Source organism: Natator depressus, chromosome 25, assembly GCF_965152275.1.
Source record: "Natator depressus isolate rNatDep1 chromosome 25, rNatDep2.hap1, whole genome shotgun sequence".
NCBI classification, from domain to species: Eukaryota; Metazoa; Chordata; order Testudines; family Cheloniidae; genus Natator; species Natator depressus.
This window is the reverse complement of record NC_134258.1, coordinates 2,756,493-3,333,208: the sequence shown is the minus strand read 5'-3', so window position 1 is coordinate 3,333,208 and position 576,716 is coordinate 2,756,493. Positions and strand designations below refer to the sequence as shown.

Genomic DNA, 576,716 nt, shown 5'->3' with positions numbered 1-576,716 from the left:
CACACATACATGCTGTGTGAGGCGCCTGCTCGGGGGTGGGTATGTATGTACAGTAAGCTGAGTAAATAATTAATAGCAAATAATTTATTCAATAAAGTTAGCCTTTTCCCCATTAGGGTAAATGTATTCCTTTTACAGAATTATTGTCTCACCTTCTTTTGGACTAGATTTTTGTTGCTCACAAACAGATCTTTGTGGGTATGCAGTATCTGAAATGTGAAATTCAGGCTGCGCTGGTCACATGAGTCACATTGTATCTATCTGGTTTCTGGCTGGATGAGGATAACTCTTCATAAATCCAGAATGACAGTTGAGGAGTTCACCATTTGTGTTATGAATATTCTGTAATATTTGTTGAAAATGTGCTGTTTTCTGGGCAGTTCTGCCAGTGAGCTCCCTAAAGCATTCACAGGAAGTGAACAGGAAAGGGGCACAGCTGAAGCAGGCTTGATTGTTCTTTTTTTTTAATTTGGGTGAGTTTTCATATTCCATTCTGAGGCAATCACTCAGCTCCAATGTACAGAGCACATCAGTGTCTGTCAGTGGGGTAGATTTTTATATTGACTAGCACTGTATGAGAAGCTGGGACTCTGCTTACTGAGACCCTAGACGTTTTCAGAACAGACAGAGTTCATTCCTGTTCCTCTGGGCATCCAAGCACCAACTCTCACCTAAGCCCCAGAGCAATTCACAACCTGGGGGCGATAGGTGTTTGGACGCCTAACTCCTGTGCAGGGCCCCATCCAGCAGGCAGCTTGTGAGCAGGTCCAGTGGATTGGGCCCCTCAGGTGAGCTCACACAAACCAGCCAAAGGAGAAGGAACACTCTAACCACTGAGTGATTGGCTGTTCTGGTGGGGGACTCTCTCAGTCTCTCCTGCTGAAGCTGCCCCACTGTGGATAAATAGCCCCACTTGGGCCAGAGAACGCAAGAGAGCACATGCATGAGAATGACTCTGGCGCTGGCTAGCTAGAGCACTGCCCCGGGATGTGGTGACCTCCTGCTCCAGGTACTCTTTACGTATCTATCCACACTAGAGCAGCTTCAGCACAGGAGAGACCTAGGGCACCCCACATCAGACTGTCGCATAGCCCAGGGGTCAGGGCACTCCCCTGAGAGCTGGCACAGCCCTGTTCAGACACCTTCTCCCTCTTCCACATCCTAGATGAGAACCTGAACCACTGGGCGAAACATTATGAGTGTGGTCTCCTGCCCTGCCACCCCAGCTTCTTGCAACAATGGCAGAGGCACCCAACCCCAAAGAGGGTTCCCTGCGGAAGACCGCTAGCAGAGCTAGGCGCCTCCCTGCAGCCTGGACATGGGCAGCTATCTCCGAGAGAGGGATGGGGCTTCACTCACACCCCTCCCCTCAGCATCTCCCCTTGGCTAGCTTAGGCAGCTCCCTGCCTACTGTGTGGACTTTTCTGAATCACAGTCTAAGGCCCTTCCTCTCCCCATGCCCAGTATAGGGAACCTCGCTCAGGCTTTGTGAGCCATGCCTCACTCCTTCTGTGCCTAACTCCAGGCCTTCCTCCAGATGGTTCTTTCCCAGCGTGGAGCACTCTGCCAAGTTCCCCAGATACTCCTCTTTTCTCTGTCAGGGCTTCACATGAAGGTCAGAAATGCATCTAACATCTTCTCTTGCCCTACCATAGTTCTGAAAACACAGCTTGTCATCTCAGCGTCTCCTTCTTTCCTGGACGAAGCCCCTCAGCCCCTTACACTGTCCCCAGCCATTGGATTAGTAAGGGGCCTGGCAGACCCATTCTGCACTTTGCCCCCTCTTTGAAATGAGGGCTCATTTTCCTCACACATAGTGTGGCACTTGCAAGGAAGCCAGAAAGCCTCACCCTACCCCCCATGAATGAGAGACTTTCAGATATTGTGCACAGGATGTGCTTTCAGATGATGATCAGCTGGTCAATGCGAGACACAGACCTCTGTCAGTGCAGTCACTCTCCTGAGTCCTGGGGGGAACTGGCTCAGCCTTCATTCAGTGAATTCCACAACAGCATCAGGATAGGGGCAGGTCTACATTTCAAATGCTGGAGTGCTTCAGTGAAGACGCTACTACGCGGAGAGCCTCTCCAATCGGAGGAGTTAAGCCACTTCTTCAAGAGGCGGTAGCTATGTGGATGGAAGAAGCCCTCCCCTCGACATAGCCCTGTCTAACCCTATCTGCATCGCTCTGGGGGTGGATTTTTTACATACAGTTATAGCGATGTAAGTGTGTAGTGTAGACCTGGCCTAAATTATTCAACCAATACTGTTTTCACTGCTCACCCAGTTTGCAGAGCTGGAAGAATAGGTCACAGGGGTATTAGTCTGATCATTTATTCCATTCATTTAATGATACAGTTTGAATAAAATAGTTTCCATTTTATTCCCAGCTCTGCCTAAGATTTGTCATCATCCTTCGCACACTTCACCCACATGATTTTAGCTTGCCAGAGTCTTCGCTAGGTTAATTTGCTTTGATGTAGTGTGTGCTACATGTTCCCCTTCCACTTTCCCAGCAGTGAAAAGCAACGGCAAGAAGCTGAGCTGCAGATGATCATATTGTTTGCTTCCGGTATTGCCCGAGATGAGCTAGAGGTTTTCCAAACAGAAATAATGTCCAACCCTGCCCAGAAGACTCTGCTTCCCATCGGATGGGCATCCTCATTCAGAAAGCCCTGCAAATCTGCGGATATCCATGGACTATGTGTGCGGCTCGCAGATTGGATGCAGATACAGATTTTGTATGCGCTCAGAGCTCTACTCATTCGGCCTGGTAGACCAGAAAGCTCTGTTCTGCCTTAGTGTGCTAAGGCCACTTGCTCAGCTGAGAGAATGGCGCTGGAGATCTAATTGAAATCAAACTGGAACAGGGAATGAGCTGCGTCTGTTGGATTCTCAGGGGCTATGGAAGGGAGACCCTTCACTTTTCATGGAAGCAAAGGGTGAAGGAAGGAAATGTAAACTGAGGAGGCCAGGGCAGGAAGAAAGCACTCTTGACAGGGGAAGGAAGGAATCAATGAAACTTTAAACACCTAAAAAGACTCTTTCTGCCTCAGGGTGAGGTAAGCTGGGACAACTGTCTATTGAAACTGTTCCCTAATAATGCCCCATTCATGACTGGGCTCCTTTCCTGTGACATCCCCAGCATCTGTCCCTGGGGGAAGTTAGAGCAGAGTGGGGGTCCTGCAGACAGACTCTGCAGCAGGGCCTTTTCATGGCCTGGTGACCTCTGAATAGGAAGAGGTGTTGAAAGGAGGAAAATGCAGTCAGAGACCTGAGAGGTCACCAGGATGTGGTGAGAGAGGTCTGAAAGCAGCTTTATAGCCAAGGAAACCTCAATGCGTGCTTTGTAACCAGACTCTTTTCTTTGAATGCTCTGCCCCTTCCATCTCAGACAGTGTTTTTGTGGGGACTAATTGAATCCTTATTTCAAACCCTGTCAATTAAAGTAAGTGCAATGCAAGAAATAACGCAAGAAAAACGAGGCTGCTTTCTAAGGGAGCGCAGCCAAGCAGCTAGTGGAGGGGAGCGAAGTCTGGGTGACAGACTTGGTGTTACAAAAAGGCTAGAGCCATTACCTCCTGCAGAGACTGTAACTAGCAAATGAAAAACCAGCAGCAGCTGCAGTGTGGGCTTTGGAGGCAGCGCTGCTCCTGGGCATGTGGGGCCCCCCCAAGGCAAAGGGGGAGCAGGAATGCTCTTTTGAACTCCAAGGGTGGAATTTTCCAAAGCTCTCAGTCCTGGCCTACCTCTGCTCCCTTTCAGATGAATGAGGGTTTTAGCTAGGACTCCAGCAGGAGCGTTAGGACGCCAGCGATGACCGCGTTGGCAGCCCCTACCCATGGTGGAGTTGGGAACATTCACAGACGGCACAGCAGCCAGTGTGGGGTAGGGTGACCAGATATCCCTATTTTATAGGGACAGTCCTGATATTTGGGTCTTTTTCTTCTATAGGTACTTATTACCCCCCAACCCCTGTCCTAATTTTTCACACTTGCTGGCTGGTCACCCTAGTGTGGGGCTTGGTGAAAAGGGCACTTCCCTTTGAAGCTTTGGCAGCCAAGTTGCAGGTGAAGAGCTGGAAGTGGAGGTTAATTCATGGCCACCGTTAGTGCGGGTGGTGTTTCAACTCCATTAGACGAGACTGCAAAGAAAGGAGCATTCTGCTGGCGTGTTGAGGGGAGCACCACAGACACAGGCGCTTCGTCAGGGAGTTCAGGAAGGAGCCCCATGGAGCCAGCTGAGGAAACTTAATTGCACACGAGCAGGTCTGACATACCTCAAATGGGGGCTGTGATAATACAGGCCAGTTCCCCTTGCTCCCTTCCTCCTCTTCCCCGGAAGGCAAAGCTGGCATCCTGCACGTCCCTGCATGTGTCTCTTCCATGGCCCGATTCGAGCATTTCTCGGGAGAAAACCCTGCAGTTAAAATGGGGAAGGGGCAGCTCATTCCCAGTCACATCCTCGTTTTCCAGTTGCTGATAACGGCACAGCCTTAGAAATCTTCCCTTAGGGTTGAGACTTTGCAGGCACGGCCATTAGCTTTACAGGGAATTCATCATTCAGATCCCTTAGGTGGCTTTGAAAAATCTCACCCTGGACCCTTGGTCTTGGTACATGGATTGGCCTCAATATATTTCTTCCTCTTCACAATGCTGCACATGCGTATACACACACACACAGTTAAATTTGCTCAAGTTTGATAATCACCAACCCGACTGTTAAACACTCCAAAGTCCATTGTTTCATCCAACAGAATGGCTACATGGAGACGAGGATGGTTAGTTGAGCTGCCTGGAATGTCATAATGGCCCCACTTGAGAAAGACCTAGGACACTGACCTGACTCTGACTACAATTACAACAATTAGATGCAGCAGGCGTTAGCAACTTTCCTTAATTGCAACATAATTTCTTCAAATTAATTTAATTCCCAGAGTTTTAAATGCATTTAAACTCCATGGGAGCCCTTAAAGGTTAGTAAAGAGCCATTTATGAGCTAGAGGGACCCATGAAGCATGAGATTAAAAGATTGTCTCTTAAAAATTCCTTATTTTCCCATCTTTCTTTAATTTTAACTCATAAACTAATGAACAGAAAATGTCAGCCCCCTGGGTAAAGATTAGCAGACTTATAAGCAATTGAAAACAGTCTAATAATGGAGGCTGTTGGGTAATGTTAACTATGGGCATTGCTTCCAGCCCCACCTATAATGTGAATAGCAACACTTAGCATTTACATAAAGCTTTGCAAACATGAACTAATTCATCCTCACAGCTGCCCTGTGAAGTAGATAAGGAAGTAGTATCTCTATTTTGTATATGGGGCACATCAGCCAGGCAAAACCCTGTCAGATGAGCCCTGTTCATGCTGAGTCCTGTCTCCCCATCTCGTTCTGGAGAAGACAGCCCTGAGAGTATCTGGGCAGCATGGGGAAGTGCTCTATTGCACCTTGGGGACATTTGCTGAGATGGCGGTTGATGATTTATCTCCCTTAGTACAGTCTGAGGACGAGATTTCTTCACTGCGGAACATGAAACAAGGCAGTGTGGAGGGAGGGAGAGGGAAGGGGGAGGGGTGTGGGGGGGCAAGGGGACGTGTTGGAGGTGGGGGTGCAGGGGGCAAGAGGACATGTGAGAGGCTGGGGGCAAGGGAAAGTCTAAGTGGAGTGGGGGGAAGTATAAGGGGGGAGTGAAGTGTGAAAAGAGGGGGCAAAAGGGAGTGTGTTGGGGGCAGAGAGAACTGTGAGGGGGATTGCAGGGGCAGAGGGGAGAAGGATTCTGCAATTTTTAATTGACAATCTGGAAAATCTGCGGCCCAGATGGTTTTAATATTGACTTTCTAACTGTCTAAGGCCAGGCTTTCCCCACTACAGCACACAGTGTTTGTTATCCTTCCGGCAGAAGGATAACACTTCCCCCACCTCTAGCTGGGGTATCAGTTACATGCCTCCTGATAACGGTGAGGAATGTCCTGCTCCGCCTGACTGCTTGTCACCCCCCCTTCACATGCAGCCCAAGAGCCAGCACATTCCTCTCTCCAGGCGGGAAGACCCTTTGCCTCCCTGTGCAGTGTGGCATGCTCAGGGATCGACAGCTCTATGATTCTATGATTCATAGCTGAGACGGCTCTGGGACAGCCAATCGCACCACTTGTTCTGAGATCAATGTACTCTGCTCATCCACTGCTTTGCCGTAGTTGCTCGGAACACTTTAAACTGGGACATGGGGATGCTGTGTGGCCATTGTCCTGGGGAAGGGTTAATCTGGTTTTAGGGGTTCCATGCTGGAAGGGAGAAGGTTGTGAGTTTGTCTCTCCTTTAGAGTGCTGTGGTTTGAATTCTGTAGCATTACTTTGCATTTGTTAACCTCAAATTTCATCTGCTATTGAGTTGTCTGTTCACCTACCTTGGCCAGATCCCTCTGACATAAATATAGTGAACACTGCTCCAACTATGCAGCCTAGCGGCATCCATTGTTAACCATTTGTCATGGTGACAATCAACCATTTATTAAATCAAAGCATTTCATTCTGATTTCAATCCTTTTAAACTTAAACAATAGATGTAACAAAACAACTAATTTCATTTTGCAAAGAAACAATCAAAATGTCCCAAAAAGGTTGAGACATTTTGACATAATCACAATGGTTTATTTTTTCTAAATGATATTTTGTTGAAAAGACATTTTTAAACGTGTCAGTTTTGACAAAAATGTCATTTGTCATCCCAAAATCCACTGAAGACCCAACATTCCAACCAGCTTTACTTCAGACATGGCCGTTGTGGACAGCAGCACATGGGTCTGACCAGGAAAGAGTGGGATCCAGCATAGGTGTCTCCTCAACAATCACAGCGGCAAAGTGAAGAGGGGAATGTCCATTTATGGTTTGTAGAGCGGCTTGGATTTTTTTCAGGGTGCAATAGAAATGTATAATTGTTATTACTGTGTGCAATATTTTAGTTGCAGTGCTTCAGTTTTACACAGAAAGCGATGACTCTCTCCCTGCTGTATGACATGAAATCTCTGTATGCAGAGTCCAAAACTGCATTGTTTTTCTCCCTTCCTGCAAGTCCATTGCTATGCACTCTCGCCCCCAGGTCTGTTTTGGCATTACTGGTGTCTCTTTCTCGCTGGATCTTTGTTCCAATGTCTCTGCCCAGATATATTCCCTTGTATTTTTCAGGGTTGCATTTCATTTAGTTATTTACTGCCCATATTTCTAACCATTCTAGGACCCTTAGCAATTAGTTCCCAGTCTCCAATAATCCCCTGCTTCTCTGTATGCCATTCAGTATCCTCTGTAAATGTAATTAAAGTACTGTTTACCCTTCTTCAAGATCTCTAATAAAGATGTTAACCAAGGTCAGAGCTACCATGGAATCCAGTGGGATTTCATTAGAAACCAACAACCAGCTGAATAAATTTCTGCTTATCCCTGATTTTTGTTCATGATATTTCAGCCAGTTTTCAGTCTCTCTGATAATGATCATATCCATGCAACTCAAAATCTCATACAATATGGATTCAATTTGTCACTATGTCAGAAGTCTAATTAAACTGCATCGACTACACTTCCTTCTTCCACTAATTTTCTGATGAGAACAAAGGAAGCAAATGAGTTTGTTCTTTGTGAACTCCCAATGCTGGTTATTGCTGATAGTTCCGTTGTCATCTAGGCCCCTATTTCTGAAAAGTCTTATGCACATGCTTAACTTTATGCACTGTGGTTCAGCCTGTTGACTTCCCTAATACTTATTCCTTAATCATGAGGAATTTCGTGAGTTTACTAGATTTTTTTCCTATGTTTAGAATACCCCCATAATTCAACATGGGTCTATAGGAAACACCAGACTGGATCAGAACAGTGGTGCATCTAGTCTGTTAGCTTGTGTTTAATAGTGACCGGTGCCAGCTTCTTCACAGGAAGGTTCAGGAAACCCCACAGAGGTCAAATATAATACCCTGCCTCCAGGGGAAGTGTCTTCCTAACCCCATAAATTAGTGGTTGGTTTATGCTCAGAAGCAGGCGGGTTTATATCCCTTAATTAAACCCCCAATATCTAGTCTAATGTAATTCTGGCTGTTCTCATTATCCACGTAACTGTCAAATACTTTATAAAATTTCACTGATGAGCTCTTGTGGCAGTGAATTCCACAGGTTAACCATGCATTGTGTAAAAGAGTATTTCCTTTTACATTTGTAAATGTTCAGTGTCATTGAACATCCCCTTGTTATTGTATTACAGGCAAGGGGAAATAGGAGCAGCTGGTTTACATTCCGTACATCATTATTTATTTTACATAACCCCTCTTATTTATCTCCTCCCTAAACTAAATGAATCCAGATTTTCAGTCTCTCCTATTCTCAAAATCATTCCAGGTCTAACCATTTTCATCACCTGTGTCTGAACCCTTTTTGTTTCTATGATATTCTTTTATAAGAGACAGTGAGAGGTGTACCACAGATGTGTACAATGGCAGTGTGATATTTGGTTTTGTTCTCCATCTTGTGCTTTATGCATTCACATATTTGCTTGCTCTTTGGAGCACTAACACACATTGAGGAGGGCTTTCCGTAGAGTTGAGCACAGTGATTTCCAGATCCTTTTCCTGGGTAATTATTGTTAATTGAGACCTCCAATGTGCATTACTTTGCATTTGTGAACAATGAATTTCCTCTGCCATCATGTTAACCATTAATTTAGCTTGCTTATGTCCTTTGGAAGTTTCTAAATAGTCTTCTTAGTGTAAGCAGGATCTGAATGAGCTCTCCCTTGACATCTAGTGATGACCTGGAGGAAAAGACTGCAGGAGCCAATCGTGTTTGTATAGACACGCCTACTCTGCCTAGGTGTGCGGAAGATTCAGCTGCTTTGCCAAAATTTTATCAATTTTGGCTGATTCTGGGTTACAAATCGCTCTGTATTCAAATGCAGGGTAATAAAATGTTGTGATCCTGATTGTACAAGTAAAGGGCAGCAGCACCGTGCTTAGCTTGCCCTGACTGAGGAGGTCACCCTAACCTGACCTCACTTGCTAAGCAGGGGTAGAGATGCCACATGCCAGTGAAGAGGTGAATGAGAGGTGTTTCTATCTGGTGGTGGGGGTTAGTTTTCCCAAATTACTAGGTGGGGGCTCCAGCCAGCTGCATTTTGTGTTGGTAAGAGACCCCCCCCAGGCATTGAACCTGCTCATTGTTGCTGCTGACTCCACCTAGCAGAAGGGTTCCATTTATTTTTGACTAACCTAAATAATTTTGTGTCATCTGCAAATTTTGCTACTTCCTTGATCATTGATAAATATATTAAAATACTCATAAAATTACATTAAAAGAAATGTTAAGGTTGCAAAGTCAAGCACTCAAGAGTTAGAAAATTCCAGAACTAAAGTTGCCTGGGCACTCACCTCATATGTATGTATTTTGATACAATCTTTAATTACATAATCACATACTATTTTTACCACAGAATCCCTGTTTCATTCAGTGCATGGGTAAAGTGAAGTAAAAATTATAATGCTTTACCTCATTTTTAATTTTGCTTTTTCTTACCACGCTTTCTGGCCCACAGATAGGGAAAACAATATGGATAGAATCTGCATAAAACTCCTATCACTGGACAGACCCTGAGCTCATCTGTGTCTAGCACTAAGATACAGCTTCAAAACCTAATAATTCAAGTTTTTAAAATGTTATTTCAGTTCTGTAGAACAGTATGTATAGCTGATCTAGGCTACCAACCAGCATGTATGAAGGAACTCCTACACTGCACAACTGACATGGGCTTTGACCTGGGTTTTAGTCTTAATCCCCCTGTTGTCCACACACAAAAACCTATGAAAAACACAAAAAGAACAGGAGGACTTGTGGCACCTTAGAGACTAACACATTTATTTGAGCATAAGCTTTCCTGGGCTAGAACCCACTTCATCAGATGCATAGAATGGAACATATAGTAAGAAGATATATATCTATAGCTATATACACACACACACACACATACAGAGAACATGAAAAGGTGGAGTAACAGGCTAATTTATTAAGAATATAAAAGAATATCAGCAGGAGAAAAAAAACTTTTGTAGTGATAATCAAGATGGCCCATTTAGACAGTTGACAAGAAGATGTGAGGATACTTAACATGGGGAAATAGATTCAATGTGTATAATGACCCAGCCACTCCCAGTCTCTATTCAAGCCCAAGTTAATGGTATCTAGTTTGCATATTAATTCAAGCTCAGGAGTTTCTTGTTGGAGTCTGTTTCTGAAGCTTTTCTGTTGCAAAATTGCCACCTTTAAGTCTGTTACTGAGTGGCCAGAGAGGTTGAAGTGTTCTCCTACCGGTTTTTGAATGTTATGATTTCTGATGTCAGATTTGTGTCCATTTATTCTTTTGCATAGAGACTGTCCGGTTTGGCCAATGTACATGGCAGAGGGGCATTGCTGGCACATGATGGCATATATGACATTGGTAGATGTGCAGGTGAACGAGCCCCTGATGGCATGGCTAATGTGATTAGGTCCTATGATGGTGTCACTTGAATAAATATGTGGACAGAGTTGACACTGGGCTTTGTTGCAAGGATAGGTTCCTGAGTTTGAATTAATTACCATTAACTTGTGTTTGAATAGAGACTGGGAGTGGCTGGGTCATTACACATATTGAATCTATTTCCCCATGTTAAGTAACCTCACACCTTCTGGTCAATGGTCTAAACAGCCCACCTTGATTAACACTACAAAAGTCTTTTTTTCTTCTGCTAATAATAGCTCATTTTAATTAATTAGCCTCTTACTCCACCTTTTCATGTTCTCTGTATGTATATATATATCTTCTTACTATATGATCCATTCTATGCATCCGATGAAGTGGGCTGTAGCCCATGAAAGCTTATATGCAAATAAATTTGTTAGTCTCTAAGGTGCCACAAGTCCTCCTGTTCTGTTTGTGGATACAGACTAACACGGCTGCTAGTCTGAAATCTGAAAAAACAGGGTTTGGAAGTGCTTAACACCTGGGCTAGCTGACTCAGCTGGAGTGGTCGGGTAGAGCCCAGGTTCTGCTTTAATGTGGCTGGAACCCAGCTGCACTACAGTGAGGATACAGGCCAAATCACTCAAGTACTGATGGTCCCCCAGTGCCTTCCTCCAGATCCCCCTGAAGGACAGACAGGTCTTCTCGCAATTAACACAACTGACTGGGAAAGAATCCTAGAGTGCCTCACACACAGAGCCATGGGATAGGGCCCCAGACACACACAGGTGAGTGCAGAAATAGTGAGGACACAGTAACATGGGTAGGGCTTTGCTCACACCCAGGATGGACTAACCTGAGTGCTCAGAACTGGGTGCAGTGTTGACATCGCCTCAGGGTATGGCTACACTGCAAAAAAACAAAACAAAAGAAAACAAAACAAAACATGGCCGCGAGTCTCAGAGCCAGGGCTACAGACTTGGGCTCACGGGGTTCGTGCTACAGTGCTAAAAATAGCAGTTAGAGTTTCCTGCTTGGGCTGATGCCCGGCCTCTGAAACCTGGTGAGAGAAGAAGTTCCTGAAATACAACCGCATCAAAACAACTTGCCCTTGGAGCCTTTCCTGGCTGCCTCCCGCTGTCAGACCCAGAGTTGTTCCCTGGGCCGGGGGAAGGCTCTGAAGTGGGGAGGCAGTGGGACATACGTGGTGCATGACTCTTGCATTTGGGAAGGCTGGGTGCAAGCACAGGAAGCTCTCTAGAAGTGGGGGGCCACCGGTGCTCAGACCGTGGCTCTATCTCCCACTCTGATCCCGCTCAGCCTCCTCCCCACCAGGCCCTGCCCGTGCTCCACCCCCACTTTGTCCCAAGGTCCTGCTCCCCAGGGGCACTGGAACAGTTTTTATAATGGGGTGCTGAGAGCCATTGAACCAAACTATAAACTCTGTATATAATGCAACTATTTCAAACCAGGGGGTGCGGCAGCCCCCCCAGAACCCCTAGTTCCAGCACCTATCCTCTTCCCCTGAGCCTCCCGCCCGCCGCTTGCTCCTCTCTGCCCCATTCCCCCTGTCACTTTCCCTTAAGGCAGGAAAAAATGAATGGGGCCCTGGTCCCCCCATTCCGGCACCCATTAGCGAGTTGCTCCAGCACCAGCCCAGCAGGAGGAGGAGTCCCAGGGCTGGGCCCGTCAGTGAAAGGCAGAACCACTCCTCCTCCTGCTGCTGCTGTGTGTGCCGATGCTCCAGTCACTCGGCTAATGTGGCCCCATCACTTTTCTCCTGCCTTAAGGGCAAGCAACGAGGGAGGAGGGGGAAGGGGTGGAGTGGAGCGAGCAGTGGGGTCTCGGGGGAAGAGACAAAGTGGGGGCAGGAACAGGCGGAGCGAAGGTGGGGCCTCAGGGGGCATGGGTGCAGTGTGGGTGGGGCCGTGGGAGAAGAGGCCGAGTGGGGATGGGGGTCTCAGGACAGAGCGTGGGCAGGGGCCACAGTTCAGGCACTGGTGGCCCCCCCACTTCTCTGGAGATTCCAGTGGTGGTGTTCAAAGGCATCATGCCTCCCTCCAAAGAGAGGTGCACTGCATCGGGCATTTCTTTCCCTGTTCAGGGAGGCTCAGCCTCCCCAATCCTCCAATACCCACCACCCATGACTGCACTGCTCAAGATGGCGATGTGGACAGGGAAGCTCGTCTTGGGCTGTAAAGAGCTGTGTAGGGTACATACCTGGATACATACACACAGGCTGCAGGTGTGTTTTTACTCTACTCACCTAAGCATCCTCGCCATCTACACTGCTACTCATACCTGTGCTGGGGGAATAGCCACGTACGTCTTCTACACACTGCCAAAAGGAGTGTGCAGTGCAGTACCGATCAGTGTTCAGACTGTGCTCCAGAGCCAGCACTAGGCATAAGCAGACTAAACAATTGCTTAGGGCCCCAAGCAGCTCCCAATCACTTTTTATTTTAAGATCTTGCCTGTTTTAGTATGGCGGGGGAAAGGGGGGAACAAAAGTATTCCTGCTTAGAACCCCAGTGGGCTAGCACTGGCTCCAATTCACTCACTTCTCCAATAGATTTCCTAGGTTTGAATCTGCCAACTTTGTCTATTTGGAACCAAAAGGCCAGGAATTGGTGAAAGTCTGGAGCACACAATAGGTTAATTATCCGTGGACACAGCTGTGTCAGACCCTCCCAATAACTCCATATACAATGCAGATAAGCTGGCTTTCCATCTGTTTAGCTAACATTTAACTGAGATTGGTGCAGTTGCAATGCATTACTTCACAAATGGCTCTGATCCCCAGCAGTGACACGATGGAGAGAAAATTAAGCTAATATCTAAGTGCACATGGCAAAGATGAAGGCCCGTTTTCTCCAAAACCAGCCTTTCCTAGAGCTCCAGCTCAAAAGGAGAGAGTTGAGGCAGGGATATGCCTAATAGAAGATTTTTTTAAAGGTCTATGGATTGAAATGTATGTAAGTGAAAATTTGATTCAGGCAGCCAACTATTCCAAAATTGCATCAGAGGATGGAGCAGGCCCAAGTATCTTGAAGACTTTAGCACCTTTGACCTTCCCCTGGAGATTGAGCTGCATTCCAGGCCAATCTATCTTTTTGAAAATATATGTTGTATTGTACTATTTTTTCCATATGTTTACAACATCTTGTATCAGTTAGTGCTTTTTTTCTGTGGAAATTTGGCTGATTCCCAGGCTTTCAAGCAGATAACATTTGGAGGTCTGATTTTAACGGCAAAACGTTTATACACAAGACATTCATGTGAGCGTTAACATAAAGTTACACTGTGACCAGAGAGGAAGATTTATAGAAACCTGGATAGTGTCAGAAAACGAGAAGCTCAGGTTTGGGGTGATGAATCAAAGCATCAATGTTGCGAGGTAGCTTGAAGCAGGACAACTCTGTGCCTTGGGGTTCGTGTACATTGTGAAGAAAAACCCGTGGCGCCAAGTCTCAGAGGCAGGGTCAATGGACTCGGGCTCATGGAGTTTAGGCTGTGGAGCTAAAAAGGACAATGTAGATGTTCCTGCTCAGGGTGGAGCCCTGGCTCTGAACCCTGGCAATGGGGGAGGATCTGGATTGGACCCTCTGCCTGGACACTCACAGAAATTATTAAATTTGCTGCCTCCAAGGAGACAGAGCAAATACCAGCCTGTTAGGTTAGCTGAAGACTCACATTGCACTTTAATACACAGCACTGAGGTGGTTTTGTAATAAAAAAAGCTGTTTATTAACAAAGAACAGAGATTGAATTGATACTAAACAAGAGAGAAAGAGACAGGTCTGGTTGCAAACAAAACAAAACAAAATAAAAACACGCTGTGTAGAGACTAAATCTTAATCTTAGCAATCCTGGGGTGCAGATTCTGTCTCCCAGACTGATTGTTAAAGTGTCTTCTCCTGCTTGTTTTGCTTGATGTCTTTGTTACCTTTCATGTAATTGTACTTTAATTAAACAAATAACACAAGTCTGTAGGGACAAAATTAGAAAGGCCAAGGCACAAAATGAGAGCAAACTAGCTAGAGACATAAAGGGTAACAAGAAAACTTTCTACAAATACATTAGAAGTAAGACAAAGACCAAGGACAGGGTTGGCCCATTACTCAATGAGGGGGAAAAACAATAACAGAAAATGTGGAAATGGCAGAGGTGCTTAATGACTTCTTTGTTTCAGTTTTTACCAAGAAGGTTGGTGGTGATTGGACATCTAACATAGTGAAGGCCAGTGAAAATGAGGTAGGATCAGAGGCTAAAATAGGGAAAGAACAAGTTAAAAATTATGTAGACAAGTTCGATGTCTTCAAGTCACCAGGGCCTGATGAAATACATCCTAGAATACTCAAGGAGATATTTGAGCCATTAGCGATTATCTATGAAAACTCATGGAAAATGGGAGAGATTCCAGAAGACTGGAAAAGGGCAAATATAGTGCCAATCTATAAAAAGGGAAATAAGGATAACCCGGGGAATTACAGACCAGTCAGCTTAACATCTGTACCCAGAAAGATAATGGAGCAAATAATTAAGCAAACAATTTGCAAACATCTAGAAGATAATAAGGTGATAAGTAACAGATAGCATGGATTTGTCAAGAACAAACCCTGTCAAACCAACCTGATAGTTTCCTTTGACAGGGTAACAAGTCTTATGGATGGGGAGAAGCAGTAGATGTGGTATATTTTGACTTTAGTAAAGCTTTTACTACTGTCTCGCATGACCTTCTCATAAAGAAACTAGGGAAATGTAACCTAGAGGGAGCTGCTATAAGGTGGGTGCATAACTGGTTGGAAAACTGTTCCCAGAGAGTACTTATCAGTTGTTCACAGTCATACTGGAAGGGCATAACATGTGGGGTCCTGCAGGGATCAGTTCTGAGTCTAATTCTGTTCAATATCTTCATTAATGATTTAGGTAATGCCATAGAGAGTACACTTATAAAAATTGTGGATGTCAAGCTGGGAGGGGTTGCAAGTGCTTTGGAGGATAGGATTATAATTCAAAATGATCTGGACAAACTGGAGAAATGGTCTGAAGTAAATAGGATGAAATTCAATAAGGACAAATGCAAAGTACTCCACTTAGGAAGGAACAATCTGTTGCACACATACTAAATGGGAAATGACTGCCTAGGAAGGAGTATAGCGGAAAGGGATCTGGGAGTCATAGTGGACCACAAACTAAATATGAGTCAACAGTGTAACACTGTTGCAAAAAAACAGAACATCATTCTGGGATGTTGTCAGGGTTTCTTCTCCACTCTGAACTCTGGGGTACAGATGTGGGGACCCGCATGCAAGACCCCCTAAGCTTATTTTTACCAGCTTAGGTTAAATACGTTCCTGAGGCACAAATTCCACCTTGTCCTTGAACAGTACACTGCCACCACCAAGTCATTTAGACAAAGAATCAGGGAAAGGACTACTTGGAGTTCCTGTTCCCCCAAAATATCCCCCCAAGCCCTTACACCCCCTTTCCTGGGGAGGCTGGAGAATAATATCCTAACCAATTGGTTACAAAATGAACACAGACCCAAACCCCTGGATCTTTGGATACTGAAAAAAAATCAATCAGTTCTTAAAAGAAGAATTTTATTTAAAAAAAAAAAAAGAAAAGTAAAGATTCCCTCTATAAAATCAGGTTGGAAGATAACTTTACAGGGTAACAAAAGATGCACAAAACCCAGAGGAACCCCCTATAGCCTTAGTTTCAAAGTTACAACAAAACAGGGATAAATCTCCCTCCAGCAAAGGGAAAATTCACAAGTTGAGAAAAAAAGATAAACTAATACGTCTTGCCTGGCTGTACTTACAATTTCTGTAATATGAGCGACTGGTTCAGAATGGTTTGGAGGACATGGATTGATGTCCGGTCCCTCTCAGCCCCAAGAGTGAACGACCACACGAACAAAAAACCCAAAACAAAGCCTCTCCCCACTTCCCAGATTTGAAAGTATTTTTTCTCCCCATTGGTTCCTTTGGTCAGGTGCCAACCAGGTTATTCGAGCTTCTTAACCCCTTACAGGTAAGGAGGAATTTTAGGCTACCCTTATGGTTATGATAGATGTATTAGCAGGAGTGTTATAAGCAAGACATGAGATATAATTCTTCTGCTCTACTTCCTGCTGATTAAGCCACAACTAGAGTATGGTGTCCAGTTCTGGGTGCCACATTTCAGGAAAGATGTGGACACATTGGAGAAAGGCCAGAGAAGAGCAACAAAAATGATTAAAGGTCTAGAAAACATGACCTATGAGGGAAGACTGAAAAAATTGAGTTTGTTTGGTCTGGAAAAGAGAAGGCTGAGAGGGGACATGATAACAGTTTTCAAGTACATAAAAGGTTGTTACAAGAAGGAAGGAGAAAAATTGTTCTTCTTAACCGCTGAGGCCTTATCTACACTACGGGGTTAGGTAGAATTTAGCTGCATTAGGTTGATTTAAAAACGAATGTGTTCACACAACCAACCCCGTTCCGTTGACTTAAAGGGCTCTTAAAATCAACTTCTGTACTCCTCCCAGGCTAGGAGAGTCATAGAATCATAGAATCATAGAATATCAGGGTTGGAAGGGACCCCAGAAGGTCATCTAGTCCAACCCCCTGCTCGAAGCAGGACCAATTCCCAGTTAAATCATCCCAGCCAGGGCTTTGTCAAGCCTGACCTTAAAAACCTCTAAGGAAGGAGATTCTACCACCTCCCTAGGTAACGCATTCCAGTGTTTCACCACCCTCTTAGTGAAAAAGTTTTTCCTAATATCCAATCTAAACCTCCCCCATTGCAACTTGAGACCATTACTCCTCGTTCTGTCATCTGCTACCATTGAGAACAGTCTAGAGCCATCCTCTTTGGAACCCCCTTTCAGGTAGTTGAAAGCAGCTATCAAATCCCCCCTCATTCTTCTCTTCTGCAGACTAAACAATCCCAGCTCCCTCAGCCTCTCCTCATAAGTCATGTGCTCTAGACCCCTAATCATTTTTGTTGCCCTTCGCTGGACTCTCTCCAATTTATCCACATCCTTCTTGTAGTGTGGGGCCCAAAACTGGACACAGTACTCCAGATGAGGCCTCACCAGTGTCGAATAGAGGGGAACGATCACATCCCTCGATCTGCTGGCTATGCCCCTACTTATACATCCCAAAATGCCATTGGCCTTCTTGGCAACAAGGGCACACTGTTGACTCCTATCCAGCTTCTCGTCCACTGTCACCCCTAGGTCCTTTTCCGCAGAACTGCTGCCTAGCCATTCGGTCCCTAGTCTGTAGCGGTGCATTGGATTCTTCCATCCTAAGTGCAGGACCCTGCACTTATCCTTATTGAACCTCATCAGATTTCTTTTGGCCCAATCCTCCAATTTGTCTAGGTCCTTCTGTATCCTATCCCTCCCCTCCAGCGTATCTACCACTCCTCCCAGTTTAGTATCATCTGCAAATTTGCTGAGAGTGCAATCCACACCATCCTCCAGATCATTTATGAAGATATTGAACAAAACCGGCCCCAGGACCGACCCTGGAGTAGCGCTAAAATCGGCGCCCAGGGGAATCGCTCCCCACCCCAGCTCCCCTCCACCTCCCTGGGCCTGAGCGCAAAGCTGCCACCTGCTTCTCAGCCCCCCCCCCCCCCCCCCGTTTCCCATGCGAACAGCTGATTCGTGGGAAGCAGGTGAGGGGCGGAGAAGCAGAGTGGGGCGGCGCCTTCAGGAGAAGGAGGCAGAGGCGCAGCTGGGGCCAGGCGCGGGGAGCTGCTGGTGGGGGCTCTGCACTCACCAAATTCTCCCCATAGGGCCTCCAGCCCTGGAGCACCCACAGAGTCGGTGCCTAAGGCACCACCTTCGATGTGATCAGTGGGGGGAGTGGCCACTCCCCCTGCTCCCCCTCTAGCTACGCTCCCCCACCCCAGGAGCCAGAGGGACCTGCCGGATGCTTCCTGGGAGCCGCCCCAGGTAAGCACCGCCGGGACTCCCCACCTTGCCCCCCGGCAGGTCCCTCTGGCTCTTAGGGGCGGGGTGGGCACCCACTACGGTGGCCCACGAGACCCTCCTGCCCAGTTCTGGGGGCAGTCAGGGGACAGGGGAGGGGGTGCATGGGGCAGGGGTTCTGGGGGGCATCAAGGAATGCACGGGGTTGGATGGGGCAGGAGTCCTGGGGGGCAGGGGTGGCCACAAACCCCTCGTGGGGTGAGGAGGGAACCGGTTGTTAAGATTTTGGCAGCTCATCACTGCCCTGGAGCCAATACCCTCCAAAGGTGGGATTCCCGATCCTGAAGCTGGAGAAGGCACTTCTGGTGAGTGCACATTTGTAACTACAGTACAGGGTTTAAAAGCAATAGTGTTTAATGTTTGATTTGCCCTGAAGAATTGGGATGCATTCGCGGCCAGGACAACTACTGGAAAAGTCTGTTCACATGTCTGGGGATGGAGCAGGAATCCTCCAGGGACATCTCCATGAAGCTCTCCTGGAGGTACTCTGAAAGTATTCTGGAATCATTGCAGCACAAAGCATGGCAGCAAATGGCCCTGGGTTTTGGTCACATTCAAGCAACATTCAGTCTATATCTTTCTGTGTTAGCCTCAGCCTCATGGGCACCGGATTGGAATAGAGGAATTTTTGTAAGGGAACGGTAAAAGGACCCTGTTCATGCTGGGCTGTTTGGGCTTGGCTAAAACGGATCATCCCGGAGAATAGCCACAGGGTGGAGTGGGGGAAGTGTGTGCTGCACATCCACCCAAAAACCACAGCCCCTCCTTTAAAATGTGAAACCCAACCCATTGCCTACTATGGGAAAGGATGGAGCTGCAGTTTGAAACCATTCCCACGTTATGCCTAAGAAGCCAACCCCACGTACCCTTTGCCTTACCATGGCTGCCTGGAAACTGAATTCTGTTGCCCAGCCGTGTGTGATGTGTCACCATACCATCAGGCACTCAATATAAAAGGCAAAATGCAAGCTTGTACCTAAAGCACATGTGCTGTCTGCTGTGAATTGCTTGATTCACTGTGAAAGAGTCTCCCTTTTGTTCTCAGAAATGTATGATCTTAAATTTTACTCTCCCTTTTTATCTCCCCCCAGATGCAAATGTTTCTAGGCTCCTCCTATCATCTCCGTCCCTGAGGTTATCGCAGATTAGAAGGCAAAAAAACACACACTCGCAATGACATGTTTTCCGAGCTCATACAATCCTCCTGCACTGATAGGGCACAGCTGAATCATAGAATATCAGGGTTGGAAGGGACCTCAGGAGGTCATCTAGTCCAACCCCCTGCTCAAAGCAGGACCAATCCCCAATTTTTGCCCCAGATCCCTAAATGGCCCCCTCAAGGATCGAACTCACAACGCTGGGTTTAGCAGGCCAATGCTCAAACCACTGAGCTATCCCTCATGGAGGGATTCAGTGTTAGAGGCTAGGAAAGCATTAAGTGAGTGCGAAGAGCAGAGGCAGAAGCAGAGGCAGGAGTGCGAAGAGCAGAGGCAGGAGTGCGAAGAGCAGAGGCAGGAAGTGATGCTAAGGCTAATGGGGGAGCAAAGGGACATGATGAAGTGTCTGGTGCAGCTGCAGGAAAGCCAACAGGAGCACAGACCCTGGCTGCATCCATTGTACAACCGCCAAGTTCCATATCCTCCAGACGTCCAAGAACAGCGGGCGAGAGGGGGGAGGCTCTGGGCACCCAGCCACTCCACTCCAGAGGATGGCCCAAGCAACAGAAGGCTGTCATTCAAACAGTTTGATTTGTAGTGTGGCTAAAAAAGCAATGTGGCCTTGTCCTTCCCTCCTCCCGCACCCAGGCTACCTTGTCAGTTATCTCCCTTTTTTTTTTAATTAATAAAGAAAGAATGCATGGTTTCAAAACAATAGTTACTTTATTTAGAAGGGGAAAGGGCGGTTGGCTTACAGGGAATTAAAATCAACAAAGGGGGTGGGTTTGCATCAAGGAAAAATACACACAACTGTCACACCGAAGCCTGGCCAGTCCTGAAACTGGTTTTCAAAGCCTCTCTGATGCGCAGTGCACCTTGCTGTGCTCTTCTAATTGCCCTGGTGTCTGGCTGCTGAAAATCGGATGCCAGGCGATTTGCTTCAACCTTCCACCCCGCCATAAATGTCTCCCCCTTACTCTCACAGATATTATGGAGCACACAGCAAGCAGCAATAACAATGGGAATGTTGGTTGCGCTGAGGTCTGACCTAGTCAGCAAACAGCACCAATGAGCTTTTAAACGTCCAAAGGTGAGAGGGAGGTGGTGCATCCTGGGAATCCCAGGCCACAGTGCATCATGGGAGATGTAGAATCATAGAATATCAGGGTTGAAAGGGACCTCAGAAGGTCATCTAATCCAACCCCCTGCTCAAAGCAGGGCCAATCCCTAAATGGCCCCCTCAAGGATTGAGCTCACAACCCTGGGTTTAGCAGGCCAATGCTCAAACCACTGAGCTATCCCTCCCCCCTGATAAGACTTTGCCTATCTCAGGGCATTAGTCCTGGCATTCCTTGGGACACCTTCTGCATGTTCTGTGGTGGATTTCACCTGGAGAGCTGTTGGCTGTGGTTATATGGGGTTAGGTTGGCAGGTGCAGACAATAGGGTGGGAAGGGAGAATCCTGTTTGAAAACTCTCTTGGGTAAGGTTGCAAACACAACTTAAGAGTCACCAGGGAGTTTTTGTTTTAGGAGCAAGATTTACTAGATATACCATACTAAACACTGGGTGTGACCGGTGTGCCCAGGGCAGCCCTCGCTGGAAATGCCAAGGTCAGGGAAGGCTGCAAAAGGGAGAGCAGATTACTCACAAGTCTTGGGAGTAACACTGAAGTTAAACTCCCCAAATGAGTCACAAACTGTGCTTCTGATCCCCCCTCCCCGCCCCCACTGAGTATCAAGAAGCAAAAAAGAAAAAAAATCACGTAGCCCCTGTGTTGCATTCCAGTTCTCTGGCTCCCAATCAGCAACTAGGGCCAGTACAGGGAGAAGTTATTTAAAAAACTCTGCTCACATATACAAAGTGTTCTTCTGACTCCAAAGGGTCAGCCATGTCACCAGGTGAGTATAGGTTTGGATCTTATCCAAAATACCACACTGCCAGCTAATCCTTTGGTGTCTAAAACTAAAGGTTTATTATAAAGAAAAAAGAAAGAACAAGAAGAGAGATGTTAAATGGTAAAACAGTCACATACATACAAAGATTCAAAGTCCATCAAATTCCTAGCAGTATTAGTGAGTTTGCTGGCTTGAAAGTCCCTCTGGAATACATCCACAGCTTTGATGGTCAGCCAGTCCTTTGCTCAAAGGTTAGTTTGTAGAAAGGTTACTCCAGAGGTAAGAAGCAGGACTGAAGGCAAATGGAGAGAGTGCAAGCTGCCTTTTATAGTCTTTTGTCATGCAGCTTGATTTCCTTTGTTCCAAACATAAGCTGCCCAGCACATGGCCTGGAACCTGTAGAGTTCTGTCCATAGGCATGCCCCTGCATGCCTTTCTGAATCCTAAGGTGTATCCTTTGCCTTCTCTCAATGGGTCAGCTGTTGTCCCTTCATGGGCCATCAAGAAGGCTAGTCAGTGCTAATGCCCAGCTGTCTGGGGCTGTCACCCAGATGCACAGGACAAATTTGGAACTACTGTACATATAACATAGCATATATGTACATACAGACATACTGTACATATAAAACTTACAATATGAAGGTGATACAAACACGTAAATGAGATTATCATACCTTGAAAATTATAACATTTTTGCAGATACCTTACATGGCATATCTGGCATAACTCATTGCAAATTTACAATATTGGTATTCATAATACCCTAAAGTGTCCCCCAGATTCCATACGACATCATACTGGGTGACCTGCATAGAGAGCAAGCACTGTGAAAGGACTTCTTATCTTAAAGCAGATATGTGTGGGGCTGAGGAGGGATGGTGCCATGTAGGTCAGGGATGGACGAACCAGTGTGGATGGAAAAACGAGCTGGCAGAAACCAGCAACCCCCTAGGAGCCAACCCTTTCAGGAAGAAGTGTGTTTTGTTTTCCTTTGCATTTTGGTGGAAGCCTCTGAAAGCTTGGGTTCCAGCAGTGATCTGCAGTGGCAGTGCTGAAATCCTACGAGGAAACATTTGCTGCCCCAAATGTTGGGGTTTGCATGAGCCCATGTGGATGAGCTCATGTGGATGAGCTTTCGGGGGCTCTCTCTCTAGCATGGCAGGAGTCAATGTGAGTGCAGGGGAGCCATGTGGTGTGTGGCACACCTGCAGGCATGCAGACTGGTTGCTTTGCTGTAAGCGTACTGTTTTGTTTTAGGAGCAAGATTTCATGCAGTCATTTTGGCTCTTCCAGCGCCCCTTGTATTGTGGGGATAGCAGCACTGAAGCGGCCCGGACAGCACAATGCTTCATTGCTACTGGATATAGGATACATCACTCTCAGACTCCTATGTGCTCAGCTGCACTGAGCCTGAGAACTCCAGAAACGCAGAGGCCAGGAGGTGGGGAAGGTTTGTTAGGGTTGGTAGGGAGCCCATAATAAAGCCATTCTGAATTATTTGCCTAACCACAACTGTCTCAGTTCTGTATTTACCCATGATTGATGAGCTGAACTAGTGTTTCTCCAGGTCCCCAGCTGGGTCTGAGACAAGCAAAGGAAGTCATACGACTCCCCAGAGGTCTCAGAGTGTTTGAGTGGTTCACTTTGGACTTGAACCCTGCACTGTCCTCAGCCCCTGCTGTCAAGGCTGGATCCCCACTCTGGCACTTCGAGTGCAGAAGGGGGAGGCCTGCGAAGATTTTAAAAATTAATACTTGCCACTCCAGGCTTGTATTACACTCCCAAGGTTACAGCTTTTCTCTGACCTTGGCTTGGTAAACGCAGCCACCACCCAAATGCAAACCCCCCCTTTGAACCCAGGAAGGAGCACTTGGGAATTCCTCCCTGTGGGGTACCCTCAAGCCCTTTCACCCCCCTCCGGGGAAGAGCTGAGAATGAAAACAAAGGAAATTAGCTGTGGCTACCAGGTAATCAAACAACATTCACAAACCTCTTAGAACACCAGAAATCCAATCCTGTTCTTCAAAAAGGTAAATTTTATTAGAAACAAAAAGAAAGAAAATACATCTGGAACTTAGGCTTTTGCTAGATTTTAAAAGAGCAGTTCCAAAAATTAAGTACCAAGAATAGCTTTCTTGGGGTCCAGCTTAAAAGTTACAAGCAAACAAAAGCACCTGGGGGTTTAGCACAGAGGAGATTCCTCAAGCCGAAATAAACCTGATCACATCTATTTAGACATTCCCTGTCCAATGATTTCTTCTAGGTATGGAAGATGAATTTTTATACCTGGTTCAAGCCTTACACAGCATTACTGTTTCTAGCATCGCTGCTCCGTGTCTCCTTCTCTGGGGAACAACAGACAAAGAGGAAGTTTTTTTTCCCATTTTAAAAAGTTCTAGCCTTCCCATTGGCTCTTTTGGTCAGATGCCCACTCCTTTTCCTTTACCTGGGGAACTTTATTAACCCTTTACAGGTAAAGCAAGCAGACAACAGCCACCAAGAGGGACTTTATAGCTAACTGGCTGGGTGGGTGTTCATAAAAGGGAGCTACCCCCCCCTTCATTTATTACACCCTTGTTTTCCTAAGCTTCTGCGCTGAGCGCTCATTTCTCACTGCTGCCACTGTCATCCCCGTGGTCCTGGTCAAAGCTGTGTCATCACATTTCAAGGACACTGAAATCAATGGGAGTTGGGCTCCTAAATACCTTTGAGGCTCTGGGCCACAAAGTCCCTGCACCAGAGAGTTTCCAGTCTAACCAGGTATGACAGAAGAACAATAAGAGATGGCTTATAAGATAAGCCAAAGGTAGATGGCTTGTGAGTTGCTTTGTTTAAATTCAATTTCTCCAAACCCTTCTCCCCTCCTCTTCCTAAACTGCCCAGTGCCCAGCACCAACCCCCAACACCATTGCAGGCCTGATGTATTCTCACTCCATCCTGCCCACCCCAGAGAGCGAGATGCAAACCAGAAGCTACTGCTGGCAGTGCACATAGTGACAGCTATCCTTTAAAATGCCTACACATTTCTATTAGAGAGGATCATTTCCAATTGCTAAGAACTTTCTCAGAGTGTTACCTTTTGGGCTGCCACTCACTAAACCCCAAGTCAAGGAGTGATATTTGATGAAAGTTTCAACACAACCATTCACAGCCACGCACAGAAAAGGTGAAACAAAGATGTTTTTTCTGCTAAGAGAAAATGTTATAACCTTTTTGGACAATTCTAGAGCCTGAGTGGAGGCCAATGGGAACATGAAATGTGGCAAGGACAAAGTCCCTAAATTGTAGATGTGCCTTTTACTGGTCCAGTAAAAACTGGACTTGATTTGGTTTTTAAAATGTACTTAGAGCATGTTCACTGGATTGTGTTACATGATTAAACCAAAGATCTCCCAGTAAAGGTTAGCACTAAAACAATGATGTCTCTGGATTGCATTGGATATTGTCTCAGGTGCCCAACAAATGGAGTAGAATTACTGTTTTCAGCTGTAGGGGTCGCAGGTCTGATCTGTGAAAGTGCATGTGGAAGGACACAGGGCTTTCAAAGGGACTGGCAGGAGAATTTGGCCTCAGATGCGTAAAGCTGATTTAAGTACAAAGCACCTAGCCTGACAAATTCAGAGACAAGTTACGGATAAACAACCATCATATGGTTTGGGGGTGGGGTTGATGCAGCGCACTGTGGGACAGAAAAGCCTGCAGTAAAAGTGGATGTGTGCATGGGTGGATTTGGGAGGCATGAGGGAAACAGAGAGATCAGGACGTCTGATAAACAAAAATTAAACTAAACACTGAAGCCAATCAATATTAAGGCTCTGCAAATGACTTAAAGATCATTTAAGTCCCCCTGAAGACTTCAAAATAGGGCTGAAGTGGGTCTGTACTGGCCCCATATAATTCACTAACAGAATTTTCCTGAAGCAAATCTTCATTGGTTTCCTTACCTAGGTAGCCCCCTCTTGTCGCCTTCCAGGCAGACTCCTCAGAAGTCACAGCTGCCATTCCAGAACTTCTCACTGACAACACATTGCCAGTCACTGCTTGACCATCGTGGTATCATTTCACCAGTTCTACGTGTAAGGGCGTGAGGGTTTTGACCCTAAACCCACAGTTTGTAACTAGCCCTCATACCCTGGCCACCACTCCCAAAGCTACTGGAAGTGACAAGCTAGCAGAGCTCTGACCCCTCCCAGGGGTACCATCCATGAGGATCCTGACTGAGGACCATGACTGGTCCCACTGATTGGCCTGACCATACTATATGAGCTAGAAGGAGGCACAGAAAATTGTCCGAGCAACTGAGAGGCTTCCTGACTGGCTGCTGCACTGGAACTGCCTCTTGCTTGATCTCCGGTTTCTAATTCTGGCTCTGACCCTTGGCTTGGTTCCTGGACCCTGACTGTCACTCTGAGCCCTCGCTTAGACTCTGTCTCTGACCACTGGCCCTTCTCCGACCACGAGGTCAGACTGCTCACGTTCTGGTGCTGACAGCTTGCTGAGACGACTAACACCTTGGAAGGACAGGTGTGGCCAGGCATGGGTCCAGTGGAGTTCCTCCCACTCCAAGGGGCCACAGACTGCCAGGTTTCATGGCTCAGGATTCTGAAACTGACAGGGCTTCTGGGCAACACCAGAAGCCAGTAGCCAGCACCCCAAGTCAGTCTGATTGAGCATGTGGCTGGGCTAATAAGGGAGCTGCAGGTGAGGTCCTGGGGAGAGAAAGTGAGAGAGAGCAGCACCAGGCAGTGTGAGGTGGCTCCTTTTCAGCCCTTCCCCTTTCTCCTGGTGTGGGGCGAGGGCCAACCAAAAACCACAAAGTCCCCTACACGTTACTCCCAGTTATGCCCCAGGTACCTCCTTGAACTGTTTGTCTTCAGGCTTAGTCTGTCCATCCTTCAGCTAGCGGTAGGCTGTTCTGATGTACAGGAAGTGGTGGCTGACCCTGCCTGGGGTGGCAGGAGTTTATAATGTCTTAGTGGTTTATTCCACCATGGTTGTAATTGTGTTTATTGAGTGGCTGGGAAGGAGCATTTCAAAAGCTAGAGAATTAAACAGTGAGTTAGTTACGTTCAATTGTGCAGCCCCGGCTAGTCTTTCTTTGTTTGACACACGTCGTTTTCTGTCCTCAAGATGATAAAGAAGGATAAAGAAGTGTCTTGGAGAGAAGGGCCCATTCAGTTCATGCAATGAAATCTGTCTTACTCCGGACCACGGCATGCGTGGGAGATGGCTTTCCCAGGGAGATAAAGAGCATGTTGGATGAAATCCCAGCTGTCCTCCTGGGTATTTGGGAGAGCTTGGGTCCCAGCTTTGCTGCAATGCAATATTCTCACCAACGGTGAGTTCAGACATGAGGTTGCTTCTTACAAAAAGGGAAAATAAACACAAGTCTAAGCCAAGTTCGCCAGGTCAAGGATGAGATGGGAGCTGTCTGCAAGACAGTGACCGGCAGTCACGGCTGAAAGGGGGTTCTGATGCTTGCAATGGGCTCCCACCAGCAGGAATTAATGGTATGGAAGTCTATAAGACAGCTTCCTTCCCTAACACGTGGGTGTTCGGCGGAACAATCCTCTGGGGCTCAGCTCCTTCTGAGTCTCTTACAGCTGTGTAACCTTCCAAACAAACAGCAAAGGCACTTTTCTGTGGGAAAGTGTCAGCTTCCTTCAGCCTCACGCTGACAACCACCCATTGTTTATCTCCATTCAGTGACCCACAGAAAGACTCTAAGCTGGCAGATCTGAACACCTGGGCTTTCCAGATGCAATGGTATGGGCCAGGTAGAATCCATGTTCCTTAGTGTGTGTGCTAAATTCAGGGCTCCAGAATGGGAAGTCTGACCAGCTCAGAGCAGTTCATGGCTCAGCAGCCCATGTGACGCTGGGTTTGGAACTCATGGTTACAGGTTTTGGCAATTTAAACAAATGGCTTTATGTGTGAACATGAGTCCATGTGCCTGAGACCTTTGCATTTGCAGATTCTGCTGCCTGATCAGGAAAAGTTTACATTACTGATTTCAGGGAGTTCAATGAGTAAAAGTCAGGACTCCTGGGTACTATTCCTGCCTCTGCCACTGCTGCACAGCGTGACTTTGAGGAAGTCATTCACTTCTCTGTGAAGCTTCCCCATCTGTGGAATGAGGCTAATAAATAACACCCTCCAGCAGGCGTGGGAGAAGGCTGAATTAATCAACGTTCGTAAAGTGCCCCTTCCCTGAAGTGGATTATAACATTGAAGCACTTGGGAGCAACCTCAGGGTTCTTTTCAAAAAAGGGTTTAAAACAGGGCATACATTCCTCTCTGTTTGTTTTGTCTCTAAAAGTAGGTGGCCACTTGGTGTGAACTTTCCCACTAGTTTCATTTGTTGTCCTTTGAATTTTCTATATAGCATTTTAATGAGAAATCTCTGAACCTGGGCTCTGTCTGAAAATTGCCTTTGGCAGGGCAACTTTTTGTTGTTGTCTTGTAGCTCTGAAAACGTGCACAGACCTGACTGTCACTAACAGCCAAAATGTGGCTGGTGTGTTTGCTTATCACCCAAACAGCTGGAGACTTTTTATTTTGAAACGAAAGTGGAGATTTTGGAGGACAAGGCAGCAGCCTGAGAGAAGCACTGGGGTTTCATACTGCCATGGTCCCTCCAGGGGTGGGGGCCACTTTTCTGGAATAGATTGAGAAGGCATGCAGGATCCAGACCCCATAGACGAGAGACTCCCAATACCTGTGCAGTGGGATTTTGTTTTGACTGTGCTATAATACAATATAAAAATCAGCACAATAAAGTTAAAATTTTCAATCAAGTCATACGGAACTGTTTCCATTTTTTCCAAAAAAAACTTTTGGAATTTCATTCCCAGGAGATTTTGAAATTCCAGTTTTCCAGTTGGAAAAAAATGGAAATTTCCTGTTCAAGAGGAATTGTGGGTTCCGAGCAGCTCTGATGTAGAGGCATTTCCTCAGGATCCCTCTCCCCTCTGCGGGGGTTGAGTACATTAGGTAGCTGGTGTGAGCTTGTTGCCCACCTCTAGGACCAGAGTTCTCTCCATTCTGGGACACCTGGTAGCAAGGAGAGGAGCAAGCAGGTACATGCAGGAGGTGTGAGAGGGAGGGGCAGGAGGGCTTGAAGATTTCTGTGTAATCGCCATTTGCCTTTGGAATTCCCTGTCCTTTTGCCAAATCTCTCTTGTGCTGCAGGAGTTCAGCTACGATCTGCTTCTCATTCTGCTTGGCCTCTTCTCATTGATTTTCCTGAGCTCTGTCTACCTGATAGGATGGGTCAGGCCTCTAGCCAGTGTCCCTCTGGAATTCGAGAGGCATGTCTTCCCCTGTCCCTCTCTCCTGGAGCAGAGGGCAGGGAGCCTTTCCAGCAGTGACAGACCTGGTCTGAGCAGCACTGGAAGTGGACGGGACTGTAGGAAAAGCCACACAATTAAGGGCCTTGTTGGTGTCCATGGCAACATATCACCAAATCCTTTCTGCCCAGGAAAAAGGACAGGTTTATCTCCTCTGTGACATTCCAATCCACCTCTCACCAGCAAGAGCAGCAACAGCAGCATGATAAAGTCTCCTCTTCCCCTTTAAATTTCCCAGAGCTTTATCAGCCATGGGGATGAGATGTTTCAAAGCAATTTAATAACTGCAGTGCAAGGAAACCCAGGAGCAGATCTAATCACAGCAAACAGGGGTTGGAAAAGGTTTCCCCCTCCCGCTCTTCTACTGCAGAGTTTCTCTGTTTCTGTACAAGGCTCTTTTGGATCTTCTTCTGTTCCTTTATTCACGGAGTTCAGCATCTTTGCACAACACTCTCACAGCTAAGTGGTGGATTCTACTGTACTTGTTGAGATTTGTGCTCCTCACATTGTGTATCTAGGACAACTCATATATAATACAACGTTTTCTCTGGGAGTATCAACAGCATTTGGCAGCCAGAGAACAGCAGCAGGCTCCCTGGAGCCTACTCTGCAGCTTACGCTCAGGATGTTTAAATCAGATCACTTCCTTGTTGCTGCTTATAGACACCTAGTGACTGCACTGGTCCTATGCATTCTGTGCCCCTCAATTTATCTGCATCATGTGTTCTCCAAGGCATGATCCTCAAACTGCCTCCCACCCTGCCCCCACCCTCAAAAGCTATTTGACTTCAATGGGAGTTTTGTGAGTGCAAGGACTGCAGGACTCTAGTCTTGGCATTTTTGCTATTAGGCCCAAGTGAAATTTTCACAGCTGATTAGCGGGATTAGGCACCCAGTTCAAATTCATCTGAATGGGAGAAGTCATTCCGATTCTTTAGGGAGCTTTGAAAACTTGGCCCTATTTTGTGAGTTATTATCTGTATTACATCAATGCTGTTAGAGGGCTGCTCACTTCCAAAGCAGAGAGATGCTGATGGTTGAAGATGCATTCCCTGTCCCAAGGAGCTCTATTTTTAGTTGTCCAAAGCAATACTATATCTGTTCATCTAGGATGGCCTCTGTTTTCTGGAAAAAGAAAAGGAGTACTTGTGGCACCTTAGAGACTAACAAATTTATTAAGGTGCCACAAGTACTCCTTTTCTTTTTGCGAATACAGACTAACATGGCTGCTACTCTGAAATCTGTTTTCTGGATGCAATTTGCAATCCTGCAACCTTTTTCCCCGGCATTTTTTGCATTTCCACTGGAGCTGCAGGTGCAAGTGGTAAGTGTCTGACTAGTGCCCCCAGCTGAGTTGTAGGTACAAAGTTGCAGGCACAAATTGCACCCACAAGGGCTGGGCAGCCTTTTGACATGTAACCCCAGTAAACATCAGCTCTAGTGGGTTTACCAGGATTTCCATTCCTGAAAACAAAACAGTCCAAGTGCGACAGGGAACTGAGCTGCTCCCAGCTCAGATTGCTCAGATTCATGCTGCTTCTCTGTCAGGTCCCAGGAGGCAGGAGATGTTGTATCTGCCATTAAACAAGTAGCTGCAGTAGAACCCAGCTCATTCCCAGAGGCTGCAGCCGGGGGGCTGGGTGGAATGCATGGTGACTCAGCACAGTCTCCAAAAGCAAATGTCACTGGGTCTGTAGGATTAATTGCTACAGGGGAGCCAAGCCAGGACTCGCCCTGACCAAATCAGGGTCTGCATTGAGCGCATCCTGGCTGGAGTCCCAGGATGTACATAGCACAGTGGAGCTGCACTGAGGCGGACAAACAGGCAGATGACTGGGAACACCAGCAGAAGTTTGACCGAGGGCATCCAAAGTGCATGCTCAGGAGAGATTCCCAAGGCTCATTGTCCCCTGCACCCGCCCAGAGAAATGGAAATCATCCTTGTCACCACAGTTGGGTGCCTGACCCTTTGAGACTGCGGCACCTGCAGCAGCCTGGGGCAGGAGTCACGCTGCCAGTGAAGGTGCATGACTCAGCTCCTCTGAGCCAGGATGTGCCTGGCTCCTAGTGGAAATTGCACTGCTGCCCTTGGTTTGGGTGTGCTGTGGGTTCATAACCCACAGTTGGTGGTGACTGCTACTGCTGGCTAAGTCTGGGGCCTTGGTGAAAGCCTGGCCTGAGCACACGCTGTAGGTACAGCCTGGACACAGCCCTTCCAACTCACCCAGAAGGATTCGAGCAGGGAGAACTTGGCTTATCCTGGCTGGCCCTTCCTTCTGCCAGGCATCAGCAGACTTCTAGGCCAGCTGGCTCACCAGATTGCAGGAATCAGGTAGTCCAGGGAGCCAGCTGGCCCGGGAGCACAATTATCAGAGAAGTCAGACAAGGGGCTGAGAGGTGTTGTGACACTCTGTACCCCAAAGCAACACGCTGGCACCCCCATATTCACCACTTTCATAATTATGATATGTTTTGTACAAAGTATGCGTTGTGAAATATCATTTTAAAAGTCTTGATCTGCTGAATATTAATATCCTGTTGGATTGTATGTGCTATCATTGTATGGAAAGTTATGAAGTTTTGCTATGTGTGTGTTACTGAGATATGTTGTGAGGTTGAGAACACCCACAAGCAGCCTTTCAGGTACAACAATGGAGAAGCCAGACAGTGTGGATGGCCCATTCAGGGGAATCCACACTACCAAGGACTATCACAGGATCTGTGTACAATTAAGGCTTCTCAGAGGGAGCTCGTAGACAATGGACACTGCTTGATGCACGTCATAGCAAAAGATCTTTCCAGCAAGCTGAAGGAACCTATAAAGGAGGGAAAGTGACATCATCATTTGTCCTCACTCCCCCCATAACTCAACACCTGGAAACACATCTGGAGGAAAAAGACTGAACTGGGGAGATGGTCCCAGGCTGGAAAGGAGAATCCAAGCTTGTGTATTAAGGATACGATACCATCAGGGTGAGACACTGCTTAATTAAAATCCTGTCTAGTTTATAGAACTCAGATTGCGATTTTACTTTTTATTTCGTAGGTAACCAACTCTGATCTATACACTTACTACTTATAATCACTTAAAATCTATCTTTCTGTAGTTAATAAATATGTTTTATATTTTAGCTAAACAGTGTTTTGGTATGAAATGCTTGGGAAATCTGCTCAGGAAAAAGAGCTGGTGCATGTTCTCTCCACATTGGGGGGAGTAGACTGAGTAATAAACTTACACTGCTCAGGCTTCTGACCAGGGCAGGACAGTACAGCTCTGAGGTCCTAGGCTGGGGAGCTGTGGGGAATTGGCTGGAGCCTCTCTATTGTTGGTTCATGAGTGGCTCGGAGAAGCATCCATGTAATGCATCTGGGTCTGTCCCTGCCTGTGGATGTCTGTGTAAGTGCAGACTCCTAGGCCAGCTGGCTCACCAGACTGCAGGAATCAGGTAGTCCAGGGAGCCAGCTGGCTTGCAGCTTGTCACAGCATCACAGTGTGAAAGGGAGCCCAGGTTGGTACCCCAGTTCCAGGTTGCACCCTGGGGAACCCGTCACAGGGGCCCAGCTGTCCCGGCCCATCAACTTTCTATTCCTCCCATTCTCTTTTTTTGAATCCTCTTTTGCCATCCCTGCCTTGTTCCTCTGCCCTCCTTCCCTTTTCTCTTCCAACCCAGTTTTTCGAAGCTCTCTGCTTCGGTGTGTCCTGCAGTGTAATGATCAGCTGCTCTCCTGCGCAGCTGAGCCAGCCCCTGCAGAGTCTTTCCGGGGACTGACAGCAGTTGCTGGGGGTGGGGGTACCAGCTATTCAGAGCAGGGGGTTGGTGGTAGGAGCCATGACATTAACTAGAAAATGTAACATGGCCTCATGAGAGAGAGAGAGAAAGAAGGCCCATTGGCCGGAGCCTCTCATGCAACCTCAGGCTGCCCTAGACTTGTACTCTGCAGCCGGGGTCTCAACGTTTCTCTTTCCGAGGCCCCTGCAACATGTTATAAAAACCCCACGGCCCAGCTGCGTGCCACAACAATTTTTTTCTGCATATAAAAGCCAGAGCCGGTGTTAGGGGGTAGCAAGTTGGGCTATTGCCCAGGGCCCCCCACCACAGGGCCCCGGGCCCCACACCACACCACAAAGATAAGTTGCTCAGGCTTTGACTTAAGCCCCAGGTGGCGGGGTTCAGCACCCCGGGCTTCAGCCCCGCATGGCAAGACTTCGGCTTTCTGCCCTGGGCCCCAGCGAGTCTAACGCTGGCCCTGCTCAGCCGACCCCCTGAAACCTGTTTGCAGTCCCCCAGGGGGCCCCAGACCCCTGGTTGAGAAACACTTGCCCTGCAGCACCAGCCACTCTGCCGTAGCAGCCCAACAGTGCTAACTGACCAAAATCCCCCCTCTGGCCCCCAACTTATCCCTGGCTAGTATGTCTGTTCTAGGTATTCCTGTAGCGCCCAGGACAGTAGGGCCTGAGTGCTGGGAATGGGGCTGCTGGAGGGGAGAGGAGGAGAATGAAATGGACCCAGCACCCAGCCCAGCCCGGCCACCTTGGGAAGAGGGGGGCAGGCCCAGCCTGGCAGCACCACCCCAGCACCACCTCTGCCCTGGCTGCACTGCCCCCCACCAGCCCAGGACAGTCCTTCTGAGCCCACCAAGCTCAGTATTCAGCCTTCTGAGCCCCAGCAGCTCTGGACTCTTGGCAACTCCTCCCCCCTAGCCCTGCACCCCTATCACTGCATCCCTCCCAGCCCCAATCCCCCCACACTCCCATCCACCTCACTGTATCTCTCCCCTGTCCCATCCTGCCCTGCCCCCCACACCTACCCATCCCAGCCCTGTACCCCTTACAGTGATCTCCCACCCATCCTCTCCACGTCCCAGAGCTGCCACCCCTATGTGAAATAGCGTTTCCTAACATCCAACCTAGACCTCCCCCGCTGCAATTTGAGACCATTGCTTCTTGTTCTGTCATCTGCCACCACTGAGAACAGCTGAGCTCCATCCTCTTTGGAACCCCCCTTCAGGTAATTGAAGGCTGCTATCAAATCCCCCCTCACTCTTCTCTTCTGCAGAATAAATAACCCCAGTTCCCTCAGCCTCTCGTCGTAAGTCATGTGCCCCAGTCCCCTAATCATTTTTGTTGCCCTCTGCTGGATTCTCTCCAATTTGTTCACATCACTTCTGTAGTGGGGGGACTAAAACTTGACACAATACTCCAAGTGTTGCCTCACCAATGCCGAATAGAGGGAAATAATCACTTCCCTTGATCTGCTGGCAATGCTCCTACTAATACAGCCCAATATACCGTTGGCCTTCTTGGCAACAAGGGCACACGGCTGACTCATATCCAGCTTCGCATACACTGTAATCCCCAGGTCCTTTTCTACAGAACTGCTGCTTAGCCAGTAGCAGTGCATGGGATTTTTCTGTCCTAAGTGCAGGACTCTGCACTTGTCCTTGTTGAACCTCATCAGATTTCTTTTGGCCCAATCCTCCAATTTGTCTAGGTCACTCTGGACCCTATCCCTACCCGCCAGCATATCTACCTCTCCCCCCAGCTTAGTGTCATCTGCGAACTTGCTGAGGGTGCAATTCATCTCATCATCCAGATCATTAATAAAGATGTTGAACAAAACCGGCCACAGGACCAACCCCGGGGGCACTCTGCTTGATACCAGCTGCCAACTAGACATCGAGCTGTTGATCACTACCCGTCGAGCCCGACAATCTAGCCAGCTTTCTATCCACCTTATAGTCCATTCATCCAATCCATACTTATTAACTTGCTGGCAAGAATATTGTGGGAGACCATATCAAAAGCTTTGCTAAATTCAAGGTATATCACATCCACCGCTTTCCCTATATCCACAGAGCCAGTTATCTCATCATAGAAGGCAATCAGGTTGGTCAGGCATGACTTGCCTTTGGTGAATCCATGTTGACTGTTCCTGATCACCTTCCTCTCCTCCAAGTGCTTCAAAATGGATTCCATGAGGACCTGCTCCATCATTTTGCCAGGGACTGAAGTGAGGCTGACCCGTCTGTAGTTCCCCGGGTTCTCTTTCTTCCCTTTTTTAAATATGGGCACTATATTTGCCTTTTTCCAATCGTCCGATACCTCCCCTGAGCGCCACAAATTTTCAAAGACAATGGCCAATGGCTCTGCAATCACATCAGCCAACTCCCTCAGCACCCTTGGATGCATTAGATCTGGACCCATGGACTTGTGCATGTCCAGCTTTTCTAAATAGTCCTTAACCTGTTCTTTCACCACTGAGGGCTGCTCACCTCCTCCCCATGCTGTGTTGCCCAGGGCAGCAGTCTGGGAGCTGACCTTGTCTGTGAAGACTGAGGCAAAAAAAGGATTGAGTACTTCAGCTTTTTGCACATCCTCTGTCACTAGGTTGCCTCCCCCATCCAGTAAGGGTCCCACACTTTCCCTGACCTTCTTCTTGTTGCTAACATACCTGTAGAAACCCTTCTTGTTACTCTTCACATCCCTTGCTAGCTGCAACTCCAATTGTGCCTTGGCCTTCCTGATTACACCCCTGCATGCTCTAGCAATATTTTTATACTGCTCCCTAGTCATCTGTCCAAATTTCCACTTCTTGTAAGCTTCCTTTTTGAGTTTAAGCTCACCGAAGATTTCACTGTTAAGCCAAGCTGGTCTCCTGCCATATTTGCTATTCTTTCTGCACATTGGGATGTTTTGTTCCTGCACCCTCAATAAGGCTTCTTTAAAATACAGCCAGCTCTCCTGGACTCCTTTCCCCCTCATGTTAGCCTCCCAGCGGATCCTGCCCATCAGTTACCAGAGGGAGTCTAAGTCTGCTTTTCTGAAGTCCAGTGTCCGTATTTTACTACTCTTCTTTCTTTCTTTTGTCCGGATCCTGAACTCAACCATCTCATGGTCACTGCTGCCTAGGTTGCCACCCTCTTCTACTTCCCCTACCAATTCTTCCTGGTTTGTAAGCAGCAGATCAAGAGGCGCACAGACCCTAGTTGGTTCCCTGCTGGCTGATTTAGGCAGCCCCTGGAAGAGTGGAGTCCTCCCAGGCACCATCATAATCAAAGAGAGAAAATGAAAAGGCAATAAAACCAGACAATAAAACTCAGCCAGCAGCCCGGGGCCTGTGCACTAAGTAGAGCCCCCTTAGTGCCAGGTGGCCAGCCTCTGGCCCCTTCACTCTGGGGCCCAACCTTCAAGCCAGGTATTTGAATTACACATTCCATCTCCCACATTCAAACTGTTGAAGCTTCTGGCCTTCTCCTGGTGCCTGTTTGGGCCTTGCAGTAAAAATGAGCATGTGAGTGAAGGTGGGGGAGAGTGAGTGATGGAGGGAGGTGGGATGGAGTGAGTGGGGAGCGGGGCCTCAGGAAGTGGCATGGCAGGGGTAGGGCAAAGGTGTTCAGTTTTCTGGAATTAGAAAGTTGGCAACCCTATCACTACTCCGGGCTGTAACTGGAATTTGAGAGGAATTTGAATCAGCAGAGGGGACTGAGGGTGGATTTTCAAAAGTGCCTAAGGGAGTCAGGGTAATTATTTTCTCATTCAAAATCAATGGGGTTGGTACACCTAAATCTCTTCCACGCCTGTGACAAACTCCAACTGAAGCACTGCTTCTATGTCTAGGTCCACCTTAAATCCCACTCAGGACCAAGCTCAGTATTCAGCCTTGCCTGACCTCAGTAGTGCTTCTAATGTCTGACTGAGCCTCCGGCCCAGTGCTGGGGTCCTCTGCACAGCCCGGACTCACCAGTTTCCCACAGCACCAACCACGTGGCCTGTCCTAAACCAGTGCTCACTGTTAGGCTGTTTGTCCAGGCTTTCTTGGCTAACAGCTTGAACATGGGGCCTTTGGAGGTGTTTTGGGGATTAAGGAGGATCAGTAGCACAGGTGAATAGGGGTGGACTTTCCTGGTTGATTTAATAGAATCATAGAATATTAGGGTTGGAAGGGACCTAAGGAGGTCATCTAGTCCAACCCCCTGCTCAAAGCAGGACCAATTCCCAATTTTTGCCCCAGATCCCTAAATGGCCCTCTCAAGGATTGAACTCACAACCCTGGGTTTAGCAGGCCAATGCTCAAACCACTGAGCTATGCCTCCCTCATAACTCTCCTGCTCTCTTATCCCAGCCACTGCTCTGCCAGGTCTAGCTCGCCTGCAAGCAGAGCTCCCACTGGTACCTTTTCCAAAGCAGGAATGTTGCCAAAGAGATGGAGCTGAGGAAATGGTTAACCAATCTGGGATGCTCCTCCTGGAGTTCCCTGCTGTTACAGACAGGGTGAGCCAGGTGAAGGAGAGGCACAGTGGGGATGGCACTGACCTAGGACTGGGGGGAATGGGGTTCTTTTCCTAGCCCTGTGCCATAGGAAATAGGGCACCTCACTTTCCATCTGTAGGAGGGGGATTACTGGTACTGACCCTCCTGGGATGGTGTTAATCCCATTTTGCCAACTGGGCAGCACAAAGTCCTCCCCAATAGGCTGAGGGCACAGACTTACCTCAGCTATGATCCCTGCCCCCCACCCTCCACCGCTCTGTGTGTCTCCTGACGCCTGCTAACATCATAAGGAAGCATGAAGAGGTTACACATGAGATGAGAGGCGCCCTGCACCCCAAGAACCAGACTCCCAGATGCCCTGACGGGAAATCTCTGGTCCCATTGCAATGCAGGTGTCTCTTCTCTTCACCACAGACAGTTCCTAGGCAGCCCCTTGGCAGTCATAGGTTTGCATAGAAGGTTTCTCTGAATGCTGAAGGAACTTCCACATACGCAATTGCTTAGCAGAACTCCAGCTAAAGAGATGATTAAAATGCTACAAACATGGCTGGAAAAGAGGCTGCCCTGAAAGACCAGTACATTTGAATTCTTTCTCCCTAATTACAAGTGATTGCTTTCTGGCAAGCCTGCAACCTGCCAGAACACTGAGGTGTTACACACATTCACATAGGTATTAAATCATTGTTTGAATGACTTATTGGCAGCCCCAATCTGAATGAAAAACACAGCTTCAAGAAGACCATGGTGAATTGGGTGAAGGTGTTTGCTTTCATGTCACTCACTCACCTACTGTACCACAGTGCATATAGGTGTCGTCCCCACAAGCGCCTCTATAACGGTACATCACGCACATACTCACTGCACTCCTGGGCAGCGATGCCATGCTACCACGGTGCCCTCTATACCTGCATGTCACTCGCTCGTACACATCGGTGAACAGATGTATTCTTTGTCACTAGTGAGCTCTGAGCCCAGACTCCTGTCCATTCTGCAGCTTTGCTGCTGTACACACACGTATTTTGTGCATGTATTTATTTTGGCTAAAATTTTCAAAAGGGCTTAAGTTCTATTTTCAAAAGTGACTTAGGCATCTGGGGCAGATTTTTAGAGGCACCTGGGTGTTGGACAGCTAGGCACTTTTGAAAATCCTACCAGTTGCCTGTCTGCATCTTTAGGCTCCAAAAAACCTTGAAAAATCTGGCCCTAAGTCACTTTTGAAAATGGGACTTAGGCTCCTGTGTAGCTGAGGCAGGTTTGAAAGTCTTACCCTTTGTGATTTTCAAGCAGTCTGCAGGCACTTTTTTAGTTGTTCCTCCTGCGATATCCTTGTTTTTAAATGAAACACATTAACTGATGGAAACACCCCTCGCCCTGACTTACAGCACTGCCTTGCCGAGTGGTAACAGGGCGCAGTGCATTGTCAACTAATACATTGTTGCTGGTAGCAGTGGTCTTAGTGCAGCACTAGGGACCGTGGTGGAGATGGGGGCCCATGGAGCTGGGTGCTGCACAGATGACGAACCGTCACGCTGAGTAGACAAGACTGACAAAGGGCAAGAGGGGAAGCAGGGATGGGGAGTGACTTACCCAAGGCCATTCAGCAGGTAAGTGGCAGGGCTGGGACTAGAGCCTCATCTACTGACTCCAGTCTGGTGCCCTGCCCTCTAGACCCAAGCTCTTGCAACCCCCACCAGATATGATTATTACTGCTACAGCTAACAGAGCACAGGTGGATTCATTCACTGGCCAATGTCACACAATAAGTCCATGGTGGAGCTGGCATTGTCATGCAGATGACCTGGCTCCCAGCCTAATGCTCTAACTGCTCACCTTGCATTTAGGCCATGGCTGTACCACAAACTTTGGTTGGCCCACGTTACATCGGTGTAAAGCTGCTGCTGTCAGTATATCCCTCATGTATATGGATGCTTGGGTCCTTGCATCAGTGCTGCATATACACACCAGGAGTGCCTGTGCTGATGCACCGTGCAGGAGGTATCCCAGTATGCAATTCACCATTTAGTCTGCAGCAGAGAAGAGTGAGGGGGGATTTGATAGCAGCCTTCAACTACCTGAAGGGGGGTTCCATAGAGCATGGAGCTCGGCTGTTCTCACTGGTGGCTGATGACAGAACAAGGAGCAATGGTCTCAAGTTGCAGTGGGGAGGTCTAGGTTGGATATTAGGAAAACCTGTTTCACTAGGAGGGTGGTGAAGCACTGGAATGGGTTGCCTAGGGAGGTGGTGGAATCTCCATCCTTAGAGGTTTGAGGCCTGGCTTGACAAAGCCCTGGCTGGGATGATTTAGTTGGTGTTGGTCCTGCTTTGAGCAGGGGGCTGGACTCTTGTCTTCATGACCTCCTGAAGTCTCTTCCAACCGTAATCTTCTGTGATTCTGTGATTGTCCAGTGCACTGTGTTTCGGGAAATTTTGGCAATGCATAGTGTGGCAGAAACAGGTCGTGCAGGGGTAACTGGGAGCAAGGGATCAAGGTCCCATCGTGCAACTTTCTCCATTCCATCAGGCCATCTCTATCCCATAATTTGTGCACTTTAAAAAAAATCCCACAAACCCGCGAGGCACTTCATTCTGTCCACCATCTCTGACGGAATCCTGGAGCCCACCCAGCTCTTCATTAGGTGGGCTTCATTGCCTGAGGCTGGCAAACATAGGATGAATGATCCTCTGGTATTTGCAGAGCTGCAGGAAAAACTGCAGCAGCGGGGAACATGATAATTTCATGGAGGACAGTTTGCTGTGGGACATAGTGAAGCAGCTGCAGATTCTGGAACACCACTTCTGGGCTTGAGAAATGAGCACTGACTGTTGAGATCGCATTGTAATGCAGGTTTGGGATGATGAGCAGTAGCTGCAGAAGTTTTGGATGCAAAAGACCACATTCCTGGATCTGTGCGCCGAGCTCACCCCAGCCCTCCAGCGCAGGGACACCAGAGTGGGAGCTGCACTGACAGTGGAGAAGTGAGTGGTGATCGCTCTGTGGAAGCTTGCCATGTCATATTGCTACCTGTCAGTGGAAAACCATTTTGGAGTTGGAGACTCCACAGTGGGGGCCAGCGTCATGCAGGGGTGTAGGACCGTTAATCATTTCCTACTACACAGGACTGTGATTCTTGGTAATGCGCAGGACATAATGGATGACTTTGTAGCAATGGAGTTCCTGAACTGCGGTGCGGTGATGGACAGCCTGCATAGACCTATTTTGGCACCAGAACAACTCGCCACCGAGTACAGCAATAGAAAGGGCTACTTTTTTATAGTTATGCACGTATTGGTGATTCACTGGGGATGCTTCACTGATGTTAAATGTGGGCTGGTCAGGGAAAGTTCATGACATTCTCATCTTCAAGAACAAAGGACTGCTCAGAAAGCTGCAGGGAGGGACAATCTTTCCTGCCTGGTGAATTACCGTTGGCAATATGGAAAAGCCAACAGTGATTCTGGGTAACCCAGCCTACCCCTTGCTCCCCTGGCTCCTGAAGCCATACAACGGCCACCTCGACAGCACCAAGGAAAGATTCAGCTACCGGCACAGCAGGTACAGAATGACAGTGGAATAGGGTTTGAGTAGACAGAAGGGACGCTTACGGCACTTACTCACAAGATTGGATCTCAGTGGGAAATATAGCCCGATGGTCGTTGTGTCTTGCTAATAACTTTGAAACAATGGTGGAAAAATTGCTGCTGGGATGGAGGTGGAGTGGCTGTCTGCTGAGTTCGAACAGCCAGACACAAGGGCAATTAGAAGAACTCATTGCAGAGCTATGCGGCTGAGAGAGCCCTTGAAAGAGCACATCAACAGTCAGCCACAGGCCTGTGGAATGCTGACTCCTTTTCCTAGCCCTGAAGTTTTGGGGCTATTAGGAACTGTGTGGTGCTTGCTGTGCACTTATGAATATAACACTGTCTGTTAATGCACTGATTAATCTTGTGATGCTTGCTGTACATTTATAATTATTAAACTGTGTTTGTAATCCTCTCAGGAGGCTACAAGGGACATCCTCGGGCTTATAAAGAAACTGGTTCATATCATAGAATCATAGAATATCAGGGTTGGAAGGGACCTCAGGAGTTATCTAGTCCCACCCCCTGCTCAAAGCAGGACCAACCTTAACTAAATCATCCCAGTCAGGGCTTTGTCAAGCTGGGCCTTAAAAACCTCGAAGGATGGAGATTCCACCACCTCCCTAGGGAACACATTCCAGTGCTTCACCACCCTCCTAGTGAAATAGTGTTTCCTAATATTCAACCTAGACCTCCCCCACCCCTTGTTCTGTCATCTGCCACCAGTGAGAACAGCTGAGCTCCATCCTCTTTGGAACCTCCTTTCAGGTAGTTGAAGGCTGCTATCCAATCCCCCCTCACTCTTCTCTTCTGCAGAATAAATAAGCCCAGTTCCCTCAGCCTCTCCTCGTAAGTCATGTGCCCCAGCCCCCTAATCATTTTCGTTGCCCTCTGCTGGACTCTCTCCAATTTGTCCACATCCCTTCTGTAGTGGGGGACCAAAACTGGATGCAATACTCCAGGTGTGGCCTCAGCAGTGCCAAATAGAAGGGAATAATCACTTCCCTTGATCTGCTGGCAATGCTCCTACTAATAAAGCCCAATATGCCGTTGGCCTTCTTGGCAATGAGGGCACACTGCTGACTCATATCCAGCTTCGCATACACTGTAATCTTCAGGTCCTTTTCTGCAGAACTGCTGCCTAGTCAGTTGGTCCTGAGCCTGTAGCAGTGCATGGGATTTTTCTGTCCTAAGTGCAGGACTCTGCACTTGTCCTTGTTGAACCTCATCAGATTTCTTTTGGCCCAATCCTCCAAACTGTCTAGGTCACTCTGAACCCTATCCCTACCCGCCAGCATATCTACTTCTCCCCCTAGCTTAGTGTCATCTGCTAACTTGCTGAGGGTGCAATCCACACCATCCTCCAGATCATTGATAAAGATATTGAACAAAACCAGCCCCAGGACCAACCCCTGGGGCACTCTGCTTGTTACCGGCTGCCAACTAGATATCGAGCCATTGATCACTACCTGTTGAGCTTGACGATCTAGCCAGCTGTCTATCCACCTTATAGGCCATTCATCCAATCCATACTTTTTTAACTTGCTGGCAAGAATACTGTGGGAGACCATATCAAAAGCTTTGCTAAAGTCAAGATATATCACATCCACCACTTTCCCCATATCCACAGAGCCAGTTATCTCATCATAGAAGGCAATCAGGTTGGTCAGGCATGACTTGCTCTTGGTGAATCCATGTTGGCTGTTCCTGATCACCTTCCCCTCCTCCAAGTGCTTCAAAATGGATTCCTTGAGGACCTGCCCCATGATTTTGCCAGGGACTGAAGTGAGGCTGGCCAGTCTGTAGTTCCCCGGGTTCTCTTTCTTCCCTTTTTTAAATATGGGCACTATATTTGCCCTTTTCCAATCGTCCAGGACCTTTCCCGATACCCACAAATTTTTAGAGATAATGGCCAGTAGCTCTGCAATCACATCAGCCAGTTGATGCACCCTTGGTTGCATGAGATCTGGACCCATGAATTTGTGCACATCCAGCTTTTTAAAATAGTCCTTAATCTGTTCTTTCACCACTGAGGGCTGCTCACCTCCTCCCCGTACTGTGTTGCCCAGTGCAGCAGTCTGGGAGCTGACCTTGTCTGTGAAGACCGAGGCAAAAAAAGCATTGAGTACTCCAGCTTTTTCCACATCATCTGTCACTATGTTGCTGCCCCCATTCAGTAAGGGTCCCACACTTTCCCTGACCGTCTTCTTGTTGCTAACATACCTGTAGAAACCCTTCTTGTTACTCTTCACATCCCTTGCTAGCTGCAACTCCAATTGTGCCTTGGCCTTTCTGATTACACCCCTGCATTCTGCCCCTGCCCCTCAGCTAAATCTCCAAGAAAATGAAAAGACGATAACAACCCTACCGCTGTTCGTTGTACCGCACCCTCTTTGAGTATGAGTAAATTAATGGAAAGTCGATATCTGTGTCCTGCTGCATCGGCTCTGGCCCATCAGTACATGTATACACTGTAATGGGAAATGCATTCACACCCCTATGTTTTCCTTCCCACTCAGTGGGCTCACCCTGTTCGGCTGCTGGTACTGACTAGACTGCAATGGACAGGGGTTTCTGTCTCGGGCTCCTCGGAGGCATCCACAGTGCTCTGTGGGATGCTGGTGGGATCTCCGCCACGTATAGCATGCAGCACATTATAAAAACAGCAGGTCTGCAGCTGGGCAGCAGATCAACTGTTGGTCTTCCTAGACCTTGTGGTAGGCCTGCCACACTTTCACACGGCACTGCTGCTGATCCCTGCTATACCCCTTCACCTGCATCCCCAAGCAATCTGCTCACTGATATCCACAGCCAGTCCATAGAATCATAGAATCATAGAATATCAGGGTTGGGAGGGACCTCAGGAGGTCATCTAGTCCAACCCCCTGCTCAAAGCAGGACCAATCCCCAATTAAATCATCCCAGCCAGGGCTTTGTCAAGCCTGACCTTAAAAACTTCTAAGGAAGGAGATTCTACCACCTCCCTAGCTAACGCATTCCAGTGCTTCACCACCCTCCTAGTGAAAAAGTTTTTCCTAATATCCAACCTAAACCTCCCCCACTGCAACTTGAGACCATTACTCCTTGTCCTGTCATCTTCTACCACTGAGAATAGTCTAGAACCATCCTCTTTGGAACCCCCTTTCAGGTAGTTGAAAGCAGCTATCAAATCCCCCCTCATTCTTCTCTTCTGCAGACTAAACAATCCCAGTTCCCTCAGCCTCTCCTCATAAGTCATGTGTTCCAGACCCCTAATAATTTTTGTTGCCCTTCGCTGGACTCTCTCCAATTTTTCCACATCCTTCTTGTAGTGTGGGGCCCAAAACTGGACACAGTACTCCAGATGAGGCCTCACCAATGTCGAATAGAGGGGAACCATCACGTCCCTTGATCTGCTGACAATGCCCCTACTTATACATCCCAAAATGCCATTGGCCTTCTTGGCAACAAGGCCACACTGTTGACTCATATCCAGCTTCTCGTCCACTGTAAGCCCTAGGTCCTTTTCTGCAGAACTGCTGCCTAGCCATTCAGTCCCAAGTCTGTAGCGGTGCATGGGATTCTTCCATCCTAAGTGCAGGACTCTGCACTTGTCCTTGTTGAACCTCATCAGATTTCTTTTGGCCCAATCCTCCAATTTGTCTAGGTCCCTCTGTATCCTATCCCTACCCTCCAGCGTATCTACCTCTCCTCCCAGTTTAGTGTCATCTGCAAACTTGCTGAAGGTGCAATCCACACCATCCTCCAGATCATTTATGAAGATAATGAACAAAACCAGCCCGAGGACTGACCCTTGGGGCATTCCACTTGATACCGGCTGCCAACTAGACATGGAGCGGTTGATCACTACCCGTTGAGCCCGACAATCTAGCCAACTTTCTATCCACCTTATAGTCCATTCATCCAGCCCATACTTCATTAACTTGCTGGCAAGAATACTGTGGGAGACCGTGTTAAAAACTTTGCTAAAGTCAAGGAACAACATGTCCACTGCTTTCCCCTCATCCACAGAGCCAGTTATCTCGTCATAGAAGGCAATTAGATTAGTCAGGCATGACTTGCTCTTGGTGAATCCATGCTGACTGTTCCTGATCACTTTCCTCTCCTCCAAGTGCTTCAGAATTGATTCCTTGAGGACCTGATCTATGATTTTTCCAGGGACTGAGGTGAGACTGACTAGCCTGTAGTTCCCCGGATCCTCTTTCTTCCCTTTTTTAAAGATGGGCACTACATTAGCCTTTTTCCAGTTGTCCAGGACTTCCCCCGATCGCCATGAGTTTTCAAAGATAATGGCTCTGCAATCACATCCGCCAACTCCTTTAGCACTCTTGGATGCAGCGCATCCGGCCCCATGGACTTGTGCTCTTCCAGCTTTTCTAAATAGTCCCAAACCACTTCTTTCTCCACAGAGGGCTGGTCACCTCCTCCCCATGCTGTGCTGCCCAGTGCAGTAGTCTGGGAGCTGACCTTGTTCATGAAGACAGAGGCAAAAAAAGAATTGAGTGGGCCTGACTGTATAAAAAGCCAGTCAGCTGCAAACCAGCTGAGCAGCGAACAGCAGGGCGGCTAACAGAGGGAGTTTGCTTGGGAGTTCGCCTGGGGAGAGCCCGCTGAGGCTTACATCTTGCCAGCTTCTCTGAGTAGTTACTACAACTCCTGAGGAAGCTGGTAGAAGGAAGGTAATATGGATGGGGGGTTTTCAGCTGTTGTGACCTGTACTGGATGTACCATGTTTGTCTTTCTTCCACAGGACAGAAGCGACTTTGTCTGTACAAAGTTCAAGCTGGTCTCCATATTGGAACAGAAGGTTCAAGGTCTGGAGCAACAAGTATCGACGCTGCATTGCATAAGAGAAACTGAAGATTTCCTGGACAGACGTCAGGATATGCTTCTACGGGCACAACGTTCTGAAGATTCAGAGCAGGCTGCGCAGCGGGGACAGGAGGACGGTGAAGAAATTTGGCAGCATGTGACCTCCAGAAGAAGAAAGGGGAGCATCCATGTACCAACAACGCAGATACAGGTAAGTAACCGTTTTCATGTTCTCTCCACAGGTACTACTGTGGAGAGTGGACTAGATGATACATCTGAGGGAAGGGAACAGAAGGAGACTCCGCCGATTGGAAGGCATGAGATGCACTGTCCTAGGGATGGGGGTTCCACGACCACTGCTCCCAAGAGAAGGAGGCGGGTGGTGGTGGTCGGGGACTCTCTCCTCAGGGGGACTGAGTCATCTATCTGCCGCCCCAACCGGGAAAACTGAGAAGTCTGCTGCTTGCCAGAAACTAGGATTCATGATGTGACGGAGAGACTGCCGAGACTCATCAAGCCCTTGGATCGCTACCCCTTCCTGCTTCTCCACGTGGGCACCAATGATACTGCCAAGAATGACCTTGAGCAGATCACTGCAGACTACGTGGCTCTGGGAAGAAGGATAAAGGAGTTTGAGGCACAAGTGATGTTTTCGTCCATCCTCCCCGTAGAAGGAAAAGGCCTGGGTAGAGACCGTCGAATTGTGGAAGTCAACGAATGGCTACGCAGGTGGTGTTGGAGAGAAGGCTTTGGATTCTTTGACCATGGGATGGTGTTCCAAGAAGGAGGAGTGCTAGGCAGAGACAGGCTCCACTTAACGAAGAGAGGGAAGAGCATCTTCGGAAGCAGGCTGGCTAACCTAGTGAGGAGGGCTTTAAACTAGGTTCACCGGGGGAAGGAGACCAAAGCCCTGAGGTAAGTGGGGACGTGGCATACCGGGAGGAAGCACGAGCAGGAGAACGCAAAAGGGAGGGCTCCTGCCTCGTACTAAGAAAGCAGGACAAACAGCAAGTTATCTCAAGTGCCTATACACAAATGCAAGAAGCCTGGGAAACAAGCAGGGAGAATTGGAAGTCCTGGCACAGTCAAGGAATTATGACGTGATTGGAATAACAGAGACTTGGTGGGATAACTCACATGACTGGAGTACTGTCATGGATGAATATAAACTGTTCAGGAAGGACAGGCAGGGCAGAAAAGGTGGGGGAGTTGCACTGTATGTAAGAGAGCAGTATGACTGCTCAGAGCTCAAGTATGAAACTGCAGAAAAACCTGAGTCTCTGGATTAAGTTTAGAAGTGTGAGCAACAAGGGTGATGTTGTGGTGGGAGTCTGCTATAGACCACCAGACCAGGGGGATGAGGTGGATGAGGCTTTCTTCCGGCAACTCGCAGAAGTTACTAGATCGCACGCCCTGGTTCTCATGGGAGACTTCAATCACCCTGATATCTGCTGGGAGAGCAATACAGCGGTACACAGACAATCCAGGAAGTTTCTGGAAAGTGTAGGGGACAATTTCCTGGTGCAAGTGCTGGAGGAACCAACAAGGGGCAGAGCTCTTCTTGACCTGCTGCTCACAAACCAGGAAGAATTAATAGGGGAAGCTAAAGTGGATGGGAACCTGGGAGGCAGTGACCATGAGATGGTCGAGTTCAGGATCCTGACACAGGGAAGAAAGGAGAGCAGCAGAATACAGACCCTGGACTTCAGAAAAGCAGACTTTGACTCCCTCAGGGAACTGATGGGCAGGATCCCCTGGGAGAATAACATGAGGGGGAGAGGAATCCAGGAGAGCTGGCTGTATTTTAAAGAATCCTTACTGAGGTTACAGGGACAAACCATCCCGATGTGTAGAAAGAATAGTAAATATGGCAGGCAACCAGCTTGTCTTCACATTGAAATCCTTGCTGATCTTAAACTCAAAAAAGAAGCTTACAAGAAGCAGAAGATTGGACAAATGACCAGGGAAGAGTATAAAAATATTGCTCGGGCATGCAGGAGTGAAATCAGGATGGCCAAATCACACCTGGAGTTGCAGCTAGCAAGAGATGTTAATAGTAACAAGAAGGGTTTCTTCAGGTATGCTAGCAACAAGAAGAAAGTCAAGGAAAGTGTGGGCCCCTTACTGAATGAGGGAGGCAACCTAGTGACAGAGGATGTGGAAAACATCCTCTGGCAAGGAGTTCCACAGGTTGACTGTGAGTTGTGTGAAGAAATACTTCCTTTTGTTTGTTTTAAACCTGCTGCCTATTAATTTCATTTGATGACCCCTGGTTCTTGTGTTATGAGAAGGAGTAAATAACACGTCCTTATTTACTTTATCCACATCAGTCATGATTTTATAGACCTCTATCATATCCCCCCTTAGTCATCTCTTTTCCAAGCTGAACAGTCCCAGTCTTTTTAATCTCTCCTCATACGGCAATTCCAAGATATCTTTTCTGAACTGGGGCAACCAGATCTGCCCGCACTATTGAAGATGTGGGTGTACCATGGATTTATATAGAGGCAATATGATAAGCACCTCGTTATGGCAACATAGTAACACCATCTCCCCAGACAGCATTGAGCCATGGTCAGTGCACCGAGGTCAACGCAGTACACGTGTACATGCCACGTGACCTATGTTGACCCTTCTAGTCCTCCAGCAGCTGTCCCACAATCCCTGACACTCCTTGCACTTGTTGCAATTGTCAGCTCCACAGCCCATGGGTCTTGGAGACCTTTACAAAAACTGTGTATTTTTGAAAAGCCTTTTCCTGATTGCACAGGTTGGCGAGCACACCTACCAGCTCTACCTTGTTGTCCAACTTCAGCGGCTGGGCTGGGACAGGTGACGGGAGGGCCCAGGGAAGGCTGAGGGGGTGAGACTGAGTTCTTTAGTTCAGCCCTAAGGGGATGGACCCAGCTGCCACTAAGAGACTGATGGTAGAGCTGATGGGGCTCAGAACTCCTCTAGAAATAAAGGCCCCTCCCAGTCAGTGCCCGGGTGAAGGGCGGGGCAGGCACGCACTGGGCCAATTGGCCCTTCCTTTTCTTCCGATGTCTGTGCTGTGTCACAGAGTAAAATGCAGCCCCGCTAGATATGGCTCCTGCGGTCACACAGCGACCCGGCCAAGGCAGCACTGGGTTCCCATGCCCTATCGGAAGGCCCTTGGCACTTGGCCTCTCCTATACATTTGCAGCAAGGCAGCATGGTTTGAGCTTTGCTGGGGGAGGGGGCAGCTTCCTTTTATCCCCCCTCAGGGCTGTTGTCTGTGATCTGTTCTCGAAACATTGTCACATGTAAACACCAGAGCAGAGCTGTGTTTGTGCACAGCTGGGGCCAGTAACTTGACCAGGGGAGCTCATGTGACACAGGCCAAGGACACACACAGATCAAGTGAGCCCTGTTTACACAGCCTGGCAAACAGACCTTCCCTGGTAACCCCCTACTGGCATTGTCCCAAAACCCATCATTAGTGGGAGGAAATTCCTCCCGGATGTGGGAGAGGGGAGTGAACCAGCTTCATCTCTGCAGCGCCCATCGGGGTTTCAAAGCCTGAACTCCCAGCCAACAGCACATTGCGTAAAGCCAAGCACAAAGGAACCTGACCTACTTTGAACAATTAGTGGTAATTGCCAGCTCTTTCCAAACAACAGCAAAGCCCTTAATCACCAACAGCTGCTTTGCCCGGCCTTGAAGTCAGTCTGGAAGCCCCTCCGTCAGGGGCTGGAGAGTGTTCTCGGGGCCAGAAACGCCAGTGGAAGAGAACTCACTAGTTGCAGGAAGGGGTAGGAATCCCCCCGGGGGCAGTTCCAGCCCAGTGTCAGAGGCTGCGGTGAGAAGTGCCAGTACGAGCACGTGGCAGGATGCACCAGGCATGGTGAAGATGCTTGTCAGAGATGTGATAAACGGGGCCAGTGGGGCAGCATGATACATGTCAGGTGCCCTACACTAAATGCTCAGCGAACGAGAGGCTTCCTTTCCTGCTGCACAGAGCTGGGAGTGAGCTGGCGAAAGAGGAGCTCTGGAGACCTTTTGCAGCCTGGGTGGAGAACAAGGGGGTCTTAGCTCTGCCATTGGCGCACTCCGTGACCTCAGGCAATTTAGTTCCCGCTCTGTGCCTCAGTTTCCCTGTCTATAGCGTGTGGATACTGATCCTGACCTGCCTCAGGTGCAGTGGGGCTGGAGGCACATTTCAGAAATTCCTAGTGACCTTGTCTCAACTACACACTGTGGCCCTGTGTGAACAATGGAGCCAGCTGCCCTGGAGCTGAGCCTGCTTTGTCCTGCTCTGTGCTGATTGCCATGTCCTGGCTGCATCATGTCAGCTAACTTGGCTCCTCACAGTTGTCTCCAGGCAGGTTAAGATGTTGGAGTGAGACAAGGCCTCCGAGTGCTGTCTTGGACCATTGTCAGGCCTGAATATGGTGCACTGAGCATTCAGCCTCCTCTGAGGCAGGGTCTTCCAGGGCCCATCTCCTGAGAGCTGCTGATTCACTCCCTGCCCAGTGAGGGACCTGCAGCCTTTGGTGTTCTGTGCACACAGGTTCATACCCCCTTTGCCTCTTTTCCTTTACCACCCAGAGTCACCCTGTTCCTCTCTTCTTACAGGCCGTGTCCTCTCATCCTTCCATGCTGGGCCAGTGGGAAGGGGTTACTGGTGTGATAGTAATGATGAACTGTAATGTACGGTGCAGGGAACAGTGCTATGGGGACTTGGCTTCCCATAAATTAGCCAGAGGGACCAGGGACATTCAGCAAGCCCCCAAGAGGCGTTCACATCAGTTTAGGAATGAGGGGAAACCACAGCAAAGCAATCTGCTCTGGGAATCTGGGGGGTGGGCGTTCAAACTGGGGTGCTGCCTTCCAACCCAGGCAGTGCTGACAGACAGTCCACGGCAAACATGCTGGTGAAGAATTAGGTAGGACATCCCATAAATGACAGGAAGCTCAGAAAGACAGCCACGGGCTCAGGAATCGCTGGTGATGTCTGCACAGCAGCAGCTGTGAGGTGTAATTCCCAGCATGAGCGGACAGACCCATGGGAGCTCTGATCATGGTAGCACCTAAAAATAGCAGCTGGTACCGGGTTGGGTTAGTCGCCTGCGTACATATCAGGGGGTCAGGCAGGATGGTACTGGGGCAGCTAGCCTGTGCCGTTGCCACCGGCCCACTGCTCTTTGTAGGTGCTAGCTTGATTAGAGCTAGCAAGCGCACATATGTCTGCTTGTAAGGAAACTATGCCTCCTAGCTGCTGTGTAGACACATCCACAGGCACACAGCCACAGGGTCAGGGAGATTATGTATCGAATTGTAGTTTGAACTCTTCCTGCATTTCCTGTTACACTGGGCCTGATCTCCAAAGGATCTGTGTCTAAACAAACTGCTGCCTTTGGACAGCAGGCGATGACTCATGCTTCCAACCTCCAGGGCTTAGTAGGAGCTTTAAACTAGGGGAGAAGGGGACTTTCCTGTGTCTCCAGTGGTCTGGAGTGTATTTTTAGCAGCCTGTCTGGGGAAGGAGATGGAAAAGATGCCAGAGAAGATGGAAACAGACTGAGCTCTTTGGGGAAGGGGCAGCCTTTTTATTATGCCTGTGTGTGCAGCTCCTAGCGCCATGGGGCCCGGACCATGACCTGGTCCCCAAGGTGCTACCCCAATACACATCTGAGTACTAAAGTAAGACAAGGCCTGGCACAAATGCAGGGAGTGTGGGGACCCAGCAAGACAAGCCAAAGCAGATGGAAAAGGAGTAGAGGGGAACAAAGCCAGCCCCTCCCAGCAAGGCCCAGCTGGGAGCAGTGATCTGAAACCTCAGAGGGGTGGAGCTTGGGTATCCTTGGTCACTTTGTGGCATTTCATTTTGCACTAGGTGTCTACAGTGCTGGGCAGAATAAAAGGCCCAGACAGACACACGGCATGGCTGCAAGAGCCTTCCTAGGGTAGCAGGACAGGCAGGGAGCCCTTCAGATGTGACCAGGGACAATCTGAGGGTGCGGTCTCTCTGGCCCAGTAACTCCTTGGAGTCCATCCCACTTTGTCAGTGTCCCAAGTCCCTGGCGACATGCTGACTGAGCGCGTACTCATGTGCCTGCCTGCCTCATGGTGGGAGCTGGAGCGATTGTCCTGCGCTCTCCTTTTTCAAAGCCCTTCTGGCCACAGGGGCAAACAGCAGGTGGTTCACTGGCAAGTCCGAAAACCTGAAAGAAATCAGGTCAGACTGAAACCAACATCTTCCCAATGTTTTTCTGCTAAATGATGCGGCATTGCCATTAGGAGTGACTAGTTAGTCACTGGACTAGGCAACAGAGCATGAATGACTCACCCACCTGATGGCTGCAGCACTCCCCTCACACGCAGAGCCCCCAAGAGCATTTAATTATTTCTGAAAGGGGAATGGCTCCAAGAGGAATGGCTTGAGGAAGCTGTACACCGGCATATCCCAATGGCTGGGGGCTCTGCTTGTGTGAGAGATTCCTGTTGCAATCCCTTCTCTGCAGCAGGCAGGCAGAGGGGGGAATTGACCTGGTGTGCCGAACCACTGGGCTAGAGCCTGGGTGGGAGGCACTGCCAGCTCCTTTGGCAGCAATTCGGGGACTCCTTGCCTCGGCTTTTGTCAGAATGCCTGAACGTCCGAACGAAACGGTGGGGTCGAAATGAAACGTTTGACTTTACGGAAACATTTCCGCTGTCTTGGTTCACTTGAAACTATTTGGCGAACTCGACAGGAATTCACAACTTACAGCCAAAAGGTGTTTTTCCACAAAACTATCTGTGCAAAATCTTTCACCCGGTTTTACACTGATGCTTTCCTATCACCACAGGATTTCCTGGATAGCAGCTGCAAGTAGCCAGGGGCTGACAGGCGGGGCCGGGGCTGGTACCCTGTGTGTCAGCGCTCTGTTTGCCACATGTCCTGCTTTGTGCTTAGTGTCCCCACGAAAGATGGCTCAGGCCAAGGAAACGGGAGCTGTCTTTCTGCGGGCAATTCCCAGGGACCCCAGGAATGCAGGATAAACAGGCCTTCCTTCGTTTCACTGGGGTCATGCCCTTTCGCTTGGCCTCAGCCCTTCGTGGCTGTTACCTTGGTTTGACTCCCACACCTCTGGCAGGGAATTCATCTCTGTGCTGCAGCCCCTGTGCACCCCCCACCCCAGTGAGTCCCCCCAGTGCAGCACAGAGCCAGCTCCACAGAAGCCTTGGGGTGAGGACATGTTGGGCTGGGGCTGGGTATGCCCCACTCCTGCAACCCCCTGAGGAGATGGCAGTGGGAGGCTCACATTAGGAGTAGGGTTGCCAGCCCTCCAGGTTTGTCCTGGAGTCTCCAGGAATTAAAGGTTAATCTTTAATTAAAGATTAGGCCATGTGATGAAACCTCCAGGAATATGTCCAAACAAAATTGGCAACCGTAGTTAGGGGACACCGGGGCTGTCCTGCTTTGTATCTGGGTCCCCAGCCGCAGCAGAACAAGGGAGAGGCAAACAGCCCCCCTCAGCCTCAGCACTGGCCCTACGTCACCCTCACTGCACACTCAGAGCTGTATTAACCCCTCAATGTCAGCACCACCTGCCTGGCCCCACACTGCCTCCTCAGGCTGCCCCTGGTGGGGCTGTGTGCTGGACGCTCATTCACTGTTCGCTCTCCTGTCTTGAAACGCACAGGCCACCCTCAGCAAAGGCAGATCTCTCCCCAGGGACTGGATCCCACCAGTCACTCAGGACCTCGTCTGTCCTCCTGGAGCTGTGGCTCACACATTGAGGCTCCATTTCTGAGGAGGGGGCCGAGCCAGTACCCCGGGCCAATAAGCAGCCTGAGTGTACGCTGAGTTCGGCAGGTTCTCCTTGCTGGAGGAATCTCCTCCAGAACAATGTCATCTCCCTACAACTTCTCTAACCCTGCAGCCTCACCTGCACTTGCCCGAGGGCGGAACAAGCACTATACCATGGCTCTTTCCAACTGGAGCCCTTTGGGAAAGGTCCTACATTCTCCTGCCCTTTGCTGCTGAAATGAGCCCTGGGCTCCCCGCATTTCAGAGCTTGTCTCCAACATGCAGCATGAGGAAGAGAGTCCTTGTGACTAGGAAGACAAGTTTGCAAAACACATGCTTCAGAACAATGCACTGCAAGGGTAGCGCTCCCCTCACAAACGAGCCCTGTAAGGCCACAGACAGTTCTTGCTAACACCAATTTGCTTCAGACCCAGAAGGGGTTAACCATCTCAGGCAATCCAGCCAGGGTCAGAGCACTGGTTTGGGCACGGGGAGTGGAACCAAAATGGCAGTTGTGGGTCTCTCACAAAGCTTTCTAATTAGGACTTTTTAACAAAATGGAGTGTTTTATTCTGTAAGTGCTGAGCATTCCATGATTGCTGTGTTTAATAAATACAGCGGGGGCTCCTAGGAAACTGAATGGGGCTGAATGAATGAGGTATGTGAGACATCTGAAACCCATTAGTTGGAGCAAACTGTTAGCGAAGCAGGAATTCTTCTCCTTTTAAAAATATTTATATATTTTCCTTTAATGTGAGGCCAACATCTTCTTTGGGGTTATGTTCCACTGGAAGGAAAGGTGTGTCGGGGGAAGTGTGGGGGGAGGGGAGGCACATTTTTGGTTCAGTTCCAAAAGGAGCAGAAGGACCGTGTGGTTGCAGAAACATGCCTTTCTTTTGTTCAGTGAACCTGGAGCAGAGGAGTCCCAGAGCCATGGTCTCCCAGCTGTGGGTCGTGCCCATCCTGCTAGGATTGCGGGGCACCAATGTCCACATTTATGTTGTGCAGGACCCTGAGTCTTGCCAGCCTGGGGCACTGGGCTGGGGCATATGGAGGACTCTGCAATCCGCCACAAGAGGGGAGTTTAGGGATGCCATCAGTTAGCGTGTTTCGATCTGGTTTTGATATTTAGAGGGGAATTGTAGCAAGCAGCCAGCATTGCCTCTGACACACGGACAGCTCTGCAAACCGCCCGGCACCAAGGGGAGGGCTCACATACCCACATGTGCTCTCTGATTCAGGGGGGCTTGAACAATTTGTGTAGTGGGGGTGCTGAGAATCACTGACTCAAACTGTAACCCACTGCAAGCCAGGGGGTGCAGCAGGACCCCAGCACCCTTGGTTCCAGCACCTATGCTCTGATTTAAGGACCCTCAGACCTCATCTGCTAACTCTGAAACAGGCCCCTCCACGTTTAGACCTATGGGGTTTTGAAATGGCCAGAGAAGGAAAGTGGAGGGAAGTTTAAAGGAGACAGCGACATCGGGCCAGGCAGGTGTAACATACATTCAGGAGCCACCCTGAGCCCCACTGTGGCCAGATGTTTCTGCTAAAAGGCTCAGCAGTGGACTGGTTACCCATGTCCCTATTTAAATGCATCGTTATTGGGGGTCAGAGTTAACGCAGCATTGCGAGTGCTGGAGCAGCATGCTGCTCGCAGAGCTAATTCCTTCAGGCTGCCTGGCTCAGGGCTCAGGGAGCCCAAACAACCCTGGTCACATTCAGAAGGTTTCCTTGGCAACCAGAAGCACTGGAATCTTTTTTTTTTTTTTTTTTAATGACATCTTAAATTCTGCAGGAACGTGGGGCCTCAAGGAAGCTCAGGAATGGTGCAGTGGCAGACCTGGCTCCGCTTGCAGCTCCGTCCCCAGCGTGACTCTCACACCGCCAGGGGCCGGCGAGAACTGGGAACATCCAGAGCTGGCCCAGACCTTGTGGTTTTCTCTAAAGTTTCTAGTTTGGGAGGGCCGTGCCCACGCAGTTTTATTGGCACTGCCCCCCCCCAGGGGAACACCGACTACAAACTGCCCCCAGTTCCAAATTCTAGGCCATGCCTGGAGAGCTCAAAGGGGGTCTCCCATACCTAGAATAAACCTGGCGGTTTCCAAAGGCAGGTCTAAAACCAGCAAGGCCCCCTTGGCCTTATCTCAGCCGAGTCCCTTCTGTTGCAGCTGGTGGGGCTGTCGCAGGGCACAGAGTGGCTGCCATTGGATAAAGGGGCTCTATTCCCTGGCCACCCACTGCAGACACAATAGAAGGGACCTCTGTTATGGCAGCCCTTAGGCAAAAGCAACTTCTGGGGGGAGGGAGAGCTCAGTGGTTTGAGCATGGGCCTGCTAAACCCAGGGTTGTGAGTTCAGTACTTGAGGGGGCTATTTAGGGATCTGGGCCAAAAATTGGGGATTGGTCCTGCTTTGAGTGGGGGGTTGGACTAGATGATCTCCTGAGGTCCCTTCCAACCCTGATATTCTATGATTCTAAGCATTCTGGCCATGCAGCTTGTATGTGCTTGTGGATTGTCCTAGTCAGTGCAATGCCTATGCCCCACAGCAAGGCCTGTCCTTGGGGTGTTTGTCTGCCATGCTCATTTTAAAGGAACATATGTTTCATTTTACAGTGAAAGCTCTTGCGCAGATCTCAGCCTACTGTGCTGAAGTCCAGAATCTGGGACATGAGGGACTCCACCTTTGCAAACTCGAAGTCCTGCAGCCTGTGGCGTTGCTGGAGTCAGGCTTTGCAAGGGGCTGGTTCCCAGACTGGATCTCTGTGCTGAGGTCCAGGGAGAGAAGGAGAGTCTGACGACATGCACATGTAGGAGTCGTCTGAGGTATCATCTGGGGAGGCAGGCCATCGATGCTGCCAGAGAACAGGAAAAAGGGTTTCTTTGTTGTCTCTCTCTCGCAGGAAAGAAGAATTCCTTCCTCTCCCCAGCCCCGCCCCCTCTTCAGCCTCCTCTCGCCATCACTGGTGATGTTTAACTCACAGATGTGCCCGTGCGCTGCTGCAGACTGGCCAACACGTCACTCCCCAGGACGCAGTGTTTGCTTTTCGTGGAATCAGTCTCATTTCGGCTTCAAGGGGCCGGGAGCCTGGCTCCAAACCCCCCGCAGTGGCGCAGGGCCCACTTGGCTGAGTAGGCCAAGTGAGGGGGGCCTCCACAGCCTGCTTTGCCAGCTGCCTCTATTGCCCAAACTGCTCTGAGAGGTACAGCCTAGGGACGGGGTGAGCTTCAGAGCCCGAGCCACAGTGTCAAAGCGCCAGCCGCTCGGCTATTTGTAGAGTGCTAGCACGAGCCCAAATCTGTCGCCCCTGTGTATCCATAAACTCCTGATTTAGTGGCCACGTCGCACACTGGTACTTTTGAAAGGTTCAGTGTTTGTCACAGAGAATTCATTATCTATCCCATTGGTCACTGACATGGAAATAATTCCTGGAAATTAACTCCTGCTTCTCTGTGTTCAGGCCAGGATTTACGAACCGTTCTTTTAGCCCATCATTGTTATAAAAATCCCTGTTCATAGCTTGTGCTGAACCTGTTCTTTTAAGATTTTTTTCTGAGTACCCAAAATGGAAGGTTAGGAAACTGATAAATCATCCAACTCTCCTATTACTCTGCTATCTTTTAAAACAAATCGTACTGCAGGACAACTCCTCATTGCATAGAAAACAGACGTTTCTCCTGCCTTTGGCACATGACAGAGGCAACATCTCATCTGCTGTGTATTTAGGGGAAATGAAACCTTTGTGTGTCTCACAGAATAGCATGTGTTCTCTTATTACAAGCTGCTGCTGCCTGCCTTATACATCTGAGGTGGGGGCTGGCTCTGTTCTTCGGTCATGATTTCCAGTTATGTTTCTTTTTGCCTTTTGCCCCCAGCACCGTCTGATAGACTAGATGATTATTTCTGAGTAGTTTTCTGACAACACCTGCTAGTCAATTTGGGCTGGGCTGGGCTGGGCTGGACTTCACTCCAGCCAAGCAATCAGATGGGCCGGTGTGATGGGGTGTACAAACTCCGCAGGGGGGAACAGAGGGTTGAGGAGATGCTCTGATCACAGGAGGCTCCGCCCAGTCATGCCTCTAGCAAGAGATGTTAAGAGTAACAAGAAGGGTTTCTTCAGGTATGTTAGCAACAAGAAGAAAGTCAAGGAAAGTGTGGGCCCCTTACTGAATGAGGGAGGCAACCTAGTGACAGAGGATGTGGAAAAAGCTAATGTACTCAATGCTTTTTTTGCCTCTGTCTTCACGAACAAGGTCAGCTCCCAGACTACTGCACTGGGCAGCACAGCATGGGGAGGAGGTGACCAGCCCTCTGTGGAGAAAGAAGTGGTTCGGGACTATTTAGAAAAGCTGGACGTGCACAAGTCCATGGGGCCGGATGCGTTGCATCCGAGAGTGCTAAAGGAGTTGGCAGATGTGATTGCAGAGCCATTGGCCATTATCTTTGAAAACTCATGGCGATCGGGGGAAGTCCCGGATGACTGGAAAAAGGCTAATGTAGTGCCCATCTTTAAAAAAGGGAAGAAGGAGGATCCTGGGAACTACAGGCCAGTCAGCCTCACCTCAGTCCCTGGAAAAATCATGGAGCAGGTCCTCAAGGAATCAATTCTGAAGCACTTAGAGGAGAGGAAAGTGATCAGGAATAGTCAGCATGGATTCACCAAGGGCAAGTCATGCCTGACTAATCTAATTGCCTTCTATGATGAGATAACTGGCTCTGTGGATGAGGGGAAAGCGCTGGACGTGTTGTTCCTTGACTTTAGCAAAGCTTTTGACACGGTCTCCCACAGTATTCTTGCCAGCAAGTTAAAGAAGTATGGGCTGGATGAATGGACTATAAGGTGGATAGAAAGTTGGCTAGATTGCCGGGCTCAATGGGTAGTGATCAACTGCTCCATGTCTAGTTGGCAGCCGGTATCAAGTGGAGTGCCCCAAGGGTCAGTCCTTGGGCCGGTTTTGTTCAATATCTTCATAAATGATCTGGAGGATGGTGTGGATTGCACCCTCAGCAAGTTTGCAGATGACACTAAACTGGGAGGAGAGGTAGATACGCTGGAGGGGAGGGATAGGATACAGAGGGACCTAGACAAATTGGAGGATTGGTCCAAAAGAAATCTGATGAGGTTCAACAAGGACAAGTGCAGAGTCCTGCACTTAGGAGGGAAGAATCCCATGCACCGCTACAGACTAGGGACCGAATGGCTCGGCAGCAGTTCTGCAGAAAAGGACCTAGGGGTTACAGTGGACAAGAAGCTGGATATGAGTCAACAGTGTGGCCTTGTTGCCAAGAAGGCCAATGGCATTTTGGGATGTATAAGTAGGGGCATTGCCAGCAGATCGAGGGACGTGATGGTTCCCCTCTATTCGACATTGGTGAGGCCTCATCTGGAGTACTGTGTCCAGTTTTGGGCCCCACACTACAAGAAGGATGTGGAAAAATTGGAAAGAGTCCAGCGGAGGGCAACAAAAATGATTAGGGGACTAGAACACATGAGTTATGAGGAGAGGCTGAGGGAACTGGGGATGTTTAGTCTACGGAAGAGAAGAATGAGGGGGGATTTGATAGCTGCTTTCAACTACCTGAAAGGGGGTTCCAAAGGGGATGGCTCTAGACTGTTCTCAGTGGTAGCAGATGACAGAACAAGGAGTAATGGTCTCAAGTTGCAGTGGGGGAGATTTAGGTTGGATATTAGGAAAAACTTTTTCACTAGGAGGGTGGTGAAACACTGGAATGCGTTACCTAGGGAGGTGGTGGAATCTCCTTCCTTAGAAGTTTTTAAGGTCAGGCTTGACAAAGCCTTGGCTGGGATGATTTAGTTGGGGATTGGTCCTGCTTTGAGCAGGGGGTTGGACTAGATGACCTCCTGAGGTCCCTTCCAACCCTGATATTCTATGATTCTATGATTCTATGCCTGCTGGGCATGCTCTCAGCAGAGGTAGAGCTTAAAAGGGTGCAGCACAGCAGCTCAGTCAGGGCAGTCAGACAAGGGAGCAGAATCCAGTGGGAGCCCCACACCACCTGAAAGCCAACCTCAAACCAGGCCACTGGCCACCGCAGAAGAGGCAGCTGTTATTGAGGGGAAAGGGAACCTCCTCATTCCCTTCTGAGGAGATGTATTGTGGGCCATCGGCCAGGCCTTCACCATGCTTCTGGAGAGACATGGACATGGTAGAGTAATCTAGGGGGAAGGGTGGGGGATATCCTGGTCCAGGGGGCACCCCTGGTCTGCCTGCCCACCCAGAGAATCAGGAGAGCCCATGTTCCACTACTGTCAACTGCTGGACTTGAGCCACTACATATTTTTCTTGTGTCCTTTTGCTTCCCTTATCAATTGTCTTCAATTCCTAGCTTCTGATATATATTCATTACTATCAACTTCTTTCTTTCTTTCTTTCTTTCTTTCTTTCTTTCTTTCTTTCTTTCTTTCTTTCTTTCTTTCTATTTAAAAAATTGTGTTATCCTTAATTCTGCTGGCCATAGATTTCTCTTGTGCCTTTTGCTTCCCCTATCAGTAATAATAATGCAGAAAAGGCAGAAGTGTTCAATAAATACTTCTGTTCTATATTTGGGAAAAAACAGATGATGTAGTCATATCATATGATATCACTCTTTCCATTCCACTTGTATCTCAGGTGGAGGTTAAACAGCAGCTACTAAAGTTAGACATTTTTAAATCAGCAGGTTCAGATAATTTCCATCCAAGAATTTTAAAAGAACTGGCTGAGGAGCACACTGGTCTGTTAATGTTGATTTTCAATAAGTCTTGGAGCACTGGGGAAGATCCAGAAGACTGGAAGAAAGCTAATGTTGTGCCAATATTTTAGAAGGGTAAGTGGAATGACCCAGATGATTACAGGCCTGTCAGTCTGACACTGATAATGGATAATGGAGTGGCTGATACAGGACTTGATTAATAAAGAATTAAAGCCTATCAAAACAGGTTTATGAAAAAAGGACCTTGTCAAACTAAACTGATAGCTTTTTTGATGAGATTACAAATTTGGTTGATAAAGGTAATAGTGTTGATGTAACATACTTAAACTTCTTCTTTTAAGGCATTTGGCATGGTACTGTACAACATTTTGATTAAAAAATTTGAACTATATAAAATTAACATGTCATACACTAAATAAATTAAAAGGTGGCTAACTGGTAAGTCTCAAAATGTAATTGTAAACAGGGAATCATCATCAAGCATATGTGTTTCCAGTGGGTCCTGTAACAGTCAGTTCTTGGCCCTATGCTATTGAACATTTATATCAATGACCTGGAAGAAAATATAAAATCAGTACTGATAAAGTTTGCAGATGACACAGAAATAGGGGAAGTGTTAAATAATGAAGAGGACAGGTGACTGATACAGAGTGATCTGGCTCACTTAGTAAGCTGGGCTCAAGCAAACAATATATGTTTTTAACACAGCTAAATGTAAATGTACACACCTAGAAACAAAGAATGTCGGCCATACTTACAGGATCAGGGACTCTATCCTGGGAAGCAATGGCATTGAAAAAGATTTGGGGCTCACGGTGGATAATCAACTGAACATGAGCTCCCAGTGTGATGCTGTGGCCAAAAGGGCTAATGTAATGCTTGGATGCACACACAGAGGAATCTTGAGTAGGAGCAAAGAGGTTATTTTACCTCTATATTTACTATTGGTGCGACCACTGCTGGAAAACTGTGTCCAGTTCTGGTGCCCATATGTCAAGAAGGATGTTGATAAATTGAAGTGGGTTCAGAGAAGAGCCACGAGAATGATTAAAGGACGAGAAAACATGTCTTATAGTGATAGCCCTGGTCTACACTAGGACTTTAGGTCGAATTTAGCAGCATTAAATCGACGTAAACCTGCACCCGTCCACACGATGAAGCCCTTTATTTTGACTTAAAGGGCTCTTAAAATCGATTTCCTTACTCCACCCCTGACAAGTGGATTAGCGCTTAAATCGGCCTTGCCGGGTCGAATTTGGGGTACTGTGGACTCAATTCGACGGTATTGGCGTCCGGGAGCTATCCCAGAGTGCTCCATTTTGACCGCTCTGGACAGCACTCTCAACTCAGATGCACTGGCCAGGTAGACAGGAAAAGAACCGCGAACTTTTGAATCTCATTTCCTGTTTGGCCAGCGTGGCAAGCTGCAGGTGACCATGCAGAGCTCATCAGCAGAGGTGACCATGATGGAGTCTCAGAATCGCAAAAGAGCTCCAGCATGGACCGAACGGGAGGTACGGGATCTGATCGCTGTATGGGGAGAGGAATCCGTGCTATCAGAACTCCGTTCCAGTTTTCGAAATGCCAAAACCTTTGTCAAAATCTCCCAGGGTATGAAGGACAGAGGCCATAACAGGGACCCGAAGCAGTGCCGCGTGAAACTGAAGGAGCTGAGGCAAGCCTACCAGAAAACCAGAGAGACGAACGGCCGCTCCGGGTCAGAGCCCCAAACATGCCGCTTCTATGATGAGCTGCATGCCATTTTAGGGGGTTCAGCCACCACTACCCCAGCCATGTTGTTTGACTCCTTCAATGGAGATGGAGGCAATACTGAAGCAGGTTTTGGGGACGAGGAAGAAGATGATGATGACGAGGTTGTAGATAGCTCACAGCAAGCAAGCGGAGAAACCGGTTTTCCCGACAGCCAGGAACTGTTTCTCACCCTGGACCTGGAGCCAGTACCCCCTGAACCCATCCAAGGCTGCCTCCTGGACCCAGCAGGCGGAGAAGGGACCTCCGGTGAGTGTACCTTTTAAAATACTATACATGGTTTAAAAGCAAGCATGTGAAAGGATTACTTTGCCCTGGCATTCGCGGCTCTCCTGGATATACTCCCAAAGCCTTTGCAAAAGGTATCTGGGGAGGGCAGACTTATTGCGTCCTTCATGGTAGGACACTTTATCACTCCAGGCCAGTAACACGTACTCGGGAATCATTGTACAACAAAGCATTGCAGTGTATGTTTGCTGGCGTTCAAGCAACATCCGTTCTTTATCTCTCTGTGTTATCCTCAGGAGAGTGAGATATAATCCATGGTCACCTGGTTGAAATAGGGTGCTTTTCTTCAGGGGACACTCAGAGGAGCCCATTCCTGCTGGGCTGTTTGCCTGCGGCTGAACAGAAATGTTCCCCGCTGTTAGCCACAGGGAGGGGGGAGGGTTGAGGGGGTAGCCACGCGGTGGGGGGAGGCAAAATGCGACCTTGTAACGAAAGCACATGTGCTATGTATGTAATGTTAACAGCAAGGTTTACCCTGAAAGAGTGTAGCCATTGTTCCAGAAAATGTGTCTTTTTAAATACCGCTGTCCCTTTTTTTTTCTCCACCAGCTGCATGTGTTTCAATGATCACAGGATCTTCTCCTTCCCAGAGGCTAGTGAAGATTAGAAAGAAAAAAAAACGCACTCGAGATGAAATGTTCTCCGAGCTCATGCTGTCCTCCCACACTGACAGAGCACAGACGAATGCGTGGAGGCAAATAATGTCAGACTGCAGGAAAGCACAAAATGACCAGGAGGAGAGGTGGCGGGCTGAAGAGAGTAAGTGGCGGGCTGAAGAGAGGGCTGAAGCTCGAATGTGGCGGCAGCGTGATGAGAGGAGGCAGGATTCAATGCTGAGGCTGCTGGAGGACCAAACCAGTATGCTCCAGTGTATGGTTGAGCTGCAGCAAAGGCAGCTGGAGCACAGACTGCCACTACAGCCCCTGTGTAACCAACCGCCCTCCTCCCCAAGTTCCATAGCCTCCACACCCAGACGCCCAAGAACCAACCAGCCACTCCACCACAGAGGATTGCCCAAAAAAAAGAAGGCTGTCATTCAATAAATTTTAAAGTTGTAAACTTTTAAAGTGCTGTGTGGCATTTTCCTTCCCTCCTCCACCACCCCTCCTGGGCTACCTTGGTAGTCATCCCCCTATTTGTGTGATGAATGAATAAAGAATGCATGAATGTGAAGCAACAATGACTTTATTGCCTCCGCAAGCGGTGATCGAAGGGAGGAGGAGAGGGTGGTTAGCTTACAGGGAAGTAGAGTGAACCAAGGGGCGGGGGGTTTCATCAAGGAGAAACAAACAGAACTTTCACACCGTAGCCTGGCCAGTCATGAAACTGGTTTTCAAAGCCTCTCTGATGCGTACCGCGCCCTCCTGTGCTCTTCTAACCGCCGTGGTGTCTGGCTGCGCGTAACCAGCAGCCAGGCGATTTGCCTCAACCTCCCACCCCGCCATAAACGTCTCCCCCTTACTCTCACAGATATTGTGGAGCACACAGCAAGCAGTAATAACAGTGGGAATATTGGTTTCGCTGAGGTCTAACCGAGTCAGTAAACTGCGCCAGCGCGCTTTTAAATGTCCAAATGCACATTCTACCACCATTCTGCACTTGCTCAGCCTGTAGTTGAACAGCTCCTGACTACTGTCCAGGCTGCCTGTGTACGGCTTCATGAGCCATGGCATTAAGGGGTAGGCTGGGTCCCCAAGGATACATATAGGCATTTCAACATCACCAACAGTTATTTTCTGGTCTGGGAATAAAGTCCCTTCTTGAAGCTTTTGAAACAGACCAGAGTTCCTGAAGATGTGAGCGTCATGTACCTTTCCTGGCCATCCCACGTTGATGTTGGTGAAACGTCCCTTGTGATCCACCAGAGCTTGCAGCACTATTGAAAAGTACCCCTTGCGGTTTATGTACTCGCCGGCTTGGTGCTCCGGTGCCAAGATAGGGATATGGGTTCCGTCTATGGCCCCACCACAGTTAGGGAATCCCATTGCAGCAAAGCCATCCACTATGACCTGCACATTTCCCAGGGTCACTACCCTTGATATCAGCAGATCTTTGATTGCGTGGGCTACTTGCATCACAGCAGCCCCCACAGTAGATTTGCCCACTCCAAATTGATTCCCAACTGACCGGTAGCTGTCTGGCGTTGCAAGCTTCCACAGGGCTATCGCCACTCGCTTCTCAACTGTGAGGGCTGCTCTCATCTTGGTATTCATGCGCTTCAGGGCAGGGGAAAGCAAGTCACAAAGTTCCATGAAAGTGCCCTTACGCATGCGAAAGTTTCGCAGCCACTGGGAATCGTCCCAGACCTGCAACACTATGCGGTCCCACCAGTCTGTGCTTGTTTCCCGAGCCCAGAATCGGCGTTCCACAGCATGAACCTGCCCCATTAGTACCATGATGCATGCATTGGCAGGGCCCATGCTTTCAGAGAAATCTGTGTCCATGTCCTGATCACTCACGTGACCGCGCTGACGTCGCCTCCTCGCCCGGTAGCGCTTTGCCAGGTTCTGGTGCTGCATATACTGCTGGATAATGCGTGTGGTGTTTAATGTGCTCCTAATTGCCAAAGTGAGCTGAGCAGACTCCATGCTTGCCTTGGTATGGCGTCTGCACAGAAAAAAGGCGCGGAATGATTGTCTGCCGTTGCTCTGACGGAGGGAGGGGCGACTGACGACACGGCTTACAGGGTTGGCTTCAGGGGGCTAAAATCCACAAAGGGGGTGGCTTTACATCAAGGAGTAGTTCAGGCAGGACTTCACGGAGGGTTCCAATAAGAAATGGTGCACCTAAGTTATTGTTCTTATTGGAACAAGGAGGTTAGCCTGGCCTCTGATTGATACATGGCTAGATTTACCTCACTGCACCTTCTCTGTGAGTGACTGCAGTGTGACCTAGAGGAATGAGTCCCCTAGACAGGGGAGGAGGCAAATGAGTACAAAACAAATCTGGTCTATTTCTTGTTTTGATCCACTCCATCTATCTTTTACATCTTTGGCTGGCAGCAGACGGTGCAGAAGGACTGCAAGCCATCCACATCTCATGGCTGCTCAGCAGAAGATGGTACAGTACGACTGCTAGCCATCCTCATCTCTTGCCTGCCTGGCAGAAGATGGTACAATACGATTGCTAGCCATCGTCATCTCTTGCCTGCCCGGCAGAAGATGGTACAATACGACTGCTAGCAATCCGTATTGCCTGCCTGCTCACCATTAGACGGTTCAATATGACTGACTGCAGGACTAAAGAGAATGACCTGGTCAAGTCACCAAAAATTTAGTCCCTGCGCCCATGTCTGCCCAGGCGCTCCCAGCCGACGTGGCCAGGAGCACCTCGGACGTGACGAGGACGGCTATCAGTCATACTGCACCGTCTGCTGCCAGAAGGCAATGGGTTGCTGCTATTGTGTAGCAATGCCGTACTGCGTCTGCCAGCACCCAGGAGACATACGGTGACGGTTACCTGAGCGGGCTCCATGCTTGCGGTGGTATGGCGTCCGCACAGGTAACTCAGGAAAAAAGGCGCGAAACGATTGTCTGCCCTTGCTTTCACGGAGGGAGGGAGGGAGGGAAGGGGGGACTGACGATATGTACCCAGAACCACCCGCGACAATGTTTCAGCCCCATCAGGCATTGGGATCTCAACCCAGAATTCCAATGGGCAGCGGAGACTGCGGGAACTGTGGGATAGCTACCCACAGTACAACGCTCTGGAAGTCGACTCTAGCCTCGGTACTGTGGAAGCACTCCGCCGAGTTAATGCACTTAATGCACTTCTGTGGGGACACACACACTCGAATATATAAAACCGATTTCTAAAAAAACGACTTCTATAAATTCGACCTTATTCTGTAGTGTAGACATACCCATAGACTCAGAGAGCTCAATCTATTTAGCTTAACAAAGAGAAGATTAAGGGGTGACTTGATTACAGGCTGTAAGTAGTGACATGAAGAACAAATATTTGATAATGGGCTCTTCGATCTAGCAAAAAGGTCTAACATGGTCCAATGGCTGGAAGTTGAAGCTAGACAAATTCAGACTGGAAGTATGGTGTACATTTTTAACAGTGAGGGTAATAAACCACTGGAACAAGTGGTCATGGTACGTTGTCCATCACTGTCAATTTTTAAATCAAGATTGGATATTTTTCTAAAAGATCTGCTCTAGGAACGATTTTCAGGAAGTTCTCTGACCTGTGCTCTACACGAGGAGAGATTATATGATCACAGCGATCCCTTCTGGCCTTGAATCTATGAGTCTATAACCAGTAAGAAATATATTCTAAATGAGGGGCCCCAAAATGGTGCTTATATTACTAGGAGAGTTCAGTTTTCCTCTTTTCCTTAAATACTCGTAACAATTTCAAGGCTATTCTGCATTTTATTTTATTCTCAAATAAATCTGGTCAAATTTGAGTTCAATTTTTGGAAGAATCTGGACTACAATTTGAGTGGAAATCTCTGAAGACATACATCATCTTAGTCGGTACATTTATTTTTACTAAAGCTCATTGGAAGCATAGGGCTTATGCCATCTCTCCATGTCTATCATTAAGTATTTGCTTGGCATTACTCCCATCAACTTTTCTTGGTTACAGGCACTCAGCTGTCTAGGCATCTGGCTATTCGTGATATGGAAAAGTTGTATTCGTTGGTTTTTATATATTTCAATACAAGAAAGCTTCATGATTCATAACCTCACTGGGATATGAGCCTCTTCCGCTGGAAGAAGTTATGCACCGGATAAGAATTGAAGTCTATAACTACAAGCCATCTGCATATGGGACATCTGCTGCAGAACCGTATCCATCTTTATGGGTCAGATTTTCCAGGAGCTCAGCACATTGAGCACCTGCTGGCTGTTGAGTAGAGCTGGGTGACATTTTTTGGTCAGATGTTAAATTTACTGAAAAGGGCATTTTCAAGGCAACCAAAAGTATTTGCAAATTCAAATTAGTTCAGCAAATAGTTTCAGATGAACAAAATATGGGGAGGGGGGTGTCAAAATGGTTCATTTTGACATTTTCAAAATGCAACATTTCAACTTTTTGTCTCAGAATGACATTTTGTTTAGAAATGCAGGTAGATTTGTTTTAAACAAATTAAAAAGAAGAAAAAGAACCAAAATGAAGCGCCCCCCTCACCCAAAAAAGTTGTTTTGAGTGAAACAAAATGTTTAGTTTGACCAAATCTAATTTTTGTTTTGATTTGTTTTTCATTTCAGCAACAAAGTAAACTCAGTTTTAGTTTGAAATGAACCTCCCTCCCCGAGTTTGGCCACCAAAGCGAAACATACATTATTTGTTCAGCTCTCGTGCTGAGCACTTTGGAAAATCTGCCCATTTATTTTGGTGCCTAAGTGGGAGCTGAGCACTTTTGGAAATCTGGCTTTGAATCTAATTTTCTTGATTTCTGCCCATTTCCCCAGTGTATCTGACTGTCCTGAACTTGAATCCTGACCCCTACTGTATTCCCAGCCCCTCCCTGATCTGGATCAACCATAAATTTGATTCCACTCCATCCTCCCCATCATTATAAAAGTATTTAATCCTGTCAGAGGTAGAGTTGGGATGGATGATCTGGATCAGACACAAGAACAGGCTCAAAATATAGCCTAGACCACAATCTGAAATTTACCTTTCCTTACTTTTGGGAAAGCCCTGCTTACTTTGCTATGCAGATATTCATGGGCTCCTGTGCTGTTTGATTGTGTCTGGACTTGGAGGCTGAAATATCACATGAAAGGCTGCTCTCTTTGTATTTCCAGCCTGGATGAAATCCAGAAAGACCTGACAGATTTCCAAGCCAGTCTCCAAACCAAAGCACTTGGAACACGTTGGATTTTGGATGCTTTATCAGATCTGAACCTGAGAATCTTGAGGTTCCCTAATTCCTCCCACAGTGCGAGCATCCCAACTCCCTCTGCTGGCCTCACACTGTGCCATTCACAATTGCTCAGTGTTTGCTTTTTTAATCTCTTTTGTATCCATTTTACAGGAGCTCCAATTTATCCACATTTCTCTAGTTTCCCTCTGAGACTGATGTTTGGGAACCACATTGAATGCTTTAATCAAGTGGAGCGATAAGACAGCCACTTCACTATGCTCCTATAAAAGAGGGGCAGTTCATTGGTTCCACATGGTGGTTCTGAAGAGCCTATGTTGCCTTATTTTCCTCTGGATTCCTGTAATTTGGCTGATTTGTTAACAGTACTTCCACTTTGCCAGCTATTGAAGTTAAACAGGTGCCATGTCCCACCCCAGAGAATGATGTGGTAAGTGAGTGATCCCCATGGTTTGTAGGCAGAGCTGGTAATGCCTAGAGTTAAGGTTTCCTAATGCTTCCCTTTATAAGACCCTATTTTCAATTTCTTATAGGGATGGATGAAAATTTTCCAAAACAAAATTTGGGTTTCAGCACTATGATGATAACAGTTATTAATAACACATTTTTTTCCTCAGGGAATGTGTCTGCTTTCCTTGAATATTTTTGATTTTTTTTGTCAGTAAAAGGAATACCTGAAAACCAAAAAATTTCAGCCAAAACCTGAATTTTTGGGGGGAGGAGGGTTTGACAGTTTTTGGCCAAAATCTTTCAATTTTCAGCTGGAATTTTTTGGGTTTTGATTACTGAAAACAACCAAATTATTGTTTTCTATGCGAATAACATTTCTTTTGACAAAAGGTCAACGTTTCCAGCAGAGCACCCCACCCTGACCACCCACTATCTGATCATGTCTACTTACAATTTTTCCAGACTTTAACTGTTCAGGTTGAAATTTTCCAAGCTGGGTGTCCGTCTCAGGCGGAATTAGTATTATTATTTTTTAAGGTTTCAGCAAAAACAGTTCAATCATTTCCTTGAACAAAGTGCAGGAAAAATATGCTCTTCTGCCAATATTAAAAAGTTCTCACAACCATTTTGTTTGAGACACTAACATTTCCGTGCTTCGGAGCAGGGTCTTGAAATTTGGCAGAGGAATCACCCTAGGCCCAGAGAGGGGCCCTTTGCCACCCAGTGCAAATCCACCCAAATCTGGACACATTATAAGCCTCTGAAAACTGCTGTTTGCACATGCTCAGCAGAGGTTTTTAGATGCTAGCAGCTAAATTCTCCAAAGATTCTGCACTGTGCATGCTCTATCCCATCACAGCTCCTACCTGCTGAATGGCCTGTGCCAAGTGAGCATGCACCATCCTGGGGCTGCAGGGACTAAGCAGGACTTTCCCTACAATTGTTCTTGCCTACTGCCAGGAGCCACACTCTGCACTAGCCACCTGAACTAAGTTCAGGGAGACTGTCTCTCCTAAGCACGCAGTGCTTCCCTGGCAGGCTGTGGTGGAAGGGTCTGTCATCACTACAGCACACTCCCCTCTAGAACCTTGAATAAACCTTAACAGACTGCAGCAGGGCTAAAGTAGCATAATTTCCCAAGGGGGTGCAGTTTTCTGAGGCTGACAGTACAGCTTTGTCCCAGATCGGGGGAGCACATTGCTTTTTGGCATCTGTTGGAGACAGGCGCGGAGTGCTTGATTGCACTGTGACAGCCTTGCAGGCAATGTCAATATGGCAAGGACTGCAAAAGCCCTTTTCCTTACTGTTTCATTTCCCAGCTTGTCCTGGTTGGGACAGGTGGGGGGGCCCTGATGCAGCCTTGCCCAACACATGGTGACGGTTATGCCTTTACTGCCTAGTGTGTGATACAGGGATGCTGGGCCCCAGGGTCAGAAAGAGGAAGATGATAAATGGCTGACGTGAAAGACCCATGTTTTGGTGCATCACACCCTAATTGACAGACTAGCCTCGTTTGCAAGTTACAGCTAAGGGATATTTGCTCCAGGAAATTTTCTTACTGTGTGAAATAAATAAATCAGTTGTTTTTAAACAGAACCCTCAAAAACAAAGACTGTCCCATACAGTTATCTCATGGCACAGCTTGAGCTCCATAGCTCATACTGCTACTGTGTCAGCCACAGGAGTCACTGCTGGCAGCTCTTTAGTTCAGCCACAAGAGGAGGGCTTGACACACCCACTTTCCTCATGGGTTACACAAGAGTTTGCTACACAGCAGTAGACAGCAGTAACATACTGGCAACCAGCAAGCGTGGGTTCTCTCCCTGGATCTGGGGTGGGGTTTAGTGTTAAGAGATAAGGTAACTGAAGCCCATAGGTGCCGACTTCCTCCTTTCCCCCCGGGGCACTCAACCCCTGCTCAGCCCCAGGCCCTGCCCTCACTTCACTCCTCCCCGCAAGGCCCACTCCCGCCCCGCCTCTTCCTGCCCCACCTCTTCCTGCCCCTGCTCCACCTTGCCCCTCCTCTTCCTGCCCAGTTCTGCCCGTTCCCCCAAGTGTGCCCCGTACCCACTCTTCCCCCTGCATGCTGCAGAACAGCTGATTGTGGCAGGCGGGAAGTGCTGGCGAGGGGGAGGAGTTGATCAGCAGGGCTGCTGGCGGGTGGGAGGTGCTGCAGGGGAGGGGAGAGCTGGCTGCCAGTGGGTGCTAAGCACACACTAATTTTTTCCCGTAGGTGCTCAGTCTTGGAGCACCCATGGCGTCGGTGCCTATGCTGAAGCCCATTCACACTGGAAGGCAGTGGGGATGAGTGCCCAAAGCTTCGTCCACCATGCTAAACTCCTGGGTTCTGTTACTGACTGTGCCTGTGGAAACCTTGTTGGCTGAGTGAAGCAAGGCCCCATAGGGAACTCCATCAACTTGTCCCACAGCTGATCAATGTCCAGGAACCCTGCATCGATCGACGTCCAGGAACCCCGCATCGATCGACGTCCATATGGAACTCCATGGCACTTGTCCCACAGCTGATCAACGTCCAGGAACCCCACATCGATCGACGTCCATATGGAACTCCATCAACTTGTCCCACAGCTGATCAACGTTCAGGAACCCCACATCGATCGATGTCCAGGAACCCTGCATCGATCGACGTCCAGGAACCCCACATTGATCGACGTCCAGGAACCCCGCATCGATCGACGTCCATATGGAACTCCATGGCACTTGTCCCACAGCTGATCAACGTCCAGGAACCCCACATCGATCGATGTCCAGGAACCCCGCATCGATCGACGTCCATATGGAACTCCATCAACTTGTCCCACAGCTGATCAACGTTCAGGAACCCCACATCGATCGACGTCCAGGAACCCTGCATCGATCGACGTCCAGGAACCCCACATCGATCGATGTCCATATGGAACTCCATGGCACTTGTCCCACAGCTGATCAACGTCCAGGAACCCCACATCGATCGACGTCCAGGAACCCCACATCGATCGACGTCCATATGGAACTCCATGGCACTTGTCCCACAGCTGATCAACGTCCAGGAACCCCACATCGATCGACGTCCATATAGAACTCCATGGCACTTGTCCCACAGCTGATCAACGTTCAGGAACCCCACATCGATCAACGTTCAGGAACCCCGCATCGATCGACGTCCAGGAACCCCGCATCAATCGATGTCCAGGAACCCCGCATCGATTGACGTCCAGGAACACCAGATCTGATCAATTCCACAAAGCCCCAGGAATGTCACAAATGGAAAGAACCCTTTTGATTTTGGTGAAAACCAGAAAAGCCTGATTTCCACTAAAATTACTATTTGGTCACGCAGGATAGAGGGGTGAGGCAGTGATGTTAGGGCAAGGGTTAGATTACAGTTAGGATCAGTAGGCCCCTCATCCTACTCTAGTCAGCCCCACTGCCCCCAGCCTGTGGAAATCAGGCTTTACTGATTTTCACCGTAATCAATAAGGTTCTGACCAGAGTGGGGAACCAATGGCCCAGGTGGGTGCAGAGCTTGGTCTACAGAAGCAATGAAGTGTGCAACCCTTTCATGTAATGTCTTTGTTAACCCAATTATATACTGAGGATGATAGCTCACACCCATGTGTCAGCTAGGATTCGGGTTCAGGGCTTGGCTCCACAATAAACTGCATGGGGATATTGAACCAGTAAGCAGAGATTAGATTTAAAACCATAGTTTTCTCTTTTTGCACTCTGGGAGCTTCCCTCTAGCATACAGAGATGTTTACTGAGGGTATGTCTACACTATGAAATTAGGTCAATATTATAGAAGTCGATTTTTAGAAATCGATTTTATACAGTCAGTTGCATATATCCACACTAAGCGCATTAAGTTGGCAGATTTCAGAGTAACAGCCGTGTTAGTCTGTATTCGCAAAAAGAAAAGGAGTACTTGTGGCACCTTAGAGACTAACCAATTTATTTGAGCATAAGTTGACAGAGTGCACCCTCACTACCGTGGCTAGCATCGACTTACAGAGCGGTGCACTGTTGAGTAGCTATCCCACAATTCCCATAGTCTCCGCCACCCATTGGAATTCTGGGTTAAGCTCCCAATGCCTGATGGGGCAAAAACATTGTTGCGGGTGGTTTTGGATACACGTTGTCAGTCGCCCCTCCCTCCATGAAAGCAACGGCAGACAATCGTTTCGCGCCTTTTTTCTTTGTGGACACCATATTGCTTTCAGCAGATGGTGCAGTAGGACTGCTAACTGTTGTCATCCACCGCTTCTGCTGCAACTCTGCTCTGCTGCTATTGTCTCAATAGTGAATTTCTCCATGTTGTCTGTCATAGGCTCCCGGGTACGTGTGTTCTTCCTCGGGAAATGTGCGTGGTGCTAACTGGTGGATCACAAGGGATGTTTCACCGACATCAACGTGGGATGTAGGTACATGACGCTCGCATCTTCAGGAACTCTGGTCTGTTTGAACAGCTGCAGGAAGGAACTTACTTCCCAGACCACAAAATAACTGTTGGGGATGTTGAAATGCCTATAGTTATCCTTGGGGATCCAGCCTACCCCTTAATGCCATGGCTCATGAAGCCATACACAGGCAGCCTGGACAGTAGTCAGGAGCTGTTCAACTATAGGCTGAGCAAGTGCAGAATGGTGGTAGAATGTGCATTTGGACATTTAAAAGTGCGCTGGCGCAGTTTACTGACTTAGTTAGACCTCAGTGAAACCAATATTCCCATTAAAAGAACAGGAGTACTTGTGGCACCTTAGAGACTAACAAATTTATTTGAGCATAAGCTTTCATGGGCTACAACCCACTTCATTGGATGCATAGAATGGAACATATAGTAAGAAGATATATATATATATACATACAGAGAAGGTGGAAGTTGCCAAACTAACTGTAAGAGGCTAATTAATTAAGATGAGCTATTATCAGCAGGAGAAAAAAACTTTTGTAGTGATAATCAAGATGGCCCATTTAGACAGTTGACAAGAAGGTGTGAGGATACTTAACATGGGGAAATAGATTCAATATGTGTAATGACCCAGCCACTCCCAGTCTCTATTCAAACCCAAGTTAATGGTATCTAGTTTGCATATTAATTCAGGCTCAGCAGTTTCTCGTTGGAGTCTGTTTTTGAAGCTTTTCTGTTGCAAAATTGCCACCCTTAAGTCTTTTACTGAGTGGCCGGAGAGGTTGAAGTGTTCTCCTACCGGTTTTTGAATGTTATGATTCCTGATGTCAGATTTGTGTCCATTTATTCTTTTGCGTAGAGACTGTCCACATATTTATTCAAGTGACACCATCATAGGACCTAATCACATTAGCCACGCCATCAGGGGCTTGTTCACCTGCACATCTACCAATGTGATATATGCCATCATGTGCCAGCAATGTCCCTCTGCCATGCACATTGGCCAAACCAGACAATCTGTAGTCCACAAAAGCTTATGCTCTAATAAATTTGTTAGTCTCTAAGGTGCCATAAGTACTCCTCTTCTTTTTGTGGATACAGACTAACACGGCTGCTACTCTGAAACCTGTCAATATTCCCATTGTTATTGCTGCTTGCTGTGTGCTCCACAATATCTGTGAGAGTCAGGGGGAGATGTTTATGGCGGGGTGGGAGGTTGAGGCAAATCACCTGGCCGTTGATTACATGCAGCCAGACACCAGGTTGATTAGAAGAGCACAGCAGGGCGCGCTGCGCAACAGAGAAGCTTTGAAAACCAGTTTCATGACTGGCCAGGCTACGGTGTGACAGTTCTGTTTGTTTCTCCTTGATGAAAACCCGCCTCCTTGGTTCACTCTACTTCCCTGTAAGCCAACCGCCCTTCCCCCTTCCATCACCGCTTGCAGAGGCAATAAAGTCATTGTTGTTTCAGAATCATGCATTCTTTATTAATTCATCACACAAATTGGGGGATAACTGCCAAGGTAGCCCCCAGGTGGGGGAGGAGGGAAGCACTGGGTGGGGTGGTGGATGTGGGGAGGAGGGAAGGACAAGGCCACAGTGAACTTCAAAACATATTGAATGCCAGCCTTCTGTTGCTTGGGCAGTCCTCTGGGATGGAGTGATTGGGTGCCCAGAGGGTCCCCCCACCCTGTGTTCTTGGTCATCTGGGTGAGGAGGCTATGGAACTTGGGGAGGAGGGCGGGCGGTTACACAGGGGCTGCAGCGGCAGTCTGTGCTCCTGCTGCCTTTCCTGCAGCTCCACCAGACGCCGGAGCATATCAGTTTGATCCCCCAGTAGCCTCAGCATTACATCCTGCCTCCTCTCATCACGCTGCCGCCACCTCTCCTCTTGCTCCCGCAACCTCTCATATTGCTTGTCCCTCCTGTCCTCGCGTTCAGTTTCTGCTTTCCTGGACTCTGCCATTGTTTGCCACCACGCATTCTGCTGAGCTCTTTCAGTGTGGGAGGACTGCATGAGCTCAGAGAACATTTAATCGCGAGTGCGTTTTTTTGCCTTTTTATCTGCGCTAGCCTCTGGGACGGAGATGATAGGGGGAGTGTTGAAACAGTTGCAGCTGCAGGAGGAAAAAAAGGGAGAGTAATATTTAAAAAGACACATTTTAGAGAACAATGGGTAGACTCTTTCATGGTGAACCAAGCTGTTAATATTACATAGCACATGTGCTTTCGGTACAAGGTCGCATTTTGCCTCTTATATTGAGGGCCTGCCAGTTTGGTGTAAGAGATCAGACATGCAGTGCTGGGCAACAGAATTCGGCTTGCAGGCAGCCATGGTAAGCCACAGTCTTTCGGCTTCTTCAACCTTCATAACACGTGGGAATGGTTTCAAACAGCAGCGCCCTCCTTTCCAAAACCAAGCACTTGTTGGGTTGGCCATTTAAAAGGAGGGGCTGCGGTTTTCGGGTTAATGTGCAGCACAAACCCAACTAACCCCCCCGCCCCCCAATTCTCTGGGATGATCGCTTCACCCCTCCTCCCACTGCATGACTAGTATCAGGGAAGATCCCTGCCAGCCAAACGCAAACAGCTGAGTGTGAACGCCCCCCTCCCCCGCCCCCAGCATGGCTTAAAGCGGGGATGATTTCTTTTCAGCCACAGGCAAACAGCCCAGCAGGAACGGCCACCTCTGAATGTTCTCTTAATAATGTCCCTGGAGGATTTCCGCTCCATCCCCAGACACGTTAACAGATTTTTCCAGTAGCTGTACTGGCCGCGAATGCATCCCAAGTCTTCAGGGCAAATTAATCATTAAACACGCTTGCTTTTAAACCATGTATTATATTTACAAAGGTACACTAACCAGAGGTGCCTTGTCCGGCTTCATGGTCTGGGAGCCTGCCTTGGGAGAGTTGGGAGAGTATTGGCTCCAGGGTGATAAACAGTTCCTGGCTGTCGGGGAGAACGGTTTCTCCACTTGCTGGTTATGTGCCATCCTCCTCCTCATCTTCTTTGTCCCCAAAATCCTCATCCCTGTTGCATGAGACTCCCCCCTTGCAGGTGTTCACGGACAGGGGTGGGGTAGTGGTAGGGGCACCCCCTAGAATTGCATGTAGCTCATCATAGAAGCAGCATGTCTGGGGCTCTGACCCGGAGTGGCCGTTTGCCTCTTTGGTTTTTTGGTAGGCTTGCTTGAGCTCCTTAAGTTTCACGAGTCCCTATTATAGCCTCTGTCCATCATGCCCTTGGAGATTTTTTCAAATATACTGGCATTTCGTCTTTTGGAACAGAGTTCTGATAGCACAGATTCATCTCCCCATACAGCGATCAGATCCAGTACCTCCCATTCGGTCCATGCTGGAGCTCTTTTGCGATTCTGGGACTGCATGGTCACCTGTGCTGATGAGCTCGCCACGCTGGCCAAACAGAAAATGAAATTCAAAAGTTCACGGGGCTTTTTCTTTGTACCTGGCTAGTGCATCTGAGTTTAAAGTAGTGTCCAGAGCGGTCACAATGGAGCACTCTGGGATAGCTCCCGGAGGCCAATACCATCGAATTACGTCCACACTAACCCAAATTCGACTCAGCGATGTTGATTTCAGCGCTAATCCCCTCATCGGGGAAGAGTACAGAAACTGATTTTAAGAGCCCTTTAAGTCGACAAAAATGGTTCGTCGTGTGGACGGGTGCAGGGTTAAATCGATCTAATGCTGCTAAATTCGACCTAAACTCGTAGTGTAGACCAGGGCTGAGTGAGCTATCTCCCACTTTACCTGAGTGCATGTGCAATGTCACCACTGCTAAATACAACAGGCTCATATTGGTTCCTTTCTTTTCAGCTATGAAGGAACAACGGTAACTCATGACACAGACAGACGCTCCCGGTTTATAACCACTACCGATTTATCAGCCCGTGTGAAGCACAGAGCATTTTGGAGTCTTACAAAAGGGGTCTGAAAACAGGTGAGACTTCCTAAAGGGGTGATCTGGGAATTCTTCTTATTCTTTCCATAGCAACCCAGTTTTCATCCAGTCACCAGGGAGAATTCAAATGGAGCTCAACGGCTACATTCTGTTTTTGCCATGTTAAAATTGGTGTTTTTACAAAACACGAGTTTTAAGCTCCTGGCAAACTGAAAACTGACTCAACCTTAACTGTAGAGTCACAGCCAGCACCCCCATTGGAACCACTCACAGAGCCAAGCAAAGGCATTCTAGGGGCGGCTGGACTAGAGCTGTCTCCAATTGTTCTTGTTTTTCTGTCACAACAAACCCTACAAGTCCAGCAGCACAGTCCAGTGGTTTGTGTTCAGGGCTCCTCATACCCCGCATGTGCCTTACTGGGTGTTAGGGTTGCCAACCCTCCAGGAATTAAAGATTAATCTTTAATTCAAGTTTATGTCATGTGATGAAACCTCCAGGAATACATCCTACCAAAATTGGCAACCCTACTGGGTGTTGGTAACCTGCTAATCTGATTGCCTTATCAAACCCTGGAAGGTTGCACGCCTGCCTGCATACTGGGCAACTCAGCTGAGCATGAGCTCCTGCTTCGTTAGGCCTGTAACTATGAATTCCTGTCTAATCTCAATGCAGAACGAGGATAGTTTCCCCCAGAGTTAAAAACAACAACAGCTAATAAAGCGTTTCCAGGGTCTGAAGCTATTCTGAAGCAATCACAGCCCTCAGGCAACAGAGGCACTTAACTCCATGGCTATAATTATCCTAGGGTAGAACTTCCCTTCCCTAGGAAGCCTTCACACGCTGGCCCCTGCTCCTTCCTAGAAGAGTGCTCCCCGTTTGTATTGCTGCGGCCCTGGCTTCATGCAAACATGCTTACATTCGATAGTCACAGAATCAGGGTTGGAGGAGACCTCAGGAGGTCATCTAGTCCAACCCCCTGCTCAAAGCAGGACCAATCCCCAACTAAATCATCCCAGCCAGGGCTTTGTCAAGCCTGACCTTAAAAACTTCTAAGGAAGGAGATTCCACCCCTCCCTAGGTAACCCATTCCAGTGCTTCACCACCCTCCTAGTGAAATAGTGTTTCCTAATATCCAACCTAGACCACCCCACTGCAACTTGAGACTGTTGCTCCTGGTTCTGTCAAGTGCTTCTGTCATGAAAACAACACCCCCGAAAATAATGATCATGGGGGAAAAAACAATGGCTGGCATTGCCACAGATGGATGCCCAAGGTCAGGGTCTAATTCTATAATTAGTTACCTAAACCGATGCTCTGCGCCGGCAGTGGTACTTGTAGAACCTCTGAAAATCAAACCAGGGATTTGTGATCCTCATCCCCATGGATCTGGATGCCCAAGTTAGGCAAACCCAGAGCTGGCAGCAGAGCAGAGCTGGTAGTGGGCATAAGCAGTCTAAGCAATTGCTTGGGTCCCCGAGCAGCTCGGGGCGGGGGGGGGAGCATATTCCCTTTTTATTATAAGAATATAAGTGCCTGTTTTAGTATGTGGGGGTGAGGGGTGGGGGATACTCCTGCTTGGGGCCCCAGTGGGCTAGCACCAGCACTGCAGCAGAGCATTCTCTGTGACAGGCCCATAGCTTTGGAGCCTGATCCCTCCTGGGCCCAAATCATCTGAGACACTGACTTTCAGGCCCTGTGGCAGGTGCATCTGTTGACTCAGGGATTTATGAAACAGGGTCAGCAGGGGCTGAGCTTTGTAGGCTGGTGGCTGCTGGCTTGTGTTCTAGAATGTTTTAATATTTTAACAATATTGCTAATATTATCTAATTACTAATGAATAATAATAATAATACATGTGTGTAATGTGCAGTAGAGAGGGTGAAGGATCAGTCAGTTACAAAAGGAAGTAGGAAAATAGCAAAACGTCAGCCCGATAGACAAGATAAAATGAAATGGGGGAAATGAAAATTAAGCATATTCAGTTTGTGCAGCACAGCCAAGACAGAGCGGGAGGGAAGTTTTTGGCCGAAAAATAGAGATTTGGGTCCACCAAAACATTTTGTGAATTTGTGTCAAATTCACCAAATTGTTTTGGCCAGAAAAAGAACTATCCAGAACAATCAAAATGTTTGTTTCAGTATTTTTTAAATGGAACTTTTAAATTTTTTTCCTACAAAATGACTTTTCATTTAAAATTTTACTTCACTTTTATTTATTTTTCCTGATTTTTCAGTTCAGCCGTCGAACTAGACAACAATTCCTCACACAGCTCTGCTCCCAGGCCATCTCACATTGGGCAATAATAAATGATAAATGCTCCTGAAGCAAACAAAGATGAGATAACTCTCATTCCTCCCAGCACACCCACTGAGGAACCTTGATTCCATACCGTTAGCTTTGCATCACAGGGTGTATTCTCCAGTACAAGAGAGCTATTGGACCTGGATGAGTGTGCAGTGGGTCAAGGTCTCTGCTGGTATAGCTTCACTGAAGTCAGTGGAATTGTGCCAGAAGTATGTTTTAAACAGCATGGCCAAGGACCCTAGTATATCTGCAAGGAAAGCAGATGTTGCTATAGAGATAAGAGCATCTTTCAGCAGAAAATGGATTTGATGATGCCAGACTAAAGGTTCTGATGCTGATTAAACATTCCTCTGTGTGTGAGCTGACAAGGATGAGGGCTGTTGTCTTGTCTGCCTCATTCAGGCAGGACAGAGAACTTTTAGAGACAGAAAAGTGAACTAAAGCTCAGCACAAGTGGGGGATTGTGCTTCTACATACAATCCTATGAAAAGCCCCACACAGATTCTATGGACAATCCTATGAAAAGCCCTGCACAGATCTCGGTTTGGAATCATGGCCACGAGGAAGCGCCATGGGGACTTAAGGCACCAGTATAAATGCTCACCTGGGGTAGAGCTTTGGTGGGGCCCGGGCAAGAGCTGAGCAGAGAAGTTGATGGTTTGGTTCAGTGGCTAAACCCAAACATCTAAAAAAATTTAATTGTGGGTTAATCTGAAACAGAGATTTTCCATTTTTCTCACCAAAACAAACATTTAGGGAGGTCTGGGGGACAGGAGGGGCTATTTCATTTTCAAGTGTTTTTACTCTTTTTTGTTTTTTTTAAATCTCGCTAAATATCATAATGAAACGTTTTGACTTTTTCAATTTTTTTTCAGCCAAAACTATTTGCCAATTTGTGAATAGTGTTGGTTGACCTTAAACTTGTTGTTGCAAAGAAACTATTAGGACAATTTTTTTTGCCCAGTTCCAGCCACCAGCAGTGGACAGCAATGGAGACACCTAACCCATGGGGGGAGGGATAGCTCAGTGGTTTGAGCATTGGCCTGCTAAACCCAGGGTTGTGAGTTCAATCCTTCAGGGGGCCATTTAGGGATCTGGGGCAAAAATTGGGGATTGGCCCTGCTTTGAGCAGGGGGTTGGACTAGATGACCTCCTGAGGTCCCTTCCAACCCTGATATTCTGTGGTTATATTCTGTGATTCTAACCCCAAGTGAGCATTCATAGATATAGCTTCGTTCAACAAGGCTCTTGTCTAAATTCCTACCACACTATTAACAAATTCTTAGCATACTTCAAAATACTTATGTCACACTTCTTCTTGAAACTACTGTCAGAATAAAGCTTACTGCACAATAATTACAGTTTAAAAATAGTAATAATGTATGACCAATACATACACACACCCCTTTCTAGGACTCAACTATTTAAATCTGATACTTAATAGTGCTGCATTCTCATGTTTGAATTACAAAAACACAATTTATTATACTAGATTGAATAAAAAAATTATTATCCTGATTATGTCTTAAACCAAACTGTAGGTTATAAGATACCAAACACATATGCCTACTTCTATAAATTGCCATGATATTTTAGTATATAGTGGAATTAGTAGAGTGTACCATTTCGGTTGTGCCTTCTGTATTATGTGAGTACAGAATGGGTAGATAGCTAGATAGATAGCTAGATAGATAGATAGATAGATAGAGGGGCTGGATGGGGATAGATAGATAGATAGATAGATAGATAGATAGATAGATAGGGATAGTAAGAAAGGGATAGTACTACTGAAGGGAAGAAAGGGATAGTACTACTGAATTATATAAGTATATAAAAATATAAGTATATCTACCAGACCTACAGTATAACTCGTGACCACAATGTGTATCCCAGGTTGTAGCAAAAATTGTAAAAAATTGTAAAAAATTGTGTTTATATAATTTATAATAATTTGAGAATTAGTATCAGATTATGTTAGTATAGTAACCGTTGCTACAGGATACCATCAATGTTCATGTAAGATTTTTAAATGTATTAATTAATTATAATTATATTATATTATATTATGTTATATTATATTATATTATAAATAACATATAACTATTTAACAAAACACTAAGGATGAAGTTCTGGCCCATTGAATTCCATGGCAGTTTTGCTATTGACTTCAGTGGGACCAGCATTTCACCAGAAACCCTGATGCATATGCAGAAGAGGATGGTGTTAAGGATGCCCAGAAACACTAGTTTGCCATTTCTTTTCTTCTCAGCCTTTCACTTTGCAGTCTTAGCCTTTCAATGTGCTTTTCTTGTTTTTTCTTTTTTTTAACTGACCTTCCTATGGGTTTTTTTATAAAGGAAATTTAAAAGCAAGGAAATTCCATCATGTGCAGCTAAATGGCTAGGTGACGTAACACTCTGTATTGGACAAGAAAGGAAAGAAATGGGAGAGCAGTGCTGTCTTCTTTCCTGCATGGTTTAGAGACAGCCTGTGGACCCTAGCTCTGCCTTTTGGTGGCTTGCTGCTTCCAGACTTCAAATCGCTGCTCTCGGAGGCACAAGAGCTGTTCAGAAAAGTCACAAACCCTCCTTCATGATGAGGAAAGTGCAGCTTTTTCTCCATTCTTTTCCCCTTTATCCATATGGGGATATGGACACTTGCATGGGCTCGGGGTCAGCCTCACAGACACATGCCCATTTACGCCACACGCCTCCTCTTGATGTCTCAAAAGGCCATATTTAGATTTCCTTCCCATAGCCCCACAGCCCTCAGGAAATTGTCTTTGAGTAAAAGAGACCCTGAAGGACTTCTTAGAAGGCCATGGCTATAAGGGAGAGGTAGATACGCTGGAGGGTAGGGATCGGGTCCAGAGTGACCTAGACAAATTGGAGGATTGGGCCAAAAGAAATCTGATGAGGTTCACCAAGGACAAGTGCAGAGTCCTGCACTTAGGCTGGAAGAATCCCATGCACCGCTACAGACTAGGGACCGAATGGCTCGGCAGCAGTTCTGCGGAAAAGGACCTAGGGGTGACAGTGGACGAGAAGCTGGATATGAGTCAGCAGTGTGCCCTTGTTGCCAAGAAGGCCAATGGCATTTTGGGCTGTATACGTAGGGGCATAGCGAGCAGATGGAGGGATGTGATCGTTCCCCTCTATTCGGCACTGGTGAGGCCTCACCTGGAGTATTGCGTCAGAGGTTCTACAAGTACCACTGCCGGCGCAGAGCATCGGTTTAGGCAACTAATCATAGAATTAGACCCTGACCTTGGGCATCCATCTGTGGCAATGCCAGCCATTGTTTTTTCCCCACGATCGTTATTTTCGGGGGTGTTGTTTTCATGACAGAAGCACTGTCAGAACAAACACTTGACAGAACAAGAAGCAATGGTCTAAGTTGCAGTGAGGGAGGTCTAGGTTGGATATTAGGAAACTCTATTTCACTAGGAGGGTGGTGAAGCACTGGAATGGGTTCCCTAGGGAGGTGGTGGAATCTCCTTCCTTTGAGGTTTTTAAGGTCAGGCTTGACAAAGCCCTGGCTGGGATGATTTAGTTGGTGTTGGTCCTGCTTTGAGCAGGGCATTGGACTAGATGACCTCCTGAGGTCTCTTCCAACCCTAATATTCTATGATTCTATGAAGGGCTGAAATTTCTTTGAAGCAAGCAGCAGGTAAAATGTGTCACTGCAGATGGGGCTCCCTGCCCAGCTCCTGGGATGCTTAACTGATGCTGCTTACACCCCCTGACAGACCCCAAGTGATCCCAGAAATGGTTACTAGGCAGACCTGGGGAGAGCGAGGGCTGGAGAAGATTACCCTCTCCCCCAGAACAGCTGGATTCTGTGACCATCACCAAACAAGCCTTGCTCTACACAGCTCAGAAACGAGCCCTAATAAAAGCCATGGAAATGTAGGAATATTTATTTAAAATGCAAACATGTGCTCCAGGCATTCCTGTGTTTGTTTATGTTCTCCTTCCCCATGTGAGGGGTTTTTCCATGCATAATGGGGATTAGCCAGGAAGAGCCTGTGTGACCTCATGTCTGCAATAAGCTACGCTAGAAACCTCTGCACACACCAAGCCTTTGGAGAGGGCTGATACAGGACTGGAGTGGAGATGTGGGGTGATAAGGCTTCCATCATGCTTATCTGCACCCATGGGAGCTGCATGGCATTTCGGAGGCCTGGTCTGAGGCTAAATTGGGGGGTGGGAGAGAAGGTTCTAGAATGAAACAAAACAGAGAAAAGTGCTCTCTGACTTGTGGCACAAACTGCTGGGCTTTGTGCTCAGGGTTCAGACTCCCATGAAGAAGGCTCTGAAGGCTCCGATCGGAACTGAAGGACCCCCGTCCCAGATGGGCTCACTCAGTGAGCCACTCAGAATGCCTGGGCCATCTCCCAACAGCAAGGCATCCTGGCTCTGCACCATGCACATCCAAAGCTTAGGGTGTAAGGAGCACCAGTCAAGCAGGAACGCTGTTGTCTCAGAAAGGGTTGGAGGACCTGGTGTGATTACATGTTATCTGAGATGTTCTAGGGGCTTTTAGATCATGGTTCAAAGTAGGGAGCAGGCAACTGGGACTCTCTGCTGCTGGGAAAGGGAGAGAGAAGCACAGAGAGGAAAGATGATCTGCCTTGGCACCGGCATTTTCCCTAGAGCCTATGGGGAAACCCCAGCACTCCTCACAGACAATCCTGATTTAATACTCCAGAGAAAGGTCAAAATCAAGATGCCACATGTGTGCCCTGAGGAGAAATTCCTTCCTGGGCTCTGATTGTACAGGCAGTTTATTCAGGGGCCTTTGAGCAAGAACCTCCATTGCATCTGACCCCTTCATACCCAACATGTAACTGGTGTCCAAGGAACTGTCTGGTTTCCCTAGCCCAGTGGATTCTGCCAGGTTTAGGTCGAAATGATTGTGACTGGTGGAGCCGCAGCCCAGTTTTGCAGCCAGGACAGGACTCAGGGACGTCGGCATTAGCCCCAGGAGGGGAGGCCCTGGCCACTCCACACAGCATCGGGCAGGATCGCTCTACATGCTGCCACCAAAGAGGGACAAGAGCGGTAACAAAATTTCCTTCCGCTGAGCAGCTTTGGGGAGGGAGGAGCTCTCCTCAACAGGAAGGTCAGCCTCCGGGGGGGGGGGGGGGGGAGGTTCATCTCAGAATGACAGGACTAACCCCATGACTTATTATTAAGCCCATTTGATTTCATAGTTACAGATAGGCCTGAACTACCACTCCAGATCCCAATGTGACATTGCACTCCGTATGTTTTATGGAAATATGCTTATGAGTGTGAATATGATGTAACTGGAATATGCTTAATGGCAGTTTAGAATCCTGATGGCTCCCATTGACTAGGACAAATGGTTGTAAATGGTTTATTTACCTGCAAACCTTCCTGTGTACGTGTGGGCCAACCCAGCAACAATGGACACTAGGGGTCTTACAGTGACATATGACCATGTCACATGATACTGGAATCCATCTTAATCCTTGTACATTTCCATTGATGAAGCGGGGGAAGGAACAAGCACAGACAAAAGATTCCCGCCTTGTGCCAAAGCTATAAAACGGGGTGGAGCAGGACAAAAGGGGCTGCCAGTCATGAGAAAACCCCTGCTTACCACCTGAGATGTCTGCTGGAACTAACAAAGACCGTACCAGAGAAAGGACTGGGCCCAGACTAGGAAGGAGTCTAGTCTGTGAAAGAAGCTTACTGGAACATCTTTGGGGGTGAGCTATTACCTGTATTCAGTTTCTTAATGTATTAGGCTTAGACTTGCGTGTTTTGTTTTATTTTGCTTTGTGACTTACTTTGTTCTGGCTGTTATTACTTGAAACCACTTAAATCCTACTTTTTATACTTAATAAAATCACTTTTGTTTATTAATAAATCCAGAGTAAGTGATTAATACCTGGTGGAGCAAACAGCTGTGCAAATCTCTCTATCAGTGATATAGAGGGTGAACAATTTACGAATTTACCCTGTATAAACTTATAAAGAGTAAAATGGATTTATTTGGGGTTTGGATCCCATTGGGAGCTGGGTGTCTGGGTGCTGGAGACAGGTAACCTGCTGAGTTGCTTTTAGTTAAAATCCGCAGCTTTGGGGAAGTGGCCCAGACCTTGGGTCTGTGTTGCAGAAGGCTAGCATGTCTGGCTCAACAAGGCAGGGTTCTGGAATCCAGCTGGCAGGGAAAACGGGCTCAGAGGTCATTTCAGCACATCAGGTGACAGTCCCAAGGGGATCTCTGTGACCGAACCCGTCACACCCAACATGCCCTGAACTTTGGGCGAGGTTGGGTAAACCCCAGAATTTTTGCAGCTGGTCCCTTTGTCAGTTCGGAGCTGAACCAAAATCCGGGATTAGAACTGCCTTGAGTTTGGGGAACTTTGGACTCAGATCGGAATGCATTTGTAGCATTAGCCCATCTTCTTGGGGAATCTGACTCTAATGTCCCAGAGGATCCAGACAGCTCCATGGGCTGCTCTTTTTCCTTACAGACATTTTGTTTGGGTCACACTCCCAGAGCATTTAGCGTGGTTCCAGATCTATCCACAAAGCAAAGTAAAGTCCCAACAGGTTAAGGACATATTTTAATCTGTACCATCCATTCTGGTCAGCTTAAACAATTTCTTCTGTGTACTGTTTCTGCGAAGCCTGATCTGGCTTACTTAAGGGCAGATCTGTCTGTTTGAAGTGTCAAGGGAAACTGAGGAAGCCTAAACCATGGCTAGCACAGGAGCACCCATCTCACAATGCTCTAAGCAGTGCCTCCTTTTCGAGGTGACAGCTACAACCACCAAGGCTGGTGCAGCCCAGCAGTGTGACTGTGGTGGCATTTCATTAGTGCAAAGCCCCTTCTGAATTGTCACTCTGGGAAATGAGAACAGTACGGGGAAGAGGATGCAGTCACTGGGTGTTGAGTATAACAGGTAATTAAAATATTCAGTCTACCTATGTGCCAACCTTCAGACATCCCTTTGCTCTCACAGTCTTCTTCCAGAGAAAGTGTCTGACCCAGTCCTCAAGGAGTAAATAGCTATCATGTTGCATAAGGTTCTCAGGCACTATGGTGATATGTGAAGTATATGAGGATAGATGGATAGATAGATCAGCTTCAATGGGACATTAATGGGAGTTTGGGGTGACAGTTTCCTTCTAGGCTGAAAGCATTTTGCTCCACTCCACTCAGTGTCATGGTTAAAAAAAGACGGATGGAAAATGTCCAGGGGAGGTAAGATCCTAGAGAATTCTTAAAAATACAGTAAACCCTCCATGCTAGGGTTTCTGTAGCCAACAAGCATCTGTGATTTTGCACCAAAATGAGACTGCTCTGGAGTATAATTGACACAGAAGAAGAGCAAGACTGGATTCTCTGATGCCAAGAACACCCACCACAACACTTTGGTGCTCCCAATTCATATTGTGATGGCAGATTTTAAATCCATGCACCACAGCACTTTCCTTCATTTTCCGAATCACACCAAGCACTAAACGTGAGTTTTCAGGTTACTTGTGCCTTAGCTCCTGGCACTTGTCACTTTTGCTGATGTGATAATGGGGGTCAGAGCAGGAAGGGTCTTCCAGGTCACCATGTCCTTTGCCCCAGTGCAGGTTTAGCCCAGGATCTCTTCTGACAAGTGTGTTATCTAATCTGCTTTGGAATGTTTTCATTCAAGAGGCTGGAGCTGCTTCCATTGGTATGTGTCACTTCCGTCACTGAACAAACTGGTAGAAAGATTTCCTTCTATCTAATGGAAGCATGCCTTTTTTTAGGATAAAGCCCTTGTTCCTTGCAAAGGAAGCCTGTTCCCTGAGTCATTTACACTAAGGTTGGACACAACACAGACGGCAGGTCTGTAAGGAACAATTCTGTCTGGTTCCTGGACAATGGGCATGCCCATCTAAGTCTGGTTCTATAGATCTCATCATGGACTAGCTGAAAAAAAGTCTTTTCCATGTTTTGTATTATTTCTTCTCTGGGAAGTATAATCCTTTCCAGTCCTGTATTTCTTTGAGCTACTGGAATTAGCTTTCTTCCTTCATCTGTACATTCATTTATAATTTGAAAGGATAGATGGATGGATTTACAATGAGGAAAGACCTGACCTGAAAAAGAGGCTTGAAAATAATAATATTTACCTCTTATTTAAGGATTAGGGAAAGGGGAATGCAGCTCCCACTCCGGGGTTAATCTGGCACTTTTCATTTTTTGGTCTCCTTCATTTTTCAGCATTCTGAACGCCTCTCGCCATGTCTCTGAAAGCTGTCAGGGTAGTGGGGCTTCCTGGCTCGTGAGGCGCTCTGCTTCCCTCCAAGTGGAACATCCTTGGATTTCCTTGCCCAGCGACAAGAACCAGGACAGAATTGACTCCCTACAGACCAGCCTCCTGCCTCGGTGTGAATAACACAAAGACCAGGGCGTCCAGTGCAAGAGGCAATGGCTTTCACCTACAGAAAGGCAGCTGAGATGAGATTATAGGAAATCTTCATTCTCAGGGGAGAAAGGGTGTCCTGTGACATACTCCTTTTATTTTTTTAATACTTGATTCCTCTCCAACCCTGAGACATTCAGTAGCCTAGTGTCAGTAAATCTATCTGGGGAGAGGCAAGCTCTCTCCTGCACTGATGGCCGGTTACGTGCAACTTCTACTGAAATCCCTGCCTTAGCTGCAGTTTTGTCACCCTGGATACTGCAGAGATACTAAAAATAAGAAAGAAAAAGAAAGAAAGAAAGAAAGATGTTTTAAATCAGTAAGAGAGTACAGATATAATATATTCAAGTGCTTTAAACAAGATGTGGAAATCAGCTCCTCCTTCAGTCACCTGCTAAAACCTGACTTCAGGATTCTGTTACAAAACCTGCCGGCAGAACCAAATGGAGAGCATTTCCCTTCAGCCATGGCTACCTGGGCTGTAGTTTTTGGTGTCTGTGGTGGAGACAGAAGAGCCCCAAACACAGGCAGATAGGCCAAGGGGAAACTGGTTTTCAAATATTTGATGTTGAAAATGTAAATGCTTTGTTATTTTTATATCTACTGGAATACGATAGACTAGAGGAGACCCAGAGTGGTGTCTGTCACTGGTCTTTCCTCAATACTATTTACCATCCTGCTAATCTATGTGTCATCTGCAAACGTTATCAGCAGTGATTTCATAGCTCTATTTGCAGATCATTGAATAAAACGATGAATAGCAACAGGCTTAGCAACAGGATTGCTGCAAAACCCAGCGGTGAGGACCAGGGCATGGGCAGTCACACCTACTGGTCTGAGCCGGGAGCGAGGAACTAGAGCATAGGGTCACAACTGGAAATGGGGTCAGGAGTCAAGACAAGGGCTGAGGCCAGAGTTAGAGTCAGGGGTCAAGACAGAGTCATGGGTACAGCGGAGAAGCAGGGACATGGAGCAAGGCAGGAAAGCAGGAACTAGGAGCAGAGGAGGTTCTGGGATAAGGAGGGCAGGAACCAGGAGCAAGCAGGAAGGTAGGGCTCAGGAATCAGACAAGTAGGCAGGGTCCAAAGTGGCAGCCAGCCAGGGATTCACCTACCTGCTCAGTCAACTTTCTGTGCCTCCTTCTGGTTTAAGTTGTGCATCAGAGTCATTTGGGGGAGCGGGGGACATCTTCCCCCATCAGGAGCTTCATGGGCAAAGCCATAGGCACTAACTTCCTCACTACCCAGGGGATGCTCGATTCCCCCTCTGCCCCAGGCCCGCCCCCACTCCACCCCTTCCCCCAAGCCCCCACCCCCACCCTGCCTCTTCCCAGCTCCACTCCGCCCCCATCCCCAAGCCCCCACCCCACCTCTTCCCTCCCTCTCTCCTGAGCGTGCCCCGTCCCCGCTCCTCCCCCTCCCTCCCAGTGTCTCCTGCACGCCGCGGAACAGCTGATTGCAGTGTGCAGGAAGTGCTGGGAGGGAGGGGGAGGAGTCGATCAGTGGGGATGTGGGCAGGCGGGAGGTGCTGGCGGGAGGGAGGCAGCTGGCTGCCGGTGGGTGCTAAGTACCCGCTAACTTTTTTCTGCAGGTGCTCCAGCCCTGGAGCCCCCGCATGAGTCAGGGCCTATGGGCAGAGCCCTTGGTGGGCTGGAGCTCCACTAGCCCCTTTTCCCACTGGTTCCTGTGAGGTGCTGGGTGCGGCCATGGTGTGAGCACTGCCTCAAGACCCGCAATCCATCATACCACCAGAACCCCCCCATTGGGGAATCATTCCCCACTGAGGTCTGTCCGTTAGCCAGTCCTCAATCCACTTAACGGGTGCTCTGTTGACATTGTATGGTGCTAATTTTATTGGCAGAATGTCGTACGATACTAAGTCAAATGTCTTATACAACATATTGCACACATTATATTCCATCTGTGCAGTTCCCTTTATCTACTTCATCTCATCAAAGAACGAAATCAGGTTTGTTTGACTAGACCTATTTCCATAAAGCCATGTTGACTGGCATTAATTATATTCCTCTCCTTTAAGTCTTTATCAATTGAATCCTACACACACCTACCACAAAGAATGCAGAGACTAGCATGGCACTGCCATTTGCTCTGGGTTATTCAGGAGGTCAGATAAATTATAATAATGGTCCCTTCTAGACTGAAAATCTCTGACTCTGTGAGAGGTGCTGACTGTCCCATACAGGGATAGAGACTCCATGGAACGAACTCAGGGCGTACTACAGTTGTTGCCTTTATGTGGAGCTCTCCACACCACTCTGCGAGGCTTTGCCACTCCCAAGCCTCGCACCCAGATGTGCTGTTCACACCATCTCTCACTTGTGAGGTAAGTAGCATGAATCATAGAATATCAGGGTTGGAAGGGACCTCAGGAGGTCATCTAGTCCAACCCCCCGCTCAAAGCAGAACCAATCCCCAACTAAATCAGTGCCTCAATAGCTGGCAATCGGTAAAATTCTTGGGTTAAAGACCAAGGATGAAATGGAGGAAAGACATCTGGGGAGGCAGGGAGCTGCGAAGTAACAGCTAGCCCATTAGACATTAAGAGGAAACAGATTTGCTGCTGGAACTTGATCTATTCTCTCATTACATTAAACAGGAAAAGAGAGAGACCCTGAAGGTGACGGGCTAAAGACAGTCAAGTCACTACTGGCCAAACAATGACATCAGCTGACAGATTAACTCCCAGCCGAGCTGAATGGTGGCTTGCACATGAGAAGAGTCTGCAACCAGCCAAGACAATAAAAGGAAAAGTCTATTTCCAGCTGAACAAAAATATAATGCCAATCACAAGAGGACACAAGAATGATGCAGATCCCTGCGGGTGGTGAGGGAACTCCTGCCAAACGGCCCACAGCTCAGAGACATCTGTTCTGTGTGTTTGTCCTGAGCAGGGCGCAAGCTGGACTGCTTTCCTATTCCACAGAGTTAAAGCCAAGAACCCTGCCTCCCTACGCTGCCTGCGGATTTGGAAATGGCTGTTGGTATTACATGCCCTGCTGGACACGGGTCTGTTCTCACCACAGCTGCCCTCTGTATGTTTTGCTGAAGTATTTCAGACAACAAATTGCTTCCCCTCGAGATTCCTGCTTGAGTTAGGGCCCTTCCTTTTCAGTTTTCATTCTATTTCATTTTTCCTGGGAATTTATCAGTGTTTATTAGCACAACAACAAAAACAGGTGAAAATCACTGCAAAACACTATTAATAATTTTTCTGGGTAAATATTGGGGGTTATTTTGGTGGATGGAAGGACAGGGGAAAGAAAGTGTTCAATAGATGAATGCTTTGAATTCCGTTCATCAGTGTGGCTTGCTGCGGAACTAAAACAACTCAGAACAAAATGCCACCTCTGAGTTTAAGAAAACAATATATCTCTAATCCCCAAATGAAACTTTTCATTTGAATAAACAGTTTACTGTTGTAGACTTAGAACAAATATTTACATTTAATAATTGGGCCACACCATTTGCAGCACATACATTCAACTTCACCCTTTTCTCCTGTTTTGTTTTGTTTTTAAGTTTTTGAATACTTCCTTGTGTTCTGAAATGTATTCTGATACAGATTTTCATTTTCTTCCCATTTTAGAATGTCAGATCTTTAAACCATTATCTGCTAACAGCTTGAAATGTGTACGTGGTGGGATGAGATTCATCAAGACGTTCAGATGTGACGCACGGCAGAGTTTGTGTGAGTGCCTGTTTGTTTATTGTGTGCATCTTCTAGACTAATATGTAACTTTACTTCAACAGGCAGCTTTGCATATACACACAGATCATGCAATGTATTGTACTTTCCTAATAAAACAAGTAATTTTTTATATATTTGAATGATACAAAAGTCGGGTGAAAATCTGAAAAAACTGAGTAATACTTTTTGTAAAATCTGGACATTTTTCTGTAAAAATCGGCTTAACTAAAACAAAGGGACTTAGTTTGATTATAGACAAGAGTTACTTTTGGCTTCAACACTCTTCTGGGGGTATAGCATAAAGCATGGAAAGCTAACCAGTCACTCTGCCATTCCTTCTGTTATGTTCACGGCATATGCCCAGGGACGTTAGATAAAAACATAAATATTCTTGTTGGAAGGTTGCAGCGTACCATGATTTTTTTTCCATAGAATCCAGAATCTTAAAACACAAGAACCGAAAACAGAGTGAGACAAAGCAGGCTGCTCCTTAAGGCTGAGAGGCCCAACTCACCCCCCCTTGCTTTAGGCTGGTTCTTTGCAAACTGACGGCTGAGACCATCGGTGCCAACTTTTACTTTTCCACAGGGGTGCTTCACCCCCGCTCCACCTGAGGCCCCACCCCCACTCCATCCCTTCTCCCAAGGCCCCACCCTTGCTCTGCCTCCCTCCCCCAAGGCCCTGCCCTCACTCCGCCTCTTCCCGCCCCCCACTCCACCCCCTCCCCAAGACCCCAGCCCGCCCTCCACTAGCTGGTCTTGTCCCTCTTCCAAGCCCCTCCCGAGCTGCCAAACAGCTGTTTGATTGTGCCCCCAATTAGCTGATGGAGGGCGCTGCCAAACAGCTGTGGTTGGTGAGTGATGAGCACCCACCGTTTTCTTCCGTGGGTGTTCCAGCCCTGGAGCACCCATGGAGTCGGCGCCTATGGCTGAGACCCAAACTGCACACCTCCCTACAGAGCCCCTTAGTCTTCAAGCAGGACCAGGAAACCCCTTACACTTAAAGTGATAGCTTGTAATTTGAATGCAGGTTTTGGTACACCACACACTTTCTAGTTTAGCATCCAAACAGCAAAAAGTTTGCAGTTTATTGGGGAGATAAAACTGGGCTGAATTTGCTATTAAAGAGAGTAATGTCTTTGCTAGTCTGAGTTATGCATGGGGCAGGAAGGAATTACAGTGGCTCTCCACTGACTGGCCCTAATAAAGACCAAGCCATTTGGTCACAAGTTTTATCCCTAATTTGCAGCCACATCTGCTAACCCAGCCCTGAGCTACTCCCGACCACAGACTCCCACTCACTTCTGATCGTGCGCTGGTTTGTGATGTGGATGAATGTCCCGCAGGCCAGGGGGTCTCAACCTCTCTCTTCTGAGGCCCCCCATGATGCGATAAAAACTCCACAGCCCAGCTCTGCCGCAGCAGCTATCTTTCTGCATACAAAAGCCAGGGCCGGCATTACAGGGCAGCAAGCCGGGCAATAGCCCCGGGGCCCCATGCCCCAGGACACATTGCCAAGGTAAAAGGACAGGAGGACTCATGGCACCTTAGAGACCAACCATAAGCTTTCGTGGGCTACAGCTCACTTCATCGGATGCATTCAGTGGAAAATACAGTGGGGAGATTTATATACATAGAGAACATGAAACAATGGGTGTTACCATACACACTGTAACCAGAGTGATCAGGTAAGGGGAGCGATTACCAGCAGGAGGGCCGGGGGGGGGGGGGGGACCTTTCGTAGTGATAATCAAGGTGGACCATTTCCAGCAGTTGCCAAGAACGTCTGAGGAACAGTGGTGGGGGGGGAATAAACATGGGGAAATAGTTTTACTTTGTGAAATGACCCATCCACTCCCAGTCTCTATTCAAGCCTAAGTTAATTGTATCCAGTTTGCAAATTAATTCCAATTCAGCAGTCTCTCCTTGGAGTCTGTTTTTGAAGTCTTTTTGTTGAAGAATTGCAACTTTTAGGTCTGTAATCGAGTGACCAAAGAGATTGAAGTGTTCTCTGACTGGTTTTTGAATGTTATAATTCTTGACGTCTGATTTGTATCCATTTATTCTTTAACGTAGAGACTGTCCAGTTTGGCCAATGTACATGGCAGAGGGGCATTGCTGGCACATGATGGCATGAAATGAAATGTTTCAGTAACATGTAATCAAAAATGTAAATTAAATGAATATATTCCTGTGAGAAATTTCAATTTTATCGAATCAACAATTTATAACAGAAAACTGTTACATCAGAAATTTTTCAACCCACTCTGATACTAACCTTTTGTTTGTTACTTTAACTATGATTGCACAATGGGCAGAATTTTTTCACTGAGCTATCATGACACCCATAGGTTTGTCCTGAGAGGTTATTTCCAGTTTAGGGCCTGATTCAGCAAACTGTTTTAAGCACATGCTTGCATGTTTGGCTGAATCAAGGCTTTGGAATACAGTAATACTCATGAGCAGTTTGGAATATTCCCTCCAATGCGCATTTCTCTGCATCTGTCAACACTAACTCCTGAATGTCTTCTTTAACCCTTTCCTCACCAGGTTCAGCTCATGCAGAGGCCAGCAGAGCTCAGGAAGGCATCAGGCCAAAGAACAACTTGAAAAAAACAGTGCCACACCATGGATCCCAGCCAATCTGCAAAGAGCACAGGGCAGGGGGGTGAGCGCAAGGGGGCGCACAGGGGTTGAAGGTGCTCAGAGCTCTGGGCCAGTGGATGCGCATCTTGGACTGACCGGAGGAGAGTCAGGAAGCCCTAAGAGGAGGATGTGGCAGTCGTCAAGGTCAGAGACAGCCAGGGTCTGGGTGACCCTAAGCAGCCGGTGTTCACACCTTACACTCTATTGTAATACGCCTTGGGAGGTATCATTTGACAATTCATAACTCACTGCTCATTGATATTCTGGTGTGACGTGTATGTGCTGTGTTTTGGGAGGTATGGATGCATGCTGGAATTATGACTAAAACGTGTGTAAACCAGGCATGTCGGGAGAGTTGGTAAACTCATCTGCCCTAGACAAAGGGATGTGTGTTTGCTTCTCTTGGTCATAAAGGCAGAGACAACAATGGTCCATTTTTACATATCAGCTGAAGGAGGAGCCAGGATGCTGTCTAAACGCAGCAGGAGAGAGTAATTTGGTCTGGGTTCTACTTTTCAAAGACTACATTGCAAAGGTTTGCTGGTTTATAAAGCCCTTGGGGGCTGAACCTCAAGATATAAGCAATTGAGTCAATGATTGTATATAATATTACTGTATCATTGTGGGATATCTGTATTAAAACTCTGAGGAAATAGGAATACTTAATATTATGCTTTAAAGTCTGTGGTCAAACAGGGAGAAACAGGTTCCCTCCCAGACAGGTGGGAAGGCAGCTATTTACCTGTTTTCTATATCAATTCAACCTGATGAAATCAAACAATGGAAGTCCCATGTACATAAAGGGGGATGGGAAGACCACAGGAAGAGAAAACAGCATGAGGTCATCCCGCTTCTTGAAACCAAGTCATTGAACTTTGGAAGATATAAACAAAGACAGAAGTCATCCTTGGTATCCATCACTAGACAGACATAGGGGAAGGACCCATCTTTCTCTTGCTAGCCGAGAAAGATGGGTCCTTCAACCAAGCCGGGTAGGCTGAAGACTCTGGAAACTGAATATAGGTGAGAAACCTGCTTACGCAAAGATCTTTCCCCTAGGAAGACATGGAAAGCTGGCACCTTCACAGAATCATAGAGTATCAGGGTTGGAAGGGACCTCAGGAGGTCATCGAGTCCAACCCCCTTGTACTTTGTGGAAGGTCCTGACTGAGGGAAAGTCAGCCAGTGCTGGTGGGGGAAATGACTGGTGTGAGAAACCGTCTGCAACAAAGCCTGTACCTTGCTAGATTAAGTTTTAGACTTTTAGATGTATTTTCACTTTCTTTTTCTTGTAACTCTTTTTGACTGTATCTCTTATCCTTGAATTCACCTACAATCCTATTTTACTATTAATATAAACCATCGCAGTGTGGTGTTTAAAGGGATGTGTGTATTTACCTCAGTTAAGTTAATAAGCTGTCATGTGCTTCTGGATCTTTAGAGGAACAACTGAATCGTATTGTCCAGGAGAGGGCTGGATATAACAGAGCACATGCTTTGGGTAAATTTGGGACTGGGAGTGGGTTGGGGTCACCCTGTTGGTTATAAAGGTGGCTGGTGGAAGCCAGAGAGGGGGTGCAAACAGGCTGCTGGACTCAGAGCTGTTCGCCCAGGGCTGTCTAGCACACACAGTCAGTGTGCAACCTGCTTGCTGCTAGGCTGGTTGTGTGTGCCCCATGTTGGGAGGTATAGCAGCAAGGCATTGTGAGGCACTCAGGGTACAATTCCTCAATAGTCTGAATTGCACTCTGAACCCTGTGACAGCCTGGATGCATGTTTTGGAGTTGGGAATGGAGACGACTGGGCAGATGGTGGAGCTGATGCTGCAGGGTTTAGTGAGCATGCTAATGTCTGCAGGACAGGGAGGATGGCTGAGTTGCCAGAGTGCTGGAGAAGGAAGGATGGGGGAGGGGCTGGGTAGGAAGGGGAGGCATTTCCCTATGGCAGATCCTGGATGACACATTCTCCAGAGATATGAGGTGATGTTCTCCAGATTTAAACAGGAGGTGGCTGAGGGCAGCTGGGTTTGAATTTGCTTCTCCTGCTTGTCTGTCAGAGCCTACGACTCTTGGTCTTCAGGACGCATTGCCAGGTCCATTGCTCAGGCTTCTACCAAATGCATGGCTGGGAGAGGCATCAGCTGTGTTTGGGAGGGGCTCTTCTGGGGGCCTGTGGAGTGCGGTGCTGGTGGAGACCTAGGATTGGAGCGGGATCCAGTGCTGTTTTAGCCTTTGCACAGTACTCTTCACAACTCAATAAAAAACAAATACCCTGCACTTTAGATTTCCTTTCCAAAGCACTTGACAAGCACACGCTATTAACCAGCCAGCAGCTCCAGCGCTTAGCCAGCGCGCTGGGGCTGCCAATCTCAGGAGATCCCCCTTTTGGGTGAGACTTCCTGGATTTTCTGGTTTCAGAGAGGCCAGAAATAGTCTGCATCTTGGAACTTCCAGTCCCAGGCAACATGGAGAAGTGTGGAGAGGTTCACAGCAAGGTTCAGGTCACAGTTTGGATCCCATCCCTCATTCTGGGGTTCCTGAGTGATGACTGATTTGTGCAGCATAATTCAAGACATCGCTTAGTTTTGTAAAACAAATCTTTGCAGCCCCACTGGTCCCAAGAAAGCTGGAGTTGCTTTGTCTACTGAGAAAGACAAACAAAATCTAGCACAAAGCATTGGCAGGGGAAACACTAGATGAGCTCACAAGTCTTTTCCTCTGGGAAGGCTCCACTGAATAAAAACATGTCACCGGCATGTGGGGGCAAGTTCTGTTCTCCAGACAAGTAACGCTGGTCTTCGTTGCTGAGTAACCAGACTCTTGTTAACTGTTCCTGACTCTCTGGAGTGGGAATTCGGAAGGCAACTGGATGGAAGCAAAATGAGTTTGGGATCCACAACCAAGAGAAACATGTCTGCCAAACAAGGCAGCATCATGCAGCATAGTGGCAGGCCCAGCCCGAAGCAGAGGCTGAGGCACTGCAGGGCTAAACCATTTTGTTAGCGCTCATTACTGGCACAGCAGAAGGGCTGCAGCTTATAAAGAGGTGTCTTGGCAGGGCTTGGGGGGAGCCTGTGGTTGTCCACAGTATGGTCCCAGGTGCACTGGCAGAGTTTGGAGGGGCCTGTGGCTGGTGCAGCAGTCGCTGTTCACAGTATGGTCCCAGGAGAATTGGCAGAGTTCTATGGGGTGTGTGACAAAGCTCTGTTCTTGTCTCCGTGGGTCCCGCACTTCCTGGCGGATTTTGCTAGCCTCAGAGGCTCACTGTGACCCTCCACATAGCCCTTCTCTCTCCAGAGGCAAGGGTCACAGCCTCCTGAGCCATTTTCATCATAAGTCAGCAAGGGAGGTGAGGAGAAGCCACCCTCCCTCGCACAGTCTCTGTTGTCTCTCAGTTTCAGTGATTAATCGGGGAGGGTAGGGGGGAGCCCAGGCCTGCCCTCTATCCCGGGCTCCAGCCCAGGGACCCTAATAGTAGAAGCTATGGTAGCTGACTTTTTGGAAATAGGACAAGTACAATTCCCTGGGCCACTTCTGGACAGCAGCCTCCACTTCCTCAATATCTACTTCACCATTACCTCAGGGCCTCCTTCCTTGCTCCTGAAATGGTTTGTACTGCTCAATTCCTCCAACAGCATGGCTTTCTCCTACAGCTCCAGACACATGCACCCAACTGACTCTGGGAGGGTTTTAACTACTTTCAGCCAGCCCCTAATTGGCTTCAGGTGTCCCAATCAACCTAGCTATCTTCCCTGCCTTCTGGAAAGATCTTAATTGGCCCCAGGTGTCTTAATTGACATGGAGCAGCTGCCATTTACTTACCTTGGTACCAGGGATTTGTCTAGCCTGGGGCTAATATATCTATCTCCCACTACTTTTCTATAGCCATCTGGCCTTGCCCCATCACAGGGGGCATTAGCAGAAGAGTTGCTGGCTTTATTGGCATCCAGTACCATGAGTCCTTGACTTCCGTGAGCATTAAGTTTACTTCAAGGAAGAAAGAAAATGAAAAGAGTCAAGAAGACAAGGCCAATACTGGGACCGGCTTTAACTAAACTGCTGCGAATGGACCAGACTCTGAACAAAGTGACTCAGTAGTTCAGAGGAGTTTCCAGAGGGCTCCTGGCTGCAGGAGAGGCATGTGAGGTGCTTGACTTCGTAAAAGATGCACATAAATATGTTTCAAAGACTCAAATGTTTTCCATACGGCTGATACAGAAGGGAGAGCAGCTGGATGTTATAGGTCTCAATTCACCAAGGCACTGAGCATGTGCTCACTTCCATCTCTACTACACAAGCACCTTTCCAATTAGGCATATACTCAAGTGCTTTTCTGAATTGGGGCTGTATGCTGATTTGATCTGACCCTCCCTAACACTTTTGAACACACAAGCTGTATGGAAAATGTATTTAAGCTAGCTCCATTGCCACCTACCAGTAGAACTGGGTTACAAACAAGCAAACAAAAAACCCACCACAACAACCTTAGCTGTTTCTGCAAATAGAAATTTTCACAAAAAAATCTTGATTTTTTTTCTGAATTTTATTTTAAACATTTTTTGGTTTCTCATTTATCATTTTGCTTTTATCAGAGGTTGCTTTTGATTTGCAGTGGAGTTTGCCTTGGAGCTTGATTTGTAGTAGGTTTTTTGCACTGGCAATTTTGATCAGTCAGCTTGGTGGGAGTTTTTACAAAATTATGAATTTTCATTAAAAAAAAGTTATCAATTTCAAAAACAAAAAAAAATTGATTAAAAATATTCCACAGGAAACTCAAAAATAAAAGATCAGCCTCTTCTGGGAACCTCCAGGACAAAAACACTTTAGGCACTTTCAAAATTCACACCACTGGTTTAGACCTGTCCTGCTTCCGTCTGTTCTCTCAGAGAGTAATGGACAAACATGTCACACGACTCCTGGCTAGTACAGGATGTCTAGTAGAAATGGAAATTCATCACAAAACTCTCTGGCTACTTGGAATGAGCATTATGTGCCACCAAAACGACATCCTTCACCCCTGTTGTGGCAACTGAAGCAAATCATTTGGCCACCTGTGATGCCCCCCAGGGGTACCATGGGTTGTGAGGCACCTCACCACCACCTGCCCTTCGTGTGAAGCAGTCTTGTCTGGGCCTGCTGGGGGCTCAGTACCCTGAAACCACCCGCCTCTGGCAGCACAAGCCCTGCTCTCCAGGCCCCCACAGGCCTCGCTGTCTCTGTAAGGTAGTGACAGGCACACACCGACCCCTGAGTTCTCCCAGCGTTCCCTGCAGTGTCCAGCCCCTTCTCCACTGACTGCTCACAGAATTAGCAGGCCGGCTGTTCCTAAGGGAACAGAGCACACCAGTGGTAAGATTCAACTCAGGACCAGCACCTTGCTTAACACCACAGCTCTGAGCTGTACTTCCAGGGAAAACATGACTACGTTAATTATCAAAGAACAGAGATTCGAGTCACAGTGAGTAAGAGTATTGCAATCACGGGTTACATATAAAACACAATCAGAACAGGCTTTCTAGAGACTAAGCTTCACTAACAGGTTCATCTCCAGTCTAAAGTTTGCTCTCACCCAAAGTTCTCTCCAGCGTTTTCAGCCAAGCCCGGCTGAGACCACTATCCATGAAGCAAAATCACTGTCCTTTTACTTCCTCAGTGAACAGTGCCTGGTATCTTCTCTGCCCCCCCAAATATAGTTAAGCAAACCTCTAAAGGGCACCCCTCAGAGAGGGTCCTGCCACACGCTGCTTTTCTCTTCCTGTTAGGTTTTTTCTCTGAAGTCCTTACAATCCTTCATTTGTATTCAGCTCAGACTGGTTATAGGCGACCCATTGTGAATGGGACAATACTCAATGTGGATGTAAACAGGTGAATAAACGTCTCTTGTCTGACAGAAACCCTCTCTCTTGTCTCTGCCGGTGACCAGTTCCGACAGACTTTAAGACCATAGTTTCAGTAAACATGTACATACATTTCACAGTGCTACCGACGACCAGTGTGACGTCAGCTTTTAGTTGAGGCCGCATGTGACATTCTTTGGTGAACCAGAACGCACAGACCAGACTGAGGAGTTTCTTGTAGCCCCTCTGCATTAAGAAGGTCTTGGGTCACAGCACCTCCAGGAGAGACCCCCCAACAGATAACGTGGAAGGATTTTGGGAAAAGACCTATAATCGTCTAACCAAAGTCAGGCAGAAAAGGACCCCGTGTGTCTGGACTTTGGACCCTCATGTGAATTTTGCTTGGAGAACTGGAATGTTGTTCACTGTGGTTTGAATTTACTCAAGGTTCTGTTGTTCTGAGTTAAGTCTCTCTGGGCGAACTAATCCTCTCATCAGGCTATCGCCCCACCAGGATGGGAAGTCTAACAAGGACACACAAAGTCACTCTTCCGAGTGATTCTCTCTGGGCTAGATTCTCAGCGGTGCTTTTTCAGTCTGAGGCCCAGTCAAAGTGGGATGGATGGAGCAAAAAATACTGTTGTGCCCCCTGATTCTGGCTCTGGTTCCTGCCTCCAGCCGATGGGCTGTTTAAAGTACACAGGCTGGCTCTGGCCCCAAGGGACCATTTCATCCGCAGGGCACATCGGGAGAGCAGTAGCGCTGGAGCCACACCCTCCAGGCTGTGAACTTCTCCATGCTGGGGGCATGGCCAGATGGGAGAACGGGCAGCTTTCCACCCCATCTGCACTACCACTATGTTCTCCCTGGCTCTGCTGTGGGGAAGGTGAGCCATTTTCCTTTCCACACCATTTTGTCTTGTTCCGCTTTAGACACATGCCAGTCTATCCACCTGCCCCATTTTACTGCCCAGCTGCCACGCTAGATATGGTCTCCAAGATCATGTAGACTACGTAGGCAGTGTGATCTAGTCTGCAGGGCACTGCACCAGCTCTATTTGTGGTTCTGCCACTGACCTGCTGTTTGACTTTAGGCAACGGATCTCCCTCCCACCCATTGACACTGCAAGCCCGTCAGGGCAGGGATTGTTTCACCCTGTGTTTGTACACACACAGCACAATGGAGCCCTGATCTTGACTTGGGATGCTGGTGCTACTAGAATGTAAATAATCATTATATTAAAAAAATGTGTTAACGGACTGTTAAGGTTGCAAAGTTGAGCATTTGAAAGTTAGGAAATGTCAGATTTATGACTGTCAGTGACACCTTAGCTCGCATCCCCTTGTGCATCCACACGACATCGCTGTACAGGGCGCCTTTACTGGGAGCATTCCAAAGGTGCTTGTCAACATCCCGAGGTGCCAGCATCTCATTTCAGAGTGAGCTGCTCTTGCTTATCGTGTTATCAAAAATGAGGCAATCATTGTTACGGTAGGAAACGTACCTTTACCGTGATTTCTTTTCCAGCCTCTCATAAGTCAATCATGGCTGTGCAGTGGCTTGGTTCTTTTGATGCAACCAGAACTTCCCAGCATTAAGCAGCTGCTTCAGAGTTAGATGAGTCTGGAGGACTTGCACAGTCCCTGCATGTTTTTCTCCTCCTAGCCTGTCCGCTTGCATTACAGTGAATAATGTGGATATTTTACCTCCTACCACACTCTGGAGAATGGGTTCAATTCACACCTTGGCCAGCATGACCTTTGCTGAACATAGAGGGAGAGAATGTGGCCAGCCCCCATGTGGCCATGCATGGGGGGGGGAGGCACAAGGAGCTCCCCCCACTTATAGTCTCAAAGAGGGGCTGGCCACAGACTGCAGCCCTCCACTAGCTTCTGAACAGGGACTCCCTAGGTCTTTGTCTTGCACGCATCAGCCCATCCAAAAGAGTAGGCAGGAGGTGGGGCCACTAGAGCTAGCTGATGATGGAAGAGAGCATATTCTGCCAATCCTAAGGTAAGGCCAGTGCTCCCCTCTCCCTCACTCATGTTGGGTGTGGGAGCAGCGCAGTCTGCAGCAGAAAACAAAAGGTAAAGATGGGAGCTAGATACTGGTCTGCAGTGTACAGAACCTGGGTGTGTATCTGAGCCAGCTCCAAACTTTTCTGGGTTTGCCCATCACTTATGAACAGCGGGTCTGGTTCTGGTCCCTGGCTCCACCCCCTTTGCACTGCTCCAGTGGTAAGGTACCTGGGAATTCCTCCTGCAGGCGTTGTGGGATTTGTGGGGGTTGGGGTGTGCACTGGCCTCCAGAAACCCCCAGCCAGTGCAGTGTTCCCTAGGAATAATTCTAGCTGGTATAACTTAGAGCTGGGGGCAGGTTCAGCCTGCAGGGAGCCCTGAGGATCATAGAATTTGAAAGGTGGCTGTGTGAGCACAACTCATCTGGACCCTGGCTCTGGTCCAGTGTCTCCATTGCGACCTGAGCATTTCTGTGCTATGCAGTTCTGCACAAACAGAAAAAGGACTTTTCAACTAGGGGGTCGTGTAGTAGCATGGGGCAGTTGTGCATTCAGACCAGAGTCAAGGGAACACCAAAGAGAGGTCACTCTTGGGAGATGAAGAGGAACTCTAAGCAGGAGAGACAGCAGGAACCAGGGTGTGGCTGGCTATTTTTTGCCCTGCCATCTGGCCTCTGCTTTGGGAGGTAGGAAGATGCCTGCTCCCTGGTTGTAGTGAGGAAGGCTGTCCGTATAGTCCATCTAGAAACATGATCTGCCCTTGTACGGGCAGCGGGAAAGGTGTTCGTACCAAGATTGAAATTTCACAGGAAATGGAGCGATTCCCTTACTCCTGGCAGCACAAAGAGGCAATTTTCATTCTAAATCAGGCAGCTCCTGCGTCAAAGGTTCCACAGTGAAATCCCACTGCACTCACTGCATGGCTTTTTATGAATCAAATCTTCATAAATGTCCAGTGCCCGATTTTTTGCAGCAGACTTCGCCTGGCTTTGATCTGGACTTGCCTGAGCTCAGCACGGCTGCTGCTGCCTGCCAAGCTAAAGAGAAAAAATGTTGTTTTCCTTAGGTTTGAAATAAAAAGGTTTTTAAAAAAGGGTTGGCTGTGGAGCTGCATGTTATTCATCATTGCCTCAGCCCTGTGCCTTTGCTGTCATCCAGAGCACAGACGGAAACAATTTCCCTGTGGTTTCCCTCCTCTGTGGAGTCAGACTCCTAGAAAACAAAAGGAACGTCGCAACAGTGAGCACCAGCTTGGAGGCAAGGCCAGAGGCCTGGCGGTTTCAGCTCCCACACCATGGATGCAACTGTCTGCTGAGCATGGCACCCTGATGGCCCTCACTGCTGCCTTGTGCTGGCGAGGGTGTTTGGGATCTGATTCTGGGGCCTGGCGTCAGCCATTGAATTGTTCCCTGTAGGAGATGAGCTCTTGCTCCATTGCATTTCCCATGGGCACACCAGAATCCTACTACATGCTGCTTCGGACACGTGCACAGAATTAGGGAACAATTCTGACACCATAGGAAAGGCTGAAAACACTCAGCAGATCTGATCATCTTTCTGGAAACCGCTGCAGAGCTTGCTACAGAACCCCCAGCCTTCCTATGCATCCCCTTCAGCTCTTTTCTTCATGCCTCATCGCCCTCCCAGGGAGCCTTCCAAGCCATGCTGTGACACAGCCCTGTCTGAGAGAGTGACACTCCAGGCCCTTGGAATCTGATAAAAAGAAATCCAAACCGAGCTGTGGTGGGCCACACTCACCCTTGTAGCGCCCTCTTCCGTCCGTGCATGATATTGCCAGTATCTTTAGTTCCAGCACCTCTTGCAAGCCGCATGCCTCTGGTTCCAGCTCGTCCGTGGTTCAGCCCTCTGGCCGAGTCACGTGAAGTTCAAACCCCTTCTGGGGTATCAAGTATGAGTCCCCACAGATCTGAATAATTCTTCAGCCCTCTTGGGCTACTGAAGTCTTCTGTTTCCACATACAAACCAAACTCAGGGCCTCCTCCACACACCAGGGTGCTTTGCTTCCTGGGGGTCTCTCTCCGTAGGGGAGACCTGCCTTCTCTTCAGTCTCTTGCTGGATCTTGCCCCCTTTCCTGGGCCTGTCTTAGGGATCAGTTCTGTCCCTGCAGCCTTTCTCAGTCTGCCTATCTCAGGCCCTTCTCAGACAGAGAAAGTGAACTATCTCCTCTCTCCTAGGTCTTCTCTTCTCAACTGGACTCCCTCAGTTCCCTCAGTCTACCTGCAAGGCCTAGCGCCGCCTCTTCTGGCCAGGAGGCAATTTGTTAATCAGCCCCCCCTTCCCCCCCCCAGGTGCCGGGCTAAGTGGGGTCTGTGCCTTATTTTGCAGGTGTTGGGGGTTAAGCCCCATCACAAAAACAAAACCAAAGGCTGCCTAGAGTCAGGAACGTCAAATGTCAGGCCAAGGATATAGCAGCTCGGTACGAGCAATGTTCAGTGCGTGAGCCATGGATGGCTCATTGGCCTTGGCATGGGCTGGGCCTGGCTTTCCCTCACCTGTCCCATGACTGTAATGAATTATGAGATAGTTGCCTCGCTCAGCTCGACAGACTTACAGTGGGTTCATTCCTTCCTCTCTGGGAAGGGAGCTGTGCTCCCCACGGGCCGGACAGTGGAGGTGCTGCCGGCACTGATCAGTGCAGCAGCTGTCCTCCCCTCAGCCCTTCTCCTGTGTTGTGGGTCACTGCAGTAGGACTGTGAGAGGAGCTGGGCTGCAGTGGGACATCCAGCTCCACTCAGTCTGACCCAGACTGCGTTTTGCAGAGGCAGAGCGGCAGGAAGGCAGAGGGAAGAGGGTCAGCCCAGAAGAGGAGGAAGTGACGTGGTAGCTAGGGAGGGATATCTGGAGAAATGGGCCCAGGTGGCACCTGTAGCAGCACTCTGGGTGTGTGGCTGCCCTTTGCCAGCACACTCACAGCCTCAGGGCTGCGGAGAGCCTTCCTGCTGCTGAACCCTTGGGAGGCGGGATAGTGTGATTGTCCCTCTCTGGTGCCGCTGTCACCTCAAGGCTACGTTACTGTAGCTCTCTGGGCTGCCTTCAAAACTCACTCAGCTGCTGCAGCTGGTGCCAGACACTGCGTTCTCCCCCTCCCCTGTGGTACAGAAACATCATGCCTGTGCTCAGACGCTGCTGGATTCCTACTAGGACAAGCTCCCTGTTCTCAGAGCCCAGCCCACAAAGAGCCTCGGCAGCAGGAGCCCCCTGAACCCCTACAGCCCTGGGGTGGGGCACGCTCAGTTGCTATGTGGGGAGTGTGCATGTGCAGTCTGCGCAGCACGAGAAGCGGTGTGAGGGACTGGAGCCTGCTCAGAGAGGCTGGAATCTTTTTGAGATTTTAGTAGCTAAACTCTGGTCTGTACTGAGCATGTGCAAACTCAGATTTTTCAAAGGCTTGGTCAAATTTTGGTGGATTTTCATAAGTATGGCAAAAGGTAAATCCTTGCCACCAAAGCCCCCTGGTGAAATTCAAGCCCTTCCTCCAAAACATGAGGCTGCTAGATTGTCTCAAAGAAAGATCACCAAAGTCTTTTTTAACATTTCTTAGCAATGTACTTTCCCCTAACCTCATTCTGGGAAATGGCTGAGTCATTTTGGCTGAAGCATTCCAGAAAAATTCATCCTGAGGCACACACCAGACAATGGAAAATTTCAGCCTGAATGGTTAAAGACTGGCAAAATTATAAGCAACTGAAATCAGGGTTTTATACAGGGATGTGTTGGGCAACCTTAATAACCAGCAGCACTACCAGCCCAGCCTGCAATATATAGTGCATTTAATTAATAATAGTCAATCAATATATGGCATTGGCCATTGTCAGAAGACAGGATACTGGGCTGGATAGACCTTTGGTCTCACCCAGTGTGGCCATTCTTCATAGAATCAGAGGATATCAAGGTTGGAAGGGATCTCAGGAGGTCATCTAGTCCAACCCCCTGCTCAGAGCAGGACCAATCCCCAATTTTTGCCCCAGATCCCTAAATGGCCCCCTCAAGGATTGAACTCACAACCCTGGCTTTAGCAGGCCAATGTTCAAACCACTGAGCTATCCCTCCTCTCACTCCTATAAGAATATCTTTCATTTTGCTGAACTCTTGCACCCAGATCTGCTCACAGCTACACTGGGTTAAACCACAGGTAACTGCACAGTGGTCAAGGTTTGTGCAGCTCTACATGTGGCGTTTGGGGAAATTATTTAATGAGTTAATTTGCACTTTGACAAATGGTTTGTATATTTGCCATATTGAATATGTAACACGCTTGGCCGTTGTCCGAGCACAATGTCAGGCACATTTATTTGCCACAGCTTTTATTAGGGGTTTTGTGACAAAAATGGGGTTTTATGTTTCGGCTGACAGCTCTGGTGAGAGAAGCTGTATTATTGGCTTGTGCACCCAGGGAGTGGAGGTGATGCAAATGAACAAATCAATACACTGATCCATGTTGATCGGGAATATCGTGTTGCTGGGCTGGGTGAGTTTTATTGATTAGGGTATAAAAATGCTGGGGAGGGGACTGTTCATTGTATTGTATGGGCTTGTCATGAACATTTTGACAAACCCCGCACAGTTTATTGCTTTCCAGTCAGAGTCACTGATGATGTGGGTGGTGGAGAAAAGGCTCGGAAGCCTTTCTGGAATTGCACAGCACGGGGGAGTACTTGTGGCACCTTAGAGACGAACACATTTATTTGAGCATAAGCTTTCGTGAGCTACAGCTCACTTCATCGGATGTAGCTCATGAAAGCTTATGCTCAAATAAATGTGTTCGTCTCTAAGGTGCCACAAGTCCTCCTGTTCTTTTTGCGGATACAGACTAACACGGCTGCTCCTCTGAAACACTCAGTAAAGAGGCCAATCTATAGCACTCGATAGATGTGTTAGGGTGGAACACTGACCTATGTCTGGCAGAGCTAAGGATATGGACACCCCATCCACCTCCAGATCTGTCAGTAGCCTTATGGTATATCTACAGTGTAGCTGCAGCCTTGGTCCCAGGATATTAGAGACATACGGTGGGTGAGGGAATAGCTTTTAATGGACCAACTTCTGTTGGTGAGACAGACAAGCTTTCGCACTTACACAGAGCTAGAGCTGAAGAAGAGCTCTCCGTGGCTCCTGAAAGTTTGTATCCCCGCCCCAAACAGAAGTTGGTTCAATAAAAGATATCTCACCTACCTTGTCGCTCTAATATCCTTATTGGAAAGCCCCATGGGTGTTGTTCTATATTCAAGTAATCTATTAGTCTTAACAATAATTCATTGCTGGTAACTTAACAACAGTCTTTATTAGATACACAGTTAACATAAAAAGAAAAGGTTAGTGGTTCTGTTGTGTGGTACTCTACTTGCGCTATATTGATGACATCTTCATCATCTGGACCCATGGAAAAGAAGCCCTTGAGGAATTCCACCATGATTTCAACAATTTCCATCCCACCATCAACCTCAGCCTGGTCCAGTCCACACAAGAGATCCACTTCCTGGACACTACAGTGCTAATAAACGATGGTCACATAAACACCACCCTATACCGGAAACCGACTGACCGCTATTCCTACCTACATGCCTCCAGCTTTCACCCTGACCATACCACACGATCCATCGTCTACAGCCAAGCTCTGCGATACAACCGCATTTGCTCCAACCCCTCAGACAGAGACAGACACCTACAAGATCTCTATCAAGCATTCTTACAACTACAATACCCACCTGCGGAAGTGAAGAAACAGATTGATAGAGCCAGAAGAGTTCCGATAAGTCACCTACTACAGGACAGGCCTAACAAAGAAAATAACAGAACGCCACTAGCCGTCACCTTCAGCCCCCAACTAAAACCCCTCCAACGCATTATTAAGGATCTACAACCTATCCTGAAGGATGACCCAACACTCTCACAAATCTTGGGAGACAGGCCAGTCCTTGCTTACAGACAGCCCCCCAACCTGAAGCAAATACTCACCAGCAACCACATACCACACAACAGAACCACTAACCCAGGAACCTATCCTTGCAACAAAACCCGTTGCCAACTCTGCCCACATATCTATTCAGGGGACACCATCACAGGGCCTAATAACATCAGCCACACTATCAGAGGCTCGTTCACCTGCACATCCACCAATGTGATATATGCCATCATGTGCCAGCAATGCCCCTCTGCCATGTACATTGGTCAAACTGGACAGTCTCTGCGTAAAAGAGTAAATGGACACAAATCAGATGTCAAGAATTATAACATTCATAAACCAGTCGGAGAACACTTCAATCTCTCTGGTCACGCGATTACAGACATGAAAGTCGCTATTTTACAACAAAAAAACTTCAAATCCAGACTCCAGCGAGAAACTGCTGAATTGGAATTCATTTGCAAATTGGATACAATTAACTTAGGCTTGAATAGAGACTGGGAGTGGCTTAGTCATTATGCAAGGTAGCCTATTTCCCCTTGTTTTTTCCTACCCCCCCCCCCCCCAGACGTTCTTGTTAAACCGTGGATTTGTGCTGGAAATGGCCCACCTTGATTATCATACACAATGTAAGGAGAGTGGTCACTTTGGATAAGCTATTACCAGCTGGAGAGTGAGTTTGTGTGAGGGGGTGTGTGTGTGAGAAAACCTGGATTTGTGTTGGAAATGGCCCACCTTGATTATCATACACATTGTAAGGAGAGTGGTCACTTTAGATAAGCTATTACCAGCAGGAGAGTGAGTTTGTGTGTGTGTGTGCGGGGGGGGGGGGGTGGTGGTGGTGAGAAAACCTTATAAGCTCACGAAAGCTTATGCTCAGATAAATTGGTTCGTCTCTAAGGTGCCACAAGTACTCCTTTTCTTTTTGCGAATACAGACTAACACGGCTGTTACTCTGAAACAGTTAACATAGACAGAGGATCTTAACTCAGGTCAATCAGTCAGTCTAACCTAAAACCAGCGGCCTCCTCCCACTGTCAGCTCCCACACCCTGGATGTTCTATGCATTCGCTTAAAGCCACACTCACACCACATCTTTCTTTTACATTTTTTTTTAGCACAAGCATTTCTATACTTTTGACATATGTCACATTCTTTTATATAATTCTATATATTTTGTTTATTTGTGGCCATTACAGAACTGCTCTTGCTCTGTGTTTACATTTTCCTACATCTAAACCTCATGTATGCATTTCAACATCTCCGTTGTTAGCCATAAAGAAATTACTAGTCTATTACCTTTAAACAGAATTCCTTCAATTACTGAGAAATCTTGAATAAATTGATTATGTAGCTTTGGTATCATTTTTATTGTATCTTTTCAATAGTTGTAATAACCCTTTCTAAATTCTCATCCTGTCTAGTTGCTTGTACAATTTCTTCCTGATATAGGAACTAATTGTACCATGTTATCTTCTTCAACTACATTGGTTACATCATAAACTCTAATCTAGAAAGAGTATCAGCAACAAGTAATGATTTGCCTGGCTGATATTCTCATTTTAAACCATATAATTGAAAAGATCATCTTTGTAACTGAGGCAGTATATCTGTCATGTTTCTTTTTGAAATATTAACTCATGGTTTATGATCCATTCCTGCCAGTACAGAGCTATCATATAGAAATTTGTGACTTTTTTGCATGCGGAATTCAGTGCCAGAGCCTCTTTTTCTATTTGAGAATATTGCCATTCTCTTGCTGACATTAGCCTAGCATAAGCAACTGGTTTTGTTAGATCACCACACTTTTGTAATAGAACTGCTCCGACACCTTGTTTGGATCTGTTAGTATCAAATACTGGAGCTGTTTTTATTAATTACTTAAGATGCTTAAATTCATATTGCTATTGCCAGTCCCATTCCCACTTGTTATTTTTACAAAGCAAAAGCCCTTAAATTTGTTGAGAGTTTTTTTCTACTAAGTGAGGTACAAAATTAACCATACCCAAAAATGTCTAATGACTCCTACTCTATGGGGGAAAGCAATATTATCAATAGTTTGTATTCATTGCAGCTCAGTGTGAATCCCTGACTGCTCAGCTCTTTTCCTAGAAGCATTAATTCTTGAATTCTAAATTTACATATATGTTTTTTTTAAGTTTTAATCCTGTGTCTTTTGCTTTAGATAATGCTTTAGTTAGTCTTATATCTGTGACAAAGCTCTGTCCTTGTCTCCCACACTTCCTGGCAGATTTTGCTAGCTTCAGAGGCTCACTGTGACCCTCCACATAGCCCTTCTCTCTCCAGAGGCAATGGTCATAGCCTACTGAGCCATTTTCATCATAAGCCAGCAATGGAGGTGAGGAGAAGCAACTCTCCCTCGCACAGTCTCTGTTGTCTCCCAGTCTCAGTGATTAGTCGGGGGGGAGCCCAGGCCCACTCTCTACTCCAGGCTCCAGCCCAGGGACTGTAACAGTAGCAGCTATGGTAGCTGACTTTTTGGAAATAGGATGCATACAATTCCCTGGGCCACTTCCTCACAGCAGCCCCAACTCCTCACTATCTACTTCACCATTACCTCAGGGCCTCCTTCCTTGCACCTGATATGGTTTGTACTGCTCAATTCCTCCAACAGCACAGCTTCCTCCTACTGCTCCTGGCACACACACACCTCACGATCCGGCGGGTAGTGATCAATCTATTGGGGATCAATTTATCCTGTCTAGTGTAGACACGATAAATCGATCCCCGATCACTCTGCCGTCGACTCCGGAACTCCACCACTGCAAGGCCACGTCTACACTACCCGCAGGATTGGCGGGTAGTGATCGATCTATTGGGGATCGATTTATCTCGTCTAGTGTAGACGCGATAAATCGATCCCCAATCGCTCTGCCGTTGACTCCGGAACTCCACCACTGCAAGAGGCAGAAGCGGAGTCGACGGGGGAGCAGTGGCCGTCGATCCTGCGCTGCGAGGACGCGAAGTAAGTGATTCTAAGTCGATCTAAGATACATCGACTTCAGCTACGCTATTCTCGTAGCTGAAGTTGTGTATCTTAGATCGATCCGCAGCCCCAGTGTAGACCAGGCCTAACTGGGAGGCTTTTAACTAGTTCCAGCCAGCCCTTGATTGGCTTCAGGTGTCCCAATCAACCTAGCTATCTTCACTGCTTTCTAGCAGGATCTTAATTGGCCCCAGGTGTCTTGATTAACTGGGAGCAACTGCCATTTGGTTACCATGGCATCAGGGATTTGTTAAGCCGGGGGGCTAACCTGATCCTCACTACTTTACTATAGCCATCTGGCCTTGCCCCGTCACAATCATGCTCTTCTAAAGTTTTTCCCCGTATTAATATATCACCTATGTACACTTGTGTGCCATCTATATTTTCAAAATTCTTTTGTATTGCTCTAAGAAATACCTCTGGAGTGGAACATAATCCAAAAGGTAATCTTTTAAAACAGTAATGTCCAAATGGTATGTTAAATGTACATAGCAATTGACTTTCTTGCTTCAATGATATTTGCCAAAATCCATTTGAAGCATCTAAAGGAGAAAAGTATTTTGCTCCTCACATTTGTCCAAATATTTCTTCCCAGGTAGGTATTTTTAAATGTTCCCTTTTGACATACTTATGTAAGCCTTTTGGATTTAAACACAAACACAAGTATCCATCTTTCTTTTCTACTATTATTAATGAATCATCCAGTCTGTTGGCTCTTCCACTCTTTTAATTATAACTAAATTAACTAACCTTTCCAATTCCTTTTGTACCCTACATCTTAAAGCTAAGGGCATTTTTTTAGTTGCATGTGTAAAGTGGTTTCTTTGTTTCATTTAACTCTATTTCACACATTGTATTCAATTTACCAATGCCAGTGAATAACTCTGTAAACTGATGTTTTATTTCCAAAGTTTCAGAATCCTGAATAGTCCGAACTCTACCAATTAGATTAGTGCTAAACATGTTTCTAAAACTAAAATAGAAAAACCTTGTCGCTTAACTACTACAAAACTTATATTTTCTAAATTATCTTTAACTATGACCTGTAATTCACAAACCCCCATAACCCATTTTTTTTCACCTCTTTATAGATTGTAAATTAACATGTATTTGTTCTCTTACTATAGCTTTTACTTTTAGGACATTTTATAATTTTCTTCTGACATTGCATTATATTGTGCCCCTGTAACTATTACATATGAAATAAATATTCCATTAGTAGATGCCTTGTAGTTCACAGAGTGAATCTGTTTCAAAATACTCAAAACCAAATGATCTACTGTAATGTCAGCTCTATATTTCTTCAGTATTTTCTCTGAGACTTTTGAATTTTGAACTAAATGTATATTTCCAAATTTTTCCCGACTTCTCTGTGTACAAACTTCTGCAAAATGGTTCTCTTTCTTGCAGATATTACAGGTTTGATCATATACTCTACACTGGGTTGGTGCCTCATCCCACATCTAGAACATTCTTTCATATGACACATATTTTACCTTTAATACCATCACTCTGTTTTCCTCCATAGACTTGTTTTTCACTTTTCCTTATTAAGTCTATATTCACATCAGCATCTTCTTTTTACTAATTTTGATCAAATTCAGCAGTTTGGCAAATTCTCACTGCGTTTTCCAGATTTAGATTCGGCTCTTCTAACAGTCTTTTTCTTACACACTAATATCTTTTATCGCTATCACAGTTTGATCTCATCATCCACTCAGATAGATTCTGGAAATTACATTTCTGACTTCTTATCTTTGGATCTGTTAAAATGATTCAAAAGTCTCTTCCTTCATTAGTTTCTTGAGTGAAACTGAAATTTTTAAAATGTTCATTTCTTTTTGTTAAACAGTGTTCCTCTGATTTTTTTTAAGACAAACTCATAGTCAGCTCATTCTCTAACACTAAGATCAAATGAATTATATAATGAAATGGCTTCCGTACCTGCAATATTCAAAAAGGTGGCAATCTTTTGTTCATCTTCCTTATGAGTAGATCCCAAAGCCCTCAGAAATCAATCAAATTCTTGTTTAAACCTTTTTTGATTTTCTGCAGCATTTCTTGACATTTTTGTCACTATGGGAACTCTTAATTGATCCATCTTATTTCATTCAAACTTGCTTTTTATTTCTGATTAACTTTTTCCTTAATTTTTTAAACTTCTTCCAGTTCTTTTTACCACTTCCCTCACTCTTGGGGCCATGTGCTGTTTTATATTCATTTAATCCACTAGTCTTATTAATACTTCATTGCTAATAACTTAATAACAGTCTTTATTAGATGCATGGTTAACATATAGACAGAGCCTCTTAACTCAGGTCAATCTGTCTGTCTAACCTAAAACCAACAGCTCCCACACCCTGGAGCTTCTATTAATTCTCTTAAAGCCACAGTAACACCGTGCTATAGAATATAATACAAATGAAATCAAGAGAATTCATAGTAGTTCATCAGGGTTCTACAGAAATTACTGTAAAAACCTAAAGAATTTAATATGGAATAATCTCGGTTCTGTGGGGTTTTTAAGTACCCTGTAGAAATTCTACGGTTTCTCTATTGGAAACCATACGAGGACACAACAAACCTATGGAAATAATGAGATTACAAGTTTGGTTGATAAAGGTACTAATGTTGATGTAATTGTCACAGAGTTTGGGGTGCAAACCACATAGGGTGACCAGACAGCAAGTATGAAAAATCAGGACGGGGTGGGGGGTAATAGGAGCCTATATAAGAAAAAGACCCAAAAATCAGGACTGTCACTATAAAATCAGGACATCTGGTCACCCTAAAACCAGACCACTGAGAGGTTGTGTCACCACTTGCCCTGCAACCCTGGGTGTCTTACAGTGCTTTGCTACTGTAATGCTTGGCTTGTGGTTGCAGGGCAAGTGGTGACACAATCTCTAACTGGTCTGGATTGCACCCTGAGCCCCATAACAGTGGTGCAGTTGGCAGGATTTACACACAGCTTGCGATTTTAATAGACGTTTACACTTTAAGCACTAGTGAAATAGTTTGAAGTGATTCTCATGTGGAAAGGCCAGGAACGGTCAAAGAAAGGGCAGTTTTATTACTTTCTGTTTGTTTATTTGGGGACGGGAAATAGAACAAAGGAAGTGTGAAGATGAGTCAGAAGCAGCAAAGGCAGGAGGAGCAAAGCAGATGCTGAGTTCACCAAAAAGCAGCTAGCAGAGCTGTGTGCACAGTGTCGTCTGTCAGCAGCTGATCAGAAGCAATCAGAGCTAGTGGCCATGCTGTACACAGATGCCCTGAGCCAGAATGGGGCACCTGCTCCAAACCGGGGCCAGAAGGGGTCCCTTTTTCTCCTACAGAGCATGCAGGGGACCAAGCAGACCGTTCCCCAGATGGTCCAGCGGCAGTGGCGCGAGGTGCAGAGTTGGAGAGGCTGCAACGGGAAAGGCTGCAACGGGAAAGGCTGCTCAGGGAGGAGAGATGGATACAGCTGGCCATGTGTCTAAGGCCTGGTCTACACTACACTTTACGTTGACCTAATTATGACAGTGTCTACACTACAGCCTTCCTCCCACCGATGTAAGTGCCCTACAACACTGACATAATAAACCCACCTCCATGAGATGCATAGGGCTTATGTCTGTGTAGTTAGGGTGACACAGTGTCTGTGTCAACATTGTGTCACTTACTTGGCTGCTAGCTCTCTTGTCAATTTCATGGCTCCATTGGAGCCGTGAAATTGACAAGAAAGCTGGGCAGCTAGAGCCCAGCTGGCCCCTGCTCACCTGGAGAGCTGGCCCTCTGGCCCCTGCTTCTGGCTGGGAGCCGCAGGCAGCTAGATTCTGCTTCCAGCTGGGAGCCAGGGAGAGAAGCCCAAACGGCTTCCCCTGCACTCCTGGCAGGAAATGGGGAGGCAAGAAGCCCCGGGCGGTGGGACCCTGCTCCCAGCGGGGAATGGGGAGCTGAGGGGTGGGGGGAGGGCAGCTGGGAGCAGAGTCTCAGAAGCAGCTTGCAGAGCAGACCTGTCCTGGGAGCAGAGCTGCAGTAACCAGAGCCAGAGGGGCCAAAGAAGCAGCTCAGGGAGCTGAAGGCAGAGCAGCAGCAGTGGAGAGACCGAGTGGTGCAGCTGGGGCTGGAGCAGTCTGGAGCTGGGTGCGGTGAACAGCTGGGGAGAGCAAGGGGGACCCTGGGCAGCAGGTCCAGCACAGGGAGACGCCTCAGCCAAGAGGATCTGCAGGCCAGGCTCGGATCATAACCCCAACAGGGTGGGGGCGACACTGGGAAGAAGGGTCCTACCACTTAGAGCCTGAGAGTGTGAGGCCACCACCAGAGCAAGTGTCCAACTCACAGCATCCCTGCAGCACAGCCAGGGCCGGAGAAGGGACCTGGGACTTATAAGGAACAGACTGTGAACTGCCCTGACGTTCCAGAGACACTGTTTGTGATGTTCCCTGCCACACATCGGGATGATGTGTTTCCTTTAACCTTTCCCATTTTTCCTTATTCTTTTTAAAATTAATTGTTGATTAAATAACTTGCATTTGCTTTAACTTGTATGTAATGGTCAGTGGGTCAGAGAAGTGCCCAGTGCAGAGAGAGTACCCTGGAGTGGGGACACCCTAGCCTCTGTCCTAGGTGACCACAGCAGGGTTGGGGGTCGAGTCCCCCAGGAATCCTGGGCCCAGCCTTGTTGGGGTTATGAGGACTCTGCCAGACAGGAGAGTGGAAGGGGAGTCCTCAAGGGCAGGGAGGCCACTGGGTAAAGGAAGTGGGAGCGAGGACTCAGATCCTTTCGCTAGCCCACTTCACTGGGGTAGTGCAGAAGCCAGGAAAGTTCCCCACAATAGCGGGACTATTCCCCCGCTTACATAATGCAAGGGCTGAAGTCTCTGGAAACTGAATATACATGAGAAACCATCTTGAACAAAGCCTGAACCTTGCTAGATTAAGTTGTAGATGTCTAGATGCACTTTTTCACTTTTATTTGCTTGTAACCCTTTCTAACTTTGTTTCTTTTACTAACCATCACTTAACCTATGTTCTATTGTTAATAAACTTATTTTACTATTAATATAAACCATCTCAGAGCAGTATTTAAAGGGATGGGTGTATTTACCCCAGTTAAATTAATAAGCTGTCATGTGCTTCTGTGTCTTTAGAGGAACAAATGAACCTTATTGTCTCTGAACTGTCCAGAAGAGGGCTGGACATTACAGAGCACACCGCTTTGGGAAAATTCGGGCCTGGGCGTGTGTTGGGGTCACCCTGCTGGTTGTAACCAAGGCCGATGGAAGCAAGAATGAGGCTGTGGGGCTGCAGACAGGCTGCTGGGGTCAGGGTCAGGGCTGTGCAGCACACACACACTTAGGGCTTGTCTACGTTTTTTTGTGGATTTTCCACACCCCTGAGTGACATAGTTGTACCAGCATACATTTGTCGTGTAAACCAGAGATCAGGGTATGACCGGCATGCTTGTAGGCTGGTTTTGAGCATCCCAGGCTGGGACGTATGGTAATAAATCATTGTAAGGCCTCGGGGTTGCAGGGCAAGTGGTGACACAACCTCTCACTGGTCTCGATTGCACCCCGAACCCCATGACACATAATTATCATATATTCACAACTCTTAAAACCCACTTCATACATACATCATTCAAAAATATTAGTGATCAGTGAGTTATTAGCTTTCAAATGATGCCTCACAAGCTATATTTTGTACAAAGGTTATTACTATAGTGTGCAGGATGTGAACAGAGAGGTGCGTAGTGCTACAGTAATACACTTAGACTTCTGTAACCATTTGACTTGGTACTGCATGACATTTTGATTAAAAAACTAGATAGATATAAAATTAACATGACTACATTAAATGGATTAAAAGCTGGCTAGCTGATAGTTCTCAATATGTCATTGTAAATGGGGAATCCATCATCGAACAGGTGTGTTTCTAGTGGCGTCCCACAGGGATCATTATTGGCCCTACACTATTTAACGGTTTTGTTAGTGACCTGGAAGAGGACATAAAATCATCACGGACACAAACATTGGGAGAATGTAAATACTGAAAAGCACAGATCACTGATACAGAGCGTTCTGGTTTGTTTGGTAAGCTGATGCAAGCAAACAATATGCGTTTTAATGTGGTTAAACTTAAAGTTATACATCTAGGAACAAAGACTGTAGGCCATACTTACAGGAGTGGGGACTTTATCCTGGAGAGCAGTGACATTGAAAACGATTTGGGGGTCCCCGTGGATAATCAGCTGAACATGAGCTCCCAGTGCAACACTGTGGCCCAAAGGGCTAATGCGATCCTGTGATGCATGTCCAGTTCTGGTGCTCACAATTCAAGAAGGATGTTGATTAATTGGAGAGGGTTCAAAGGAGAGCCAGAAGAATGCTTAAAGGGTTAGAAAAGGTGCCTTAGAGTGACAGACAACAGGGGCTCAATCTACTTAGCCTTACAAAGAGAAATCTAAGGGGTGACTTGATTAGTCTACAAGTACCTACCTGGGGAACACATATTTAATAATGGGCTCTTCAGTCTAGCAGAGAAAGGTCTAACATGATCCAATGGTTAGAAGTTGAAACTAGACAAATTCAGACTGGAAATGAGGTGTGAATGTTTAGCAGTTAGAGTAATTAACCACTGGAACAATTTACCAAGGGTCATGGTGGATTTTCCCTCACTGACAATTTCTGAATCAAGATTGGATGCTTTTCTCAAAGGTATGTTCGAGGAATTAGTTTAGGGCAGTTCTCTGGCCTGTGCTATACAGGAGGGCAGACTAGATGATCACAGTGGTCCCTTCTGGCCTTGGAATCTAGGAATGTATGAGGTTACTTTCTGTTTAATTGTCCGGGATAGTTTTGTATGTGGTGTCCGTGGCAATGCAGCACAAAGGGACAGTTTTGGGATAAATCTTGCCATCAAGCTTTCTGGTGTGTGATGAAAAGAAAGATCTAATTTTAAAACCATCAAAATACTATTTTTAATTAATTAATTAAAATAATTAAGTTAATACAACATTTTGAAATCTCAAAAATTGTTTTGGGGGAAGGTGGAGGGGGCGGCTACTGTGACTTTTGGGTCTGATATCTCTGAGCTGGATCACTTCCCTCCAACCCGCCTGCCCTTCCCTGATTATCCCTGATCAATTGCAGTAAAACATCTGGCAGGAAAAGTCTCTTTTACTTTCTCCGTTCACTCACTTTAATATAGGGCTCTTTTATTCAAAAAAGAAGCAACAAGTCACCCCCAAATTGAGAGTGGATTCTTTCCCCTGAGTCTTTTGATGTGAAGTCATTGTTATTAATTTTCTTCTGCCTCCTGCTGCTCCTGCCTGAAGCTGGGACCAGCAGCCAGTCCATGGAGCTGAACTGAGTGTGTTCAGCAATGAAGTGAACCGAATGGGTCCTCAGCACACAAGGAATGGTTAGGTGATAATCATGCCTGCATTCAAATGTCTCTTACTAAACCCAACCTCTCCCCCTTACCCCTCCTTGAAGTAGCAAGTGGCCAAATTTTGAAATTAACTGTTCAGGGTTTCCCAAGGGCAGAAATTTGTCAGGGGAGAGGAATTGTAGAGGTTGTCCAGATGAGCTGGCAAGTCTGCCTCATTTCCTGATACAGCTGCGGGGACTGAGTGTCACTCAGGGCTTTGGATGGGGAAAGAGGTGGTTGGGATATGCCCCCACCACTCCCCAGTGGGAAAAGACTTGAGAGAAAGTTGGTGCTGCCCTCCTGGTCCCTCCCCCAGCTCCTGTCCTGCTATAAATTTAAGTTGGATGCAAACATCAGAGGTAGATAACATGCTTTAGGGCTTTGTTTACCTTCCGCGCTGTGTCTGGTTGTAGTTGTGATTCTGGGGTATAACTTATTGCAAACAACAACCTCCCAAATGTTGAGCTGTGATTCTGATGTATTGCAAACAACACCAACCCAAATGCACCAAATAGCCCATCATCTGGGGGAACAGATGGGGATTTAGAAAAATATACACAAATGGTAGTGATTCCGTGCTGCCGGTAATAAGCATTTGATGACCAGTCCTTGCCCTGTGATGGATAGTGGGAGGGTTGAACAAGCTTAGCTGTCTTGCTGGGATGCCCGTGTTCTGGTGTTTATTGTGCTATAACCGCAAACAGCTGTGCTGAAAAGCTTTAGTGTAGAAAAGCAGGCAACAAGCTAAAACAAAAGTGTACAGGGAGATCTGCATATGTTAGATGGATTAAAATACTTCTTAACCATCCATACTGAAATGTAAAGAAAAATACATTCCTGCTATGTATAGGGCTGAATCTCACTGTCTGGCACTGGAAGAGACTCCTCAGACAGAAAAATGTCAATTTAACATGCTTGGTTTTAGAGATCAGTTAAATGTGAATTAACAGAGACATCACGTAGTGTTGGATTCTAGCATGGGCGACACACAGGAGTCGCCATCTTCCATTGCAAGGCACAGACCTTCACTTGCTGTCTCTACGCCAAACGCACAGCCAGGCAGGCATTTTTAAACAATGTTAAAAAGACAATTAATTAATTACAAGTCCACAGGAAATTCTCCCCCTGGTAAGAGGAAGGGAAGGGAAGAAAAACCACACATCACAAATGCTAGTGACCTTGCTTAATCTAGGCCCTTAGGGCCCGGTTTTCAAAGGTATTTAGATGGCTGAAGATGCAGATAGGCACTTAGTGGGCTTTCCAGAAGTGCCCTAGGTGTCTAACTCACATTGATTTCTCTGGGAATTGGGTGCCTCGGAGCTTCTGAAAATTATTCTAGGCATCTATTTGCATCTTTAGATGCTTTTATACCTTTAAAAATCTGCCTCCTCGAAACCATGGTGATGGACACAGTGTAAGAACCAGAATAGAATAGAACAGAATAGACTAGAGAGTCTCCTATGACTGCACTTGGTCCTAATTTTCTTAGCCCTTGAGAAAAAGAAACATTCAATCCCTTAAAAAGAAAAGGAGTACTTGTGGCACCTTAGAGACTAACCTATTTATTTATTCAATCCCTTGTCCCTCCCCTATCACACTGCATAGCATTATGGCCCAATTCTGCTGTTCTTCCTCAAGCAAAGCTCCCATTAACTTCAGTGGGAATAAAGTTTGCAGGATTGAGCCCCCAATAAGAGGTCCAAGACCCTGTAAAGTGTGAAAAACTGTTGCAGACAGAGCAACGTACCATGAACTGCCCCATTGCTGAGTGCTCCTGGGAATTGGGTCTGTCTGTCCCCCTCTCTCCATCCAAGTTTGCTGTTAATTAGGCTAAGCATCATTTTGACTTCTGTAAAGCTGGCAGGGGGCTGATTACTGGGAGGGAAAAGAACAAAGGAGACAGCAAGGACATTTCAAAGAGAGGCAGAAGAAGGGGAAAGAAGCAGCAGTCACCCAGTCTGCCTGGGGTTTGTCAGAGAATTTTGACACCTCTGTGCATTGATCCAAAGTTTGCATCTGAACTCTGTATACAGGGTGTAAAAGGGTAACAGAGCAGGGGCAGATGTGCTCTTAGGACAACAGAAAGCCCCTCACATCACTGTGTGCTTTGTACGCAAGTTTTTAGGTCTCCTTTTGGTTCAGTTCAGTTAGACATCCAACACTCAGCTGTTTTTCTGGAGTTTATCAGAACCTCTTTGGCCTGGAACCTGGCCTGTATTGGGCTTTCTGGGGAGATTTCTGGTATTTCCTGGCTATGTAGTATTGGTGTCGTCTAGTTCCTGGAAATACCCAGGGTGTGCAGAGGCATGTATGCAACGAGTCGAGGGTGTGTATGTCTGTGTGCATATGCTTTTTATTTTTCTTTTCAGAAGGCATCAATAATAATTATTGAAACAAGATGGAGAGGAAACACATCCATTGTGCCCTGTGAGCAAAACCAGATCATGAACTGGTGTGTGATGAAAAGAAAGATCTAATTTTAAAACCATCAAAATACTATGTTTAATTAATTAATTAAAATAATTAAGTTAATACAACATTTTGAAATCTCAAAAATTGTTTTTGGGGAAGGTGGAGGGGGCGGCTACTGTGACTTTTGGGTCTGATATCTCTGAGCTGGATCACTTCCCTCCAACCCGCCTGCCCTTCCCTGATTATCCCTGATCAATTGCAATAAAACATCTGGCAGGAAAAGTCTCTTTTACTTTTTCCGTTCACTCACTTTAATATAGGGCTCTTTTATTCAAAAAAGAAGCAACAAGTCACCCCCAAATTGAGAGTGGATTCTTTCCCCTGAGTCTTTTGATGTGAAGTCATTGTTATTAATTTTCTTCTGCCTCCTGCTGCTCCTGCCTGAAGCTGGGACCAGCAGCCAGTCCATGGAGCTGAACTGAGTGAGTTCAGCAGTGAAGTGAACCGAATGGGTCCTCAGCACACAAGGAATGGTTAGGTGATAATCATGTCTGCATTCAAATGTCTCTTACTAAACCCAACCTCTCCCCCCTACCCCTCCTTGAAGTGAAAAACTTTTGGCTCAAGAATGCAGTCGGGTTGTTCTCCTGTTCCTCCCACTCCTCCTGCACCCCTTCTCCCGCAACAAGGCCCTCCCCCTCTCCAATCTGGATTAGGCTGTACCTTTTTTCTTTCCTTCAGGGGTGAGGGCTTTATTCCCTTCTTTTCTGCCCAGATCTCCACTAAACAAAGGAGCTCTGGGCACATCACCAGTTCCAGGACCTAAAGGTATTTAAACAGATTCAGACTAAATCCAGACTCTATAAGTGGCTAAGGGGCTGATTTCTTTCTCTTTATCTCAAAGCTAGTTTGCAATTGTTCGACTGCCTTTTTTCTATTTTTTTCATTTTTCCCTCTCTTTAGTTCTGACACTTAATGCCACAGATTGAAATGTCTTTCCTGCTCCCCTCAAATCTGCCAGTCTGTGTTAGCTCAGATTTAATGATTGATTCTCTCTCTCTCTTTTTTTCCTTTGTCAATGCTGATTTCTTACAAAGAACGTTTGGTGGAATTTCTCAGAGCTGCAGATAATTTTTGAGCTTTTTTTAACTCTCTTCAGATGGTGTAAATTACTTTTCCATATTCTTTTAGCAGAACTGCAGTGTTAACGCTTTCAAGGGTACGTGCCTGTGTATTGATCGTTGGTGTTATTCTAATTTCACTGTGGTTAAAGGGGTCACTTACCTCCACAACCGAAATCTCTGCACGAGAGATTGGAAACCTCCTAGTGTAAAAAAAAATCTTTGCTTTCTGTGACCACTTTTCCATATGTGTGTTACTTTGAAAGCTCTAAAAACTACCTCTCTTTTGTCTAGCTGGAGATAATCAGATCCTAGCCTTCAGCAGACAGACATGTGTAGCAAAGTAGTAGAATTTTGCAAGGCACTGCAGGGAGGGCAGTTTCTTTGTCTCTTCCTTTGCCTCTGCTCCCAGCCCGGTTTGCTCCTTCCCACTCTCTGTCTTTCTCATTCACTGAATTTGAAATATTAGAGCTTGAAAAAGCATGTCCTCAAGAGCTGCTCTGGAGCTGTGAGTTTTGGAATGGGTTGAACACATTTTCTGCCTTGTCTGTGCTGCTTTTTGCCTGCTTTTGGGCTGTGCTGGAATTGGAAAGTGCTTCTGTGGGACAGCATGGGGGACTTCTAGGGGCAGCTCAGGGCCCCATGCCTCCCAGCAGGAGTGCTCAGGGTTGTGCCTCTTTCAGCAGCAGCAGCAGCAATCATTTTCATTTTGGGGAGAGGGGGAACTTCTGGGAGAAGATTTGGGGTCTCAGGGTGAAAGATGCTCTCTGGCCCTCCTTCTCTGAGGAGAGCTGCAAGCCCTGGCTCTCCTGGGGACTGGCTCCCAGCTCCAGCATGCTGGAGTGAGGGGGTGGGTAACAGAGCAGCTGAATGTCTGTACATGCCAGTATAGGGCCAGGGGAGTTGGGGAATGGGGAGCAGGGTTGGGGAAGGAATGCGCCTTGAGGGGGAGCTGAGGGAGGGGGGATGGGTAAGGACAGTGATAAAACATCTCAAATTTACCACACTTTACCTGCCCATATCAGACCAGCCCATGGACTCTGCCAGTCAGCCACCCCCCCGCCCTGCCTTCCATCACATGCACCCTTAGCTCATGCACCCTGAGTCCAAGCCCAGCCATACTTCCTATCATACACCCAGACTTCCACCCTCATCCCCGAGGCCAGGCCCAGGACCTGGCACCCACACTGCCCATTACTCACAGCCCTCCCTTAGCTCAGAGTCTGCGCCTTTCTCCCCTTCTTCAGCTCCTGCTGCAGCTCTGCTCACGGCTGATGGCCACACTCCCACTGCCGGGGCCTGCTTGTCCCACCCCATTTGCCTGAGACCCTGTGAGTCCATGGTGCCAGTCCCTGGGCACAGCCCTGTAGGCTTGATGCTAAAGGCACTGGTGTGTTTGCAGTATGTTTGGCACCAAAATAAAGCCACTCCGGAGATCTCTGTGGGCCCCACGGGCCATGACGACACGAGCTGAAACCCTCCCCACATGAGTTCCCCCCGACCACAGTCCCCAGTGACACGATCCAGATCCCTCCCTCCCTTCCCTCGACCACGGCCCCCAGAGACACAAGTCAAATCCCTTCTCCCATAGGCTCCCCCAGACCACGGCCCCCAGTTACACGATCCAGATCCCTCCCTCCCTCCGACCACAGCCCCCAGTGACATGAGCCGAATCTCTCCCCCATGGGCTCCCCCAGACCACAGCCCCCAGTGACACTCCCTTCCTCCCTCCAACCACGGCCCCCAGTGACACAATCCAGATCCCTCCCTTCCTCCCCCGGCCACAGCCCCCAGTGACACGATCCAGATCCCTCCCCCCATGGGCTCCCCTTGACCCCAGTGACATGAACGGAATCCCTTCCTCTCTCCCTCCCTCCATCCACAGCCCCCAGTGACCTGAGCCGAATCTCTCCCCCCATTTGCTCCCCCAGTCCAGGGCCCCCAGTGACATGATCCAGATCCCTCCCTCCCTCCCCCCAACCACGGCCCCCAGTGACACGATCCAGATCCCTCCCCCTATGGGCTCCCCCTGACCCCAGTGACATGAACAGAATCCCTCCCTCTCTCCCTCCCTCCAACCACAGCCCCCAGTGACACCAGCTGAATCCTTCCCCGTAGGGGTTCCCCCAGACCAAGGCCCACAGTGAGATGAGCCGGATTCCCCCCCCGGAACTCCTCTCAACCATGGCCCCAGTGAGCCCCATTGGCTCCCCCCGACCACAGCCCCCAGTGACACGAGCTGAATCCCTCCCCCAATTGGGTCCCCCTGACCACAGCCCCCAGTGACACATGCCGAATCCCTCCCCCCAAACCCAGGGGTCCCCCAGTCCAGGGCCCCCAGTGACACAAGCCTAATCCCTCCATCTCTCCCTCCCCCTGACCACGGCCCCCAGTGACACAAGCTGAGTCCCTCCTCCCATAGGCTCCCCCGACCACAGACCCCAGTGACAAAAGCTGAGTCCCTCCTCCCATAGGCTCCCCCGACCATGGTCCCCAGTGACTCAAGCCAGATCCCTCCCTTAATGGGCTCCCCCGACCACGGCCCCCAGTGACCACAGCCCCCAGTGACACAAGCCAGATTCCTCCCCCACAGCACCCAGTGACCCCCCAGGGGTTCCCCCCAACCACGGCCCCCAGTGACATAAGCCAGATCCCTCCCCCAATGGGCTCCCTGACCATGGCCCCCAGTGACCACAGCCCCCAGTGACACAAGCTGGATCCTTCCCCCCACGACCCCCAGTGACCCCCCATGGGCTCCCCTGACCACGGCCCCCAGTGACAGGAGCTGAGTCCCTCCTCCCATTGGCTCCCCCAACCACAGCCCCCAGTGACCCTCCAATGGGCTCCGCCGACCACGGCCTCAGTGACACGAGATGGATCCCTCCCCCGACCATGGCCCCCAGTGACCCCCAATGGGCTCCACCGACCACAGCCCCAGTGACACGAGTTCCTCCCCACACATGAGCAGCCCAGTGAGTGGTGCTGAGCCTCCTCTCGTCGCTCTGCGGGCTCCCCAGGCAGCGTCCCGTCTCCTCCCGTTGGAAGGTGTCTGGGTTTAATTTTGCTTTGTTCACTGACACAGACGCATGGCAAAGTGACTGGAGCAGCATCCCTGGGACCTGGGACCGTGGGCTTTGTCTAGGGATGTGCCCGTGTTTTGGCTCCCACAGGCCACAGCATAGGTTGACAAAATCATGCCAGGCAGCTGGTCCAGTTTGCAGACACTGGCCTCCTGACACTGGCCTCCTGTTTGCAGATCCCTGTGCCTACCCCTGAGCTACCCCCTTGCTGGTGCTAAGGGACATCCAGGGCCTGCTACTGCTGTCCCCAGCACCAGCATAACAATCACCCCCCCCAGCCTTTCACGCTAAGTCACGCAAACTTCCCCAGGCCTGGCCCAGCTCAAAGGCTCTCCCCCGTCATCCCATCCCCTGCACTACTTCAGCCTTGACCTTGCACTCACGCCAGCCCCCAGTATGGCCCGAACACACGGTACAATTTCACTGAGCTCCCCACAAATACCAGCCCAGCCCTAACACATCACATTTATCCACCTCTCCCTCGCCCCTGCGTAGTACCTGTCATTCAGCCCCATGCAATCCTCTATACTCGTCCCTTAGAATCATAGAATCATAGAATATCAGGGTTGGAAGGGACCTCAGGAGGTCATCTAGTTCAACCCCCTGCTCAAAGCAGGACCGATCCCCAATTAAATCATCCCAGCCAGGGCTTTGTCAAGCTTGACTTTAAAAACCTCAAAACCACCACCTCCCTAGGTAACGCATTCCAGTGCTTCACCACCCTCCTAGTGAAAAAGCCTTTCCTAATATCCAACCTAAACCTCCCCCACTGCAACTTGAGACCATTACTCCTTGTTCTGTCATCTGCTACCACTGAGAACAGTCTAGATCCATCCTCTTTGGAACCCCCTTTCAGGTAGTTGAAAGCAGCTATCAAATCCCCCCTCATTCCCCTTCTCCCCACTCCATCACTGGGCTGAGCCCCCTCCACCCTCTGGGCTCCTTGACTCCCCTCGACCCACTGGGAAATGGAGTGGATTTCAAAGGGAATCCCAGGACCTGGGAACACTGTTTTCAGGGCAGTGTACTTCCCATGCCCCTCCCACATCCCAGCCCCCACTCCTCCTGGTCTGAGTGGCACATGGGGCTGGGAGGGCAGAGCTGGGGAACTGAGCAAGGGGGCCCACAAACATGAGGCCAGAGCTTCCCCTGGGAAACCACTGTCCTGAGTGCATCTTCTCTGGCCCCATAGCCCTGCTTCTTGCATTGCTGCCCTGAATCCTGGAGCTGCATTCGGGGTATCGCAGGCCGGCAGACACCAAACCCCAGGGCATGTCTGCAACTACACTTGATGCACTAATTGGGTGCTCTTTATGTTTCCAAATACTCTGGAAGGACAGAGCGGAAGGAAGAGAGTATCTCCACTCCATAGAGATCCAGAGGGAGCAGCCTCTGTCCGTTCCTAACTCTTGGGAAAGAAATTCTTTGGCAATGTCTTTGTGCGGTATGAGTGTGTGAGCTTGTTAGCTGGATTGTGCACAAGGAGCCAAAGTCAGTGTGATTTTGTGACCTCACTCTATTAATGCTGGGGGAGGGGGGCCTGGGGTGAATGATCATTTTAAAAATGTAAAAGCCCTTAAGAACACTTGTGTCTCCTCTGTCCTGTCTCTGCTTCTAGCCTCAGAAGGGGACCGTCAGGACGGCAGCCTGGCATTCAGGGTTTGCTGCCACAATCCATCCTCCACCAGGGCAGCAGGGCCCCTCCAGCTGGAAGAGGCTTTCAGGGCAGCAGAGGGAATCAAGGAATCCTTGCCATCATGGGGTTATTATGGCTGGCCAAGTTCATGCTAGGATGTACAGCACTTTTGTACATGGAACAAGCCCAGGGCCAATATGAAGGGGACTTTCAGACAGACAGATTTGCAGGCTATGAGGAAAGACAGCCAGCAAACAGAGTGAGAAGAAGAGGCCAAGACACTTTACGAGGGTATGTTTAATGTTCATTTCCTTTTTATGGTACAGAACTTGGGTTATTAATGTAGCACAGACTCTGAAGACCAGACCTGCTTTTAAAACTGCCTTTTCTGTATTATGTGTGATGTCAGCAAAAATTCTGCCCTGCAGCCTTTTCCAAAGCTCCCCTTAGGAGAACAAGCTAATTCCACAGGGGAATTCAGTGTCTGAGGGCACAAAGAGAGCTCCGTGTGTTACCCAGTTGCAGGAATCAGGCGAGGAGACGTGATTACTCAGCTGCACTCCCTTGGGTCAGAGTGTCCCAGCAGTAGGGTATAGAGCTTTTCACGTCCAGCTCTCCAATGCCAGTCTAGACCTGGGGCTGTGTTGTCTGCAAGACCTTATCGTCTGGTGGCTGCTCTGGTCTGGTGGCCTTGTGCAGCCACTTGGTGATTCTCAGTGGACAGGACCCACATCACAAAGCTCATCATGGTCATGGGCTCTTATTGGCAGGTTCATCCAAGGATCAAATGGGCTTGAAAACTGAACCCCCCGGCAGCCAGAGTGGAGGGCTCCCAGTGAGGGTTGGGGCAGAGTGGCAGGCCACTGTATGGGGAGCTGGTACTGCTGCCCATGTTGTAGCTGGGTTGTCAGCCTGGCACCTCCTGCCATCACTACATGAACTCCAGCGTATTTTGAGTCTGCCTGTCTGGGAAAGCTTTCCTGTGTCAATGTGCAGAATCGGAGAAGCCCCCGGGCCATTCCAAAGGCCATGTTCCCCCCACGCTTGCCCGGGAAGGCTTCTCTCATGGGTTCACTTTTCCTGAACGCAGCACCTTCGGCACAGACATGGTCGCACAAACCACACCTGAGTTGGAGCGAGCTGGCGCATGGAGGCGAGCACCGGCAGCTGAGGGCCAACAGCCAAGGCTGGGCCCGGGGCAGGCTGAACTCATCCCTGGAGTTCAGACATCCATGGTCACTTGCTTCCGCTGTTCTGTGACTCTGAAAAGATGGACAGCAGCTATTGTGGCTGCATTTGCAGTGGGTTCATTTTTTAAAAGTGAGCCACCAAAGGCAGCCCTGAGTTGCTCATTCCCACAGAAGGGCAGGAGTGCTCTCCTCCCGGAGAAAGGCTCACGCATTCAGATATTTTCCAGTGCGTCCTTCAGATAGCTTGTTAGCCCTGCTGCTAATCACCGACAGGGGAGGCGGGGGAAGGCAGAGCGTGCAAGGCCACGTTTGGAAAGGAGGAAGGTAGCATGGAGTCCTGGGCCAAAGTCCCTCAAGAACTCCGACGTGGACTCCCAGGGCTACCCAGGAAGGGTTACTGATCCCAGGGTGGTGGCTGGGTTTGCTGACACACTAGCTGCAGCATTAGCATCTGACTCAGCATGTCCTGGGGTGCTGTACCTGACAGTGAGGAGGCAAAATGCTGGAGTGAGGCGAGTTTTTATTTTGCCTTCATCCGTGGACTTTACCTACATTCCCCTGCCTTGCGGCACACTGGGAGGAAAGGCACGTCTTATTAGTGATTGATTTAGGACAAAGTGTTCAGAAGCACCTTGGTGATTTAGAAGCCAAGGACTCATTTTCAAAAGTGACTTAGGAGCCTGAATCCCACTGACTTACAATGAGACTTCAGCGTCTCCCTGCGTAAGTGACTTTTGAAAATGGAACTTAGACTCCAAGTCACCTGGAGGCTTTGGAAAATGTATTGTAGAGGCTCTCTGTCATTATAGCTTTTTGCAAACATCAAAGTAAATACACTGATACGTTTTTTTCAATGGTTTGAACTGTTAAGTTTGTGGTAGCATCAGGGACAGAGCTGAGGGTTGTTGGCTCCCAGTCTCTTGCTGGGTGCACTGGACCACACAGCCATCTCAGTGAGTGTCTATTCCATTTTACTTAGTGGCCTTTGAAGCTCTCTCTGTAGGATGAGCGAGGGCCAGGTTGGGGTAAATGCCAGCTCTGTTTAGAAAAGCCTGTGGAACTGCAAATTAAGGCACTCAGACTAGGGAATCATTGTTTCTTGGTTTTCAGGCAAAATGATGCAGAATATAAAGCATTTTGGCAAACCAGAGAACATGTGGAACTTCTTCCCAAAGACAGTTTGCAAGCTCTGCTTCCAGTGATCCAAATCAAGTGTCTTGTTCCAGAGTCCCAGCTTCTCCTTCAGAATGTCCCGCTTTCTGACAGTCCAAGTATTTAAGAGCGGCAAAGAGTCCTGTGGCACCTTATAGACTAACAGACGTATTGGAGCATAAGCTTTACATGTCGGATGTACATGCATCCGATGAAGTGGATATTCACCCACGAAAGCTTATGCTCTAATACGTCTGTTAGTCTATAAGGTGCCACAGGACTCTTTGCCACTTTTACAGATCCAGACTTAACACGGCTACCCCTCTGATACTTGACAAGTATTTAAGGTCATTTGTCTCTGCCGGTTTCATCAGAAGCATACCTCTAAAACTGTCTGAGATCAGAAATGGACTAGAAAGCATCATCTCACTGGGTCTGGCAAATGGTTAGCAGTACCACTGTATGGGATTACATAGCTAAAGTAGGACTCTACCAAAAGAGACCATCTAATCCAGTGTCCCATCTCCTACAATGGCCTCTTCCAGATTCTTCATAAGGAATTGTCACCCCCAACACCTGCATTCTGTACCAGACAAATGTGCAACACTACAGCATGGGGGGAAATCTCTTCCTGTCCCAGCTTTTGATCAGTATATACCCTAAAGGATCAGGATTGATAACTGTTGCCGTTTCTAACTGCAGATGCTATTCTTATTCAGAAGAATCAAATCTAGTTCTGAGTCCCACTGATAATATAAGAACATAAGAACGGCCAGACTGGACCAGACCAATGGTCCATCTAGCCCAGTGTCCTGTCTCCTGACAGTGGCCAGTGCCAGGTGCTTCAGAGGGAGTGAACAGAACAGGGAATCATCCAGTGATCCATCCCTTGTCATCCACTCCCAGCTTCTGGAAAACAGAGGCTAGGGACACCCAGAGGATGGGGTTGCATCCCTGACCATCTTGGCTAATAGCCATTGATGGACCTATCCGCCATGAACTTATCTAATTCTTTTTTCAATTCAGTTCCAGTTTTGGCCTTTACAGCATCCCCTGGCAACAAGTTCCACAGGTTGACTGTGCATTGTGTGAAGAAATACTTCCTTTTGTTTGTTTTAAACCCACTGCCTATTAATTTAATCTCATGACCCCTGGTTCTTGTGTTATGTGAAGGAATAAATAACACTTCCTTAGTCACTTTCTCCACATCGTTCACGATTTTATAGACTTCTATCATATTCTCCCCTTTAGTCGTCTCTTTTCCAAGCTGAAAAGTCCCAGTCTTATTAATCTCTCCTCATACAGAAGCTGTCCCATACCATTAATCAGTTTTGTTGCCCTTGTCTGTATCTTTTCCAATTCTAATATATCTTTTCTGAGATGGGGTGACAAGAACTGCACTCAGTATTCAAGGTTTGGGCATATCATGGATTTTTACAGTGGCATTATGATATTTTCTGTCTTATTATCTATCCCTTTCCTAATGGTTCCTAACATTGTGTTAGCTTTTTTGACTGCCGCTGCACATTGAGTAGATGTTTTCAGAGAACTATCGATAATGACTCCAAGATCTATTTCTTGCATGGCAAAAGCTAAGTTAGAGCCCATCATTTTGTATGTATAGTTGGGATTATCTTTTCCAGTGTACATTACTTTGCATTTATCAACGTTTCATCTGCCATTTTGTTGTCCACTCACCCAGTTTAGTGAGATCCCTTTGTAACTCTTTCTAGTCTGCTTTGTAACTCATCGTAGTCTAAGGGCTGGTCTTCACTCAAACCTGCACCAAAACCACAAAATAAATGAATGAAAAGTTATTTAGTTTAGTTATTTTGGTGCAAGGGTGCATGCAGACTAGCCCTTAGAGCAAGGGAGGGTAGGGATAGGATACAGAGGGACCTAGACAAATGAGAGGATTGGGCCAAAAGAAATCTGATGAGGTTCAACAAGGACAAGTGCAGAGTCCTGCACTTAGGAGGGAAGAATCCCATGCACCGCTACAGACTTGGGACTGAATGGCTAGGTAGCAGTTCTGCAGAAAAGGACCTAGGGCTTACAGTGGACAAGAAGCTGGATATGAGTCAACAGTGTGCCCTTGTTGCCAAGAAGGCCAATGGCATTTTGGGCTGTATAGGTAGGGGCATTGCCAGGAGATCGAGGGACGTGATCATTCCCCTCTATTCGACATTGGTGAGGCCTCATCTGGAGTACTGTGTCCAGTTTTGGGCCCCACACTACAAGAAGGATGTGGAAAAATTGGAAAACGTCCAGTGGAGGGCAACAAAAATAATTAGGGGGCTGGAACACATGACTTATGAGGAGAGGCTGAGGGAACTGGGATTGTTTAGTCTGCGGAAGAGAAGAATGAGGGGGGATTTGATAGCTGCTTTCAACTACCTGAAAGGGGGTTCCAAAGAGGATGGATCTAGACTGTTCTCAGTGGTAGCAGATGACAGAACGAGGAGTAATGGTCTCAAGTTGCAGTGGGGGCGGTTTAGGTTGGATAGTAGGAAAAACTTTTTCACTAGTAGGGTGGTGAAACACTGGAATGCGTTACCTAGGGAGGTGGTAGAATCTCCTTCCTTAGAAGTTTTTAAGGTCAGGCTTGACAAAGCCCTGGCTGGGATGATTTAGTTGGGGATTGGTCCTAGTTTCAGCAGGGGGTTGGACTAGATGACCTCCTGAGGTCCCTTCCAATCCTGATATTCTATGATTCTATGATTCTAACAGACATTTGAGGGTCTTCAAGTTCTTTTTATGGGGTAGGATAAAATAGGGCACGTGAGTGGCCTGTTCTATACCATTTACTCTCATTTGTCCTTGTAGCCTGCATTCTCTCATTCCTCTCCTTGCCAGACTAAGGTCTGATCCTGTGAACACTTTTACACATGAGTAACTTTACTCACGTTAGTAGTCCCTATAACACAATAAAGTGTGCAGCCCCATTCTGTTTACTCTCTCCTTTTATGCAAGTTGCCTGCCCAGGGCTGGTTGGAAAATGGAGAAAATGCAGAAAATTTTGGTTTTTGGCAAAAATTTTAATACCAAATATGTTGGCTGAAAAATTAAATATTTTGATGTAGCTGTGGTGCATCATGGGAGATGTAGTACTGCTGTGGGGCCCGGCCCATTCAGGAGTGTGGGGACAAGAGCACACTGACTTTCAACCCCCATGAGATACTACAGCAGCATCTCCAGAACAAAATATTTTGTTTTTCATCCAAAAATATTTCAGTTTTCAGGCCTTTGGTTTTTTGATGAAAATTCGGAATTTCCTATGGAAAGCAGATACTTGCCAGAAAAAAAATATTTGTGGAAAGACCACTTTTTTTGTCAGGAAACAATTTTATCAATGGAAAATTTTTGACCAGTGCTGGTCCTGCACCATCAGAGCACTCTAATCATTGTGCTCGTATGAATTTTATAAACAATATTTTCCCTTTTTACATTATATTTTGCACTTTCCATCCTGAAGGATCGCAAAGCATTTTGTGAAGTTAACACACTGTTCACAGGGCTCACTTCATCCATCACGGAAATGCTACTACCTCTGGGGTGGAACACAGCAAGGGCAACAGTATACAGTGACAATATAGGACACAAAGCGAAGCAACATATCTTATCGCCTGGAGTTTAGGGAAACAGGATGTAGTTACTTTTATCCTGGATTGGCAGGGAGAGGGACTAGATAACTGAATAGCTCTTCTCCATCTCCAACTTTTCTGAATTGGAATTTGAGCATGATACAGGGATTCTACCCCAATTCCTCTGAAAAGTGCCCTGGGATTTTTAATGACCCCAGGATTGCACCTTATTGGAAGAACAGTACAGTACCTCCCATGCAGCACAGGGCCCTTCGCAACATGCTGGAATGTTAACTGCAGGTGGGACTTCCGAAGGCTCCGGAAGGTGCCCAACACTCATTAGCTTTTTAGGTACCTATCTCCCACAGACTCTTTCAGAAATCCCACTGTACGTGTTCACGCAGAGGAAAGAGCTCTGCCCACTGGCTCCCCAGCTCTACTTCCTGCAGCACAATGACTTCCCCTTGGAGGTCTCCTGTAAAATCCCTGATGCAGCCCAGTACATCTTAGCTTGTGTGCTGTGATGGGGATGACACATCACAAGGTAGTGTGGCTGCAGTCTCGGTTCCTGATCTGCTCTCCCTTAGTGCCACGTCACTTTGGGTGTGTGCACTCAGGAAATCGGTACCAGTACAAATACACAAAATTCTTCTGTGTCATAGGATTTAACGCAAGACACATCTCTTTTATTATTCCCCCTCTGACCCATGCTAGTCCTCAATGCCTAGCTCTGTAGTCAACAGGGAATAGCTAAAAACAACTGAACCTAGAGTAGCTACACTAGAGTAGTCAGGGTGATTAGGGAATAGGGGGCATGGCTGCAGAAATACAGGAACAGAGATGACTTAATATTTCTCCTGGCAATGCAATATCGTGCTCTGTGCCCCCTCACAACTCTGCTTTGCAAAGTTCCTCTCACACAAGGAGAGACTCAGCAAAATAAATGAGCCTCTGATTCACAAATTACTTTACAAGACTGGCTAATAAAGCAAGAGATGGCCATATATCATTCCCAAAGCAGCACAATCTATCATAAAATTCATTACAGTAGAAGACAATTTAATATGACAAACTCCTTCAGGAACAGCACTTGACAAATCCATTTGCAATGCAGGATCTTAAAAGGATTATTATGTTAATGAACTATTTAATGATTTTCAACAGCAAGAATGGGTTTAACGAGGGGGGAAGAAAGGGTCATTAGAGTGTCTGCAGCCCAGCTGGGTCCTGCACTGGAAATGCTCTTTCCTGTGAGCTAATGGCTGCTTAATTTCACCTATCAGAATGAAGGATTGGCTACAGCCTTAATTAGAAAACTACTAATTACCATGGCCATTAGTTATTAAACAGGGTCTGCAACCAGTGACACCTTATGAAGGGAAGGGGCCATTTGGGGAGAAAAAGCATTTCTCAGAGCCCTGGATTCGTTCTGATTGAAGAGGGAGGAAGGGTTCTTTAAAGAAGGGTGCCACAGTGCCAAGGAAGCAAATGGAGAGAACCAGTGGCTGGGGGCACTGGCAGAGCTGGCATGTTCAGATGACACTCAGAGACAGCACACAGCCATGCAAGGGATTGGGGGTGCCTGACTCAGGGGCAGCGCAGGTTGGAGCCCACCTGGAGGTAGCCCCAGGTAGCTGGCGAGTTCACAAACTGCTGCCCTACACAATTTCTATTGACATCTTCTGAGTCACCTCCGAAGGGAGGGAATGGGAGTGACCTGTCTGATATACTGTGGAGGGGCAGCCAAAGGGAGAAGGTTTCAGCTCTTTGATTTAGGGCTGCTTGGCCCCAGCACAAGGCACTGCAGGAGGGGCCGTAGTGCTAGGAGAGACTTGGGCATAGAATCATAGAATATCAGGGTTGGAAGGGACCTCAGGAGGTCATCTAGTCCAACCCCCTGCTGAAACTAGGACCAATCCCCAACTAAATCATCCCAGCCAGGGCTTTGTCAAGCCTGACCTTAAAAACTTCTAAGGAAGGAGATTCCACCTCCTCCCTAGGTAACCCATTCCAGTGCTTCACCACCCTCCTAGTGAAAAAGTTTTTCCTAATATCCAACCTAAACCTCCCCCACTGCAACTTGAGACCATTACTTCTTGTTCTATTATTCGGTACTACTGAGAACAGTGTAGATCCATCCTCTTTGGAATCCCCTTTCAGGTAGTTGAAAGCAGCTATCAAATCCCCCCTCATTCTTCTCTTCCGTAGACTAAACATCCCCAGTTCCCTCAGCCTTTCCTCATAACTCATGTGTTCTAGTCCCCTAATCATTTTTGTTGCCCTCCGCTGGACATTTTCCAATTTTTCCACATCCTTCTTGTAGTGTGGGGCCCAAAACTGGGCACAGTACTCCAGATGAGTCCTCACCAATGCCGAATAGAGGGGAATGATCACATCCCTCGATCTGCTGGCAACGCTCCTACTTATACAGCCCAAAATGCCGTTAGCCTTCTTGGCAACAAGGGCACACTGTTGACTCATATCCAGCTTCTCATCCACTGTAACGCCTAGGTCCTTTTCGCCGAACTGCTTGCCTAGCCATTCGGTCCCTAGTCTGTAGCGGTGCATGGGATTCTTCCCTCCTAAGTGCAGGACTCTGCACTTGTCCTTGTTGAACCTCATCAGATTTCTTTTGGCTCAATCCTCTCATTTGTCTAGGTCCCTCTGTAGCCTATCCCTACCCTCCAGCGTATCTGTCTCTCCTCCCAGTTTAGTGTCATCTGCAAACTTGCTGAGGGTGCAATCCACACCATCCTCCAGATCATTAATGAAGATATTGAACAAAACCGGCCCGAGTACCGACCCTTGGGGCACTCCACTTGATCCCGGCTGCCAACTAGACATGGAGCCATTGATCACTGCCCGTTGAGCCCGACAATTTAGCCAGCGTTCTATCCACCTTATTGTCCATTCATCCAGCCCATACTTCTTTAACTTACTGGCAAGAATACTGTGGGAGACCGTGTCAAAAGCTTTGCTAAAGTCAAGGAACAACAAGTCCACTGCTTTCCCCTCATCCACAGAGCCAGTTATCTCGTCATAGAAGGCAATTAGATTAGTCAGGCATGACTTGCCCTTGGTGAATCCATGCTGACTGTTCCTGATCACTTTCCTCTCCTCTAAGTGCTTCAGAATTGATTCCTTGAGGACCTGCTCCATGATTTTTCCAGGGACTGAGGTGAGGCTGACAGGCCTGTAGTTCCCCGGATCCTCCTTCTACCCTTTTTTAAAGATGGGCACTACATTAGCCTTTTTCCAGTCGTCCAGGACCTCCCCCGATCGCCATGAGTTTTCAAAGATAATGGCCAATGGCTCTGCAATCACATCCGCCAATTCCTTTAGCACTCTTGGATGCAGCGCATCCGGCCCCATGGACTTGTGCACATCCAGCTTTTTTAAATAGTCCCGAACAACTTCTTTCTCCACAGAGGGCTGGTCACCTCCTCCCCATGCTGTGCTGCCCAGTGCAGCAGTCTGGGAGCTGACCTTGTTCGTGAAGACAGAGGCAAAAAAAGCATTGAGTACATTAGCTTTTTCCACATCCTCTGTCACTAGGTTGCCTCCCTCATTCAGTAAGGGGCCCACACTTTCCTTGACTTTCTTCTTGTTGCTAACATACCTGAAGAAACCCTTCTTGTTACTCTTAACATCTCTTGCTAGCTGCATCTCCAAGTGTGATTTGGCCTTCCCGATTTCACTCCTGTATGCCCGAGCAATATTTTTATACTCTTCTCTGGTCATTTGTACAATCTTCCACTTCTTGTATAATAATACCCATGACTTTCCCCACTCACGGGACCTGATGTAGCAAATGTAAGATTAGTGTCCTATTGGTACACGTACTTTGTTGGGGCCCTTGATGATCTATGACCACGGTATCTTCTCTGCGGTGGTTTAGCAGTGTGGCTGACTGGGTTCAGTACAGCCCAAAGGACTCACAAGTGGGAGGAGGTGGTAAATCCCTCCACAGGTTTAATTTGCAACAGGTTATAAAATCCCCAAACCCATACTCCCTGTCTCGAGGACACAGTTCAGGGGGTAGGGGTTCCCCAAAACAAATTCCCTAACTGACTAACTAAAAGATGGTGCACTCACAAAGTCCATGAATGATCCTCAGGTTCAGAGATGACTCTGGACTCCTCAGTCACTGCAGAGGGACTGATCTCTGTGGCAGGGAGCTTCTTTGGGAAGGAATCAGACGGCTTCGGTCCCAGGATTTCCCCTCGCCACAAAGGGGTGCAGGGCTCAAGGTGCAGATTACACAACTATACTAAACTCCAAACTGTATTCTCCTAGCTCAGAATCCAGACACACTCCTAGCAGGCCAGCCCTGGACTAACAGCCAGAGCAGAGCTGACCATGTGGTGACTGGTCTCACGTAGGGAGCTGGGGGCTAACTCAGCCTGGCTGGGGAAGTTTCCCAGCAAAACCCTACAAACTGGGAGTCATCAGTTGAGAGGGAAAAGCCCAGCTGAGGGATCTTGTTTTCAGGTCCCTAGAGGCCAGTTCTTGGGGGAACCCTGCATGCAGGCCTGGGACTCACCAGCTCCCCACATAGCCAGGCCTGCCCTTGCCCTGGCTGGCTCCAGACTGACTCAAAAAAGGCTTCTCCCCTTTCCTGAGCTCCCTGGGAGGGGCATTACATTCCCTATTGGTTGCTGGGCAGATTCTGAGTCTGGCTTGGCTCTCCCTCCATACCAGGGGCAGTGTGCCTCTCCCTGAGCTGCCTGCAGACAGAGCCCCAGGAATCTAGGTCATCTCCTTGGGGGTTACACTTACGCCATATTTGCCAGCTCCATACCAGTGGCTGTCTGGCCTGTTCAAGGCCCACGTGCACGTAACATGCAAACAGAACAAAGTGGCCTTAGCAGAGCCGAGAATCTGGGCCCCTGAGTTTAAAAAAATCCTTCTGCACAAAGGCAAAGTGATTGGTTAGGATACCAACTCCTTCAGTGGAAGCCAAAGTGCATTCTTACTGTTGCCTGCCCATGGCTGCATACCAGGGAGGCTGGGATGTAATCTGGGCAGTTTAAAGGAATCTGGGTTGTTGTAAAATGGGAAACACTGCCCTCTGTGCTCCTTTAAGTCCTGTTTCCACCTCCCTCACTTCCCCTCTGTGCACCACTATCCTATTCAGAAAACAGGGATGATGATATTTCCCTGCATCCCAGATGTCGTTAGAGACTTGTTCAACGCACGTAAAACCCAGTGAGAGGGACAGACTAGCGCTATCACTATGTAACTGATCGGTCTCAAAATGTGATTGCAAATGGGGAATCATCATCTGTTGGGTGTGTTCTTAGTAGGGTCCAGCAGGGATCGTTTTTGGACCTCTGCTATTTAACACTTTTATTAATGACCTGGAAGAAAACATAAAATCACCACTGGTAAAGTCCGCAGATGGCACAAAAACTGGGGGAGTGGTAAATACCGAAGAGGACAAGTTTCTGATACAGAGCGATACGGATCATTTGGTAAACTGGGTGCAAGCAAACAATATATATTTTAATGAAGTTAAATATACATTTTTACATCTAGGAACAAAGAATGTTGGCCATACGTACACAACGGGGGACTCTATCCTGGGAAGCAGACACTCTGGAAGAGATTTGGGGGTTGTGGTGGCTAATCAGCTGAACATGAGCTTCCACTGCAACACTGTGCCCAAAAGGGCGAATATGATCCTTGGATGCATGTATAGGGGAATCTTGAGTAAGAGTAGAGAGATTATTTGACCTCTGTATTTGGCACTGGTGTAACCGCTGTGGGAATACTGTGTCCAGTTCTGGTGCCTACAATGCAAGAAGGATGTCGATAAATTGGAGAGGGTTGAGAGAAGAGCCACAAGAATGCTTAAAAGATTAGAAAACCTGCATTACAGTGGTAGACTCAAGGAGTTCCAAGGGTTAAGGGTGACTTGATTACAATGTATAAGTACCTACATGGGGAACAAATATTTGATAATAGGCACTTCAGTCTAGCAGAAAAGGTATAACTTGATCCAGTGGCTAGAAGCTGAAGCTAGACAAATTCAGACTGGAAATAAGGTATAAAGTTTTAACAGTGAGAGTAATTAACCAATTTACCGAAGTTCATTGTTGATTCTCCATCACTTACAATATTTCAATCATGAACGGCTGGGGTTTTCTCTAGTTCAAACAGGAATTGTTTGGGGGAAGTTCTCTGGCCTGTGCTATACAGGAGGTCAGAGAGATGATCACAGTGCTCCCTTCTGGCCTTGGAATCTGTTAAACTGGTTGAACAGCGGCAAATGCCTCTTGCAGTTTCCTAGTACTCACTCCTTCCAGTAGTCGATGTTTATTACTAACCCTCCTGAATGGCTTGCTGCCTGACAGAGGCCGGCATATAAGCTGTAGCTCTGTTTAGTGGTAGGCATTAGCATCCTACTTGGGCAAGACTCATGACTCATTGAGCCCAAATAACAGTTATTGTTATACATATGCAGGCACTTTGTATGTATTAGAAACATGCATGCTTGCCTGCATCAGATTCCCGACACAGAAACAGGAATCCAAGCTTCTTTTCAAGCAAAAGGCTTCAAGAGAATGTCAAAAGTTTAATGATTCTTGGGCTGATCCTGCTCCACTGAAGTCAAGGGCAGAACGTCCATTGGCTTTGATCAAACAAGGACCAAACCTTAAGCCACAGGAGAGCTCCATCAATGCATCCCTTACATACACTATGTTACCAACTCTGGTGATTGTATCATGAGTCTTGTGATAGTCAGCATTTTTCCAAAAGCGCCAGCCTCTGGAGTCTTGTGCAAATAGCAGAATCTTGAGCTTTCATTTTTTAAAAGATTGAAATGGTTGTAGAGAAAAGTTTGAAAACATGACCCCCAAAGAGTCAAAAGACAGAATGCAAATAAAAAGTACCTTCCATGTATTTTTTTTTAAATCTCATCATTTTTAAACTAATCTTATGATTTTGGGGGCCTGACTGCTGATTTTTGCATGTGTGAGGTTGGCCAGGCTGCCTGCAGCACCTTGGGGTGTGGTATGGCATGAGGGTCAAACCAGAGTTATGTTAATCACCTGGAAAACGAAACCCTGCTGTGTCTGATGAGACCTGACAGAGTGCAGTCACATCAATGCAAATAAGGAACAAGACTCCAGAATTTGTTCAGAACTGTTGCCTGGATGTGATAGGGGGCTCACAGTTCCCCAGACATCCTTTATTCTTTTATTATGAGCTACCTCAATGTGTGTCGATGTACTGGGCTTCCCTGTGAACCTCCAGGCAGAACTCAAGATGTGCCTTGCTCATTTTCTCTCACCACCATCAACAAGACAAGTCCTGGTAGGAAAGACCATGGCCAAAGCTTTCCCATCATCCTCCACCCACATACCTGCATGGCCCTGATGTCTGAGTGCACCAGGGTCTGTTAAAGCCAGGAGTCTGGGTGGTACACATAAGCTGTGGAATTGGTTCATTAAAGATTCAATCTGAGCTGTTTTCAGTGTGGTCAGAATGTGTGGAAAGCCCCCTCTTTAACAGATCAAGGCAGCTCCCTGGCTAGCGTACTCCTCACATGTGACCCCTGTTGTAAAGACTGAAATCAAAGTATTACCAACAATGGCAGGAACAAACGTGAGGGCAACAAATGGAGGCTTTTAACTTTGTGCTCTTATTTCCCCAACCTTTCTGTGGTGCCTTGATTTATATTGTGTAGACAGTTGAGCTTGGACCTCTGAGTTAAACTGGTCTGTCTTGTTACGGCAGCAAATGCAGAAGGCAAGATTTTGCAGGGCAGACCTTTATCTGGAATGGACATGAGTAGGTTATGGGGGTTTTATTCAAACGTTTTAAGAACTGGTTTTGAAGTTTTGATTTGCTTCAGAGGTTTAAGAAAAAACGTACAGAAGAGTTGGTGGTGCTACTTTCCAGATGATGCTCTTGTGAAATTCCTGGAAATACATTATATTTTTTGTCTGTTTTCAAAGAAAAGTCCTCCTTGTGGTTGGTTCCTTTGCTGATATATGGGGTTTTTAACATAATTTTTGCCCAAATCAAATTTGACTTTACTTACTCTTAATTGAAAAAGATCCACAAATGTACAAATAACTGAACTGAAAGGAAGCAAGCAGATTAACTAGCGAAGAGAGGGCACATAGCTAAAGGTTTTATAGAAACTCACTGCTAAAAAAAGCTGGAACATTACTGTGTTTGAACAGTGCCCTAAGCAAAGCAGTCTCAATCCAAAAACAAGTAAGGATTTGTTAAAAGATTGTTCTCTGCATTTTTCCTTATTCCTCTTATGATACTAAACATATTTTCCCATTTTTTAAAATTATTTCACTTGCTCTCTTTAATTTTGATTTGCTGTTCAACTTGCTGAGGAGACAGGCTTCACTTTCCGAGACAGTGTCTGTAACAATGAAATGCTGAAAAGGGTATTAAACAGAGGGGCTCATTGTGATGAAGTTATAGTGATTAATCCTGCAAACACTTAGTGTACACTGGTTTCAGAGCAACAGCCGTGTTAGTCTGTATTCGCAAAATCGGATGCATCCGATGCATCTGATGAAGTGAGCTGTAGCTCACGAAAGCTTATGCTCAAATAAATTGGTTAGTCTCTAAGGTGCCACAAGTCCTCCTGTTCTTTTTAGTGTACACTGTAATCTCACTGAGAAAGACAGGACTACTCTTAGTAGAAGAGTTGGTGTTCCTGGCGACTTATTACTGTTTACTTTATCAGTTTGTTCTAAAACCTCTTCTGTTGACACCTTGGTGTGGGACAAGACTTCCGATTTGTCACCCAAAAAGGATAGCTCTGAGTAGGGATCTCCCCCACATCCTCTGCAGTGATGACCAAGGCAAAAGATTCATTTAGCTTTTCTGCAACGGCCTTGTCTTCCTTGAGAGCTCCTTTAATACCTTCATTGTCTAGTGGTTCCACTGCCTCTTTGGCAGGCTTCCTGCTTCCAGTGTACTTTAAAAAATTCCTACCGTTAGTTTTTTTCCAAATGTAGTCTAGCTGGAATTAGAACTAACAAAGTCAGACCCAAAGTATGTCTAATTGACTTGATTTTTTCCCTGTTGAATCGTTAGGGAGTACAATCTGGATACAACTCATCACAGGATCCTTGATAATCAGGATTATCTGAGAACCTGACTGCTGTCAGGGACTTTTGGTGGGTTGTTTTTTTACTGCTACATCTGCATATGTAATGGGTAGATGTTAGAACTTGGTTTTCTTGAAGGTAGAGGTCTACCTGCTGGAAGGGAATCTGATGTTGCTGTAATCTAAATCTCTTAACCACGTCTCAAAAACTTTTCAGCACAATCTTACTCAAACGCTCTCTAGAGCAGTGGCCAGCCACATTTTGGTGGCTCTCATTTTAGTCTTTTGGTTTATGAAGCCTTATTGGTAGCCACCAAATTAGAAGAGATTACAGGTCCAATTCTTCGATCGCATCCTCCAGATTTACATCAGTACAATTAGGCTAATTTCATTGCAGTTACTCCTGATTTACACTGGGGCAAATGAGTGGAGAATCAGTCCCTGCGGCTTGCCCTGAAGCCTTGTTTTCAGGATCTGTAACACATATTTCTACTGTAGTAAAGTAGAAGGAATATTTTCCATTTTGCCATCAATACTAGTGTGATGAGAATCCTTTACTCCAAATACGCTGTTATGTCCAGACTTCTGGTGATTGCAATTTTCAGATTCCCACCCAGGCTCCAGGAGAGCACAGTACCATTATCTTGGGATCCAGCTCCCATGGCCAGGTAGGAGAACTGGACAATAATATTCCATCAAAACTATTTTTCATGGAAAATTAATGTTTGACAAAATGCAAGTTTTCATGAAAAGTCTCTGCTTTTCATAGGAAATTTAATTTTTTCTTTGAAAAATTGAATGCCTGAAAACAAAAACATTTCAGTTTGGGAAAGCTGCTGCAATGCCTCATGGGATTTGTAGTTTGGTTCCCTCATTTGCCCATTCTCCTCTATGGGGCCAAGGTCCCTGGTGGACTACATCTCCCATGTTGCACCCTCACCAGAAACTCCCATGGTACACTCCGTCCACTGCCAAGATTATTTTGGTTTTCAGACATTTTTCGGTGTAGGATGAACTTTTTTTGTATTTGAATTTCTGCCAAAAAAAAAAAATAAAAATTTTCTGTGGCGGAAAAGAATTTTTTTTTAACCTGCTCTACTGAAGCCTTCCACAGAACTTGGAGGCTTTAGCTTGGGCCTGGGTAGAACTCCTCACCCCGTAGAAACAACTAGCACATTCTCCGGGGCAAGCACCAGCTGAAGAGTCAATGTGCCAAGGCAAACAACCTGAGGTTTGCCTTGGAAGAATGATGCGGCGGAGAGCACCGAGACGCATTGTCCCCCACTCGCAGCCTTGCCTGCTCCTACTTGTGACCTCGAAGAGCCACACATTGCCAGGACTCCCATGAGAGGCAGACCGAGAGAAGCTGTGCACAGACCTACATGGCCTGAAACAACATTTGATTTGATTTGATTTTTTTAAACTGATGGTAAATCGCCCCTTGTCTAGACATCAGACCTGCTTTCTGAGTCACGTTTTTATTCAGTAAAATGTCTACTCCTTGAAAGGCTGCCACACCCCTTTTACTTGCGTTTGAGAGAATCACTGTTCACTAGAACCTAAACTGGCTAGACGTCTGGGTCAGGACAGATTGTAAAGCAGTTCTGAGTCTGTTTTACAAGAGCCATTCACCACTTTGCAGCAATCTGCCAGTGCTGGGTAGCCTGGAATCCATATTTCACGTGGCAGCAGGGCTAGCAGACCACAGCTAACCAGGGATTTAATTTTAACAGAACGATTAAAAGTCTGTGCCTTTAATATAGGTCTTGGCTGCTCATATTTCTTCCATGGCTGGAGACTGGGGACTCCAATACGTGGGAATGTCATCCTTGCTCCAACAGAGCTCCAAGTTGAGATGACATTAATAAATCACTGGAAGAGGTGAGGTGGAAAGTTTCTCAGCTTACAACTTTGCATGGCTAGTGACAAATATGGCCAGAACTGCAGGCTGGAAGATACTCTAGACCAGGCAGCTTGCTAAAAGTTTGCTTCCATGGTGATCTGTGAGTTAGTCTGTCAGAGTTCCCTCCTCACTCTGAACAATAGGGTACAGACGTGGGGACCCGCATGAAAGACCCCCTAAGCTTATTTCTACCAGCTTAGGTTAAAACTTCCCTAAGGCACAAATTCTTTGCCCTTGGAGGGTACGCTGCCACACCAAGTAATTTAACAAAGAATCAGGGAAAGGAACACTTGGAGTTCCTATTCCCCCAAAATATCCCCCCAAGCCCTTACACCCCCTTTCCTGGGAGGCTTGAGAATAATATCCTAACCAATTGGTTACAAAGTGATCACAGACCCAAACCCCTGGGTCTTAGGACAATAGAGAAATCAGTCAGGTTTTTAAAAGAAGGATTTTATTTTAAAAAAAGGTAAAAATCACCTCTGTAAAATCAGGATGGAAAATAACTTCACAGGGTAACAAAAGATTCAAAAACACAGCAGAACTTCCTCTAGGCTTAGTTTCAATGTTACAAAAAACAGGAATAAACCTCCCTCCAGCAAAGGAAAAATTCACAAGCAGAACAAAAGATAATCTAACACGCCTTGCCTGGCTTTTACTAACAATTTTTGTAATATGAGAGACTTTTAGGATGGTGTCAAGGTTCCTTCCCCACTCTGAACGCTAGGGTACAGATGTGGAGACCTGCATGAAAACCCCCCTAAGCTTACTTTTACCAGCTTAGGTTAAAACTTCTCCAAGGTACAAACTATTTTACCCTTTGCCCTTGGACTTTCGCTGCCACCACCAAACGTCTAACTGGTATTATTATTATTAGGAAAGAGCCCGTTTGGAAACATCTTTCCCCCAAAAATCCTCCCTTACCTTTACACCCCCTTTCCTGGGGAAGGCTTGATAAAAATCCTCACCAATTTGCATAGGTGACCACAGACCCAAACCCTTGGATCTTAAGAACAATGAAAAAGCATTCAGTTTCTTAAAAGAAGAATTTTAATAGAAGAAAAAGTAAAAGAATCACCTCTGTAAAATCAGGATGGTAAATACCTTACAGGGTAATTAGATTTAAAACATAGAGAATCCCTCTAGGCAAAACCTTAAGTTACAAAAAGACACAAAAACAGGAATATCCATTCCATTCAGCACAGCTTATTTTCTCAGCCATTTAAAGAAATCATAATCTAATGCATATCTAGCTAGATTACTTACTAAGTTCTAAGACTCCATTCCTGTTCTGTCCCCAGCAAAACCATCACACAAACGGAGAGAGAGGCTTTGTTTCCCCCCCCCCCCAGCTTTTGAAAGTATCTTGTCTCCTCATTGGTCATTTTGGTCAGGTGCCAGCAAGGTTACGTTAGCTTCTTAACCCTTTACAGGTGAAAGGGTTTTTCCTCTGGCCAGGAGGGATTTTAAAGGTGTTTACCCTCCCCTTTATATTTATGACAGATGGTTTATAGGAGAAGGAGTTTTCTGACCTGATGCTTCTCCGCTTCCCAAGAGAACACACACAACAAAGCCTCCTCTCAAGATTTGAAAGTATGTTCTTTCCCCATTGGTCCTTTTGGTCAGGTACCAACCAGGTTATTTGAGCTTCTTAACCCCTTACAGGTAAGGAGGAATTATAGGCTACCTTAGCTGTATGGTTATGACACGCCCCACATATCACAGACGGTGCTGGACAGCCTGTACCACACTTGCTGTGATTTCTTCCTGGAGCTCTAGGAGAAAACGGAGTTAATAAGACACATGCACCTCTAGATATACTACTGATTATATAAAAACTAACAATATTTTCCACATTTCAAGGATGATTTTAACCAGTTGATTCTGGGAAACTTTCACGGGAGAGTGCATCAACCACTTTGTTAGAAGCTCCTGAAATGTGTTGTATTTCAAAATTGAAATCTTGGAGAGCTAAATTCCACCAAAGAAGTGTTTTTGTTATTGTCCTTGATGGTATGAAGCCACTTCAGTGCAGCATGGTCTGTTTGCAGGTGGAAATGCCATCCCCAAATGTATGGGCGTAGCTTTTCCAGAGCGTACACAATGGCGTAACATTCCTTTTCGCTGATTGACCTGTGACTTCCCTCTCAGACAGTTTCTTGCTGAGAAACACAACAGGATGAAACTCTTGATTCAGTCCTTCCTGCATTAAAACTGCTCCCACACTACGCTCGGATGGATCTGTGGGTACTAGGAACGGTTTGTCAAAGTCTGGGGCCCTTAGCACAAGGTCAGACATGAGTGTTGCTTTAAGCTGGTTAAAGGCCTTCTGACACTCTTCAGTCCACTGAACTGCATTTGGCTGTTTCTTTTTGGTTAGGTCTGTCAGTGGGGCAGCGATTTGGCTGTAGTGTGGTACAAATCGCCTGTAATATCCGGCCAAGCCTAAGAAGGATTGGACCTATTTCTTTGACTGTGGGACAGGCCACTTTTGGATAGCATTCACTTTGGCCTGTAGGGGGTTGATAGTTCCTTGACCCACCTGGTGTCCAAGGTAAGTCACTCTGTTTAGGCCTGTTTGATACTTTTTAGCCTTAACAGTTAGTCCTGTCTCTCATATGCGCTCGAAGACCTTCCGGAGATGCTCCAGGTGTTCTGCCCATGAGTCAGAAAATATGGCCACATCGTCAAGATAGGAAACTGCAGATTCTTCCAGTCCCACTAGGAGACTATCTACAAGTTTCTGGAAGGTGGGGAGTGCATTTCGCAGTCCGAAAGGGAGCACATTAAATTCATACAGCCCGACGTGTGGTGAAGGCTGACCTTTCCTTGGCGGATTCATCCAGTGGTGCTTGCCAGTACCCCTTGGTTAAGTCTAAGGTAGAGATGAACTGGGCCCGTCCCAGTTTCTCCGATAGCTCATCTGTGTGTGGCATTGGATAGTTGTCTGGGCGAGTTACAGCATTTAGTTTACGGTAGTCCACGCAAAAACATATTTCCCCATCCAATTTGGGAACTGGAACCACTGGAGATGCCCATGCACTGTTAGAGGGGCGGATTACCCCCATCCGTAGCATGTCCTGGATCTCCCGTTCTGTAGCAATTTTGGCTTGAGGAGACACCCGGTAGGGTTGGGCTCTAATTGGGTGAGCATTATCTGTATCAATGGAGTGGTATGCCCATTTGGTCCATCCTGGGGTGGCTGAGAACGTCGGCGCATAGCTAGTGCACAGCTCCTTGATCTGCTGTTGCTGCCTATGCCCAAGCGTCAGGGAGAGGTTCATCTCTTCCACGCCACCCGCACTTTTCCCTTCGTAGTAGACACCTTCAGGCCACTCAGCGTCATCTCCTCCCTGGGCTGTAAAGTGACAAACCTTTAATTCTCTGGAATAAAAGGGCTTTAGAGAATTAACATGGTACACTTTAGGCTTTAGGTTTGAGGTAGGGGATGCTATGAGATAGTTAACAGCTCCCAGGCGCTCTTGGACCGTAAATGGCCTTTCCCACAACGCTTCCATCTTATGGGCCTGGAGCGCCTTTAAGACTATGACCTGGTCCCCTACTTTGAAGGAACGTTCTCTGGCATGTTCATCATACTCTCTTCCTGAGCATCTTTTAGGTTTTCTCTAGCAAGGGCTAAAGAAGTTTGGAGGGTGTTTTGTAGGTCGGTTACAAAGTCCAGAATGTTAGTTCCTGGAGAAAGTGTAAATCCCTCCCATTGCTGCTTCACCAACTGTAATGGCCCCTTAACCTCATGGCCATATACAAGTTCAAATGGTGCAAACCCTAAACTGGGATGTGGTACAGCCCTGTAGGCAAAGAGCAACTGCTGCAAAACTAGGTCCCAATCATTGGAGTGCTCATTTACGAATTTACATATCATGGCTCCCAAAGTTCCATTAAACTTCTCCACCAGGCCATTTGTTTGATGGTGGTAAGGGGTGGCAACCAAGTGGTTCACCTCATGAGCTTCCAACAGGCTTTGCATGGTCCCTGCCAGGAAATTAGTTCCCGAATCTTTAAGGATGTCGGAGGGCCAACCTTCCCTAGCAAAAATGTCTGTTAATGCCTGGCACACACTTTTAGCCCTGGTGTTGCTTAGAGCTACTGCTTCCGGCCATCGGGTGGCAAAATCCATGAAAGTCAGTATGTACTGCTTTCCTCTGGGTGTCTTTTTCGGGAAAGGACCCAGAATATCCACAGCTACTCGCTGAAATGGAACCTCAGTTATGAGGAGTGGCTGGAGAGAGGCTTTGGCCTGGTCTTGGGGTTTTCCCACTCTTTGGCACACCTCACAAGACCGGACATAGGTAGAAACATCCTTGCCCATTCCCTCCCAGTGGAAGGACCTCCCCAAACGGTCTTTGGTCCTGCTCACCCCAGCATGGCCACTAGGATGATTGTGGGCTAAGCTTAATAGCTTTACCCGGTACTTAGTTGGAACTACCAACTGTCTCTGAGGATGCCAGTCTTCCTGGTGCCCACCAGAAAGAGTTTCCTTGTATAAAAGTCCTCTTTCTACAAGAAACATGGATCAATTAGAAGAGCTGAGAGGAGGTGGGTTGCTCCGTGCTGCTGTCCAAGCTCCCTGGAGGCTTTCATCTGCTTCCTGTTCGGCCTGGAACTGTTCCCTTGATGTTCCCTTGATCAACTGTCCACTGGATTGTGGACTTAGGCTTGGTCCCTCTGGAAGCGATGCAGGTGATGGGACTGTTTCTGTTGACTGTGAACTGCTCTCCGCTGGTGCACTATGTGGTATTTCAGGCTCTGGTGGAGCCTCTTATGTAGGATTATCTGCTGCTGCTGCCAGTGCAGGATCGGTGGTGCCCTCTGGTGTTGGAGCTGTAGATTGGGTTGCAAGTGCTGGACTCAGTGCTGGCAAAGGTTCTGGTGCTGGTTGCTTTGCCAGTTCCAGTTCTGGGACTGGCTTTGGCTGGGTCTCTGTGACTGGATCCACTACTGCTGTCGCAGATGTTGGCATGGGGTCTGGTTCCACCACCTCAGTCTGGGTCTCTGGTAACACAGATTGGGCCCTTGTAGAAGGCTCAGGAACAGAGCTAGGTGTGACAGCTCGCTTAGCCTGGCTGCGGGTGACCATTCCCACCCTCTTGGCTAGCTTCACATGGTTGGCCAAGTCTTCCCCCAGCAGCATGGGAATGGGATAATCATCATAGACTGCAAAAGTCCACGTTCCTGACCAGCCCTTGTAGTGGACAGGCAACTTGGCTGTAGGCAAGTCAAAAGAGTTTGACTTGAAGGGTTAAATCATCACTTGGACCTCTGGGTTGATTAAGTTGGGGTCCACTAAGGATTGGTGGACAGCCGACACTTGTGCTCCAGTGTCCCTACACGCTATAACCTTCTTTCTGCCCACACTCACAGTTTCCCTTCGCTCTGAGGGTACCTGGGAGGCATCTGGGCCTGAGGACCTTTGGTGTGACTCCGGTGTAATGAACTGCCGTCTGTTGGGGTTCTTGGGGCAGTTGGCCTTCACATGCCCCGGCTCGTTACATTTAAAACATCGCCCAGCTGACTGGTCACTATGGGGCGAGGTGGGTTGCTGGAGATGGGTGTGGGACGATAAGGTGTTTGGGGTTTTCCTTGGGATGTAGGTGGGGCCGTGGGCTGCCCCCAGTGGTAGGTGTCGTCTCGGGTTGCCCCTTCTGATATCTGCTCCAACTGCTACCAGTTTTTTTCTTTTCCGCCACCTCCACCCATTTGGTTCCAATCTCCCCCGCCTCGATTACTGTTTTGGGCTTCCCATCTAGGATGTACCGTTCTATTTCCTCAGGAACACGCTCTAGGAACTGCTCCATTTGCATCAGGAGAGACCAATCTTCCCAAGATTTGATGCGTGCTCCTCATATCCAGACATCCCAATTTCTTACAACGTGGTCGGCGTGTCAGGAAAATGCCACGTCCGGTTTCCACCGTAGGGCTCTGAACCGCCAACGGGCAGGCTCGGGTGTTAGCCCCATTCTGATTCTGGCCTGTTTTTTAAAAAGTTCAAAACTGTTCATGTGTTCCTTAGGCATTTCAGCTGCCACCTCTGCTAAGGGTCCACTGAGCTGCGGCCTCAGCTCCACCATGTACTGGTCTGTAGAGATGCTGTACCCAAGGCAGGCCCTTTCGAAATTTTCTAAGAATGCCTTGGTATCATCGCCTGCCTTGTCGGTGGGGAACTTTCTGGGATGGGAAGCGGTACCTGGAGAAGGATTGTCTAGTATATTGCCAGCGTTGTCTGGTATATTCTGCTTAGCCCTTTCCATCTCTAAGCGTTTTGTCTCTAACTCCAGTTCATGCTTCCTCTCTCTTTCTTTATCCTCCAGTTCATGCTTCCTCTCTCTTTCTTTTAACTCCAGGGCTCTCTTGTGGGCAGCTTCTTCTGCCTCCATCCATCTATCATGTTCTTTTTGTCTCATCAGCTTTGAATCTGGCTAATTCTAATTGTCAGTCATTCTAGCCTTTCTGTGTTTAATCTAGCCGAACCCGAGAGAATTTTTGTAATATGAGAGACTTTTAGGATGGTTATAGGAGAAGGAGTTTTCTGACCTGATGCTTCTCTGCTTCCCAAGAGAACACACACAACAAAGCCTCCCCCGCCCCGCCAAGATTTGAAAGTATCTTCTTTCCCCATTGGTCCTTTTGGTCAGGTGCCAACCAGGTTATTTGAACTTCTTAACCCCTTACAGGTAAGGAGGAATTCTAGGCTACCCTTAGCTGTATGGTTATGACATAGCCATTGTAAAAAATGCAAGCCATGTAAACCTTCAGGGCAAAGTCCTGCCCTTGGAGGGAGAGAGTGGAGTGGAGTGGAGTCAGCAGTGGGGCAGCTTCCTAGCCCTCCTGGCTGCTAATTGGCAGGACAGCACAGAGCAGCTGGCAGGACCATGATCTGCAATGCAGCTACTGCAGCTCCGAACAGGGAGCAGTGCATACAACCTCCAATATGTCCTGTCTGACACAGCATGGGCCCTGGCTGCTTCCTCATGCAGGTACTATGTAGATCACTCAGGAGATGGCTAGGAAGGGATCCTGGCTGGGTGCTGTGTGGGTGTGTCTGGGGATGGAGATGCTCCCTGGATCTTCTCTCTGCTGCTTCCATAGCTGCACAAGGCAGAGCAGAATGATGCCCCACTGCCTCTATGCACCGTGTGTCTGTAAATAGAGTGATATGTATATGCATATTTGTAAAAATCACATGAATGTCAGGTAAGATTGATATTTAGGGACAAAACTCTGCACATGTGCCGGTATCTGTACACACAACTACCAGACTGGCATGCACGGCATGAATTTTACATGCACAATTGTGTGAATGTGCCTGTAACTTTGGGTCCAAGTTTTGAAATGTATGCCTAGAAAACAGTTTCTTCAGGGACGTGTGACAGGGTCTTGAACCTGTCAGCTCATTTGACTCTCCCTCTGGCTGCTGATTCTCACTAGCCATTCTTTGGGGTGGTAGATTGCAATGCCTTCCTTTGTGTCCGAGTCCTTGTACGAGAGAGCTGTTGGATCTTACTTTCCCTAGGCCAGAGCGAGGTTTTCTCTTCAAGGTGTACACTTGTAGCTGCTGCACCTAGCCATTCTGTGACTCAAATCAGGGCATCCAAAACCCAGAAAAATCCAATATATTTGCTTGGCAATGTTATAGAAGTAGAGAGAAAACTAGAAAATTAAAGACAAAGTTGAAATAAGTATGGCTCATTGGAATACAACAAAAAGAGTTGCTTTAAATGTTTAAAGGTGACCCGTGCAAAAGGGAGAAACAATGGTGTTTGGGTTTCAATTGTCTTTGCTTTTTTCTGATGTTTGAAGCTGGCCGGGATGAATGAAAACACCATATCAGGGTTCACTACACCAACTGCAGAAAGTGACCTTCTGGGCCAAGTTCATCTCTAGGGACTGACATCAGTGGAGTTACAGCAGCCCGGAATCTGGCCCACTGTCTCCTACAGGGAGCTTAAGTTTCACCCCCAGATGCAAGAGGGTTTCTCATGTCCACTTGGGGGGCTGGGGGAGTCTCACAGGATTACTGGGCACCAGCAGCACTGAAGGTGTCTCTACTCGTTAGTCCCTCTTTCAGCAGTGAGAGCTGTGTGGGCTTCTTTGTCCGTGCCAGAGGCCAGCATGCCGCTCAATTCATTTATATGCTGGTTATTGTTTTAGGACTAGAATTGTAATTTCCCATTCTCTTGTCTTCCTTGTAATCAGCTAGTCCAGGAACAGGGAATCCCCTCTTACTTTATTCTGATTTCTGTGTCTCTTGGAGGAGGGCAGCCACCACTGGATTGGTCACAGTGCACAGATGTCTGTCTTTAAGAGTTCCAGGGCTGACAGGCAGGCTAGCCATAGGATCCTGAGACCAAGAGTCTGTCTAGACGGCTGGCTAGAATAACTGTCTGAAATAACTCTTCTGCAGTGAGCAACAACACAGAGAGCTAGTCTGGAAGAGTTGTAGTGCTCCAAATTCACATCCTGCCTTACTCCGGAGTGACTTTCCCATGGAGACAAGCCCTAAGAGGTTGCTGGGAAGCTGCACTACAGCACGGGGCAGAGTGGGATGTCTCAGCTCTGAGTGACTCTGCCCATGTGGGGCAGGATGGCTGGGGAGCTGGGATGCTCCCTAATACATCTCCCAGGAAACACCTGTTGCTGGCAGGAGGGCAGAGATTTAGCCTGTTCCTATGTGGCTTCTCACACCTCTGGAGTGCCACCGGGCTCCTTCCCTTGGGCTCATTCTTACCCGTATGGTTGTGCTTTTGGGGGAGGGGAGGGTCACACTGAATTGTTTGTGATTTACACCTGGTGAATGAGATCAGCATCAGGCCTTAGAAATGTGCAGGTTTTTTTTTAAAGGCTCACAAAGTACAGTTTATAGAAGCCCATCCAGCCCTGAAGTACAATACCACCCATCCCCCTCTACCCTCCCCCCAGCATTCCCAGCACCCCTAAGGCAAGTCGAAGGATGGGGAGGGTTGCAAGCAAAGTCAAATCCTGGCTTCTCTGCACTCTCTGAGAGCCTCAGACAGAATATGGAGTCACGGGTCAGCAGAGCAGGTCCCAATGGGGTTCCAGTCACTGCTGAGCCATTCCAGAGCTTCCCTTTCCAGCATGAAACAGCTTCTTCTGAGATGTGGAGATTTCTGAGACACTCAGCCTGGTGCACAACATTCGGGGCTGTGGGTTGTTTCCACTGAGCAAGAATAATCAGGTAGCTGGATTCAGGGGCCACAGTGATGAGGGGGAGAGGGAGAGGGAGGAGACACACTGCCAGCCCTGCAGGGGCTAGAAGCATAGGCATGTGAATGGCCTAACAAAGAGGTGGGCAAACTACGGCCCGCAGGCCACATCCGGCCTGTGGGACCATCCTGCCCAGCCCTTGAGCTCCCGGCCAGGGAGACTAGTCCCCGGCCCCTCCCCTGCTGTCCCTTCCCCTGCAGCCTCAGCTCGCTGTGTCACCAGTGGTCTGGGCTGCAGCAGGGCTGCAAGCTCCTGCCGGGCAGCGCGGCTGCCAGTCCTGGTGCTCTGAGCCGCATGGTAAGGGGGCGAGGGGTTGGATAAGGGGCAGGAAGTTGGGGGGGCAGTCAGGGGACAGGGAGCAGGGGGTGGTTGGATGGGGTGGAGGTTCTTGGGGGGGGGGCGGTCAGGGGACGGGGAACGGGGGGGTTAGATGGGGGTGAGGTCCCGGGGGAGTGGTTAGGGGCGGGGGGTCCTGGGAGGGGGCGGTCAGGGGACAAGGAGCAGAAGGGGTTGGATGGGTGAGGGGTTCTGAGGGGAGAAGTAACAAGGTGGATAGGGGGCAGGGGCCAGGCTGTTTGGGGAGGCATGGCCTTCCCTACCCAGCCCTCCATACAGTTTCAGAACCCCGATGTGGCCCTCAGGCCAAAAAGTTTGCCCACCCCTGGCCTAACGCCTTCAGAGGCATGGGGAAGAACCATCTGTGCTGGAGAGTGGCTCTTGCTACACCTTTGAAAGATGCTCACCCAGCAGCCAGGAGGTAAAATGTCTCCAGGGGCCACAGTTCAGGGACTGGGCCTACTGCAGCACAGCATCCATATTAGGACCCTGGATTTCAGTGGGGTCTTTGCTTGGTAAAGTGTAGTTAATTTTCCTGGAATGGGGGGTGTTGAATCCCTCCAGGTTTGGTTCTCCTACTTCTCGGGTCGAAGTCACTGCACTGAGCTCAGCACAGCTCTGCAAAGGGGCTTCGGGCATTGAAGAAGTAGCTGATGTGGACATTTTTCTTTCAATGAGAGTGACTCAGCTGAGTGCGTCCCAGAGCTCAGCACCTCTCTGCTCAGGCCGTCGTCCTCTGAGAACGTGATCATGGAGCTGCGCAGGACCCACTGTGCTTCTGGAATGGGACTTGGGTCCCAGCAAAGCCAAATGTGTTGGGAATCATAGAATCATAGAATATCAGGGTTGGAAGGGACCTCAGGAGGTCATCTAGTCCAACCCCCTGCTCAAAGCAGGACCAATCCCCAACTAAATCATCCCAGCCAGGGCTTTGTCAAGCCTGACCTTAAAAACTTCTAAGGAAGGAGATTCCACCACCTTCCTAGGTAACTCATTCCAGTGTTTCACCACCCTCCTAGTGAAAAAGTTTTTCCTAATATCCATAAACTATAAACATAAAGTTATTTTTCCTCCCTTGGTATCCTGCTATCAATTGAATTGTCTCATTAGACTAACCTCATACTTGGTAAGGCAACTCACATCTTTTCATTTATTTATACCTGCTCCTGTATTTTCCACTCCATGCATCTGATGAAGTAGGTTCTAGCCCGTGAAAGCTTCTGCCCAAATAAATTTGTTAGTCTCTAAGGTGCCACAAGGACTTCTTGGTTTTTTTGGATATTCCATATAGCCATGACTGGAGGGCCACTTTTCCCTGGCAGCATTTAACATAGCCCTGCCCTTCAAATGCTGCCTGTGGGACCCTGGATGATGATTATTCCAGAGCACATTAGCACCTGTGCTGGGCCCCCCATAGAGAGGGCTGTGCTTTGGGAATAATTCCCTCGAAGAGGAATCTTTCCCCCCGGCTGTAGGACACAGAGGGATGCATGCAGTGTAATGTTCAGCAATGGACTCAGAAGTGGACGAGAGTGAAGGCAAGAGTGCCTGGCCCAGGCTGACTCTACTCAGCCTTCCCATAACATCTGGTTCACACGAGGCACTCTGATATGTAAACCAGCAGTCCCACGCGAGGCACTTGGTAACTTCCCTGCTTCACTTGCTCCCCAGGGACCACTGTATTTCCACTAATGCCTCACTTTGAGAGGCACCGACATGGGCAAGTGCTCTGCTGGGCCAGCTGGGTTTGTTCCAGGCTGGAGGTTCTAGGCTGGCTTTCGCAGGATATGGCTGCTTCCAAGCTGATTATGTTGTCATCACAAATCCTAGCGAGCGCCTCTTCCTGGCTATGCATGAGCACAGTTCTGAGGGAATCCAAGCCCCTGTGTCCTGGATCTCCGGGGCATTTCAAACACCTGGAACCTGACGAGTCCAGCCACTGCCCCCGTGTCTGGGTCCCTGCTGGGACTCCTTTTCTGGGCACAGACCCTTTATCTGGCACCCTCCTCCAAGTGTCAGAACCCACTGTGCAGCCAGCTAGCCCCTGGGCGCAGCGCTGACCCTTCGGACTCCCTAGCACTAAGCACACCGCTCTCCCAGAACTCCCCCAGTGGCTGGCCAGCTCCTGGTTTACAGTTTAGCTCTCTCATGGGCACACAGCAGTTGTGAAGCAGTCAACATGCACAGACACATGGGGCAGTCGAGCATCTTTGGGCTCTTCAGATTTAATCATGGAAAACGCAGGAGAGCACAGATCATACCGAACAATAAAGTGTCCGAAATGCAAAGTTCCTCACTTTCTAGCTCACCAGTCTTTTGTGAGTCCATGGGGAACTATGGGCCTTGCACTGTATGAGCAGGTCAGGTGTCCCGTCCTCATGTAAGCTGTTGCCTGGAGGCTTCTCTCTCTCATGCATGAACTGGAGAAAATGGCCCCCTGAGCAGACCAGTTTCTCTCCTTTTGAAACCATCAGCCCCCTGTCAGGTGCCCCCCTTGTCAGTTTCCCCATATGAGCACAGACCTCTGCCAGGTGATTTCATTGCCAAGGCGACCTGCCCCTGCTAAACCAGTTCTGGGCAGGGACCAGTCTTTGGCTAGGGTTGATAGACATCCAGCAACTGGGTACTTAAGGGTCAACTCCCCTCTGCTCTCACTGTTTTACCACCAGCCTTTGGAACTTTCAACCCAACGTGGAGGCAAACAGACCACAGGGAAGCAAAAGGCTGCACATTCAGAATGGAGGTTTCAGAGTAGCAGCCGTGTTAGTCTGTATTCGCAAAAAGAAAAGGAGGACTTGTGGCACCTTAGAGACGAACCAATTTATTTGAGCATGAGCTTTCGTGAGCTACAGCTCACTTCATCAGATGCATACTGTGGAAATTGCAGAAGACATTATTATATACACAGAGACCATGAAACAATACCTCCTCCCACCCCACTCTCCTGCTGGTAATAGCTTATCTAAAGTGATCATCAAGATGGGCCATGAAATGTCGAATGCCGCTCCTGGTGGTCTCTCCACCCCATTGTCCTCTCTCTCATGCTGCTGACCCTCTCTCACTCCAGGAGCTGCAGCTTCCTCTTCATGCCCCCCTCCCTCTGGCCATGTCCCTGTGGTGTTTCCCCTTTGGGGTACACCCTTCTTTTAGGGCCAGGTTCCCAGGGTCCTGCTCTTTCCCAGGGTTCCCTCCTTCCCTCTTCAATGCACCTAGGGTGGCTGCAGGCTTCCTCACTGCCACCTTTTCAGTGCCCAGCTTCCCTGGCTTCATACTAGCCCAGCTCACACCTGCTCAGCTGAGCTTCACCCTCCAGTCAGGGCTCACTTCTCCAGCCTAATCCCCTCACATGGGGCCGATCACATTGACTGACCCTTTCTGAGCTTTCTTAACCCTTTTAGGGCTGGTGTGGGGTGAACAAGGGGTCTTGTTAAATTCAGGTTGGCTCTCCCCCAGCCTTTGCCGTGGTCTCTGAATTTTCCTGACCATGGAGCCTTGCAGATGTTTACAGTTCCCTGTAGGATATACAATTACAATGTTATTTGAACCAATTTTTATTTTTACCAATACTCCCAAATTGGCTCTGGCTACAATGAAGTATCTCTTGTCCTTTGCTTACATTGTTACATATCTATGTAATTACTATACATGTACTAAGCATTTGGTTTCTCAGCCTTGCTGATGAGGTCCCCCTCCTCCTCCTTGCAGAACAGAGTCCTCCTTCCTGATTTACTCCCGAGAAGGCCAGTGGGGTCTCAGTTTGGAATCTATCTCTCCTCTCCCTCTAGGCCATTCTTGGGAAACGATTAATTTTAGCCTGTTCAAAATGGGGTCTCCTTGTGTTTCATGTTGAAATGCTTCTAATTTTGTAGCACATAGTAATAGATATTCCGTGTAGAAAGGACCACTCTGCTCATCTAGTTTGGCCTCCTGCATATCTTAGGCCAGAGAATGTCACACACAGCCAAGTACTTCTGAGAATCCCACTAGGCATCTATCTGCATTTGTAGGTATCTAAATACCTTTAGAAATCAGGCCCTGGACTCCCCACTAGTCTTTAACTTGACCTGCTAACTCGTGTGAAAATTACAAGCTGTCTTGTGTTCCCAAGGTTTGTACCGCAAGTGAATTAATGCCTGACAGGCTAATGGAGCTCAATTTATTTAGCTTATCAGAGGGAAGGCTCAGAGATGATTTGATTCCGGCATATAAGAGATTTCTGATAGCAGAGGGCTCTTCAATCTAGCAGAAAAAGGGAGAACTAGATCTAATAGCTGGAAATTGAAGCCTGAAAAATTAAATTGAAATAAGGTGCTGTGACGTTACACCCCACATTCTTCACAGAAATATTGTTATGATATGAATATGGCATAGCTAAGGTATGTTTTATGCAAGATGGATCATGTAAGGTATCATTGGAAAGGTTACGATTTGCTGAATGTGATTATCCAATATGTACACATGTATCATTTCTGTATCTGAACGTAGGGATATTGAATATGTAACAATTACAACTGTGTGTGTGGGGGAACACCCACCAGATAGTAGACCATCAGCCTGAACGAGCCATTTAAGAGGGAAAATAGAACTTTGAAGATACTAATCTCCCACCTTCCTAAGGAGATTCCTGGGTTGCTGCTTTGACACTACAGGGTCAGGAGATTAGGTCACCTGGTACTAGACCCCCATCTTGGGCTTTCAGTGTTTTTCCATTAAGAGGGTCAGATTGGGAAACAAAAGATTCCCACCTCATGTGAATGCTATTTAAGGCTGAGAAGTAAGGCAATGAGGTTGCTTCTCCATTTCCTCTCCATCTGAGAAGGAAGATTGCTAAAAACACCTGAAGGGAAAGGCAGGAGCTGAGTCCAGGCTGAGACACAGTGGTGCAGCGAGCAGGGTAATGTGCACAGCTTATTGCTTTAAGACACTGGTGGTGATTTTTAGTGAGTTTTAAGTGTGTTGGCTAGAGAACAGACAAAGTGGTTACTGGTTTGTTATTTTCCATTTGCTTATTTCAGGCAAGGGAAGTAAGGACAGGGTGAGGAAGCCCAGGCTGGTGGAACAGACAGATGCATGGGACACCAGCACATCAGGTGGCACCCTGGACTGGGGGTTCAACCCGTCACATGTGCATGTTTGTAACAATGATGGTAATTAGCCATTGAAACAGTTTTCCAAGGGGTGTGGTGGATTCTCCGTCACCTGGCATCTCTAATTCAAGATTGGATTTCTTCCTAAAAAATAATTTCTCAGTCGAGTACAATTTAGAATCATAGAATCATAGAATATCAGGGTTGGAAGGGACCTCAGGAGGTCATCTAGTCCAACCCCCTGCTCAAAGCAGGACCAATCCCCAACTAAATCATCCCAGCCAGGGCTTTGTCAAGCCTGACCTTAAAAACTTCTAAGGAAGGAGATTCCACCACCTCCCTAGGTAACCCATTCCAGTGCTTCACCACCCTCCTAGTGAAAAAGTTTTTCCTAATAGCCAACCTAAACCTCCCCCACTGCAACTCCTCGTTCTGTCATCTGGTACCACTGAGAACACTGTAGATCCATCCTCTTTGGAACCCCCTTTCAGGTAGTTGAAAGCAGCTATCAAATCCCCCCTCATTCTTCTCTTCCGCAGACTAAACAATCCCAGTTCCCTCAGCCTCTCCTCATAAGTCATGTGTTTCAGTCCCCTAATCATTTTTGTTGCCCTCCACTGGACGTTTTCCAATTTTTCCACATCCTTCTTGTAGTGTGGGGCCCAAAACTGGACACAGTACTCTAGATGAGGCCTCACCAATGTCGAATAGAGGGGAACGATCACGTCCCTCGATCTGCTGGCAATGCCCCTACTTATACATCCCAAAATGCCATTGGCCTTCTTGGCAACAAGGGCACACTGTTGACCCATTTCCAGCTTCTTGTCCACTGTAACCCCTAGGTCCTTTTCTGCAGAACTGCTGCCTAGCCATTCGGTCCCTAGTCTGTAGCGGTGCATGGGATTCTTCCGTCCTAAGTGCAGGCCTCTGCACTTGTCCTTGTTGAACCTCATCAGATTTCTTTTGGCCCAATCCTCTCATTTGTCTAGGTCCCTCTGTAGCCTATCCCTACCCTCCAGCGTATCTACTACTCCTCCCAGTTTAGTGTCATCTGCAAACTTGCTGAGGGTGCAATCCACACCATCCTCCAGATCATTAATGAAGATATTGAACTAAACTGGCCCGAGGGCCGACCCTTGCGGCACTCTGCTTGATACCGGCTGCCAACTACACATGGAGCCATGGATCACTACCCGTTGAGCCCGACAATCTAGCCAACTTTCTATCCACCTTATAGTCCATTCATCCAGCCCATACTTCTTTAACTTGCTGGCAAGGATACTGTGGGAGACGGTGTCAAAAGCTATGCTAAAGTCAAGGAACAACACGTCCACTGCTTTTCCCTCATCCACAGAGCCAGTTATCTCATCATAGAAGGCAATTAGATTAGTCAGGCATGACTTGCCCTTGGTGAATCCATGCTGACTGTTCCTGATCACTTTCCTCTCCTCTAAGTGCTTCAGAATTGATTCCTTGAGGACCTGCTTCATGATTTTTCCAGGGACTGAGGTGAGGCTGACTGGCCTGTAGTTCCCAGGAGCCTCCTTCTTCTCTTCTTTAAAGATGGGCACTACATTAGCCTTTTTCCAGTCATCCGGGACCTCCCCCGATCGCCATGAGTTTTCAGAGATAATGGCCAATGGCTCTGCAATCACATCCGCCAACTCCTTTAGCACTCTTGGATGCAGCGCATCCGGCCCCATGGACTTGTGCTCGTCCAACTTTTCTAACTAGTCCCGAACCACTTCTTTCTCCATGTGCCTGAATGACTGATAGACATATAATGCTCAAAATTACAACGATTTCTGTAGAGGAGATCAGTCTGCATGCTGAGCCTACTGCCTAGGGAACTAGAAAAGTGACCTTTACTACATAAAGGATTGAGCCGCATGTCTAGGCTGAACTGAGATCTTCAAAATCATGTTGAAGAGTCATTGGAAAGAACAGAAAGAGCAGAAATATTTTCACATGGGAACCTAGTTGCTCAACGTTAGAAGTCTGGAGCTCCCAGAATACCACAAAATATGTGTACAAAGCCTTGACATGTCCCAACCAAGTCATTGCTACAGAGGGTTCAACTACATGAAATCTTGTTGCACATCAGTAAGAAGCTCTACAACAGAGGTGGGCAAACTACAGCCCACGGGCCACATCCGGCCCACGGGACCATCCTGCCCGGCCCTTGAGCTCCCGGCTCAGGAGGCTAGCCCCCGGCCCCTCCCCCGCTGTTCCCCTCCACTGCAGCCTCCCCTCGCCGCACCGCCAGCGCTCTGGCCCGCCGCTCTTGCCGGGCAGCATGGCAGCATGGCTGGCTCTGGCTGGGCAGGGGGGCTGTGAGCTCCTGCTGTTCTGAGCGGCATGGTAAGGGAGCAGGGAGTGGGGGTGGGGGTTGGATAAGGGGCAGGAGGTCCCAGGGGGCAGACAGGGGACAGGGAGCAGGGAGCGGTTGGATGGGGTGGAGGTTCTGGTGGGCGCGGTCAGGGGACGGGAAACAGGGGCGATTGGATAGGGGGTGGGAGTCCCAGAGGGCCTGTCAGGGGGCGGGGGTGTGGATAGGGGTTGGGGCAGTCAGGGGACAGGGAGCAGGGTGGGTTGGATAGGGGGTGGGGTCCTGGGGGGTGGCTAGGGGCGGGGGGTCCTGGAAGGGGGCAGTCAGGGGACAAGGAGCGGGGCGGGTTGGATGGGTCGCGGGTTCTAAGGGGGGCAGTCAGGGGGCGGGAGGTGGGAGGGGGAAGATAGGGGGTGGGGGCCAGGCTGTTTGGGGAGGCACAGCCTTCCTTACCCGGCCCTCCATACAGTTTCAAACCCTGATGTGGCACTTGGGCAAAAAAGTTTGCTCACCCGTGCTCTACAATATATCTGAATTTGACATTAGTTCATCAGAGGGTATCTACTGCTTCTGAGCTGATAGTGAACAAACCCAAACCAGGGTCCTTTATCCTGTTGCTTCTTACAGGATCCAGGGCCCAGGGATGGATAACCAAACAACTGTTCTGCCTCGGAAGGTTTAGAGCCCTCTACAAGAATGCACACTATGCAGCTGGGTCACTGCATGGATCATTCATCTGAAAGAGCTAATCTGTCAAATTAACAGCTCTAGGGGGCCCATAGAATGAGGGTTAGGGTATATTTACTTTATTTGTTCCTCTTCTCCTTTTTCTGAGTGAGGCAGAGCCTGAAGTATCAGTGATACCAACTCTGTGTGTGTGTGTGTGTGAGAGAGAGAGAGAGAGAAGTGCTGTACGATGTGGTCACACAATCAGCCCTGAAGCAGTAGCCTTTACCACTGCTGAACTCCCAGAGCAGATGGGATACGTCCAGCTAAGTCCTACAGACACATGACCAGCCATTCCTGGGCAAGACAAGCTGTCACTGCCCCTCTCAAGCCCAGGTCTTACTCACAGGTCAGCAGGAAGATTTGTGGGTTATTTTGGAAAGCCTCAATGGTCGGGCTGCCCTATCATGCAGAATTGCTGGGCCCCAATCCTTGGCTGTCCTGACTGGCACATTGCTCTTCAAGACTGGAGCAAAGCAGCTATCAAGCCAAAGGGACAGTGTCCATAGAGCTCAGCAGCTCCAGTGGCTCTCAGGGGCTGGGAGATTTAGTGGGGGCTCAGGGGTGCCAAGCACATTTGGAAATCTGTCCTGACATAGAAAGCCATGGGATGATCATCCTAGCAAAGAGAGGAGAGCTGGCGCAGCAGCCAGCGTAGGGGGTGTTGCCATGAAAAGGGGCCTGGCTGAGGCTTCTCTGCACCCTCAGTTGCAGTAATGACCCTTGGGACCATTAATGACTAGTGCAAGGCTCCCGACTGCTCAGCATTGCTCAGGGAATGGAACGGAGCACAGCTGGTCCAGCACTGAGTGCAAAGATGGCTTTGCTCACAGATCGCCCATTCACATGAGGGGTACAATGGACTCTTGGGTTGCAGCCACACTAAGGCTTCCTTGTTTAGAACAGATACACCCCAGCACCATGCATTTGTTAACAAAAAGGCTGCCAGCATGGGAAGAAGGAATGTCCAGCCAAGCTCAGTGTAATGTGAGGGGAGATGGTAACTGAAGGCAAAGGGAAATGGCAGTAACAGCTAGAGCAGATTCTCTGAAATGCTCACGCAGTTAGTAATGGGGATGTTGCTTGAAAGAGCTGAAGTGAAACTGAGACAATGCTTGCTCTATGCAAGGAATTGAGGGGGTGGGAGAAAGTGACAGGAAATTAGCACAGCCTCTGTGTTTGCATGGTGAGTGCTGTGTGATGGTTTTGTTGGAATTTGTGAATGGTCTGAAATGTATGGAGAATGTAGTTAAGGTTTGCACTTTATGTGAGTGATACACACTGTCCAATGCCTTCTCCCCTGGAAAGTGCTGTGGAGTCATCCAGCCATGTATAATATATAACTAACAAACAAAAAAGGACAGGTTTCAGAGTAGCAGCTGTGTTAGTCTGGATCCGCAAAAAGAAAAGGAGGACTTGTGGCACCTTAGAGACTAAGAAATTTATTTGAGCATAAGCTTTCGTGAGCTACAGCTCACTTCATCGGATGCATTCAGTGGAAAATACAGTGCGGAGATTTATATACATAGAGAACATGAAACAATGGGTGTTACCTTACACACTGTAATGAGAGTGATCACTTAAGGTGAGCTATTACCAGCGGGAGAGCGGGGGTGGGGGGAGGGGGGACCTTTTGTAGTGATAGTCAAGGTGGGCCATTTCCAGCAGTTGACAAGAACGTCTGAGGAACAGTGGGGGGTGGGAATAAACATGGGGAAATAGTTTTACTTTGTGTAATGACCCGTCCAGAAAAACTGATTGAAAAAAGGGCCACGCGCCATGCCCAAGTCTTCAATGGGAGCCTACACATCACTATGTGACATCTTTGCACAACCTTGCTCCTCACAGGTCTTATGTACAAGCCACAAGAGGTCACAAGAGATACTGTGATGTCACTGCTGGATATGCCAGACAGCCATACAATCCATAACTAACAGGCACACTCAACTCCTGGGAAGACAGGACAGAGATCTGTGCAGGAACCAGAGCCTTCTGGGATACTTATCTGATTAAATAGCAGCTACAGATTACGAATCCCTCTCCCTCATCCTCCTGACTCCTACAGATTTTGTGCATCCTGTAGTTAGAACTTTTTTTCAGGGCAATTGGTGATATGATAATTAACCAAAATAAGCATATAAATATGTGATAACATTCCCTACCTTTCAAGTTACATCTCCACTTGTCTAGCCTTCTTCTAGTGAACAGGCTTGATGCAGGAATTGTTGGGTGAGGTTCTTTGGTCTGTGTTATCTAGGAGGTCAGGCTGAGTGATTAAACTAGTCTCTTCTGGCCTTAAAATCTATAAATCTATGATCTTTTTATAATGCATATGAATTATATATATTTATAATTACATATACAAGTGATATGGAAAGTTTAACAGCTTTTTGCTTTTGATGGGATGCGGGGCAGGAGTTGAATGAACAATAATGCAATGACGGCAAAGAGTCCTGTGGCACCTTATAGACCAGGGGTCAGCAACCTATGGCACGCGTGCCAAAGATGGCACCCGAGCCCATTTTTAATGGCACGCTGCTGCCTGCCGGGGTCCCGGCCCGGCCTGCTCCTCTCCGCTCCCCACCCCCTCCGGCGGGGGCAAGGGGCAGAAGCTTGGTCTTGCCGGCTCCCCGACCTCTTCCCGCAGTGTGCTGGGTTCCTGCCCCTCCTCCTCTGCTCCATCCCTCCCTGCCGGCCGATCAGCTGATGGCCCTTGTGAGGGAGGAGCGGAGTCAGCATGCTCTCTGCTCCTGGTGGAGGCAGAGAAGAAGCAGGGGCAGGGCCTTGGGGAAGCGGGGCATATCCCCTCCAGCCCCCTGCCGTGAGCACCCTACGACCCCAGCCCTCTGCCCTGACCCCCACTCACACACACCAAGCCCTCTGCCCTGAGCCATGCAGCCCTGCACACCCCCAAGGCCCCTGCCCTGAGCTCTGTACCCCCCTCACACACACCCAGCCCTCTGCTTGAGTCCTTCACCCCCCCCACGACCCCAGCCCTGACTCTGGAACCCCCACACAAACCCAGGCCCCCCATACCCCATGCCCTGACACCTACACCCCCCTCACATTTCCCCAGCTCTCTGCCCTGACTCTTGCACCCCCACACCTACCCAGGCCCCCCACACCCTATGCACCCCCCACATCCTAACTCTTGCACCCCCCACATCCCCACCCCCACCCTGAGCACCAAATGGGAGCTCCTGCACCTCCCCCCACCAAATGGGAGCTGCCCAGGTAAGCGCTCCACACCCAAACCTCCTGCCCCAACCCTGAGCCCCCTCCCTCATTCTAGCTCCTGGCCAGACCCTACACCCCAACCCCCAACCCTGTGCTCAGTGCACTCCCACCCTCAGCTCAGTGCAGAGAGAGAGGAAGAGAATGGCCAGAACCAGGGAGAAGATAGGTACCCACTGTGTGTGGGCAGGGCTGGGACCCCAGACTGGCAGCGGGCTGAGCTGAACCAGCAGCCGGGATCCTGGCTGGCAGGAGCTGGCAGATGGAACCCCTGAGCGGCAGCGGGCTGAGCCACTTAGCCCACTGCCGGTCTGGGGTTCTGGCTGCCAGCCCCTTGCCAGCCAGGGTCCCGGCCGCAGGCCCTGCTCAGCCCACTGCCGGTCTGGGGTTCTGGCTGCCAGCGCCTTGCCAGCCGGGGTCCTGGCCGCAGGCCCCGCTCAGCCCGCTGCCGGCTTAGATGAATGGAGCCCCAGGCCGGCAGCGGGCTGAGCGGGCCGGCGGCGTAAGATCAACATTTTAATTTAATTTTAAATGAAGCTTCTTAAACATTTTGAAAACCTTGTTTACTTTACAATACAACAATAGTTTAGTTATATAATATAGACTTATAGCGAGAGAGACCTTCTAAAAAACATTAAAATGTATCACCGGCATGTGAAACCTTAAATTAAAGTGAATAAATGAAGACTCGGCACACCACTTCTGAAAGGTTGCCGACCCCTGTTATAGACTAACAGACGTATTGGAGCATAAACTTTTGTGGGTGAGAACATGCATCCGACGAAGCGGGTATTCACCCACGAAAGCTTATGCTCCAATACGTCTGTTAGTCTTTAAGGTGCCACAGGACTCTGCTGCTTTTACAGATCCAGACTAACATGGCTACCCCTCTGAATAACACAATGACAGCATCATCTGCTCGCTGTTGTGACTCTGGGCTGAGGTCCCAGGAGTCTGCCAGAGTAAAATGAATGGGTCTCTGTAAACTGAGCTTTAGTATCAGGTATGGCTCCATCACCGCTGTCCCATGCACAGGGACAATACATCCAGGCAATAGGGCTACAAGCCCTACTAAGGGAAATGTTTGTTGACTGGAAAGTGAAAAGAACTTGCTAATGGAAATGAAGCTCAGGGGAGCATCAGCCGGTTTTCAATGTCAAAAAGGAGGCGTTTGAGAGGCTTGTGAGTTAGATGTTTCGTTTGCTGTATCCTGGAGCTGCCATTGCCCCCACATAACTGCTCTCATGCGGAGGCACATTTTAAATAAAGTTCCTTCTGCAAGTTGCTGAGGTTTGGAAATCCCACTGGAGCATCAACCGCTGGGGAATTCTCCTCCTCCCAGCAATTGGAGCTGAGTTTTGTGATGAAAGCAAATGAAGAGAACTTTCCAAGCTGCGTGGTTAAGGAAATGCCAAAGTTAGGGTTACTTGTGCAACCTGACTTCAGTCCCCTTGTGTGTAAGCAGTCTGCTAGTCTTTAATTATAGCCTGACATCTCTCCTGGGCAACCTAATGGAGCAGCTGATACAGACCTCAGTTAAGAAAGAATTAAAGGAGGGCAATAGAATTAATGCCAATCAACATGGGTTTATGGGAAATAGAGCCAATCAAACTAACTCTGGATCTTCTTTTGAGGAGATTACAAGTTTGGTTGATAACATGTTACTGTAATTTGCTTAGGCTCTTGTAAGGCATATGATTTGTTACTACGTGACATTTTGATTAGGAAACTAGAGTGATTCAAATTCAACATGGCACACATTAAATGGATTTAAAACAGGCTAAGGGAAGTCTCTCAAAATATATTTGTTAACATGGAATCATCACTGAGCCTCTGGGTTTCCCCCAGGGGTCCATTCTTTGTCCTACACTATTTAACATTTTTATCAGTGGCTTGGGAGAGAACATAAACTCACCACTAATGAAGTCTGCAGATGACACAAAGATTATGGGAGTGGTAAATACTGAAGAGGACAGGTCTCTAATACAAAGTGATGTGGCTCTCTTGGTAAGCTGGGTACAAGCAAACAATACATGTTTTAATACAGCCAAACATAAAGTTGTACATTGAGGAAAGGAGAATGTAGGCCATACTTACGGAATGGGGGCTCTGTCCAGGGAAGCAGTGACTTTGAAAAGACTTGAGGGTCATGGTGGATGATCAGCTAAACATGAGTTCCCAACGAAACACAGTGCTAATGTGATCTAACAAAAGTGCTAATGTGATCCTGGGCTGTTAACTCTGTATTTGGCACTAGTGTGACCCCTGCCGCAATATTGTGTACAATTCTGGTTTCCATGATTCAAGAAGAATGTTCATAAATTGGCAGGGGTTCAAAGAGCCACAAGAATGATTAAAGGATTCAAAAACATGCTTTATAGTGACAGACTCAAGGAGCTATTTAGTTTAACAAAGAGAAGGCTGTGGTTGATCACAGTCTATAAATACCTTCATGCCGAGCAGAAATCTGATAATAAGGGCTCTTCATTCTAGCAGACAAAGGTATAACAAGATCCAATGGCTGGACGCTGGAGCTAGACAAATTCAGACTTGAAATAAGGTGTAAATATTCAGCAATGAGGGTAATTAACCAAGGGCTGTGGTGGATGCTCCATCACTGTCAAGTTTTAAATCAAGTTTGGATGTGTTTCTAAAAGATCTGCTCTAATTCAAACAGGAATTAATTCAGGGAAGGTCTCTGGCCTGGGCAATGCAGAAGTTCAGACTAGATCAGGGGTCAGCAACCTTTCAGAAGTGGTGTGCCGAGTCTTCATTTATTCACTTTAATTTAAGGTTTCACATGCCGGTGATACATTTTAATGTTTTTTGGAAGGTCTCTCTCTCTATAAGTCTATATATTATATAACTAAACTATTAGAATCATAGAATCATAGAATATCAGGGTTGGAAGGGACCTCAGGAGGTCATCTAGTCCAACCCCCTGCTCAAAGCAGGACCGATCCCCGACTAAATCATCCCAGCCAGGGCTTTGTCAAGCCTTACCTTAAAAACTTCTAGGGAAGGAAATTCCACCACCTCCCTAGGTAACGCATTCCAGTATTTCACCACCCTCGTTGTGAAAAAGTTTTTCCTAATATCCAACCTAAATCTCCCCCACTGCAACTTGAGACCATTACTCCTTGTTCTGTCATCTGCTACCACTGAGAACAGTCTAGAGCCATCCTCTTTGGAACCCCCTTTCAGGTAGTTGAAAGCAGCTATCAAATCCCCCCTCATTCTTCTCTTCTGAAGACTAAACATCCCCAGTTCCCTCAGCCTCTCCTCATAAGTCATGTGTTCCAGTCCCCTAATCATTTTTGTTGCCCTCTGCTGGACTTTTTCCAATTTTTCCACATCCTTCTTATAGTGTGGGGCCCAAAACTGGACACAGTACTCCAGATGAGGCCTCACCAATGTCGAATAGAGGGGAATGATCACGTCCCGCGATCTGCTGGCAATGCCCCTACTTATACATCCCAAAATGCCATTGGCCTTCTTGGCAACAAGGGCACACTGTTGACTCAACAGTTGTTGTATTGTATTGTTATTGTTGTATTGTGAAATAAACAAAGTTTTCAAAATGTTTAAGAAGCTTCATTTAAAATTAAATTAAAATGTTGATCTTATGCCGCCGGCCCGCTCAGCCCGCTGCCGGCCTGGGGTTCCGTTCACTTAGGCCGGCAGCGGGCTGAGCGGGGCCTGTGGCCGGGACCCCGGCTGGCAAGGGGCTGGCAGCCAGAACCCCAGACCAGCAGTGGGCTGAGCGGCTCAGGGGTTCCATTCACCGGCTCCTGCCAGCCGTGATCCCGGCTGCTGGTTCAGCTCAGCCCGCTGCCAGTCTGGGGTCCCGGCCCTGCCCACACACAGTAGGTACCTACCTTCTCCCTGGTTCTGGCCATTCTCTTCCTCTTTCTGCACTGAGCTGAGGGTGGGAGTGCACTGAGCACAGGGCTGGGGTGAAGGAGCAGGCTGGGGGTTGGGTGTAGGGTCTGGCCAGGAGCTAGAATGAGGGAGGGGGCTTATGGTTGGGGCAGGAGGTTTGGGTGTGGAGCGCTTACCTGGGCAGCTCCCATTTGGTGGGGGGAGGTGCAGGAGCTCCCATTTGGTGCTCAGGGTGGGGGTGGGGATGTGGGGGGTGCAAGAGTCAGGATGTGGGGGGTGCATGGGGTTTGGGGGGCCTGGGTATGTGTGGGCGTGCCAGAGTCAGGGCTGGGGTCATGGGGGGGGTGAAGGAGTCAAGCAGAGAGCTGGGTGTGTTTGAGGGGGGTACAGGGCTCAGGGCAGGAGCCTTGGGGGTGTCCAGGGCTGCAGGGCTCAGGGCAGAGGGCTGGGTGTGTGTGAGGGGGGTACAGGGCTCAGGGCAGGAGCCTTGGGGGTGTGCGGGGCTGCAGGGCATAGGGCAGAGAGCTGGGTGTGTGTGAGGGGGGTACAGGGCTCAGGGCTGGGGTCATGGGGTGCTCACAGCAGGGGGCTGCAGGGGATATGCCTCACTTCCCCAAGGCCCTGCCCCTGCTTCCTCTCTGCCTTCGCTGGGAGCAGTGGCAGGGAGGGAGGGATGGAGAGGAGGAGGAGGGGCAGGAACCCAGCACACTGCGGGAAGGGGTAGGAGAGCTGGCAGGACCAAGCTTCTGCCCCTTGCCTCTGCGGGAGGGGACGGGGAGTGGAGAAGAGCGGGCTGGGCCAGGCCGGATTTTTAATGGCACGCTGCTTGCTGCCGTGACCACAGCTTGCTGCCGTGCCATTAAAAATGGGCTCATGTGCCGTCTTTGGCACGCGTGCCATAGGTTGCCGACCCCTGGACTAGCTGATCACCGTGCTCCTTTCTGGCCTTATAATGTATGTCTCTGTGAACTATACAGTCTCAGGCTGTTCTTCCACATAAGGTCATATTGAGATGTAGCATCTTCAATACAGGCTTGTCATGTGCTTTTCATTCTTGCGTTGTCCCCATGCTCCACTGCTATTGACTTAGGGTGGATCCTGTGGAAGCATCCTCTGTGCTGCCCAAGTTCAAGGTCTGCAGTTGTGACTTGGGCAAGGTGGAGAAGTTTCCTGCATGCCTTCCCTTATCTCTGATACACCAGCCCGGTCCCATGTTAACACCTCAGCAGCTCTTGCGCAGAGGAATACTTGTCAGGGTTGTCTTAGCATCGTGTTCTCAGGATTCTTCACCTGACAGTGCCTGGTGTGCAGACGGGAAGTGGTTTGGTGTCTCATGTTTTCTGTCGGAGGTTTGCTTGGGAAGCTTGGGTTGTTCCATGTAGGCGTGAGAAGTGAATTGTCTAGCTAGGAATTAGTGAAGTGTAACAATGACACAACACTCTGGATAGTCCTTAGTAAAGTACATTCCAGGGCTGACGTCGTTATGTGGGCTCCAGGGGTCTTGCTTTGTTTGCTTCATGAAAATGAATAAAGCTTCAATTGGAATCAAAGGAAAACAAACAAACCCATGACCAGGGGAAATGGCTGCTTTGGTGAATGCTCAAGGGCTGAGGACACCTAGCTGAGTGCCTCAGGGACTCTCGAAGACTCTTTGGGGATTCCCTTATCTCCAGAAGTGCTCCACCGTGCCCCATCCCAGTCCCATCCTCTAGGTTCCATCATGCAGCCTCACAAAAGCATCACCCATTGAATCCCATTGCTCCTCACCCCTGCCGTTGTTGATTGCATCAACACTGCTAGTGCAGCCTCTCCTAGCAGGAAGATATGCAGGGAGAGAAGGAAGGGATCTAAGACTGACAGGCAACGTAAGGGAGGTCAGTGCTGCCCATAGGTACCCAATAACTCGGTAACAGACCACTGCAGTGAAATCAGGGAACCATTAAACATTTATAGAGAGAAACAAGCCTCAGAGTCCAAGTCTGATCTCCCCAGCAAGGGTATGAGTCAACAGGAATTCCAGTGGAGTCACGCTGGCGCGAGTGAGATCAGCACTGACCCCGTGTCCAGCGCTGCTGAGCTACATACATAAGGACCCTCTGTCCTGAAGAGAGTGGGGAGGGAATTTTTCAGTGAGACATTGTTTTGTCAGACAGTGCTGGTTAATTGAAATGAAAACTTTTCCCGGGAATGTATCAGTTTCAACAAAACTTTTGTTGGGAAGGTTTCTCAGGTCTAAGAGACGGAATTTCTGGTCAAAACCAGAAAGAGGGAGTGACCGCCACCCCAGAATAACCAATAGCTCAGGGGTCAGGATACTCATCTGGGATGAGGAAAACCCAGGTTTAAGTCCCTTCTCTGCTTGAATCAGACCAGGGACTTGAGTCTGTGTCTCATCCCCCATGAGTGACCTAATTACCTGGTTCTTCTTGCATGCTTTGTCTCTCTCTCTTGTGGTTTTCATTACAAGTTTTGAAAAGTCTCGTTTTAGTTCTGATGCAGAACAAATGTCAAAACCTCACAATTGTTTGCGAAAGGGAATTTTTGTTTTCTGGCCAGTTCTAGTGCAGAACATACAGTACCTCTGTTGTATAGCATAGTAAATATATCTAGGGGGGAAAGGTCGAGAGCTCATCTCAGTAACATAAGGCTGTTAAATCTATCTTAGATATTTATATGGCCCCCATTATTGAAGTATCGGAGTGCCTCACTGTCATTAATGTATTTACTTATCCCATAACCCCCCCATGAGGCAGGCAGTGCTACCTCCCCATTTTACAGAGGGCAATGTGAGACACAGAGACTAGGTGAATTGCCAAGACAGCACACAAAGTTTGTGGTGTGGTAGGGAATTCAACCCAGGACTCACATGTCCCAAACAAGTGCCCAGATCACTGGCTGATCTATTCTCTCTACACTACGATAGTGTTCTAACTAAAAAACAACAACCCAAGTATCAGAAGGCCAGGAAACAAGAGTTAAGGTTCAATGTACATATAAATCAATATTTGAGAGTCTGGAAATACACAGTTGCTGAGGCAGCTTGCAAGAGAACCATCAAGTGCCAGCTGATGCAACCATTTTGTGCACAGACAACTTCACACCTGGTACAAGTGGGAGGCCACAACTCATTTCACACAAACCATTGAACAGCCTTTGGACAGTAGTATCCCGGTCCCCAGTCTGGACCTGAAACCAGGAGACGGAAATGAAAAGTTCCATATACCACAACTCTGCAGCCTGAGCAGCCAGCCAACATGCCGTTTATCCTAAGTAACGGGCAGTGTGATGCACATGCCGTTTGGCTGTGCTCCTCCACAGGAGTGCAGGTACAGCTGTGTCCTATGGTATTTACTTTGTTGAAAGAGAGGTTAAAAGTTCATTGAGGTTTTATTAAAATAATGTGTGTTGATTCCCTTTAATGGGATTTATCTGTTGAGGCTGGTCTTGCCCTCCAGTGGAGGGAACATCAACTGGCAGTGAAATGCCATATCAAAGGCCATTAAAATGCTTTAACATAACAATAGAACTTTGTTGACTACTCCATCTGCAGAGAACGGAGAATAAAAATTATTCTAAATGTTTGTTTTCTAAATGACAGACCTAATGTTTGCGGCTCAAGGTTCCACTCTTACTGCTGCCCTGGATGGAAAACGCTGCCGGGAGGAAATCAGTGCATTGTTCGTGAGTATCGACTTCCCTTTTAATGACATCACAGGGCATCTCCCAGGGAACTAGCTACCTTGCAGTGATGAAATATACAATCCACCGTCTCAGCAGATGAAATGAACATTCCTAATTTATTTTAGCAGGAGTACTGAATGATGGAGTGTGTAGTCTCTGAAGGATGATTAAAGATGAGTGGTTATAATCTGCGTCATTTAATAGAAATAAGACATGGCTCTTAGACTCCTGCAGAATTGTCACTGTGGCCTTTAAATCGGACAGTTTGGATACCTGCTCTAGCACATTTGTCCCCAAAGGCGACTCCCAAGCAAGAAAAGTTAATTTAAAACTGCTTGCTGGAGGAAGACATTTTTATAAGAGACATTAACTAGGTGCCTAGATCTAAAGACACATTGTCACTACAAATTGTCTATGATCAGGGATTTACATCTTCCTTTGAATCATCTGGTACTAGTCACTGTCAGAGACAGGACACTGGACTAGGTAGATTAATTGATCTGGTATAGGAAACTCTATCTTCCTATTTAGACTTTCAATAAGCCCTTGACAAAGACCCTCGCCAGAAGCTAATAAGGAAACTAATCAGCAGAGCTGGTTGAAAACACTTTTTTTCTAGCAAAAATTTTAGAACAAGAAGTTTTCTTTCAAAATTTTTGAATTTTGAAAAGCTACAGAGTGACATATTTACAGTATTTCATTTTTCCTTTGTCCACTCTGCCATTTTGAATTATTTTTGGTTTTACAACACCAAAATAAAACAAAAATTTCAATTTGAAATTAAACAAAATGAACATTTTCATTTCGTTTATTTCATTATTTCCCACTGAGAAATGTCATCAGAAACAATTTTTATCAACAGAATCCCAGTTTCAATCAGTTCTATTAATTAGTCCTTGGACAGAAGACAAAGTTCTATTCTAGATCAAAAACCAGCTAAAAGACTGAAAACAAGGAGTATGAATTAATGGTCAATTTTCTTCATGGCAAAAATATAACAGTGCCAAAAGGGTCTGTACTAGGGCTGGTATTGTCTAAGGATATGGGGTGAATGGTAAGGTGGCAAAATGGGCCGATAACATACACTTTTTTAGGCTAGCGACAGCTAGGTGAAGACAGGAATTCCACAATGTTCCAGGTGCTGGTGATTTGGTAAGGGGCAGTCTTCCCCCAGAGTGAACACTGAATTGATATTGACTGAGGAAGCAGAGTAACTCTTCTGCAATAGAATGTCCCCATGGGGGAGTTAGACTGGCAGAGCCATCCCAGACTAACTGTGCTGATGGTCAGTCCGGTACCCTTCTGTCTCTGTGTTATGATACAGCCTACAATTACATGACCACACACTATTTCCCACCCCTGCTCTGGGGATGAATCAGGGTTGTGTAGCTCTGCCTCATTTGTTGCAGAAGTTGGAAGGTGTGTGGTAAAAGAGGCAGGGGGTGCAGGAAGAGAAAGGATGGTCTCAAGGATGGTCTCACGGTTAAGGCAGTCGAACGCTGCCCTGGAGAACTGGATTCTATCCCTGCATCTGTCGCAGAGTTCTGCCTGGTGCTGGGCAAGTCACTTCAACCAACATTTTTTCCTTATTGTGTGTTCCTCATTCTCTGGGTGCCTGACTTGGAACCATGGGATCTGATTTGCAGAAGTGCTGAGTGCTCCCAGCTGCACTTGGAGTCAATGGAAGCTGGGCTTCGGGCATATAAAATGCTAGGTAATGCTAAGCACGCTGAAAAATCAGGTCCAAATTGGTCTCCCAAAATTAATGGATACTTTTGACCTTAATCTCTCTGTGCATCAGTTCCCCATTTGTGAAATGGGGATAATCCCACCCCCTTCACCTCGCAGGGCTGCTGTGAAAATAAATCCATTAATACTGGTGAAGCGCTCCCTTACCATGGTGATAAGCACCATAGAAAAGCCCAGGAGGAAATTAATAATTCTCTATTCATAGCAGGGTTTTTATAGTCTGCTGCAAACAAGGCCTGGGGCTACATATTGACCAACGAGAATAAAACAAAATATTGAGTAGCTGTTCAATAAGTGAGCACCGTCCCTCCTGTGCGTGGAATGAGGCAGCGATCCTGCGGAAAACATAGTTGTGGTCATGTAATTAAAGACTGTACCTTGATGCCTACACAGAGGCTTGCACAGACAACCTTACATCTGGTATTTCCTAACTTTTAAGTGCTTGACTTTGCAATCTTAGTAATATTCTTTTAACATAGGTTTTGCATGTAGTTAATATGAATACTACTCACCAAAGACAAAGAGAAAACAAAGAGCCAAGATCACTCAAGAGTTAAAAATGAAGGAATGAGACTTCTCACGCAAGCATGGTTTGGGGAAAGTGGGATTAAAACAAACAAGAGAACCCACAATTCTCCTCACCACAGGAAATCCTGCTGATTAAAGTAGCTGTCCTGTGCTTCTGAAAAAACTCTGCTGATGATACCAGGAGCAGATTTAACGCTGCTTATATCACAGGGGTTAGGGAACTCCCAGCCAAATAGCGGCTTAATGGCATGTGAGGTTAGTGACACTCAGCACTGCCAGCCGATGCCCCACAGAGCTGTAACACATGCCATCTGGGTTCTTGATCCTTGGGAACTCTACATTGTCATTGTTTTTATAAAACACACAGAGATGAGAGCTTCTTTCTGGGCTCTAATCAATCTCTGCTTACACAGGTGAAACAATACTGCCAGAATGCTATTTGGCTTCCCTGATCTGAGGCGGGGGCAGAGCAGCACTCCCACAAAGGAGAGAGGGAAGGGGGTTGGGCATGGAAAACAATGGATAGAGCTCCACTTGACCCTGGTTAAGTCCCTGATATAGGCTCATCATATTGTGTTGGTAACACTCTTGACATTCCACTTGTATCTCTGGAGGATGTTAAATGGAAGCCAATGATGTTAGACATTTTAAAATCAGCAGATCAAGATAACTTCCTTCCAAGAGTTTTAAAAGAGCTGGCTGAGGAGCTCACTGGACTATTCATGCTGATTTTCAATATGTCTTAGAGCACTGGAAAGTTCCAGAAGGCTGGAAAAAAGCTAATGTTGTGCTAATTTTTAGAAAGGATAAACAGAATGACCTGGGTAATAATAGGTCTGCCTTGATCTGGGCAAGATGATGGAGCAGCTGATTTGGGACTCCATTAATAAAAAATTAAAGGAGGGTAATGTAATTAATGCCAATCAACATGGGTTTATGGAAAATAGAATCTGTCACACTAACTTGACACCTGTTTGGATGAGATTATAAATTTGGTTGATAATAGTGTTGATGTAATATACTTGGGCTTCTCTAAGACTTGGTACTGCACAACATTTTGCTTAGAAAGCTAGAATGATATAAAATTGACATAGCACACTTTAAATGGATTAAAAATTGGCCAACTGAGGTCTCAAAACTTAACTGTAAATGGGGAATTGTCACTGAGCAGGTGTATTTCCAGTGGGGTTCGGCAGGGTTCTTGGCCTTCCTCTATTTAACATTTCTAACAGTGACATGCAAGAAAACATAAAATCAGCACAGTTAAAGTTTCAGATGACACAAAAAGGGGAGAGGGGAAATACTGAAGAGAACAGGTCTCTGATACAGAGTGATGTGGATCACTTGGTAGTTTGGGAAGAAGCAAATAATACATATTTGAATACAGCTCAATGTAAATGTATCTCTCTAGGGACAAAGAATGGAGCCCATGCTTACAGGAGGGTGGACTCTATCTGGGGAAGCAGTGACTCTGAAAAAGATTTGGGGATTGTGATGGAAAATCAGCTGAACATGAGCTCCCAGTGCAACACTGTGACCAAGAAAACTAATGCCATCCCGAGATGCATAAAGAAGGGGAATCTCCAGTCTGAGAAGAGAGGTTCATTTACCTCTATGTTTGGCACTGGTGTCCATAATTCAAGAAGGATGCTGATAAATTGGAGAGGGTTCAGAGGAGAGCCACGAGAATGGCCAAAGGATTAGAAAACCTACTTTTTGGTGATAGACTCAGACAGCTCAGTCTATTACCTTAACAAAGGGAAGATTTCACGGGTGACGATCACAGTCTATAAGTATCTACAGGGGGAACAACTATTAAATAATGGGCTCTGCAGTCTAGCAGGGAAAAGTCTAACAGGAGCAAGGGCTGGAAGTTGAAGCTAAACAAATTCAGATGTAAATTTTTAACAGGGAGGGTACTTAACCACTGGAACAATTTACCAAGGGTCATGGTGGATTCTCCATCATTGACAATTTTAAAATCAAGACTGGATGTGTTTCTAAGGCTATGTCTACACTACGAAATTAGGTCGAATTTATAGAAGTCGGTTTTGTAGAAAGCGTTTTTATACAGTCGATTGTGTGTGTCCCCACACAAATGCTCTAAGTGCATTTAGTTGGCGGAGTGCGTCCACAGTACCGAGGCAATCGTCAACTTCCGGAGCGGTGCACTGTGGGTAGCTATCCCACAGTTCCCGCAGTCTCCACCGCCCATTTGAATTCTGGGTAGAAATCCCAGTGCCTGATGGGGGGAAAACATTGTCGCGGGTGGTTCTGGGTACATATCATCAGGTCCCACTTTCCTCCCTCCTTCCATGAAAGCAAGGGCAGACAATCGTTTTGCACCTTTTTTCCTGGGTTACCTGTGCAGACGCCATACCACGGCAAGCATGGAGCCCGCTCAGCTCACCATCACCGTATGTCTCCTGGGTGCTGGCAGACGCGGTACTGCATTGCTACACAGCAGCAGCTCATTGCCTTTTGGCAGCAGACGGTGCATTATGACTGGTAGCCATCGTTGTCGTACTCCTGGGTGCTCTTTAAGCCGACCTCGGTGAGGTCGGTCAGGGGTGCCTGGGCAGACATGGGAGTGACTCAGCCAGGTCATTTCCCTTTTTAAGTTTCGTCTCATGGAGATTCAGTCCTGCTGGCAGTCGTACTGCACCATCTTCTGGCGAGCACCCAGGAGATGACGATGGCTAGCAGTCGTACTGCACCATCTGCTGCCAGCCTAAGATGTATAAAGATAGATGAAGTGGATCAAAACAAGAAATAGACCAGATTTGTTTTGTATTCATTTGTATTCATTTTCTCCCCTCTCCCTCCCTCCCGCCGTGAAATCAATGGCCTGCTAAACCCAGGGTTTTGAGTTCTATCCTTGAGGGGGCTATTCTGTTTCTCCTTGATGCAAAGCCACCCCCTTTGTTGATTTTAATTCCCTGTAAGCCAACCCTGTAAGCCATGTCGTCAGTCGCCCCTCCCTCCGTCAGAGCAACGGCAGACAATCGTTCCGCACCTTTTTTTCAGCGCAGACTCCAAAACACTGGGAACATGGAGCCCGCTCAGATCACCACGGCAATTATGAGCACTATAAACACCGTGCGCATTATCCAGCAGGATATGCAGAACCATGACCTGCAACAAAAGTGAAACCAGGCGGTGACGGGAGTGATGAGGACATGGACATAGACTTCTCACAAAGTATGGGCCCCTGCAATGTGCACATCATGGTGTCAATTGGGCAGGTTCATGGCGTGGAACGCCAATTCTGGGCCCGGGAAACAAGCGCAGACTAGTGGGACCGCATAGTGTTGCAGGTCTGGGACAATTCCCAGTGGCTGTGAAACTTTCGCATGCGTAAGGGCACTTTCATGGAACTTTGTGACTTGCTTTCCCCTGCCCTGAAGTGCAAGAATACCAAGATGAGGGCAGCCCTCACAGTTGAGAAGCGAGTGATGATAGCCCTGTGGAAGCTTGCAACGCCAGACAGCTACCGGTCAGTCGGGAATCAATTTGGAGTGGGCAAATCTACTGTGGGGGCTGCTGTGATGAAAGTAGCCAACGCAATCGCTGAGCTGCTGATATCAAGGGTAGTGACTCTGGGAGATGTGCAGGTCATAGTGGATGGCTTTGCTGCAATGGGATTCCCTAACTGTGGTGGGGCGATAGATGGAACCCATATCCTTATCTTGGGACCGGAGCACCGTTTGCCTCTCTGGTTTTTTGGTAGGCTTGCCTGAGCGCCTTAATTTTCATGCGGCACTGCTGCGGGTCCCTGTTATAGCCTCTGTCCTTCATGCCATTGGAGATTTTTTCAAACGTTTTGGCATTTTGTTTTTTCGAATGGAGTTCTGCCAGCATGGATTCGTCTCCCCATACAGCGATCAGATCCCATACCTCCTGTTGGGTCCGTGCTGGAGCTGTTTGGCGATTCTGGGCCTGCATGGTTTCCTGTGCTGATGGGCTCTGCACGGTGACCTGTGCAGGTGAGCTCGCCACGCTGGCCAAACAGGAAATGAGATTCAAAAGTTCACGGCCCTTTTCCTGTCTACCTGGCCAGTGCATCTGAGTTGAGAGCTCTATCCAGAGCGGTAACAATGGAGCACTCTGGGATAGCTCCCGGAGGCCAATACCGTCAAATTGCATCCACAGTACCCCAAATTCGACCTGGCAAGGCCGATTTCAGCGCTAATCCCCTCGTCGGGGGTGGAGTAAAGAAATCAATTTTAAGAGCCCGTTAAGTCGAAAAAAAGGGCTTCGTCGTGTGGGTGGGTGCAGGGTTAAATCGAGATAACGCTGCTAAATTCGACCTAAACTCGTAGTGTAGACCAGGCCTAAATGATCTGCTCTAGGAGTTATTCTGGGACAGTTCTCTGGCCTGTGTGATACAAGAGTTCAAAGTAGATGATCATGATGATCCCTTCTGGCCTTGGCATTTATGATTCTATGACTCTATGATCCAACCCATGGGTCTCACAGAAGAAGGAGGTATCAGTTACACAGACATGCTCCTCCACCCCCCAGGGTTCTGAAGTTTTCATAGGAAAGACAGAAATCTTGACAATACTTTTAAACTTGGCCCAAGGCAAATTGTCACCACAATAGCCTTTGACAAACAGCTGAAACCAGCAGAACTGGTGATGTGTGTGTCTTCAGTCCCAACTATCACTGGGAGGGGGGAATTATGCGAGGACAAGACTTGGGAGGGTTAGGTCCAAAGGAAACATCATGTCCCCTCACCCCTTGGTCTGAGTGTGTCCCTCATGCAACCTTTCCAGCTGCTGTTCTGCTCAGGCTGGTGTTCCCATGTGCTGCTCAGCAATTTCCAGCAGCGATGGAAGCTTTAATCTTCTTTAAAGGAATATTAATCCTCACTGTGAGCAGGTTCACATTAGGGTTGCCAGGTTTTCGACTGGAATGCCTGGTTGAAAAGGGACCCTGGCTGCCCCCGTCAGCACTGTTGACCGAGCTGTTAAAAGTCCAATTGGAAGCACAGTGGGGCCTGGGGCTAAGGCAGGCTCCCTGCCTGCCCTGGCTCTGCGCGGCTCCCAAAAGCGGCCGCCAGGTCCTTGTGGTCCCTACAAGGCGGCCAGGGAGGCTCTGTGCGCTGCCCCCACCTCGAGGGCTGGCTCTGCAGCTCCCATTGGCCGGAAACCACGACCAGTGGAAGCTGCAGGGGCAGTGCCTATGAGGGCAAGGGCAACACGTGGACCCTCCCTGGCTGCCCATGAGCCATGGGGCCGCAAAGACCTGCTGGCCACTTCCTGGGAGCCGCGGTAAGTGTCACCGGGACCCCGCACCCTGAACCCTTTCCCTCACCCCAACTCTCTGCCCCAGCCTGGAGTCCCCTCCTGCTCCCAAACTCCCTCCCGGAGCCTTCACCCTGCACCCCCCCCCACCCATACCCCAACCTCCTGCTTCAGCCCTGAGCCTCCTTCCACCTCCCAAGTCCCTAATCATAGAATCATAGAATATCAGGGTTGGAAGGGACATCAGGAGGTCATCTAGTCCAACCCCCTGCTCAAAGCAGGACCAATCCCCAATCAAATCATCCCAGCCAGGGCTTTGTCAAGCCTGACCTTAAAAACTTCCAAGGAAGGAGATTCTACCACCTCCCTAGGTAACCCATTCCAGTGTTTCACCACCCTCCTAGTGAAAAAGTTTTTCCTAATATCCAACCTAAACCTCCCCCGCTGCAACTTGAGACCATTACTCCTTGTCCTGTCCTCTTCTACCACTGAGAATAGTCTAGAACCATCCTCTCTGGAACCACCTTTCAGGTAGTTGAAAGCAGCTATCAAATCCCCCCTCATTCTTCTCTTCTGCAGACTAAACAATCCCAGTTCCCTCAGCCTCTCCTCATAAGTCATGTGTTCCAGACCCCTAATCATTTTTGTTGCCCTTCGCTGGACTCTCTCCAATTTTTCCACATCCTTCTTGTAGTGTGGGGCCCAAAACTGGACACAGTACTCCAGATGAGGCCTCACCAATGTCGAATAGAGGGGAACGATCACGTCCCTCGATCTGCTCGCTATGCCCCTACTTATACATCCCAAAATGCCATTGGCCTTCTTGGCAACAAGGGCACACTGCTGACTCATATCCAGCTTCTCGTCCACTGTCACCCCTGGGTCCTTTTCCGCAGAACTGCTGCCTAGCCATTCGGTCCCTAGTCTGTAGCTGTGCATTGGGTTCTTCCGTCCTAAGTGCAGGACCCTGCGCTTATCCTTATTGAACCTCATCAGGTTTCTTTTGGCCCAATCCTCCAATTTGTCTAGGTCCTTCTGTATCCTATCCCTCCCCTCCAGCATATCTACCACTCCTCCCAGTTTAGTATCATCCGCAAATTTGCTGAGAGTGCAATCCACACCATCCTCCAGATCATTTATGAAGATATTGAACAAAACGGGCCCCAGGACCGACCCCTGGGGCACTCCACTTGACACCGGCTGCCAACTAGACATGGAGCCATTGATCACTACCCGTTGAGCCCGACAATCTAGCCAACTTTCTACCCACCTTATAGTGCATTCATCCAGCCCATACTTCCTTAACTTGCTGACAAGAATACTGTGGGAGACCGTGTCAAAAGCTTTGCTAAAGTCAAGAAACAATACATCCACTGCTTTCCCTTCATCCACAGAACCAGTAATCTCATCATAGAAGGTGATTAGATTAGTCAGGCATGACCTACCCTTGGTGAATCCATGCTGACTGTTCCTGATCACTTTCCTCTCGTGTAAGTGCTAATCCCCGGCCCCACCTGGGAGCTTGCACCACAACCGGAGCTCTCACCCCCCCTTCTGCACGCCAACCCCCTGCCCAATCCCGGTGAAATTGAGTGAGGGTGAGGGAGAGCAAGCAGCGGAGGGAGGGGGGATGGAGTGAGAGGGGGTGGGGCCCCAGAGAAGGGGCATGGCAGGGACGGGGCCTTAGGGAAGGGGCGGGTCAGGGGTGTTTGGTTTTGTGCGCTTAGAAAATTGGCAACCCTAGTTCATGCTGTAGCACCAATAGCCCAGATACCACAGGTCAGGCCTTTGCTGGAAGCTAAGGACGTTGGATGTGTTTCTAGGGATTTGGGAAGCAGGTCTCTGGCCTGTGTTATGCAGGAGGTCAGACTAGATGCTCACAGAGGGCCTTCCTGGCCTTGGAATCTCTGAAAGCAGGACATATGTGCATGGCACCGCATGGCAACACTGTTCACTTTCTTCTTGTCTCTCTCCAGCAATTTGCCGGAACTCTTGTGGCGATGGGTTTTGTTCACGGCCGAATATGTGCACGTGCTCCAATGGGCAGCTGTCCCCCAACTGTGGCTCTGGTGGAGGTAAGAGAATATCAGATGATTGCCAGTCCCTCCCTGATGCTGACTGGCTATATCCAAGAGCACCCAACCAGACCGGGGGGCAGTCCTCCTTAAGCTGCCCTGAAATAGTTTGTGTTCCTGGGAGCCAGCAGTTCTGGGTAGATCTGTGCAAAACTTGTTGAATGAAATTTTTTTCCAGAGAAAAATGCAGATTTGGTATCACCAAATTATTTTGCGAAATTTGTGAGATTTTACCCTATTGTTTTGATAAAAAAAAACCCTAAAAAAAGTCCTCAAAATCAAAACATTTCATTTTTTTAAACAAAATGTTTTGATTTTTCAATTTGAAATGACTTTTTGTTTCAAAATTTCCTTAAATTTAACATTTTTAAAATAAAAAACTTTAAAAAATGCTCACCTCTAAATGATTTAGTTGGGGATTGGTCCTGCTTTGAGCCGGGGGTTGGACTAGATGACCTCCTGAGGTCCCTTCCAACCCTGATACTCTATGATTCTATGAAACGTTTCTCTTTGGGTTGAACACAATGTTTTGTTTGACCCACAATGAATTTTTAAAAACTTTAGATTAATCAAAAATGTCTAAAAACTTTAGTTTCAGTTCAACCTGAGACTATTTCTACCTCCCTATTTTTTGGAATGACCAGTGAACTGAAAAAAACATTATTTGCCCTGTTCTAGTTCTGGTCTAAACGTAACAGGAATTGCAAAGCTCATAAACCCCAGCTGTGTTCTCACTGAAGGGCTCCTTGCTGTCCCTCTGTGCTGAAAGAAAATTAATTACTTTGTAATTTCTGCAACAGTCCAGTGAGCCACCTTGGCATAGTCAATTCCAGCAGGGCACCTCTCAGAGCCAGTTCTTACTGTGACAAAGCATTCATGACATGGTTTGCCAAAAAGTCCATCTACTGCTGACTGTTCCTGGTGATTAAACTCTTTGTTAACCATGTTTATGTAGGATATAAAAGTGCTGTCTATCTAAAGCAAGCGCTAAAAGGATTTGCTTAGGGCATGATTTGGGTGTCAGAAAGAAATGTCCAGCTGTTTCGGGTTGGCTCAGATGACATCCAATCGTCATACACTGGGGAGTCAGGAATTCCAAAAATGCATCACCTTTCCCCCTTCCTTGCTCTCTGACCCCTGTGACCAATGCGAACTCTCGGGAGCCCCAAATCCTCCACACAGTAAACTAACTGCACACTCAATGGCACTTAAACAAGAACACTGAGAATTATTAAAAATAGAAAAGGCAAAAAGGTATTGGCTTAGCACTGTGGGCCCCTACGAACCTGCGTGAGGAGAGGAGCCGGGGAAAAGAAGGGGACCATGAAGCCTTCTCTTTAATGCCACAGCTATTTCTTAATGCACACAGATTGCTCTCTGATTCCATGTGTAGTCCTCCCCACAATGAGCCAGGAGCCAGAGAAACACTAAACTGCACAGTGTTCCCAGCAGACCTGTACAAAGGACTAAACTGTGGAGAACTGGGCAGCTCAGACATCTGAAACAAACAGCACCACTCAGATAGCCAGAAAGCAGAGAGCTCTCAGGGGTCACTATATTACCATGTGCTCATGATCATCTCTGCCAGACGTATTCAGGGTTTCTGGAAATGACTGACACTACAGCCATTCACCTACACCGCAGCTAGTGACCCTCTGCACAGCACATTCTTCCCTTCTCACAGTCTGAACAAGGGGGCTAGAGGACCCATTGAGTGGGAAACACCACTCCTCCAGGCCCCAGGGGCCAGCTTTGGGTTGCATTGCCAGGACCTTGGCATCTGCTGCAGGAGGCATGCCAGCACATGCTGGTCTGGCTTGGCTGCTTTGTTATGTTAATCATTTGTGGTTGCTGGCTGGTGGTGGAAAATGAGCTCCCTGTGGGTTATCTCTTTCCACTCTGCAGCTCATCTCATGATATGTGCACACATGAAAGGGAGGGGAATTGGGTGCAGCAGGAATCTGCATGAAAGCTGGTGATTCTGTCTCCTGAGATGGCAGGGGCAGGATTGCTTTGCCATCTCCTCAGTAGAATTAGATACATTTGCCAAAACTTCCACAAATACAAACATAGCATCTGCAAAGTTGGCTTCTCTATCCAGTGCCACACGTATGTCGTGTTATTCTTTATCCCAGCTTTCCTGGAAATGCCAGTTCTGCTCTCAGTTCCTCCTGTGGAACTGCCCTTGCTGTTCTATGGGAGTAACTGTGGGTCAAAACTGCCTCATAGTGTAGAAATGCATCTTCACCCTCTTCTCCCCTTTTTCAGGCAGCCACAGCAAGAAAGGCTCCAGCTGGTTCAGATGGCACGTCTGCAGCCAGCTCTCTTTCAGCCTCCGGGTGTTCGTCTTTTTCTTTGCCTTTTGGTTTTTGACCCTTTAGGAACCATAAAAAGAAAAGGAGTACTTGTGGCACCTTAGAGACTGACAAATTTATTAGAGCATAAGCTTTCGTGAGCTACAGCTCACTTCATTGGATGCATTCAGTGGAAAATACAGTGGGGAGATTTATATACATTGAGAACATGAAACAATGGGTGTTACCATACACACTGTAATGAGAGTGATCAGGTAAGGTGAGCTATTACCAGCAGGAGAGCGGGGGGGTGGGGGGGGGGGAAGAACCTTTTGTAGTGATAATCAAGGTGGGCCATTTCCAGCAGTTGACAAGAACATCTGAGGAACAGTGAGGGCGGGGCAGAATAAACATGGGGAAATAGTTTTACTTTGTGTAATGAGCCATCCACTCCCAGTCTCTCTTCAAGCCTAAGTTAATTGTATCCAGTTTGCAAATTAATTCCAATTCAGCACTCTCTCCTTGCAGTCTGTTTTTGAAGTTTTTTTGTTGAAGAATTGCCACTTTTAGGTCTGTAATCGAGTGACCAAAGAGACTGAAGTGTTCTCCGACTGGTATTTGAATGTTATAATTCTTGACGTCTGATTTGTGTCCATTTATTCTTTTAGGTAGAGACTGTCCAGTTTGACCAATGTACATGGCAGAGGGGCATTGCTGGTACATGATGGCATAGATCACATTGGTGGATGTGCAGGTGAACGAGCCTCTGATAGTGTGGCTGATGTGATTAGGCCGTATGATGGTGTCCCCTGAACAGATGTGTGGACACAGTTGGCAACGGGCTTTGTTGCAAGGATAGGTTCCTGGGTTAGTGGTTTTGTTGTGTAGTGTGTGGTTGCTGGTGACTATTTGCTTCAGGTTGGGGGGCTGTCTGTAAGCAAGGACTGGCCTGTCTCCCAAGATCTGTGAGAGTGATGGGTCGTTCTTCAGGATAGGTTGTAGAACTTTGATGATGCATTGGAGAGGTTTTAGTTGGGGGCTAAAGGTGATGGCTAGTGGCGTTCTGTTATTTTCTTTGTTGGGCCTGTCCTGTAGTAGGTGACTTCTGGGTACTCCTCTGGCTCTGTCAATCTGTTTCTTCACTTCAACAGGTGGGTATTCTAGTTGTAAGAATGCTTGATAGAATTCTTGTAGGTGTTTGTCTCTGTCTGAGGGGTTGGAGCAAATGTGGTTGTATTGAAGAGCTTGGCTGTAGACAGTGGATCATGTGGTGTGGTCTGGATGAAAGCTGGAGGCATGTAGGTAGGAATAGCGGTCAGTAGGTTTCCGGTATAGGGTGGTGTTTATGTGACCATCACTTATTAGCACCGTAGTGTCCAGGAAGTGGTTCTCTTGTGGACTGGTCCAGGCTGAGGCTGATGGTGGGATGGAAATTGTTGAAATCATGGTGGAATTCCTCAAGTGCTTCTTTTCCATGGGTCCAGATGATGAAGATGTCATCAATATAGCGCAAGTAGAGTAGGGGCATTAGGGCACGAGAGCTGAGGAAGCTTTGTCTAAGTCAGCCACAAAAATGTTGGCATACTGTGGGGCCATGCGGATACCCATAGCAGTGCCGCTGATTTATACATTGTCCCCAAATGTGAAATAGTTGTGGGTGAGGACAAAGTCATAAAGTTCAGCCACCAGGTTTGCCGTGACATTATCGGGGATACTGTTCCTGATGGCTTGTAGTCCATCTTTATGTGGAATGTCGGTGTAGAAGGCTTCCACATCCATAGTGGCCAGGATGGTGTTATCAGGAAGATCACCGATGGATTATAGTTTCCTCAGGAAGCCAGTGGTGTCTCGAAGATAGTTGGGAGTGCTGGTAGCATAGGGCCTGAGGAGGGAGTCTACATAGCCAGACAATCCTGCTGTCAGGGTACCAATGCCTGAGATGATGGGGTGTCCAGGATTTCCAGGTTTATGGATCTTGGGTAGCAGATAGAATACGCCTGGTCGGGGTTCTAGGGGTGTGTCTGTGCAGATTTGTTCTTGTGCTTTTTCAGGGAGTTTCTTGAGCAAATGCTGTAGTTTCTTTTGGTAACCCTCAGTGGGATCAGAGGGTAATGGCTCGTAGAAAGTGGTGTTGGAGAGCTGGCTAGCAGCCTCTTGTTCATATTCTGACCTATTCATGATGACGACAGCACCTTCTTTGTCAGCCTTTTTGATTATGATGTCAGAGTTGTTTCTGAGGCTGTGGATGGCATTGTGTTCTGCACGGCTGAGGTTATGGGGCAAGTGATGCTGCTTTTCCACAATTTCAGCCCGTGCACGTCGGCGGAAGCACTCTATGTAGAAGTCCAGCCTGTTGTTTCGACCTTCAGGAGGAGTCCACCCAGAATCCTTCTTTTTGTAGTCTTGGTAGGAAGGTCTCTGTGGGTTAGTATGTAGTGCAGAGGTGTATTGGAAATATTCCCTGAGTCGGAGACGTCGAAAATAGGATTCTAGGTCACACCATGTTTTCCAGCTTTTCTCTGCAACCATGAGGGACAACAAATGTAGTTTAAAAACAGCCAAGAGTTTCATATAATTATCTGACTCCAGGACCTGGGGCTTTAAGAAAAACCCCAAATACAATGTGATTTACAATAACATCCCGAGCATCAGCAGTGGTAGCTCTATGGGTCCCAGACAGACACTCCAATATTTAAAGTGTAGTCACTTTCAGGAATGAATATTGCAGAACTCAAGCTGTGTGTGCCCTGGTACTTTCACAAGTGCTGCACTGGCTGCTTAAGAGCATTGCACCTAACGCTGCTTTGCATGTCTAGATGTCTGTTATTCATGGGTCTCAAAGCCTTTTCCAAACACTCGTCCATTCGGCCTCCCCACACTCCCAGATGGTGGCTACATTATTAGACCCACCTTACATGCTGGGGAACTCAGCTGGAGAGAGAGAGAGAGAGAGGGAGAGACTTGCTCCAAGTCATACAGTGACACACTGGCAAAGCTAGGACTAGAACCCAGGAATCTTGGCTTCCCAGTCCTCTGCTCAAACCACTAGACCTCATAGAATCATAGAACATCAGGGTTGGAAGGGACCTCAGGAGGTCATCTAGTCCAACCCCCTGCTCAAAGCAGGACCAATCCCCAACTAAATCATCCCAGCCAGGGCTTTGTCAAGCCTGACCTTAAAAACCTCCAAGGAAGGCGATTCCACCACCTCCCTAGGTAACGCATTCCAGTGTTTCACCACCCTCCTAGTGAAAAAGTTTTTCCTAATATCCAACCTAAACCTCCCCCACTGCAACTTGAGACCATTACTCCTTGTTCTATCATCAGCTACCACCGAGAACAGTCTAGATCCATCCTCTTTGGAACCCCCTTTCAGGTAGTTGAAAGCAGCTATCAAATCCCCCCTCATTCTTCTCTTCCGCAGACTAAACAATCCCAGTTCCCTCAGCCTCTCCTCATAAGTCATGTGTTCCAGTCCCCTAATCATTTTTGTTGCCCTCCGCTGGACGTTTTCCAATTTTTCCACATCCTTCTTGTAGTGTGGGGCCCAAAACTGGACACAGTACTCCAGATGAGGCCTCACCAATGTCGAATAGAGGGGAACAATCACGTCCCTCGATCTGCTGGCAATGCCCCTACCTATACATCCCAAAATGCCATTGGCCTTCTTGGCAACAAGGGCACACTGTTGACTCATATCCAGCTTCTAGTCCACTGTAAGCCCTAGGTCCTTTTCTGCAGAACTGCTGCCGAGTCATTCGGTCCCTAGTCTGTAGCAGTACATGGGATTCTTCCGTCTTAAGTGCAGGCCTCTGCACTTGTCCTTGTTGAACCTCATCAGATTTCTTTTGGCCCAATCCTCTCATTTGTCTAGGTCCCTCTGTAACCTATCCCTACCCTCCAGCGTATCTACCTCTCCTCCCAATTTAGTGTCATCTGCAAACTTGCTGAGGGTGCAATCCATGCCATCCTCCAGATCATTAATGAAGTTATTGAACAAAACCGGCCTGAGGACCGACCCTTGGGGCACTCCACTTGATACCGGCTGCCAACTAGACATGGAGCCATTGATCACTACCCATTGAGCCCGACAATCTAGCCAACTTTCTATCCACCTTATAGTCCATTCATCAAGCCCATACTTCTTTAACTTGCTGGCAAGAATACTGTGGGAGACCGTGTCAAAAGCTTTGCTAAAGTCAAGGAACAACACGTCCATTGCTTTCCCCTCATCCACAGAGCCAGTTATCTCATCATAGAAGGCAATTAGATTAGTCAGGCATGACTTGCCCTTGGTGAATCCATGCTGACTGTTCCTGATCACTTTCCTCTCCTCTAAGTGCTTCAGAATTGATTCCTTGAGGACCTGCTCCATGATTTTTCCAGGGACTGAGGTGAGGCTGACTGGCCTGTAGTTCCCAGAATCCTCCTTCTTCCCTTTTTTAAAGATGGGCACTACATTAGCCTTTTTCCAATTGTCCGGGACTTCCCTGGATCGCCATGAGTTTTTAAAGATAATGGCCAATGGCTCTGCAATCACATCCGCCAACTCCTTTAGCACTCTCGGATGCAGCACATCCGGCCCCATGGACTTGTGCTCGTCCAACTTTTCTAAATAGTCCCGAACCACTTCTTTCTCCACAGAGGGCTGGTCACCTCCTCCCCATGCTGTGCTGCCCAGTGCAGCAGTCTGGGAGCTGACCTTGTTTGTGAAGTCAGAGGCAAAAAAAGCTTTGAGTACATTAGCTTTTTCCACATCCTCTGTCACTAGGTTGCCTCCCTCACTGCTTCTGTAATCACTGCTGGTGGCCACTTGCTTGGTTTTCCCTAACTTTTCAAAGTAATGAGAAATGAAGAATTGCGGCCAACACAAATATTTGAATGTATTTGATTTTGCAAGTGGTCCAGGCGCCTCGAGGCATGCACTGAACATCAGCCAATTTCACTGCAGCTACTCTAACGTTATGTCTACACTGCAATCAGAGATGCACACATGTAGACGTAACCACACTACCTTTGATCTAGCTAATTCAAATAACAATAGCAGTGAAGTCCCAGCATCACTGGCTAGCCACCAGGGTACTGGGCAAGGTTATACAACACTTGCTGCCATGGCTTGACTGTTGTTAGTGGAGCTAGCTAAATCAAAGCTAGCTTACGACATGTTACATGCAGCAGTCTCACCTCCTGCAATGTAGACATACCCCATACCACTTCACTGTCTCCACTTCTCACTGGGTCCAGTCCAGCTCCTGCTGAAGTCAATGGGACTTTTGGCATGGTTCAATGGAAACAAAATCAATCCTCTAGAGCTAGCACTCCCTCTGAATCCCCATAGATATGCTCATTTCTCCTCTTTTTCTGGCTATAGAGGACACCCCGACACAAAGCTGTGCTGTGCTAAGGCATTAGGTAGCCTCGCTTTGAGATCAGGAGACAGAGGGCTGTCAGAGGCACTGGGCTGTTCTCCCTGCAGGCTGTCTGTCTGAAGGAACCCTCTGAGGTGCTTCAAAAGCCTGTCCAGAGAGAAATCGCCACCTAACGGAATTCAGTTACAGGCAGGGCAGTAAGACTCACTGAAGGCTGGTTCCCATTGACAGGAAGAAATTATGGAGATCCTGAAAGTCCTGTTGAGGTCCTCAGCTGAACATTGCTGTAGACTGGCAGGGGATTTGTTGCTACATTTACTTTTCTGTGGAAAACCCATTGTGAACTGGCTACTGATCCAATCACAGGGGAACAGTCCCCGCAACATCAAACCACATGAGGAGTGTTCATTTATCTCAGGGAAGGAATTGCAAAGCTAAGCCTGGAATGCTGACTTTAAAGTGCCACGTTGTGCCACGGTCCTGCTGAATCCCAAAAAACTGCAGCACATACAGAAATGTATGTGCTCCCCTGCACCCCAGCCCATCACAGTGCTTCCCGGGGAGGATGGTGGCTTGACTGGAGTCAGGGGCCATATGTTAGCAATCTTGCAGGAATGTAGGGAATGTGTATACAGCATATATGTCTGGGCACGTGCCTAGCATTCCATGGGGTCAGCAGGGAAGGATTTCACAATGCACTCTGGTGGGTAAGCTCCCCAGGAGGAGTGTGCCTGGGGTCTGGCATTTGTACTGGAGGGATGTTTGGGTTTGCACTGATCACTAATGCTTCAGGGAGGGAAAGCAGGCCAGCGGCATGCCAAAGGCAGGCAATAAAAGCCACTCTGCTCCTTTCTGACATGACCCAGGGTCAGTTTTGTTGCATGTGGAAGAGTAAGTTGCAAGTGACACTTGGATAGTGATAATCAAAGGGGACTTTGTCTGCAGAACACACTATTGATTACTGTCAGAGCTCTCATTACAAATATGTTGTCAATCTAATCTAAACATAGTAACAGTTAACTAGGGTTAACCCTTCACCTTTCTGTGCCTAGATGCTGTGGTGACTGGTGCCCTATAAATACCTGACATAGGTAATAGATAAAATCCTGATGACTACAAATTCCTCTGCACATGTTGGCTTCACACTGAGTCTGCCTAAGCTTCAATACACATACAGCAAATTCAGCTCTGCTCTAACTCCATGCTCGTCTGTGTGGTTACACCAGGGAAGAGTGTGACCCAGGATAAGTAACAGCCAAGAATCTTTTCAGAAATATTGGCCTTTTCCGCATATTGGGTCAGAGCAAGGGTCCATCTAGCCGAGTGTCCTGTCTTCCGACAGCGACCAGGGCCGGGTGCTTCAGAAGCAGGGTGACCCTATGTCCCATTTTTTCCTGGACAATCCTCTTTTTAAGCCCTGTCCCAGCTATCCTGACTTTTTCTTCAAAAGGAGGCATTTGTCCCATTTGCCCTTGCTGACCTGATCAGTTGACAAGAGCAAATGGGCAGAGGAATGTGCGCGGGAAGCAGAGATGCCAGCCCCTGCACAGGGGGCAGGGAGGCGGAGCTGGGAGGGCAGCATTCCAGTATGCGGGGAGGCAGAGTTCCAGAAAGGCTGACAACCTGAGCAGCTGGGGGTGTCCCATTTTCTCTTTGGGAACTATGGTCACCTTATCCAGAGGGAATGAAGGGAACAGGCAATCATCAACTGATCCAACCCCTATCGCCCATTCCCAGCCTCTGGCAAACAGAGCTAGGGATACCATCCCTGCCCATCCTGGCTAATAGCCATTGATGGACCTATTCTCCATGTATTTATCTAGTTCTTTTTTGAACCCTGTTATAGTCTTGGCCTCCACAACATCATCGGGCAAGAAGTTCCACAAGTTGACTGTGCGTTCTGTGAAGAAATACTTCCTTTTGTTTGTTTTAAACCTGCTGCCTATTAATTTCCTTTGGAGACCTCTGGTTCTTGTGTTATGAGAAGGAGAAAATAACACTTCCTTATTTACTTTCTCCACACCAGTCATGATTTTATAGACCTCTATCATATCGCCTCTCTGAGCTGTCTTTTTTCCAAGCTGAAAAGTCTCAGTGTTACTAATCTCTCCTCATATGGCAGCTGTTCCATACCCCTAATCATTTTTGTTGCCCTTCTCTGTATCTTTTCCAATTCTAATGTATCTTTTTGGAGATGAGGCAACCAGATCTGCATGCGATATTCAAGATGTGGATGTACCATGGATTTATATAGAGGCAATCTGATATTTTCTGTCTTATTATCTATCCCTTTCCTAATGAGTCCAAACATTCTGTTGGCTTTTTTGACTGCCGCTGCACATTGAATGGATCTTTTCAGAAAACTATCCACAATGACTCCAAGATCTCTTTCTTGAGTGGTAACAGCTAATTTAGCTCCCATCATTGTGTATGTATAGCTGGGATGATGTTTTCCAATGTGCATTACTTTGCATTTATCAACATTGCATTTCATCTGCCATTTTCTTGCCCAGTCACCCCATTTTGTGAGATCCCTTTGTAACTCTTCTCAGTCTTCTTCGGACTTAACTATCTTCTGTAGTTTTGTATCATCTGCAAATTTTGCCACCTCACTGTTTACTCGTTTTTCCAGATCCTTTATGAATATGTTGAATAGGACTGGGCCCAGAACAGACCCCTGGGGACACCACTATTTACCTCTCTCCATCCTGAAAGCTGACCATTTATTCCTACCCTTGGTTTTCTATATTCTAACTAGCTGCTGATCCATGGGCAGCAGGTATCGTAGGCAGAGGGAGGCTGTGCTTCCCCAAACAGCTTAGTGTGACCCCACCTATCCTCAGCCCCCAGGCAAGGCCTCCTCTGGTGTTTCCCAGAGCCCTGCTCCAGGTTCTAATAATTACAAGCAGCATCTAAACACCACATCTGCTCTGGCTGGCCCAGGCTGGCTGACCTGCCTCCCACAGGGACTCAGAGCAGCTGGTGCTGGGGCCGCTCTGCCCAGTGCACTGGGGTTGGGAGCACTGACCCTGGGCGCACCAGGGCTGGGGGCGCTGCAGCCACGCTGCCCGGCTGCCCGAAGCTCTGGGCCTGGGGCCTGGCCCCCCGGCTGCCCGGCACTGGGGCTGGGGGCCACGGTGCGGGTGCTCTGGGCTCCTGTAGGGGAGGGGGCAAAGAGGGAAGTGACGGAGGGGGAGAAGGGGGGCAGAAGGGGAGGGGTGGGACCTTGGGCACAAGGGGAGGAGCCGGGGGCTAGCCTCCCCCAGTGGCTGGGTCACCGGCCACCATGTGCTGATCCATGAGAGGACCTTCCCTCTTATCCCATGACAGCTTACTTTGCTTAAGAGCTTTTAGTGAGTGACCTTGTCAAAAGCTTTCTGAAAATCTAAGTACAATATATCCACTGGATCATCCATGTCCACTTACTTGTTGACCCCCTCAAAGAATTCTAGTAGCCCTCGCACCCAGCCTTCTTCTGAAGCTCCTGCTAAACTGCGGAAGTTATTGAGAGAGGGGTGGAATAACATTTCCTGGATGTGTTCATACCCTGCTGTCCTTACTCGTGCTCTGCTGCTGGCAGTGGCGCTGCCTTCAGACCTGAGCACCCGGCCAGCAGCCACCGAGCTTTGAAGGTAAGCGCCAGCTGTGCAGAAGTGGGAATATCGTGACCCCCCGCCCATACAATAGGCTTGTGACCCCCCTTTTGGCTCGGGGCCCGCAGTCTGAGAAACGCTGTTGACTTTTGTATTCTTTTACCTTATAGTATAGATAGTATAATAAGGGTCTAGCCCCACTGTGCCATCCTAGTGTAGGGTAAAAGTACACAAAAAGTACTTATGCCAGGTTTCATGGTCATAAAGTGTTTTTCATGGGAGGGCTCTACCCTCACTATAAAAGCCCCCTTGTTCCAGGAGCTGTCAGTGGTGGGTGTGGAGTGCAGGCAGCCACAAATTAAGAGAAAGGGGCTGACAGGAACTGGCATGTGTAGGTGGCCAGATCTCTCTGCAGTGCCATTGTGCAGCCCTTGGAGATGGCATTCACACAGCTGCTTTCCCAGTGTGGTTTCGCTGGAGTGAATAAGCACAGTGAGGCTAGATCAATTCAGCTCATGGACTGGAGGACAAAAAAGCTTTGGAACCAATGCCATTTTCAATAGAGACTAGCAAGTGTCTGACAGTCTGGGCAGTGATTTTGAAGCCTCAATCTTAGTGAGCTTATTGCTTAAGCCTTCATCTAAATTGGGCCTGGTCTCTGGCCACAGAGAAGCAGCATGAGCTGCACCGCACACTGTAAGTGGTTTCCTGGAAATGCATGAAATAAATACAGAGCAAATATGAGCTCCTCAGACACAAAGTCCTCAGCTCTCCAGTGCCATCCTTCACTCCTTCAGGCTTCCCAGGAGTCCCTCTCCTATTCCTGGAGCTCCTAAGTATTTGAAGGGATGCACTCCAACAGGAAAGATGCAGAATGTGCCCATCTGGGGAGCTGTTGAGGCCTGTGCAGGGAGAGCAGTGTGGGCAGGTAGGGGAATGGGGTGGGCACCACAGAGGCAGTGGTGCTAGGAGGCACTGTGCCTGCCCAGGGTAGCAGCGGCATGTGCAATGCATCTGGCTGTGCACGCTCACTCACAGCTCCTACTACCCGTTGAGCAGACGTGTAGCATGCACTGCCCCCAGCCTGTTTGTAGCTGCTGTCTCATGTGCAGTGAGGCGGCAGAGCCGTGGCACCCACTCTCAGAGATGTGTCTGGGAAGTTCAGCCCAGTTACAGCTCCCTTTTGTATGGACAACAGGGCCTTGTATGGACACATGTTAAAAGTATGTGTCCTCCTTTTAAGATGTGATTTATCTTTTGGATTGCTTAGGAAAAAAGAGAACAGTTTTTAACATACGTCTCCTTGAATGTGTGCAGAGTTTAGGTTGCATGGTAGTTTATAGCACAGGGGTGGCCAACCTGAGCCTGAGAAGGAGCCAGAATTTACCAGCCTACATTGCCAAAGAGCCACAGTAATTTGTCAGCAGCCCCCCATCAGCTCCCCCCACTCCCAGTGCCTCCGACCCACCAGAAGCCCTACCGATCAGTGCCTCCCCGCACCTCCCAATTAGCTGTTTCGTGGCATGCAAGAGGCTCTGGGGGGAGGAGTGAGGGCACAGCAGGCTCAGGGGAGGGGGCGGGAAGGGGTGGAGTGGGGGCAGGGCCTGTGGCAGAGCCAGGGGTTGAGCAGTGAGGACCCCCCAGCACATTGGAAAGTTGGTGCCTGTCGCTCCAGCCCCGGAGTCAGTGCCTAGACAAGGAGCCACATATTAACTTCTGAAGAGCCGCATGTGGCTCTGGAGCCACAGATTGGCCACCCCTGTTATAGCACAAGGAGACATATACATATTTTCCAAGAAATCCACCCCCAAAACTCGCTCTTAAAAGAAGAATGGTCTTGCTTCTGTGTTTGTTGGAGTTCTGGCTGCTTTGCAGTGTAGGAAGCCTTGGGTGCAAACCATGCATTGCCGAAGGAGGACAGTGTTAAGCAGGACAGAATAAAATGTCTGTACAAACACCAAGGTTAATGGATGCCGAAAAGAGAGAGGAATTGGTCAGGAATGTACCAGGCAGTGTAAAACTAAGAGGCATGGAATTAAACTCAAAGCAGAAACAGCTGGGATAATTCTTGGGCAATATTTCCAAACAATGACTCCTATGAGGCTGTGGAAGGGCAAGACAAATCTGAGGAAAATCTACCGGGCCAGATCCTCGGGTGGATTATATTGACATCTTGGGAATGATGCCTACTTCCTCCAGCTGAGGCTCAGACCCTTTGCAGGGAACAGTCCTGAGCTGCCCCCATGAGATGGACTAGACAAAAGAGGCATCTCACTCTGGGGAAGGATTGGCCATAACTTTCTTGCTTCTGGCTTTTCCCAACTCATCAGTTCATTACGGGCATGTACGATGAGAATAAAAATAGCACCCCGAGTGTATGGAACAAAGGCAGACAATAGGATTTAGTGGTGTAAGAAACCCAGAGATAGTCAGTCTATAGAATATCCTTAGTAGCTATCCAAGGCATTAATGGCTCTCACCCCATAGGCTCAGATCCAATGGGAAGTCAATGGGAGTCTTTCCATTGAATTTACTGGGAGCTGGGCATGTGTCTTTGATTCTACCCTGAGCTGATGTCACATTACAAAGCAGCACCACATGTGAGGGTGCAAGGTCCCTGTTTGCCCGGTGGAGTGGTTTGCAACTCCACAGAGAGAAGGTGGCCTCTCATCAAGTTTTCCTGCTTTCCTCCACAGTCCAAACCTGCAATGTCAGGTGCATGAATGGGGGAAGCTGCAACGAGGAATCCTGCCTCTGCCAGAAAGGATACACTGGAACTTACTGTGGGCAACGTGAGTACCTGTTTGTCCCTCCCTGGGTTATTTGCTCCCGGGGCCTGTGTGTTAATGGCAGTGCTGCATTCAGGAGGCTTGGTGAATAGCTCTTCCATTGGTAACCCTGCAGATAGTGGCAATGCCTACTACTAGCTGGAACAGCCTCGATTTCACCAACCAAGTAACAGTTATACACTCCCGAAGCCCTGTAACAGCCTTACCATGGAGTCACAGACAGTCCTCATGGGCACTGGGGACTATCTTGCCATGCAGGCAAGCTTCACTTTGTGATAGATGGTCCCGTACACCAAAAATCACAAGAATATTCAAGTTACTCCCAGTCCCAAAGGAGCAGTCACTTGCCCCAGGTCTCAGACCAAAGACAACTCCTGTAGCCAATCCTATAACACTAATGAAAGATTTATTAACTAAGAAAAATAAATGAGAGTTATTTACAAGGTTAAAACAGGCAAACACACACAAATGAGATTCAGTCTTAGCTTCCAAAAGTTATAGACACTGCTATAATATGCAAGCACTATATGTCCTTTAAGGCTAACCCAAGCCAAGCAGCTTGGGGATCCCTTGCTTATGCTTAGAAATATTGCCCTCTCTGAATTCCAAGCAGCACAGTGATAACAATTCTTCCTTGACAGGGATTTTTGTGTCCTTGTCACATGTTCAAGCTGTGATGGAACAAGGGCTTGTGCAACTCTCCTCTTCATTGGTGTGGGGGAAGCAACCAACAAAGTCTTTTATCCTCTGATGTTCCACAATAGCTTGCCTGGTGTCCTTCTTTTGTTGGGCAGGAGATGACACCTTGTGTGGTAAACTAGCATTTCACAGTTGGTAATACTTCTCTCCTGACTGGGGGGTTTACAGTTCTTAGCTAACATTTTTATTGTTACAGAGCAAACGCTTAAATGTTACCTTTTAACATGGGGTGCAGATATAGGTAAAATCAATACATGCAGCATCCTATAAGCATTTCTTAAAGTCTAAACACTGAACACATTCTTATAACTCTAATATCTGTTTCACCAGTACTAACATACAGGTGAGTCAGATTGGTTTCCACCCATCTACTTTCTTATTGCTAGGACACAGTGGCCTGTTATATGCCCTTGGTCAAGTTCTGCCCCCAAGTGGCAGGCAGAGTTAGGTGTTATTTCCCTGCCTCTGGTGGAATCACCCACTCTTTGGTGCATTCGCTCCCTCCTAGTCTCTGCCTGTGGCACATAACGGTCTAGTCTGCTGTGGGCTGTAACATCTTGGTCTTATTTCACTTGTTGGCTTCAGTGTGTGGGGGCGGGGTGGGGTTGGTGGTCTCTGATATACAGGAGGCCAGACAGGATGATCTGGTGGTCTCTTCTGGCCTTAAACTCTTCAGGAGAGTTGGCAGTTTTCCAAAGAGACATTATTAAGGGCACAAGAGCAGACTATCCCACTGAGTAGGAGAGATGGAAAGTTTGGCAAGAGACCACCCTGGCTTAACCAATGATCTGAAACTCAAACGAGAGTCCTACGAAAAGTGGAAACTAGGTCAAATTACAAACACATAATTTATAAACAAATAACACAAGTATGTAGGGACAAAATTAGAAAGGCCAAAGCACAAAATGAGGTTAAATTAGCTAGAGACATAAACAGTAACAAGAAAAACATTCTACAAATATATTAGAAGCAAGAGGAAGACCAAGGACAGGGTAGGCCTGTTGTTCAATGGGCGGGCGGAGGGGAACAATAACAAAAAATATGGAAATGTCAGAAGTGCTAAATGAGTTTTTTGTTTCAGTTTTCACCAAAAAGGTTAGTAGTGATTGGACGTCTAACACAGTGAAGGCCAGTGAAAATGAGGTAGGATGAGAGGTTAAAATAGGGAAAGAACAAGTTAAAAATTACTTAGACAAGTTAGATGACTTCAAGTCACCAGGGTCTGATGAAACACATGCTAGAATACTCAAGGAGCTATCTGAGATATCTGAGCCATTAGCAATTATCTTTGAAAAGTCATGGAAGACGGGAGAGATTCCAGAGGACTGGAAAAGGGCAAATAGTGTGCCAATCTATGAAAAGGGAAATAAAGACAACCCGGGGAATTACAGACCAATCAGCTGGAAAGATAATGGAGCAAACAATTAAGCAATCCATTTTCAAAGACCTAGAAGATAATAAAGTGAAAAGTAACAGCATGGATTTGTCAAGAATAAATCATGTCAAACCAACTATAACCCTTCTGCTAGTCCAAGTTGGCAGCCACAAGGGCCAGGTTCAGTATCTATGGGGTTCCTCTTCAACAATACAACACAAAACCGTCTCGAGCCCCCACCCAGTGACCTGGGACAATTACACACCAAGCCCTTGGCCCCTCTCACAAGCACAGTCTGAGTGTAGAAACACCCCCCCCAGTCCCCTCCCCCGCCACACACACACACTTTTAGTAAAAGGAGGGAAGTAACTCGGCATTAATTTGGGAAAACGCCGCAAACAGGGTTCATAAACGTAAACCACGAGCAACAGACCCAACCCCCAAGTAAGTTGGGCAGTGTCCTTTTCCCTCAGGTTCTTCAGTCCAGCAACCAAAAGTTCCTTTAACGTGCTTGTCCCTTCTCTGCACCTCACTCGCTGTCCTTGGTCAGTGCAGACCCAGAGTTCAGAGGTGCATCTGCAGAGTTCACCTCCCACCCGAAGGTCGCCATTTTTGAAAGCAGTCAAACGGTGGTTGTTTCACTCTGGTAGGGAGGCAGACAGCGCTGACTATTTGGCTCTTTTCACCTGCTGTCAAGTGGTAGCTCAGAAAATTGTTTTTCTTTATAATCATGTTGTGAACCTCCCAACATTGCCTTGTAAAATCGCTGCTGTTCTAAAGGCACAAATCCCATTACGGCAGGTTTTGCCCACTGTTTTTCCTTGGGATTCACGATTTTCCAGTCAGGTAGTTAGCCGCTCTTTTAATGTGACAGATCATTACATCAACTTGCTGCTAGTGTCACTGAGTTCCAGTCAGGCTTGTCCCTGGTTCTTCACTGCAGGTGTGTGAGAAAGATCCCTGGTCTTCCTATGGTTGTCAAGTGATTAAAAAAATTAATCGTGCAAATAATCGCACTGTTAAACAATAATAGAATACAATTTATTTGAATATTTTTTGATGTTTTCTACATTTTCAAATATATTGATTTCAATTACAACACAGAATACAAAGTGTACAGTGCTCACTTCATATTTATTTTTGATTGCAAATATTTGTGCTATAAAAACAAAAGAAATAGTATTTTTCAATTCACTTCATAAAAATACTGTAATACAATCTCTTTATCATGAAAGTTGAACTTATAAATGCAGAATTATGTACAAAAAATAACTGTATTCAAAAATAAAACAATGTAAAACTTTAGAGCCTACAAGTCCACTCAGTCCTACTTTTTGTTCAGCTAGTCACTCAGACAAACAAGTTTGTTGACATTTGCAGGAGATAATGCTGCCCGCTTCTTGTTCAAAATGCCACCTGAAAGTGAGAACAGGTGTTCACATGGCACTGTTGTAGCCGGCGTTGCAAGATATTTACATGCCAGATGCGATAGATTCACACATCCCTTCATGCTTCAACCACCATTCTAGGGGACATGCATCCATGCTGATGACGGTTCTGCTCGATAGTGATCCAGAGTAGTGCAGACCAACGCATGTTCACTTTCGTCATCTGAGTGAGATGCCACCAGCAGAAGGTTCATTTTCTTTTTTGGTGGTTCAAGTTCTGTGGTTTCCGCATTGGAGTGTTGCTCTTTTAAGACTTCTGAAAGCATGCGCCACATCTCATCCCACTCAGATTTTGGAAGGCACTTCAGATTCTTAAACCTTGGGTTGAATGCTGTAGCTATCTTTAGAAATCTCACATTGGTACCTTCTTTGCGTTTTGTCAAATCTGCTATGAAAGTGTTCTTAAAACAAACAACATGTGCTGGGTCATCATCTGAATCTGGTATAACATGAAATATATGGCAGAATGTGGGTAAAACAGAGCAGGAGACATACTAGTCTCCCGCAAGTAGTTCAGTCACAAATTTAGTTAACCTATTTTTTTAACGAGTGTCATCAGCATGGAAGCATGTCCTCTGGAATGGTGGCCGAAGCATGAAGGGGCATACGAATGTTTAGTATATCTGGCATGTAAATACCTCACAATGCTGGCTACAAAAGTCCCATGTGAACACCTGTTCTCACTTGCTGGTGACATTTTGAATAAGAAGTGGGCAGAATTATCTCCCGTAAATGTAAACAAGCTTGTTTCTCTCAGTGATTGGCTGAAGAAGTAGGACTGAGTGGACTTGTAGGCTCTAAAGTTTTACATTGTTTTGTTTTTGAGTGCAGTTACGTAACCAAAAAAAAATCTACATTTGTAAGTTGCACTTTCACAATAAAGAGATTGCATTATGGTATTGTATGAGGTGAATTTAAAAATACTATTTCTTTTATTTATCATTTTTACCGTGCAATATAAAGTGAGCACTGTACACTTTGTATTCTGTGTTGTAATTGAAATCAATATATTTGAAAATGTAGAAAAACATCCAAAAATATTTAATACATTTCAATTGGTATTCTATTGTTTAACAGCGTGATTAAACTGCGATTAATCACAATTAATTTTTTTGAGTTAATTGTGTGAGTTGACTGCGATTAATCAACATCCCTAATAATCACTTTTCTCCCTCACTTGATTTCTGACATGCACCATTTTGCTCAGATTTGAGCATGTCTAGCACAAGTTTTCCCTTTTCACAGTTTTTAATTTTGTACTCCTTCATTATTGGATCACAGAGCTAAGGTGTGTTAACTGAGAGTCTAGCACCCAGCAAAACCTCTCTGTTGACTGAGCTGTTGGTTTCCAGTCCACTTATAATTGATTTCTTTATAAGCAGGAAGAAAAAATAACCTACCTTTCTGTTTTGGATCTGTATGTGGGGAAGATCCCTGAACTGCAAATAATATATAACATAAAACATGGGATGCTCCAAATTCTGCAGCAGCCGTGCATCTCTCATCATGGGTTGTTCCATTAGAGCAGAATTTCTGGCTGTACTTCGTTTGACCACTGTCTAGTGTAATCTCACCCATCTTTCTATTTCTGAATAGCTGTCTGTGAAAATGGCTGCCAGAACGGAGGTCGGTGCATTGGACCAAACCGCTGTGCTTGTGTCTACGGGTTCACTGGCCCACAGTGTGAGAGGGGTAAGGAGCAGTTTATTATATTACTATCACTGATGTTACTACAAAAAAGAACATAAACGTTTCAACTTCAAGCCCTTGGAAGTTAAGTTAGGAAATGCCACGTTACGTTTGCCCATGCAGTACTCATTTGGCCCCCATTGTGTGTGTGCGTTATGATAGAGTCTTTAATTATGTGATCACATGCTATTTTTTCCATAGGATTCCTGCCTCATTCAGTGCACAGGATGGACAGTAGGTAGCTACTCAGTATTTCTAACCTCATCTGTCAATTAATACAGAAATATCAATTCTTCTCGGAGTGTCCTCTGCACATTCCCCTCTTGGGTTGCACCGAGGTAGGATGGTAGAACCTTCTAGTTGCAGCACCTGTTAGAAATGCCTGACCCCTCGCCTCCTGTCCCCAGCACACGGTCAGAGGGCACTGGCACGGCTGCCATCTCAATTCCTTCCAACCACTGCAGCATTAGGCCATGAATCCCTTTCTGTCCATTTGTCTCTGTCGCTAGTCCTGTAGCCTAACAAAAATTAATAAAAATACAAATATAAAATAATAATAATACAAATAATACATGTAGGTTAGTAATTAGTTGTATTTTAGTAGTTAGCTAGTATAGCTAGTATAGATTACAGTTGTTAAAAGATAGATTAGAAATAGATAACAGTAAAACAAACAGTTTACTTACCGACTATGACGGACATCAAGGTGAAAAAACACAGCTTCCAAACCTGCCGTTCATCAGCTAACCTCATCACTGGCCAGCATGGAGAAAGGGAGGAGAACAATCCCTGCAGTCTTTGCTGACCCACCTAGTGGGTCGGGGGATAGGCCAGGGACCTTCCCCTCTGATGGGACCCACAGTCCAGGTCACCTCCTCTTGTCTCAAATAGGGAGTTGAGGGGGATGGGGGGAACCCGGGCCTGCCCTCTACTCCAGGTTCCAGCCCAGGGCCCTGCGGATTGCAACTATCTACAGTGTCTCTTGTAATAGCTGTGTGACAGCTACAACTCCCTGGGCTACTTCCCCATGGCCTCCTCCCAACACCTTCTTTACCCTCACTGCAGGATCTTCCTCCTGAAGGCTGATCCCGCTTGTACTCAGTCCTCCAGCAGCACGCCTTTTCACTCCTTGCTCACCCTCCCCTAACTGATGGGAGGTCCTTTTTAAACCAGGTGTCCTGATTAGTCTGCTTGCCATAATTGATTCTAGTATGTTCTTAATTGGCTCCAGGTGTCTTAATTAGCTTGCCTGTCTTAATTGGTTCTAGCAGGTTCTTGATTGCTCTAGTGCAGCCCCTGCTCTGGTCACTCGGGGAACAGAAAACTGTTCATCGAGTGGCCAGTATATTTGCCTTCTGCCAGACTCCTGTACCCCACTGCTCTGGGTCTGTCACAACATCCACAGACAAAATAGATGGCAGGTCCTTCTGTAAAAGGATGGGCTAGCTGCAAAGCCTACAGGATCTGAGAGCTCAAAAGGATCAGGCAGTAAAAGCAGGAGACTGGAGTCAGCTCTGTCTACTGCTGGATCCAGAGAGTCATCCAGATCTGTGACAAGAGCTTTGCAGGGTCACCAGGGAAGATCATTTCCCTGCCCTCTCTTTTTAGAGTTCTTACTTCATAGGTTTCATCAATGGCTTCAGTGTTGGAGCCAGGATCGGATCTGAGTTGAGAGCTAGAACCAGATCCAGAACAGGTATTGACTGGACCTTCTTTTCACTGAAAAATTGTTCTGATAAGGAGAGAGCCCAAACTCCCTGGATAGTCTTCGTAGACTATGATCCTGAAAAAGCTGGCAGGACTACCCTGTTCCTCTGTGAATGCTATGGCCATATTGGCCAATTCCTCATTTTTCTTTGCATGCTGGAAGACTGGTCTCTTCAGGGCCGGAACACCGCATTCAACAGAAAAGAGATGTCCAGATCTGTGAGCAGCACATCCAAGACCATTGCAGTGTTCCTCTGCTGCAGAAGAGCAAGTAACCTCAGAAGAGGAATATCAAGAGGGACTTCCCAGGATGTTTCCTTATGACTTAGGAGAGGTGCAGAGCAGTTCATCTCCTGATGAGAATGAGGGAGTACCAAGAGCCTTGTTTCCCACTGAGGATGCAATTCAGTTCCACAAATAGATGGATAGGATGGCATCAACCCTGAATTTACCATCAGTAACTTTAAAGGAGACTTCACATCTGGTATTTGATATCTTAGGGTTGACAATGAAACCTAAAGTCTCCTTGCCCACATTAGAATTGTTATGGCAAATAGCATAGACCCTTTGATCCAAGCCATCTTCATGCCAACCAGTTTCCAAAAAGGCTGATAAATTGTATCAAATCCCACAGGAGGGGCTCTCTTGTTTTCATGTACATTCTCAACCAAACTCCTTGGTCATAGCAGCTACTCTTCAAAAATCAAGATTTTCTACCGAATGGATAAAGAAGGAAGACAATTAGATTATTTGGGTAGAAAATAATTTTCTTCTGCATCCTTAAATATGTGTATATCCAACTACCAAGTGGTGATGGTTAGATATCAATTTCCATTATGGGAGAAGATGACTCTATTCACCAAACATCTACCAAAGGATCAAAGGAAGTTAACATCAACCATGATTAATGAATACCAAAATGTAGCCACACATGCCCTTAGGGCATTGTTCGATGTGTCTGATATTGCCTGTAGATCACTGACAATGGCAATATCTCTTCATAGACATGCTTGGTTATGTTCATCTTCTCTCCCACTGGATACCAGGGCCAAAATAGAAGATTTACCTTTCGAAGGAGGTGGCTTATTTATTGTAAAGACTGATCACACGCTGGGTAAACTGAAGGAGACTCTGTCTACAGCTAGTCCTCTAGGACTCATGCCACCTTTCAGAAGATGATCTTCTACTCTGGTGTTCAGATATCGCAGGCAATACATACCACCTTTTTCATCTGCCTCTTATCAGAGGAACCATAACATCATCATCAGCAGCAGCAACAAGCATATTCACAGACATGTAACAGGAAGAAACCCTTCAAACCTCAGATGTGTACACAGAATCCTTCAGCCACATTTACTTTACCACATGTCAGGCCTCAGGCTTGACATGTTAGTCAAGAACCTCAAACCAATTTTAGTAAATCAGTTTGGAGACCAGCTGGCCCAATTTTACAATGCTTGGACAACTATCACTTCAGACAGATGGGTTTTGTATCTGATAAAAGAAGGTTATACCATCCAATCCAGATCGCTCCCTCCATACAACCATAGGTGCTGGAACTAGGAGTGCTGGGGGTGCAGGAGCACCCCCTGGCTTCAAGTGGTTTCTATCACATACAGCGTTTACAGTTTGGTTCAATTGCTTTCAGCCCCCTCCCCCGCAAAAGAAAATATTGTTCAGCACCTATGCATACAACCTCCCACCCCCTCCCTCTCCAGGAACCTCTCCCAGGAGAGACTATTATGGATAGAGGTACAAGTTCTTCTGAACATGGGAGCTATAGAACGAGTTCCCTTGATTTCCAGAAACAAAGGGTTCTACTCCCATTACTTTCTAAGGTCTGGTCTACACTACCGATCTATATTGGTATAACTACGTCCACACTCCTGAGTGACGTACTTATACTGACCTGACCCCCCATGTAGACAGCGCTAGGTCGGCGGGAAACCTTCCCTCACCCACATAGCTCCCACCTCTCGGGGAGCGGACAGGAGAGCTCTCACCCTGCTTAAAGCGTCTTCATTAAAGTTCTACAGTGGTACAGCTGCATCAGTGCAGCTCTAGAGCTTTAAGAAAGATGCTATAAACTGACTGCAGGGGAGAGCGGTGCTGCTGCGCTGATGCAGCATTTTAAGTGTAGACATGCCCTAATCCCCCAAAAGAACAGAGACTTCAGAGCAATTTTAGATCTCTGGGATCTAAACAAATATATCAGGAAGCTTCAGTTCAGGATTCCTTCCCTGGGTCTAATCATTCACTCCTTGTCTACTCTAGATTGACTTACTGCTCTTGACCTCAAAGAGGCATATTTCCGTATTACCGTAAGACCATCTCACCAAAAGTACTTATGTGTTGTCCCTGGTTTACACCACTTTCAAAACAGAAACTTACTTTTCGGTCTCTCCACTGCACCCAGCGTATTTAACAAATGTTGAGTTGCAGTAGCGATGCAGCCAAGAATGCAAGACATTTCTGTCTTCCCGTATTTGGCCAATTGGTTGCTGACAGGCTAACACAAAGAAGAGTAAGAGGCAGCCATTCAGAACACTCGTTGTCTATTCAGAACCCTGGGTCTCATCATAAACAAGAAGAAGTCACTTCTCACTTCATCTCAAGAGTCCCTTCTTAGGGACAATCTTCAGTTCTGTTAAAGGAAGGGCCTTTCTTCGGGAGAGAGGCTTTTGAAAATAACCAATTCGATACATTAACTGACAATACAGCTGGCTCAAATGACAGGGTTTTTTCTGAAGCTACTGGGACTCCTGGTATGGATGACACATGTAACCGCCGTGCCGGTCTCAGAAGGAGGTCACTTCAGCATTGGATTCTGAAGAATTTCAGTCCTAGTCCAGACAGTAGGCTGAAGAGAATTACAGTACCACATGAAACTCTTCATTCTCGAACATGGTGGCTACATCCGCAGAGAGTGCTCAATGGAGTATTATCCAACCCACCTCATCCAAAGTTAATAGTAACCATGGATGCAGCCAAGATAGGCAGAGGTGCACATCTTCACTCTCAGGTAGTAAAGGGTCTTTGGGGTCTCAAAGAATTCTGGTTAGACATAAATATATGGGAGCTGCGGGCAATCTGTTTGGCTCTCAGAGCATTTCTCCCACAGATATGCAAACCAGCTATCCAGATTGCCATGAACAACATGAATGCAGTTTATTATGTGAACAAACAAGAAGGGACTCATTCAACCCACCTATGCAATGAAATGATGGAGCTATGGTATTGGTGCATACATTACAATTTTTACCCCATTTCTTTACATGTTGCAGAGAACTCGAGTTAGCAGATTGCCTCAGTATCTATTCATAATATCTCTAGAGAATTCATCAATTGAGGTTATTATCTTCAGACATTGGGGATTCCCATCTCTAGACCTGTTTGCCACCAGACTCAGTGCAGACTGCCCTCTTTTCTGCTCATGAGCAAGGACAGACAGTCAATCTCTGACAGACGCATTTCTCTAAACTGGGGAATGGATCTCATGTGTGCATTTCCCCCATTCCCTTTAATTCCCAAAGTTTTAACCAAAGCAAAGCAGGATTTTGCCAGGATGATCTTAATGCTCTGGGGTGGCTGAGACAACAATGGTAACTGACCTATTATCCACCACTATTATCGCTGCAACAGGGGACAGTGTTCCACCCAGACCTCAAACCTCTACACCTAACTGCTAGGACTCTGACGGAAATAGAACCTCCACTGAGGTTCAACAAATTGTTATTAATGCTAGGAAACCCTTTACTAGAAGGTGTTATGTCTCCAAATGGAAAAGATTCACTATATGGCAGAAAATAGAAATATAGATCCCCCCATTCATATGGTCTTAGAATATCTGTTACACTTAAAAACAGAGGGACTATTCTTATCACCTGTTAGAGTTCATTTAGTGGCTATTTCATTGGTACATGCATATATTAGGGACAAACCCATTTTCTCACATGACATGGTGAAGAGATTTGTGAATGGTCTACTGAACCTTTATTCACCCACCAGAATCGCTGTCCCCTCGTGGAATTGGAATTTAGTACTGACTCAACTGATGTCTTCCCCTTTTGAGCCATTCCAAGATTGCTTTGTTTCACCTTTTGATAAAAACAGCTTTTCAGCTGCACTCACATCCGCTAGAAGCATTAAAGGGCTGCATGTAGTAATGGCAGATCCCCCCCATACTATGTTTCAAAAGGACAAGGCAGTCCTTAGGCCACATCCTAAATTCATTCCAAACATTGGTTCCGATTTCCATGTAAATCTATCATAAACTCACCAGTATTTTCCCCCAAAACCCATATAAGCCAGGGAGAAGACATTGGATTACATTCTTTAGACACAAAATGATTTCTCTCATATCACCTGGATAGAATTAAGGACTTCAGATCTTCTCCTAAGTTGTTTCTCTCTTATACCAGTTCTTCGATGTGTAGGACCATTTCAGCTCAATCATTATCTTGAGGGGTCAAATTTTGTGTGGAGGAATGTTATAGGGCAGCTTTGCTTTCCCCTCCAGCTCCTCTTAGAGCTCATAATACAATGGAAATGGCTGTAACTATAGCAGTTTTCAAGCACATTCCCCTTTCCGAGGCTTGCAAGGTCACTACATGGAGAACAATTCACATTTGACCTCTCACTGTGCACTAGATTTAGAATCCTGGCCCAATGCTCATTTTGGCAGGGTGGTACTTCAGCCACCATTCAGTTAGGGCTCTGTCCATCCTTGCTGAGGTACTGCTCACCAAGCTGTCCTAAGAGTGGGCATCTGCAAAGGGCACCTGAAGAAGAAATGGAGGTTACTGACTCGTAACCAGAGTTCTTTGAGATGCACTCTGCATATTCCCATTCCCCGTGCACCTTCCCAACTTTACACACAATCCTAATTGTATCAGTACTTGGCAGTCCACGTGAGCATTTGGAAGGTACTCCTATAGTCATGCTGCCTGACTCGCGTGAGCACTAGTGACAGGATGCGAGGGGTGAGGCGCTTCCACCATGCTAGCTGCAATGGGTCAGCGCATCCCAAGAGTGTCAATATACTGAATGGTTTCAGAGTAACAGCCGTGTTATTCTGTATTCGCAAAAAGAAAAGGAGTCCTTGTGGCACCTTAGAGACTAACCAATTTATTTGAGCATAAGCTTTCGTGAGCTACAGCTCACTTCATCGGATGCATACTGTGGAAAGTGTAGAAGATCTTTTATACTTTGTGTGTATAAAAGATCTTCTACACTTTCCACAGTATGCATCCGATGAAGTGAGCTGTAGCTCACGAAAGCTCATGCTCAAATAAATTTCTTAGTCTCTAAGGTGCCACAAGGACTCCTTTTCTTTTTGCGAATATACTGAATTCATCTTGAAGAATTCCCGTTACAAGCAAGGTAACCTTAGTTTTCCTCCTGGGTGCTTTCATGGTGCTCATCACAGTAATAAGTGAGTACTTTACAAATGTTAATGAATTTATTTTCCCCATACCACTGTGAGATGTGGAGGTGGTATTATCTTTAGAGAGGGACACTGAGGCATACAGACCACTGTACCCACTAATTTTGGGTGTCCAATGTAAGGCATATAGGGTTTGATTTTCTGGAGTACTTAGCATTTTTATAGCACTTTGTACGTTCAAACCACAGCTCCCACTGTGTTGTTTTGTGTGCTCAGCACTTCTGCAGATCTGACCCCAGGTGTCTTAGGGTACATCTACATTGGGAATTAAGGTGTAGTTGTTGGAGCACACCCTTGCTAGAGCAGGTCATAATAGTAATGAAGACATGGTGGCATGGGCTTCAGCTCAGGTTAACCACCTCAGTACACACCCGCTGCGGACCCTGGGTATATGTTCAATATGATGTCCATGCCACCATCTCTTCACTACAGTTGTTACCCATGCTAGCTAGATTAATGCTAGCATGGCTATGCCTACCTGTGCTATAATTACACCTTAGTTTGAGCCCCCATAAGATGAAGAACACACAGTTAGCAGTCACATGTGAAAAGTGTCTTGCCCAGCATTGCATAGGAACTTTGTGGCAGAGGTAGGGATAGAATCCAGTTCTCTAGAGTGGCATTCAACTTCCTTAACCAGAGACCATCCTTTCTCTTCCTGCAACCCCCGCCGCATTCACAGCTCACTTTACAGCTTCTGCAGCAAATGAGGCAGGGGTCCTACAGACTTACAGTTTTCGTCACCCCCTAGCCCTAGTTTATTCCCCGAGCACTGTCCATCCTATGCACTCGACGAGGAAGATTTTTTCTCTCCTTCTCTCACTACAGTTTTTTTGAGGGGCGAGAGAGGCAATTTGACAAAAACCTGAACTCAAAAACTGATTTGCAATTTTTTGAACCAAAAAAACTGAAATAAGAAAATTTTGACAACTGACATTTTTTACTAGTATCTCAAAATATTTACAAAAAATGTTGGGATTTCCATTTATGATTTTTCAGCTAAAAACTAGAAAAGTTTGACCAAAATGAAAATTTTCTACGAAATCAGTTGATTTTAGTCAAAAAGCCAATTTCCTGCTGAGAAACGCTCCAGTGTAAAACTGTGGCCAGCTCGGCCTCTAGAATAGTTTGTAAAAATAATGAACTCCTGGGCCAGCGCCTCAGGTGCTGTGGATCTCAGTGGTGGCAGATGACAGAACAAGGAGCAATGGTCTCAGGTTGCAGTGGGGGAGGTCTCGGTTGGATATTAGGAAACTATTTCACTCGGAGGGTGGTGAAGCACTGGAATGGGTTCCCTAGGGAGGTGGTGGAATCGCCTTCCTTGGAGGTTTTTAAGGTCAGGCTTGACAAAGCCCTGGCTGGGATGATTTAGTTGGGGTTGGTCCTGCTTGGAGCAGGGGGTTGGACTAGATGACCTACTGAGGTCCCTTCCGACCCGGATGTTCTGTGATTCTATGATTCTGTGATCTGGCCGCTCACTGAGGTCAATGGTGCTCCACTGGTTTACAGCAGCTGAGACTGTGGCACACAGCGGCCGGGGGCTTCGCTCAAGCTTCCGCAGCCAGGATGTGCTGAGAAGCTGGACAGGCTTTGTGTCTGAGCAAAGTGGAAATGAATGAGGTTCTGCTAGGAGAGCTGGAATTTCCTCCCGTCCCTTTGGCTTAGAGGAACGCCCAAGGACACTTTTTGCTGAGGGGATGTTTGGCGAGGGTCAGCGCTGCACAGAACAGAAGTGAAACCGAAACGCTCCCCAGAGCGGATGTGCAAACTCAAAGGATTCACATCAAAGGTCTCTGGAAACTTTCCCCCCACCCAGCCGACTTTTCTGAGACTGGGAGTGAACCATCTAGCTCCCTGCTCCGGGATTGGCTGGTTCCTGTCTCTAATGGCTTTTCCAAGTTCTGAATTCTTGGCAATCTGATGTAGAGGGTGAGATAGGAATAACATTGGTTTCCGGTAGCCCAGGCAGGCAGGCAGTCCTGCTTGAACAGCAGCCAGCCAAAATACACAGAGCTCAAAATAGTTGTGCAGTGTTCCATGGGCTGCAAAATTATTTGCTGAGCACCATGGAGCAGGTGCCCCATCAAAGGCCTCCGCGGTGGTTTGAGCTTCCCTTTTACTGGGTGCAAAGAAGTTTAAGTTCTTTTAACAGCCTTCATACACCTTTACAGAGGGGCACACATTGCTCCATTCCCCTCCATTGTACTTTGTTACAGAAGCAAAGATTGGTAAGGCAGTGTACACACACACACACTCTTTTTGGAATGCATCCGATGAAGTGAGCTGTAGCTCAAGAAAGCTTATGCTCAAATAAATTGGTTAGTCTCTAAGGTGCCACAAGTACTCCTTTTCTTTTTGCGAATACAGACTAACACGGCTGCTACTCTGAAACACTCTTTTTAATTACTATAAAGTATTTAGGCAGGTGCCATGGTGACAGACAGTCTTACACAACAGGGGGCCCCATCCTGAAAGCTCTCTACTCCTGCTAAACCTATAATGACTTACATGGGTTCTCCATATGTGGAGTGGGGTTAGGATTGGGCCCCAGAGCACGTAGGTGGCTGGTTCCCCCCTGCTGGTTTAGCAGGTAGCATAAATTCTACGGCTTGCATGTTTATAAGAATAAGGGCTGTGTTCTAGGAGGAATCTGGCAAATGTGTAAAGAAAGCAATTTCTGGATATGCCAGTGCCAGGGAAGACTGAAAAATCCAATTGCCTTCACGTTTTGTGTGTGTGTGGGTTTTGGAGATGTCTCGTAATATATAAAATTCTTTAAATACAGAGAACATTTTTACAAAGCCTTTGGAGAATTGATTTGGTCCAGACTTGCACTAGGAGACAAAACAAGCTCTCCAGCTGTGTAGACACAGGTTCTTCCATGCCAAGACAAACAGAGCCTTCGCTTTGCTAAGGGATGTGATAAGTTACACTTTTCAGAGGTTCCTCCATGCTAGTCTCTGAGCTTACAGGAAGACAAGGAGGGGGTGAGGCTGCGTCTGCTGGCATTCACTGCTCTTGTGAAGGGAGACATTAACCCTTCCCTCCTGGAGAATGAATTTGTTCCATTGCTGAGCACATTAAGGTTCAGTCACTGATCAGGGCTCCCTTAGGGACACAAGGTATTGAGGACACTAGCCTATCAGACAGATCTCCACTGTGGAATCAGTGTGTAATTTCTGATTCAGTCCAAGCTCCAGACCAATACTAATATGTGAAATATTCACAGTCGCCCCTTGGAAGTCTCCAGTCAGAGGAGAGCAAAGCTGGCCAATTGTACAGATTTGTAGGCTCGGATCTTGTACAGTGTTCAGAGGTGGTGATGGCTGAAGTGTCTGCACAGTGATTTCATGCCTTTGCACGAAAAGCAGAGGCAGCTCCGTCCTTATCTTTAAGGTATTTAGGCACCTCAGTGCCATGGCAATGAACGGGAGCTGGGTGCCTAAATGTCTTTGAGGCTCTGGGCCCTTGTCACATAAGTGCTGCTTAAGGGATCGTCCCATGGTGCCAAATCCTGGTGCCATTGAATTCATGGGACTCTTGTCACGGGATTGAGTGGAATGAGGTGTTGGCACTTGATGTGCAGGGCACGGGGAGAGCAGTGCTGGCTGAGAGGAGCATAGACCCACCACTATACCGGGTTCACTCCTGAAGGGTTTCTCTGGATCCGGAATGACCCTTCTGTGGCATTGCTGGGTGGAGAAGGTTTCCAGAGACAGCTGGGAAAAGGCTTGGTACTTCCCTAGTACTGCCGCTTGACTCCCTGCTAGGTGCAGCTTCCCCTAAGGCTAGGGCTGCCTGTTGGCTACTCACCTTCCTCTTCCCCTCGCCCCTCGCCCCTAGAACAGCGGGGCTCCCCACTGGGACAGCGTTCGCAGTTGTCTGGTCGATGCAGCGCTGTCTGGTGCAGGATCCTCATGTCTATTGCTCAGAGACAGCACAATGGGGAACCTGCTGGACTGGCCGTAAAGTTTCAGTACAGCAGTAGCTGGTATTTAGATTGGCACTGACTGTCTCTTCTATGGAAAAAAGGCATAAGGTGAAACCTTTCTTGCCCAGGGCTCTGTGCTGTGAAACACAGGCTACTGTGAGACAGAGGCTAGAGGATCCTGCTGGCTGGACAAATCGGCCTGTGAGCTCAGAGTATAGGCTGGGCCTGTCAGTCTGTGAAATGTCTCCCACTTCCCTAACTCCAGAGCTAATATGTAAATGGGGCTGTGTGTCTGCCAAAGGCAGCTGCCCCCTACCCCTGCTCCCCCGGCTGGGGAGAGTTCCGATTTGTGCTCTGACTACAGGACTGGGAGGCCAAAACTCCCGAGTTTTATTCCTGGCTCTGACTCTGACTTGCTGTGGTTGGTGTCTTGAGCAGGTCACTACAGCGCTGCCTCCCTTTGCCCCCAGGGTAAACTGACTGTCCTTTCCAGTCTGCCCTGGGAGCTGTGAGGGGCCAGAGAGGAGCTGAGGATTAGCTCCCAAGAGCGACCAGGATCTGGGAATGACTGGCTCTGAGGAGAGTGACTGACCCCTACTTTGGGCTGAAATAACTTCAAAGGAACATTGAGTTTTGAGTCCTCTCCATTATTGTGGGGTTGTGGTGCCAGGAGTTTGACCCTACAACTGGGCAGTAGCTGGCACTTAGGTGTTAACATGGCTTTGGATAACATTGCTGACTTCTTTGCTTGGCAACACCATGCTGTATTTGGGCTGCATGACCCCACTGCCTCCTGGGCACAGTTTGAATCCCCCCCCAGAGAGCCTGTGCACTGCAGCCTCTGTGAGCGGGGGGAGGGCAGAATCAACCCACATGAAGATTTCTGTCAATGATTTGTCCAAGGCAGCATGCCAATGTTCTCCTGGGGACACGGGGGCACCTCCTCCAGCTCCTAGATAGGTAAGATGAGACTTACAGACACGTTTTGTCCTGCAAGCTGCCCAAGCACATTGCAAATGATGGGCCTCATCCTCCCCTAGAAGCAGCTCCCACGGAGATGGGTGCTCTACATCCACCCAGGGAGAGGATCTCTGCAAGCAGAGAGCTCTTTCCTCTAGCAGACAGAGGCAGACCAAGATCCAGGGGCTGGAAGCTGAAGCGAGACAAATTCAACTTGGAAATAGGGTGTACATTTGTAACCGGGCGGGTAATCACCCACAGGAACAATTCCCCTAGGAATGCACTGGATCTTTAAATGAAGAGTGTGCATTTCCCCAAAGAACTCCTGGGAGGCTCTCTGGCCTGCATTCTACGGGGTCAGACTAGATGATCACAATCTTCCGTCAGAGCCTTAAACTGTATGAATCTCAGAACCTACATTATTGCTAGATAGATGGATCGATAGATTAGATGGGGAGTGCCTGGATATGGGGCCTAGTGCTGACCATTTTTACCATAGTGTATTTGCAAGAGACATGCACAGCTTCGAATTTGATCTGATGAAAGACACGAGTGAAGTGCAAACCCTCCCTGCCACTGTTTCATTTATGATCATTTTTGTTAGAGTTTATTTGGTTATGAATAGTGAAAAGTAAAAGAGAATTTTTAATGGTTTTTCAGGTTTAATAATTTTCAGTGTTGTCAGTGTCACAGCAAAGGCTGTTTGTAAAATACAAGCATTATGTTGACCCCTTTATAGCATAATAACTGCCTGGATTCCCATGTCTCTGCTGCCCTGTGCTCAACAAGTAGCTGTCTAGCAGCTCTGGGACTACAGTGAGAGGCTGCTTTGAAATGGGAGGACTCTGGCTACCTTTACGCTTATTTCAGGAAATACTCCACTTTAAAGCAAAATAGATTAATGGCTAGGGCACTCAGAGAATCCTAACATCATCTCTGCTCTCTGCCATCTTCAGGAGTGAAGAAGTAGCTGATACTCTGTATAATTCCAGCAGCATTTGGTAATGGAAGCTCATGTTACACCAGTGTCAGAGTTTGCAGAGCAGAAAAATTACCTCTGTGGGGAGAAAGGGCCAAAAAAATTTTTTTAACGGTTTTCTCCTGTTTTGTAAGAGGGAAAGCCGAAGTTTTGTCTCCGATGATGACTCTTTCCCACACTGTGGAGAGATTTTACAGCAAAATTGGCAATATTTCGCTCAGGTGAAGGCATGCTTTGTTCCGAGAATGACATTTGGGGGGTTTCTTTGTTTTACTCCCATGGAAATAGTGAAATAGTGAAATGTCACCTTGGATGCAGTTTGCTAATTCTCATGAAAATGAGTCTGCTTTTAGTGTGGAAATATGACGAGATAACTGGCTCTGTGGATGAGAGGAAAGCAGTGGACATGTTGTTCCTTGACTTTAGCAAAGCTTTTGACGCGGTCTCCCACAGTATTCTTGCCAGTAAGTTAAAGAAGTATGGGCTGGATGAATGGACTATAAGGTAGATAGAAAGTTGACTAGCTTGTCAGGCTCAACGGGTAGTGATCAATGGCTCCGTGTCTAGCTGGCAGCTGGTATCAAGTGGAGTGCCCCAAGGGTTGGTCCTGGGGCTGGTTTTGTTCAATATCTTCATAAATGATCTGGAGGATGGTGTGGATTGCACCCTCAGCAAGTTTGCAGATGACACTAAACTGGGAGGAGAGGTAGATACGCTGGAGGGTAGGGATAGGATACAGAGCGACCTAGACAAATGAGAGGATTGGGCCAAAATAAGTCTGATGAGGTTCAACAAGGACAAGTGCAGAGTCCTGCACTTAGAACGGAAGAATCCCGTGCACCACTACAGACTAGGGACCGAATGCAGAAAAGGACCTAGGCGTTACGGTGGACGAGAAGCTGGATATGAGTCAACAGTGTGCCCTTGTTGCCAAGAAGGCCAATGGCATTTTGGGATGTATATGTAGGGGCATTGCCAGCAGATCGAGGGATGTGATTGTTCCCCTCTATTCGACATTGGTGAGGCCTCATCTGGAGTACTGTGTCCAGTTTTGGGCCCCACACTACAAGAAGGATGTGGAAAAATTGGAAAACATCCGGTGGAGGGCAACAAAAATGATTAGGGGCCTGGAACACATGACTTATGAGGAGAGGCTGAGGGAACTGGGATTGTTTAGTCTGCGGAAGAGAAGAATGAGGGGGGATTTGATAGCTGCTTTCAACTACCTGAAAGGGGGTTCCAAAGAGGATGGCTCTAGACTGTTCTCAGTGGTAGCAGATGACAGAACAAGGAGTAATGGTCTCAGGTTGCAGTGGGGGAGGTTTAGGTTGGATATTAGGAAAAACTTTTTCACTAGTAGGGTGGTGAAACACTGGAATGTGTTACCTAGGGAGGTGGGGGAATCTCCTTCCTTAGAAGTTTTTAAGGTCAGGCTTGACAAAGCCCTGGCTGGGATGATTTAGTTGGGGATTGGTCCTGCTTTGAGCAGGGGGTTGGACTAGATGACCTCCTGAGGTCCCTTCCAACCCTGATATTCTATGATTCTATGAAAGTGCTAGTTGAGCAAAGCCTTTTTGGGATAAATTTCCACTTTCTGCATATAACATGCCAGTGTTTTCAAATATTACCATAGTAGAAACATAAGGCAAAAACTGATAGATTAACTGGTCTCTTTTTGTTCTGTAGAAACCACTTCCTTTGGCTAAGAGATTTTGAAGTTCCATAGAGAACGGATACATTGTGTGTCCAGCTTTCCGGGTAGTGAGGGGTAGTATGTGGAGCTGCACAGCCACATGGGGGCTGCTTCACTGTCTTTTCTTACGAGAAAAAACAGAGATGGTGCTAAGCGTGACTGTGACCAGAACTCTGCCCGGAAGTGGGAAAACTGAAGCCCAGCTGAGCAGGGCTGTGAATCAACCCCCCACTGGGGCAGGGGAAACTGAGGCTGTAAAAAAATATTGCCAAACATTTGATATCCATGAGAGGGTGGGGAAAGCCCCAAAGAAATGTAAAGCAGCTGCATGGAAGAGTGTAGAGAGAGCAGCAGCAAGGAGGGAGGGGAACTTATCTCCCTCCTCAGGCTAAGGCCAGGGGTGCTTCTGAACCCAGGACGGGTATGACACAGTGTTCACTAGGAGAGTAAATGATCCAGGGTTTAATGGTGACTGCTTTCACGTTATGGCTTTTGTATGTGCGCATGGGAATCAGACATATACTGTGTGGGGTGAATCCCTTCCTCCGCTTTTCCCAAGTAATTATCTATGGGAAACATTTCAGTATGAAGAGGAAACAGCAAAATCTGAGCCTGAGCCCCTCTGAATAACTCTCCCTTCAGGAGAGGTCATGGGAAGGGCATGATAAGCAAGAAAATTGATTGTTGTTCTTAATGCTGCAATATCCCCGTCCTACTGAAATGGGTGCAGGTGAGATTCAATTACTTCAGTGCTACTGAGGGTTGCACTGCCACACATTGCAATACGATGGAAACTAAACCTCAGTCGCAGGGTTTGTGGCAAGGACACAGGGGGCGGGGGTGAACAAAAAACAGCATGGATGTGCATGGCTCCTGTGAAGCTGGTTGCTGCAGAGAACCCTCAGCTGGGTGTGGAGGTAACTGATTCCGTGGGTTCTCCCCTTTCAAAAATGATCGGTGAACTGATTCTGACTTTTATCATTGTTCTTTATTTGAAATTGTCCAATGGACACTTTTTGCCAAGCTCACAAACTGTGTTTATCTGTGTCGTGTGACTGATCCCCTGAGTCACAAGGCCTCTTTGCACTTTCTGACTGGGTACCCCCGCTCGTTTAGACCCCTGTACTTCTGCCGTGCATTCCACACTGCACGGGAAGGGGGAAGGTCTGGGGGCTCCATGGAGAGCGCCAGTTCTTCCAGGCATAGGGAGGCACAGAGGGAGGGTGGGGGTGTGGGGTGCAGTGGGGAGAGGGGCAGAGGAGGGAGCTAGGTCTGGAAGGGAAGCAGGAGATGACTCTGTGCAGTGCTCCAAAGGGAAGGAGAAGGCCCTTGTACCTGACCCAGAAAGGCAGGAAGCTGGTGAGAGGATTTGCTGCCTGGAGGGTGAGGAAGGGGATTTCAGTGGCAGTGTTGGGCCCAGATGTTGTGGGAGAGGGTCAGAGGCAGAGGGTGTTCAAAGCGCCCTCTGTTTTCAGGCCTGGTTGATAACCCACCTTGTACTGCCTTTGGCTGGCTGTCTCTGGGTAAGTCCGCGCTGGAGCCGGGGGGGTGAGTCCAACTCTGGCAACAATAGCTGTGCTTGCTCTCATTGAGCTCGCATGCGACAAGCAGAAGTGGAGCTGTGACTCGTGAGCAGCAGGACGGGCTGGCTGCCCACGTATGATCCTGTCTGAAACCTCGGGGGCGTATTGAGGCCGCAAGCCCAGCCCACTACTCATATCGCCTCTGCTCTTTGTGGAGACAGCACAGGTCTGGCTGCCGAAGCTGGGAATTACTTGTCCATGCCCTGCGTGTCTCTGCTCCTCACAGTTCGCTGTGTGAGTCACAAGGAGAGAGGGAAACATTACATGCCATGCTCTGCACACACTACCCTACCATTGCACAGCTTTGCGAGCCCTTAAACTCGGCTTTTGGCCTCCCCCCCTCTGCATTTACATTGCAGGGTTAGGAAAGAAATCAACGATCACTCTCGAGAGACGACTGGCTTCTGGGCCAGTTTCTGCCACTCATGCGCATGGCTGTGAGCATAATGGATGGCTGAGTTTGTCTGAATCCTGACAGACGGCTCTTCCCATCAGCTCCAAGTTCATTTGGAAACAATTTCAACAAGAAATATGGACTAGGAGGAAAGCTAGTGGCAGTAATTGTTGGCAGTAATTAGGAATGTATTGGCAGTAATTAGGATTTTCTTCAAATAAGTTTTTTAATAACAGACCATGTTTACTGGGAGATTTCTCATTCTAATTTGTAAAGAGATATTTCATGGATTTTCACTAGCACACCATTGGTTCAGATTCCCAAATACAGAGCAGCGCTCCCCCATCGAGGTGTGTGACTGACAGGCTGGTGCTAAAATGTTGGGGTCTTTTTGCTGCCCTGTAATTTGTTGCTCATCCCTTCATGATCTTGTTCTCTTCCTTGTAATGGGAGCTCTGAGGTCGCTGAAGATTAGCTGATGGGGGAGCCTGCAATTGTAGGGACTGGACTTGATGCCCCAAGAGGTCCCCTTCCAGTCCTATGTTCCTAGGAAGCATGAGCTGCCATTTCCCCTAGTGGAGATGCTCTGAGTCTGTTATGGAGTAAATCTTTGTGGAAGACAGATTTAGCTCAGTCAGAGGCAGAGTTTGCTCTCAGTCACGTCAGTGGCTAATGAAAATTTTTGAGCATGAATCGCTGGCAGATGGTTGTGCACCCCTCCTGGAGTGCTGGGCCAAGGGGAGAGTGCAAACCGAGGATGAAGCAATTTGGGGAAATTGAGACCCAGCCCAAAGGTTCACCCAAACCCCGGACCAGACCCTTCGACCTCTCTGAGGTTCAAAAAACATCAGCAAACTGTTTTAGAAAAATAGGTTTGCCTTTTCACGCTGGCTGTGCTCACTGCACACTGGGCTGTGGACACTGCACGCTGGCCGTGGACGCTGCACGCTGGCTGTGCTTGCTGCACATTGGCTGTGATCGCTGCACGCTGGCTGTGCTCACTGCTCGTTGGCCGTGGACGCTGCACGCTGGCTGTGCTCGCTGCACGTTGGCTGTGATCGCTGACCGCTGGCTGTGCTCACTGCATGCTGGCCGTGCATGCTGCATGCTGGCCGTGGACGCTGCACGCTGGCTGTGCTCGCTGCACGCTGGCTGTGCTCGCTGCACATTGGCTGTGCTCGCTGCATGCTGGCTGTGCTCGCTGCATGCTGGCTGTGGATGCTGCACGCTGGCTGTGGATGCTGCATGCTGGCCGTGGACGCTGCACGCTGGCTGTGCTCGCTGCACGTTGGCTGTGCTCGCTGCACGCTGGCTGTGGACGCTGCACGCTGGCTGTGGACGCTGCACGCTGGCTGTGCTTGCTGCACGCTGGCTGTGGACGCTGCACGCTGGCTGTGCTCGCTGCATGCTGGCTGTGCTCACTGCACGCTGGCTGTGGGGGGAGGGATAGCTTAGTGGTTTGAGCATTGGCCTGCTAAACCCAGGCTTGTAAGTTCAATCCTTGAGAGGGCCATTTAGGGATCTGGAGCAAAAATTGGGGATTGGTCCTGCTTTGAGCAGGGGGTTGGACTAGATGACCTCCTGAGGTCCCTTCCAACCCTATGAGGTCCCTTCCAATTCTATGTGCATGCTGGCTGTGCTCACTGCATGCTGGCTGTGGATGCTGCACTCTGGCTGTGTGCACTGCACGCTGGCTGGGTCTGGATGACCCCACACCGGGAGAGATGGTAGGAATCTGACCAGTCCAGCTGCAGGAAGTTCAGATAAACACCCAGACTCGGAACCAAACCAAACAGTTTAAGGATCACCCATCACGAAAGGCCAAAATTTCAAAGCAGCTCAGCATGTTGGGTGCATAGCAGGTGCTAAGTTCTTCTGAAGCTCTGGGCATGAGTGTCACAGTGGGAACTGCTGGGTGCTGAGCATGTCTGAAAATCTGTCTACACTTACAGCGCTGCAGTGGCACAGCTGTGATGCTGTGGTGCTTAGTGAAGACGCTACATACACCGACAGGAGAAGCCCTGCACTGGGAATGCAGTCAGTATAACTGCATTGCTCAGGGTTGTGGATTCTCCCCACTGCTGAATGACACAGTTGTACCAACACAAATTTGTAGTATAAACCAGGGCTGTGCGTCTTGTTGAGAGCTGAGCTACTTGGGAAATGTGGCCAGATCATTGGAGCTGAGCGCTTGAAAATCATCTGGCCCTGAGCTCTTGGGGACATCTGGCCCCACCTCAGTGGTTAGCAATAATGAGCTCTCTAAGGGGCTTCTATTCCAGACCATGAGGAATTGCAGTTCACCTGGCAGCCCACAATCTACTTCTGAGGAACGTGTCACTCACGTCACATCTTCGCTCAGTGATCTGCATGGGTTACCTATAGATTTTTGAGTTTCAGGTGTTGAGTTTTAGCTATAAAGCCCTAAGTGGGTTGAGCCTTGTCTTCCAGAGAGACCAGCCTGTCTCCCCCATGTGGTACCACACCAGCTGAGAGCCCTGAACTGACTGTGTCCTTCTTTACTGAAGAGGAGGATGGCCATCGGCTATTCTTGGGGAGGGATTCTTGAATTTCCCCTTGATCCTCCAGGCCCAGATCTGAGGACTGTCAGGCCATGGTGCAAGGCTCCTCCTCTCCCCAGGGTATCCTGGTGGTGCAGTAGGTCTGGGTGGGATTCTGAGTCTGGAGGGAAGGGCGTGGTGAAGTTTTTGTTTCTGAGCCTTCGTCGAAGGTGGGGTGGTGAGGGCCTGTGCCCTGGGGGGTGTTTACTGCTGGATGGTGGTCCAGGGATGTGTTTACAGATGTTGTGGATGCACATCAGGAACAAACACACATTTGCAGCCACTGAGCTCTGCCAGCCCGGCTCTCTTGGGCATGCAGGCTCTGCACCCGCGACAAAGGGCAGTGGTGTGAGTGCCATGATATATGAGAGAGGGAGAGAGAGTTGTTCATACCAGTGCAAATCGATGCAGCGTAGGAGAGGAACGTATAATGACCCAGAGCTCCACCTGTACTCGTGTGACCTGTGCCACTTTAGCTCTGCCCCTGTGTTTCATTTCCTCTCTTTGCCAGGGACAAAGAAAAAGACCAGCTCTGGAGCAATGCAGCTCGCAGCCCTTCTGGCTGCCAAAGCAGCCTCCTGGCCCAGGTCCACCCTCTGTTGGCTTTCAGCTCACAAGGCTCAGGGCACAGTGTACAAATTGTTGTAGCTTTGTTCAGTCAGCCCAAGCAACAGGCCAGCGCCCAGTGAGGACACTGCCAAGGCCCCATGTTCCAGGGTTCAAAGTGGCGCTAAGTTTGCTGTGGCCATGGCTAACGTGCGGGTAGAATGGCAGACGTGTCCTTTCACTCCTCCCTAACTCAACAACGGTAGAAAGGGTTTTGCTCAAACTTTCCAGCACAATTCACCGTAGGTAGAGCCCACACGTGGGCCCATTTCAGCCCAACAGGAGCCTGTTTCAGGCATTAGGTACTTGTGGAAACAGGGCTATATGAGAAGCCATTCACAGCCTTAGCAACAGCCCATGAAATGGCTACTGTTGAGGCAGGTACACATAAATTCAAAGGCCAAATCCTCATCTAGTGTAAAGTGGTGTAACTCCATTGAAGTCAATGGAGCTCTGCTGATTTACACCAGCCCATAATAATTTTTAAGGCCAGACGGGACCCTGCTGATCATCCAGTCTAACCTCCTGCATAACATGGACCAGAAAATCTCACCTAGTGCTCCCACAGTGGTTCTGTCCTCATATGTAAGTGTGACCAATGTGGGACTGCCCCAGAACTGCTCTTCCTGTGTACATTTACACAGACTGGAGAGCCGTGGGCCCAGGCTGGCTCTTTGTTATCTGAATATCACATAACAGGCTCTCCAAGTGGGTTTCTGCTCCAGGCCTTGCTTTGTGATTGAATATAATGCACAGTTTCCTGTCTCCCGCCAGGACAGTTTATTTGAAAAGTTAATTATGGCCATGGGAAACAGTCCTCCCCTGCAATCCCTGGGGAAGGCAAGTCTGACAGGAGCATTGGTGGGGTTTTGTATATATTACGTACAGAAAACATTAAAAAGAACATTATTCAGGTTGCAAAGCCAAGCACTCAAAAGTTAGGAAATGCCAGAAATTAAGGGTTGCCTGTGAAACCTCCGTTCAGCCCCCTGGTACATATGCATTATGTAGTCTTTAGTTCTATGGTCACGTCCTACATTTCCACAGGACCCCTGCCTCATTCTGTTCACAGGGCAGATGCTGCCCAATATTTTGTTTTCTCCTCATTTTTCAGTGGGCCCCAGTTTTATTTACTGCACACTAGGGCTGTCGATTAATCGCAGTTAACTCATGCAATTAACTAAAAAAAGTTAATCTCAATTTAAAAAGTTAATTGCAATTAATCGCAATTTTAATCGCACTGTTAAACAATAGAATATCAATTGAAATGTATTAAATATTTTGGATGCTTTTCCTACATTTTCAAATATATTGATTTCAATTACAACACAGAACACGCAGTGTACAGAGCTGTACACTGTATATTGATTATAAACAGCTGCACTGTAAACATGACAAACAAAAGACATAGTATTTTTCAATTCATCTCATGCTAGTAGCATGGTGCAATCTCTTTATCATGGAAATGCAACTTACAAATATAGATTTTTTTTTTGTTACATAATTGCACTCAAAAACAAAATAATGTAAAACTTTAGAGCAGAGGTGGGCAAACTATGGCCTGCAGGCCACATCGTGGGAACATCCTGCCCGGCCCTTGAGTGCCTGGCCGGGGAGGCTAGCCCCAGCCCCTCCCCTGCTACCCCTCTCCCCCGCAGCTATGCCACCGCCACAAGCTGCGAGCTCCTGCTACTCTGAGCTGCATGGTAAGGGGGCGGGGGGCAGGGGGTTGGATAAGGGGCAGAGGGTCCTGGGGGGGGGCAGTTAGGGGACAGGGAGTGATTGGATGGGTGGAGGGTTGGTGGGGCGGTCAGGGGATGGGGAACAGGGGTGTTGGATAGGGGGTGGGGTGCCAGGGGGCCTGTCAGGGGGCAGGGGTGTGGATAGGGCTCAGGGGGGCAGTCAGGGGACAGGGAGCAGGGGGGTTGGACAGGGGATGGGATCTTAGGGGGGTGGTTTGGGGTAGGGGGTCCCAGGAGGGGGCGGTCAGGGGACAAGGAGCAGGGGGGGGTTGGATGGGACAGAGGTTCTGAGGGGGGCAGTCAGAGGGCGGGAAGTGGGAGGGGGCGGATAGGGGGCAGGGGCCAGACTGTTTGGGGAGGCACAGCCTTCCCTACCTGGCCCTCCATACAGTTTCACATGCCAATGTGGCCTCGTGCCAAAAAGTTTGCTCACCCCTGCTTTAGAGCCTACAAGTCCACTCAGTCCTAATTCTTGTTCAGCCAATCGCTAAGAGAAACAAGTTTGTTTACATTTATGGGAAATAGTGCTGCCAGCTTCTTATTTACAATGTCACCCGAAAGTGGGAACAGGCGTTCACATGGCACTGTTGTAGCTGGCATTGCAAGGCATTTATGTGCCAGATCTGTTAAACATTCATATGCCTCTTTATGCCTCAACCATCATCCCAGAGGACATGCTTCCATGCTGATGACGCTTGTTAAAAAAAATGTGTTAATTAAATTTGTGACTGAACTCCTTGGGGGAGAATTGTATGTCTCCTGCTCCATGGTTTTACCCGCATTCTGCCATATATTTCATGTTACAGCAGACTCGGATGATGACCCAGCACATGTTGTTCGTTTTAAGAACACTTTCACTACAGATTTGACAAAATGCAAAGAAGGTACCAATGTGAGATTTCTAAAGATAGCTACAGCACTGACCCAAGGTTTAAGAATCTGAAGTGCCTTCCAAAATCTGAGAGGGACGAGGTGTGTAGCATGCTTTCAAAAGTCTTAAAAGAGCAATACTCCAAAGCGGAAGCTACAGAACCCGAACCACCAAAAAAGAAAATGAACCTTCTGCTGGTGGCATCTGACTCAGATAATGAAAGTGAACATGTGTCGGTCCACACTGCTTTGAATCATTATTGAGCAGAACCGTCATCAGCATGGACACACGTCCCCTGGAATGGGGGTTGAAGCATGAAGGGACATGTGAATCTTTAGTGCATCTGGCACATAAATATTATGAAAATGCCTGTTCTCACTTTCCGATGACATTGTGAACAAGAAGCAGGCAGCATTATCTCCTGCAAATGTAAAAAAACTTGTTTGTCTGAGCGATTGGCTTGTATTTTTGAATGCAGGGTTTTTTTGTACATAATTCTACATTTGTAAATTCATTCATACATGTAAAACTTTCATGATAAAGAGATTGTATTATAGTATTTGTATAAGGTGAATTGAAAAATACTCTTTCTTTTGTTTTTTATAGCACAAATATTTGCAATCAAAAATAAATATAAAGTGAGCACTGTACACCTTGTATTCTGTGTTGTAATTGAAATCAATATATTTGAAAATGTAGAAAATATCCAAAAATATTTAAATAAATGGTATTCGATTATTAACAGTGTGATTAATTGCGATTAATTTTTTTAATCACGATGAATTTTTTCAATTGCTTGACAGCCCTTCTGAGTACTATTCAATTTCTGTGCTCAAGGCTAAACTGATCACCCCATGCTCTGGGCGTCCCTAAACCTCCAACTGCCAGAAGCTGGGATTGGACGACAGGGGATGGATTACTTGATGAACTGTCCTGTTCTGTTCATTCCCTCCTAAGCACCTGGCCACTGGCAGAAGATAATGATAGAGAATTCACCATTTACACTAGTTTAAACCTTCAAGTGACCTGTGCCGCCAGCTGCAGAGGAAGGCAAAAAACCCCAGGATCTCTGCCAATCTACCCTGGGGTAAATTTCTTCCCGGCCCCAAAGCATGGGGGCACTAGATCTTCTCAAAGAAAAGGCCATCCGAATATTTTAATATGGGCAAAACAATGTATTTTTCCCTACCCTCATTCTCAGAAATGGTTGAAGTGTTTTGGCTGAAATTAAAAAAAAAAGAAAAGAAAAGAAAAGAAAAGAAAAGGCAGCCTGTGGCAGACCCTTGGCATAGAAAATGTCAGAACAGTGGCTAACATTTGGCAAAGTTCTTAGCAACTGAAAACAGGGTCTTATAATGGGAACTGTTGGGCAACCTTAATAACAGACCATGCTCCCAGCCCCGCAGGCTTATTTAAGTCCTCTGTGATTTGGGAGATCTGGCTGGATGAGTTTGTATTGCAGACTGCTGGCACTTGACTGTCTGATAGTGGCAGTGTTTTGCATAGTGCAGACAGCACGAGCAGTGAAGTGTAGAATCCTCTTTTCCCTCTAGCTGGCTATGGCTGAAAGCTCAAGGCAGCTACTGCATCTGCCTTGTCCACTCCTACATGAGATGCAGGAATTGAGTCAAAGTGTTAGGTGCAAACTGTATTTGCCTCCATTAGGTTTCTTCCTTATGGAGGTTCCAAAGAGGAGCAGGACTGATAAGTGTATTCTAGACTAGCCTGGTCTATATCGGTTCTTATGCTGCCCTCATCACTACTATCTTCCATTAGGGCATTTAGGGATGGGACTCACATCTATGCAGTGTGAGTCCTTCTCTCTCTCATCCCCTGCCAGGGGGAGCATTGTGTATGCAGCGCAGTGCAGTGCAGTGCAGTGCAGTGTTTTGGTTTGTTGCTCTATGTATATGTTAGGGGGGACAGGTGGAACAAGCCCCAGGTGGGAGGTTTGAGATGGTCCTTAGTTCTGGTGGGAGGGAGTTCATTCGCAGGCTGGGACTGGCTCCTGAGAAATGGAACTAAAACTGTGACAAGGCTAAGAAAATGTACTAAGGCCCAGATCTTCAAAGATATAGGCACCTAATTCTCATTGAAATAAATGAGAATTAGGTGCCTAAATCCTTTTAAAGATCTGGGCCTAAACAATGATGTAATGCCCTGAAGTTGTTTCATCCCATAGTCTCCCTGAGCGTAGTAAGAAATCTGGTCTGAAATGACCCTGCCTGGAGAGAAGTGGCATGAAGTTAACTGATGAATAGCTGACTCTGCTTAGATCTGCATGTTGTTTTTGGTACAGTGCTCAAAGACCACAAGCAATTCTCTGAGAACTGACTGCAGTGAGTGAGGTGACGTCTACCCTGGCGCTGGGTAGGTTATAAATACCCCAACAGGGAGTACTCACTGGGCAGCTTCGCAGCTGGAACTATGGCAATTTACAGCAACTGAGCAGCCGTCTCAAAATATCGTTATGTGCAGGAGGCCACTGCTGTGTGCTGTGTGAATAAGTGACAGATCTCCCAGTGGAGGAGGGGCATTTCCAAGCTGTTAGGGAAGGTGCCGCTTGAGTCAGAGTCAGCGTGACATCGAGGAGTGAATACAGTCCCTTTTTCCACGAATATCCTGCAACGTTCATCGAAAGGTCCTGTGTCCCCTAACACTGCCGTCCTGCACGGCAGCCGATCGAGGGAGCACATGGGGCTCACCAAGGGTTACATTATTGAGAGAAGCTTCTTGGCAATTGTCCTCAATGACTCTCCCGGTTTCTCTAACCAAGCAGGAGACAGGACTGGACACTTGCTCTGTGCTCTGTCGAGCCGCTGTCTGAGAATCTGTCCCGCTCAGCACAGTGTTGTCATGGGCTCAGAATGCTGAGCTGGCGTTACAATTCTTCCAGAAGCCCAGGGCTAACCTTTCCAAAGGCTCAGGTTGGGCAGAGGGCATGGGCTGGTGCACTGGTATATAATAATAAGACGCATGGCTTCTAGATCCTTTTGGCTGAGGATCTCAAGGCCTTTCCAAAGGGGAGTGAGAAATAGTATCTACATTTTAAAGGTGGGGAAATTGAGGCACAAATCGGTTAATTGACCTGCCCAAGGTCACACAGCAAGTTAGCAAGAGAGGAGCCAGGAGTCCTGACACCCAGTCCATTGTCTAACCTCCAGACAAACTCCCTCCTTTATAAGTGTTGTTTAAAGTAACTGGCCTTATACCTTGCCTGTGTGCCTGGAGTTGAGAGTCCTTGGACAAGGGATGTGCCTGAATCTTAGCTCAGGTTTCATCGGCCTAAGGTTTTGACAGGAAACTATAAAAATAGGACAGGAAAACTTTTAAAACATCTCTCTCTACTATTTCCTTAGAGTGTGATTTTTCAGAACTTTGAATGTCTGGCCTCATGAACTGCCTTAGTTGGCTTTTCCTCTCTGCAAAAGGAATGTGGCTGTGTTTGTAGGCGGTAAGGAAATGACTAGGTGGAGAAAGGAGCCCTTTGCTGAGACCCTGTGGGGCTTTTACACCCCCACCCTAGTCCTGGGGAGCGAAGTCACAAAGCCAGCTAGCCAGAGACAAGGTGGGGGGAGGGGGCTTCCCATGTGATCATGTGTAATTAGAACTGCATTATCTGTAGAGACCTGCAGGAAGGCTCATTGCTTCAAAATGGCCATATTCAGACCCGGTGTAAGTGGGTGCAACTCTGGTGTGTTCGGTGGACATGTACTCACTCACCCCATGCCGGAGTTTGGCCTGTGCTGTTATCACTCCATTGCCGTGGGTACGGCTGTGCGCCCTGTTCTCATATTCTCCTGCATGAAAACATTTACCCGCTAAAATCACCTCTGCCGGCTCAGGAAGTGCCAATTACATAGCCCAGGAAGGGCCCTCTGCCGCCTTTTAGAGGGCACTGCCCCCCTTCCTCAGGCACGCTGCCAGGGAGAGCAGCCATCACTTGTGGTTGGAACTGCATAGAAGCCACATCAGTGGAGGCTGATATGGGGGATCTGCTGAATCCCCGAGACACCCTGGTTGTGCCAGCTCCCCAGCCAAGGCCTCTGCATTTTGGGGTTGCTCTGGTTGACTGCAGGTTGGTGGGTGCTCTGTGCTACCACAGCTCCAAGCATACAGGAGACGTAATATATTGTAAGGCTGCACTCCTAGCCTGGGTAAGCAAATCTCCTGCTTGAGGGAAACCATGAGTCAACTATGTGAAAATAGATATTGAGGTTTCACTCTCCTTATTCCTCTAAAATCCATGCGGGAACAGTGCTGAAGCCCTAGGCATGTGTCCTAGTCAGCTCATGATGGGGAGGTATGGAACTGCCATGGGAGGGCTCATGAGCAGCTCTCAGCCTTGCTGTGTGAAGAGAAAACTTTCAGCAAAAACACTGTTTATTACGAGAGGGACTTTGATTTTAGCAGAGAAAAGCCTCCTCTTCCCCGTTGCTAGCAAGGAAAGAATTCATGCGGGCCACGGCCAGACTCCCAAGGGGATCCTGGCCCATGGTGCTCCAGACAAGGCTAAGTCAGAGACAGAGAGAGATTAAAGGAAATGTTTATTAATTTAATTTCCAGCTTGTGCTTCATTGGTCTGCTCACGTGCCAAAAACTGAGCATGTGCATGTTTACATGGGGCCTACACTAGCAATGGAAGTGGTGGACACTCAGCACTGCTGCTTGCACTTTTATCTGTGTGGGTCTGAATTCCCCTTACAAGCATTCATTTCACCTGTGAATGCGCTGTGAGACAGATCAATGGTACCGTTCCCAGAGAGGTGGTTGCAAAACAACATTTCTCCTGTAAGAAATTTCAATCAAAATATTTTTGTTCAAATTTGGGGGTTGAAAAATGTCCCTTTCCTGGCAGGACATTTTGAACTAATTCAAAATGAACATTTTATTTTGTTTCAATTTTAAATATTTTGGTTTCCAAAAGGCACAGCAAGTCAATATTTTAAGTCAAAATAAAAATTGTGGTTTTGAATTAATGTTTTGGCATTAACGGTTTCATTTCAGGTTTTTTAAAATAAAAAAAGCTGAACCAGCATCTTAAGTTGAAAAAAATGAAATTTTTTGTCAGTTTGTTTTTGACCTTCCCTGGAGGAAAATTTAAATTTTTCACCAAAACTGACATTTTCATGGGAAAAGAAACTGGTTCTTCTTCGAGTGATTGCATGTGTGCATTCCACTCGGGGGGTTTATGCGCCCAGCACATGGCCGCCCGAAACTTTTCCCCTCAGCGGTACCCGTTGGACCTGCTGTTTTCTCCCATTGAGGTTTTTTTTATGTATGGTACCGAGCTGTGCCCTGGTCACCAGGTTTCTTGCTCCAGGCCTATGCCAGAAAGCGACCCACACAAGAGCTTTCTGAAGCACTTGGGAGAGGCACTCATGAAGGCCTGGTGCCAGATTTGCAGGGAGTTCAAACCTAGGACAAAGAAGGATGTGGAGGGTAAGCTGGAATTTCTGCTGACGGAGACAGTACTCAGACCACCGTCAGAGCTGTCCCAGCTGTTCCGGTCTGACTCAGTGCCAAGTGCTGCAGCTTCAGCACCTCCAGCTTTCATGGAATCCCGGCCGTGTTCTTCCTCACCCGAACGGAAGAAGAAATGCAAAGCTTCCAGCTTCTTTGGCACCACAGCAAAACACCATCTCGATGCCAACTACGCCGGAGGCATTTGCAGTGCCAAGAAACCTGCTCTGCTTCTCGTGGCCAGTGTCTCCTTCCTTACTGGAGTCCAGTCCCCCAGCGCTGCTGCTACTTCTGCCAGTGACTCAGCCTCTGGCCAAAGAGAAGCCTGCTGTGATGGTGTTGCTTTGTCCATCGCCAGGCTTTTGGCACCAGTCCCCGGCACTGACTGGATCAGCCCCACCCTGGTCAGAGGAAGGGGAATCCTCGTCATCAGACTTGCAGGTGGGATCTGATGTATCACAACCCCAAAGCAGGACCTGCTGGTCTCTGCCCAGATCCTCTCTGACCATCTACAACTGTGACCTTTCAGTGGGACCTGCCTTGGGAATGTGACTGGGACAATGGGGCCCAGCCCCATGTGTGTGGCCATTATGAACCCTTGGGGTTGTCCAGCAGTTTCCAGATCTTCCCCACACAATGCATACTCAGTGCTCTTGTCTAGAAGGGCTAAATCTGCACACTGAGCAGCTCCTTCCCTGGAGTCTGGCACTGGGTTGAGCATCCCAGAGGAGGTTCCAGAATTAACCAGCAGAAGAGATTCTACCCCTCTGGTTTGACTTCCTCTTCGTCCTCTCCAGACGAGGCCGTTTCATTTGGCACATCTTCACCTCCTCCGGATGATTTTAAAGTTTATCAGGAGTTGTTCAAGAGCGTGGCTGCAGACTTAGGTGCAGAAGTCAAAGAGCTCAGGGAGTCCTCACATCACCTCATGGATGTTTTATCATTGGTGGCTTCCTTCAGGGAAGCTCTGCCAATTACAAGGCCATACTAGAGCCGATGAAGGCTTTATGGCAGACGCCAGCCTCTTTGCCTCCCACCTCTAAAGGGGCAGAAAGAAAGTACTGCGTAAACTCCCAAGGGTTATACTCACCCACCTCAGGGCTCACTGGTCATCACAGTGGCTAATGAGAGAGAATGACAAAGGCACCGAGCTGCCACCCCCAAATCAAAAGATGCGGAGAGGCCAGACTTATTTGGCAGAAAGATCTATCTGACCAGGGGTTTTCAGCTGCACATCGCTAACCACCAGGCTCTGCTGGGACAATATGCTTTGACCTTGTGGGGCTCCATGGAAAAGTTCAGGGCGGTGCCTGTTCTCTTCCCTGGTCAGTGAGGGCCGACTGGTCACAAGAATTTTGCTGAGGCTGGCCTGGATGCAGCAGACTCTCCAGAACCAAACCAAACCCTCACCTTCACAAACCATCTGTCCCACTTCCACAGTACTTGGTCCCGGATTGCCTTGGACCAGTGAGTCTTGAGTATCTTAGAATCATAGAACATCAGGGCTGGAAGGACCTCAGGAGGTCATCTAGTCCAACCCCCTGCTCAAAGCAGGACCAATCCCAAACTAAATCATCCCAGCCAGGGCTTTGTCAAGCGAGGCCTTGCTGAGGGTGCAGTCCACGCCATCCTCCAGATCATTAATGAAGATATTCTTGCCAGCGAGTTAAAGAAGTGTGGGCTGGATGAATGGACTATAAGGTGGATAGAAAGTTGGCTAGATTGTCGGGCTCGACGGGTAGTAATCAATGGCTCCAAGTCTAGTTGGCAGCCGGTATCAAGTGGAGTGCCCCAAGGGTCGGTCCTGGGGCTGGTTTTGTTCAATATCTTCCTTAATGATCTGGAGGATGGCGTGGATTGCACCCTCAGCAAGTTTGCAGATGACACTAAACTGGGAGGAGTGGTAGATACGCTGGAGGGTAGGGATAGGCTACAGAGTGACCTAGACAAATGAGAGGATTGAGCCAAAAGAAATCTGATGAGGTTCAACAAGGACAAGTGCAGAGTCCTGCACTTAGGAGGGAAGAATCCCATGCACCGCTACAGACTAGGGACCGAATGGCTTGGCAGCAGTTCTGCAGAGAAGGACCTAGGGGTTACAGTGGATGAGAAGCTGGATATGAGTCAACAGTGTGCCCTTGTTGCCAATAAGGCCAATGGCATTTTGGGATGTATAAGTAGGAGCGTTGCCAGCAGATCGAGGGATGTGATTGTTCCCCTCTATTCGACATTGGTGAGGGCTCATCTGGAGTACTGTGTCCAGTTTTGGGCTCCACACTACAAGAAAGATGTGGAAAAATTGGAAAGAGTCCAGTGGAGGGCAACAAAAATGATTAGGGGACTGGAACACATGACTTATGAGGAGAGGCTGAGGGAACTGGGATTGTTTAGTCTGCAGAAAAGAAGAATGAGGGGGGTTTTGATAGCTGCTTTCAACTACCTGAAAGGGGGTTCCAAAGAGGATGGATCTAGACTATTCTCAGTGGTACCAGATGACAGAATGAGGAGTAGTGGTCTCAAGTGGCAGTGGGGGAGGTTTAGGTTGGATATTAGGAAAAGCTTTTTCACTAGGAGGGTGGTGAAGCACTGGAATGCGTTACCTGGGGAGGTGGTGGAATCTCCTTCCTTCGAAGTTTTTAAGGTCAGGCTTGACAAAGCCCTGGCTGGGATGATTTCGTTGGGGATTGGTCCTGCTTTGAGCAGGGGGTTGGACTAGATGACCTCCTGAGGTCAGTTCCAACCCTGATATTCTATGATATTGAACAAAACCAGCCCCAGGACCAAGCCTTGGGGCACTCCGCTTGATACCGGCTGCCAACTAGACATGGAGCCATTGATCACTACCCTTTGAGCCCGATGATCAAGCCAGCTTTCTATCAACCTTATAGTCCATTCATCCAGCCCATACTTCTTTAACTTGTTGGCAAGAATACTGTGGGAGACCGTGTCAAAAGCTTTGCTAAAGTCAAGGAATAACATGTCCACTGCTTTCCCCTCAACCACAGAGCCAGTTATTTCATCATAGAAGGCAATCAGGCATGACTTGCTCTTGGTGAATCCATGCTGACTGTTCCTGATCACTTTCCTCTCCTCTAAGTGCTTCAGAATTGATTCCTTGAGGACCTGCTCCATGATTTTCCATTTGTCCGCCCACAACCGACTCTCGTGCTAGTGGCAGATGCTTCGGCCCTGGGATGGGGAGCGCACCTGGGTTTTCAACAAATGCAGTATCTATGGTCCTATGAGGACTTAGCTTTACACCTCAGTGTCAGAGAACTGAAAGCTGTCAGACTGGCGTGCCAAGTATTTCTATCACAAATCAGGGGAAGCAGCCTGTTAGTCCCCACAGACCACATGGCAGGAGTGTTCTACCCCAACAAGCAGTGGGGTAGAACAATATTTAGAACAACATTTAGAATAAACCCCCTTCCCTCTGTTCTTCTCCACTCTTCCAAGAAGCGACTCTACTTGTTGCCAACTCAGTCACTCTAGAAGCGTCTAATCTGCTGGGCACGCAGAACGACCTAGCGGAACACCTGAGCAGGTTATTTATGAGTCACCACCAGTGGTCTCTTCACCAAAGTGGCCTGACATCTCCTAGTCATGGGGATTTCCCCTACTGGACCTATTTCCCACAAAGTCCAAAAGAAACTGTCAGCAGCTCTGCTCCCTACAGGGTCACAGCCCAGATTCTATAACAGACGCCTTTTTAGTGACATAGTCAAAGAGTCTTCCAGGCTTTTCCATCCATCCCACTCATTCATAGGGTATTGCTAAAGATAAGACAGGACCAGGCCAAAGTCATACTTATAGCCCCAGCACAGGGCCTTCTCCACTCTCCTGGCATTGTCAGTGAAACCTCCAATTTCATTTCCCCTAAGACTCAAACCTAACCTCCCAGGATCATGGTTGCCTATACCATCTGAGCCTACAATCCCTTCACTTAGCTGCATGGATTCTCCATGACTAGACACTAGGGAGCAGGCTTGCTCGAAAGACGTACAAGAGGTCCTGCTAAATAGTAGGAAGCCTTCTACAAGAGGTTACTCACCTCGCAAAATGGAGGTGTTTCTTCATCTGGTCTCGAGAATGGGATCACTTCTTCAGTTCAGTGTGTTCTGGACTACTTATTCTACCTGCAACACCATGATTTGGTGGTTAGTTCCATCAAAGTACATCTGGCTGGTAATCCAGCGTTCCATCCTAAAATGGAACTATTTTCTCCAATGACATGTCCATACGATTTTTAAAGGGCTTAGTTAAATTATACCTTCAAGTGCAAGACCCTGTTCCTCTGTGGGATCTAAACTTAGTACTGTGAAGACCTATGGGTCCCCCGTTTGAACCGTTGGCTGTCTGGTAATCACTGCATCTGTCAACGAAGGTGGCATTTCTGGTGGCCATTACCTCGGCCAGATGGGGAGCTGCAGGTGTTAATGTCAGGACCTCCATATGCAGTCTTTTTTAAAGACCAGACTTACCTGCATCCTCATCCGATGTTCTTCCCAAAGGTGGTTTCCTCTTGCCACAGCCAATTAATTTGCGTGGATTCTAACTAAAACCACATGTGACCAGAGAGGAAGAGTATTAGCATACCTTGGACATCAGAAGAGCCTTGGCATTTTACCTAGAGAGAACGAGACACTTCCATAAATCCTCCCAGCTGTTTGTTGCAGTGGCAGGCTGAGTGAGAGGTCCATGAGTCTCCACCCAGAGAATTTCTTCCTGCATCTCACCCTGTGTACACATGTGCTTTGATGAGGGCACATCAGCCATGGCAGCCTTTCTGGCACAAGTTCCAAACGCAGACATTCATGGAGTGGCAGCCTGATCCTCGGTCCAGACGTTTGCTTCCCACCATCCTGTGGCTTAAGACTCCAAAGACGATGTTAGGGTACAATGAGTTGTTCTCCAATCTTTATGGAAATAGACGGTGATCCCCCCTCCTGTTCTACAGCCTGTGAGTCACCAAGAGTGGAATGTCCAAGCGTGATCGCTCAAAGAACAGTTATTAACACGTTCTGCTATTGTTGTTCTTTGAGGTGTGTCCATTCTACAACCTACCCTCCTTCCCCTCTTTGCAGGAATTACAGCAAGCTCTGCCCTTTATACCTCACACAATGCTGTGTGGCAGCAGGGGGCGCTTGAGCCACCCAACAGGTACGACTGAGGGGAAAAGTTTCTGCGGTCGTGCGCTGGGGGCACCGACCCCGACAGTGGAATGGACACAAGCAGCCCATCTCCAAGAACAGCAGTTATGGCACAGGTTAGTAATCGGATTTCCTGTGAAAATGTCTCTTCCACTGGGAAGACTTTCCACACAATAAAGTTCATTCAGCTCTGCAGCCTCATTTACCATTGGGTAAACTGAGGCACAGGAGGCAATGGTCTTGCCGGCAGTCTGGCTCACAGAATTTGTCAAGTCCCATAGCTAACTAGCTCTAGAACGGTGTTTGTTAGGAATCTGTCTGCAGGATGATTTGTCACCATCCTCACTGGCCAAGGACTGATGTTAAACATGATTCTCATTGACAAGCCCAGGCTGTGTTCAGCCATGTTTGGCAAAGAGCTGTCTGCCACCGCTGATGGGTGAGACAGACATTTCGACCACAGTTGTGAGGGACCAGTGGTATATTAGGCCAGTTGGGGGGCCTTGGGAAAATGGATGCCCTCCTCGCCTTGACCCACTCCGCTCACCTGGCGCTCCTACTGGGAAGCGGGGTCAGGGCATGGAGGCTTGCCCCGCTCTGCCCGCCTGCCTGGCACTCCTGCTGGGGAGTGGGGCTGGGGTGCTGGGGCTTGCCCTGCTCTGCCCCCGTCCAGCACTCCTGCTGGGGAGCAGGGGAAGCCCCCACACCTTTACCCTGTTCCCCAGCAGGACCACCAGGTGGGCAGAGCGGGGGCAGGCCCCGCGCCCCAACCCTACTCCCCAGCAGGAGTGCTGGGCAGGAGGGAGGGGTGGGGCAAGCCCTTGTGCGGGGGGCTGAGGGGGGGGGATGTGGGCGGAAGGGGTGGAGAGAGGCCCCCACTTGCTTTGGCCCAGGGCCCAACAAAACCATAATCTGCCTCCCTCTCCGGGGGACTGGCGTGTAGCCAGAGCCTGTGTGACATGCCTAAAGCAGCACAGTGGGTCAGGTGGGTCTGGAAACCAGGAGTCCCCTGACACTCTCCGCTAATACAACACACTGATACTCTCCTACTCTGAAACCTGTCTCCTGCTGCTGTCTGTATGGGCCAGCCAGGCTCAGATCAGAATCCGTGTGGAAGGAAACATCCAGAGCAGACACGTTGTTTTTCCATTTAGAAGGAAGGTTACGGCACATGTAAATAGGTGCTTTCAGACTGGACAAAGCTGTAACACAGCCCCCAGCAGCCGGCAACATAGCGGGAGCCATGTGTCACGGAATGGAGTGCACTGAGTAACTCCCAAAGGGTCTGAGGCTTTAGAGTGCTGGTCATTAGCATTCATTAGGCAGAGGAGCAACCTTAGTATCTCCATGACACCCAGCCAAATGTGCAAAGTCCTTTCCTTTTCTTCTCCCTCTTCTCAGCTGACACAGATAAAGTGAACAAAATACAGCTGCGTGCAGTGGGTGCTATTGAGGCCCATGGGCCAAGAAGGGAAAGTTAAGGCACTGCAGTTATTTGACTGAAGATAGATAGTGCCATAGAGGGAGGAACATGTCTGCTTGGCAGTTAGTACTTACACACCGTTTGCAAAGCTTTTTATCCCTGTATTGTGAAAACGGATCTACATTTGAACACTTGAGTTGGAATGATGCCTTTTGCAGCTACAGGTAATGCATAAAGTATCAAATGCATGTGGTCACAATCAATATCGACTCCTGTACACACGTCAAGCTCAGGACTGGACTTTTTCCTCCCTGATATAGGGCTTGAAAATCTGCATTTCTTGCAGACCCTTTGGTGAGCACTTTGGGTGCGTACGGCTCAGCCCCTTAACTAGGGAAATTCTACCACATGGCACTCTTACTGTGACTGCAAGTGAGACATTCCAGAGAGGAAGCAAAAAGACACCACATAGACTTAAGTGGGGAAAGAAGCTCTGCTCTGCTCCACCAAAGAATGTGGCTACAGGGACAAATTCTTCAAAGGACAAATTATCTGAGACCAGTGTCCACGGAGGACAGAGTCCTGCAGAGTCTCACAGGGCCTCAGCCATCTCATAAGTGTGCCTATAATCTTTATCAAGTTTGATTAGTGTCTCATTAAAGATTTAATAATTTGACCCATTAAAATTAGCACCAGATGGGATCTGGCATGTTGCCAGCACACTCTGGAGTCCAGACTACCATTCCCAGATTGCTTTGGCTGCTTTCCCTCAGAGAATTAAATCTAAATATGAAAATCTATTTTTGTCAAGTATATTTTAAAGTGATGCATTGTCCTTTTCAGTGGCAAATGTTGGGCTCCATTATTAATTGTCAGGAATTCCTTCTGTGGCACATTCAGCAACACTGACAGATATTTGGTTTGACTCTTCCCCCACTTCGCTTCGAAGACATAGTTGTGGTGCCTGAGTTTTGTCCTTGTGTGGTTATAAGCTTTGTCTTTATAAATTAATCCAGAGCCCTTTCCAGATACAGTTATGTTCACTGCACAGACAGAGAGAAGTTAGATTAAATCATGCAGTACTCTGGCTGGAAGGTTGTAATGTAACATGACTTTATTTCTTAGAATTCAGAACGATAATGCACAGTACCCCAAACCAGAGAGAGACAAAGCAGGCTGCTCCCTAAGGCAGCCTTGTTCTAGGCTGGCTCTTTACAGACTGTCTGTGCTAATACACTTCCCTACAGAGTCCCCAGCCTGCAAGCAGGACCAGGACCCCCACCTTACACACACACTGAAAGTGATAGCTTACAACTCTAACACAGTCCTCAATACACTTCAGATACCAGGAGGCATACACCACCCTACAGTCACATCAGACACATTGATTGTAGCACATTGGGAAAGCAGGTGAAATAGGCCTCGTTTATTAGGTGTCTTGCATCGTCCTACGGTTAGTTAGGCCTAGGTATAGTTCATGAAATATGTGAAATTTCTTTACAACTGTAACAGAGCTGGCTGCCTCCCACATGCCCCCTGGTGGCCAGGGGTGGCTCTGTAGCACCCTGCCTTGGTTTGCCCGTTTGGTTCTCAATAAACTCAAAAAGTGGATTTCACAAATCCAATCACAGCCCTTCTTGGGATTTACTTTTATTACCAGAATATTCCAAAGCAAACACAAATCGTTTCCCCAGCCTTTAGCTGGGCAATGTCATGACCCACAGGTCTCAGATCTGGGCCTGCAGGGTTTATAGGAGCAGCCACACTCTAGCCCTCCACCTGCAGCCTGCTGATGCTTGCGTACCTGGGACCATGAAACCCTGCCACAGGTTGAGGCTCCACCCCTTCAGTCCTATTGGGGAGCCCCCGGGGCACTGCTGCTCCTGCAGCAGGGGCTGACTGCCTCCGGCCGCCCCTGGGGCTGCTGCTCCAGCCACTGCTCCAGCCACCTCCGGAGCAGTCCCTGGGACCAGTGCTGCTCCGGTGGTCCCCAGGGCTGCCCTGGGACTGCTGCCCAGGCTGTTCCTGGGGCCAGCTGCACCGGCTGCTGCTCGGGCAGTCTCCAGGGCCAGCTGCCCGTGGCTACCCATGCAGCTGCCAGTGCGGCTGGCTCTGGGGCTGCCTGAGTGACTGGCCCTGGGGCCACTCCAGCAGTGGACAGTATGGCTGGCCCTGGGGCCACTCCAGCAGTGGCTGGTGCGACTGGCCCTGGCCAGCTGCTGGGGCAGCTCTGGGGTCAGCTGCACTGGCAGCTGCAGAAATCACAGCGGTCACAGAAAGTTACGGAATCCGTAACGTCTGCGACCTCCATGAGAGACTCGCAGCCTTACTTATGTATGGCATGAATAAATACAGATTTACAGATCCTAATGTGCAAATTTATTGTCTTATGTGACAGAGATAAATCATGCATGTAAAGCATGCATCAAAGTCAGGAAATGGACTACAAATCCAATAAAACATAAGGTATTCAAAAGTTTAACAAATGAGGGGGGGCACCAAAGATGCTCCTCACCTGTGGCATCATTTGGTCTAGGCCCAGCCCCAAGCAGCTTCCTTGCCAGGGGTGAGGGTGGGGATAAATTGCATGATTGCCACATAAGCTTCCTGTACTGTCACCCTTAGTGGCTGGATTTGCTTGGCTCCCTTTAATCTTTTTCTGTTTGCACATGTGTCGTAGGATTTAAAAACAGCAACAACAACCTGAAGAGATTTCATACAAAACATATGTTCAGAGAGTGTTAGTGTTATGGAACGAAACATTCAGAAGCCAAGAAATGCAAAAATTAAGACTGTGTGGTCTTAATTTTGTGCTTTTATGTGTATATATTAGAGGAAAACACTTGTGGGCACAGTTAAATGCAGTCACTACAGAAGATATGGCCTCCCAGTTTTGCTTGTGGCCCTATTTGTGTCTACACACCTTTCACACCAGTTTGGTGCTCTACATTTCAAAGCCAGGCAATTCAGCGTAAGGGCTGCCATGGGCTCATCTGGACATCGCAGCTTACAGAATGCAGCCTGGGATTCACAACACTGCTGGAGTTAGTTAATGGAAAATCCAGCGCTGAAATCCCCAAGGAACTTCACAGACTGCATATAAAATACCCAGCTGTTCTACCCAGCACCTGCATTGCATGGGTGTAAGTTAAAGACAGAGCAGCACCCTCGGCTGTTGTTTCCTGGACTTCTTCAGATGTTTAATGTAGGAGTTTTCGGTCTGACTGTACTAAGGTCAAAGGTCCTTCTTCCGCGAACAGATGAAACATTTGCATGAAATCATCTCTCCCAGCAGGAATAAAAGGCCCTTCATGTTTTAGAAGTGAGTTTCTTGATGAATCCCTGATGTGCTAATATCTCCAGCCAGGGATCAGAAGACCTCGGGGAGCAGCAAAACCCCATTCCTCACTGCAAATAACCCAAATAATGTAGCTTGTAAGGCACAGGTGTCTGCTTGTTGGAACTGGGAAACGGGCCCACTGTTGCTGTAGCAACAGTTAAAGAACCAGCTGTGTTAAAGCTGTGTTAAAGAACCAGTTAAAATTGCCACGGGGCCTTTCACAGTTACCCAGGAGAAATGAATCACTATTGCACGTGTAATTGCTGGAGGGTCTCCTTATACAGACTGATGGAAGAGCAGGCATTCCTGTGCCAGGGCTGTGCACACTACATGACATGGGAGGGCTCAGTCATGCTGGGGAAGCTTTCTCTCTCTCTAGAAAGCTTTTTGGGAGAGATCTGCAGCTGATTTCCTTTAGAAGCCACCCAGAAGTGAACTCACTCCTAAACATCTGTTCCTGACGCAACAGATTGTTAACCTGGAGCTAAGAGTATAAATAGCTGTCACTAATTTATGGGGAAAGTCCTCAGGAGAGCTTTGCTGTTCTCTGAAAGAAAAGCAAAGTCAGAAAGGCAGGGAATTCAAAGTGCAAACCCAACCCCTGGAAAGTACCCAATGGAAATGCAATGCCCAGGGCATCCAAATCACCTGGAGTATTCCCCCAGATCCCTAGGACCTTCCATCGAAGACAGATACAGTCAGTCTCTCTGACAAGCATCACGATATCACAGCTAGTTATTACAAGCAACCCCTAGAGACCTTGACAGGTCAGCCAGCAATCTGAATGGTGGGGGTATCTTCAATCCCATAATACTCTGGCATTTGGCAAGCAGCTGCAGATATCTTAAACCATGCAAGGTTATATGGGGTTGCAGATGTTCACAGCTCCAGGGAGCCTGACCACTTTGGACAGGGAAGAGTTAAAAATGGTTGCACAATGCCCACATGCCAGGCATCGGATAATCTATTGCGAGAGTGGGCTGGAGTCTGGGAGGTCTCTGGGGCCGATGTACATTGTCAGGGGCGAGATGTTGGTGTTGCTGCCTGGTGAACAGGAGAGTAGGCTCCAGCTCACAGGTTGCACCCATCCACAGCACAAGGGAAGGAAGCAGGTACCAGGCCATGCTGGCCAAAGCTGGGCTTTGGGTCTTGTTCTAACCTCCTGGTTTTTGGTTTCTTCTCAGACTATCGCACCGGGCCCTGCTTCAGCCAGGTGAATAACCAAATGTGCCAGGGCCAGCTCAGTGGAATTGTCTGCACCAAGACCATGTGTTGTGCCACCATTGGACGGGCCTGGGGTCACCCATGTGAGATGTGCCCTGCCCAGCCTCACCCCTGCCGCCGGGGCTTCATCCCCAATATACGCACTGGAGCCTGCCAAGGTGAGTGCTATGGAAAGGCGCTGCTGGGTCCCAGCGGGACAGAAACTGCAGCTCAAGCTGGCTGGAAATCTTCCAATGAAACCGGTTCATCAGCCCTGACATTTCTCCTGAAAAGGAGCCAGGTTGGCTGAACTGTCATCCAGTCAAAGGCAGGGTCCCCGGGATGCTGCTCTGCTCCAGAACAAAACCAAAATCAAAACGCTGAAATTCTCCCAAACCAGAAACCCCCCTTGTCAGCCAGCTCTAACTGCAAAGCACGTGGTGAGCCTGGGGCCTTGGGACCTTCCCCAGCACTGGCGTGGCTGTTGCCTGCACTGGCGCTGGGAAGTTGCCAAACTGGGCTACGAGTAGCCAGATGCTGCATGATGCTCACTTCAGAAATATGGGTAACAATCACAATGATCACCAGGTGGGCAGAGGGGCATCACTTGGCAACCATGTGCTTGTTTCCCATTGCAGGGGGGCAGAGCTTAGCCCCGCATGAGCCCAGGGCCAGAGCATGGTGCCCCCTTGCATCCCAGAAGGAGAGTAACATAACATGCTCCTGTTCTTATCACACCCCAACTGGCTCCGCGGCTCTGCCTGTGGTGCCAGCCTTACTGCTCCCTTGGTCTCCGTCTCCCTCTTCTGTGCCGTACACTGCAACTGCTTCTCCCGTTTGCTGACGTTCTCGTTCTTCTTCCTGCAGATGTGGACGAATGTCAGGCGATCCCAGGCCTGTGTCAGGGTGGAAACTGTATCAACACCGTGGGCTCCTATGAGTGCAAATGTCCCGCAGGACACAAGCAGAGTGAAACCAGCCACAAGTGTGAAGGTAAGATGAGGTCCCGAAATCCCCAAAGCCTCTCCTAGGGAGCAGCTGTTGTTCTCTCTTGGCATCTTCTCACCATCTCACTCTGAGCTGTGCTGACAGGGCAGGAAAGTGCAGTCTGTGGAAGCTTCTCCCGGATAATGCACACCCGATCTAAGGGTGGGGTAGTGTTAGCCCAAGATGCTGCTATGTATCACACCAAAGAGCAAAGAAACTAGCAACGCGTCCTAGTCACTCAAATCTGCGTGGTAGCAAGATAGAACCACCTGTATGAGCAGAGACTCTGTGAACCCAGGGAGAGAAGGAGTCAGCAGGACACTCACAAGGGCCCTGCCCATGGCAGTGTCATTTCATCTTGCAGGCAAGCAGCCGGCGCAGATGAGAAGGGTGTTCCTGTGTAGCCAGGCAAGCTCAGGACTCCTCCGGTCAGCATTTAGTTTGTGCATTTGAAAGGCCAAAGGACAACAGAGGGGTCAGTGGAGTGACTGATTTCACTCCTCAAAAGGCTGAGAGCGAACGGGAGTAAATGCTGCCCCATTTCTATGTGTTGTGGCCTCGTGCGCTGGAAAAGGAATGACGTGCCTGTGACTTCTCTGCCTGGCTGGGGAGACTGCACGACCATATGGAGAAAGGGTTTGCTCCTGGGCCTGCCACAGGGAATAGGCTCTTCTCTTCATGGCAGGATTAAAAGGGCCATCCGGAGGCTGGGGGCTTGGGGGCTGGAAGAATGGAGCTTTCCCTTCTAGATCAATAGCTTAGACCCAGTCTATGCTGGTGGCCGCCTTACAGAGGCTGTCCAGAAGCCATTGCAGTGGTAAAAGCCCAGCTGAGTGTGGGCAGGTGTGAGTAATTACTACTACTCAGGTGTCTTCATTCCCAAAGCCACCGTTCGGCAGACAAGGCGCAGGGCTTGTCTCCCAGCCTGGTGGAGCCATTCTCCCAGCCATTCTCCCAGCCTGGTGGAGCCCCCAGGAGGGTCCAGTCAGGGCAGTGTGGAGGGAGCTAGCTCTGCACTTCTCCATGCTGCTACCCTTCAGGGGATGCTTCCAGGGCTTACATTCAGCTGGAGCTGTTCGGAGCAGAGCTCCGGGAATATTTTCAAACCTGAAGGAGTCCTCTGGAGCGGGAGCCCTAAGTGCCTCTTGTGGGGCGGGAGCCCCGAGCGTCTGCTGTGGGGCAGGAGCCCCGAGTGGCCACTGGGGCTTTGGGACATACTCACTGAGAGTTTAAGCCCTGGATGTTTCACATTTTCACTCAGTGCGTCAATGACCCCACTGCTTGTTCCTTGTTCAGAGGAGAGTCTCTGAGGGCTGTGACAGTCGTAGTGAGAGCAAAAAGAAACGATGAGGCAAGGAGAACCGCTATGAGTAGCTGGGCTCCCAAGTATGTCAAAGCCCCTTGACGCGGCTCTGTGAGCACACAGGATGGAAACGGCCTCCTGGGAATCTCCCAGGGCAGGTGGCGGCTGTAATGCCGGGGGTGTTGCTTGAGGGCCGTACCCGGCTCTGCTCCCAGCGCCCTGCACGGGGCACATCAGGGAGGTGTTGGGGCTGCACTTAGCTGTGGCTGCATCTGCTCCCCAGGGGCTGTGGTAACAGAGCGTATGTTAGAGCATTCCTGGGGCCCCAGGAAATGGGGAACGCAAAGGTGGGTGAGAGCCACCTTCCATCCCCCCGTCCCTGCCCCAAGTGCACTGGGCCCCAGCAAGCAGAGGGGTGAGCTCGGGCAGCCGAGGTGGAACGAGCTGCACAGCTGTCAATGCCCTGCAGATGGCCTGGTTCCCCGGGGCTTGGCAGCGGGGAGATCCCATGGCGGTACTGGCTCCAGGGGGACTGTGATCTCTGGTACACCAGGGCAAATGCAGAGTAACCCTAGTGACCTCCGCGTTGCTCTTCCAGATTCCAGCCCATTGCCCCCGAGGCATAAAGTGGGTGCAGATGGGGACATGGCATTGGAAAGCCTGGGCCAAAACGGAAACATCTCGCTCATTCATAGCTAAAGTGAGGTTGTTCCTATCACTCCAATGGCTTGCTGGGCTGTGCCTTGCTCATCTCCAGCTGCATGACAGGTGGCAAAGCCTTTTTGACCATCACTGTGGCCTCACTCCTGGAAATGGCACAATACTCCAGAGACAGGGTTCCTGCTCACAATATGGGACAACCTTGTCCACTAATAAAAAGAAGCCATTCTATTTTAATAACTCCCAAGAGCTACGGGCAAGATTTTAATAGCAACCCCTGTACAATTGGGGTCTGCGCCACGGCAGCTGTTGCTCAGAGCCGTAGTGTGGGGATTATGGTCTGGCTCAGGATCAGCCATAACTCAGAGCTGTGGGCATGGGGCGTGCAGCATACTTGTGTGCGTTCCTCGGCACAGCTGCCTCTCCCAGCTCTTTGGAAGGGTCTTTCCAGCAGCTACAGCTCTGCAAAGGAAGGGCACCCTCCTCTTCTTCAACATGGGAATTAGGAGAGTCACAAGAGTTACTGGCCTTCTGAACGGCACTAGGTGGGAATCTCGCTGCCTAGCCAGAGAGATGTGGCTGTGATCTGTGTGCACGTGGCTGGCTGATCTGATTGACAGGGGATCTGGTCATGTGGCTGCACGTGGCCTGGCTGGGGGTGACGTGCAATGTCAGACTGGCTGGCTCAGTGCTGGATGTGGGGTGGCCTGTGCTGGGAGGCTGTGCTCAGCTGGGGCTGTTTCATGGTGTTTCCATCTGTTTACAAAGGAGGTACTTTCTGGATCGTTTGCACAGACAGAAACAATTATTTATAAATGGCCTGATTGGTTTTTGGACCAGAGGATTGCATGTTCCTTTGGTAGCAAGAAGTGTAATTAAGCTGTGCCTATCAGTGAGAGGAAAGGCAGGATTTTACCCACTTCTGAAAGCCCCCCGTGCTGCTGATGTATCTCAGCCTCAGTCGTCATGAGTCATTGCTGAGTTAAATACAGAACACACTGGCTAGTAACACCCTGTGTTTAGGGGCATGTGTCTTGTATTGCACGGCACCCTCTTCCATGGGAAAATACAAGGAGAGAGCACTGGGTAGAGTGAAAGATCATTATTGCGGTGCCACACAGCCGTAACAGCTCTTGTTATGAGTCTGGTTTCTTGCAGTCCATTCTAAGCAACTTCTATATAGCATGCACTCCATTGCATGTCTGAGCCCCATGCACGCTCCTGTAGAAAGGGGGCGCTCTCCCAAACCTGCCTTGCTGGAATTCCAGAGGGCTGGCTGTATACCTAGCCAGCAAGGCTGCATTCCCAAAGGAATAAACATTCACTGTATTTTTCCAAACATCTGGCAAGTGAAAAGGAAAACAGAATGAAAGCTCCCTGCCTTGGTTATTAAAACTCTTTCCCGTGTATCTTAATGAAACCCTGCTGGCTTCAGCTCTGCCTGCTTCGCCGTTTTAGTGAGCAAATGTGATTATTCTGCTGATGCAAGTGTCATCCCACCTAGTCCTGCTTCAGGAACTCCACGTCCCTTTCATTCCTTCCCGAGGCTGTGTAGTAACCAGGATCAGAGGGAATGAATGTGCTGGAAACCAGATGTTCCACCTGGAGTTGGCTTCCAGGTGGCAGAGCTGTTTGCAATTATGGAACCCCAGGCAGCTTGCGATTAAATATCCAGGTAAGGGAGGGGGCGCTGGGCACTCAGTGAAATAACCATGTCAGCAGTTCATGCCTGAGCCTTTGCGTGGTGAGTGTCAGACCAAAGGTTTGTACAGCACTGAGCAGAAAGAGGTCCTGACCCATGACTGGGATTCCTAGGTGCTGCCATAATCATTCTTCTTCAAGTAGACGCAGACGTGTATTCCAAGTAGGTGTGCGCACCCCTTGTACCGGAGCCAGAAACTTTTGCCTAGCAGGACCCATAGAGGGGCAGTGCTTGTGCTGATAGCCCCTTCCCTGGCTGTATGAGGCAGTGCCGCCTTGCCCCCTCCCCCCCATTCCTTCTCACCACCCATTGGCTGGAGCTGGAGCTCTGTGTGGTAAAGTCTCACAACCATGCGCATTCATCCTTCCTTAGCCTCACTAGTTGCAGGTAGTTAAAAATGATCGTGTTAGCGACTGCTTCCCAGGGGTGCCCTCCCCAGGCTCAAGCATTGCCCTGTGTGTGGAGTGGCGGGCCCCACCAGTGACCCTGACAAGCCGCTCTGGCTCTGCCTGGGCAAAGCCCACCCTAAGGGGGACTCCGAAGGTGCGGAGCCTTCGCCTCAAGCAGCAGCTGCTTGAGCAGCCCATGAGGCCTGACCTGAAACTGAGGCCTTCCTCGGGGCACAGGCCGATCGGGAGCCCTCCAGGTTGCAGGGTGACTCTTCTGCCTCCTCTAAGAAGATCACAGACTGGCATGGGCCTGACTTCAGCATGCGGGATGGCACGGGTGCCTGTGACCCTTCCTCGGTACTGGGTAGGGAGGGCAGACACCCTGTACTGCCAACTCCGGTTCTGTCCTCTGGCTGTCTATTGAGTTTTGCACTGGTGGGAATGACGCTGGTGCTGACAATGTCGCTGGTGGCAGCGTACCAGACTGGGGCGGACCGACTCTGTCTTTTGGTCCCATCCTCACCGCTGGTCCAAGACTTTGTGAGGCTGGCGCACACGATGGCTGTGCTTTGGAAGTCTCGGCACTGCACCACGAAGCACCCCTCCCTGAGGTCAGTATGGATACGTTACTGGAGACGGGACAAGGTTCTTCAGTACCAGGCCCTTCCTCGGCATTGACCAATTGACTCTGCAGATGGTTCCGTGGAGGCTGTTGCCGCCCTCAACGTGGAGGCATGCAGGCGCTCCAGTCCCAGCGTTTGCACCGGGATGGACCTTGCCTGCAGCACTGACCTTTTCAACACCGGTGGTGCTGACTACATCGGGAGCGCCAATTCCGACCTTGTTCTAGGCTATGGATGAGTCAGATCGCCTGTTGGCTCACTCTGGTGTCACCCCTCCCATGTCTCCGAGGTCCCAGGACTCCTCCTGCTCCACTTCACCTGTGGGAGTCTGGGGGCCACCGGTGGACCAATACAACTACCAGGGTTAGCATGCGTCCCAAGGCCAGGATGGAGGCCCCTGGCCTGGTGCCTACTGGCCACCAATGCCTTACCCATGCCAGTGGCCCCCTTGGGCTCAGTGGGAAGCTCCTCGCTCCCAGAGGTCTTGCTCGTCGTCCAAGTCAAAAGTGAAATTGCCTCCGTGTGCAGTATTGGGGGCTGCAGATCAGCTGCAAGTTCAGGTGCCCTCAGTTCTCCTTCCTGTGGAGCCCCCAGAGTTTTCCCATTCAGAGATGCTTCCCCAGGAGCAGGATCTGTCTCTGTCCCAGCCTTGTCCTCATCCCCAGATGATGTGGTGCCTTGAAGTCCTCCCTTCCATCCCGGAGGACTTCAAGGCACACCAGGACCTATTACGTCAGGTGGCCTCATCCATGGGTATTCAGATAGAGTTTCTCCAGGAGAATATCGGTAAACTTGTGGACATTCTCCAGCCCACTGTCCCTGGAAGAATGGCTATCCCGATCAATGAGACACTCCTTGAGCTCTTTGGTGGCCAAGTGCTTGGAGAAGCGCTATTTTGTGCTGGTACAGGGATATGAGGGGGTTTATTTCCACCCAGCTCCAAACTCCCTCCTCGGTCAATGACAGAGCCTGGCAGGGCAGGTTAAAGTCTTTCCCCAAAGACAGAGGCTTGAAGCACCTGGACCTTTTGGGCAGAAAGCTATACACCTCCTCTTCACTACAGAGGAGAATCGTGAACCAGCCAGCTTTGCTGGCCAAATATGACTTCCTCAACTGGTCGGCTATGGCCAAATTTAAGGAGCAGTTGCCCAAGGTTTCTCAGGATGAATTTCAGGCGTTTGTCACTGAGGGCTGCTTGGTAGCTAAAACATCTTTGCAATCTGCCCTTGATGTGGCTGACTCTTCGGCCAGAGCTGTGGCCTTGGTAATGACTATAGAGGGCTTCCTGGTTCCAGACCTTGGGGATTGTGCTGGATGACCAGCAAGCAATTGAGGACTTGCCTTGTTTTCGGACAAGACTGATGAAACCCTGAATTCCTTTAAGGATTCAAGGGCTACCTTAAGGTCTCTGGGGGTGTACACTCCACACGCACAGAGACGCCATTACGGGGTGCAGCAACAGCAGCCATTCAGGATGCACACCCCTTTGTGCAGCCCTTCCCCCTGAGACAGCGAGACTACCCCCGGAAGAGGGATAGAAGAGGAAGCACTACCCCCCGGAAGAGGTCTCACAAGAGGAAGCACTCAAGCTTGGGGTCTGGCCACTCTGCCCATTTTGATTAGTTGGTCCAGAGCACTGTTCCAGTTCTTCTTCCTCCCTGATCATCCCCCCGTTCCTGTGGGGACAGGCTGGCCCACTTTTACAATTCCTGGGTCTCGATTACCTCCGTCATCCAGTTCCTCTCCCTATTGCTTTTCAGGGACCTGTCTGATGAGACACTGCTCTTTGAGGGGGCCAGCTCTCTGCTAGTCTGGGGAGCAGTGCAGGAGGTTCCATGAGAACACTGTGGTCACAAGTTCTACTCCTGGTATTTTCTGATACCAAAATCAAGGGTGGAATGAGGCCCATCCTCAACCTCTGTACACTAGATGTTAGACACTGTCTAGCCTTCTAACTGAAGAGAACTAAACAGTTTCTTTCTTCGCCTCACCTGTTCGTATCATAGGTGTGTCGCATGAAGGGAGCAGCAGTCTCTGCACAGACCATCTTTAGACAGAGAACATCTTGTATCAAGACTGCCTTTGAGATAGCATCAACCATGCCTCCTCAGCAGATATGGACACTAGAATGCAGGCAACGTCAGTGGCACTCCTCAATGACATTTCCATATTGGACATTCTCAGGGCAGCCTGTATGTAGTGCTCGTCCATACATACATTTATGGACCATTATGCAATCACTGCTTCTTCCAGAACGGACACTAATGTTGGAAGAGCGGTCCTGGGCTCTGTGCTCAGGTAGACTCCGTGCCCCACGTCTGGATGGGGGACTGTTCCCTAGTCACCTACTTGGAATACACATCTGCAGCTCCTCAAAGAAGAAGGAGAAATGATTAATTCTTGTAACTGCATCATCGAGATATGATGTAAACATATATTCCACAATCCACCCTCTGTCCCCGGTGCTTTGGAGTCTTCCCCTGGACATTCCCCTGATTGCCTTCTATGATGAGATAACTGGCTCGGTGGATATGGGGAAAGCGGTGGATGTGGTATACCTTGACTTTAGCAAAGCTTTTGATAGGGTCTCCCACAGTATTCTTGCCAGCAAGTTAAAGATGTATGGATTGGATGAATGGACTATAAGGTGGATAGAAAGCTGCTGGCTAGATTGTTGGGCTCAACAGCTAGTGATCAACAGCTCGATGTCTAGCTGGCAGCCGGTATCAAGCGGCGTGCCCCAGGGGTCAGTCCTGGGGCCGGTTTTGTTCAACATCTTCATTAATGATCTGGATGATGGGATGAGTTGCACCCTCATCAAGTTTTCAGATGACACTAAACTGCGGGGAGAGATAGATATGTTGGAGGATAGGGATAGGGTCCGGAGTGACCTAGACTGATTGGAGGATTGGTCCAAAAGAAATCTGATGAGGTTCAACAAGGACAAGTGCAGAGTCCTGCACTTAGGATGGAAGAATCCCATGCACCGCTACAGGCTGGGGACTGACTGGCTAAGTGGCAGTTCTGCAGAAAAGGACCTGGGGATTATAGTGGATGAGAAGCTGGATATGAGTTAACAGTGTGTCTTTGTTGCCAAGAAGGCTAACGGCATATTGGATTGCATTAGTAGGAGCATTGCAAGCAGATTGACGGAAGTGATTATTCCCCTCTATTCGGCACTGGTGAGGCCACATGTGGAGTATTGCATCCAGTTTTGGTCCCCCCACTACAGAAAGGATGTGGACAAATTGGAAAGAGTTCAGCAGAGGGCAATGAAAATGATTAGGGGGCTGGGGCACATGACTTATGAGGAGAGGCTGAGGGAACTGGGGTTATTTAGTCCGCAGAAGAGAAGAGTGAGCTGGGATTTGATAGCAGCCTTCAACTATCTGAAGGCAGGTTCCAAAGAGGATGGAGCTCGGCTGTTCTCAGTGGTGGCAGATGACAGAATAAGGAGCAATGGTCTCAAGTGGCAGTGGGGGAGGTCTAGGTTGGATATTAGGAAAACCTATTTCACTAGGAGGGTGGTGAAGCACTGGAATGGGTTACCTGGGGAAGTGGTGGAATCTCCATCCTTAGAGGTTTTTAAGGTCAGGCTTGACAAAGCCCTGGCTGGGATGATTTAGTTGGGGTTGGTCCTGCTTTGAGCAGGGGATTGGACTAGATACCTCCTGAGGTCTCTTCCAATTCTATGATTCTATGATTCAGTATGAAGGAATTGGCTGGGAGGTAGGGGTGGTTCCAGGCATGAGGCACAAGCACTGCCCCTCTGCAGGTACTGCTAGGCAAAAGGCATTCAGGACATGTGTCCGCATCCCATCTCGAAGAGCCACAGTTATCGTAAACAGCTGCTTCTGATGATGTCCATTGTGCTGCTGCACGTCTCCTAGTGCAGGGGAATGGGCATTGCTGCTTTAGTGACACTTTAGGAAAGGGGCATTCTCCACTCTCCCCAGGCCCCACAATCTACCCTTTTCCTCACTCGTCCAGGATGTAAACGTGAACCTCTGTCTGGGTGGAATCATGCCCCGTTATTCTGCAGTGGCAGCGTTTGCGGATCATGACCTGCACCGAAGTTAGAGCTGGCAGCACCCCAGCACAAGGGATGGAGGTTCCTATTTCTATCACAGCCTTTATGGTGGAATCACATCTGTCCTAGGGGACGCTGAGCTTGGAGTGCTGTGCTAAGAGACGCTGCAAAGCGTGAACAAGCTGCCTGCGTGGGCTGGACTCCATCAGCCAGTGCAGCGTAGTATCAATCTTTTATACGAGGCTTCAGTTAAGGGCCCGAGGCCTCAGCTAAAGGACTGCGTGGTTTGGCTGGGCCTGGTGGGATTAGAACCATGTAAAATTGGGCCCTAGCCTTAGAGCACAATCAACATAGTCCCTACGTATTCAGTGTCACCACACTGACTTAGAACCAGGCTAATCTACATTTGTTCCAGACATGCTCATTTCCATAGCCGTACTGAGATAAAAAGCAATCCCCGCAGGGGCTGACTCTGCCGCCCCATGTGCGCAGGCCTGTGCCAGGAATGCACAGGAAAGCAGCCTATAGCAGCCGTGACCAGTTTCCCCATGACTCCTGTTTGAGCAGTCATAAGGAGACAAGCTGCTTTTCGAGCTAGCAGTCATTTCTTTACTGCGCATCTTGCCTGAATTGCTAGAGACCCTGAAGGGGAGCCTTTCCGATGTTCTTTACCAGCCTAGATCCTAAGCTGCTCCAGTCAGGACAGGTGAGGAGAGCTGGGGCGGCCAAGCTGGGTTTAAGCCTCAGGGCTACTCCAGATTACACATGGCTGCAGTGGTCCCCCAGGGGCAGTTTCCCAGCCGGGACCATTGCACCACAGCTGGGCGTCCTCTGTCCCAACCCACCTTCTATGTGAAGGCCAAGAGGAGAGGCAGGGTAGTGCTGGCTGGGCCATCCTGTTCCCCTCCCTGGGGAATCCCATGGCTCATTTGATCCAGTTGGCTAGCTTGTTTGTGCCACAGGAGCTGTGTGAAAGAGCTGGGGTGCGGTCCAGGATCTTGGCTGTGATTCCAGTTACAGTCGCACCTAAATGCACAGGAGCTAGTGCAAACACATAGAAAGGTCCCGGCCCAAAGAGCTCTCTGCACGCTGGGGTGGGTGTGGAGAAAGGGCTGTTGGGCCCAGCAGACAGCTGCATCCTTTCTCAGCTGGCTGCTTGGCTCGTGCAGTGCCTGGACTGGACCATGGAGCCTCAGAGAGCAGTATGTGTCCAGACAAGCATGAACGCTGCCACAGGGTATTACTGAAAGCACCACTCTACCACCATGATACAACAATTTCCTCTACACAGGTTAGTTCAGGGCCTTTGAGCACAAAGCTTTAAGGATTAGTCTCTGGAGTCTCTCTGCCTCATTGTTGGTCCTTTTATCCCATTTCTTAATTTGATCTGAGACCAGCTTGCCTTAAAATGAGGATGTGGATTTCTCACATCAGGAAGTCCTGGGGATCTCTTGAATCCCTCTGCTAAATTCTTCCCCTGCCCACAGGATTAGGCTGTCCTGCATTTTCTGCGTACAGGATTCCTCCTGGGAAGAAGGGTTAGCAGGAGGGATTGTGTCTGCACCTAATGTCAAAGCATGTGCCAGTTTGCCTGATGACTGAATTGGGTCTCCTTCATTAATGCACCAGCATTTGCCACTAATCTGCAGTGGACCTTGTATTGCTAGGAGAAGGCAGGAGGTGAGATAGCACAGCCGATGGTAGTTACATCTTAGCACAAATACCACCTGGAACAGAAGCTTCTTTCTCAGTCTCTGGACCCCTGTGCAATAAGGATGTTTTTATTATTCCAGATCTCCTGCACTCTTAACTCAGAGAGACCCACTGGGTGCCCTTGGCCATCTCAGGCACGCTGCCAGGGTGGAAGGGGCTACACTGTAGCCAGACTCCCTTGGAGGAATTCTGGTTGGGCCCTGATCAGAGGAGCCCGGGACTGGGGAAAGGAGAGGTGCTGGGATGCAGGAAAATCCCACTATTCCTCAATCTGTGCTGGGCCCAAGCTGTCAAACTTGGAATTCATCCAAACTTTCTCCAGGTTCAGGGGGTTCAGAGCCAGGGCTGTGGGCCCAGCTTCTCTTTAATAAAAAGCTCCCTGGGGATAGTTGTTTGTTTTATGCTTTGTTGTTGATTTGTATTTTGGTAGAACCTGGGGCTCCAGTCAGGATCTGGGCCCCCCGAGCGTGGTGCTCACAAACACATGGAGAGATACAGCAAGGGAGGGGACGGGGGTGCTGATGAGGATGGTGAGGGGCCCTGCCCTTCATCCCTTAACCAGGCTCTGAAGAGTCAGGGCTGTCCTAGGACATATCATGCAAAGACAACAGAAGAGCGGTATTTGCTCCAGAGGTATATGGCCACTATTACATGCTGGGGGATTTGTGAAAGCAGAGGAGTGTCTTGCTGTTGGGGAAGAGGGGGAGCTGGCTGATGAGGAAAGATTAAAGGAGCTAAGTGAGTCTAGGTTTGCCATGTGACTTCGAAGTTTGTGCGTGTGCTGGGGGAAGGGCACAGCTTCCTTCCCATGTGCTAGCACCCAAGGAGACAGAGGAATTAGTAGGGATGGCACAGAAGGGTGTAACTGGGAGCAATGGGATACAATGAAGAAAAGGACCATTTAAGCTGAATAGCTGGAAAGGCATCCTGGCACTAAGATCTATGTCACGTTGTAGAAAAGTCTCCCAAGAGCCGTGATAGAAGCTCTACTTGTTGAGACATTTAAAACTAGCCTGGATCATGCCCTAGAAAATACACTGCAGGGCACTATGACTGGCTGGCGTCCTTGGGGTGGGCTCATTGATAGATTAAGGCTTTTCCATCTGTGATTTTGATCATTCTCTGAGGGGAGCCAATAGCTGCACTTCTGTCCTCCATAGCCCTTCCGTATTGCATGGCCTTATAGCTAAAGCAGTCCCTGTTTGCATCATCAGTCAGTGAGCCATGGAATGCCAGTGCTTTCTGTGGGATGCTGCCCAGTGCCCCAGCTGAAATGTCCAGAACTGCATCAGGATTCAAACGGAGAGGCCACGAACCAAGCAAAGCGAGAAATGTCAGATGGGAGGGTTCAGCCTGCTCTCGGCACAAACCTTTGTTCTTCAGATCAGTAGGTTGCACTTGTTTGAATCAGTTAGTGTCTGAAGCATTCTGACTGCCTGGGGGATAGGTCAGGCAGGGAAGAGACTGGTCACTTGATGGCCTAACTTCTCATTTCTCTCTGATTTCTATTACTTTTTTTAGGCTACCATGTATCAGATATCACTCTTACTCCTAAAGAACCATTGTGCCAGCTCTTTTGTCACCAGTGGACAAGATTCCCAATTTCCTAGTGAAGACAAAGTTCTGTTTTCTGTTCTGTTAAATCTCGTTCATGCTTCTAAAGTGGAGTGAGCTTTTCGGTGTTGCCTGAATCTTTTCCATGAACAGACACAGTTTGCTGGCCCATTTTCCTAGAGAATGGAACACGATAGCCCTTTTATTAGCATGTTTTCAATTTTCTTACAAAATGTCCACAGAAGGATTCATTGTTTGGATCTATTCAAAGCTCATTGGATCTGGTGTGGCTTGGAGGGTCCCATTAATCCTCTCTGTGGTTTCATTGTGCTTGCTGTAAGGGAAAAGCGGAAAGTCCCGTGAGCTACATGAGAGGCAGCTGATGAGCCATGACCTCCACTATGGGCCCCAAAGACATTTTCCCTGCTAGGTTTTTGTTTGTTTAATACAATGGAAAGGTGGGGTTGGGATATGACTGTGGGCAGCTGAGCTGCACAGACTTTGCAGACTGCTACTCCGGAGCCCTTGGCTTCCAGCATTTTATGCCTTAAATGATCAGGCCAAGTGCAACCCAGCGAAGTGGGGACTGAGTCCAAAATCAACGTTTGCATTGACTTCTGCCCTTGTCAGAGGTGTGAAGGGCACGGAGCATTGCTTTCCTGTTAACCAGGGATTGGAACAGTCTTGACGTAGACAGTGTGGGGATGTCAGTGCTGCACCTGGGGCAAGCTAGACAGACTCACACTTGCAGGGTTCAGGGTAGCATGCTAAAAATAGCAGTGTGGCTGTTGTGGCTCCGGCGTAGGCTTGAGCTAGCCAGCCAAGTTCAGACCGACCTGCCCCCTGGACTTGGGTGGCTAGCTTGAGTCTCCACTGGAGTCACAACATCCAGGCACTATTTTTAGCCTGCTAGCTGGGGCCCCACAAGCACGAGTCTGTCTGTCTGTCTGGGAGGCTTGTTGCCAGCTGTATTGTAAACATCCCCTTTGGGCTGCTGGAGGTCCCTGGCCAGGACTGGCCTAAGGGTGTTACTGGGGGCACACATATGAGTCCCATCGTATCAGGCTCTCTCTGGGCTTCAACGCTGAGTGAATCTAACTAGGAGACCCGGGGTACCCAGAAGAAGTTAATAATAGAGAAGTGATGGAGGAAAAAATAAAGGCTACAGAAAACTCCAGAGCTCACAAGCAAGCCTCCTTCCAGAGGCTGCTTCCTAACAGGACAGGACAGTCGTGCATTTCCGACTAACTTTTCTTCTCCACCATTCTCACCTTCACCAGGGTTTGCAGGGCAAGAGCGTTTTCAGATTGTTTTGCCCTTTGGACCGGTGATGTCTTTCCTTGAGCACAGAATGCAGTTCTCTTCACACACGTTGTTTTTGGGGTGACTGATGCAGCATCATACGTTTTGATCTCATGAGATGATTGCCTGTTGACTGATACAAGCGAGGAAGGAGAGCGGTGCCAACATTTTAAACAGCTATTTTGAATAGTACAACCAGTGTTCACTTCATGAAACTTCTGTCCTTGGAGTGTTCTGCAAATCCTAGCCAAACAGAGGCCTGTAATTAAATGCCAGGGGAGACTGACGTGATAAAATCTCTTCACCCCAGGGGCCCAGGTGGTGGGGAGTGTTTTCGGTGGATTTGCACTGCTGCCTTGCAAAGTTTCAGCTGTCAGAGCTCAGAGCATCAAAGAGCTGGAATTGCAGAATGGGGAGAACACTGGAGCTCTGGAGGCGCTGGCATGGGCATGTGTGAACTCTAAGCACAGGAGTGGGCAAACTTTTTGGCCTGAGGGACACATTGGGGAATAGAAATGGTATGGCGGGCCATGAATGCTCACAAAATTGGGGTTGAGGTGCGGGCTCTGGGGTGGGGCTGGGGATGAGAGGTTTGGGGTGCAGGAGGGTGCTCCAGACTGGGATCAAGGGGTTTGGAGGTCAGGAGGGGATCAGGGCTGGGATAGAGGGTTAGGGCGTGGGGAGAGGCTCAGGGGGTGCAGGATCTGAGCGGCGCTTACCTCAAGCGGCTCCTGGAAGCAGTGGCATGTCCCTTCTCTGGCTCCTATGAGAAGGCGCGGACAGGCAGCTCTGCATGCTGCTCCATCTGCAGGCGCCGCCATGCCGTGGTTTTCAGGAGCTGTGTTTTTCGGCCCCCGACCCAACGCCCCAGCCGGAGCACTGGAGCAGAGCCAAGCCACGTGGTCCAGCCCCTGACCCAGTGCCCCAGCCGGAGCTCTGGAGTGGGACTGAGCCGCATGGTGTGCCCCCTGGCTGGAGCGTTGGACTGGGCCAAGCCGCGTGGCGCAGCTCATGGGCTGGCTTAAATTGGCTTGGCCTGTGTGCCGTAGTTTGCCCTGTCTAAGCATCATTCTGTAGTCAACAAGAAGCCAGGCTCAGAGGAAAGCAGTTTTCCTCCTAATATATCATTTGACAATGCTCACATGCTGTCAGTCACACACTCTGTTGACTTACGACTGAGATAGGGGAGGTTCCATGAAAGGAATTGCGTTATTTCCACTTGGCCCCTTTGAGTTTGGAAACAACAGACATTCCTTTTCTCTCTGGTCAGACTGTAGGGTGCTCACATTGGGGAATGGATGCTAGTCCTTGGACCACCTGAAATTAAACTAGGGTCTCTCAGCCCTTCCTGAATGTGGAAGGGCTAACATTGTGTTGCAGTGCATCCACCTGTCTATCTATCACCTCACCATAGCATCTCAGTGTCTGACTGCCATCACAGCGTGCCTCAAGTGTAGCATTCAGATCTTACCCCCTCCTTGTTGAACAACCTTAAGGGCTTAATTCTCGTCTTGGAGCTTCTGGGTGCATCACAGAGATCCAGCAGAGCTCACACATTTTTGGAGTTTGCAACATCACTCGAGGTTTCCAGGACCCAGTGACTTGTATCCTTAGGGACAGATTCCAGTTTACTATGAGCACAAAGTGACCTTAACCAAGTGCAGAAGGCTAGCGGAGAATCCCCCCTGTGCAGAACTCTCAGCAGGAATACAGCTGCTGGAAGCAGCCCTGCTCCCTCCTCTGCCTGCCCCTCTCCACCCCACATAGGGCAAAGGGGGGAGCATGCCCGGGGTGTTGCTGGGGTGCGGCATAGGTGGGACAGGGAGAGGAGTGGGGGTTCTGGAATGGAGCTCCTCTGGTGTGTGTTAGGGCTGCCCTAACTTGTGCTGGAGTGGCGTGGCTCTGACTCAGCGAGCAGCACCCTGCTTCCTGCGGCTCCTCCTCGCACTACGGCCAAGCACAGCTCAGATGTAGTGGAGAATCAGAAAATCTGTTCCTGGCTGGCTGGATCCCTAAAGGGAGCATGGCTGGGCAGAGAGGTGCCCTTCTGATCACAGCACACCACCATCTTTGAGTCTTCAAGTGCCACTTGGGCTTTAACACAGGCCAGCTCCCAAGACGAGGTTGTTCTGTTTACTCGGTGCAGCAAATGATGCACAGTGACTCCTCCGACGTGGACGCAGATGGCTGGTATTTTTCACACATGTTCCACACAGGTGGGTCCTCAAGCTGCAGTAGCATCCCTGGCCAGGCAACGAGGTTTCATGCACAGTTCAAAGGAGACATCTCCTTGCACTGTCACAGGCAAAGCCAGTGACCAAGGCCCTGCTACGGATAGAATGTGTCTGTGACTCGGTAGCCATCTCTAGGGACAGAGCAGGCAGAGTCGGGACATTTGCCTCCAGCACGGAGTCTGCCATATCCTGGTCTGTGGCCCTGCTTAGGGGGTGGAGGGGCAGCCTGCATCTGTAGGGTTCTAGTCTCATTTGTCCAGGTCCTTATGCTGCGCCCATTCAGCTGCTGTGTCTGAGTGCCTGGGGAGCCCGGGCTGGCTCTGTTGGAGATTCAGAGGAGTGTTTCTCACTGCGGAGGGGTTTTTATTTTTGTAAAGTGCCTCTCCTTTTTCCAAGTTTATTAGAGAGTCCAGTCTGAACCACGCAATTGCGGGATGGTGTATGTCTACTCTAATCCAGGCAAGCCAACGCAATCCCCAAGCCCACTCCTTGTAGGTGTGTTAATCACCACTTTCTGTAGTTCCCCATCATTTGGGTGTTGATGAACCAGCCAGTTTAGACTGCAGCTGTGCCCAGCTGGTTTACAACACAGCAGGACTTGGGAAATTAAGATCCATGGTATACATGACTCTGCCTCCTTGGGTCAAAGCCATTGCAGAGGTGTTGCTGAAACCCAGTAAAATGACTTGAGTCCAAACAACCCATAGAAGTTGTAATGAAACCTTTCTCCACTGGATGAAAAGCCCTTGCCTTCATTCCCACTGCTGTCTGGGAGGCGCTGTCATCGGTGGAGGACAGAGGCAAGGACCTAGAGACTTGGCTTCTAATCCAGATGGTGACTCTGACTTGCTGTCAACTTCTGTGTCTACAAACCTGGAATGCAAATGTGTACCTGTAATAATGGGTTGTTGGTAGTCCATCGCTGCTGCTGATGACAGTATTATCGCGGTTCTCATATATGGCTACGCATATGACTCCTATAATGATGGGTTCCAGCCTGGTAAAGTACTTGAGAGCTACAGGGGAAATTGACCTTGTTATTGCTGCTGTCCCTTCTCCAAGCCTCTGGGCTTTCCCCTTCCCAAGGGAATGGTAAGTCAGCAACCCCACCTGGGGAATCCCCTCCAGGGCAGGAGGGAGACATCTGACCCCAGTGTGCTGAGAGACTCCTGAGAGAGCACTGCTGCCATGAGGAAGGGGCCCAAAGAGCAGCACTGAAACGCTGCAGGGTTTCCTCACTGGTTTTCCAACACTAATGCACCAGGAGACTGCACTCGCTGCCTGCAGTGCAGAGGGCCTCTACCAGGAGACGATGGAACTCCTGGCCCTCCGGTGGCTGCCCCAGGCTTGGCCCCAGTTCTGAGCGAGCTGCTTGTTCTGTTTCATCTCCTCTTTGATCTCAGCCTCTTGGACAGCACACCCATCCTTCATCCCCTGCCTGGCTGTGTAAGGCAGGCTCTCGGAGAGCACGTGCCCTGTGGGCCTGGGATCTGCCTGGAGCTAGGAACTGACTCTGCGGCTAGAGAGGCTCCACCTCAGCTTGTGTCGGTGCTCTTAGCTAAACGACGACCTTTTTACTGATCAGTGTTAATAAACAGCATATGTAACTCTTAGCTTCTTAGCTTCTTTTTCCAGTTTGGGCACTGAACCAAAAAATCAATGATTCTCTCCAATCTCCTCCATGCCGAAGAGCAGCTCGGATAGAACCCTGAGCAGGGCCCTCCTTTAATAGAGTCCAGAGATGTTACTGCCAGAAGAGACCATGGTGAGAATCGAATCTGACCCCATGTATAGCACAGGCCAGAGAACCTCCCCCATGGATTGCTGCCCTGAGCCCATCACTTCTGGCTGAGCTAGAGCCCAGCTTTTGGAAAGAGACACCCGGGGTGGAGAATCCACTATGAGGCTTGGTAAGTCGTTCCAAGAATTCATCTTGCTTCAGATTCCAGCCGTTGGTTTTCATTATGCCTTTTTCTGTCCCAGTGTAGACCCCTCTGCTATCAGAGATCTCCCCAGGGAGGCACTTATAGCCCATGGTAAAGTCACATCTTAACCTTCCCTTGAATCAATGAAATTGACCGAGCTCTGTTAGTCACTCACTCTCAGGCAGGCTTCCCAGACCTCAAATCATCCTCGTCGCTCTTTTCTGAATCCTTTCCAGTTTGTCAGTATCCTCTTTAGCAGTGTGGACATCAGACTGGAACCCGGTATCTAGTAATGCTCTGACCAGCGCCCTACATAGAGGTGAGACAGCCTCCCTCCCCATCCCACAGGTAGCGTTAGCTCTGTGAGCAACTGAGTGATCCTAAGTCTTTTCCAGAGCCAACACTTTCTAGGATACAGGCCCCCAGCCACTGTGTGTGATCTACATTCTTTGTGCCTAGAATAAAAGCCCACCCTCTATGGTGATCAACATAATTTGAACCCTGGACCATCAGGTCCCCAGTACAGATCGATAGATCCCTTGACCTACAGGATTCACCTCTCCATGCCCGGCAGCGTGGATGGTACGTTCCATCACTAAATCGCGAGTGGTTTCTGCTCATGGAACAAAACCTCCATGCTGTCCTGGTAGCAGTGGCAATCAAGTAGCCAGTGCCTGCTTTTGGGCATCTGTCCCTGTGTCCAGCACAGAGCCTAGCCTCACTCTGCTGATGCCACCAGGCCGCATGCCGCAGCACTACGCCGGTCACATAGGTGAAGTGCTTCAGAAGGAGCAAAACTTGCCCCGTTGTTTCTTGTTAACCTCCTGCTAGCCCCATGCAGTTTCCAGCAGTTGTGCATTTTGTGAACTTTGTTGCAAACAATTGGATAATATACGCAGTTTATGGACTCGTAAAGCACCTCTGTTCTTGGCCTACTTCGCTGATATCCCCGCTCCTGTAGCAGACAGCATGCTGGCATGAAGCACCTCATTGTAGAGAGTTGTTCAACTTTATTCCCTCTCCTTGCCCTTGTGTTCTGTTTTCTGGCACATTATCGCCTATGGGCTCTCTGTGTGATTCCTCTGCATTGGTTGCTTGTGTCTGCAGCGAGCTAGACTTTAGCTGGGCCATGTGTAATACTGACAGACCCTGGTTGTTGGTGGGCAGGATCAAACCTGTGGCCTCTGGGAGCTTAAAGCATGAGCCTCTACCGCATGAGCTAAAAGCCACCTGGCTGTTAGCTAGGGCTATACAGCAGACTTATTTTTACCTCTCTCTCTACGTGGTCTCGGTGCCACTAGATGGGACAGAACCCCACCCCCAGAAGGTGTGTGGATTACACATGCAGTTTATTAACACTGATCAGTAAAAAGGAAGCAATAGAAATAAATAATCCATTCTGCTGTTGTGGACATTAGCCAAGGGAGATCTGGAAACCTGGTGAATCGCCAGGCGCACGTCCCAGCAACCTCTGGAGCACACTCAGTTCCAGCACATCTGCTCTTTCCAGCTCAGCTCTTGGCTGTCATACTCTTTCACTTGGTCAGATTATCAATTGTGGATGCCCAAAGTTAGGAACAGGCCCCAGGAGCTGGCACCTGTTTGCAGCTTCAGAACCATGGGGATTCAGAGGCAAAGGAAGGGAGAGGATGGTCTTGAAGCTACAGGTCAGCATGCAGAAGAAGAAGAACTGGCCTCTGGTCCCAGCTCTGCCGCAGAATTTCTGGTGAACCCTGCACTAGGCACAGCCTCTCTGGGCTTGCTTTTACCTAGCCCTAGCCTGGGAGCAACATTGCCCCCTCTCTCTGGGACAGCGGGTGTTCATTCACTGATGCTTGGGGAATGCTTTGATATGGTCCGATGGCAGTGGCTGTCTTGCTGCAAGGCATGTTGCGTGTGTTTCACGACTCATGTAACAATTCTTGTTAGTCCCAGGCAGGGCCGGCTCCAGGCACCAGCTCTCCAAGCAGTCCGAATGGGGATGCAGTCCGAATGGGGCAGCAGGCCGTGTCCAGCGGCAATTCGGCAGCAACTGCTTGGGGCAGCAAAATTGGTAGAGCTGCCCCCGGTCCCAGGGCCTCTGAACACTGGGCTCCATTTCTCAGCCTCCAGATCAGCCTGCAGGCCACGTTGCTGGATTCAGCTGCGAAAAGGCTTGTTGCAATTTCTTTGGGACTTGCCTTCTGTTGTCCAGTGAGAAGACGCTGACTCAGTGTTCATCTCGACTCTTTGTCTAACACATGTGCAGTCCAATCCGAGGGAGCTGCAGAAAGAGAAGGACTTGGCAGAGCTTGTGGACACACATGGTCTTGCAACACCTTACAGCTGGTCCTGGTTTGGACCCCCTCCGTCTCCAGGGGACCTCCTGCAGCAGGGCCATAGGTCACTGATGTAGGGGCACATGAGGGGCATTACTGAGCACCCAGATTCCCAGAGGTTCTTTTCTCGTGGGCTGTTCCCTGGTTTTGGAATCACTCCCTAGTACTCCCAGACAAGTGGAGCTGGACAGCATGTTTCCCTCTCCAAGTATCTGCCCATCTAGCCATGTTCTGTCTTGTCCCTTTTGCTAACTTAATAGCAAAGTCTAAATACGCACTAATGGTGGCACAGCCATGGAGCAGTAGAGGTTGTTGGGAAAGAGAGTGAGTGAGAGGTGAGTGCCTGGCACTGACAGCAGAGTGCTATACAAAACCCTTTGTGCCACCCTAAAATGGTGTGGTGCCAGTAGGCTGGGTAACCCCAGTGCTGGGGTCACTGCAGGAGCTCCCAGGAGCACAGAGGGAACTAGCCAGTATTCTCCCTTTTGAAGACTGCACAACAGCCACTTGGTGCGTGACTTACCCTGCTGGCTGGGACGGGGAGGGAGGGGTGCAGGACCATGGGAGGGGTGCAAGACAGCATTTGCGCAGTTTCCCAGTGGCCACAGGAGAGCGTGCAATGGCTTTGATTCAGGATATGGGTGAGTGGCTTGGCAGATACATGCACTGCCCTGTCGTGGGAGCAGCAGGCATTTTAGCAGCGTGGGGAGCTGGAGGGCTGAGAAGTGCAGTGAAGCCCCTCAAGATCAGCTGTTTCCCTCAGTGGCTCTGCCTAGCTGAGCAGGAGCTCCTGGCGGGAGCAGTTTTGCGCGGAAGCCCTGGGTCTCTGCTGGCAGTCAGCCAGGGTGGTGAAGGGCCATGTAGAATAATGGGGATGGAGAGAGGGATAATCACAGTGTCTCGACCCCACAAAAACATCAGCTGAAGATATCACCCAAACAGCTGGCAGAGGCCAGCCAGGGCCCCTTGGAGTGTAGGTGGCAGCCTGGAATTCCAGGTGCTGTCCTCGAGACAACTGCCTTTGGCTGAGGGTCCTCTGTGTAGATGAGCAGAGAAGATGGTGCAAATCATCTTTGCAGAGAAGACTAATCCCTGGTGGCTTCTTCTTTTCCAGATGTGGATGAGTGCGCCACGATCTCCAGTGTTTGCGATGGTGGGGAGTGCACCAACACGGCAGGCAGCTACGTGTGCACGTGCCCGCGTGGCTTCATGACCAGTCCAGATGGATCCCGCTGCATCGGTAAGATGGCAGACAGCTCTAGGTTAGAAAGTAGCGGCTCATTCCTTGAGTCAGAGATCCAAGGTTCAGTCCTGGCCAGGAATGGTATTTCATTAGTGTTCCCTATCAGTGTCACCAGGGCCCTGTGGAACCAAAGCGATCCTTATTTAACAGCTCAGGGCTGGCCTTACCATGAGGCGAACTGAGGCGGCTGCCTCAGGTGCCAGACTGGGGGAGGGAGGGCGCCACTAGGACCCAGAGTGTAGAAAATTGTGTCTGCTGCTGGTGCATCTGTATTCTCTCTGCTCCAGATGCACAGAGAGGGGGGAGTGCTGTGCTGGAGGAAGGAGGGCACAAGAGACAGAACAGGCAGGCAGGAGAAAAGGGGAGAGGGAATAACAGAAAGCAGCAGGAGCTGCAGGGGGAGAGAGGAGGAGGAGCCTCTTATGTACCTCTCTAGCACCTGCAGGAGCCTGGACTGATTAACCCCAGCTTCTCAGGGAGCTTCCTGTTTCCTGCTGCTTCCCTGAACCCACTTGAGGAGAACAGGCAGTCAACTGAAGTAGTAGGAGCCAGTGAGGCCCTTAAGACGCTGATATCTTCCCTCACTCAGGCCCTGCTACCAGCCTGCTTATTTGTCCTCTTCAATTGAGTGTTGAGAGCCACTGTAGCTGGCACAGGACAGCGGTCATGAGTGAAAGAAGAAAACGCCCCTCTGGGGCAGCATTCAGAGAAAGAAAGCAAGCAAAGGAAGTTTTTCTATTTAAGCAGAAAGGAGCTCTCCTGAGATACACAGACACAAATGTTCACGGTGAGCCTTCCGGCCCCAGTGAGGATGTGAGTGGTGAGGAGATGCCTGATCTTCCAGTCAGTCAGAGTGCAGGTGACCTGGCAGCTACTGCAGCATCCATATCTCCATCTCAAGTGGATGTAACCAGGCACATTCCTGAAGAAAAGTGTAGATCAGAGAAGAGTGTGGTGGAGGCACAAGAAACAGCTGCTGCTGAGTTTAGTTCCTTAAGTCTAGAGGATCCAGGACTGTGGACCCACTTGAGCAGTAGCCTGAGGGACTTCCTTGCACTGCATGGGCCACAGCAAGTGAAAAACTTAATGTTTCCCAAAGACAATGAAAATAGAAGTTTCCATCCAACACATTACTGGCGTGAAATCCCCAATGGTGACAAAGTGGAGAGGCCATGGCTTATGTACTCAAAACCCCAGAACGCCGCATACTGTTTTTGTTGCAAACTCTTCCAGTCTAATGTTCCAGCCACATTGGGTTCTACAGGAACAAAGGACTGGAAAAATCTGTCTAGAAATCTGGCATGCCATGAGAAAGCAGCAAATCACGAGAGAGCATTCCACAGGCGGAAAGAGCTTGAGATGAGACTAAGGTTAAAGGCCATCACAGATGATCAGCATCAAGAGAAGATTGCATCCGAGTCTCTTTATTAACTTCAGCTTGGAGAAGCTGTGTTCTCCACTGGCATTTGTTACAGGAAGTGTTAGAAGTATGCACAGAACAACAAAAACATTTGGAAAGAGGGTGGTCATCTTATTTGTGCACATATATTCCAAAACAGCCTTTGGAGTTGATCCTGCTGAAATGTATCTTGAAAGGGCTTTCAGTTCATCACCTAAATCACTCGCATCAGTATCGTGCATGTCATCATGTGTCAGCACGGTCTCTAGTGCCCTGCATTGCTGGTGTAGGTCTTCTTCAGGTATAGTGAGGAGTTTTGGAATATCATACAACATCCCAAATATACTGCTGTGTTCCTTGAGCTGCATGAAATGTTCTTCAACTGACTGTATTGCACAATCTAGCACCGGGTTAAAGAATTCAACTTTGAATTGTTGTTTGGGGTCTCTTACGGGCTTATCCCGTGCCTCGTAATCAAAATGTCGTCTTCTTCGGTGACTCTTGTATTCTTGAATGGGTGGGAAAATAGCTTCAGCGTGAAGTTCCTCTGCCAACTTCTGTGCACTCTTCAGAACGTTCTGAAATCCCTCATCTGACCGGTAAGACTGTAGGTCTGACTTTGCTTTGTCCAGTTGTTCCATTGCTCCAGATATATCAAGGTCAACACCTTGGAGTCTCTTGCTTACAACATTTATTTCAAACAGTATGTCATGCCACAACACTAAGCCACACAGAAATTTGAAGTTATGTGTGTTTCTGGGAAGATAGATGATGCCATAGTTGCCATTATGGAGGATAATGCTATGACAGGAACTGTTCGTGGGAGAAGAGTGACAGAGGAAAATGGAATCACCTGGGCTGGAAGTCTCACCGTGAACATTTGTGTCTGTGTATCTCAGGAGAGCTCCTTTCTGCTTAGATAGAAAAGCTTCCTTTGCTTGCTTTCTTTTTCTGAATGCTGCCCCAGAGGGGGATTTTCTTCTTTCACTCATGACCGGGGTCCTGTGCCAGCTACAGTGGCTCTCAACACTCAATTGAAGAGGACAAATAAGCAGGCTGGTAGCAGGGCCTGAGTGAGGGAAGATATCAGCGTCTTAAGGGCCTCACTGGCTCCTACTACTTCAGTTGACTGCCTGTTCTCCTCAGGTGGGTTCAGGGAAGCGACAGGAAACAGGAAGCTCCCTGAGAAGCTGGGGTTAATCAGTCCGGGCTCCTGGGGTGCTAGAGAGGTACATAAGAGGCTCCTCCTCCTCTCTCTCCCAGCAACTCCTGCTGCTTTCTGTTATTCCCTCTCCCCTTTTCTCCTGCCTGCCTGTTCTGTCTCTTGTGCCCTCCTTCCTCCAGCACAGCACTCCCCCATCTCTGTGCATCTGGAGCAGAGAGAATACAGATGCACCAGCAGCAGACACAATTTTCTACACTCTGGGTCACCTCATGGTAAGGGCAGCCCTGATTAACAATCATCTCACCTAGCCATTTTAGTTTCTATTCTTGGGGACTGGAATTCCTAACTGGAGTTGCTCTGTGGGTCCTTAGACAAAGGCTTTGTCTACACTACACACCTTTTGGCGACAGGGCTGTGCCACTACAGCAGTACCGCTAAAGTTGCGAAGTGTAGCCACTGTTTGTCGGCGGGAGAGAGCTCTCCCGCCAACAAAAAACTTCCACCCCAACGAACAGCGGTCACTTTGTCGGCAGGAGAGCGTTCCTGCCGACAAAGCGCTGTTCACACAGGTGCTTTGCATCGGCAAAAATTTTGTCATTCGGGGGGGGATATTTTTTCCACACCTCTGAATGACAAAAGTTTGGTCGTTTAGGTTCCAGTGTAGACAAAGTCAAAGTATCTCACATGATGTGAACAATGTTTGTATTGTCTTTACTAGGAGGATCCTATTTGGGGATAAACAGAGATGGATGGCTTTTCTAATTTTTGAGGGTCAGGAGGAATTAATAGATATTAATCATTCAAGGCATATCTGTTCCCTATACCCCTTACAGCATAACTGACAGGAATTCAGGGAAGATTTTCCTAGACTTGGGTCCTGTCCTACGTACAAGCCTTGGAGTCTGGAGTGAATCCTGTGTGTTTAACATATGGAAATTTCCCCCCCAACCCTTGTAAATGTATGATAGTCCATTTCTCTGAGGAACAGACAATAGTTTCTATTATAAACACATCATCTCTCTAATTACTTCTTCTCTGTAGGGACACTTCCTGTAATAGAGATGAAGTCCATAATCTGTCTCAAAGTGCTAGAAGTTCATTCATCTTGAGCAGAGCAAAGACAGAGTTCCTTAAAATGAGCACTCTTTACAAATGAGGCAGAGATGGGGTCGTTGTTGGGGTGATGGAAACTACGCAGTAAAGTTCACTGTTGGAAGCCCTGTTTTAGAGCCATCGAACCTGGACTAAAACTGATCATGTTTCCGTCACGAAAAGCAAACATAAAATGTACCATAGAGTCACCTTGTTAGAGGGGCTAATAGATTTTGACAAGAATGAAATTCCTTTCTTCCTTAGATCACACATGTTGGCATATGCAAGTCAATGTGTGTGTGGGGGGGGGCGGGAGGTGTTTGAATGCTTTTTGGATGAGAAATGTAGACATTTAACGACTTTCACACTTGTCAAATGATTCATGAAATGAAAAGTAAATAGAATCAGGATCCCAAGATTTAAAAATAGTTTAAAGCCTAATTGGCTCTAGTGGTCTGTGACTGAATCTAAAGTCAAGACATCATGCAGGAGCAGTCCCCTGAGCGAACATGGGCTGTTCATGTGCTGTCACCGTTTGGGACAGACAGTATTTTTTCTGACAACTTGTGCAGACACCCGTGTGGGGTCCTTGCCTCACATTCCAGATTTTGAAAGCAGTTTATTTTATTTGGAGTTTTTTACATTCATTTAGAGAGCGTGTTAGGGAGTCGAAACCCACCATTTATATTTAATAAAATAAACAGAATAAAGATTTTGCAAAAACTAATATTAATAGATAAAGTGGCCCCCATTAAGAGTCACATGTGTGCAGAGTAAGCAGAGAGTGTCTGAGACCCTGTTCCAACTCCCACAGCCATTTCCCAGCACTCAGACAGGAACTAGCTGCAGGGTTCCCTACCCCGCTGGGCAGTAACGCTTGATACAGGGGAACGTTTTAGATCACAGAGGCCTTGGAATATGTGACTCTATGAATGGCCACAGTAACTTTTTTCACATTTTTCATCAAGGTAAATTATTTTCTGGTTGAATTTACATATTGTCCTGCCGTGTTTGCCCCCAAACAGGGCAGCATTGAGCTAGGCAGGACAGCCAAAGCGTGAAACTGACTAGTCTATTTTCATTGTCTTTTCTGGGCAAAACAAACAGAGTGAACAAACAGCAGCTGACGTGGTGAAAAGTCTGTAAGATTTTTTTTAAATTAAACACTTATTGAAAGCCCATTCAGCTGCGTTTGAAGGAAGACTATGACTAGAAGTCATACAGGAATATGACTTTTGTGGTACTGGTTCCTCACCCTCACACCATTTGTTTAAACTCACAAAAGATACTCCTGCCAACACCTTTTCCAGAAGGCTGGTGACTCCCTTAAGCTGCTTTACTGTAGAATCTGTTTTGCAAACAGAGAACTTTAAAAGAACAATTTTCAAACTGGAAATCACCTTCAAGTGCGTTTCTGCTCTGGGATGTGGCTGTGCTCCCACCCAACCGCCTCCCCTCGCGTTTGGAGTCAGATCTGTAGTTTGTTAGCTTTTCCTGCTTTTTTACTCTGAGCACTGACAACTTGAGCTAAGAGAGAGTGAGCTGGACTCTGTTTCTTCTTGGGCATCATCAACAGAATTATTGACTGAAGTTCCATTGCAGGGTAACTTTCAGTCAAGGGTGCCAGAGCCTTCCCAAAATGGGACATCCTCCCCCATCCCGAGGCCCTGTCCCCACCCCTCTTTTCCCCCCAAGACCCCAGCCCTGGCCAACCTGGAAGCCGGACCAGGGCCAGGGAGTCCCCTTCCCACCCCCAGCCAGAGCCAGATCGGGGAGAGCCACACGGGCAGCTGTGGGGAGCCGGCACGGAGTCACAGACCCTCCACCTCCATCTGCCCTGGGCTGGGTGGGGAGCCCCAAGGGCGGGGACACAGGCAGGGGGCTGCTCTCAGCCCCTCCGCATCACGGGCAGGTTGATGGTCTGCACGGCTCCACACTGGCCTGCCCGGGGGGGTGGGGCCTTGGGGGGAAGCGGAGGGGAAGGGGGCTGGATCTGTCCTGGCAAAAAGTGGCTGGGCCAGGCCTGTCCACTTTCAAAAAGTGGGAGGGCCCTGGCCCCCTGGTCCCAGTGCCACTGCTACCAGTCACTCCGCAAACCCCTGGGTGTCCGTGCAGGTTGGGAAGGGGTCACTTGGAGCAGGGGTGTGACATCCAGCTCAAGGAGACATCCCCGCACGGGCTCTGACTTGAGCTACCGCACTCAGATAGAATGTAGCCATGGCAGTGCACGTGGTGGGACAGGTTAGCCACCCTGAATATGCGCCGGTGGTTTCAGATGGGGCCATTCTTGCGGTGGCTAACTTACCCGTAGCACTGCTGCCGCTCCGTTCCATTTTTAGCATGGTAGCTAGATGAGAGCTAGTGCAAGTATGTCTCCTCAAGCTGGGAATCACCGCCCAGCACGAAGTGTAGACACAACCTGAGGGTCTAACTGGGAGCCTTATCTAATGGCACTGGTGCCCCGGATGGAGAGAACCCTAAGAGAGTAGGTGTGAAACTCAATCCAATCAGAATTCCTTGTTCCCTTTGCCGTGGTGTCAATGCCAGCACAGCGTGCAAGGGCCCCCGCATTCACTTTGAATGTTCAGGACAGGCAGGATTTATTTTCTGTCTGCTCTATAATGACCCCGAGGGGAGTTGTAAAACAGGTGCCCCCCTTCACTGGGGCCAGGCTCCCTGGTCAGACTACATATACCATGATGCACTGCAGCCTCCCCGCATGGTTCAGGAAGTTGCTGCATTGTGGGAGTCACTGGCCATGGCAGAGTCTGAGAGAAGCTCTCGTTAAGCAGTTGACACATAGATCTGCCAGATTAGAGGTCTAGACTCTTTTCCCATTGGGTGTAATCTCATAATGGGCTGTGAGGCCTTCCTCACTAATGAGTGCTGTGAAGGACACATAATTGCTAACCCCCATTGGTAGGACAGCTGAACGTAGAACCCATGTTCTCCTGTCTCCCAGCACAGCACTCCTTCCCTCAAGCCAAAGAGTGCTGTGAGGGATGGAAAGACGGAGAGAAGGAGGATTGTTTCTGTTTGTCCGTCCTCGGGTGGCTCAGTTCTCCATGTTGCTCTCGGGAGCTGGGGGCATGCTCAGTGCGGATGGAATCCTGAGCCCTCTTGGCAGCAGTCATCAGTAAGCTCTGGTGAGCCTAGTGTGGGCTGGGAATGGTGATTTTCAGCTCCTTTGAACTTGGCTGAATCTGAACAGATTGTCATGGTGTCCGCAAAAGACAGCACCCTGAGCCCACAGCACTCTCCCTTCCCAATTTCCAAGTCCTGCTGCAAACCAGGGAGCCATTCGAGCACTAAAATAAAAAGGGTTGGAAAATGTGTAAAGTGGAAAATTACTGCTGCTCCACCTGGTCCTCTGTATTTGACACAATGTCTTGCTGGGGCTTTTCCTATTCGGTAATGCTGATGTGGTACAACTCTCTGCTCTGCGTCCATGCAATGAAATCTTCATAGGAACAATACGGACTCCTCAGCGTGCATTCACTGAACCCTGTCACACAGAGTCAGCCTGTGGACAGGCAGGAGTCAAGGTCTGGTCTGTCAATGTGACAGCTCTCCTGACGGGGGCATTCACAGTCACTCCCTGTAGAAAGGGTCTAAGTCGCTCGCTAACACCAATTTCACACTTTTTGGACTGTTGTTTCACAGGCAATTTGGAGTGTTTGTTTCATTCAGCCATTAGCCATCCAGCTAAAGGAGCAGGGGTGAGAACCAGGGGAGGGGCTCTGTTTGGAGTGAAAGTATCTGAAAGCAAAGAGATGTCCAGAAAGAGGCGACAGAACATTGCCACTTGCTCCCCTGTCAGCACCACCCTAGCTGGAGGTGGGTGAGAACTTTTCAACTAAACAGGTTTTCATCAGAAAACGCCACTTTGGTGAAACCAAAACTTTGCGCAGGATTGAACCCGTTTCTACTGGGAAGCTTCGTCAGTCCAGGATGGACTTTCTGATCAGAACCACCAGTGAGGGAGCTACTGTAACCCTTCTGCCAGGCCAAGTTGATAGCAGCAAGGGCTGGGTTCAGTACACAGGGGTTCCCTGTGTTCATCAAAGCAAATGCAAAACTGGCTCAAGCCCCCACCCAGTGACCTGGGAAAATCTTACACACCCCCTGGGCTCCTCAAAGAGGAAATACTTCCCCTCTCGCAAGCACAAAGTCTCGGTGTAGCAGAGAATCTTTAATAACATGAGGTAAACGACATCAGCATTAAATTGGGGAAACACCACAACTAGTGTTCATTAACCAAACCATGAGCAAAGACCCACCCCAGCAAATTGGGCCACATCCTTTCCCTCGGGTTCTTGAGTCCTAGAACTCAAACATCTCTTGAGTCCAGCAATTCACAAATCACCCAAAGTCCAAAAAGTCCAGCCCCAGAGTACAAAAGTTCATCTGCAGAGTGTTACTCCCCAGTCTGGCTAAAAACGTGCCTGTGTGTGTGTGTGGGGGGGGGGGGGGCGGAAAGAGGTAAGGGGCACCTTACATGACCTGAAGCTGACTGCCCCAGAGGGCTCCGCTCTGCACAGCTCAGCATCTCACAAACGCTCCGCCAGCCTATCCACGAACAGCACCACTGCACTTTAGATCTTCTGGCTCCCCACTACTTGACACAGTGCTCGGTGATTTCAGCTCATAGTAGTGGGAGTCTTAATGCTGGTGCACCATAAGACCAAAGTGAATTCAGCACAGTACCTGTAGCAAGACTCTTAATAGGCCCAAAATTAGCTCTGACATTCCACAGTGGAGAGAGACAGAGGTGCAATTGGTATTTCAGACCCACACCACCAGATACTAATACCTGTCTCAAACCTCTGTCAATTCACAGAGTTTTGGAACCCATGTCCCTTGCCTAGCGAGTGCTACTTAGTTGATGGTGAGTCCCTCCATCATAACAAAAGGCCAAGTACAGTTCCAAGCACAGTTCCCATAATCAGGGTAATAACAATTTATTCTTCCTGCCCCAATAACAGAGACACTGGGGATCCCACAACAGCCAAAGTGACCATTTGGGCAGCTATGGCCTCATTCTAGGCGGGGTGGGTGTGCCTATGCAAATGATATCAGCCCCTGAAGTTCTTTTCCACAATTTGCCACACCTCACCACCAGATGTCAGGGTGGAGCTCATCCTGACTCTGCTTACACTACCCTAGCAGAGCCAAGAGTGTGGTGCTTGGTGCACCCATCAGGCATTTAGGAGATGAGCTTTAAGTCTCTGTCTGACTGATTTGGAGCAGGGGCGTGAACCTGGAGGGCTCCTCCTTCCTGGTGAGTGCCCTAGCTATTCCGGGGTGTCTCTCGCTCTCTTGCGAAAAGGTGTGCAAGGTCTCAGCTTTGTCCCAATGCAGAATGGGAAAATGTTTGAATTCTTGACGTTTCATGGGCTGGGAAAACTGTTTCCCGCCCAGCTGTGCTGCTTCCCAGAACAGGCTCTCAGCTTTGTTTTGCCACCCGCACAGGAAATGTTGACATCTGAGCAGTTCTGTGGTTTGAGCAGCAGTGCAATAAAGAAAAGCAAACCCCAGACACGTGCAGTCCCTTGCCAAATTGCCATGACTCTGAGCAATATGCTGTAGGTGTCAATGCACTTCCATTCCCACCTTGCACTCAAGAAATCTCAAATTCCCTGCGAACCTTCCTGCTAGTATTTTCCAAACACCCACAACCGTTCCATCACCCCTCCCCAAACTGGGGTGCTGCTAAAGTTAAGGAAACAGGTTCAACTCTGTCTCTCTCATCCTGCTTTGTCTGAGCCTATGTGCTATTTTGGGACTTTTTTTTTGCCTTCAGTATTACTTGCTGTAGTGAGATTACCATGCAAACCTGTCAAATTAATGGCTGTGTAACTCAGGCGGAATAACACCACACAGGCCGTGGTCTTGTGGCTCCTGAACTGCGGGTGGTCCTGCCAAGAGGCCAGGGATCAGCCGTGTGTCTATGAGTAAGACAGGCCAAGTAGGGATTACATTAGTTTCTCAGAGATAGTTTTACATACCACAGCCGCTTCAGGAGCTGAGCAAAGGCATCTGAGTTTACTGAACCAAGTGCCTCCAAGTTCCTAGGGGCTGTGTCGCTCCCACCACTGCACAAATGCATGGTGCTCTGTGCCTCAGCGGAGCTGTCACTGCCACACAACCTCGCCTTGCCTGCAGGGATGAACGCCAGCTGCAGCCTAGTGACCAACTGTTACGGTGCAGGGCAGCTGTGCCGACGGGGAGAATCCCACAGACGAGTGGGGTTGGGGCCAGGAGGGGGGAGTGTCCTCCCCAAACACAGCATGATCTCCTGGCAATGCGTTTGGGTGCAGGAGTCATTCAGAGGCACCATCCCTACAGATCTAGGTAAGTTGTAAAAGAGAGCGTTGGGCCACCCCAGGGCCCTTCCCGTAGTTAACTTTTTCAGGGGCTGGAGTGTGAGGAATGGTGACACTTCCAGCCTTTCCCAGCACTCCCCTGAGCCTGGCCTAGTCTGGGTCAAAACAGAGGAGCCTTGCCCACAGGCAGAACGAGAGACAGCTGTTTAATAATGATCTTTACCTCCCAAATGCTGGGTGAACATTTACCACTCAATCCAGCCAGGTAGGTAAAGACACACCAATCATTACCTGCCCTGACCAGAGCCTCCGCGCCTGTCTGCATGCACATGGTATTACACCAGTGCAAACCCTGTGTGGGTGAGTCAGTGTCACCACAACTCCTGGCTCCCAGTCCCCTATGTTGCCTGCTGATTTTCCATTCTCTCAAGTGATCCGTCCCTGTCTCCCATTCCCAGCTTCTGGCAAACAGAGGCTAGGGACACCGTCTCTGCCTGTCCTGGGTAATAGCCATTGCTGGACCTATCCTCCATGAACGTATCTAGTTCTTTTTTTAACCCTGTTATGATCTTGGCCTTCACAACATCCTCTGGCAAAGAGTTCCAAAGGCTGACTGTGCGTTGTGTGAAAAAATACTTCCTTTTGTTTGTTTGTTTTAAACCTGCTGCCTATTAATTTCATTTGATGACCCCTGGTTCTTGTGTTATGAGAAGGAGTAAATAACACTTCCTTATTTACTTTCTCCACACCAGTCACGATATTTTAGACCTCTGTCATATCCCCCCTTAGTTGTCTCTTTTATAAACTGAAAAGTCCCAATCTTATTAATCTCTCTTCATACAGAAGCTGCTCCATATCTCTAGTCATTTTTGTTGCTCTTTTCTGAACCTTTTCCAATTTCAATATTTCTTTTTTGAGATGGGGCGACCACATCTGCACACAGTATTCAAGATGTGGGCATACCATGGATTTATACAGAGGCAATATAATATTTTCTCTTATTATCTATCCCTTTCTTAACGATTCCCAACATTCTATTTGCTTTTTAACTACCGCTGCACATCGAGTGGATGTTTTCAGAGAACTATCCACAATGACTCCAAGATCTTTCTTGAGTGGTAACAGCTAATTTAGACCCCATCATTTTATATGTCTAGTTGAGATTATGTTTTCCAATATGCATTACCTTGCATTTATCAGCATTGAATTTCATCTGCCATTTTGTTGCCCCCAGTGACCCCATTTTGTGAGATCCCTTTGTAGCTCTTTGCAGTCTGCCTCGGACTTAACTATCTTGAGTAGTTTTATATCATCTGCAAATTTTGCCACCTCACTGTTTACCCCTTTTTCCAGATCATTTATGAACATGTTAAATAGGACAGGGTCCAGTACAGACACCTGAGGGACACCACTATTTACCTCTCTCCATTCTGAAAACTGACCATTTATTTCTACCCTTTGTTTCCTTTTTTTTAACCAGTTTCTGATCCATGAGAGGACCTTCCCTCTTATCCCATGACAGCTTACTTTGCTTAAGAGCCTTTGGTGAGGGACTTTGTCAAAGGCTTTCTGAAAATCTAAGTACACTATATCCACTGGATCCCCCTCGTCCGCATGATCATTAACCCCCTCAGAGAATTCTAGTGAATTGGTGAGACATGATTTGCCATTACAAAAACCAAGTTGACTCTTCCTCGACAAATTATGTTAATCTATGTGCCTAATAATTCTGTCCTTTACTATAGTTTCAACCAATTTGCCCAGTACTGAAGTCAGGCTTACTGGCCTGTAGTTGCCGGGATCACCTCTGGAGCCCTTTTTAAAAATTGGTGTCACATTAGCTATCCTCCAGTCATTTGGTGCAGAAGCTGATTTAAATGTTAGGTTATAAACCACAGTTAGCATTTCTGCAATTTCACATTTGAGTTCCTTCAGAACTCTTTGGTGAATATGGTCTGGTACTGGTGACTTATTACTTTTTAGTTTATCAGTTTGTCCCCAAAACTCCTCTAATAACACCTCAATCTGGGACAGTTCCTCAGATTTGTCACCTAAAAAGAATGGCTCAGGTTTGGGAATCACCCTCATATCCTCAGCCAGGAAGACCAATGCAAAGAATTAATTTAGTTTGTTCACAATGGCCTTATCGTCCTTGAGTGCTCCTTTAGCATCTTGATCGTCCAGTGGCCCCTTCTGATGTACTTAAAAAAAATTTTTTTTTTGCTATTACTTTTTGAGTCTTTGGCTAGCTGTTCTTCAAATTCTTTTTTGGCCTTCCTAATTATATTTTTACACTTTGCTTGCTCCTTTCTATTTTCCTCACTAGGATTTAACTTCCACTTTTTAAAGGATGCCTTTTTGCCTCTCACTGGTTCTTTTACTTTGTTGGTTAGCCATGGTGGCACTTTTTTTGTTCTCTTACTATGTTTTTTAATTTGGAGTATACATTTGAGTTGAGTCTCTGTTATGGTGTCTTTAAAAACTTTCCATGCAGCTTGCAGGGATTTCACATTTGGTGCTGTACCTTTTAATTTCTGTTTAACTAACTTCCTCATTTTTGTGTAGTTCTCCTTTCTGAAATTAAATGCTACCATGCTGGGTTGCTGTGGTGTTTTCCCTGCCACAGGGATGTTAAATTTAATTATATTATGGTCACTATTACCAAACGGTCCAGCTAGATTCACCTCTTGGACCAGATCCTGTGCTCCACTTAGGATTAATCAAGAATTGCCTCTCCTCTTGTGAGTTCCAGGACTAGCTGCTCCAAGAAGCAGTCATTTAAGGTGTCAAGAAACTTTATCTCTGCATCCCGTCCTGCGGTGACATTTAAACAGTCAATATGAGGATAGTTGAAATCCCCCATTATTACTGAGTTTTTTATTTTTATAGCTTCCCTGAGCATTTCACAGTCACTATCACCATCCTGCTCAGGTGGTTGGTAGTATATCCCTATTGCTATATTCTTATTATTCAAGCAGGGAATTTTTCTCCAGAGAGATTCTATGGTACGGTTTAGTTCATTTAAGATTTTTACTTCATTTGATTTGACGCTTTCTTTCACATATAGTGCCACTCCCCCAGCAGCACAGTCTGTTCTGTCCTTTCAATATATTTTGTATCCTGGTATTACTGTGCCCCATTGATTATCCTCATTCCACCAAGTTTCTGTGATGCCTATTATATCAATATCCTCATTTAATAGGAGGCACTCTAGTTCACCCATCTTAGTATTTAGACTTCTAGCATTTGTATATAAACACTTTAAATGATTGTCACTTTTTAGCTGTCTGCCATTACATGATGTAATTGAATGGGACTTTTTTTTATTTGTCTATTTCTCATCAGATCCTACCCATATTTTATTGTCTTCCATCCTCTCCTCCTTACTAGGACATAGAGAATCTCTATTAATAGATCCTCCCCAAGGGATGTCTCTGTCCGAACCGTGTGCTCCTCTGCACCTGTAGGCTTTCCCCAAGCCCTTAGCCTGAAAACTGCTCTCCCTTTATCTCAATCTGTGGTCTCCTGTGCCAGAGGAAATGCCACATCCACAAGAAGTGATTCATTCTGGGGCCAGTGCAATGAAATGGTTAAAAGAAAGTGTCTGATAAAAGGCCCAGTTGGCTTAATCCCTTTGACTTTAAAAAGGGGTCACTGTTCTCTGCAAGTCTCAGAGCTGGGATTAGAGATGAAATTGACATAGAAACAAAGATCAAATGCCCCAGTGCAATTAATTCCAATTAAATTTCAGGGGAATGTCAACTTGCTGGCACAGGTAGTTGTAAAACTCCTAAAACCCGATCCGACGGGATTCCCCCTCATTAGTTTGCTTCATAAACCAGGGAACGGAGCTGAATTAGCTGAAGAGTTGAACTGTTCCTTAGAGGACACTTTCTCAACCCAGGCCAATCTGGGCAGGTGCAGCACTGATCCCCATCCCAAGCCCTGGGCTACCAGCCACCCAGCCCCGCACCCCAGGCCCAGGCCCAACTGTCACGGTTTTTGCAAGGCTCATAGAACTGGAATGTGTTTCTGGGTCTTGTGAGCCTCTGGCAGCACTTCACCACGCAGCTTCTCTACAGCCAATGGCTAAAGCCCTGTGGATTGTGATGGGGCAGGAACCAGCCCAGTATGACGTCACCGCCGTTTGCAGTAGTGTTGTGATGTCATCATTATCACGCAGGGCTGGTCCTAGGGCAAGTAGGGCACACTGAAACCTGTGCTGACAGAGCGTCACTGCCTGGCAGCGGCTCCATCAGAGTTAGCTTGGGCACCCATGAGATGCAGCCACACCTGGCAGCTGCAATGTGGACATATCCTCCGTTAATTGCCAGCGACGTCTCCAGCTACAGGAGTGCCCAGGTACCCAGCAGGGGAGGGACAGCCAGATCTGCTGTGCACATTTTCATCCCCAAGGACTTCATGAGTTTCGCATATCGACCTCCACACGTCTTCCTCTACTGAGATACACGTTCCTGTAGGGAGCACCCCAGCAGTCACTCAGTGGAGTACAGCTCCACGGCACACAGGTTCACATGGAAGTACAGAAGAATGCAGCACCCAACTGCATCCACACTGCACCACGAAGAAGCTTTTGGATTGATCAGCTCCAGCCACAGAGATTGGGGACAGTCCAAGCAGAACAGCAAGTTGGAGCCCACCCCCAGCTGACGTTATTGCTGGGACATGAGACAGAGACTTGTGGGAGCTGAACATCTGGCTTGCCATGGCTGGTATCTGCTGCCAGCACCTCTGTCCTGTCAAATCAGAAAAGTGAGTGAAAATCTTATGACTGTGCCTGGCCGGGCCTGCAAGGAGTGCCCAAAGGTGCCAGCCCTGCAAGGCAAGTCGCCTAGGTGTATCCGAGGGACTAATTTTTGCTGTATGATAGGAATGTCTTGTGTGCTCTGATGTATTATGAGCTGGAAGCTGGTGCGGCTGCCTTGCTCAGTGTGAGCTGGCACTGTGAGTCAGCATGCAGGGCAGAGCACATGGCCACTGACACGAGCTACGAGGAGCATGTCTGACTGTTCGGAGAGTGCTGGGGCAGCTCTGAACCAGGGCACAGCAGAGAGAAGCTGCGGATAGCAGGTGAACTTGCATTTTGGTTCCATCTCCTGCACCTGATTTGTGTAATGCTTGTATGGAAAGTTCCTGGCAGTAGGTACCGAGTACGACGGGCAAAGCCAACACTGTACATCTACGCTGGGGAAAGACCTGGTCACAAGCCTGATGGACTCTTCCGTAAATGTTTGGCTGCTCTGGTGATTCCCGCCTAGACAGCTGCTCAGAGATGCCTGTTGTATAATATTGATCTCAAAGGCCTAAGGCGTTAAATGTGTTTATAAACTCCTTCACTGTCCCACATTACAGAGTGACAGGTTTGGGGGGGAAGGGGGGGCGGATCTACAGAGACTATAGTTTGCTCAGTTACTTGGCAAACCCAAAATCTTTCATTCTAGAACTGAAAGTTTATTGATCAGACACAAGAAAGAAAAAGAAATTAAAACAAGCATTGATACTGAAACTGAGAGATTGTGCAAAACAAACAATCAAAGCCTTTCAAGTCTCTCTCCTTTTTTAGGCAAAATATCACTCTTATTTTCAGAACAACCTTTCTTTGATGAAAAGCCTAGGGAAGGGTTAACTTTACTTCCGATCCTGATGTGTGAAGGGTATTCATTTCTCCTGTTTCTAATAGACAGATGGAGGCCAGGTGGAGAAGATAGAGGATGGAAAAGGTGGGGGAAATATAGCTTTGCAACACTGGCTGGCTGGCTAGTCACAAATAGGTGCTCTGGCTTTGGCTAGCAGGCCAAGCATGGCACCTGCTGTTTGGACCCTGGAGCACGCTCCGGGCAGGAGTGTCATCTGGTTGGGTTCGTCCTCCTTAGACAAGGCAGGGATGGACAAATGCAGTATGGCTGATTTCAGGAGCCGATGAAAAGTGGAGAGAATGAGGGAAAGGATAGGAGACGAGGGAGGGCAGAAGACAACACAAGGGCAGGGAAAATAGGGCAGGCTCTTACCTGCCTCTGTGGTGTGGGAAATTAGGTTTCCCTGCCAATGGGCTGAGGACTGGACATCAGGGTGATGTGATGATTTTCTAAACTCACAAGTAACAAACCAGGTTCCTTAAACAAGGGCAGGCCGGCCAGTCCGCTCTCAGGAGGAAAGTCCTTCACCTGGCCTGCTCCTGCCCACTGGCGATGGAGAGGAGCCGAGATGAGCTGCAGTGTGGGTCGGTTGCGGGATGAGCGGGGAGAATATTCTTCTTTTCCAAGTCTCTTTTTAAGACCCTCACGAAGGAGGGTGAGCAGGTGGCATCTTTTACCCCCTTTATGTCCACCAGGGAATTCGTGTACGGTCAGACGTGGCCTCGGTAACTTTGTTCTCCCGTGTTCTGTTTACCAAGTCTGAGCTCACACAGGTTGCAGTTGAGCTGAGGGTAACTTTGTAGGTCCAGCAATTGCAACATGCCCCCCAGGATTCAGCGGGGCCAGGAGTAGCTGTACCACAGTCTGAGCTGCACATGCTCCTGTGTGATAGCATTAATCTGGCTTGTATTGTTCATAATCGTCAGGATGAGGCTTGTCTCCGCAGGCACATATGGCCAGGTCCTCAGCCCCAGTGAGACCACTGACAGAGCAGCTCATGGCTGCCCTAGAGGGGCACTTGAGGATCCCCCCAGTGTGAGTCTCTCCTGCCTTCTCCCCACTGCGGGGACATGTGAGGGCAGAGCTGGAGTGCAACATGCTCTGCCAGTCCCACAGCCAGCAAAACTGCCCCTGTGGAACTACTTGAGCTGGCATAAGTTAGAGATGCCCTGAGGCTGCTTCAGCTTACACCAGGGTCCAGGTTTGCCCCACACCTGCCCCAGGATCAGATGGTTCAAGTGCACCAGCTGGCGGGTATGTTGATGCATAGATGGAGCAGGTGGTGATGTGGTACGATAGGTAGGGGCAAATCTGGGATTTCAGAGATGCCAGAATGGGAGGTTGGACCTTGGGGTGGGGTGGGGAGGTAAGGCCTTGGAGAGCCCATACAGTCTGCTGCAGGCAGCCAGGGCACGGTGGGCTGGCAGGGGAAAGAGCTCCTCACAGAGCACTGGTAGAGCAGTAAGGGGTTCCCGGCAGAGGCACCAGGCACAGCGATTGGCAGGCCTCCCTGGGAAGCTTTTAGAATATCTGTGATGTAGGGACTAGACTGGGACCCTGGTGGGGCCTTTGTGCCGTCTGATCCCTGCTTCTGGGGTGGCTCAAGTATGGCAAGAATCGCCAGCTTTGGGGCCTGTCCACCCCAGCCTGAAATCAGGAACTTCAGGCAGGTGTGAAAAATCAGATCTCCCAAACCCCTGCAGAGGCCCAGAACATGGCCCTGAACCTGGGCGGTGAAGCCAGCTGCTGTGGAAGGTATTAGTACACTAGTGTGGCCCATAGGTGCCAGCTAAGGTCAGGGCTCCATAACATGGGTGCTGCTCAGACACAGAGAGAGACCGTCCATGCCCCACAGAGCTCACAGTCAAAACACACAAGGGCAGGAGGGGAAACTGAGGCAAAGAGAGGGTCTCTTCACCAGGCTCAAGCCTTGTTGAAAATGGCCTGCCCATTCCTGAAGACGGGATGGAGACATACTGTTCAATCATGGAAGGGTTAATGAATGCCACCTCCTTTTGCTGTGGAGTAAGTGTCCATCGAACCCACGTTGGGGCCCCTTTGTTCTCCCCCAAACTCAGCCGCCAATGCCGAGTGTGTTTTATGGGTGTATTAGCCAGACCTCCCCCTGGAGCTGGCATTTGTGCCTAAACTCTGGCTGGGAAAGCCGTGGAATGAGTCCGGGTCAGATTTAGTCTTTGGAGTGGGGGATTGTGACGGTGAGTGTTACCTGCAAATACTCTCATGAACTCCAAATGGCAGTGTCAAGAAACCTGCCCTGAGTCTAGCTTGTGTGTTTGGAAGGCCGTGACACAGGAAGGGACACCAGCAAGGGGCCAGGCTCACCCACTTCTCTTCCCATGTACTCTAGCGCCTCAATCTCCCTCCAGCCAGACTCCTCATTCTCGTAGAACTTAGGCCCTGCTTACTGCTGTGGGCTTGGAGGGCAGAGGAGGTGAGCAGTCACCGCTTCCATCGCCTTGCGCTGCAGATCACGACATGTACAATCTTGAGGAGCCTGATGTTGGGTTAGCCGAGTGTGACCGGAGTCCCAGGGGGCCGTGCTGAGGTCACTCAGGGTGAACTGCAAAGAATGGGGCAGACAATCCCCAAAGCTGGTGGATATTCCAATACTTAGATTTACCAAACCAGCACAAAACAGCTTCTATAATATGTGACAAAGTTCCTCCTCTGCCTTGGGGGGTCCTGCGCTTTTTGGCGGATTTGCTCGCTTCAGAGGTTCACGGCAGCCCTCAGTTTGGCCGCTTCTGCTAGAGGCTCAAACCTGCCATTCACTCAGCTAACCTCATCACTGGCCAGCATGGGGGAAATGGAGAACAATCCCCGCAGTCTCGGTGTCCCACCTAGTGGGTCGGGGACAGGCCAGATCCCTTTCCAAATTAGAACTTCCCTTCAGGTGTTTCTCACAGACCAGGTCAACCCCTCCTGTGTCCGATCAGGGGTTGTGGGGGATGCGCGGAACCCAGACCCACCCTCTACACCAGCTTCCAGCCCAGGGCCCTGTGGATTGCAACGGTCTATAATATCCCCTGTATCAGCTGCATGACAGCTACAACTCCCTGGGCTACTTCCCCATGGTCTTCCCCCAGCACCTTCTTTATCCTCACTGCAGGATCTTCCTCCTGAAGCCTGATCACACTTGTACTCTTTAGTCCTCCAGCAGTATACCTTGTCACTCCCTGCTCCTTGTGCACCCCCCCACTCACTGATGGGAGGTCCTTTTTAAATCAGGTGTCCTGATTCGCCTGCCTGCCATAACTGATTCTAGTAAGTTCTTAATTGGCTCCAGGTGTCTTAATAAGCTTGACTGTCTTAATTGGTTCTAGCAGGTTCCTGATTTCTCTAGGGCAGCCCCTGCTCTGGTCACTCAGGGAACAGAAAACTATTCATCCAGTGGCCAGTATATTTGCCTTCTACCAGACTCCTGTACTACATGCTCGTGCTCCACACCCTTCATGTCCTCACCCTCGCGTCCCGCCCTGACACAAAGTGGCGGGATCTCCTGCCACCTCTAGAGGGTGAGGAGCCCCGGTGGGCCAGCCTCTATTCCACCTTAGTCCCGAGGCCCGCCGGGGATATCAGTTGGCGGCTCCTACACGGGGCCGTGAGCACGGGCGTGTACTTGGCGCGGTTTACCCCAATCCCGGACACCTGCCCCTTTTGCGGCGTGAGGGAAACCCTGGCGCACGTCTACCTGGAGTGCGCCAGGTTGCAGCCCCTATTCCGGCTCCTCACCAATATTTTGTTAAGGTTTTGGCTGCACTTTTCTCCTCACCTTCTTATTTACGCACTCCCTGTCCGTGGCCCCACTAAGGCGGGGGACCTCCTGGTCAACCTCCTCCTGGCCCTGGCTAAAGTGGCCATCTATAAAACCAGGGTGAGGAGGTTGGCCGATGGAGTCTCCTGCGACTGCGGGGCCTATTTCCGATCCTCCGTCCGTTCACGCCTCCAGGCAGAGTTCCTCTGGGCGGCGTCCACCAACTCCCTTGACGCCTTTGAGGAGCGGTGGGCGCTGTCCGGGGTCCTCTGCTCTGTGTCCCCGTCCGGTTCCCTTCTTTTGACCCTTTGACCGCACTCCCGTCCCTGTTTTTCATTAGTTGTCCCCCATAATTATTTGGCTTCCAGATCCTGTGGATCTCCCCCTTAGGCTGGGGGGGGGATCCGTTAGCAGTGGGCGAGCTTGCCCGCCCACTTCCTGGATCCCAATAGGACCAAACTCCTGTACCCCACTGCTCTGGGTCTGTCACAAATACCTTACTGGTTGCCCAAAAGCCAACAACACAGTTCCCTTAAAGCAACCCTCCACCCAGACACCCAAGTCACATATGATGAGGATTACTGAAGATCTTGTTCACCATATAAGAAAGTTCTACCAATCACAAAGGTTCGGACACATTACCTCCCAGGCTAATGAATATTTCAGTTCTTACCCAAATACATGCTTACAGCCAGTTCTTGTTAACTAAACTAAAATTTATTTAAAAAGAAAAGAGAGAGAGTATTGGTTAAAAGATCAGTATACATACAGACATGAGTACAGTTCTGAGGTCAGATTCATAGTAGAGGTAAAAAGAAAAGGAGGACTTGTGGCACCTTAGAGACTAACAAATTTATTTGAGCACAAGCTTTCGTGAGATACAGCTCACTTCATCGGATGCATTCCTATGAGTTTTTTCATGAAGTTGATAGATTTCCACTCCATACGGCTAAATTCAGTGCCCTGCATAATGCATCCGATGAAGTGAGCTGTAGCTCACGAAAGCTTATGCTCAAATAAATTGGTTAGTCTCTAAGGTGCCACAAGTCCTCCTGTTCTTTTTGCGAATACAGACTAACACGGCTGCTTCTCTTAAACCTGTCATAGTAGAGATAGTGAGCTTTGTAGTTGCAAAGAGTTCTTTCAGAATTAGTCCATAGGTTATAGTCCAATGTCCAAATTCAGGGGATCCAGTTAGAACTGGAGATCTCAGCCTTATCACTTAAGCTTCCCCTGCATGAAGCATCAAGCAGATTTGAGATAAAAAGGATCAGGACCAAGAGGTTTTGATACAGTTCCACGCCTTCTCTTGACGGGTCGGAGGCCTTAGGGAAATAATAGACAATCATGGAGACTTTGAAGTAGACCTATTTCCTAAGCATCGCCGGTAATTAGCTATACAGATTAACATAAGGCAATTGCCTGTTTTCCACCGTTCTCAGGTGATTTGCTAAACATTTCAAAGGAGATGAATACAGCCATATCCCATGTTTACAGTTCATTTAAATGTCAATATTTCCTTTTGATCTCTAAATTAACAGAATACAGCATAGACAGGGACTGTTTGAATCATAGAATCATAGAATATCAGGGTTGGAAGGGACCCCAGAAGGTCATCTAGTCCAACTCCCTGCTCGAAGCAGGACCAATTCCCAGTTAAATCATCCCAGCCAGGGCTTTGTCAAGCCTGACCTTAAAAGCCTCTAAGGAAGGAGATTCTACCACCTCCCTAGGTAACGCATTCCAGTGTTTCACCACCCTCTTAGTGAAAAAGTTTTTCCTAATATCCAATCTAAACCTCCCCCATTGCAACTTGAGACCATTACTCCTCGTTCTGTCATCTGCTACCATTGAGAACAGTCTAGAGCCATCCTCTTTGGAACCCCCTTTCAGGTAGTTGAAAGCAGCTATCAAATCCCCCCTCATTCTTCTCTTCTGCAGACTAAACAATCCCAGCTCCCTCAGCCTCTCCTCATAAGTCATGTGCTCTAGACCCCTAATCATTTTTGTTGCCCTTCGCTGGACTCTCTCCAATTTATCCACATCCTTCTTGTAGTGTGGGGCCCAAAACTGGACACAGTACTCCAGATGAGGCCTCACCAGTGTCGAATAGAGGGGAACGATCACATCCCTCGATCTGCTGGCTATGCCCCTACTTATACATCCCAAAATGCCATTGGCCTTCTTGGCAACAAGGGCACACTGTTGACTCATATCCAGCTTCTCGTCCACTGTCACCCCTAGGTCCTTTTCCGCAGAACTGCTGCCTAGCCATTCGGTCCCTAGTCTGTAGCGGTGCATTGGATTCTTCCATCCTAAGTGCAGGACCCTGCACTTATCCTTATTGAACCTCATCAGATTTCTTTTGGCCCAATCCTCCAATTTGTCTAGGTCCTTCTGTATCCTATCCCTCCCCTCCAGCGTATCTACCACTCCTCCCAGTTTAGTATCATCTGCAAATTTGCTGAGAGTGCAATCCACACCATCCTCCAGATCATTTATGAAGATATTGAACAAAACCGGCCCCAGGACCGACCCCTGGGGCACTCCACTTGACACCGGCTGCCAACTAGACATGGAGCCATTGATCACTACCCGTTGAGCCCGACAATCTAGCCAGCTTTCTACCCACCTTATAGTGCATTCATCTAGCCCATACTTCCTTAACTTGCTGACAAGAATACTGTGGGAGACCGTGTCAAAAGCTTTGCTAAAGTCAAGAAACAATACATCCACTGCTTTCCCTTCATCCACAGAACCAGTAATCTCATCATAAAAGGCGATTAGATTAGTCAGGCATGACCTTCCCTTGGTGAATCCATGCTGACTGTTCCTGATCACTTTCCTCTCATGTAAGTGCTTCAGGATTGATTCTTTGAGGACCTGCTCCATGATTTTTCCAGGGACTGAGGTGAGGCTGACTGGCCTGTAGTTCCCAGGATCCTCCTTCTTCCCTTTTTTAAAGATTGGCACTACATTAGCCTTTTTCCAGTCATCCGGGACTTCCCCCGTTCGCCACGAGTTTTCAAAGATAATGGCCAAGGGCTCTGCAATCACAGCCGCCAATTCCTTCAGCACTCTCGGATGTAACTCGTCCGGCCCCATGGACTTGTGCACGTCCAGCTTTTCTAAATAGTCCCTAACCACCTCTTTCTCCACAGAGGGCTGGCCATCTACTCCCCATGTTGCGATGCCCAGCGCAGCAGTCTGGGAGCTGTCCTTGTTAGTGAAGACAGAGGCAAAAAAAGCATTGAGTACATTAGCTTTTTCCACATCCTCTGTCACTAGGTTGCCTCCCTCATTCAGTAAGGGGCCCACACTTTCCTTGGCTTTCTTCTTGTTGCCAACATACCTGAAGAAACCCTTCTTGTTACTCTTGACATCTCTTGCTAGCTGCAGCTCCAGGTGAGATTTGGCCCTCCTGATTTCATTCCTACATGCCCGAGCAATATTTTTATACTCTTCCCTGGTCATATGTCCAACCTTCCACTTCTTGTAAGCTTCTTTTTTATGTTTAAGATCCGCTAGGATTTCACCATTAAGCCAAGCTGGTCGCTTGCCATGTTTACTATTCTTTCGACTCATCGGGATGGTTTGTCCCTGTAACCTCAACAGGGATTCCTTGAAATACAGCCAGCTCTCCTGGACTCCCTTCCCCTTCATGATAGTCCCCCAGGGGATCCTACCCATCCGTTCCCTGAGGGAGTCAAAGTCTGCTTTCCTGAAGTCCAGGGTCCGTATCCTGCTGCTTACCTTTCTTCCCTGTGTCAGGATCCTGAACTCAACCAACTCATGGTCACTGCCTCCCAGATTCCCATCCACTTTTGCTTCCCCCACTAATTCTACCCGGTTTGTGAGCAGCAGGTCAAGAAAAGCGCCCCCCCTAGTTGGCTCCCCTAGCACTTGCGCCAGAAAATTGTCCCCTACGCTTTCCAAAAACTTCCTGGATTGTCTATGCACCGCTGTATTGCTCTCCCAGCAGATATCAGGAAAATTAAAGTCACCCATGAGAATCAGGGCATGCGATCTAGTAGCTTCCGTGAGTTGCCGGAAGAAAGCCTCATCCACCTCATCCCCCTGGTCCGGTGGTCTATAGCAGACTCCCACCACTACATCACTCTTGTTGCTCACACTTCTAAACTTAATCCAGAGACACTCAGGTTCTTCCACAGTTTCGTACCGGAGCTCTGAGCAGTCATACTGCTCCCTTACATACAGTGCTACTCCCCCACCTTTTCTGCCCTGCCTGTCCTTCCTGAACAGTTTATAACCATCCATGACTGTACTCCAGTCATGTGAGTTATCCCACCAAGTCTCTGTTATTCCAATCACGTCATAGTTCCTTGACATCACCAGGACCTCCAGTTCTCCCTGACAGTTTGACTACATTGTTATCCTCTAACAAGACATGAGTACAGGCATATAATTAGTATCACCTCTAACTTCTAACAATACAGGTTTGCATTTCAAAGGTTCTAGCCTATCTACTATGGAATGGCCCTAATGACCATTTGCATACTTTTCTAACGTGTCTCTAAAGATTGGCTCTGGGTCATTTAGCCTGCAAGCTGCTTTACCCCTTCTAGCCATGCGTCACACTTTGTATAAGATTCGTTGCAATTATATAACAGTGGTTGCAACAATGGTTTGCATGATCATACTCTATTCAGATAATGCCACAGCAAGATTGGGCCTTTCCAACTGGAAATGCTCAGGAAGGAGGCACTGGGAAATGCTGCTGTTCTCAGGAGCCAGTCTCCTCATCCCACACAGAATCCAGCCCTGAGGAAGTGGGCCCCAGAAATATGTCTCTCTTGCTGCACAGATCTCCTGTCTCCCTCGGAGAGGTTGATTTTGATGGGCTGGGTGAGGGGCCCCTCCCTTCTCAGGCCACCCCCCATTCACTTGTGGCTCCTCTTGCTCCTCATTGTTGCAGACCAGCGGATTGGCACATGTTTCTCGGCGCTGATCGGCGGGCGCTGCGCTGGGGAGCTCCCGGGCCAGTACACCAAGATGCAGTGCTGCTGTGACTCCGGGCGCTGCTGGGCGATCGGGCAGACCCCTGAAATGTGCCCCGTCAGGGGATCCGGTAAGCAACACAACGAGAAAGCCACTAGTGCCCCACTGAGTGCGACCTGTTCTTAACATCCGTGAGCTGTGCTTGTGAGTGATTCTGGGAGGAAAGGTCAGTGAGGGTCGCATTGGATTGCACAAAGCCAGGGAATTCAGGGGTAAGGGCCCCCAGCCCACCCCCCCTTGGGAAAAGAACAGCAGAAGGGGTCCAGCAAGGGCAGTAACCTCCCCAGCCTACCCCAGCCTTGCCCTGGCTCCCTGGGCTTGGGAAGAGATCAGAAGGAGCGAAGGGCTGCAGCAGAGGGCTGGGAATCGGGTCTCTGGAATTCTGTTTCCAGTTCTGTCTTGCTGCATGACTGCGCTTTCCCTTCTTGGGCCTACATCTGCCCCTCCGGAAAGCAGGGCCAAGCTCCTTACAGGGGCTGTCACTGGAAAACCAATAGCAACAGCACAATGACCCCCCCCCCCCGCCCCTCCTGGGTAGCCCCATGCCTGCTGCACAGAGCAGACAGCTCTTCCTATTGCTGCAATGTGGGAGCTACTGGCCAAATGAGACCACAAGACCCACCTCACCTGGGCTTCATTGATGAAGGGGAGTAAAGCTCTCTCCCAGCCCACCCTCCCCCAAGCCCCTGCTTTCCCTGCCCCAGCCACTGTTGCTTTCATGCCAGCGTTACCTCTGCCTCCCATGTGAGACGGGCAGGGACACTCGGCCCGCGGTGTTGGAGTGACGCTCGGGCGGCTGTTTCGTTTCAGATGAGTACCGCAGGCTCTGCATTGAAGGGCTCCCGGCCGTGCCGGGCTTCTCTGGGAGCTTCCCTGGGATTCCTGGGTTTGGGCCAAATGGTGTCGGGCCTGGAATCAGCGGACCTGGAGGCATTGGACCAAATGGGGCAAATGGCCAAGGCGGGATCCCGGGGCTTCCTGGGATGGGCCCTGGAAGTTCGAGCATTGGTAAATTAAATCTCCTGTCTGCTAGCACTGGACCACCTTGGCTGCGTCTCTTCCAGGCTGTGTGCATACCTGGTGTGCCTGCCTGAGCTGCACACGCACTGGGAACAGCGCTGTTACCCAGACGCTGGGGTTCTTTTGACATGGCTGGACTGATGGGATGTGACACTAACGCTGTGCAGAATGCTGGGCCCAGCACACAGATCACACGGCATCTCCTGGCACAGCAAGGAGCTCCGGATGGCTCCGAGTCCCAAAGAGGCAGGCTGCCGTCCAGCAAAAATGTCTTTCTAGTTACAGAACTGGAAAAGAGCTTCAGCGGCCCCTTCTCCCTCCCTCTCATGGCATGGCAGAGCCCAGCTCCACCAGCCAGAGGGCCCAGGCAGGGTGTGGAGCGCTGGCTCCTGGAGCGAGCATCGGGAGGGGAGTCAGGATGTCATGGATTCTAATCCCAGCCCTGCCACTGATGTGCTGTGTGCCCTTGGGCCAGTCACTTACAGTCTGCTCTGACACTTGGCTGGGAGCCTGCTGGTAGGGGTTGGGTCTCCGCCGCCAGCAAAGGTGGTCACCCCTTGCAGGGGCAGCCCTGCACCCCTCTGTTTGGTTTCCCAGCTCCAAGAGGGGCTTTGCTGCGCTGTGTGTGGTGATCGGAGTCATGGGATCAGATAGGCACCTCAGTGTCTAGCCCTTGTCATTGCAAAGAAAAGTGTGACCCAAGGGTAGCTAATGAGGCAATTGACATTTGCTTGAGTCTGCGGGTGCCTGAAACGCAAGCTCTGAGCCGGGGAGCTACCTGTTCATCATAATTCTGAAAGCTGCTGCTTTGGGCCTTTGTCATTAGTCTGGACAGGCTCCTGTAGGGGCGCCCCCATACCCTCCTGCTCCATACTGAGCAGGGGCCACAGCTGTGTGGGCTGTTCCTACCCTAGGGGAGGGGAGCAGCAATCCAGCTTCTTCTCTCGCTGGGAGTTGGGATGTACTCATGGCACATCTCCACTGCAGCGGGGAAGTGTGAGTCTTGGTGCAGGCGGGATTGTACTTGGGCGGCCAGCGCTGCAGCAGCCACGCTGATCTTCCCAGGCACTAACTCCAGCATGTGGGTCCACCTGTGCTGAGATTTCCCATGCCCAGCTGCTGTGCAGACCCCCTGAGCGTGACCTGGATTGGCTGACATTGGTCTTGGTCACCTTGGTCTTTATCCTGCCTGTTTAATTCCTGGCCTCTCCATTCAGGGTGTTGCCCCCAGTCCCCAGCACTTTTGGGTGAAAGATCACAAGAGCACTCTGGGAAACGAGGAGCCAGACCCCTTTGCCGCTGCCCTTCAGTTCTGAGCTGCAGCAGCCCCTGCTACGCCAGGCTCACAGCTTGGCCAGGCTGCTGGTGTAGTGACCACATGGGGCCTGGGCGAGGCCCCACAACAGCGAGTGACTGAAGACTCGAGCTGGGGCCTGGCCAGATTTCCAGAGTTGGGTGGGGAAGGCCCAGGGCCAGCAAGGTCCCCTAGAACCAGCTTTGCAGCCCGTTCCATCCTCCCACAGCTCCTTAGCCGAGTCCGTGCAGACAAGCCAGTGCTGGCTCCTTGGCCTCGCGTTGAAGTGAGCTCATTGGGCTGGCCTGCCCTGGGAGTACAGTGCCCCTGCCCATGTCAGTGCCTTGGAGAAGGGGATGGGCCTGCCCGCAGTGCCTAGTGGGGGAGGCGCGGTGTGTTGCAGGTGATGCTGGGAGGCCCATGCAACAGCACGCCTTTCGGGAGGTATGCCCTCTGGGGTGTTCTCCCCTCTCTCAGACAGCGGGCTTCTCGGGTGTGGGGAACGGAGCAGGGCGCTCAAGGCTGCCATTCCAGGCTCTCTTCTCTCTGGGGTTTCCAGGGACTGCCACCTTAAATCAGACCATCGACATCTGCAAGCACTTCACCAACCTGTGTCTGAACGGGCGCTGCATCCCCACCCCCTCCAGCTACCGCTGCGAATGCAACATGGGATACAAGCAGGACGTGCGTGGCGAGTGCATTGGTGAGAGAATCCCCTGGGCCAGGCACCAGCTGCACCGCCGGCCCCACTCCTGCTCTGCCGCAGACAGCTGCTCCTCCTTGGTGCCCTGGCAGCCTCGGGGGTGCTTGCAGCTGCATCCCGCCCCCAGCCTGAGCTTCATGGAATAGTCCTGGGGCCTGGGGTTGCCCCCAGCTGGTGGGATTAAGCAGCGCAGAGCAGCACTCTCGTGGCACTGCGGTGCTGGGCGGGGTGAGGCAGTGGCATGGGGGCTGTACCTGGCACCACGAGGAACACTGGGGGCAGCCACTCCCCCTCCTCTGTTGCAGTCTGATCATGGGTGCGCGGGAGAGTTGCCATCAATTTAGTTCCCTGTTGCTGAATATGGCAGGGCTCTAAAATACCTGTTCTCTGTCGACATACCACCCCCCCAACAAAGACAGCACCTGGGATGAGGGGCCCTGGGGTCTTCCGACTCTGGGCTGCAGCCCCATAAAGTTCTCCTCATAGTGCCCAGCCACCCCTGTGCCCTGGGCACCGAGGCCTTTCTCACCCCCCAGGCTCCATTGGTTTCTGCAACGACAGGCCGGAGGTGGCTCCTCTACTCAGGTCTCCGTAGAGCAGTGCGTGTGACCTGCTGCACCTCACTGTCCCCTTCACGCTGGCCTGGCAGGGTGGTGCTGATCCTGAGGAAATGCGGATCAGCACCTGGTAGGATCGGGCCCTTGCTGACCTAACAACATTCCTATTCCTGAGTTGGGGTTTAGCTAGGCGGCCCCATGGGACCCTGGTGAAGGGCTGCCAAGCAGCACCGGGCTCTGGCACTGCCTTCCCAGGGGTTGGGGGCTGCCAGCTTCATGCCCTTTTCCTTCCAGATGTGGACGAATGTTCCAGCAGCCCCTGCGTGCACGGCGACTGTGTGAACACACCTGGTTCCTACCACTGCAAGTGCCATGAGGGCTTCCAGAGCACCCCCACCAAGCAGGCCTGTATCGGTACGTCCGTCTCAGGGCTAGCACAAGACGCCCCAGCTGGTCAGGAGGACGGGCTCAAAAACAGAGTGCAGAGTGGAGCCCCGAGCTCCCCGAAGCAGTGCCCTGAGGGCTGTAGAGTGAAGGGAGAGCTGCTGGCACCAGTGCCCTCTCAGCAATCAGCTGCTCGCTGCAGGGCTGCAGATGCTTTTGCTGGTGTGCCCAGAGGTGCTGAGGGTGATGCGGGCCAAGCATGATGCGAGCCATGGGCGAGTACCACGCACTTTGCTTTGACAAAGAGGGGCTTTCACAGAGGGTCTGTTCCAGTTTAATTCCTTTAATTATGGAGGGAGATTTTTACCAAACTAGTTAAATCTGTACAACCCCAGCTGTGGGCACAGTTATATCAGTATGAAGGGGCCTTATGCCAGTTCAGCTTGTTCCCTTTCGTACACAGGAATAAACTATGCCAGCGTGGCATTATATCCCCTGAAAAACTACCTGAGAAGACCGAAGTGGGGCCCAGTGGCAATCATGTCATGCAGGGTCATGCAATTAAAGACTGCACCGAAATGCACACACACAAGGGGCAAGGGCGAGTCTGGCAGTTCCTAGCTTTTGAGTGCTGGATGTGGAACCCTGGTAGTGTTTTGTGGGTAATTTCCTAGGCTTTTAAAAAGCAAAGTGAAACCCAGCAATTCCATCCTGCAGTATCAGACTGCCACCCAGGTGGGTCACTGGCAGGGTGGGGACTGTTCGAGCCACCTCACAGACCTCTGCCACTTGAGCTAAGAGGACCCAGTACCCAGGGGAGGTTGTCCTAGGCCAGCCCTGGGGGTGATGGGACGTAGACTCTGTCAGTGGATTTTACAGCTTCTTGCTGACAGCAGGGGAACATAGAGGACTCTTGGGTTCCAGTCCAAGTTCTGGGGGGAGGATACTGTAATTGACACTTCTGTCCCTGTCCCCGCAGTCTCCTCTTGTCTCCTTCTGCTCCTATCCCCCCCACTCAGCTCCTGCCCCATTCCCTACCTGCTGCTATGTCCTCTGCTGCTCCTATCCTGACCCCCTCCCCAGCTTCTGCTCATATTTCTCCCACCGCTGCTTCTATCCTCACCCGCTGTCCCCCGCTCTAGCTCCTCCCCTGGTTCCTATCCCCCCCTTACAGTGGGAAGGGCTGGTGACCAGCTGGCCTAGTGGGCAGCTCATGGCCTCAAGGTTCTGCTGGTCAAGTGGTCCCAGAGGGGGCCCCATCTGCAACCTCAATCATCCCCTCATGCTCTGATTGCTGCCTCAGAGCTGATCACTGCAAAGGAGAGGCGGGCAAGGTGGGGGGACCGAGGCCCACCTACTCCAGTGGGTCCCCACCCAGAGTCTCAGGCGTCTTGGAATGTCCAGCCCAGCTACTAAGCACTCGGTTACCCAATGGGTCACTTCCTGCCAGTTTGGGGCCTAGTCACAGGCTTAGCAGACTCTCCTCACTCAGTGTCATAGAATCATAGAATCTCAGGGTTGGAAGGGACCTCAGGAGGTCATCTAGTCCAACCCCCTGCTCAAAGCAGGACCAACTGGAAAAAGGCTAATGTAGTGCCAATCTTTAAAAAAGGGAAGAAGGAGGATCCTGGGAACTACAGGCCAGTCAGCCTCACCTCAGTCCCTGGAAAAATCTTGGAGCAGGTCCTCAAAGAATCAATCCTGAAGCACTTACATGAGAGGAAAGTGATCAGGAACAGTCAGCATGGATTCACCAAGGGAAGGTCATGCCTGACTAATCTAATCGCCTTTTATGATGAGATTACTGGTTCTGTGGATGAAGGGAAAGCAGTGGATGTATTGTTTCTTGACTTTAGCAAAGCTTTTGACACGGTCTCCCACAGTATTCTTGTCAGCAAGTTAAGGAAGTATGGGCTAGATGAATGCACTATAAGGTGGGTAGAAAGCTGGCTAGATTGTCGGGCTCAACGGGTAGTGATCAATGGCTCCATGTCTAGTTGGCAGCCGGTGTCAAGTGGAGTGCCCCAGGGGTCGGTCCTGGGGCCGGTTTTGTTCAATATCTTCATAAATGATCTGGAGGATGGTGTGGATTGCACTCTCAGCAAATTTGCAGATGATACTAAACTGGGAGGAGTGGTAGATACGCTGGAGGGGAGGGATAGGATACAGAAGGACCTAGACAAATTGGAGGATTGGGCCAAAAGAAATCTGATGAGGTTCAATAAGGATAAGTGCAGGGTCCTGCACTTAGGATGGAAGAATCCAATGCACCGCTACAGACTAGGGACCGAATGGCTAGGCAGCAGTTCTGCGGAAAAGGACCTAGGGGTGACAGTGGACGAGAAGCTGGATATGAGTCAACAGTGTGCCCTTGTTGCCAAGAAGGCCAATGGCATTTTGGGATGTATAAGTAGGGGCATAGCCAGCAGATCGAGGGATGTGATCGTTCCCCTCTATTCGACACTGGTGAGGCCTCATCTGGAGTACTGTGTCCAGTTTTGGGCCCCACACTACAAGAAGGATGTGGATAAATTGGAGAGAGTCCAGCGAAGGGCAACAAAAATGATTAGGGGTCTAGAGCACATGACTTATGAGGAGAGGCTGAGGGAGCTGGGATTGTTTAGTCTGCAGAAGAGAAGAATGAGGGGGGATTTGATAGCTGCTTTCAACTACCTGAAAGGGGGTTCCAAAGAGGATGGCTCTAGATTGTTCTCAATGGTAGCAGATGACAGAACGAGGAGTAATGGTCTCAAGTTGCAATGGGGGAGGTTTAGATTGGATATTAGGAAAAACTTTTTCACTAAGAGGGTGGTGAAACACTGGAATGCGTTACCTAGGGAGGTGGTAGAATCTCCTTCCTTAGAGGTTTTTAAGGTCAGGCTTGACAAAGCCCTGGCTGGGATGATTTAACTGGGAATTGGTCCTGCTTCGAGCAGGGGGTTGGACTAGATGACCTTCTGGGGTCCCTTCCAACCCTGATATTCTATGATTCTATGATTCAATCCCCAATTTTTGCCCCAGATCCCAAACAGCCCCCTCAAGGATTGAATTCACAGCCCTGGGTTTAGCAGGCCAATGCTCAAACCACTGAGCTATCCGTCCCCCCAGGTCAGTCAGTCCCTCTGCCAGGGATTTCACCTCCCAAAGAGCCGGGGGAACCTAGGGGCCTGTCTACACTGCAGTTAGAAACACACAGCTGGCCCATGCCAGCTGACTTGGCCTCACAGACTGAACACAGCTGCCTGCACTACTCCAGCTCACCGTGCACGTGCAGTGCGTGGGGGCTGCGCCGTGCGAGCCCTGCCACAGTGAGTGCTGCTCACTGCCCTGAGGCTGAAGCCCTGGTCAGGCAGAGCAGAGTAACTGCTGGGGAGGGAAGGAGGCCGAGGCTGGGGAAGGGGGTTCTGTGATGGGACTAAGGGTCGGATCCAAAGCCTGTCACAGTTGGAAGAAAGGTGTCAGTGAGCTACAGATCAAGCCCATACGTGGGCTGTATCGAGCAGCTGAGGGCAGAGGGGCTGGCAGAGGCTTTTGCAGGGGGCCAGGAGCACAGAGCAAGTCTCCCCCAGGGAGATGCACCTTGCACAGGGAGGGAGTGTGGGCTGTCAGAGCCGGGACCTACTGCACGGATCTGAGAGCAGGATCCTGCCCTTCCTTGGGAATGGGTTCTCCTAGGACCCAGCCATGGCTATGTGGCCTTGACTCCAGCTGGATGGAGAGGGAGTCATTGCTGGGGTTACGAGGCTCAAGCAGCTCATGTGTCTGCTGCTACCTGGCTGTGTTTGTTTCCCTGCCAGATATTGACGAGTGCATCATGAATGGCGTCATGTGCAGGAACGGCCGGTGCGTTAACACCGACGGCAGCTTCCAATGCATCTGCAATGCAGGCTTCGAAATCACCCCCGATGGCAAGAACTGTGTCGGTGAGCAGCTTCCTTCAGCATGAGATCAGCTGCAGGCCTTGGATGGGGCCAGTTCCTGTTCTCACTCACACACCACGGACTCCAGCAGGGAGGGAAGGAGGGCAGAACTGGACCCATTAGCAGCAGTAATCCCGTGCACATATATAGCAGATTCATCCAGAAGAGCCAGACCCCAGGGGCTTTACAGAGTTCATCTCTCACCCAGCCACCTCTGGGGTGAATGCAGTTTAGCAGCATCTCCCAACCATTGAAGGTGGGGGGAAGAGTCAGTGACGTGGTAGAAACTGCTCCCTGCATGTAAGTAGGGAGAGTGAGGGATCTTGTAAGGGCTCTTGTGAATCATGCCATGGGATCCTTAGTGGGAGATTTACATCACCTTTGCGAGCCTGCACTGGCAGCCACACTGTGCCCCACGCAAGAGGAGAGAGCAGAGGTCAGCTCTGGCTCCACCGCCAGGGTGCCCAAGTGTCACCAGGGCTGATTCCTGCAGCAGCTGGACATTTTCTTAAGGATCTCAGTGTCTGGGAAAGGCTTTGCAGGCCCATCCAGTACTAGCCAGACCTGGCCTCCTTGCTGTGGGGCATGATTTGTACACAGCCCCATCATTAGCTCCTGCAGCTTGCCCTTGGTACCCGGCCTTTGGGTCCCACAGAGGAGGAATCCGCAAGAAATTTTAAACTTTCCTTAAAGAAATGGCTTCAAACCCTTCCGGTTGTGTATTAACCCTTAATACATGAAGGGAATGAAAGCAGAGGCAGTGCTGTTGGCCTGAGGCAGCCTGCGGTGGTAGGTGGACGTGAGGTGTGATAGCTGGATTTTCATCTCGGAGGTGTTAACGCTGAAGCCCAACAAGGATCAGCTAAACATCAGCATTGCTGAAGATTTTGTTGTGGGTTGTTGTGGTAGAAATATCCAACTCACCTGTTTATCCTGCCTTCCCCAACTGCCCCCACCTCTCCAGGGGCCAAAAGGCTCATCTGCCTCCAGCCCCCCGGCAGCTAAACAAAGAGCAAAATAAATGCCATGCCTGGCAAGGGCTGGGGGGATAACTCTGTGGCTGAGGGAAGGGGGTGGGATCCTTCCTTTCCCAATTTCCTGCAGTCCTTGCTTTGCTGCCAGACTCAGTCCCCACTTGCCAAGGGGAGCCAGCGAAATCTTGCTTTTCCCACAGGGTTCCTCCAGAACAGGGAGGGTCACATTGTGCCTCAGAAAAATCCACCCTGTGCCTCCGAAGCTCCCATTCCCCTTCTTAAGAGGAAGGGCAGCCCAATGGGCAGGGCCCTGCCCTAGGAAGCGGGAGTAATGGGTTCAAGTCACTCCTTGCCCACAGACCCGCTGTGATGGGTCAGTTGCTCAGCTTCTGTGGGCCTCAGTGCCCCCACACACACACCCTGGGGAGAATAGCGCTGCCCTGCTCCCCAGGCAGCTGGGAGGGCCAGTGCCTGGACCATTGTGATAGCCTACTATGGTGATGGGTGCTCAGAGGGTGTCCCAGCCTCTGGTTTCATTTAGTTGTTAGCAAAGAACCAAACCTTCCCATGGTTTGCGTACGAATAGTCCTTTGTATAAGGTGCTGCTGGCTCAGTGGGTGGCCCCTCTCCCTTGGGTGCTGCTGGCTCAGCCGGTAGCCCCGTCCCTTGGGTGCTGCTGGCTCCGTGGGTGGCCCCTCTCCCTTGGGTGCTGTTGGCTCAGCTGGTAGCCCCGTCCCTTGTGTGCTGCTGGCTCCGTGGGTGGCCCCTCTCCCTTGGGTGCTGCTGGCTCAGCCGGTAGCCCTGTCCCTTGGGTGCTGCTGGCTCCGTGGGTGGCCCCTCTCCCTTGGGTGCTGCTGGCTCAGCCGGTAGCCCCGTCCCTTGGGTGCTGCTGGCTCTGTGGGTGGCCCCTCTCCCTTGGGTGCTGTTGGCTCAGCATGCACTGCATTGTGCTGCCCCTCTTCTGTCACTGCACAAAGCCACCGGGGCTCTTGCTGCCCCACCCCCAGCGTCTGTACAGTGACAGCACAAATCCTTCCTCCAGCCCCGCCCCTGCAGATGCAGTTCAGAGAGGCAGCCCCTGGCTCTGCAGTGGGATTCGAAGGGGCTTTCTCTCACTGTTGGTATGTGTGGAGCCCCGGCCCGGAGCGCTCTTCTTACGGAGGTCCCTGTGCGGGCACAGCTCAGAGGGCCAGGAGATGTCAGCACATGTTGTGAAGTGATCGTGTGCAAGGGGGACCGTGTCTCTGCCTGGCACTGCACTGGCAGACGTTCTCACTGTCCTGCCTTCTCCTGAGCAGCCTGGGGGCTGCGCAGGCCCAGGGCTGCTCTGAACCGATCCGTAGTGCTGATGCAAACCGTGATTGGCGCTCACACAGGGCAAGGCAGGGAACAGAAGGAGCCAAGCCCAGAAGCCCTGCTGCACCTTGCAGGCTCTGCTCATGTTTTTTGTCGTCCCCCAGACCACGATGAATGCGCCACGACCAACATGTGCCTCAATGGGATGTGTATTAATGAAGACGGCAGCTTCAAATGCATCTGTAAACCCGGCTTTGTGCTGGCTCCCAATGGGCGCTACTGCGTCGGTGCGTAGACTGCAGGGATCGGTCCCTCCCCCGGTCCTGGTGTGCGCCGGGTGTCTCTGGGTGTCTGTGCAGCGGGAGTGAAGGGGGGCAGCGGGGGGAGTGGAGGGCCAGGCATGTGGCTGCATATACCTGTGATACTGACTGAATTTTCTGCTCTCCCACCAGGCTAAGCAGCAGAGCCAGGAGTGCCAGTCTGCTTGCGGGGAGGGAGTGGGCCTGCTCTCAGAGGGCTGGAGGGTGCCATGGGGATGGGGGAGGCTGCTCTCAGAGGACTGGAGGGTGCCGTGGTGGGGGAGCAAGCCTGCTCTCAGAGGGCTGGAAGGTGCAGGGGGTGGAGGGGGCTGCTCTCAGAGGGCTGGAGGGTGCCCTGGGGATGGGGGAGGCTGCTCTCAGAGGGCTGGAGGATGCTGGGGGAGAAGGCAACACTCCGGTTTCACCCAGAAATTGGTGAAGTGAAGGAGCCTCATGCTGAGCAGTTGGAGGGAGCTAGAGAACTGGGCACCCTGCTAGCCCCAGCCAGCCAGGGCGAGCCAAGGGCAAACTACATTGAGTGCTGCAGCCATGCGTGCTGGGGGCCCTTCCCTAAGCTACGGAGCCCCTGAGAGTCTCCCTGTTGGAGATTGAACCCCTTCCCTGCCTGTCCTGCCGCCAGTCAGTAGGTAACAGCCACTGTGTGCTTCCTTCTCAGACATTGATGAGTGCGAGACTCCTGGCATCTGCATGAACGGCTGGTGCATTAACACGGAGGGCTCCTTTCGCTGCGAGTGCCTGGGTGGCCTGGCTATCGGCGTGGACGGGCGGGTGTGCGTGGACACGCACATGCGCAGCACCTGCTATGGAGGCATTAAGAAGGGCACCTGTGCTCGCCCCTTCCCAGGAGCAGTCACCAAGTCCGAATGCTGCTGTGCTAACCCTGACCATGGCTTTGGAGAGCCCTGCCAGCCCTGCCCGGCCAAAAACTCGGGTGAGCGCCACGGCTGTGTGTTTGTGGAAATCCAAGGGGAACGTGCTCAGAGCTGCATGATCCCTCTGGGGTGGACCAGCCCATCCAGCACAAGCATCACAAGTTTCCTGGAATGGCCACGGATGCTCTGCATCATGGGCTAGCTACACCAGTGCTTCCCGAACGGGGCTCTCTAGAGCCCATGCTGCTCGTACAGGCGCTGAGTTTAACCTTTCCCCCGGGGCGCTCTGCCCTGAAGCCCTGCTCCCACACCACTTCCTCCCCCGAGGCCCCACCTTTGCCCTGCCTCTTCCCACCCCTGCTCCATCCCCTCCCCAAAGGTCCTTCTCCTCCCCTAGCCCCTACCCGAGCTGTGGCTAGGCGTTCTGGGGGGGCTGCTGCACCCCTGGTTGAAGCGGTTCCATCACATACAGGGTTTAGAGTTTCGATCAAAAGCTCTCAGCCCCCGACTGTACAAACTGTTCCAGCCCCCCTGCTGAGCACCCACTATTTTTTCCTGTGGGTGCTCCAGCCCCAGAGCATGCACGGAGTTGGCGCCTATGGCTGCTGATCCATGGCTGGCCAGCTTCCCATACGGTGCTGGTTCCTCTGCTTCCAGCTGCCAAATCCTATAGGAAAAAGCTAAAACGCCTGTGACTCCCCAGTGTCCCTTGCGTGGGGGCGGTTGCTGCACTTGCCACAGGACTGTTATCAGAGAATCCGAGAATCTCAGGGTTGGAAGGGACCTCAGGAAGTATCTAGTCCCACCCCCTGCTCAAAGCAGGACCAATCCCCAACTAAATCATCCCAGCCAGGGCTTTCTCAAACTGGGCCGTAAAAACCTCCAAGGATGGAGATTCCACCACCTCCCTAGGTAACCCATTCCAATGTTTCACCACCCTCCTAGTGAGAAAGTTTTTCCTAATATCCAACCTAAACCTCCCCCACTGCAACTTGAGACCATTACTCCTCGTTCTGTCATCCGCTACCACTGAGAACAGTCTAGATCCACCCTCTTTGGAACCCCCTTTCAGGTAGTTGAAAGCAGCTATCAAATCCCCCCTCATTCTTCTCTTCCGCAGACTAAACAATCCCAGTTCCCTCAGCCTCTCCTCATAAGTCATGTGTTCCAGTCCCCTAATCATTTTTGTTGCCCTCCACTGGACTCTTTCCAATTTTTCCACATCCTTCTTGTAGTGTGGGGCCCAAAACTGGACACAGTACTCCAGATGAGGCCTCACCAATGTCGAATAGAGGGGAACGATCATGTCCCTCGATCTGCTGGCAATGCCCCTACTTATACATCCCAAAATGCCATTGGCCTTCTTGGCAACAAGGGCACACTGTTGACTCATATCCAGCTTCTCGTCCACTGTAACCCCTAGGTCCTTTTCTGCAGAACTGCTGGCGAGCCATTCGGTCCCTAGTCTGTAGCGGTGCATGGGATTCTTCCCTCCTAAGTGCAGGACTCTGCACTTGTCCTTGTTGAACCTTGTTGAAGCGTAGGGGACAATTTCCTGGTGCAAGTGCTAGACGAGCCAACTAGGGGGGGAGCTTTTCTTGACCTCCTGCTCACAAACAGGGAAGAATTAGTGGGGGAAGCAAAAGTGGATGGGAATCTGGGAGGCAGTGACCATGAGATGGTCGAGTTCAGGATCCTGGCACAGGGAAGAAAGGTAAACAGCAGGATACGGACCCTGGACTTCAGGAAAGCAGACTTTGACTCCCTCAGGGAGCAGATGGGTAAGATCCCCTGGGGGACTAACATGAAGGGGAAAGGAGTCCAGGAGAGCTGGCTGTATTTCAAGGAATCCCTGTTGAGGTTACAGGGACAAACCATCCCGATGAGTCGAAAGAATAGTAAATATGGCAGGTGACCAGCTTGGCTTAATGGTGAAATCCTAGCGGATCTTAAACATAAAAAAGAAGCTTACAAGAAGTGGAAGGTTGGACATATGACCAGGGAAGAGTATAAAAATATTGCTCGGGCATGTAGGAATGAAATCAGGAGGGCCAAATCGCACCTGGAGCTGCAGCTAGCAAGAGATGTCAAGAGTAACAAGAAGGGTTTCTTCAGGTATGTTGGCAACAAGAAGAAAGCCAAGGAAAGTGTGGGCCCCTTACTGAATGAGGGAGGCAACCTAGTGACAGAGGATGTGGAAAAAGCTAATGTACTCAATGCTTTTTTTGCCTCTGTCTTCACTAACAAGGACAGCTCCCAGACTGCTGCGCTGGGCATCGCAACATGGGGAGTAGATGGCCAGCCCTCTGTGGAGAAAGAGGTGGTTAGGGACTATTTAGAAAAGCTGGACGTGCACAAGTCCATGGGGCCGGACGAGTTGCATCCGAGAGTGCTAAAGGAATTGGCGGCTGTGATTGCAGAGCCATTGGCCATTATCTTTGAAAACTCGTGGCGAACGGGGGAAGTCCCAGATGACTGGAAAAAGGCTAATGTAGTGCCCATCTTTAAAAAAGGGAAGAAGGAGGATCCTGGGAACTACAGGCCAGTCAGCCTCACCTCAGTCCCAGGAAAAATCATGGAGCAGGTCCTCAAGGAATCAATCCTGAAGCACTTAGAGGAGAGGAAAGTGATCAGGAACAGTCAGCATGGATTCACCAAGGGCAAGTCATGCCTGACTAATCTAATCGCCTTCTATGATGAGATTACTGATTCTGTGGATGAAGGGAAAGCAGTGGATGTATTGTTTCTTGACTTTAGCAAAGCTTTTGACACTGTCTCCCACAGTATTCTTGTCAGCAAGTTAAAGAAGTATGGGCTGGATGAATGTACTATAAGGTGGGTAGAAAGTTGGCTAGATTGTCGGGCTCAACGGGTAGTGATCAATGGCTCCATGTCTAGTTGGCAGCCGGTGTCAAGTGGAGTGCCCCGGGGTCGGTCCTGGGGCCGGTTTTGTTCAATATCTTCATAAATGATCTGGAGGATGGTGTGGATTGCACTCTTAGCAAATTTGCGGATGATACTAAACTGGGAGGAGTGGTAGATACATTGGAGGGCAGAGATAGGATACAGAGGGAGCTGGACAAATTGGAGGATTGGGCCAAAAGAAACCTGATGAGGTTCAATAAGGATAAATGCAGGGTCCTGCACTTAGGACGGAAGAACCCAATGCACCGCTACAGACTAGGGACCGAATGGCTCGGCAGCAGTTCTGCGGAAAAGGACCTAGGGGTTACAGTGGATGAGAAGCTGGATATGAGTCAGCAGTGTGCCCTTGTTGCCAAGAAGGCCAATGGCATTTTGGGATGTATAAGTAGGGGCATAGCAAGCAGATCGAGGGACGTGATCGTTCCCCTCTATTCGACATTGGTGAGGCCTCATCTGGAGTACTGTGTCCAGTTTTGGGCCCCACACTACAAGAAGGATGTGGATAAATTGGAGAGAGTCCAGCGAAGGGCAACAAAAATGATTAGGGGTCTGGAACACATGACTTATGAGGAGAGGCTGAGGGAACTGGGATTGTTTAGTCTGCAGAAGAGAAGAATGAGGGGGGATTTGATAGCTGCTTTCAACTACCTGAGAGGTGGTTCCAAAGAGGATGGTTCTAGACTATTCTCAGTGGTAGAAGATGACAGGACAAGGAGTAATGGTCTCAAGTTGCAGTGGGGGAGGTTTAGGTTGGATATTAGGAAAAACTTTTTCACTAGGAGGGTGGTGAAACACTGGAATGCGTTACCTAGGGAGGTGGTAGAATCTCCTTCCTTAGAAGTTTTTAAGGTCAGGCTTGACAAAGCCCTGGCTGGGATGATTTAATTGGGGATTGGTCCTGCTTTGAGCAGGGGGTTGGACTAGATGACCTCCTGAGGTCCCTTCCAACCCTGATATTCTATGATTCTATGATTCTATGATTCATCAGATTTCTTTTGGCCCAATCCTCTAATTTGTCCAGGTCCCTCTGTATCCTATCTCTGCCCTCCAATGTATCTACCACTCCTCCCAGTTTAGTGTCATCTGCAAACTTGCTGAGGGGGCAATCCATGCCATCCTCCAGATCATTAATGATGATATTGAACAAAACCGGCCCGAGGACCGACCCATGGGGCACTCCACTTGATACCGGCTGCCAACTAGACATGGAGCCATTGATCACTAACCATTGAGCCCGACAATCTAGCCAACTTTCTATCCACTGTATAGTCCATTCATCCAGTCCATACTTCTTTAACTTGTTGGCAAGAATACAGTGGGAGACTGTGTCAAAAGCTTTGCTAAAGTCAAGGAACAATACGTCCACTGCTTTCCCCTCATCCACAGAGCCAGTTATCTTGTCATAGAAGGCAATTAGATTAGTCAGGCATGACTTGCCCTTGGTGAATCCATGCTGACTGTTCCTGATCACTTTCCTCTCCTCTAAGTGCTTCAGAATTGATTCCTTGAGGACCTGCTCCATGATTTTTCCAGGGACTGAGGTGTGGCTGACTGGCCTGTAGTTCCCCGGATCCTCCTTCTTCCCTTTTTTAAAGATGGGCACTACATTAGCCTTTTTCCAGTTGTCCGGGACTTCCCCCGATCGCCAGAAGTTTTCAAATGGCCAATGGCTCTGCAATCACATCCGCCAACTCCTTTAGCACTCTCAGATGCAGCGCATCCGGCTCCATGGACTTGTCCTCGTCCAGCTTTTCTAAATAGTCCCGAACCACTTCTTTCTCCATAGAGGGCTGGTCACCTCCTCCCCATGCTGTGCTGCCCAGTGCAGTAGTCTGGGAGCTGACCTTGTTCATGAAGACAGAGGCAAAAAAAGCATTGAGTACATTTGCTTTTTCCACATCCTCTGTCACTAGGTTGCCTGCCTCATTCAGCGAGGGGCTCACACTTTCCTTGACTTTCTTCTTGTTGCTAACATACCTGAAGAAACCCTTCTTGTTACTCTTAACATTTCTTGCTAGCTGCAACTCCAAGTGTGAAGTGGCCTTCCTGATTTCACTCCTGCATGCCTGAGCAATATTTTTATACTCTTCCCTGGTCATTTGTCCAGTCTTCCACTTCTTGTAAGCTTCTTTTTTGTGTTTAAGATCAGCAAGGATGTCACTGTTAAGCCAAGCTGGTCGCCTGCCATATTTACTATTCTTTCTACACATCGGGATGGTTTGTCCCTGTAACCTCAATAAGGATTCCTTAAAATACAGCCAGCTCTCCTGGACTCCTTTCCCCCTCATGTTATTCTGCCAGGGTATCCTGCCCATCAGTTCCCTGAGGGAGTCAAAGTCTGCTTTTCTGAAGTCCAGGGTCCGTATTCTGCTGCTCTCCTTTCTTCCTTAGCCTCACCAGTGCTACGTGAGGTGCTTAGGGGCCATCTCACCATTGAGATGTGCATTGCTCTCGGAATCGGTGGGGGGAGCACTGTGCTAGGCCATTTTTACATCTAATTCTAGTTGTTGCTGCTAACAGCTGCTGACATAAAAGTTGCAAAAGTGCTGCACAGGCTCATAAGGTACGGGCTCCTTTTGGCGGGACGTTTCCCATGCTGGGTCTCTGCCCAAAGGTGAGGGGTTTTGTGTGTCTGGAAAAGTTTGACCCATTTTTGAGTTATTCAGAGTGAAATGACTAATACGTGCACTGGTGTGTTTTGTTCATGCAGATATCTGGAAATGGCTGGAATGCTCAGGTTCATGCCTGGGGGGACGGGCGGGGAGGGGGTATTATTCCTCCCTGGGCTTCATTAGGCTTGAAAACCTGGGTTTGTGCTAACAAAGTGATGAGCACATAAAAGTACTGTGTGAAGCCTGCACAGTAAACAACAGCTCTTAAGCCTTCAGGGGCCCGATCCTGCAAGCAGTCAGCACATGGGGAACTTTTCTCACATAAGCAAAGATGTGCATGTGCATAAGGGACTGCAGGAGCAGGTCCCAAGCGTTCATGCAAGTCACTGGGGCTGCCTGTGCTGTCAGCAGGGACTGCGTGTACAGGTGCTTGCAGGCTAGAGTCCCACATAACCGTGGGCCTGAGTACTAGAAGTGATTCCTCCTGACTGCCAAGAGGCCCGTCGGTGCTGGTTAGGCAGCATGCTGGGGACTCTGGGTTGCTTTTACCTCATTTCTTCATCTTTTCTTTCTTTACACAAAGGGCCAGGGAAATGAAATGCCCAAACTCTCCCGAGTGCGATGTCACAGCTGGCCAGTCACACTCCCAGGGCAGGCAACTCCAAACAGCATTTGGCCACATTTGGATCTCAGAAGCTCCAGTGTTTCCTCAGCCATGTTGCACGTATGAAATAGTCTCGACTCTGTTTCCTTTGATAACACTGAACTTTCCTGGGTGACTGCTTGTTGTTTAAAGAGAGCAGACGTGCAGTGTAGATATGTGAACACCCAAGAAACCCTCCCTTTGTCATTTCCTGGCTTGACGGTGCAGCCTTACTACCACTCTGAGGTTTCACAGTTCCATAGGTTCATAGAGTTGAAGGCCAGAAGGGACCATTAGATCATCTAGGCTGCCCTCCTACATAGCACAGGCCATTTCACCCAGTTACTCCTGTAGTGAGCCCAATAACTTGGGTTTGGCTAAGCAGACCTTCCAGAAAGGCCCCCAGCTTTGATCTGAAGACATCAAGAGGTGGAGAATCCACCACTTCCCTTGGTTAATCACCCTCACTGTTAAAATGGGCCCAATTTCTATTCTGAATTTGTCTGGCTTCAGTTTCCAGGCATTGGTTCTTGTTCTGCCTTTCACAGCTAGACTAAGCAGCTCTTTAGAACCCAGCATTTCTCCCCGGGATGGTGTTTAGGCACCATAATTGAGTGACCTCTTAATCTTCTTTCTGCTCAGCTAAACAGATCAAGCTCTTTAAATCTGCCACGATCAGGCATTCTCTCCAGCCCTCAAATCATTTTGTGGCGCTTTTCTGAACCTTCTGCAATTTTGCAAGATCCTTATAGAAATGTGGATTCCAGAACTGGACGCAGTGTCCAGTATCATCTCACCAATGCCATATACTGAGGTAAAATCACCTCCCTGCTCCTACTCACCACTCCCTTCTTTGTACATCCAGGGATCACATCAGCCATTTTTGCCACAGCATCACACTGGGAGCTCGTGTCGAGCTGCTTGTCCACTCTAGTCCCTAACGCCTGTTCAGAGACCCTGCTAAGCAGGACAGAGTCTCTCATTCTGTGGGTGTGACCTGCATTCCTTGTTCCTAGATGTCTGACTTTGCACTTGGTTGTGTTCAACTACATTTCATTTCAATGGGCCCAGCTTACTGCGTGATCCAGATAGCTCAGTAGGACAGCCATGTTTTCATCGTTATTTACCATCCGCACTATTGTGGCATCTGCAAATGTTATCAGCAGGGAGTTTACATTTACTTCCAGATCGTTGACGAAAATGTTGAATAGCATCGGGCCTAGCATCAATCCCTGCAGAGCCCCACTGGAAACAGCCCCATTCCACGATGAGTCACCATTGACAACTACTTTTGGAGATCTGTCAGTCAGCTAGTTCTTAATCCATTGAACACGTGCTCAGTTGATATTGTGTAGTGCAGTAGGTTAGGTTCTTGTATGGAATGCAGTTCGGCAGGTGATCCTGCAATGCTGAACTGGTGATGGGGACCCTTCCCCTGTTGCACTCGAAAGTAATTGCAATATTAAAGAGTTGTATTTTAAAAATGTATAATCCATTATTACAGACAGCCAGCGTTCTGCAGGCTCATGATGTGATACTACAGCAAATAATCATCATCATCATCATTGAAACGGTTCTGTTCTGTTTTGAAATGATCTCGTTTTGTTAATGCTGTACAGACAAGCAAATGAATCTAACTGTCAAACTTCTCTCCACAGCCGAATTCCAGGCACTCTGCAGCAGCGGCATAGGAATAACAGCTGATGGTAGAGGTAAGGGCTTCCCCAAGCACCATATTATAGGGAAAGGAGGACTTGGGGCACCGTAGAGACTAACAAATTGGTTAGTCTCTAAGGTGCCACAGTTCTCCTTTTCTTTTTGCAGATACAGACTAACACAGCTGCTATTCGGAAACCTGTCATATTATAGGGAGTTGCCCATAATTAAGGTTGCCTAACACTTCCCATTGTAAGCCCCTGCTTTCAGTTGCTTATAACTAAGTGTGTGTGCATTTACATGAGTGTGTGGCCATGTGTGTGGGTTGGGTAACTATGTATGTGTGCACAGTGACCCGGCTAGGCTAAGCTAGCTGTGAGGAGAGGCAGGGGCAAAAGGATCATTTAAATGTTTAGAACTTTATAAGGGAAAACCCAAAGATTGTATCAAGAGCATAAATAATATAGAACATTACCAAGTACTTACTATGTATAGTAATTACTTGTAGGTTATCAACACATGAACATTTGTTACTCTTCCTGACTCTGTGCAGTGTGCATTGTGGTTAACGTGAACATAAGAGATTAGTAAACAATCTAATGTGTCACTTCGGAGAAGACCCGACTTTTCCTCTCCTTGGCTCTAAGTCCAGTGCTGCTCTCACTGGCCTGTTCTTTGCTTCCCTTTGGCCTGAAGTGCTCCTTCGATTCACTCTTCCTGCAGCTGTACCTCTTTTCACTGAGTTTATCCACAGGCGGGTTTCTTCACCAACTGGGCCCTCCCTTCTCCATTGGGCACCTTTGAACTGTATTCCTTCACTAGCTGTTCAATCAGCTGATCATGTACTGTAGGTCCTTTGTGGGTGGGCTTCTCATTTACTGTTTCCCGGATCTGTTTTCCTGTAAAACTGCTTTTTGATCAATTTCCTTTTTCACCAATCAGATTTCCTTTCAGTTGTTTCCCTTGAGACTCTCTCTGTGGATTTGATTTCCCTCTACTTCCCTTCTCTAGCAGTGTCTGCTCACATACCCCCAGCTATTTGTTTCTGCTTCTCCTGACTTGAAACCCATCCTCTTTTCCTTCTTTCCTCCTTCTCACTTTCCAGTCCCCTGTGTTCTTCTATTTTATCCCCTCCCCTCTGATCCCAGCTCCAGTTCTCCAGTGGCTCAGCATCTAGATTCTTCTGCTTCCCCCCTTCTTCTCTAGCAGCTTCTTCCAACTGCCCCCTTCAGGCAGATCCTGAGCTGCCTCCCAGTTCGAGCGCCCCTCTCACTGGCTGTCTCTCGCTCCAGGACAGCTCTAGCAGGTGCTAATGCCAGGGTCAGGGTTACTACATGTATGCGCATCAGCCTGTGTGGGAGGAGGCGTGTCCTCATGCACGTGTGTGTATGAGTGAGCATGGGTTTGGTTTTCATGTGGGTGCATGTGTGAGTGTGGATGTATGAGTGAGCATTTGTGTGTGCATGCGTGTGAGTGTGTCTGTGCCTGCACATATGTGTGGAGGGAGTGAGAGTGGATATGTCTCTGCATGCCTCTGATTCTGCCTTAAAAGCCAGCAACTTAATGTTAGACAAACTTCTCCAGGTTAGCTCCAGACCCTGTACTGTGTACTGAACTACCCGGCTGGTTCTTGGCACCCTGGTGCAGGCTGCGTGTCTGGGGCTGCAGAGTGTGGCTTTGTGCCCTGCTTCGATACGAATTCAGAGTGTGTCCGAGCGCATCCTCTCCCCTGTCCTGCCATGCTCTGGCCAGTTCCCAGCGCATGGACGTGCAGTGTTTGCAGCCTCCTGGAGAGAACAGAGCCGATGGGAGCATGCTGGGGCGTTTGGGGCATGCTGCCAAGGGGCGGCTTTGGAGTAGACAGCTGGCAGGTCAGGCGGCAGGCAGCATGCTGCCAGCACTCAGCAGTGTTCAGATCCGCAGGAAGAGAGCAACGCAGCCAGACCGCTCTGGCCTTTCCAAGTCTGCTGAATGGGAAGGAGCCAGAGGCAAAACCCTGGAGGCCTCTGCTTCTTTAAGGGCACTGTGTCTTGGTGCAGCACTGCCCAGGCTGCAGGTCAGGAGCCCATTAGCCAGGAGCTAGGATCTGATATGCCCCTGAGCACAGAGTCACTGCCAATGTGGCCCAAGAACTCTGCCACACTGCAGTAGGAGAGTCAATTTCAGGGCGGGAGTCGCCCGGCCGTACAGAGACTAGCAGGGCTGGCGTGGCTATGGGGCTGCACCGCCTTGCACCTGCCCAGTACGGCAAGGCTGGAGTCACTGCTGCCTGGCCCTCGGTCCGCCGGAGCCGGCACTGGGCCCCCAAGGCAGAGGATTCTCTTCGCAGTGGAAGAGTTGCCTTGGCTGAGTGCTGAAGCTTTGCTCCTAGTGTGTGTGTGGGGGTGCACTTTAGAGCTGCAGCAGGAGCTGTTGTCTGCCAGGCTGAGGAGGTGTCTGCTCCTGGGCGTTGCCTAGCCCAAGGCACTTCTTTCGTCAGACACATGCTCCCAGGTGGGCATGCTGCTGGCGTGTGTGAAAAACCTTCCCCAGGATGGCAAGCAGCCAGCTCTGCAGCTGATTAAGAGGCCATGTGGGCACTGATTGCAGCTACGGGCCACGCTCCTGCATGGCACGCTCGGTGCAGGCTTTACACACTCCAGAAAGTTCCTGGAACTCAGGCCTAGGATGCTGTGCCCCAGCTGCAAGCCTCCTGGGCGTGACCATGGGTCAGAGACCAACCCACTGTGCCATGCAGCCAGCCCGGGGCTCTGAGCCTAGCCTGCTGCGCAGTCTGGCCTGGCACTGGGCCCTGAGCCCTGCCCATTGCTCCATGTAGCTGGCCTGGGACTCTAAACCCAGCCCGCTGTACCTTGCAGACAGTCCAAGCCCCTGAGCCCAGTCCACTGCACCGTGTGGCCTGGCACTGAGCCCTGAGCCCAGCCCACTGTGCCATGCGGCTTGGCACTGAGCCTTGAGTCCAGCCCACTGTGCCATGCGGCTTGGCACTGAGTCCTGAGCCCAGCCCACTGTGCCATGCGGCTTGGCACTGAGCCCTGAGCCCAGCCCACTGTGCCATGTGGCCTAGCACTGAGCCCTGAGCCCAGCCCACTGCACTGTGTGGCCTGGCACTGAGCCCTGAGCCCAGTCCACTGCACTGTGTGGCCTGGCACTGAGCCCTGAGCCCAGCCCACTGCACTGTGTGACCTCGCACTGAGCCTTGAGTCCAGCCCACTGCACTGTGTGGCCTGGCACTGAGCCCTGAGCCCAGCCCACTGTGCCATGCGGCTTGGCACTGAGCCCTGAGCCCAGCCCACTGTGCCATGCGGCCTAGCACTGAGCCCTGAGCCCAGCCGACTGCACTGTGTGGCCTCGCACTGAGCCCTGAGCCCAGCCCACTGCACCGTGTGGCCTGGCACTGAGCCTTGAGTCCAACCCACTGCACCGTGCAGCCAGTACAGAGCCCTGAATCCACCTCACATTCCTGTGGAACAGAGCCATCCATATAGGGCAGGTTTGTTCCAGGCACTGGAAGTTCCCAGGGGTTTTTAGGCTGCGACTTGTCCCACCCTGCTAGCCAGCCCCCTCCAGCTCTTCGCCCTCTGCCAGACATGCACAGCTCCCCTGCACACCACTGCCAGGACTGCGGGGCCCCCCCACACCTGCCAGGGCACGTGGGCTGCAGCTCAGACAGCTCTTGATGGCAACAATAGGAAAAGGAAATTGACTTTGGCTTGTCCCCTTCCTGTGAGCTCAGTGCATGGCCAGCCGGGTGGGCGAGTTCAGTTCAGCAGGGAGAGTGCAGTGGGCATGTGGGTGCTACTTGGGGGTCATTCCTTGCCCCCGCTTCTAGCCCAGCTGCCCTGAGACTGCTCTCCACGACAGCTGGGTGGCACCCTGCCAACCCAGTGGCTTCTCCTCCCTCCTCGCCAGCCCCCGGCCCCAACAGGCAGTGCTGCCGTGGGTGTAGTGGAGGGCATGTGCAGATTCCCTGCGGTTGCTCCTGCCCTCAGCATGCTGGCACGGCGCCCGGCTCACACCTCCTTCGGTGTTCCTGGGCGGGGCCAGTCGAGTGAGCGAGGGGATGTGTAGACTGCCAATGGCAGGCGGGGATGGCTGGCGCTCAGCTGGACCTGCTGTCAGGCTGCACTGGCTCTGTGCACCGGGCTGGGTCTCCCATCTCCTAAGGCAGCTCCCTGGTCTCATGCCCAGCACTGCCCCCTGTGAATCACATGCCTGCTGCCTGCCTGGGCTTGGCACTCCACATGGTCGGTGGGAGAGACCCCAGGCCAGTGGAAGGGTGTTTCCTGCCCCCCGCTCTGGGGTGCTGCAGGGCATCGATGCCAGAGTCTTCTGAGAATCCAACTTTTAATCAAAGGCGCAAATGGCTCCTCGGATGGGGGCTGTTATTCCCCTTGCAATAGCTCTGCTCCCGCACTGATGGGACAGTGGACAGACATGGACAGAGGTCACACTGACTCAGTGCACGGCACGGGGCGTTCTCGTGGGCGCTCCCCAGGCAGGAGGAACTGCACTCCGCCCATAGGGCTAGGGGGCTTTGTGGCCCCCACTAGCCCTATGCCCCCAGTGTGTGCTCTGTACCTGACTCACTCCCATGGAGGTAGCTGCATTTCCGTGCCACGGGGAAGGTTTCTGCCAGCCAGGAATCACACTGCTGAGTGCTGGGTAGAAGCCCTTGCAACTCTGAACCCTGGAGACTCCTCTAGGGGCAGGGCTGGGGGGCAGAGCCGTGCTGCACTCCCAGCACCGGCCATGCACTCTGCTGGGTGGGGGGAGGCGAGGGAGTGTCAGCAGAGGGGTAGTTAGGAGGGGCCTGCGGGCAGCAGCGGGTGCAGCGTTGGAGGCTGGGGGACATTTGGGAGTCAGCCGCTGTTCCTGCTCCATCGTTTTGTGTGGCTCCTTCCCCTGCACAGATATCAATGAGTGCGCCCTCAACCCGGACATCTGCCCCAACGGCATGTGTGAGAACCTGCGCGGGAGCTACCGCTGCATCTGCAACCTGGGCTACGAGTCAGATCCCACGGGCAAGAACTGCGTGGGTGAGTTCCGGCCGGGCAGCGGGCAGTGTGGGCAGCCTCTGGCTGGAGGCCCAGGCTGTGCTCAGAGCATGGCAGGTGGCTGGCTGGGGCAGCTATGCAGGCCAGTCGTAGGCCAGAACTGACAGGCCAGGAGGCTGGGCACTTGGCGGCCGGGTTCTGCACTGAGCCCGGGCAGTGGGGCTGAGGGTTATGGCTGGAGCTGAAGACCCAGAATGCAGAGTTCTCTGCTGGGGATGATTCCCTGGCACTGGGTATAGCCCGCATGAACACAGCTACAGAGCAGTATTTTTGCCAGTTAATACAGTCCCCAAATGCTTGGTGCCCTAGTGCCCTATCAAGGTAGGGGTGTAAAGCATTGAACTGTGGTGGGCACTGGTGGGGGAGCCCAGGCAAGCCAGGGCCTGGGGACAGTGACTGCAAAGGAAACTAAGCTTCCGCCAGCCACACTCAGCCCTGCGGTAAATCCCTTGGCCGAGGGGAGGAATCGCTGACTGCTGCCCTGCAGCTCTGCCCCATCCTGCTGCAAGGCCTCCCACTCTGTCTCTCAGGGAAGCAAACGGGGCAGCTTTCCCCATCTCCTTTCAGGCAGCGCCTGTAAGCTTATGCAGGAGCCCCTCGGGCTGGGCGGGCGGACCCCTGGGAGCTCTTTCCAGTCCTTGCTGCTGGGGAGGCCTGGGCATTGTCGCACACTAGCCTTGCCTGTCTCTGCCCACAGATGTTGACGAGTGCGCCGTCAATCGTTTGCTCTGTGACAACGGTCTGTGCCGTAACACGCCTGGCAGCTACACGTGCACCTGCCCCAAGGGCTTTGTCTTCAGGACAGAGACAGACACCTGTGAAGGTAACGGCTGCTCGGGCCCCACTGGCTGAGCCGGAGCACTGCTACCTTTGCTCCCAGGAGAAGCAGGAACAGCCCCATGTCAAAGCTGCAACCTGCTCCCGTTCCAAGCCCTGCTTTACATACCTGGCCTCAGCACAAACCCGATTTTCTGTTGAAGTTCAGTGAAGTTTCTTGCAAGCTGCAGTAGCAGCTCTGCCAGAATGAAGCCAGCTGGAGGGCCGGATGCTGTGGCACGTGGATGGCTGTGGACCCGTTCTCATCCCTGGCATTGTTCTGTGTGGCTTTGCGCTGGCCAGGAGCAATGTGAGCAGCACAGACTGAGCCGTCACTCCGCAGTGAATCCCTCTGCTGGCATGTTGCCCATGTCCTGGCTGGGCTGGGTCTCACTGAAGCTCCTCACAGTTCTCCCTGGGCCTGACTAACTGCAATAACTTTGTCTTCCACCAGTTTCGCCCCCTCACTGTTCACCCCCTTCCCAGATCGTCACTAAACATCCTAACAACACAGGGCCTAGCACAAAGCCTTGGAGTCCTCACTGGCTAATGGGATAGTTATTGCCCCTCTGTGTCCTGCTCTTCCCCCATGTCCCTCTCACCAGGGCTGCTTAGCTCCTCCGGCAGCCTTGCAGGGCTCTGGCAAAGGCCTTTTGACAATCCCATGACTGCTGCAGCCCTCCTGTCTCCACTGCCCTGCCAGGGGTCGCGGGTGGGTTAGGGGAGCACCAGTCCCTTGTTACCTGCGGCTCCAGCTCCAGGACTGGGTGTGAGCCGAGGGGCTCACCGCAGGGTTACAGCTCATCCCACTGGAGAGGCAGGGCTGGCCGTCCAGGCTGCGGCTGCTCCAGACTCCCCAGGCTGGGGCTGCTCTGAGCCCTGGGAGCACTGGGTCTCAGGTTCTGGGAATGCTGTTCTGGTAACAGTCATTCTCCTGTCTCAGATATCAACGAGTGCACCTCCAACCCCTGTGTGAACGGGGTCTGCAGGAACAACGCCGGCTCCTTTGCGTGCGAGTGCTCCCCGGGCAGCAAACTGGACCCCAGTGGCACCATCTGTGTGGGTAAGGGGCTCCTGACCGAGCCAGTGACGGGGAGGCACTGCTGGCGCCAGCAGCCCTCCTTAGTGTCCATCTGCACCAGAGCCGGGCATGGGGAAAAATCTCAGCCCCTCCCTTCAACAGGCACGACTGGCCTCTCATTGTCACACTAGCTTTGCAGATTTGCCAGGAGCTGTGTCTTTTCTGTGCAGCTGGGAAGGCCCAAAAGCATCCCAGGAGCCAGCACTGTCCCAGCCACTGCCCTGGTGTAGAAAAGCCCTCAAGGAGCTGCAGCAGGCATTAGCTGGTGTGAGGTTCCCAGTGGTAGGGTCCCAGAGCCACCTGCTCCCTGGGCAGAGAGGAGCTGGTACTGGCAGGCTGTTGCTCACATGCAGGTTTAACTACGGCCCTTTGTCTACATTAGCGTCCATGCTCGTTTGGACATGAGCTTTGTTTACATGGTTCTGCACCAAACTCTTCGGGTTGCCCTGCACTCCTCCCTCAGGCAAAGCTGCCACTGTCCCGCCTGCGAACAGCATGCAGGGCTGGCTCCTGTGTCTGGAGGCAGGAGAGGGACAGGAAGGGGAAAGGTGGTAGCCCCAGCACAGCTGCCAGTAGCCAGTCAGCATTGCCAGCAATTAGCGCACAGTGGTGACAGAGAGAGCCCAGCACAACAGGACAAAGCCACGCTGCTCCAGTCCCCCTGGGCCCTGCTGCCGTGCACGTGTGCACGTGTGAGATAGCAGGCCTGGAGGACAGCGCTCATTACTTGGGTTCCAAGCCCAGCCCTCTCCCAGCAGGGAACCTGTCTTCCAGATCCTTTCCACTGCAGCCTCCAGCTGTGAGCACCGGGCTCCAGCCAGCCAGCAGGGTCACGGCTAGGGAACAGCTTTTCACTCGCTGCGTTTGCCTCCACAGACAGCATGAAGGGAACGTGCTGGCTGAACATCCAGGATGGGCGCTGTGAGGTGAACATTAACGGGGCCACGCTGAAGTCGGAGTGCTGTGCCACGCTGGGAGCAGCATGGGGCAGCCCCTGCGAACGTTGTGAGATCGGTAAGGCTGGCTCCGGGGGGCGGGCTCCTCCCCCACAAGGACAGACCCTTCCTCTGATGATGCCCCTTTGCTCTCTTGCAGATACCACCTGCCCCCGAGGGTTTGCCAGGATGAAGGGGGTCACATGTGAAGGTAACACCGAGTCTATCGGAGGGAGGCTGCAGCTGGGGTCATGTTGCACTTGTTGTTTTCATACACCCAAGGCCTGGCAGGAGCTGACATGGGCCCATCCCCTCCCTCCGTCCTCCTGACACCTCCCTGCCCCTTTCTTGGCCCCTGCACTGAGTATCACAGTCCTGGCAGAGCTGCGGGTGTCACCTTGCAGAGGCGGAGGATGTGGACTCCATGTTGTCCAGTGACTGGATAGACCCAGTCCTGGTGTGGTGTGACACTGACCAGGAAGCCTTTCAGACCGTGGCCAAGTGCATGTGAGCAGGGCCCTGGGCTGCCACCTGGAGAGCTCAGGGATCACTGAGGGGGTGTGTGTGACTCGCCCTCCGATATGCTAATCCATTCCCCCGGCACCCTGCTGCCCAGTGGGGATGGACTCTGGCAGGGGCTGCACTGGGTTGCTGCTGCTTCCTGCTTGTGGCCTGCGGGGAAACAGGCTGGGGTTTCTCTGTGGGGCAGAGCCAGGAACAGCTCCTCTGTATAGTGCCCAGTGCTGGAGCTGAGGTACCCACGGCTCCCCAGCGAGGCGGGCACTCACCCCGGCTGTAATCTGTCTGGGTGGACGTGGTGGGTTGCTAAGTACACCATTCTGCGCGGTTCACCATGGTGGCTCTTCCCATGGCTTCCCCCAGGCAGGCTTGTCCCCCGTTAATCTCTGGGCCTGGCTGCTGTCTGCCACCTCAATGCCCTCTTTTGTCTCCATCCTGCAGATGTGAACGAGTGTGATGTCTTCCCCGGTGTCTGCCCCAATGGGCGATGCATGAACACAGCCGGCTCCTTCCGCTGCGACTGTCCGGAAGGGCTGACCCTTGATGGGACTGGCAGGACGTGTGTGGGTGAGGACAGCCGCTGCTGTGGAGGCCCCAGCCCCTCCTGTGCCAAGGAGGTGCTGGGGGAGCTGGGCACTGCCATCACACAGTCACCCATTGCTTCTGGCTCCTTCCGTCTTTAGAGCTGGGCCCCTTGCTGTTCACCCTGCACAGGGAAGGGGATGGGATGCCACAGAAAGATCAGAGGCTGACTTGGAGCAGCTTCCAGCCCGGCAGCACATGGGGAATGGTGTGGTTCTCTAGAATATACATCCAGCTGCCAGCAAGCTCAGATGCGGGAGGGCCAGGTGAGTGCAGGGCGGGCAGGTGAGCACAGGGGGGCCAGGTGAGTGCAGTGTTGGAGATCAAAGAGTCAGAGAAATGTAGGGCTGGAAAAGACCTTGAGAAGTCATCAAGTCAAGCCCCCTGTGCTGAGGTAGGACCAAGTAAACCTAGACCATCCCCATCCACTTTTCTCTTGAAAAGAAAAGGAGGACTTGTGGCACCTTAGAGACTAACAAATTTATTTGAGCATAAGCTTTTGTGAGCTACAGCTCACTTCATCGGATGCATTCAGTGGAAAATTCAGTGGGGAGATTTATATACACAGAGAATACGAAACAATGGGTGTTACCATACACACTGTAACAAGAGTGATCAGGTAAGGTGAGCTATTACCAGCAGGAGAGCGGGGGTGGAAGGGGGGAAACCTTTTGTAGTGATAATCAAGGTGGGCCATTTCCAGCAGTTGATAAGAGCTTGTGAGGAACAGTGTGTATGGGGGGGCGGGAAATAAACATGGGGAAATAGTTTTACTTTGTGTAATGACCCATCCACTCCCAGTCTCTCTTCAAGCCTAAATTAATTGTATCCAGTTTGCAAATTAATTCCAATTCAGCAGTCTCTCCTTGGAGTCTGTTTTTGAAGTCTTTTTGTTGAAGAATTGCCACTTTTAGGTCTGTAAGCGAGTGACCAAAGAGATTGAAGTGTTCTCCGACTGGTTTTTGAATGTTATAATTCTTGATGTCTGATTTGTGTCCATTTATTCTTTTACGTAGAGACTGTCCAGTTTGGCCAATGTACATGGCAGAGGGGTATTGCTGGCACATGACGGCATATATCACATTGGTAGATGTGCAGGTGAACGAGCCTCTGATAGTGTTGCTGATGTGATTAGGCCCTATGATGGTGTCCCCTGAATAGATGTGTGGACACAGTTGGCAACGGGCTTTGTTGCAAGGGTAGGTTCCTGGGTTAGTGGTTCTGTTGTGTGGTATGTGGTTGCTGGTGAGTATTCGCTTCAGGTTGGGGGCTGTCTGTGGGCAAGGACTGGCCTGTCTCCCAAGATCTGTGAGAGTGATGGGTCATCCTTCAGGATAGGTTGTAGATCCTTGATGATGCGTTGGAGAGGTTTTAGTTGGGGCAATTCTGTTATTTTCTTTGTTGGGTCTGTCCTGTAGTAGGTGACTTCTGGGTACTCTTCTGGCTCTGTCAATCTGTTGTTTCTGAGGCTGTGGATGGCATTGTGTTCTGCACAGCTGAGGTTATGGGGCAAGTGATGCTGCTTTTCCACAATTTCAGCCCGTGCACGTCGGCGGAAGCACTCTATGTAGAAGTCCAGCCTGTTGTTTCGACCTTCAGGAGGAGTCCACCCAGAATCCTTCTTTTTGCAGTCTTGTTGGAAGGTCTCTGTGGGTTAGTATGTTGTTCAGAGGTGTGTTGGAAATATTCCTTGAGTCGGAGATGTCGAAAATAAGATTCTAGGTCACCACAGAACTGTATCATGTTCGTGGGGGTGGAGGGGCAGAAGGAGAGGCCCCGAGATAGGACAGATTCTTCAGCTGGGCTGAGAGTATAGTTGGATAGATTAACAATATTGCTGGGTGGGTTGAGGGAACCATTGCTGTGGCCCCTTGTGGCATGCAGTAGTTTAGATAGTTTAGTGTCCTTTTCTTTTGTGGAGAAGCAAAGTGTGTGTTGTAAATGGCTTGTCTAGTTTTTGTAAAGTCCAGCCACGAGGAAGTCTGTGTGGAAGGTTGGTTTTTTATGAGAGTATCCAGTTTTGAGAGCTCATTCTTAATCTTTCCCTGTTTGCTGTAGAGGATGTTGATCAGGTGGTTCCTCAGTTTCTTTGAGAGCGTGTGGCACAAGCTGTCAGCATAGTCTGTGCGGTATGTAGATTGTAATGGATTTTTTACCTTCAGTCCTTTTGGTACGATGTCCATCTGTTTGCATTCGGAAAGGAAGATGATGTCTGTTTATATCTGTATGAGTTTTTTCATGAAGTTGATAGATTTCCACTCGATACGGCTAAATCCAGTGCCTTGCATAATGACAGGTTTCAGAGTAGCAGCCGTGTTTGTCTGTATCCGCAAAAAGAAAAGGAGGACTTGTGGCACCTTAGAGACTAACAAATTTATTTGAGCATAAGCTTTCGTGAGCTACAGCCCACTTCATCGGATGCATGTAGTGGAAAATACAGTGGGGAGATTTATATACACAGAGAACATCCTCCAGTGACGGGGACTCCACAACCTCCTGGGAAGCCTGTTCCAGAATTTAACTCCCCTGATAGAAAGCTTTTCCTAATATTTAACCTAAATCTCCCTCACTGCAGACTGAGCCCCGTACTTCTTGTCCTACCTTCAGTGGATGTGGAGAAGAATTGATACCCATCCTCTCTCTGACGGGTCCGCGAGTGCAGCGAGTTCTCCTTCCTCTCTGGTGTAGCCCAGGGGAGACAATGAGTTGTCACACAGCTCAGCACTGAATGACAGTGGGATTCACCTAGAAAGTGGGTGGGGAGCCATCTCCTGTTCATAACCCGTGTTAGTGCCCATTCACAGGCCATGCTGGGTGGTACCCAGCCGTGTGCCCACTCTGGGCTCCCATAGGTGCTCCACTAGCTCCAGCTGAAAGCCAGTGACATGCCAACCCACGAGGCATAGCCAGCCGGGGTCGATGGAAGTGCTCCCAGTGAGGGTGAGATGGGGGAGGCTGTGCAGGGGGCCAAGAAATCCCCTCAGCCTCGGAGAAGTTGGGGAAGGGGATCTGAGGAGGCAGGGAGAAGCCAGGGGCCAAGGGAGGAGGAGGAGGAGGAAGGCCAGAGGGAGCGATCCAGGTGCATCGCCTGGCACTGGGAAGTGCTGTTAAATGGCATTGATGTGGACACTGGTTTCCTGAACACCAGACAAGCATGCCCCAATGCGGGGGCTGCTCTGGGACCCTGTGCAGCTTCTCTGGGGATGCAGTGTGATCCTGCTCTCCCATGCTAACATCACTCCCCTATTGCGGCTCCTAGGGGTCAGGAACAGTAGATGAGCCAGGGCATTCTCATAAGCAAACTACGGAAATGTGGCCTAGATTAAATTACTCCAAGGTGGGTGCACAACTGGTTGAAAGACCATACTCAGAGAGTAGTTATCAATGGTTCGTTGTCACACAGGGAGGGCTTATCTCATGGGGTCAGACCTGGGTTTGGTACTATTCAATATTTTCATAGAGTAGTTTTATAACCTTTGTGGATGGCAAGCTGGGAGGGGTAGTAAGCCCTTTGGAGGTCAGGATTAAAATTCAAAACAACCTTGACAAATTGGAGAACTGGTCTGAAATCAACAAGATAAAATTCAATAAAGACAAGTGCAAAGTACTTCACTTAGGAGGGAAAAATCAAATGTACCACTACAAACCGGGGAATAACTAGCTAGACACAGCACTGCTGGAAAGGACCTGGGGCGCTAGTGGATCACAAACTTAATATGAGTCAAGAATGTAGGAATAAATGGTCAGTTTTCAGAATGGAGAGAGGTAAATAGTGGTGTCCCCCAGGGATCTGTACTGGGCCCAGTCCTATTTAACATATTCATAAATGATGTAGAAGAAGGGGTAAACAGTGAGGTGGCAAAATTTGCAGATGATACAAAACTACTCAAGACAGTTAAGTCCCAGGCAGACTGCGAAGAGCTACAAAAGGATCTCTCAAAACTGGGTGACTTGGCAACAAAATGAAATTTAATGTTGATAAGTGCAAAATAATGCACATTTAATGCACTTTGGAAAACATAATCCTAGACATATACAATGATGGAGTCTAAATTAGCTGTTACCACTCAAGAAAGAGATCTGGGAGTTATTGTGGAGAGTTCTCTGAAAACATCCACTCAATGTGCAGCGGCAGTCAAAAAAGGGAACAGAATGTTGGGAATCATTAAGAAAGGGATGGATAATAAGACAGAAAATATCGTATTGCCTCTATAGAAACCCATGGTACACCCACACCGTGAATACTGTGTGCAGATGTGGTTGCCCCGTCTCAAAAAGGATACATTGGAATTGGAAAAGGTTCAGAAAAGGGCAACAAAAATGATTAGGGGTATGGAATGGCTTCCATATGAGGAGGGATTAATAAGACTGGGACTTTTCATCTTGGAAAAGAGGCGACTAAGGGGGGATATGATAGAGATCTATACAATCATGAGTGGTATAGAGAAAGGAAATAAGTAAGTGTTATTTACTCCTTCTCAAGGGGCCACCAAATAAAATTAATAGGTAGCAGGTTTAAAACAAACACAAGAAAGTATTTTTTCACGCAACACACTGTCAATCTCTGGAACTCCTTGCCAGTGGGTGTTGTGAAGGCCAATACTATCACGGGGTTCAAAAGGGAGCTAGATAGATTCATGGAAGATAGGTCCATCAATGGCTATTAGCCTGGACAGGCAGGGATAGTGTTCCTAGCCTCTGTTTGCCAGAAGCTGGGATTGGGTGACAGGGCATGGATCACTTGATGATAACCTCTCTGTTATTCCCTTTGGGGCACCTGCCATTGGCCACTGTCAGAGGACAGGATACTGGGCTTGATGGACCTTTGGTCTGACCCAGTATGACCATTCTTATGTTCTAATGTGATGCAGCTGTGAAAAGAGCTAATATCAGTCTGGGATGTGTTAACAGGAGTATCCGATGTAAGACACAGGAGGTAATTGTCCGGCTCTGCTCAGCACTGATGAGGTCTTGGGGTGGAGTGAGGGGGCTTGGTTCTGGGCACCACACTTCAGGAAAGATGTGGACAATTGGAGAGAGTCTAGAGGAAAGCAACGGAAAGGCTCAGGAAAATCTTTGAGGAAGGATTAAAACAACTGGGCATGTTTTGTCCTGAGTAAAGATGACAAAGATGACCACAGTCTTCAGATACGCTAAAGGCTGTTACAGAGAGGGAGGTGATCAGTTGTTCTCCATGTCCACTGGAGGTAGGACAAGAGTAATGGGCTTAATCTGCAGCAAGGGAGATTTCAGTTTGATATTAGGAGAAACTCTTTAACTCTCAAGGAGGGACATGGGCCCTGGGGCTGGCTTCAGTGAGCTGCAGGAGTGAGGGCTGCAGGCAGCCCTGCTGGGGAGAGGGCTGCTTGCCCCTGAGAAGTTGCCTCTGGAGACGGGGAGCCCCATCCAGCGTGAGATTCACTGTAGGGCTGGCCTGCCCTCGGGGGTGCCCCAGGGAATGGAGAGGTCCCAGGCAGCTCTCTCCCTCCCGGGACACTCAGCCTGGCTCTCTCCCCAGATGTGCGTGCGGAGCAGTGCTACATGAAGTGGGATGAGGATGAGTGCATGGCGCCCCTGCCTGGAAAGTACCGGATCGACATGTGCTGCTGCTCTGTGGGCTCGGCCTGGGGCAGCGACTGCGAAGAGTGCCCCAGAGCCGGCAGCAGCGAGTACAAGGCCATCTGCCCCAGGGGCCCTGGCTTTGCCAACAGAGGGGATGTGCTCTCAGGCAGACCCTTCTACAAAGGTGAGAGGAAAGGGGGCGGTTGCTGAGCCCTGCGGGAGAAAATCCCTTCCTGGCTGCAGCCGGTGCCCAGGGATGTGCTCCCGGAGGCATGAGACAGACACCCTAACTGCAGCACTGACGCTATCTTCCTCCCACAGATGTGAATGAGTGTAAGGTCTTCCCCGGCCTCTGCGCTCACGGGACCTGTCGGAACACCATTGGCAGCTTTCGGTGCCTCTGTGGCAACGGCTTCGCCTTGGATGCTGAGGAAAGAAACTGCACAGGTATGGGGAGAAGGGCTCACCCTATCTGGAGACTCCCCTGGCCCAGGCTCCCCTGCTGGGGTCAGGGTGTGCTGCTGCCATGTACCCCAGTCCCCTGGACCAGCTCCTTGGGCAGGGCATCTCGGGGGGAGGGATAGCTCAGTGGTTTGAGCATTGGCCTGCTAAACCCAGGGTTGTGAGTTCAATCCTTGAGGGGGCCGTTTAGGGATCTGGGGCAACAATTGGAGATTGGTCCTGCTTTGAGCAGGGGGTTGGACTAGATGACCTCCTGAGGTCCCTTCCAACCTGATATTCTATGATTTACCGAGCGGGTGGGGTAAGATGCCACTTTGGGAGAGCCCCCTGCAGCATACGCAGCCTGCCCCAAAGGGTGCCAGCTTCCAGCATGTAAGGAGCAGGTTCTGATCAAGGGCAGCTGATGTCTCCTCCCAGTGAGATGAGCTGCCAGAGCCAGTCTGGCAAGTCTGCATTCTCCTCTCCATGCTCTCAGCATCTGGGGCAGGCAGACCCTCGCCCGGCAATGCCCCCGGCTTGTCCCTAGCTCCAGGGGCTGGCTGGCTCCTGGCTGAGCCTCTCCCATGCCCACAGATATCGATGAGTGCCACATCTCACTGGACCTGTGTGGCCACGGCACCTGCGTCAACACCCCGGGCAGCTTCGAGTGCGAGTGTTTTGTGGGCTACGAGAGCGGCTTCATGATGATGAAAAACTGCATGGGTAAGAGAGCATCCCTGAGCCGTGCTGGTGGGAGGGAGAGCGAGTGCAGGGCACAGCCTGGCCCTGACCCCTGGAGAGTCTGGAACAGTCACTGCTTCCCTGCGGGGAGCCACTCTCCCATGATGGGGCGGGGGGCAGGAGAAGGGCAAGGCCTCCCTCAGCCTAGATGCCCTCTCTAGGCCCTGTTCATGGGGAGCAGCTGGATCCATGTAGCTGAGAGCAGAACGGGGCCTGAGACTGTGGAGAGAGCTCGGGGGGAGCTGAGCGCCCTGGATACCTGCCCAGGGGAGAGCACAGAGTCTGCAAGGGGCCAGGGTGGGCGGGTGTGTGTGTGTGTGGGGTGCTCAGGGCAGGGGTGGGAGAGTATGGAGGGGTTTGGGGGGGCTCAGGGGCCTGGTGGGTGGGGGAGACTCAGGACTTGGGCAGGCAGGTGTGGGGGGGCTGGAGTGAGGGGGAGGGGCTCTGCAAGGGGGAGAGCACAGCCTGTATCAGGGAGCATTGGAGACGCCCTGGATCCTGCAGCGGGGGCCATCTTGGGAATGGCTGGGAGCTCCCGCCAAAGGCCAGACCCCACTAGCCTCACCCTGCTGGCAGGGAGCAGTGGGAGGGAGTCCCTGACCCATTGCACAGCCAAGGCAGTGACGCTTCGAGACCTGCCAGGCACCGCCTGTGGCCTGCGTCCCAGGTGCACCCGCTGGAGCCAGGGTTCAGGCATTTTCCCCTCGCCCTCCCTCCAGCTGGGCAATTTGTCCTGCTGGAAATATGGCTTAGGGGGGGAAAGAGCAAAATTTCCCCCCTGGAACATTCCCTGGAGCATAACCCTGAGGGCCATCTGGGGAGCAGCCAGGGAACTCAGCCCAGGGGCTGCTGGGACCAGGCCCTTGACTACCCTCAGGGGCGGGGCCCAAGGTGCTCCTGGCTGGGCGGGTGGAGGGCAGGTTGCCCAGCTGCCCCAGCCATTCCCATTGAGGGGAGCCCACTCCAGCCTGGGCCAAGCCCACGTTTACGTTAAGGAGTGACCTGCCCGTTTCCATGGCAGCCTGAGCCTGTTCTCGGGCCCTGCGGGAGGCTGGTGCTCTGTGGCCTGTGTGTATCTTGGGACAGAGAAATGTCTTGGCGCAGCCGGAAGCGGCTTTCAGGCTGTTCCTGTCGCTGTGCCCCCTGCCAGCTGGGGAACGGCCTGCTCTCCGCCCCCCCCCCCCAGGGTGTCCTGGTGGCATCTCGCCGGCGAGAGGGCAGGGGCTGGGCTCAGCTGGGCCACTCCTGTGCCACTGGGTGGCACCAGCCCGTGGGTCCGGGGACCGGAGTGAGTGCGGTCAGGCCCTGGCAGGCTGGCACTGACCTGGTGTGTGGTGCTCTCTGCACTGATCTTTTTGCTCCCACCAGCTGTCCTGGGACCATGTGCATGAGCGCCCCTCTGCCTCCATGGCCACCTGCGCGGGGGCGTTACAGCGCTGGGACAGGCAGCTGACCACATGCGCATCGGCCTGCAGCACGTCCTGTTACAGCTGCCTGTGCCCCAAGCAGCTCCTGCTCCCTGGGCTGCAGCTTGGGACAAGTCTCCGTTCTGGGCAGGCAGTGAGCAGGGCCTAGGCCCTGGCAGTGGACTACACTCCCACTGCACAGACAGCACTTTGGGTAGCATTGTCTGTGTTGGAAGAGCTGGGAACAGACACAGCAACGATTTCAAACACCCTCACTCAAACCCCGGCCTCCTGGTCTTAGGGAGCTGTTGAGAGGGGCTTGGGGAGGGGCACGCAGGGCTGGGCACAGCCAGACAGCTGGGGAGCCAAGGCGCGGTGGCTCCTGACTGTCCCCCACATGGTGACGTGCTCTGCACTGTCCTTTACTGGTTCTCTGTAACTTGCCATGTGGCTCCCTCCCAGCCTGAGCTGTGTTGTAGCGTTATCCATGGGGGTAACTCGGATTTGGAGGGTGGGTCCCAGCCTGGGCTTGGGGGTTCTTCCAGGCCAATGCTCCTTGGCACTGGAGTCACACGTACCTGGGAAACACCAGCTGCCAGCCAAACCCTTGTGTCCTGCTCTCCGCAGACATCGACGAGTGTGAGCGGGACCCGCTGCTGTGCCGTGGAGGGATCTGTGTCAACACTGAGGGCAGCTTCGAGTGCATCTGCCCCCCAGGCCACGAGCTGAGTGCAGAAGGCAATGCCTGCGTCGGTGAGTGCGTGGGAAGGGCCAGGGTGTCTGCAGAGCGCCAGCCCCCGCTCACACCCCAGCAGCCAAAGGGCCACACTGTGACCTGTGCCAGCTCAGGGATGATGGTGAGACCCCTGTCAGAGGGCCTGATCGTAAGCCCATGTTGGGCATGTGCAGATCCCACTCAGGTCAGTGGGGGGTTGAGGGCATGCTGCATTTCACAGAGTCTCTGTCGCTCCCAGAGCCACGTTACATTTATGGAGCGAGATCAGCTACCTGCTACCGACATGGTGATGGGCCAGAGGGGCAGCCGGCAGAATGCTGGGCTGCCCAGATGGCAGGAGTGAGAGTGGGACAGGCTGGACAGAGACCTATGGCAAGGAGCGATCCCAACCAGCACGGTACAGAGGTTCCTGGTGGGGACGCAGCCACCAGGGGTAGGACCCACTGTTTGAAATGCTCTAAAAAAGTAAAGAGCGCCTAGAAATACTGCCAGGAGACAAGGAGTGGGAGGTGCTGCAGAGCCCCGGGAGGGCAGAGAAATCCCACCTGGGCCTGGGGCAGTGGGGACGGGCCCACCTGGGAGCTGCAGTGAGCGCACCTGGGGAAGTGAGCTGGTTCCTCCCCTCCATGCGGGGAGAGGGGATCCGAAGCAGCTGGGAGAGAGCCAAGAGAGTGTCAGGACCTGGGTGGGTATGTGATGTGGCAGGGATGGGGGCTGTGGGGAGCTACAAGGGTCACTGTTAAAATGCAGCACTGGCAATGCTGGGAATGGCTGAGCCCAGCTGGCCCATTAACCCTTTCACTCTCACCCCAGATATCAATGAGTGCTCCCTCAGCGACAGTCTGTGCCGCAACGGGCACTGCGTCAACGTCATTGGCACCTACCAGTGCGCCTGTGACTCCGGCTTCCAGGGCACTCCGGACAGGCAGGGCTGCGTTGGTGAGTGCACGTGGGGCTGAGCTCCAGGCTGGGCTCTGGGCCTGGTTTGGCTCTGCCCTGCAGATGCAGGAGGGCAGAGAGGATGAACAGAGTGGGCTCTTCTGGCCTTCAGCCTCCAAGAGTCCCCCAGCTGGACGCCAGGGCAATGGGCTGCCTTTAAGCATCCGTGTGAAACATACCGACAGTGCAGCGCCCCCTTCAGGAGGGCGCCGGGATGGACAGCCCTATGCACAGCCATGCCTCAGCCACTGCCAGGCCCCGTCTGTCACAGGCTTGGTTAGTGCCCGATGTCCTGGTGCGGGCTGAACAGCAAGAGGCCGGGAAGGCAGCAGCCTTTCCTCCGAGTGCCCATGGGGGCACTGTGAGCCATTGCCCCTGTCTGCAGGAGCCCACGGCGCAGGTGCATACTTCTGTCCTGCAGCTCTCTGGGTGCTAGCAGTGCCATGTGGGTCCCGTCTGGTGCGTGGCTTGTGCCCAGCAGGAGGCCTGGCAGTGACTGGGGCGTGGCTGTTCCCATGCAGATATTGACGAGTGCACCATCATGAATGGCGGCTGCGACACGCACTGCACCAATTCGGAGGGCAGCTACCAGTGCAGCTGCAGTGAAGGCTACGCCCTCATGCCGGACAAGAGGTCGTGTACGGGTGAGTGGGGATCTGGCTGTTCTAGTGCTGGCACACGGGCTGCGCAGGGCGCTGCAGGGTGCAACACAGCCTTGCACTGGGGTTGGGTGGGACTATCTTTGGGCCTTGTCCTGTGAGGTGAAGGGCATGAGATGGGCTCCACTGGCTCATGCTGAAGACAGCGATTAGCGCTGTGCATTGACGGACACCCCCAGCTCACCCTGCCCTCAGCCCTGTGCACTGACGAGCACCCCCAGCTCGTGCTGCCCTCAGCCCTGTACAGGACATGGGTGTGTGGTGAGCCAGGAGCAGCTGAGTTGGGACATTTCCTGCAGGCGCCCTGGCCTGCCCAGCAATGTCAGGCCCTGACCCAGCCTCCCAGTGGCTGTTGGATTTGGAACCTGAGGGAGTCCCTGGCTCAATCTCTTTGCTGTCGGCCTCTGGCAACACTTGCTTCCCACCCAGGGACCCTCGTGGCTGTAGCCCTGCCACCCTGCCTGCCTTTCTCAGTCACCACAGACCCCCTCCCGTGTCCAGTGATCCCCCTTCACTACCACCTTGGGGCTCCAGGCCCCTGCTCTGACAGGTTCTCCTTCCCTCGCCAGATATCGATGAGTGCGAGGACAACCCAGAGATCTGCGATGGGGGCCAGTGCACCAACATCCCGGGGGAGTACCGCTGCCTCTGCTTTGATGGATTCATGGCCTCCCTGGACATGAAGACGTGCATCGGTGAGATGGCCGCACCCGGGGGTTCCTGGGGAGGGAGGTTCTGGGACCTGCCCCAGGCCCTGGCACTGGGCTGCGGGTACTGAGCCGTGTTCTCCTGCAGATGTGAATGAGTGTGACCTGAACCCCAACATCTGCCTGCACGGCGAGTGCGAGAACACCAAGGGCTCCTTCATCTGCCACTGCCAGCTCGGCTACTTTGTCAAGAAGGGGACGACGGGCTGCACAGGTGGGAACACCGCCACGCCAGTGCCCTGGGCTGTGGGGAGCCAGTGCCTGGGTCAGGTGCCAGCTAGGCAGGAGCAGTGCCACGTGGCAAGACCAGCCCCTGGGCAGCTGGCTCCTTCAGGGACCCCTCCACCCCAGAGGGCAGGGACTGCCAGGGCCAGAGCCAATGAGTCACCCGCATTAGGCTCTAGGCAGGAATCTGGTCCCAATTGATTTATATCCCTTGGGCCTCACTCTCCTCTTACCACAGTCTGTCCCCATCGTCCCAGCGGTCACGCACTGCTCACCCCAGTGTGTCCCCACTGCCCCGGGGGTCACTCACTGCGCAACCCCTCCATCGCCCAGAAAGGTCACTCCTGGGTCAGCCTGGTCCATACCTATGGGCACCAGTGGGGTCACTTCTGGGTCGGCCTGGTCCCCTCCCCATGGGCACTTGGGGCCTAGTAGGCCCTAGGTTGTCCCCCCCTCACTTGGGATGAGGGGCCTGGCTGGGTCAGGTCTAATGCACTTCCTTTGTGCAGATATCGACGAGTGTGAGATTGGCGCTCACAACTGTGACGTGCATGCCTCCTGCATCAACGTGCCTGGCAGCTTCAAGTGCAAGTGCCGCACGGGCTGGCTTGGAGATGGGCTGAAATGCAATGGTGAGTTCCCAGCCCAGACGGGGAGGCGACTCGAGCAGCTCCTAGCACGTGGCCGTGTCCCTGGCCATGTGCACCTGCAGATACTGGGGTCAGCTGTGCACACACAATGCTCCAGGGGCCAACAGGGCATTGTGTTTGTGACGGGTTGGATCACAGAAAACCCCTTGGGAACTGCCAATTGATGTGCCGAGACGACTTCTAACCCGTTTTCCCTGCCAGCTTGGGACTCCAGGACCTTGCCAATTTGAGCCAGATGTGCTAGCCTGTTACAAACCCAGACCCAGGTCTGAGCCACGTCCCCCAGCAGCTGCAGGCTAAACTGAAAACAGCTTAAGAAGTGTTCCTGTCTCTAACACTCAGATGCCCAGCTTCCAATGGGGTCCAAACCCCAAATAAATCCATTTTACCCTGTATGAATCTTATACAGGGTAAACTCAGAATTGTTCACCCTCTATAACACTGATAGAGAGATATGCACAGCTGTTTGGCCCCCCTCCCCCCAGGTATTAATACATACTCTGGGTTAATTAATAAGTAAAAAGTGATTCTATTAACTACAGAAAGTAGGATTTAAGTGGTTCCAAGTAATAACAGACAGAACAAAGTGAATTACCAAGCAAAATAAAATAAAACACGCAAGTCTATGCCTAATACAGTAAGAAAACTGAATACAGACAAAACCTCACCCTCAGATGTTTCAATAAGCTTCTATCACAGACTGGACACCTTCCTAGTCTGGGCACAGTTCTTTCCCCAGTACAGCCCTTGTTCCAGCTCAGGTGATAGCTAGGGGATTTCTCATGACTGCAGCCGCCTTTGTTCTGTTCTACCCCCTTATATAGCTTTTGCATAAGGCAGGAATTCTTTGTCCCTCTCTGGGTTCCCACCCCTCCTTTTAAATGGAAAAGCACCAGGCTAAAGATGGATTCCAGTTCAGGTGACATGGTGACATGTCACTATAAGATTTCAAGCCCTCATTCCTCCCAGCCTGACTCACAGGCATAGGCACCGACTCTATAAGTGCTCCGGGGCTGGAGTACCCACAGGGAAAAATTGGTGGGTGCTCTACACCCACCGGAAGCTAAGCACCCCGCCCCCCCGGCCCCAGCTCACCTCCGCCTCCACCTCCTCCCCTGAGCGCGTCATCCCCGCTTCTCCTCCCAGTGCTTGCCATTGCGAAACAGCTGTCTCGTGGCATAACAAGCTGTGGAAGGGAGCGGGGAGGAGCGGGAACGTGACGCGCTCAGGGGAGGAGGCGGGGAAGAGGCAGGGGTGGGGATTTGGGGAAGAGGTTGGAATGGGGGTGGGGCAGGGGCAGGAAGGGGTGGGGCGGGGGTGGAGTTGTAGCGGGCTAGGGGTGGGGGGGCGCAAGCAATCACCAGCGCCAGGAGAAGTTGGCACCTATGCTCACAGGAAGGCCTGCAAGCAAACAGAGCCATAGTCAATTGTCCTGGTTGATGGGAGCCATCAAGATTCCAAACCACCATTAATGGCCTACGCTTTGCATAACTACAGTAGGACCTCAGAGTTATATTTTATATTTCTAGTTTCAGATACAAGAGTGATACATTTATACAAATAAGATGACTGCACTCAGTAGATTATATGCTTTGTAATGGTACCTTACAAGAAACCTTTTGCATGAAGCATATTCCAGTTACATTATATTCACACTCATTAGCATTTTTCATAAAATCGTATAGAGTACAACGTCACAGTGTTGATATGGGCAATGTGTGTACATATGTGTCAATGTCTTAGGCAGTGTGTGTGTGTGTCAGTGTCTCACAGGCAGTGTATGTGTCCGTGTGTGTGTGTCTGTAGGTGTGTGGCTCACGGGCAGTGTGTGTGTCAGTATGTGTGTGTGTCAGTGTCTCACGGGCTCTGTGTATGTGTGTGTGTGTGTCATGGGCAGTGTGTGTGTCAGTGTGTCACAGGCAGTGTGTGTGTGTGTGTGTGTGTCAGTGTCTCACGGGCTCTGTATGTGTGTGTGTGTGTCATGGGCAGTGTGTGTGTCAGGGTGGGTGGCTCACAGGCAGTGTGTGTGTCAGTATGTGTGTGTGTCAGTGTGTCACAGGCAGTGTGTGTGTGTGTGTGTCAGTGTCTCACGGGCTCTGTGTATGTGTGTGTGTGGCTCACGGGCAGTGTGTGTGTCAGGGTGGCTCACAGGCAGTGTGTGTGTCAGGGTGGGTGGCTCACAGGCAGTGTGTGTGTCTGTATACACGTGTCATTGTCTCAGGCAGCGTGTGTGTGCATGTCTCACAAGCAACGTATAGGTGTGTGGAGCTGTGCTGTCCGTCTGGGTGTCCCCATGTTCACCAGTGGGGGACGGAGAGCCAGGAGGCTGAAGCCCAGCCCAGGCACTCAGACCCCAGCCTGTAACCCTGTGCTGTCCCCGGGCTCAGACTCGGAGACAAGCAATCCTCTCACTGGGCTTCTCCCCACAGACCTGGACGAATGTGCCACTGAAGAGCACAAGTGCAACCTAAACGCCAATTGTGTGAACACACCTGGCTCCTACCGCTGCGCCTGCCGAGAGGGCTTCTCCGGCGACGGCTTCTCCTGCTCAGGTACAGGGTGTCCGCATGCTGAGGCAGAGAAAGGGGCCTGACGCCCACCTAGGACTGCTCCAGTCTACCCCAGCTGTGGGGAGCAACTGGTCACTCCCCGGCTACTGTGGGGGATGCAGAGACAGGGTAGAGAGACCCTCCCTTCCCCCGCCAGCCCCCATCCTCTGGGATGCAAACCCTGACTGACAGCCAGATATTCCCCAAACCGCACCCATCCTGTTCAGTTACCCATGGGATCCCCCATCCCCATCTGCTGGTTTATTCTTGGGATCCTCCCATCCCCACCCACTCCGTTACTCATGGGATCCCCCCATCCCCACCTGCTTGGGTACCCATGGGATCCCCCCATCCCTACCCACTGGGTTACCCATGGGATCCTCCAAATCCTCACCCTCCTGGTTACCCATGGGATCCCCCCATCCCCACCAGCCCGGGTACCCATGGGATCCCCCCACCCCCACCCATTGAGTTACACATGGGATCCCCCCATCCCCATCTGCTGGTTTACTCTTGGGATCCTCCCATCCCCACATGCTTGGTTACCCATGGGATCCCCCCACCCCCCACCCGCTTGGTTACTCATGGAATTCCCCCACACCCCACCCGCTCGGTTACCCATGGGATCTCCCCATCTCCATCCGCCCGTTACCGGTGGGAGCACTCTGGCCAGCTTCCCATGCCAAGGGCATACTGAGAGCTGTCCCATCACTAGCTGTGAGGTCTCCTGCCTTCGTGCCTGTGGGGGATGGGTAACCTGCTCTAGGTCAGGGAGCCCTCCCGAAAGCATGCATCTCCTGCAGGTGCTTTTGGGAACCCCCCAACAGTACCTAGCTTCCTTTCCTCTCCTGTGGAGCCTCCTCCAGCTGCCCATGAGCCGGGGGGAGGGGGCACAAGATTGTGGCGGCTCCTGGGAGTTTCCCTGGGTGGGGTGGAGGCTCCAGCCTTCTTCCCACTGCTGCGTTGACGTGCTGGTGACCTCTCCTGCAGACGTGGACGAGTGTGCGGACAACGTGAACCTGTGTGAGAACGGGCAGTGCCTGAACGCGCCCGGGGGCTACCGCTGCGAGTGCGAGATGGGCTTCAACCCCACAGAGGACAGCAGGGCCTGCCAGGGTAAGAGCACGGCTCCTGCAGCACGGCACTGCCCAGCTTTTCTACGCTGCCCCAGCACAGCCAGGTCCTTCACGCCACGTTGCTGCCCAGTGCAGGGCCTGGCCCTGCCGCCACCCCAGGGAGCACACCAACGCTCCAGGCACCGGCTCCAGCCAGGCAGCTGAGGACCCAGGGAGCTGGCATCTGGTGTCGTGGGCTCAGGAAGGCCGAGGCCTCTTTCCAGGGAGTGCGAGGAGCCACCCAAATTCCTGCCCTGTGAGTGTGGCCTGGCTGCTCAGACATCACGCCCAGCCCACCCCACAGCACCCTGGGCCGCAGCTGGGCTGCAGACCTCGGACCACTGCACTGCTCTGGCTGCCTGCTCCTCTGCTGCTGCTTAGCAGCTCCTCGATGAGCCTGTGACATCTGCTGAGCCCAGAGATCCGCCGGGGCAGGCGCCCGGCCCTTTCCCTCCCACGGAGATCCCCCGGGGCAGGTGCCCGGCCCTTCCCCTCCCACGGAGATCCCCCGGGGCAGGCGCCCTGCCCTTCCCCTCCCACGGAGATCCCCCGGGGCATGCGCCCGGCCCTTCCCCTCCCACGGAGATCCCCCGGGGCAGGCGCCCGGCCCTTCCCCTCCCATGGAGATCCCCCGGGGCAGGCGCCCGGCCCTTCCCCTCCCACGGAGATCCCCCGGGGCATGCGCCCGGCCCTTCCCCTCCCACTGAGATCCTCCGGGGCAGGCGCCCGGCCCTTCCCCTCCCACGGAGATCCCCGGGGCAGGCGCCCGGCCCTTCCCCTCCCACGGAGATCCCCTGGGGCATGCGTCCGGCCCTTCCCCTCCCACAGAGATCCCCGGGGCAGGCGCCCGGCCCTTCCCCTCCCACGGAGATCCCCTGGGGCATGCGTCCGGCCCTTCCCCTCCCACGGAACGGCTAGTCGATCCTGGCTGGCAGGAATCCGGCCTGGCCTGTTGTTGCTGTCACGTGTTGGGTCGTGGGGAAGCTGCTCCGCTGGCCCCAGAGCCCAGCTAGCTCTGACGTGCCCAGCTCTGTCTCCCCGGCAGACATCGATGAATGCACCTTCCAGAACATCTGCGTCTTCGGGAGCTGCCAGAACCTGCCTGGGATGTTCCGCTGCGCCTGTGATGACGGCTATGAGCTCGACAGGAGTGGAGGCAACTGCACAGGTAGCTGGGGCCAGCGCCTGGGGCAAGGGGTCCCCTGGGGACCGGTTCTCTGAGACCTCCCTGGTCAGCGTCCTGGGGTCACCTGCAGGGGACAAACTGGTCCCAGCCCTGGAGGGGAGCCTGGCACCCAGGAGCTGAGCAACAGGCCCTGCGGGCTCCATGTTTGCCCTGGGCAGGGCTCGGCCGAACCAGGGCAGGTGCCCATGACCCTGCAGCGGCCTCAGTAGACCGCCTGTTGCTCGGCTGATCCTGAGGCCTGAGCCCTGGCAGAGGGCGGGGCGGGGAGGGGCGGTCTGTCGTCTCCTGGGGCGTGAGAATGCTCTGCCTCCCAACCGGGGGCGATCGCTGAGGTTTCCGTGGTGATGAGTGATTGCTCCTGATACTGACCCGTCCCCGTCCCTGCAGACGTCAACGAGTGCGCAGACCCCGTGAACTGCATCAACGGGCTGTGCGTCAACACCCCGGGCAGCTATCTGTGCAACTGCCCCCAGGACTTCGAGCTGAACCCCACAGGAGTGGGCTGCGTGGGTGAGTGCAGCTTCCAGCAGAGAGCGGCCCCGCCAGGGCCTCCCCCGTCCCCACTCCCAGGGTGAACCAGCCTGTCCAGGGTTCACTCAGCCCCATTCATTGGTAGAGACAGGAGAGGTGCAGAACCTGCCCAGAGGGGTGTTTCTCTCTGGCCCCGGACTCTCGTAGGTGGCTCATGCCCTTGAGGTTTCTGTCTTGTCCCGTGTAACTGGGGGGGTCGTTCTCCAGGCAAAGTGCTAATCCTGCTTTCAGTCCTAGTCAGACCTTGGCCTCCAGGAGACTAGAGGCAGTGAGTTCCACAGGTTAACTCAATGTCCTTTTCTCGATAGCTGGCTCCCTCCACAGCCCCTAGCACCGTCTGCTCACATCTGGGTCCTCACAGCCCTGGTCAGGGACACACATGGTGGGTGTGGGGGCAGGGGTGGGGGATCCCCACTGTTCACAGGAGGCTGGGTGAGGGGCCAGAAGAGCCACCTCGAGTTGCTCGGCTCTTTCTGCTCCCTCCTCCCACACCCCTCCTGTCGGCCCTGGGAATGCAGGGAGAGCACCACCTGCCTCCTTCGGCAGCCCTGATTGGCTGCTCTGACTCAGGAGGCAGGGCAGAGGGAAAGGCAGCCAATCAGAGGGAGTTTCCCCCAGGCTACCTGTCTCAGCATCTGTTGCACTTTAAGATCTGAGCCTGTGAATGTGACCCACAGACCCTGACCCCAACCCCCACCCTGCGCTGTGACCCACAGACCCTGACCCCGACCCCCACCCTGCGCTGTGACCCACAGACCCTGCTCAGCCGCCCCGACCCCCACCCTGCGCTGTGACCCACAGACCCTGACCCCAACCCCCACCCTGCGCTGTGACCCACAGACCCTGCTCAGCCGCCCTGACCCCCACCCTGCGCTGTGACCCACAGACCCTGACCCCGACCCCCACCCTGCGCTGTGACCCACAGACCCTGCTCAGCCACCCCGACCCTGCACTGTGACCCACAGACCCTGACCCCAACCCCCACCCTGCGCTGTGACCCACAGACCCTGCTCAGCCGCCCCGACCCCCACCCTGCGCTGTGACCCACAGACCCTGCTCAGCCGCCCCGACCCCCACCCTGCGCTGTGACCCACAGACCCTGACCCCAACCCCCACCCTGCGCTGTGACCCACAGACCCTGACCCCGACCCCCACCCTGCGCTGTGACCCACAGACCCTGCTCAGCCGCCCCGACCCCCACCCTGCGCTGTGACCCACAGACCCTGCTCAGCCGCCCTGACCCCCACCCTGCGCTGTGACCCACAGACCCTGCTCAGCCGCACCGACCCCCACCCTGCGCTGTGACCCACAGACCCTGACCCCAACCCCCACCCTGCGCTGTGACCCACAGACCCTGCTCAGCCGCCCCGACCCCCACCCTGCGCTGTGACCCACAGACCCTGCTCAGCCGCCCTGACCCCCACCCTGCGCTGTGACCCACAGACCCTGCTCAGCCGCCCCGACCCCCACCCTGCGCAGTGACCCACAGACCCTGACCCCGACCCCCACCCTGTGCTGTGACCCACAGACCCTGACCCCAACCCCCACCCTGCGCTGTGACCCACAGACCCTGCTCAGCCGCCCCGACCCTGCACTGTGACCCACAGACCCTGACCCCAACCCCCACCCTGCGCTGTGACCCACAGACCCTGCTCAGCCGCCCCGACCCCCACCCTGCGCTGTGACCCACAGACCCTGACCCCGACCCCCACCCTGCGCTGTGACCCACAGACCCTGCTCAGCCACCCCGACCCTGCACTGTGACCCACAGACCCTGACCCCAACCCCCACCCTGCGCTGTGACCCACAGACCCTGCTCAGCCGCCCCGACCCCCACCCTGCGCTGTGACCCACAGACCCTGACCCCGACCCCCACCCTGTGCTGTGACCCACAGACCCTGACCCCGACCCCCACCCTGCGCTGTGACCCACAGACCCTGCTCAGCCGCCCCGACCCTGCACTGTGACCCACAGACCCTGACCCCAACCCCCACCCTGCGCTGTGACCCACAGACCCTGCTCAGCCGCCCCGACCCCCACCCTGCGCTTTGACCCACAGACCCTGACCCCGACCCCCACCCTGTGCTGTGACCCACAGACCCTGACCCCAACCCCCACCCTGCGCTGTGACCCACAGACCCTGCTCAGCCGCCCCGACCCCCACCCTGCGCTGTGACCCACAGACCCTGACCCCGACCCCCACCCTGTGCTGTGACCCACAGACCCTGACCCCAACCCCCACCCTGCGCTGTGACCCACAGACCCTGCTCAGCCGCCCCGACCCCCACCCTGCGCTGTGACCCACAGACCCTGACCCCGACCCCCACCCTGTGCTGTGACCCACAGACCCTGACCCCGACCACCACCCAGAGCTGTGACCCACAGACCCTGCTCAGCCGCCCCGACCCTGCACTGTGACCCACAGACCCAGACCCCGACCCCCACCCTGTGCAGTGACCCACAGACCCTGCTCAGCCGCCCCGACCCTGCACTGTGACCCACAGACCCTGACCCCAACCCCCACCCTGCGCTGTGACCCACAGACCCTACTCAGCCGCCCCGACCCCCACCCTACTCTGTGACCCACAGACCCTGACCCCGACCCCCACCCTGCGCTGTGACCCACAGACCCTGCTCAGCCGCCCCGACCCTGCACTGTGACCCACAGACCCTGACCCCAACCCCCACCCTGCGCTGTGACCCACAGACCCTGCTCAGCCGCCCCGACCCCCACCCTGCGCTGTGACCCACAGACCCTGACCCCGACCCCCACCCTGCGCTGTGACCCACAGACCCTGCTCAGCCACCCCGACCCTGCACTGTGACCCACAGACCCTGACCCCAACCCCCACCCTGCGCTGTGACCCACAGACCCTGCTCAGCCGCCCCGACCCCCACCCTGCGCTGTGACCCACAGACCCTGACCCCGACCCCCACCCTGTGCAGTGACCCACAGACCCTGCTCAGCCGCCCCGACCCTGCACTGTGACCCACAGACCCTGACCCCGACCCCCACCCTGCGCTGTGACCCACAGACCCTGCTCAGCCGCCCCGACCCCCACCCTGCGCTGTGACCCACAGACCCTGACCCCGACCCCCACCCTGTGCTGTGACCCACAGACCCTGACCCCAACCCCCACCCTGCGCTGTGACCCACAGACCCTGCTCAGCCGCCCCGACCCCCACCCTGCGCTGTGACCCACAGACCCTGACCCCGACCCCCACCCTGCGCTGTGACCCACAGACCCTGCTCAGCCACCCCGACCCTGCACTGTGACCCACAGACCCTGACCCCAACCCCCACCCTGCGCTGTGACCCACAGACCCTGCTCAGCCGCCCCGACCCCCACCCTGCGCTGTGACCCACAGACCCTGACCCCGACCCCCACCCTGTGCTGTGACCCACAGACCCTGACCCCAACCCCCACCCTGCGCTGTGACCCACAGACCCTGCTCAGCCGCCCCGACCCCCACCCTGCGCTGTGACCCACAGACCCTGACCCCGACCCCCACCCTGCGCTGTGACCCACAGACCCTGCTCAGCCACCCCGACCCTGCACTGTGACCCACAGACCCTGACCCCAACCCCCACCCTGCGCTGTGACCCACAGACCCTGCTCAGCCGCCCCGACCCCCACCCTGCGCTGTGACCCACAGACCCTGACCCCGACCCCCACCCTGCGCTGTGACCCACAGACCCTGCTCAGCCGCCCTGACCCCCACCCTGCGCTGTGACCCACAGACCCTGCTCAGCCGCCCCGACCCCCACCCTGCGCTGTGACCCATAGACCCTGACCCCGACCCCCACCCTGCGCTGTGACCCACAGACCCTGCTCAGCCGCCCCGACCCTGCACTGTGACCCACAGACCCTGACCCCAACCCCCACCCTGCGCTGTGACCCACAGACCCTGCTCAGCCGCCCTGACCCCCACCCTGCGCTGTGACCCACAGACCCTGCTCAGCCGCCCCGACCCCCACCCTGCGCTGTGACCCATAGACCCTGACCCCGACCCCCACCCTGCGCTGTGACCCACAGACCCTGACCCCAACCCCCACCCTGCGCTGTGACCCACAGACCCTGCTCAGCCGTCCCGACCCCCACCCTGCGCTGTGACCCACAGACCCTGACCCCGACCACCACCCAGAGCTGTGACCCACAGACCCTGCTCAGCCGCCCCGACCCTGCACTGTGACCCACAGACCCAGACCCCGACCCCCACCCTGTGCAGTGACCCACAGACCCTGCTCAGCCGCCCCGACCCTGCACTGTGACCCACAGACCCTGACCCCAACCCCCACCCTGCGCTGTGACCCACAGACCCTGCTCAGCCGCCCCGACCCCCACCCTACTCTGTGACCCACAGACCCTGACCCCGACCCCCACCCTGCGCTGTGACCCACAGACCCTGCTCAGCCGCCCCGACCCTGCACTGTGACCCACAGACCCTGACCCCAACCCCCACCCTGCGCTGTGACCCACAGACCCTGCTCAGCCGCCCCGACCCCCACCCTGCGCTGTGACCCACAGACCCTGACCCCGACCCCCACCCTGCGCTGTGACCCACAGACCCTGCTCAGCCACCCCGACCCTGCACTGTGACCCACAGACCCTGACCCCAACCCCCACCCTGCGCTGTGACCCACAGACCCTGCTCAGCCGCCCCGACCCCCACCCTGCGCTGTGACCCACAGACCCTGACCCCGACCCCCACCCTGTGCAGTGACCCACAGACCCTGCTCAGCCGCCCCGACCCTGCACTGTGACCCACAGACCCTGACCCCGACCCCCACCCTGCGCTGTGACCCACAGACCCTGCTCAGCCGCCCCGACCCCCACCCTGCGCTGTGACCCACAGACCCTGACCCCGACCCCCACCCTGTGCTGTGACCCACAGACCCTGACCCCAACCCCCACCCTGCGCTGTGACCCACAGACCCTGCTCAGCCGCCCCGACCCTGCACTGTGACCCACAGACCCTGACCCCAACCCCCACCCTGCGCTGTGACCCACAGACCCTGCTCAGCCGCCCCGACCCCCACCCTGCGCTGTGACCCACAGACCCTGACCCCGACCCCCACCCTGTGCTGTGACCCACAGACCCTGACCCCAACCCCCACCCTGCGCTGTGACCCACAGACCCTGACCCCAACCCCCACCCTGCGCTGTGACCCACAGACCCTGCTCAGCCGCCCCGACCCCCACCCTGCGCTGTGACCCACAGACCCTGACCCCGACCCCCACCCTGTGCTGTGACCCACAGACCCTGACCCCAACCCCCACCCTGCGCTGTGACCCACAGACCCTGCTCAGCCGCCCCGACCCGCACCCTGCGCTGTGACCCACAGACCCTGACCCCGACCCCCACCCTGTGCTGTGACCCACAGACCCTGACCCCAACCCCCACCCTGCGCTGTGACCCACAGACCCTGCTCAGCCGCCCCGACCCCCACCCTGCGCTGTGACCCACAGACCCTGACCCCGACCCCCACCCTGCGCTGTGACCCACAGACCCTGACCCCGACCCCCACCCAGAGCTGTGACCCACAGACCCTGCTCAGCCGCCCCGACCCCCACCCTGCACTGTGACCCACAGACCCAGACCCCGACCCCCACCCTGTGCAGTGACCCACAGACCCTGCTCAGCCGCCCCGACCCTGCACTGTGACCCACAGACCCTGACCCCGACCCCCACCCTGCGCTGTGACCCACAGACCCTGCTCAGCCGCTCCGACCCCCACCCTGCGCTGTGACCCACAGACCCTGACCCCGACCCCCACCCTGTGCTGTGACCCACAGACCCAGACCCCAACCCCCACCCTGCGCTGTGACCCACAGACCCTGCTCAGCCGCCCCGACCCCCACCCTGCGCTGTGACCCACAGACCCTGACCCCGACCCCCACCCTGTGCTGTGACCCACAGACCCTGACCCCAACCCCCACCCTGCGCTGTGACCCACAGACCCTGCTCAGCCGCCCCGACCCTGCACTGTGACCCACAGACCCAGACCCCGACCCCCACCCTGTGCAGTGACCCACAGACCCTGCTCAGCCGCCCCGACCCTGCACTGTGACCCACAGACCCTGACCCCAACCCCCACCCTGCGCTGTGACCCACAGACCCTGCTCAGCCGCCCCGACCCCCACCCTACTCTGTGACCCACAGACCCTGACCCCAAACCCCATCCTGCACTGTGACCCACAGACCCTGACCCCCACCCTGCGCAGTGACCCACAGACCCTGACCCCGACCCTGCACTGTGACCCACAGACCCTGCTCATCGGCCCCGACCCCCACCCTGCGCTGTGACCCACAGACCCTGCTCAGCCGCCCCGACCCCCACCCTGCGCTGTGACCCACAGACCCTGCTCAGCCGCCCTGACCCCCACCCTGGGCTGTGACTCACAGAGCCTGACCCCGACCCCCACCCTGTGCTGTGACCCACAGACCCTGACCCCAACCCCCACCCTGCGATGTGACCCACAGACCCTGACCCCGACCACCACCCAGAGCTGTGACCCACAGACCCTGCTCAGCCGCCCCGACCCTGCACTGTGACCCACAGACCCTGACCCCGACCCCCACCCTGTGCAGTGACCCACAGACCCCTGACCCCAATCCCCACCCTGCCCTGTGACCCACAGACCCTGACCCCGACCCCCACCCTGCGCTGTGACCCACAGACCCTGACCCCGACCCTGCGCAGTGACCCACAGACCCTGACCCCGACCCCCACCCTGCGCTGTGACCCACAGACCCTGCTCAGCCGCCCCGACCCCCACCCTGCGCTGTGACCCACAGACCCTGCTCAGCCGCCCCGACCCCCACCCTGCGCTGTGACCCACAGACCCTGACCCCGACCCCCACCCTGCGCTGTGACCCACAGACCCTGCTCAGCCGCCCCGACCCTGCACTCAGACCCACAGACCCTGACCCCAACCCCCACCCTGCGCTGTGACCCACAGACCCTGCTCAGCCGCCCCGACCCCCACCCTACTCTGTGATCCACAGACCCTGACCCCCACCCTGCGCAGTGACCCACAGACCCTGACCCCGACCCTGCACTGTGACCCACAGACCCTGCTCATCGGCCCCGACCCCCACCCTGCGCTGTGACCCACAGACCCTGCTCAGCCGCCCCGACCCCCACCCTGTGCTGTGACCCACAGAGCCTGACCCCGACCCCCACCCTGTGCTGTGACCCACAGACCCTGACCCCAACCCCCACCCTGCGCTGTGACCCACAGACCCTGCTCAGCCGCCCCGACCCCCACCCTGCGCTGTGACCCACAGACCCTGACCCCGACCCCCACCCTGCGCTGTGACCCACAGACCCTGCTCAGCCACCCCGACCCTGCACTGTGACCCACAGACCCTGACCCCAACCCCCACCCTGCGCTGTGACCCACAGACCCTGCTCAGCCGCCCCGACCCCCACCCTGCGCTGTGACCCACAGACCCTGACCCCGACCCCCACCCTGCGCTGTGACCCACAGACCCTGCTCAGCCGCCCTGACCCCCACCCTGCGCTGTGACCCACAGACCCTGCTCAGCCGCCCCGACCCCCACCCTGCGCTGTGACCCATAGACCCTGACCCCGACCCCCACCCTGCGCTGTGACCCACAGACCCTGCTCAGCCGCCCCGACCCTGCACTGTGACCCACAGACCCTGACCCCAACCCCCACCCTGCGCTGTGACCCACAGACCCTGCTCAGCCGCCCTGACCCCCACCCTGCGCTGTGACCCACAGACCCTGCTCAGCCGCCCCGACCCCCACCCTGCGCTGTGACCCATAGACCCTGACCCCGACCCCCACCCTGCGCTGTGACCCACAGACCCTGACCCCAACCCCCACCCTGCGCTGTGACCCACAGACCCTGCTCAGCCGTCCCGACCCCCACCCTGCGCTGTGACCCACAGACCCTGACCCCGACCACCACCCAGAGCTGTGACCCACAGACCCTGCTCAGCCGCCCCGACCCTGCACTGTGACCCACAGACCCAGACCCCGACCCCCACCCTGTGCAGTGACCCACAGACCCTGCTCAGCCGCCCCGACCCTGCACTGTGACCCACAGACCCTGACCCCAACCCCCACCCTGCGCTGTGACCCACAGACCCTGCTCAGCCGCCCCGACCCCCACCCTACTCTGTGACCCACAGACCCTGACCCCGACCCCCACCCTGCGCTGTGACCCACAGACCCTGCTCAGCCGCCCCGACCCTGCACTGTGACCCACAGACCCTGACCCCAACCCCCACCCTGCGCTGTGACCCACAGACCCTGCTCAGCCGCCCCGACCCCCACCCTGCGCTGTGACCCACAGACCCTGACCCCGACCCCCACCCTGCGCTGTGACCCACAGACCCTGCTCAGCCACCCCGACCCTGCACTGTGACCCACAGACCCTGACCCCAACCCCCACCCTGCGCTGTGACCCACAGACCCTGCTCAGCCGCCCCGACCCCCACCCTGCGCTGTGACCCACAGACCCTGACCCCGACCCCCACCCTGTGCAGTGACCCACAGACCCTGCTCAGCCGCCCCGACCCTGCACTGTGACCCACAGACCCTGACCCCGACCCCCACCCTGCGCTGTGACCCACAGACCCTGCTCAGCCGCCCCGACCCCCACCCTGCGCTGTGACCCACAGACCCTGACCCCGACCCCCACCCTGTGCTGTGACCCACAGACCCTGACCCCAACCCCCACCCTGCGCTGTGACCCACAGACCCTGCTCAGCCGCCCCGACCCTGCACTGTGACCCACAGACCCTGACCCCAACCCCCACCCTGCGCTGTGACCCACAGACCCTGCTCAGCCGCCCCGACCCCCACCCTGCGCTGTGACCCACAGACCCTGACCCCGACCCCCACCCTGTGCTGTGACCCACAGACCCTGACCCCAACCCCCACCCTGCGCTGTGACCCACAGACCCTGACCCCAACCCCCACCCTGCGCTGTGACCCACAGACCCTGCTCAGCCGCCCCGACCCCCACCCTGCGCTGTGACCCACAGACCCTGACCCCGACCCCCACCCTGTGCTGTGACCCACAGACCCTGACCCCAACCCCCACCCTGCGCTGTGACCCACAGACCCTGCTCAGCCGCCCCGACCCGCACCCTGCGCTGTGACCCACAGACCCTGACCCCGACCCCCACCCTGTGCTGTGACCCACAGACCCTGACCCCAACCCCCACCCTGCGCTGTGACCCACAGACCCTGCTCAGCCGCCCCGACCCCCACCCTGCGCTGTGACCCACAGACCCTGACCCCGACCCCCACCCTGCGCTGTGACCCACAGACCCTGACCCCGACCCCCACCCAGAGCTGTGACCCACAGACCCTGCTCAGCCGCCCCGACCCCCACCCTGCACTGTGACCCACAGACCCAGACCCCGACCCCCACCCTGTGCAGTGACCCACAGACCCTGCTCAGCCGCCCCGACCCTGCACTGTGACCCACAGACCCTGACCCCGACCCCCACCCTGCGCTGTGACCCACAGACCCTGCTCAGCCGCTCCGACCCCCACCCTGCGCTGTGACCCACAGACCCTGACCCCGACCCCCACCCTGTGCTGTGACCCACAGACCCAGACCCCAACCCCCACCCTGCGCTGTGACCCACAGACCCTGCTCAGCCGCCCCGACCCCCACCCTGCGCTGTGACCCACAGACCCTGACCCCGACCCCCACCCTGTGCTGTGACCCACAGACCCTGACCCCAACCCCCACCCTGCGCTGTGACCCACAGACCCTGCTCAGCCGCCCCGACCCTGCACTGTGACCCACAGACCCAGACCCCGACCCCCACCCTGTGCAGTGACCCACAGACCCTGCTCAGCCGCCCCGACCCTGCACTGTGACCCACAGACCCTGACCCCAACCCCCACCCTGCGCTGTGACCCACAGACCCTGCTCAGCCGCCCCGACCCCCACCCTACTCTGTGACCCACAGACCCTGACCCCAAACCCCATCCTGCACTGTGACCCACAGACCCTGACCCCCACCCTGCGCAGTGACCCACAGACCCTGACCCCGACCCTGCACTGTGACCCACAGACCCTGCTCATCGGCCCCGACCCCCACCCTGCGCTGTGACCCACAGACCCTGCTCAGCCGCCCCGACCCCCACCCTGCGCTGTGACCCACAGACCCTGCTCAGCCGCCCTGACCCCCACCCTGGGCTGTGACTCACAGAGCCTGACCCCGACCCCCACCCTGTGCTGTGACCCACAGACCCTGACCCCAACCCCCACCCTGCGATGTGACCCACAGACCCTGACCCCGACCACCACCCAGAGCTGTGACCCACAGACCCTGCTCAGCCGCCCCGACCCTGCACTGTGACCCACAGACCCTGACCCCGACCCCCACCCTGTGCAGTGACCCACAGACCCCTGACCCCAATCCCCACCCTGCCCTGTGACCCACAGACCCTGACCCCGACCCCCACCCTGCGCTGTGACCCACAGACCCTGACCCCGACCCTGCGCAGTGACCCACAGACCCTGACCCCGACCCCCACCCTGCGCTGTGACCCACAGACCCTGCTCAGCCGCCCCGACCCCCACCCTGCGCTGTGACCCACAGACCCTGCTCAGCCGCCCCGACCCCCACCCTGCGCTGTGACCCACAGACCCTGACCCCGACCCCCACCCTGCGCTGTGACCCACAGACCCTGCTCAGCCGCCCCGACCCTGCACTCAGACCCACAGACCCTGACCCCAACCCCCACCCTGCGCTGTGACCCACAGACCCTGCTCAGCCGCCCCGACCCCCACCCTACTCTGTGATCCACAGACCCTGACCCCCACCCTGCGCAGTGACCCACAGACCCTGACCCCGACCCTGCACTGTGACCCACAGACCCTGCTCATCGGCCCCGACCCCCACCCTGCGCTGTGACCCACAGACCCTGCTCAGCCGCCCCGACCCCCACCCTGTGCTGTGACCCACAGAGCCTGACCCCGACCCCCACCCTGTGCTGTGACCCACAGACCCTGACCCCAACCCCCACCCTGCGATGTGACCCACAGACCCTGACCCCGACCACCACCCAGAGCTGTGACCCACAGACCCTGCTCAGCCGCCCCGACCCTGCACTGTGACCCACAGACCCTGACCCCGACCCCCACCCTGTGCAGTGACCCACAGACCCCTGACCCCAATCCCCACCCTGCCCTGTGACCCACAGACCCTGACCCCGACCCCCACCCTGCGCTGTGACCCACAGACCCTGCTCAGACGCCCCGACCCCCACCCTACTCTGTGACCCACAGACCCTGACCCCAAACCCCATCCTGCACTGTGACCCACAGACCCTGACCCCCTCCCTGCGCAGTGACCCACAGACCCTGACTCCGACCCTGCACTGTGACCCACAGACCCTGCTCATCGGCCCCGACCCCCACCCTGCGCTGTGACCCACAGACCCTGCTCAGCCGCCCCGACCCCCACCCTGCGCTGTGACCCACAGACCCTGCTCAGCCGCCCCGACCCCCACCCTGGGCTGTGGCCCACAGAGCCTGACCCCGACCCCCACCCTGTGCTGTGACCCACAGACCCTGACCCCGACCCCCACCCTGCGCTGTGACCCACAGACCCTGCTCAGCTGCCCCGACCCCCACCCTGCGCTGTGACCCACAGACCCTGCTCAGCCGCCCCGACCCCGACCCTGCGCTGTGACCCACAGACCCTGCTCAGCCGCCCCGACCCCCACCCTGCGCTGTGACCCACAGACCCTGACCCCGACCCCCACCCTGTGCTGTGACCCACAGACCCTGACCCCAACCCCCACCCTGCGCTGTGACCCACAGACCCTGCTCAGCCGCCCCGACCCCCACCCTGCGCTGTGACCCACAGACCCTGACCCCAACCCCCACCCTGCGCTGTGACCCACAGACCCTGCTCAGCCGCCCTGACCCCCACTCTGCGCTGTGACCCACAGACCCTGACCCCTACCACCACCCAGAGCTGTGACCCACAGACCCTGCTCAGCCGCCCCGACCCTGCACTGTGACCCACAGACCCTGACCCCAACCCCCACCCTGCGCTGTGACCCACAGACCCTGCTCAGCCGCCCCGACCCCCACCCTACTCTGTGACCCACAGACCCTGACCCCAAACCCCATCCTGCACTGTGACCCACAGACCCTGACCCCCACCCTGCGCAATGACCCACAGACCCTGACCCCGACCCTGCACTGTGACCCACAGACCCTGCTCATCGGCCCCGACCCCCACCCTGCGCTGTGACCCACAGACCCTGCTCAGCCGCCCCGACCCCCACCCTGCGCTGTGACCCACAGACCCTGCTCAGCCGCCCCGACCCCCACCCTGGGCTGTGACCCACAGAGCCTGACCCCGACCCCCACCCTGTGCTGTGACCCACAGACCCTGACCCCAACCCCCACCCTGCGATGTGACCCACAGACCCTGACCCCGACCACCACCCAGAGCTGTGACCCACAGACCCTGCTCAGCCGCCCCGACCCTGCACTGTGACCCACAGACCCTGACCCCGACCCCCACCCTGTGCAGTGACCCACAGACCCCTGACCCCAATCCCCACCCTGCCCTGTGACCCACAGACCCTGACCCCGACCCCCACCCTGCGCTGTGACCCACAGACCCTGACCCCGACCCTGCGCAGTGACCCACAGACCCTGCTCAGCCGCCCCGACCCCCACCCTGCGCTGTGACCCACAGACCCTGACCCCGACCCCCACCCTGCGCTGTGACCCACAGACCCTGCTCAGCCGCCCTGACCCCCACCCTGCGCTGTGACCCACAGACCCTGACCCCTACCACCACCCAGAGCTGTGACCCACAGACCCTGCTCAGCCGCCCCGACCCTGCACTGTGACCCACAGACCCTGACCCCAACCCCCACCCTGCGCTGTGACCCACAGACCCTGCTCAGCCGCCCCGACCCCCACCCTGGGCTGTGACCCACAGACCCTGACCCCAACCCCCACCCTGCGATGTGACCCACAGACCCTGACCCCGACCACCACCCAGAGCTGTGACCCACAGACCCCTGACCCCAATCCCCACCCTGCCCTGTGACCCACAGACCCTGACCCCGACCCCCACCCTGCGCTGTGACCCACAGACCCTGACCCCGACCCTGCGCAGTGACCCACAGACCCTGCTCAGCCGCCCCGACCCCCACCCTGCGCTGTGACCCACAGACCCTGACCCCGACCCCCACCCTGCACTGTGACCCACAGACCCTGCTCAGCCGCCCTGACCCCCACCCTGCGCTGTGACCCACAGACCCTGACCCCTACCACCACCCAGAGCTGTGACCCACAGACCCTGCTCAGCCGCCCCGACCCTGCACTGTGACCCACAGACCCTGACCCCAACCCCCACCCTGCGCTGTGACCCACAGACCCTGACCCCAAACCCCATCCTGCACTGTGACCCACAGACCCTGACCCCCACCCTGCGCAGTGACCCACAGACCCTGACCCCGACCCTGCACTGTGACCCACAGACCCTGCTCATCGGCCCCGACCCCCACCCTGCGCTGTGACCCACAGACCCTGCTCTGCCGCCCCGACCCCCACCCTGCGCTGTGACCCACAGACCCTGCTCAGCCGCCCCGACCCCCACCCTGGGCTGTGACCCACAGAGCCTGACCCTGACCCCCACCCTGTGCTGTGACCCACAGACCCTGACCCCGACCCCCACCCTGCGCTGTGACCCACAGACCCTGCTCAGCCGCCCCGACCCCCACCCTGCGCTGTGACCCACAGACCCTGCTCAGCCGCCCCGACCCCCACCCTGCGCTGTGACCCACAGACCCTGCTCAGCAGCCCCGACCCCCACCCTGCGCTGTGACCCACAGACCCTGACCCCGACCCTGCGCTGTGACCCACAGACCCTGCTCAGCCGCCCCGACCCCCACCCTGGGCTGTGACCCACAGACCCTGCTCAGCTGCCCCGACCCCCACCCTGCACTGTGACCCACAGACCCTGCTCAGCCGCCCCGACCCCCACCCTGCGCAGTGACCCACAGACCCTGCTCAGCCGCCCCGACCCCCACCCTGGGCTGTGACCCACAGACCCTGACCCCAACCCCCACCCTGCGATGTGACCCACAGACCCTGACCCCGACCACCACCCAGAGCTGTGACCCACAGACCCCTGACCCCAATCCCCACCCTGCCCTGTGACCCACAGACCCTGACCCCGACCCCCACCCTGCGCTGTGACCCACAGACCCTGACCCCGACCCTGCGCAGTGACCCACAGACCCTGCTCAGCCGCCCCGACCCCCACCCTGCGCTGTGACCCACAGACCCTGACCCCGACCCCCACCCTGCACTGTGACCCACAGACCCTGCTCAGCCGCCCTGACCCCCACCCTGCGCTGTGACCCACAGACCCTGACCCCTACCACCACCCAGAGCTGTGACCCACAGACCCTGCTCAGCCGCCCCGACCCTGCACTGTGACCCACAGACCCTGACCCCAACCCCCACCCTGCGCTGTGACCCACAGACCCTGACCCCAAACCCCATCCTGCACTGTGACCCACAGACCCTGACCCCCACCCTGCGCAGTGACCCACAGACCCTGACCCCGACCCTGCACTGTGACCCACAGACCCTGCTCATCGGCCCCGACCCCCACCCTGCGCTGTGACCCACAGACCCTGCTCTGCCGCCCCGACCCCCACCCTGCGCTGTGACCCACAGACCCTGCTCAGCCGCCCCGACCCCCACCCTGGGCTGTGACCCACAGAGCCTGACCCTGACCCCCACCCTGTGCTGTGACCCACAGACCCTGACCCCGACCCCCACCCTGCGCTGTGACCCACAGACCCTGCTCAGCCGCCCCGACCCCCACCCTGCGCTGTGACCCACAGACCCTGCTCAGCCGCCCCGACCCCCACCCTGCGCTGTGACCCACAGACCCTGCTCAGCAGCCCCGACCCCCACCCTGCGCTGTGACCCACAGACCCTGACCCCGACCCTGCGCTGTGACCCACAGACCCTGCTCAGCCGCCCCGACCCCCACCCTGGGCTGTGACCCACAGACCCTGCTCAGCTGCCCCGACCCCCACCCTGCACTGTGACCCACAGACCCTGCTCAGCCGCCCCGACCCCCACCCTGCGCAGTGACCCACAGACCCTGCTCAGCCGCCCCGACCCCCACCCTGGGCTGTGACCCACACACCCTGACCCCGACCCTGCGCAGTGACCCACAGACCCTGCTCAGCCGCCCCGACCCCCACCCTACACTGTGACCCACAGACCCTGACCCCAAACCCCATCCTGCACTGTGACCCACAGACCCTGACCCCGACCCTGCGCAGTGACCCACAGACCCTGCTCAGCCGCCCCGACCCCCACCCTGCGCTGTGACCCACAGACCCTGACCCCGACCCTGCGCAGTGACCCACAGACCCTGCTCAGCCGCCCCGACCCCCACCCTACACTGTGACCCACAGACCCTGACCCCAAACCCCATCCTGCACTGTGACCCACAGACCCTGACCCCGACCCTGCGCAGTGACCCACAGACCCTGACCCCGACCCCCACCCTGCACTGTGACCCACAGACCCTGCTCAGCCGCCCTGACCCCCACCCTGCGCTGTGACCCACAGACCCTGACCCCTACCACCACCCAGAGCTGTGACCCACAGACCCTGCTCAGCCGCCCCGACCCTGCACTGTGACCCACAGACCCTGACCCCAACCCCCACCCTGCGCTGTGACCCACAGACCCTGCTCAGCCGCCCCGACCCCCACCCTACTCTGTGACCCACAGACCGTGACCCCAAACCCCATCCTGCACTGTGACCCACAGACCCTGACCCCCACCCTGCGCAGTGACCCACAGACCCTGACCCCGACCCTGCACTGTGACCCACAGACCCTGGTCATCGGCCCCGACCCCCACCCTGCGCTGTGACCCACAGACCCTGACCCTGACACCCACCCTGCGCTGTGACCCACAGACCCTGACCCCGACCACCACCCAGAGCTGTGACCCACAGACCCTGCTCAGCCGCCCCGACCCTGCACTGTGACCCACAGACCCTGACCCCGACCCCCACCCTGTGCTGTGACCCACAGACCCCTGACCCCGATCCCCACCCTGCGCTGTGACCTACAGAGCCTGCTCAGCCGCCCCGACCCTGACCCCGACCCCCACCCTGTGCTGTGACCCACAGACCCTGACCCCGACCCCCACCCTGTGCTGTGACCCACAGACCCCTGACCCCGATCCCCACCCTGCCCTGTGACCCACAGACCCTGCTCAGCCGCCCCGACCCGCACCCTGCGCTGTGACCCACAGACCCTGACCCCGACCCCCACCCTGTGCTGTGACCCACAGACCCCTGACCCCGACCCCCACCCTGTGCTGTGACCCACAGACCCCGACCCCGACCCCCACCCTGTGCTGTGACCCACAGACCCCTGACCCCGATCCCCACCCTGCGCTGTGACCCACAGACCCTGACCCCGACCCCCACCCTGTGCTGTGACCCACAGAACCTGACCCCGACCCCCACCCTGTGCTGTGACCCACAGACCCTGCTCAGCTGCCCTGACCCTGACCCCAACCCCCACCCTGCATGGTGACCCAGAGATCCTGATTCCGACCCTCACCCTGCACTGTGACCCACAAAGCCTATGCTGTGACCCACAGACCCTGCTCAGCTGCCGTGACCCCACTTTGACCGCAACCCCCACCCTGCACTGTGACCCACAGACCCTGACCCTTTTCCCCACCCTGTGCTATGACCCACAAACCCTATGCTGTGACCCACAGACCCTGCTCATCTTCCCTGACTCCAGCCCTCACCCCACCTTGCGCTGTGACCCACAGACCATGACCCCGACCCCCACCCTGCGCTGTGACCCACAGACCCTGCTCAGCTGCCCTGACCGCACCTTGCACTGTTCCTGCCTCTGGGCATGCGCACAGCTGCCTCCCTCTAGGTGCTCAGGTGCTACCTGCCTTCTAAGCCCCAGCGCAATCCACAGACCAGGGGGATAGGGCTCCTGTGCCTATCTTACCCATAGGGTCGCTCCAGCAGGTGTACTTGGGGGTCACCTAACTCCACAGGAGCCAATTGTGGGGGAGGGGCAGGAATCTCCCTTACAGCCTTGAGCCCAGTGATTACAGCACTCACCTAGGATGGGGCAGACCTGGGTTTAATTCCCCCTCTGCCTCATGGGGAGAAGGGATTTGAACGGAGTCTCCCACCCCTCAGGCGGGGGCCCTAAACACAGCATCACAGAGTCTTTCTCTGGCCCAGTTCATGTTAATTAGTTGATCATTTAATTAAAATGGAACAACTTTGACAGGCACGATTGCGGGAGACTTGCGGGCTGTACCACAGCTCAGTGGTCAGCTCACTGGGAGGTGGGGGACCCCTGCTCAGATCTCCTCTCCCTACTCTGGGGGATCAGACACTGGGCTACAGGCTCCCAGGGCTGCCTCCTCCCACTTCCCCGGCTGGTCTGTGTGAGGCTGGGCGGGCACCTCACTCTGTCTTGCTAGAAACGACAGGTACGGCCACACTGCAGCTGGGAGGGGCTTCCCAGCACGGGATGAGCAGCCCGAGTGAGCCCACTGAAAACAGCAGCGTGGACATTGTGGCACAGGTGATGGCTTGGGCTGGCCGCCTGAGGGTAGCCTGGACTCAGGAGACAGCCGGAGCCACCCCCAGGCTGCAGCGTCCACGCAGGTCTCTTGGCCGTGCCAGGAATCAGCCCTCCCAGCTGCAGTCCCATCAGGCGCTAAGTCACCAGCCTCCAGGAGAGGGCTCCCGCCTGTGGCTCGCTGGCAGAGCTAGCATCTCCCTGCAGCCGGGACCTACCGAACTCCATGGGAGGAGCAGGGCTTAGCACACCCCCGGCAGCAGGATCTCCCTCTGGCTAGCTCAGCAGGCTCCCGAGCAGGCTGGCTTTTGTGAATCCAGGGAGATTTTTGTGAATGCTCTCCCTATGCATTGTCCAGGGACCTGGGTGCCTAACTCAGCATTGTGGGGCATGGGTGTTCCTGCGATTTGCTGGGTGCTATGTCCCTTTGTGGGGCTGGGCCAGAGTTGCGGCCTGGGGAAAGCAGGCGAGCTTTGCAGCACTGTGGTGATGGTGGCAGACAAGGGGAACTCTGCTGTTATCAGGAGGGGCAGGTCCTGGGCCATTGCCAGAGGCTTCCCCTATTGCTGCCAGGGTCTGCTGCGCCCCTCCCTCTCTGCCAGCTGCGGCGGCATGGGGGGCTTTGCTCACCCAAGGCTCACTGTCTCCTTTCTACCCTCCCTGTGCAGACACCCGCGTTGGGAACTGTTTCCTAGACACTCAGGACCGCGGGGATGGTGGGATCTCGTGCAGTGCTGAAATCGGGGTGGGTGTCACTCGGGCCTCCTGCTGCTGCTCACTGGGCCGTGCCTGGGGGAACCCCTGTGAGCTCTGCCCTCCAGCCAACACAAGTGAGTAGGAGAAATGCTCTGGGGTGAATCTCACATGCAGTGGGGTTAGCGCCCTGCTGTGCTCCAAAGGGCAGGGACAGGTTGGACCTGGGACATGGGGAATTGGGGGCAGGGGTATGGGCTGCATCGCTGCATGCAGTGGGGTCAGGTGGACAGGTGGGGCCTGGGTGCATCGCTCTGTATCAGGGAGGGTGGGATAAAATGAGGGCTGAGTGCAGGTGGGACAGAGACTTTTAGACCAGGCAGGACCATCATGATCGTCTAGTCTGACCTCTGGCACTTTGCAGGCCACAGAACCTCACCCACCCACTGCTGTAATAGGCCCAGAACTCTGGCTGAGTAACTGGTGTCCTCAAACCTTGATTTAAAGAGAATTCACCATTTACTCTAGTTCAAATCTCCAAGTGACCCGGGCCCCAGGCTGCAGAGGAAGGCGAAAAACCACCAGGATCTCTGCCAATCAGACCTGGGGGAATATTCTCTCCTGACCCCAAATATGGTGATCAATTGGACCATGAGCGTATGGGCAAGACCCACGAGCCAGACACCTGGGAAAGGAATCTCTGTAGTAACTCACAGCCCGTTCCCTCCAGCGTCCCATCACCAGCCATTGGGGATATTTGCTAGTAGCAGTCGCGGATGGGCTACATGATGTTGTAGGCAGGCCCCTCAGACCATCTCCTCCATGAACATATCCCGCTCAGTCTTGAGCCAGGGTAGGCTGTTTGGGAAGCCTATTCCCCATGGAAGGCTGTTCCTCCTGTGCTGGTTAGAAACCTTCATTGAACTTCGAGCCCAAACTTGCTGATGATCAGTTTATAGACATTTGTTCTTGTGCTAAGGTTGGCCCTTAACTTAAAGAACTCCGCCACCTCTTGGTGTTTATCCCTCCGGTTTATTTATTGAGAGCGATCGTATCTCCCCTCAGTCTTTGTCCAGTCAGGCTAAACAAGCCAAGCTCCATTGCACAGCTGGTGGAGTTTTTAACTTTGACGGTACCTGTCGGGGCGGCCCGAGTGCCCTCTTTTGTCTCCTGTACATCATCCAGCATAAAAGGGGGAGCTGCCCCAGACACACCTCAGTTTCCTCCTACAGCCTGTAACAGTCGTGGGAGCTCCCTGGCCTTGCTTCTCCAAGTCATTACTCAAACTACAAACAGCACCTTGTAGAGCTGGTGCAACTGAGCACACAGCAACCGTGTAGAGCTGGTGTAACTGTGAACACAGCAACCGTGTAGAGCTGGTGCAACTGAGCACACAGCAACCGTGTAGAGCTGGTGTAACTGAGCACACAGCGCCCGTGTAGAGCTGGTGCAACTGAGCACACAGCGCCCGTGTAGAGCTCGTGTAACTGTGAACACAGCAACCGTGTAGAGCTCGTGTAACTGAGCACACAGCGCCCGTGTAGAGCTCGTGTAACTGTGAACACAGCAACCGTGTAGAGCTGGTGTAACTGAGCACACAGCAACCGTGTAGAGCTCGTGTAACTGAGCACACAGCGCCCGTGTAGAGCTCGTGTAACTGAGCACACAGCGCCCGTGTAGAGCTGGTGTAACTGTGAACACAGCAACCGTGTAGAGCTCGTGTAACTGAGCGCACAGCAACCGTGTAGAGCTGGTGTAACTGTGAACACAGCGCCCATGTAGAGCTCGTGTAACTGAGCACACAGCGCCCGTGTAGAGCTCGTGTAACTGAGCACACAGCAACCGTGTAGCGCTGGTGTAACTGAGCTCACAGTGCCCGTGTAGAGCTCGTGTAACTGAGCACACAGCAACTGTGTAGCGCTGGTGTAACTGAGCTCACAGTGCCCGTGTAGAGCTCGTGTAACTGAGCACACAGCAACCGTGTAGCGCTGGTGTAACTGAGCTCACAGTGCCCGTGTAGAGCTCGTGTAACTGAGCACACAGCAACTGTGTAGAGCTGGTGTAACTCAGTAGTTAGTTAATTAGTGTAAAAAAAAGGAAAAAAAATTGTTGTTGTTTGTGTGGCTCCGGTGCTCTCTCTGAGTCCCGGCCCCTGCCCCCGAGCTATGCCACACTCCCTGGGTTTCAAGCCCTGATGCCCTTGTTTCACGACAGTGCCTACTAGTGTCTGCCTTAAGTGTTTGGGGGAGCTCATCTGAGTGAGACGCATGCAAAGGCGTTAAGCCCCATTCTAAAAAAGACTGGGCAGCCAGATCAAAACATCGGTGCTACATCCTCCATTGGAGCCATCTGCCTCTGGCTGGGTCCCGAGCACCTCGGCATCAGTCCATGTGCACCTCTTCAAAAGGCAGGAGGGTGTTTGCAGAGGAAGCAATCCTCTGAGCACACCTCTAAACAGGGGAGTTGGTTGACTCCACAGACCAGCGTGGGCCTGTCGAGACCGGCTCCCAGAGCACCTTCATCAGCATCTCCTCGCCCCGGGTACCACAGAGCGTCTGCCCGGTGCCTTCTACTCCCGGGTGTTTGCGGCAGAGAGAGAGTTGTTAAACTGTCACCATCAGTTCAAGAAACTTGCCTGGCACCGGCACCCAAGGCACTGCCTTCAGTTCTGCCCATGTAGCCCCATCGCATCTGGCCATCAGCATACCCGCTAGGCCGTAGAAAGCCACGGATGATCTCCTCAGCTCCTTTTCCTTCAGAGTCGGAGCCTCCTTCACACTGCCGGCGGGTACAGCATCGCCGTGGTCACAAGAAGAATCTTCTTCCTTATCAAACTCTGCAGTAGGATCCTGTGTGTTCCAGCCTAGCCAGTCCCATGATCAGGAGTATGCCACCTGCCTGCCCTGCTCAGAGCCTCGCTATCACCAGGGGACTGATCGAAGGGACCCTTGAGCTACACGTAGTTGGGGACCGGGGCTGTACCAGTGACCCTTTTGGAATGTGTGAGGCTTCCCCCCTCTGCAGCCTCCTCAGCTGGCTCCATCTACTCAGCGTCAGGAGCATTAACACTGCAAACAACCTAGTGTTGGCACAGAGCCTGGCACAGGCAGAGTCGGGATCCCTGTCACAAACAGCCTGGACCAGGATAACGATAGCATCCTCTTCCTCATCCCCTGACGAGGCAATTGTGATGGAGCCTGTTCCTCCACCTCCTCGTGATGTTCAGACTCATCCAGAGCCTTTGAGGAGGATGGTTATGCCCTAGACATCCACCCAGAGGAGGCCCAGGAAAAATCCCACAAGCTGGCGACATTCTGAGATCAGTTTCAGAGTGATAGAATCATAGAATCATAGAATATCAGGGTTGGAAGGGACCTCAGGAGGTATCTAGTCCAACCCCCTGCTCAAAGCAGGACCAATCCCCAACTAAATCGTCCCAGCCAGGGCTTTGTCAAGCCTGACCTTAAGAACTTCTGAGGAAGGAGATTCCACCACCTCCCTTGGTAACGCACTCCAGTGTTTCACCACCCTCCTAGTGAAAAAATGTTTCCTAATATCCAACCTAAACCTCCCCCACTGCAACTTGAGACCATTACTCCTTGTTCTGTCATCTGGTACCACTGAGAACAGTCTAGATCCATCCTCTTTGGAACCCCCTTTCAGGTAGTTGAAAGCAGCTATCAAATCCCCCCTCATTCTTCTCTTCCGTAGACTAAACAATCCCAGTTCCCTCAGCCTCTCCTCATAAGTCATGTGTTTCAGTCACCTAATCATTTTTGTTGCCCTCTGATGGACGTTTTCCAATTTTTCCACATCCTTCTTGTAGTGTGGGGCCCAAAACTGGACACAGTACTCCAGATGAGGCCTCACCAATGTCGAATAGAGGGGAACGATCACGTCCCTCGATCTGCTCGCTATGCCCCTACTTATACATCCCAAAATGCCATTGGCCTTCTTGGCAACAAGGGCACACTGTTGACTCATATCCAGCTTCTCGTCCACTGTAACCCCTAGGTCCTTTTCTGCAGAACTGCTGGCGAGCCATTCGGTCCCTAGTCTGTAGCCGTGCATGGGATTCTTCCCTCCTGCAGGACTCTGCACTTGTCCTTGTTGAACCTCATCAGATTTCTTTTGGCCCAATCCTCTCATTTGTCTAGGTCCCTCTGTATCCTATCCCTACCCTCCAGCGTATCTACCTCTCCTCCCAGTTTAGTGTCATCTGCAAACTTGCTGAGGGTGCAATCCACACCATCCTCCAGATCATTTATGAAGATATTGAACAAAACCGGCCCAAGGACTGACCCTTGGGGCACTCCACTTGATACCGGCTGCCAACTAGACATGGAGCGGTTGATCACTACCCGTTGAGCCCGGCAATCTAGCCAACTTTCTATCCACCTTATAGTCCATTCATCCAGCCCATAGTTCTTTAACTTGCTGGCAAGAATACTGTGGGAGACCGTGTCAAAAGCTTTGCTAAAGTCAAGGAACAACACGTCCACCGCTTTCCCCTCATCCACAGAGCCAGTTATCTCGTCATAGAAGGCAATTAGATTAGTCAGGCATGACTTGCCCTTGGTGAATCCATGCTGACTGTTCCTGATCACTTTCCTCTCCTCTAAGTGCTTCAGAATTGATTCTTTGAGGACCTGCTCCATGATTTTTCCAGGGACTGAGGTGAGGCTGACTGGCCTGTAGTTCCCAGGATCCTCCTTCTTCCCTTTTTTAAAGATTGGCACTACATTAGCCTTTTTCCAGTCATCCGGGACTTCCCCCGATCGCCATGAGTTTTCAAAGATAATGGCCAATGGCTCTGCAATCACATCTGCCAACTCCTTTAGCACTCTCGGATGCAGCGCATCCGGCCCCATGGACTTGTGCTCGTCCAGCTTTTCTAAATAGTCCCAAACCACTTCTTTCTCCACAGAGGGCTGGTCACCTCCTCCCCATGCTGTGCTGCCCCATGCAGCAGTCTGGGAGCTGACCTTGTTCGTGAAGACAGAGGCAAAAAAAGCATTGAGTACATTCGCTTTTTCCACATCCTCTGTCACTAGGTAGCCATGTTAGTCTGTATCAGCAAAAAGAGTGAGGACTACTTGTGGCACCTTATAGACTAACAAATTTATTTGGGCATAAGCTTTCGTGGGCTAAACCCACTTCATCAGATGCATGCAGTGGAAAATACAGTAGGAAGATAGATATAGATATATATACAGAGAACATGAAAAAATGGGGGTTGCCATACCAACTCTAACAAGACTAATCAATTAAGGTGGGCTATTCTCAGCAGGAGAAAAAAAAACTTTTGTAGTGATAATCAGGATGGCCCATTTCAAACAGTAATAAGAAGGTATGAGTAACAGTAGGTGTCAAGGTTCCTTCCCCACTCTGAACTCTAGGGTACAGATGTGGGGACCTGCATGAAAACCTCCTAAGCTTACTTTTACCAGCTTAGGTTAAAACTTCCCCAAGGTACAAATTATTTTACCCTTTGCCCTTGGACTTCCACTGCCACCACCAAACGTTTATCTGGGTTTATTTTTATTAGGAAAGCATTGTTTGGAAACGTCTTTCCCCCAAAGATCCTCCCAACCCTTGCACCCCACTTCCTGGGGAAAGTTTGGTAAAAATCCTCACCAATTTGCATAGGTGACCACAGACCCAAACCCTTGGATTTTAAGAACAATGAAAAAAAGCATTCAGTTCTTGAAAAGAAGAATTTTAATAGAAGTAAAAAGAATCACCTCTGTAAAATCAGGATGGTAAATACCTTACAGGGTAATTAGATTCAAAACATAGAGAATCCCTCTAGGCAAAACCTTAAGTTACAAAAAGACACAAAGACAGGAATATCCATTCCTTTCAGCACAACTTAATTTCTCAGCCATTTAAAGAAATCATAATCTAACGCATATCTAGCTAGATTATGTACTAAGTTTTAAGACTCCATTCCTGTTCTGTCCCCGGCAAAAGCATCACACAGACAGACAGAGGCCCTTTGTTTTTCTCCCTCCTCTCAGCTTTTGAAAGTATCTTATCTCCTCATTGGTCATTTTGGTCAGGTGCCAGCAAGGTTACGTTAGCTTCTTAACCCTTTACAGGTGAAAGGATTTTTCCCCTGGACAGGAGGGATTTTAAAGGTGTTTCCCCTTCCCTTTATATTTATGACAGTAGGGGAAAAATTAGCATGGGGAAATAGTTTTTACTTTGTGTAATGACTCATCCACTCCCAGTCTTTATTTTGCAGAACTGAAATTAATTTGCGAACTGGACACCATTACATTAGGCTTGAATAAAGACTGGGAGTGGATGAATCATTACACAAAGTAAAAACTATTTCCCCATTCTAATTTTTCCTCTACTGTTATTCACACCTTCTTGTCACTGTTTGAAATGATCATCCTGATTATCACTACAAAAGGTTTTTTTTCTCCTGCTGAGAATAGCCCACCTTAATTGATTAGTCTCGTTAGAGTTGGTATGGCAACCCCCATTTTTTCATGTTCTCTGTGTATATGTATCTTCCTATTGTATTTTCCACTGCATGCATCTGATGAAGTGGGTTTAGCTCATGAAAGCTTATGCCCAAATAAATTTGTTACTCTATAAGGTGCTACAAGGACTCCTCATTCTGAGATCTGTGGCTCCAGCAAGAGCAGCTCTCCTGATAAATAAGGCTATCTTAGCTGTCCTCTGGCAGACCTTGGCTTCTCTGCCTCTGACTGCAAAAAGCTGGGAGAGATGGTACAGTGTCCCCTCCCGGAGTTAGAGCACCATATAGCCATCCTTCTCCAGGCTCCCTTGTAGTGCCAGTAGGCAATGAAAAGGAGAGACGGAGCACCTCCAACTTTGCATTGCAAACTAGCAAGCTTTGCTTGTGCGCCAGGATTTCACCCGGTGGGGTACGGTTCAAAGACAAGCTCTCAGATGAGGTGAAGCAGGAGTTCCAGTCTTTAGTAGAGGAGAGCAGTTTGGTCACCAGAACGGCTCTGCAGGCAGGTCTCAATGCAGCAGACTCTGCAGCACGCAGCATGTGGCAGCACTGCTACCATGTGGTAGTGCTCATCCTGGTTACACTCGTCTGGCCTCCCTCCAGAGGTGCAACAGACACAGACAGTCCAGGACTTCCCTTTGGAAGGGCTGACGCTCTCCTCAGAAATGAGGGACAAGACTCTGCAGAGTCTCAAAGACTCTAGAGCAGCCCTGAAATCCTTGGGCGTTTCCACCCCAGCAGTGAGAATCATAGAATCATAGAATATCAGGGTTGGAAGGTACCTCAGGAGGTCATTTAGTCCAACCCCCTGCTTAAAGCAGGACCGATCCCCAATTAAATCATCCCAGCCAGGGCTTTGTCAAGCCTGACCTTAAAAACTTCTAAGGAAGGAGATTCCACCATCTCCCTTGGTAACGCATTCCAGTGTTTCACCACCCTCCCAGTGAAAGAGTTTTTCCTAATATCGAGTGAGGTGGAAGGCATTCCATCCTCATAAGTCCCAGCATTTTCAGGGGTTTGCTCCTCGAGCCCAACACCTGCCAAGGAGAAGGAGCAGAGGTGACAAACCACCACCACCTCCCTCTGCTTCCCAGACGCCACTTCTTCAAGGCAGGCAGCATCTTCTGAGAGCCCATGGGTAGGGGCAGGCCAAGAGCAGATGACCAGTTCCCAGAGGGCCATCTTTTTCTTTTCCAATGTCCCACATGTCTGTCATGCTTGGGCCCACACCACAACAGATCGGTGGGTTTTAAGCATGGTGAAAGTCGGATATACACTCCAATGTATTGCTAGCCCTATTCCCCCTACCCATCCCTCTGTAGGGAGCCCTCTCATGAGATAGTATTACTGGATCTAGGAGGTCCCTCCTTTTTTCAGGGGAAAGGGGTTTTTCTCCCAATACTTCCTGATCCTGAAGGCAAACCCCCTTTTTCCTTCAGGATCAGGAAGTATTGGGGGGAAAAGGCCTAATTTTAGATCTAAGGCAGTTAAACAAGTTCCTGAAAAAAATCAAAATTCCAGATGGTCACTCTAGCTTCCATTATTCCTGCCCTGGAGCCAGGGGACTGGTATGCTGCGCGCAGCTTGAAGGACGCCTACTTTCACGTGGCGATTCATCAGCACCACAGAAAATTTCTGAGATTCACTGTCAGTGGCTGCCATGAGCAGTTCACAGCCCTTCAGTCATTCAGCTGCCCCTTGTGTTTCTACAGAGCATATGGCGATGGTAGCAGCTTTCCTCTGGAGCTTAGGGATCCAGGTACTCCCTTACCTGGCCACCTGACTGATCACAGGGGCATCCAGCATTTGTGTAATCCAGTCCCCCTTCATTGCGCTCAGCCTCCTGATCAAAGTAGCCCGGGCAGGCCTGTCTCCAACAGAGACAACAGAATTTATCTGGTGCTGGTGCTGGTGACAAAGGGCCTTTCTGCTACATACAATGTGAAGCCTCGCTCTGGACTTACAGGCTTACCCTCTCCCATCAGCAGAGGAGTCCTGCTCCAGAGAGGTGCCGGGGACACTGCTGAATAGGAGAAAACCATCAGCAAGGAAATTTACCCTGTGAAGTGAAAGAGGTTTTCTGCCTGGTCAAGGTGGAGAGCTATTCTAGCTTCTATTCCGCATGTGCTGGACTCTCTTTTGTGTCTGAAACAGCAGGATTGGTGATTGGGTGGATCAGAGTTCATCTTGCAGCCGTACCAGCATTCCATCCTCTGCAGATAACTGCTTCCTTTTCCCCAACTCAATGGCCCCAGGAGTTTGAAAGGGATTGGACAGACCGTTTGCATGCGTACGGAATCCAACTCTGTCATGGAGCAAAGTTTACAGGTCCCCCTGTGAGCATCTAGTGACCTGCTCTCTGTTGCACCTTTCAACAAAGATAGCATTTTCAGTAGCTATTACACATCAGCCAGAAGAGATGGGGAGTTGAGAGCGTTAGTATCAGCCCCTCCATCACCATGTACTGTTTTTAGTAGATAAAGTCTACCATCATCCCATCCAAGTATTTCTACAGAACTGGTCTCCACTTTTCATACAAACCTAGGTAGTTTGCTTCCTGATCTTCCCAAACTTCATGGTAGTAAAAGAGAGGAGACACTGCAAACACTCGACATTATGAGAGTGTTAGCATTTATCTGTACTGGACTACAACTTTCAGGTCTTTGTCTCAAAAGTTTATTGCATTTGCAGAGAGACTGAAGGGCAGTCCAGTTTCCACACAGAGGATTTCATCATGGTATCCAGTTGTATTCACTGGTGTTACCAGTTGGCTAACGTGAAGCCAGCAGATAGTGTATTAGGTCATTTGACTAGATCCCAAGTGGCTTCTGCAGCATTTCTGGCTCAAATTAGACATTTGCAAAGCAGCAACCTGGTCATCAGTCACGTTTGCCTCTCACTACACAATCTCTCAACAATCTAGAGATGATGGACAAGTGGTCCCCCAGTCCCTGTTCAAATAGACTCTGAACCTATCTCTGGAGGGGACTGCTTCTGAGTCACCTGCCGTGGAATGGGCATGGGCAATCACTCGAAGAATAACACACGGTCACTAACCTTGCCGTAACTGTTGTTCTTCGAGATGTATTGCACATGTCCATTCCACGACCCATCCTCCCTCCCTTCTCCATTGGAGTTGCTTCAGTAGAAAGGAGCTGAGGGAGGTTGGGGCAGCTCAGCCCTTTATGCCTGTGCAATATGCACACGACAGCAGAGGGCACTCGGGCCACCATGACGAGTAACATTAAGGGTAAAAATTTTCTGACGCCTGTGCACTGGAGTGCCCAAACACTGACCGTGGAATCGAGTTGTGCAACGCATCTTGAAAAAAAACACTTACAGAAAGGTTAGTAACTGTTTTTTCTCCATTCCTCTCATCATCTGAATAGCCCTTCTCTGCACCTGTTCCAGTTTGAATCCATCTCTCTTAAACATGAGAGACCAGAACTGCACACACTATTCCAGGTGAGATCTCACCAGTGCCTTGTAGCTCACCTGATGCATCCTAGGATTTCAGAAGCCTTTTTCACGGCCGCATCACAATGGTGGCTCATTGTTATCCTGTGGTCAACCAACACAGCCAGATCTTTCTCCTCCTCTGGCACTTCCAACTGGTTCATCCCCAGCTTATACCAAAATTCTTGTTGTTAGTCTATATGTGCATGACCTTGCACTTTGCACTATTAAATTTCATTCCATTTCTATTACTCCAGTTTTCAAGGTCCTCCTCCATATTGGCAATACCCCCCAACTTTGTGTCATCCGCAAATTTTCTTAGCACACTCCCACTTTTTGTGCCAAGGTCATTAATGAAAATGTTAAATAAGATTGGCCCAAGGCCTGAGGAATTCCATTAGAACCTCCCTCCAGCCTGACAGTTCACTTTTCACTATGACCTGCTGTAGTCTCCCCTTTAACCAGTTCCTTACCCACCTTTTGGTTCTTGTATTAATCCCCATCTTCTCCGGTTTAACTAATAATTTCTCATGTGGAACTGTACTAATGCTTTACAGAAATCCTGGTAGATTAGACCTACTGAATTTCCTTGTCTGGAAAATCAGTTATCTTCTCAAAAGAAACAGATCTTTAGTAAAACTATGTCATGTTTTATCCCAGTTACCATTTACCTATTTGTCCTTATCTACTTTCTCTTTCAACATTTGTTCCAAGACCTTGCATACAATTGAGGTCAAATTAACTGACCTCTAGTTTTCCAGATCGCTTCTTTTTTTTTTTCTTAAATATAGGTACTATATTTGCAACTCTCCAGTCTGACTGCTAAATTTACAGATTCATTAAAAATCCTTGCTATTGGGCTTGCAATTTCATGTGCCGGTTCCTTTAATATTCTTGGATGGAGATTATCCAGGCCCCCCAGTTTGGTCCCATTAAGCCATTTGAGTTTGGCTTTCACGTCAGAGGTGGTAACTTCTACTTCCATATCCTCATTTCCATTAGCCACCCTGCTACTACCCCTAAGCTCCTCATTAAAAACTGAGGCAAAGTATTTGTTTAGGTGTTGATCATGCCTAGATGATCTTTAATCTCCACCCCATCCTCAGTGCTTAGCGGTCCCACTTCTTCTTTCCTTGTTCTTATTTTATTTTATTTATTTATATGGCTATAGAACCTTTTACTGTTGGTTTTAATTCCCTTTGCAAGGTCCAGCTCTGCCTGGCTGTTGGCAATTCTCACTTTTCCCTATACTTTCTGACCTCCAAGAGGTAGCTTTCCTTGCTGATCCATCTCATCTTCCATTCCTTGTAGGTTTTCTGCTTTCTCTTAATCACCTGCTTGTTCATCCAGCTTACTCTGCCACCCTTCCCTACAAATTTTTCCCCTTGCTTGGATGCAGGCTCCAGATAATTTCTGCAACTTTGACTTAAAGTAATTCCAAGATTCCTCCACATTTAGATACTTGAGTTCTTCTGTCCAGTCCACTTCCTGAAGTAATTCCCTTATTTTTTTAAGTTTGCCACTTTGAAATCGAGGCCCCTAGTTGCAGATCTATTTTTGTTTAGTCTTCTGTGTAGTTTAAACTAAATTAACTCATGATCACTCAAACCAAAATTGTCCTCTGCAAACAGTTCTTCTACCTCACTACTTACCAATGCTAAATGTAACATGGCATGGCCTCTTGTTGGTTCAGTGACTATTTGGTGAAAAAATCTGTCAGCTATCACATCCGGGAATATCTGGGCCCTATTCTTACTAGTAGCATTTGTCCTGCAATCACTATCTGGGAAATTAAGATCTCCCACTATGTTTCCTCTTGTTATCCATTCTCCTACCTTTGGTTGTTCCTTTCTCCTGGGAGCATCACTCTGATCAGGGTGTGATGAGCTGGGCTGGAGGCTGGGCAGGCATGGGACAGGCCGGGACAGAGTGCGAGAGGCTGGGTTGGGCTGCTCCGGCCTGGACCTGGGGCACTTTGGCCCTCACGGCCTGTCTCTTTCCCTGCGTTCTGGCTCGTTTCTCCACGGGGAGCCGCTCAGTGCAATTCAGTGCCACCCAGTAACTGACTCTCTCCCCGCAGCGGAGTACAAGACCCTATGCCCCGGAGGAGAAGGCTTCAGGCCCAACCCCATCACAGTCATCCTGGAGGGTAAGCAGAACTGGCACCAACATGCCCCCGCCCATTCCAGGGAAAGCACATCCTCAGGCTTCACGGCCCTGAGAATCACAGAATATCAGGGTTGGAAGGGACCTCAGGAGGTCATCTAGTCCAACCCCGGCTCAAAGCAGGACCAATCCCCAATTTTTGCCCCAGATCCCTAAATGGCCCCCTCAAGGATTGAACTCACAATGCTGGGTTTAGCAGGCCAATGCTCAAACCCCTGAGCTATCCCTCCCCCAGCAGGAGGCACTCTCCCTCCCACCCCTACGCCCCTTCCTCTGCCCACAGGCTGAGGCCAGCTGACAGCTTCTGGCCCTTCTGCACCATGTGACGAGTCTGTGCCCCTCAGCCTGAGCCTTGCAGCCGCCTGCTCCGCTGCACTCAGGTGCTGATCGGCGCCCAAGGCAGTGGGTGTGAGCGGTGGCTGTGTGCAGACAGTGCACACTGGGGAACCCTGCCTCGGGGGCTGCCAGGACTTGGTCGGGGGGTCGAGTGCTTCCCTTTCGCTCTCCATTCACAGATATTGATGAGTGCCAGGAGCTGCCAGGCCTCTGCCAGGGGGGCAACTGTGTGAACACTTTTGGCAGCTTCCAGTGCGAGTGCCCCCTAGGCTACTACCTCAACGAGGACACACGCATCTGTGAAGGTACCGCGCTGCCGTGTGTGCAGGAGAGTGTCTGTGTGTGTGCACATGTGTGTGGGGGAGTGTGTGTGTGTGTGCGCACCTGTGTGTGGGAGTGTGTGTGTGCATATGTGTGTGCAGGAGAGTGTATCTGTGTGTCTGTGTACATGTGTGTGTGGGAGTGTGTCTGTGTGTGTGCACATGTGTGCGGGAGAGTGTATCTGCATGTGTGTGTACATTTAAGGGCTGCATGCATGCGTGGGGAGTATACATGTGTGTCTGCATGTGTGGGGAGTGTGTGCACACGTGTGGGTGGGTGCACATGCATAGAGGTGTGCATTTCTGAGTGTGTGCACATGCATGTGGGAGGGTGCATGTATGTGTGGAGCTGTGTACACATAGGGGGTGTGCATGCCGAGAGGTGTGCATGTCTATATGGGTACATGTGCATGTGTGTGCCTGTCTCTGTGTGTGTATGGGGGCTGTGTGTGTTCATAGGACTGTGTGTGCATGTGGGTGTGCATGTGTGGTGCCCAGCTGTGGGGGGTGTCTCTGTGTGTGTGCGGGGGATGTGTGTGTGCATAGGGCTGTGTGTGCGTGCATGTGTGTGCCCGGCTGTGCTTTGCTCAGGGCCTGCTTCGGAGCAGGCCGACATCCCTGCCCTTGTCCTGATGTGGTGTGTGGCTGGTAACAACTCACAAGACGCAGCCGCGCGACCGGCCCTTTGCTCTGATCCCTTCGTTCCTTCCCCAGATGCCCCAGGCCCAGCCCCGAGCTTGCTGGGGAGGATCCCTCCCTCCCTTTGGGGTGCGGGACAAAGGAACCAGCCCCTTCTGTGGGGCTCCATTCCCAGCACTCCCAGCAGAGCGGGGCTGATGTCTTTGGGGGCCCCTGCCTGTGGGGTGGCCTTGGCAATGTCCCTTCCCCCCACCCTCTGCCAGACCTGCCCCCCGCCCTGTGCCAGACCTGCCCCCCTACTCTGTGCCAGACCTGCCCCCCGCCCTGTGCCAGACCTGCCCCCCCACTCTGTGCCAGACCTGCCCCCCGCCCTGTGCCAGACCTGCCCCCCTACTCTGTGCCAGACCTGCCCCCCGCCCTGTGCCAGACCTGCCCCCCACTCTGTGCCAGACCTGCCCCCTGCCCTGTGCCAGACCTGCCCCCCGCCCTGTGCCAGACCTGCCCCCCTGCCCTATGCCAGACCTGCACCCCGCCCTGTGCCAAATCTGCCCCCCCGCCCTGTGCCAGACCTGCCCCCCGCCCTGTGCCAGATCTGCCCCCCGCCCTGTGCCAGATCTGCCCCCCCGCCCTGTGCCAGACCTGCCCCTCGTCCTGTGCGTGCAGGTGTAATCTTGTCGTTACTTTTGGCAGATATTGACGAGTGCTCTGCCCACATCGGGATCTGCGGCCCTGGGACTTGCTACAACACCCTGGGCAACTACACCTGCGTGTGCCCCCCTGAGTACATGCAGGTCAATGGAGGAAACAACTGCATGGGTACGGTGCTGTCTCCAGCCAGGCAGGGAGGGGGCTGGGAGGGAGCTGGCTGGGAATGCCCAGTGGCCCTGTCGGCTTTACTCATTCACTACAGGCAACATGGTGACAAGAGAGCAGGGAGTGTGGTGAGAGCAGGATCTGGGAGTCAGGACTGCTGGGTTCTCTGCCACTCACTCACTGCGAGACCTTGGGTGCATCACTTCCTCTCTCGTTGCCCCTCCGTACATGGGGCTGAGCTCAGCCTGCCTGCCGTGGTGCTGGGAGGGTGACCTGGTGCCTGCAGAGAGTGGTGAGGCGGTGAGCGTCTGGCCGGGCATTGCTCCCCTGCAGTCCGCAGTCACTCCTCACTGGGAGCTGACCAGAGACACAAACTAGGGGAAGGGGGCACAGGTTCAGATGGACATTTCTGGGCCGGGGCTCCTTAGAATCATAGAATCATAGAATATCAGGGTTGGAAGGGACCTCAGGAGGTCATCTAGTCCAACCCCCTGCTCAAAGCAGGACCAATCCCCAATTAAATCATCCCAGCCAGGGCTTTGTCAAGCCTGACCTTAAAAACTTCTAAGGAAGGAGATTCTACCACCTCCCTAGGTAACGCATTCCAGTGTTTCACCACCCTCCTAGTGAAAAAGTTTTTCCTAATATCCAACCTAAACCTCCCCCACTGCAACTTGAGACCATTACTCCTTGTCCTGTCCTCTTCTACCACTGAGAATAGTCTAGAACCATCCTCTCTGGAACCACCTCTCAGGTAGTTGAAAGCAGCTATCAAATCCCCCCTCATTCTTCTCTTCCGCAGACTAAACAATCCCAGTTCCCTCAGCCTCTCCTCATAAGTCATGTGTTCCAGACCCCTAATCATTTTTGTTGCCCTTCGCTGGACTCTCTCCAATTTATCCACATCCTTCTTGTAGTGTGGGGCCCAAAACTGGACACAGTACTCCAGATGAGCCCTCACCAATGTCGAATAGAGGGGAACGATCACCTCCCTCGATCTGCTCGCTATGCCCCTACTTATACATCCCAAAATGCCATTGGCCTTCTTGGCAACAAGGGCACACTGCTGACTCATATCCAGCTTCTCGTCCACTGTCACCCCTGGGTCCTTTTCCGCAGAACTGCTGCCTAGCCATTCGGTCCCTAGTCTGTAGCTGTGCATTGGGTTCTTCCGTCCTAAGTGCAGGACCCTGCACTTATCCTTATTGAACCTCATCAGATTTCTTTTGGCCCAATCCTCCAATTTGTCTAGGTCCCTCTGTATCCTATCCCTCCCCTCCAGCGTATCTACCACTCCTCCCAGTTTAGTATCATCCGCAAATTTGCTGAGAGTGCAATCCACACCATCCTCCAGATCATTTAGGAAGATATTGAACAAAACGGGCCCCAGGACCGACCCCTGGGGCACTCCACTTGACACCGGCTGCCAACTAGACATGGAGCCATTGATCACTACCCATTGAGCCCGACAATCTAGCCAACTTTCTACCCACCTTATAGTGCATTCATCCAGCCCATACTTCTTTAACTTGCTGACAAGAATACTGTGGGAGACCGTGTCAAAAGCTTTGCTAAAGTCAAGAAACAATACATCCACTGCTTTCCCTTCATCCACAGAATCAGTAATCTCATCATAGAAGGCGATTAGATTAGTCAAGCATGACCTACCCTTGGTGAATCCATGCTGACTATTCCTGATCGCTTTCCTCTCATGTAAGTGCTTCAGGATTGATTCTTTGAGGACCTGCTCCATGATTTTTCCAGGGACTGAGGTGAGGCTGACTGGCCTGTAGTTCCCAGGATCCTCCTTCTTCCCTTTTTTAAAGATTGGCACTACATTAGGCTTTTTCCAGTCATCTGGGACTTCCCCCTTTCGCCATGAGTTTTCAAAGATAATGGCCAATGGCTCTGCAATCACATCCGCCAATTCCTTTAGCACTCTCGGATGCAACTCGTCCGGCCCCATGGACTTGTGCACGTCCAGCTTTTCTAAATAGTCCCTAACCACCTCTTTCTCCACAGCGGGCTGGCCATCTACTCCCCATGTTGTGATGGCCAGCGCAGCAGTCTGGGAGCTGTCCTTGTTAGTGAAGACAGAGGCAAAAAAAGCATTGAGCACATTAGCTTTTTCCACATCCTCTGTCACTAGGTTGCCTCCCTCATTCAGTAAGGGGCCCACACTTTCCTTGGCTTTCTTCTTGTTGCCAACATACCTGAAGAAACCCTTCTTGTTACTCTTGACATCTCTTGCTAGCTGCAGCTCCAGGTGCGATTTGGCCCTCCTGATTTCATTCCTACATGCCCGAGCAATATTTTTATACTCTTCCCTGGTCATATGTCCAAACTTCCACTTCTTGTAAGCTTCTTTTTTATGTTTAAGATCTGCTAGGATTTCACCGTTAAGCCAAGCTGGTCGCCTGCCATATTTACTATTCTTTCGACTCATCGGGATGGTTTGTCCCTGAAACCTCAACAGGGATTCCTTGAAATACAGCCAGCTCTCCTGGACTCCTTTCCCCTTTATGTTAGTCCCCCAGGGGATCCTACCCATCCATTCCCTGAGGGAGTCGAAGTCTGCTTTTCTGAAGTCCAGGGTCCGTATCCTGCTGCTTACCTTTCTTCCCTGTGTCAGGATCCTGAACTCAACCAACTCATGGTCACTGCCTCCCAGATTCCCATCCACTTTTGCTTCCCCCACTAATTCTTCCCTGTTTGTGAGCAGCAGGTCAAGAAAAGCTCCCCCCCTAGTTGGCTCGTCTAGCACTTGCACCAGGAAATTGTCCCCTATGCTTTCCAAAAACTTCCTGGATTGTCTATGCACCGCTGTATTGCTCTCCCAGCAGATATCAGGAAAATTAAAGTCACCCATGAGAACCAGGGCGTGTGATCTAGTAACTTCTGCGAGTTGCCGGAAGAAAGCCTCATCCACCTCATCCCCCTGGTCCGGTGGTCTATAGCAGACTCCCACCACTACATCACTCTTGTTGCTCACACTTCTAAACTTAATCCAGAGACACTCAGGTTTTTCTGCAGTTTCGTACCGGAGCTCTGAGCAGTCATACTGCTCCCTTACATACAGTGCTACTCCCCCACCTTTTCTGCCCTGCCTGTCCTTCCTGAACAGTTTATAACCATCCATGACAGTACTCCAGTCATGTGAGTTATCCCACCAAGTCTCTGTTATTCCAATCACGTCATAATTCCTTGACATCACCAGGACGTCCAGTTCTCCCTGCTTGTTTCCAAGGCTTTGTGCATTCGTATATAAGCACTTGAGAGAACCTGCTGATCGCCCCTCATTCTCAGTATGAGGCAGGAGCCCTCCCCTCACAGACGTTCCTGCCTGTGCTTCCTCCCGGTATCCCGCTTTCCCACTTACCTCAGGGCTTTGGTCTCCTTCCCCCGGTGAACCTAGTTTAAAGCCCTCCTCACTAGGTTAGCCAGCCTGCTCGCAAAGATGTCCCCGGTCCTTGTCCCTGTCGGGGCTCTCAGGCGTCTGCCGCAAGGCCACAGGCTGCTCCTGACTCTGCTCCCAGCGTTGGTTCCACGGGGCCCAAGGGACCTGGCCAGGGCTGCGTGCTGGGGTTGCGGCTGCTCGCTGTGGTACTCTCTGTGCAGGGAGGCCTGGGCTCTCTCCCAGCACCCCTGCCCCTGAGCCTGGCACGGGGCACGCTGGGCTCTGCTCCCATCTCTGCAGCTGGCTCCCTGGGGGAACCCAGGCCAGGCGCCACGTCTCTGGGATTGTTTCCCTCTCTTCAGGGCAGGGATGATCATTGAGCAGCCAAGGACCGTGGTGCCAGGAACTAGCGAGGGGCCAGGTGTCGCGGGATAGCTGTTCTCGGGCAATGGCCCCCGCCCCGCGCCTCTCCGGCGGCTGAGGTGCCTGAGGCGCAGCCGGCCGCCCCGGGAGCAGCCGGGTCTGATCTCTGCCCGCTTTGCAGACATGAGGAAGAGCGTGTGCTACCGCAGCCACAATGACACCTGTGAGAACGAGCTCTCCTTCAACATGACCAGGAAGATGTGCTGCTGCTCCTACAACATCGGCAAGGCCTGGAACAAGCCCTGCGAGCCCTGCCCCACCCCCGCCAGCTGTGAGTCACCGGCCCCGGAGAAGGCTCTCGGGTTACAGCTGCTCCCCCTCTGCCCTCTGGACGCTCTGCGTCTGGCACCCCCGGTGTCACGGGGCACAGGATCATCCTGGTCCCAGCTGGTACAGGGAGTGAGTGACAGCATCCCCTCCCCCGGGGCGGGCAGGGCAGTGGGCTCCCCGCAGCAGGGGCTGGGCAACGGCAGAACTCCCATGATGGACAATACCGAGAGCCTCTGTGGAGCAGGAGACCATGCAACCATCCCAGGCCATGCTGTGTGTGCAGTGTGTGGGGGTGGCCCTGGAGTCCCAGGACACGGGTGGGGGGTGCAGTGTGGGGGGGTGGCCTTGGAGTCCCAGCACACGGGGGATGGGGTCTCTGTGGTTCTAAGCTGTGCAGAGTGTGGGTGTGCTATATGGGGGGGAGGGGAGGACGGTGTGGGTCGGGGGAGGTTGTTAAGGGTCCCAGCCCTGCAATGGGTAACCTGCTGGCATGGAGATAGGTATTTCCTGCTGTCTCAGTGGTCTCCCTGTCTGTCAGCTCCATCCCTGGGTGTAGGGTTTCACCCCCGGGTGCTCTGTGCCCCAGGCCCCCTCGTACTGACTTCGTCCTGGTCTGTCTGCTGGGCATCCTGTGTAACCCTGTCCTTTCCCTTCCAGCCGAGTACCAGATCCTTTGTGGGAACCAGGCCCCTGGCTTTATCATTGACATTCACACGGGGAAGCCAATCGGTGAGTACCACTGGGGCTGTCACAGAGCTGCTGCCTTTGCCCACACGCACTGCCATCCCCAGTCCTACTCCTGCCCCTTCCTCTGCTCCCCAGCTTGGGTCTTCTGCTCATTGCCTGCTTCCCTCCTTTGTGTGCATGAGGCCTGGGGACAAGGAGAAGCAGGAGGGGAGTGAGAAGGCCCAGACAGGGCATAGGCCTTGCAGCGGTGGGACTAAGGGCAGCACTGTGTGGCTGCATGTGCAGGGTCTCAGGATGCAGACCACGTGGACGCTGCTTACAGAGATCCCTGGGTTTTTTGTGTGTCCCATGCTGGCTCGGCTTGGCTCAGCTCGATTCTGTTCTTATCCCTCCCTCATCACCAGAGTATCTGAACACCATCCACGAAGTCATTAAGTGACGAGACTCACGTGTCCCATGTGGTTCCTTCTCACTCATTTCCTCTCCCCAGGGTAGAATCGTGTGTGCAGTGCAGTCTCTGTTTTGGTAGGGTTTTGTTTATCAATTACCCGGCTGCTCTGCGCTCTCTGGTACACACACCCAGCATGGCCCAGGATGTCTGCAGGGTTCTGTCTCCCAAAGATGAGCTTTACCCCGATAGTATACTGAGTTCCACTGGGCCGGAGGAGTGGGGCGCTCGCCCCTGGCCCTCATCTTGGAGCGTTCCGAGAGTGCTGAGTTATGCTGAGTGCCTGACAGGGTCAGCTGGAGCCTGACACTTGAGCTGGGGTCTTTCCCTTACGTGTGTGTCACCCCCAGTAGCAAAGAAGTTGCAAGCCAAGTCCTGCTCTCAGAGAGAGCCCAGCCATTCTGGTGTTGGAAGGCTGGAGAGGGGTCAGAGAAGAGCCATGAGAATGATCAAAGGACTGGAAAACCTGCCTTCTAGTGAGAGACTCATGGAGCTCCATCTATTTAGCTTAGGAAAGAGAAGGCAAGGGGTGAGTTGATTACACTCTATAAGTATCTACATGGGGAACAAATATTTGATAATGAGCTCTTCAGTCTGGCAGGGAAACTCTAACATGAGCCAAGGGCTGGAAGTTGAAGCTAGACAAATTCAGACTAGAAAGAAGGTGTGCTTTTTTAACAGTGAGAGCAAGTAACCCTTGGAACAGTTTACCGGGGTGGTGATGAGTTCTCCATCACTGGCAATTTTTACACGGAGAGGTTGGTTTTCTCAAAGATCTGCTGTAGGAGTTCACATGGATTCATCCCATCCTCGGCACCATGATGTTTTGCTCAGATACACCCTGGAATAGCAGTCCAAATCCACACAGAAAATGAAGCAAGACACCCAGGGAGGTTGTCAATCAAAACATGTAATAACCATGAACCCATTAGGTCAGCAGTAGTCCAAACTAAACATGGTAACAGTCGGAACAGCAGATATGTAGCAGCAGAGTGTGTGTATGTGTGTGGGTATGTGCAGATACCCACATACACATGCACACACACTCAGCCACATGTGTGCACACCCACATGTGTGCACACACACACAGCCTTAAACAGGAACAGGAACCCTGAGTTCAGGGCGCAGGAACCAGGAGACAGAACAGTAATGGAGCAGGTAGGCAGCACCACACACCAGTGGCCACAACCGTGTTACAGAGGAGGTCACAAAGGTCCCTTCTGCCTTGGAATGTAAGAGTCACGCTGCAGGATCCCCAGGTGTGAGTGATGATGCACAGAAAGGGAAGTGGCATAACTGGCTGATCCCAGCTGAGGCTGCCAGGCTGGCACTTCCGCAGTCCCACCAGTTCACTGGCAGGCTGAGTCCGCGGGACCCAGACTCAGTGAGCTGAGACACAATAAAGATGGAGCCCCCCAGTGTGACAGTTGCAGTCAGCACAGACCAGAACCAAAGGCTCCCACAGGCAGGACCAGGGCCTGGCCAGGCCAGGACTGCATGAGAAAGCACAGTGCTCCTGCAGCCGCTGGCACAAAGGGCTCAGAGCCCTGATAGCTTGGGAGCTAGAGGACCTAAACTCGAAGCACTCGCTCCCACCCTGCCAGTGGCCTTCCTTTGGCGAGGGTGTGGAGCACTCCAGAAGAGCAGCTGAGAGATGAGGTCTGGATTCCAGTGGAGAGAAAGCAAGATGCTCCTCTGGATGTGCTGTCAAGGTCTAGGATCTTGCAACCTATTATGGTGCTGCTCTGTAGCATTTGAAGGATGGAGTCCCTAGCCCTGGCGGTTCAGGCGAGAGCAGATGTTATCTCTGTTGGGTCTCAGTGCTGGCCTTGGTGCCGAGCTTTTCTGGCTCTGGGACAGGACTGAACAGAGCAAGGGGAAGACCCATTTATTTTTCAGTCCCCAAGAAACCCAGAGTGTAGAAGCAAAGACCAAGTTGCCACAGTTGTGTGAGCAGCTGTGCCCAGAGGCTGGGCAGAGGGCTCCTGGTCCGGGACTTGATAAGCCAGTGGTGGAATCACTGGTCATTTCAGCATGACCCAGTGGCATTTCCTGGGTTGTCAGTTCAGCTTCCCCTCCCAGCTGCTCTCCTGGGCTGGGGCCAGCCCCAGGGGCACTAGCAGGAGTCAGCACAGGGGAGGGGGAAAGTCATGGACTCGTTTGGGATTCTTTCCAAACTTGCCCAGCCAGTGCAGGTTATGTCAGCAACCCCTGTTTCACCTAGGGCAGAGTGGCCCAGGCCCTGCTCTGGCCCCACCTTCACCAAGGGAGGAAAGGGAGAGCCAGTTTTTGTAGCCTACGGCCACTTCCTGCCAAGGCCATGGAGAGTCATTGACCCGGGACCCTCCCTCATTGTAAATATTCATGGCTGGACCTGGGACCCCCACTGCTACAGCAAGGAGAGGGGGACAGATGTCATAACCCTGACTCTCTCCTCCCGCACCCCCTAGCCAGCGCTCTCTCACTCTCTCCCCCGGGCCGCCACGCCTCCGGTCGCTGATGGGACGTTGTTCTCTGCAGATATTGACGAGTGCAGTGAGATCCCTGCTATCTGCACCAACGGCGTCTGCATCAACCAGATCGGCTCCTTCCGGTGCGAGTGCCCCATCGGGTTCAGCTACAACAACATTCTGCTCATCTGTGAAGGTGACGGGCTGGGGCTGCAGGGCTGGCGGCCCCCAGGGCTCAGTCACGCTGGCAGAGCAGACGGCGATGGGCCCTCAGCATGGCACATCGCTCTGGCACTAGTGAGGAGCAAGACACCAGCTCTGCACACCGCGCCTCGGGCTCTGACACAGCTTTGAGCCCAGAGCCCCTCTTCTGTCCACAAATCAATCTGACGCTGGTCAGCAAGGGCTCAGGTCCCAGGACCCGGCTCAGAGCCCAAGTCCTGCTGTGGTTCGGGTCCAAGCCTGTCATTCTACAGCGTGGACACAGGTCAAGCCACAGTCCCGAGTCAGAAGATCTGTGTAGTGCAGTATGGGCACATTAGCACCGCTGTGAGACCTGCGTCCACCACTGTAAGCCCACGTTTGCAGTGCAGTCTGGATGCTCAAGCATGGGCATGGAAAGCCCACGTCCCAGAGCCCCGGGCTCAGAGTGCAGTGTGGACAGTGCCTTGTGGGTGATCATTAGGGAAGGCCAAACTCTCCAAACAGCTAATTCCACCCAAAACATGTCCTTTTAAAAGCGTTTTAAAAGTTTTTGTTTTACCCAGGCCATGTCCACACTGAAGGGACTGTAAGTGGCGCAGCTTGGGTGCCGTCGCTGTGCCAACATAACCCCGCAGTGTAGACACAGCCTACAGGGGATTTCTGCCACTGTGCAAATGCTACCTCCCCGAGTGACAGCAACCGGGTCGACGGAAGCATTCTTCCATCGGCATCATTGCAGCTAACCCCGAGGGCCGGAGTATGTCAACCAGAGTTTTAAGTGTAGACTAGGCAACAGTGTTTCTTCTTGACAGCTTTCATTTTTCACTTCCCATTTTTTGAGATAAAACGTTCATGAAAATGATGTTTTGAAATAGCTTTTGGTTTAAATCCCACCCAAAACACATTTCTTATTTCAAACCGCAGAAACTATCCAAAAAAACGGTAAACGGCACATTTTGATTCAAACATTTTTGAGAAAATGAAATGTAAAAATGAAAATTTTGCCATTTAAAAAAAATCTCTCTGTTTTGGCCTTATTCCAAATTTCCCACGGTGCGGTGGTGACACCAGAGCCTGGCACAGCCTGCACGGTCAGAGTCAGTGGTTTGGCTGTTCCAGTTCCTCCACAGTGCCATGGTGACTGACACCAGGGTGCCGCACACCCTGGGCCATCAGTGTCAGCGGTTTCTTTCTCTGTGCAGACATTGATGAGTGCAGCAGCGGGGAGAACCTTTGCCAGCGCAATGCTGATTGCATCAACATCCCGGGCAGTTACAGGTGCGAATGCTCAACCGGATACAAGCTGTCACCTAGCGGAGCCTGTGTGGGTAAGATGGGCACTGTTGACTACCTATAGCAGAGGCAATGCTCAAGTGGGGCCCAGAGCTGCCATCAGGAAGCAGCATGGACTGCTAGTGATGTGCACTAGCACACTTCACTTCATCTCTTTGTCTAGGAAGCGTTTCCATCGCCGAGGCTTGTGCCGTGGAATGGCAGGAATGGAACTGGGAGGCTGTCATTGTTCTCATTACAGTCATGGGTTTGGAAGGAGACTCGGGTTCTTTTACAAGTCTCGTGACTGTGACCTGCTGCTCCACACTCCGTGGATCCATGGGGGCTTCACAACTCAGAGGGATGCAGAGGTCTGGGGTCAGCGCAGAAATACTGTATCAGTTCAGTAGCTAATGGGCACATCAGAAAACTGAGTGTGTGCATGGGATAATCCTGGAGGGAATGAAATACTCCTATCCCCTCTAGGTTAGGGGTGGGTGCATGGGGGAGGCAAGTCTGGGGGCATCTTACTCTGCCATTCCTGCACCTTTGCTTGCTCCTGGGCTGTGGCGAAGCACTTCCTAGGTCTGGATTAGTATAGTAGCACCATGAAGATAATGGTTAAGACTGGCTTGCTGTTTGACAGCTGTTTTTTTCTAAATGCTCTAAAATCCACATGCTGAGTCAGATTGTCTTGAAAATTGCTGTATCTCCTGGGGGTCTGGTATAAGGTTACTGTTCCAGACTTGAGGTTGTTTGAGCAAGGGGTTCCCGAGTCACAGCCCCCCTAAAAATCACATGCCATCAAAATTTTACAGTCCTGAAATTTTTTTTGTACAAACCTGGGGCTAAAAACCTGGCTCTGGTCGTCCCCAAGCAGATCTCACCTGTTCCAGTTTGATTTCAGCCAGTGTCTGGCACCCACTGGCTCTTTGAGGAAGCAATATTTTAAAAGTCATTCTGCCTAAAAGTTGGATCTCTAGTCCAGCTCAAGCCAAGCCGATAAGACAGGCAAAGTCATTTGTGCAGGTTCAATAGGACTGGGGCTCTGGTGCAAGCCAGTGGTTGCAGGCAGTCGGGTGATTCAGGGTGGCATACTGTGGCATTTAACCTGGGCAGCACCCAAGTACTGTGAATTCAAGTCCTGCCCTTCACAGCTTTCTGAGAAATGTGTGTTGCATGTTCTGCCTGTATTCTTCAGGGGCTGCTGCTGGAAGGTTTGCCCTGAGAGCTAAACTACTGGTTTAACAGCCCACATGGGAAAAATCTCTAAATCGACATGCATACTCAGATTTTACTTTAAAAGTATCATCAAGAAAAATAATAATAATTGAATAGATGGAAGATGAAAGACTCTAGGAAGCAGTAGCATTAGAGTAAAGAGATCATGCTGCATGTTCCTCCCCCCTCGTTCCTGAGCAATGGAACTGATTGTGATCAAAGAAGAGCAAGTAGCTGAGATTCTCATCAATGTCAGCATGATCAAAGGGCTTGCTGAGCATCAGGACATGCACTCATGACAGAGAGCCCTATTCTAAGGATGGACGATGCCAACTAATGTGGTACCAGAATACTATCCTCATTCAAAAGAATAACTCATATTTACCACAAAAATAAACACAGAAAACAAGTTTCAGTGTTCTGCAATCATTCATCCAGTCCACAGCATCCAAGGGATCCCACCTGTCATTTTCACCTTTCAAAGTGCTGTACTTCCTTGGAAAGGGGTCCAAAGGAAATGCCAGACAATAGGAAAAATTGAATTACATGCCCCTTTTTAGAACAGTCACAGCAAATCTTAAATGATCCCCCCCACAACAAACTGCTATAGAAAAATCAAGCAGTACACAGACCATAACAAACATTTTCAGCGAGACTCTAGCACAGAAGACAGAAGTTTGTTAGGCCTTTTTTACTGCTTTTAAAATGGAAGTCCTACTGCAACATTAACTAAAGTGGTACCATCCTTCCCCACAACGTCATTTCACCACAGCAGGGACCAGGATAGGGTTAGTGGTTCAAGGGGAGGGGTGAGGTCATTTGGACAAGGAGATACTCAAACAGCCCCTCTGATAAGGAGCTGATTTTAATATTCAGATTGCTTTCAAGCCCCCACTGCCTAGCAAAATAGTCTTGAAAACTGATATTCCACTGCAGGGCTGGGATAGACTTTTGGAGAGGGTGGGAGCAGAATGCACATTGGGATGAATTGTGCTATTGGGTCAGGATGTATTCCTCTCCATGGGGCGGTCTCATTCCGATGAGGGCTGATTGAAAGCCGATAGGGGCAGAGGAGCACACAGTTCAGATCCCTTAGGAGAGGATTTGTTAAATGGGATTCTCTGTATCAGGGATAGTCAATTATTTTTTGTCAAGATCCAAATTTCTTGGTCAAGGTATAGTGAAGGCGCAGACTCCTGAGAAAATAATAAAAAAATAACAATAATGATGATAATAAGTTGTGAATAACAAGATTCAAAAGCATCTAGCAGTCCAGATTTGGCGCACAGTCCACCTATTGACTATTCCTGCTAGTGAAGAGGAGAGGATAGAATGTGATAAAAGTACAGGTAGGAACTGAAGAGAAACAGGCAAACGAAAAAGAGTCCCATTCAATTACATCACGTGAAGCCAGACAATTAAACATTGACAGATTTTTTAAGTGTTTGTATACAAATGCTAGAAGTGTAATACTAAGATGGGTGAACTTGAGCGCCTGGTATTAAATGAGGCTATTGGTATAATAGGCACTACAAAAACTTGGTGGAACGATGAAAATCAACGGGACACGGTAATTCCAGAGTACAGAATATATATGAATGACAGAGTAGGTCGTGCTGGTGAGGGAGTGGAAGAAAGCACAGTGTCAAGTATAGTAAAAATCTTAAATGAACCAAACCCTACCATAGAATCTCTCTGGATAGAAATTCCATGCTTGAATAATAAGAACATAGCAGTAAGGATATATTACCGACCACCTGACCAGGATGGTGATGGTGAGTGTGAAATGCTCCAGGAGATTAGAGAGGCTATAAAAATAGAAAACTCAATAATAATGGGGGATTTCAACTATCCCCATATTGACGGGATACATGTCACCTCAGGATGGGATGCTGAGATAAAGTTTCTAGACACCATTAATGACTGCTTCTTGTAGCAGTTAGTCCTGGAACCCACAGGAGGAGAGGCAATTCTTGATTTAGTCATAAGTGGAGCACAGAATCCAGTCCAAGAGGCGAATATAGCTGAACCGCTCAGTTATAAGAAAAGGAGGACTTGTGGCACCTTCGAGACGAACAAATTTATTTGAGCATATACTGAATGCATCCGATGAAGTGAGCTGTAGCTCACGAAAGCTTATGCTTAAATAAATTGGTTAGTCTCTAAGGTGCCACAAGTCCTCCTTTTCTTTTTGCGGATAAAGACTAACATGGCTGTTACTCTGAAACCGCGTAGTAATAGTGACCATAATGTAATTTAACAGCCTTGTGGGAGCGAAAATACCAAAGAAGCCCACCACAGTGGCATTTAACTTCAAAAAGGGGAACTCCACAAAAATGAGAAAGCTAGTTAAACAGAAATTAAAAAGAACACTCACAAGAGTGCAATGCCTGCAAGCTGCATGGAAACTATTTAAAAACAGCATAATAGAGCTCAAACTAAATGTATACCCCAAATTTAAAAAAAAAACAGTAAGAGGACCAAAAAATGCCACCATGGCTAAACAATAGAGTAAAAGTGGCAATTAGAGGTAAAAAGGCATCCTTTAAAAATTGGAAGTCAAATTCTACAGAAGAAAATAGAAAGGAACATAAACTGTTCCAAATCAAGTATAATTAGCCAGGCCAAAAAAGAATTTTAGGAGCAACTAGCAAAAGACACAAAAGCTAATAACAACATGTTGTGTAAGTACATCAGAAGCAGGAAGCCTGTCAAACAATCAGGGGACGATCAAGATCTAAGGGAGCACTCAAGTAAGACAAGGCCATTCAGGAGAAGCTAAATGAATTCTTTGCATTGGTCTTCACTGCAGAGGTTGTGAGGGAGATTCCCACACCTGAGCCATTTGTTTTAGGTGACAAGTGTGAGGAACTGTCCCAGATTGAGGTGTCGATAGAGGAGGTTTTGGAACAAATTGACAAATTGAACAGTAGTGAGTCCCCGGGACCAGATGGTATTCACTCAGGAAAAATTGCAGAATTGCTAGCTGTGGTATGTAACCTATTGCTGAAACATGCCTCTGTATCACAGGGCTGGCGGGTAGCTAATGTGACATCTATTTTTGAAAAGGGCTCCAGAGGCAATCCTGGCAATGACAGGCTGGGAAGCCTGACTTCAGTACCAGGCAAACTGGTTGAAATTATAGTAAAGAACAGATCTATCAGACACACAAATGAACACAATATGTTGGGGAAGAGTGAAGACGGTCCAGTGGCTAGTAGCCCAGGTGGTCAGGGAGGCAATGCCCCATGCTGCTCTGGGTGTCCCTAAACCTCTGACTGCCAGATGCTTGCACTGCATGGTGGGTTAGATCACATAATAATTGCCACGTTCTGTTCATTCCCTCTGGGGCACCCGGCACCAGCCCCTGTCGGAAGACGGATACTGGGCTGGATGGACCCTTGGTCGGACCCAGTCTGGCCGTTCTGATGTTCTAATTTCATACCTCTGAAGTCCATGAATCAGGGCCCCCAGAATCATGCGATGGGCTAAAAAATCAGGAGATTTCAAAAAATAATAAATTCCGGGTCCTTTTTCTTTGCCTCCCGCGTTCTGAGCAGGTAGAGGCCTTGCTCGAGTGGCCCTGCTGCCACATGCCGTCTGCAGCCAGGAGAGCGAGCAACTTCCTATTTTTAGAAACATAAAGCTTCTCGGAGCTCCATGAGCTGGGGCTTTCAGTAAAACACCAGATAGCATGAGATCTGAGGTACAGTCGTGAGTGCTGGCAGCACTGCTACTCAGCAAGGCTGCTACCAGCTGGTAGCCACAGGCATGGAAGCCACGTGGCCACGCTGGAGAGGGCATCTGTTCCCACTTTGATTGGGGTCTCTCCTATTCACTGCTTTCTGTGTTCTTCTGTTATAGGTCGCAATGAATGCCAGGAAATCCCCAATGTCTGCAGCCACGGGGATTGTGTGGACACCGAGGGCAGCTATATCTGCATCTGTCACAACGGGTTCAAGGCCACAGGAGAACAGACCATGTGCATGGGTCAGTGCAGATGGCTCGGCAGCCCCATGGGCTGCTCCCTATTGCTTGGCAATAGATTTAAGCCCTTTCGAAAGGAAGTGAGAGCTCTCTGGGCCCCTGGAGGGTGGGCTTGCATGGGGAGGATGGGCCATGGCACGTCATAAGGCAGGCAGAGAGCTGGGCCATTGCGTCTCCTCGGCCCCAGGTTTCTGAGTCCTCGTGCTCACCTAAGCAGCACCAGACTGCCGCCCCCACCATGAGCAGCACTGACTGACTGCCCAGCTCCAGGCAAGCGAGGACTCAGCCCCCGACCTGCATTGATCTTCTCTTTTCAGATATCGATGAATGTGACCGGCAGCCCTGTGGGAACGGCACCTGCAAGAATACAGTTGGCTCCTACAACTGCCTGTGCTTCCCTGGCTTTGAGCTGACGCACAATAATGACTGCATGGGTGAGAGACTCCAGTGTCATTCAGTCACAGCTATGTGGGTGCGAGAGTCAGATATCTCGCCAGCCATGGCTGGGTGGACATGATGGTTGGTTGTAAACACAGTGACAGTTGTGTGGGGGTGAGGGTTGAATGTCACTCAGTCACAGCTGTGTGAGAGTAAGGGTCAGGTGACACGGTGATGGCTGTGTGGGTGTGAGGGTTGGGTGCCACACACAGTCACAGCTATATGGGTGTGAGGGTCGGGTGTGAGGTCGTTAACGGTCAGTGTCACACAGCCATGGCCGTGTGGGTGTGAGGGTTGGGTGCCACACACAGTCACAGCTATATGGGTGTGAGAGTCGGGTGTGAGGTCGTTAACGGTCAGTGTCACACAGCCATGGCCGTGTGGGTGTGAGGGTTGGGTATCTGACAGTCACAGCTGTGAAGGCATAAGGGTCGGTGTCTCACAGTCACAGCTGTCTGGGTGTGAGGGCCGGGTGTCACACAGTCACCCTGTGGGTTTGTCCCACTGTGCTTTTCTCTCCTGCTCTCTGCAGACATTGACGAGTGCACATCCCTGGGGGGGCAGGTGTGCCGGAATGGCCAGTGTATAAACAGCATTGGCTCCTTCCAGTGCTTGTGCCAGGAAGGGTATGACCGGACCCTGGATGGGAAGAACTGTGTCGGTGAGTGCCTGGGCAGCAGCCGCTGTAATTCTCATCACGCCCGGCCTGTGGGTTGACCATCTGCAGGCCCCTTCTGGCAAATGTGCTCACCTCCATGCACCTGCTCCTACTCTGGGCAGTGGAATCTCTGCTCTGGCTCAGGGCCATGGCTGTGAGGCTAGGGGCTAGAGCTTGGGTCCCAGCCAGGAGAGATCCCAGGGCTGAGCCTGGGGGAGCTGACGCATCACTGTGCTCTCACTAGCTGCAGACACCTGGCTCCAGTGCCAAGCTGAGGGTTATTGAGCAAAGTCACTGCTCCGCACCTGTTACGGGACGCCATGGGAGTAGGGTTGCCAACTTTGTAATATTTAAAAGATGGACAGTCCAGGTGAAGTGCTGGAACCTCTCCTGCCACGCCTCTTCCCCCCAAAGCCCTGCCCCTGCCCCACCTCTTCCCTCAAGTTCCCACCCCTGCGCCGCCTCTTCCCCTAAGGCCCCACCCCTACCCACACCTCTCTTCCCTCCCCCGTCGCTTGCTGCTTTTGCCCTCCTCCCCAGCTCCCCTCCCCCCGGCCCGGGTCAGGAGGGACTCGCCAGCAGAGCCGGGGCTGGGAGCTACAGCCACCTGACGCAGGTAGGAGGTGGCCCCGGCTGAGTAGGGCTGGCACGGGTGATGACCCTGCGCCTCCCTGTCTCCCCTGCCCATAGTAACCAGACTCTGAGTCTCTGGTCAGTAGATCTGACCAGACACTGTCAGGTCCCCTTTGTGACCAGACTTTCCAGCTGGAAACCGGGCACTTGGCCACCCTGCATGGGATCTGGTGCCATGTACCTTCTCAACCAGCAGTTTTCTCGAGACATAAAAACTGTCTCATTGGCTACAGAGTGCCCAGCTCGGCTTCCTGGACAAGGAACCCCTGCTGGGCACAGTGTGGGAAATCCCAAGCCTGATGCAAAGCAAGATCACCCCCTGCATCTCCAGCCACAGCTCTGCTGACTGACCCCCATTGGCCCCTGGCACCAGGAAATGACTGCCCTGTTTCCAGCATCACAGTGTGAGAACTGGTTGAACATGGGCCTGTAGACAACAGCTGTTGTAGATAGCCCAGATCTTATTCAGCAGCAGACACCAGGGGCCAGATGCCTTCCTGGCAAAGGTGGCCCAGGTGGTGCCCTGCTGTGGGAGGAGCTCAAAGTGCTTCCCAAGTTCTGGTTAGTGGAGGTCACCATGTGCAGCTAGTCACCATGTGCAGCTGCTGGGCTCACTGTGTGGTGCAGAGACACGCAGTGGTGTGCCCCAGCCCTTCTGTCTGTGCAGGCGGCTCCCACGCACAGCCCCGGGGCATTCCCACAGCAGCTGAGGAGCACAGGGAGAGGACTGGAGATCACTGGGGTTCCGGGGGAGCAGTGGGACCCTGTCACAGAGTGTGGGGGAGTCCAGGCCCTGCACCCCTCTTCCTGGGATTCACTGAGACTCTCAGCCAGCCAGTAAAACAGAAGGTTTATTGGACAACAGGAACACAGTCTAAAACAGAGCTTGTGGGTACAACCAGGACCCCTCAGTCAAGTCCTTCTGGGGGAGCAGGGAGCTTAGACCCCAGCCCTGGGGTTCCCTGCATTCCACCACCCAGCACCAAACTGAAACTAAACCCCCCCAGCAGGCTTCCTCCTGCAGCCTCTGTCCACATTCGTGGGCAGAGGTGTCACCTCCCCCTCCCCCTCCCCCTCCCCCTCCTGGCTCAGGTTACAGGCTCTCGGGTCTCCCATTGAAACTCCTCTGCCACATTCCCAGGTCAACACTCCCCCCTCCCTGCTGCGTCACAAGCCCGGTTGGGCTATGGCTCCCACTGCTGCCCTTGTAGGGTCCCTGGTGCAGTAGTATGTGTAATGCTCAAGGGGTCCCTGCCTGTGGGCCAGGAAGGCTCCACATGGCAAAGCAGCTGGAGTCCAGCCCCTGGGTGACTTTCCCCTCTTGTTTCTTTTCAGACATCAATGAGTGCGTGAGCCTGCCTGGAACCTGCTCTCCGGGGACGTGTCAGAACCTGGAAGGCTCTTTCCGCTGCATCTGCCCCCCGGGATATGAAGTGCAGAATGACAACTGCATCGGTAACGTTGGTTCCTCCATCCTACCACCACACAGGGGCTACTCTGTCACCAGCCTGGGACAGGTGCTTCCTAGGCAGCAGGGATACAGGCACTGCCCCAAGGACTTACCCTCTAAAGCAATTGGGTGGAGGCTAAGGCTGGGGTATGACAGCCACAGAGTAGTAGATGGCTGGCCAGGGATGCTTCACTCCCGTCTTGTTAGTTTCACAGTTGATAAGAGGATATTTTTAACAGTGTAATGAACACACCAGTCTCTAATGGAGAGAATCAGCACTGCCCAGTTATGTGTCATAGGCCCCACACTGTGAATAGCTAGTGGTGATTCCCTGTTAATATAAGCGGCAGCGACCTTGGCTTTGGAGAAGGAGGAAGAGAGCTGTCATCATGACAGCATGCTGTGTAGGGACCGGTGCAGTTCTGACTTTGCTTACTGTTCTGGGGTCTCAGGGAGCCAGGCACTGGTGGGTGTTGGGCCCCTGGGGCAGTGGCACTGTGTGGCTGAAGCCTACTCTGTGCAGGGGAGATGGGCTGTGGGGACCGGCCCAGACGGAGGAGTGGGAGTTGGGTGTGACTGGGGGATGGGAGCGCGCCCCCCAGTGGAAGCTCTCAGGAAACATGCCTGCTTTCCTGCAGGAGTGACCCCTGAGCTCTGCAGGGCCCCTGCACCTGCCTGGGGGTCTCAGTGCCATAGAAGGAGCTGAGATCTTTGCCCTGGTACACGTCTAACCCACTCCTCTGTCCGTCCTGCTCCCAGATATCAACGAGTGTGAGGAGGAGCCCAACATCTGCCTGTTTGGTACCTGCACCAACACCCCTGGCAGCTTCCAGTGCATCTGTCCCCCCGGCTTTGTCCTGTCTGACAATGGCCGCAGGTGCTTTGGTGAGTGCGCGTGGCCTCGCTCACAGCCCGTGGGGTCCTCGGAGGCAGTGCTCGTGTGGGGGGGAGGGGCGCTGAGGTAGGAATCCTGTGACCCCCGCGGTGCCACCCAGTGTTGGGGCCCTGCCAGCTGCCATTGCTGGGATGGGCACTGTCACCCCTGGACATCTATGTGCCAGGGGCGAGAGAGCTCCCAGAGAGCATTGAGCCCCAGGGCGTGCTTGGTATCGGGGCATTGGCCTGATGTGCCTTCCTCACAGCTCTGGTCCCTTGGGGGCTCATCTCTGCCTGGGGCTAGCTTAGGGGGCCGCTCCGTATCCATGTGCCAGAGCTGCTTGTCTCTCAGGGTCTGCTGCTTGCACATGGAGCCGCGTTCTGTGGGCTCCCAATCCTGCTCCCATTGCTGTCAGCGGCCAAACTCTTGTTCACTTACACACGTGATGCAGGCTTGGGCCCATACCACGTGCAGCGTGTCACCAGGAGGTGCCGCGCCCGCCTTGGACGTCTGTAACATTCTCCCCTCCTGCTGCTGCAGACACCCGCCAGAGTTTCTGCTTCACCCGCTTCGACAATGGCAAGTGCTCCGTCCCCAAGGCCTTCAACACCACCAAAGCCCGCTGCTGCTGCAGCAAGATGCCTGGAGAGGGCTGGGGCGACCCCTGCGAGCTGTGCCCCCAGGAAGGAAACGGTAGGTGTCCCAGCCCCTCGGGATCAGCTGTGGCTGCAGGAGTCAGTGTGCATCAGATGCAGTAGGGAGCCTAGAGGAGGAGCCAGCCTGGGGCAGGGATCCCATAAGCCAGTTGTTCTCAACCAGGGGTACATGTACCCCGGGGGGTACGCAGACATCTTCCAGGGGGTCCATCAACTCATCTCAATATTTGCCTAGTTTTATAACAGGCTCCATAAAAAGCACTAGAGAAGTCAGTACAAACTAAAATGTCATCCAGACAGTAACTTGTTTATTCTGCTCTATAGACTATACACTGAAATGTAAGTAAAATATTTATATTCCAGCTGATTTATTTTATAATTATATGGTCAAAATGAGGGTCAGCACTTTTTCAGTAACACTGGGCTGTGACACTTTTGTATTTTTATGTCTGATTTTGTAAGCAAGTAGTTGTTAAGTGAGGTGAAACTTGGGGGTCTGCAAGACACATCAGACTCCAGAAAGGGATACAGTGGTCTGGAAAGATTGAGAGCCATTGCCATAAGGGATGCTCCTCAGTGGGATTGCAGCACTCTTGGATCCCAGCAGAGAGGAGGCTTTCTCTGCCAGGAGGGTGGGAAGGGGTGCCCCATAGAGACAGGAGCAGAGTGCTGGGCATTTAGACCCTGGGTTCTGCTATGAGCTCTGCCACCAATTCGCTGGTGGGCTTTGGACAAGTCACTGCAGTCCTGTGTGCCTCTGGTTCCCAGTGGGGTGCAGTTCATTTCCCCACCTCATGGGGGCACTGTCTGCTTCCAAGCATGAGGAGTGATGTAATCATCAAGCATCATCATTAGGATTAACGAACCCAGCAGAAGTGCTGCCCTATCACTCTCCTGGCTGGCTTTCCCAGACGGCCACTGTCACCTGCGTTCCAACTCCAGCTACCGGGAGCAGCTGCTAGCACATCTCATTTTTCTCCTTCTCCCAGTTGCCTTCCAGGAGCTGTGCCCGTACGGCCATGGGGCTATCCCCGGCCCAGGCGATACCCGGGAAGGTAAGTGCCAGTGTTCAGGAAACAGCACGGGCCAAATGGCACGGCCAGTGGAGCGTGCCAGTAAGCGGTGCTGCACCAGGGACTCGGACGAAGCAGCAGCCAGGCTCGGCTAGTCTGGACAGCCAGTGCTGAGCCCCCGTGCCGGGTGCCGAGAGTGCTAGTTGTGTGGAGAGGCAGGCCCTCAGAGCGCTGGTGGCGTGGGGGGAGGGTCTCAGAGAGCTGGCAGCATGGGGGGCCCTCAGAGGGCTGGCGGCATGGGGGGGGCCCTCAGAGAGCAGGCAGTATGGAGGGGAGGGTATCATAGCACTGGCGGCATGGGGGGCCCTCAGAGAGCAGGCAGTATGGAGGGGAGCGTCTCAGAGAGCTGGCAGCATGGGGGGCCCTCAGGGAGCAGGCAGCATGGGGGCGGTCTCAAAGCACTGGCGGCATGGGGGGCGTCTCATAGCGCTGGCTCAGAGCTGCAGGCCCCCCATGGGCTCAGGCCATGCCATGCTGCACCCTGAGGTCCTCACTCAGTTTTCACTGACTCCAGGGAGGGAGGCCCAGGGACTGTTCCACTGGAATAGGCTGTGGCCTGCGGCTGCTGACCCTGCAGGGGGACTGTATGTGTATGGTGAGGCTACCCGAAAATGGGGTCCCAAGCAAGGGCCATTCATAGGCAGCATTTCTATCCCCAGATGTGAACGAGTGCGCTGAGAACCTCGGGATCTGCATCAACGGGGCTTGTATTAACACTGATGGCTCCTTCCGCTGCGAGTGTCCCTTTGGCTATAACTTGGATTACACTGGAGTCAACTGTGTGGGTGAGCGTCACGGCCCTGGGTGGGGGGAGCTGCTCTGGGGGGAGGTGGGTGCTGAGTTATTCCGCGACCACGTGCCAAATTCTGGAGTAGACGTTTCTAGCTCTTGCTCTTCCCCTTGAACTCCAGGGTGGAGTTCCTCGCTCCCCCACAGGGACTGGTAGATTTGCCTGGGGCTGCCTGAATGCTCTGGCTGCAGGAAAACGCCAGCCGGAGTCTTTCCTGTGGCTGCGCTAACGCCATTCCTGGCCTTCCCCCAGATACCGATGAGTGCTCCATCGGCAACCCCTGTGGGAACGGGACCTGCACCAACGTGGTGGGAGGCTTCGAGTGCACCTGTGACGAGGGATTTGAGCCAGGCCCCATGATGACCTGCGAAGGTAATGTTCCTCTGGGGCACGGAGCACAGTGCCTTTCCCAGTGGAGTCTCAGGAGCCCTGCAGTGAGGTCAGTGCAACCAGCCTTCCCATGCAGCAAAGAGGCAGACAGCCCCGTTAGACAGTGGGGGAAGGGCAGAGTCTGACATCTGTCCCCTTTCCCCAGAACCCCTGTCTCCGGCTGGACCTCGGGTCACATTTGGGGAGGTTTTGGGGTTGTTGGATCCATGTAAAATTATTTCCTGTGAAGGGCAGAGCCCTGAGTGCCTCTGCGAGGGCAGAAGAGGAGGCTGCTGGGCTGCCTACTCCAACCAACTCCCCAGAGCCCATGGCCAGGGACCTGAGACAGGGCTTCCCTTCTTAGTGGTGGTTCCTTGTGGTAGCAGAACCCCAGAGTCACACCCCCTTCTAAAGGATGAGTTCTGCCCTCCTGGCCCACCTGGCATGGCCTCCCGCACACTTGGAAGGGGGTTCAGGAGGCACAGGGACATAGGTGCACCCACAGAAACAAATGGTCGGTGCTCAGCACCCATTAGCCACAGCTGCTGGGCGGGCCACTGATCAGCGGTTTGGCAGACTCAGGGAGGGGGCTGAGGGAGGGCAGAGAGCAGTGAGCAGCAGGTGGGTGGCTGCTTCAGGAAGGGGGCAGAGTGAGGGCAGGAAGAGGCAGAGTGAGGGCAGGGCATCCAGGGAGGGGTGGAGTGGGGGCAGAGCGGGGGTAAAATTTAGCGCCTATGCATGGGGAGCCCCGGTCAGGCAGTGCGCGCTGGAACCAACGGGCTGGGGCAGGAAAGGACTTGCAATTCTTGCCCCACATACTGCTCGCCGGGCACTGGCAGTGACACCAGCGGTGCTTATCCCTGTGGCTGTGGCTGTGGCAGTGCTGAGGGTACCTACCAGCTTTCCCCAGCAGGGGGAGCTGTGCTGGGGCACTGGGCTGTTGGGGTTGGGGCTGGGCAGAGCAAGCGGCTCAGGGTGGATCTCAGCACTCGCCGCCTACACCACAGCGCGTTGTCTCCAAGGGACGCACACCGGAGGCAGTTTGCTGCAGGGGCAGCAGCGTGGCAGGCACAGTGTCCCGGGTGCAGGTCAGGCTCATTCTCTCTCCTGCCTCTCAGATATCAACGAGTGTGCACTGAACCCCCTGCTCTGCGCCTTCCGCTGCATCAATGCCTTTGGCTCCTACGAGTGCACCTGCCCCTCGGGATACACCCTCCGGGAAGACAGGAGAATGTGCAAAGGTAAGGGATAGCTAACTGCCTCTGGAGCTGTCCTGCCCTCCCGGCCTGCTGCCCTTAACCTGCCCCAGCGGCACCAGCAGGAGCCATGGCCAGAACGCCAGGCTGCCATCTGGGACACCGGCTTGTCTGCTCTTCCCGACCCAGGGCTGGTTCCAGCCCCCGTGGGGTGCGCAAGCCCCAGCTGCTGAGCCTCGGGCTAGTGCTGGCTGGGAATGCGGCCTGGCTGCCCTCAGTGTTTATAATGGTGTATAACCACCTCTGCAATGGACCGAGTTGCGCACCGTGTCACATAGCAGAGTGCAGTCAGTGCTGTGTGGGGTTAGCACCGCACTGCACCACAGAACCCCCAGCTGGGGCTCAAAGAGCCACCCCTTCCCAACGCGCCAGGCCAAGCCCAGCACTCCCAGTGTGTGGCCAGCAGGAGTCAGAGCACTCGGAGCCACCCGGAGGCCCTCACAGAAACTGGGAAGCACCCAGCTCAGCAGCTCTGGCAGCCCTCTACTGCGGGAAGCCCTGGGGTGGCCGCAGGTCAGACAGATCCTAGGAGTCGACTGGAACTTGGGCCCTGCTGAGTGCAGGAGGGATTCAGTGCTGTGCAACACTGGTGCTTTGCCGGCTGTGTCCCTTGCAGCTCGTCAGGGCTGGCACGTACTTGGGGGCTGATTCCTTGGGCGTGACCCCTGTGCTCACAGTGCCTGTCCCTGCGGGTCTGGTGCCCTCGTGTACCCAGAGGATTTCAAGGTCCCTGTGCCAGCTGGTCGGAGTGCAGGCCAAACGCTGCACCCCCGGGTCTGATGCAGGAGCTGCACTGCAGCCTGGGTCTTCCTCTCGACATTCCCTGCCCCTCCGCCAGGACTGTGTGAGCAGAACACATCTCTTCTGTCCGGTCACATCTCCTCTTTGCAGTGGCAGGCTGGCATTAAATCCAGTGGTTAGAGCAGGTAACTGGCATTCGATCTCTGGCTATGCCCCTGACCTGCTGGGTGATCGTGGGCAAGTCACCTCTCTGTGCCTCTGCTTCACCAGCTGTTGCGCTGGGAGCAGGAGCCCTCACTACTCCCCTGGGTAATGAACGGCTGTCAGGGCCCACAGGAAGCTGCGTGGGCTCATTTGGTGTGGTGTTGGTTGCAGATCTGGACGAGTGCGCAGAAGGCCTCCATGACTGCGAGTCTCGAGGGATGATGTGCAAGAACCTCATTGGTACCTTCATGTGCATCTGCCCCCCAGGAATGCAGCGCAGACCTGACGGAGAGGGCTGTACAGGTACCATTCACCTGGACGAAGGGAGGCATTAGCCACAGGGCCAGTGTCCATCTCCCTTCCACACTTCTAGCTGTGGAACTGTTTGTCCAGCTCCGTTCCTGAGCTGTCCAATCAGCCACCCATCAGCCAGACCTTCCCCCAAACTCCCGAGGCTGCTGTTCCTGTTGCATTGGTTCCCAAAGGCATGTTCAGGGCCAGGGTCCCGCTGTGCAGTGCATGGCCCCAGCCCATGGTCAGACCCAGCAGCGTTTGGTTGTGGCCTTTCTCCAGGCCCTCTGCACATCCCCCTCCTGCACTGAGCTGTCAGAAGTGTCCACAGCTGAGTGACATTGGAGAATACTGGTCAGTCCTGGCCTGTGCCGCCACATGGGCACAAAGGGCATGTAAAGCTGCCCTAACGGATACTGCGGAATAGCCAGCATAGCCAGTTTGCTGCCCAGCCCCTGAGCACAGAGGCAGGTTGAGGGCAGGAGGTGGGAGGAGGGAGGTATAGTTGGAGAGCACTGCACTCAGTGATCCGCCCAGTGTAACAGCTGGAACATGCTGGGGCACACTAGAGCCGCCCTGAGCTTTTGGGGAAAGTTAGACCTTATCCTGGGAAGTGTCTGCTGCTTTGCCCTGGTGCTGTTGTGGCTCCATCCCACTCAGCAGTGGCCCCTGGTTCTCAGGAACCCGAGTCTACAGGCATGTTGTGTCCGAGCTATTCACTGATTCCCTTCCTCCTAGATGAGAATGAATGCCGCACCAAGCCGGGGATCTGCCCCAATGGCCGCTGCGTTAACACTGTGGGCAGCTATCGGTGTGACTGCAATGAAGGCTTCCAAGCCAGCGCCTCGGGCACTGAATGCATCGGTAATTAACGTGCACAACTTCACACAGCTCCTACCCAGGCCGAGCCAGTCATGGTCTGGAAGCAGGGTGCGCTTGTCTGGTCCTGTGGAATCTGCTTCTGGGGGAGTGGAAAAGTCATACACCAACCTAGTCCACTTCCCCTGGATGAGCTGAGGTGCTGGGAGCCTGGGCTGAGCCTGGGTTAAATGGGCCGTGTGTTTGTAGCATGGCGTTGCTGTTCAGAGGTGGTATGCAGGGCCTGTCCAGCAGTCCCATGTCACTAAGCTGAAGGCACTGATGCCTCTCTGTACCCCTCCTGTGAGGCACCATGTCCATCTGGGCAGCTCTGCCCCAGGACAGCGTTGCCAAGAGCAGATTGTGTAGGGCCTGAGCAATGCGTGCCAGAGCTTGCTGGGCTAAACAGAGACGTGTAATTATTGGGGCTGCCCAGGACACCATGCCCCGAGGCTGCCAGCAGCGAGACAGCTGTACCGAAACTCAGTACTTCGGCAGCTAGACCCTGCAGGTGCTAGCCCTAGTGGGACCCAGGAACCACGCTGACACTTGCCAAGGGAGAGGTGTTTTTCTAGGGCTGGCAGGAAAAGGAAGGGTTGCAGATACCCTACACACAGAGGCTTTAACACTTAGAGTTCAAAGTGAGTGATAGCACTTTCTGTTGGGGTCCCTGGCCAGTCCAGTCCAGAGCCAGGGCTTTTCCAGCGCAGTGCCTGCAGTGCCCTCGCTCAGTCCAGGCTCTACTCCAGCAAATAGACACTTGCAGGGTTCCAGGCCCAGCTCAGTTAGTGTCTCTCACTGAAGCCTCTCTGCACGGGCTCCCTGCCCAGCCACTGCTGCTCCCACATACGTCCCACACAGACCTGCACCCACCTGTGACATCCGGCAGCCACAGCCTGTTCCACACGTGGCTGTCCACAGTTCCTTGCACTTCTCTCCAGCTCCCGGCTGCCTTGTGGCTGCTGCTTCAGCTTCCAGTCAGAACCCAGAAACTTCTTGGCTCAGGACCTTTCCCCTTTCCTGGCCTGGGGAAAGGGCTGGGCAGAGGAGAGGGAGCTGAGGAGTGTTGTACAGTAACTCCTCACTTAACGTTGTAGTTACGTTCCTGAAAAATGCAACTTTAAGCAAAACGATGTTAAGCGAATCCAATTTCCCCATAAGAATTAATGTCAATGGGGGGGGTTAGGTTCCAGGGAAATTTTTTTCACCAGACAAAAAACTATATTATATATATGTACACACAGTATAAGTTTTAAACAAACAATTTCATACTGGACACAGCAGTGATGATTGTGAAGCTTGGTTGAGGTGGTGAAGTCAGAGGGGGGGATATTTCCCAGGGAATGCCTTACTGCTAAATGATGAACTAGCACTGGGCTGAGCCCTCAAGGGTTAACATGTTGTTAATATAGCCCTCACACTCTACAAGGCAGCACGAATAGAGGGAGGGGAGACAGCCTGGCAGATAGAGGCAGAGACACACACCATGTGTGTGGGAGAGAGAGAGAGAGATGTGCATTGCCCCTTTAACTACGCTGACCTCACTCTAAGTACATTGCCTTTAAAAAGATCAGGAAGTTGAGACAGCAGCTGTGGTCTCTCCGTCCTGAGCCCTGTCCTGTCCCCACCCTGCTCTATATGGAGAAGGGGTAAGCAGGGGCAGGAGTAGGCGGGAGGGGGACACCCTGACATTAGCCCCCTTCTTCGCCCCTCCCCTGCACAGCAAGCAGGAGGCTCAGGGAGCAGCTCTAAGGCAGAGGGCAGGAGCAGCACATGGCAGTGGGGGGAGGGACAGGGAACTTAGGGGAGTGGGGAGCTGATGGGGGGCTGACGGTCCACCCTGGTTCCAAGCCCCCACCAGTTAGCTTCAACAGGCTGCTCTTTCTGCAAGCAGTGGATAAAGCAGGCGGCTGCCAAACAACATTATAAGGGAGCATTGCACAACTTTAAACGAGCATGTTCCCTAATTGATCAGCAACCTAATGATGACTTTATGCTCTGCCAGGTATGGCTGAGGTTAGCTTAACTATGGTATGTCGCACACGGCACCACCTACTGGCTGAACAGTGTAATACAGTTTAGCATTCCATTCCATTGCCCCCGTAAGTTCTACATCCCTACCATTTACAATATATACACTATCACATTGTCTGTGACGTTCAGTACGGATCAATGTGTAAAGTGTCTCCGAATTGTCCTGGTTTTCTAATTATGTGACCCAGACATGTAACAACTTGTTCATCGGGCTATCCGTTAGTTGTAACAACTGGCTGTGGTTGGTCTGGAATCCTTGTTCTGCATCTGCCATCCACAGAGTTTGCTCTGTTGATTGTTCTTTCTGAGGAACACGCTGTAGATGTCGATGGTTTCTGTTGAACTCTCCACTCTCAGTGTCAAGCACAAACGATCTGGGCGCTGATTTTTTTTTCTTTACAACAGCTGGAGTTGTCCACCCTTTTTCTCCACCCAATTTGACACAAACACAGTCCCCAGGTTCTAGCCCGGGGTGGCCAACCTGGGGCTCCGGAGCCACATGCAGCGCTTAAGAAGTTAATATGCGGCACCTTGTATAGGCTGGAGCTACAGACAATCCAGGGCTGGAGCTACAGGCACCAACTTTCCAATGGGCCGGGAGTGCTCACTGCTCCACCCCTGGCTCTGCCACAGGCCCTGCCCCCACTCCACCCCTTCCCGCCCCCTCCCCTGAGCCTGCAGTGCCCTCGCTCCTTCCCCCTCTCCTCCCCCTGAACCTCCTGCACGCCACGGAACAGCTGATCGGGAGGTGTGGGGAGGGAGCGGGAGGCGCTGATTGGCAGGGCTGCCGGTGGTTGGGAGGTGCTGGGAGCTGATGTGGGGGCTGTTGACATATTACTGTGGCTCTTTGGTAATGTACATTGGTAAATTCTGGCTCTTTCTCAGGCTTAGGTCGGCCACCCCTGTTCGAGACCCTGCTGTTCTCTATTGAGCGAAGTCAGCTGTAAAAGTGCTCATGGGCTCTTTTTTGCCTTTTTATCTGATTTGGCTACTTTCTTCATGTCTGGCCACTTTGGAGATAGAATCTTTTCCAAAGTTGGAACAGTAGTTCTGAGTTGTTTCCCCAACAGGAGTTGTGCTGGACTGTATCCAGTGGCTGCTATTGGTGTTGATCTGTAGCTCAGAAGAGCAAGGAATGGATCTTCCTGCTGTAAGATTTTGTTGGCTCTCTCAGCCTTTCCATTGACTTGTGGGTAATGTGGACTGCTAGTAATATGATCAAAATCATCTTTCATTTGGAATGACCAGTAATTTGGAATGACCAGTAATATCAAATCCTCCATCAATTTCTTCCACCTTTCTCACTAGGCCCATCCTGGCTGCCACGCTGTGGCTGAGAAGGTCATTGGTCTTTGATCCTTTGATCACATGCACTCTGAATGCAAAGCTTTTGCCTTTATAAGCTGTTTCTGTGGTGAATTGACCCATGTAGTTCAGAACACCTCCAGGGCTAGTTAGACCTGTGTCCAGTGACTTCATCTCTGGAAGAGGTTGGTGGTGACCATAGAATCATAGAATATCAGGGTTGGAAGGGACCTCAGGAGGTCATCTAGTCCAACCCCCTGCTCAAAGCAGGACCAATCCCCAACTAAATCATCCCAGCCAGGGCTTTGTCAAGCCTGACCTTAAAAACTTCTAAGAAAGGAGATTCTACCACCTCCCTAGGTAACGCATTCCAGTGTTTCACCAACCTCCTAGTGAGAAAGTTTTTCCTAATATCCAACCTAAACCTCCCCCACTGCAACTTGAGACCATTACTCCTTGTTCTGTCATCTGCTACCACTGAGAACAGTCTAGGTCCATCCTCTTTGGAACCCCCTTTCAGGTAGTTGAAAGCAGCTATCAAATCCCCCCTCATTCTTCTCTTCCGCAGACTAAACAATCCCAGTTCCCTCAGCCTCTCCTCATAAGTCATGTGTTCCAGTCCCCTAATCATTTTTGTTGTCTTCTGCTGGACTCTTTCCAATTTTTTCACATCCTTCTTGTAGTGTGGGGCCCAAAACTGGACACAGTACTCCAGATGAGGCCTCACCAATGTCGAATAGAGGGGAACGATCACGTCCCTCGATCTGCTGGCAATGTCCCTACTTATACATCCCAAATGCCATTGGCCTTCTTGGCAACAGGGGCACACTGTTGACTCATATACAGCTTCTCGTCCACTGTAACCCCTAGGTCCTTTTCTGCAGAACTGCTGGCGAGCCATTCAGTCCCTAGTCTGTAGCGGTGCATGGGATTCTTCCCTCCTAAGTGCAGGACTCTGCACTTGTCCTTCTTGAACCTCATCAGATTTCTTTTGGCCCAATCCTCTCATTTGTCTAGGTCCCTCTGTATCCTATCCCTACCCTCCAGCGTATCTACCTCTCCTCCCAGTTTAGTGTCATCTGCAAACTTGCTGAGGGTGCAATCCACACCATTCTCCAGATCATTAATGAAGATATTGAACAAAACCGGCCCCAGGACCGACCGTTGGGGCACTCTGCTAGATACCAGCTGCCAACTAGACATGGAGCCATTGATCACTACCCTTTGAGCCCGACAATCTAGTGAGCTTTCTATCCACCTTATCGTCCATTCATCCAGCCCATACTTCTTTAACTTACTGGCAAGAATACTGTGGGAGACTGTGTCAAAAGCTTTGCTAAAGTCAAGGAACAACACGTCCACTGCTTTCCCCTTATCCACAGAACAAGTTATCTCATCATAGAAGGCAATTAGATTAGTCAGGCATGACTTGCCCTTGGTGAATCCATGCTGACTATTCCTGATCACTTTCCTCTCCTCTAAGTGCTTCAGAATTGATTCCTTGAGGATGTGCTCCATGATTTTTCCAGGGACTGAGGTGTGGCTGACTGGCCTGTAGTTCCCCGGATCCTCCTTCTTCCCTTTTTTAAAGATAGGCACTACATTAGCCTTTTTCCAGTCGTCCGGGACCTCCCCCAATCGCCATGAGTTTTCAAAGATAATGGCCAATGACTCTGCAATCACATCCGCCAACTCCTTTAGCACTCTCGGATGCAACGCATCCGGCCCCATGGACTTGTGCTCGTCCAGCTTTTCTAATTAGTCCCTAACCACTTCTTTCTCCACAGAGGGCTGGTCACCTCCTCCCCATGCTGTGCTGCCCAGTGCAGCCGTCTGGGAGCTGACCTTGTTCGTGAAGACAGAGGCAAAAAAAGCATTGAGTACATTACCTTCTTCCACATCCTCTATCACTAGGTTGCCTCCCTCATTCAGTAAGGGACCCACACTTTCCTTGACTTTCTTCTTGTTGCTAACATACCTGAAGAAACCCTTCTTGTTACTCTTAACATCTTTTGCTAGCTGCAACTCCAGGTGTGATTTGGCCTTCCTGATTTTACTCCTGCATGCCCGAGCAATATCTTTATACTCTTCCCTGGTGATTTGTCCATTCTTCCACTTCTCGTAAGCTTCTTTTTTGTGTTTAAGATCAGCAAGGATTTCACTGTTAAGCCAAGCTGGTCGCCTGCCATATTTACTATTCTTTCTACACATCGGGATGGTTTGTCCCTGTAACCTCAATAAGGATTCTTTAAAATACAGCCAGCTCTCCTGGACTCCTTTCCCCCTCATGTTATTCTCCCAGGGGATCCTGCACATCAATTCCCTGAGGTTGTCAAAGTCTGCTTTTCTGAAGTCCAGGGTCCATATTCTGCTGCTCTCCTTTCTTCCCTGTGTCAGGATCCTGAACTCGACCATCTCAAGGTCACTGCCTCCCAGGTTCCCATCCACTTTAGCTTCCCCTACTAATTTTTCCCGGTTTGTGAGCAGCAGGTCAAGAAGAGCTCTGCCCCTAGTTGGTTCCTCCAGCACTTGCACTAGGAAATTGGCACCTACACTTTCCAAAAACTTCCTGGATTGTCTGTGGATTGTAAGTACCTTCTGAGATGGTTGTGACGTCAGCTCCTCAGTCAATTTTAAAGACAATTGTCTTGCCATGGATGTTCAGTTTCACTTTCCAGGCAGGGTCTGTGTGGTCACAAGTGATCAATCCCAGAAACAATGGCTCTTGATTGTCTGTAATATGAGTCAACTCCCTGACTGCTTTGATGCTGCTTTCAGACAGCTGCAAAATTCCCATAGTTTGTGCATGTATTACACCTTGCGCCTCTGGCTGGCCATGCATCCTCTTTTGGTTTATGTCTTTTTCCACACCTTGTGCATGTATGCTGGAATTTGTTCCTGGTAGCCTGGGAATTCTCTCTCCTTGCCTCAAGGGTTTTAGCAGAGAATTATAGGGTTAGAAGGAACCGCAAGGGTCATCTAGTTTAACTCCCTTCCGAGAGTGCTGAAGGAATTGGCGGCTGTGATTGCAGAGCCCTTGGCCATTATCTTTGAAAACTCGTGGCGAACGGGGGAAGTCCCGGATGACTGGAAAAAGGCTAATGTAGTGCCAATCTTTAAAAAAGGGAAGAAGGAGGATCCTGGGAACTACAGGCCAGTCAGCCTCACCTCAGTCCCTGGAAAAATCATGGAGCAGGTCCTCAAAGAATCAATCCTGAAGCACTTACATGAGAGGAAAGTGATCAGGAACAGTCAGCATGGATTCACCAAGGGAAGGTCATGCCTGACTAATCTAATCGCCTTTTATGATGAGATTACTGGTTCTGTGGATGAAGGGAAAGCAGTGGATGTATTGTTTCTTGACTTTAGCAAAGCTTTTGACACGGTCTCCCACAGTATTCTTGTCAGCAAGTTAAAGAAGTATGGGCTGGATGAATGCACTATAAGGTGGGTAGAAAGCTGGCTAGATTGTCGGGCTCAACGGGTAGTGATCAATGGCTCCATGTCTAGTTGGCAGCCGGTGTCAAGTGGAGTGCCCCAGGGGTCGGTCCTGGGGCCGGTTTTGTTCAATATCTTCATAAATGATCTGGAGGATGGTGTGGATTGCACTCTCAGCAAATTTGCAGATGATACTAAACTGGGAGGAGTGGTAGATACGCTGGAGGGGAGGGATAGGATACAGAAGGACCTAGACAAATTGGAGGATTGGGCCAAAAGAAATCTGATGAGGTTCAATAAGGATAAGTGCAGGGTCCTGCACTTAGGATGGAAGAATCCAATGCACCGCTACAGACTAGGGACCGAATGGCTAGGCAGCAGTTCTGCGGAAAAGGACCTAGGGGTGACAGTGGACGAGAAGCTGGATATGAGTCAACAGTGTGCCCTTGTTGCCAAGAAGGCCAATGGCATTTTGGGATGTATAAGTAGGGGCATAGCCAGCAGATCGAGGGATGTGATCGTTCCCCTCTATTCGACACTGGTGAGGCCTCATCTGGAGTACTGTGTCCAGTTTTGGGCCCCACACTACAAGAAGGATGTGGATAAATTGGAGAGAGTCCAGCGAAGGGCAACAAAAATGATTAGGGGTCTAGAGCACATGACTTATGAGGAGAGGCTGAGGGAGCTGGGATTGTTTAGTCTGCAGAAGAGAAGAATGAGGGGGGATTTGATAGCTGCTTTCAACTACCTGAAAGGGGGTTCCAAAGAGGATGGCTCTAGACTGTTCTCAATGGTAGCAGATGACAGAACGAGGAGTAATGGTCTCAAGTTGCAATGGGGGAGGTTTAGATTGGATATTAGGAAAAACTTTTTCACTAAGAGGGTGGTGAAACACTGGAATGCGTTACCTAGGGAGGTGGTAGAATCTCCTTCCTTAGAGGTTTTTAAGGTCAGGCTTGACAAAGCCCTGGCTGGGATGATTTAACTGGGAATTGGTCCTGCTTCGAGCAGGGGGTTGGACTAGATGACCTTCTGGGGTCCCTTCCAACCCTGATATTCTATGATTCTATGATTCTATGAAGATGCAGGATTTGTTGTTTCTAAACCATCAAATACTCCAGGGTCTGTTTACAGCTTCTAAGCTAGTTTCAGGTTTTTCAAATTGCTCCTGCCTTTTGTTCTGTTGTTTGATTAGTTCAGACTGCTTTGCTATCTGGATAGCTGTGACTAGGGCTAAATCCCTCTTCGGTTGTAGCTCCTGTGAAAGGTTTTTATCTGTGAACCCAATAATCAGCCTGTCTCTGATATTTTCATGTTTTGTTTTCCCAAAATCACAGTTTTCAGCCAATGCATGCAGAGCTCTTATAAAACATTCAACATTTTCCCCTGGTTCTTGAATTCTTGGTCAGAACATGCTCTTTCATAAACCACATTTCTCGCAGGTATAAAATATGCATCAAACATAGCCAGAACAATTTCATAGTCAGCTTTGTGACTGTCTTCAATAAAATCAAAGGATTTCAAGTTATGCTGTGGCCTGCTTCCCCATAGCATAAATTAAAGAAGATACCTGAATATTTCCAGTGTCTTTATGCAGCTTTGTAGCAATTTGAAATCTTGCAAAATGCTGCCTCCAATCTGTTCATTGTGAAAGTTTGTCAAAGTTGAAGGTCTCTGGGGCACTGAAGAGTGGTGTGTTGATGAGATCCTCCAACCTGTGTTGCTTTGTTCCTTCTGTTTGTTCTCCTCTGGCACTAGTTTACTTCTGACTTCGTGGCATGTGCTTCTTCTGTGTGGAATATTGCAGGGCTGCAGCTAGCAGGTCAAGCTTCTGTGTCAGATAGAGACTGACTACTAAGCTTCCTTCTCAGAGAGATAGACACCACATTTGTTCATTGTAAGATCCTTTAATGCTCTCCCAGGTATGACTGAGGTTAGCTTAGCCTGTGCATTTTACACACAGCTCCATCTAGTGGCTGAACAGTGTAATACAGTTTAGCATTCGATTACATAGACGTTGCCGCAAGAGTGGTGGCTTGGGCTAGCCTCCTGAGGTCGGAGCTGGAGGGTCAGGCCAGGTGGGCTTGGACTCAGGCAGCTAGCTCAAGCTGCCTCCCACCCCGCAACGTCCATGCTGTTATTTTTAGTGCACTACTCGGTCTGAGCTTGCATCAATCTGTCTACTCGCACTGGAAATCCCACCTCCCAGCTGCAGTGTGAACATACCCAAAGAGGAACTTCCATGCAGGTGGGCTCAGGGAGGTGGCACCAGGCCGAGGGCTCCCAGAAGCAGACATGGAGGGGCTGGGGATTCCAGGCTAGAGTGGACAAAGCACTAGATATGTCCTGCAGGGAACATTCCTGGCCCAGCTCTCCAGAAGGTCTGCCCTTGACGTGACTCTGTGATGCTAGGCTGGCCTATCTAACACCAACTCTGCCCACCAGCATCCCACAAGCTGAAGAGCAGACCTGTATATAACACTGGGGATGGTCACACCCCATCCGCAGCCAGTTATGGTCCCTGAATACAGACGTGCCCAGCAGCACTTCTACCTGCTGCAAGCCCAGGTGTCCTCTCCCACCACTGTCTCCAGCTCCCTTGTTGCAGCTGGCGCTGGCACTGTCCCCGCCACTGCACTCCTCTCTTTCTTTGCCCAGATACCCGCCAGGGATTCTGCTTCACTGAAGTGCTGCAGACCATGTGCCAGATGTCGTCCACCAACCGCAATCCGGTCACCAAGTCTGAGTGCTGCTGCAATGGTGCCCGTGGCTGGGGGACCCAGTGTGAACTCTGCCCGCTCCCAGGAACCACCCAGCACAAAAAGATGTGTCCGCATGGGCCTGGGTACACCACCGATGGGCGAGGTATGTGTCAGGCTGCCCAGTGCCAACAGGATGGGGACAGGCGGGTGTAACACACGTGCACTGGGTAATGGGCTGGGCATGGCCATACAGGTGGTGCTGTGCCCCACACGGAGTCTGCTAGCCCTTGGTGTCCATATTCGCATGGGCAGTCCCTGGAATGGGTGCGCAGCAGCACCTCTCCCTTATACATGCTCTGCCAGTACAGTGGCTGGTCCCCCAGGGCACCCAGGGTCCCCTGCGGGGGATGGGTGCAGGCTGGGTGCACCAGCTGGAGCAGGCTGCACCCTCAAAGGGTAGGCACTGTGTGTGTACTCCTCTGGGAAGGGCAGGATTGATTCCCCCATGGCACAGCCCTCAGAGCTCCCCCTGGGGTGGAGCAACTGCAGAAGGCCCCTGCCCAGTGCGGAGGCTGAACCCCTCCACCATGGCAGGCAGAGGCTGGGTGCCTGGCGCATTGCATTGACAAGTCCCTCCCTCCTCCAGACATCGATGAGTGCAAGGTGCTGCCCAACCTCTGCAGAAATGGACAGTGCATCAATAGCATCGGCTCCTTCCGCTGCCACTGCAAGCTGGGCTACACCACCGACATCACGGGCACAGCCTGTGTAGGTGAGTCAGACACGGGTGCCATGAGCCCGACACTGGGGCAGCAGGGCACCTCCCGGCCTTCACAGTGCCTGCCCGGCTGCTCTCCTGTCCGCCTTCCATGCGGCTGCAGAGGGCCATCCCCGACCCTCTGCAGCGTGGGGCAGTGCCCCACACTCCCCAGCACAAAGAACCTGCCCGCCTTAGTCTCTGGGCCACGTTCCGATCTCGGTCACGCACTGGTTAACCCCGTAGTCTCCAGGCCACGTTCCGATCTCGGTCACGCGCTGGTTAACCCCGTAGTCTCCGGGCCACGTTCCGATCTCGGTCACGTGCTGGTTAACCCCGTAGTCTCCGGGCCACGTTCCGATCTCGGTCACGCGCTGGTTAACCCCGTAGTCTCCGGGCCACATTCCGATCTCGGTCACGCGCTGGTTAACCTCGTAGTCTCCGGGCCATGTTCCTATCTCGGTCACATGCTGGTTAACCTCGTAGTCTCCGGGCCATGTTCCTATCTCGGTCACACGCTGGTTAACGCTGTCATTTCTAGGCCAGGCACACATACACACGGTGTTTTTGCCTCTTTTATCACAAGCACAGAGCGTTGCCCAAATGCAAACCTCTGTGTTTCCCTGACCCAGCCCTGTCCTTTGCCCTGAAGTCTCAAGCATGCAGCTGGGAATAAACTCAAGAGCCTGAGGCCATGTACTCAGATCTAGGGGCTACTATCCCATGTGCCCCTGACCAGCCCTGTCGATTGAGCTGACATCCTGGGAGGCCAGCACCCAAAGGCCTTCCTATATCCAAGCCAGCCCCAAGAATTGCAGCAAGAAGGAAATGGGACACTAATGCAGGTGCAGAATTGGTGTGTAATGAATTCTCAGTCCCTACACCTGCCTGCCAGCGAGCAGCTGCTTTCTGCACCAGCTGCAGTGTCCAGATGGTGTCCAAGGGCAGCCACAAATGCAGTGAGTCACCAGGCCCACGGCTGGGATTAGAGACTCTCCGAGACACAGATGGGAAGGCACCCTTGAATTCCAGGCGCTGAGGTCTGTGATACTCTTGGGACAAGAGTGGGCAAACCCCTCCATCACCAGGAACAGGGACCAGCCACATCTGCCTCCCAATTGGCAGCTACCACCCCTGTCATGTCAGGAGCGAGCGTCCCCAGCCTGGCCTGGCCCAGCCAGCTTGGCCAGGCAGTGGAAGGGCACCTGGGGGACTAAATGAGGGTGCTGCATATCACCTGCATAGCCGTGGCACCAATGCTCCCCTGCAGCACCAAGGAGACATGTAGAGCCCTGGGCACACAGGTGGCATGAATTACAGTGAGCACTCTGCTGCAGTTTTCCTTTCACTGATCCACCCCATGGGAGGTGCTCCCCATTCCCAGCCTGGGGTCCCTTCCCAGCATGCCCCAGCAAGGTGCCTAGGTGAGGAGTCTCTGTCAACTGCTCTCTATATGGAGCAGGAGATGGGCATGTGCCGAGCGTGGGCCCTGGTGCAATGAGCCCTCCAGTCACTCCCAACCCAGCCTCTGTCCATGTGTCAGTGGGCTGCGCCTGTCCAAGTCAGGCCCTTTGGTGTGAGCTTATCATGCCCCCCTCATGCCAGGGCACTTGCTGCAGAAACGTCTCGCTCCCCTGGCACAGGGAAGGGAAGGCATCTCTAATTGTAGTTCAGAGGTGCCAGGCACTAAGTGAGCTCCACTGCCCATTATTGTGCAGGGGCTGGGGAGAGGGGGCTGTTCGTCTGGGCTGAGTCACCAGGCCCCGGTAGGACGCAGCCAGTTAAGCAGGAAGTTCCACTTGATGAGAGTCCTCGTGTTTCCATCGGGCCGTCACCCAGCTCAGCCCACAGCCACGCTCCTGCTGACTTGCCCTGTTTCTCTTGAGTCTAGATCTGGACGAGTGTAACCAGTCTCCTAAGCCGTGTAACTTCATCTGCAAGAACACGGAGGGCAGCTACCAGTGCTCCTGCCCCAGGGGGTACATCCTCCAGGAGGACGGAAAGACCTGCAAAGGTACTGGCCCAAGGACAGGAGGCGGCAGAGGGCTGCCTCCTGGGCTGTGCAGCCATCGCTTGGGCTGGTGGGAGCCATGTCCCTGGGATCGTGCTCTCTGCTGTCATTCAGCGGCCGGGCCCAAGTGTGGGCACACAAGGGCATGCAGTGGAGTGTGTGTGGCTGAACTCCCAGCCCCAGTGAGGTCAATGGGACCAGGATTTCACCCTCTCTCCTGGCTCCTCAGCAATATTCTGCTGAATAAACAAACACCTGGAGCTGCCAGGCCACTGTCCAGGCTGCCTCCCCAACAGCGGGCGAGCTCCTGAGCCAACTACTACAGCTGTGCGGCATCTGTGTTGCTCTCAGCCCTGGGGCTGACAGCCAGACCTCACCCTTCACTGTCTGCTCTCCTGGGCCCGTGCCTTACACGAAGGTGCACTCGCCTGCATCCCTGGGGCACCAGGCCACACTCAGCCAACCAAGCATCTGGGCAGAGCTAGTGGCTGTGGCCAGCTCTCGGATACTGGTGCCTCTTGCTGGGGGCGTGCATGCCCTGCAGGAACTCTGGGAAGTAAGACCAGGGTCATGCAGCTAGTGGAAAAGATTTCCACAAGGTAGTGAACAATTTCACTGTCTTCTACATGCCTTGATATGTGCTTCTGCAAGTGGGGCCAGGGCACAAGTACCAGGGCAGGGTCGAGCGTGAGGCACAGATTGCCACAGGTGTGTTCTCTGCACAAGGGCCAGTGCTAGTCCAGTTCCTGCCTCTCTGGCCTGCCTTGGGGCAGTGTGGCTCTGCACGGTCCTGGCTGCCTGGCACAGAGCAGCTCAGAGGACCCCTCTACTATGTGTGGTTCAGTATAGTAACTGGGTTACCACACACGAGTGCGAGACAGTCACAGGGCTAACTATCGACACGTGGCCTTGTGCTTGTTGCCTTAGACTTGGATGAATGTTCCACCAAGCAGCACAACTGCCAGTTCCTGTGTGTGAATGTCATCGGAGGGTTCAACTGTAAATGCCCCCCTGGATTCACTCAGCACCACTCCTCTTGCATTGGTGAGTAATGCCAGCTCTAGCACCCTGGAGTAATAGAAATGGGATGAAATCGAATAGTGCAAAATGCAAGGTGATACACTTAGGAACAAAGGCTGAGGGGAGATATGATCACTCTCTATAAATATGTTTGAGGGATGCATGATCAGGAAGGGAGAGGAGTTATTTAAGTTAAGCGCCAATGTGAACACAAAAACAAATGGATATAAACTGGCCATCAACAAGTTTAGACTTGAAATTAGACAAAAGTTTCTAAGCATCAGAGGACCGAAGTTCTGGAAAAGCCTTCCAAGCGGAGCAGTGGGGGGCAAAAAACCTAACTGGCTTCAAGACTGAGCTTGATATGTTTATGGAGGGGATGGTATGATATGAGTGCCTACAATGGCATGTAGCCAATCTGCGACTCTTAGCAGCAAATATCTCCAGTGGCCAGGGATGGGACACTAAGGGAGGGCTCTGAAAGGAAGGGAGGGCTCTGAGTTACTACAGAGAATTCTTTCCCAGGTGTCTGACTGCTGGGTCTTGCGAAAATCCTCAGGGTTGAACTGGTCGCCATATATGAGGTCAGGAAGGAATTTCCCCAGGGGACAGATTGGCAGAGACCCTGGGGGCATTTCGCCTTCCTCTGCAGCCGGGGGCTCAGGTCACTTGCAGATTTAAACTAGTGTAAATGGTGGATTCTCTTTAACTGGAAGTCTTTAAATCAAGATTTGAGGATGTCAGTGTCTCAGCCAGAGGTTAGGGGTCTATTGCAGGAGTGGGTGGGTGAGGTTCTGTGGCCTCTGATGTGCTGGAGGTCGGACTAGATGATCATAAGGTCCCTTCTGACCTTGAAGTCTATGAGTCTATGGGTATCTCTGCCACTGTTTAGAGAATTGCTGCAAACTGTGCCCCTTTCCTGCCACTCTTTTCCTCAAGCCTGTTGTCTCTGTTCCTTGCCATGGTATTGCAGCAGGTAACGTGCTGAGACCTGCCTTGGAAAGGGTCTTCAGCTGGCAAGCTCCGGGCCAGTTTGCCATGCAAAGCAATTGGTGTTTTACAGACAATAACGAGTGTACAGCCCAGCCTACGCTGTGTGGAGCCAAAGGACAGTGTCAGAACACGCCAGGCAGCTATAACTGTGAGTGCCAGAAAGGATTCTCCCTGGACAGCTCTGGTATCAACTGTGAAGGTAGGTGTTTGTCTCCTCCGCTTTAAAAGAAGCATGCCCTGTATGGAAGTGTCCCGAGTCCACTTGCCATTCCTGGAGCAGGTCTAAGAACAGCCACTGGTGGCTGACCTGGTTTTTCAGATACTCATCAGTGCATACAGTGTGGCACCCCCCAATCTCTGGCCTGTGACGAGAGGGTAGCAGAAAGCACTCTGCAGCCAGGAGAAAAGCTGGCTCTGAGCTTGTCATTAGCATGCAGGTGCAGGAAGTTACTGCCAGCAGCCTGTACAGCCCAGGACTCAGATGATGAAAGCCGAGGGTCAGGCCAGTCCTTTCTGGCCATGAGTTCAATGAAGCATAAGAACATAAGAATGGCCATACAGGGTCAGACCCAGTATCCTGTCTTTCGGCAGTGGCCAATGCCAGATGCTTCAAAGGGAATGAACAGAACAGGGCAATTATCGAGTGATCCATCCCTTGTCATCCAGTCCCACCTTCTGGCAATCAGAGGCTAGGGAAAGCCAGAGCATAGGCTTGCATCGCTGACCATCTTGGCTAATAGCCTCCATGAACTTATCTAGTTCTTTTTTGAACCCTGTTATAGTCTTGGCCTTCACAACATCCCCTGGCAATGAGTTTCACAGGTTGACTTTGTGTTGTGTGAAGTAGTATTTCTTTTGTTTGTTTTAAACCTGCGGGCTATTAATTTCCTTGGCTGACCCCTGGTTCTTGTGTTACGTGAAGGGGTAAATAACACTTCCTTATTTACTTTCTCCACACCAGTCATGATTTTATAGCTCTCTATCATATCCCCCCTTAGTCGTCTCTTTTCCAAGTCTTTTTAATCTCACCTCATACGGAAGCTGATCCATAAGCCTAATCATTTTTGTTGCCCTTCTCTGAACCTTTTCCAATTCCAGTATATCTTTTTCGAGATGGGGCCATCACATCTCCATATCTGCACCACACTTCGAGATGTGGGCGTACCATGGAATTATATAGAGGCAATATGATATTTTCTCTCTTATTATCTATCCCTTTCTTAATGATTCCCAACGTTCTGTTAGATTTTTTGATTGTTGCTGCACATTGAGTGGATGTTTTCAGAGAACTATCCAAGATGACTTCAAGATCTTTCTTGAATGGTAACAGCTAATTTAGACCCCATCATTTTGTATGTCTAGTTGGGATGATGTTTTCCAATGTGTATTACTGTGCGTTTATCGACTCTGAATTTCATCTGCCATTTTGTTGCCCAGTAACCCAATTTTGTGAGATACCTTTATAGCTGTTCGCAGTCTGCCTGGGTCTTAACTATCTTGAGTAATTTGTACCATCTGTAAATTTTGCCCCTTCACTGTTTACTCCTTTTTCCAGATCATTTATGAATATGTTGAACACCACTGGTCCCAGTACAAACCCCTGGGGGACACCACTATTTATCTCTCTCCATTCTGAAAACTGACCATTTATTTCTATCCTTTGTTTCCTATCTTTTAACCAGTTACCAATCCATAAGGGGACCTTCCCTCTTACTCCATGACAGCTTACTTTGCTTAAGAGCCTTTGATGAGGGACTTTGTCAAAAGCTTTCTGAAAGTCTAAGTGCACTATATTCACTGGATCCCCCTTGTACACATGCTTGTTGACCCCCTCAGAGAATTCTAACAGATTGGTGAGGCATGATTTCCCTTTATAAAAGCTGTGTTGATTCTTCCCCAACATATCATGCTCATCTATGTGTCTGATAATTCTGTTCTTGACTACAGTTTCAACCAGTTTGCATAGTACTGAAGTCAGACTTACCAGTCTGTAATTGCCAGGATTGCCTCTGGAATCTGGTTTAAAAATTAGCATCACATCAGCTATCCGCCAGTCATCTGGTATAGAGGTTGATTTAACCTTACTAATTGTGCAATTTTATATTTGAATTCGTTTGGAACCCTTGGGTGAACACTGTCTGGTCCTGGTGACTTATTACTGTTGAATTTATCAATTTGTTCCAAATCTTCTTCTATTGACACCTCTGTCTGGGACAGTTCCTCAGATTTATTACCTAAAAAGAATGACTCAGGTGTGAGACTCTCCCTCACATCCTGTGCAGTGAAGACCAATGCAAAGAATTCATTTAGCTTCTCTTGAATGGCCTTGTCTTCCTTGAGTGCTCCTTTAGACCTTGATTGACAGTTTTTTGCCTCTAACTGCTTCTTTTGCTCTGTTGTTTAGCCCTGTGGCACTTTTTTGGTCCTCTTACTATGTATTTTTAATTTGGAGTGTACATTTAATTTGTGGCTCTATTATGGTACTTTTGAATAGTTTCCATGCAGCTTGCAGGTATTTCACTCTTGTGACTGTACCTTTTAATTTCTGTTTAACTAGCTTCCTCTTTTTTCTGTCTCTGTACTTTCTGAAGTTAAATACTACTGTGATAGATTTCTTTGGTTTTTTGTCCCCAACAGGGATGTTAAATTTAATTACATTGTGGCTGCTAATGGTTCAGCTATAGTCACCTCTTGGACCAGGTCCTGTGCTTCACTTAGGGCTAAATCAAGAACTGCCTCTCCCCTTGTGGGTTCCAGGACTAGCTGCTTCAAGAAGCAGTCATTTAAGGTGTCAAGAAACTTTATCGCTGCATCCCGTCCTGAGGTGACATGTGTCCAGTGTGACATGTATCCAAATCCCCCACTATTACTGAGATTTCTGTTTTTATAGCCTCTGTAATCTCCCAGAGCATTTCACAATCACCATCACCAACCTGGTCAGGTGGTCGGCAGTATATTTCTACTGTGGTACTTTTATTATTCAAGCATGGAATGTCTATCCAGAGAGATTCTGGATACAGTTTGATTCATATAAGATTTTTACTATATTTGACTCAATGCTTTCTTTCACATTGTGACCAAGGTGCCAGGGGGCCACTTTGAGGTTACTCAATTAGGGCAAACTACAAAGAATGGGGCAGAGAATCCCCAAAGTTGGTGGATATTCCAATACTTAGATTTACCAAGACAGCGCAAAACAGCTCCTACAATACCTTACTGCTTGCACAGAAAGCAAAAACACAGTTCCCTTAAAGCAACCTAGCCTTGGGCTTCCACTCAGACACTCAAGTTTAATATGATGAGGATTACTGAAAATCTTATTCATCATCCCAAAGGAGTGGGCATTTACCTCCCAGGCTAATGAATATTCCAGATCTTACCCAAATACACACTTACAGTCAATTCTTACTAACTAAAATTTATTTTAAAATAAAAGAGAAAGAGTACTGGTTAAAAGATCAGTATACATACAGACATGAGTACAGTTCTGAGATCAGATTCATAGTGGAGATGGTGAGCTTCATAGTTGCAAAGAGTTCTTTCAGAATTAGTCCATAGGTTATAGTCCAGTGTTCATATCCAGGGTGATCCAGGTGGGACTGGAGATCTCAGTCTTATGATTCAAGCTTCCACTGCATAAAGCATCAAGCAGATCTGAGATCAAAAGGATCAAGACCCAAGAGGTTTTTATACAGTTCCAGGCCTTCTCATGACAGCTTGGAGTTCTTAGCTGAACAAGAGGCAATCATCTGGACTCTGAAGTAGACCTATTTCCGAAGCATCGCCGGTAATTAGCTACACGGATTAACATAAGGCAGTTCCCTGCTTTGCTCCATTTGCGGGTGATCTGCTATATCCTTCAAAGAGAGACCAATACAGTGTTATCACTATATTTACAGTTCATTTAAATGTTAAGATCTCATTTTGATCTCTGAATTAACAGAATACAGCACAGACAGGAACTGTTCGATTACATTGTCAGCCTCTAACAATATATATGTAAACACCCAAAACCAAAACCATTATCTATTAATATGTCCCTAAAGGTTGAATTTGGGTCATTCATCCAGCACCCTTTCTGGACATGTGTCACACACATGTAGTGCCGCTCCCCACCAGCGTGACCTACTCTGTCATTCATATATATTCTCTATCCTGGAATTACTGTGTCCCATTGATTTTCATTGTTCCACCTAGTTTCTGTAGGGCCTGTTATACCGATAGCCTCATTTAATACCAGGCGCTCCTATTACTATTTAGACTTCTAGCATTTGTGTACAAGCACATGTATAAACTGTCACTTTTAGTTATCTGCCTTCATGTGATGCAATTGAATGGCACTCTTCATCACATGACACTGGAAGAGTCTGTCATGTGATGGGCTGGCATCAGAATCCTGGCAGGGATTCAAGGTCAGATGAGGCAGGGGTTGGGCAGAGATCTCCCTGCCACAGTGCAAGGGATGGGCTAGATGGCCCCAGCGGCCCTGTCCCACCCCAGAATCTCCTGGACACTCACAACACAAGGGGTGGACACAAAGGCAACAACACTGAGAAAGCAAAGCAGAGTGTGTGTCGGGGCACGGCAATATTAGCCCATTGCAGACGCTCAGCACAGAATGGGCTGCGCAGGCTGCTGCCCAGAGCACACCGCGTGGAGCATGAGCTGTGTATGTGTATAATCAGGATGCCTGACCTTGTACCAGGCAAAACCTGCCACACAGAGCACTTCTGAGAGTGGAGAAGAGAAGACAGTATTCAACCCAGGCAACAAGAAACAGCAATAAAGCCACTAACCCCACGCCCACTAGAGAAGCAGTCACTTCTCACTGCCACAAGAATAGGGCAGATATGCATCAGAGCCACAAACCCCTCGAGAGTGAACTTAGGCAGACCAAAGGGCCCTGGAGCATGGCCAAAGGCAGCCAGCGAGGGGATGCCAGGGGCTCAGAGTCCTCAACAGAGACAGTCCATTCCTGCCCCGGCTCACTCCTCACTAACCACTGGGACCAAGCATGGGATTAAAGTCTGACCCTCACTGCCCCACCGCCCCATCATGGTGCTGGCAGGGGCTGAGTCCTCTGCTAGGCTGTGGGGATGAGCCTTCCCTCCTCTAGGACATACCCAGGCTGCCTGCAGACAGGGAGCGAGTCAGAGGGAGCCCAGCCTGCCCAGAGAGGAGCAGTGGCAGGACTTCACCAGGCAGCTCTTGTGTGGTGGTCCATGTCCCTGTCTCCCAAGGAGGACAGGCCCACAGCATGGGGGCAGGGCAATAGGCTGGGCCTTAGGCACAGACCTGCTGGCTGTCCCTGTTGAACAGGAAGGGGTGAGCAGCAAAGGCGTCAGGACTCAGGCCCTAGATCACGAAGGCCGATCACAGCTTTGCCGCAATTGCTTTAACGTCAGAGTCATTAGTGACCAGCTGGCACGGGTGCAGCCAGGGAAGCTGATCCCATTGTTTGAGCCCTCCTGAGAGCCCCTTCAGGCAGGAGCTCTGTGTCCGTGCATTGCTGGTCTCCGGGCTCCGCTGCTGGGCTCTGCTGCCAGGCTGTGGGAGCTGCCGGGAGGTGTCTGACGGGCGCTCTGTGCTGTTGTGCCATCAGATGTGGATGAGTGCGACGGGAACCATCGCTGCCAGCATGGCTGTCAGAACGTCCTGGGAGGCTACCGCTGTGGCTGTCCTCAGGGCTATGTGCAGCATTACCAGTGGAACCAGTGTGTGGGTGAGTGGGGGACAGGGGTGCTGGAGGGGGGCTCCCATGCGGGGCAGCATACTAGCTAGGGGAGGGAGGCTGCTCCCAGCTGAGCTGCTGACTCCTTGCTCCACCTCTGGCAGGTCAGCGACTTCCCTGTGTTTGTCATTAACCAGAGGACCTTGGGTTTGCGCAGACCCTGTGCTGGGCGCTGGGCTGCCCTCGGGGAGAGGAGAGATACGTGCTCTGTGTTTGGTACACAGGCCCACACTAGGCCAGAGTCCGCCAGCACAGCCACCTAAACCAGGGGCTGAACTCCATCTCTGCAGCCGCCTAGCGGAGGGGCTGAGTTCCTGCCGCTCCCACCACAGATGCCAGCAGAGGGTCTGGCTGCTCCACATTCCTGACATCAGATCAGCTCTCAGGCATCTAAGGGAGGGGCTAGGCCCCCTGTAGGAAGATGTTGTCTTTCACCTCCTCCTTTTCCTGGTGACTGAAGAGCTGGTGCAGGGAGCCCAGCTGCTGGTGTTTAGCCAAGGAGCTCAGCCGGGGGCTCGTTAATCTCACCAGCATAGGATGGAGGCAGCGGGGAGCTGGAGCAATGACCCATTAGCAGGGTCTCCCACCCACAGCATCCCCTTCTGCTGGGCTTCAGGAGCCTGAGCACTGTGCTTTGTCCTGGTTCCAGATGAAAACGAGTGCTCCAGCCCCTCCGCCTGCGGCTCCGCCTCCTGCTACAACACTCTGGGCAGCTTCAAGTGCATCTGTCCATCCGGCTTCGACTTCGACCAGGCCTTTGGCGGGTGCCAGGATGTAGACGAGTGCTCGGCCAGCGGCAGCCCCTGCAGCTACGGCTGCTCCAACACTGATGGGGGCTACCTGTGTGGCTGCCCTGGGGGATACTTCCGAGCTGGACAAGGGTGAGCAGATGGGGCTGCTCCGTTACCTTGGCAGGCCCTGAGCCCCGGGCTCATGCTAGCTCTGGGCCGGGGCACTCTCCCCCGCCGCAGTCTGAGCTCAGACGTACCCTGTGAGTGTCTGTACAGTCCACAGACACACCTGCCTGTGCGCTCACACTCCCAGGTGCATGCTCATGCAGGGACGTGCCCATGTCATGCTCAGTCATGCACAGTTGCACACATGTGCACACACACACATACCCGGATGCTTGCCTGGGTCCTTCAAGTGCTGCCCAGGATGGCATTCTGTGTCTGTACCCTGTCTGAGTGCCCCAGTAGAGGGGAGCATATCCCGTTAACCCTCTCCTCACTGAAACCCAGGCTTCTGGTTGCAGCATATGAATGCACTGTGCTGTGCACCGCACACCCCACCCAGCGCCTGGCAGACCCACATGGGCCTTGGCACTGGGGAGCACCGTGTGTTCTGGTGGTTCTGGGTGAATCCTGTACCATTGTTTTCTCCTCTGGTCCCAGGCACTGTCTTTCTGGACTTGGTTTCGGCAAAGGCTCCTACCTGCCTGCCCCCCCGGAGGAGGATGAGGAGAACCTACTCTCCCCTGAGACCTGCTATGAGTGCAAGATAAATGGCTACCCCAAGCGGGGCCGGCAGCGCCGCAGCATCAACGGGACTGAGGGGCACCAGGTAATGCACGGGCCACCGGACAGCTCGAGGAAGCTGCGAGCCAGGCCGACTCCCTGTCTGGGAGTAAGCTGTGTGGCATCCCCAGCCTAGCAGCACTGAGACAGTCACAGGATGGACCTCTGCCCAGAGAGACCCACCCCCACATCAGCCTTCCCTGTGTCTAGTGCCTCAGTGAATTCAGAACCCCAGGAGAGCGGGAGGACTGTCCCCATTGGCCAGGGGGTTGCTCAGTCCCCTCAGTGTGGGGTATTATCTGGGGCCACACCATGCACCCCCCTCACATATTCACAGGGGAGACAGGGACCCGGCCACCATCACAGACCCTGTGTCCTCAGTGCTGCACAAACACTTGTGCACCCCTTCTGCCCCACAGCCCTGAGGGCTGGCTCCTCACCCAGTCAGACCAGGGCTATTGGAGTCAAACCCTGAGTGCAGGCCTTGGTGACACTTCCAGTCACCGTCAGAGACAGCCCTGAACCAGTGCATGGGCACACATCCATACACTTAATTCAGATCAAGGAGCATTTTAATTTGCAACCCTCTTCAATAATAAACAACACTAGGGCAGCCTGCCAGAGTCCTAGTAGATTCTCCGTCCCCAGGTAGGCCGTCTCTCTGAAAGCACTGGGGGGCTGGATGCAGCAATCCCAGGGCAGGGTCTTTGTCCTGTGCGATATGCAGGCGGTAAGAGGAGATGGTCTAACGGTCCGTTCTAGCCATCGACACCTGCCTTGCCGATTGGGGTTTCAGCATGACAAGGACATTTGTTCACTTTATCACGTGGGTTGCATGAACCCCAAGCCACAGGGCAGTGCCAAGCGGCCACAGTCAGAACCTTCACTGGCCAGCAGGGCAGAGCCAGGAGTTGCTGGCCTGGGTCGGCCACCTAGGGGAGTCAGGCTAAGCAGGAAGAAAAACTAAGTCTGAGGAACGTTTTGGCAAGAGAAGCAGCTGCCCTGGGAGCACGTGGGATCCCCAGCACTGGAGTAGGGTTGCCAACTTTCTACTCACACAAAACCAAACACCCTTGCCCCGCCCGTCCTCCAAGGTCCCATCCCCACCCCACCCCTTCTCCAAGGCCCCGTCCCCACTCCTCCATCCCGCCTTCCTCTGTCACTCACTCTCCCCACCCTCACTCACTCGCTCGTTTTCCCCGGGCTGGCTCAGTGAGTTGGGGTGCGGGAGAGGGTGAGGGCTCTGGCTGGGGGTGGGGCTCTGGGGTGGGGTCTAAAATGAGGAGCTTGGAGTATGGGAGGGGGCTCTGGGCTGAGGCAGGGGGTTAGGGTGTGGGAGGGGAAGAGGGCTCCAGCTGGGTGTGCAGGCTCTGGTGTGAGGCTTGGGATGAGGGGGTTGAGGTGCAGGAGGGGGCTCTGGGCTGGGGCTGAGGAGTTCAGAGTATGGGAGGGGACTCTGGGCTGAGGCAGGGGGGTGAGGGTTTTGGCTGGGGGTGCAGAGTCTGGGGTGGGGCTGGGAATGAGGGGTTTGGGGTGCAGAAGGGTGCTCTGGGCTGGGACCAAGGAGTTCAGAGGATGAGAGGGGGATCAGGGCTGGGGATTGGGGTGCGGGAGGGGGTCAGGGGTGCTGACTCCGGGCGGCGCTTACCTCAAGCAACTCTCGGAAGTAGCGGCATGTCCCCCCTCCAGCTCCACAGTTCCCGGTCAATGGGAGCTGCAGAGCCGGTACTTGGGACGGGGGAAGAGTGCGAAGCCCCCTGGTGCTCCTACGCATAGAAGCCGGAGCGGGGACATGCCACTGCTTCCAGGAGCTGCTCAGAGCCAGGGCAGGCAGGGAGCCTGCCTTAGCCCCACTGCGCCGCTGACCGGACTTTTAAAGGGCGAGGGTCCCTTTTCGACTGGGCGTTCTGGTCAAATACCGGACACCTGGCAACCCTACACTGGAGCCACTTCTCCGAGCTGCTTTGGGTGGGCTGGGCGGGCTCCCTTCTCTGACCCAGGCCTTTCTGGTTCTGGGCACAAACTATCCTTTCTGCCAGTTCACTAAGATCCCCTGCCTTCTTCTCCCTAGGAGCCCGAAGTGAGTCTGGCCAGCGTGGACATCGATGCTCCCCTGTCCATGCGCCTGAACCTCTCAGCCCTGGACCACAAGGAGCACATCCTGGAGCTGCTGCCGGCTGTAGAGCCCCTGGAGAACCACGTGCGCTACGTGGTCTCTCATGGGAACGAGGACGGCTACTTCCGTATCCACCAGAAAGAAGGACTCAGCTACCTGCATCTTGGCCGCAAGAAGATCATGCCTGGCACCTACCTGCTGGAGATCGTGAGCGTGCCCCTGTACCGCAAGAAGGAACTGCAGAAACTGGAGGCCAAGAACGACCTCAACTACTTGGCAGGGGAGCTTGGCCAAGCACTCAGGATGAGGCTTCAGCTCCAGCTTTACTAGCCACCATGAGAACCAACCAGCCACCCAGCCACAGCCACAGCACAGTTCTTAGCAGTGCCACCCGCACCTGGAAACAAACCCCTTTGCTCTCGCCGCACCCCCCTGTGCCAGCACCTCGCCAGCCGCATTGTCCGACTGCTGGGAAATGTGCCCCTGGACTCAGCACTGGGCCCAGGGCAGCTAAGGGCCTCTCTGCTACACAGAGCACCTGTGTTATGCACCAAGCAACCCCCGAAAAGAGCTTGTGAAATATTTGTCCATGGTTCGAAACCCTGTTGTCTGGGGCTGTGTCTCCCTCTGTGCTCTCATCCCCTGAGATGGGCGGCCCTGCCCTCTTCCCTTAAACATGACACTGTTAGTCTGAGCTGACGAGGGTTTTCCCATTGAAACCTCCCTGTCTTCCCTGGCCCAGGGCCGCTCACCATCCACAAGCTAGGAGGGGGCGATGGCTGAGGACAGAGCTCAGACGTGACCTCTAGAGAAGCTGCTGTATTGGTGCCATTTCCCAGTGTATCTGGTTTTTCCCTTTGCTTCTGCATTGCCGCAATGGTGCTCTGGAAAGTCCTCCTCAGCTGACACTGTCTGCTCCGCTCTCTTTTTATACTGTGTTCCATCGGGTCCTTCGTTTGGTCCCTTTGCATGGCAAAAAAAGGGTTAATTTGGCCCCACTTGGAGTGAAGGGCCAGTTTGGATTATGCCATGTAACCTCACATTGCAAGCTAGCCAGTCTGAAGGACTGCAGGCTTCTGTTCCAGTTTAGGGCTTCAATACTGCAGTGTTCTGAACATGTGCAATACCAGCTGGTACCACTGGCCCCATCTCCACAGCGCGGAGTTTGGAAGGGTTGTTCCTACAGCTCCAGCCACTGCAGAGGTTAACGAATGTCCTTATGTCACCAGCAGGTGGTGAGTAGCTTTGGGGGGAGGTGTACAGTTGTATGCTTTGATTGTGGTTGAACAAACTGAATTGCCACGAGAGATGTAGTGAGTCTTAGCACAGCACAGCACAGCTAGGCCCTTCCTGCTGGTAGGAATTGGGAGTTATTTGGCCCAGCGTGGGGATCCTGGACCCATTTCTGGGAGCATTTGCAAGGTCCCTCAGAGGTCCCCCCGAGCAGGAGAAGCGTGCTGAGAAGTCACACTGCAGGCACCACAGGGGAGAGGGACATGGCTCATGGGCATTTAGGCCCATATTTTCAAAGTGGTCCCTGATTTTGGGTGCCAGTTTGGAGGTGTCTGGTTTGAGTCACCTCAGGGCCTTTGGCCTGACACCCACAGTCAGAGGGCACTTGCAAATATGGGATTCCGCTCTGGTCACTCCAATGTGATGTCAGAAATACTAATCCTCTGGTCAATGCAGACAAACTAAATGCACTAAAAACAATCTGCGAAATCGGATTGCAAAGAATCTGTCTCCTTGCCGCTGCCAATGGCCTGAGCGGACAGGCTGGTACTGACAGCTCTTGCTTCCTGCCAAGAGGGTAATTTTTCATACAGCTGTTTTCTACAAGGCCATTTTCTAGTTTTGCATGAAACTCTTTTTTTCCTTTGTTTTTTATGTGTGTCGGGTTTGGGTTGTTGTTTTTTTTTTTTTTTGGTTCTACATCAACACTGTGCATCAGCAAAAGGAAACAAAGGTGCTAATTCACTCATGGTAACACACAAGACTACCTGATAGATCCCCAGATCAATGGTGCTTTCAGCTCGCGGAAGCTGGTGCTGGTACTGAATCGTCAGGGTTACTGCACTGCATCCACCCTTTCATATTTATGTATAACCACCAATGTTACGACTGCTCGTTGTTGTGAGGAGTGCATATTCCTGTAGCTTTTTTGGTACTTTGGGGTGGGGGGCTGTTTTTCATTTCTGTTCTTTCCTGGGACGCTGCCACCACATGGCATGTAGGGGAAGTGTGTGTATACTGTACTTTGGCTAATATCAAACTTGAAAACTCTTTTGCATAATGCAGCTGCAAACAACACAAGCTGGATTTTGCAAGAGTACCAGACCTCATGACATGACAGGTGGCCTGTTTTTGTTTTGTTTTTTTTTACCAAAGGGTGCTTTTAAAAAATAATGAATAATAATTATAAATGAGCAGAGGTGGGGTTTTGTGTGTGTGTGTTGAGCCAAATGTGTCAAATGAGAAAGCGAAAGGTTTTCATTCATTCCAGTCTAGTGTGGTGAATTTGTGTTCATTGACATTTCTCGCGAGTTGGTTTTCGGATGCGCTGGGCACACCCAGTGCAGCAGCTGTGCCACCTCGCCCCGCAGAGCGAGCCCCTCTTTGTGGAGCCCCTTTTGTATCAGGAGCAACAGCAACAATAAAATTATTTTGGGTTAAATGGTTCCGTCTCTCATCTGTGGCTGGAGACCATGAGCCCCAAGTCAGACGGGAAATGGGCCCTGCAGCAGCTGGAGGAGAAAGCTGCACGGGTGGCACAGCTTGCTCCGAAAGGGCAGCTGCCCATTGCCTGCCAGGGGCTTGGAATCGGGCCCCTCGCAAGGGGCTGCAGGGGGTGACATGGGTAAAGGCAAACGGTGCTGTCTCCACTTGTTGTGCAACTGGGGCCGGCACCCACCTCCTGCACAGAGAAAGCCCTACAGGCCATGAGAGCCTTAGACAGAGCAACCCCAGTCAAGGACAAATTGTTCCCTACACTACACATTGCAGTGCGTCGTTCAGTCCAGTTTGATCTTCCCATGAGACAGAGGACGAATCTCCACCATTGACCCACCACGAGCTCCCCCCACCCCTTGATTCGCTCACCACAGGAGTGGGGACAGGGTAATTCTAGGGGACTCCAGGCAGCAGAGGGAGGAGGCACAATGGGGCTGTTGCAGATCAGAGGCATCCTCATAGACTCATAGACATTAAGGTCAGAAGGGACCATTATGATCGTCTAGTCTGACCTCCTGCACAACGGAGGCCACAGAATCTCACCCACCCACTCCTGCAATAAACCTCTCACCTATGTCTGAGCTATTGAAGTCCTCAAATCATGGTTTAAAGACTTCAAGGTGCAGAGAATTCTCCAGCAAGTGACCCGCGCCCCACACTGCAGAGGAAGGCGAAAAACCCCCAGGGCCTCTTCCAATCTGCCCTGGAGGATAATTCCTTCTCGACTGTTAGGGGGTTTATTCCTTCATCCACTTACTTCCTTGGTCCTTTTCGCATGAACAGAGAGCAACAATACCCAAAGTCCAAAGGTGCAAACAATTCGATGTTTATTGGGGTGAACGTCCAGCAAGCATGATTCCAGTTTCCTTCCTTAGTGTCCCCCTTCCCAGCTCTGATACCACAGAGGCTTACCTGCGTCCCATTTCCCCCTTTAGGTAAACATGATTCAAATTCCCACCCCCATTCCCTGTTCCCATTTCCCCCTTTAGCAAAACATGATTCCAATTTCCCCACCCCCATTCCCTGTTCCCATTTCCCCCACACACACACACACACCCACTTCCTGATTGACTGCGGACTATATAGTAAAACTTGAGTTCTGCTTAGCTATACCTTAACCAATCATTTTACTGAAGTTTAACTAACCAATCCTAACATATTGTAACATGATTAGCTAACCAATTATATCCCACCACCTTAATTAGTTTACACCCAGCAAAATTAATTATACAGCAGACAGGAACAATCACAGAACCAGACAGAGATTATACAGACAAACAATAGCAAAGTGGGAACTATAATGACAAAACAATACAGAAGTGAGGATTTCACATCCCAGCTATTGATGAGTGAGTTCTTGCCAGACAGGATGCTATCAAACTAAGTTTCCTTTTACATTTTCTAGGCACTTCCCTTTCTCTGGAGGAGATAGGCATTATCAGGACAGGATTGTATCCTAACAGCCCAATATCACCTTATTTCAATGTGACTAGTTTGGAATGTGAGGAGGAGACTGGTCAGGTCGCTTCCCAGCTTATGGCTGCCTCTGCTGCTTAGCCAAAGGCCTTAGCCTAAGAACAGGGCCTCAGACTGTCACAGTAAGAGAAGGCCTTTACACCAGCAGACAGTGATTTTGATTCTTTCTTTTATACCTCTAGAAATTGCCAAGTGATAAGAATACACCTAAATTCTTAGAGTATAGGCCTTTATAGACAGGCCTGAATATCTATATCCTAACACCGACCCCAAATATGGTGATCAGCTGAACTCTGAGCATGTGGGCAAGAGTCACCAGCCAGATACCCAGGAAAGAATTCCCTGTAGTAACTCAGATCCCACCCCATCTGCCGGGGAGATGCCAGAGCAGGGACACATGAGGGAGGCATAGCAGGCAGTGGGGGCTGGGCCCGGAGATAGGATTGCTGAGCAGGGAATGCAATGTATAAAAATATTGCTTGGGCATGCAGGAGTGAAATCAGGAAGGCCAAATCACACCTGGAGTTGCAGCTAGCAAGAGATGTTAAGAGTAACAAGAAGGGTTTCTTCAGGTATGTTAGCAACAAGAAGAAAGTCAAGGAAAGTGTGGGCCCCTTACTGAACGAGGGAAGCAAACTCGTGACAGAGGATGTGGAAAAAGCAAATGTACTCAATGCTTTTTTTGCCTCTGTCTTCATGAACAAGGTCAGCTCCCAGACTACTGCACTGGGCAGCACAGCATGGGGAGGAGGTGACCAGCCCTCTGTGGAGAAAGAAGTTGTTCGGGACTATTTAAAAAAGCTGGACGTGCACAAGTCCATGGGGCCGGATGCGCTGCATCCAAGAGTGCTAAAGGAATTGGCGGATGTGATTGCAGAGCCATTGGCCATTATCTTTGAAAACTCATGGCGATCGGGGGAAGTCCCGGATGACTGGAAAAACGCTAATGTAGTGCCAATCTTTAAAAAAGGGAAGAAGGAGGATCCTGGGAACTACAGGCCAGTCAGCCTCACCTCAGTCCCTGGAAAAATCATGGAGCAGGTCCTCTATTACACACGTACTGTCCTGTGTAAATTATAATATGAATTGTGTGATTTTGTTGTGGGGGACTCATTTCACTCACCTGGTTGTAGTGATTTCTTTGATGGCAGCTTCTTTCCTCTTTAGGCGAGACACAGCCTACGATGGGCTTGTTTTGTGGAGGTGGCTGATCCCTCAGAGATTCATATGTTATTGTAAGGCCAGAAGGGATCACTGTGAACATTTAGTCTGACCTTCTGCACATTTGTAATGGTGAGAGAAATTAACCATTTGAACCATTTCCAAGGGTCGTGGTGAGCTCTCCATCACTGGCCATTTTTAAATCAAGATTGGCTGTTTCTCTAACAGCTCTGCTCTAGGAAATCTCTGGCCTGTGCAGGAGGTCAGATTAGATGGTCACCATAGGCCCGTCTGCCTTGTAATCTATAAATCAAAGTAGAGTTGCTAAACTTCTATGTGTTGTAGCCAATACAGAAATGGAATTTAATTAGGATAAACCCTTTTTATTAATTCCAAGGAACATTGTCTTACTAATTTAAATGCAAGGTTCTTTTCAGGTCAACTTACACCTAGGACAATATTTCTTAAATCAGGGTGACAAAAGATCACTTGATGTTCTTAACCAATCAACAGTTTATTTAATTCACCCAGAAACACAAAAGTATACAATCAACAGTTCGTCAACCAAGTAGAGACACAACCAATGTTCTTAGGCATTTACTGAACATATAAATACAATCTTGCAAGCAATTGTCATAGACTAGGGTTGAGGCTCAGCAGTTATACCAAGGAACAATGCAAATCACCAAGATTTCTTATTCCATTCTTAAGATCCTTAACCATCAATTCTTTAGTACTTCTAATATGTTTAATACACTACTAGTACCTCTCCAAGGAGTAAGGATGCACTTGTTTTAAAGGCACCTTGAAGAATGTGGTCCCTGCTATTTGAATGGTTTGGTATGAAAGGGGCAAGTTTAAAATATCAAAAGCAATTGCTTAAAGTTACAGTTTAAATCACTCTTATTCCAGTCTGCTTGGACTTATAAGGAGAGTATACATATGGTGTTAGTTAGTTAAAAGCCAAAGTTTGGTTACTTGAAGTCTCACTAAAGGGTGTAGACTCAGTGAGCTAACGCAAACTTTCAGTTAAAGAACAGAGAGGGAAATATAATCTTTGAAACGGACGCTCATCACTTCTTCTTATCTTGTTAACCCTGGGATGGGGGATCCTTGACATACAGCTGGTTCACAAGTCAGTTACACTGCTGGATTCTGTACCTTATTTGTGGGTTCAGTCACTCCCGCTTAGACCTGTGACCCTGAATGCGGAGAGTCATCCACACATGGAGGTTCAGCAAACACTGCGAATTCTTCTTGGTCCCATGAGCCTGGATAGGGGGAGAGGCTGGTTACTGGGTTCAGCAAGCTCTGAGGTCCCAAATGACTTCAGGTTTATGTACCCTGATTTCAGGGCTAGCTGGAAGGTGTCTGCCCTCTTGTTTCTATTGGATGCTTTCTAAATGACTCTCAACTTCCAATGCTCTTTCTTTGTTACTTCCATCAGTGTCCAGTAGATGGTGATGGCATATAACAAATTTCTTCAATGTCCCTTTTAGTCATGGGGTTTTTTTTAGGTTTGGTTAATTTCGTGGATTATATTTCAGTATTAACCCTGACTTGAATTGGGATCCCTCCTTTAAGCAATTTCTCTTAATATTCCAAAGTTATACCTTGGTTCAGTGCCTGTACCATGCAATACTCGATGATCCAAATGGCCCCATCTAGTCCTATGTAGTATTGTTGTCTCTTCTCATGCCATACAATGCATTCAGTTCTCTAGTGCAACAATAGTTAACAAAGAAAACAAACAAAATCCCTTCTAGTTTTCTAAATCTAGAGGACACGGTCCATATATTCTTGGATTATATCAACACTCTGCACATCTTTCAGGGCTTATCATAGGACACGAGACATTACATTGGAGGAACAAGACAGATTATTCACATAGAAAGATGAAGATCTGATTAATAAGGCAAACAACTGTCAAGTTTGGGGAGAGGGGTAAGCAGTTTGGATTTCTTGGGGGAACGAGAAGTGTGCCCCATTTGACTGTCAGGTTTCACACGTTATTTCTCGTTGGTTTAACTCCTTCCATACTCACTCCCGGTCCTTGGTTCATACCAAAGAAATGTCACAGGCTGACACTAGCTCCTCAAGACGGAGCAGAGCCAGTGCACCTGTGATTCGTCAGCTCACTCCAGTTGGGATTACAAGAAGGCACCTGAAGCCTCAAGGGGAGAGCAACCTGGTGAGTCAGGAAAGCGGAGGTGAGAGCTGCCTGGGAGTGAGTGTCCAGAGAGCTGCAGGGAAGAGCTGCCAGAGGCCAGAGGACTGGAGGAGGTGCCTGGGGGAAGGCTGATGCCAAGAGAGCAGCAAGAGGGGTTTGCTGGCTGACATCCCCAAGCCAGAGGTCCAGGGCCAGAGAATAACAGAGAGAGGTACCTGCTGGCTCTAAGCCAGAGTGCTGGAGCCAAGAGCTGGAGGCCGGAGGGCAGCAGAGGGGTTAACCTACTGACATCTCCACGCCAGAGAGCTGGAGCCCAGGGAACAGTGACAGGGCCGGGGGAATGAGGGACGCAGAGATGCTGTGGGGGTCCTGCTGGGAACAGGAGTGTTGAACTCCAGCTGGTAGGGCATGGCAGAAGGCACCGGAGTGCAGGATGTATTATGTCTGTGGATGATGTTTGGATTTTAAGGACTACCTGCACTGGGGTGATAAATGGACTATGTGTTCCACTTGCCTTTTGGACTGTTGGCACAGTAATTTTGTAATAACCAGTCCAAGAAGGGGTATGACTGAGGCAAGAGAGCTTCTAGAGGAGTTCCTGAGCACTCTGAAAGGGGAAACAGAGGCAGGCGCACCTGGGTGTTCCCGGGTGGGAGGGCAGCCCGAAGACATGAGACAATAGGGCACAGGACAGGGGGCAATTATTCTTGTCTGTTGCCCGGTATGGGGTCCCTTTAGCTAGATGATGAGAGTTGGAAGTCTTAACCACTAGTGAATAAGGGACTCTTTGGTGTGAATAACTAGCAACAGCTGGGAGGACCCTTATCAAGCATCAGAGTTTTCCTTTCCTGGGAATTGTATAGTTTAACTTTAGCTTAATTTGTGCTCCCCAGACAAGATGCCCCACCTGCTGGGACAGGCCCTATTGATCCTCATTGCCTTTAGCTCAAAGAGGAAGCTAAGGGTTTGGAAGATACACCAGGATGATTGGCTGCGGTTACTTAGAAGGGCAGAGAGAGGACAAGAGCTGTGAACAACGTATTTTCAAGGCATATGACACCTACACTTCTTACATCAGCTTACCAAGAGAGCCAAATCGCGCCCTACCAGTGACCTGTCCTAATCACCACTCCCCCAACGACTGTGTCATCTGCAAACTTTACCAGGGATGGTTTTATGTTTTCTTACAGGTCATTGATAAAAATGTTAAATAGTGGAGGGTCAAGAGCCGATCCCTGCAGGACCCCACTGGGCTCACACAGGGACTGTGGCAGTTATGGGGCTGGCTCTGGCTCATGGGGGATGTGGTGGGGCCTATGGCCAGCTTTGGCTCATGTGGGGGGACGTGGCAGCACATGGGGCCAGATGTGCTAGTTCTCACGGACACAGTGTATCCATGACAAGCAGCAGAGAGAGGAGGCTGAGGTGGGCAGGTTAGCAGAAGTGCAGCTTTAGTTCTGTGGAGGAGGAGGGTCTGCTCTCCCCTGGTACACCCCTCAGCTGTACACCCTCACCCCAAACCCTCCTGCCAGCCCAAGGCTATAGCCCGACTGGGAGCCTGGCTAGTCTTTCTCGCCCTGGAAGGCTAGCATGGCCCTGGGCAGGAGGCAGGAAGTGAGGCCTTGTCCGAGACAAAGCTCCAGCACGTCAGCTCTGCTCCCTGTGCCCTGGGCAGCTGGGAGGTGTCAGCCGCGCCTGACCGAGCGCTTGGGCGGGGAGAGCGTCCTCCACCCCACTGGAGCCAGCACCTCTGGTGCCGAGCCACTGGCAGGCCTGGGAAAGGCGCTGGGAGCAGGCTCATGGCTCACTGGGGTGCGTTAGTTCCTTCCCGTCACTGCAGCATCCCCAGGGCGAGCGGGCCGGGCTGCCTGGTGCCCTGCAGCTGGAGCAGGAGCCCTGTCCCCGGCTGCAGGGCTTCACTTTTGGTCAGAGGCATTTTCTCCAGCTGGGGGTGGTGGTGTTTGCTACAGTGTAACGCCAATAGGGGGCACTCCACCAAGGAGGGAGCTGTGCACTGATGGCACTCAGGCGGCAGGGGTGCCTCGTACGTGGGGCCATGGCTGCATGGGGCAGGCACGGGCAGCGTCCAACTCACATGGAGCGGGGTACCCTCGGGGGGAGGGATGGCTCAGTGGTTTAAGCATTGGCCTTCTAAACCCAGGGTTGTGAGTTCAATCCTTGAGGGGGCCATTTAGGGATCTGGGGCAAAAATTGGAGATGGGTCCTGCTTTAAGCAGGGAGCTGGACTAGGTGACCTCTTGAGGTCCCTTCCTACCCTGATATTCTGTGATTCTATGAAACCAATGGGAAAGTCACAGAAGCCAGCACTTGAGGTGCCTATAACGACCCCCCGCCCCGACAGACAGGGCTCAGCCATGAGGACACCTGGACGAAGAACCGCACAGCCCTGTCCTGGGAGACGGCAGCAGGCGGCAGACACCATGCTCAGGCCGTGTCTGGTACACAGCCACCCAGCTCAGAAACCCTGAGAAACCTGACCCGCAGCATGCGCCCCCCACCCCCAGCCCCACCCCATCCCAATAGGCTCTGCCCCTGCCCACCCCCATAGCACACAACACTGAGAAGCACGGTAGAGTGCCGTCTGGGGGGCCTGTTTTGAATCAAGAGCTCGCCAGGCTCATCCCACCCCAAACACCCCCTCACCAGATCCCCCCAAATATCCAAGCTGCGCACGGTGCTGCAGCCTGAGGAGAAAAAAGGAGAAGTGCCTAGAAAAGAGACAAACCCAGCCAGGCCTCTTCCAGCTGGCAGTGTCCCTGTGGGGGCAGAGAAAGGCAGGGATGGGGGCGGCACACTGAGCTCCTGGCCCCACTACACCAGCGCGTAGTCGAACTGGCCCCGCTCCAGCCCCTCCTTGTGGTCAGTCCAGGAAGAGGCGGGCATGCGGCTGTAGGGGTCAAGCAGGATGCGGAAGCAGCGCACCATAAGCATCACCAAGAAGACCAGGAGGAAGATGACGAAGGCAAAGACCGTCTTCTGCTCGGCGTCCATGCCCAGGCCGGTGGCGGGGGGCTCCACCAGGGAGGGGGACAGCAGTTCATAATCCAGCGTTGACGCATCATTCATTGCAGTGCCGTAGCACGCCCGCCACGCGGGGAGCTGGGCCAGGGTGCGGGCTGGTCACACGGCAGCCATCCTCCTGGCCCCAAGCACAACGGCAGCCACCTGGGGATGGAACCAGCTCTGGATTGCAGCTGTGCCAGTGCTCAGAGAGCAATCGCCTGCCCAGGGCTAGTCCATGGCTGGGGGCCCAGCTGCTAAATGGGGCCGCACGACTCCAGCCAAGAGTTCCTGAAAGGGAAAGAGAAGGGCATGAGGCTGTTTGTAGGGAGCCCACACACCAACACACTCAACAAGTTCTGCTAAAGCCCAAGGCTGTCCCTGCCCCACTGCTCCTGACCCTCCGCCCCAGCTGCTGCCCGTCGCTGCTTCACCCCTGGGGAACGGTCCCGCAGACTGAGCTGCTTGCATTATTTTGTGAGTAACATGCCTCTGCAGTGTGGGTGGCACTGCGTCCCTTGGGAGCCCATGCAGAGGACTGGGCCCTGCCCCGCCTGCCCCAGCAATGGGGTTGCAGACCCTGTGTGCTCCCCTCGGGCACATGGAGTTGGGTCTCAGCCTAACGGGGGACCCATCCTTCTCCAGGGAGTGGGGCGTGATAAATAGCAGAGCTGGCTGACGAGCGTCACGGGGAGGGTTTGGCTGGAATCGGGATTCTGCTGAAAACAAGAGACTTGGGCTGTGAGCGAACCACTTTGTTTCCCAACACTGTCTGAACCCCCCCACCCAGCTGCCATTCACGTAGAGACCGCGGCTTCAGAGGCCATGTAGAGGGGTAGAGTCTGACTTCCATCACACCAGGGGAACTGGATTGACTCCGGATTTACACTGGTGTAACTGTCTGAACCCCGCCCCTCCACCCGGCTGCTGCCATTCACGCAGAGACCGTGGCTTCAGAGGCCATGCAGAGGGGTAGAGTCTGACTTCCATCACACCAGGGGAACCAGATTGACTCCGGATTTACACTGGTGTAACTGACAGGTTTCAGAGTAGCAGCCGTGTTATTCACAAAAAGAAAAGGAGTACTTGTGGCACCTTAGAGACTAACAAATTTATTTGAGCATAAGCTTTCATGAGCTACAGCTCACTTCATTGGATGCATTGACTCCGGATTTACACTGGTGTAACTCAGAGCAGAGTCTGACCCGCAGATTGCTCCTGTGAACGTTCCCTGTTGCTGAGCAGCAGAGATCAGAAAGGACAACATCAGCCCAAGGCCACCACACTGCCCCAACTGCCCCCCCCACCAGTAGAGACAATGACCCGTGGTGCCAGCCACTCGCTGGATGGGGCGGGGCAGACTGCTCAGAGACACAGGGGTCTAAGCCCCTGCAATGAGTCAATGCAGGAACTCAGGGGTGAATCACAGTGGGGACAATTCCTGTCATGATGGTGTGAGTCTTGATATACTGGGTGTTTCACTTCAAGTCCCAGCTCCTGGAGCCCTGAGATCAGGGGCGAATCTCAGCTGCCGCTCCTTGAAAGTGCATTTCCAACCCTCATGCTTGCCAAGGGAAGCTTGAAAATATGGTCCCTCAGCGTGACCTAAAGGCTGAAAAAGCGAACGGCATAGAGCCCCTGCCATGCATCCTTGTAGCTCCTGATTTCCATGGCGGTGGGAGCCTGCCTTCTGCCTGCTGACCCCTTGGAGCGGACAGTGCTGAGCGTGGCAGGCCACATGCAGCTCCTGACGCCAGGTGTCTGCGTGCCCACCTCGCTGCAGGCTCAGGCCATGCTGGGAGATGCTGTAAACCTGGAACAGCTGCCATGAAGCATGCATTCCACCGTGTCCACAGGGCTGCCAGCCCATGGCATGGATGGGCAGCATCGGGAGGGTTGCATTAGCACTGCCCCATGTTGCGCCCACTCTGTGCAGAGGCCACTTTAGGGCTCTCAGTCCAGCTCTGCCTTCCCTCCCTTCATTTCCAGAAACCGAGCAAAGTCCCCCCAGCACAGGCCATCTGATGGGGCTTTGGCAGCTTATTTCCGTGGGTGACGGCACAGAGCTGATCACTCGAACACGACCCACGATGACTGACAAGAGCAGAGGCCTCTCTGGGATAGGTTTTACGGAAACCTGTAGGGAAATTTCCCCTCCTCCATCCCCCACACTTGGGATTGCTCTGAGATCTACCTAAGGGCAAAGGTAGATGCTCAAGACTCCTTAGCAGTGAGATTTGTAGCTGAAGAAGCAAAACACTCAACCCCTCCTGCTGGGCTCTTGGGCCATTTTGCCTGCGGGTGGATCTTAACTGAGCTCCGAGAGGCCCTGTGAGCCGCTGCCCAGCCTGGCACTGCTGGGATTACAGTGGAAAACTCTTCTGCCCCAAAAGCAGAAGCTGCACTTCTCCTACGAACTGCATGCTCCTTGCATGCTCCCCACAGGACCCTAGGGCAGCAGCCCTCCTCTCTACAGCGCTAACTTCTGGAACAGCTGCCTTTGCAATCAGCCTCTGCGCGCGGCAGTGCACCAAGGCACCAGCCCTGCCAAACCCCACGGCACCAGGAGGGAGCTCCCAAGCACTGCTGTGGAGCGCCCCCTGCCTGCTGGAGCCCGGAGACGGAGAGGTGCATGTGCAGCAGCCGGGCAACGTGCCCCTTCCTGTGCAGTGGGCTGCACATACTACTCCCAGCCAAACCAAGGAGAGACTAACTGCACAGGCCAGCCCAAGCTAGAGAAACCCTGCAGAGCCAGGCCTCTCGCACGCACCTGTGCTTCCCAGTGGGGCAGGGCCGCGGGCAGCACGTGGGGGTGTGTGCGTATAATTCCCTAGGTATGTGCTTATTGGGCTGGGGTCGTTGCATCTCTTAGTCTCCCTGTGCCTCTGTCTCTCTGGGTCTCCCTCTGGCCGAGCCAGGCATTGCATGGCCACAGGTGATGGAGAAGCTCGCCCCCATGTGGCTGTGCAGGGGCTGCTCACAGCAGCCCCCTGGTCCCCACACGGTCTGGGGAGCTGTGCCCTCCTGCTGGGTTCAGAGGAGGAGGAGGGGGCATGGCTGCATCCCCTCCACACCAGTCTATGGCCTGGGGCTGGTGCCAGGGGAGCGGCGTGGACCCTGTGCCACCCAACAGCTGGGGTAAGTTGTGCAACCCCAATGCACAGGGAGGCACTAGGGCTAGGCCAGTTCAACCTGCCCCTCCCCACAACACCCTCCCCCCAACCCCCCTCCGCTCAAGGCTGGTGGCTGAAGGCCACGCTCAGGTCCTCTGGGTCTGGCCATTTGTGCTCCCTCCCAGTGTGGCTCTAAACAAGCTGCAGAACCCGGCTCCCACTGGCTGCTCTGTGCAAAGTGCTAGAGAAGCTGGGGTCACTCTGGTCCAGTGAACTGGGGAGGCCCCAGCAACAACCACCCCCTCCCCAGCTGGGGAGCTTTGGGGGCAGGGTCCCTTGGCTACCCTGGGTCAGGAAATGTCTAATAACAAATCCACGAAGGGCAGCAGCATAGAGGGGAGGGGGAGAAGGTGGCTCGCTGTAGAACCACCCAGCTGTCATCCCACCTCCGGCGTGGAGCAGGGCAGCACACAGCACTGAGGGAAGCACAGCAAGCCAGGCCGGGCTGCAGGGCTCCGGAAGGCGCTGGGAGGAGCCGCTCACCCCTGGGGCAGGGGGCTGCCAGGGGTTGGATCAGACCCTTTGCTCTGTCAGCAGAAGGGAAGGTTTTCTCCTCAAGACACCCTTGCCCCATGCCGCTCAAAGTACCAGATTTACTGTGTAACTGTCCCCATAAGGCCTGGGCCGCCTGACACAGGGGTTGAGGTGCCTCCAGGCACAGAGAGGCACCTAGTGGGACTGTCATAAGCACCCAAGCAGGTTAGGGCCCTGGCAGTCTTTGAAGCCAGGAAAAGGCCAGGGAAAGTCTTTGGCCCAGGAAAAGGCCAGGGTAGGGACCGTCGAATCGTGGAAGTCAACGAATGGCTACGCAGGTGGTGTCGGAGAGAAGGCTTTGGATTCTTTGACCATGGGATGGTGTTCCATGAAGGAGGAGTGCTGGGCAGAGACGGGCTCCATCTTACGAAGAGAGGGAAGAGCATCTTTGCCAGCAGGCTGGCTAACCTAGTGAGGAGGGCTTTAAACTAGGTTCACCGGGGGAAGGAGACCAAAGCCCTGAGGTAAGTGGGAAAGCGGGATACCGGGAGGAAGTACAGGCAGGAATGTCTGTGAGGGGAGGGCTCCTGCCTCATACTGGGAATGAGGGGCGATCAACAGGTTATCTCAAGTGCTTATATACAAATGCACAAAGCCTTGGAAACAAGCAGGGAGAACTGGAGGTCCTGGTGATGTCAAGGAACTATGACGTGATTGGAATAACAGAGACTTGGTGGGATAACTCACATGACTGGAGTACAGTCATGGATGGTTATAAACTGTTCAGGAAGGACAGGCAGGGCAGAAAAGGTGGGGGAGTAGCACTGTATGTAAGGGAGCAGTATGACTGCTCAGAGCTCCGGTACGAAACTGTGGTAAAACCTGAGTGTCTCTGGATTAAGTTTAGAAGTGTGTGCAACAAGAGTGATGTAGTGGTGGGAGTCTGCTATAGGCCACCGGACCAGGGGGATGAGGTGGATGCGGCTTTCTTCCGGCAACTCACGGAAGCTACTAGATCGCATGCCCTGATTCTCATGGGTGACTTTAATTTTCCTGATATCTGCTGGGAGAGCAATACAGCGGTGCATACACAATCCAGGAAGTTTTTGGAAAGCGTAGGGGACAATTTCCTGGCGCAAGTGCTAGGGGAGCCAACTAGGGGGGGCGCTTTTCTTGACCTGCTGCTCACAAACCGGGTAGAATTAGTGGGGGAAGCAAAAGTGGATGGGAATCTGGGAGGCAGTGACCATGAGTTGGTTGAGTTCAGGATCCTGACGCAGGGAAGAAAGGTAAGCAGCAGGATACGGACCCTGGACTTCAGGAAAGCAGACTTCGACTCCCTCAGGGAACAGATGGCCAGGATCCCCTGGGGGACTAACATGAAGGGGAAGGGAGTCCAGGAGAGCTGGCTGTATTTCAAGGAATCCCTGTTGAGGTTACAGGGACAAACCATCCCGATGAGTCGAAAGAATAGTAAACATGGCAAGCGACCAGCTTGGCTTAATGGTGAAATCCTAGCGGATCTTAAACATAAAAAAGAAGCTTACAAGAAGTGGAAGGTTGGACATATGACCAGGGAAGAGTATAAAAATATTGCTCGGGCATGTAGGAAAGATATAAGGAGGGCCAAATCGCACCTGGAGCTGCAGCTAGCAAGAGATGTCAAGAGTAACAAGAAGGGTTTCTTCACGTATGTTGGCAACAAGAAGAAAGCCAAGGAAAGTGTGGGCCCCTTACTGAATGAGGGAGGCAACCTAGTGACAGAGGATGTGGAAAAAGCTAATGTACTCAATGCTTTTTTTGCCTCTGTTTTCACTAACAAGGTCAGCTCCCAGACTGCTGCGCTGGGCATCACAGAATGGGGAAGAGATGGCCAGCCCTCTGTGGAGATAGAGGTGGTTAGGGACTATTTAGAAAAGCTGGACGTGGACAAGTCCATGGGGCCGGACGAGTTACATCCGAGAGTGCTGAAGGAATTGGCGGCTGTGATTGCAGAGCCCTTGGCCATTATCTTTGAAAACTCGTGGCGAACGGGGGAAGTCCCGGATGACTGGAAAAAGGCTAATGTAGTGCCAATCTTTAAAAAAGGGAAGAAGGAGGATCCTGGGAACTACAGGCCAGTCAGCCTCACCTCAGTCCCTGGAAAAATCATGGAGCAGGTCCTCAAAGAATCAATCCTGAAGCACTTACATGAGAGGAAAGTGATCAGGAACAGTCAGCATGGATTCACCAAGGGAAGGTCATGCCTGACTAATCTAATCGCCTTTTATGATGAGATTACTGGTTCTGTGGATGAAGGGAAAGCAGTGGATGTATTGTTTCTTGACTTTAGCAAAGCTTTTGACACGGTCTCCCACAGTATTCTTGTCACCAAGTTAAGGAAGTATGGGCTAGATGAATGCACTATAAGGTGGGTAGAAAGCTGGCTAGATTGTCGGGCTCAACGGGTAGTGATCAATGGCTCCATGTCTAGTTGGCAGCCGGTGTCAAGTGGAGTGCCCCAGGGGTCGGTCCTGGGGCCGGTTTTGTTCAATATCTTCATAAATGATCTAGTCCAACCCCCTGCTCGAAGCAGGACCAATTCCCAGTTAAATCATCCCAACCAGGGCTTTGTCAAGCCTGACCTTAAAAACCTCTAAGGAAGGAGATTCTACCACCTCCCTAGGTAACACATTCCAGTGTTTCACCACCCTCTTAGTGAAAAAGTTTTTCCTAATATCCAATCTAAACCTCCCCCATTGCAACTTGAGACCATTACTCCTCGTTCTGTCATCTGCTACCATTGAGAACAGTCTAGAGCCATCCTCTTTGGAACCCCCTTTCAGGTAGTTGAAAGCAGCTATCAAATCCCCCCTCATTCTTCTCTTCTGCAGACTAAACAATCCCAGCTCCCTCAGCCTCTCTTCATAAGTCATGTGCTCTAGACCCCTAATCATTTTTGTTGCCCTTCGCTGGACTCTCTCCAATTTATCCACATCCTTCTTGTAGTGTGGGGCCCAAAACTGGACACAGTACTCCAGATGAGGCCTCACCAGTGTCGAATAGAGGGGAACGATCACATCCCTCGATCTGCTCGCTATGCCCCTACTTATACATCCCAAAATGCCATTGGCCTTCTTGGCAACAAGGGCACACTGTTGACTCATATCCAGCTTCTTGTCCACTGTCACCCCTAGGTCCTTTTCCGCAGAACTGCTGCCTAGCCATTCGGTCCCTAGTCTGTAGCGGTGCATTGGATTCTTCCATCCTAAGTGCAGGACCCTGCACTTATCCTTATTGAACCTCATCAGATTTCTTTTGGCCCAATCCTCCAATTTGTCTAGGTCCTTCTGTATCCTATCCCTCCCCTCCAGCGTATCTACCACTCCTCCCAGTTTAGTATCATCTGCAAATTTGCTGAGAGTGCAATCCACACCATCCTCCAGATCATTTATGAAGATATTGAACAAAACCGGCCCCAGGACCGACCCCTGGGGCACTCCACTTGAGCCCTGGCAGACACCCAGCCACACTGCGTGGGAAGGACATGCCGGCCTGCTGGCAGCCCCGGGCTGGGAGTCACCCTTGGGGGTCCATCCCAGGGGGTTCTGCACCATGGTGTCCCTGCTGAAGGGAGCAGCTGCCGCTGGAATTCACATGGGCCGGGCGTGTTCACACAAGGGGCTGTAATCACTGAAGCTCCCCGCAGTCAGTTGCTGCCCGGCCCATGTGTGGCGCTCAGGCAGTGCAGGACTGAAGCCAGGTGAGAAGACAGAGCCAGCGCTAGCTGGCCAGAAGCAGGCTGAGCCTGGCCCTGAGTTCGAGGCGTTACTCTTCCCTCGGCAGCCTCCACCACAGGGTTCAGTCCCCTGCTTCTTCAGCACCCCGGAGGCAACACAATGGACCCCAAAGGGGGAGGGAGTCGCCCAACAAAGAAGCAACCTAATATCCTCCTAATGTAGGGCATGCAGGGCAGGCAAAGCATCTACCTTACTCATCTTACCTTACTTACTTACCTTGTGAGCACCAGGGGGTGCTCACCGCAAGAGGGCCTGGATACAGGGGAGTCAGGGTCCAGGGGTCCCCAACACACGCAGACCCAGGGCAGGGGCTGAAACTTCTCAAGGCCCCAGTCAAGGGGCAGGGGCCTGGTTCTCACCTGCCCAGTCCAGGAGGGGGGTGGGGGACCTGTTTTCTCTCCACAGAATCTTTGGGGGAGGCTAATGCCCCCACTGTATTTCCCCTTTCTCCCCTCCTTTCCCTCCTGCTATCAGACCCTGAGACTTGGCTTCTCTACCCTGGCAGAACGGGCCCCGGAAAGCAGCGCCCCATGGGGGCTCTCAAGAGGTGAGCAGGATGGTCTCCTGACTCTCAGTTCAGCTCTGCTCTGGCCCATCTGCACTCTCCCGCCTGCCTTCCTGTTCACTCTCTGCCCCCTTTTCCCCCCAGACAGAAGGGCTGAAGGCCTGTGCAGGGTAGGGAGGGCTCAGTTCTCTCTGCTGGGCTCCAGGCCCACCTGGGACACTGACCCGCGCCCCTTCCAGAGAGATTCTGAGCATGGGTGCAGCACAGGGACAGCCGCACGCTCTTCCCCACGCCCCTCATGGAGGAGCTCAGCTGCTCACCACAGTGTACGCGCTGCCCCCCCCCAACACCCCCCCCACACACACACACCACACAGACACCTGCAGCTTCCACTACTGGCAGCCTGGATCCCATCCCTCAGGGGAAGGGCCCGGGGGGCCGAGTCCTGCAGAGCTGACCGGGGCGGGGCAGAGTTACTCAGAGCCCACGAGGAGCTGAGCAGGCACCTCACGCTTTCCAAAACACAAGCCCAGATTTGCAGAGCTCCGAGCAAGCGGAGGATGTGACGGGAATGTCTCCCTGACAACGTGTGTGTCAGCCTCATGACTGATCCCCCCGCACAGAGCCTGCCCTGAACCAAACCCAGCAGCACCAGCGCCTGCCTATGCAGGACTCCACCTCCGCTCCCAGCCTGGCTCCGGACTGCAGGCAGCTCGGGGCTCCCCCTCTAAGTAACACACTCCTGTAATCGTTGCTCCTGGGACAGTCCTGTGCAGCCAACAGGGATGCGCAGGGGGTTGGACTAGATGACCTCCTGAGGTCCCTTCCAACCCTGATAATCTATGATTCTATGATGAGCCGCAGCTGAACTGCTCCTGCAAAGCCAGGCACTGATCTCAGACACTGGCTTGCGAGTGACTCTCAACAGCCTGGGAGACTGTAGTGTCTGATGCTGCAGCGTGCTGAGTTCCCCCGGGTGTGCTCCAAGCCCCCCTGCTCCCAGGGATCTGTGCAGAACAGCCCACCACCCTGTGCACTCAGTTCTTAGCCACGGTGTACAGACTGGGAAGCTGAGGCCCAGCCAGCCTTGCTCCTGGCCCCAAAGGAGTTGGTATCACAACGAGGTGGAACTCAAGTGTTCCTGATTGCCACAGGACCACGCTGCTCCCCACACAGGTTTCCCAAATCAAACCACTTTTACCTTTTAGCATAAGACCTCTGCAGAGCCACAATGAAAGGGACAAGCAACATGCGGTGGCTCCGGGCCCCCTGAGGAGAATGTGCAAACCCTCCAGGCGGGCGCTGTGCTTGGCCAGGCTGGGGAAGCAGCTCACACTCCTAGGGCCTTGTCCCACTTACCCAGGCCCCTGCAGCTTGCTGCCCCAGCTCGTTCAGCTCATTCTGTACCAAATGACTGGAAGATAGCTAATGTGATGCCAGTTTTTAAAAAGGGGTCCAGAGGTGATCCCAGCAATTACAAGCCTGACTTCAGTACTGGGCAAACTGGTTGAAACTATAATAAAGAACAAAATTGTCAGACACATACATGAACATAATTTGTTGGAGAAGAGTCAACATGGGTTTTGTAAACGGAAATCAAGCCTCACCAATCTACTAGAATTCTTTGAGGGGGTCAACAAGTATGTGGACATAGAGAATCCCGTGGATATAGTGTACTTAGATTTTCAGAAAGCCTTTGACAAGGTCCCTCACCAAAGGCTCTTAAGCAAGGCTACCAGGGAAGGTCCCCTTATGGATTGGTAACGGTTAAAAGATAGGAAACAAAGGGTAGAAAAAAATGGTCAGTTTTCAGAATGGAGAGAGGTAAATAGTGGTGTCCCCCAGGGGTCTGTAGTGGGACCAATCCTATTCAACATATTCATAAATGATCTGGAAAAAGGAGTAAACAGTGAGTGGCAAAATATGCAGATGATACAAAACTACTCAAGATAGCTAAGTCCCAGGCAGACTGCGAAGAGCTACAAAAGGATCTCTCAAAACTGTGTGACTGGGCAAGAAAATGGCAGATGAATTTCAATGTTGATAAATGCAAAGTAATGCCCATTGGAAAACATAATCCCAACTATACATATACAATGCTGGGGTCTAAATTAGCTGTTACCACTCAAGAAAGAGATCTTGGAGTCCTTGTGGAGAGTTCTCTGAAAACATCCACTCAATGTGCAGCAGCAGTCAAAAAAGAGAACAGAACGTTGGGAATCATTAGGAAAGGGATAGATAATAAGAGAGAAAATATCATACTGCCTCTATATAAATCCATGGTACGCCCACATCTTGAATACTGCGTGCAGATGGGGTTGCCCCCATCTCAAAAAAGATATACTGGAATTGGAAAAGGTTCAGAAAAGGGCAACAAAAATGATTAGGGGTATGGAACGGCTGCCATCTGAGGAGAGATTAATATGACTGGGACTTTTCATCTTGGAAAAGAGATGACTAAGGGGGGATATGATAGAGGTCTATAAAATCATGACTGGTGTGGATAAAGTAAATAAGGAAGTGTTATTTACTCCTTCTCATAACACAATAAGTAGGGGTCACCCAATGAAATTAATAGGCAGCAGGTTTAAAACAAACAAAAGGAAGTATTTTTTCACACAATTCAGTCAACCCATGGAACTCCTTGCCAGAGGATGTTGTGAAGGCCAAGACTATAACAGGGTTCAAAAAACTACTAGATAAGTTCATGGAGGATAGGTCCATCAATGGCTTTTATCCAGGATGGGTAAGGATGGTGTCCCTAGCCTCTTGTTTGCCAGAAGCTGGGAATGGGCGACAGGGGATGGATCACTTAATGATTACCTGTTCTGTTCATTCCCTCTGGGGCACCTGGCACTGGCCACTGTTGGAAGACAGGATACTGGGCTAGATGGACCTTTGGTCTGACCCAGTATGGCCGTTCTTATGTTCTGTTCTCCCTGTGGGTTTCTGCACAGCACTTCCCTTCTCAGCGCCACATAGGCCCTGGTGCCCCCGCTCGGCCTTTCTTTGTCACATCCCTCCATTCCTGCCCTTGTCCAGCTCCATCATGAGCTCCTGACTAGAGGGATGTTGGGGCCTCTCAGGGTTCTGGGTCTGGTTCCCTGACATCTTCTCACCTGGCCCCCCAGTCCCTGCAGCAGGGTCTCCCGCCAGGTCCATACAGGGCAGCCAGCAAATGCTCTCTGAGTGCCTCCTGCCTCTATTTAAGTGACAGTCTCAGTCCTGTACTCTCGCCTTTCTCCTGGGCTCAGGTTCAGTTCAGCCTGGCGTGGGCTTCCCATCTAGGCTCAGGGTGACTGTGGTCTCCTCCGGGAGGCAGTTCCAGACCTGCATGGTCCCATCACTATGAGAGTGGCAGCCTCACTGTCCCTGGGGCCCTGGCTGCAGCAGGTCGCTGTGTTTATGCAGCATGCGGTGGGCTCTTAGGCATCCAGTCCCCACACCTTGGAGGATGGGATTGGGAGGGCAGGGGAGGGCAGGCTGGCCTTTAGCATGGGGACCCCCCGCCGTGCAAGCTCTCCTGCATTCCTGCCCTCCCCACTCCTCTCCTCATGTCCGCACTGGATGACGTTCTGCCATCACCAGATCCAGTCTGGAGGGCACTGCTCCACACCCCCGTGGGTCCAAGTGCCTTTGTCTGCAGCCTCACCCCGCCCAGGTGTGCTGTGTATGTGAAGTCAGCGCCTCAGGCCTGGGGGCTCACAAGGGGTGTAGGAGAGACCAGCGTGGCCACCGAGGGAGTCATGTTCCTTAGCAACCCATTTCCAGCAGGGAGTGTGGGAGCTGCTGATGCTGGAGCACCCTGTGTGCTCTGCACAGACAGCCCCCTATTGTATTCAGCCTCCCAGCGTCTGTTGAGCTACAAGTTTCACTGCAGAGGAAAGATGAAATCTTGGCTCAATTAACTCCTGCCTCCCTGGCATGGAACCAGGTGGCCAAGCCCTGCGGAGCAAACCGGCGGTTAGCCCCTGCCCCTGATATGACGAAGGGCAGGGGGAGGACCCTGCACATCTTCAGTGATGCAGATCCTGGCGTGAAGGAAAGGGGGATCGCTGACATCATGTGCAATGTCTGTCATGCAGCTGGCAGCGGGTGTCCCCATGCATGCAGACAGACACGCTAGCTCTGCTGGGCCATGAACAATGCAAGATCTCAGTAGTTCCTGACCCGTGGGGGACATCCATGAGACAGGAACTCGGGTAACCCTCCTCCAGGCGAGTTGATGGGGGCCTCTTCCACTCCATTGCTCTGAAAGCTCATTAGTGGTCACTGCCCCTTTTTGGGGGCTCAGGGGTGCCAGGCCTGGAAAACAGAGAGCTGTGGGCGCTACCCCTGGGGCATCCTGAACAGCCTTTAGTCCTTTATTTGCACCTAGAAACAGGGAAGAGAGCAACGTGTCTGGCCCAATGTCGCAAAGGGTTGTGTGGCTGGGACCCGGGTGCCATGCCCATTAACCAGGCAAAATTAGGAGATATTTTTAAATATAACAACTTGGGAGGTTCTGTTTCTTTGCTTTCGACTTTCAAAGCCCTTAGGGGGTCAGGTGTTTCCAGCCATGTGGGCTAGCGAGTTCCTTTGTTTTATGAAAGTCGAGAGTCTTCTGGAATCCCCTGACTCCAGGAGCTTGGGCTTTAAATGAAACCTCAGAGATTTAGTTGGGGATTGGTCCTGCTCTGGGCAGGGGGTTGGACTAGATGACCTCCAGAGGTCCCTTCCAACTCTGATATTCTATGATTCTATGATTCTACGATTCTAAATACTGTGAGGTTTGCAATAAAATTGCAAGTGTTGGCCATGCTGAGCTGTTTAGCTCAGGCCCATTGCTAGTGTGTAGCTGTTCCAAGTGCAAACACATTGAAATGCTTTCTCAGCCCACACACAGGCTGTCTCTCCAGTTGCTCTCTCCTTTGTGTGTATTGTATTTTCTATTATTTATGGTAGAAAACAATATGATCAGTGCAGTATTGATCCCCTGTTGTGCTATTAATCCAGGGCTCCCTCCTGGGTCTCCGCCATCTGCTTGTTCCAACATTCTGAGGTCCATCCAGCGTGGCTTTGTCAGCCCAGGCTTGGATGCAGATAGAATTGCCCATGCTTCCCCCAGTGCTGGTGATGAAGTGGCAGAGTCGTACTCAGGGTCTCTCCCTTTGAAGACCTTCCTCACTGACTTCTCTGGGAGTGACCCATGCAGCCTCATGTCACCCGGGAGGAGCAGTGGGTGCCCCTGTGAGCACTGCTGGCCTTGCTTCAGGGAAAGCGGCTCAGTGAGTTACAGGAAGCAAAACTAACCAGAGCGTAGCCCCTGCCGAGGAGACTGGCCCCTGCCAAGGAGCGTAGGGAGTGGCTGGAGGTAGCAGTGGGCACTTGCCCAGTAAGGCTGGTGAGATTGTTCTCCCTGAGGTATGGTGCCTCCCGGAGTGCCCCCATGGGCAGTGAGGCGCCACGTTGCCCCAGCACAGGCCAGAGCCTCTGAGGGAGGCAGTATGGCCCGGTGAGTAGAGCACCAGACGGGGACTCAGGAGAATGGGGCTTTGTGCCCTGCTCGGCCACTGCTCTGCTGGGTGACTTTTGGCAAGTCCCTGCCCCTGCTGTGCCTCCGTTTTCCCAGCGGTAACATGGGGCTAATGACACTCACCTCTCTGTGTGGCGCTCTGATGAAGAGTACGCTCTCAGAGCTTGGGATGAGACGGTAGAGCCGCTGACTGCCCGACTGCAGAGGCATTGCTGCAAAGTCCCAGTGCAGGCTGGGCCCCGGGCAGGGCGGAATGGCTCCTCCTCCCAGTCCCTGCATGGTTTGCGAAGAGCCGCAGCATAGACATGCCCTGTGTGAGCAGAGCTCCCCGAGCATGGCCTGAGAAGAGCCCTCCATGCCCACAACCTCCTGTGCCAAGAGGAGCTGAAAGGCCAGATGAATGGGAACCAGTCAGCATGGGGCTGGGCAAACAGGGAACCCAGTTCCTCTAGCCATGCCCCCTTCCCCAGCTGCACCCCCTACGGGGCTGCAAGGGAGTTCCCCCCCGGGGAGCCCAGCTGCTGGGGAACCCTTACTGCAGGACTTCTTTGGGCAGCGATGCTGCACAGGGGCAGGATGGAAACAGAGAGCCAGGCCATCGGCAGTACATAGGACCTGATTCCCATTATTCACCTAACACTGAACATAACTCTGATGAACAGAGACCCAACCCTGCAAAGCGGAGCTAACAGTAGTCTCCCTCCTCAGATCACTGTGACTACACACAGGCATCTCTACTCAGCAATAATCTCCCCCACATTCTCGGCATCACTGGAGACACGCTGCTTTTCTCGTACGGTGTAGAGAATCAGCTCTTAATTTGCAGGGAATTTTGAACAGATTCAGCTCAATAAAGCAGTTAATGAATGCGGCTGTTATTTAAGGAATATTTGATTGACTTTTGTTAAGATTCATGTTCCCTTAGTAACTAAAAACATATCTCTCTGTGAGGTAAGTCAATTGCTTAATAGGGACAGAATTCAGTTACAAAGGAAACCGATTGTTGTCAACATTCCGCGACACTGAAGGGATATTTTGGAGGAGCAGAAACATGAATTAAATGTTCAGTTGGAGAATGGAGAGTTATTGAAAAAAACTACCAAATTGGCTATACCAAGGTACGCTCAATATGGCAAGCCATGGATGGACAGACAAACATGAACTGCAATGTTCACTCCGAGTTCTCTGCAGCCCTCCTACAGCTCTCTGCCCTGACACCGCATCTCCTCGTGCCGTGGGGAGGGTCACAAGATCTGTAGGGCAATCCTGCTGAGCTGGGAACAAGTCCAGAACTGGGGCAGTTGAGGAGCGGCCCAGTGCACTGGCAGACCTCCCCAGCTCCCCCCCTCCCAACCACCACCAGACCTTCTCTCGCAGACAGGGTTTCCGTGAGGTCTGAGGAAGGAAGGCTGATGGCTCAGGCTAAACCCGCCTTCCTGCTCACAGCAGAGATTTGGGCCCAGCGGTGCCCCCACAGGACAGTCCTGGGGTCAGGGGCCATATAGAGCCACAGGGCAGCACACCTGAGCCCTCCCCACCTGACGATGGCCTGAGGCCATGCCCGGTGCCCCCAACGCGCAACTCTCATGGGCTGCCCGGACACCTGTCCACCAAGCCACCCCCTGGGCACAGATAAGGGTGATAGGGGCTGTGCATGCAGGGGAATGCCTGCAGGTTTGTGGGGCGCTCTTCCTCATTCCTGGACCACACAGCTCACTGGGGGATCACCTGGGGGGGGCATTTTGGCAAAAGAGTAGGTTTCCCAGTCCTGCCACCCCCTCAGCCAGAGCTGACTGGAGGTTTGGCCCTGGGGCGACAGGGACAAACAGCCCAGGAGATCTCTGGGAGCAGCTTTTGGCCCAGTCTCTAGCCCCACACTCAGTGAGCGCCACACTCTGGGCCTGATCCTGCGGGGGCTTTGGCTACGTGGAGGTCAATAGAGCAGAATCTCCCAGCCCACAGACTAAGAGTCCCCAGCGGCTGGGTTTAGGTCTGGCTTCAAATTCCCTTCACCCTCATAGCTTTACTGGTAAATCTTTGCAATTCACCAGCCATTGGGACCAGGAGCCAGTACATTTACATGGGCATGCATCAATAATGTCCAAAGTGGAGTACGTCTGAATATGGAAAAGCAGCTCTGATAACAGTCACTAGCCAGAACAACGTGCGTTACTCCTGCCCTCACATCAACAATCCTCATTTGACAAGTTGCTGGAAACAAATATCTCGGTGTTTCGAGCCTCATGATTTACAGGGGACTCGTCACCCTGAAGAATATACATCTAAAATGCTTTACGTCCACTGTCAATTGCAGCAAGATGATATGACATGGTTTGTGCTCTCCTTAGCTGGTTGTCTTAGACAACAGTTCCAGCCACATGCTGAATGGGGTACTGGAGGCCAGCTAGAGAGACGCTGTAACCCACAGGAGATCTCAGCTGAACGAGTCTCTTGTATCCTGGCCATGGAGTGTTGTGAGGTTATTGCTCCTTGGGGAGATCTTCCTGAATCATCCTGTGTCTCTGATAGCTGGGATCATCCTGTGTCCAACTGACTGGTTAAAAATGACTGTTCTGTCCCCAAGAATAGCCATCCAGCGAAGCGATTTAATGCTAGGCATTGTCAAGGTGCTGGTGTTCAGAGTCAGGGCATGACCCTGCCGGCGCCTCCTCTGCGTCAGCTGGAATTTAAGGGCACTCAATTCTCGCAGGTTCAGGCCCTGCGTGCCCATGGTTGTTAACATCTGGTCTCTTGTTGCATTGTGTCTCTCTACTGAGAGCCTCGGTGTGCTTGCAAATGTCACCGTCATAGGAAACAAACCCCTGCTCAGAACACAGGGAAACACAGGCTCATGTCTAGCAGGCGAGTTCTTGGGGCAGAAGATGCTAAATAGAAAGGTGGAAAGGTTTGCTTCAAGCCGCAGCAGGCAAGCCCTCCCCCATGCACACCCCCAAAACTGAATCCACTTGCTCCGCCTCTCTGCCTATGCAAGGTTCTCCTGCCCAGAGCTGCAGCTGGCTTGTGCGTTTCTAGGAACAAACGAATGAATCCCAGTGGGTTACTGGGTGACTGCCAGTGTAAATAAGCCCCTGCCACACCAGCATCACAGCAAATTAGGGGCATCAAAGTAGGGGCATTGCCAGCAGATCGAGGGACGTGATCGTTCCCCTCTATTCGACATTGGTGAGGTCTCATCTGGAGTACTGTGTCCAGTTTTGGGCCCCACACTACAAGAAGGACGTGGATAAATTGGAGAGAGTCCAGCGGAGGGCAACAAAAATGATTAGGGGACTGGAACACATGACTTATGAAGAGAGGCTGAGGGAACTGGGATTGTTTAGTCTTCAGAAGAGAAGAATGAGGGGGGATTTGATAGCTGCTTTCAACTACCTGAAAGGGGGTTCCAAAGAGGATGGATCTAGACTGTTCTCAGTGGTGGCAGATGACAGAACGAGGAGTGATGGTCTCAAGTTGCAGTGGGGGAGGTTTAGGTTGGCTATTAGGAAAAACTTTTTCACTAGGAGGGTGGTGAAACACTGGAATGCGTTACCTAGGGAGGTGGTGGAATCTCCTTCCTTAGATATTTTTAAGGTCAGGCTTGACAAAGCCCTGGCTGGGATGATTTAGTTGGGGATTGGTCCTGCTTTGAGCAGGGGGGTGGACTAGATTGTCTCCTGCGGTCCCTTCCAACCCTGATATTCTAGGATTCTATGAAATTGAGGGAGTAATGGAAAACACACAGTATACGCCATAGCTGAGAGACAAATAGTTATTGAACTACATAGAAAGCTCTATTGCACCCCAATGGGCATTTCGTTCATTTCACTTTTGCAGTGGGGGCTCGCTGCCACAAGATAGTCCTACACCCCAGGCCAGCCCTGCCCCAGCGGAGGGGCAGTGGCAATCACAGTTTGCAGGTGTACCCCTCCCTCTCACGCACAGTGCACCTAGGGGGGAGGGGCTGGAGACGCTTTTGGAGGAGGTTTAGCTGCTGCCTTTAGTAACAACTGCGTGTGGTTCCAGCTGGAGATGACCCTCTGCTTCACTCGCTGTCTGAACGCTGTCTAGCCGGACTCTGCACCAGGGCACAGTTGCCAGGGTTCACCCAGAGGTGCTGGCAGTTCAGTGGTGGGTGAGGCAAATGGCATCCCTAGTGGAAGTCCAATTTGCAAAATACGCCCCCACATTTTTGCCTTCATGTCTGTGCTGTGGATTGCAGCAACAGTGCGCGTGTCTGGTACCCGGCAGTGGGTGCCAATCTGCTCTGGGAGGCCCTGTGCTGCGTGGAGGGGCCCAATCCTTGGGCAGACGGCCATTTGGCCAAAGCAGAACTGACTACCCCTTCTCAGAGCACCTGACCAGTCGGGAAAGCCTCACTGCCCACCGGCTGGTGCCACCCTGGCCTGCATCAGGCATCCTCGTTTACACCAGAGCCAAACCAGAGCTGCCTGGGGCAGGACGCTGCCACTCAGACCCACGGCATTTCACGCTCACTTTGCACTAGTTCAAACACCAGCCCATGGTGCTGGCCAGGGGAGAATTGGACCCTGCCCCCAGCCCCCTGCTCTGAACACTCCTGCTCCCACCTCTGCCCCTGGACACTGTGCTCCGTGGCCTTCTCCAGCCTGCTGCCAGCGCCAGCCTCTAGTGATCCTGCCTGGGCCTCCTCGGACCCCAGAGATCAAAGGTCACTTTGTGGGTCCCTGGCCCACAGACTGCCCCTCTCCCTGGGTCTCCAGTCCCCTCTGCTGCCTCCAGCCCCATCTGCCCGCAGCCCTTCTGGCCTCTCTGACACAGTGTCTCCTCCAAGTTTCCCTTTTGCCTGCGGCACACAAGGGCATGTCTAACCCACGGCAGGAGGGGGCAGGAGGCAGGGCAGGGGTGGGAGCGCTCTGCTGTGCTGCCATCACACGCGGTCTATTGCGTCACTGGCTGCCTCTCTGAGCTCCAGGCGGGACTGGCCCAGAGAGGCCTGCAGTCCCTCGACAGCTGGCCCTCCCCGCTGGTTTCCTGGATGATGGTGCCGTGCCCCGTCTCACTCAGGACCAGGTGAGGCTTCTACACAAGAGAGGAGGGAAAATCCCCTGGGCTGTCAGACCCCAGCTCGCACCGGGCAGGCAGCAGCCCACGCTCAGAAGTCAGCCCACATGGCCCCGGGCGCTGGCACCATCCTGTCGCCCCATGCACACGGCTAGTGCCAGGGACATGCAGGCAGCGGCTCCTCGGCCCCAGCCCTAGACGCAGAGCTCTGCCCCATTCTGCCCTGCAGGCTGCGGCTCTACGGGCATCCTCACAAGAGAAACCCCGAGCCCGCCCGACGCCCCCAGGCCTGGCATCGCAAGGCAGGAACCCCTCGCAAGGAACTTCCCATGCTGCACCCTGCCCTGAAACGCCGTCCCGCCCTCCCCTGCAAACACAGGTACCTGCCTGGCACTGGGGGGCCAGCCCCTCAGGCCCAGCGACTCCCGGCTGCACCGCCTGCCATCTCGGGGGAAGGAGCCGAGTCTCTCCTGGAGAGGGAGAGCTCAGGGAGGCAGCTGCTCGTTGCTCGCTCTGGAGCAGGTTCCTATGGCGATGCAGAATCAATTACAATAAAAGGTGGAGCGCGGCAGTCGGAGCCAAGACAACTCCTCATTGGCAGCCGGGGTAACCCAGCCCGGCAGGGGCGTGCGGAGCTGCTGGGGCCAGCCTGGGCCTGGCCCTGCTCCGCGGGGCCACTCGGCTCACTCTTCCGCCGCTTGGGGGGCAGCTTACAAACCCTGCCAATGGGCCACTTCTTTGTCTGCGCCTCCCACTCGCCATAGGGCTGCGCCGTGCTCGTGGGCCACATGGGCACTGCCTTCTCCTCACCCCTGTTTGCTGACCCCGCGCTCCCTGGGTGGGGACGGAGCCCAGTGCCCCAAGGGTCGGGCTCAGGGCTCTCATTCGTACAGCACAGAGGCAGCAACATGCCAAGCCCCATATACACACTGCCCCCCCCGGGGGGGAGCGCCGTCTCCCCACCCTGCCCCTGAGGAGCCACTTGTCTGTCTGTCCGCTGTGTTGTGGGTGCTACTTTGCTGGTAACCACACCAGGCCCCCGCCCAGGCCACTGGGCAGCCCTCAGCCGGTGCGAGAGGGGAGAGTCAGCCGGAGTGGGCAGCAGGGTGTAGCAGCCAACCTGGCCAGGCTGACTGGGCTGTGCCTGCAGCATTGCCACCTTCAGGGCTCCACGTGCTCCTGCCCCCGCCCCCACGCTCGCCCCCTCCCAGCCCAGGCCCCGGGGTCCCTGTGAGCTTCTGCTTCTACTGCACCCCCGGCACAGCCCGGCTCCACCTCGGCAGAGTAGCCCATAGCTGCGAGTGCCCCTCGTTTCACAGGCTCCTGGGAGAGTCCAGCAGGCAGACACAAGGCCTGGGAAAGCTGCCTGGCCTCAGCAAACCCCCGAGGAGCTTGGTCCTTGAGCCTGGCACCAAACCCGAAAGCAAGGCAATCTGAGTGGACGTGACACCAGCTCTCCTGCATGCCCAGGGTGGGCGGCTGGGGGCTCCCTGCTTCCTACACTGCTGGTGTGAGCACCCCACGACACTGCCCTGAATCTGGGCCAAAGTCCGGGGGATTCAGAGCCAGGCCCCTGAGCCGGTCCTGGGGTTGGGGCTGATGTCTGAGCAATGTTCAGGGCAGAGGCCTACGGCTGGGTTAAGCTGCAGCCAGGGACAGGGGGATGGGAGAATGTATATCTGAAGGGTGTAAACCCCAGGGATGGAGGGGAGTGACTCTGGGGGGCAGAAGAGATTGTACCTGGGAGCCAGGGGGACAAGTGAGGCAGGTTGTCAGCGAGATGGCTTGGCTGGGGCTGCATTTCTGGAGGGACGTGATGGGAGCTGGGCATTTTAAATTTAGCCTGAGCACAGCACTAGAAACAGACTGACAGGGTTGGGCTGCCCTGACCAGGGATTGGCCTGATGAACTGATCTCTACAGACCTGGAGGGGAAAAGCTCTGTGCCCCACTCCCCTGAGTCTGCCAGCCACACACCTGCCCAGTTCAGAGGGTGTCCTGCATGTTCTCGACCCAGTTGCCAAACCAGGAGCTAGAGATTGCACAGAGAAGCAGGTTCACCAGCCCCATCAGAAAGAGATGCAGCAAGCAATGCACGGCCTCAAAATACACCCATTGCATTGCAGTGCTCACTAGGAAGGCTAGCACTTGCTGGGGCGGTGCAGACACCCGGCAGCGTCCCTGAGGAGGGTTGACTAGCTTAGACGGGCTGAGCAGCCACAGGAACTGGAATGGCCTTTGTGCACATTTCACCCAGCCTTAGCATTCCGCCTGGACTGCCTCTGTTGTTGCTTCTGTTGAGTAGCAGGATTTTGCATGTGCAGGGCCAGGGGTGCTGGCACAATGTGTATAGTGGGGGTGCTGAGAGCCACTGAACCAAACTGTAAACTCTGTATGTGATGGAAACTACTCCAAGCCAGGAGGTGTGGCTGCACCCCCAGCACCCCTAGTTCCAGCACCTCTGTGCAGGGCCCTGGACAGCTTTAGGCATCCTGACCCACACGAGGGCACCGAGGGGAAGACCTCAGGTCTCCATGTGCTCACAGGACTTTTGTGAAGTGGATTATTAAGGGGCACATCTGAGCTGTCTAGCTTTGTGCTGGTGTTGCTGTGAAAACCCTGACATGCTCTGAACAAAGGACACTCTTGGTGTAAAGTTTATAACGGTTCCTTCTTGTTACTATTTTCATAGGGCGGAAGATGGCCCCCTTTGGGCGGCCCTGCCCATTCAGTGTTTTGGCATAACCAGTCCTTGCGACCTGGCGATGAGTGCTGAGTGACAGCTCGCCATCTGAACAGCAACTCAAGTGATGATCTCAAGCGAAATGGCCTTTCAGGACAAATAACCTTGGATGTCGACTTTTCATGTTGCTTTCTAAGTTGCCGTATGGAAGAAGAAGACGAATATTTTTATTCAGTTTTAGAAAATTCCATTATAAAATATTCACCCTGCAAAAATTAATAATATAGATAAAACCAGCCTACTTTTAAAATGTTCCAAGCGGTAAGGACAGCGTCAGGGCAGCATAATTACAACCCATAGTATTTAAAGTCCTTGCACTGTTCAATACTCCTCAGCATGATGCCCATCCCACAATAAGGTGATTCATCATAAATATCTGGAAATTTCTTGAAAGATCCATCTTATCTGTTAATTGAAATGATGTTCTTGAAAGGGGCCCATGCAATATGTACTTGGGTTCATGAGTGCAGTCTGTGATGACACACCAGGCGTGCTAATGGCTTCCTTACAAAATGAATAACAAGACCTTAATAATCATCTGCCTGGGGAGATATGAACAGCTGGATATGGCTTCAGGAATGCAGGAATGGCCAGACCTGGCCTATAGAATCATAGAATCATAGAATCTCAGGGTTCGAAGGGACCTCAGGAGGTCATCTAGTCCAACCCCCTCCTCAAAGCAGGACCAATCCCCAACGAAATCATCCCAGCCAGGGGTTTGTCAAGCCTGACCTTAAAAATATCTAAGGAAGGAGATTCCACCACCTCCCCAGGTAACGCATTCCAGTGTTTCACCACCCTCCTAGTGAAAAAGTTTTTCCTAATAGCCAACCTAAACCTCCCCCGCTGCAACTTGAGACCATTACTCCTTGTTCTGTCATCTGCTACCACTGAGAACAGTCTAGATCCATCCTCTTTGGAACCCCCTTTCAGGTAGTTGAAAGCAGCTATCAAATCCCCCCTCATTCTTCTCTTCCGCAGACTAAACAATCCCAGTTCCCTCAGCCTCTCCTCATAAGTCATGTGTTCCAGTCCCCTAATCATTTTTGTTGCCCTCCGCTGGACTCTTTCCAATTTTTCCACATCCTTCTTGTAGTATGGGGCCCAAAACTGGACACAGTACTCCAGATGAGGCCTCACCAATGTCGAATAGAGGGGAACGATCACGTCCCTCCATCTGCTCGCTATGCCCCTACTTATACATCCCAAAATGCCATTGGCCTTCTTGGCAACAAGGGCACACTGCTGACTCATATCCAGCTTCTCGTCCACTGTCACCCCTGGGTCCTTTTCCGCAGAACTGCTGCCTAGCCATTCGGTCCCTAGTCTGTAGCTGTGCATTGGGTTCTTCTGTCCTAAGTGCAGGACCCTGCACTTATCCTTATTGAACCTCATCAGATTTCTTTTGGCCCAATCCTCCAATTTGTCTAGGTCCCTCTGTATCCTATCCCTGCCCTCCAGCGTATCTACCACTCCTCCCAGTTTAGTATCATCCGCAAATTTGCTGAGAGTGCAATCCACACCATCCTCCAGATCATTTATGAAGATATTGAACAAAACCGGCCCCAGGACCGACCCCTGGGGCACTCCACTTGACACTGGCTGCCAACTAGACATGGAGCCATTGATCACTACCCTTTGAGCCTGACAATCTAGCCAACTTTCTACCCACCTTATAGTGCATTCATCCAGCCCATACTTCTTTAACTTACTGGCAAGAATACTGTGGGAGACTGTGTCAAAAGCTTTGCTAAAGTCAAGGAACAACACGTCCACTGCTTTCCCCTTATCCACAGAACAAGTTATCTCATCATAGAAGGCAATTAGATTAGTGAGGCATGACTTGCCCTTGGTGAATCCATGCTGACTATTCCTGATCACTTTCCTCTCCTCTAAGTGCTTCAGAATTGATTCCTTGAGGACCTGCTCCATGATTTTTCCAGGGACTGAGGTGAGGCTGACTGGCCTGTAGTTCCCCGGATCCTCCTTCTTCCCTTTTTTAAAGATGGGCACTACATTAGCCTTTTTCCAGTCGTCCGGGACCTCCCCCGATCGCCTGGAGTTTTCAAAGATAATGGTCAATGACTCTGCAATCACATCCGACAACTCCTTTAGCACTCTCGGATGCAATGCATCCGGCCCCATGGACTTGTGCTCGTCCAGCTTTTCTAATTAGTCCCTAACCACTTCTTTCTCCACAGAGGGCTGGTCACCTCCTCCCCATGCTGTGCTGCCCAGTGCAGTAGTCTGGGAGCTGACCTTGTTCGTGAAGACAGAGGCAAAGGTGGCTCCTTGTCTAATCTGAGCCAAACTGGCCAGGGAGATTCCAGCTGGGGCTAGGGCCCTGCCTGGCACCTGGCAAGGAGAGCAGTTTGGCTGGGGTACAGTTAAAGAGAGGGGCGCTCTCAGGCTTAGCATGGGAATAGCATCCATCTCTCCTGGGGAGTGACACCTGGCTGCAGGGCGCCCGGACAGGGAGACAGCCGAGTGCTGGGCACCAGAAATGGCCAGGGATGTGCACGTGTGGCTGCACTTCAGGAAGCAGCACAACATTTGCACAGAGTTTGGCACATGCCAAGCCAGCACATGCTGCAGAGAACCAAACCACCCCCTCTCGACAGGGGACAATGCAAAGCACAGCTTTATAATCCCATCCCTGAGCCAGGGAGCCGGTCATTCCACTGAACCCAGAGCTACCCACAACCTGTTGCAAAACTGAAGCGCAGTGACCTTGTTCCGAGGACCTGACTCCAGACTCGGTGCTTGCAGGGCTCACAGGGGCACCAGGGCTGGATCCAACTTCATCTGGTTTCCTGTGAAGTACCATGCCAAGGAGGGGCAGAAAGGGGCAGAGGGGCTTACAGCTGTTAGCACCAAGCAGCCTGTTGATTTGGGCCCAGGGGTTTTTGCAGCACCATCCGGAACCACCGGGCATGCTTCCCTCACCCATCCACATGCTAATATGGCAGCGGGAACTTGTTCACCCGCAGCTGCCTCGTGAGGGGTTAGACTGAAATCCCACTGCAGGTCGAGCATCCCCAGCTCCCACCCCCGGTCCAAACTCTCTTTCCTGCGCTTGCTTAGAAAGCAAACTCTACAGAGCCTGGCAGGCAGCACAGCTGGGCATGTGCTGCGCTTTGGGGTTGGTCCATGACTCTGCCCTGCCCCCTCCAGGCTGGCGTGCTCCAGCCCAGGCAGTACATCAGAAGCTGTTTGCCTGCTTTGCAATAGGTGTCTCCAGGGCAGGTGAAGCTGGAAGGCAGCCCAGGAGCCGTCCCAGTGCCAGTGAGAGCAGCATTCGGGCTGGAGCAGCAGCGCTGGATACATTCAGTGCAGTAAGAAAAGGAGGACTTGTGGCACCTTAGAGACTAACCAATTTATTTGAGCATAAGCTTTCGTGAGCTACAGCTCACTTCATCGGATGCATACTGTGGAAAGTACAGAAGATCTTTTTATACACACAAACCATGAAAAAATGGGTACTTACCACTACAAAAGGTTTTCTCTCCCCCCACCCCACTCTCCTGCTGGTAATAGCTTATCTAAAGTGATCACTCTCCTTACAATGTGTATGATAATCAACGTGGGCCATTTCCACAAATTTCCCATTTGTGCTGGGAAATGGCCCAGCACAAATCCAGGGTTTAACAAGAACATCGGGGGGGGGGGGGGAGGAAAAAACAAGGGGAAATAGGTAACCTTGCATAATGACTTAGCCACTCCCAGTCTCTATTCAAGCCTAAGTTAACTGTATCCAATTTGCAAATGAATTCCAATTCAACAGTCTCTCACTGGAGTCTGGTTTTGAAGTTTTTCTGTTGTAATATCGCAACTTTCATGTCTGTAATCGCATGACCAGAGAGATTGAAGTGTTCTCCGACTGGTTTATGAATGTTATAATTCTTGACATCTGATTTGTGTCCATTTATTCTTTTATGTAAAGACTGTCCAGTTTGACCAATGTACATGGCAGAGGGGCATTGCTGGCACATGATGGCATATATCACATTGGTGGATGTGCAGGTGAACGAGCCTCTGATAGTGTGGCTGATCTTATTCGGCCCTGTGATGGTGTCCCCTGAATAGATATGTGGGCAGAGTTGGCAACGGGTTTTGTTGCAAGGATAGGTTCCTGGGTTAGTGGTTCTGTTGTGTGGTATGTGGTTGCTGGTGAGTATTTGCTTCAGGTTGGGGGGCTGTCTGTAGGCAAGGACTGGCCTGTCTCCCAAGATTTGTGAGAGTGTTGGGTCATCCTTCAGGATAGGTTGTAGATCCTTAATAATGTGTTGGAGGGGTTTTAGTTGGGGGCTGAAGGTGACAGCTAGTGGCGTTCTGTTATTTTCTTTGTTAGGCCTGTCCTGTAGTAGGTGACTTCTGGGAACTCTTCTGGCTCTGTCAATCTGTTTCTTCACTTCCGCAGGTGGGTATTGTAGTTGTAAGAATGCTTGATAGAGATCTTGTAGGTGTTTGTCTCTGTCTGAGGGGTTGGAGCAAATGCGGTTGTATCGCAGAGCTTGGCTGTAGACAATGGATTGTGTGGTGTGGTCAGGGTGAAAGCTGGAGGCATGTAAGTAGGAATAGCGGTCAGTAGGTTTCCGGTATAGGGTGGTGTTTATGTGACCATCGTTTATTAGCACTGTAGTGTCCAGGAAGTGGATCTCTTGTGTGGACTGGACCAGGCTGAGGTTGATGGTGGATGGAAATTGTTGAAATCATGGTGGAATTCCTCAAGGGCTTCTTTTCCATGGGTCCAGATGATGAAGATGTCATCAATATAGCGCAAGTAGAGTAGGGGCGTTAGGGGACGAGAGCTGAGGAAGCGTTGTTCTAAGTCAGCCATAAAAATGTTGGCATACTGTGGGGCCATGTGGGGCCACCGACGTGCACGGGCTGAAATTGTGGAAAAGCAGCATCACTTGCCCCACAACCTCAGCCGTGCAGAACACAATGCCATCCACAGCCTCAGAAACAACTCTGACATCATAATCAAAAAGGCTGACAAAGGAGGTGCTGTTGTCATCATGAATAGGTCGGAATATGAACAAGAGGCTGCTCGGCAGCTCTCCAACACCACTTTCTACAAGCCATTACCCTCTGATCCCACTGAGAGTTACCAAAAGAAACTACAGCATTTGCTCAAGAAACTCCCTGAAAAAGCACAAGATCAAATCCGCACAGACACGCCCCTGAAACCCCGACCTGGGATATTCTATCTACTACCCAAGATCCATAAACCTGGAAATCCTGGGTGCCCCATCATCTCAGGCATTGGCACCCTGACAGCAGGATTGTCTGGCTTTGTAGACTCCCTCCTCAGGCCCTACGCTACCAGCACTCTCAGCTACATTCGAGACACCACTGACTTCCTGAGGAAACTACAATCCATCGGTGATCTTCCTGATAACACCATCCTGGCCACTATGGATGTAGAAGCCCTCTACACCAACATTCCACACAAAGATGGACTACAAGCCGTCAAGAACACTATCCCCGATAATGTCACGGCTAACCTGATGGCTGAACTTTGTGACTTTGTCCTTACCCATAACTATTTTACATTTGGGGACAATGTACACCTTCAAATCAGCGGCACTGCTATGGGTACCCCCCCCCCGACGTTCTTGTTAATCCCTGGATTTGTGCTGGAAATGGCCCAACTTGATTATCATACACATTGTAAGGAGAGTGATCACTTTAGATAAGCTATTACCAGCAGGAGAGTGGGGTGGGGGGAGAGAAAACCTTTTGTAGTGGTAAACACCCATTTTTTCATGCTTTGTGTGTATAAAAAGATCTTCTACACTTTCCACAGTATGCATCCAATGAAGTGAGCTGTAGCTCACAAAAGCTTATGCTCAAATAATTTGGTTAGTCTCTAAGGTGCCACAAGTCCCCCTTTTCTTTTTGCGAATACAGACTAACACGGCTGTTACTCTGAAACCATTCAGTGCAGTGTGTACCTAGCAGCCCTCGAGTTGCACCAAGCAGTCCCCGCTGTTGAGTCGCAGACGTCTGAGGTGCAGCCCTGGTCACCTGCCTGCCCCTCTCTCAGTGACAAAGCACGGCAGGCACAGAAGACAGGCAGGAGTCACAGAACAGTCTAACCTGCTTCCAGGCACTGGCATTGAAAGGGCGGGTGGCAGCCAGAAGGCACAGCTCCGACATCCACAGTGGGCAGAGGCCTGGCATGGCCCTAACCCCCACATTCACTATTTCCCTTCATACACACGAGCTACCCACTGATCCATGGGCCATGGTCCTGTGCCTCACACTGGGCCAAATCCTGCTCTCTGTTATACCGGGGTGTTACTCTGGCCTTATACCAACATGTGTCCATCCAGAGTCGTGCTGCATTGCGGCCCTGGGGTTGCAGTTGGGATCTCCTGGCCCTGTTGCTAGGGTGTTGCCGAGAGGGTTCAGTCAGTAGCTGTGCCCAGTGGGCTTGTTACCTACCTGTATTGTGGTAGGGCTGGGAGCCGAGGTCTGGTCCAGGACTCCTTGGTGCTCGGTGCTGTTCAAACAGGGGCTAAAAGACCACTCCTGCCTCACAGATTAGCTCAGCGTGAATGGCGGTTTCGAGTCTCACCCTTCCCCTTTCACCTGAACCTTCTCCTTTTGCCCTGAGGTTCACGGTGAACTCCGGCTGCAGGGGGCCTTCCCAGGGAATTGGTTTTACTCTTCCAGACTGAAATTCCCCTCCTTGGCTTTCCTTTAACAGCCTCCTTACCTTAGCTACCCTAACCTCTCAGGGGGTTGCAAACTGGACAGATTCCTTCCTGCCATGGGTTTCATCCAGTGCAGCAACCCAAGCTGGAGCAGCCTGATTCAGGACACAACTTCCACGAGGTGTGAAGCAGACTTTCTGGTGTTCACAAGCAGCGATGCACTGATTTAATACCGCCCAGGCTCCCCACACAGCTCCAGCCCCAGCGCAGCCCAGGCTCTAGATTCCAGTGATTGCACCAGAGAGACAGCAACGCCATTTGTTCTGCCTGACCTGTAAAGAGCTGGCCAATTAAATCAGGCTCTCAGCAGCCAGCCTTTGTATTAGCTCAGCACTCACCAGAGCACTTTGTATCAGAAAAAGGGGAGTGTTTCCTTCATTAAAAATCTGTGTACCTACGTGCCAGTAACTGTGTCGTCCATTGCTTGCCACCATGGGGCTCATCAGGGAATGTACTCAACACACCAAATAACCAGTGTCAGTCAGGTGTCTTGTAAGAATGACATAGGACAGGAAAAGTTTCAACATGTACCAGTCTTGGGAGGCCATCTCCTGCAGCATGTTACATCATTGATGCTGGAATGAGGGGTGCTGCGGGGGCTACTGCACCCCCTGGCTTGAAGCGTTTCCATTATATAAAGGGTTTACAGTTTGGTTCAATGGCTCTTAGCACCTCCACTATAAAAATTGTTCCAATGCCCCTGTGTTACATCCGCCTTACCCAGAATCTCCCAGAAGCTCCCAATGTTACACCCCTAAAGCCATTTTTATACCCAGTTATTTACCAGTGCAAGGCACAGTGCGTGTCAGCTAAAACTAGAGTTAACCAATCCGCTTTCTGCTTTGCTTTGCTGGTACCACAGCATCCTCCTTCTCTCTTTGTTCTGAACACCTGTGTCCCAGGGAACGAGGGGTGTGAATCATGGAATCATAGAAGATTAGGGTTGGAAGAGACCTCAGGAGGTCCTCTAGTCCAACCCCCTGCTCAAAGCAGGACCAACCCCAACTAAATCATCCCAGCCCCAGCATCCCAGCCAGGGCTTTGTCCTTAAAAACCTCAAAGCCTGACCTTAAAAACCCCAAAGGAAGGAAATTCCACCACCTTCCTAGGTAACGCATTCCAGTGCCTTCAGTGAAGGCACTTCCTAGGTTTGTAGGTGGGCAGAACTATCTGATGTCTTGTCCTCTTTCTTTGGGACACTCCAGTACATGCCTGTGAGAATAACTCCCTACCCATGGGTGGCAGGTATAATAGGCAAAGCCTTCCCTGGTGCTGCCACCGACCTGCCGCCGGACACCTAGGCCACAGTGGTCCCGGCCCTTCCCTAAGACTCCCACCGCCTCCTCCACTCCACACCCCCCGGTCCTCACTGCTCACCATGTCCCTCCTCCTCAGGCACTGGGGTCAGCAGCTCGGTGGGGGGTGGGTCCATCAGGGGTGGGAGGAGCTGGCACTAGGGCCAGCAGCCCAGCCTGGCGCTGGGGGAGGCTGGCGGCTCGGCCCTACTCTGGTGGGGGGGCAGGGGGGTGGGAGGGGGCGGTGGCTTGGCCTGGTGTCCAGTGGGGCAGGGGGGCCGGTGGCAGCGGCTCAGCCCAATGTGGCTGAGGCCAGCGGGCGGGGTGTGGCCAGCAGCCTTGCCTCCCCAAAGCCAGGGTTCACCCGCTGCCCATGTCCCTTACCTGTTGCTATGGTAAAACACTCATCTGTCCTGATCCTGATAACTCTCCTATCTACTTAAGCCAATGCTTACTTCAGCTAATGCAAGGTGTTATGGGATCCTTAGCATGCGAGAAAGGTAGAGGCCAAATTAGGCTGTATAGCTGCCATGCTATGTGTGCTTATGCACATTGTGCTTAATGTGTACTAATGAATATATGGTGCAGGGAATACCTATTATTATTATGAGATAGATAGATAGATAGACAGATAGATCGATAGATAGATAGATATGTTAGCCAGCATATATTAGTCCACACTATGAAATGCAATAAATCTGCAAATGGGATCTAAGCACTTTTTTCTTAGTGCTGACAAAGGGATATTGTAAAATACTGCAGTGATCGCACTGGATAAAATCCCATGGCAGGGAACATTTTCTCCTTTGAAGATAGTTATTGGAAATGCACATTTGGATGCTTTAGCTCAAAGCAGGAGCACTCACTCATGGCTGGGTTAAAATAATTCTTTCTTCATGCAGTTTTCACTGATTAAAGATTTTAATTTATCTGCCAATGGCAATAAACTTACCGAAAATTAACTTCTGACTTATTGGGAGATTGGATTACATCATGTGCTGCAGAGCAGAGCTGGGAATGCTTCTAGTCTCTCAAAGGGCTTCTTGATCTGAAGGCAGCAGGCTGAACTGCTGTTGGAGCCCAGCTGATGCCGTGTTAGTGAAATGCCAAGAAGAGTTAATCAAGTTCTAGCATGTAAATTTCACAGCTAAATCACCTCCCCACAAACTGCAGCTGAGCTCTTGGTGTGCTCCAGGCCCACCTATCCTGGAAAGCACTTACAGCCGCCTGGTCCGATCCTGGCTGAGCAGAAGTCCACGTCTGTCACCACCAATGGGTGACATAAAGAATAGAGGTCACTTGGGAGCATTATGTGAGGCCACCTGACTCCTCTGTAATATCATCTGATCAAGCAGAGCATTACACCTCATTTCTCACTCCTCTGAGCCCAGCCCAGCTTTGCAAAGCTATTAAGGATTCGACAAGCAGCTCTTTACAATTGATCTGTTCTTTGAAATCTGCAAATGTGGAGCTCTCCCTGCATGGCCTCTGGGCCAGAGGAGAGGGCTGTGCAATAAATCTCATAACTAAGCGATAGCGAGGGCCAGTCACCAAAGGTGCAGGGGGCTGTGCTGCAGGGAGAGAGGGGGTTGAAAGAAGTTTCCTTAGAGCCACAAACAGCAAGGAGTGTGTGTTGGCAACTGCAAGGCAAAGGTCCCGAAGTGGCTGCTCCTGCCCCAGTGCCTGAGTTCTCCCAAGGCCCTTTTCTGATGCTAAAGGCTGTTCTTCCTGACCAATGTGCTGCTTCATCCAGTGGCGGCTATAGGCACTCCTTGGAGCAGAAGTAACAGCCAGCACAGTCGGTACCTTCACCCAGAGAGCCCCAATGATTCCCTCCCCTCTGCCACCCCGGGTCCTTCTCCCCAGCACATATGTGCAGATGGCATCCTGCATATAGGGTGGCGTTATTTACGCAGCAGCCACTTGCAGACTCAAGCCCTTGCCAAAGAGCGCTCAGTGCAGAGCGAGTGCCAGGGGGCAGGGAAGGGGAGGGGGGGCTGCAGGCGACTACTCCGGCACTTATATTGATTTTAATTTTATTGGTGGGAAATACAGAGGAAGTGGCTTTTCCGGGGGGGTTGAGTGAGGAAAGGGCTGGGGCTTGAAGATCCAGGGAAGGGCGGGTGTGCCCCAAACACAGAGGGCACCAGGAAAGAGGAAGAGAGATGGATATGGCAGAAGGAAATACAGGAGCATCACTTGGAAAGCAGAGGCAGAGGCAGGTGTTACGGTCTGTACCCATATGTTCACCCCTGTCAAGGTTCCTTCCCCACTCTGAACGCTAGGGTACAAATGTGGGGACCTGCATGAAAACCCCCCTAAGCTTATTCTTACCAGCTTAGGTTAAAACTTCCCGAGGTACGAACTATTTTACCCTTTGCCTTGGACTTTCGCTGCCACCACCAATCGTCTAACCGGTATTATTATTATTAGGAAAGAGCCCGTTTGGAAATGTCTTTCCCCCCAAAATCCTCCCTTACCTTTACACCCCCTTTCCTGGGGAAGGCTTGAGAAAAATCCTCACCAATTTGCATAGGGTGACCACAGATCCAAACCCTTGGATCTTAAGAACAATGAAAAAGCATTCAGTTTCTTAAAAGAAGAATTTTAATAGAAGAAAAAGTAAAAAGAATCATCTCTGTAAAATCAGGATGGTAAATACCTTACAGGGTAATTAGATTCAAAACATAGAGGATCCCTCTAGGCAAAACCTTAAGTTACAAAAAAACACAAAAACAGGAATATCCATTCCATTCAGCACAGCTTATTTTCTCAGCCATTTAAAGAAATCATAATCTAACGTATATCTAGCTAGATTACTTACTAAGTTCTAAGACTCCTTTCCTGTTCTGTCCCTGGCAAAAGCATCACACAGACGGAGAGAGAGGCTTTGTTTCTCCCTCCCCACAGCTTTTGAAAGTATCTTGTCTCCTCATTGGTCATTTTGGAGGTTATCCTAGCTTCTTAACCCTTTACAGGTGAACGGGTTTTTCCTCTCGCCAGGAGGGATTTTAAAGGTGTTTACCCTTCCCTTTATATTTATGACAACCCCCTTTTACAAGACTATGATCAATTTCATACAAAATATGCCTTGTGAGGTATCATTTGAAAACTCATAATTTGCTGACCATTATTGTCCTGGTAAAATGTGTGTGGCAACATTGTGTGTAAAGTTGTAAGATTCTATTGTAAGAATTTTTTAACATGGACAAAACAACATATTTTTTCCTAATCTCATTTTTTGAAATGACTGGACCATTTTAGCTGAAACATTCTCAAAAATTCAGCCTGGGGAAGATCCTGGGATGGAAAATTTCAGCCCAAACTGTTGAAGTTTGGCAGAGCTATAAGCAAGTGAAAACAAGGCCTGATCATGATAATTGTTGGACATCCTTAGCTATAGACATTGTGCTGTGCTGCACTGCCTATAACAAAAGCCAGAGACCAGCAATCAAGACTGTCAGAGATCAGATTTTCCTCTCCCTTGAACTGGTCTTACACTGGTGTGACTACTGGCTGCACTGGAATCACTGCTGATTTACACGAGGGTGAATGAGAGGAGCCCACAGTCCCAGGGCCCTTATCTCCTGCCTAGGACACGGGTCTCTCCTGTGTAGCATTGAAATCAATGAGATTTACTCTTGAGCTGTTTTTCAGGGGATGAAATTCTAACTTTCCATTAAAAATGTCATTGAAATTTGCACAGTTGTGGCAAGCTCAAGGCCCTAGTTAAATAAACAAACAGTGCAGACCATTTGTACTCCAAAGAACGACAGTAAAGTGCCATCAGGGCATTGGCTCATCGGCCCTCCAGGGCTTCCAAGTCTCCTGGCTCAGCTTGCCAGCAAAGCGTGGGGTTCGTCTCCCCGCCAGGCTGGCAGGCACAGCTGGGATCCGACAGCCATGCCGGGGCCTTCCTTGCCCCCGCCGCAGTATCTGCGTGACCTCACTGACTGCTATGGTGCAGCATAGGGGAATCCGGGGCAGAACCTGGGGCTGCTGCAGGAGAGAGGAACGCCGTCTTGCAGACGCAGCTGGGACTACTTCCTGCCCCCAGGATGGGCCCAGAGGGGAGCGAGGGCCTGTGGAGGGGCCATGCGGGAGCCGGGCTCAGGGCTGTCACTGCTTCTCTGTTGGTGGCTGGTGTTCATTCCCCAGCCCCATTGTCTTTGCTGCTGTTCTGGGGTAACTGGCCTTTGCTCCCAGTGGTGGATTTGGATGCCTGACCCCCCCAGCACATGGCACTATGTGGGCATGGCCATTATTGTTTGCGAGGGGTGGCAGTCTCTAGAGGCCCCAGTCAGGGTGCTGGGTGTTGTACGTAGCTAACAGGGACAGTCCCTGCCCCCAAGAGCTCCCTGGCTGAGTCTGAGATGAGCAGCCAAATGCCTTGGACAATGGCAGGAAAAGCCACCTTTTCTCTCCATACCTCCACCAACAAAGTTCTGGTGCCCCAGGGAGCCAGGCCTGACTGGAAAGCCCAGGCTGCTGCTGTGCCCGGGGAAGCTGGGCAGGAGTGGGCCTGCTCCATTCTAACTAACTCTAATCCTTAAGTAAAACATCCCTCTCCCTGAGTTCAGCATTGTTAGTGCAATGGCTCTGGCAAAGCAGACCTGCCAGGGGACAAATGGGGGCTAAGAAGAGCCATTAATTACTTCAAAGTCATTTGCAATAAGGAATTAACTCCTTCCTCTCCTGCCAGCGAAGCCATTGTAGGGCTGGTGAGTTCCCGCCAGGGCCCAGGTATCCCGTCCCTGGCTCGCCAGGAGCAGCTGGTGCTGCCATGCAGCAAACCCTCACTCTCTGGCCAGGCATAATGGTTAATGGTCACTCCCTGCAGCTTTTTCTGGAGACTCCCCCACATCTGCCAGGCAGTTCAGGGAAGGTGCCTCTCGCCTGCAGGCTGAGGGCCCCGCCCTGTGTGAGGGAGCAGGAGACTTGGCACTGCAGGACTGAATGCCTGGTTCTTCCCACCCCGACACAGCCCCCTGTGCAAAGTGCCCTTGGCAGGGGGCGCCCCGCACCCATTTCCCAGGGGATCCCACCCATAGACCCTGTGATCCTCCAGTCTGACCTCTTGTAGAGCACAGGCCAGGGAACTGCCCCCCAATCGTTCCTAGAGTCGCTAATGGTCAGAGATGGAGAACCCACCGCGGCCCTTGGTCAGGTGTTCCAAGGGTTAATGATTCTCACTGTTAAAGGTTTACATCTTATTTCCAGTCTGCATTTCTCTAGCTACAACGTCCAGCCCTTGGCTCATGAGTTAGACCTTTCCCTGTTAGAGTGCAGAGCCCCGTGTTAAATGGTTGTTCCCCACATAGATACATTTGGACTGTAATTAAGTCACCAGTAACCTTCTCTGCGTTCAGCTAAACAGACTAAGCTCTTTGGGCATGTTTACACGGGGATAAAAGCCCCATTACAGAGCCGTGGCTGGCATGGGTCAGCTGACTCAGGCTCAAGGGGCTTGGGCGGGGTGAAGAATTGCTGTGTAGATGTTTGGGCTGGGGCTGGAGCCAAGGTCTGGGACCCTCCCGCAGGCTCCAAGAGCTCCAGGCTCCAGCCCCAGCCCAAACATCTACACAGTAATTCTTCAGCCCCAGAGCCCGAGCCCCACGAGCCTGAATCAGCTGACCCGGGCCAGGAGAAGGGTTTTATCCCCATGTAGACATACCCTTTGAGTCTACCACTCCACGGCATGTTTTCTACTGCTCTACTCGTTCTCAGGGCTCTTCTCTGAACCTCTCCAATTTATCAACATCCTTCTTGAATTGTGGGCTCCAAAACTGAACACAGGATTCCTGTAGTGGTCGCACCCGGGCCAAATACAGAGGCAAAATATTCTCTCTACTCCTACTTGAGTTTCCCCCGTTTATGCACGAGAGGATCACATTAGCCCTTGTGGCCACAGAATCACACTGGGAGCTCACATTCACCTGATTATCCACCACGACCCCCAAATCCTTTTCAGAGTCCCTGCTCCCCGGGATAGAGTCCCTTTCCTGTAAGTATGGCCTCCATTCTTTGTCTCTAGATGGATACATTTGCATTTAGCCAAATTAAAGGGGATATTGTTTGCTTGCGCCCAGCTCACCGAGCTCTGAGTCAGTGACCTGTCCTCTTCAGCATTTCTAGGCTTGGCACCATGGCATTTCATTGATCTATGTTGGTAAACATCAATTTCAGCTGACACTGAGAGCGATGAAAAAGCATTGATTGGTAAGAGTTGGTGGGGTTGCTGGGTGAGCTATGATGGGGGGCAGCAGGGTGGGGCTGCAACCGGGGTTGTAGGGTGGGGGTTGTGACGAGGGGCTGCAGACGTGGGACTGTGACAGCAGGGCTGCAGAGGTGAGGCTTGTTGTCCTCCTTCCAGCCCTGGCCAGGGTCTCTGCTCTGCCTGCCAGGGCAGCAGTCTTCCCTGCACCTGTGGGGTTGGGTGTCCCAGCCCCACGGCTGTGCAGGGAGCCCTCAGCAGCCCCCCTGTCCCAGCCCCCCTCGCTCACTCACCAGCCAGGAGTGTGGGAGCCATCAGAGCCCGCAAGCAACCCCAGCCCCGACCAGCCAGAGCAGCCTGGAGGGCTGCCCTGCGCTGTGTCACTGGAGGGGCGCAGGTTCACCCTGCCCATGCCCCAGCGCCATCCCCTTCCTCCTTTTCCCATGGCTCACCCCAAAATGTCTGCTGCAGCTGGGACTTGTATGGAGGTTCCAGGCGCTGTTCCTGGAGGGGCTTTACGACAGAGCTGAACAGGGTGCCAGCTCTCTGTTTGTGGCAGAAGGAAGTAGGGAAGGGAGCAGTGATGGGAGGAACGGGGCATGTGCCCTGTCATCCCGTCCTTGTGCCTGGCTGTGCAGAGGCGGTGTGCTGCAGAGAGCCAGGCTGCAGCACTGTCTATGAACATGTTTGCAGCCGAGTGCTTACTCCCATGCACGGCAGCAGTGTGAGCAGCTCCCCGGCTCCCCTCTGGCCGCTCCAGCAGGTAGTGAGGCCCTGAGGCTTTGTCGTGGGGCTGGGTGGCCAGGTCTTCGCTCACACAAGGCAGGAGAGCTCTTTTCAAATGGTTGGGGTGACAGGGGGTGGAGTTGTTACAACCCAGCTGTTTAAACCCTTTCAGAGCCCTCTCTCTCCTGGGATAGGGTCCCAGCAGCATGGCATCTGGGCACCTGGGCATCATGCCAACCTCCACAACAAGCCTGCAAGAGAAGCTGAATTCTTGACCCACGCTGAGAGGTTGGAGCTACTTTTGTCTGGGATCCACCTGTGCACTCGATGCCATCTGATAATGGCTCTCCCAAGCCCAGGAGCCACGGCTTTGGGAAGGAAGAAGCACTGAAGCAGTAACACAGCTGCTTGATGTGACCTGGTGACTCCGGGACGCACACTGCATTGACATCGTCATTGGGACCCATTAATCTGGGAACAGATCATTCACGCCGAGACGCTGGTGATAAAGGGAACCCATCCTAGCGCAGGCTCTTTCTAGGGGCATTTGTTAGCGTCGATAAACTGTGGGGAAATTGATCTCTGCCAGCCCTAAAACTGCACATAAAGTAACAGGATTTGGCCAAACTTTCGCGTGCTGTTCTCCCTGAGCTAATGGCTGACAGGCTGCTTGTCTTTCCCTGGCAGGTGATTCATTCTCACAGTCTGGCTCCGGAGAGGACAGGCAGCCAAACACCAGCTCTGTGCACCAGCCCCGGCAATAGCCGTGTGCTGCTTGTGCCTGCTCGTCTCCTGGTGCCCAGGCCATGCTCCGGAACCGCCACCGGTGTTACTAGCTGCCATCCTTCGGAAACGTCACGACGCGCCAAGGAGCCTAGAAGAAAGGCAAAGCCATTCCCAGTCTTCCCCAGTGGGGGGTGGCTCAATCTGGGTAGTGACTCAAGAGCAGAAGGGACTAACTGGCGTGGGAGGGTTCAGGCTGGGATTATCAAAGGGAGTTTGGCTCCCAAATCTCATTCCAATGACTTTGGGGCGCTCAACTCCCCTAGGCTGTTTGGAAACTGCAGCCAAAAAGCACTAAGGGCCAGATTTTAAGCACCTAAAGATGCATAGAGACAACTATGGCACTTCTGAAATCCCCCTAGGCTCCTCTCTGCATCTTTAGGATCCTAAATCCCTCTGTAAATCTGGAGATGTGGCACTGCCAAGGTCACAAACCTCCCTCTACAGCCCCGCAGCTGATCATCTCCTGCCTGCCCCAGAATGTCTCCCAATGGCCCAGTCTCACATGCCAGACTGAGCATCCCCTGCCTCGTCTCATGCACCTAACAGCCTCCCACTCTTCACTACTGTATGGACATTTGAGGCGGTCACTCAAGGACAGCAGCACTGCTCCATGCTGGCCATCCATTACTCCCGCACTCCATCTTGGCCTGTTTTGGCTCCATTACGCTGTGCTGGGTGCTGTGTCTATGAACTCTATTCTTTGTGTCTTGCTTGCACTCCTGGGAAGAGCGACAGTCTCCCCCTCTATGAACCTCACCGCACTGAGCTGAACTAACGGCTTATATTGGATCATAACAACCTCCAGCTGCCCCCAGGAAATCACGGGGGTCAGTTAGCCGTAAGACATGCACCCGCCCAGCTCTGCTCACGCGCTGAGAACAAGGGAGCCTCCAATCACAGCTGATATCGGTACATGCACAATGTTTCCTGGTCCCATCATGGGAAGGCGCCTGAGGCTCAAAGCTACGCAGAGATATGGAATACCAGGCCTGTGTCCCCTGGCTCTCTGTGGCACCCCTGATGCATTCGTCTGGCTTTTGGACCCCAGGTACAGACTCCTCAAAAACTCTACCTCTGACCTCTGTCACTGCTGGAGATTTAGGGCCAAAAGTAAGTGCGTTAGGAAAGGGGAAGTTCTGTGCATGTTCTGGAGCTGGCATGGATGTTGATGGCACATCCCTGTTCATTACAAGCTGAGGATCCTCCAGGGATAGTGAGTCACTCAAACTCACGCTGATTTCTTGTCACGTAGTATTCTGGCCAGGCAGGGCTCAGCCAGCAACCTGCTTCTTGCTCCAGCTCAGTGCTGTTTGCTAGTCGTGTTGCAGGATTGATCACCAGAGTCACATGGTGTTATTTGTGCTCCCTAACAGGATGACAGACTTTCTGAAAGGAGACTTGTGCATTGTGAGGGCGTCACTGCCCTTCCCAGAACAAGTGGGAGCAAACAATCCGGGGATTTGACATTTCCTCCAGTCCCCAGCGGTGCCACCAGCGAGGAAGGAAAGACCCCTTCAAATCGCAATGAACCAAGCCTGGTGCTTCTGTTCAACAAGCAACAAACACAACATCAATCCCACCTTGGCCCAACCCCGCAGCAAAGCGCTATGGGGAACTTTCAGGTCTTTAACCTTCTGGATCCCAAGTAAGATTCAGTTTGTAAAACTGCTTTAGCATTTCTCTGCTGCAAGAGGATCCCAGTGAGTGATTGCTGTGAAGCACCCAAGCCCTTCACCAGCTCATTAGCAATTCCCCCAGGAGAAGCAGCAACCTTTGCTGCCGTTTGGCATCTGTTCTCCATGCTCTGTCTGGCAGACAGAGCTGACAGCCGTCCCACCAGCTCGGAGCCCAGTGAGCTTGTCTGTCGCACGTCCTCTCCCAGCTCCAGGTAACCTTTCCCCAGAGCCCATCACATGGGGTTGGCTGGCTGCTGGTCACTCACATTCGTCATTACACTCGGTGCACTGGTGCTGTTGCTGCTCTTTAAACACCCAGAGCCGGCTCCTTCTCTCCACCCCCTGCTGTCTGGTGCAGAGAGCCGGCTCCAGCAGCTTTTCTTTTAACAGTGGGGCTCTTCCCTCTGCAGGAGATTTGTATCACATCAGCACCTCAAGGCCCAACCCCCTCTCCCCCCGCCAGGCACTGCACAGACAGTGGGGGACAGCGCCTGCCCTGAAGAATTTACAGCCGAAACAGACAATAGCCACAGAGGGTAGGAGGCGATACAGACACAGAGAGGGCGGCTGATGCACCTCTGGAGGCCCTGGGCTCCAGTGGAGAGGGCTGTGTCATGAGCCCTGGCTCTAGTCCCCACCCAGTTTTGTCTGGGAATCCGTTCCGGGAAGCAGGGGGCCGCACAGCTGATGGCAGTGCCAGTAGGCTGGGTGCCTCCGGGGATGGCAGGCTCTATCACTTGGCAGAGTGTGTCTCCCAGGTGGTTTCATTGTGTAGAAGTTCCCGGAGCTGCAAAGCAACCCGGGGAAGGACCTATAATAAACCAGTGCTACTCACTGGCAGCGCTACGACTTCCCCCCACTTCCCAGCAGCCTCACGACACGGCCTTGGCTCAGCCCCTTCTCTGCTGTGGGTGATGGCAGAGCCCTGACCATGGACAGTCAGAGCCGTCCCCGGGGGCAGGGCTGCTGGCCTGGCTTGTCCTCAGGAAAGAAGAGCTGAGGGCTCTGGACTCACCTCACCTCAGTGCTGCAGGAGCTCTGCACCATCACCTCCCGCCTGAGCACAGGCCTGGCTGCATCCCAGAGGGGCTCGGGGTGGGGAGCCCAACATGCCCAGTTTCCTGCAGAGACGCTGCCCAGCCGGTGCTTATACTGGGCAGACTCTGCTTATACTGCTTATACTCTGCTTGTACTGCAGCCCGAATGGAAATAAAGGAGAAACTGCCCCAGGTCCAGAGCAGCAGGCACAGCTGGACTGCAGTGAGCGCAGGCGGGAATCAGCTCTGCTAGCACCTGGGTGCACATGCTGCTGGCTCCCGGTGCTGGGCAGGCTCTGCTGAAACCCCACGATTGTGCATGGCAGGCATGAACCCCCAGGGGGGAGCTCCTGATGCCCAGCCCTGGCTGCAGAGCCGGGGCTCAAAGAGTCCTGACTTTGGCGGGAAAGCTACAAAAAGAAGGAAAATGGTCCTGGAGCTTGGCTGTGACCAAGCCATCTGGCAGGGATCCAGCGTGGCCAGCCACATGGCCCCTCCCCAGGGCCAGCCCGGGTTATGGGGAGATAAGCCTCTCTAACCCTGGCCACCCGGCAAGAGCTAATTCCTCCAGCATCAAACTCAGCTGCTACGGGACACAGAGCTGCCGGCTGCGCACCAGGGGCAGAGCGAAGCACACAAGGGGGAGAACCCACAAGGGAGAGAGACAAGGTTGGGTATCATGGCGCTAAGCACCTTAGAAACACGCAGATGGACAGAAAGACATTGGAAACCTTGAGTAGTCAGAGCTGCAGCAGCACTGCCAACTGCGTATCTGCCAGATCTGCACTGCCCAGCACTAAAGGCAGGCGGTGGTAGGGGGCAGATTTGGGAGGTTGAGGTTTCCAGTGTCAATACGTCTGTCTGTTTCTCTGGCCTTTAGCACGGTGATACCCCAGGCCTGTGTCCTTCGCTTCGATCCCAGTTAGCTGCCCTCACCCAGGAGGCGGGGCAGTGGGGCAGGCAGTTTCTCGTGTCACCATGGTCGGGCCCCAGATCAGCCGCATCCTGTCACTGCAGAGAAACAGCCGAGTTGGCAGCACCGAGTTTCCAACATGCTTTAGGGGCACAGCCTGAGCCCAGCCTGGTGGGGCCAGCGGATCATGCACCACAGACCTCCCTGCCCAACTGCTGCTGGGGCCTGCTGCCGAGGGGGATTTGTCAGGAGCCTTATGCAGCCCGGCAGGCTGAGGGATTGGAAACAGGCACTAAAGCAACAGGCCCCTATCAGGCCCCTGCCCCCTGCCCTTTGGGGGAGCCTGGCCCCAGCTTCACTCTTCCAGTTTACGCAGAGAAGTTAGCCCGTGTCGCAGCGCAGTAGGTGACCAGAGAGCAAGTGTGAAAAATCGGGACGGGGCTGGAGAGTAAAAGACGCCTGCATAAGGCCCGAATTTCGGGACTCTCCTTATAAAATTGGGATATCTAGTTACCCTACAGGCACATCAATGATGAGGCAGCTCATGGTGTGTGGCCACTGCCGAGCCTATAGGGCACTGTGTCCCAGGCAGCTTCTGGCACGTAGTCCTCAGCCACCCGTCTGAGCAGCACGCTCCCCCAGCACAAACATGTACAGACAGACACACAGAGACGGACACCCACCCACCCGCACACCGCATGCACCCACAGACACAGGCAGACACGCACACACACAAACATGACATGGACACACCCCATATGTACACACAGGCACACCGCACACACAAACACCACACGTACATACCCTAAATGTGCACACACACACAAACAGAACCTGTACACACCACACATGCACGCACGGCACACTGCACACACAAACACCACACGTATATACCCTACATATACACACACAGACACACACAAACACATCACGTACACACCCCATATGCACACACAGACACACCCTACATGCACACACACACACACAAGCCCCTTAGGAAAAAGTTGAATATTAGGCTGGGAAAAGCCTGTTAACACATTTTAAGGGGTTCGTCTATGTGACACTGGGGTGCACTCTATGTAACTCAGATTGACATTTCCTAGAAATAGGCACCATTCCCCCTGCAGCCCCAAACCTGCCACTTGGAGGCCAGGGTATTTCACATTGCCAAGGGCGTTTCCACACCTGCGGCTCATAGAAAGGATGGTTAGACAGAACTCTTGCATCACGGCAATCGCAGTAATCACACACCAGCTCCTGTCCTAACAGCTATGGGATCCCAGCTAGCCTGGACTCCTGCTATGCTAACACTCGATGGGACCTGACCCAGGTGAATGTTGGGGGGAGCTTAGAATCCATGCTGGCTCCCAGTAGGAGATGCAGGGAAGCCGGAGAGTCACAAATTTCCCTATATAGTTCCCTGTTCCAAGAAAACTGTGTGCCCCTTCCTTGTCTGTTGGGGCAGGGATGGTGACGACCATATCACAGCCTTGCTGTGATCTACCTGTAACTTTGCTATGTCAGCTTCTCTCCCAGGGGTGTTATTTCCGTTGAAAAATTTCATGGAATGAGAAGTTCAAAAAAGAATTTATTTGGAAACACTGAAATGAAATCTGTCCCCTTTGTCAGCCAGAATGAGACACCTGAACAGTTCAAAACCGTCCCCTTCGTCGATCAGAACTTGACATCTGAACAGTTCAAAATTAAACGTTGAAACTAACCATTGACATGTACCAGACTATTTCGATTTGCATCAACATTCCAAAGTTTTTCCCAAATGGACATTTCTCCACAGAAAATTTTGACAAACTCACATTTTCTGATGAAAACCTTTGTCAGGAAATGTTCATCTAACTGGAGGCAGGGCCCTGCTTTAGGACAGAGGAGATCTGGGTCATTCCCAGCTCCGCCTGCTGGACACCCTCTGACTGTTTGCCCCACACGCACCGTTTGCCTGTTAAGACGGAACTCTGAGGCTGGGACTGCCTCTTACCCAGGGTCTGTGTATGCCTGCTGCAATGGGGCCTGATCTCTGGAGGGTCTCTAGACACTTTGGTAATCATAACCTCTACCTCCTATGACGGGGCAAGGCCAGACAGCTATGGAAAAGTAGTGGGAGATAGATATATTAGCTCCAGGCTAAACAAATCCCTGGTACCAGGATAAGTGTCACAGGATTTAGTCTTCAGAAGAGAAGAATGAGAGGGGATTTGATAGCTACTTTCAACATACTGAAAGGGGGTTCCAAAGAGGATGGCTCTAGACTGTTCTCAGTGGTAGCTGATGACAGAACAAGGAGTAATGGTCTCAAGTTGCAGTGGGGGAGATTTAGGTTGGATATTGGGAAAAACTTTTTCACTAGGAGGGTGGTGAAACACTGGAATGAGTTACCTAGGGAGGTGGTGGAATCTCCTTCCCTAGAAGTTTTTAAGGTCAGGCTTGACAAAGCCCTGGCTGGGATGATTTAGTCGGGGATCAGTCCTGCTTTGAGCAGGGGGTTGGACTAGATGAACTCCTGAGGTCCCCTCCAACCCTGATTTTCTATGATTCTATGAAGTGAAATGGCAGCTGCTCCAGGTCAGTTAAGACACCTGGGGCCAATTAAGAACTTTCCAGAAGGCAGGGAGAAGGCTAGGTTGATTGGGACACCTGAAGCCAACCAGGGGCTGGCTGAAACTAGTTAAAAGCCTCCCAGTTAGTCAGGTGGGTGTGCATGTCAGAAGCTGTGGGAGGAAGTTGTGCTGTTGGAGAGGCTGAGTAGTACACACCATATCAGGCACAAGGAAGGAGGCCCTGAGGTAAGGGTGAAGTGGAGCTTGAGGAAGTGAGGGCTGCTGTGGGGGAAGTAGCCCAGGGAATTGTACATGTTATGTTTCAAAAAGGCCAGCTACCATAGCTGATACTATTAGGGTCCCTGGGCTGGAGCCCGGAGTAGAGGGTGGGCCCGGGCTCCCCCCCACACCTTTGCCCTCTGATTAATCACTGAGACTGGGAGACAACAGAGACTGTGCAAGGAAGGATAACTTCTCCTCACCTCCGTTGCTGGCTTATGATGAAAATGGCTCAGTAGACTGTGACCCTTGTCTCTAGGGAGAGAAGGGTTACGTAGAGGGTCACAGTGAGCCTCTGAGGCTAGTGAAATCCGCCAGGAAACGCAGGACCCATGGAGGCAAGGACAGAGCTTTGTCACACTCCACAAAGGAAATTGCAGGAGGGGTCCCCCATTTGCCAGGACCCCCCACATGCACAGTTGGTACCAGTACCCCCAAGTAGCCTAGAGTCCATCCAGGCAATTCTCTGAGTGCAAGCTTGGGAAATCTCTTCAGGCTGCACACCCCTGGGGCTCACGTGCTGTGCAGCAAAGAGCAGTTTGGGATGTTGGTACAAAAGGGGTGTCTGTGTGGTGACACCATGGCACAACACCAGACATGTAACGACCCCACATGGGACACACCCAACACAGTCATAGAATCATAGAATATCAGGGTTGGAAGGGACCTCAGGAGGACGTCTAGTCTAACCCCCTGCTCAAAGCAGGACTAATCCCCAATTTTTTTTGCTCTAGATCCCTAAATGGCCCCCTCAAGAACTGAACTCACAACCCTTGGTTTAGCAGGCCAATGCTTAAACCACTGAACTATCCCTCCTTCCTCCCGTGGCAGATAGTGGGGAAAGGCTGAGAATGCATGCATGGCTCCATGACACCTGCCAGAGTGGTATGGGCTCACCATGGCAGTAACATTTCACCAGCTTGAGAGGAACAAACGCCATCTGAACCTGCATGCATATGTGTGTGTGTGTATATGCCTGTGCATGCATGTGTGTGTGTGCATGTATGTGCGTGTGTAATCTCAGATAGAGGTGGGGTGTGTGCATGTATGTATGTGTAATCTCAAAAAAGGGACCTAGTGAGTGATTCATTTCATAAGCCCAGGACCCTGCTTTTGGCAGCCTTTGCTTGTGCTCTGTGGGTCACTGGCCAGCCCCCTCACAGACAAATATTCCTTAGTCATTTCTAATAAGTGAGAAGAAACCCCGGGAAGCCCTGTAATTAACGATGCTAAGTAAGGCTCCCTTATTGTGGGTTAGCAAGTCAGTGGGCATGTCTAATCACTAATTCAGGGCATGAGCACATCTCGCTTCCTTCTGGTTACTGAGCATGACTGAGGCTCAATCGATATTTCTTGGGGATTCCTCATGCCAAGAAGTGATACTGACACATGGACACGTGCACATGCACAAACTGTCACACACACACACACACACACCAAAGTGTGTGCACACATACAACTGCTCACTGAGCTGCTCAGAAAAGGGGATATATTTTCCTAAAAATATTCATATTCTCCCAGCATTCTAGCAGTACTTTGCAAAGGGCTGTGCCGGCGCCCAGACCCATCCGGGCTCACCAGGGGGCACACACAGCAAAGCACTCCCTCTCTGCAGCCCTCCTACCATTGCTGTGGTGCCATGCAAGCCCCCCTGACGTGCACCACGGGACATGGTTTCATGACTTTCGGGGTTGACCAGGAGACTGACAGCTCTCTATGGCCTGATCCTGACTGGTTCTACCAACTCCCTTATGGATGGATGCTGCTTTCCCTCTACAGTGCAAACAAAGGGGACTCTGGAAACTCCGGGCATCCACCTCCTGCCTCTGCCCATCCGGGACCTCCCTTCCTGCTGATCCCAGGGTCAGCGTGGCTGTGAAACTCTTGCCCTGGCTCTTCTGTGCCCTCCTGACCTCCCATCTGTGAGGATGATTTCCAGACACTTAAGCCTGGTCTACACTACAGAGTTAGTCGACGTAAGGCAGCTTACTTCCACCTACACTGTGTCTACACTGCAGTGGTGCTCCCACTGATGTAAATCACCCACTACATCGATTTAAATAACTCCACCCCCATGAGGGGCGGAGCACTTAGGTTGATGTAGTGAGGGGACGCAGTGTCCATGTAGACTCTGCATTACTTACAGACCCCATTGGCTGTTAGCTCAGTGCAGGGATCACAGCTATAGCCCCCACACTGGGGGATGACAGCTAGAGACCCCCACTGCCCCCAGCTATCAGTGTCTCACACAGTTCAGTCCGTATATGGGATTCTTCTTTTTGCATTGTCACTTTCTGTGGGGTTTTCATCGTCATTAAATTGCGTGGGGATGTGGCATCAGCACAAATATATTTATTACAGTGTGTAATGTCATTGCTTAAGAACAGCACAAGAATTTATCTGCCATATAAGCAATGTGCAATACGCCATATAAAAACGCTGAGCAATTTATCTTAGATGTAGTAAGTAATTGTTCTGTTTTTAATTAGCAGTCAAAGTAATTGGTAAATTCTTGTATTTAAATAGTCAGTGATTTAATTGCTGAGTAAATCAGTTCCTTGGTAGTTAATTACTAGGTACTCCTCTGGATTGTTTGTAGAATGAGCACCCTCTCAGACTGCTCCAAAGAATCAAATGGCTGTTGTCAAATGATTCTGTCATTTATTTTGCTAGGGTGTTGCCCTGCTTGACACTGGTGTGTGTGTGTGTGTACCTGGGGGGGTGTGTATGTGTGCTGTGAGTAGGGTCCCTATGAACATACACACTGAATCTGCAAGGAGAACTATCCAGTGACTCCAGCCTGGTTATTGGTGTTACACGCCAGGGTCACAAGCTGCCTTCACACACGCTGCACAGCTCACTCTTATCAAGGAGAGTTGTTGTAGCCTTGTCGGTCCCAGGACATTAGAGAGACACGGTGGGGGAGGGAATCTCTTTTAGTGAACCAACTTCTGCTGGTGAAAGAAACAAGCTTTCGAGCTTACACAAGCTCGTCTTCAGGTCTGGGAAAGTTTCTCTCTCCCTGACAGAAGTTGGTCCAATAAAAGATATTCCCTCCCCCACCTTGTCTCTCTTACCAAGAAGACTCATTCAGCTGGATCCCTTTTCTTAGACTGGGAGCAAAGGCAAGGCCTACATGCACTGCAGCAAACGAGGCCTACATTCTTCTGAATGCTACAGCTCCCCAAGGCAGAATCAGCTCCTCTAATGTTAATCTCACTCCGTGAATTGCATCCAAAGCTGCACTCATGAGCTCTCTGAGGCTGGGGCCGTGGCTTTCATTGGCTCTGTAAAGCACTTGCACACTTGCAGTGCACTGAAATGATAATGGACTGTCACAATAAGGAGGTTAATCACAATCAAACATTTCCAAGGGAAAGTGTCGATTGTGACAAAATTTTCCAATTTTTCAACTGGAAAATTCAAAACAAAACATTTTGTTTCCATCACAAATGTCTAAATTTTTTGTTTCAACATTTCTGAGTTGAAAACTTTCAAAACTTGTCATTCTGCAAAAATTTTCACCATTTCACTGTTTTTGTCCCATTTTGTGGGGAAGATCAATGTTGAAAAGTCAGCATTTCCCGTGGGTCAGAAATTCATCTCTCCTCGGATCATCATGAGGTTCCGAGCCTGCCAAGGTTTGATCCCGAGTTTCCTGGTCAGTTATTAGCCAGTCAGAAGGGTGAACTATCTTATGCTCAGAGTATGACAGAGTGGGTTTGGGGGCCAAGCACCAGTTTCAGCTGCGTTGGGGGAGCTGTGCTGCCAAGGTAAGAATCATAGAATCACAGGGTTTGAAGAGACCACAAGAGCCCTCTAATCTAACCCCCTGACAAGATGCAGGATTTGTTGTGTCTAAACCATCCCAGGCTTGTCCTACCCTCTGTGTGGCAAGAGAGAACAACATTTCTCCATCTTTTTTATGGCAGCCTGTCATAAATATAAAGGGAAGGGTAAACACCTTTAAATCCCTCCTGGCCAGAGGAAAAACCCTTTCACCTGTAAAGGGTTAAGAAGCTAGGATAACCTCGCTGGCACCTCACCAAAATGACCAATGAGGAGACAAGATATTTTCAAAGCTGGAGGAGGGGGAAACAAAGGGTCCTCTCTGTCTGTGTGTTGCTTTTGCTGGGACCAGAGCAGGAATGCAGGTCAGAACTCCAGTAAAGGGCTAATAAGTAATCTAGTTAGATATGCGTTGGATTCTGTTTTGTTTAAATGGCTGATAAAATAAGCTGTGCTGAATGGAATGTATATTCCTGTTTTTGTGTCTTTTTGTAACTTAAGGTTTTGCCTAGAGGGATTCTCTATGTTTTGAATCTGATTACCCTGTAATCAGACATGCTGGGCTGGGCCAAGGGAGGGGCTCTTCTCCCCGGCAATTCTGGCGGGCCTGGAACTGGGCCGGGGGAGGGGCTCCTCTCCTCGGCAGCTCCAGTGGGCCTGGACCTGGTCAGCTCCAGCGGGGCTGGGCCAAGGGAGGGGGTGCCTCTCCCTGCCTGCCTGCATGGCCCTTGAGAGCCTGCTGCGCGGCCACGTAGCTTACAGGGAACATAGGTTTCAACCAATTTGCCCAAACTCAAGTCAGGCTAATTGGCCTGCAGTTCCCAGGATTGCCTCTGGAGGCTTTTTTAAACATTAGCATCGTGTTAGCTATCCCCTGGTACAGAGGCTGATTTAAATGTTAGGTTACATACCACAGTTAGTTCTGAAATTTCACATTTAGGTTCCTTCTGAACTTTTGGGTGAATACCATCTGGTCCTGATGACTTATTACTGTTTAATGTATTAATTTGTTCCAAAACCTCCTCTAAGGACACCTCAATCTGGGACAGTTCCTCATATTTGTCACCTAAAAAGAACGGCTCAGGTGTGGAGATCTCCCTCATGTTCTCTGCAGTGGAGACTGATGCAAAAAATTGAATTAGCTTCTCTGCAATGGCCTGGTTTTCCTTGACAGTGCTCCTTTAGCACCTCAATTGTGCAGCAAGTGGCCTTTCTCATTGTCTGGCAGGCTTCCTGCTTCTGATGTACTTAAAAAAAATTACTGTTTGTTTTTGTGTCTTTGCCTAGTTGCTCTTCCAATGTTTTTTTGGCCTGCGTAATTATACGGCTACACTTGACCTGAGAAAGTTTATGTTCCTTTCTATTTTCCTCAGTAGGATTTGATTTCCCATATGACAGGATGTCTATTTGTCTCTAACCACCTCTTTTACTCTTTTTTTGAGCCATGGTGGTTTTTTGGTCCTGTTACTGTTTTTCCCTCATCAAGGCCCAGGCTGCCCCTGCTGAGCCTAGTGGGGGCAGAGGCTCGTCAGCAGCGTTGAGGATCTGCCTCCCCTGGTCGAAGGAGAACTGGCTTTGTTCTGCCCAGAGACAGGGCTGAGGCTCTGGCTCCATGGCCAGGCTGCACTGGGGAGTGCTCTGAGGTTCAGCAGGAAGGAGGATTTGTATTCAGGTCACTCTGAAAGGGACGAACTGGATTGACAGAGTCATTCTCGGGGGCTGGGATTGGATCATTTATAGATGAGTCTCCTGCACAGAATACAGTATTCCAGTGCAATCTAATCCAATTTGCTTGCCAGACAGTGTATCCAGCAGCAGCTGAGGCTTAGAAGGGAGATGGATAATATTAAACAAACACAGAGACAGCCATAAATTAACTGCATTCCTCCCCCCGCCCCCCCTCATGTGACACTATCAGCCTATTCTCACAGGCTCAAGTTTCTCAGTTACTGAACACAGTCTGATCAAGGGCCTAAATTATTCAAGCCCAGTTGGCCAGACAGCCATCACTGAGCTGTAGACAGGTGCCAGCAAAGAGCTAGCACCTCTTCCCATTCCTTCCAGCAAGTGCCAAGAGGCAGAGCTTGGAAACAGCATCTGGGTCTCACACCACAACCCTCCCTTAGCTGAGGCTGCAGCGGGCCCATCAACCTCTGTGCCGCGGACCAGCCAGCCCCAGAGGGGCAGCGCACTGCCCTGAGTGGCGGGATGTGGGGGAGTTTACCATGCCTGGGGTCATGTTTAAGCCCTTGAGGAGGACGTTGTTACTCAAACACCTATTTCCAACAGCTCATTCTGAAGCCAAGCCTGAGCAACAGAAGAAGGGGCCAGCTGGGGCAGCCCCAGAGAGGGTGGGAGTGGACAGGCTAAGCAGATGAATGCAAAGGCTGTTGCAAGGATCCAAACAGATGGGAAAACACCCAAAGAAGATCAAACCAACCTCTCCTGGCTCCATCTGCCCTGGGCTAACCAGCCTCTAGTAATAATCCTAAAGGAATCTGTTGTGGCCAGAGGCATAGCCCTGCATGGCTAACAATCTCATTAGCGAAGCCAAGAGGAAGCAGACTGTCACCTCCCAAGGTCAGGGGCTGGGCAGTTTGTTGTTTTGTGATTTATTCCACCCCTGTTGACGTTTCATGGACTCAGACCCGACAGTCAGACCTGGAGTGAAGAACAGTGGAGTGGTGTAGCCGAAGGGGAAACAGAATGAGATGAACAGCCTTGGAACGCAGCCTGCACTGCATTAGCTCCCATCCTCTTGAGGAAAGTTCACGGGTGTTTAGCTGGCAGTTGTGTCAATTCCCCACCCAAACCACAGCACCTCCTGCAAGGCAGCACGCCCGCAGCGGTGTGGCCGGGCAGGCAGGTCACTAGCAGCTCAGAACTTCAGGCCCAGAAGAAGGAACCCATGGGCCCTTGAGGCACTGACCAGACCTGGCCTCATTTTGCGGATGGAGCTAACCAGAGCCCAGGGGCAGCTCTAGCAATTTTGCCACCCCAAGCAGTCGCCGCCGAATTGCTGCCGCCCAAAAGCCGCCGCGGGACACGGATGGCCTCCCCTTTCTAATTGCCGCCCCAAGCACCTGCTTGGAAAGCTGGTGCCTGGAGCTGGCCCTGCCAGAGCCCCAGGGCCCCAGGCTACCTCAGTCTCTGGTTTGCTTTTGTTTAACTCAGTCTCTTTGAAACTGATCATATGTCTCTGCGGGATTGTGTGCGACAGTGCAACACCACAATGAAGGGCCACAGGGTGCTAGCACCAGGGCTGAGGACAGGCCAGAGGCACCAGGTGAGGGTTACCCCTGGGCTGGTATTTGACCGGCCTGTCTGGGTTTTTTATGGATTTGCCAGTTGCCAGAAAAATAATTTAATCTGCCGAGTTTTATTTACATGAGTGTAAAGACTTGCATCATAGTGCACTGGGAGATGCATAGCGCACTGTGATATCTAATGTTAAAAGATTCTGTGTCCAGATAAAGATGCTGCAGTTTTCCCACTTCCAGTTTAAGCAAGAACAGATCAAAACTGTTGAAAATACAGCAGCTATCTGCCCACCAACACACAAGTGCCCCAAGCGGGTGTGTGAGAGGGTTTGAGTCACAAGAGAGTGAGGGGATCTGCAATGTTACTAATCTTATCTATGTGTGTATCTCTCTAGATGCTATGAGTAGCTGTTGGGAGGAGGGTGTGGAGTTGCCTTGTGGGGAGAGGAGAGGGAGTGCCGGGTTTTTGGGATACACCAGGGCTAAGGCAGGGACAGAGGTACTGGGCCCAAGGCCAAGTCACTGCAGAGGGTTTATTCCTAGTTTGCAGGTTCTCCACCCACAAGGGATGCTGACTATCTAGCCCCACCTGTTTAGCAGGCCCAGGACATGGGCTGCTCTGTGCTCATGTCACAATATCACCCTCACCCCCCAAGCACTGTGAACCATTCAGATCAGTAACAGGCGCAATCTCCAACTGGTATCAATCAGGCGTTCCACTGACTGGAGGAGTGGTGCCAATTTACACCAGTGGAGAGCCTGGCCCCACATGCCTTACAAGAGGCATGGAGCCACAGCAGCTGCAGCACCGGTATTCTTCAGCTTCTCTCCTCGCCTGTTGAGCTTTTCAGTGACAGGACCAGGTCCCAGATGCTAGAGCCCTGCGAATCTGCGGATATCTGCGGATCATGTCTGCAGGTCATGGCTCAGATGTAAGGTTCTACCCATTGGCACTGCTAGTCTGAGGGCTGGGCTACACCAACTCTTGGTGGCATGGTGGGGTGGGAATCTCGCCAGCCCCAGCCTGCTGCGCCCTAGCTGTCCATGTGCGCTCCATGCCATGCACGTCGATCTGCCCAGCTCTAGACAGGGGCAGATCCCAGTGTGCTAGGGAACCATTGATGTTAGCGGTGGGATCCCCATTAGCGTGCGGCCAGCTAGTGTGGTCAGGTTCAACTCTCAGCTAGCTGCACACTCACGGCTCATGGGGATTACCCTGAGTGTCCCAAGGGACCACCAAACTCGAACTCAGTGAACAGCACCCAGCCCTGGCATTCACAGGGTCCTGTTCAGCCCCGTGTGCCTGCCAGACAGGTGCACACCCAAAGGGTGACTTTACTGACCCGAGTGCAGCGTGCACAGGGATTGCGCCACTGAGCCCCGAAATGCAGCCACCTCTAATGTGGCAGACTGGCAGCTATTCAATGCCAACCCCGCTGCCTATTGGCTTGGGACAGGCAGTGAAGAACGTCATATGGAAATCGTAGGACTGGAGGTGGCCCACGGCGAAATACCTGGGGTCTGTGCAGGGCAGGGGGCTGGCCCCTCCTGCTCACCGTGGTCTTCAATGCCACAGGGGCCATGAGCTTTGCTGGGCAACTGATGTTTTTTCAAAGCACCGGCCAGCTCAGCTATCCCAGCATGCCACAGGCTCTCCAGGCCTCGCGTTAAAGTACCCACAAGTCCAAACCCAGTGCTGCACTGGTCCTGGGTGGTCAGTGCAGAGGGACCCCTGTGACTCCGGGGTAGCCATGGCAGGAACAGAAGGACGAGGACGCTTCGTGCCACTCTGGATTCTGGGGACCTGCCCTGCCAGCCAAAATACCCATCAGCTACTAGAAGGCTCAGAATTAAGGCAGCCAGCCAGCTGAATACCAAATGGCCTGGCACCCCTGTGTTCCACCGAGCTACAGGCCAGCTAGTGGGAGTTGGTGGACTCCACTGGAGTGCAGCGAACATGGGGATCCTGGGAGTGGTGGGGAATAACAGAGCCCCCATCTGCACCAGAACGGGAGCTCTCATTGAAGGCCTCTGGCCCGTTTGGGGAAAGGAAGCAAGGCCCCAGATACAGAAGCATCAGCCACACCCCAACAGCTCTGAACTAAAGCTCCTTCCCCGGGGTCTGGTGAAGCTCCATGTACCCACAGGTCTGTTCCCTGGATACAGAGAGCTTAGCAGCGAGCGCCTTGTGCCGCCCTGCACACCAGAAATCAGCTACTCCAGAACTGCTTCCCTTTCAGGAGTAGGGGCTGACCACTCCCCTCCGATGGAATGCAGGACTCGGGGCTGGGCTGCAACCTGCGTGAATCCACTCCAAAGCTGGGGGCTGCCCCGAGCAGCGGAGGGTTCATCGCACGGGGTCTGCAAACACTCTCAGAGCACATCCAGAACGGAACAGAGAAAAGGCAATGTGTGGCTGGAGGCGATTCCAGGCATTACCCGGCTGCAGTTTCCATTCGGCTGCCTCAGGTGTCTCCAGAGCCCAATCCCAGAGCTCCCAGCTCACCATCTGGGACCCTCACCATCTGAGACCTGCCTTGGGTGCTGCTCCAGCAGGGCCACGGCCCTTCCCTTCCTGCGCCCAGAATCCAGCCAAGCCTCCACCCCTTCCTGCTGTCACACAGCCAAGCCAGCACCACACCCAACCACTGCCACTGGCCTGGCTCCGGCAGTCCTGGCCCTAGGCACACCACAGCCTGCCCCCTAGCACCTCTCTTTGGCAAGCAGGGAACCCCCTCCCCTCTGTGCAGCTGCTGGCACCCCTCTCCCTGCAGGAACATTTCCTTGGAGCAGAGCAGTGGGGACTTTCTGCTTTTCTTCTCCTGATTCACATAGAGTCCCTGCTGGGCCCCCCACAGCAATGGGTCTTGAAGGTAACAGCCCATTGCACTACAGGGGGCACCCCCCTCTCTGAGCGACTGTTTCGGGCTCTCTGCAGACTCAGGCAGATTTCCAGTATGCTCAGGTCAAATTTTTGAGCTGTTACTTATCTGGCCTCGCTACTGGGGGTGTGACACCTCATGATCTTCAGTGTGTTCACTTCTCTTGGTCCCACTGGGAGGCCCACAGGGCTGGTCCTCCCCGGAAGGTGGGACCTGAGGCCCAGAGTGGGTAGCCCCAGGTCATACAGGTAGCCTGTAGCACAGCATGGACCTGAGCCAGGGTGACTTTCAGGTCAGCTCTCTGGGCCCCCTTGGGGGACCTTTTCCCCTTGCTCTCTTGTCCAGCTTCTCTCTCCACCCCACCTCCTGATTGAAGACTGGGGGCCAGAGCCTCAGCAGGTGTAAATTGGCATAGCACCCTGGATGTCAATGCTGATTTACACCCTGGGGCTCTAGCCCAGTGTCAGGCTGCCAGGAAGGGGGGTGACCTCAACTTCTCCAGCGAGGCTGCGCCCGGAAAGGCCGGTAACAGCTGCCGTCTCAGTGAGGCACCGGGGACATGCGGTCACCAGCACAAGCCCCTGTGCCAGGTGGAAGGCCAAGGCCCCACTGCCTGACACCTGTATGGAGACTGGCTGGGAAACAGCCATGACAGCAGCCCATGCCATACGTGTGCTGTACGTGTCTGTGCAGCACTGCCCTCTGCTGGACAGAGCCTGGCAGGCCCCTGGAGCCCTTGCCTGGACTGGCTGGGCTAGGGACGCAACACGCACGGGGGCAGGAGAGGGGTGTTATGGAACAGGAGGGCACCAGTTCTTTCCCCCACGCAGCTAGTGGACAGCAGTGATGTGTGCACGCAGCCTCAGGACACTCCACCCCTGCCAGGCAATGCAAAGGGAAATCAAGCCCGCGGGCTCAGCAGGATTTGCACCCTCTTGTGGTCAGCCAGAGGGTGGCATCCCCACACAGGCTGGCCTCTCAGCCCCAGGACTATTGTATTGTATTGTTTCTTGACTTTAGCAAAGCTTTTGACACGGTCTCCCACAGTATTCTTGTCAGCAAGTTAAGGAAGTATGGGCTAGATGAATGCACTATAAGGTGGGTAGAAAGCTGGCTAGATTGTCGGGCTCAACGGGTAGTGATCAATGGCTCCATGTCTAGTTGGCAGCCGGTGTCAAGTGGAGTGCCCCAGGGGTCGGTCCTGGGGCCGGTTTTGTTCAATATCTTCATAAATGATCTGGAGGATGGTGTGGATTGCACTCTCAGCAAATTTGCAGATGATACTAAACTGGGAGGAGTGGTAGATACGCTGGAGGGGAGGGATAGGATACAGAAGGACCTAGACAAATTGGAGGATTGGGCCAAAAGAAATCTGATGAGGTTCAATAAGGATAAGTGCAGGGTCCTGCACTTAGGATGGAAGAATCCAATGCACCGCTACAGACTAGGGACCGAATGGCTAGGCAGCAGTTCTGCGGAAAAGGACCTAGGGGTGACAGTGGACGAGAAGCTGGATATGAGTCAACAGTGTGCCCTTGTTGCCAAGAAGGCCAATGGCATTTTGGGATGTATAAGTAGGGGCATAGCGAGCAGATCGAGGGATGTGATCGTTCCCCTCTATTCGACACTGGTGAGGCCTCATCTGGAGTACTGTGTCCAGTTTTGGGCCCCACACTACAAGAAGGATGTGGATAAATTGGAGAGAGTCCAGCGAAGGGCAACAAAAATGATTAGGGGTCTAGAGCACATGACTTATGAAGAGAGGCTGAGGGAGCTGGGATTGTTTAGTCTGCAGAAGAGAAGAATGAGGGGGGATTTGATAGCTGCTTTCAACTACCTGAAAGGGGGTTCCAAAGAGGATGGCTCTAGACTGTTCTCAATGGTAGCAGATGACAGAACGAGGAGTAATGGTCTCAAGTTGCAATGGGGGAGGTTTAGATTGGATATTAGGAAAAACTTTTTCATTAAGAGGGTGGTGAAACACTGGAATGTGTTACCTAGGGAGGTGGTAGAATCTCCTTCCTTAGAGGTTTTTAAGGTCAGGCTTGACAAAGCCCTGGCTGGGATGATTTAACTGGGAATTGGTCCTGCTTCGAGCAGGGGGTTGGACTAGATGACCTTCTGGGGTCCCTTCCAACCCTGATATTCTATGATTCTATGATTCTATGACTAGCACTGAGGCTGCCCAAGAGCGACAAGAACCTTCCTCACTTGGTCACCTGCTTTTCCCACAGCATGTGAATCCCAGGCATATTGCTCAGGAATGAGGAGCGAGCCCAAAGCTGAACGCTGAGCTCCCACTGCCAGACAGCAGGCGGGGCAGGCCCTCTCGGCCCACCCACTGCAAAGCAGCAGCATCCTGCTCCATCCGCTTCCCATCCGCCAAAACCTGACACATGGCTAACCGGGGGGAGCCCAGCTCCCCGCAGTGAACGTCCTGGGGAGAATCTGTCCGGATTGGTTTGTCTCACACACAAGCTGGGTCCTGCATGAACCCCTAGCAGAGCAGGCCTGTGGAGCTGCAGACAAACTGCCACCAAGCAGCCCACTTCCCTCTGCCAAGGGCCTTCCTCATGAGCTGACACTAGAGTATCGCCCTGGGGTTCTTCGAGCAGCCAGCCCACATGCCAAGGGGGATATCTACAATTGAAGAAGGATGTTGATAAATTTGAGAAGGTTCCAGGGGTGCTGGAACAATTTTATAGTGGGAGGTGCTGCTGATCAATACCACAGAAACCACGTATTCGGTGTTTGCTATTACTACTTGGAGCCAGGGGCTGCGGCAGCCTCCCCCCCCCACCCAGCACCCCTAGTTCCAGCACCACTTGAAGGTTCAGAGAAGAGCCACAGGAATGATCAAAGGACTGGAAAACCTGCCGTACAGTGAGAGACTCCAGGAAAGCGATCGGTGTAGTTTAGCAAAGGGAAGCTTAAGGGGTGACTTAATCAGCGTCTATAAGTAACTGCATGAGGAACAAAAACTTGATCCTAGAGGGCTTTTCAATCTAGCAGACAAAGAGATCACACGATCTAGTGGTTGGAAGCTAAAGCTAGACAAATTCACACTCACTGGAACAATTTCCCACAGCCTGTCTCTGGAAATCTTTAACTTTGAGGGGATGCTGTTCTACATGAGCTGCTCCAGTTCAAAGAGGGATGAATTCAGGGATATGCCAAGGCCTGTGCGATGCAAGAGGTCAGCCTCCTTTCTGGCCTTGGATTCTATGAATCGACATGAGGTAATAATGGCTAGTGGCGCTCAGGGAGCAGCTTGAGAGGAGAGAGGGCTCAGCAACCGCTCACGCGCCCAGCTCCAGCTGAGCCTGCTCAGGCTCCTGAAAACATCAGTTTGCATGCACAAAGGGTTAACACAGCTATTACCATAGCCAGCCCCTGTTCATCCCAATTGCCCAGTGCGGAGCGAAGTAAGTGAGACATTTGTTACATCACAATTATTCTGCCATGTCAGAATCCCAGTGTCCCAGCTGACCAGTGCTATCCCAACTCATCTGGGGCGGGGGGTGGGGGGGTGGGGAGGAATAGTGACTGTTATTCCCAGCAGCATTTAATACAGACCTGCCAAACCTCTCCCCATTCGTCAATGAAGTGAAATGCCTGATACAGCCCCTACCCCCAGGCCTCTCCTTGATGAGGGCAAAGGGATGTTTCTGTTATGTTCACGCACCCATACAGAGAAGGTAGATAACATACAGTACTCTGGCTGGAAGGGTGCAATGTAACATGACTTTATTTCTTAGACAAGAACCCCAAACAGAGAGAGACAAAGCAGGCTGCTCCCTAAAACAGAGAGAAACAGGCCAGACAACCCACCATCCCTTCTGAGCCTGGAAAGTGGGTCCCCAGCATCCTGAGTAAACCCAGCTGTGCAGAGGAGTGGGGAAGGGAGGAAGGAAAGTTACTGGGCCTCATTCTATGTTTGTACAGCACCTAGCACAACAGAGCCTCAATTCAGAACAGAGATGCTGGGCCCCACAATATGGGGGACAGAATATTCCTGGCCTGGCTACCTATGTCCATCCAGTGGCTGCAACCCAACACTGAGCCCCCTGCTCTATTCGGGGTGCAGGTGGGGGGCGTGGGGAGTGTCAATAGGGATCTATGGGTCAGATTTTCAAATGCCTAAGGAAATTCCGTACCTAACTCCCTTAGGTGCTTCTGGAACCATCCCTTCCCCCCTCCACCCCCCGCACACACACTCCCCCATCTGTGATGGGCTAGCCCAGATGAGATGGAGCCATTAGAGGCAGGCGAGATCTGTCAGTCTGTCCCGTGTCTCCTCGGGGGCCAGTGTGAGCTCCCTGCCTAGCTATGGTCTGGATTGTCTGCGGATAGCGTGTGATGGGCTCTGTGCCCTGCTCCAAGGGACGAGTTCAGTCAAGCAGGTCTCACATTTCCCACGTCCAGGCTGTGATGGGCCCACAAGCCAGGGCTGCTTTGGAGTCTCCCAGTAACCGAGTGCAGCTCAGGCCCCCTCAGACACCATGGCTGCTCCCAGACAGCAGTCGCAGTGGGGGTGCGGCTGAGGTGCGCAGCTGGCAGAAGCTGGGCAGTGGTGTAATGGGTGAACGAAGGAGCAGGGACCACGCTACTGGAGCGGGGTGGAAGGGACACGTAGGCGGGGAGTCCGGAGACCGGGACGGTGGCCAGGGATCCCACATAGTGCTTGGGCTGGGGGCCAGCTGTGGGGAGGGGGAGGGGCTCTTGGGGTCAGGAGGGACTGGGAGGTGGTGCTGGGCCAGGAGATATGGCACAGCAGGAGGGAGTGGGTGGGCTGGGGTCCAGCACCTGGCGCTCTGTGCCTGGGCCCGCACTGAGAGTGACTGCAGCTTCTTCTCCCAAGCATGATGGTTTCACAGTTACCCTGCCCTGCTCACACCCCCACTTGGTAGATCTGGCCCGTCTCTTGTTACAGGTGTAGACTGCCGGGCCCTTCATAGAATATCATAGAATCATAGAATATCAGGGTTGGAAGGGACCTCAGGAGGTCATCTAGTCCAACCCCCTGCTCAAAGCAGGACCAATCCCCATTTAAATCATCCCAGCCAGGGCTTTGTCAAGCCTGACCTTAAAAACTTCTAAGGAAGGAGATTCTACCACCTCCCTAGGTAACGCCCTTGTGGCAGGGCGTCATTTCTACCCTTGCACATTGGGATCCCCGTCCCTGGCTGGCACCTCCTGGCATTACTGCAGCCCAAATAATCAACCACAGCAGTGCCCTGGTGGGGGCCGCTCTGAGTGTGCAGGACTTAGCCCTGGGAATCCAGCAGCCCCGTAGAGTCCGCGCACAGCTCGGGGCCAGGTATTCATCACAGCCCAGATCCAGCTGGCTTTGCCTGTCCTTCGTTTCAGTCTCACTGTCTCCTTCCTATGGCCCCACACCAGCCCCCCTCCTGTGGCCTCCCCAGAGCACTTAGCACATCCCCCTTTGTTTCTGTAGCCCAGAGATACCTATTTAGTGATTGTGAGTCATGGTAACTAAGGCAACCTGTCTTTGCAGGGCGAGGATGAGCAAATAGCACCAACGCACTGACAACTCGCCCAGTCACTTCTGTACAAAACACCAACAAGCTGCTGGGTCTCTGTTCCCTCCCACCTCTCTAGCCCGGGCACAGCCCACCCATGGCCAGCCCTGAGCAATGAACCAGGGAGCGGGTCCGCGGGAATAATGGCATGAAGCCAGGTAAGCAGGGACTGCATGGTAAGCACATGCACAGGGTCTGAGTTCAGGCTGCGCTGTTCTCAGGGGCAGAATTTCACTGCCACCAAAATACGTCTGAGCTCAGACTTCAAGGAGGGTGGACAAGGCCTGAACTGCTGATGTAAAAACCAAGCAGAAGAAAAGGAAAAAAAACATGAAAAAGAAAGTAAAATCCAACCTTCCTGGGCTTCTTGTGTCGCTTGGCAAGTCATTGCTAATGGGTCTCGCCTTTAGCTAGCTAACGAACCCTCGTGGCTGTGCCAGGCTCAGGTCCCCTACCCTGCTGAGATGCTGACGGTGGTAACAATTGTGCAGCACCGGCAGCTTGAGGATGGGCTTCCCGGGGAGCCTCGGGGACAGGAAAAGGCTCAGAGAAAGGCTGAGATGACGGCGCTCCCATGGGGGGTCACAAAGGCATTTGTGCTGGCGTGTGTGTGTGTGCGTGTGCATCTATGTTTGTGCCTATCTCTTGGTGTAGCTGTTGGGTGACAAGACACACAAGGGAAGGAACTGGTTTTCCCTGAAGGGGTTGGATGTATCTAGTCATTGTTGGCCCATCATTCTGTTTTATTGTCTCTTGGATTTATGTATTTGTTTATTTTGATGCACTGAAGAATTTATATGCTCAAAGCATTAGCATTTAACAAAGCCGTCTCTGAGCAGAGACACCAGAGCTGCCTTTTGCCGCATCTTGCTGCCCTGAGAGGTTGGAGAGTCTGGCTAGTTCTCCTTCGCCCCCCACCCCTGCAAGAGATTTGAGGGGGGGGGCAGCTCCTCCTGATGGAAATGGCAGAGGAGCCAGCTGCCATGTCACTGGCTTTTACAGCCATCCTCCCCAGCCAGCAGTGATGATGTGAGGCACAGATTACTAGCTCCTGGGTGTGCTATTGGCATGGCGTGTAATTAAGGTGCTCAGACAGCATGGTGATAAGCATGGATGATAGATAGATAGATAGATAGGATCTGGAATGCAAAAATACACATGTATAAATATCCACGCTGTTGCTAAAATCAGATTTCTTGTCATAGTTACTATTTGCGTACAGGACCTACAGGTTTGCTGCAGAAGTGGAGGCCAGGAGAGGAAGCCCAAGCTCACAAACCCCCACTCCAAAGCTGTGCTGGCATCACTGATAATACTGAAGTGTGAGATAAATAAGTAAGTAACTGACAATGAGCCATGTTTATTTCAGCAACTCCAGCACCCCGAACACCCATGGAGTCAGCGCCTATGGTGGCCAGGAGGTCTCTGTGCACTGCCCCCACCGCGACTCCGCAGTTCCCATTGGCCAGGAACCATGGCCAATGGGAGCTGCGGGGGTGACCTGCAGGTGGGGGCAGCATGCAGAGCTGCCTGGCCGCCCCCGGGCCTAGGAGCCGGGGCCACCTGAGGTAAGCGCTGCCCAGGGCCTGCACCCCTCACCCCCCCTGTACTCCAACCCCCTGTCCCAGCCCTGACCTCCCTCCCACATCCAAACTCCCTCCCAGAGCCTGCACCCCACCCCTCTTCTGCACCCCAACCCCCTGCCCCAGCCTGGAGCCCCCTCCCGCACTCTGAACTCCTCGCCCCTCCCCAGCCCAGAGCCCGTACCCCCTGCTGCACCCCAACCCTCTGCCCCAGCCCTGAACCCCCTCCTGCACCCCAATCCCCTCATCTCCGGCCCCACCCCAGATCCAGCACCCCCAGCTGGAGCCCTCATTCCCTCCTGCTTCCCGCTCTGCCCGCTGCTCTCCGAGCTTCCCGCTCTGCCCACTGCTCTCCCAGCTTCCCTCACAGCATGCTGCTCTTGCCAGCTCACCTGAGTTTTATCACAGCAGAAAGGTGAGTTTCTAGCTTGCAGATGTGGAGAAAAGCTGGATAACATGACCAGCTAAAGGCGCTGCCACCAGAAGGCAAAGCAAAAGACCCAACATTTACTAGTGCTAAAAATCTCGTGATTTTTAAATCATTCCCATGACCTAGGGGTGGGGATGTCTGGCTCTTGATTTCTGACCCTTGGGGTTGCCAGACTGTGACTCCCCCAGGCCTGGGACTAGGCTGTTGTTTATTAACCCCCTATTTCCCCGGAGGCCTTCCCAGGAGCTGGGGCTATGAATATGGGATACGGCTGCTGTGCTGGGCTATCCTGGATCTCACAGACTCCTTGGCTGGGAGCTGTCAAGCCTGGCCTTGCCCTGGCCCTGAGGGGAGAGGAAAGTCCAAGCTCAGACTGGTCCCAGAGCGCTAGAGCCCAGCCCTAGGACATGGACTGTCTGGCACAAAGCCTGCACCCCCTCTTCCCATTGGCGACAGGCTGCCCCTTCTCCAGCACATGGGGCTTTGGCTGGGCCCTGAAGGGAGGGCTCCCCATAGGATCTGCCTGTCCCTCCCAGCCAGCACTGAGGAAGCAGTGCCTGAGACCAGCCCACAGCTAGGGCCAGCTCCTCGGCTGGTGAGGTCAGCACAGCCCCACTGAGGTCAATGGAGGGCTCTCGGTTTGAGCAGCTGAGGCGCTGCCCTGGGTCGGCACTAGGGAGCAGCAGGGGACATGCCTGGAGCTGGGGAGGGGGCTCTCCCCAGGCAAGGGAGGGGCATGATTCCACTTTCTCTTTCTTCCTGCTCCCAGCTCCCAGTGAGTGCTCTGTAGTAAAGAGCCTTGTTTGCTGTGTTGATTTCACATGTGCCAGGGGGGCATTTCTCTGCAGCAGTGAATGGAATAAGAATGGACTTCTCTTTGTGAGCCGTTCCCGAGACCAGAATACTGATGATAATGACCCGCAATACACACAGCTAAACCCCTGAAGTATACGTATTAAGTATTAGTATAGCAGTTATACACCCAAATTGGCCTGTGCCTTTAGCATCATCCTGAACACTTGTGCTAAGTATGCCCGAATCCCTTGCACTAGCTGGAGTAAGCCTTGGCTTGGATAGATAGGAAACCTGCTGGTACCAGGACAGATGATTATTTCTTCCTCACAACAGGAAAGGAGCTGCCCATTCAAACCTAGGAGGTGCCTTCGTCCCCTTAGTACCTGGAACGGCTGCACTCAAAACAAAGATAAAGTGCATCGTAGCTCAGACCTCAAGGGCTGAACTGCGGTACCAAAACAAACAGGGCAAAAAGCTGCCTAGCTAAATGATGTAGGCGGTTCCCTTTCCTGCCAACAAGCAGGGTGTGAAAGGCTCCAGGGGCGTAGCTTTGGGGAGCACACCTGAGTAAGGTGAATGTAACAGGACACTGCACAGGACGGCTCTTCTGAGACTGGTATTGTACAGAACCTTTCCCCTGTACCATGGTCATCAACCTGCCTGACTCCGGTTATTTCGTCTCTTGAATATATTTCATAGGAAAATAACGAACCCAAGTGTGGCCAAGCACTCGACTATCCAATTTATCAACAATAATATCGACACGCTCAGACTCCCCAGGCCTCCGATGGTTCTGAGTGATCCGGGGGCCTTGGTCCCGGACATTCTCCACAGCTCCTGCCACCCAGCCTTGGCAAGCCCCAGTGCTCCCAGCTGCTGCCAGGCCCGCAAGGCGTCTGTACAGCACTATGTACAGTGTTCAGCAGAGACGGCTAAACGCAGCCTAAGGAGCTCAATGACTCAGCCTGCCACCAAATGAGGCACCTGTTGCTGCATCACTATTTAATGCAAAGCACTGGATGAGTTAATATGCATATCTGGGAAGAATTTGCATACTCCTGAGTAACATTACATTTCAGTTTAGAAAAAACATTGTGCCAGGATGTAGTGTTAAAGGAGCTCTCCGTCCACCTGCAGGGACGAGCAACGTCCCATATACTCTGTCCAGACGGCTGCCATCAGAAGGGGCTCCGCGCAGGGTGCCCAGACTGAGACACCTACGTCGGGCTTCCCGAACCCAAGCCCACTGGGATGCTTTGCCTGCAGGGTCCGTACAGCTCCTCAGGACATGGAGCCTCACGTTTGTTCCAGTTCTGCCCACACAAGGCAGGAGAGAGGGGTGGGGGGACTCAGCGGGGAGCAAGAGAAAAGTGCCTGGTGCCCACACCATCAGGGACATGCCCATACCACACCCAGGTCAGCAGCATGGACTTCCTGGGAGCTGGCTGGGTCCATCCCACGGAATCATACAGAGTCAGGATCCAGCCACAGGCCCCGGCTGCCTGGGTACCAATGGGCAGCGTCTGGTCAATGCACCTCCAGGCAGAGCCTCCAGTCTCCAAAACCCATACTTTCTCCCCTTGCTGTTTTAGGATTCACTGGGCTATAGAGAAATGTAAGTGGCGTTAATTCAGATGTGAACATGGCCGGGTTCCCCATAAAGCTTGTCCGGCCCAAAGGAGAAGGGACTTTCCCCAGCAGTCCCTCCCTGATGAGCACTCCAAACAGCTCACACTTAGCACCTGGACAGGCCATGGGCCTGGTCAGACGAGCAGGTGACAATGCAGGTTGCAGACAGCTCCCACCCTCGACCTGTCAGATCTCCCCCAAGGCCCAAATTCCCAGCACGCTAGCCAGGAAGTTCAAACACTAGCACTCAGACCCCATAAAATCATGAGATTGGCCAAAATTGGGAGGCTTTTTTAACAAGATGACCCGTTGTGTAGTCTGCCGTTCTGAGTGACCTTGCCCTTCTCCCACCACATGCGTCCAGTCACACAGTGTCATCAGCTCCCAACACTTGTCAGCCCTTGCTCCAGGAGCACCGACTAGAGGGCTGCCCGAGGTCTGGGCCCATTGTGCTGGGTGCTGTACAGGGTAAGGCAGTCCCAGCCCGCAGCCTAGTGCACAGTACAGTGACCCCTTCTGGCCGCCTACAGGTGACAGGCTCTAGAGCTCCACAGAATCCTGAGGCAGCCAATGTGCTAATGCAGGATGATGATGAGGCACCTGCGAGAAGATGGTGCTTTCTGCAGAGTTATGTTGATTAAATCAAGTTCAGAGCTTTTGGGAGCTCACACAGACACACCTACACACGTGCACACACACACACTGCTCTCCACCTCTAACTCCCTCTCTCCTAAAGCTCTTTTCCATCCTGTTCTTAAAGGCACAGCTCCAATTACCCAAAATACAAACATCACAAATACAATTTACAAATATTATGAACACAACATCCAAATGCTCTTCTAAACACCATTATTGCAATATAAAAACATGCCAACAATCATCTTTAAATTAAGATCTCAACCTACGTTATCTCACACCCCATGGGGCATCAGCTAGGAGGGAACCCAGATCTCTCTAAACCACAGCACTAATCATGGCCCCTTAGGAGTAACTGGTGGGGACAAGCATGCTGTTATCTCTGGGCCCGGCACAAAGAGACAACACACACATCCTAGTAGGTTACACAACTTTTTATGAGACAGCACTAGAATGATGGGCATGGGCATTCCTTGTTTCTTTCCCTAGCTCTGGGAGCAGAGTGTGGTCTCATGCTTACCACCAGACTAGCCAACAAGAAAAGGACTCTTGTTTGCAGCGCCACCCTTCGCATCCAGGACTGTTTCACCTTCACCGTGTGCTGGCTGACGTAAACGACTGGACGAGGTGCAGAGAAATGGAGAATTGTGACCCCAGTTTGTAGCAGTTGGCAGGGTAACAGATGCACTGTCATCTTCCTGAGTCTGCAGGCAGATGGCACCAGTTCCTCTGCCACTCATAGCTGTGCCAAGCAGCCTGGAGTGATGCTCTGAGGCTGGTTCCGTGCTCAGAGTCCTGTAGGCAGCACTGAAACTTTCAAGAATTGGGTCAGTTTTGTGCTGCAGGCTGCACAGCTTGGGAAAGCTTTGTGCAACAGTAAAGGCAGCCAGTGGGGAATGTAACAGCTTCTGGGGAATGGCAAGAACAGCGGAGAGCTCTCCCATCCCATCCCCCGCCAACAGCCGGGAGGGTGAAGATGAAAAGCTGTTGAAGAAGCAGGTGAGGACAAGGGTGGGACCCCTAGGGACCTCTGCTGAATATTTACGATTACATTGTGTCAAGTATCGGGGGGTAGCCATGTTAGTCTGTATCCACAAAAACAAGAAGTCCGGTGGCACCTTAAAGACTAACAGATTTATTTGGGCATAAGCTTTCGTAGGTAAAAAACCCTCTTCTTCAGATGCACGGAGTGAAAATTACAGATGCAGACATAAATATACTGACACTGGTTCTCCACTTGTAAGGTAACTCCCTTCTCTTTATGCGTCAGTATATTTATGCCTGCATCTGTAATTTTCACTCCATGCAGCTGAAGAAGTGGGGTTTTTATCCACGAAAGCTTATGCCCAAATAATCTGTTAGTCTTTAAGGTGCCACCAGACTCCTCGTTGTTTTTGTGGATACAGACTAACAGGGCTACTCCTCTGATACAAGTAGACAAGGAACGTTCGGCTGGTGATGGGGGAAGGAAAAGGGGGCAGGATGGAGGGGGAGAGGGAACAGGGCAGATTCTGAAAGGTGAGTTGGATCTTTCATGGAGGGGGTGTATCAGGGATGGGGGGAGGGCTGGAGGCAAAGAGCCTGTAGCTGCTCGTCACCCAAAGGCTCGCAGCAGCAAGTTCTAGCGGAGGAGAGGGGGAGCAAGGTCTGGGTACAGGAGGGGAGGGAGGGGGTGAAGCAGCCACGCACTCAATAACCAGCCAGGCAGGCAGGTGGGCGCTGATCAGAGCAGATCACGAGGAGCCAGGAGCAGCAGGGTGCTGACATCCAGCACCGGTTAAATGCCAAGAAGCTGAGGAACAGATGAGGGGAGCCCAGGGCTCAGCCGGCTGTGAAGGAGGAGCTGGCCACGTGGGAGGGGCATGGACTGGTGAAGCGCTCATGGTGCAGATGCTGGGTGCATGTGACCCCAAGATCCCGTGGCTCCAGTTGAGGCTGCGGTTGCTGGTTTGGTCTCTGGTTGCAGAGTGTTGTGTGTTTGGACCAGGAAACCCAGCTGCACCGAGCACCACCTCCCGTCCCCAGCTTTGTGTGCTCAGCACTTTCCAGAGCCACGCCCCCCCCCCCCCCCGGGCATCGTCTCCCAGACACCTGCTGTGTCACTGAAAGGACGATCCTTTCAGGACGATCCTTTCATGGAGGTTAAGTCCATTAATGGCTATTAGCCAGGATGGGTAAGGAATGGTGTCCCTAGCCTCTGTTTGTCAGAGGGTGGAGATGGATGGCAGGAGAGAGATCACTAGATCATTACCTGTTAGGTTCACTCCCTCTGGGGCACTTGGCATTGGCCACTGTCGGCAGACAGGACACTGGGCTGGATGGACCTTTGGTCTGACCCAGTGTGGCCGTTTTTATGTTCTTATGATCCTGGGCAGCACAGTGCAAAGTCAGATACTGCAATACCTGCTTTGTGCCAGAGCCTCTCTGGGCAGAGTTAGCACAAAGAGTGAGGGGCAGACAATGGAGAAAACAGTTCATCTGGGGGCCATGAACATGGGGCTCAGCCCAGAGGGCCTGATTCAGCCTCGCTCAGCCAGCTTCTCATCAGGGAGACCAGGGAGACCGTGCAGTCTCTGCTGTCTCCCGGGCAGGCCCACAGCACCTGGGCTGGAGAGCAGGAATCAGGCCTGATTCAAAGGCACTGCAAATTGGGAACACTCCTTGGTTCAAATATTTCCAGGATGCAGCTGGGGAGAGGCCCCCAGTGAGAGCTCTGCAGCCTGGGGCCTCCATCCCCTTAGGCCAGGGGCAGCACAGGCCATAACTGGGCAACTTTCCCCAGCCTGGTAGTTGGCACTGCCACTGTAACCCTGACCAGGAGGGGCCACCAAGGGGTCCAGTCCCCGTGGCCAAGGCAATTCTTGGCCTGTCTGTCAACAAGAGGATTACTTAGGAATGATTCTGGGGCAGGTCTCTGGCCTGTGCGGTACAGACTAGACGCTCACATGGTCCGTTCTGGCCTTGGGATCTATGACTTTGTGAGAGGCCAAGCTATGCTGGGGTGCCCTGCCCAGCAGGGACTGCACTCACACTGTCCCATCACACACACAGAAACGTGCTTCCTCATCATGAACCTGGCCTGGCACCAGTGCCCTGGCATAGAACAGCCCATGTCCCGCATCCAGCCCCTGAGCTGGCCAGAATCCTGCCACTCCCAGCTCTGTCTTATCTCCCAGCCCTCTAACTCTCTAGTTAAATGGAGCAGCTCCCGCCCAGGGCTGGAAGGAAGCATCCTCATGGCCGTTAAGTTTCCCTTCCACATATTAGATTAAGGATCCCTGATCCGTCAGATTTACTGTGTAGGAATATTTGCAGGAAACCCAAGTGCTGCTCCCAGACGCCTGACAATGTTTTCTTCCAAGGAGCTGCTCAGAAAACCCTGACTCCATATTTATTGAGCTGGTAACCTGGGGTAATTCACACCCATGCCTCAGAAGGCACTGCCTGCTCGTGTTCCCCACGTCAGTCTCATCACATGGGGCTTCAGAGCCATGGAACAAGCCGGCCCCTAAACCCCGCAGGGCCACAGCTGGGATCAGTCACTGCACCGAGAAGTCTTTGCTTCAGCGCCCCGCACACTGGCACAGGCAGTCCTGGCCATCTGGCAGCGAGTGGCCTGTGGCCACAGGTGTGCCCCATGCTCTCTGCTGGGAGCGACTCTCTGGTGGCTCTGCAGGTACTATGGTGGAGGGGAGAACTGAAGCCTTCTTTGCTGGGAAGTGAGCAGGGCCGAGCTGCTGCAGGAGCTGCACGCTGGAGCTGCACGCCTTGCCGCTATGCTGGCATGGGGGGGTCCTGCTGCAGTGGCTTGTTAGTACCTCCTCGTGGAAGGGCAAGATGCTAGCTTCCTCTGCAGAAAAACTGGGCAGAGCCTTGCTCAGGAGGCCAGCTGGACCAATTGCCAAGCTCTGCAGGTCCCCCCCAGTGCTAGGGGAGGGAGGCTGAGAGGGAGGTGGTGGGACAGTGGGGCACAGAACGCGTCCACAGGGGCTCTGTGGATGCAGGGCTCTGCCCAGCCAAAACACCCTGGATCTGTGTGCAGCTGCCTCGCTGAGCTCCGTGCAGAGTGATGGACCACCACAGACAGGAAAGGAGGGATCCCTTCTCTCCCAGCTGGGGTACAGACCTTCCAGCACCTGAGCCTGGTACCCAGGGCTGGCAAGTGGACTGGGGTGGGGAGGAAGGTCCCAGCCCTGCCCAGGATCTTGAGGAAAGGTGGGAGAGCGTCCGACTGTCTGCCAATGGAGAGCGAGTGGCTGTGAGCCAGGACTGTGCTGAGCCCTTCACAGAGACGCTAACTGTGGGATACTGGAGATGCCAGACGTGCTTTCAACACAGCCTGGAGAGAGGCTTCTCTGGGGACCTCGTACAAAGGGAACATCGGCCCGTCTCCCCAGCTCCTAGGGCTGCAGACCTGCAATACACACACCACTCGCACTGGCATTCAGCAGCTGCCCCCTCTTCCTCATGCTGACCAGAATGCCCCCTTAGCAAGCAAGCAAATGTCCTGTCACAGCAAAACAACTGCCCTGTGCAATGACATCATCCCACCAGGGCCTGGCCTGGCCTCCGCTGAAATCAACAGCCAGGTGCCTCGCCTGCACGCTGCACTTGTGGTGTCACCAGCCTTCACTGTAAGGAGGAATTCTTGCAGAACCTGCCTGGGCATTCCTGGGAGCAGGAACGTGTCCCCCGAGGGCCTGCAGGGCAGCTGCCAGCTTTGCTTATGTCCCAGACTGACAATTGCCAAACAAACAGAAGTGATCCAAATAAGGCTGTGCACCCCCCTCCAGGGAGCAGCCGGGGTAATGGTCTGGCACCTGGGGGGGAAGAGTCAGGATGAGACAGACAGTGCAGGAGGGCGGAGACCCCAAAACAAACCCGTTCTTTACCATGCACTGGAGACTGGGCACCTCCATTAGTCTACGGAGAGAAAAGCTTTAGGGCAGATTTATGGCGGCTCGACCCCGAGGAGAGCACGGAACTGCCCCTGCAGCCGGAGAGCAGATTTTGGGATCAGCCGGGGGGAGGCAGAGGCTCTGGGGGCCTGCTCATGCACTAGCCTGCCCAGCCCTTCAGAGCTTGCAGCAAGTTTTTAAAAAATCACATTTTCCCAATAAACCCCCCCATCACGTGTGGTTTCTGGCAAGCCTGGGGGGAGCTCAGCTAGCCTGGCTCTCTCCTCCCATGCCTGGGGTTAACAACTGAAATTTCAGCTGGCTCTCCTTGCAAAGCCCTGGGCTAGTGCACACTGGCCTGTGCATTGCCACTGGGTCTTTACTGTTCCTACTCGCTTGGCTCTTCCGGCAGGAGCTGTCGTTTACCCCTTTTAAACTCTGCCAGATCCTCTTCCGTGTTACTGCTTCGCACAGACTGCTCCTCTTGGCCCTCTGCCTCCGCAGGAACTAGGACATTTCTTTTACTTGTGATCTTTATGGTTTGTGAAATTAAACTACTGGATAAAAAAGTTTCCCAAGTTCCATACCGGGCCTACTGAGCCCAAGGACCAGATGCTTTTCAAAGAACATCAGCAGCAGGACACAGAACTGGCCCCAGGCCGAGACACACCTCCCAGGTCGGACTAAGAACCCATCCGAAACTGCGGCATCCTTTGACTTCTTTCCAGCTGGCCACGTGCTGAACATTCCTGGGGACTCCTATGGCTTTAGCCTCCGGACTTTTGGGGAATGTCTCAGATAATGATTAAGAATTTTTTAAAACCGCAGGAACTATGCCATAATTTCTTAAATAACGGGAGAGTATCCCCGGCTGTTTGCCCGGAGACTGTTCAGTTTGTTCGTATGTTTTATAACGCTGCACATCAACCACGAGATCGGTACATTGTACAGGTGTGAACATGAATCCATAGTAAACAATCAATACACAATAATCCAGCTGCGGTTGGGAGCTGGAGTGACGGCGCTTTACGCCGCTGTAAAGGGAAGCAGACTCCCTCCGTGTAGCACTGAACTGGATCACTAATGAAAGGCACCGAGCCCTGCTCATGGCATCCTGATTTCACCTGACAACGGGTTTTAAGTCCTGGCGCCCGAGCATCGCACGTTGGTTCAGCACCAAAGCGACCTGGACGGAATCGAACCGAACCGAACTTGACCCTGCAATTCCGGGGCGAGTCTCCGCTGAACTGACAGCACCAGGCGCCTCCCCCACGGCATCCAGCCGCCGGCTGTGGCCGCTGGGAGCTCACTGCCCCGGGCAGACCCTGCCCGCCCCCCCGCTCTGGTCCAGTGCCGCGCCCCGCCGCCGGGAGCTGCCCTTACCTGCCCGGGGCTCTGCTCCGGCTCGGCTCCTCGCGCGGCTGGCGGCGGGTCCCTCCGGCGCAGCGCCCAGCAAGGCTGGACCGGGCAGCGCTGACACTGAGGCGAGCCCCGAACACAGCGGCAGCGGCAGCGGCTCCGGCTCCGGCTCCTGGCGCAACACGCCCCCCGCTGCAGCGCGGAGCTGCCCGGCCCGGCTCGGCTGCCAGGCTCGGGGGTTTAAATTCCACCAGCCGCTCCTGATTGGCTCGCGGGGACTAGCCAAGGGGGTGTGGTGGCACTGCGGGGGGGCAGGGGGCACTGCGGGGGGCGGTGACACTGCGGGGGGGGCGGTGGCACTGCAGGAGGGCAGGAGGGGCGGGGGCGTTCCGGGGCGGGGGCGCTGCCGGGGGGCAGGAGGGGCGGGGGCGTTCCGGGGCGGCGGCGCTGCGGGGGGGGCGGTGGCACTGCAGGGGGGCAGGAGGGGCGGGGGCGTTCCGGGGCGGGGGCGCTGCGGAGGGGCAGGGGGCGGGGGCACTGGGGGGGGCGGTGGCAGGGGGCAGGAGAGGCGGGGGCGTTCCGGGGCGGGGGCGCTGCGGAGGGGCAGGGGGCGGTGGCACTGCGGGGGGGCGGTGGCACTGCAGGGGGGCAGGAGGGGCGGGGGCGTTCCGGGGCGGGGGCGCTGCGGGGGGGCGGGGGCGTTCCGGGGCGCTGCGCTGGGGCGGCGTGGGGGGGGGGGAGCTGAAGCCCCTGCCGCCAGCTGTGAGCCGCCAGTCCTAGGCAGGGGCAGATGTACCACTGGGGTCCCTGCCTGGCGTGGTCCAGGGATGCCCGGGCTGGGGCTGGCCGATGGCAGCTCTGCATTGCGTGCTAAGCACCCGCCCCAAGCTGGAGCGCGCTTTATTTCCAAATATTCGCCAAGCAGGCAGGGCTGCTGCAGCTCCTCCGCCTTCCCCACTGATCCCCGGGCTGGCAGCGGGGCATGACCCCTCCCCACGCCGCCCCCTTTGCTGTCTGAGTGCGCGCAATCTCCATCACTGCCACTGGCACCCCAGGGTCCCTCCCGGCCGCCACATGCAGCTGCTGCCGCTGCACTAGGGTCCCCGCAGTCTACCCCCAAGGCCAGGCCATGGCTGGCGCCACTTTGCTGCTCCCCTTCTTCGCTCCCTCCTGAAGGGTTCAGCCGCAGAGGTCCCCATAAGCTCCCCCAGTCTCAAGGACTCCCTCTGCTATAAGCACTGCTGGAGTGGGGGAAGGTGGAGCAGAGGGACCCCCCGTTGCACCCCCCTAGCTGTCTGTCCCTGGGCCAGCTGTCCTGCGCACCAGCTCTAGTCTAATAATATAGATTCTTCTACCACATTCATCACCACAGGAGTCAGGCGCCTTCCAGTGCTGCGCTGAGGGATAGGACTCACATCTGTCCTGTTTGGTTTGTTCTCTCCTCCACCCCCCAGGGGGAGGCGTGTGGTCTGTGGACTGTGTTGGTTTTGAATGTGTACACTCACCTTGCTCTATTGCTCTAATAAAGATCCTTGAAGGGGGGCAATACAAAGAAACCCCCCCCCACACACACACAGCAGCATTGAACTTCAGAAAGGGGAACTACACAAAAATGAGGAAGCTAGTTAAATGGCAATTAAAAAGGACAGTCACAAGAGTGAAATGCCTGCAAGCTGCATGGAAAATATTTAAAATCACCATAACAGAGGCTCAAACAAAATGTATACCCTAACTACAAAAACCAATAAGAGGACAAAAAAGAGCCCATCATGGTTAAACAACAGAGTAAAAGAGACAAAAAGAGGTCCTTTAAAAATTGGAAGTCAGATCCTACTGAAGAAAATAGAAAGGATCATAAACTGTGTGTAACCAGTGTAAAAGTATAACCAGGCAGTTCAAAAAAGAATTTGAAGAGCAACTAGCAAACGACACACAAAAATCTAGCAGTACATCAGAAGCAGGAGGCACTGGATGGTCGAGGTGCTAAAAGAGCACTCAAGGATGACAAGGCTGTTGTGGAAAACTAAATGAATTCTTTGCATCAGTCTTCACTGCAGAGGTCAGAAGGAAGATTCCCACACCTGAGCCATTCTTTTTAGATGACAAATCTGAAGAATTGTCCCAGATTGAGGTGTCAGTAGAGGAAGTTTTGGAACAAATTGATAAATTAAACAGTAAAAAGTCATAGGGCCAGATGATATCACCCAAGAGTTCTGAAGAAACTCAAATATGACATTGTAGAACAATTAACTGTCGTATGTAACCTATCCCTTAATAGCTAATGTGACCTCGATTTTTTTAAAAGGCTCCAGAGGTGATCCTAGCAATTACAGCCCAGGAAGCCTGACTTCAGTACCAGGCAAACTGGTTGAAACTATAGTCAAGAACAGATTTATCAGTAAGGCTACGATTTAGGCATGGGTATTTTTAGTAAAAGTCAAGGACAGGTCATGGGCAATAACCAAAAAGTCACAGCCAGTGACCTGTCCGTGACTTTTACCAAAAATACCTGTGCCTAAATTTTAGATGCTGAGGGAGGAAGGGGTGCTCCGGTGGTCACTGCTGCTCCTGGGGGTGGGGGGTGGCTCGGGGCCCCGCCACTGGCACTCCAAGTGGTGGCAGCCTTTGGCCCCACCATTGCCACTGCTCCTCTGGATGGGGGGCGGCCTGGGCCTGACCTCTGCTGCCCCTCCTCTGGGCCAGGGAGCAGCCCAGGGCCCTTCCACCACTCCTCCAGGAAGGGGGCAGCCTGGTGCACCGCTGCTGCTCCAGGGTAGTGCCTGGGACCAGTTACCTGGGACCTCTGGAGCAGCGGCCAGTGTGGCTGCGGAAGTCACGGAAGTCCTGGAAAGTCACGGAATCTGTGACTTCCATGACCTCCATGAAAGACTCGCAGCCCTAATGATCAGACACATAGATGAACATGACATGTTGAGAGAGAGTCAACATGGCTTTTGCAAAGGGAAAATCATGCCTCACCAATCTACTAGAATTCATTGAGGGGGTCAACAAACATGACCAGTGGATATAGTGTACTTGGACTTTCAGAAAGACGTTGACAAGGCCCCTCACCAAAGGCTCTTAAACAAGTAAGCAATCATGGGATAAGAGGGAAGATTCTCTCATGGATCAGTAACTGGTTAAAAGATAGGAAACAAAGGATAGGAATAAATGGCCAGTTTGCACAGTGGAGAGAGGTAACTATTGGGGGTCCCCCAAGGATCTGTACTGGGACCAGTGCTGTTCAATATATTCATAAGTGATCTGGGGAAAGGGTTCAAAAGTGAGGTGGCAAAGTTTGTAGATGATACAAAATTACTCAAGATAGTTAAGTCTCAAGCAGATTGTGAAGAGTTACAAAGGGATCTCACAAAACCGGGTGACTGGGCAAGAAAATGGTAGATGAAATTCAGTATTGATAAATGCAAAGTAATGCCCACTGGAAAACATCATCCCAGCTATACATATAAAATGATGGGGTCTAAATTAGCTGTTACCACTCAAGAAAGAGATCTTGGAGACATTGTGGATAGTTCTCTGAAAACATCCACTGAATGTGCATCAGCAAGCAAAAAAGCAAAGAGAATATTAGGAACCATTAGGAAAGGGATAAATAATAAGAAAATATCATAATGCCACTATATAAACCCATGGCACGTCCACACCTTGAATAATGCGTGCAGTTATGGTCACTTCATCTCAAAAAAGTTATATTAGAACTGGAGAAAGTACAGAGAAGGGCAGCAACAGGTCTGGAACGGCTTCCATATGAGGAGCGATTAAAGAGACTGGGACTGTTTCAATGTGGAAAAGAGATGACTAAGGGGGGATATGACAGAGAGCTATAAAATCATGACTGGTGTGGAGAAAGTGAATAAGGAAATATGATTTACCTGTCCATACAGAGCCATTCCTAGGGGGGTGCGGGGCCCAGGACAACCCCTCCCCCCCTCCACTGGCCCAGGCCCTGCCCCCACTCCACCCCTTCCCCCAAGCCCCCACCCCACCTTTTTCCAGCTTCCCCCCCCCCTCCCCTGAGTGACAGCGGGATGGGCTGGGGCCGGGTCGTTCGCTGCTGCTGGTGCCAGGTCCCCTGCAACCCTCTCAGGCTGCCCTGGATCCCACATCCAGAAGCATGGGCCTCCCCAAAGCACAGGGCCCGGGGCAGTTGCCCCAGTCCGTCCTATGGATGGAACAGCTCTGCCTCCACATAACACAAGAACCAGGGGTCACCCGGTGAAATTAAAAGGCAGCCGGTTTCCATAAGGAAGCATTTCTTCACTCAATGCACATTCAACTTGTGGCAACTCATTGCCAAGGGATGTTGTCTGGGTTCAAAAAGAACTAGGTAAGTTCCTGGAGGAAAGGTCAGTCAATGGCTATTAGCCAGGATGGAAAGGGATGCAACCCCATACTCTTGGTGTCCCTAGCCTCTGTTTGCCAGAAGCTGGAAGTGGATGACAGGGGATGGATCACTCGATAAATTGCCCTAGCACTGGGCACTGTCAGAAGACAGGATACTGGGCTCCATGGACCATGGGTCTGACCACTATGGCTGTTCTTATCATAGAATAACAGAGTTGGAAGGGACCTCTGGAGGCCATCTAGTCCAACCCCTTGCCCAGAGCAGGACCAATCCCAACTAAATCATCCCAGCCAGGGCTTTGTCAAGCCTGACCTTAAAAACTTCTAAGGAAGAGGATTCCACCACCTCCCTAGGTAACGCATTCCAGTGTTTCACCACCCTCCTAGTGAAAAAGCTTTTCCTAATATCCAACCTAAACCTCCCCCACTGCAACTTGAGACCATTACTCCTTGTTCTGTCATCTGCTATCACTGAGAATAGTCTAAATCCATCCTCTTTGGATCCACCTTTCAGGTAGTTAAAAGCAGCTATCAAATCCCCCCTCATTCTTCTCTTCCGTAGACTAAACAATCCCAGTTCCTTCAGCTTCTCCTCATAAGTCATGTGTTCCAGTCACCTAATCATTTTTGTTGCCCTTCGCTGGACTCTCTCCAATTTCTCCACATCCTTCTTGTAGTGTGGGGCCCAAAACTGGACACAGTACTCCAGATGAGGCCTCACCAATGTCGAATAGAGGGGAACGATCACGTCCCTCGATCTGCTGGCAATGCCCCTACTTATACATCCCAAAATGCCATTGGCCTTGGCAACAAGGGCACACTGTTGACTCCTATCCAGCTTCTCGTCCACTGTCACCCCTAGGTCCTTCTCTGCAGAACTGCTGCCTAGCCATTTGGTCCCTAGTCTGTAGCGGTGCATTGGATTCTTCCACCCTAAGTGCAGGCTCTGCACTTGTCCTTGTTGAACCTCATCAGATTTCTTTTGGCCCAATCCTCCAATTTGTCTAGGTCCCTCTGTATCCTAGCCCTGCCCTCCAGCGTATCTACCACTTATGTTCATATGTTTCTGTTAGCAGAGGTCAGCTGAAGAAATGTGTCTGGCCCTTGCAGTGGAAGGTGAGCAGGTTTGGGAATGTCCTTAATTTCTGGGTTGTTTGTTCCACAGTCTGGGTCTGGTCCCTGAGAATATTCTACCACCTGCCAGCCACCCACCGATCAGCTGTTCAGCAGGCCCTGCTAATCAGCTTCTCCCCAGCGCCTCCCACCTGCCGCTGATCAGCTCTTCTGCAGCAGGCAGGAGGTGCTGGAGGAGAGGGGGAGGAGTGGATGCAGGAAGAGGCAGGGTGGGGCAGAGCCTCAGGGGAGGGGTGCAGCAGGGCCAGGAAAGGCGGATGGAGGATGGAGGCTTGCAGGAAGGGTTGGAGTGGGGGCAGGCCCTCAGGGCAGAGCGTGGGTGGAGCACCCCAGGAGAAAGCTGACAGTTGGCCCTTGAGCCCAGGTATATTGCATTGCTGTAGCCCAGGGGAGAAGTAACAGGTGTGAATAATGGAGCCCGGGTCATGATTTGCCACGGTGGGGTGAAGTCTCCTACCCAACTGGAGACAGCTACATTCTGTGAGTGATGCTTTCTACTATACCCAGGTGTGCTCCTAAGCTACAGACTGAAGTGACCAACTGTGGGTATGGACTTTCAACCAAAGGCGACTGCTGTGTGACTGCAAGTGTGCTCTGTCCACCAGCATCGCCTGTGCCTTCATCCATGAGCTGATCTCATCCAAGCACTGGTGTGTGGTAGTGGTGGTGTGGTCCTGGGTGGTGAAGGGTAGGTAGAGCTGTGTTATCTGCTTATTGCTGGCCCATGGGTTTGCCTAGCAGCTGCATGTAGATGGGGGTCCTAGATTAGGGCCCCAGCCTCCTTCTATGCTGTGCTGGGCCAGACACATGCCCATGCTGAATGCTCCCTCTGCCAATGAAAGGCAACAGTCTGGGGGGGGGGGGTGTGTGTGTGTGTGTTTGTATGTGTGTGTGTGTGCCTGCGCCTGCCTGGGTATCGGTATGTGCCTCCATGGGGGGGGTGTCCTCCTCACTCCCCTTGGCTGCCGGGCCTGCAGACACACTACACACGGAGGGAGCATGAGGCAGGCAGCCATGAACACAGGGCTTCTAGCCCCACCACCACCCCTTGGGCAAGGCCCTTCCCCTCCCTGTGAAATGGGGCTAGTATGGGGTGGGGGCTGGGCAGCACTGGCAGGGGTGGGGCTCTGCTCTGAAGGCTCCTCGTGGGGGTGTTGCAGAGACTCTCTACCACCAGGCTGAGGTATTTTCTCTCCACAAAAGAATCTGCTTCCTGAGGTCTGAGTCCCTGCTGCCAGAACCAGCCCGGCTCCTCCCCCAGCCACACAGGCTGGGGTGCTCAGAGATGGGGGCTAGCTGCCACCTGTCTGTCCTGCTCTCAAGGGTGGATCTGGACTTGGAAAGGGGGTGGGGTGGGCATAGTGTCCAGTGCAGTGTCTCCCTCTTAGGTTACAGAAAATCCAGGCATCAGGGGGGAAGGCCCTGGAGAGAGCGAAGAGCAGGAACGGTAGCTGTAAATCCCTGGGGTGCAATAAACAAGTTACCAGGACAACCCTGCATGGAGGCCAGGAGTGCCAGCGAATTAGCACTGCCTGGCGATGGAGGGAGGCGTGAAGCGCAGGTAGGAGATGCTGGTGTGCATTTCAGCCCATTCCCCAACCCCATCGCTCCACAGTGCCCAGCGCTGGCGACCTCTGCCAGGCTCTGTAAGGGGTGCGGGGATGAGACCATGGCTGAGAGAGCGAGCAGGGGCCTGCCAGCACTGCACATAGCCAGCGGACTGACCACCCCTCTCTAGGACCAGCCCCTGGCTTTGGCTCCCTTGCCCAGCGGCTAGATCCTCTCAGCGCTCTTCTCACAGGACTGTGCCCCCCACCCAGGGCCTGGCACTGAACAAATGATGCCAAATTTCTGCAGCTAGTTTGAATTTGTCAGTAGCCTTGGCACAGCTGGCATCCCCCCTCCACCCCCCGCCCCCGCACCAGGAGTTCACATGGGGCCTTCACACCCTCAGCTGTGCCTGGCATGAATGCCTGTAGGCATTGCATTTCCAAGGCATTGACAGTGGGGTTCAGTGTGTCTCCCCCCTCAGCCTGGCCCCTGTCAGCAAGTTGGCAGCTCTGTTTCCTCAGCCACAGCTCAGCCTTGCCCACAGGGCATCTTGGGCTCCCCAGCACTGGGGAAGGCTCCTGGTGGGTGGAAAACTTCTTCTGTGCCAGAGCAAGGGCTGTGCTAAAGCACAGGGAGCGAGCCGTCTGGGCCAGCACTGGCCCCAGCTATGGAGTGTTCCCTTGCTCAGGGGAGGCGCTCTGAGGGGGCAATGGATGGCACATTCACATGCTCCTAGGAGATCCACAACTGGGATCAGGAGGGGGTTCCCACCTGGACTCCGCCTGCCTAGACCATGCCCCTGGACTGTCTTAGAACAGCCAGAGATTCCACAGCCAGAGGGGAGCGCTCAGCCCACTGCCCTCCTGAGAACATCCCTGAAATAATCCAGGTTTGGTGTGAACAGTATCAGTGATGGAGAACCCGCCACGGCCCTTGGTAAGATGTTCCCATGGCTAATTCCGGACGCTGCTCCAGAGCAGTCAGGGTAGAAACACAGGAAACCTGTGGGCAAAGGAACCAAGACAAGAACGCCGACAGCAAAGGCACAAAAGCCCTTTGATCGCCCCAGTGAGTAGCTGATTAGCCAGCATGGCCAGAGGCCCCTTCCCGGAGCCAACATCTCTGTTTTGACCCTTGCACTAGGGGATGCACCACTTGCCCGTTCACAGCACCTGGGCAGGGCTAGAGGCCGGCTGCCCAGCCCTCTCCAACTGGCACATCCTGGTGGCTTCACCCAAAGGATCCAGCGGAGCTATCAAGTCAGAGCAAACGTTTCCTGGAACACACTGGTCCCCCTCCATTTATGGCTAAGGAGCCTTGCACTCTCCTAGCCTGAGCTGCACCTAAGACAGGCTGTGCCACTGGGGGAGAAGAAAATGCACAGTGTCTAGGTGTGCAAAGTCATTCAATCTTGGCCTTCCAGAGAGAAGAACCTGCCAGATAAGAAATCCAAATGAAAAGCTATTGGAGTGTTATGACCATGAAAACAGGGTAAGGATACAAGAATAAAAACAAAGTGCTGCAAGATGTAGCACAAAGTGCTACCGGTGTATCCATGGTTACAGGAAATAGTGTCAGATAGGGTATAATGGTACTGGAGAAATACGACATGATGGTGTCAATGAAAGCGGCAGGATCTTGTCCTCCATCAGCACAGGCTTTGGATGCTGCTCCATGTTTGCAGCATGGGGAATGCTGACCATCTAGAGCCTATTCCATCCTGCATGCTGAGTGGTGGTTGGGGGCACAGCAGGGCTAATCCTGGGGCCCTAACCCAGGAAAGTGTCCCAGCTCAGGAAACCCCTCAGCGCATCCTTAATGTTCCATTTGTGTGTGTGCTTCAGTGCTTTGTTGAACTGGGCTGGTGGGATCATGTAATCCTATCGTGTTGTAATTAGAGCTGGTCACAGCTTTTGAATGAAAAATTTTTAATCTGAAAAAATCCCTCTTCAAAAACAAAACTTTGTGTGAAAAACTTTCTCCCTTTCAAAATTTTCTGTTTTTTCCATTAATTTGAAGTGAAAATGTTTGTCAAAGTTCTGCTGACTTTTCATTTTTGTTTTGCATTTTAAAAATGGGGAATGTTCTAAAATCATTTTTTAAAGTTTGAAAATATTTTTAAATCCCACCACGTGACCCAGCTGAGCAACTGAAAGTAACCCTGCCGCAAAATGAAAATGGGAAATTCCGCTTAGAAATGAATAATGATCAATGTAAGATAAAACTATGATACACTTACACATTGGTAATCTCTTCAGAACCAACCAGTCCATCACTTTTCAAAGCTAACAAAACAAAAATTATATCAAATTTAAAAAAATTATTGTCACGTTTTTAAAAATACGTCCCCTAACTCCAGGCATAATTCCCAGAAGGCCTAGTGCTGGGCCCTAGTGCAGGCACATCCCAGCTTTTGAATGTTCAGTGGGGACATCTTGGGCCAAGATCTTCACATGAGATAAGAGTTTTGAGATGTCTCCTTTTTCGGGTACCTGACTTGAGACACCTTCAAGGGGCCTGATTGTCAGAAAGTGCTGAGCACCCACACTCTGGAGATCAGATTATTCGTGGCATCATCAGCGGGATGTCCAAAATCACTAGAGACATTTGAAAATCCTTATTTTGATACTCTCTTAGCAAAGCTCTGTGGCCTGAATCTCGTACTGTTCAGAATAACAGTGAGAACAAAACTGTCCTGCCAGATCCCATTATGGAGTCACAGTAGTGACTCCGTAGTTTAAGGGATCAAAAGACACCTATAATTTAAAAATCCCATTTCTCTCTGGAAACAATATTCCAGGCTAGCAGGGTTTGCACAGGTGTAAATGACTCCCCCAGGCATAAAGCAGTGGCTCTGCCCTCCTATACATCAACTGACATTTGGTTTAAGAGAGCTCCTTTCTACTTGATAGTTGCTCTGACTGCTTTCCAGACACATGGGGAAATATTTCTGGACAACTTTTGCAGTTAATGAATTGTGGCTTTTTTTTTTTTTAACATGGGACTTGGACAGGGAGGAATTTTCCCATTTGGAAAAGTCAATAGGCTTTGTTTGTTTGTTTGTTTATCTGTAAAGTCGGACCTTACAGACAGCTCAATCAAGACACTTGAGTTTGTTTTATCCATTAGCTTTACAAGAGGCTGTTTTTAGTAAAGCTGGTGGGTAATTCTGGAGTTATTTGCTACTAAATTATGGTGGCTGAGAGGTCTTGGCAGACATAAACATCTCGGTACGTTTTAGAGAATGAACATGCTCCACGAACACACCTTGGCAAAGCCGGCAGACTTTGTCCTCTAAATATTCTGGTTCCAGAAACTTTCAAGATCCACTGGAGTTTGTAAACAAAATTGCCTGTGGATCAGTTGGCAGAGAACAGTCTCTGGAATAGCAGTCTGGCAGAGAATTCTTGATATGCTAAGAAGTCTGGAGAGAAATAATTCTGCACCAGAGAGTCTGTGGAGGACAACTGGAGCTGCCAACTCAGAGACTGCATCACTAATTTATTGTACCGTGCTATGAGATAGAAATATACATCCAGCAGTTATTGATGAGATGTTTAAAATCTATTGCCCTCATCATAATCCATCAACATTTTGTTCAGACAAAAACATTACATTGGTAAATATACCAAAAACCAAACACCCTCCCCCCAAAACTGGTACAACATTGTGGTGTAAAAAACCTGAACTTCTGAATATAAGAAAATTGAACATAAGGATCCATGAATGAGCATAACTCTAATTCCATATGCCCCCAGCCTCCACCTGCAGGGCAGAAACCCACTGATAGATTCCTAGAGGTTAAGCCCAGAAGGACTCTGGACTCTGTTCTCAATGGTAGCAGATGACAGAACGAGGAGTAATGGTCTCAAGTTGCAATGGGGGAGGTTTAGATTGGATATTAGGAAAAACTTTTTCACTAAGAGGGTGGTGAAACACTGGAATGCGTTACCTAGGGAGGTGGTAGAATCTCCTTCCTTAGAGGTTTTTAAGGTCAGGCTTGACAAAGCCCTGGCTGGGATGATTTAACTGGGAATTGGTCCTGCTTCGAGCAGGGGGTTGGACTAGATGACCTTCTGGGGTCCCTTCCAACCCTGATATTCTATGATTCTATGATTCTATAAGGGACCATTAGAGCATCTAGCTAACTCTCTGTATATCACATTCCCCCTAGTTGTCCCTGTGTTGAGCCCAGTGACTGTGAATCATAGAATCATAGAATATCTGGGTTGGAAGGGACCTCAGGAGGTCATCTAGTCCAACCCCCTGCTCAAAGCAGGACCAATCCCCGACTAAATCATCCCAGCCAGGGCTTTGTCAAGCCTAACCTTAAAAGCTTCTAGGGAAGGAGATTCCACCACCTCCCTAGGTAACGCATTCCAGTGTTTCACCACCCTCCTAGTGAAAAAGTTTTTCCTAATAGCCAACCTAAATCTCCCCCACTGCAACTTGAGACCATTACTCCTTTTTCTGTCATCTGCTATCACTGAGAACAGTCTAGATCCATCCTCTTTGGAACCCCCTTTCAGGTAGTTGAAAGCAGCCATCGAATCCCCCCTCATTCTTCTCTTCCGCAGACTAAACAATCCCAATTCCCTCAGCCTCTCCTCATAAGTCATATGTTCCTGTCCCCTAATCATTTTTGTTGCCCTCCGCTGGACTCTTTCCAATTTTTCCACATCCTTCTTGTAGTGTGGGGCCCAAAACTGGACACAGTACTCCAGATGAGGCCTCACCAATGTTGAATAGAGGGGAACGATTACGTCCCTCGATCTGCTGGCAATGCCCCTACTTATACATCCCAAAATGCCATTGGCCTTCTTGGCAACAAGGGCACACTGTTGACTCCTATCCAGCTTCTCGTCCACTGTCACCCCTAGGTCCTTTTCTGCAGAACTGCTGCCGAGCCATTCGGTCCCTAGTCTGTAGCGGTGCATGGGATTCTTCCCTCCTAAGTGCAGGACTCTGCACTTGTCCTTGTTGAACCTCATCAGATTTCTTTTGGCCCAATCCTCCAATTTGTCTAGGTCCCTCTGTATCCTATCCCTACCCTCCAGCGTATCTACCTCTCCTCCCAGTTTAGTGTCAACTGTGGGTTGACTAAAGCAGACCTTGACTTGAAGATGTCAAGAGATGGAGAATCCATAGCCTCCCTGGGAGTTTAGTCCAAAGGTTGCTCACCCTCACTTGACAATTTTGCGCCTAAGTCCCAGTTGGAATGTGTCTGGCATCAGCTTCCACTGGTGCTTGCTCTGCCTGTGGCTGCGCTAGGACCTGGGATTTCCTCCCCAGCAAGGGTCTTACCCCTGTCACACAACACACAGTCAGCCTGTGGAACTCATTGCCAGGGGATGTTGTGGAGGCCAAAACGAGAACTCAAATCAAAAATGAATTAAGCTCATGGAGAATGGGTCCATCAATGGCTATTAGGCAGGATGGACTGGGATGGTGTCCCTAGCCTCTGTCTGCCAGGAGCTGGGAATGGGTGACAGGGGATGGATCACTTGGTGATTCCCTGTTCTGTTCATTCCCTCTGAAGCACCTGGCACTGGCCACTGTCAGAAGATACTGGGTAGATGGACCTTTAGTCTCACCCAGTATGTCCGTTCTTACGCAGTATTCTACTACCGGTCTCACCAGTGCCGTACATCGAGATAAAATCTCTTTACTCCTCCCCTGTTTATCCATCCAAGGATCACATTAGCCCTTGGTGCCTCAGCGGTGCACTGACCGCTCAGGTTGAGGTGCTTGTCTGCTATGACCCTAAATCCTTTCATGAGTCCCTGCTTTCCAGGATACTGCCCCCGCTCTGGAGGCATGGCTGGCTTTCCCTGCTCCTGGACTGCACTGCAATCCGTTGTGTTTGAATGAGCCCAGCTCGCACTGTAGAACTGCCCTGTCCTCATGGTCATTTACCACAATCTTTGAGTCATCTGCCAATGTTACCAGCAGTGATTTTATCCTTACTCCTAGACCATTGATGATGACACTGAACAGAGCTGGGCCTAGCACTGATTCCTGCAGTCCCCTCCCAGAATCGCCTCTCTGCCTCCCCTGCCCCACCTACACATCTGATCTGGGTGGCAGGTGGCACAGAGTCCTGCTAATCCACAACGATGGCCTCTGAAAGGCTGCCTGGAATTGGCGCTGGATGGGCTGCTGTGGCCCGGATGCGGCTGCTCTAACAGAACCAATCAGCCTTCTGGGGCATTAGACCTTTGCTTTCCCTACTGGCCCAGGTGTGTCCCGGTGGGAAGAAAAGTCGATACTTGGGTCCTGGAAAGGGTTGGATTGTTGGATAGGGCCGTAGCTCCTCCTGGACGCTGCTGTTCAGGGAGCACCCGGAGCGCGTGTGAGCAGTAATGATAAGAGGAGTAATTCCCAGCGCCTCGCATCAGTGGGTCTCACAGGACAAAGGAGTCAGCATCATTATCCTCATTTGGAAGATGGGGACACTGAGGCACAAAGGGGCTTGGCCAAGGTCTCCCAGCAGGCCAGAGCTGGGAATAGAACCCAGGTGTCCTGAGTGCCAGGCCAGTGCTCCACCCAGCAGCCCACACTGCTGGCTGCTGCAGGTCTCCACAGCGGCTGTCATAGTGCCCCCTGCTGGCCTCTGGATAGTTGCCACCACACTGGTTTCCTTAGCCTCAACTACTGTCCTGACCCAATGAGGTGCCATCCCACCTCCATCAGGTTTGGCTAGATCCTGAGCAACATCGAGATGTGACCCTGAGGCTCCTCCTTTCACCCCTGCCCCAATGGGTCAGTTTCCTTCCTCACTTTATTCCTTCTCTTTCTCATCTTTCTTGCTTTGCATTCATTCTAACGGGCATCTGGCTTGGCTGGCCAGGACAAACCTCTGCTTGCATCCATGCTGCTATCAGAGGGGCAAACTGGAATCAAGACCTTTTCCCTCTTCCAAGCCCCCATTACACCAAAGAGGGAGGAGGCGCTCAACCCCCCTGGCAGTGTCAGAAATTGCGACCAGCTTGATGCAGCTCTTTGCACTGAAGGTCTGTGCCCTGCCTGGCCTTGCTCTGCTCCACTGGGGTAGCCTAAGTGATTGGGAACCGCCCCCCCCCCCCCCCCAGGGCAGCAGGCTGGGGGAGGAAAGTTCAGGTAACCAGTCTCCTGCTGCTCCCGCTTGGCACTCAGCCCAGCAGCACTGGGACAGCAGCGTCCCCACCGGCGTCCCAGAGCTGAGCTGCATGTGGGGCAGCTCTGGAGCCTGAGGTGTCCTGTCCAAGGCTGAGAATCTCAGGACAGGGCACAGGCCTTTCTGGGCCTCTGGAGCACGTCTCCAGGTAATTGCTAGTCAGGAGCTGTCGGGGGGCCACACTCAGAGCTGTATTCAGCCCTGGCCCTCAACGGCACGGCTCTGTTGACTCTGGTGGGATGGGCCCGCTTGTCCCAGGGCTGGGTTTGGCTCAGCTTGTGTTACAGTGACTCCTGCCACGGTCAGGGTGGCGCACGCAGCAGGATCGCACCCCCAACCCCACCTCAGCCCTCGTCCCAGCACAGCCATGTCTGGACGTGATGGGCAGGGACCAGCCAAGAACAGCTTTGCGGGGACGTCCAAGGAGCTTGGTTTGGTTCACGGAGCTGGAGCTGGTATGAACCAGCCTTCCCAAGGGCAGACAGGAAGGAGTACGGGGATGAGGAGCATTAAGAGCTGCTGTATGCGAGGGACATGGGAACGTGTCTCAGCTCCTGGAGCAGCGAGCTCCAAGCCGGCTGCCAAGGACAGCTCTCTGCCATGAGTCACACTTAGCCAACGGTCAGGGTGAACTCCCTGGTCACAGGTTCCCTTTGCATTTGGCTGTGCAGAGCAGGCCAAGCGGGGAAGCTCTCAGCATCTGACGGCAGGGCACGTGCAAGGGGTGGGTGACGAATGGCCCCGATCTATAGAGACACCCCCATGGGCCAAGCCGCTCTGCACTCAGCAGAAAGCCACCAACACCCCAGTGCGGCAGCGGATGGGCGGCAGCAGCGCACCCAGCCTCTGCCAGAGACTGGGGCCAGGATTCGTTCCAGAAAGGCACCTCCCAGGGCGCTGCCAGGCTGCCACACCCTGACAGGCACAAGCCATGTATGCAGCTGCCAATGGGCTCAGAAAACCTGCGGTCACCGTTTGGGTCAGGGGAGGGGCCCAGCGAGAATTCACAGCAGGCCCCCTCCACACAGCTGGCAGTGCCCCTGTTACACCATCATGCTAAAGGTCTATCCCAGCTCATGCCATCCTCTCCCTCCCCAGCCCCTGGGGCTGTGCAGGGAGGGGGGTTTGGCTGGTCTTCCCGCACCCCTCTGGTCCCCACTTGGAGACTCCTGGTGCGTCTTCCTCCACATGCCACTCGGGGGAGGGGGAGACTGGGTGGCCTGCCCCTGCCCTTAGGCATGTCGGAGCCCCATCTAGCCCCCTCGCCTGTTTCCAGCGGCAGCTGGGCCAGCAGATCCAGGAGGTGCGATGATCCCGGTGATTCTGGGGCACAGCAGAGAAAGGGAGCAAACCGGCAAGGAGCAGGAAGGAAAGGTCAGTGTCTCACCATGACCCCAGCCATGCCAGCCCCATAGCCACAGCAGCTGAGCCCCTCAGCCCCACAACAGCTCCTGGACACTGAGGAGATCTTCTCTGGGTCCCCATAGACGGGGCAAAACTGCCAGCAGGACAGGTTCCCCAGGGAATCCCAGCCCCAGCGCTAGGGCCAGCCCGGACCTCACATCATGCTCCTAAGGGTGGACGTGGGCTCTGGCTGGTTCCTGGCCAGAGTGAAGCCCATAAGGCAGGCCCAGCTCCTGAGGCCATTCTGCCACGGCCTCACAGAGCACCGCCCTGGGGACAGGCTAGTGATGGATAGGGGCCTGTGCCCAGGGGCCCTGGCCGATAGGGGGGCTCTGGAAAATGGGTGCCCCAGCCCACAGCAGAAACCTGCCACTGGGTGGCAGAAGCCCAGGGCCCTAGCAGAAGCCATGGAGCAGCCTGGACCCCGAACCTGGTCCCCAGCAGCAGCACCGGATGGGCAGGAGGGGCGGGGGAAGCCCCAGCACCTGGTTGGAGGCGCTCTCGCTCCCCTCTGTGGTCCTGGGGCCATGGTGGGGGGGACAGAGATTCTCCAGTCTTGTGGCTGCGGGGATGGAGGGGTGGGGGTGGGGTAGAGGGGACAGAAAGAAGTGAAGGAGGGGCAGGGCAGCAGTGAGCAGGGGGCAGAATGGGACGGGATGCGGCAAGACCATGGAGGAAGGGGCGGAACGGGGACAGGACTGTGGGTGGAAGGAATGGGCATGGCCAAGGTTCAGGCACCAGGGGCCCCCCACTTGCTCTGGCCCAGGGCCCCAGGAGACCTTAATCCACCTCTGGGACTGACAGCCAGTGTATGCCTGCCACAGGTGGGTCTCGCACCACAGGAGAAGGGAGGGAGCCAGCCATAGTATCAGCACTCTTGGGCACTGTCCTAGCACCCCTCTGCCTCGTGTGCAGGGCCTGGCAGCCAAACAAAGGGGAGTCTGGGGCCAGCCATCCCCACACAGGCTCCCCCGAGGATGGGCAGTTCACACAGCCAGAGGGGGTAATACACGGACTCCCCTTCCCCTCCCCCCCCAAGCAGATAAAGGACAGGCACACACCCCTGGGCAAGTGAAACATGCTCTTGGCCCCAAGCGTGAGTAATACACAGACCCCTCCCCCAGGTGGGTGACACAGGGACCCCCCCCGTAGGGCGGGTAATACACAGACCCCTCCCCCAGGTGGGTGACACAGGGACCCCCCCGTAGGGTGGGTAATACACAGACCCCTCCCCCAGGTGGGTGACACAGGGACCCCCCGTAGGACGGGTAAATGCTCAGTCAGAGCTGAAATCACTCGAGATGCGGCAGTGTCTCTGCCCAGCCTGCAAAGAGCTGGGAATCGCGGAGAGACGGACGTGCGGAGGTCAGAGCCGAGAGGCAGGTGGCAGCAGAAGGGGACTGACAGTGGGCTGGGGAATGCATGGCTGGGGAGGCGCGGTGCGTGGCCAGCAGGGCGGCACAGCAAATCAGGTGCCTCCTTTCCCACTCCACCCAGGGTAGGAGGTGAGCTCTGCAAATGCACCTCTGACGTCTGGGTCTGCACTGGCCAAGGACAGCAACTGTGAGTGGGGTGCAGAGAAGGGACGGGCACGTTAAAGGGACTTTTGGGTTGCTGGGCTGAAGAACCTGAGGGAAAAGGACACTGCCCAACTTACTTGGGGGTGGGTCTGTTGCTCATGGCTTATGTTTATGAACCCTGTTTGCGGTGTTTCCCCAAATTAACGCCGAGTTACTTCCCTCCTTTTATTAAAAGTTTCTTTTCTACATTCAGACTCTGTGCTAGCGAGTGGGGAAGGATTGCCTCTCAGAGGCGCCCGGGCTGGTGTGGAATTTTCCCAGGTTACTAGGTGGGGGCTCGAGCCGGTTCTGTGTTGTATCGATGCAAAGGAACCCCTAGATATTGAATCCGGCCCCGGTTGCTGTCGGCTCCACCTGGCAGAAGGGTCACACCCCTCTCCCTTGGCTCTACTGGTGACGATCACCCACGAGCACCACCACCCCCAGCGATTCCTGAACTTCCCCCACCTCTTCTGTGAAATCCCATCATCTCCATGAACACCCATGGCCTCCTCACAGCCCTCCTCTGCCCTGCCCCCTACAGCCCTGCCCCCTCTCCACAACCCTCTCCTCCCCTGGCCCCATCCACATAACCCTCCTCCTCCCCACCACAACCCCCTCCCCCACACTGCCACACCCCCTCCCATTTGCCAGCTGCACCAGCGCTCACTGCTGCTATTGCCCCCCTCCAGGGTACCCACTGCCCCCACCCCTCCTGCCCCCGGTTAGAGCCGGGCTCTGCCCAAGGACCCGCCCTTTGTCTGCAGCTGCCCACATTTGGATCCCCCCTGTAGCCCTCCTGTCATCCCCCCCAACCACCCTCCCCCTCACTCTCGCCGGTCCCTCCATCCACAATGCCTGCTGCCATCTCCAGCCTCCTGCCTGGGGCTTGTGGCTGGGGCGGGCGTTGTGCCCACTGCATTGATTTCCCGTGCCCCCGCAGCCCTGCAATGCAACCCCCAGGAGCCCTGATCGCTGCTGCCATCGTGTCCTCTGCGTCCCTCCACCGGCCGTGCTGGGGGTGAGGTGCCCAGCCTCTGCCAGAAGGTGAACAATAGCCGCCCTGCCACTCGCAGCCTGCCACTTGCTGGGCCTGGTAGCTGAATGGCACAACCTGGCCTTTGACTGTCACTTGCCAGCTGCTGCTGCAGGGACACCCGCCGGACAGGTGTGTCAGGTTGTGTGCGGTCAGAAATGCCGAGGTGTCCAGGGCCATCTTCTGAGCAATCCCCAGCTCTAGGGAGCTCAGCAATGGGCTGCTGGGGGCAATGCAGGAGGACAGGGATGGGGGAACCAGTAGGCCCAGCGTCGGGGGAGCAGCCCTTGCATCCAGGGGCTTTGGAAACAGTAGCAGGGGGCCTGTGGGTGGATGGCGACTCAGTGGAGGAGAGGAACCACAGGGTCTCTGCACTGGCTGGGAGCGCAGGGGCGATGCGGGTGCCAAGGGGGACCTCGTGCCATGTGCATGCCCATGGCACAGTGAAGGGGGTGCGGCACAAGAATCCTCGGGGTGGTTTGAGTTGCAGGGTGAGGCTGGGAGCTGGCCTAGGCTGCTGACAGGAACGTGACGTTTTCCTGACGGGTACATGGCATCAGTGGAACAGCTGGGCTGGGCTCCCCAGCTGGAGCTGAGCAGGAGTTTTGGGGGCGAATGGTCTGAGGGAAGCATGTCCCAGCGGGGTTTGCACTGGCAGAGTCACGTGAGAAGGGGGAGGCTGGCATCCCCAGTATCCCCCATGGCCCTGGGGAAGCCCCTGGCCTTTGTAACAGAACCAGGCTCCTCCCACCGGAGCAACGTGGCCCCTCCCCATCCGAGCCACACCCCCACTGTTAGCCCTTCCCTGCCCCCGCATCAGAACCCCTCTCCTTCACCGGCCGCTGCCCAGTGTAACCCCACTCCCAGCTATGTCACTGATCCGATGTAACCCTCCCCGCAGTGGTCTACACCCCCTTCCCCACCCAGCCGCCTCCCCACCATAACCCCTCCCCCATCCCAGCTGACACCCCACTAGAACTCCTCGGCGGAGCTGCTACCCCACCGAACCCCTCCCTGAAACCAGTGACGTGACCCCCCCCACCTCCCTAGCCCCTGTGCTGCACTGGGATGTGCTAGCCACTCGCCCCTCATTGAGAGCCCCCAGAGTGGGCCCCGCAGGGCCAGCCATGCCCATTCAGCCTGAGACCCTGGGGAAAAGCTGAGGGGCTGCTGTCCCTCCATTTCTCCTTTAACCCTCTGCTGGCCGGGCTGATTTTCCTGGGAGCTTAGGGAGCAAGGAACTGCTAAAGTGTGCTGCACCAGTGATCAGACTAGCCCCTGTGCGCCAGCTCCTGGCCTCGCACGGGGGTCAGCTCCCACCGCAGGACACCCCCGACAGAACACCCTGCCCTCGGGCACTGCCTGACTCAGCCTGTGAGTCATTGCTTGCTTGTGCCCCAGGCAAGAGTTTATATGCCTTATTCAAAATGGTTCCATCAAATATACCTGTGGATGTTCTCAGTAGAAAGACGGGGGGGGGGGGGGAATATCTTGTATAGGACCAACCTCGGTTGGTGGGAGAGAGAAGCTTTCCAGCTTAGACAGAGCTCTTCTTCACGTCTCTGTGTGAGCTCGAAAGCTTGTCTCTATGTCCATCTCACAACTCCAGCTAGTTCTGTTACGGGACCACCCCTCCCTCCCCATGGGTGCGTAATACACAGACCCCTCCCCCAGGTGGGTGACACAGGGACGCCCCCCCCCCCCGTAGGGTGGGTAATACACAGACCCCTCCCCCAGAAACACACTCCCAGGCAGGTAATCCTTAGCACCGCTCTCCTTTCCTTGCTTTCCTTTTCGCCAGCTTCAGGGCCCTCCCCAGTGAATGTCAACTGTTCAGTCGGGGCCAGATGGTGCAGTGCCCCTGCCCTGGGGCGGCCAGCGCCGTGTACTTCGGTACCAGAGCTGGACTGGGCACCGCGCCCGTTTACACACCAGATGGGTTCTCTGCAAGATCCAGCCCTGCGCGGCCAGGCATGGCTGCGCTCAGCCAAATGAGGCATTTCACACACCGCGCCACCTAGTGGCTGAACGGTGTAACACATGATTGCTGGGCACCTGGACGGCCTCCCCTATGGGGCGATGTCCATTTCTACAAACAAAAACCCTATGGGGCGAGTTCCCGGCACCCCATTACACCTAAGGAGCAGGCTGGATACAGGATACCGGCCTGCACAGACCCACTGCACACAGGGCCATTAGGAAACAGGACTGGGCAGAGCCTCCCTGCATGGCCCCTACTCCAGCTAGTGGCAAAATGTCAGGGTTGGCCCTGATCTGGGGCTCAGATAGAGTCTAGCATTGCGTGAAGCTGCCCTGACACAAATGGGAGTGCTGGACCACCCAGGGCCACCCTCTGCCTGGGTCCCCAGGTGCCCAGCTTTGCAGACGGCAGCGCTCTCGAAGGGTGAGTCGACACGTGCTCCCCGGGGAGGGTGTAGCTCACGGAGGCGTACCCAAGCTAGCTGTGATGGCGCCAGCGTGGGTAGTGCAGCAGTGATGTCACGGCAGCGCGGGTTCCAGCGCGGACTGCAGGAGCCCACCTGGGACCCTGGGCATTCACCCAGCTGCCTAGCCTGTGCTGAAGTCCATACTGCTGCAGCTTCACTGCTCGGGGACGCAAGCTAAGTAGCTTAATGCTGGCTGGGCTATGTCTACATGAGCTGCAGTCACCCTGGGACACAGTGTAGACGGACCCCCAGACAGGCCTGTGCTCTCCACAGGACAGTCACAGAGTTTTCACCTAGAGCTGGACAAAGACACAGTTGGCCCCGGCTTTGCCAGGCTGGCTCCACTCCAGGTCCCATTGGAGGAGGGTTTGCAGCACCGTCTCTGGCCAGGGCCCCACTCAGTGGTTATTTCCTAGCTCACTGGACTGTGTCTGTTCACCCTATGTGCCCCAGCTGAGACCGGCCATCCCCCAGCGGGGCCAGTGGGGTACACACCAGGGTAGGAATTGCTCCCAAAATCGATTCTGTGCGCGCCGAGGGTTCGGGAATTGCTAATGAATCATGATTGGGGCCAGTCTGCACTTTGACACATTTTATTTATGTCAGGATTTGTGGAGCATTGAGCCTGAGTCTCATTAAATTGGCCAGACAGATGCCTATGTGCAGCGGAAGCTAACAGGTCTGGGGAGATATCAGCTGAGAACTGACAGGAGCAATAATTTAAGTGGTGTCTTGCGCTGGGGAGTGCCCAGGGCTCCTGCTAGCGTTCCCCACTTTCTTTTACTCCCACTCAATCATGGCTGTTCCTCTGAAACCTGTCAATATTTATTGGGCTGGACAAGGAGAGGCCTTGCCCAGGAGTCGTGTCACAATGAATGCTCTCCTGGGTCTCCAACATTTACACTGGCTGCGTACCCAAAACATATCCAGGCACCTGCACTCTGGATCTAAGCTTCCCTCTGCTTCCCCCACAGCCCGGGGGCTAGCAATGCCAGCCTTAACCATGGGGCGTGAACGTGGACACAGCATGACCCAGAGGTGCTGCATAACCCCTGGGATGGAGAGAGTTTCCTCCCTCGGGTTCTCCTCCTGCACCTGGCAAGTGACCCCCACCTCCCTGTGCTGCATGGCTGGGGGAGGCGGGCGCTGCATGGCTGGGGGAGGGGGGCGCTGCATGGCTGGGGGAGGCGGGCGCTGCATGGAAGGGGGAGGGGGGAGTTGCATGGCCGGGGGAGGGGGGTGCTGCATGGCTGGGGGAGGGGGGTGCTGCATGGCCGGGTAGGGGGGTGCTGCATGGCCAGGAAGGGGAGTGCTGCATGGCAGGGGGAGGCGGGCGCTGCATGGCTGGGGGAGCGGGGAGCCACATGGCTGGGGGAGGCAGGTGCTGCATGGCTGGGGGAGGCGGGCGCTGCATGGCCGGGGGGAGGGGGGTGCTGCAGGCGCAGTCAGTTTTGCCATCAAACAGCCGGACTAAATACCCCTTCTCCAAATTGCTCAACTTTCTGTCTCTGGCCGCTGCGATGTCCCCAGCCGCCCTTGTCCCCAGCTCCCCAGCCGCCCTTGTCCCCAGCTCCGCAGCTGCCCGTGTCCCCAGCTCCCCAGCTCCCCCAGAGTCTGTCGGCTAGACCATCCTGGATTTATTGTGTGAAAAACAAACAAGAAAAAAACTGGGGGAGGTGGGCGGGGACCTGTCCAGCGTCCAGCCCCAGGAGCAGAGCAGGGCACGAGCCCCAGCTCTGTGCCTTTGGGGCTCACTTGTTTTACAAGCAGGCTCCCCAGCCCAAGAGGGCTTTCTCCCAGAAGGCTCCCTGCCCTCCCCTGGCTCTGACAGCTCAGCCACCTCCTGCCTCTCACAGGTGGGCACTGACCGGCCTTGCTCCCAGCTTCGTTTCTCTTCCCCGCTCCCGGAGGTCGGTTCCAGGCGTTGTGCAGGGCTGAGCACGGTTGCTGCTGCAGGGTTGGTCCTGCCCTCAGAGCACCGGTGGCACTGCGCTAGCACCCAGCTGAGCGCGTTAGTTCAGCAGACCTCGATCCTGCTCAGACAGAAAGACGCCGGCCCGGTGCAGTGGCGAAGGTGCGCGGCCAGGTTTCTTGCCTCAAGGCACAGTCCTCGCGTCCCACAGGAGCCGCAGGTGCGCTAACACCTGAGTGCCCCATGGCAGGGAGCAGCTCAGTCAGCAGCAGGAGTCTCTGCTGCCCCTTGGCCACACAAAGGCTTGTGGCGAGCAGACTGAGACACAATGTCCAGCCTGCCTGACGTGTTTCATGACATCTCCTTGTTACCTCCCCTTGCACCTGGCTCCTGATGTCTCGGACAAAACCTTATTCTGTCAAACCGTTGTGTCTTGCACTCGGCTGGAGTGGACCTGTGCTCGGGAACGCCCAGTGCCTGGTACTTCTTCAGAGTACCTGCATCTTACTCACGCTCGCCGTACTTCTGCCAAGCGCACGTGCCGGACACCGAACTTGTGAGCAAGCGTCTGCCAGGGCCTGACTCTGGCTCCTAGCATGGCCTGGCTTTGCTGACTGAGCCCCAGGCCCTGTGCTCCAGGCTCTCTCGCTCTACTACACTGGACATGGGGTCACCACGGGCAATTCCACAGCACCCGTCAGGATTTCCAGTGTTCGCATATAAGCCCGTTTGTCAGCCTGAGATAGAATTTGGGGTTTGACCTTTTGATACTCCTGTCTTATACTGTGGTGCTTCTCCCTAGCCAGATGGATTTGTTAGTACCAATGGGAACACACAAGAGCGGTTCAAGTGTTACCGGCGTGCACAGTTTAAGATTGCCTCAACCCCTATCTCAAGGCAAGGTCAAGCAACCAGTCGGGAGGGGCAAAGGGGGGGTCGGGAGGAAGGTATAAAACACGAAAAGGCCAAAGAAAGGCCCATCCCTGACCGTAGCACAACCTCACTCCTCACTCCGCCCATGGGGTACAAAAGAGGTGGGACGAAGACCCTAGACTCACAACCCCCCAAAACAGAACATGGCCAAAAATTGTAAGGGGTGGGACTCGGGGCGTGTATTTCAGGGCCTGCTAAGAAGGAGGAAGTGGGAGGGGAACGGGGACACAGGCAAGGCTCTGCGGCATCAGAGCTGGGAACGGAGCACTGGGAAACAGACCCTGCCGGCGTGTAGAGCTCTGGATATACTTGCTTGGAACTAACCCAAATAAACATCACATTGCCGGCACTTCGGACTTCTGGTCTTCTACGTTCTGTCTGCATGACAAGAACCAGGGGAGAGGTGAGGGGAAAGCCCTCGAACAACCCGTACACCGCATGTGATGCCAGCCTGTGGCACCCAAGAGGCAGCACACTGTCCTGTTCCCTTTGTCCGCATCTGTCTGAGGCCAGCTCCCTCCCTGTGCAGTCCTTACCCCTGCTGTCTTTCTCATGGCCCCTTTCTCTCCTTTCTTCTGTGCTCCTTGGGCTTGCACCAGGCAGTGCCTCACTGTTGCCCCATGGGTTGCATGTCAAACCCATGGTGAGACACAGATGTACTTGAGGGATTCACAGACTTTAAAGCCACATGGGGCCATAATTATCCTCCTTTGATCCTGACCTTCCTGCATAATACAGGCCCTAGAGCATCCCCAGGGATTCCCAAGCGGAGGGGCCAGTTCTCCCCTCCCAGGTCAGTGATACTGACCAGCCCAGTAAGTTGCAGTTGAACTGGAGCGATGACACCCGTTTATGGAGTGGAAGTTCCCACAGCTCCCATCCAACAATCAGGGCACCGCACAGCCCAGCCAGCTGCTCCCTTCCCTGGAAAACCTGGAAGGACAGATGCCCTGATGGTCACCAGATCCAGGCTCTGGGGAACCAAGAGGGGACTTGAATTCCAAAGCCAAGAACCCCTGGTGAGAATGCCAAGCCAGGGCCAGGGGGCTGTTAGCTTGAGGGCCTCTGTTGATCCCAGGCAACTGCTGATGTAGCACCCAGGAGAGAGGCTGTTTCCAAGGAGTGCGTCAGAGCACAGGACCAGGCGCGGTGACCCTGTGGCTCTAGGTCTAGCTCTGCTGCTAACCTGTGGTGCCTTGGGAACGTCACTTTAACTCTCCGGGTCTCATTGTCTGCCCTGTAAAATGGGGCTGGTGGTACTGGCCAGCCTCTTGGCTGGCTAGGTTACTGCTCTCCGTCGCTGTGCATGGCACTTTGTGCAAGGAGTCCCTGCTCTGCAGAGCAGACAGGGCAGCCTGGAGTGGGGTCGTGATCCTGTACCTCTGCTGAGCGCCATGAGTCCTTGCAGGGCGGTTGCTGGCTGGCAGTGGCTGCTGAGGGTCACTAATGCAGACGGCACCTTTCCCATGGCAGCTCAGGATTTGTTCGCTCACCTGAAACCGTCCTGTTTGCTAGCAGGCAGAGAGGTCGCTGGGCTGTGGGTTCCTTGGCTCGCTGGTCCCCTGGTTCCACCTGTGACCTGCCCAGCTCAGGAGTCACAGGGCTGAGTCTTTATCTTTGTGCAGGAAAAGCAGGCCAGGGCATGCACAGCTCCTCCCAGCTAGCACCACAGGGCTCCCTGCAGCGGGCCGGGCTAGCATCAGCCTGGGCTCAGGAGCAGATAGGATGCTCCTGGCTGATTGTATTCCACTCACCTCCAAAATGGAGACAAGACTGCTCGCCAGGCAGCTGGGGAGAGAACATCAGGCAGCACAACCTCATCCATCAGGAAACGTCTGCCTGCATCATGGAAACACCAGGCTGAAGGGCCCTCATTAGCATGTAAACGAGCTGCTCTTAAGTGGCAGCTGGGGCCTTCCCAGCTAGCAGGTCAAGACTAGTCATTTACTTTTAACTAATACAAAAGTCAGAGGGAGTTTTCTTCTCCCTGCTTCCTGAAGCGCCCGCTGGAGCTGGGAGGAGCAGGGGGCCAGACAGACATGAGGAAGCAAAGACTGAGACTGGCATTGGCCTCACTCTCTGGCAGGGAGGGTGACTGCGTGAGACTTGTGTGTCTGGTAACCCTTCCATGGGAACATCTCTGGGGCTTCTGGACATTACTGAACACACCACCCACGTGCTGTTAGTCCCGTGTTACGGATGGAGAAAACTGGGCACAGAGGGCGAAGTGACTTGTCCAAGGCCACCCAGTGAGTCATTGGCAGGGCTGGAGAAAGAAGCCAGGAGTCCTGACTCCCAGTCTATTGCTCTGTGCTGAAGACTCGGGACCAGCTTCTGTGGAGAGCAGAGAGAAGAGACTCAATTGCTGGCTAAACTGCTCGCCCTTGGGGAGCTGAAGCTAGAATGCTTCCCTGGAGCTCCCGGAAAGGGCGTCTGTTACTGCAAGTGGGTCCTTGCTCTGGGTCCAGCCACTGGAGAGCCACATCTCAGACCCTCAGAGCCCACCTATCACCCCACTGCACACTCACAGCCCACCCATTGCATGCACACCCACACAAACACACCCACACACCCCACCCATTGCACATCAACATGCTCATACACCCACACACACAGTACCCACCTGTTGCCCCCCTGCACACACACAGAGCCCACCCATTGCATGCACACACATACATGTGCACTCGCACACACACACAAAACGATTATGTTCCTGGTTGAAGCTTGTGTATAAAAATATTGCTCGAGCATGCAGGGGAATAGTCAGGAAGGCCAAAACACAACTGGAGTTGCAGCTAGCAAGGGACGTGAAGGGTAAGAAGAAGGGTTTCTACAGGTATGTCAGCAACAAGAAAAAGGTCAGGGAAAGTGTGGGATCCCTACTGAATGGGGGAGGCAACTGAGTCTGCCTAGCTGCAGAGCACCTGGAAGCAATTGTGCTGAAGAGGTGTGATGGAGGTGGGGGAAGGGGAAGAGAAAGGCCAGGGAGAGCTGGACCCAAGGGCTCGGTGAAGGAAGCAGAGAGGCGAGCACAGAGGAGAGCATCTTTAGTTCAGCCAGGAACTGGGGTGAAAGGAGGGGACAGAAGCAAGATTATCAGGGCAGAGGGGAAATCCTCCCACAGGGGAAATACATGTGCAGGGACAGGGATGGCAAGGATGGGAAGACAGTTTTCCACCAAGTATCGTAGGGAATGTGAGAGCTGTCGCACAATAGAGGCCTCTAGCTGCTGCTGGATTAAGGATAGAAACAAACAAAGACACCAGCCCTGCTCTGCTCCCCATAAAGAGAAACTGGCAACGCTCCTGCTCCTGCCTAGACATGGCACTGCTCCTACCAGCCCAGGTGCTTGTACACAGAGCTGGGTGCCGGAGGGATGCTCTGCTTCCTGCAGGGTTTGGAAATTTGGCTTCAGTCTGAACAGGAGCAAACCCCAACATTCCAAATCCTCTGCAAAGAAAAAGTCAGGGAAAAAACATTTCAGATCTTTTGGAACATTTTGTTTCAATTTTGACTTTTTAAAATTTTGTATTCTATCACGATGCGTCGCCCTGTAACGTACCATGTATCACGATGCATCGCCCGTAACGTACCATGTATCACGATGCGTCGCCCTGTAACGTACCATGTATCACGATGCATCACCCGTAACGTACCATGTATCACGATGCGTCGCCCTGTAACGTACCATGTATCACGATGCATCGCCCGTAACATACCATGTATCACGATACATCGCCCGTAACGTACCATGTATCACGATGCGTCGCCCGTAACGTACCATGTATCACGATGCATCGCCCGTAACGTACCATGTATCACGATGCGTCACCCTGTAATGTACCATATCATACAACACTTTAAAACCAACAGTCATTTCAAAACAAAAACAAACACAATTCTGGTGAAATCAGCCTGATTTTGACAGAACTGCAGAGATCAGCTCCAATCAGCTTCGGCGTGGCCTAGCCTGACACCGGGGGTTCTTCGTCCATCTCAGGAGTGGTACCCGCTCTACAGGCTTGTGAGGCTGGTGCTGTGCTGATGGGTTGGCGCTACTAACTCAAGCAGTGCTTTTGAAGGGAAAAAAAAAAAAAAACGCTCCAGAGGCCCTGGGTTCAGTCCCTACTAGTCTTTTCAAGTTGTTTTCACATGGAGCTCAGCCCCGCTGCCTCCAGCATACGGGCCTCAGAGCAAATCAAGCTCACGCTGTGCATTTCTAGGTACTCCTGACGTGCAGGTGAGCACTGAATTCATAGATATTCATAGAATATCAGGGCTGGGGGAGACCTCAGGAGGTCATCTAGTTCAAGCCCCTGCTCAAAGCAGGACCAATCCCCGACTAAATCATCCCAGCTTTGTCAAGCCTGACCTTAAAAGCCTCAAAGGAAGGAGATTCCACCACCTCCCTCGATAACCCATTCCAGTGCTTCACCACCCTCCTAGGGAAACAGTTTTTCCTAATATCCAACTTAGACCTCCCCCACTGCAACTTGAGACCATTGCTCCTTGTTCTGTCATCTGCCACCACTGAGAACAGCCGAGCTCCATCCTCTTTGGAACCCCCTTCAGGTAGTTGAAAGCAGCTATCAAATCCCCCCTCACTCTTCTCTTCTGCAGACTAAATAAGCCCAGTTCCCTCGGCCTCTCCTTATAAGTCATGTGCCCCAGCCCCCTAATCATTTTCGTTGCCCTGCGCTGGACTCTCTCCAATTTGTCCACATCCCTTCTGTAGTAGGGGGGAGCAAAACTGGGCACAATACTCCAGATGCGGCCTCATATCTGCTAAATAGAGGGGAATAATCACTTCCCTTGATCTGCTGGCAATGCTCCTACTAATACAATATGGACATTGGCCTAATATGGCCAATATGGACATTGGACTAATACAATATGCCGTTGGCCTTCTTGGCAACAAGGGCACACTGCTGACTCATATCCAGCTTCTCGTCCACTGTCACCCCTGGGTCCTTTACTGCAAAACTGCCGCTTAACCAGTTGGTCCCCAGAACGTAGCAGTACAGGGGATTCTTCCGTCCTAAGTGCAGGACTCTGCACTTGTCCTTGTTGAACCTCATCAGATTTCTTTTGGCCCAATCCTCCAATTTGTCTAGGTCACAGTGGACCCTATGCCTACCCTCCAGCGTACCTAGCTCTCCCCCCAAATTAGTGTCATCTGCGAATTTGCTGAGGGTGCAATCCATCCCATCATCCAGATCATTAATGAAGATGTTGAACAAAACTGGCCCCAGGACTGACCCCGGAGCACTCTGCTTGATTCCAGCTGCCAACTCGACACTGAGCCATTGACCACTACCCGTTGAGCCCGACAATCTAGCCAGCTTTCTATCCACCTTATAGTCCATTCATCCAATCCATACTTCTTTAACTTGCTGGCAAGAATACTATGGGAGACCGTATCAAAAGGTTTGATAAAGGGTATATATAAAGGGTATATCACGTCCACTGCTTTCCCCATATCCACAGAGCCAGTTTTTCCAGGGACTGAGGTGAGATTGACCGGTCTGTAGTTCCCTGGTCTGTAGTTCTTCCCTTTTTTAAAGATGGGCACTATATTTGCTTTTTTCCAATTGTCCGGGACCTCCCCCGATCACCATGAGTTTTCAAAGATAATGGCCAACGGCTCTGCAATCACATCAGCCAACTCCTTCAGCACCCTTGGATGCACTGCATCCAGCCCCATGGCCTTGTGCACGTCCAGCTTTTCTAAATAGTCCTTAACCTGTTCTACCACAGAGGGCTGCTCACCTCCTGCCCATACTGTGTTGCCCAGTGCAGCAGTCTGGGAGCTGACCTTGTCTGTGAAGACCGAAGCAAAGAAAGCATTGAGTACTTCAGCTTTTTCCACATCATCTGTCACTATGTTGCTGCCCCCATTCAGTAAGGGTCCCACGCGTTCCCTGACCTTCTTCTTGTTGCTAACATACCTGTAGAAACCCTTCTTGTTACCCTTCACATCCCCTGCTGGCTGCAACTCCAGTTGTGCCTTGGCCTTCCTGATTACACCCCTGCGTGCTCGAGCAATATCTTTATACTCCTCCCTAGTCATCTGTTCAAGTTTCCACTGCTTGTAAGCTTCCTTATTGTGTTTAAGCTCACTGAAGATTTCTCTGTTAAGCGGTCGCCTGCGATATTTGCTATTCTTTCTGCACATCAGGATGGTTTGTTCCTGCGCCTTCAATAAGGCTTCTTTAAAATACAGCCAGCTCTCCTGGACTCCTTGCCCCCTCATGTTAGCCTCCCAGGGGATCCTGCCCATCAGTTACCAGAGGGAGTCAAAGCCTGCTTTTCTGAAGTCCAGGGTCCGTATTCTGCTGCTCTCCTTTCTTCCTTTTGTCAGGGTCCTGAACTCGACCCTCTCATGGTCACTGCTGCCTAGGTTGCCAGCCACTTCTACTTCCCCTACCAATTCCTCCCTGTTTGTGAGCTGCAGGTCAAGAAGAGCACGGCCCCTAGTTGGTTCCTCCAGCACTCGCACCAGGAAGTTGTCCCCAGCACTCTCCAAAAACTTCCTGGACTGTCTGTGCACTGCTGTATTGCTGTCCCAGCAGATGTCAGCAGGTGATTGAAGTCCCCATGAGAACCAGGGCCAGTGATCTGGAAACTTCTGTTGGTTGTCCGAAGAAAGCCTCGCCTACCTCCTCTTCCTGGTCTGGTGGTCGATTGCAGACGCCCACCACGACATCACCCTTGCTGCTCTCGCCTCTAAGCTTAACCCAAAGACACTCAACAGGCTTTTCTCCAGTTTCATACCGGAGCTCTGAGCAGTCATACTGCTCCCTTACATACAGCACAACTCCTCCCCCTTTCCTCCCCCGCCTGTCCTTCCTGAACAGTTTATACCCATCAATGGCAGTGCTCCAGTCATGTGAGTTACCCCACCAAGTCTCTGTTATTCCAATCACATCATCCTTCCTTGACTGTGCCAGGGCTTCCAATTCTTCCTGTTTGTGTCCCAGGCTTCTTGCGTCCGTGTACAGGCACCTAGGATAACTAGCCGATGGCCCTACTTTCTCAGTGTGAATCAGGAGGCCTCCCCTGTTGCACCCTCCTCCTTGTGTTTCCTCACGGTATCCCACTTCCCCCCTTCCCTCAGGGCTTAGGTCTCCATCCCCCGGCGAACCTAGTTTAAAGCCCTCCTCACTAGGTTAGCAAGCTTGTTTGTGAAGATGCTCTTCCCTCTCTTCGTTAGGTGGATTCCATCTCTTCCTAGCAATCCTTCTTCCTGGAACAACATCCCATGGTCGAAGAATCCAAAGCCCTCTCTCCGACACCATCTGCACAACCACGTATTTATCTCCACAATTCGATGGTCCCTACCTGGGCCTTTTCCTTCAACAGGGAGGATGGATGAGAACACGATTTGTGCCTCAAATTCCTTTATCCTTCTTCCCAGAGCCACATAGTCTGCAGTGACCCACTCAAGGTCATTCTTGGTAGCATCGTTGGTGCCCATGTGGAGAAGTAGGAAGGGGTAGCGGTCTGAAGGGCTTGATCAGTCTCGGCAGATACTGTCACATCCTGAATTCTAGCTCCAGGCAAGCAGCACACTTCTCAAGTTTCCCGGTCTAGACGGCAGATGGATGAATCCGTCCCCCTTAAGAGGGAGTCCCTGAACACCACCACCCGTCTCCTCCTCTGGGGAGTGGTGGTCCCTAGGACAATGCATCCCATGCCTTCTGGTCGAGGGGGTCTCCTTCTGATCCCTTCCCTCAGGTGACTCTTCCAAACCAATCTCCACCATAGTACCTGTGCAGAGAGCCAGAAACCAGTTTCTTATCTCTATCGGCACTGGGGGTACATGGGTTCTCCTCTTTCTTTTTCTGGAGGTCACAGGCTGCCAGTTTTCTTCCCTCGTCTGCACTGCCCTCTCTGATTCTTCAGCACGCTGTGCCTGCACTACAAAACGCTGATTTCTATCCAGTCCAGAAAGTCTTCATTTTCTCTGATGCTACGCAGGGTTGATACTTGGGTCTCTAGTCCTTTAACCTTCTCTTCCAATATGGAGACCAGCTTGCACTTCACACAGACGAAGTCACTTCTATCCTCTGGGAGAAAGACAAACACGGCACATCCTGCGCAGGTCACATCAGCTGATCGCTCACTATCCATATTGTCTTCCATCTAAGAGCCTCTTCAGATGTTGTATTTACTGCTCCCAGAAGCCTGAAAGGCAAAAACTCTGTGGGAACTCCCCCCCCCCCCCCAGGCAAACTCCCTGTTTGCTTCTCCTCTGTCCGCAGCTCACTTGGTTTGCAACTGGCTGCTTTTTTATAAGGCTGCTGCCTTGAAGCAGTTGCCCTGGCTCAAATCCTTCCCTCCAATCAACCACTCAAGGCCCACCTGGAACAAAGCACGCCCAAGTCCTGCCAGACGTTCCCACCTGAACGGGGCCGGGCTCTCAAAGCAGCTCAGCGTGTCAGGTGTGCATCTCGCCCAGGAAAGCTGATCCTATCTGGGGTATGTGTTCGCCTGTGGCCTAGCTGCATGGGGCTGGGCATTTGCACCTGCTGAGCTATTAGCACAGAAGCAAAGTACCACAAAGACCTTCATCCTCAGTGAGACACACTCAGCCAGCGAGCAGAATGCAGGGAGCCTGCAGGCAGTGGCTGTGTGATAGCCCTGCCAAGAGCAACCCCCGGAGCAGCCAGCTGTACCCAGCCTGGGCACTCACAGCACGGGGTCACCTGGAGAGTGGCCGGGGCTCACGCCCCACCACAGCTCACAAAGCTCCTGCCAGAGACAGTCCCATGATGCAGGGAGCTGTTTCCTTGGTCATCGGGGCAATGTTCTAGCGCCAGCAGCAAGGCTGGTGAGTGGCACTAGCTGCTTTCCCGGGGGCGCAGAACATGAGCGCTCACGTGTGCGATCCTGTCCGGAGCATCAGCGCCAGAGTCAGGGTTCTAGCAAACACTGGGGAGAAAAGGGGGGATGTGGGATTCATACAAGGTTCATGCGCTTGGCAACATTCAGGGCACACCCGGAGTGTTGTGCTGGACCTGTGCACACACAGCTCCTCTCAAGGGCATCAACCTTGGAATCTCGCCCAGATGACATGAACCGTGGGAAGCCTCTCAGGACTGGGCTCAAGGCCCGAGAGCAAGGAATGCGGTAGATAGAAATTGGTAAATAAGAATGTTAAACAAAGCCAGTGTATTCCTTTTATCTGTTGGAGAATGTAATGCGCGGGGGGAGAGAGAGAATAAAGGGGAAGGTGGAAAGCTGACAGGCAGAAGCCTGTTAGCAGACCAGCTTGCTTGCTTGCTAAAAGCTGTGTTCCGTCCTGTCATTGACCCGCCACAGGGTTACATAAGAAGAACATAAGAACAGCCAGGCTGGGTCAGACCAAAGGTCCATCTAGCCCAGTGTCCTGTCTGCCGACAGTGGCCAGTGCCAGGTGCCCCAGAGGGAATGAACAGAACAGGCAGTCATCAAGTGGGATATTAGATGGGGTGGGATCCGAGTTACCCAGGAAAGAATTTTCTGTAGTATCTGGCTGGTGAACCTTGCCCATATGCTCAGGGTTTAGCTGATCGCCATATTTGGGGTCGGGAAGGAATTTTCCTCCAGGGCAGATTGGAAGAGGCCCTGGAGGTTTTTTGCCTTCCTCTGCAGTGTGGGGCACGGGTCACTTGCTGGAGGATTCTCTGCTCCTTGAAGTCTTTAAACTACGATTTGAGGACTTCAATGGTGTTGACCTCAGTAACTGGGCTCCCCTGGGGCCTGCATGAGGAAGGAGACTGGGTAAGCACAGAGGAGTGAACAGCAAGAGATGATGCTGGAGTGATGCAGAGGGGGCCTGAACATGTCTATCAGAGAGGGGGGAGGGTGCCTTTGAAATTGTGCACGTTGGAAGCCTCTAACGCAAGCGGAGAACCTGTGAGATGTGACCTCCCAGGCAAGAGAAGAGGGGAAGGGCGGTGGGGTCGGACTCTTCAGAACCCTTTGCTTTTTGTTTGGCTTTAACTTCTATCTAACTCCAGTGTCCAATTAACACTTTGGAGAAAAGAAGTCCATCAACGACTGACTTTTCTTGCCCCCTTCAGCTAAGATGCTAGAATTCACACTGCATGTGATCGGAGACGCACAGCAGCATGCACGTGAAGCCAGCCAAGCCCTGGCTCTCTTCAGAGTGCTGAGGTCAAACATCAAACAGAACAACGTAAGGAATCCTTGCAGCCTCCTTCACACAGCCCACAGGCCATGCCCCGAGCTGGGGAGCAGGACGCCAGAGGGGCAAGAGCGGAGGAGCAAGCGAGGTGGGTGTGGGGATGATAGAGGACAGTGATAATAACAGGTCAGGGGCTGCAGAACAAGGCCCCTGTTCTGCAGTGAATGGCCAGCTGGGCTGCAGCGCTGGAGCCCCTGGGGAAGGGAGAGGGGATGCCAAAGGGACGCACTTTAGTGTGGACAAGTTCCTGGAGGGGCAGGAGTCGCTGGGAGTCAGCAGAGGAAGGCTAATGTACAAGCAGACTGTAGCAACGTGCCGGAGGTGGGACAGGCAGGTGTATAGACAAGGGAGAAAAGTAACTTGGGCTCCTGGTTAATGCCACTTGCCTGTTCTGTTCATTGTAATTGGCTCCCCTCCTCCCTGGATCTTAGCGTAAGCCGGACACTCTCTGTGGCAGAGAAGGTTTTCTGTCATGTGTGTATAGTGTCAACCCCGGGGGGATCTCCGGGCAGCCTCTGTCCAGGGGGGTCACCTTCTGGGGTGCAATTCAGAGCAGTGAGAGGTTGTGTCACCTCTTGTACTATAACTCTGAGTGCCCCCAAAGGCTGCTGCTGTCTGGGACAGCCACACAGCCAGCAGCCAGCGTGTGCTGCATGTTGCGGGCACGGGGCAGCCCTGATTCAACCCGTCGGAGCCCAGCAGCCAGCCAGCAGTAATCACAGACACACTTTGGTCTTGATCAGCCTCGGTTAACGTGAGCAGGTAACCCCAACACACTGCAGACCTGCGTACGCTGCGATGTTCAGCCCTTTCCTGTGACATTCAGAGGAATGATAAGATGCATTTGCTCCTTTGGGGACAGCAAATCCACGAGCTTGCCACAATAACCAGAGCTGACTTTCGCAGCGCGCTATTGGTTGAGATCAATAGTAAAACAAGTTAGCAAAAAGAGACTGGAGTGTACGTGAGTTCAAGTATAAGAGATACAGTTAGACATGGTTACAAGCGAATAGAAGTGAAAACGCACACTGAAAAGTCTAAAACTTTAATCTAGCAAGGTTGGTTCCAGGCTTTGGTCAAGATGGTCCTTCTCACCCCTGTCTTCCAGCAAGATGGTGACTGACCCTCTCCTTGGTCAGGATCTTTCCCCAGGGCTGGTGCCTTTGTTTTCTTGGGTGAATGAGATAAAACTTGGGGTTCTCTGCCCCTTGCTTTTATAGCCTAGTGGACCTTTGAAATGGACTCTGCTGAAGGCCACCCCTCAAAGTAAGGTGTATCCAAGCCGGGAGGCAGCCACATGGAGTCTGGAGCTGATGGATGCGCCATACTCCTTCCCCCCCCCTTGTGTTTGCTAAAATGCACATTGTTCTGTTTCCTGCCATCTCCTCCCCACGCTGCCTCGAGGACCCTGTTTACTCCGGGTATGTAAAGTGAGGTAAGCACTTAGGTTTCAGAGTAACAGCCGTGTTAGTCTGTATTCGCAAAAAGAACAGGAGGACTTGTGGCACCTTAGAGACTAACCAATTTATTTGAGCATAAGCTTTCGTGAGCTACAGCTCACTTCATCGGATGCATCACGAAAGCTTATGCTCAGATAAATTGGTTAGTCTCTAAGGTGCCACAAGTCCTCCTTTTCTTTTTGTAAGCACTTAGGATAGATCCCATTTAACAGCCCTTGCCTAGGCGGGGCTGTCTGGTTTTGAACATGTGCTAATAACATCACACAGGGGGATTTTGGAACTTTACATATAATGCTGCTACGCACATTTCACCCCGACATTATTGCCCAGTGAGTTATTCGATTTCAAATGACACCTCACAAGGCTTATTCTGTACAATGATTGTCACACCAGTGTGTGAATACAGGGTGCTTTGCGTCACAGACATTCCCCTCCTTTGGAAAACCGTCGAGAGCCATGGCTGGAAAGCGCTAGTGGAGAGCTGAGGATTGTTCCCACAATAGAAATAACAAATACGTAAACGTGCCTGCTCCTTGGGAGCAAAGAGAGAGAGTGAATCAGAGACTGATGGATGCTACCAGGAGTATTGGCAGCATTGTCTGTGGGGCTCCTCCCTCTAGTACCTGAACCCTTCACGCACCGCCCAGCACCCCTGTGCAGTAGAAAAGTGTTACTGCCCCACTTCAAAGATAAGGAAACCACAGACTAAGTGTCTTAGCTGAGGTCAAAGTGGAAATGGTTGACAAGCAGGGGACAGACCTAGATCTCCTGGTCCTATAGGCCCAAGACGGTCCTTCCTCTCGCATGCAATGGAAAGTGTTGTCACAGCTTTTTGTAAGTTTTCAGAGTAGCAGCCGTGTTTGTCTGTATCCGCAAAAAGAAAAGGAGGACTTGTGGCACCTTAGAGACTAACCAATTTATTTGAGCATAAGCTTTCGTGGGCTACAGCTCACTTCATCGGATGCACGCCTTTTATAAGAATATCTCCCTTGCTAGGAGGGCTGTCTGACTAGTCAAGGCCCCTGTTTGCTCTGTGATGAGCCCTCCCGAGCAGGCTCCTGTTCCACTGGTTCAAAGTGATGAGAAAAAACGATTCTCTCTCACTAAATAAAAGAATAAAAAGCTGCACAAGCTGCAAAACCCCACCCTGCAGAGCTGCTCTGTCAAGGACAGTAAGAAACAAACACAAGCCCATGTCTAATTTCAACCCTCTTTGTCGCTTGTGTGTGGAGGGAAGCGTGCTACTTGCTAGATAGCGAAGGGCTGGGGTTTAAGAGGAATCCTTGCAAAGGACTGAACTGAGAAGAGAAAAGGTTCCAGCTGGTGGGGCCCACCCACCAGAGCCCGCCAGGGAGTGCGTGGGAGGCTTGGTGTCTTTGTGATTTCTCACAGCCAGGGGAAGCAGATACGAGACAATGGAACTGGGCCCCTTTCAGAAGCTATTACAAAATGTGTCACTTTCTCCTTGATTTGATTTTCCCTGCACACAAACCTGGATCCCAGTAAGTGATTCTGAGAGACGACAGCCAGGAGGTAAGGTAGGGAGAAGCTGGTGAGTGCAGCGCAAGGGAGGGATCAAAACCGCCTGTTGGAGGGATGGATTCCCAACCACAATGAAAATGACAGCGGTGTAGAGAAAACAACTAGTGTCACTTGGTTCCCCATCCCTGTGCCAGGGCAAGGAACAGGCTAATTGGCTAATGGATGAGAACCAGATCCAAACCCTGCTTCCATCCCCAGCCTAGGCTCCAAAGAGGTTTGCATCCCATCTTTTTCTCTGCCCTTGTGGACTGCAGAAGCCCTGACATCCCAGCTCTCCTGGCACAGCAATCCCAACAAAACCAGCATCATTGGCTCTTCCAAGGACAGGGGGAAACTGTGCTTCCTCCATGCCCAAGAGACACTGCGAAGAGCCAGGCTGAGCATGTGCTCCTTTGCCCTTTGGGCAATATAATATCTTGTGGCAGTGAGTTACACAGGTTAACTCTGTCTAGCGATTCCTTTTTCATCAGTTTTAAAGGTGATGCCTTTTCATTTCCTTAGGTGGCCCCGTGCTCCCACACCATGTTTTGCTCATCACTACCACTCACCTGTCATTTCAACAGACCAGTGGGAAATATACCCCTGCAATTCATCAAAAAGCAGCTTTTCACAGAGTGCATCCATATGTCTGCAGCTCTCACAGAGTAACGGCAGGGTGGGGAACCAGTTTTCCTAGCACTGGGTCCATAAACAATTCCCCTTTAGTGACAGCGTTCCTGGCCTCTTGCTGCCAACACAGCCATTACCAGAGAGGATGGGTTTCTGCGCAATTCCCTTCACTCCAGCCTGATTTGGCTCAGTCCACAGGATCTACAAGCTTCAGGCTGGCTAGCTAACGATGCTCACTGCTCTGGATTCAATTCGGTTCCATAAGCCAAATAGCTATAAAGCATTGAGGTGGGTAAGTGCACATCCTGCTGCCGACCCATGAAAGAAGGAAATGCCCTGCTCTGGGACACTTGCTCTGGGACACCTGATGCACTCCTTCATGGCCACACTGCACACTGCCGCTGACAGTGACGGGCTCTGCAGCCTCACAAGGAATGCCCTTCTTCTCGAACATAAGAACGGCCAGACTGGGTCAGACCAAAGGTCCATCTAGCCCAGTCTCCTGTCTTCCAACAGTGGCCAGTGCCAGGTGCCCCTGAGGGAATGAACAGAACAGGGTATCATCAAGTGATCCATCCCCTGTCGCCCATTCCCAGCCTCTGGCAAACAGAGCCTAGGGACACCATCCCTGTTTTCCAATGTGCATTACTTTGCATTTGTCAATATTGAATTTCATCTGCCATTTTGTTGCCCACTCACCCAGTATTGTGAGATCCTTTTGTAACTCTTCGCAGTCAGCTTTGGATTTACCTACCTTGAATAGTTTTTTATCATTTGCAGATTTTGCCACCTCACTGTTTACCCCTTTCTCCAGATCATTTACGAATATGTTGAATAGAACTCATCCCAATACAGATCCCTGAGGGACACCACTATTTACCTCTCTCCATTCTGAAAACTGACTATTGATTCCTACCCTTTGTTTCCTATCTTTTAACCAGTTACTGATCCATGAGAGGATCTTTCCTCTTATCCCATGACAGCTTACTTTGCTTAAGAGCCTTCAGTGAGGGACCTTGTCGAAGGCTTTATCCACTGGATCCTCCTTGTTCACATACTTGTTGACCCTCTCAAAGAATTCTAGTAGATTGGTGAGACATGATTTCCCTTTACAGAAACCTTGTTGACTCTTCCCCAACAACTTATGTTCATCTATGTGTCTGACAATTTTGTTCTTTACTATAATTTCAACCAGTTTGCCCAGTACTGAAGTCAGGCTTACCAGCCTGTAGTTGCCGGGATCACCTCTGGACCCCTTTTTAAAAATTGGCGTCACATTAGCTTTCCTCCAGTCATTTGGTACAGAAGCTGATTTAAACGGTAGATTACAAATCACAGTTAGAAGTTCTGCAATTTCACATTTGAGTTCCTTCAGAACTCTTGGGTGAATACCGTACCGTGCCACCCTGACTTCTGCGCCGCTGCTGGTGGCGGCTCTGCCTTCAGAGCCGGGCTCCCGACCAGCAGCCGCCGCTCTCCAGCCGCCCAGCTCGGAAGGCAGCGCCGCCGCCAGCAGCAGCGTAGAAGTAAGGGTGGCAGTCCCGCAACCCCCCCTGCAATAACCTTGCAACCCCCCCCAACTCCTTTTTGCGTCAGGACCCCTACGATTACAGCACTGTGAAATTTCATATTTAAATAGCTGAAATCATGAAATTTATTATTTTAAAAATTCTATGATTGTGAAATTGACAAAAATGGACCGTGAATTTGGAAGGGCTCTACTAGGGGTGAGGGATAGCTCAGTGGTTTCAGCATTGGCCTGCTAAACCCAGGGTTGTGAGTTCAATCCCTGAGGGGGCCATTTAGGGATCTGGGGCAAAAATTGGGGATTGGTCCTGCTTTGAGCAGGGGGTTGGACTAGAGGTCCCTTCCAACCCTGATATTCTATGATCCTACTAATGACACTTCAATGTGGGACAGTTCCTCAGATTTGTCACCTACAAAGAATGGCTCAGGTGTGGGAATCCCCTTCATATCCTCCACCGTGAAGATCGATGCAAAGAATTCATTTAGTTTCTCTGCAATGGCCTTTTCGTCTTTGAGTGCTCCTTTACCATCTCGATCATCCAGTGGCCCCACTGGTTGTTTAGCAGCTTCCTGCTTCTGACGTACTTAAACATTTTGTTGCTATTACTTTTTGAGTCTCTGGCTAGCTGTTCTTCAAATTCTTTTTTGGCCTTGCTAAGGACACCCAGCGCATTCATCTCCTACACAGGATCACAGAGCTCCTGCTTCCCCCAAACACACCATAGTGCCCTATGCCGACCAGCGGGGGTGGACTGTTTCCTGGGGTTGCTGAAGTGCTGCTGTGCCCTGGAGTTATACTGCCAGAAAGCAAACCCACGGTGTGGTGTTCTTCATAACCCTTAATGATTCTATTGCCGTATATAGTGTTGTAAATACACACAGCACATTACAGAGCCTGGCAAATTCCCTGCTGCCAATTGCTTACAATTTTCAATTGACTTTGTCTATAATCATGGTGTCTGGCTCTAGCTCTCAGTGCTGGGCTCCTGACAAGGAAACGAGCAGCTCAGCTAACTGGAGCTCAGGTAACTCCAGCTCCCTGCCGGGGGAGAACATCCCACCAGGACAGCGGCTCCTGTTGAATGGGGAAAGAGACACTGGACTCTTCAAATCAGCCCTATGCTCCATCCCACCCCCAACTGCTTTCAGCCCAGCTGCCTCTGTGTGCACACACTGCATTCAGATCCAAATTCTGCCTTGTGGGGCAACCTCTTCCGAGGCTGCTGAACTAATCCCAGACTTTACCCATGCAGTGTTTGGGACAGGGCCCAGCAGTGTGATGGACAAGGCCGCTTCTCCAATGTACGTCCTGGGCCAGATTTCCACGAGCGCTCCACTCCCTTCAGGCACCACAAGCAGAGCCCTGCCTTCCAGCTGGCTCAGCACGTTAGGGGTAACGCCGTCCTGAAATCGGGGCCTGCCTTTTGGAGCTGAGCACGCGAAAAATCAGGCCCTGAAACTCTTCTGAGAAACAATGTAAAACATTGTTTCATGGTCTCTGTGATTATAATGTCTTCTGCAGTTTCCACAGTATGCATCCGATGAAGTGAGCTGTAGCTCACGAAAGCTTATGCTCAAATAAATTGGTTAGTCTCTAAGGTGCCACAAGTACTCCTTTTCTTTTAATGTAAAACATGAACCGTTGGGGTCCCATTCTGCAAAGCACTGACCTTCCCGGGGCTGAGACACGTGGGCCTGGACGCACAAAAGGAGCTCGGCGTTCTGATGCTGAGCATCACAGTGCCCAACTTTTAGACCCCTTGAAAATCCCAGAACCAGCGCCGTTATCCACAGAGCCATGCTAGACGCCCCAGCTCCCGGGCGTCAAAGAATGGGGAGCGAGAGATGAAAGCCAGCAGGCTAGGCAGGAAGCCGCCTATGCTAGTCAATGGGAGATGCCAGCCAGAGGGGGGTGCACTGAGCCCCTCTCCCAGAAATAGGCACCTAAGTCCCGGCTGCAGGGCGATGCCAAGCTGTGCTTCCAGTCCACAGCCAGGATCCCTCTGCAGAGGCAGGCACCTCTGTCATTTGTGGAAGGAGGAGGGTGACCTCCCTCAAAACCGTTAGCCCAGCGGTTCAGGTACTCAGCTGGGATGTGGGAAACACCCCAGTTCAAGTCCCCCCTGCCTGAGAGGGAGCAGGGATCTACCACTTCTCAGCTGCATGCTCCAACCACGGGGCTATGGGATATTCTGATGTGGGGCTCCCTCTCTCTTCTGTTGAAACTGTTCCACTGTGGACGAGAATCGGAACCGTTAGCAATTATCTTGGAGAACTCCTGGAGGACAGGTGAGGTTCCAGAGGACTGGAGAAGGACAAACGTAGTGTGGGGTTTTAAATAGGGGAACAAAGAGGACCCCAGGGGATTATAGCCCAGACAGTCTAACTTCGATCCCTTGAAAGACACTGGAACAAATTAGTAAACAATCAATTTGTAGCACCTAGAGGATAATAGGGTTACAAGGAATAGCCAACATGGCTTTGTCAAGAGCAAATCGTGCCAAACCAACTGAACTTCCTTCTTTGACAGGGTTACAGGCCCAGTGGAGCGGGGAAGCTGTAGGTGTGATACATCTTGATTTTAGTAACACAGTCCCCCATGTATTCTCATAAGCAAACCAGGGGAATGTGATCTAGACAAAATTACTGAAAGGTGGGTGCACAATTGGTTTAAAAAAGTACTCAAATACTTTTTATCTATGGCTCGCTCTCAAACTGGGTGGGTGTATTTAGTGGGGTCCCACAGCAGTCTGTGCTTGGTCTGGTACTATTCAATATTTTCATTAATTACTTGGATAATGAAGTGGAGAGTATGCTTATAAAATTTGCAGATGACACCAAGCTGGGAGGGGTTGAAAGCACTTTGGACGACAGGACCAGAATTCAGAACAACCTGGACAAATTGGAAAATTGGTCTGAAATCAACAAGATTAAATTTAATAAAGACAAGTGCAAAGTACTTCACTTAGGAAGGAAAAGATCAAACGCACAACTGCAAACGGGGGAATGACTGGCTAGGTGGTCAGACTGCTGAAAAGGACCTGGGGGCTACAGTGGATCACAAATTGAATACGTGTTAGCAATGTGATGCAGTTGCAAAAAAAGGCTAATGTCAGTCTGGGGTGTATTAACAGGTATGTAAGACACAGGAGGAAATTGTCCCACTCTTCTTGGCACTGGCAAGGCTTCAGCGGGAGTCCTGCATCCAGTCATGGGAGCCATGCTTCGGGAAAGATAGGAGAGAGCAACAAAAATGATTAAAGGTTTTTAAAAACTGACCTATGAGGAAAGGCTAAAACATGGGGCATGTTTCGACCTGAGAAAAGAAGACGGAGAGGGGACCTGAGCACAGTCTTCAAATAGGTTAAGGGCTGCTACAGAGAGGGAGGTGATCAATTGTTCTCCATGTCCTCTGAAGGTAGGGCAAGAAGCAAGGGGCTTCATCGGCAGCAAGAGAGTTTTAGGTTAGATATTAGGAAAAAAACTATTAAAAAACTTTAAAAAAAAAACCCCTTTCAGCTCTCAGGGGAGTTAAGCTCTGGATCAGGCGTCCAAAGGAGGTTGTGGAATCTACATCATTACATTCTCTAAGGTACCGCAAGTCCTCTTTTTCTTTTTGCGAATACAGACTAACGCGGCTGCTACTCTGAAATGCATCATTACCGGTTTTTAGGAACAGGTGGGACAGCAATGGGCTCGATTTGCTTGGTCTTGTCTCAGCGTGGGGGCTGGACCAGATGACCTCTCATGTCCCTTCCAGTCCTGCATTTCTGTGATTCTCTGATTAAAGAGCTAGTGGAACAAGGGGACAGGATCCTGGGTGAGAGCTTAACCACCAGTCTACAGCCTCGTTCTCATGCTTGGGCTCGCTCTTGCTGTGGCCAGAATGACTCCAATTATTTCTCCACAGTGGAACAGCTTCAACAGCAGAGACTGACTGTGGTTAGAGCTCTCACCAGCAAAGTGGCAGGTCCCTATTCAAATCCGTTCTCCCCATCAGGTACAGGGAGGATGGGAACTTGAGGGAAGGGGGGTTTCCCCATAGCCCAGGTGAATACCTAAGCCACGGGGATTGTGTCACTGCAAAGTGCGGCGCACCCCAGGTAGGTATCCCAGTGTGCCAGGCGCCCAAAAGCACTGGAATAGGGGGAACCAGAGGGCCATGGCCTTCCCACTTGTTGAAAGTGGATGCGGCTGGCCTGTCCACTTTTTTGCAGGGGCCCCGCCCCTCCTCTTCCCCTCTGAGGCCCCAAGCCCCAGCCAGGGCAGCAGCTAGAGTCCAGCCGGGGAGCCCAGGCAGCTGTGGGGTGCCACGCCACGGACCCTCCACCTGCCCGGGGTGGGAGATTTGAGAGCAGCCCCCAGCCCAAGTCCCTACCCCGTGTTTCTCCACCACCACCAGGGAAGGAGGGCCATGGTTCATAGATTCATAGATTCATAGATACTAAGGTCAGAAGGGACCATTATGATCATCTAGTCTGACCTCCTGCACAACGGAGGCCACATAATCTCACCCACCCACTCCTACCAAAAACCTCACCTATGTCTGAGCTATTGAAGTCCTCAAATCGTGGTTTAAAGACTTCAAGGAGCAGAGAATCCTCCAGCAAGTGACCTGTGCCCCATGCTACAGAGGAAGGTGAAAAACCTCCAGGGCCTCTTCCAATCTGCCCTGGAAGAAAATTCCTTCCCGACCCCAAATATGGCGATCAGCTAAACCCTGAGCATATGGGCAAGATTCACCAGCCAGATACTACAGAAAATTCTTTCCTGGGTAACTCAGATCCCACCCCATCTAACATCCCATCACAGGCCATTAGGCCTATTTACCATGAATATTTAATTACCAAAACCATGTTAACCCATCGTACCATCTCCTCCATAAACTCATCGAATTTAATCTTAAAGCCAGATAGATCTTTTGCCCCCACTGCTCCCCTTGGAAGGCTATTCCAAAACTTCACTCCTCTGATGGTTAGAAACCTTTGTCTAATTTCAAGTCTAAACTTCCTGGTGGCCAGTTTATATCCATTTGTTCTTGTGTCCACATTGGTACTGAGCTTAAATAATTCCTCTCTTCTTCGGTATTTATCCCTCTGATATATTTATCGAGAGCAATTGTATCTCCCCTCAGCCTTCTTTTGGTTAGGCTAAACAAGCCAAGCTCCTTGAGTCTCCTTTCATAAGACACGTTTTCCATTCCTCGGATCATCCTAGAAGCCCTTCTCTGTACCTGTTCCAGTTTGAATTCATCCTTCTTAAACATGGGAGACCAGAACTGCACACACTATTCCAGGTGAGGTCTCACCAGTGCCTTGTATAACGGTTCTCCACAGCTGTCTGCACGCTGTCTGGCTTCTGGCTTGACTGGGGCGGGGCCTCGGGAGGAAGAGGGAGGGCGGGGGGACCCTGGCCCCTGGCCCCCCCACTTTTGGACAGGCTCTGCCATCCTTGCATGCACCACCCTCCGATGCAATGACTTTTGGCAAGTTTTTGTGATCCATTGCGGGGTAGCAGTGAGTCACACAGGCCTGACTGGGAGCCACGGGTTAAGTTCCCATCATGCAATTTTCTCCATCCCATAATGCTATCTATATCCCATAATTTTTGTGCCTTTTATTTAAAATCCCATAATCTTGGGCAGCACTTTTCATTCTGCTATTGCCAAGAGAAGCAGGGAGCCCACAGAGACTGTTGTCATGAGCGGTGCTAATACAAGATGCACAATCCTCCTGTATTTACAGAGCCACAGGAAGAACCACAACAACAAGGGACATGACAATTTACTGGAGGGCAGTTCAGTGAGGGACATAGAGAAAAACAAGGCAAGGTTGCTGGTGGTATTCCCAGAGCAGCTGCAGATGGTGGAGTGCCGCTTCTGGGCCTGAGTAAAGAGCAGCGACTGGAGGGAATGCATCGTAATGCAGGTTTGGGATGAGTAGAAGTGGCTGCAGAATGTTCAGATCTGGGTGCCGAGCCTGTCCCATGGGTGATTGCACTCTAGAAGCTTGCAACGCTGGATTGCTACCGGTCAGTGGGAAATCATTTTGGAGTTGGAAAATCCACAGTGGGGGCTGTTTTCACGTGTGTGTTGGGCCATTAATCATCTCCTGCTAGTCAGGACAGTAACTCGGCCATGTGCAGGACGTAGTGGATGGATTTGCAGCAATGGGGTTCCTGAACTGTGGTGCAGTGATAGATGGCATGCAGGCACTAGCCCGCCTTTCCACAGAGTACATCAACAGAAAGAGCTACTTTTCTGTGGTTATGCATGTGTTGGTGGATCACTGGGTGTCGGGGGTGACTGTGAGCCCAAGACCAGCAGTACCACCTAGCAGCGATACTCCAGACTGTAGCACCTGATTGTGAGTGGCTTAGCCCTGGTCTACACTAGGAGTTTAGGTCGAATTTAGCAGCGTTAAATGGATTTAAACCTGCACCCGTCCACACGATGAATCCCTTTTTTTCGACTTAAAGGGCTCTTAAAATCGGTTTCCTTAATCCACCTCTGACAAGTGGATTAGCGCTTAAATTGGCCTTGCCGGGTTGAATTTGGGGTACTGTGGACACAATTAGATGGTATTGGCCTCCAGGAGCTATCCCAGAGTGCTCTATTGTGACCGCTCTGGACAGCACTCTCAACTCAGATGCACTGGCCAGGTAGACAGGAAGAGGTCCGCGAACTTTTGAATTTCAATTTCCTGTTTGCATGGTCACCTGCAGCTTGCCACGCTGGCCAGAGCTCATCAGCAGAGGTGACCATGCAGAGCTCATCAGCAGAGGTGACCATGATGGAGTCCCAGAATCACAAAAGAGCTCCAGCATGGACCAAACGGGAGGTACGGGATCTGATCGCTGTATGGGGAGAGGAATCCGTGCTATCAGAACTCTGTTCTAGTTTTCAAAATGCCAAAACATTTGTCAAAATCTCCCAGGGCATACAGGGACCCGAAGCAATGCCGCATGAAACTTAAGGAGCTGAGGCAAGCCTACCAGAAAACCAGAAAGGCAAATGGCCGCTCCGGGTCAGAGCCCCAAACATGCCGCTTCTATGATGAGCTGCATGCCATTTTAGGGGGTTCAGCCACAATTAACCCAGCCGTGTTGTTTGACTCCTTCAGTGGAGATGGAGTCAACACAGAGGCAGGTTTTGGGGACGAGGAAGATGATGATGATGAAGTTGTAGATAGTTCACAGCAAGCAAGTGGAGAAACCGGTTTTCCTGACAGCCAGGAACTGTTTCTCACCTTGGACCTGGAGGCAATACCCCCCGGACCCACCCAAGGCTGCCTCCCGGATCTGCCAGGCAGAGAAGGGACCTCTGGTGAGTGTACCTTTTAAAATACTATACATGGTTTAAAAGCAAGCATGTTTAATGATTAATTTGCCCTGGCATTTGCGGCTCTCCTGGATGTACTCCCAAAGCCTTTGCAAAAGGTTTCTGGGGAGGGCAGCCTTATTCTATCCACCATGGTAGGACACTTTACCGCACCAGGCCAGTAGCACGTACTCGGGAATCATTGTAGAACAAAGCATTGCAGTGTATGTTTGCTGGCATTCAAACAACATCCGTTCTTTATCTCTCTGTGTTATCCTCAGGAGAGTGATGTCATTCATGGTCACCTGGTTGAAATAGGGTGCTTTTCTTAAGGGGACATGCAGAGGTGCCCGTTCCTGCTGGGCTGTTTGCCTGTGGCTGAACAGAAATGTTCCCCACTGTTAGCCGGGGTGGGGGGTGGGGGGGTTGAGGGGCTAGCCACGTGGTGGGGGGAGGCAAAATGCGACCTTGGAACGAAAGCACATGTGCTGTGTATGTAATGTTAACAGCAAGCTTTACCATGAAAGAGTGTAGCCATTGTTCCAGAAAATGTGTCTTTTTAAATACCACTGCCTCTTTTTTTTTTTCTCCACCAGCTGCATGTGTTTCAATGATCACAGGATCTTCTCCTTCCCAGAGGCTAGTGAAGATTAGAAGGCGAAAAAAATGCACTCGTGATGAAATGTTCTCTGAGCTCATGCTGTCCTCCCACACTGACATAGCACAGACGACTGGGCGGAGGCAGATAATGTCAGAGTGCAGGAAAGCACAATATGACTGGGAGGAGAGGTGGCAGGCTGAAGAGAGTAAGTGGTGGGCTGAAGAGAGGGCTGAAGCTCAAATGTGGCGGCAGCGTGATGAGAGGAGGCAGGATTCAATGCTGAGGCTGCTGAAGGATCAAACCAATATGCTCCAGTGTATGGTTGAGCTGCAGGAAAGGCAGCAGGAGCACAGACCACCGCTACAGCCCCTGTGTAACCAACCGTCCTCCTCCCCAAGTTCCATAGCCTCCTCACCCAGACGCCCAAGAATGCGGTGGGGGGACCTCCGGCCACCCGGCCACTCCACCCCAGAGGATTGCCCAAGCAACAGAAGGCTGGCGTTCAATAAGTTTTAAAGTTTTAAACTTTTAAAGTGCTGTGTGGCCTTGTCCTTCCCTCCTCCACCACCCCTCCTGGTGCTTCTCTCCTCCACCACCACTCCTGGGCTATCTTGGTAGTTATCCCCCTATTTGTGTGATGAATGAATAAAGAATGCATGAATGTGAAGCAACAATGACTTTATTGCCTCTGCATGCGGTGATCGAAGGGAGGAGGGGAGGGTGGTTAGCTTACAGGGAAGTAGAGTGAACCAAGGGGCGGTGGGTTTCATCATGGAGAAACAAACAGAACTTTCACACCGTAGCCTGGCCAGTCATGAAACTGGTTTTCAAAGCTTCTCTGATGCGCACCGCGCCCTCCTGTGCTCTTCTAACCGCCCTGGCGTCTGGCTGTGCGAAACCAGCAGCCAGGCGATTTGCCTCAACCTACCACCCCGCCATAAACGTCTCCCCCTTACTCTCACAGATATTGTGGAGCGCATAGCAAGCAGTAATAACAGTGGGAATATTGGTTTCGCTGAGGTCTAACCGAGTCAGTAAACTGCGCCAGCGTGCTTTTAAACGTCCAAATACACATTCTACCACCATTCTGCACTTGCTCAGCCTGTAGTTGAACAGCTCCTGACTACTGTCCAGGCTGCCTGTGTACGGCTTCATGAGCCATGACATTAAGGGGTAGGCTGGGTCCTCAAGGATACATATAGGCATTTCAATGTCCCCAACGGTTATTTTCTGGTCTGGGAATAAAGTCCTTTGCTGCAGCTATTGAAACAGACCACAGTTCCTGAAGATGTGAGCGTCATGTACCTTTCCTGGCCATCCCACGTTGAAGTTGGTGAAACGTCCCTTGTGATCCACCAGTGCTTGCAGCACTATTGAAAAGTACCCCTTGTGGTTTATGTACTCGCCGGCTTGGTGCTCCGGTGCCAAGATAGGGATATGGGTTCCGTCTATGGCCCCACCACAGTTAGGGAATCCCATTGCAGCAAAGCCATCCACTGTGACCTGCACATTTCCCAGGGTCACTACCCTTGATATCAGCAGATCTTTGATTGTGTTGGCTACTTGCATCACAGCAGCCCCCACAGTAGATTTGCCCACTCCAAATTGATTCCCGACTGACCGGTAGCTGTCTGGCGTTGCAAGCTTCCACAGGGCTATTGCCACTCGCTTCTCAACTGTAAGGGCTGCTCTCATCTTGGTATTCTTGCGCCTCAGGGCAGGGGAAAGCAAGTCACAAAGTTTCATGAAAGTGCCCTTACGCATGCGAAAGTTTCGCAACCACTGGGAATCATCCCAGACCTGCAACACTATGCGGTCCCACCATTCAGTGCTTGTTTCCCGAGCCCTGAATCGGAGTTCCACCGCATGAACCTGCCCCATTAGCACCATGATGACCACATTGCCAGGGCCCGTGCTTTGAGAGAAGTCTGTGTCCATGTCCTCATCGCTCTCGTCACCGCGCTGATGTCGCCCGGTTTTGCTTTGCCAGGTTCTGGTGCTGCATATACTGCTGGATAATGCGTGTGGTGTTTAATGTGCTCCTAATTGGCAAAGTGATCTGAGCGGGCTCCATGCTTGCCGTGGTATGGCGTCTGCACAGAAAAAAGGCGCGGAACGATTGTCTGCCGTTGCCCTGATGGAGGGAGGGGCGACTGACGACATGGCTTACAGGGTTGGCTTACAGGGAATTAAAATCAACAAAGGGGGTGGCTTTGCGAGAAACAGAATGGCCCCCTCAAGGATAGAACTCAAAACCTCAAGGATAGAACTCAAAACTGGGTTTGGCAGGCCGTTGATTTCACAGAGGGAAGGAGGGAGGGAGGAGAAAATGAATAGAAAACAAATCTGGTCTATTTCTTCTTTTGAGCCACTTCATCTATCTTTATACATCTTGCTGGCAGCAGACTGTGCAGTACGACCGCTAGCCATCGTCCTCTCCTGGGTGCTCGGCAGCAGACAGTGCAGTATGACTGCTGGCCATCATCTTCTGCTGGCTGGAGGTTAAAAGACAGTGCACTGCCGGTAGGACTGAATCGCCACGAGACGAAACTTAAAAGTCAAAAGACCTGGCTGAGTCACGCCCATGTTTGCCCAGGCGCCTGATTAAAAGAGCACCCAGGACTACGTTGATGACGGCTACCAGTCATACTGCACTGTCTGCTGCCAAAAGGCAATAAACTGCTGCTGTGTAGCAATGCAGTACCGCGCCTGCCAGCACCCAGGAGACATACGGTGACGGTGAGCTGAGCGGGCTCCATGCTTGCCGTGGTATGGTGTCTGCACAGGTAACTCAAGAAAAAAGGCACAAAATGATTGTCTGCCCTTGCTTTCACGGAGGGAGGGAGGGAGGGAGGGAACGGGGGGCCTGACAATATGTACCCTGAACCACCCCCGACAATGTTTTAGCCCCATCAGGCATTGGGATTTCTACCCAGAATTCAGATGGGCACCGGAGACTGCGGGAACTGTGGGATAGCTACCCACAGTGCAACGCTCCGGAAGTCGACAGTTGCCTTGGTACTGTGGACACGCTCCGCCGACTACATGCACTTAGAGCACTTGTGTGGGGACACACACAATCAACTGTATAAAAACGCTTTCTACAAAACCGACTTCTATAAATTCGACCTAATTTCGTAGTGTAGACATACCCTCAGAGAGCATTCATGCAATTTCACTGGGTGTGAGACTCTACATGCCAATGGTTGGGTGGTCACAGCGCCCGGAAGGGTTTGCTGCTTCTCACTGGCATAGCTTTGTGAGAGGCAGCCCAGACTAGAGAGTAAAGGGGACACAGCAGTCCCACAGTTCCAGGTTGTACCCCAGGGATCCCATCAAAGGCAGAAAACATTCCTGCCCATTTCAATCCATTCTGGCTACACACACAGCAGCCATACATCAACCATCTTACAGGGCAGTGTATGTGAAGCTATGGTTGTTCTTGCTGTCCCGAAGGGTGGAGGGGCAGGGTAGGGATGTGGCCCACGATATCACGTGGAATGTGACGCGGGGGGAGGGTGGAGGTCTGGCTTTGTCTCAGGCCCAGATGGGGGCAAACCACCCCAAAGAGGACTGTCTGGTTCAGATCTGGACCACCTGTTCCTAAAAACCGGTAATGATGCATTTCAGAGTAGCAGCCGCGTTAGTCTGTATTCGCAAAAAGAAAAAGAGGACTTGCGGTACCTTAGAGAATGTAATGATGTAGATTCTACAACCTCCTTTGGACGCCTGATCCAGAGCTTAACTCCCCTGAGAGCTGAAAGGGGTTTTTTTTTTAAAGTTTTTTAATAGTTTTTTTCCTAATATCTAACCTAAAACTCTCTTGCTGCCGATGAAGCCCCTTGCTTCTTGCCCTACCTTCAGAGGACATGGAGAACAATTGATCACCTCCCTCTCTGTAGCAGCCCTTAACCTATTTGAAGACTGTGCTCAGGTCCCCTCTCCGTCTTCTTTTCTCAGGTCGAAACATGCCCCGTGTTTTAGCCTTTCCTCATAGGTCAGTTTTTAAAAACCTTTAATCATTTTTGTTGCTCTCTCCTATCTTTCCCGAAGCATGGCTCCCATGACTGGATGCAGGACTCCCGCTGAAGCCTTGCCAGTGCCAAGAAGAGTGGGACAATTTCCTCCTGTGTCTTACATACCTGTTAATACACCCCAGACTGATATTAGCCTTTTTTGCAACTGCATCACATTGCTAACACGTATTCAATTTGTGATCCACTGTAGCCCCCAGGTCCTTTTCAGCAGTCTGACCACCTAGCCAGTCATTCCCCCATTTGCAGTTGTGCGTTTGATCTTTTCCTTCCTAAGTGAAGTACTTTGCACTTGTCTTTATTAAATTTAATCTTGTTGATTTCAGACCAATTTTCCAATTTGTCCAGGTTGTTCTGAATTCTGGTCCTGTCGTCCAAAGTGCTTTCAACCCCTCCCAGCTTGGTGTCATCTGCAAATTTTATAAGCATACTCTCCACTTCATTATCCAAGTAATTAATGAAAATATTGAATAGTACCAGACCAAGCACAGACTGCTGTGGGACCCCACTAAATACACCCACCCAGTTTGAGAGCGAGCCATAGATAAAAAGTATTTGAGTACTTTTTTAAACCAATTGTGCACCCACCTTTCAGTAATTTTGTCTAGATCACATTCCCCTGGTTTGCTTATGAGAATACATGGGGGACTGTGTTACTAAAATCAAGATGTATCACACCTACAGCTTCCCCGCTCCACTGGGCCTGTAACCCTGTCAAAGAAGGAAGTTCAGTTGGTTTGGCACGATTTGCTCTGGACAAAGCCATGTTGGCTATTCCTTGTAACCCTATTATCCTCTAGGTGCTACAAATTGATTGTTTACTAATTTGTTCCAGTGTCTTTCAAGGGATCGAAGTTAGACTGTCTGGGCTATAATCCCCTGGGGTCCTCTTTGTTCCCCTATTTAAAACCCCACACTACGTTTGTCCTTCTCCAGTCCTCTGGAACCTCACCTGTCCTCCAGGAGTTCTCCAAGATAATTGCTAACGGTTCCGATTCTCGTCCACAGTGGAACAGTTTCAACAGAAGAGAGAGGGAGCCCCACATCAGAATATCCCATAGCCCCGTGGTTGGAGCATGCAGCTGAGAAGTGGTAGATCCCTGCTCCCTCTCAGGCAGGGGGGACTTGAACTGGGGTGTTTCCCACATCCCAGCTGAGTACCTGAACCGCTGGGCTAACGGTTTTGAGGGAGGTCACCCTCCTCCTTCCACAAATGACAGAGGTGCCTGCCTCTGCAGAGGGATCCTGGCTGTGGACTGGAAGCACAGCTTGGCATCGCCCTGCAGCCGGGACTTAGGTGCCTATTTCTGGGAGAGGGGCTCAGTGCACCCCCCTCTGGCTGGCATCTCCCATTGACTAGCATAGGCGGCTTCCTGCCTAGCCTGCTGGCTTTCATCTCTCGCTCCCCATTCTTTGACGCCCGGGAGCTGGGGCGTCTAGCATGGCTCTGTGGATAACGGCGCTGGTTCTGGGATTTTCAAGGGGTCTAAAAGTTGGGCACTGTGATGCTCAGCATCAGAACGCCGAGCTCCTTTTGTGCGTCCAGGCCCACGTGTCTCAGCCCCGGGAAGGTCAGTGCTTTGCAGAATGGGACCCCAACGGTTCATGTTTTACATTAAAAGAAAAGGAGTACTTGTGGCACCTTAGAGACTAACCAATTTATTTGAGCATAAGCTTTCGTGAGCTACAGCTCACTTCATCGGATGCATACTGTGGAAACTGCAGAAGACATTATAATCACAGAGACCATGAAACAATGTTTTACATTGTTTCTCAGAAGAGTTTCAGGGCCTGATTTTTCGCGTGCTCAGCTCCAAAAGGCAGGCCCCGATTTCAGGACGGCGTTACCCCTAACGTGCTGAGCCAGCTGGAAGGCAGGGCTCTGCTTGTGGTGCCTGAAGGGAGTGGAGCGCTCGTGGAAATCTGGCCCAGGACGTACATTGGAGAAGCGGCCTTGTCCATCACACTGCTGGGCCCTGTCCCAAACACTGCATGGGTAAAGTCTGGGATTAGTTCAGCAGCCTCGGAAGAGGTTGCCCCACAAGGCAGAATTTGGATCTGAATGCAGTGTGTGCACACAGAGGCAGCTGGGCTGAAAGCAGTTGGGGGTGGGATGGAGCATAGGGCTGATTTGAAGAGTCCAGTGTCTCTTTCCCCATTCAACAGGAGCCGCTGTCCTGGTGGGATGTTCTCCCCCGGCAGGGAGCTGGAGTTACCTGAGCTCCAGTTAGCTGAGCTGCTCGTTTCCTTGTCAGGAGCCCAGCACTGAGAGCTAGAGCCAGACACCATGATTATAGACAAAGTCAATTGAAAATTGTAAGCAATTGGCAGCAGGGAATTTGCCAGGCTCTGTAATGTGCTGTGTGTATTTACAACACTATATACGGCAATAGAATCATTAAGGGTTATGAAGAACACCACACCGTGGGTTTGCTTTCTGGCAGTATAACTCCAGGGCACAGCAGCACTTCAGCAACCCCAGGAAACAGTCCACCCCCGCTGGTCGGCATAGGGCACTATGGTGTGTTTGGGGGAAGCAGGAGCTCTGTGATCCTGTGTAGGAGATGAATGCGCTGGGTGTCCTTAGCAAGGCCAAAAAAGAATTTGAAGAACAGCTAGCCAGAGACTCAAAAAGTAATAGCAACAAAATGTTTAAGTACGTCAGAAGCAGGAAGCTGCTAAACAACCAGTGGGGCCACTGGATGATCGAGATGGTAAAGGAGCACTCAAAGACGAAAAGGCCATTGCAGAGAAACTAAATGAATTCTTTGCATCGATCTTCACGGTGGAGGATATGAAGGGGATTCCCACACCTGAGCCATTCTTTGTAGGTGACAAATCTGAGGAACTGTCCCACATTGAAGTGTCATTAGTAGGATCATAGAATATCAGGGTTGGAAGGGACCTCTAGTCCAACCCCCTGCTCAAAGCAGGACCAATCCCCAATTTTTGCCCCAGATCCCTAAATGGCCCCCTCAGGGATTGAACTCACAACCCTGGGTTTAGCAGGCCAATGCTGAAACCACTGAGCTATCCCTCACCCCTAGTAGAGCCCTTCCAAATTCACGGTCCATTTTTGTCAATTTCACAATCATAGAATTTTTAAAATAATAAATTTCATGATTTCAGCTATTTAAATATGAAATTTCACAGTGCTGTAATCGTAGGGGTCCTGACGCAAAAAGGAGTTGGGGGGGGTTGCAAGGTTATTGCAGGGGGGGTTGCGGGACTGCCACCCTTACTTCTACGCTGCTGCTGGCGGCGGCGCTGCCTTCCGAGCTGGGCGGCTGGAGAGCGGCGGCTGCTGGTCGGGAGCCCGGCTCTGAAGGCAGAGCCGCCACCAGCAGCGGCGCAGAAGTCAGGGTGGCACGGTACGGTATTCACCCAAGAGTTCTGAAGGAACTCAAATGTGAAATTGCAGAACTTCTAACTGTGATTTGTAATCTACCGTTTAAATCAGCTTCTGTACCAAATGACTGGAGGAAAGCTAATGTGACGCCAATTTTTAAAAAGGGGTCCAGAGGTGATCCCGGCAACTACAGGCTGGTAAGCCTGACTTCAGTACTGGGCAAACTGGTTGAAATTATAGTAAAGAACAAAATTGTCAGACACATAGATGAACATAAGTTGTTGGGGAAGAGTCAACAAGGTTTCTGTAAAGGGAAATCATGTCTCACCAATCTACTAGAATTCTTTGAGAGGGTCAACAAGTATGTGAACAAGGAGGATCCAGTGGATAAAGCCTTCGACAAGGTCCCTCACTGAAGGCTCTTAAGCAAAGTAAGCTGTCATGGGATAAGAGGAAAGATCCTCTCATGGATCAGTAACTGGTTAAAAGATAGGAAACAAAGGGTAGGAATCAATAGTCAGTTTTCAGAATGGAGAGAGGTAAATAGTGGTGTCCCTCAGGGATCTGTATTGGGATGAGTTCTATTCAACATATTCGTAAATGATCTGGAGAAAGGGGTAAACAGTGAGGTGGCAAAATCTGCAAATGATAAAAAACTATTCAAGGTAGGTAAATCCAAAGCTGACTGCGAAGAGTTACAAAAGGATCTCACAATACTGGGTGAGTGGGCAACAAAATGGCAGATGAAATTCAATATTGACAAATGCAAAGTAATGCACATTGGAAAACAGGGATGGTGTCCCTAGGCTCTGTTTGCCAGAGGCTGGGAATGGGCGACAGGGGATGGATCACTTGATGATACCCTGTTCTGTTCATTCCCTCAGGGGCACCTGGCACTGGCCACTGTTGGAAGACAGGAGACTGGGCTAGATGGACCTTTGGTCTGACCCAGTCTGGCCGTTCTTATGTTCGAGAAGAAGGGCATCCCTTGTGAGGCTGCAGAGCCCGTCACTGTCAGCGGCAGTGTGCAGTGTGGCCATGAAGGAGTGCATCAGGTGTCCCAGAGCAAGTGTCCCAGAGCAGGGCATTTCCTTCTTTCAAGGGTCGGCAGCAGGATGTGCACTTACCCACCTCAATGCTTTATAGCTATTTGGCTTATGGAACCGAATTGAATCCAGAGCAGTGAGCATCGTTAGCTAGCCAGCCTGAAGCTTGTAGATCCTGCGGACTGAGCCAAATCAGGCTGGAGTGAAGGGAATTGCGCAGAAACCCATCCTCTCTGGTAATGGCTGTGTTGGCAGCAAGAGGCCAGGAACGCTGTCACTAAAGGGGAATTGTTTATGGACCCAGTGCTAGGAAAACTGGTTCCCCACCCTGCCGTTACTCTGTGAGAGCTGCAGACATATGGATGCACTCTGTGAAAAGCTGCTTTTTGATGAATTGCAGGGGTATATTTCCCACTGGTCTGTTGAAATGACAGGTGAGTGGTAGTGATGAGCAAAACATGGTGTGGGAGCACGGGGCCACCTAAGGAAATGAAAAGGCATCACCTTTAAAACTGATGAAAAAGGAATCGCTAGACAGAGTTAACCTGTGTAACTCACTGCCACAAGATATTATATTGCCCAAAGGGCAAAGGAGCACATGCTCAGCCTGGCTCTTCGCAGTGTCTCTTGGGCATGGAGGAAGCACAGTTTCCCCCTGTCCTTGGAAGAGCCAATGATGCTGGTTTTGTTGGGATTGCTGTGCCAGGAGAGCTGGGATGTCAGGGCTTCTGCAGTCCACAAGGGCAGAGAAAAAGATGGGATGCAAACCTCTTTGGAGCCTAGGCTGGGGATGGAAGCAGGGTTTGGATCTGGTTCTCATCCATTAGCCAATTAGCCTGTTCCTTGCCCTGGCACAGGGATGGGGAACCAAGTGACACTAGTTGTTTTCTCTACACCGCTGTCATTTTCATTGTGGTTGGGAATCCATCCCTCCAACAGGCGGTTTTGATCCCTCCCTTGCGCTGCACTCACCAGCTTCTCCCTACCTTACCTCCTGGCTGTCGTCTCTCAGAATCACTTACTGGGATCCAGGTTTGTGTGCAGGGAAAATCAAATCAAGGAGAAAGTGACACATTTTGTAATAGCTTCTGAAAGGGGTCCAGTTCCATTGTCTCGTATCTGCTTCCCCTGGCTGTGAGAAATCACAAAGACACCAAGCCTCCCACGCACTCCCTGGCGGGCTCTGGTGGGTGGGCCCCACCAGCTGGAACCTTTTCTCTTCTCAGTTCAGTCCTTTGCAAGGATTCCTCTTAAACCCCAGCCCTTCGCTATCTAGCAAGTAGCACGCTTCCCTCCACACACAAGCGACAAAGAGGGTTGAAATTAGACATGGGCTTGTGTTTGTTTCTTACTGTCCTTGACAGAGCAGCTCTGCAGGGTGGGGTTTTGCAGCTTGTGCAGCTTTTTATTCTTTTATTTAGTGAGAGAGAATCGTTTTTTCTCATCACTTTGAACCAGTGGAACAGGAGCCTGCTCGGGAGGGCTCATCACAGAGCAAACAGGGGCCTTGACTAGTCAGACAGCCCTCCTAGCAAGGGAGATATTCTTATAAAAGGCGTGCATCCGATGAAGTGAGCTGTAGCCCACGAAAGCTTATGCTCAAATAAATGTGTTAGTCTCTAAGGTGCCACAAGTCCTCCTTTTCTTTTTGCGGATACAGACAAACACGGCTGCTACTCTGAAAACTTACAAAAAGCTGTGACAACACTTTCCATTGCATGCGAGAGGAAGGACCGTCTTGGGCCTATAGGACCAGGAGATCTAGGTCTGTCCCCTGCTTGTCAACCATTTCCACTTTGACCTCAGCTAAGACACTTAGTCTGTGGTTTCCTTATCTCTGAAGTGGGGCAGTAACACTTTTCTACTGCACAGGGGTGCTGGGCGGTGCGTGAAGGGTTCAGGTACTAGAGGGAGGAGCCCCACAGACAATGCTGCCAATACTCCTGGTAGCATCCATCAGTCTCTGATTCACTCTCTCTCTTTGCTCCCAAGGAGCAGGCACGTTTACGTATTTGTTATTTCTATTGTGGGAACAATCCTCAGCTCTCCACTAGCGCTTTCCAGCCATGGCTCTCGACGGTTTTCCAAAGGAGGGGAATGTCTGTGACGCAAAGCACCCTGTATTCACACACTGGTGTGACAATCATTGTACAGAATAAGCCTTGTGAGGTGTCATTTGAAATCGAATAACTCACTGGGCAATAATGTCGGGGTGAAATGTGCGTAGCAGCATTATATGTAAAGTTCCAAAATCCCCCTGTGTGATGTTATTAGCACATGTTCAAAACCAGACAGCCCCGCCTAGGCAAGGGCTGTTAAATGGGATCTATCCTAAGTGCTTACAAAAAGAAAAGGAGGACTTGTGGCACCTTAGAGACTAACCAATTTATTTGAGCATAAGCTTTCGTGATGCATCCGATGAAGTGAGCTGTAGCTCACGAAAGCTTATGCTCAAATAAATTGGTTAGTCTCTAAGGTGCCACAAGTCCTCCTGTTCTTTTTGCGAATACAGACTAACACGGCTGTTACTCTGAAACCTAAGTGCTTACCTCACTTTACATACCCGGAGTAAACAGGGTCCCCAAGGCCTGGGGAGGAGATGGCAGGAAACAGAACAATGTGCATTTTAGCAAACACAAGGGGGGTGGGGAAAGGAGTATGGCGCATCCATCAGCTCCAGACTCCATGTGGCTGCCTCCCGGCTTGGATACACCTTACTTTGAGGGGTGGCCTTCAGCAGAGTCCATTTCAAAGGTCCACTAGGCTATAAAAGCAAGGGGCAGAGAACCCCAAGTTTTATCTCATTCACCCAAGAAAACAAAGGCACCAGCCCTGGGGAAAGATCCTGACCAAGGAGAGGGTCAGTCACCATCTTGCTGGAAGACAGGGGTGAGAAGGACCATCTTGACCAAAGCCTGGAACCAACCTTGCTAGATTAAAGTTTTAGACTTTTCAGTGTGCGTTTTCACTTCTATTCGCTTGTAACCATGTCTAACTGTATCTCTTATACTTGAACTCACGTACACTCCAGTCTCTTTTTGCTAACTTGTTTTACTATTGATCTCAACCAATAGCGCGCTGCGAAAGTCAGCTCTGGTTATTGTGGCAAGCTCGTGGATTTGCTGTCCCCAAAGGAGCAAATGCATCTTATCATTCCTCTGAATGTCACAGGAAAGGGCTGAACATCGCAGCGTACGCAGGTCTGCAGTGTGTTGGGGTTACCTGCTCACGTTAACCGAGGCTGATCAAGACCAAAGTGTGTCTGTGATTACTGCTGGCTGGCTGCTGGGCTCCGACGGGTTGAATCAGGGCTGCCCCGTGCCCGCAACATGCAGCACACGCTGGCTGCTGGCTGTGTGGCTGTCCCAGACAGCAGCAGCCTTTGGGGGCACTCAGAGTTATAGTACAAGAGGTGACACAACCTCTCACTGCTCTGAATTGCACCCCAGAAGGTGACCCCCCTGGACAGAGGCTGCCCGGAGATCCCCCCGGGGTTGACACTATACACACATGACAGAAAACCTTCTCTGCCACAGAGAGTGTCCGGCTTACGCTAAGATCCGGGGGGGGGGGGGGGGGGGAGCCAATTACAATGAACAGAACAGGCAAGTGGCATTAACCAGGAGCCCAAGTTACTTTTCTCCCTTGTCTATACACCTGCCTGTCCCACCTCCGGCACGTTGCTACAGTCTGCTTGTACATTAGCCTTCCTCTGCTGACTCCCAGCGACTCCTGCCCCTCCAGGAACTTGTCCACACTAAAGTGCGTCCCTTTGGCATCCCCTCTCCCTTCCCCAGGGGCTCCAGCGCTGCAGCCCAGCTGGCCATTCACTGCAGAACAGGGGCCTTGTTCTGCAGCCCCTGACCTGTTATTATCACTGTCCTCTATCATCCCCACACCCACCTCGCTTGCTCCTCCGCTCTTGCCCCTCTGGCGTCCTGCTCCCCAGCTCGGGGCATGGCCTGTGGGCTGTGTGAAGGAGGCTGCAAGGATTCCTTACGTTGTTCTGTTTGATGTTTGACCTCAGCACTCTGAAGAGAGCCAGGGCTTGGCTGGCTTCACGTGCATGCTGCTGTGCGTCTCCGATCACATGCAGTGTGAATTCTAGCATCTTAGCTGAAGGGGGCAAGAACAGTCAGTCGTTGATGGACTTCTTTTCTCCAAAGTGTTAATTGGACACTGGAGTTAGATAGAAGTTAAAGCCAAACAAAAAGCAAAGGGTTCTGAAGAGTCCGACCCCACCACCCTTCCCCTCTTCTCTTGCCTGGGAGGTCACATCTCACAGGTTCTCCGCTTGCGTTAGAGGCTTCCAACGTGCACAATTTCAAAGGCACCCTCCCCCCTCTCTGATAGACATGTTCAGGCCCCCTCTGCATCACTCCAGCATCATCTCTTGCTGTTCACTCCTCTGTGCTTACCCAGTCTCCTTCCTCATGCAGGCCCCAGGGGAGCCCAGTTACTGAGGTCAACACCATTAAACATGCCTGTCTAAAGACAGGCAGGTAAACGAATCCCCTAAGTTTTCCAAATGCTGAGCCCCTGGAGTGACCAGGCCTTGGTGAGTTTGCTCGGTGCTGAGGGTGTTTGAAAATCGGGCTGTTTGCCCAGGTGCCCATGCGGGACTTAGGAACCAAACCTGAAGCACTCCTTTTTGCAAATCTTGGCCTGGGTGCATAATGTTAGGCTCCCAAGTTTGAATACATTGGCCTTAGTGCCAGATACTCTGGGGATGGGCACTTTAGAAATCCCAGATAAACAGCCACAACAGAGAAGATAGAGGCAGCTGAAATCTTGAGAAACAGCCCTGCGTGTGGGCTCAAAGTGGCAGAAATCTCCTGAGATCAGCTCCCAAGATTTTGGTGCCATGAAAGCTTAGCCTGGCTTCAGCCTAGAACCCAAGCCTGGCACTCTGGCTGAATGTCATATCTGAAGCTAGCCCTGCATCAAACCCCATCAGCCCCACCTTGTGTGAAACCAGGAGCTTTCACCAGTGGCACCCCCACAAGCTTTGTCGCTCTCATCTCAGATATTAACAGCTGGGTAACTGGCTTCAAAGGAAGCATTTCTTCACACAACGCACAGTCAACCTGTGGAACTCCTTGCCAGAGGATGTTGTGAAGGCCATGACCATAAGAGGGTTCAAAAAAGAACTAGATAAATTCATGGAGGATAGGTCCATCCACAGCTATTAGCCAGGATGGGCAGGGATGGTGCCCCTAGCCTCTGTTTGCCAGAAGCTGGGAATCGGCGACCGGGGATGGATCACTTAGATTCATAGATATTTAGGTCAGAAGGGACCATTATGATCATCTAGTCTGACCTCCTGCACAACACAGGCCACAGAATTTCACCCACCACTCCTGCAAAAAACCTCTCACCTATATCTGTGCTATTGAAGTCCTCAAATCGTAGTTTAAAGACTTCAAGGAGCAGAGAATCCTCCAGCAAGTGACCCGTGCCCCACACTGCAGAGGAAGGCAAAAAACCTCCAGGGCCTCTTCCAATCTGCCCTGGAGGAAAATTCCTTCCCGACCCCAAATATGGCGATCAGCTAAACCCTGAGCATATGGGCAAGGTTCACCAGCCAGATACTACAGAAAATTCTTTCCTGGGTAACTCGGATCCCACCCCATCTAATATCCCACTTGATGACTGCCTGTTCTGTTCATTCCCTCTGGGGCACCTGGCACTGGCCACTGTCGGCAGACAGGACACTGGGCTAGATGGACCTTTGGTCTGACCCAGCCTGGCTGTTCTTATGTTCTTCTTATGTAACCCTGTGGCGGGTCAATGACAGGACGGAACACAGCTTTTAGCAAGCAAGCAAGCTGGTCTGCTAACAGGCTTCTGCCTGTCAGCTTTCCACCTTCCCCTTTATTCTCTCTCTCCCCCCGCGCATTACATTCTCCAACAGATAAAAGGAATACACTGGCTTTGTTTAACATTCTTATTTACCAATTTCTATCTACCGCATTCCTTGCTCTCGGGCCTTGAGCCCAGTCCTGAGAGGCTTCCCACGGTTCATGTCATCTTGGCAAGATTCCAAGGTTGATGCCCTTGAGAGGAGCTGTGTGTGCACAGGTCCAGCACAACACTCCGGGTGTGCCCTGAATGTTGCCAAGCGCATGAACCTTGTATGAATCCCACATCCCCCCTTTTCTCCCCAGTGTTTGCTAGAACCCTGACTCTGGCGCTGATGCTCCGGACAGGATCGCACACGTGAGCGCTCATGTTCTGCGCCCCCGGGAAAGCAGCTAGTGCCACTCACCAGCCTTGCTGCTGGCGCTAGAACATTGCCCCGATGACCAAGGAAACAGCTCCCTGCATCATGGGACTGTCTCTGGCAGGAGCTTTGTGAGCTGTGGTGGGGCGTGAGCCCCGGCCACTCTCCAGGTGACCCCGTGCTGTGAGTGCCCAGGCTGGGTACAGCTGGCTGCTCCGGGGGTTGCTCTTGGCAGGGCTATCACACAGCCACTGCCTGCAGGCTCCCTGCATTCTGCTCGCTGGCTGAGTGTGTCTCACCGAGGATGAAGGTCTTTGTGGTACTTTGCTTCTGTGCTAATAGCTCAGCAGGTGCAAATGCCCAGCCCCATGCAGCTAGGCCACAGGCGAACACATACCCCAGATAGGATCAGCTTTCCTGGGCGAGATGCACACCTGACACGCTGAGCTGCTTTGAGAGCTCGGCCCCGTTCAGGTGGGAACGTCTGGCAGGACTTGGGCGTGCTTTGTTCCAGGTGGGCCTTGAGTGGTTGATTGGAGGGAAGGATTTGAGCCAGGGCAACTGCTTCAAGCCAGCAGCCTTATAAAAAAGCAGCCAGTTGCAAACCAAGTGAGCTGCGGACAGAGGAGAAGCAAACAGGGAGTTTGCCTGGGGGGGGGGGGGAGTTCCCACAGAGTTTTTGCCTTTCAGGCTTCTGGGAGCAGTAAATACAACATCTGAAGAGGCTCTTAGATGGAAGACAATATGGATAGTGAGCGATCAGCTGATGTGACCTGCGCAGGATGTGCCGTGTTTGTCTTTCTCCCAGAGGATAGAAGTGACTTCGTCTGTGTGAAGTGCAAGCTGGTCTCCATATTGGAAGAGAAGGTTAAAGGACTAGAGACCCAAGTATCAACCCTGCGTAGCATCAGAGAAAATGAAGACTTTCTGGACTGGATAGAAATCAGCGTTTTGTAGTGCAGGCACAGCGTGCTGAAGAATCAGAGAGGGCAGTGCAGACGAGGGAAGAAAACTGGCAGCCTGTGACCTCCAGAAAAAGAAAGAGGAGAACCCATGTACCCCCAGTGCCGATAGAGATAAGAAACTGGTTTCTGGCTCTCTGCACAGGTACTATGGTGGAGATTGGTTTGGAAGAGTCACCTGAGGGAAGGGATCAGAAGGAGACCCCCTCGACCAGAAGGCATGGGATGCATTGTCCTAGGGACCACCACTCCCCAGAGGAGGAGACGGGTGGTGGTGTTCAGGGACTCCCTCCTAAGGGGGACGGATTCATCCATCTGCCGTCTAGACCGGGAAACTTGAGAAGTGTGCTGCTTGCCTGGAGCTAGAATTCAGGATGTGACAGTATCTGCCGAGACTGATCAAGCCCTTCAGACCGCTACCCCTTCCTACTTCTCCACATGGGCACCAACGATGCTACCAAGAATGACCTTGAGTGGGTCACTGCAGACTATGTGGCTCTGGGAAGAAGGATAAAGGAATTTGAGGCACAAATCGTGTTCTCATCCATCCTCCCTGTTGAAGGAAAAGGCCCAGGTAGGGACCATCGAATTGTGGAGGTAAATATGTGGTTGTGCAGATGGTGTCGGAGAGAGGGCTTTGGATTCTTCGACCATGGGATGTTGTTCCAGGAAGAAGGATTGCTAGGAAGAGATGGAATCCACCTAACGAAGAGAGGGAAGAGCATTTTCACAAACAAGCTTGCTAACCTAGTGAGGAGGGCTTTAAACTAGGTTCGCCGGGGGATGGAGACCTAAGCCCTGAGGGAAGTGGGGAAGTGGGATACCGTGAGGAAACACAAGGAGGAGGGTGCAACAGGGGAGGCCTCCTGATTCACACTGAGAAAGTAGGGCCATCGGCTAGTTATCCTAGGTGCCTGTACACGGACGCAAGAAGCCTGGGACACAGACAGGAAGAATTGGAAGCCCTGGCACAGTCAAGGAAGGATGATGTGATTGGAATAACAGAGACTTGGTGGGGTAACTCACATGACTGGAGCACTGCCATGGATGGGTATAAACTGTTCAGGAAGGACAGGCGGGGGAGGAAAGGGGGAGGAGTTGTGCTGTATGTAAGGGAGCAGTATGACTGCTCAGAGCTCCGGTATGAAACTGGAGAAAAGCCTGTTGAGTGTCTTTGGGTTAAGCTTAGAGGCGAGAGCAGCAAGGGTGATGTCGTGGTGGGCGTCTGCAATCGACCACCAGACCAGGAAGAGGAGGTAGGCGAGGCTTTCTTCGGACAACCAACAGAAGTTTCCAGATCACTGGCCCTGGTTCTCATGGGGACTTCAATCACCTGCTGACATCTGCTGGGACAGCAATACAGCAGTGCACAGACAGTCCAGGAAGTTTTTGGAGAGTGCTGGGGACAACTTCCTGGTGCGAGTGCTGGAGGAACCAATTAGGGGCCGTGCTCTTCTTGACCTGCTGCTCACAAACAGGGAGGAATTGGTAGGGGAAGTAGAAGTGGCTGGCAACCTAGGCAGCAGTGACCATGAGAGGGTCGAGTTCAGGACCCTGACAAAAGGAAGAAAGGAGAGCAGCAGAATACGGACCCTGGACTTCAGAAAAGCAGGCTTTGACTCCCTCTGGTAACTGATGGGCAGGATCCCCTGGGAGGCTAACATGAGGGGGCAAGGAGTCCAGGAGAGCTGGCTGTATTTTAAAGAAGCCTTATTGAAGGCGCAGGAACAAACCATCCTGATGTGCAGAAAGAATAGCAAATATCGCAGGCGACCGCTTAACAGAGAAATCTTCAGTGAGCTTAAACACAATAAGGAAGCTTACAAGCAGTGGAAACTTGAACAGATGACTAGGGAGGAGTATAAAGATATTGCTCGAGCACGCAGGGGTGTAATCAGGAAGGCCAAGGCACAACTGGAGTTGCAGCCAGCAGGGGATGTGAAGGGTAACAAGAAGGGTTTCTACAGGTATGTTAGCAACAAGAAGAAGGTCAGGGAACGCGTGGGACCCTTACTGAATGGGGGCAGCAACATAGTGACAGATGATGTGGAAAAAGCTGAAGTACTCAATGCTTTCTTTGCTTCGGTCTTCACAGACAAGGTCAGCTCCCAGACTGCTGCACTGGGCAACACAGTATGGGCAGGAGGTGAGCAGCCCTCTGTGGTAGAACAGGTTAAGGACTATTTAGAAAAGCTGGACGTGCACAAGGCCATGGGGCTGGATGCAGTGCATCCAAGGGTGCTGAAGGAGTTGGCTGATGTGATTGCAGAGCCGTTGGCCATTATCTTTGAAAACTCATGGTGATCGGGGGAGGTCCCGGACAATTGGAAAAAAGCAAATATAGTGCCCATCTTTAAAAAAGGGAAGAACTACAGACCAGGGAACTACAGACCGGTCAATCTCACCTCAGTCCCTGGAAAAACTGGCTCTGTGGATATGGGGAAAGCAGTGGACGTGATATACCCTTTATATATACCCTTTATCAAACCTTTTGATACGGTCTCCCATAGTATTCTTGCCAGCAAGTTAAAGAAGTATGGATTGGATGAATGGACTATAAGGTGGATAGAAAGCTGGCTAGATTGTCGGGCTCAACGGGTAGTGGTCAATGGCTCAGTGTCGAGTTGGCAGCCGGAATCAAGCAGAGTGCTCCGGGGTCAGTCCTGGGGCCAGTTTTGTTCAACATCTTCATTAATGATCTGGATGATGGGATGGATTGCACCCTCAGCAAATTCGCAGATGACACTAATCTGGGGGGAGAGCTAGGTACGCTGGAGGGTAGGCATAGGGTCCACTGTGACCTAGACAAATTGGAGGATTGGGCCAAAAGAAATCTGATGAGGTTCAACAAGGACAAGTGCAGAGTCCTGCACTTAGGACGGAAGAATCCCCTGTACTGCTACGTTCTGGGGACCAACTGGTTAAGCGGCAGTTTTGCAGTAAAGGACCCAGGGGTGACAGTGGACGAGAAGCTGGATATGAGTCAGCAGTGTGCCCTTGTTGCCAAGAAGGCCAACGGCATATTGTATTAGTCCAATGTCCATATTGGCCATATTGGCCATATTAGGCCAATGTCCATATTGTATTAGTAGGAGCATTGCCAGCAGATCAAGGGAAGTGATTATTCCCCTCTATTTAGCAGATATGAGGCCGCATCTGGAGTATTGTGCCCAGTTTTGCTCCCCCCTACTACAGAAGGGATGTGGACAAATTGGAGAGAGTCCAGCGCAGGGCAACGAAAATGATTAGGGGGCTGGGGCACATGACTTATAAGGAGAGGCTGAGGGAACTGGGCTTATTTAGTCTGCAGAAGAGAAGAGTGAGGGGGGATTTGATAGCTGCTTTCAACTACCTGAAGGGGGTTCCAAAGAGGATGGAGCTCGGCTGTTCTCAGTGGTGGCAGATGACAGAACAAGGAGCAATGGTCTCAAGTTGCAGTGGGGGAGGTCTAAGTTGGATATTAGGAAAAACTGTTTCACTAGGAGGGTGGTGAAGCACTGGAATGGGTTATCGAGGGAGGTGGTGGAATCTCCTTCCTTTGAGGCTTTTAAGGTCAGGCTTGACAAAGCTGGGATGATTTAGTCGGGGATTGGTCCTGCTTTGAGCAGGGGCTTGAACTAGATGACCTCCTGAGGTCTCCCCCAGCCCTGATATTCTATGAATATCTATGAATTCAGTGCTCACCTGCACGTCAGGAGTACCTAGAAATGCACAGCGTGAGCTTGATTTGCTCTCAGGCCCGTATGCTGGAGGCAGCGGGGCTGAGCTCCATGTGAAAACAACTTGAAAAGACTAGTAGGGACTGAACCCAGGGCCTCTGGAGCGTTTTTTTTTTTTTCCCTTCAAAAGCACTGCTTGAGTTAGTAGCGCCAACCCATCAGCACAGCACCAGCCTCACAAGCCTGTAGAGCGGGTACCACTCCTGAGATGGACGAAGAACCCCCGGTGTCAGGCTAGGCCACGCCGAAGCTGATTGGAGCTGATCTCTGCAGTTCTGTCAAAATCAGGCTGATTTCACCAGAATTGTGTTTGTTTTTGTTTTGAAATGACTGTTGGTTTTAAAGTGTTGTATGATATGGTACGTTACAGGGCGACGCATCGTGATACATGGTACGTTACGGGCGACGCATTGTGATACATGGTACGTTACAGGGCGACGCATCGTGATACATGGTACGTTACGGGCGATGCATCGTGATACATGGTACGTTACGGGCGACGCATTGTGATACATGGTACGTTACGGGCGATGTATCGTGATACATGGTATGTTACGGGCGATGCATCGTGATACATGGTACGTTACAGGGCGACGCATCGTGATACATGGTACGTTACGGGCGATGCATCGTGATACATGGTACGTTACAGGGCGACGCATTGTGATACATGGTACGTTACGGGTGATGCATCGTGATACATGGTACGTTACAGGGCGACGCATCGTGATACATGGTACGTTACGGGCGATGCATCGTGATACATGGTACGTTACAGGGCGACGCATCGTGATAGAATACAAAATTTTAAAAAGTCAAAATTGAAACAAAATGTTCCAAAAGATCTGAAATGTTTTTTCCCTGACTTTTTCTTTGCAGAGGATTTGGAATGTTGGGGTTTGCTCCTGTTCAGACTGAAGCCAAATTTCCAAACCCTGCAGGAAGCAGAGCATCCCTCCGGCACCCAGCTCTGTGTACAAGCACCTGGGCTGGTAGGAGCAGTGCCATGTCTAGGCAGGAGCAGGAGCGTTGCCAGTTTCTCTTTATGGGGAGCAGAGCAGGGCTGGTGTCTTTGTTTGTTTCTATCCTTAATCCAGCAGCAGCTAGAGGCCTCTATTGTGCGACAGCTCTCACATTCCCTACGATACTTGGTGGAAAACTGTCTTCCCATCCTTGCCATCCCTGTCCCTGCACATGTATTTCCCCTGTGGGAGGATTTCCCCTCTGCCCTGATAATCTTGCTTCTGTCCCCTCCTTTCACCCCAGTTCCTGGCTGAACTAAAGATGCTCTCCTCTGTGCTCACCTCTCTGCTTCCTTCACCGAGCCCTTGGGTCCAGCTCTCCCTGGCCTTTCTCTTCCCCTTCCCCCACCTCCATCACACCTCTTCAGCACAATTGCTTCCAGGTGCTCTGCAGCTAGGCAGACTCAGTTGCCTCCCCCATTCAGTAGGGATCCCACACTTTCCCTGACCTTTTTCTTGTTGCTGACATACCTGTAGAAACCCTTCTTCTTACCCTTCACGTCCCTTGCTAGCTGCAACTCCAGTTGTGTTTTGGCCTTCCTGACTATTCCCCTGCATGCTCGAGCAATATTTTTATACACAAGCTTCAACCAGGAACATAATCGTTTTGTGTGTGTGTGCGCGTGCACATGTATGTGTGTGCATGCAATGGGTGGGCTCTGTGTGTGTGCAGGGGGGCAACAGGTGGGTACTGTGTGTGTGGGTGTATGAGCATGTTGATGTGCAATGGGTGGGGTGTGTGGGTGTGTTTGTGTGGGTGTGCATGCAATGGGTGGGCTGTGAGTGTGCAGTGGGGTGATAGGTGGGCTCTGAGGGTCTGAGATGTGGCTCTCCAGTGGCTGGACCCAGAGCAAGGACCCACTTGCAGTAACAGACGCCCTTTCCGGGAGCTCCAGGGAAGCATTCTAGCTTCAGCTCCCCAAGGGCGAGCAGTTTAGCCAGCAATTGAGTCTCTTCTCTCTGCTCTCCACAGAAGCTGGTCCCGAGTCTTCAGCACAGAGCAATAGACTGGGAGTCAGGACTCCTGGCTTCTTTCTCCAGCCCTGCCAATGACTCACTGGGTGGCCTTGGACAAGTCACTTCGCCCTCTGTGCCCAGTTTTCTCCATCCGTAACACGGGACTAACAGCACGTGGGTGGTGTGTTCAGTAATGTCCAGAAGCCCCAGAGATGTTCCCATGGAAGGGTTACCAGACACACAAGTCTCACGCAGTCACCCTCCCTGCCAGAGAGTGAGGCCAATGCCAGTCTCAGTCTTTGCTTCCTCATGTCTGTCTGGCCCCCTGCTCCTCCCAGCTCCAGCGGGCGCTTCAGGAAGCAGGGAGAAGAAAACTCCCTCTGACTTTTGTACTAGTTAAAAGTAAATGACTAGTCTTGACCTGCTAGCTGGGAAGGCCCCAGCTGCCACTTAAGAGCAGCTCGTTTACATGCTAATGAGGGCCCTTCAGCCTGGTGTTTCCATGATGCAGGCAGACGTTTCCTGATGGATGAGGTTGTGCTGCCAGATGTTCTCTCCCCAGCTGCCTGGCGAGCAGTCTTGTCTCCATTTTGGAGGTGAGTGGAATACAATCAGCCAGGAGCATCCTATCTGCTCCTGAGCCCAGGCTGACGCTAGCCCGGCCCGCTGCAGGGAGCCCTGTGGTGCTAGCTGGGAGGAGCTGTGCATGCCCTGGCCTGCTTTTCCTGCACAAAGATAAAGACTCAGCCCTGTGACTCCTGAGCTGGGCAGGTCACAGGTGGAACCAGGGGACCAGCGAGCCAAGGAACCCACAGCCCAGCGACCTCTCTGCCTGCTAGCAAACAGGACGGTTTCAGGTGAGCGAACAAATCCTGAGCTGCCATGGGAAAGGTGCCGTCTGCATTAGTGACCCTCAGCAGCCACTGCCAGCCAGCAACCGCCCTGCAAGGACTCATGGCGCTCAGCAGAGGTACAGGATCACGACCCCACTCCAGGCTGCCCTGTCTGCTCTGCAGAGCAGGGACTCCTTGCACAAAGTGCCATGCACAGCGACGGAGAGCAGTAACCTAGCCAGCCAAGAGGCTGGCCAGTACCACCAGCCCCATTTTACAGGGCAGACAATGAGACCCGGAGAGTTAAAGTGACGTTCCCAAGGCACCACAGGTTAGCAGCAGAGCTAGACCTAGAGCCACAGGGTCACCGCGCCTGGTCCTGTGCTCTGACGCACTCCTTGGAAACAGCCTCTCTCCTGGGTGCTACATCAGCAGTTGCCTGGGATCAACAGAGGCCCTCAAGCTAACAGCCCCCTGGCCCTGGCTTGGCATTCTCACCAGGGGTTCTTGGCTTTGGAATTCAAGTCCCCTCTTGGTTCCCCAGAGCCTGGATCTGGTGACCATCAGGGCATCTGTCCTTCCAGGTTTTCCAGGGAAGGGAGCAGCTGGCTGGGCTGTGCGGTGCCCTGATTGTTGGATGGGAGCTGTGGGAACTTCCACTCCATAAACGGGTGTCATCGCTCCAGTTCAACTGCAACTTACTGGGCTGGTCAGTATCACTGACCTGGGAGGGGAGAACTGGCCCCTCCGCTTGGGAATCCCTGGGGATGCTCTAGGGCCTGTATTATGCAGGAAGGTCAGGATCAAAGGAGGATAATTATGGCCCCATGTGGCTTTAAAGTCTGTGAATCCCTCAAGTACATCTGTGTCTCACCATGGGTTTGACATGCAACCCATGGGGCAACAGTGAGGCACTGCCTGGTGCAAGCCCAAGGAGCACAGAAGAAAGGAGAGAAAGGGGCCATGAGAAAGACAGCAGGGGTAAGGACTGCACAGGGAGGGAGCTGGCCTCAGACAGATGCGGACAAAGGGAACAGGACAGTGTGCTGCCTCTTGGGTGCCACAGGCTGGCATCACATGCGGTGTACGGGTTGTTCGAGGGCTTTCCCCTCACCTCTCCCCTGGTTCTTGTCATGCAGACAGAACGTAGAAGACCAGAAGTCCGAAGTGCCGGCAATGTGATGTTTATTTGGGTTAGTTCCAAGCAAGTATATCCAGAGCTCTACACGCCGGCAGGGTCTGTTTCCCAGTGCTCCGTTCCCAGCTCTGATGCCGCAGAGCCTTGCCTGTGTCCCCGTTCCCCTCCCACTTCCTCCTTCTTAGCAGGCCCTGAAATACACGCCCCGAGTCCCACCCCTTACAATTTTTGGCCATGTTCTGTTTTGGGGGGTTGTGAGTCTAGGGTCTTCGTCCCACCTCTTTTGTACCCCATGGGCGGAGTGAGGAGTGAGGTTGTGCTACGGTCAGGGATGGGCCTTTCTTTGGCCTTTTCGTGTTTTATACCTTCCTCCCGACCCCCCCTTTGCCCCTCCCGACTGGTTGCTTGACCTTGCCTTGAGATAGGGGTTGAGGCAATCTTAAACTGTGCACGCCGGTAACACTTGAACCGCTCTTGTGTGTTCCCATGTTACTAACAAACCCATCTGGCTAGGGAGAAGCACCACAGTATAAGACAGGAGTATCAAAAGGTCAAACCCCAAATTCTATCTCAGGCTGACAAACGGGCTTATATGCGAACACTGGAAATCCTGACGGGTGCTGTGGAATTGCCCGTGGTGACCCCATGTCCAGTGTAGTAGAGCGAGAGAGCCTGGAGCACAGGGCCTGGGGCTCAGTCAGCAAAGCCAGGCCATGCTAGGAGCCAGAGTCAGGCCCTGGCAGACGCTTGCTCACAAGTTCGGTGTCCGGCACGTGCGCTTGGCAGAAGTACGGCGAGCGTGAGTAAGATGCAGGTACTCTGAAGAAGTACCAGGCACTGGGCGTTCCCGAGCACAGGTCCACTCCAGCCGAGCGCAAGACACAACGGTTTGACAGAATAAAGTTTTGTCCGAGACATCAGGAGCCAGGTGCAAGGGGAGGTAACAAGGAGATGTCATGAAACACGTCAGGCAGGCTGGACATTGTGTCTCAGTCTGCTCGCCACAAGCCTTTGTGTGGCCAAGGGGCAGCAGAGACTCCTGCTGCTGACTGAGCTGCTCCCTGCCATGGGGCACTCAGGTGTTAGCGCACCTGCGGCTCCTGTGGGACGCGAGGACTGTGCCTTGAGGCAAGAAACCTGGCCGCGCACCTTCACCACTGCACCGGGCCGGCGTCTTTCTGTCTGAGCAGGATCGAGGTCTGCTGAACTAACGCGCTCAGCTGGGTGCTAGCGCAGTGCCACCGGTGCTCTGAGGGCAGGACCAACCCTGCAGCAGCAACCGTGCTCAGCCCTGCACAACGCCTGGAACCGACCTCCGGGAGCGGGGAAGAGAAACGAAGCTGGGAGCAAGGCCGGTCAGTGCCCACCTGTGAGAGGCAGGAGGTGGCTGAGCTGTCAGAGCCAGGGGAGGGCAGGGAGCCTTCTGGGAGAAAGCCCTCTTGGGCTGGGGAGCCTGCTTGTAAAACAAGTGAGCCCCAAAGGCACAGAGCTGGGGCTCGTGCCCTGCTCTGCTCCTGGGGCTGGACACTGGACAGGTCCCCGCCCACCTCCCCCAGTTTTTTTCTTGTTTGTTTTTCACACAATAAATCCAGGATGGTCTAGCCGACAGACTCTGGGGGAGCTGGGGAGCTGGGGACACGGGCAGCTGCGGAGCTGGGGACATGGGGAGCTGGGGACAAGGGCGGCTGGGGACATGGGGACATCGCAGCGGCCAGAAACAGAAAGTTGAGCAATTTGGAGAAGGGGTATTTAGTCCGGCTGTTTGATGGCAAAACTGACTGCGCCTGCAGCACCCCCCTCCCCCCGGCCATGCAGCTCCCCCCTCCCCCAGCCATGCAGTGCCCGCCTCCCCCAGCCATGCAGCGCCCGCCTCCCCCAGCCATGCAGCACCTGCCTCCCCCAGCCATGTGGCTCCCCGCTCCCCCAGCCATGCAGCACCCGCCTCCCCCTGCCATGCAGCACTCCCCTTCCTGGCCATGCAGCACCCCCCTACCCAGCCATGCAGCACCCCCCTCCCCCAGCCATGCAGCACCCCCCTCCCCCAGCCATGCAGCACAGGGAGGTGGGGGTCACTTGCCAAGTGCAGGAGGAGAACCCGAGGGAGGAAACTCTCTCCATCCCAGGGGTTATGCAGCACCTCTGGGTCATGCTGTGTCCACGTTCACGCCCCATGGTTAAGGCTGGCATTGCTAGCCCCCGGGCTGTGGGGGAAGCAGAGGGAAGCTTAGATCCAGAGTGCAGGTGCCTGGATATGTTTTGGGTACGCAGCCAGTGTAAATGTTGGAGACCCAGGAGAGCATTCATTGTGACACGACTCCTGGGCAAGGCCTCTCCTTGTCCAGCCCAATAAATATTGACAGGTTTCAGAGGAACAGCCATGATTGAGTGGGAGTAAAAGAAAGTGGGGAACGCTAGCAGGAGCCCTGGGCACTCCCCAGCGCAAGACACCACTTAAATTATTGCTCCTGTCAGTTCTCAGCTGATATCTCCCCAGACCTGTTAGCTTCCGCTGCACATAGGCGTCTGTCTGGCCAATTTAATGAGACTCAGGCTCAATGCTCCACAAATCCTGACATAAATAAAATGTGTCAAAGTGCAGACTGGCCCCAATCACGATCCATTAGCAATTCCCGAACCCTCGGCGCGCACAGAATCGATTTTGGGAGCAATTCCTACCCTGGTGTGTAGCCCCACTGGCCCCGCTGGGGGATGGCCGGTCTCAGCTGGGGCACATAGGGTGAACAGACACAGTCCAGTGAGCTAGGAAATAACCACTGAGTGGGGCCCTGGCCAGAGACGGTGCTGCAAACCCTCCTCCAATGGGACCTGGAGTGGAGCCAGCCTGGCAAAGCCGGGGCCAACTGTGTCTTTGTCCAGCTCTAGGTGAAAACTCTGTGACTGTCCTGTGGAGAGCACAGGCCTGTCTGGGGGTCCGTCTACACTGTGTCCCAGGGTGACTGCAGCTCATGTAGACATAGCCCAGCCAGCATTAAGCTACTTAGCTTGCGTCCCCGAGCAGTGAAGCTGCAGCAGTATGGACTTCAGCACAGGCTAGGCAGCTGGGTGAATGCCCAGGGTCCCAGGTGGGCTCCTGCAGTCCGCGCTGGAACCCGCGCTGCCGTGACATCACTGCTGCACTACCCACGCTGGCGCCATCACAGCTAGCTTGGGTACGCCTCCGTGAGCTACACCCTCCCCGGGGAGCACGTGTCGACTCACCCTTCGAGAGCGCTGCCGTCTGCAAAGCTGGGCACCTGGGGACCCAGGCAGAGGGTGGCCCTGGGTGGTCCAGCACTCCCATTTGTGTCAGGGCAGCTTCACGCAATGCTAGACTCTATCTGAGCCCCAGATCAGGGCCAACCCTGACATTTTGCCACTAGCTGGAGTAGGGGCCATGCAGGGAGGCTCTGCCCAGTCCTGTTTCCTAATGGCCCTGTGTGCAGTGGGTCTGTGCAGGCCGGTATCCTGTATCCAGCCTGCTCCTTAGGTGTAATGGGGTGCCGGGAACTCGCCCCATAGGGTTTTTGTTTGTAGAAATGGACATCGCCCCATAGGGGAGGCCGTCCAGGTGCCCAGCAATCATGTGTTACACCGTTCAGCCACTAGGTGGCGCGGTGTGTGAAATGCCTCATTTGGCTGAGCGCAGCCATGCCTGGCCGTGCAGGGCTGGATCTTGCAGAGAACCCATCTGGTGTGTAAACGGGCGCGGTGCCCAGTCCAGCTCTGGTACCGAAGTACACGGCGCTGGCCGCCCCAGGGCAGGGGCACTGCACCATCTGGCCCCGACTGAACAGTTGACATTCACTGGGGAGGGCCCTGAAGCTGGCGAAAAGGAAAGCAAGGAAAGGAGAGCGGTGCTAAGGATTACCTGCCTGGGAGTGTGTTTCTGGGGGAGGGGTCTGTGTATTACCCACCCTACGGGGGCCGTCCCTGTGTCACCCACCTGGGGGAGGGGTCTGTGTATTACCCACCCTACGGGGGCCGTCCCTGTGTCACCCACCTGGGGGAGGGGTCTGTGTATTACCCACCCTACGGGGGCCGTCCCTGTGTCACCCACCTGGGGGAGGGGTCTGTGTATTACCCACCCATGGGGAGGGAGGGGTGGTCCCGTAACAAAACTAGCTGGAGTTGTGAGATGGGCATAGAGACAAGCTTTCGAGCTCACACAGGGATGTGAAGAAGAGCTCTGTCTAAGCTGGAAAGCTTCTCTCTTCCACCAACCGAGGTTGGTCCTATACAAGATATTCCCCCTCCCCCCCCCCCCCCGTCTTTCTACTGAGAACATCCACAGGTATATTTGATGGAACCATTTTGAATAAGGCATATAAACTCTTGCCTGGGGCACAAGCAAGCAATGACTCACAGGCTGAGTCAGGCAGTGCCCGAGGGCAGGGTGTTCTGTCGGGGGTGTCCTGCGGTGGGAGCTGACCCCCGTGCGAGGCCAGGAGCTGGCGCACAGGGGCTAGTCTGATCACTGGTGCAGCACACTTTAGCAGTTCCTTGCTCCCTAAGCTCCCAGGAAAATCAGCCCGGCCAGCAGAGGGTTAAAGGAGAAATGGAGGGACAGCAGCCCCTCAGCTTTTCCCCAGGGTCTCAGGCTGAATGGGCATGGCTGGCCCTGCGGGGCCCACTCTGGGGGCTCTCAATGAGGGGCGAGTGGCTAGCACATCCCAGTGCAGCACAGGGGCTAGGGAGGTGGGGGGGTCACGTCACTGGTTTCAGGGAGGGGTTCGGTGGGGTAGCAGCTCCGCCGAGGAGTTCTAGTGGGGTGTCAGCTGGGATGGGGGAGGGGTTATGGTGGGGAGGCGGCTGGGTGGGGAAGGGGGTGTAGACCACTGCGGGGAGGGTTACATCGGATCAGTGACATAGCTGGGAGTGGGGTTACACTGGGCAGCGGCCGGTGAAGGAGAGGGGTTCTGATGCGGGGGCAGGGAAGGGCTAACAGTGGGGGTGTGGCTCGGATGGGGAGGGGCCACGTTGCTCCGGTGGGAGGAGCCTGGTTCTGTTACAAAGGCCAGGGGCTTCCCCAGGGCCATGGGGGATACTGGGGATGCCAGCCTCCCCCTTCTCACGTGACTCTGCCAGTGCAAACCCCGCTGGGACATGCTTCCCTCAGACCATTCGCCCCCAAAACTCCTGCTCAGCTCCAGCTGGGGAGCCCAGCCCAGCTGTTCCACTGATGCCAGGTACCCGTCAGGAAAACGTCACGTTCCTGTCAGCAGCCTAGGCCAGCCTCACCCTGCAACTCAAACCACCCCGAGGATTCTTGTGCCGCACCCCCTTCACTGTGCCATGGGCATGCACATGGCACGAGGTCCCCCTTGGCACCCGCATCGCCCCTGCGCTCCCAGCCAGTGCAGAGACCCTGTGGTTCCTCTCCTCCACTGAGTCGCCATCCACCCACAGGCCCCCTGCTACTGTTTCCAAAGCCCCTGGATGCAAGGGCTGCTCCCCCGACGCTGGGCCTACTGGTTCCCCCATCCCTGTCCTCCTGCATTGCCCCCAGCAGCCCGTTGCTGAGCTCCCTAGAGCTGGGGATTGCTCAGAAGATGGCCCTGGACACCTCAGCATTTCTGACCGCACACAACCTGACACACCTGTCCGACGGGTGTCCCTGCAGCAGCAGCTGGTAAGTGACAGTCAAAGGCCAGGTTGTGCCATTCAGCTACCAGGCCCAGCAAGTGGCAGGCTGCGAGTGGCAGGGCGGCTATTGTTCACCTTCTGGCAGAGGCTGGGCACCTCACCCCCAGCACGGCCCGTGGAGGGACGCAGAGGACACGATGGCAGCAGCAACCAGGGCTCCTGGGGGTTGCATTGCAGGGCTGCGGGGGCACGGGAAATCAATGCAGTGGGCACAACGCCCACCCCAGCCACAAGCCCCAGGCAGGAGGCTGGAGATGGCAGCAGGCATTGTGGATGGAGGGACCGGCGAGAGTGCGGGGGAGGGTGGTTGGGGGGGATGACAGGAGGGCTACAGGGGGGATCCAAATGTGGGCAGCTGCAGACAAAGGGCGGGTCCTTGGGCAGAGCCCGGCTCTAACCGGGGGCAGGAGGGGTGGGGGCAGTGGGTACCCTGGAGGGGGGCAATAGCAGCAGTGAGCGCTGGTGCAGCTGGCAAATGGGAGGGGGTGTGGCAGTGTGGGGGAGGGGGTTGTGGTGGGGAGGAGGAGGGTTATGTGGATGGGGCCAGGGGAGGGGAGGGTTGTGGAGAGGGGGCAGGGCTGTAGGGGGCAGGGCAGAGGAGGGCTGTGAGGAGGCCATGGGTGTTCATGGAGATGATGCGATTTCACAGAAGAGGTGGGGGAAGTTCAGGAATCGCTGGGGGTGGTGGTGCTCGTGGGTGATCGTCACCAGTAGAGCCAAGGGAGAGGGGTGTGACCCTTCTGCCAGGTGGAGCCGACAGCAACCGGGGCCGGATTCAATATCTAGGGGTTCCTTTGCATCGATACAACACAGAACCGGCTCGAGCCCCCACCTAGTAACCTGGGAAAATTCCACACCAGCCCGGGCGCCTCTGAGAGGCAATCCTTCCCCACTCGCTAGCACAAAGTCTGAATGTAGAAAAGAAACTTTTAATAAAAGGAGGGAAGTAACTCGGCGTTAATTTGGGGAAACACCGCAAACAGGGTTCATAAACATAAGCCATGAGCAACAGACCCACCCCCAAGTAAGTTGGGCAGTGTCCTTTTCCCTCAGGTTCTTCAGCCCAGCAACCCAAAAGTCCCTTTAACGTGCCCGTCCCTTCTCTGCACCCCACTCACAGTTGCTGTCCTTGGCCAGTGCAGACCCAGACGTCAGAGGTGCATTTGCAGAGCTCACCTCCTACCCTGGGTGGAGTGGGAAAGGAGGCACCTGATTTGCTGCGCCGCCCTGCTGGCCACGCACCGCGCCTCCCCAGCCATGCATTCCCCAGCCCACTGTCAGTCCCCTTCTGCTGCCACCTGCCTCTCGGCTCTGACCTTTGCACGTCCGTCTCTCCGCGATTCCCAGCTCTTTGCAGGCTGGGCAGAGACACTGCTGCATCTTGAGTGATTTCAGCTCTGACTGAGCATTTAAAACAACAAAAGAGGCTCCTAATGAAGATTTGAGGACTTCAATAGCTCAGACATAGGTTAGGGGTTTGTTACAGGAGTGGGTGGGTGAGATTCTGTGGCCTGCGTTGTGCAGGCCGTCAGACGAGATGATCATAATAGTCCCTTCTGACCTTAAAGTCTATGATGCTATTTAGCTCTTTATTTGAACAGTGGGGAGGAACAGGTTAAACCAGACAAGGAGGACCGTTCTAACTGAGATACCTGTCACCCACCCTCTTACCTTCCCAGGCCTCTGACATTCAAGCCCCTGGCTTAATGAGGCCCTTTCAGCTGGAGGTGGCCCCCCTCATTTGGGACAGCTTAAGCACAATCCTGCTTCCCTGTATTCCTATAATAATTACAACATTGGTAACAGCATTTCACTACCCCTGCATTCAGTACTAATGTGATGTGTAACCCAACACCAGCCAAACTTCATTGCTTTGAGTAAAACACCACTCTATCTGCTGGATATCTCAGCAGAGCAGGAGCAAACAGTATTTACATAAACACATCCAAAGTCTCTCCCTCTCCCAGCTAGCTGTCAGGGAAGATTTCATTCAGACCCTTACAGGGGGATGGCCAGCCTTTGCTGGAAATTCTTTGCCCCTGTGCTTCCTAATGGTGTTTTCCGTGGAAGGCGTATTGGCTTCAGAGCCTCTATCCCAGCCCCAGGTGCTGCCTCAAGCTGTAGGACCCCTCCCCACAGCAGTGATGTTCCAGCCCTGAGCTAACAGACCGGCTGCTGGGGACAGGCAGCCGCACACAACTCCGTACTCTCTCCTTTCTGCACTGCGAGCTAGAGCAGGCCCAGGTGAGCCTAGAGCCTGGCAGAGCTGGCGCCCAGAGCTGCATGCAGCAAGCAGGGCAGTAATGACAACTCCAGCTCCCCCTGCCTGGTGACCAGGCCCAGATGAAGCGGGGTGGCTGTGTGGCCCTAGCACAGCCGTGTCGTTCCCCTTTGCTGTGCCATCCATTTCCCTTAGGGATGCTCATGAAGTTGGCACTGGCAGCCCTGCTTCTGGGCATTGTTAGTGATGCCCCTTCTGCATCCGCCTGCTCCCTTCACTGGGGTTTGCAGTGACAGCGCTGCCCACAGCTACTGCATTCCCCACAGCTCCTCTGGGCAGCACCGCCTGGAGGCACTCTGCCACTGCAGGCCGTGGGGCAGTGTAGCAGACCGAGCATTCACTGCCTCAGCGCCTCCTACTGGTTGCCTTGGGAATTAGCTCCTCAACCTCAGAGCACCCCCTCCTGGCCGGTGGGGCCTGCGGCAGGTGAGACATGTCCCTCCCAGACCCTGGTGCCCCTTTCATTGGGGTGCTGCCCTGCAGCAGCACCTCCCACACTCTGGGTCTCCCCTCCCAGGGGAACCCCCTTCCCCTATGCCCACCTTGCCTCAGTGGCTTCTGCCAGCCGTCATCAAGAAGGGTTTCTTCAGGTATGTTGGCAACAAGAAGAAAGCCAAGGAAAGTGTGGGCCCCTTACTGAATGAGGGAGGCAACCTAGTGACAGAGGATGTGGAAAAAGCTAATGTACTCAATGCTTTTTTTGCCTCTGTTTTCACTAACAAGGTCAGCTCCCAGACTGCTGCACTGGGCATCACAGAATGGGGAAGAGATGGCCAGCCCTCTGTGGAGATAGAGGTGGTTAGGGACTATTTAGAAAAGCTGGACGTGCACAAGTCCATGGGGCCGGACGAGTTGCATCCGAGAGTGCTGAAGGAATTGGCGGCTGTGATTGCAGAGCCCTTGGCCATTATCTTTGAAAACTCGTGGCGAACGGGGGAAGTCCCGGATGACTGGAAAAAGGCTAATGTAGTGCCAATCTTTAAAAAAGGGAAGAAGGAGGATCCTGGGAACTACAGGCCAGTCAGCCTCACCTCAGTCCCTGGAAAAATCATGGAGCAGGTCCTCAAAGAATCAATCCTGAAGCACTTACATGAGAGGAAAGTGATCAGGAACAGTCAGCATGGATTCACCAAGGGAAGGTCATGCCTGACTAATCTAATCGCCTTTTATGATGAGATTACTGGTTCTGTGGATGAAGGGAAAGCAGTGGATGTATTGTTTCTTGACTTTAGCAAAGCTTTTGACACGGTCTCCCACAGTATTCTTGTCAGCAAGTTAAGGAAGTATGGGCTAGATGAATGCACTATAAGGTGGGTAGAAAGCTGGCTAGATTGTCGGGCTCAACGGGTAGTGATCAATGGCTCCATGTCTAGTTGGCAGCCGGTGTCAAGTGGAGCGCCCCAGGGGTCGGTCCTGGGGCCGGTTTTGTTCAATATCTTCATAAATGATCTGGAGGATGGTGTGGATTGCACTCTCAGCAAATTTGCAGATGATACTAAACTGGGAGGAGTGGTAGATACGCTGGAGGGGAGGGATAGGATACAGAAGGACCTAGACAAATTGGAGGATTGGGCCAAAAGAAATCTGATGAGGTTCAATAAGGATAAGTGCAGGGTCCTGCACTTAGGATGGAAGAATCCAATGCACCGCTACAGACTAGGGACCGAATGGCTAGGCAGCAGTTCTGCGGAAAAGGACCTAGGGGTGACAGTGGACGAGAAGCTGGATATGAGTCAACAGTGTGCCCTTGTTGCCAAGAAGGCCAATGGCATTTTGGGATGTATAAGTAGGGGCATAGCGAGCAGATCGAGGGATGTGATCGTTCCCCTCTATTCGACACTGGTGAGGCCTCATCTGGAGTACTGTGTCCAGTTTTGGGCCCCACACTACAAGAAGGATGTGGATAAATTGGAGAGAGTCCAGCGAAGGGCAACAAAAATGATTAGGGGTCTAGAGCACATGACTTATGAAGAGAGGCTGAGGGAGCTGGGATTGTTTAGTCTGCAGAAGAGAAGAATGAGGGGGGATTTGATAGCTGCTTTCAACTACCTGAAAGGGGGTTCCAAAGAGGATGGCTCTAGACTGTTCTCAATGGTAGCAGATGACAGAACGAGGAGTAATGGTCTCAAGTTGCAATGGGGGAGGTTTAGATTGGATATTAGGAAAAACTTTTTCACTAAGAGGGTGGTGAAACACTGGAATGCGTTACCTAGGGAGGTGGTAGAATCTCCTTCCTTAGAGGTTTTTAAGGTCAGGCTTGACAAAGCCCTGGCTGGGATGATTTAACTGGGAATTGGTCCTGCTTCGAGCAGGGGGTTGGACTAGATGACCTTCTGGGGTCCCTTCCAACCCTGATATTCTATGATTCTATGATTCTATGATCTAGCCCCCTTTCTCTGGGGCAAACTGCAGTCTGTAATGGCCACTCATCACGGGCAAGGGGGTTGGACCAGCTGCCTCTGTCTATCCCCAGGCTGCCCCTCCACAGCCCCAGTACCTCCTTCGGCCTTACCAAGGCCTCAGCCTGGGGAATTGCCAGTCTGGAGCTCCCCAGCTCCTCTTGCCCTTCCCCAGCCCTGCTCTGCCCCAGGCACCCTGTGCTCCCAGGCAGCCAGGTCCTTCCTGCTCCCAGGCTGGAGCGAGACTGACCCAGCTCCTCCCTCAGCCCTTAGATCAGGGCCAGCTGTGGCCTGATTGGGTGTGGCCCCATATGTGGCCGCTTCCCCAATCCGCCTCCCTTTTTCCCCTGGAGCGCGGTAACTGCCCCGCTACAGGCAGCCATTTCCCATTGCACGTGGCCCTGGCTGGGAGGATGCACTGTGCAGCTGCAGGCCCCTTTACAGGGCTGGCCACTTCTCTGCAGTGACAGGATCCGGCCCACCATGGTGACACGAGGAACTCCAGCCCCCACGAACATCAGCTCTGCCTGTGGGAAAACCCCCACTATTGGCTGCTGCCCCACCTCCCCGCCTCCTGGGAAAGAGCAGCCAATCAGAGCGGTTACCCAAGAAAGGCAGAGCTCCTGCCAGGAGCTGAGAGAGGTTCTGGGGAGGGGAGAAGGAGAAGAAAGAGCCCCACAGCTCAGGGTGGCTCTGCTCTCCCTCCCCTCCTGTGGGCAGCAAGGACGGGACAGCTCCTCCGCTCCTGCCTGCAGCACCTGCCTGGGAAGGGGGACAGGAGAGCAAAGAGCCCTGGAGCTCCCCCCTCAGCCAGAAGAGGGAGAGGTGACCCCACTGCACCCCCGGTCTGGGACAGAGGGCGAAGAACCCCAGAAGGAGCAGTGGTGGGGGCTCGGGACTGAACTGATATAGGGGTAGAATTGATCTGGGGGATGGGTACATGTGGAGGTGGGGTATGGGCAGGGCTGATTTGGAGGTTGGTGGATGGAATTAATTGCTAGACCGGGGACGGGCAAATGTTGGGGGTCAGAGATTCTGTGGGGGCCAAAATCACCTACCCAACATGTCTGGCAGAATGGGCAGGGTCACCCACACACTGGGGTGGACAGGGGGAACTCAGCAACCAGCGGACACAGCATCATCTCTTTTATCTCATGATTGTTTGGGTCAGTCTTGTGATTTTGGGGTCTTGACTCGTGATTTTGGGGTCTTGACTCATGATTTTTGAACCTCTGGGGCTGGCCATACTGTGTGTCCCAGCTGGGAGCATAGTTCCTCTGTCTAAGGGACCCAGTGGCTGTCAGCAAGGATGGTATCCCACGGATCCAGGCAGAGTTCTCCACATCACAGACGTGGGTTGTGCCGGTGCAGTACATTAGCAGCCATAGCGTGCGTTCCCCAGCAGTGGTCTCCTGCTAGCAAGGGCTGTGTCTCCTTGCCATGGGCACCCGCGAGGGGCACAGTGCGGGCTCCTGTCACAGAGTGGCGGCAGGACATGCTCAAAGGGCCTGCCTCAGAGACGGCTTCTTTGTCGCAAAAAATGGTGCCAAGCAGAGACTGAGAGATAGACAGTGTGTGGGGGTGCATGTGGACAGTGCCCATGCCGGTGAGAGACACTGACATGGTTTCCCTTGTGGCCACCACCCTCTGAACACCCCAGGAAGAACTAGCCACATATCCAGCAACAATTCTGCCTGCTCCACCAGTCTGCTGAGTACGCAAACAGTCACCTGCTCCAGGCTGGGGCTCTGCCGTGTGCCCTTTTTGGTTGGCCCTGGGGGAACGAGCCATACCTGCATATACATGCACATGCAGACACTGGCTAACGGTGGGGTTTCCCAGGCCAGCACAGCAGCTGGTGTGCAGACTGTGTGGAGTGTGGGTGCGCCTACACAAGCCAGAGTCTGGGGGTTGGTTTCACCAGAGGGGAAGGGTCTGAGTGTCTGGTAGTTAAGAACTCAGAGTAGGCGGATCTGGGGAGACTCAGGACAGGGTTGTTGGGGTCACCCTGCCAGGAGTAACTAGGCTGGTGAAAGCCTTTATGCTTCTGGGCTGGCTACTGGTGTCAGGACTCTGAGCCACAGCAGCCAGCATTAAGGCAGGGCACGCAGTGTCAAAGCCCACCATACTGGTCAGGCGATCCCAAAACAGCACAGTGGCCACCTTCTTCACTAATGTTTGGGAATACAAAGTCCCATTATAGAGTAATAATAACAACACCCAGCTCTGCTATAGCAATTCCTCTCACAGATCTCAAAGCACTTTACACAGGAGGTCAGTATCATTATCTCTGTTCTACAGATTGGGAAACTGAGGCACAAAGCAGTTAAAGCAACTTAAGTTCACCCTGCAGGCCAATAGCAGAATCAGGACTTGAACCCAACCCTCCTGAGTCCCACACCAGGCCCCTAACCATTCAGCCACACTGCCAACCTAATTAGCAATGGTGACAATTATTCTCTGTTCCATGATGGGAGCTAAGCCTGCACCCCTCCCACACACCCCCTGAAATCAGCAGCAGGAGTACCTTGCCTGGGCAATGCACTCCTGAAGAGGCTGTGTTTGGAGGCTGCACACCTCACCTCACTGAGAGTCAGCTGAGCTTTTGGCTGGGTGTTACTTTGCTGTTTGCTCCTGATTCTCATCACCTGTCCCAGACCCACTGAACACTTACGGAAGGCAGGGCATTGTGTGGGTCTGGGTTTATAACGACTGGATGGTGCTGAGGGCATAGGACTGAGACAGGAGAGCCACTCCAGACACGTGGGCCCATGGGTGCTCTTGCTTACTCCCTTTGAGTGATATTGACAGCCCAGGAGGCTGCAGACCATGGAAGGGGTGCAGTGCTAGCTCCTGCGTGGAACAGGGCAATTCAGACTCTGGGCACCATTAATCCTGCAGATGTAACCGCTCTCTGCAAACCACAGCTACTATCCCTACATCAATCGCACACCACTGGAAATGGGATCTTGAGTCACTTCAGTATTCAACTGCATTTTCTCATGTGCCTTGCCTTGTGAGAAGTGTAGTTCGGAGCCTGATGCTTCCATTTTATCGGATTAGCCAGGCTCCCTCAATGGACTATATCTCCCATTATACATCCATAATCATCTGACTCCTATGACGCACCACACTG

The 576,716-nt window shown here is 51.3% G+C and overlaps 2 protein-coding genes across 4 annotated transcripts; one reads left to right on the top strand and one right to left on the bottom strand.

The window, feature by feature from the left end:
• The first annotated feature begins 121,115 nt into the window (after positions 1 to 121,115).
• On the top strand, positions 121,116 to 415,102 carry FBN3 (fibrillin 3). The gene is made up of 65 exons (XM_074939600.1): positions 121,116 to 121,224; positions 126,216 to 126,524; positions 171,583 to 171,665; positions 181,168 to 181,266; positions 195,219 to 195,314; positions 200,430 to 200,525; positions 239,556 to 239,753; positions 240,442 to 240,567; positions 261,429 to 261,554; positions 285,908 to 286,060; positions 286,801 to 286,998; positions 288,864 to 289,007; positions 289,859 to 289,978; positions 293,746 to 293,871; positions 296,303 to 296,425; positions 297,114 to 297,389; positions 305,169 to 305,222; positions 310,080 to 310,205; positions 310,921 to 311,046; positions 311,983 to 312,102; positions 312,997 to 313,134; positions 313,216 to 313,266; positions 314,016 to 314,141; positions 319,675 to 319,902; positions 320,040 to 320,165; positions 320,754 to 320,882; positions 322,934 to 323,059; positions 323,856 to 323,981; positions 324,503 to 324,625; positions 325,210 to 325,335; positions 325,436 to 325,561; positions 326,082 to 326,204; positions 328,652 to 328,774; positions 329,762 to 329,887; positions 330,932 to 331,054; positions 331,460 to 331,582; positions 349,911 to 350,072; positions 361,965 to 362,033; positions 362,566 to 362,691; positions 364,036 to 364,161; positions 368,100 to 368,249; positions 368,906 to 368,977; positions 371,904 to 372,029; positions 373,240 to 373,365; positions 378,395 to 378,520; positions 378,835 to 378,951; positions 379,488 to 379,616; positions 381,582 to 381,701; positions 382,456 to 382,581; positions 383,114 to 383,266; positions 384,219 to 384,284; positions 384,962 to 385,087; positions 385,345 to 385,464; positions 386,580 to 386,702; positions 387,834 to 387,965; positions 388,692 to 388,817; positions 398,247 to 398,453; positions 398,937 to 399,062; positions 400,939 to 401,061; positions 401,986 to 402,102; positions 403,142 to 403,270; positions 408,674 to 408,793; positions 409,452 to 409,683; positions 410,197 to 410,365; positions 412,391 to 415,102. The coding sequence occupies exons 2-65, from the start codon at positions 126,355 to 126,357 to the stop codon at positions 412,763 to 412,765; spliced, it is 8,622 nt and encodes a 2,873-aa protein (XP_074795701.1). The 5' UTR covers positions 121,116 to 121,224; positions 126,216 to 126,354; the 3' UTR covers positions 412,766 to 415,102.
• Positions 415,103 to 418,301: 3,199 nt separating this feature from the next.
• On the bottom strand, positions 418,302 to 493,386 carry CTXN1 (cortexin 1). 3 transcript variants are annotated; one of them, XM_074939495.1, is made up of 3 exons: positions 493,253 to 493,386; positions 422,719 to 423,284; positions 418,302 to 419,073 (listed from the first exon to the last, which is right to left on the bottom strand). In XM_074939495.1, the coding sequence occupies exon 2, from the start codon at positions 423,057 to 423,059 to the stop codon at positions 422,805 to 422,807; it is 255 nt and encodes an 84-aa protein (XP_074795596.1). In that variant the 5' UTR covers positions 423,060 to 423,284; positions 493,253 to 493,386; the 3' UTR covers positions 418,302 to 419,073; positions 422,719 to 422,804. The 3 variants fall into 3 exon arrangements, with proteins under 3 accessions (XP_074795596.1, XP_074795597.1, XP_074795598.1); XM_074939496.1 differs by lacking the exon at positions 493,253 to 493,386 and adding an exon at positions 441,863 to 442,000; XM_074939497.1 differs by lacking the exon at positions 493,253 to 493,386 and adding an exon at positions 441,867 to 442,000.
• Positions 493,387 to 576,716: the final 83,330 nt, after the last annotated feature.

What these genes read in the sequence shown, in the direction of transcription:
- FBN3 (XM_074939600.1), top strand. Translation starts at nt 126,355, where the DNA reads ATGGGGTTATTATGGCTGGCCAAGTTCATGCTAGGATGTACAGCACTT. An exon ending in CACTGGAGTCAACTGTGTGG is followed by an intron (nt 385,088 to 385,344) that starts GTGAGCGTCACG and finishes GCCTTCCCCCAG; the next exon opens with ATACCGATGAGTGCTCCATC. An exon ending in GTACACCACCGATGGGCGAG is followed by an intron (nt 398,454 to 398,936) that starts GTATGTGTCAGG and finishes TCCCTCCTCCAG; the next exon opens with ACATCGATGAGTGCAAGGTG.
- CTXN1 (XM_074939495.1), bottom strand. Translation starts at nt 423,059, where the DNA reads ATGAATGATGCGTCAACGCTGGATTATGAACTGCTGTCCCCCTCCCTG.